Below are 576,716 nucleotides of genomic sequence, written 5' to 3'. Positions count from 1 at the left end.
GTTTGATGCCCTGACCAATCAGGAAACGATCAATTTCCACCTTAAGTATATGCATGGACTTTGGCCTCCACCACAGTCTGTGGCAGAGCATTGCACAGATTTATTACTCTCTGGCTAAAATAATTCCTCCTTACCTCTGTTCTAAAGGATCACCCCTGAATTTTAATGCTGTGTATTCTAGTCTGGATAATAGGAAACATCTCTACATCCACTCTACCTGGTCTTTGCAACATTCAGTAGGTTTCAAATCATAAAAGAAACATGATTGTGATACACTGAACATTCAATTGTGCATCCATTGGATTGATGTTTAAAGTTCTTGATAGGCTATGATTTGTGTTTGTAAATCTAATATTCTTACATGCTCCGATGTAAGTATTGAGGGACTGCAATGACAGCTGTTTGTATGGGATACCACTGGCAGGAGTCCTGCAATTATTCTGCAAGTAAGACTGCATTGTGTCATACCCGCTTGTAATTATGAAATGTATACTACACAGATGCTTGATGTAGTTGTCATTACATTAATAAGGGATGCCATCTGGCTTACAGATTGGCAGCTCTCAATGAACACTTCATGTCTCCTTGAGTAAGTAGAGTGTTCATCTGAAATATGTGGGCATTTTTGTGTGTGTAGTACTTCAGCAATATATTTAAGCAAATTAGTTGATGAGAATATTTATGTAGTGTTGTTATTTTGAATAGTAATGCATAGATTTGTGTACCGTGCATCTTGATATCCTATTTGATTGTTAAAGAAAATGGTGCACATATTCGGGCTGATAATTAAGACTAATTTGTGATGCAGATTTGTCTTATTTCAGTTCTTCTGCATTGTTTGAATTCTTCTGTGTAATCAGCATCACTAAATGCTCTACTCAAGTGCAGGGAGATTTCAACACTTGCTTATTGTTGAGGAATAATGCACAGCTGTCTGTTTTCAAAGCCCCAGTGGTTCGTGGGAATGAAATTCTGGTCAGTCAGAAATCTAATTGAGGTAGGATATATTTTACACACCATTTATTTACAGAAAGTAAAGCATGAATTGCTTGCTTCTCTGGCCCACAAAACTGTCTGTGTAACAAATGTGAGTATGGAGTGCTTGAGATTAAAATATTTCAAATTGTGTTCAGTCTAGAACATTGCAAGTATGGTCGCTGCTTTAATATTTCTTATATGAAAATAAATAATGAAATATTTACCATATTTTAAGTGCATTCATGTAATTTAAAGTTGGAAACTGTGGCACCTAAGTTGAAAGTTACACGGCAGTGTTGGCCGAAAATAAGCTGAGGTATCCAGACCTGTTTTCCTCTGTGTTGCAACACAGCTGGAAGGGGCAGTGAAAGTAGCAAAGATAGAGGATGTGCACTGGTTAGGGGCTTCATCACCATGTTAGCCTTCAGAGCAACACTACTGACAGAACTGGCCAAGTTCACAAGGAAGTGGCTGCCGGATAGAGTAAACCAACATGAGAGATCAACCTCATTTTCTCCAATCTACTTGCAGCAAATACATATATCTACAATTATGTCAGTCGAACTGACCACCACATAGTCCTGTGGAAACGACATCCAGTATTCAAGCCAAAGACACATTCCTGTTTTGCTCTATCTATCCCATCTACCTGTCTAAATCCAAATTTGCACATCAGCCGTGTAACACCATTCCAACTCTTAAGTATGGTGGAGGTAGCATTATTCTATGAGAGTGGTTTTTACAGCAGGGACTTGAAATCTGGTCTGGATTGGTGGGAAGATGAATGCTGCTAAATACAGTGAGATCTGGATAAAAACCCTGCTAGCCTCCGCCAGAAAACTTAAACGGGAGGAAGTTCGTCTTTCAGCTGGACAATGGTCCAAAGCATATTGCCAGAGCATTCCTGGAACAGCTTCAAATGAAGAAAATGGATGTCCTTGAATGTCCCAGTCAGAGTCCTGACCTTAACCCGATTGAACACCTCTGGCAAGATATCAAGATTGCTGTCTGCTGCTGCTCTCCAACTAACCTGGCACAACTTGACTAATATTACAAGGAGGAATGGGCAAATCTTGCTCCATCATATTGTGCAAAGCAAATAGAGACTTATCCAAAAAGGCTACTGGCTCTAATACCTGCAAGAAATGGTTCAACAAACTACTGAACAAAGGGGGATGAACACTCTCAAACTGACGACTTCCCAGTTTTGATTTTTAAAAAGTTTTTCATGCTTTACAATTTTCCCCTTTTTTTAGGCACTACCGTGAAAAAAGGAGCATGTCTCCTAAAAATTCTCAGTTAAATTGATCAAAATCCCTGGTTGTAATACTCATTTATGTGAATAATGTGTTGGAGGCTAAATATTTTTTCAAGGCATCTATCTAAATTTATAGTTTCTTGTGTGTATTGCACTGTTCTGATGCTGCCATGAACAAATTACACATATACACAGCGTATGTCAGTAATAATAAGCCTGATTCTGATTTGGATACCTCGGAACCATTAACAGGAATATGAAGGGGTCCTCCTCCTGGATAAGTTCAGCCCCAGCAGTACAAAGGGAAATTAAAACTATTCTAAATTAAACAGCCCATTTGATTGCAGTGCCATCCGCCACTCTAAACATTCAATCCCTCCACCACCAGGCAGAATGTATCATAACATCAGGAGCAGTTACTTGTCTATGCTACACCAAAAGCACTTCCACATCTCTGACCTTGTATCACCAGGAAGGACAATGACAACAGGTGTACAGGTACACTACTATGTACCCTCCAGGCTGCATATCAGGAATAAATCATGTTCCTTCATTACTCATTGGGGCTAAATCCTTTATTGCCCTTCCCAATAGCACACGTGGAAGTATCTTCAATAGAAGAACTGTAAGAAGGTAGTTCTCCCTTTTACATTTTGTTAGGGCACCAAATATTGGCCTATCCAGTGACATCCAGAGCCATAGAAAAATACAGTACAGAAAGTCTGTTTGGCCCATCTAGTCTATGCTGAACTATTTAAACAGCCTACTCCCATCATCCTGCACTGAGACCATAGCCCTCCATATCCTTACCATCCATGTGTCTATCCAAGCTTCTCTTAAACATTGAAATCGCTTGCATGCACCACTTGTACTGGCAGTCTGTTCCACACTTTCATAAAGCTCTGAGCTAAGATGTTTCCCCTCATGTTCCCCTTAAACTTTTCACCTTTCACCCTTAACCCATGACTTCTGATTGTTGTCCCACCCAATCTCAGTGGTAAAACCCTACTTGCATTTACCCTATCTATACCCCACATAATTTTGTATACCACTATCAAATCTCCTCTAATTTTCTGTTTCAAGGAGTAAAGTCCTAACCTATTCAATCTTTCTTTCCTTATTACTCAGGTCATCCAGACCTGGCAAGATCCTTGTAAGTTTACTCCGTACAATTTCAACATTATTTACATCTTTGCTGTAGGTAGGTAAAACTGCATGCAGTACTTCAAATTAGACCTAACCAATGTCTTATACAACTTCAACATAACCTCCCAGCTCCTGTGCTCAATACTTTGATTTATGAAGGCCAATGTGACAAAACCTTTCTTTACGACCTTGTCAACCTGTGATACCACTTTCAATTAATTATGGACCTGTACTCCCAGATCCTTTTGTTCTTCCGCACTCTTCAGTGCCCTGCCGTTCACTGTGTAAGACCTACCAAAGTGCAACACCTCACACTTGTCTGCATTAAATTCCATCTGCCATTTTCAGCCCATTTTCTCAGCTGATCTAGATCCCGCTGCAAGCCACGGTAGCATTCTCTGCTGTCCAATACACCCCCAATCTTGGTGTCATCCACAAATTTTCTGATCCAGTTAGCCACATTATCATCCAGATCATTGATATAGATGACAAACAACAACAGACCCAGTACTGATCCCTGCAGCATTTGACTAGTCACAGGCCTCCAGTCAGAGAGGCAACCATCTACTACCATCTCTGGCTTTTCCCACAAAGCCATTGTCTAATCCAGTTTATTATCTCATCTTGAATGCTGAGTGACTGAATCTTCTCGACCAACCTCCCATGTGGGGCCTTGTCAAATGCTGTACCAAAATCCACGTAGACAACATCCACTACCTTGCCTATATCAACTTTCCTTGTAACTTTCTCGGAAACACTCCCTAAGATTGGTTAGATGTGACCTGCCATGCATAAAGCTATGCTCACTATTCTTAATTAGTCATGTCTATCCAAACATTTAATAATCTGGTCCCTCTGAATACCTTCCAGTAACTTTCCCACTACTTTTGTCAGGCTCACTGGCCTATAACTTGCTGGTTTATTTTTAGAGCCTTTCTTGAACAGCAGAATAACATTTGCTATCCTCCAATCTTCTGGTACCTCACCTGTCGCTAAGGATGATTTAAGTATCTCTGCCAGGACCCTGGTAATTCCTGCACTTGCCTCCCACATGGTCCAAGGGAGCACCTTGTCAGGCCCTAGGGATTTATCCATCCTAATTTGCCACTGGATAGCAAATACCTCCTCCTGTGTAATCTGTATAAGATCCATGAAGTTGATGCTGCTTTGCATCACTTCTACAGACTCTAGGTCTGTCTCCTGAGATGCAAAAAAATATATATTTAAGATTCCCCCCCCCCCCCCCCCCATCTCTTTTGACTCCCACACATGGATTCCTATTCTGATTTTGTAGAGGGCAAGTTTTGTTCCTTGCAATCCTTTTGCTCTGAACATATCTGTAGAATGCCTTAGAATCCTCCTTCACCTTGTCTGCTGGGCCAACCTCAAAAACTTCTTTTGGCACTCCTGATTTCTTAAGTGTTCTCTGACAGCCCCATTGGTTCCTACCTGTCTGTAACTGCTATTACCCTGGTAATGTTTTTTTTAAACCAGGGCCTCAATATCACTTGAAAACCAAGGTTCCCTACACTTGTTATCTTTACCTTTTATTCGGACAGTCACAGACAATTGTTGTACTCTCAAAACTTCACTTTTGAAGGCCTCCTACCTACGAAGTACACTTTTGCCAGGATACATTCTGGCCCAGTCCACACTTGCCAAATCCTTTATGATACTATCAAATTTGTCCTTTTTGCAATTTAGAATCTCAACCCTTGGACCAGACCTGTAATTTTTCATATTTATTTTGAAACTAATGGCATTGTGGTGATGAGATGCAAAGTGTTCCCTTATACAAACTCTGTCACCTGCCCTGTTTCATTCCCTAATAGCAGATCCTAAGTAATATGCAGAAAATAACCACCTCCTTTCCTTTCTGCGATACTGTTCCTCCTGCAGATGCAAAAGGATCTGTTTGTGTTGTACTCCTATTTTCCATCCACATGCTGATCTTTGTCACCAAGAAAAAGTGCCAGTCTTTGTACGTTAATAGCGTCTCACACTGTCACACTGGAGGTTCTCTTGACTCCTCTCTTGGTGAATTGTCTACTGTCATGGGCTGGATGAACAGAATTTTCTTATAAGTCCTTATGGGAAGATTGTAGAGGTTTTGTCCATTTAATCCTCTCCTTGATAACTGTTGAAAATGGAAGTGTTCTGGCTGGGTATTCACAAAGACTACAGACTTGCATCTTGCCTGGCTTCTCTTTTTTGTTGCTGAAGCATTAATCTGTGACTTGCTACCTTCTGGGCTTGGCCGTCCTCACTGTTTTCTGTCCCATCTCTGCCATGCTCACCTGCACTCATCCAAAACCTCATTGCTGGTGATTTATTATTATCATGCTGCACTTGGTCGCTGCTGCACCTCAGGTTGTCATCCTTTCAAAGCCATCCTTAGTTGTGTCATGTCTAACTGCCCATAACCTTGCAGCCTTTCTGGATGTCTGTACTTCAGTTTGGACTCTTGATCATCCCTGGATTTTATTGTAGCTCTTTAGCGTAAGTTGTTTATCTCTGATGGCCTTGAGGTCTTAAATTCTCTCCCTACGTATTTCTCCTCATCTTTTGTATGAAGATGATACCCTAAACCACTAAATTATAGCCATGGTGATGTCATTGAAATTGGACAGGTTAGTTACAGATTTGATGTTTTCTCTCGCTGGAGTGTTGTGAAGCAGCTGTCACAGAATGAGTTGAGAAATGATTGCTTAATCCCAAGAATAGTGAATGTTTTGGAGTTTTCTACTCTGGTGGTCTGTGGAAGTTTAGTATATTCAAAAAAGATATTGATCAATTTCTGGGTGTTCTGGAAATCCAGAGATAGTATTTATTTAAATAGGAGATACTTTGTATCTCTTATTTATTGACCACAGCTCCATCTTTGTTATCATAATCCCGAACGATCTCATCTTGAGACTTCTAAACCTAGAACTGAGCACCTCCCTTTGCAACTGGACCCTTGACTTTCTGATCTGCAGACTACAATCAGTAAGGAAAGGGAGCAGCACTTCTCATGATTATTCTCAGCAATGGTGCCCCACAAGGCTGCATCTTCAGTCCTCTGCTCTGCTCCCTCTACACCCATGACTGCATGGCCAAATTCTGCTTTCACTCACATCTCCAAGTTTGCTGATGACATGCCTTGGCTATATCTCAAGATGTGCTGAGTTGGAATTTGGAAGGAGATAGACAGCCTAGTGATGTGGGGTCATGCTAACAATCTTCCCCTAATGTCAGCAAGACAAAAGAGCTGGTCATCAGTTTCAGAAAATGGAGTGGTGGACATGCTCCTTTTTATATCAATGGGTCTAGAGGTTTGAAGGCTACAAGTTCCTAGGAGTGAATGTCAGTAATAGCCTGTCTGGTCCAACCACATAGATGCTACAGTCAAAAAAGTACACCGGCACCTGAACCTCTGCTGAAAACCAAGAAAATTCAGCCTGTAGACCCGCATCAATTTTTTATAGATGCACCACTCAAAGCATCCTATCTGATTGGGACCTATTGGTTAGGAAGTCTAGGATTCAGATGCAATGGCAGGCGCTGAGTCCTAGGTCTAGGAGTTTAGAGATGAGTTTGTTTGCAGTTAGGGTACTGAAGGTAGAGCTGCAGCTTGTACAGCAAATACTTTGCTCAAGTCCGCAAGAAATTGCGGAGAGTTGTTTATAGCTCAGTCCATCATATAAAGTAGCTTTCCCTCCACGAGTGTGGTCTGCCAGTCTGAAGTACCCACATGTCTCATGCAGGTGGCTTCAATCATACAGGTGCCAGGCAGAACTTGGTAAATGGCCTCTATCTCTATTGTACTACAGCACTTACATCTGCTGTGATGAAGTTCTGTGGGAGGTTGATCATGAAGCATCTCATCTCCTTGACTTGGATCCGCTCCAGTTTGCCTGCTGTCACAACGGTTCAATAGCAGATGCCATTTCATTGGTTCCATGCTCAGCTGTGGAACATCTGGACGATGAAGATGAATGTGCCAGTTCAGCATTCAATACTGTTATCCCTCAGAACTAATCAATAAGCACCAAGACCTAGGCCTCTATCTTTTTGTGTAAGTGGATCCTCAGTTTTCTCTCTGGAGACCCCAGTCAGCACGGATTGGCAACAGCATCTCCTCCACAACATTACCACAGGTGCACCACAAGGCTGTGTACTTAGTCCCCTGTTCGACTATCTTTATCCTTTTGAATATGAGGCAAAGTACAGCTCCAGTGCCATATTTAAATTTGCTGACAACACCACCATTGGCCAAGACAAAGATGGTGACGAAACAACATATAGGAGGGAAATGGAAAACCTGGTTGAGTGCTACCACCACAACAACCTCTCAATCATGTCAGCAAGGCCCAAAAGCTGATTATCGACTACAAGAGCAAGAAATTGGTAGTCCACAAGCCAGTGCTCATGAGGGGATCAGAGGTGATGAGGGTCAGTAATTTTGGGTAATATCTCACGACCTAAGACCAGTACATAGGTGCCATTTTAAAAACAGCACCTCTTCTTTTTTTTAGAAGTTTGTACAGATTTGACTTGTCTTTGAAAACTTTGACAAACGTTAGTTAGTGCACAGTGGGGAGTATCCTGACTGGTTGTGTCATGGCCTATTATGGTTACACCAGTGCCTAATAACAGAAGAGCTGACAAAAAGTGGCATAAACAGCCCAGTCCATCCCAGGAAAAGCCCTCCCCGCTGTTAAGCACCCCTACAAAGAGCACTGCCATAAGAAAGCAGCATTCATCACCAAGACCATGCTCTCTTCTCACTGCTGCTATTGGGAAGGAGGTACAGGAGCCTTAGGCCCCATACCATCGGGTTTAGGAACAGTTATTCTACAACCATCAGGCTCCTGAACCAGCGTGGACAACTTTAGTCACTGTAATATTGAACTGATCGCTGAACCTAACCTATGGACTCACTTTTAATGAATCTACAACTCATGTTCTCAGTACTATTTTTTTATATATTATTGCTTTGTTTATATTTTCACAGTTTGTCAATCGTTATTCTTTGTGTGTAGCTTTCAATGATACTATTGTACTTTTTTTTGTTCTACTGTGAATGCCTGCAAGAAAATGGGTCTCTGAGTAGTATTTGGTGGCATATATGTGCTTTGATAACAAATCCACTTTGAACCTTGTGTCCACTTCTTAATGCTTCAGTAGTCAAAAGTAATCAACGACACCACCCACTGGGACTTCCTCTCTGCTCCTCCCTTCCATAGGACAGGAGCTACAAAAGGTTGAAAAGATGCACCAACAAGCTCAAGAATGGCTTCCAGCTTGCTGTTCTAAGGCCCTTGTCTTGATCTCTTGTATGCTGAAGATGAATTCTTGACCTCACAACCTTTCTGGTCGTGGCCCTTGCACCTTCTTGTGTACCTGCACTGTACCTTCTCTGTAACCGTAATACTGTTGTGACATGAAAAAAAAAGTCACTGCAGACACTGAAGCTAGTGGATATAGGAGAATTCTATCCAGCAAAAATGAGCAACAGCCATCGTATGGAGACGCTCTTGGAAGAAGAGGCCCGCTTAACCCAGTATTACATGACATTTTTATATGCTAAAGTTCAAAGGTAACAGCAGGAGAATTCTTCAGTTACAATGTATCTACAGCGCTTCCTTTGAATTACATACAAACACCTCCTTCGCACCCACACTCTGGAAACTGAAAATGAATGCTGGTTCTCATTGACTCGGGGCTGCATTCATGCATACGCAGACTTCCTCAGTTAAATGGAAGGCCATTGTTCAGAGCTGCATTTTAAATTCAGTCTATATCCCACATTCAGGTCTGATGACTGGCCGCTGTTAAAATTAGCATTTGCTGTCGACAATCATTCCAGAATACACCCTAACAATACTGTATTCTGCATTCTGTTATTGCTTTTCCTTTGCACTACCTTGAATCAGAATTAGATTTGCTGATGTGATGAAATTATCTGTCTGGATGGGGATCAAAATGAAGTTTTTTTCACTGTATCTTAGTATTTGTGACAATTATGAACCAATTCCAATTCTAATATGAGGATCATGCAGTAAAGGGGCTGAGGATAAAAGATTGTATGAATGGCTGAACAGATACAAGGGGATAAATGACCTTCTGCTTTGACTTTTTATGGTCACTTTCCTTGATGTGACTGATGATCAAAATAAGTTAGTGAGTTCCTCTCCAAAATATCCTGGGCCATGTGATGTGATATATATATAAAAAACATGTACATTATGTATTTTGGTTAGTTGTGAGTTTGGCCATTCAGGACACGATCAGAATCAGGTTTATTATCACTGGCATGTGATGTGAAATTTGGTAATTTAGCAGCAGCAGTTCAATGCAATACGTAATCTTGCAGAGAGAAAAAATAAAATAAAACAATAAAAAATAAGTAAATAAATTACGTATATTGAATAGATTTAAAAATGCAAAAACAGAAATATTGTATGTTAAAAAATACCTTAGCTATGATGCCTTCCATGGCCAACAGCTCCCTGTTACACATTATGCAACAACACAATGAATTGTCAGAGGATGTCATTGCTTTTAGTGGTACTTCTAAGAGTAAACATGAGCAGTGTTGAGGACATCCGATTTCCTGATGTCAGTGCCATTGATTTGTTCTTTGAAAATGGGTGAAATCACTCAATACAATTCCTACAACACTCATTACAATTCCAACAAAGAATTTCAACATCTTTATTTTTTAAAATATTTTCAAGACCATCTTAAAAAATCTTAAAAAACTGCTTCTGCTCTTTCTCTTAATGGGAGTTTTCTCCTTTCGATGGCAAGCATAATATGTACACGTAAAGAAGCAGCATTTTGTTTGTTTCCAGTAGATATAATGGACTTGTAAAGCTTCAGGGTATAGGAGAGGCAAACATTGTGCCATATGTTGCTGCAGGCATTCCTGTTTTGTGATCAGTTATGCAGTCATATGACATGCAGTCACTTTCACAGCCTAGGTTTCTGTTACTAAGCAGCACTGCTAAGCTCTTGCATCAGTTCGAGTCTGAAAACATGAATAGTTCAGTATTCTAGATCAAATTCAATATAAATCTGTGAGTGGCGATGGCTCATGATGACCTTTCAATTGTACTTGTTTGCTGCTGATAAAGACAAAAGGTGAAATCTCTTGTGCTGTTAATTTTGATCACATCAAACCACAAGATAGATGTGTACTTGAGTGTTCATTTCCTCTGACTGCAGCAGTGAGGCAGTGATAGTAAGCCTTTCTCAGGAAACTTAACTGTAACTTTGTTTTGCAAGAACCTCTAGATGGCAATATTGTAAAGAATGGAAGTTGTGAAGCAGCCTCGGACTGTGCTGTTGGATTTCCAAACCATGTCCATGGCTTGGCTTCAGCTTGTTGGATGTGGGTTTGCTGTGAAGGTTGGCAAAGTAAGGTTTTCAGTAGTTCCTGTACTTTTCGGAACAATAGCATGCTTTCAAGACATGGTTGTGGAATTCTGTTACACGTGAACAATTTTTTGTCCTGGTGGGTAATGTTGCAAGTTTTGGAGGTGTCCATGGAAGAGGCACTGTTTAGCTGCTGCATTGTATTTTAAATTATGCACCTTGAGGCCATAGCATGTTAGTCAGTAGTGGAGAGAGTAAATGTTTAAGCAAGCTGACTAAATAGGCTGGCTTATTCTGGAATGTGTGGGACTTTTTCAAAGTTCTTGACAATAAACTCATAGTAGCAAGTGGCATGTATTCAATCATAGGCTGGTGTGCCTTGTTTCGATTGTAGAAAACCCTTAGGAAGTCATGGGAAGCCATTACTGTTTGAATACTCAAGAGTCTGACCTAACTTATGGCAATTTTGCTGGTGATTGAAGGTAGACAGATGATGTTAAAGTTGGTGGAATACTTACATCTTAGAATTTATGGGTGCCATAAACCATGATAATTTTCTGAACGCAAACAAGAGAAAATCTGCTGATGCTGGAAATCCAAGCAACACACACAAAATGCTACAGGAACTCAGCAGGCCAGGCAGTATCTATGGGAAAGAGTACAGTCAATGGTTCAAGCCGAGACCCTTCAGCAGGACTGGAGAGAAAAAGATGGAGTCAGAGTTAGAAGGTGGGGGAAGGGAGGAAGGAACGTAAGGTGAAACCTGGAAGAGGGAGGGGTGAAGTAAAGAGCTGGGAAGTTGATTGGAGAAAGAGATACAGGGATGGAGAAGGGGGAATTTGATAGGAGAGGACAGAAGACCATGGAAGAAAGAAAAGGGGGAGGAGCACCAGAGGGAGGTGATGGGCAGGTAAGGAGATAATGTGCGAGAGGGAAAAGGGAATGGGGACTGTTGGGGAGTTGGGGTGGAGGGCGTTACCAGAAGTTCAAGAAATCAATGTTCAAGTCATCAGTTTGGAGGCTACCCAGAAGGAATATAAGGTGATGCTCCTTCAACCTGAGTTTGGCCTTATCGCGACAGTAGAGGAAGCCATGGACTGACATGTCGGAATGGGAACGGGAAGTGGAATTAAAATGGGTGGCCACTGGGAAATCCCACTTTTTCTGGCGGACGGAGTATAGTTGCTGTTTGAAGTAATCTCCCAATCTACATCTCACTGATCTACAGGAAGCCACACTGGGAGTACTGGATACAGTAGATGACTCCAGCAGACTCACAGGTGAAATGTTGCCTCACCTGGATGGTCTGTTTGGGGCCTTGAATGGTAGTGAGGGGAAGAGGTGTAGAGGAAAATGTGGCACTTGTTCTGCTTGCAAGGATAAGTACCAGGAGGGAGAACAGTGGGGAGGGATGAATGGACAAGGGAGTCGGATAGGGAGCGATCCCTACGGAAAGTGAAAAGGTGGGGCGAGGGAAAGGTGCTTGGTGGTGGGATCCTCTTGGAAGTGGCGGAAGTTTTGGAGAATTATCTACTGGACGTGGAGGCTGGTGGGGTGGTAGGTGAGGACAAGAGGAACCCTATCCCTGGTGGGGTGGTGGGAGGATGGGGTAAGAGCGGATGTGCATGAAACGGAACAGATGCAGTTAAGGGCTGTGTTGATGGTGGAGGAAGGTAAGCCCCTTTCTTTGAAGGAAGAGGATATCTCTTTCGTTCTAGAGTGAAAAGCCTCATCCTGAGCAGATGTGGTGGAGATGGAGGAATTGAGAGAAGGGGATGGCATTATTACAGGTAACCGGGTGGGAAGAGGTATAGTCCAGGAAGCTATGAGAGTCAGTGGGTTTTTAATAGACATCAGTAGATAAGCTGTCTCCAGAGACAGAGAGATCGAGAAAGTGGAGAGAGATGTCAGAGATGGACCAGGTAATTTTCTGAAAGTTGTTTGGAACAGCGTAGTTGGGAGCTCAGTTCTTCAGCATTACATCTGTGATGTTATCAGCTTGTTAATGAAGAACCATCTGCCACTTGTTCAATTATCCATTTATGATTGTATATAGCACCACTGCATTTAGTTCTGTCTAACAAGCGATTCTGAAGTGAAGCACACATGTGATCTTGTTTTGTAATTTACCCAGCTTCATACCTCATTTTACTTATCGATGATGGTGCCCCTTTTGTGCTGTTTTATGCTTAGTCCCCTGGTGTGACATTGATGTTTGGATGAGGAGTGTTCCTGGCCAGGTTGTTGTACACCGTGGAGGCAGTACTGCTACGGATGGCTGGCAGTACCTCATAAATACCTAGTTTTCTGAATCTACCCCACTTCTTGCAGTGCCTCGTAAAAGTATTAAGCCGCCAACCATTTGTTCACATAAATGAGTATTACAACCAGGAATTTTAATCAATTTAACTGAGAATTAATTTTTGTGAATCAAGTGTTCCTTTTTTTCACAGAGCTCAAAAAAAAGGGGAAATTATAAAGCATGAAAAGCTAAAAATTCAAAAATTGAAATATCAGCACTTACAAAAGTATTCATCCCCATTTGCTCAGTACTTAGTTGCAGCTATTACAGCCAGTTGTTTTTTGGAAAAGTCTCCTTTAGCTTTGTACAACATGATGAAGCTAAATCTGTCCATTCCTCCTTGCAAAATTGCTCAAGCTATGCCAGGTTATTTGGGGAATGGTGGCAGGCAGCAAGCTTAAGGTCTTGCTAGAGATGTTCCATAAGGCTAATGTCAGGACTGTTAACAGGGCCACTCGAGGACATCAATTTTCTTCACTTGAAGCCATTCCATGGTTACTTTGGCAGTGGTCTCTCGATTGTTATCCTGCTAAAACATAAACTTCCTCCCCAGTTTAAGCTTTCTGGTAGAGACTAGCCGGTTTTTCTCCAGGATCTCACCGTATTTAGCAGCCTATGGTTGAACATTGCAGAGAGAGGGTGTATTTATTCTTATGGATTCATTGAAAACAGGTGATGCTGCAATTTTCTACATAAACAAATTTGATGAGTTGGTAAAGTAATATACAGTGTTGCACCTGAGGAAATTTTGCATAGTAATTACAAAAGGATGAATACTTTCAGCCTTACAATTTTGATTTTTAACTTTTAATAAATTGTTGACATGTTTTGTTTGGTCGATTAGCTCAAAAATCCTACTTCAGTATATTTTAAATCTAGAACAAGAAACAGTAATATGTGAAAATAGTTGTGGGGGCTGAGTACTTTTTCAAGGTACCTCATTTGGACCAGCTGTTGATGCCAAGGATCATTGGCAATGAGCTGGTGTGTGAAGCATCGTTGCTCCAAAAATTGTTTACATGTTGCAGGGTATTACAGGATCAACATGGAGTTTGCAGAACAGACTCACTTCTGTTCTAGTGTCTTATGAGTGAATAAAAAGGGAAACTCAGACGACTTAGACTATTACGATCTGCAGAAAATGTCCAAAAGGATAGTGAGAAAATTGACCATGGTACCTTGGAGCAGCAAGGTTCGTGACAGGTTGCTGGAGAGTCAGTATTTCTGGCCACATGTAATGACCATTCTGGGCAGGATTGGGAGTCTTGCATAGAAAGTTGCTTGTCTTGTGTCAGTCTGAGGATCATCTTATTTCAGTATCCATAGATGATGAACAGGAAATTAGAAGTCCCTATTGGAAGGAGGAAGCAAGAGACTGCGTTTGGGATTAGTGGCTGCGAGGATCTGAATTTCTCAAATGAGGACTTCAGGAGTTATTAAAGAAATGATGTGGGCAAAATGTAAATAAAGGAAGTGAAACACAGCTGAGAAATAGTGTGAGATTCAGTGGTCCCATTTATGAGCTGTGTCAGACTTTAGGGATAGACCTTATTAGAACAGGTGTGAAGTGGGTACCCCTTCAGAAAAGATAATTGTAAGTCAGACTTCAAGCCAGCAAATTGTGAGAGCAACATGGTTCAGTATTTGTGGAACCAACTAAGGTCTAAGCCAGAAATTATGTTTTACATGACAGAGAATAATGAATGTGAAGAAATCAAACTTTGTGAACAGTATAAGAAATATATGGGAAGGTCATATATAGGGATGTTTGGTCAAACTAAGGATGAATTATGCAAATAACTTTATAGAGCAAACTGACTGAATTGCAGATACATAGACCACTTGGCGTTAATATCTCACATGTCCTGCTTGGGCAGAGCACATAAGTGCATTCTATATGATTCATATTCAGGAGATGTAACATGTCACCAAATACTCCAACCAATTTCTACAGATTGAAAGTATCCTGACTGGTTGTGTCATTGTGTGGTATGACAATTCCAAGGCATAGGAATGTAGGAAGGAATGTGGGATTTCCAGCATCTGCAGAATTTCTTGTGCATATGAGATACTGGCATGGGTAGAAGACTGGCTCACCAGTAGGAGGCAAAGAGTGAGAATAAAGGGGGCCTTTTCTGGTTGGCTGCCGGTGACTAGTGGTGTTCTGCAGAGGACAGTGTTTGGACCGCTTCTTTAGACATTATTTGTTAATGATTTGGATGACTAAATAGATGGCTTTGTAGACGTTTGCATTTAGTGTTGTAGAAGTAGGGGGTCTGCAGATGGAGTTGGTTTTAGACAATTTGTGAGAATGGGAAAAAAGTGACAGATAGATTATAGTGTAGAGAAATGTATAGTTATGCACTTTGATAGAAGGAATAAAGGTTTAGACTATTTTATAGACGTGGAGAAAATTCAAAATCAGAGGAGCAAATGGACTTGGATTCCCTAAACCAGCTTTTCTCAACCTTTTTGGAGGAACCCTTGAAATAATTTTCAGGTTTCAGGGAACCCCTACGTTAAAAATTGTTATATCTACAGTTCATGGTATGTTAGTGCGATCAGTAAGTTGTAGGTATAATCCAAAAATAATTATCAATGCTGTTTTGAGTAGAGAATGAACTTTTAGCCAAACTTTCTTGGAAAAAAACAGGTAGTTAAGCTTAGCTTACCTTCCTGAAATTAATTAATTGAGTTTCTTCACTCCCATAAGTCAGTCAGAGGCATGTAAGAGGAAGTTGGGGAAGGTAATTCGGGAGGGAGAGGCTGACATCATAGCCCAAGTTGGGCGAGTCTGATCAATGCTTGGAAAATGCACTTCATCCTCCTCATCAGCCTATTGTCCTCCCCTCCATGAAATACAACTCTTACCAATGACCAACAACCTCCCCTGTCTCATGTCAAAAGCTGAGAATGGGGTCAACCAAATAACCATGGTCCAACTGTGCAACTGCCATACTGGGCTGAGAGACCTCTAATGAGACTACAGATAGAGCCGCTCGGTCAATGCCCACCGTGCAAGCGCGAGCATAGCGTGTTGTGCAAAAAGCAATGTTTTTTTTTATCATGATCTTTCACGAAACCCTGCCCTAAAGATTAACTTACACGTTGAGTCAGTGGTACAGAAGGCAAGTGCAATGCTAGCATTAATTTCAAGAGAACTAGAATATAAGATCGAGGATGTAATGCTCTGGCTTGCATGGCATGGTCAGATCGCACTTGGAGTCTTGTGAGCAGTTTTGGGCCCTTTATCTAAGTAAAAAAATTGCTGGCGTTAGAGAGGGTCCAGAGGAGGTTCATGAAAAAGAGTCCAGGAATGAAAAGGTTAATGTTTGAGGACTATTTATAGCTGTGGGCCTGCATGTAGAATTTAGGGTAGTTTTTTGATACTATATCTCTCAAAACCATCCAAGGGGATAATTTAATGCATAGTTAGTTAGATTTAAATGAAGGACAAAGTATGCATGCCTATTTATTTAAAATCTGCTTTTCTAACATTCAAAAGTACACTGTAGTCCCTGGAAAGACAAAGGTTTAAGAGTGAATTGATCAAAGATTTCAAATCAGTAATTGGAGGGGTAGAATGATATTTTCACTGACCAATGGCCTCAAAATTGGAAACTATCTTGAAAATTAGAGCCAGGGCTTTCTGAATTAATTGGAATTTTTTGTTTTTGTTCATATGCTTGAAATCTGGAATATTGATGGAAGATAGTTCAATGGATAGTTTTAATCCAGAGATTGGTAGGTTGTTGGTGTGTAGTTATTGTATGGGTTTTGGTGCATAGGTTGGTATATGGAGATGGGGTATAGATTTCTCAGGACCTCCTTTCAGCGTTGGAACAGATTTATTTGACAACTTGGTTCAGTGGCTTTCTCTGTCCCTGGGTTTCAAGATAGAAGCTTCCTGTTTATATTTTACTTTGGTCACAGATTCTTCACTGACCTTCCTATTTTTGTTGTCCTTCTCTCTGAGAGTATGTTGATCAACTATTTTATGCTTGATCATTTTTTATAACACTACTGACTGCTGTGGTTTTAGCTATCTCTAAAACTCTAGCGCTCCTTCCCAAAGTCTGCCTCCTCATTTCTTTCTCAGCTTGCTCTTTCTAACTCTAATTAACTCTAAATATTTTCTTTCGACACAAATGGATGCCTTTGGCCCATCAAGTCGCAGTCAGTTCTGAGAAGAATGCCATTCCCTCACTCACTTTGCTGTAAGTGATACACCCCCCCCCCCCCCCCCCATATCCAGCAGCCTCAGTCACATACTCCTTGGGTAATTTACATAATACTGTTAGCCTAACAACTAGAGTATCTCTGAGAAATGGGAGTGAGGAAACCCCTGCAGTTATGGGAAGAATGTGCAAATTCCACACACGCAGCGCTGTATCTAAGGGTTCAGTGCGGGTTATCTGTTCTAGTATTTCTCTCTGTACTTTGTATTCACTTCAATAGTACTCCAGTGAAAGGACTTGATACATTTTATATTCTTTAAGAAACAATATAAGCCCACATTGTTTAAACTATAAGTGTGGATTGTTGCAACGCAAGTTCTTTATACTCACCTAATGCTGCAAGGTATTGTTGCATAGTTTTGTGTAGCAGGCTAGAGTAGAGAGGAATTCTGCTCTGAATCACAACTACTCTTGATTAGCTCTTCAGTCTGTATTTTCAGCTTTTAAAAATTAAGAAAGTATTGAGTATAAAAATGTTTTAAGAAGTCAATAAATCTCTTGGGGTTGAGTACTTGGGGAAAGAAATTGCAAACATGAACCAAAAGCATATTAATTGTACAGAGACAAGGGCCTGTAATTTGCATCAGTAATATGGGTATTCATTTGAAACGGGTACATTTTTGGTACTTCTAGCATGGTCGTTTTAGGACCTCATGAAGCTGATCTTGATTTTATTGTCAATTTTCTGTATGGTATGGCGGTAAGTTAATATTCCTCAAAATTCTTGGAATTTGCTTAATTGTTATGCAAACTTGAGGAATTTCCTGCAATTAGTAATGGATGTTTCTCTTTGTCCCTCTGGTTAGAATTGCAGTTTGTGGTTGAGTGCAATTGACATTTCAGTCTTCTGGAAGACTAAATCCAGCTTTGTTGTAGATGATTTCATGTCTGTTTTTGATCTTCTAGTAGCTTTCCCAAGTTTTTGTTTGGGTGCTGAAATTTTAGCTATATGTTATTAAATTTATCTCAGTTTCTGTCTTCATTATGTCTATGTGTACTTCTAAGGAACATTCATTGAGGAAAAGCTTCTGCAAATTTCACCTCCCATTTTGTCCTTCCAAAGCCTAGTAGATATCTGTGGTCAAATGCCACGTTCCAGATGACATTGCCTAACTCGGCACAGGCTGACATAAACAGTTGCATCATTTATTTTATTTACAAAATGAGCTGGAGAAACCCTGGCTTTCACATGATCAGGTACTGAATTGGGAGAAGTCCTGGATTCTTTTCCTGTTGGATTTCATAGTTGGCTGAAATTCTTCGCTGGTTCTATTCTATGAATTGGACCTTGTGCTTCAACAATCAATTTACAATTGACAGTTTTCAACTGTAATTTATATTTGATCTTCTGAAGTGCAACACCTAATGCTGGACTCATACTGGATTATCTTTCATCTGCCACTTCTCCGCCGATATCTGCAACTGATCTATGTCCCACTGCAGTCTTTGACAATCTTCTTCATTATCTACAATGCCCCCAAGCTTTGTATCATGTACAAACTCGTAATCCACCCACCCATTCACGTTTTCATCTAAGTCACATTTATCATAGACTGCAAGGGTCCCTGTGTGGAAGAGAGAATATCACTGGACATGGACCTCCAGCCAGAGTAAACCCCATTGACCACTAAATTCTGCCCTCTATGGGATGCCAATTGTAGATCCAAATGGCCAAGTCACCATGGATCCAATGCATCTTAATCTTCTATAAGGGATTATGACAAGTGCCTTACTAAAATCTATGTAGGCAACATATACACCTCTACCTTCATCAATCAACTTTGTCACCTTCTGAAAAAAGTGAGACAGGACTTGCCCTGCACAAAGATATGCTGACTGTCCCTAAGCATGCTGATTTAATATTATTAAATCATTTAAATTAAACATAAAACCTAAATTAAGAGAAGTTAACAGAAGAAGCCAGTTTATTTAATTACCATTGTAATTTTTAATTCCAGTTTTAATTAGTGTTGAGTAAATAAACTGTAAGTTATATAAAATTTTCCCATATACCCGGCAGGTGTTTCTCTCCATTGAATTGGTTGCAGTTGCTGAACTTGTGTAGGGTCAGCCAGTGGATTTTGCTGCTTCACTCTTGTGGAGCAATAGGGCTTCCCAGCTTCGCAAGTTTAGTACAGCGAGAGTGACAGGAGCAATCAGGCGGGTGCTGGAACAGGAGTTCTGAATTTTCCCAGTCTTGGATGCAAGGGTGGCTATTCCCTGCAGAACCGTCAACTTGTTAGAAATTGTATGCTATTGCATATGCTTGTTTTGTTTGATATCAGGTAAAATTTATGAAGTTAGAGTTTTTCTCATGAATAAATACTAAATCCAAATAAAGGTTGCTTTATCTACTTAAAACCATTTCCTGTAAAATCACAATTCAGTAGGTAGGCTGGAACTTATCATATAGATGAATTAATGCTGCTTTGCATAGATTTCACTATCAACTAAGCAAGAATATGTGTAATATTTCAGTGTTGTTTAATAATTTGCAGCTAGCAAGACTGATGTGAATATTTTGTCTTTGATTGCTGGCACAAGACACCATGTGTATTTTGTTATTGTCCATTGCCATTACTAAATTCTGCCAATGTTGGACTTTTTCTGTTGAAGTTTCTAAATGAGGCTTGTTTATTCATTTGATTTCTCATATATTTTTAATGGATAAGCCAGAATTGAAACTTAATATTGAGGGTCAAGAAAACAGCAAAATGTATTCAGCAACGCACACACAATGCTGGAGGAACTCGGCAGACCAGGCAGCATCTAAGGAAAAGAGTAAACAGTCGACGTTTCAGGCTGCGACCCTTCATCAGGACTGGAAAAAAAGATGAGAAATTAGAGCAATAACTAGGGGACATAGCCTCAAGACTCGGGAGAGTAGATTTAGGATGGAGATGAGGATGAACTGCTTTTCCCAGAGAGTGGTGAATCTGTAGAATTCCCTGCCCCATGAAGTAGTGGAGGCGACCTCAGTAAATATATTTAAGACAAGTTTGAATAATTGTTTTGCATAGTAGGGGAATTAAGGGTTACAGGGAAAAGGCAGGTAGGTGGAGATGAGTCCATGGCCAGATTAGCCATTTATCCTACTGAATGGCAGAGAAGACTTGACGGGCCAGATGGCCTACTCCTGCTCCTATTTCTTATGAAGGTGGGGGAGAGGGGAGGATGAAGTACAAGGTAGTAGGTGATAGGTGAAACCAGCAGAGGGGAACGGATAAAGTAAGCTGAGAAGTTGATTTGTGAAAGAGATAAAATTGGTGAAAGGGGAATCTGATAGGAGATGGTAGAAGACAATGGAAGAAAGTGAAGGGGTGGAGCATTGGAGGGAGATGATGGGCGGGCAAGGAGATGAAGTGAGAGAGGGAAACAGGAATGGGAAATGGTGAAGGGGTTGTGTGGCAATTACTAGAAGTTCGAGAAATCAATGCTCAGGCCATCATGTTGGAGGCTACTCAGATGGAATATAAGGTGTTGCTCATCCAACTTGGGTGTGGCCTCATCTTGGCAGTTGAGGCAGTCTTGGACTGACAAGTTGGAATGGGAAATATAATTGAAATCCCACTTCTATTTGCAGATAGAGCGTAGGCACTCAGCGAAGCGGTCTCGCAATCTATGTTGGGTCTCACTACCTTTCCTCTCAATAGACCAGTGAGATAACAAATAAAATGCTGGAAATGAAGATTAATTCAATTATATGAAGTATTCATAGGAGGCCGCACTGGGAGCGTTGGACCCCAACAGACTCACAGGTGAAGTGTTGTCTCACCTGGAAGGACTGTTTGGGGCTCTGAATGGTGGTGAAGAAGGAGGTGTAGAGGCAAGAGTACACCTCTTTCAAGGAGTGTACCTCCAGAAGTGTACTCCTCTTACACCTCCTATCCTTGTTCTGCTTGCAAGGATAAGTACCACGAGGGAGATCAGTGGGGAGGGATGAATGGACAAGGGACTCGTGTAGGGAGAGATCCCTGTGGAATGTGAAAATGGGGGGAAGGGTAGGAAAGGTGTGCTTGGGATTTTGTTGGAGATGGTGCAAGTTATGGAGAATTACAGGCAGGATGTGGAGACTACTGGGGTGGCGGGAGGATGGGGTGAGGGTAGGCGTGCATGAAATGGAAGAGATGCGGGTGAGTGCAGTGTTGATGGTGGTGGAAGGAAAGCCCCTTTCTTTAAAGAAGGAGGACACCTCAGTAGTTCTATTAGGTATTTGTGTATTAGTGTCCAGAACTTCACACAGTGATCAGATTCATCATGATAAAGAGTGAACTTCAATGCAGAAAAAATTATGAAGTTTTAGTGAATAGCTAATGTTCCAGGTTGCTGAGCTTTTTTTTTGAAAAGCGTAAGTAGTGCTTACGAATTAAAAAGAATATTATTTAAATGCGGTACTCTGATCAATAAGGTTTGATATGGATTATACTTTCATTTGATCTGTATTCAGTGAGGAAGGTTTAGAAATTCTTTAATCAAATCACATTTAGATTCTGAAATTGAACCAAGTTACCTAGAAGCTTTCAAATAAATAAGACAAAATGCTCTCAGTAATAAGATCAGGCAGTATTTGTAGCAAGGGAATCAGAGTTAACTTTTCTCATTGAAGTCTGGAGAAACTCTTAACTAATTGGATATGTTGTTCAGTTGTGTTTTGTCTTTATACACTGCTTCCAAAATTTAATGTACTGAAGTCAATTAAATTATTTGATGTTTATTGAATATTCTTGACTGAAGATTAATTTCTGGATGGATGCGCTTCCAGTTAGAAGGCAAAATATCAGACCTGCCTGTTGCTAGATAATGAGGTTACTGAGCTGGAAAAGAATCTTATGTGCTATGTTAAGGGAAGAGTTTGTACACTGTGAATTATTTTTGTCCTTGCAAAAACAACCTAACGGTTATAATTTGATGAAGAGTCACAGCTGTCATATAGGCATTCAACACACAGCAGTGATCCTAATTTGTACTCGTTGGTGTTGATTGAGGGGGCAATTGTTCTGCTGTTGCAATAGCATTGTGAGTTGCTTGGGAATTCATTCAGTTGACCTTTTGATTTCAATGTCTCTTCCAAAAGTTGAGAAATGTCATGTGGTCCAGTCAGCAATGACTTAGTCCCATGACCTTCTAACTTGGAGGTGAGAGTGTGACCAAGTGAACAAAATCTGTTTTTATGTGTGCCAATGAGAGTTACGTCTGTCACATTCAAGTGATCTGCCAGTGCACACTGCTTTTTGCAGTGAGGGATAGGAGTGCATTTTAGGAGAGAATCAGGAGGTCACCTGCTGTCATTACAAGTGTACAAAGGACAAGGAAGCTGATAAATTCTTCTGCAATTGATGTTGCTGACAGAGGTCTTGCATAATGTAGTTGATGTTCAACATTTTGTCTGCAATTTCAATAGGTACATTTAATGTCAGAGATATACATCCTGAAATTCATTTTCTTCGCAAGCATCCAAAGAATGAATGACAGTTAAATGTTAGAACCCCGAAGCTCCCAGCTGCCCCTCCTATGCACAAGCAGCAGCAAAGCAACAACCCCCCCCACCAGCAAAAAAATTCCTCCACCGAGCACTCAAACATGCAGCAAAGCATCAATAAAGACACAGACTGGCAGTATCCCAAAGACTACTCTTGAGCACTGCATAGAAAAGTCGGTGTTTTTCCAGCTCTGACCTTTGGTGGGGCTTGAACCCATTGATGTTACAAATTGGATGGAACAGTGCTGATGGGAATCAATAGCTGCTGCAGCTAACAGTTTTTGGAGAGTTTATTTTGCAAGGGATGATATTACCATGGAAAGTAGAATGGTCGTCATGACTGTAATCAGTGTCAAAGATACCGGCACATGAAGATTCTTTTCAGAATATCATCATTGTGATCTTGCCAGTTGTTTGAAACCTACTGGACACAGTTCAGTTCCTGAAACGCTCAAATATTTCTCAGATATGCAAGCTTGGCAAATGTTCCAGTGAACCAACCGAGTTGAAAGGGAGCGCTGGAACCTAAGCTGTTACGTATTAGAGGGAGCACAGGATGTGGGGCCTCAGTGAGTGAAAGGGGAACACGGCAAATGTTACCTGCCAAGACATTGCGAATTCCAAGTCATCAGATATATACCTGAATGTTACTGCTTGTAGAAGTATGTGACAGTGCTCAGGCCAATTACTTTGCAGAAAGCAGCAAAGGTATGCGAATTGAGAGTACTTGCTGTCATATTATTTACAAGTTTAATTATTATATTGATTAATTCATGAAACTTGGAGAAGATTCTTTGCTGCCATTCCCAACTCTATGAGAACAGAACAGTGCAGCACAGTTCAGGCCCTTGGGCACATGATATTTTTGGCAAACTTTTAACGTACAGGTACTCCAAGATCAATTGAATGCTTCCTCCCACATAGACCATCTGATATATTCCATCCGAACCCAGGGGCTTATCTGTCGGAATGTTTTCCAAAGCTCCCCTTTTGTAACGCTGACATGTTTCAGCATACTAGCTTGCACAGCATACAGACTTCTGGAGTTCAGCAGTCAGGCAGCATCTGTGGATCATAATAACCAGGCAAAGTTTCAGCCAGAATTGGGAAGGAGGTGGGGGCAAGCCAGAATGAGAAGGTGGGGGAGGCAGGGGAAGTAGCATAAGCTGGGAGGTCATTGGTGTAGTTTGCTGAGAGGGAAGGTGGGGTGGGAACAGGGTTGAAATGAGAAGCCAGGAGGTGATGAGTGGAAATGTTAAAGGAAAGAAAAAGAAGGAATCTGATAGGCGAGGAAAGTGGACCATGGATGAAAGGGAGGGAGGATGGACACCAGAGAAGGGTGATGGGCAGATAATGAGAAGGGAGGAGTTAAGGGTGGAACCTGACGGGGAATGGAAAAGGAGAGAATTTATTGGAAGTTGGAGAACTCAATGTTCATGCTGTCACGGTGGCGGCTACCCAAAGTTCAAAGTAAATTTATTATCAAAGTACATATATGTTACCATATACAATCCTGAGATTCATTTTCTTGTGGGTTTTTACAGTAAATACAAGAAACAATATAGTAATGAAAGGCCATGCAAGACAGGACAGACAAACAACCAATATGCAAAAGACAACAAACTGTTCAAATGTAAATTGAAAGAAAAAAAATACAGCAGGAGGCTAAGCACACAGCCTTGTGGTGCACCTGTGCTGATGGAGATTGTGGAGGAGATGTTATTGTCAATCTGAACTGACTGGGATCTGTAAGTAAGGAAATCTGGGATTCGGTGTGCAAGGAGACATTGAGGCCTAGGTCTTGAAGCTTATTGATTAGTTTTGAGGGGATGATAATATTGAATGCTGAGCTATAGTCGATGAAGAGCATCCTGATAAATTCATCTTCATTGTTCAGATGGTCCAAGTTGAATGAAGAGCCAATGAAATGGCGTCTGCTGTTGACCTGTTGTGTTGGTAGGCAAATTGAAGTGGATCCAAGTCATTTCTCAGGCAACAGTTGTTATGTTTCATCAGCAGCCTCTGAAAGCACTTCATCACAGTAGATGCAAGTGCTACTGGACAATGGTCATTGAGGTAGGTAACCACATCCTCCTTCGGCATGGGTATAACTGAAGCCTGCTTGAAGCAGGTGGGTACCTTAGACTGCCGAAACAAGAGATTAAAGATACCGGTGAACATCCCTGCCAGTTGATCTGCACAGATCTTTAGCAGTCAGTCAGGTTCCTTGTCTGGGACAGATGTTTTCAATGGTTTCACTGTCTTGAGGGATCTGTCATGTTGGCCTCAGAGACTAAAATCTCAGGGTTGTCGGGGACTGTGGATATTCACGAAGGTACTTTCTGGAGATCGTACCTGCACCTCTTGTATTTCACTTGGTTGCCAGACTCGAGTGTCACTGATCTGGCTCTCAGCAGATTGCGGATCTCATACTTCATCGAGGGCTCTGGTTGGGGAAGACTCTGAAGGAATTTGTGGAGATACACTCATATGCAACTTTTTTTAAAATCAAGTCAGTGACGGCCGTGTGGTATTCATTCATGTCCTCTTTTGAGTCCTCGAACATGACCCAGTCCACTGACTTGAAGCAATCCTTAGCTGCTCCTGTGACCATCTCTTTGTCATCCTTATCTCTGGAGGCTTGCTCTTTAGTCTCTGCCTATACGAAGGTAGGAGGAGCACGGCCAAGTGATCAGATTTCCCACCATGCAGTTTGGGCAAGGAATGGTAGGCATTCCTAACCATAGTATAGCACTGGTCGAGTGTGTTGGGATGGATACCTGGCGCTACAGGTGATCTGTTGATGATAATTGGACAGAGATTTCTTTAAGCAAGCCTGACTGAAGTAATTGAGAATCATTTGAAAGGTTTTGGGATGGACTGTCTCTTGTTTGTTGATGGTGGCACTCAGTGCCTGAAATTACTGTTTAGCAAAGGCCATTGGCGGTATGTAAACTGGTCAGGATTACAGAGGAGAGGTCTCTGAGTAAGTAGAATGGTTGGCACTTAATCCTCAGATTTTTCAGGTTTGGGGAACAGGAGTGTGACAAGACTGCTGTGTCTGAGCACCGCAAAGAGTTTATCATGAAATGGAGACCCCCACAATTTGCCTTCTCCTCTGCATCCTGTGTATCGAGAATGCCTCGGGTCTTACCAATGTTCTGGTGTGTCTGGAGTGAGCTATGTCTCCGGGAAGCAGAGAACGCAGCAATTCCTCATTTCCCTCTGTTGCAGCAATATTGCCCTAATGTCCTCAATCGTGTTCTCTTGTGGTTGTACATTTGCAACGAGATGCTGGATAGAGGAAGTTTCATACCCCAGTGTTTTCACCGGGCTTGGAGTCCTCCCCCCTTCCCTCTCTTTTGGACATGGCACTGTGCCTTTCAAAGCATGCATGCTTTGTTCAGACTGTTCAAAAATACATTATTTAAAAGGAAATTACAGGCTGCAGATTGCAGTGAGAGTAGTTCAGAAGAAGTATATTTAGAAGGTTTGTACGCTGTGCGCAACATATTGCTATGGTTCACCTGCACCATCTTGTTTATTACCCAGATGGAATATGAGGTGTTGCTCCTCAGACCTGAGAGGGATCTCATCGTGGCAGTAGAGGAGGCCACAGACCAGCAAGTCGGATTGGGAATATGGATTTGAATTAAAATGGGTGACCGTGTGTGGCAGATGGAGTGAAAGTGCTCAATAAAGCATTCTGCAATCTGTGTCGTGCCTCACCAATGTAGAGGAGGCTGCAGAGGGAACAGCTGGAGTACTGACTGCAGTACATAACCTCGACAGGTGATTGTGGATGAGGGAGCTGTGGAAAGAGTGATTCCTGCAGAAATCAGAGAGTGGGGTGGAGGGAACGATAAGTGTTATGGTAGGATCCTGATGGAATGATGGAGGTTGTGGAGGATGATGTGTTGAATGTGGAGGTTCGTGGGGTGGTAGGTAAGGACAAGTGGAACTTTATCCTTGTTATGGCGATTGGATGATGGGGAAGGGCAAATGTCTGGGAAATGGAGGAGATACAGCTGAGGGCAGCATTGATGGTGGAGGAAGGGAAACACTGTCCTTGAAGAAGGAGGACGTCTCTGATGAACTGGAAAGGAAAGCAGCCACCTGGGAACAAATACAGTGGAGACAAAGAAATTGAGAAAACGGAATAGTATTTTTACAAGTGACAGAATGGGAAGTTGTATAGTCAAGATAGCTGGAGGAGTCAATAGGTTTATAGAAGATATCAGTCTTTCTCTGGAGATGGAGACACAGAGTGCAAGAAAAGGAAGAGAAGTTTCAGCGATGGACCAAGTAAAATAGCGGGGAGGGTGGAAGTTAGAGGCAAAGTTGATGAAATTGACAAGCCAAACATGGGTGCATGAAGCAGCACCAATGCAGTCATCAGTGTAGAGCAGAAAGCGATGGGGAGTGTTGCCTGTGTAGGTTTGGAACATGGATGGTTTCACGTAGCCGATGAAAAGCCGGCAAATGCTGGGGCCCATGGGTCTTGGTGAGCACATGATCGAAGAGTTTGACAGCAGCAGAGATCACAGAGAAGGAGCACTGAAAGAGGGCTTCACTCAGCTCCCACAGAAGAGCTGAACCTTTTCACGATATATAGACCTTGAAGAGACTTTGCAGTGGAGCAACAAATGTTAAAAACGAAAGATTCTGCAGATGCTGGAAATCCAGAGCAACGTAGCACTGCTGGGGAACTCAGTAGGTCGAGCAGCATCAATGGCAGCAAATAAACAGTTGTTTTGGGCCAAGACCGTTCATCAGGACTGGAAAGGAAGGGGGAAGAAGCCAGAATAAGAGGGTAGGGGTGTGGAAGAGCACAAGCTGGCAGGTGATAGGTGAGGGGGAAGGGGAGATGATGTGAGAAGCTCGGAGGTGCTAGGCTTGTGCACAGAACTGGACTAAACATCAAACTTCCTGGTTCGTAGTGATGTAGGTCACCTGGTAGAATGGTGCTGCAAGAACAACCTCGTGCTTCTCATCAACAACACTAAAGAGCTGATTGCTGACGTCAGGATAAACATGCAGCAGTTTACACTGGGGATTGGCGGTGGATAGAGCTTTAAGTTCCAGTGCAGTAACATAGTAGGTAACTTGTCCTGATCCCAGCACAGAGATGCAATCGTAAAGAAAGCATGTCAGCATTTTATTTTCTTATGAGGTTTGAACATTGTAACAAATTTTACAGATGTATTGTTGAAAGTATCCTGACAAGTTATATTTAATAAGGCAGTTTGAATACACAGGAATAGAAGGAACTGCTGAGAGTAATGGTGTCTGCCCAGTGCATCACATACCTCCTGACCATTACGAGACACTGCCTCAAGTAAACAGCATCTATCAAAGATCCGCACACATATCATCCTTCTGTAGCTACCATTGGGCAGGAGGTACAGAAACCTGAAGTTCCACACCCACCAGGTTCAAGAACAGCAACATCCCTTAAACCATTCAGTTCCTGAACCAACCCAACAGAACTCTAAGCACAGCAGTCTAGTAGCACTGTAAATTACAATGGACTTTCTATTTTCTAATTGAGTTTTTTTGGAAAAATTGTATTAAACTTATGTTGTTGAGTGAATGCTGGTTTTATGAAGCTTTGTGCTGCTGTAAGAAAGTTTTTCATTACACCTGTGCATGCATATACTTGTGTATTTGACAATAAACTTGACTTTGACTCTGCTAGTCTACGGTGTTTTTAGAAAAAAGCCACTTAGTTTGCATGTTCGTCATGGTTATTCGTAACTTATCATCTCTTCTTGCGTGTTGGAAGGGTGACTGAAATGCTTTTATTGATCTGAATCTCAGATTAAAAGAGGATTCTTCAAACCATCTAGCCTAAAAGCCACAATTCCAAGTTTTCTTGAGAGTAAACAGCCTTTCATGACATTGACTTTAATTAGTTGAAGATGAGTTCCATACTGTTCTTGTTTAGTATGCCGTTCTTGTCCGACAAGGACTTTAATTTGTCATTTGTATTGAACATCGGGCTTGAAAAGGCTGCGTTGTGAACATAGTGTTGACTTTGCAGTAATTGACAAACTCTATGTGACTCTAAAATCCAATTGGCTCAGGAATCTGTTATTGGAAGTACTCAGCTGTCTCTGCAACTGTTGTCCACGTCCTTTACTTTCTAATGTATGAAAATTTTATTCCGTTAAGTTCCATTTTAAAAGGGGATTATATTCTGCTAATTGCCTAAACAAGAATGCAAGTAATTTTTCATTTCAAGCGTGTCATGAAGAAGGATAATTTTCTGCTGGGGCAAAAGGGAACAGTGGCAAAATGTTGGAGAATTTAGAAATTTCTAGAAAAAATTGTAATTGCAGATAGTGCATAAGAAATGTCTTTTGGGTGAAGAAAAATAATTAATGCTCAGATTTATTACGGTTAATGAATATGACGATGAAGTGAAAATGTGACTTTTTAATTCGGATGGATGTAATCTGCAAAGTATCTTGCTCCGGTTTTATTGCATAAATGCAGTTTCTTCTTTTAAACCTGATCGCTCTCACCCCCCCCCCCCCCCCATCTTATCAGTTACTATTTCCATTGTGTTTCATGCATCATTTCTTTGCCAATGGAAAATTAGAATGTCATGCTTTATTTCCTGTTGACTGGCTGGTGCATGTGCATCACTGATCATATCACATCTCATTCTTTATGTAAACTCTTTCCAATCATTATCCACAGCTGAACAGACTTGAAGCCATTTGAACTGTGCTGATCAGCATAGCAGGAGTGCAAATACTGGCAGTCCAAAGCAATAAGATCAGTAAACTCCTGTAAAGTGCAGGGGGCTGATCAGAAAATAGATTGATGCAACCCTTTCATCATTTGTTTGAAAACTGCAGGGCATCAAAACTTTTTTGGGAGGCATATTATCTGCTCATACTATGAAATGGGAATAGATTGTGCTGCATGGGATCTGAAGAGATTGAGAAATGGGCACACAGTGGCACAACTAATGGAGCCACTGCTCTCGTGCAGTCTGCATCTCCCTGTTCCTGTTTGGGGTTCTTCCCACGTGCCAAAGACGTGTGGATCGAGAGGTTAATTGGCCCTAGTGTGTATGCGAGTGTAGCATATGAGAAAGTGGGACAGGAATAAGGGAGGGAAATGAATAGATTTCATGGAAAATTTAATGGGGATTAGGTGTACTCTGTTCATCAACATGGACTCAAAATGGCTAAAATGCCTTCATAGGAATTATGGAAAGTTATGTGATTGTCACACAGTAGATGTATTTTTCCCAATATTTATATGGTGTCTGTACTGAAAGCATTTAAACAGTGAGAATCAACTCACAATTGTTACAATATCGTTGTCTATATACTTCTTGGATGCATTTCAAATCAATGGCAATGTTTTACACTGTATTTATATTACAGATCTGTTGCCAGACGGTTGACAATTTGTGCAGCTTTGTGTCACACAGTAAATGGGCACATCTCAGGAGGCATTATTGGAAGTAGCTTCTCAGAATGGTTCTGAAGCCAGCCCCAGGTGGATGGCACTGCCCCATTCAATGGCATTGACTGGCATTTCTCAGGCAGTGGCATTCATGCAACCAGCTCCTCTTCTGCCCATCAGAATTAGATATTTACTTTTTCCTTGTGCTTAGGCTCTGGTACCAAAATTAAAAAAGAAATCTGTGGAAATGCAATGTATTAAGCAGTGGAATTTTCACTGACTTCCTGATATGTTGGCAATATTACTGAATGTAACTATTTGGGCTTTACTCAGTCTGTATTAGAAATAGAGACTCTAAATATCATGGTTATGGATCAGTCTTTAAGGATCTTTATGAATCCAAATAAAAAATGTTCAATTTAATCAAATGGCTTTGTCATTGCAGTAATCTATGAAGGTCAAATTTAGATTTATTGTCACTGACTTTTATGATATGAAATTTGTTGCATGTGGCTGCAATACAATGCAAAAACATTTGTTAGTACAAATTACAGAAATTAATAACTAGTGCAAAGAGAAGAGAATAATAAGTTAGTTTATGGCTTCTTGGACTGTTCAGAAATGTGATGGTAGAGGGGGAAGAGGCTGTCCCTGAATCATTGAATGTGGGTCTTTAGGCTCCTGTACCTCCTCCCCAATGTTCAACCATGATCTTGACCTCGAACATTTCTGATTGCTTTTCCTCCACATCCTTCATTTACTACATAAAGGAAAGAGTCTCTCTATTTATCCAATAATGACATATTCGGTCTCCCTACCCCACCTTTCCTGCTTAATAAAATTGAGGACATCTGAGTAAAATGGAAATAGTGAAGGGATATCAGGAAATGTTGTGTACTCTGCTTCACAGAGACATGGCTCACTTCCAGCAAACCAGCCACAGCATTCCAGCACACGGGCTTCACCATACACTGTATATTGGGTCAAGGCAGAGGGTCGGTGGTGTTTGCTTCACAATGAAGTCATCATAGTGCATAGATGTAGCAGTTCTGTTTGACTCCTATTCCCTCAACCTGGAACATCAGGTGGTCAAGTGTTGTCCATTCTATCTGCTGAGGGAGTTCTCTGCCATCATCCTGACAGTGATGTACATTCCTCCCCTGACTAATGTCAAGCTAGCAGCCTAGTACCTTTCCCCTATGGCGGGGTCTTCAACCAGGCCAGCTTGAAGAAGTCTCTGATCAACCACCACCAACATTCACCTACAGAACCAGAAGAGCCATTGTTACAGCACCATCAAGAACAATTCCCGTGCCATCTTGTGATTGCGCATTGGCGAGTACTTCTGTATCCATCATATAGGCAGAGATAGAGGAGCGTAGTAGCCTTAGTGAGAAGTGAGGTGGAAGAGTGTTTACAGGATATTCAGGAATTCTTCTTTGAATGAATATGCCGTGACTGTCACTGACTTCACCAAGGCTTGTGTGGATAAGTGCGTGTCTTGGAAAACAGACCGAGTCTTCCCAAACCAGAAATTCTGGATGAACCAGGTTTGTCGTCTTCTGAAGGCTGGGTCTGTGGTATACAGAATCTACAAGAAATTCAGGTGTGACGTACAGAAGGTCACTGTGAGAGCAAAAGGGCAATTGCATGTGAAGTTAGAGACAGTCGAATGCACAGCAATTGTTGCAGAGCTTGCAAGCCATTACTTCCTATAAGGGGAAACCTAACAGCATAAATGACATTAAAGCTTTGCTCCCCACTGAGCACAATGCATTGTGTGCACACTTTGAAAGAGAGAATAAAACTGAGATCACAGGGATCTCTGAGTCAGAGGCTGGAGCCCGAACATCCTTCAGAAGGGTGAACCCTTGCAAGGTATCAGACAACGAATGTACCTAGGTGGTTTCTGTGCCGACCAACTGGCTTGAGTAATTAAGGACCTCTTCAACCTCTCACTGCTGGGGTCACAGTTTTCCACCTGATTCAAAAGGACAGAAATCATTGCGGTGTCAGCAAAGAGCAGGACAGCACTGAAACCCATCATAATAAAAGTGTTTTGAGCGGTTGATTATGGATAGACTTAATTCTTTTCTGAACAAGGACCTGAGCCTACTTTAATGGGCACCAGCGTAGCGTAGCAGTTTGTGCGACGCTATTAGAAACATAGAAAGTAGGTGCAGGAGTAGGCCATTCAGCCCTTCGAGCCTGCACAGCCATTCAGTATGATCATGGCTGATCATCCAACTCAAGACCCTGTACCTGCTTTCTCTCCATACCCTCTGATCCCTTTAGCCACAAGGGGCATATCTAACTTCCTCTTAAATATAGCCAATGAACTGGCCTCAACTGTCTCCTGTGGCAGAGAATTCCACAGATTCACCACTCTCTGTGTGAAGAAGTTTTTCCTTGCCCATTATCCTTAAACTGTGACCCCTCGTTCTGGACTTCCCCAACATCGGAAACTATCTTCCTGCATCTAGCCTGTCCAATCCCTTTAGAATTTTATACGTTTCAATAAGATCCCCCCTCAATCTCCTAAATTCCAGTGAATATAAGCCTGGTCAATCCAGTCTTTCTTCATATGAAAGTCCTGCCATCCCAGGAATCAATCTGGTGAACTTTCTCTATACTCCCTCTATGGCAAGAATGTCTTTCCTCGGATTCACAGTGAATGGTAGTGCTGGCTAGAAGGGCCGAATGGCCTCCTCCTACACCTACTGTCTTTTGTCTATTGATTAGGGGACCAAAACTGCACACAATATTCTAGGTGTGGTCTCACCACGGCCTTTTACATCTGCAGTAGAACCTCCCTGCTCCTGTACTCAAATCCTTTTGCTATGAATGCCAACATACCATTTGCCTTTTTCACCCCCTGCTGTACCTGCATGCCCACCTTCAATGACTGGTGTACAATGACACCCAGGTCTCGTTGCATCTCCCCTTTTCCTAATCGGCCACCGTTCAGATAATAATTTGTTTCCCTGTTCTTGCAACCAAAGTGGATAACCTCACATTTATCCACATTAAATTGCATCTGCCATGAATTTGCCCACTCACCTAACCTATCCAAGTCACCCTGCATCCGCTTAGCATCCTCCTCACAGCTAACACCGCCTCCCCGCTTCGTGTCATCTGCAAACTTGGAGATGCTGCATTTAATTCCCTCGTCTAAATCATTAATATATATTGTAAACAACTGGGGTCCCAGCACTGAGCCTTGCGGTACCCCACTAGTCACTGCAGGTCTGAAGATCAGAGTTCACATTTCATTTCTGGTGCCTTCTTTAAGGAGTCTTTATATGTCCTTTCTGTGGAATGCATGGGTTTTCCACAGTGCTGCAGTTTCCTCCCACTGTCCAAAGACTTACTGGGTAGGTTGAATAGTCATTATAAATTGTCACTTGAGTAGGTTAGGGTTAATCAGCATTGTCAGGGGTTGCTGGGGTGGCATGGTTTGAAGGGCCAGGTGGGCCTACTCCATGCTGTATTGTTGAATAAATAAATTCACATACAGCCCAACAGATCCATGGCAGGTGCAGGCTCTTAACTCTGCTTTGGAGCACCTAGAAACTTGAAACAAATATCCAGCTGCGGTTTATCAATTGCAGGTCGGTGTTCAACACTATCAATCCCTCAGTACAAATAACCAAGCTTCATAACCTGGTCATCTGTACCTCCCTCTGCAATCAGATCTTTGACATGCTGCTTGAGAGACTACAGTTCATGTAGATTGATAATAACATCTCTTTGTTGACTGTCAACACAAGTACATCACAAGAATGTGTGTTTAACCCACTGCACTATTCTCTGTGTACTCATGATTATGTGATTAAGCACAAACAGCACAAAGCGCCATCTTTAAATTCACTGATGGCGCCATTGTTGTTGGTAGAATCTCAAATGGTGAGAAGAAGGTATACAAGAGTGAGATAGATCAGCTGACTAAGTGGTGTGCAGCAACATCAGTAAGACCAAGGAATTGATTGTAAACTTCAGCAAGGGGAACCCTGGAGAACATAACCAGGCCTCATTGAGTGGTCAACAGTGGAAAGTGTGAGCAGCTTCAGGTTTCTGAGTGCCAACATCTCAAAGGATCTATCCTGGGCCTATCATGTTGATGCAGTTTTGAAGAAGGCATGCCAATGGCTCTACCTCATCAGGAATTTGAGGAGAATTGGTATGTCACCAAGGACTCTTAGAAATTTCTATAAATATACAGTGGAGAGCATTGTGATTGGTTGCATCACAAAATGGTACAGAGCCTTCCAGTACGCAGGATCAAAAGTGGCTGTCGACAGTTAATCGACTAAGCTAGTTGCATCACAGGCACAACCCACCTCTCCATCAAGGAGATTTTGAACAGCCTGTGGCTCAGGAAGACAACATCCTTGATTAAGGACCCTCACCATGGGGGACAGTTCTCATTCTTGTTACTACCATCAGGGAGGAGATACAGAAGCCCGAAGGCTACACTCAAGAATTTAGAACCAATGAATGTTGCCTAGTTTTTTTTCGCACTGTTAACTTATTTCTCTAATTTATCGATTTTTATGTCTTGCACTGTACTGCTCTTGCAAAACGACAAATTTCATGTCATATCTCAGTGATGTTTCTTATTCCTCAAAGGGATTGAGACAGGTAATGTAATGTTTTTAAATAAATTGGTAGGATTAAAAAAAAACTGCATTGCATCAAGAGTTGCAAAATTTGAAGAATGCAGTAGAGGAAAAGTAGACTTGGAATAATTTTGTCCCATTGCTGAAGAGCTGTGGTCACGGAAGCTGTGGCTGCTGATCGAAGTAGCCATTAAAAGCAGTACTTCTCATGTCTATTTCATTTGTTTCATGATACAGTGTTAAATCAATTTCTTGTGACCAAAATAAAGCCTGGTAAATGGGACAACTGTGATTGTTTCTTTGCTTCCTTTCAGCAGGATTAAAAAAAAACACAAAATTGAAAATGTTGATATATCTGGAAATTTTGGTGTATATTTTGTAAGACAACTGATACTTCACATAATGGTAATCGGGCTATCTCCTGATGAGAAACAGCTTATCAGTAATGTCTTGCTGTATTGGTGTTCAGCTGTGTGTTGGAAACGAAAGTTGACATCTGAATAACCCTGTGGAGACTTTTGGGTCAGAGAGCTAACCAATCCTGAGACAGACTGGATTAAGAGGGTGCAGGTTGTGAATTTGTATCATTCTGTTGAGTTGTCGACGATGAACAAACTGCTTCACATTCAGTTTGGATCATAGCTCTTAATAAAAATTACAGGCGCTACCAGATTGTGATGTGCATGCTCCAGGTTACTTTCCCAGGGAGAAAATGCGAAGGGCCGCTTTTCAGTGCTGTATGAAGAATGCTGAGAAGGTACAGTTGGAAAATTCTGTTCCTCTGTTACAACATGATTTTAAACAGGTAAAACATTTTTGACTATGCGCATATTTTCCACGCTTGATTTGAATCTGAAATGACATCTAGCAAATGGATTGTTCTGGAGGACATAGACTTATAGTAAAGGGTTGTTTTTATATTGGATTTGAGAGGGACTTTTTTCACACAGTGTGTTGAGTATCTGGAATGTGCTTCCAGAGAGAGTGGAAGAAGCAAAGTGGCTGACAGCATTTAAAGAAATGTATAGACAAACACTAGAATCAGTAGAGAATAGAAGGCTATGGGCTTTTGTTTTACTTCAGTCATCCATCTTAGAGATTTATATTAGTAAATTGAATAGCCAACTTGAAGTTGCGTATCATCATGGGGTGAATATATTTAATGTTTTCATACCATGCAATGCATTGGCAAATATAATTTTGATGTGAGAAAGTTGGCCTAAATCAGATCCTTGTTCTTTGTAATTAATTCTACTGGACTGAACATTAACAAAAAGGGCCGCAGGTATTGATCAGTTATTTGATGAAATTCAGCTTCTGTCATTTAATTTCTATTCCTGTTGTGCTTCAACTTGTGTTTATGCTCATATGATGTTTTGTACTGGTAATACTGCTGCAAGTAAGTTTTTCGTTGTACTTGTGCATGCATCAGAATCAGCTTTATTATCACCGGCATGTGTTACCTTAGCAGCAGCAGTTCAATGCAATACATAATATAGGAGAGAAAAAATATATAATAAATAAAATTTAAAAAACAAATAAGTTAATCAATTACAGTATACATATATAGAATAGATTTTAAAAAGTGCAAAAAAAAAGCAGAAATACTGTATATTAAAAAAGTGAGGTAGTGTCCAAGGGTTCAATGTCCATTTAGGAATCAGATGGCAGAGGGGAAGAAGCTGTTCCTGAATCGCTGATCGTGTGCCTTCAGGCTTCTGTACCTCCTACCGGATGGTAACAGTGAGAAAAGGGCATGCCCTGGGAGTGGAGGTCCTTAATAATGGGAGCTGCCTTTCTGAGACACCGCTCCCTGAAGATGTCCTGGGTACTTTGCAAGCTAGTACCCAAGATGGAGCTGATTAGATTTACAAACCCTCTGCAGCTTCTTTCGGTCCTGTGCAATAGCTCCCCATATCAGGTAGTGATGCAGCCTGTCAGAATGCTCTCCACGGTACATCTATAGAAGTTTTTTAGGGTATTTGTTGACGTACCAAATCTTTTCAAGCTCCTAATGAAGTATAGCTGCTGACTTGTCTTCTTTATAACGTTGGGACCAGGTTAGATCCTCAGAGATCTTGACACCCAGGAACTTGAAACTGCTCACTCTCTCCACTTCTGGTCTCTCTATGCGATTGGTATGTGTTCCTTCATCTTACCCTTCCTGAAGTCCACAATCAGCTCTTTTGTCTTACTGACGTTGAGTGCCAGGTTGTTGCTGCGGCACCACTCCAGTAGTTGGCATATCTCACTCCTCGTCACCACCTGAGATTCTACCAATAATGGTTGTATTGTCAGCAAATTTATAGATGGTACTTGAGCTATGCTGAGCCACACAGTCATGTGTGTATAGGGGGTAGAGCGTGGGCTAAGCACTCACCCCTGAGGTGCACCCATGTCGATCGTCAGCGAGGGGGATATGTTATCACCAATCTACACAGATTGTGGTCTTTTGGTTAGGAAGTCAAGGATCCATTTGCAGAGGGAGCTACAGAGGCTCAGGTTCTGCAACTTCTCAATCAGGATTGTAGGTATGATGGTAGTAAATGCTGAGCTTTAGTCGATGAACAGCATCCTGACTTGGGGGTTTGTGCTGTCCAGGTGGTCTAAAGCTGTGTGAAGAGCTTTTGAGATTGCATCTGCCGTTGACCTGTTGTGGCAATAGGCAAATTGCAATGGGTCCAGGTCCTTGCTGAGGCAGAAGTTCAGTCTAGTCATAACCAACCTCCCAAAGCATTTCATCACTGTCGATGTGAGTGCTACCAGGCGATAGTCATGAAGGCAGCTCACATTATGCTTCTTAGGCACCGGTATAATTGTTGCCTTTTTGAAGCAAGTGGAAACCTCTGCCTATAGCAGTGAGAAGTTGATACTTGTACTTCTGATAGTAAATTCAATTTTCACTTCGTTTTTTTTCCATCCCACCAAAGATTTTCCTGATATCAGATGAGTTTTAAGTTGAATTGCAAGTAGGGGACACTTTACATTGGCATGATTATAGAGGGATAAATTTGATTGTGTATCATTCTGTCCTGTCGATGCACACTCCTGGCCATGAGCTGTGTAGGCTGATACCTAGTCAAGTGAAATGCATCTTCATGAAGAAAGATTGAGTTGGAATTAAGAGCAAGAGGATGGAGGTTGTGGTAAGACAGGTCTTAAGGCAGGAATTGGTTTAGTGACAGAACGCACTGCTTTGAAGAATTATTGAGGTTGATTAGTGACTCTATTTTAGATTAAGTCCTGCTCATGATTGCTCCACTGCAGTTACTGGCGGGAAGTCCGGATGTGGCAGGGTAATTGGCGTGAGTGCAGGTGTGTTCTAACAGTTTGATCAGTGGACGTGTTGGCATCAGCATGTGACATCACCATCACTGAATGGATTGTGATGATAGTACGTGATCCTCTGCTGTCTTGGAGATCTCTGTGGCCTTTGGCAGAGATTGCGTCGATCTGTTTTATTGTCTGACTCATTGTGATTGATGGTCTTTATTTGATTTGTACACTTGGCTATGTGTGCAGTCCTCAGTTTGAACTAGAGTGCCCCCAGGAGTCAGTCTTGAGAAGATGGTGGCGAGCTACATTCCAGAAGCGCTATCGTCCTTCTGTCACAGCACCAGCCCTTCACCCCCAACAATTCTGGTGAGCAGACAGTTCCCGAGCCTAGCCTCATCACCAAGGTCAGAGCACAGAGTATACTTCCATGTCAGGATAGTGAGTCTTGGAGAGGAATTTGCAGGTGTTGCTGTTCCCTTGCACTTTTGTCCTCGTACTCCTTGGCCTTTGAGATTGTGGATTTGAGAAGTGCTATTGGAGTTGCCTGGGCAATGGTTAACCATCTGCTGTGCGTTTCAGTACAATGGTGTTTGAGTAATTGAGTATGTTGGATAGTATGTGCTTTTACAATCAATCAAACCCATTTTACCTGGAGGACATTTGGAGCAGTATTCATCCAGTCAAGGGGGGATTATTCCATCACACTCCTGCTTTGTGCCTTGACATGATGAAAGACTGTAGGGTATCAGGACTTACAGCACATGGCACCCGGATTTTCACCTGCTGAACTGTAGTATTGATCTGTTGAGTTTTGGATTAGTGGTGAGGTTGATGCCCATCTTTCAGGCAGGATAACTCACTTCCACTTCAGTTTTGGGGCTTCTCAGTTGGCTGATGTGAGAACCACAGATTGGGCAGCTGATGGCTAATAAAAGCAGACAGATGAGTAGCTTGTGAATGATGTGTTCTTTCCTCTGCTGACACCATGCTTCATTGTGCTCCTGCAGCATGGCCTGGGGGGTCTTGGTACCATCCCAAATATTCCACTTCCACTCTTAGCCCTCAGGAGTTGATTGGGATATTGTACTACTTCAGAGAAGCTTTCAACACATCTTTGAAACTTACTTTGCTGTATTTGGTATTTTCTTCCCAAAACAGAGCTCAGAATAGAATGTCTTTCTTGGGAGTGCATAGTCAGGCGCCCAAATTATGTGGCCAGTCTATCGTAGCCAGCTGAGTGTATTGAAGGCTTTAATGTGGGGGATGAATCCGTTCTGAGGTCACTGTATTTACCTTCCATTGGATTGAGAGGATTTGTGGAGAGATGGTAGGCTTGAGATTTTTGTTGATAGGCTGGGTCATAGACGTGTACATGCTGGCAGGGATTACAGCTGCCTGCTCGACCAGGGATTTTGTGCCAGGTATGATATTCAAACAGCTTTTTCTTCAGCTGCCCTAAGACTGTACTGGCAAGCTAAAAGCTGTGGTGAGTTTCATCATTGCTGTCTTTCTTTATTGAGAAGGGGGATAACATTCCCAGAATGTATCCTTGCTCACGTGTTGCCTCGCATATTGGAATTTTCACCCTTGTGCCTTTAGATCTGCTTATGTGCTTCTACTACTGACATGGTGCTGTAGTTTTTATGTGTATACAGGGTTGAATGTATTGACCACGTGACAGTAAGAGTGCAAAATTTTTGTACTGTATATACTATTATAAATAAGATTTTATTTAGAAATAAAAAATATTCTGCCCATATTCTCGTGAGCTACAGATGTGATCAAGGCAGTTATTTAGAATTAACTTCCCACAAAAACCACCAGGCCTATCAATAAAATATTAAAAGTGAAGTGAATCTCACTATTAGCAAACCCAGAGACTGACCCTAAAGTGCAATATTCCCACCTAGAGCTCTTTGTTTCTCTCTCTTTGTCCTTACCCATGTTCTCCCTCATTTCTATCTCATCTTCCTTTGAATCACTTTTATTCCCAGCCCAAATGTCTCCACCTTTTCTGTCTTTTTGCACCCAAGGCAACCTTACAAAAAAAAACAAATTACCCTTTAGTCCCAGCTTTTGCCCATTCTGTTCCAGCATCGCCTTCTGACCCACTGTCCATTTATTTACCACTGTGACTCAGTTAGTGCCTCGGGATATTTTCCACATGAAAGCTATTAGATTGGCTGCTGGGAACAGTAGATTTATTAACTCTTGCAGGAGTCAGTTTAGAACAAGTAAGTTGTCATCTGGGCTGCTGACCTTAAATAATAGGTGACTTTATTTTCATGTTGCGACTGAAGGGCAGTTTAAAAGTAGGTTTATTTCTGCTGTTGTGGGTTGGTTGCAGGCTGATTTGGTGCCTGTTGTGACAGTCTGTTGAGACAGACGGTGAAAGAAAATGGTGATTTTTTTTGCGTTTAATTAGACATGCAACCTCCCTTTTGTCATCTGCTTCCTTGTCCTCGGGGTATTCCGAATGCAACTAACATGTCAGAGAGGAAAATAAGTGCTGAAAGAATACAAACCTGTTTTTAATGATAGTGTTGGGTTACATAGTATGCACATGAGCTTTGGAGAGTTTTAAAGTGCTCAGTGACTGCAATGAATTTATATTTCCCAGTTAGTATCCTGGCAAAAATATCCAACCAGCAAAACAGTTTAGCTGTGGATGTTAACAAGTTCATACAAGATTGTCCCTTTTCACGTTCATTATATACAGTCTTCAGCTGTAAATCATTTCTGATTTTGAATTGTTCTTTAAGCCAGCAAAGCTCGGCGACTGCACAGGTTTCTGCTTTGCTTCCTTTCCCCTATTTCAGGTTGATTTTCGTATACTCTGAAGCCAAACATTACATCAGTACTTAATTGGGTATTATTTAATATGCTGGAGTGTTTTGCATTACAAGTTAATTCATGACAGCCTGATAAGGCCGGGTGGAGGGGAGATGACTCCAATCGAGTGCAGGAAAGAGGACATTCTGATTGTGGGGGTGGTGAAGGGCAAGGGATGGGGGAGCATAGAGGTGCCCTGACTGGCGGAAGTGGAGGATGCAGGGGAGCACAGAGTAGACAAGGGTCCAGACTGCGAGGAGGTGTCCGACAGATATGGAGGCTCTAGCTCTTTCATGCCCGGCGGATGGTTTAATGGCATCCACACCAGACCTCTCGGTGGGTGGTCCCGTTTTTGAATCCGGGCGGTTCCTTGCATGCTTTCAATCCCTGCTGAGGTGAGAGTCAAACAAGCAGCTCTGCCTCATTTTAAAAAAAACCCAATAAAATGCTAATGAAAGGGTAAGGTTGTCGCATGACACGCGCCAAGGTACCGAAAGGAGCAAGAGTGGTTTTTCCGTTAGTAAATTCCTTGGACTAAGCTCTAACTGGAATCAATTGTTTTTGCATAAGTTTTCCTTGTCAGCTGCTTTACTGGGTCTAAGCTCAATTCCTGTTGTGAACATTACTAAAGCTGAAATGAAATGTAACAACTAAACCTGCAGGATGTGGGAATGGGGTAGGGGAAAGAACGGAATTACTTAATCCGATAACTAGTTCATGGTTTGGGTTTCTTGTGACAGGTAAACATGGCTTTTGTCATTTGGTGCAAGCAGTGCAGAATGACATCTTAGATTGTGGTAAGGCAAAGAGGGAATTGGAGCTATGAAAGAAAACCTCTTGGCTTGCTCCAGCATGGGGACAGTCTGAAGACCAAGGACATTAGAAAGGAAATTGTTTTTTTTTAATGAGAGATCTAAGCTATTTTGGCCCAATGAGCCCACACCATCGTATTATACCTATGTGTCCAATTAACCAACTAACCCATAGAAACATAGAAAACCTACAATACAATACAGGCCAAATGGCCCACAGTGCTGTGCCAAACATGTACTTACTTCAGAAATTACCTAGGGTTACCCACAGCCCTCTATTTTTCTAAGCTGCATGTACCTATCCAGGAGTCTCTTAAAAGACCCCTTCTTACCCCTTCCTTCCTTCCTTCCTTCTTTCTTTCTTTCTTTATTTATTTATTTATTATTCCCTCCTGCCCTTTCTCTCCTTTTTTTTCTCTCTCTGCCCCTCTCACAATCACTGCTTGCCTACTCTCCATCTCCCTCTGGTGATTCCCTCCCCCTTTCTTTCACCCGAGGCCTCCTGTCCCATGATCCTTTCCATTCTCCAGCTGTGTATCCCTTTTGCCAATCAACTTTCCAGCTCTTAACTTCACTCCTCTCCCCTGTCTTCTATCATTTCAGATTTTCCCCTTCCCCTCCTACTTTCAAATCTCTTAGTATCTTTTCTTTCAGTTTGTCCTGATGAAGGGTCTCGGCCCGAAACGTCAACAGAGCTTCTTCCTATAGATCAGGGGTCAGCAACCTTTACCACTGAAAGAGCCACTTGGACCCGTTTCCCACAGAAAAGAAAACACTGGGAGCCGCAAAACCCGCTTGACATTTAAAATGAAATAACACTGCATACAACGTTTTGTTTTGCCTTTATGCTATGTATAAACAAACTATAATGTGTTGCATTTATGAAATTGATGAACTCCTGCAGAGAAAATGAAATTACATTTCTGCATGCAACAAAAACATTTTGAACTCCGAAAAAAAGACGTTGGGTTGAAGGTTACTTTTAAGTAAAATACTCAACGTCTATTTGAGTCCTTCTTGTATTTATGAAAAACGCCAAACTTAAATTTGCCGCCAGCAGCAAACCAAAAATAACGTCAGCCAGCTGTCAACCTGAAAAATAAAAGGACTATTTCACTGAACAATGAAAACATATGAATATACGTAAAATAATACGCAATTAAAATATTTATCATACTTGTTCAGATTGACTCACACCTGACAATGCAGTCGTATTTAGTAGGGATGGATCGATGCTTAGGGGAGTGACCGGGAAGGATAATGTGTTTTTTTCCTCTCTGAACTCACAGAAGCGTTTCCCAAACGATGTTTGCATTGCGATGATTGCAGAATGTAAATACTCCAAATTTATCATGTCGTGACCTTGTTTGAACTCTCTCAAATTGGGGAAGTGAGACAATGTGCCTTTCTGTAAATCTCTGGCAAGCAACGTCAACTTGCGCTCGAATGCCAAAACATCCTCCAACATGTGCAGGGCTGTACGTCCTTACCCCGTTGAAGAGCTGTGTTCAGCGTGTTCAGGTGCGCTGTCATGTCTACCATGAAGTGTAGCTTTTCCAGCCACTCTGGCTGTTCCAGCTCAGGAAAGTTGAGCCCTTTGCTGCCCAGGAAAGTTTTCACTTATTCCAGACACGCGACAAAGCGTTTCAGCACCTCCCCCCTGGACAACCATCAGACTTTGTTGTGCAGCAGGAGATCAGAATATGCAATTTCCAGCTCGTCCAGTAACAAACGGAATTGACGGTGATTTAAACTTTTTGCCATTATTTTATTGACAATCTGAATGACAACATCCATTACTTCTGTGCATTCCGGAGGAAATGTTTGAGCGCACAGTGCCTCTTGGTGCAAGATGCAGTGAAAAGTCAGCAGCTTTCTGTCCAGCGACTTCTGCAGTAAAGCCACAATTCCCTTGTGCGTTCCCGTCATATTCGGTGCCCCCATCAGTAGCTACTGACACCAGATGGGTGGTCTTTATTCCTTTGGCTCTTAAACAATTCAAGACAGCCTCACAGATGTCCTCCCCCCGTGTTTGGTCTTTTAGAGGTATCAACTCAATCAGTTCTTCCTGTGGCCCGGCAGAGTTTACATACCGGCAGAACAACGCTATTTGTTCAATATCACCTTTGTCTTTAGACTCGTCACAGGCAATCGAGTAGGCCACAGCTGAATTGATGTCTTTAATTTGCTGTCTTGTGATGTCTTCTGCCATTTTTATGGTTCTGTCTTTGACAGTCTTTGCAGAGAGGGGCATATCCCTGATTTTCTGCACAATTTCACTCTTGTTTTTAAAGTCCGTGAATAGATGTTCTGAAATCTTAATGAAAGATTCTTTTATATATTCACCATCTGTAAACTGCTTCCTGTGCCTGACTATTTCCTGAGCGGCAATATAACTGGCGTATGTCGTTGATTTTCCAGACTTCATCCATTTCTGGAAACGATTTTTGCTCAGATCAACCTTCCGCATCAGTTCCGAAACGGCTTTTTTTCTCTCATCTCCATCCGGATATTTTTGAGCAAAGGCTGCGTGTTTATTCTGGAAATGCCTTGCGACATTTGACTTTTTGTTGTTTGCTAGTTTCTCATTGCATATTAAGCATACCGGTAAACCAGTCTCGTCAACAGTGAAAGCAAATGAATCTGTCCACGTATCATTAAACGTTCTGTTTTCTTCAGTCACTTTTCTTTTTTTAGAATTCTCCATAGTTGGCTTACCTTGGATCGAAAAATTAAAGAAATCGCGCACGGGCGGGTGTCAGGTATTGGCAGTGGTGACGTATATTAATAGCGATAAAAACACGTTGTAGCGGTGTGCTCACGCAGTCAGTAAACTGCAGTCGAATAACTTTATTCGAACTAAACAGCCTTGCTTTTAAGCCTCCCTCAACCCAGCCCCCATGGACGCAGATGCTGCAAAAGACGCGTACTCACAAACCCCCGTAGGCTATCTCCCTTAGCCGGAATGCTGGCTAATTGTGAGGAAATGTGTCGCCACACTTAGATTGTACAAGATCACCATAATCTTCAAATTTAGAATTACATTTCAAAAGCTAACAAACTAACATAAAATACATTTTAATTAAATACTGACCAATTATTTCCCAAAGCCACAGGGAGCCGCAGCACAGAGGTGAAAGAGCCACAAATGGCTCGGGAGCCGCAGGTTGCCGACCCCCGCTATAGATGCTGCCTGGCCTGCTGCATTCCACCAGCATGTTGTGTGTGTTCCTTGATGTTTCACTGTGTGTTTCGATATAAATGTAACAAAAGTAATCTTTCAAGAGCTTTCACTTTATCTAGTCTTACTAAAGCGGAATTGATCTACAGGATAAATGGGATGGTGGTCTACCTACCTAGCCACCCCTCCTTAAAACTTTGAGTTTTAAGTCATCACATGTAGGGGGGAATGGGCCTTACACATGCATCTTCAGGGGTCCCTTACCAACCTGCTCCAGATGAACAGTGAAGGCACACAAGATGTTGGAAAATATGGGCTGCTTCTCATTTAGGGAGTCGCCCTTCAATTAAAGGCAGACGTTAGTGATGAAATGCACCATTGCTGTTTGTGCTCCTATACGGTCTGTGGCTACCTGATAGAAGTACGTGTTTGCAGGTCAAGATCTCAAACCAGCAGAAGGCAGAAGAGTCGAGGTCTACCACACAGTAGTGACTCCTGCACATTTGTACAACAGGCCCTCATAGCACTGGAAAGATATTGGCAATTATATCAGTGCAAAATCTTCACTCCAGTGGAAAGATAGAATCCTCTCCCAGACCAATATCTCCAACAGTCAAGCACAAGTTACTTCGTCTGATCCGATAGAGAAGCTACGTTGTCTGCATGAATGACACCCCACTCCAAGCTCTGTCACATTAAGAGGTTGCCAATGGAACATGTTTAAAGATTTTCTCAACACCTACTTGAAGGAGTGTAATATCTTTCCTTGCTGATGGGAATTCCTGCCTCCCAGCTGCTCAGAATGATGGACTGAGAACCTTGGGACCTAGTGTCTGGAGCACACACAAACTCAGTAGTTTCCCATCTAGTTTGATTTGAGTAACCACCTCTGAACGGATGGAACATAGGAAGAAGCAAATCATCCTCAACTCTAAATAACTGCTGAAGAAGAGGGAGAAGAATTGAAAACTGGCATAAAATTCAAACTCTGATCTCTTAATGTATCCAGTTGACTATTCGTCCTTGCAGTTCCTGTGACTGTTATGTCGCTTTAGCTAATACACTTGATCTGAGCCATTGGATTCACAATTTCAGTGCACTTGATTATGTTGGAAATGCATATTTATTGCCTATATCAGTCTGATACTAAACAAATTGTTTGGGTTTCTTACAGTCACAGGCTTTCTTTCAGTGTAGTCAATTTAGTTCACTACTCGCTGGTGAACTTCTGTCATATCTTGATTGTGATGTGGTCTGCTTCCCAATTTAAGCAGATAATTTTGGATGCTGAGAAAGAAGAGTAGTTGTAACACACTATGGTTGCAAAATGTCGAATTTGCCACTTCAATTACTTAATAATTGCATTATCACTGTGTGTCTTTGATGCATTGTTCAGGTTTGTGTTGGAGTTTACTTTTTGAGCAGCTGTCTGACTACTTCTGGTGTTTGATTTTTATAGACTGTCTTTTTTAAGAGACATGCAGAGAGCTGTAATTGGAAACAACAATATTTGTGATATTTGGCATTTCTGTGCTCTAATAAAAGTGGCAGATGGGAACATCACAAACATTGACAGTCATTAAATATATTTTGACATTTATACCTTTCGAATTAAGCATGTACATGCAAGATTAACTTGTTTCAATCTGTGCTCTTCCCTCACCTTCATGCATCTTAGAGTTAGTGTGACATTCTGTAGATAGAACTTCTTCAAGCTTCACTGACTTTTTAAATCTGGAAGCAGAAAGCTGTGCTGCAGAAGGTGGTGATTTGTTTCAACAAGTTTTCTCAAACAAAAACTTGGATGATGGTTATGGACCATTTGATTGCACTGTCAACACTGAGTGAAATCGGTCAAATGAAGTCCCATTCCAGAGATTCTGATGCAGTGTTCTTGGTAAACCTCAGTCCAAGGAATTCTTTTTCAGATTGATATTGAATTGGAATCCTGCATCCTGTGAATATTCCTTGGTACTGATCTGGCCAGCATATCCTACTGTCCTTGTCAATATGAATCTCTGATTCAACCTGACAATGTGATTGAAGACACAAGAGACTCCAGATGCTTGAAGCTTGGGCAACACACAAAGCACTGGAGGAACCTCAGCAGATCAGGTTGCATCAATGGTGAAACCAACATTGGAGGTTGAGACCCATTGTCTGGACTTCCAGCTTCCACCATACTTGCCTAGCATCATCCATCATTTTCCTTGCAGTACTTCTGCAAAGTATTGAATGTGCGAAGACACAACTTTGTCAATTATCCCAGACATGTAAGAGCCAAAGCCAGCTGACTAACTGAATCCAATACTTGTACGGAGAGAGAAGGCAGAGTTTCATACTGGAAGGGTGTTTCTCTGACTGGAGATCTGTAATTAGCTGTGTACCTCAAGAACAATTCTCTTGGATGTGAATTAAGAGGTATGATTAATAATTTTGTTGAACTCTGGAAGATTGGTGGTGTTTTGGATTTCTAGGAAAGTTGTCTAAGACTTGGCAGAGCATTGGTAGATGGATTTTAATCCCATCAAACACTAGATAATGCATTTTGGGAAGCCATAAGACTTGGACGTAGAATTAGGCCATTGTATCTGCGCTGTCATTGGCTGATTAGTTTTGCCTCTCAACCACATTCTCCTGCCTCCTCCCCATGATATTTGATGCCCTTTCTAATCAACCTGCATTTTAAATATACCCAATGTCTTCGGCTCCACAGTCAGATGTGTCAATGAATTCCACCGATTCACTACCCCAGACCAAAGAAATTCCTCTTCAACTCCATTCCAAAGGGATGTCCTCATATTCCAAGGTTATGCTCCCTGGTCCTAGAATCCCCTGCTGTTTGGAAACATACTCGAACTTGGCCTTTCAATATGCTATAGGTTTGCTGGGAGCCATTAATCTTGTCATTCCTGGGATTATTCTCGTGAACTTGCTCTAGACCCAACCAGTGCTAGCACATCCTTTCTCGGGGGGGACGCAAAACTGCTTGCAATACACCAAGTAGGCTCTGACCAATGCTTTATAAAACCTCAGCATTACATTTTTGCTTTTATATTCTAGTCCCCTCGAAATGAATGCTAACATTGCATTCCAATCAGTTAAGGACATGCGTGCAAATGGTAATAGATATAATAAGGGAGGTTAATGCACATACAGAGACTGCTGGATTCTGATGGTTTTGTTTCTAGGTTGTTTCAGAAGTCAAGAAGAGACATATAATTTGTTGCTTTAGGATCATTTTATTAGCATGATTAGAACAAAGAGAATTTAAAATGTAATGTTGCAAAAGTCTCGTAGCTAATAACAAGAACAGAAAAAGACTAAAAATGGTGAGGCAAAGTGTTCAGCTCTTCTTGAGCCTTTACTCGCTTTTAACTCACAAGTTCGATTCCCATGCTGACTGTGTATTAGCTTAAGCTGATCTAACCCAGCGCGTTTGCATTTTCTTAACTGCGACAAAACTGCCATCAACTAGGTGGTCCATTTTTGCTTCAATTCTTTTTATTATTTATCGTTTATTGACACAGCACAGCCTTTCTGGCCCTTTGAGCTGCACCACCCAACAATCCCCTCAATTTTAACCCCAGTCTAATCATGGACTATTTACAATGACCAATTATCCTACCAACCGGCAGGTCTTTGGAAAGTGGGTGGAAAGCGGAGCACCCGGAGGAAACCCATGCAGTCATGGGGAGAGCCTACAAACTCCTTACAGGCAGTGGTGGCAAGGGAACCTGGGTCCCTGGCTCTGTGAAACACTGTGCTACCGTTACTGAATCTTTTTCCTGTTCTTTAACAATATCATGTTTGATTAGACTGAATATTGATTGTATATTTCATATGGATCTTTTAATTAATTTTTATCAAACTTAGATCTCAAACCCTCTTATCTGTTCACACATAACTGGAGATTTTGTAGTGATTTCATGACTTTGGCAACTGTTATAATTCAATCTTTTGTAACACTTAACTATGCATACTTATTATGACTTTGACTGCTATCTGAAATATTAATGGATTGCATCCAATAGATTGTCCTGCAACCAAATTATTAACAGATTGCAACCAATTAAGCAACCAAAATTTAAATAGATTATCCTGCAATTGAAGTTTCTCCTGTTCCGCACTGTGCGGTTGAGCACGATATTAATTTCAGTGCTCATCTTGATTTTTACAGTTCTGTTTTTTCAAAATATCAGCTTATAGTTTCCTCCGTTACACTTCCACCAAAAGGTGTATTGAAGCAAGAACTAGTTGATTCTCTCGAACAATTTGGAATTCAGGTGGCCCTTACCAACCTTTAAGTTTAGGTTCCAAAAATTTCCACTTCATTTGGAATTTTTCTAAGTTCTTATAGATTTGCAACCAACTTAGCCAACTATGACAAAAATTGTTGGATTCTCATGTTTTTGTCCAAGTTCAACTGGGGCTCATACGCACACTTGTCTAGTTAGCTAACTCTGCTAACAGCCCCGTGACTCTGCGGTAACAAGGCAACCTTCCATAAGCATCACATGTCTATGGTCAGTATGATTTGGATTCAATCAAGCAGGGAAGTTGGGTTGTTCTGATTAAGGAACATTGATTGTATTGAAAGCTATGTAAATTCTGCCCCATACACTGGCATAAAATTACAAAGGAAGTATATTCAGTAATTTTTCAACTTTAATGAGCAGTTAACAAAAAAAAAGAAAGGAAAAATAAAAGGGCCCATTACTGTCAAATCAGTCTAAGTGTGCACATAAATGTTGGAGCTCATTGCTGGCATAGGTGGGTGTTTCGTTTTACTCACGCACTGAACCCACATTCTGCATGAAGGACACCAGCCACAGTTCGAACTGCCTTCAAAGATCATCTTGAGTGAACTGGCTAACTCAGGAGTACTGGCTCTTCCTCCTTTTGAACGATTCATCTGCACAAAGCACTTCTTACAATGGGGTCTCTCCTTGAAGTGGCATTCTATGAGCATCTTCTGTTGTGCTCCATTCTGCAGTTCCTGTCGAAGGACCCCAAACCAGACTACTGTCCTTCAGAAATCTGATCCCACGCATCTTTCTCAAATCACATTCCACTGGGCAAAAAGTTACAACACTTACCAATACAAATCACACAACTGTCATACAAAATGGCTCCTTATCTTTAGCCGAAGCCAAAACTCTTACTAACAGGACACATTAAACTGCTAAAATAAAAACACCTTAAAATAGCAGTAGAAATTTTTACCAGGGCATTATAAAAATCTCTTTTGGAAGTCAGAGGCATAAAATTTGTTGCTTCACAATTGTTTTATTAAGCATTAATAGAATAAGGAGAATTGAAAACATGGAGGTGCAAAAATCTAGTAGTTAATAACAAAGAACAGAAAAAAGACCAAAGGTGACAGGGCTACATGTTCAGCTCTTCCAGTACGCCAGATAAACATACAATCCATTCAAATATATAGATAAGAGTTAACCAGTCAGGTATTCCCTATTCAAATAATGTGACACCAGAAAAGCTAACAGAATCAGAACTGTAAACACTGGACAATTGTATACTGTGACCACTATGAAGCACTCTAAACAGTTACATGTATACAGGCAATTACATAAAATACAAGCAATTAATTAATTGTTAAGCTGCAAAGAAGATGATAACAATTAGGTTCAATAGGTACATTTAATGTCAGAGAAATGTATACAATATACACCCTGAAATTCTTTTTCTTCACAAACATCCACAAAAACAGAGTGCCCAAAGAATGAATGACAGTTAAACATTAGAACCCTAAAGCCCCCCTCCACTGGCTCCCTCCTCCCACGCACAAGCAGCAGCATTCCTTACATAATTTAATACTGCAGGACCTAGAAGTCCTAATCCATAGATCCTTGAAAATGTCAACATTGGTGGACAGGGTGATGAAGAAGATATATGGCATGTTTGCATACCTAGCGTGATGCATATAATGTAAGAATTGGGACGTAATTTTGCAACTTAGTGAAACAGTGTTGAGGCTGCATCTTAACAGAAAAAGTGTGAACACGTTGGGAAGAGTGCAGAGGAGATTCACGAGAACATAGCCAATATTCGAGATGTTTAGTTATTGGGTGAAATTAGATAGTTTGGCCTTGTTTTCCCTGGATGAAGGGGTTTGAAGAGTGACCTTTAACAGTGCGTAAGGTTGTGAGAGGCATTTTCAGAGTAGACGGTGCTACATGACCAATAAAGTATAATCTTTTTTGCATGGTCAGTGTATGAAAAACAAGAGTCTATATTTAGAGAAATAGAGTTTTAAAGGGGAACTGAGGGATCGGTTTTTTTCACACCGTGTGGTTGATATCTTTAAGGTGCTGCCAGATGAGGGAGTGAAGTCAGATACAGTTATTACGTTTAAGAGCCATTTAGAGAGACGCTTAAATAAGCGAGTCACAGGAAGATCTGGTCCTAATGTGGGCAAGTACAATTAGTCCAGGTAGACATAAAACTCAGCAATTGGACATTAATGGTCTGTTGGGACCAGTTCTGTATAATTCTGACGCTATTGTAGGAGTCCATAATGTCAAATATGTTCAGTGGGAAATTAATGAAGAAAGGTTAAGCATGTGATGCTGTAAATATTTTTATATATTTATGGAAGGAATTTATGAATTCATTTCACACAAAGCTATGTTGAAATCAACCAAAGTAAAATCACAATGCTCATAAGATATAGTGTAGATGCTTTTATTTTTCATCCCTACTGACTCAGGTTGTGCCTGCTCATTTATTAAAAATGTTTTGTTTGTCAGAAATGCAAAAATGCTGTTTAGTTGCCCAGGATATGCTCTTGCTTTCATGCTTCGCATTTCTGTTTAGATTTTTTCCTGTTTAATTCTCATTATAAACATATTGCTGGTGACAGCAAAACATTGCTGAATTGTAGGCTGGGAAAGGGAGATATTGTAAGTGTTGGAAATATGAAACATATTTGGGGAAAAAAATGAAAGTAAACATTAGGCAAAAGGTTTTTTTGTGAGACCAGAGTTCGATGTGCATTACGTCTCATTGATCTGTAGTGACAAGCCATGCACAAAAACAAAACAGCGAGTATAATTTGTTTAAAACATACTTTTTTTCTGATGTAAATCCAATAAGGACATTTTGGTAAAGTGCCATGTGATGTTTTCTGAATTAAAAGTGCTTTTTAAATTTAATCACTTTTTCAGTTGCAGAAGACATTTTTAGTATCTTCTGGTATAATAATTTATAAGGCTATACTGGAGATCCATGGTAAAAATTCAGGATTCATTTTTGAAAAACATTCTTTCTTTTGTCATAAACTTTCCGTTGGAACCTGTATCTTTGGGATTTTAGTTGCTTTATTTGGTGATCCTTGACTGATAGCATCTAGTTCAGGCATTGTCCTCCAAAGAAAGGTCCATACAATTCTTAATACAGATTAAGACTACTTCTTGCAAGGCTTTCCCAATTTCTTTCAACAAATAACAAAGCAGAGAACAGGAGGGAACGGACAAATCACTTAAGGAAGCATTGCGTGTAGGTGAGGTTACCTGTCTACATTACAACCTGTAACTCCAGTGCCAGCTACCTATCCAGATTACTTTACTCTGGAGGGAAAAAAACAGACTTTTCAGTCATGAAGTGAAAGTTGCACAAGTAAGAAGTACTTGGATGTTCCATAACTATCTTCCTTTTGCCTTGTCAGAAGTCTTCCATTTGGCAGCAATTATTTTCCCACATCTGGTGTGTGATGGATAAGCTGAACATCTTGCTTGGAACAGATAATGCCAAAGGTGCAATAATTAATTGGATCTAGGGTTCATCTGAAAGGCTTTGTTTAAGAAAGCCCCTTTTAAGAGGCTGCCTATCCATTTGGGGTGATTTGAAAGTAAATCACTTATTTCTGATGTGCCACAACATTCCCTGGATTTGACAGTTTTCTGCAATCATTTAATAGCAACCATTTCACTTGAATATGATTAAAAACAACTGGAAAGAAAATGAATTTACATTGTTATTGTGAAAATTTAGAGGCTAATTTTCTGTTGCTTGATTATTTCATAAGAATAATATTTAGAAATTTATGTCTTTATTTTGTAATGCCTGATTGACCCTCCTTTTATATAAAGGAATGTAATCCTGATTTAGTCATCTTATAGTGTAATTTTTTGCAGAATGATTTATGTCCCAAGTGAGCACACAGCAATGTTGAGTATGAGAATTCCTATCACGTTTGTGCCAGAATGGTGAATACTTCCAGCAGCTCTCAGACAAAGGGGAGAGAAGAATTGACTGGAATGCACTTGTGCCTTGAATGATGTTAATTTCAATACTGAACAATCTACTTCTTCTTTAGTGGAGGGATGGGAGCCACTGCTCACAATGCACCAGTTAAATTTCAACTATTCTTTGAAGTTTAAGTGGAACAAGATTGCATTGCTTTCTGTGACCTGAAATACTTTTTGAGAGCAGACAGTAATTGGCTTGATAAAGTTGGGTTGAGGTGACACGCCTATGTTATAGAACAGTGAAGCTTATTTTTAGACCTTAAGACATAGGTACAGAATTAGGCTATTCAGCCCATTGAATCTTCTCCACAATTCGATCATAACTGATTCATTTTCTCTTTCAACCCCTTTCTCCTGCCTTCTCTCTGTAACCTTTGATGTTCCTACTAATCCAGAACCTGTCAACCCCCACTTTAAATATACTCAATGTCTTGGTCTTCACAGTCAGCTGTGGCAATGAATTCCATGGATTCTAAACCCTCTGGCTAAAGAAATTCCTTCTCATCTCTAACTTAAAGGGACTTGCTTCTATTCTGAGGCTATGCCCTCTGGTCCTAGACTTCCCCACTATTGGAAACATTCTCTCCATATCCACTCTATCTAGGCCTTCCAATATTTGGTAGGTTTCAGTGTGACCCCCCCCCCCCTTCATATTTCTGAGCTTCTGTAGTTTTGAACAGCTTTGGTTTCTTACCAGTTGGTGCAAGTGGGAATTTCATTGCCCAATTAACTGGGTAGTATATATCAGCTGGTTTTAGTTTAGTGTGTGAGTAGAGTAAATTGGACTATTCCCAAGTGACCTTAAAGGATTCAAAGAGATGGGCAGTGTATCCAGTTTTGCTGAAAAGAATCCTGAACAATCTATCATAAGAACAGTGTTTAAAATTCAACCAGTGGGAGATGTGGTAATGACGTTATCTGGGGAGACCTCTACAGGCAGGCAGAAGTATGGGAAGCTTCATAGCAGGTATTCAGTACAACCATTTTGAATTGATTCAGTGTCCGCAAACTACTGACCCAGAACAGCATAAAGTCTCAATCTCTTCGGCCCGGCAGTGAGGGATTTTGGCAGCATTGCATCTATTTTGATCATTCTTTTTATATGTGTTTCCATTTCAAGGCATCTCAGATTGAACCTGCTCGATTCCCTGCCGTTTACTGTGGGGTTGGCAGGACTGAAAAGTAATCATTATCCACTGGAATTCTGTACTTTCCCTATAATCACCAGAGCTATATTTCCACAAAGAAGGGTTCTGTAGGTAATATCCAGATGCAGTGGTGGTGGAATTCCAGTTAATCTGAAATGCGAGTTACCAGGGATATCCCACCCCATGTTGACCTAGCAGCCTGTCTCTCTCTCTCTTCAAAGTGAATACGCCATGAAAGCCTTCATCCGTATGTCTGTCTTTACTTAAGTGACTTGTAGTTGTGCCAAAGACACAACAAACAGTCGATGGAAACCTGAATGTCAGGAAATATCACAAACTGCACCGACAGTTATGGGGTAACACAAAGGAATGGTCATAAAGACGTGCTGAATTTAAAGTGAAGATAATGTGGTGATGGCTTCAGTCGGGGATGATGATGAATTTGATAGCACCAATGAAGGCTGGGAGTCGTATATCAAGAGGATTGAACTTTATTGTAATGCGAATAGCATGGAGGAGCAAAAGAAAGCCCCTGCATCTCTTAGATTAATGGAGCCAAGAATATACAGTCTCTTATGCAACTTAGTAACCTCCTGAGAAGCCAGCAAACAAGTCCTTCAATGAAATAGTTACAATTTTACAAAATCACTTGAGCCCTAAACTGCTGAGAGATCTAGATTTTACAAAAGGAACCAGTCAAAAGATGAAAATATTGCAGAATTACGAACTTTCCCAGTACAGTGACTTCAGTGACAGACTTTCTGATGCATTCAGGGCAAGGCTTGAATGTAGCATGCATGGTCAAAATCTTCAATCGAGGCTACTGTCAAAAAGAGACCTAACCTTAGAATGGCCATTGACCAAGCTAGATACTTCAGCTAAGGATGCAGCAGAACTACAGAAAAAGAGGTAAGAATGTGAAATACACAAAATGTCCCTGAATGGTGCAAAAAGCCCAAGATGTTATTGATGTGGTAAATCCTCCCATGATGCAAATGACTGTTGGTTCAAAGAAAAAATCTTCAGAAAGTGTCAGAGACAAGGTCACACGGAGAGAGTGTGCAAGACAGACAACAAGCACAACCGAGAGAGAGGTCTCAAACACAAAACTAAGCAAACGCATAAAGTTACTGAATGTAAAACAGAATCAGACAACATAGATACTGACAGGGTGAAATGCAATGCCTAGAACTGCATAGTATTACTGAAGCAGATCACAAAATCATCTGGATCGCATCTGGAATGGAAAATGGAGCTGGATACAGGGTCAGCTTTGTCCCTAATTCCAGAGGCTGACTACAACACTTTTCTAAGATACCATTAGAGACTTCAGTGATGCCAAAGACTCAACACAGGTGAAAAAGTGTCTCCCAAAGGCAAACCGAAGGTAAATGTGATGTATGGAGGCCAAACACAGCAGTGAGTGCTTTATGTATTGAAAAGTGGTGGGCCAGCACTTTTCAGATGTGAATGGTTGAAAAAAATCCAACTAGACTGCCACTCAATCACAGAAACAAAGAAAACCTATAGCACAATACAGGCCCTTCGGCCCACAACGTTGTGCCAAACATGTCCCTACCTTAGCAAATACTAGGATTACCCATAGCCCTTTATTTTTCTAAGCTCCATGTACCTCTCCAAAAGTCTCTTAAAAGACCCTATTGTATCCACCTCCACCACCATTGCTGGCAGCCCAAATGGTAGCACTAACCAGAGCTGTCACAGTTGCTTCATGCTAATTGGAAGGTGTTTAAGAAGGAAATAGATAAACAGATCGAAGATTTGGCCAAAAGCTGTTTGGATGCCAATAAGTTCAAAATGAACCCTGACAGGCATCATTACGCCTGTGGAAGTGGCTGCCATCACCACGGCAAAGAGTGTATATTAACTTTGCTGGGCCATTCATGGACTCCATGTTTCTGATTGCTGTGGATGCTCATTTGAAGTGGCCAGAGGTTGTACTAATGAAGTCAATCATGTCAGCAAAGTTTGTCTCCACCCTGAGGACTATCTTACCCAGAAACGGCTTACCAGAACAGATTGTGAGTGATCGCAATACACATCAGAAGAATTCTGACTGCTCATGAAGAAAAATGGCGTCAGACATTTCAAGTCAGTTCCTCACCAGCCAGCAAAGAATGGGTTATCTGAAAGGTTTATCCCAACTTTCAAGAAGTGGGGCTGATAAGGAGGACATTTCTCTACAGCACAAGGTGGACAACTTCCTTTTTGTGTATCGGAACTCGGTTCATGTGACGACAGATCCAAATCAAAATCAAAGCACCTGCAATGCTGTTCATGAACAGGAATCTGAGATCTTACATAGACCTCCTGAAACCAGACCTTCGGAGGGAAGTACAGAATAAACAGTTCAGCCAGTTGATAAGTGAAGCAGCAAGGAGCTTCGAGATTGGACAGGAAGTCAGAGTGTGTGATTACTGAGAAGACAAATGGATACCTGGAAGGATAGCTACAAGAACTGGACCACTGATTTAGAGTGGATGTTGGAGATCAGACATGAAGATGCCATGTGGAGGAGATACTGGATACTCAACCGAGGAACACATCTGAGTCATTTGCATCCAACAAGCCGGGCACATTACAGTCACTGGAAGTCAAAGCTTCTGTAAAAGCAAAAGAGAGGGCGTGCAACAAAGCAAATGATAGTGTGAAGACAGAGAATTGGGAAGCTTTTAAAAACGTACAGAGAGCAATTAAAAGAATCATTAGGATGGAAAAGATGAAATATGAAAGCAAGCTAGCAAACAATATCAAGAGCTTTTTCAAGTATGTAAAAAATAAAAGAGATGACAGTGGATATTGAACCACTAGAAAATGAGGCCGGAGAAATAATAACTGGGGACAAGGAGATGGCAGATGAACTAAATGAGTATTTTACATCAGTTGTCACTGTAGAAGACAACAGCAGTATGTCAGATGTTGAAGGATGTGAGGGAGGAGAAGTGAGTGCAGTTATTATTACAAGAGAAATGGTGCTCAAAAAGCTGAAAGACCTAAGGATACATAAGTCACCTGGACCAGGTGAGTTGCACCCTAGGGTTCTGAAAGAGGTAGTGGTAGAGATTGTGAAGGCATTGGAAATGATCTTTCAAAAATCATTGGACTTGGGCATGGTGCCAGAGGATTGGAAAATTGCAAATGTCACTCCACTCTTTAAGAAAGGAGGAAGGCAGCAGAAAGTAAATTATAGACTACTTAGCCTTACCTCAGTGGATGGGAAGATGTTAGAGTCAATTGTAAAGGATGAAGTTATGGAGTACTTGGTAACACAGGACAAGATGGTACAAAATCAGCATGGTTTCCTTAAAGGAAAATCTTGCCTGACGAACCTGTTGGAATTCTTTGAGGAGATTACAAGTCGGCTAGATAAAGGAGATGCAGTGGATGTTGCATATTTGGACTTTCAGAAGGCCTTTGACAGGGTGCCACACGTGAGGCTGCTTACCAAGTTAAGAGCCCATGATATTATAGGAAAGTTACTAACATGGTTAGAGCTTTGACTGATTGGTATGAGGCAGTGAGTGGGAATAAAAGGCTCCTTTTTGGTTGTCTGCCAGTGACTAGTGGTATTCCACTGCTGTCAGTGTTGGGACTGCTTCTTTTTATGCTGCATATCAATGATTTATATGATGGAATAGATGGCTTTGTTGCAAAGTTTGCAGATGATATGAAGATTGGTGGAGGGGCAGTTAGTGTTGAGGAAACAGGTAGGCTGCAGAAGGACCTTAGACAGATTAGGAGAATGGTTAAGAAAGTGGCAAATGAAATACAATGTTGGAAAATGCATGATTATGTACTTTGGTAGAAAAAATAAATGTGCAGACTATTTTCTAAATGGAGAAAATCAAAAATCTGAGATACAAAGGGACTTGGGAGTCCTTGTGCAGAACAACCTAGAGGTTAACCTGCAGGTTGAGTCAGTGGTGAGGAAGACAAATGGAATATCAGCATTCATTTCAAGAGATCTAGAATACAAGAGCAAGGATGTGATGCTGAGTCTTTATAAGGCACTGGTGAGGCCTCACCTTGTATATTGTGAACAGTTCATCTTAGAAAAGATGTGCTGGCATTGGAGAAAGTCCAGAGGAGGTTCACAAGGATGATTCTGGAAATTAAAGAGTTATCATTTGAGAGATTTTTGATGGCTCTGAGTTAGTACTCGTGGGAATTTAGGGTGAGGGGGTGATCTCATTGAAACCTTTCAAATGTTGAAAGGCTTAGACAGAGTAGATGTGAAAAGGATGTTTCCCATGGTGGGGGAGTCTCAGACAAGAGGGTACAGTCTCAGTATAGATTGTCCTTTTAAAACAGATGTAGAGAAATTTCTTTTGCCGAAGGGTGGTGAATTTGTGGAATTTGTTACCAGGCAACTGTGGAGGCCTGATAATTGGGTATGTTTAAGACAGAGATTGACAGCTTCTTGATTGGACATGGCATCAAAGGTTATGGGGTGAAGGCTGGGGATTGGGGTTGAGGAGGACAGAAAGAGGATCAGCTGTGATAAATGGCGGAGCAGACTTGATGGGCCAAATGACCTAATTCTGCTCCTATGTCTTACGGTCTCATGACTTACCTGTCAGTGATGATCATGTCACTGACAGCAATGTAAGACATAAAACTGAGAACGTCGTCAAGACTCCGACCTAACCCAGTGCCACTCCACACGTCCAGCGGTGTGACAACAACTTTTCTGTTGACAAGACACCTGCCAAACCTGATGCCAATTTAGAGGCCCAGAGTGCCACCCATAAGACTGAATCTTTAGAACTGTGAAGAAAGTTATGGACTGTTATTGTGACAATCCATTTATTTGGAATATGAATTATGGAAGAGAAATTGAATGTTCTGTACATACATGGTTTTATGTTGTATTAATCTAAAGGGGGAGGAGGTATAATGAGTGGGTCTATTTCTTTTAGAGCAATGACCCCCCCTCCCCGCACCTCTTATTGATCTATTGTCTGAGCATGTGCATTGTTCCCTTTCTCTCTCTCGTTACAATGTGAATACACCAGTTAAAAACCATCTCCTGTGTGTGTGCTTTTACTTAATTGATATGTAGTTTTGCCCAAACACAACAGCTGGTATGGTTGCTTGTTCAAAGTTTGAAAAGGGCCTTGACCGTTGGATTTGGTGTGGAGTGGAGGGTCGGACCTCTGTCTGATCTGCCTATGCCCAGTGGATTTGGTGTGGAGTGGAGGGTTGGAACTCTTGTCTGATCTGCCTATGCCCAGTGGATTTGGTGTGGAGTGGAGGGTCGGACCTCTGTCTGATCTGCCTATGCCTAGTGGATTTGGTGTGGAGTGGAGGGTTGGAACTCTGTCTGATCTGCAGTGGATTTGGTGTGGAGTGGAGGGTCGGACCTCTGTCTGATCTGCCTATGCCCAGTGGATTTGGTGTGGAGTGGAGGGTCGGACCTCTGTCTGATCTGCCTATGCCCAGTGGATTTGGTGTGGAGTGGAGGGTTGGAACTCTTGTCTGATCTGCCCATGCCCAGTGGATTTGGTGTGGAGTGGAGGGTCGGACCTCTGTCTGATCTGCCCATGCCCAGTGGATTTGGTGTGGAGTGGAGGGTTGGAACTCTTGTCTGATCTGCCCATGCCCAGTGGATTTGGTGTGGAGTGGAGGGTTGGAACTCTTGTTTGATCTGCCCATGCCCAGTGGATTTGGTGTAGACAGAGGCCCAACCCTCCACTCCACACCAAATCCACTGGGCATGGGCAGATCAGACAGAGTTCCAACTCTCCACTCCACACCAAATCCACTGGGCATGGGCAGATCAGACAGAGTTCCAACCCTTCACTCCACACCAAATCCACTCGGCATGGGCAGATCAGACAGAGGTCCGAGTTCACTGCAGATCAGCCCATGCCCAGTGGATTTGGTGTGTAGTGGAGGGTTGGAACTCTGATCTGCCCATGCCCTGTGATTTCCAGTCCTGAGCTCAAAAGCAGTTGCCAGTGCATTTAACATTTTGAGGTTTGGAGGCATCATTTTGTTGAAGGCTGACAAGTTGGCCACTTTTAATGTTCAATAACTTTGCATGCCTTTGATTTGCAGATCTGGAGTCGTAGAACAGAACAACAGTAGAGTGCAGGACCAGAGCTCATGTGCCTCTGCTGACCATCATGCTAATCTAACCTAATGCCATCTGCCTGCTTGTGATTATATCCCTTCATGCCTTGTCTGATAATGTGTCTGACTAAATGCCCCTTGGAAGTTGCTATCATATCTGCTTGACCAGACATTCCAGTGTATTTCAGGGATCTACCACCTTCTGTGCAAAACAAATCTTGCCATATTCCTCTGTTCCCTGGTATGCATCTACTGAACAGTGATACTTTACTTGACTTGTGTATATGTGGGTGGATATGTTTGGGCATCTTTCATGGTGTAATTGGCTTGGCTGAATATCAGCCCATTTGCTGTATTTCTTCCACAGTGAGCTTCATTGTGACATTTAAAAGAATTTAGTAATATCTCATTTTAACCTTTATACCCAACTTGCATCAGCACTGTGATTGGATTAACCTTTGTAGCCATGATGCTTTCTACCACCATGAAGCCATGGCTACTGGAAGTGGAGTAGGCTGTAAGTAGGGCATTGACCTTGGGCATTATAGCCTGAAGCCCTCACCTATCCATTGCTCTGAAGACTTTTTTAACATTATGTGCTATCAGCAGAGCTTCACTGATATATCAGCAGGTATTCACTGATCCCAGACGTTGCTAATCAACACACTTGGAAACATTAAACTCATTATCAAAATTGTTAAAACAAAAATAAAGACCTGCTTTTTCTGTATTTGAATATGAATTTCTTGTGAAATAAAGTTCGACAAGACAAAATATCTAATTATCGTACACTCAGTGGCAACTATATTAGGTACATCTGTACCCCTGCTCAATAATGCGAAGACTAATCAGCCAATCATGTGGCAGAAGATCAGTGCATAAAAGTATACATTGGTCAAATTGTTGTTTAGCCCAAACATCAGAATGGGAATGCAATGCAATCTATATGATTTTGACCATGAAATTATTGTTGGTGCCAGATGGGGTAGTTTGAGTATCTCAGAAACTGCTGATCTCTTGGGATTTTCCACATACAACAGTCTCTGGAGTGTACGGTGTGAAAAACAAAAAAACAGGTGGTACCTAATGAAGTGGCCACCAAGTGTAATTGAAGTCAGTAATCATTCTCATAATTGGGGCCATGCTTGAAGGTGTGAGGTGTGTTTCTGGCTTCTTGGCTTTGTAGCTTGTGGAATGCCTTTGGAGTTTGGTGATGTGGAATTGTTTAAGGGAATGGGTGAGGGTAAGGCAGAGGGAAGATAATATGGGAATTTAAGGCCATCTGCTGTGCTTGGAAAAAATAGAATGGTTCACATCGTCAGAGGCTGAAAGATCATGCTGTTCAAATGGACCTACGTGTTCCAATGGACAAATCAGTAGGAAGTAAAAAGTATTTGGAAATCATAGAAATGCAGATGAGATTTAAAAAAAATCAGAATATGCTGGAAACTGAAGATAAGGCATTGTCCAGGAAAAATAAACTAAGATTATGTTTCAGGCTGAAAATCAATCATCAGGACTTGGAAAGTGAGAAAACAAAGATGAGAAAATCTGTTGATGCTGGAAATCACAGCAACACACACAAAGTGCTGGAGGAACTCAGCAGGTCATGCAGCATCTATGAAAAACAGTAAACAGTCGATGTTTTGGACAGAGACATCTAGACTGGGAAAAAAAGAGAAGTTAGAGGAAGAAGGTGCGGGAACGAAGAGATACAACATGGTAGGTGATGGACGAAACCAGGAGAAGTGGAGGATTCTGGAGAAGATGGGAAGCTGATAGGTGTCAGTTCTCATATTTTATCTCCTTACCTGCCTCTGGTGCTCCTCCTCTTCCCTCCTCTCCTATCAGATTTCCTGTTCTCTAGCCCTTTATCCCATTCAAATTCCCAGCTGTTAACTTCACTCCATCTCCCTCTCCCAGCTATCACCTACCACCTTGTACTCCTCTTCCTCCTCCCCCATTCACCTTCTTACTCTGACTTCTCTTCCTTTCCAGTCCTGCTGAATGGTCTTGGCCAGACACGTTGCCTTTTTAAAGAGCAAACACGAGGAAATCTGCAGATGCTGGAAATTCGAACAACACACACAAAATGCTGGTGGAACACAGCAGGCCAGGCAGCATCTATAGGGAGAACCGCTGTTGACGTTGCCTGTTTACTCTTTTCCATAGATGCCTCCGGCATGTTGAGTTCCTCCAGCATTTTGTGTGTGTTGTAGGTGAGAAAACAAGGTAATTTTAAATTGTAAAGAAGGTGAAGGTCAAAGGAAATAGTTTTGAAATGGTGTGGGAAGGACAAGAGTCCAGTGATGATGCCAGTGTTTATGGAGTTGACTGGTATATTGAGAAATGAGGAGAGGGAAGAGAAAAGATGGTGAGAAAGGAATTGTTGGAAATGTCCAAAACATCATTGATAAAGCTTTCTATTTCCTTTTGGTTTGGGGTTTTAGCACTTAAGCAGCCTATTTTCTCTCTTTCCCAGATCTGGTGCAGAAACATTGACATGAAATGTTAACTTGTTTTTTTTTCTGCAGACACTGCTTGACCTGCTAAATGTTTCCAGCATTTTATGTTTTTAATCAAAGCAAACCATGTTCTTGCCTGTTATTACTAGGAGATGTGGATGAAACTCATTTTGCTCCAATAGTGTACAAAGTCATGGTGGGACTTCATCTAGAATATTATATACAGATGTGCTTTCCTTACCCAAGGAAGGACATATTTGTGATTGAGGGTGTGCAACAAGGTTCATCAGATTGATTTCAGTGATATTGTGTTTCCCATCAAAGGTAAGATGAATCCGTCTCGGCTGTAACAAGAGTAAGTTAGGTTTCTTACTGGTGCAGATTTATTGTTATTATTGCCGATAAAACCATTTATGTTTATTTATGTCAGTCATATTTTTATTGGTATGCAGTATCATACTAGATGCTTTTACTCTCTGGGATTGGGTTTGTAGTTTATAGAATTTGTAAGAATGACCTCATTAAATTGTATGAAATTCTCAAACAAAGTTTGACAAGATAAATGTCATTCAAGCCATGAACAGAGAGATTTTCACCCAGAGTAGTGAATCTTTGCATTTCTCTACATGTGAAGGCTCAGTCACTGACTATGTTCCTCAGACTTTGCGTGCCATTACTTGTTATAAGACAAAACCGAACAGAATAAAAGGCAGCTTCACTCCCCGACAACCCTAGCATCTTATATGTCCGCTTTGAAAGGAAAAATAACACAACACCTGTGTGAATCTCTGTAGCATCTGGCAACACTGGCTTAGGGGCCAATGTCTGAATGTCTTTCAAGGGGCTGAATCCTTGACAGTGCTTCAGTAAGGATCTGGCTCCTCTGCAATCTGCCTACTGCTACAATATGGCTACAGATGGCTGTCCACTCTGCTTTGGATCACTTAGGCAACTGCAGGACATATTACAATACTGTTTATTGATTATAGCTTAGTGTTCCATCATTTGCTCAGTACTTCAGAGCTGGAACTCTGTACTCTCCTCTACAATTGGATGTGTGACTTCTTTATCGGGAGACCACAGTCAATACAGATCAGTAATAACAGTTCTTCACTGATTATCAACACAAGTGCACTTCAAAGATGTATGCGTAGCCCAGAATCAGTTTTATTATCACTTATATGATGTGAAATTTACTGTTTTGTGGTAGCAGGACAGTGCAGAAGATATAAAATGACCATAAGTTACAAAATAAATAGTACAATGAAGGATCAACAAGATAGTGTTCATAGATTCATGGACAATTCAGATGTCTGATGATTCTATTTTCTCCATATTCATAACTGTGTGGTTAAGCGCAACTCAAACACCATCTATAAATACGCTGCTGACATCATTGTTGTTGGTAAAATCTCAGCCGGAGCTGAGCAGGCATACAGCTTTGAGATAGATTGACTGGTTGAGTGGTGTTCAAGCACAAAACCTCACAGTTAAGGTCAGCAATTCCAAGGACCTGACTGTGCGCTATGGGAAAGGGAAGTCAGGAGGAGGGTCTCTCCTGGGCCCAACACGTTGATGCAGTAAGGACAAAGACCTACCATTGTCCTGCTTCATTGGGAAATTGAGGAGATCTGGTGTGTCACCAAAGACTCCTACAAATTTCTGTAGATGATTCTGCAGATTGTTCTGACTGGATGTGTCATGCTCTGATATTGAACCTCCAATGCATAGGATTGCAAGAGGCTGGAGGGTGTTGTGGATTCAGCAAGCTCCATCAGAGGTACAACTTCTCTACCATTTAAGAACATCTTCAAGAGGCAGTGCCTCAGGAAGGAGGAATCTGTCATCAAGGACCCTTGCCTTCTGGGATATGCTTTTTCTCATTTCTGCCATTAAGGAGCCTAAAGATCATGCTTGACAGTTTAGGAGTGGCTTCTTCCCCTCTGCGATCAGATTTCTGAACAGTCCATGAATCCATGAACACTACATCATTATTTTTTTTTTGCACAATTTATTTATTTTTATTATTTTAATGTATTTGTATTGTACTGCTGCTGCATAGCAACACATTTCACAGCATGTGTTGGTGATAAATCTGAGTTAAATTCGTCAATTAGTTTTTTAAAGCTTTTTATTCAATGGAGGAAAATGGATTTAGAGTAGGAAAGATTAGCTGCAATCTTAATGAATGGTGGCAAATTCATGAGGGAGTAATTGGCCTATTTCTATTGTTTGGATTTTCTGTTTTTTTTAATTGAAGTTCATCATCAAACATTTCCATAAGATGTATTTCAGACATTGTACATATATATCATATAATCATATATATCACAAATCTCCACAAAGTATTTATCTGAGGTACACACTTATAGAAAAGAGTGGAAAGAAAAAACAAGCAAAAGGAAAGAACTATGTATAAGTAGGGAGTGATCTTTTTTTTACAACAGGTTGATTGATTTGTGAGAATAAAATCAGGCCTATGAGGCATTAGGTAGTTAAACCATTTTTCCCAGTATGAATCAAATTGTTCCAAATTGGATAAAATTCTCTTATGTTTGATTGGATTTGATAGCCCATTGACATTAAAAGAAATGAATTTTACCTTGTCCTTAGCCATCTGTATTTATCTGTCTATGTATGATTGAAATTAGAATAAAACTTAATCGATCTACTCCCTGAACAAATAAATACCAAGAAACGCAAATAATAACAAAAATGGCAACGAACGTGTGATTCCAAGGCTGAGGTCTCTAGTAAATGACCCTGCGTTGAGCTAGAGGAAATGTCTAGCTGTGGGGGATAACTCCTCGTACTTGTGAGTTGAGGGCCCCCATTGCAGTATTCATAAAAGTCAGTGAACAAATCCATTACACAGAAATGATTTCCCTGTGTACTCCTATTATACACACACACACACACACACACACACACACACACACACACACACACACACACACACACACACACACACACACACACACACACACACACACACACCTATATATACACACACATATATTACATACATATATATTCTCATTTTGGTGGGGAAAAAGGAGTAAGTGAGCAAATAAAGAATAACAACTAAGTAATATAAAATCCACATTATAATAAGTATTTCTCGAGATAGGTATATCACCGTGTACTTTTGCTTCCGTTTAGCTTCTCAACATTTTTAAAGTTAGCCAAACCTTATGGCTCTTCTGAAGGGGGTGAGGACTGTCTTTGGGAAACTCCCGGTCTCTTCCTGATATATTTCTCTCGGCCTCCTCCCATCTCCTGCCTTCTCGATTCTTGCTCTATTTCCCAAGTGGAGTGGGATAATTCCTCAGCCAGGCTTTGCCTCTTTTTGGTCACGCTGACGGGCAACCCTCTGGCCTTCATGTCTGGTCGCCTCTTCCACTGTCTGGTACAACCGCGTCCCATTGTCATAAAACACTCGAAGTTTAGCAGGGTACGGAGTTTGAAATCTAATCTTATTTTGCTTTAGTACTCACTTTACTTCAGAGTATTCTTTGCGTTTCTGCAGGACCGCGGGGGGGGGGGGGGGGGGGTAATCTTGGTCGAAATATATTAATTTACCATCTAAAAACACTCTCTTCTTACCCCAGGCCCTTCGTAGAATCTCTGCCTTGGTGCTGTACCGAAGGAATTTAATTATTATTGAACGTGGCTTTCTATCCCGGGTAGGTTTCAGGACGAGCGCACGATGGGTTATTTCGACTTCCAGCTTCATAGCCGGGGGAAGATCCAGCGCGTCCCGCAGTAACTTTCCAACAAACTCCGTCATAGAAGTGCCTTCCGCTCCTTCGGGAAAGTTGTAGATTCTGATGATTTTCCACCGTGATCTTCCCTCCAGGTCAAGCAGTTTACCTTCTTGGTGATGTAATATTTTTATTGTCTTACTCAGTATCCGTTCCACGTTTTGAACGCGATCTTCCACCTTCTCAATTCGTGTCTCTGCCACCTCTATTTTTTGATTGACGCTGGTGAGCTCTGACTTAATATCAAGGAGCTGCTGTTTTATATCTTTCTGGAACTCCATTATCTCTTTCAGGATTTTGAACATATTCGCTGCTTCTCCTAAACGAGGCCCGGCGCCCACCTCGCTCGCACGCGGTCGGGTCGGAGAGCCGCTCGCTGAACTCCTCTCGGTCGCAGGCTCCGCAGTGTCGCTCTTTTTATTTTTGTTCCTTTTCCGCATTCTTGCCCCTCTTTTCAGTTCAAATATTTTTCAAAAAATATTATATTTGATGGGTTAACGGGGCTTAATATGCGTTTTTCCGGAGGAGCTAGAGACTTAAGCTGCCATTCTCGACAATGACGTCACCGAAACCACATTTGTTTGGATTTTCTGAATGAGTTCAAGGTAGTGCCAATGGTCATGCACTTACCTTGATCTCATTCAGAAAATGAACCCTTGTGTCTTTCCTGCTGTTGCCAATTTTCTGTGTCCCATTGTATTTTGAGATGATCAGTGGATTTATATTTAGTGGTTGGAACTTCCAAAGCAACTTTCTTGAGAATCATGGCTATGGGTCTGAAAAACATTCATGCTTTTCTCTGGAAGTATTTATTTTAAAAACAAATGGGCTGGTAGTGAAATGTTGCACTTGTAGAATATTAAACTGCTAGACTTTTTAGTGTGGTTGAATGTTAATGTTCTTTCCCTCTGGGTAATATAAGTGATTTGATGAATATTTACAGATGTGGGAACAGAAGCAGCACTATACAATACATGAATAAAGTGTTATAAGTGGAGCCTATGAGGTCTTGTGTTCAAGTAAATCAGCACGTTTCTCTCATTTTGAAATCCGGGAGGAATAGTTAAACTTAATCTGACAAATTCAAGAAAAGTAATGTGGTGTGCTGAAAATTAGTTTTTCTTTCTTTAGCAGCACTGGTTGACTAAGAATACTGTGCGTAATGAGATGCAAGAATGGATTTTTTTTTAAATCTTATTTTCTTCATCTAAATTAAATCTTCAGATTATTAAATAGGAAGGTATAGTTGTCAGAAAGTGTTCTTTGTCATGGACACCAGTGAGAAAGGCAAGCTCGGACAGCCTAGTTTATGAACTGTCACCTAAGCTAATCTTGTTCATGGTTATCTCGCTCACACATCCATTGATTACACCAGCAAGCTTGGAGCCATGATGTCATGGAACACTGGAGCAGACCCATCAGCCCACTAAATTCATGCTGATTATTAACTTCTATTACATTAATCCAACATTAATCCCATTTTATTCTTCTGCCTACACATCCTCCCCCAAGATCCCATCACTTATCTATTCCCTGGGGGTAATTTACATTGGTCAATTAACCCACCAACCCACATTCGTTGGGATACAGGAGGGAAATGGAACACCCTGAGGAAACTGACATGGTTGCATTATTGGACATGGGTGGCTGGAGATTTGAGGCACCATGCTCCCTGTTTGGTTAGGAATGTTGGTAATTGCAGTTAGCAATCACAGAGCAGTCCTGGCTTTGAAATATTTTCCATTGTTCAAAGTTCTATCTGAAATCTATCATAATTATTCAGCTGTGATAATATCTCAGAAAGGCTATGGGAATTATTGAATGAACTCCATTGTTGAGTTAAAGGTCATAAGTACATGGCTTCAGATCTGCTTCACCAGTCCATCTCAAGATAGACTGCAATTGTTACAGCCCTATCATGTGGTCGATGTTTAAGGATCTCTTGCAGGATGTTAGGGATAAATTTGACCCGGTGAGGAAGATGAAGAATGGTAGGGTGAAGGAACTATGGGTGACAAGTAAGGTGGAAAATCTAATCAGGTGGAAGAAGGCAGCATACATGAGGTTTAGATAGCAAGGATCAGATGGGTCTATTGAGGAATATAGGGTAGCAAGAAAGGAGCTTAAGAAGGGGCTGAGAAGAGCAAGAAGGGGACATGAGAAGACCTTGGAAAACCCCAAGGCATTCTTCAATTATGTGAAGAACAAAAGGATGACAGGAGTGAAGGTAGGACCGGTTAGAGATAAAAGTGGGAAGATGTGCCTGGAGGCTGTGGAAGTGAGCGAGGTCCTCAATGAATACTTCTCTTCGGTATTCACCACTGAGAGGGAACTTGATGATAGTGAGGACAATATGAGTGAAGTTGATGTTCTGGAGCATGTTGATATTAAGGGAGAGGAGGAGTTGAAGTTGTTAAAATACATTAGGATGGTTAAGTCCCTGGGGCCTGACGGAATATTCCCCAGGCTGCTCCACGAGGCAAGGGATTACTGAACCTCTGGCTAGGATCTTTATGTACTTGTTGCCCACGGGAATGGTACCGGAGGATTGGAAGGAGGCGAATGTTGTCCCCTTATTCAAAAAAGGTAGTAGGGATAGTTCAGGTAATTACAGACCATTGATCCTTACATCTGTGGTGGGAAAGCTGTTGGAAAAGATTCTTAGAGATAGGATCTATGGGCATTTGGAGAATCATGGTCCAATCAGGGACAGTCAGCATGGCTTTGTCAAGGGCAGATCGTGCCTAACAAGCCTGATAGAGTTCTTTAAGGAGGTGACCAGGCATATAGATGAGGGTAGTGTAGTGGATGTGATCTACATGGATTTTAGTAAGGCATTTGACAAGGTTCCACATGGTAGGCTTACTCAGAAAGTCAGAAGGCATGGGATCCAGGGAAGTTTGGCCAGGTGGATTCAGAATTGGCTTGCCTGCAGAAGGCAGAGGGTTGTGGTGGAGAGAGTACATTCAGATTGGAGGGTTGTGACTAGTGGTGTCCCACAAGGATCTGTTCTGAGACCTCTACTTTTTGTGATTTTTATTAACAACCTGGATGTGGGGGTAGAAGGGTGGTTTGGCAAGTTTGCAGGCAACACAAAGGTTGGTGGTGTTGTAGATAGTGTAGAGGATTGTCAAAGATTGCAGAGAGACATTGATGGGATGCAGAAGTGGGCTGAGAAGTGGCAGATGGAGTTCAACCCGGAGAAGTGTGAGGTGATACACATTGGAAGGACAAACTCCAAGGCAGAGTACAAAATAAATGGCAGGATACTTGGTTGTGTGGAGGAGCAGTGGGATCTGGGGGTACATGTCCACAGATCCCTGAAAGTTGCCGCACAGGTAGATAGGGTAGTTAAGAAAGCTTATGGGGTGTTAGCTTTCATAAGTCGAGGGATAGAGTTTAAGAGTCGTGATGTAATGATGCAGCTCTATAAAATTCTAGTTAGGCCACACTTAGGCCAGTTCTGGTTGCCTCACTATAGGAAGGATGTAGAAGCATTGGAAAGGGTACAGAGGAGACTTACCAGGATGCTGCCTGGTTTAGAGAGTGTGCATTATGATCAGAGATTAAGGGAGCTAGAGCTTTACTCTTTGGAGAGAAGGAGGATGAGAGGAGACATGATAGAGGTATACAAGATATTAAGAGGAATAGATAGAGTGGACATCCGGCACCTCTTCCCCAGGGCACCACTGCTCAGTACAAGAGGACGTGGCTTTAAGGTAAGGGGAGGGAAGTTCAAGGGGGATATGAGAGGAAGGTTTTTCACTCAGAGAGTGGTTGGTGCGTGGAATGCACTGCCTGAGTCAGTGGTGGAGGCAGATACACTAGTGAAGTTTAAGAGACTACTAGACAGGTATATGGAGGAATTTAAGGTGGGGGGTTATTTGGGAGGCAGGGTTTAAGGGTTGGCACAATATTGTGGGCCGAAGGGCCTGTAATGTGCTGTACTATTCTATGTTCTATGTTACAGGATATTACTCAAACCTATCTTCAGAGCATTGCAAATACTACCAGAGCCTCAATGTATTTTGGTAATGTTGTTTAATAGTGTATGAATCTTGTGAAATTTTGCATTTTGTTGAATTCTGTTCAATGGAAGGATGATAGGCCATCCCACCTTCATTGTCCTTAGAAAATGATTCTCACAAGATTTTGCTGTGAAATTCCTATCTGTTCAGCTTCTGACTGGGGGATGTGGTTGGGGAGAGAATGGCATATGGCCTTTGTTGCACTTGTAAGGGTGTTAGAGTTTTTTTGAGAATTTATGTTTAAAAGAACAACTGCTTACCAGAAGTTTTGAAAAGTACAAAATATAACTAATAATACCATCCTATGGACTCGCTGTTCTGGAATCAAAGTCTCATTTCCCCACTCTCGGCTTTCTGCAGGGATCGCTCCCTACGTTACTCCCTTATCCATTCATCCCCACCCATCCCTCCCCACCGACCTCCTTCCGGTCACTCATCCCTGCAAACGGAAGAAGTGCTACACCTGCCCCCACACTTCTTCCCTCACCACCATCCCAGGCCCCAGACAGTCCTTTCAGGTGAGGCACCACTTCACCTGCAAGTTAACTGGGGTGATGTACTGTATCCGGTGCCCCCGATCTGGCCATTTATACATTGGGGAGACCCGCCGCAGACTGGGAGACCGTTTCGCCGAACACCGGTGCTCGGTCCTCCAGCAGTGGCGGGATCTCCCTGTGGCCACACATTTCAATTCCACAGACCACTCGCGCTCCAACATGTCTGTCCATGGCCTCTTCTACCATCAAGATGAGGCCACACGCAGGTTGATGGAGCAATACCTTATCTCCCGCCTAGGTAGCCTCCTACCTGCCGGCATGAACATTCAACTCACAGACCTCCGTTGATACCCCTGCCCCACCCACCATCCCATCCATATCTATAATTTTAGTCTGGTTCTCTTTCTCTCTCTTCCCCCCCCCCCCCCACTATAATCTCCCTCCAGCCCTACCTTTCTTTCTCTTTTATTTCCCATAAATCTCCGCCTTCCCCCAAGCCCATTTCCCTTCAGCCTATCACTTCCCAGCTCTCTACTTCGTCCCTCCCCCCACTTCTTATTCCCCCTCGACCACCCCATGTTACTTCACTCCTGATGAGGGGTTTTGGCCTGAAACGTCGTCACTACCTCCTCCCATAGATGCTGTCTGGCCTGCCGAGTCCTGCCAGCATTTTGTGTTTTTATTTATTTCCAGCATTTGCAGATTCACTCGTGCTGCTTATTTATTGAAGCGTTTTTGGGAATGGAATAACTGAAATTAATTTTGTTTTCTAAAAGTGGTTTTTGTTGTTGTGAGGAATGCTTTTGTAAAAAGTGAGCAATTTATTTAGTTACAGAGAGGTAGGAGGAATGTCTTCCGAAATGCTAAATGTTTTTATCACCTTGTTGAATTGACATTGTTTCTTGCATCCTTCACATACACGAGAAAAATCTTTATGTTACGCCTCCATCTAAATGTGCAACGTACAATTTATAGTGCTTTGTAATAAATAGTATGTACAACAGGACAGTCAGTATAGCCTAGAAATACAATTGCATCAGTGTGTATTAATGAGTTTGATGGCCTGGTGGAAGAAGCTGTCCTGGAGGCTGTTGGTCCTGGCTTTAATGCTGTGGTACCGTTTCCCCGACGGTAGCAGCTGGAACAGTTAGTGGTTGGGGTGACTCAGGTTCCAATGACCCTTTGGGCCCTTTTAATGCATCTGTCTCTATAAATGTCTTGAATCAGGGGAAGTTCATATCTCCAGATGCACTGAGCTGTCTGCACCACTCTCTGCAGAGTCCTGTGATTAAGGGGAGGTACAGTTCCCATACCAGGCAGTGATGCAGCCAGTCGAGATGCTCTCAATTGTGCCCCTGTAGAAAGTTCTTAGCATTTGGGGACTGGTGCGAAACGTCTACAACTGTCTGAGGTGAAAGGGGCGTTGTTGTGCTTTTTTCACCACACAGCCAGTGAGACCACGTGAGATCCTTGGTGATGTTTATGCTGAGGAACTTAAAGCTGTTCACCTCTCAACCCCGAATCCATTGATGTCAATAGGGGCTAGCCTGTCTCCATTCCTTCTGTAGTCCACAGCCAGCTCCTTTGGTTTTGCGAGGTTGAGGGAGAGGTTGTTTTCTTGACAACACTGTGTCAGGGTGATGAATTCTTCCCTGTAGGCTGCCTCATTATTATTTGAGATTAGGCCAATCATTGTAGTGTCATCAGCAAATTTAATTAGCAGATTGGAGCTGTGGGTGGCAACACTGTCATGGGTATACATGGAGTAAAGGAGGGGGCCTAGGACACAGCCCTGAGGGGCTCCTGTGTTGAGGGGCAGAGGTGAGGGAGCCCACTCTTACCACTTGTTGGTGATCTGACAGTAAGTCCAGGATCCAGCTGCACAAGACAGGGTTAAGGCCAAGGTCTCTGAGCTTATTGTCAAGTCCAGAAGGAATTATGGTGTTGAATGCTGAACTGTAGTCCAAGAGCTGTATTCTCACATAAGTATTCCTCTTCTGATGTGTAAGGACAGTGTGTAGGCTGTGGTTATTGAGTCATCTGTCGATTGGTTGTGAAATATTGCTGGTTTTATCCATATTGGATAAAACCAACATTATGATAACTGTGTGTATCTCTCTCTGTCCATTTTTAGCCAATAACTTTAAACTTCTGAAATAAGGTATTCATGATTCACTGTAATCTTAGAAGCTTAACTATAACTAGTTTCATTGTGACTCTGTTTTCCATAAATGATTGATGTGAGGAATGATTTAGGTTACGTTCTCACTCTCTAATGCAAAAATAGTACAAAGTGGTTATTCTAATTTTAGGAAATTGTCATGCTTTTACTTAAATGGCTGTAATTAGTTGAAATGTTAAGCTTGGCAGTGATTGTGATTATCCCAAATACCAGTATATGCAATCTGATCGTCTTTGTATATGTGGCAGTTTTCCAGAAGCGCTGCTGGGAAATTTGGCTCCAAAAGAATAAAGACAAAATTAATATGTATCGATTTTAAACTTGATCTGTCTTTTATATGATGTTGGTTTAATCATGCAAAATTGATTGATTGCTTATGTTTTTTTTGGTGTGTTTATTTTACACAAGTTGCTGGGTAGGCTTACATTAAGGGAATTTTTGTTATAAAATGGTATTGCTTCTATGTAAGTGAGTAGATATACAATTCATACTTTGTACAACGCACTATATAGGCTCTGTCCATTTGCACATTGTGTGCAAAGGAAGTTAGGTAGGGGAGGCATTGCTGAGTAAATTTCTTTCATACGTCCTTTATATAGTTGCTCCACTTGGATGTGTACCACAGTTCATAGTCCTGGATCCTGCAGTTTGCTGGTCAGCAGCAGGCGATCTTGCATTGTTCCCTCTGCGATTTTTTTAAAAAATTGTCTTGCAGCTCGTGATGACAGTTTTTGTTTAACTCAACATTCTTAACCATGGGAAAGGGGTTGTGCTAGTGATCTAATTAACTTAAATCAGTTACAGTCTTGTGAGGATTATTGGGGTAAACATTAAGACAAGAGCAACATGTATTTATTGTTCCAACTTTGAACTACCTCTTGAACTCCTGTCCTGCTGTGTTTTTTAATTATTTGTTGCATCAGGAATGCTTTTCATAATTAATGTAGTGTTCCTATGACAGGGCTTTGAAAAGTCAATTAATTACCTCAAAGAGCATTTGTAAAAGAACTAAGGTCTTAGTTGCATACTTGTTTGTTTACCGTGTTGTATTTGATTTGTTTTTTTGTATACAGGAAATAGTCTTTTATCGTACTGTGTTATCTCAAATTTACTGAAGATTAAGCAATGGAGCCTACATTAATTTTCTTTGTGTTTCATTCTGCTTGCCTACAGTTCTTAAAAACTGCAGGGAACTGGTGATATGCAAACATAATTAGTGATCAGCAAAGATTTGCTTATTGATTTACCTTTATGAAATCTCATTTTAATAGTGTTATTTGAACCCACATTGAGCAGATGGGCCTCATTTCCTGATATTTGAGCTGTTCTTAACTTCAGCCAGAGCTGGTCTGGATTTCATTAAAAAGACCCCCTGAAGGCATCTTTGCAAATTCCAGAAATAATACCATTTTAGCTTACAAGGATAAATACTTAAATGCAGACAATTTCATGAATAACAGGAATAAATATGAAATAAGCAGTTGCAGGTGACATTAACCAAACATTACATATGTGGAATATTTAAGTAAGTAGTGAACATTAGGCTGATGCAGTATACGAGAGGATGTGTCTTTGGTAAAACAAATTCATTTTGATCTCATATTGAGTTATTTTGGACTTTCTCAGTTTAGTTGTTGATTTATTGCTGTTCTAAGAAGTGTATTTTATTTTGAAATAATTACTACCCCATATGTCATCATTTTTTTTGTACGGTCATTTGTGAAGAGTTGAGCATTTCTTGGCTGATTGGATGAAATACTTTGAGAAGCTTCCAACTTTTTTTTTAACTTTTTGTAGCTTTAGTACTCCAATCCAGAAACCCTCCCACTAGACTAGGAAGACTTTGTTTCCTTAGTGGAGAAAAAGGCTTGCAATATAATCCTTGCTTTTACCAGTTTGAGGGACCGTTTGGTCAGTTTGCGTTGATTGGAGGTAGAGGTTGTATTCTTCATACCAGGTCTGTTTGCTGTCATTTGTTCTAGTTCCTGAGTGGAGGTCAAGTGTAGCCAAGTGCCGGAAGATTAAACTTGTGTAAAAGTATTGCAGATTAACGTGAAGCATTTGCAGGAAAGTGCCGAGAAGAACTGACTGTAAGTAACGAGCAACTTGGCCATTCTCATGGGCTGCACAGTGAGCTTGGCTTGCCTTGAGGATGAGATTTGCCATGTGCCAGTGGATCATCAAAATCATGTACAAGAAAAGAAAAATTCTATGGAAAAGGTATTATGAATTGTGAAGGTTTTATCATGCATCAGGACTGCTGCCCTTTTGTAAAACCGGATGAGCTAACCATTCTGGCTGGAGTACTGTTCCGATATTTGTAGATCACTTGAGTTTTTTTTAAATTGGCAAAATTACTAGATTGGTTTCCTTTTGATTTTAAATATATTGAAGTACAGAAAAGAAAATGGAGAAGGATTTGCTTGACTACTGTAGTGCAAGTATTCAACAGAACTCGTTGAAGTGCAATGTTCAAACAGTTTAAAACTTGTAGCTACCCCTTATCTTTAATCACTGTTCCTAGTTCCGTTACAGCAACAGAAGTAAATCAGTGGAAATGAACTCAAGATAGTAAGTCTATTCCTTTCTCAGACTTGTGTTCAAATATTGAGTTTTTTTTTCAAAAGTGGTATGTTGTGAATTAAATGTTTTGTGAAATGCATGCAAAAGGTTTCTTGAAAGAAAATGTAAGTGGCGGGAAGATGTAACAAGGAGAATGTGAATGGAGAAGTTTGCAGCTTGTGAAGTGAACAATCCACCCTTTTGTGTTGATGTTGACTTTTAACTAAGAATTGACATTCTTCATAAATACCTTCTTCCTAACTATTGTAGCACGTTAACATAATTTGATGAAATTAATTTTAGTAAATCAGCTGCAACTTGAATGGATTAATTTAGTTTAAAATAAAATTGGTTAGTTTGCTCCAGTTTTCTTTTCCCTTTTTCTCAAATACAATAATATTGCATTTATTTTTGAGGGTGAATGTCAGAGGTCATTATCCAATGTCAAAGCCAATAACATTATATAATATAAGCAGCAATAATACCACCTGGACTTTAACATATATTTGAATGTTTCCCTGCATATTCCTATTCTCTGTGCAAGCAATTGAATTTAGTAAGATTACTTATCAAAGTACAGATTTATGGTAGCAGAGGCATTATAAATGTTCATCAAACAATATGGGATTGCATAATATATTAGTTATGTTTTATACCAGAAAATAACACCTTTAAATATTAAAGTGTTCGTCAAATATTAATGCGTTGTTTGTCCAATGACTCAGTCAGTCAATAAGATGGGAGTCCTAATAACGCAACCTTTAGCATTTACTGTTACTGCTTGTCAACTAAGGCAGTTTGGATTAGATTTTGTGTACCTAGCTTTTGTGGTGGGGAAAAAAAATCAATTTGACTTGCATTGTTCAGTAATCATTTTGGAAAGTGCATCTGTGTCCTTTTAGAGGGGCCAGACTTGGTGCTGGGCCTCCTAGATATAATTGTTACAATTCTCAAAATGCCTCAATTTAAAAAATCTTGTTGTGTTCCAATTCCTCTATCGCCCTATGTCTGTTCATTCAAAATAAGAAACTTAGAGTCCCAGGATTTCTACCCGCTTCCAGTTCTAGCTTTTGTCATGCTGCAGTGGAAAAAAAAATGTAAAAGTTAAGTAATAGCTTATTTTGCTAGTGTTTCAAACAATGAAATTCTCATACAAAGCAACCTTCTCACTCCTTCCTGTTCTTCAAAGCCACTACCTAAATCCTACCTCTAAAGTGAAGCTTTTTGCCACCACTATCAAAGAACTCTACCTCGGATTTTGTCTAATGAAGCTCCTGTGAACTTATTTAGGTTTTTAGGTGCGATAAAGGAACAGGAGCAGATTATTTAACACCGCCAGCCTGTTCAATGAGATGATGGCTGATTGATGTCCTGACTCTACAGCCATATCCCTCAATATTTTGGGTCACCATAAACCTGTGAATGAGATTTGCAGTTAATTCAAGTAATAATTATTGTCGTGCCACAGAACTAATGCTCCTCTGGGTGATATTTAAATAACAGCTTCCAATGGGTGTCAATTTCTTGACTCGGCTTTTGTGAGAGAGGTTGCCATGATAGAGTGGGATGATGGAGAGAGGAAAGTATTTGAATGTGAATTAATTTACAACATTATGATATTAAAACAATTAAGCACATTTGGACGGTTACATGGATAAGAAAGGTTTAAAGGGATATGGAGATAGCTCAGTTAATCAGCTTGGCTAGTACAGGCAATTGGGCTGACGGGACAGTTTTCTATGTTATATTGTTCTATGACTTTATATCAGTAGAGGCCAGGGTTATATGTTTTTTTTTAGTTCACGCTTAGTCTTGTCCAGCTGAAGGACTTTGGGTGGGATGCGGAGGAGGAGGAAGAGGAAGTGTACAGGCTGGATAACTGGGTGTTGAACTAACTGATGGTAGATATCACAAGAGGAGTGCAGAAATCTGTATCAGTGGGAAAAGAAGAGAACGGTGATACCTTAGTTCAGAACTGGACTGACGAGCTGTAATGAGAGAAACATTAATACTTGGTCATATCAGCACACTATGATCACTCCTGCAAGTTCTCTATCAGTGAGTCACTTTCTTAAGATGAGAAAGTGAAGATGAAGATCAAAGAGACAGTGATGTTTATTCCTACAACAACTAAATACATTGTAAAACTGGGTCTGTCAAATGAAGTGTAATTATTATGGATTTACTCAATGGGTACCAAATTTAAAAACGTTAGAATATTTGGAATAATTGAAATATTAACAGAAGATTGCTATGAAAGGGAAGCCTCCCTGTAGTTGATTTCTCAGTCAGTTTGATCTTTTAGTTAATTTCCTTCCTTTATTTTCCATATTGCCTGGGCATAAAGCAAAACCATTTTTTCTGCCATTTCCTGGACATCAAAGTTAAGATTAACAATCAGTTGATTTATATCTGAAGCAAATTTCCCCCTGCTCATTGCAAAGCTAAGGTATGTGTGATTTTCAAGGATTATGCTTTGAGCGTTGCTCTTTGTGCGGTCTGCCAGCTGGAAGTATGATGTCTGCTTTGTAATATGTGATCCTGCCATTTCTTGCATTGTTTTTTGCAGGAGCCCATCCATAATTTGCTCAGTTTACATTTAGATTTTATTTTTTGTGATTATATAAAATCTAAATAGCTGACCAGAAACACATCTTAACCAAGTACTGTGTTTTAGGTAGAACCCCATTTGGCACTGAGAACTTTCTCAATAAATGATGGATTGCTGCTAAAATAGTTCTACTATTCCAGATGCATCAAATTATTAAGTAGCTCACAGAAGTTATTCTGTCTTCTAAGGGAAATGTGTTTTCAATTAATTTAACTGGCCTGCAGCCTGGTTTCTGGACAGAATAATGTCCTCAGCTGGACCTGAAACTTGTATTTCTGTAAGTTACGTATTTTGTGGTTCATATCTGCAGTAGACTTGACCAGGACTGTGTCATTGGCTTGGTATATTGTGGAGTGTAAGCGGACAGATCGTCTGTAAATGCCGTCAGGCTATTTTCGGTATTTACATTATATTGCCATATATAATGTTGAATTCACTGTCATGAGGAAAGATTATTTCAGTTTTGAGGTAACAAATTTCCTTATTTTCAAGTTAAACTATTACCGATTTTATTTAAGCTATAAACAATGTCTATAATTATTTATGAACTAAATTTTTAAAAGAATATTCATTGATGGAAAATAAATGAGTTAAAACCCCTTCTTCATTTTCATCCTTCCAATTTAACATTGGAACTACCAAATGTAAAGTTGTGGAATAGCATTGAGCAGAAAAATGGGTTACTTTGAAAACCATAATGCAACAATCAGTCTGCGGCAGGGTTACAGGGGTTCCAGCCCAAAATATTGACAATTCCTTTCTTCCTACTGATTTGCTCAAATCAAGTTCATCCAGACCTCCAGTAGGTTGTTTGTTGCTCCGAATTCTGTCAACTTACTTAGAAAACCATGATGCCTTTACAATGTCATTACTAAAAACAAAAGTCATGTTAACTTGATCTTTGACATAGTCTTGCTTTTATGAGAGATTATCTTCTTTAAAAAATCTTGAAATAAATACTTATATCTTTGTTGCTTAAAATATTTATTAAATTTTAGAAAATGTATTGAATTCAGCTTTATAACTACAAGCAACAGAATAAGTAGGTACACAACGAAAGGCGGTAATTTGTAAATTACTGCTTAAATTTGCTTAGAACCAGACCGTGTTTTTGAATAAAAGGTCGGTGTAAGAAAGAAGAATTCTGCTTCATGGAAAAGTGGTAACAGTACAATCACAATCATGAGTTTTATCTGATTCCCTGGATTAAAATCGGACTTAGTCTAGTTGGAAAGAATATGGATATCACAAAGAAGATTGAAATTAGGGCTATCAATAAGAAATAAAGTGGAGAAAAGATATGCGTGATGTAGGTTAAACTAAGGAACACCAAAATGACTAATTATTGAACAAGAATATCAAAATGAGGAGTACCTGGTTGATGATAGTTTGAACTATAACAGCCTCTTCCCCACCACCATCAGATTTCTGAATGGACAGTAAACTCGTATTCGCTACCTCACTATTTTTTCTTTTTTTTCCTGCTTTCATTTCGTAGTACTTATTTCATTTAATTTTACATGTATATATTTTTTTCTTATTGTAATTTGAAGTTTTTTTACATTATGTATTGCAACGTGCTACTGCCAGAAAACAACAAATTTAACGACAAATGCCAGAGATATTAAATCTGAATCTGATTCTGAAAGTATTCAACCAGCATTGCATGTTTTTGTATCAAATGAGAAATGAACACAGCAATACACCCAAGAGTCAGTTACAGTTGTGTGTACTGAAACCAAAGAATCAAGGCTGGAATTTGAACACAGCCCTGTATACAAATTTTATAATGTATTCCCTTTTTGGGAAGTGAATGTTGCCAACAAGGCCTGCAATTATTACTGTGCCCAAGGCCCTACTTCTGTTACAGGGTAAAATTCCAAAGTAGTGTGCTGAGTTATGAATAAGGCAGTCAAAATGTGCAAAATTGCTGCTATTAATAAACTAATCAATATTAATTTACAAAAATTGAGCATGTTAGTTTCTGGTTTCAGTTAGGCATTTCTGTCATTTCATCTCCTCTGCCTTCCACGTTGTCTTCAAGTTCCCATTTTGTGTTTTTCTCCTGTGTCCTTTTTCAACTCCTGTAACAAGTCCCTTTTTTTCTCCAGAGATGCTCTCTGACCTGTTGTTGATTATTTCCAGTGCTGTCAGCATGTCTTTTATGAGTTAATTCATTTTGATTGGATTGAAGCCATGGCTTCTTTAGAATAGTTTTTACAATTTTATACATGTTCTTTTGCTTTCTCTTAACGAATGGCTTGAAAACTCTCATTTCCCGCATCAATATTACTTTAGTGTCCTCAGGAGGTCCAGAACTGCTTGTATTCCCCACAATGATGAAGCCATTGGGGGCTGATAATTGAACTTGGGAATAGAATGATGGGATATTAATAATTTTCTAAAAATCATGAAAATTTTGAGCCAAGCAAAACAAAGATTTAGAGAGAGAGGCTGTGTAATGTTGGTAAATGAGTGTGGTTAGATATGCTGACACTGAATAGAGCTGAAGAGGTAGGCAAAAGAATATCCTGAATGGATAAAATTATGGCAGCCAATCTTCACTGGGAATTTGTTGATATTCTTCCAGTTAAAATGCTGGATAAAGTTCATGAAGTAGGTATTTTGGCAGTTTTCCTGCTGGCCTTGTAAACAGCAACCAGAAGCAAAGCATTCTTTTAACCTTTGATTATTATTATACAGTTGAGTAGTTTCATACATTACCTGAAAACAAGAGTGTAAAGTCATGTGTCCAACTCACAGTGTATGCTAACATGTGTTCAGTGGAAGACAGTCGACTAGCAACACACCCTGTGTCTGTGCTGTAATACTTATGTTGTGAGTGTTCCTTTAAGAACCAGCCAATTTGTATGTCAGGTACATGGATGTATTGTATTCACAGAAGGCAAACAGTGTAAACATTCTGGAGACATACCAGCTGGTGGGCTAGTTGGTCTTTCTGTGTATTTTCCCTAACTCATACATTTCGGAGGATGAAATTGAAAAGGAATATCAGTGTTGAAGCGTTTGTGTTCTTGATGCTGAACCTGGTTTGTCAGCACTGGATGGCGCTCTGTGAAAGTCCACCATGAATTTACTGTTTCCTCTTTTTGAGCAGCACTTCAAAGTCTGGAATGATCAGAGTGGTGGGGGGGGGGGCGGAGTACAGAGACAATAGCTGTACTATATTTCAATTTTCACAGGGTGTGAGAAACTGCACTGCAAAAGGTTACTTCACAAGGTAAGAGGCCTTGGTATTGGAGGTAATGTAACAGTGTGGATGGAGCATAACTAGCTAGCAAGAAGCAGTGAATCCTTATAGGCAATTCATTTTCAGGTTGGCAACCAATAACCAGCATTGTATTGCAGTGGTCAGTGATGGGATTGTAACAGAGAAAAGGATCAGTAGCCAGATTCACCATAATACAAATTTGACAAGTTAAACTTTAGGATGATGTTTCCCCTCAAGGACCATATCTCAAAAATATGGATGTATCCCCTCGAGAGACTATTGACTCAGAATAAGGGGGCTTCTGTTTAAGGTTGAGATGAGGAAGAAGTTGTTCTTTCACAGGATTGTTAGCTTGGGAACTGCTTAACCTAGAAAGCTGCAGAAACTGAATTCAGAAAGATCCTGAAAACTGGATTGATTAAAATTTTAATCAATAAAAGAATCAAGATTTATTGGGAAAGTGTTGGGGAAGTGGACGAGGAAAACTGGGCCTTAGAGAATACTGGAGTAATCTTTCGTGATGTAACTGTATATGTCCACCACATCCACACAAGCTGCTCTGCCTACCAGCCTGGAACAGTTTGCAAATCTGAATCTACAACTCTACTTCTTTACTTAGCTGATGGATTAAATGCAGTTGTAAACTGGGGAAACTTGTTTCTTGGCTCACTCCTGATTTTTGAGATATAAAGTCATATGCATTCAGTTGTTTCTTGAATCCAAATTGGCTCTAGTGAGCTGAAAGCACATTTTACCTGCCGTCTCAGACTGTGGTTAGCCTAAGTATAGACCTGTGTTGGTTTAGAACAATTAGAAGCTCACATGATGTACTCTCTGGGAATACAAGTATGTGGGGAAACATCCAGGTTTGATTTTTAAATTTGTGTTTCATAAATCTTGTGTTGATTTGCTAACATTTGCAATTTTTTTCCTTCACAAATCCCACCTACTCAGGTCCCTCATTGTGACAATTTTTTTTCTGCTATTTTTCTATCAAGGAATTGGATCATTTGTAAAATGGAGGCGGTTAAATCTGAGTAATCTAGCAAGTGTACGTGGGGCAAATTATTATACATACTTGTATTTTGCAACCTGTTGATTCACCTAAGCTTGAAACTTTTGGCTTGCAGAATAAGGAAACAAATATTGTTATTGAATCAGAAATTACTGTCAATGGTGGTACTGTACGAATGAATAATGTCTCTTATCAAGTCCTAAAATTAGGGGGAGATAACAACTCAGAAATGTTGGCGGTAAATTCCATAATAAAACTGTGTGGTATTGTTCACGGATTATTGGGATTTGAGCCAAGATTTCAGATAGTTAGTGTGCCCCTTCTCATTGCCTCTTAAAGAGTTGTCACTTAGTAAATTCTATGGTCTTCACTTCAGTTTGGAGTTTGACTTGGCAGAATGAGTGCTGGAAATTCTAGTCTTTGGTGAATCATGCTTGTGCTGATAATGTGGCTGTCTGCTAGTAGGTAAGAGTTCTTGAATTTCAGCCAATGTGCAGTAGTAAATTTTGGTCTAAGGCTATCTTAAACTCAGGAAAATAAGGTAAAAAATGCATTATGGAACATCTCACTTCTTTTAAAGGAGAATATTTAAGCTTGTTTGTTTTTTACATAAGCAGAAACATTTGGTGAAATACTGTTTTTATATTCAAACTGATCACAAATGCACTGGAAAGGTGGCGTGAAATCTCATTGTCCTGGGGCATAGTTCTGGAATCATTGGTACTTGGTTATAAGATCTCTAGAATGTAAGGTTGTAGGGAGAGTTGCCTGTGGCTCTATGATTTGAATTGGGGTTTGAAACTGCTTGGTACAAAATTGAAACCCTTATCAGAGTTGAGGCTTATTGAAAATACACTGGGCTCTGTATACTTGGGTTTTGTCCGCCACGGTTGGATAGCTGGGTCTGTTCACTGCACTAGCATGACAAGAATGTCCCAGCTGCATTCCCCAATGGTACTGATGTGCTTTAAAGTCTGAGGCCCAGAAGCACAGTTCTGATGCTCGGCTTTTAGCCATCAATCCCTCAGAACTAGTTTCCACACTTTGTAAAATCCCACAAAGAGATTATGAGGTAAATAACTTTCTGTGGGAGGTTAATAGATTAACATTTACTCAAATTAATAGCTGCAGCTGAAGCGACAAGCTTTTCTTTTCAAATGGCTTCAACCACAAAAATATTTATTCTCCCATCTTTCTTAATAATGGCCTACCCACATATTCTTCTGTTCTTTGTGTTCTTACTGAGTTTCAACTTCACAGTATCACTGCAGGTTGCCTTCACGCGTCAATATTGCAACTTTCTTGCCATCTATTTTTATTGGATTAGTTGATGATTATCTTGTATCATGCCTTTTCTACATTGAGCTGAACAAATTCCTTCATAACATTTTGGTCTTGCATTGACCTCACTTTGACTTTTTGGAGTCAGAGCCCCAAGCTGTTCTGTTGGTTGCAGCCTCTCTGTTTTGGTTTCCTTTGTGATCTTGTCCCGGCCCTCACTAGCCCTTTGGTAATATAGTAACAGCATTTTGCCTAGTGTTCTTTACTCAGATCTGAGTTAAATTCTGTACAGTATCAGCATAAACACAAGATGCTGGAAATCCCGAGAAAGGGAAGAAGGAGGGTCCTGGGGAAGTGATACGCAGATGAGAAGGGGAAAGAGGATAAAATGAGGAGTAGAAGAAAGAAAGGTGGGGGGAAATTACCTGAAGGAGAAATCAATGTTCATGCCATCAGGTTGAAGGCTAACTATGAGGTGTTGCTTTTCCATCCTCATTTTGGCAAAAGAGAAGGTCATGGAGCAACATGAGAGATATCCTGCTTCTTCAAAGAACAGTGTTTCCATTCCTCTACCTCTGATGCTGCCTTCACCTGCATCTCTTCCATTTCCCATACATCTGCTGTCACCTCATCTTCCCTCTCCCTTAAGGGGTATTGAGTTCCTCTTGTCCTCATCTACCACCCCATGAGGCTCTGCATCCAACACATCATTTTTCATAACTTCTGCCATCATCAACAGGATCCTACCGCCAAACACATCTTTACCTCTCCTTCGACCCCCCCTCCCCGAACTCTCCACAGAGTGAGGAGAGAGGTACAGGTGTGGGGTCCTGTTGAAGTTCGCAGAAGTTGTTGAGAACAATGTGTTAGATGCAGAAGATCATGGGGAGCTATACTTGAATTGCTGTCCCGATCCAGGGCGAAGTGATCCTCCTGATTGTCAAACCAGTCATCAACGTCTGTAACCATTCCCTACACCATTGGCCTGTGGACAACTTTTAGGATTTACCACAGCAACCTCGCTTGTGCATGAGATAGGGAATAATCCTCTTGTTGTCTTTTTTTTTCATCTTTATACCTAACTCCCTTAATTCTCTTTGCAAGACCGCATCTCTCTTCCTACGCAGTATGGACCATGATCTCTGGGTGCTTCCCCCCCCCCCCCCCCTTTCAGAATGTCCTGTGCCTGCTTAGAGATTCTTGACTCAGATAACATGCCATCCTGGGGTCTTGCTTGTGGCTATGGTAATGGCTATCTGTACCCTTGACCAAAAAGAGTCCCCTATCAATAGTGCTTCCCTCATCATTGATCTATACTGCAGTTCTCCCACTCAACAGGGTAGACTTGTTTTGAGAGGGGAAAGTGCTGCATAACTTGCCTTCTCCTCCTGGCAGGCACCAGGAGGTGTGACTCCCCCCCCCCACCCCCTTGAAGTTCCTGTCAGCAATGTTCTTTGCCTCCAGTATGCTGTTCACTGAGCTCAACAGCTGTTCCATGTTGTCTGAGAGGATATGCGATTGTAAATGTAAATGTTAAGCAGCTTCTCACTTCTCACTCTTCAGCGTTTCATGTTATGACCAGACTAATTGGCATTTTCTGACAGTTATGGTCACATCAGCCATGAAAATTCAGTGGAAACCTCAGAATTAAAAAAAAGACATAAATCTTTTTTTAATTTTTACTACAGGTGTTGTCATTTTTATTACTGTCCCTCTCTCACTGCTTTATTTCATAGATGGTGGTGGAACAAGTTCGACTCCACAGGAGTTGGAAACATTATAGCCAGATTTTGAGAGTTTGATTGTGCAACTTGATTATTTTTTCCAATGATCTTCATTGACTATAAAGCACATTGAGATGTTTTGAGGTTGTGAAAACAGAAAATTCAAGGCACTTCTGTTTTAGGCTTGTGAAGATAATTTTCTTTACAAAAAGATACTTTGTTTTCTTCTGGCAGTTTTGGCAGCCACCTCTGCATCTTGCTTAAGGCTCAATTATTCATTTGCGTAATTAGGAGATTCTACATACAGTGTAATTATCAGTTTATCGTGAAGTTTAGGTCAGACGGGGAAAGGAATAGCTTAATTCCCTGCTTCTTTGCCACTCTAAGTTTCAAAAGGACAGGGTTAATATTGGAGGTGGTGTGGGGTGGGAAGTTGTCAGGAGGGGGTGAAATATCCCATGCCACCTTTAAGTATTGTGCTGTGACTTTCTGCTGTTAATTTCTCAACGTTCAAAGTAAATTTATTATCAAAGTACATATATATCACCATATACAACCCTGAGATTAATTTTCTTATGGGCATATTCAATAAATCCAGAGTAGAACAATAACCATAATAGAATCAATGGTGGACCACACCAACCTAGGTGTTCAACCAGTGTGCAAAAGACAACAAACTGCTCAAATGCATAAAGAAATAATAACAATAAATAAATAAGCATTAAACATTGAGAAGATGAGGTGAAGAGTCCTTGAAAGTGAGTCGATAGTATGTGGAAGCAGTTCAGTGATGGGGCAAGTGAACTTGAGTGAAATTATCCTCTTTGGTTCAAGAGCCCGATCAGTGAGGGGTAATAACTGTTCCTGAACTTGGTGGTGTGAGTCCTGAGGCTCCTGATGGCAGCAGCAAGAAGAGAGCATGTCCTGGGTGGTGGGTGTCCCTGATGATGGAAGCTATTTTCCTGAGACAACACTCAATGTGGATTTGCTGGAGAGGACTATAGCCGCGATGGACTGGGCAGTATCCATTAATTTTTGTAGGATTTTCCATTCAAGAGCGTTGATGTTTCCACATTGGTTTTGATTTAGCCAATCAATATATTTTCCACCACACATCACGGAAGTGTGCCAAAGTTTTAGATGTCATGCCAAATCTTTGAAAATTCCTAAGGCTGCTGTGCTTTCTTCATCATTGCATTTACGGGTTAGGTCCAGGACAGATCCTCCAAAATGTTAACACCGAGGAACTTAAAGTTGTGGACCCTCTCTGTTTCTGATCCTCCGATGAGGACTGGGTCATGGACCCCTGGTTTCTTCCTGACCCTTTTTAAATAAAAACTAAATGTAATAACTATTGAGGGAAGGAAAGGTTGCCTTCTATTTAGGTTTGAATTACAATAACATGAATAGAAATCTAAAGAGTGGAATTTTCAGTAGCAAAGCCTGGGAACTATGTTTTTTGAGAACCCATAGCAAGTTGCGTCTGTGATTCTTTTTCATTGTATTTATTTTCTGTGTCAAACTCTCCACAGCTTATACAATGTGATATCCAGTTCATGGTTTTCCCCTGAAAGCTGTTATCAAATGTAGCCAAGCCATGGTTACCTTGGTAACAGGTCATCAATATTTTTGAATTGTGATTGCTTCATTAACTGGTAATATAAGACCTTTTTACAAATGGTTGTGGTTCATCTGTGTTTACAAATAAATAAATAAATGGGCTGGATAATGGATGGAACATTGAAAGTAAAGCTGTTGTCAGAAATATACAACTAATTACTTGAAATATTTGATTGATTCAGACGTGATTTGCCATTAAGTTTGGAAATTACATTGGTTTACATAGCTGATAAAAAGCCTTATTTTATGTTGAGCATTATGTGTCATACTACAGCATGTTATTTCTTTCTCACCTGATAACTCTTACTGACAGGCAGTCTACTAAATGATTCTTGCACATTTAACTTGTGTTGTTTGAAATAAGGTTGGAATCGAGTCACAGGTCACATTCCATTCACTGACAGGAAGTGCTTATAATGGAGGCAATGTCAACATTTCCGAGCTCTTGATTGACACTTAAATTTCCATTCTGACCTTGTGGCCATATTTCAAACCCACTTCTTTTGCCTACTAAGTACATTTTTTAAAAATTCTTCATTCCTACCTCCATCATGTTGAAATTTGTCTGATCCTTTTTTGGTTTCCACGCAAATTTTCCTTTGGGGCATGTGAGAAATGGGAAATGTGTTCCCAAAAGGCGAGTTTATTTTCCCCACACAGAAAGAACTGATGACATTGTGTTAAGATTCTTACAGTTCAACCAGCAAGGAATTTTATGCAATTTTCTGCCTCCTGAATAGTATAAAAGCTGCTTTGAAATAATTCATAATATATACTTTGAATCTCAAATTATGATTAGTTAATATTCTATGCCTTTTCTAAGGAGAAGTGTATGCACGTAGATAGCAACATCCAGAGCTTCTTTCTCTAATAGTCTGTTCAGATCTAAGCCCATTGTTCAGGTTTGCAAATTAAATCAAACCTATTTAAATCTTTTTTATTGAAAAATACAATGAAAGCGTTGGTATAAATGTTTTATCTGAAGAATAAAGGTGATAACCAAATTTATATTTTTCTCAGCTGCTCTTTTTTTATTGAAATGCAGTGTCTGGGATAAAAAAAAACAACAAAATTGCATTGCTTACATCTGGGTGTATTTTGTCATTATTGTGGAAAATGAACAAAAGAATGAGAAGTAACTTGTATAAAATTTTTACTCCCTGAACTGGGTATGATGCTGTGAGCTCTCTGGTAATCAGTGCTGCTGAGATCAATTTTATACTCTGAAAGCTCTGATCAGTTTGATCGCATTCAGGTTAATAATTGTGCTGTCAAGATGTCTTCCTGTGAAACCTTACCTCAAAATCAGAGCTCAAAGTTATGTATAAATTACACAACCTTGAGATTTGTCTGCTTACAGGCAGCCACAAAGCAAGAAACCTGAAAGAACCCAATTCAAAAAAAGAAAGACCCAATGCGCAGAGAAAGGGAAAAAACACAAATTATGCAAGTAACAGAAGCAAACAACAGCATTCCAAACCAAATTGAGTCCTTAGATCCAATTCCCTGGAGTAGGCCCAAAGCCTCAATCTCAGTTCACCATATAGCGTGGCAAATTGCCGTGAAGCTCAGAGTCATGAAGGACAGCAGAAGCAGTCTCACAGCCTCAGCGCCGTGGAGAAGAGGAATGAATGTCACTGAGGAGCAAGTGAAAGTGGCACAAACCATCACCTCTGGTCCTGACACTCTGCCTGCCAGTCTATCTAGGCTGGCGTTGAAATTGTCCAAACACCAATTTGACCCTGCTTTAGGACCCGGGCCCCAGCACAGCGACATGCTCTGGGTTTAGACCTCGCCGCTTTGCCCAAAACTGTTATCAATCTCTCCAGATCAGCTTGGCACTTAGAGCGATCCAACCTCACACTCAGGTTAGGTGGACAGGCATCGAAACACCTCTCTGTATCACTCTCTCCAACTCTATCTCTGACAGTGACCCCATCTCCATCTACAACCCCATCTCGAACATGTTATGCAGAACTTTGTAATGCACCAGCACAGCACATCCCTTCAAGTCAGCTTTGTCCTCTCTAAACACTTGGTTCTTTGTGGTGATAGTTTACCACAATTGACTTCAGAAAAGGGTTAATAATGCCTTTAGTCAAATTTCTTGCTTTTGAACTACAAGTAAGCTGTCGCTGTAAAAGTTTGTGAAAGTTTTAGATGTAATTTATTTTTCTTCCAAAATGGTGTATCAACAGAGGAAAATGCTGAGATAAATTTGGTGCTTGCATTTAAGACATATACATATGTGTACATATTAAAAGAACAGCAGGAAATGGAGACATTGCAATAAGAGGAAGATTTCCCTAGTTTCATGTCATAGCTGAAAATGAAAATTCAAAACAATAGAAATCATGAAAATGAACAAAAAGTACAAGTGCAAAATACAAAGTAAATTTATTATAACCATATAACAATTACAGCATGGAAACAGGCCATCTCAGCCCTTCTAGTCCGTGCCGAATGCTTACTCTCACCTAGTCCCATCGACCTGCACTCAGCCCATAACCCTCCATTCCTTTCCTGTCATATACCTATACAATTTTTAAAAAAATGACAATATCAAACCCACTTCTACTGGAAGCTCGTTCCACACAGCTACCACTCTCTGAGTAAGGAAGTTCCCCCTCGTGTTACCCCTAAACTTTTGCCCCCTAACTCTCAACTCATATCCTCTTGTTTGAATCTCCCCTACTCTCAATGGAAAAAGCCTATTCAAGTCAACTCTATCTAACCCCCTCATAATTTTAAATACCTCTATCAAGTCCCTCCTCAACCTTCTACGCTCCAAAGAATAAAGACCTAACTTCTGCAACCTTTCTCTGAAACTTAGGTGCTGAAACCCAGGTAACTTTCTAGTAAATCTCCTCTGTACTCTCTCTATTTTGTTGACATCTTTCCTATAATTCAGTGACCAGAACCATACACAATACTCCAAATTCGGCCTTACCAATGCCTTGTGTACAATTATAACATCACATCCCAACTCCTATACTCAATGCTCTGATTTATAAAGGCCAGCATACCAAAAGCTTTCTTCACCAACCTATCCACATAAGATTCCACCTTCAGGGAACTATTAATCATTATTCCTAGATCACTCTGTTCTACTGCATTCCTCAATGCCCTGCCATTTACCATGTATGTCCTATTTTGATTAGGCCTACCAAAATGTAGCACCTCACACTTATCAGCATTAAACTCCATCTGCCATCTTTCAGCCCACTCTCTGAATCTCTCTGCAAGTTTTGAAAACCTACTTCATTATCCACAACGCCGCCTATCTTAGTATCATCTGCATACTTACTAATCCAATTTACCACCCCATCATCCAGATCATTAATGTATATGACAGACAACATTATCAAAGTCTATATATGTCACCATATACAAACCTGAGATTGATTTTCTTGTGGGCATGCACAGTAGTTCCAAGAAAGCTAATAGAATCATTGAAAGACTGCACAAAACAGGACAGGCAAACAACCAATGTGCAAAAGTCAACAAACTGTGCAAATGCAAAGAGAAAAAATTAAATAATAGTAATAAATAAGCAATAAATATTAAGAACACGAGATGAAGAGTCCTCGAAAGTGAGTCCATTGATTGTGGGAACAGTTCAGTGATAGAGCAAGTGCAGTTATCCTCACTAGTTCAAGAGCCCGATGATTAAGGGGTAATAACTGTTCCTGAACCCAGTGGTGCGAGTCCTGAGGCTCCTGTACTAGCTGATGACAGTAGCAAGAAAAGAGTATGGCTGCTTGGTGTGGCCTTGATTGATGCTGCTTTTTTGTGACAGTGCTCCGTATAGATGTGCTGAATGGTGGGAGGCCTTTGCTCATAATCGACTTGGTCATATCCACTACTTTTTGTCGGAGTTTCAGTTCAGGAGCATTGGAGTTTCTGTGTCAGGCTGCAATGCAACTAGTCAATATACCCTTTGAATTTATTGAAATTATTTAAATCTTACATCCATCTCACATCATGAGGGAGTAAGAATCTTTGCGTTAAGACTCCGTCTCAATGTATAGATATGTGAATTTATGAGTCCAATGGCTTGTAGAAAGCAGCTGTCCCATAGTCTGTTGGTCCTGGCTTTAATGCTGTGCTATCATTTGCCAGATGGAAGCAGCTGAAGCAAATTATGGTTGGGGTGACTGGTCACCCCGATGATCATTCAGGACTTCTGCCTGCACCTGCTGCTGTTAATGTCCTCAGTGGAGGGAAGTTCACATCCACAGATGCGCTAGGCTGTCTGTACCACTTTCTGCAGTGCCTAGAGGCCAAGATTGGTGCAGTTCCTATAACAAGTGGTGATACAGCCAGTCAGGATGCTCTCAATGATGCCCCTGTAGAAGGTCTTGAGGATTTGGGGGCTCATGCTGAACTTCTTCAGTTGCCTGAGGTGGAAGAGGCGCTGTTGTGCTTTTTTTTGCCACACAGCCAATGCGTACTGTCCAGGTGAGATCTTCAGTGATGTGTATACTGAGGAGCTTGAAAAGACTCACCCTCTCAACTCCAGTCCCACTGATGTTGATCGGGGTGAGTCTGTCTCCATTCCTCCTGTAATCCTCAATCAGTTCTTCTGATATTTGGACATTGAGAGAGAGGTTGTTATCCTGGCACCACTGTGTCAGAGTGTCAACCTCTCCTCTGTAGGCTGTCTTCACCACACATCTATATTATTTCGTCAAAGTATTATATCTCATGCTGAGTCTTTTCAGCTTCTAAGTAGGAACTGTGCTGTGCTTTCCTCGTGTTTGCACTTCTGTGCTGAGCCCAGGACTGATCCTCTGATCTGATATCAGTGAACAACTAAAACAGAAACTAAACGGAAGTATTTATAACATTTCTTGGTTGCAGGAAGGGTGTGATTGGCAACTAAATATTCCTGGATTTAGTTGCTTCAGGTGTGATAGAGTAGGAGGGGCCAGAGGAGGAGGTGTTGCATTGCTTGTCCGAGAAAATCTTATGGCGGTGCTTTGGAAGGTTAGATTAGAGAGCTCCTCTAGGGAGGCTACTTGGGTGGAATTGAGGAATGGGAAAGGTGTAGTAACACTGATAGGAGTGTTTTATAGGCCACCTAATGGGGAGCATGAGTTGGAAGAGCAAATGTGTAAGGAGATAGCAGAAATTTGTAGTAAACACAAGGTGGTGATTGTGGGAGATTTTAATTTTCCACACGTAGATTGGGAAGATCATTCTGTAAAAGGGCTGGATGGTTTAGAGTTTGTGAAATGCGTGCAGGATAGTTTTTTGCAACAATATATAGAAATACCGACTAGAGTTGGACCTCCTGTTTGGGAATGTGATAGGTCAGCTGACAGATGTATGTGTTGGGGAGCACTTCGGGTCCAGTGATCACAATAGCATTAGCTTCAATATAATTATGGAGAAGGACAGGACTGGACCTAGAGTTGAGATTTTTGATTGGAGAAAGGCTATCTTTGAGGAGATACGAAGGGATTTAGAGAGAGTGGATTGGGTCAAGTTGTTTTATGGGAAGGATGTAATAGAGAAATGGAGGTCATTTAAGGGTGAAATTATTAGGGTACAGAATCTTTATGTTCCTGTTAAGTTGAAAGGAAAGGTTAAACGTTTGAAAGCACCATGGTTTTCAAGGGATATTAGAAACTTGGTTCGGAAAAAGAGGGATGTCTACAATAGATATAGGCAGCATGGAGTAAAGGAATTGCTCGAGGAGTATAAAGAATGTAAAAGGAATCTTAAGAAAGAGATTAGAAAAGCTAAAAGAAGATATGAGGTTGGTTTGGCAAATAAGGTGAAAGTAAATCCGAAAGGTTTCTACAGTTATATTAAAAGCAAGAGGATAGTGAGGGATAAAATTGGTCCCTTAGAGAATCAGGGTGGTCAGCTATGTGTGGAGCCGAGGGAGATGGGAGAGATTTTGAATGATTTCTTCTCTTTGGTATTCACTAAGGAGAAGGATATTAAATTGTGTAAGGTGTGGGAAACAAGTAAGGAAGTTATGAAACCTATGACAATTAAAGAGGTGGAAGTACTGGCGCTTTTAAGAAATTTAAAAGTGGATAAATCTCCGGGTCCTGACAGGATTTTCCCCAGGACCTTGAGGGAAGTTTGTGTAGAGATAGCAGGAGCTCTGACGGAGATCTTTCAGATGTCATTAGAAACGGGGATTGTGCCGGAGAATTGGCGTATTGCTCATGTGGTTCCATTGTTTAAAAAGGGTTTGAGAAGTAAGCCTAGCAATTATAGACCTGTCAGTTTGACATCAGTGGTGGGTAAATTAATGGAAAGTATTCTTAGAGATAGTATTTATAATTATCTGGATAGACAGGATCTGATTAGGAGTAGCCAGCATGGATTTGTGCGTGGAAGGTCATGTTTGACAAACCTTATTGAATTTTTTTGAAGAAGTTACAAGGAATGTTGATGAGGGTATGGCAGTGGATGTAGTCTATATGGACTTCAGCAAGGCCTTTGACAAAATTCCACATGGAAGGTTAGTTAAGAAGGTTCAGTCTTTAGATATTAATGCTGGAGTAATGAAATGGATTCAACAGTGGCTAGATGGGAGATGTCAGAGAGTAGTGGTGGATAATTGTTTATCGGGATGGAGGCTGGTGACTAGCGGGGTGCCTCAGGGATCTGTTTTGGGCCCAATGTTGTTTGTAATATACATAAGTGATCTGGATGATGGGGTGTTAAATTGGATTAGTAAGTATGCCGATGATACTAAGGTAGGAGGTGTTGTGGATAATGAGGTGGGTTTTCAAAGCTTGCAGGGAGATTTATGCCGGTTAGAAGAATGGGCTGAACGTTGGCAGATGGAGTTTAATGCTGAGAAGTGTGAGGTTCTATATTTTGGCAGGAATAATCCAAATAGAACATACAGGGTAAATGGTAGGGCATTGAGGAATGCAGAGGAACAGAGAGATCTAGGAATAACAGTGCATAGTTCCCTGAAGGTGGAATCTCATGTAGATAGGATGGTGAAGGCGGCTTTTGGAATGCTGGCCTTTATAAATCAGAGCATTGAGTACAGAAGTTGGGATGTAATGTTAAAATTGTACAAGGCATTGGTAAGGCCAAATTTGGAATATTGTGTACAGTTCTGGTCACCGAATTATAGGAAAGATATCAATAAATTAGAGAGAGTGCACAGACGATTTACTAGGATGTTACCTGGGTTTCAGCACTTAAGTTACAGAGAAAGGTTGAACAAGTTAGGTCTCTATTCATTGCAGCGTAGAAGGTTGAGGGGGGATTTGATCGAGGTATTTAAAATTTTGAGAGGGATAGATAGAGTTGACTTGAATAGGCTGTTTCCATTGAGAGTAGGGGAGATTCAAACGAGAGGACATGATTTGAGAGTTAGGGGGCAGAAGTTTAAGGGAAACACGAGGGGGTATTTCTTTACTCAGAGAGTGATAGCTGTGTGGAATGAGCTTCCTGTAGAAGTAGTAGAGGCCAGTTCAGTTGTGTCATTTAAGGTAAAATTGGATAGGTATATGGACAGGAAAGGAGTGGAGGGTTATGGGCTGAGTGCGGGTAGGTGGGACTAGGTGAGATTAAGAGTTTGGTACGGACTAGGAGGGCCGAGATGGCCTGTTTCCGTGCTGTGATTGTTATATGGTTATATGGTTATTTCTTGTGGATCTATTATTCAAGAAATGTTTTGATGATAATTTGAGATTGAAATTAAATATTGGTCTGCAGACATTGAATGCTTGGACTGTTAAATAATTCATCATTGTTTAAGAATATGGTATGTGATGTGAAGATAATGGATTTAAAACACTATTGAAATAATTTGTAAAGTGGCATTGTTTATTCTTTATTTCTACATCACTGGAATAATTGAATCAATAATGCCTTTTCGGTGCTCAAGTGGAGGTCACTGTAACCGGGATGCTACACAATTGGCTTCCGATATTTTAATGTTACATATGCTTGCTGCTTTCCCATTGTGAGCAAACGAGCCATTTTTTTTGCTTTACTTCTATTTTCCTTTGGAATGGAAAAGAAAGAGCCACAGACTTTTGGTGGAGTTTTGCACACATTCCATGGATAAAACGGAAACATTTGTTCATTGTTTTATTTCCTATTTGCAGATCTTAATTCATCCTTATTCAAAAACCAGCCTTTTGTTCCTGGTTAATGTAGTGTTTCTGAACGCACAGTTGCTCTGGCATTTGTTTCTCCTGGAATATAAATTAGTATTCACAATTATATTTTGAGTTCAGCTGAATAATCCAATCAGAAATAAACTAAACATTTAAATATTCCTGTGATGCTGCTTTGAAGGAACGCTACACTTTAGAGGAATTATCTTTACTTGATATCAAGGTATACAAGCCCATATAGTATATTTACAGGAAAGTCATTTAAGTGATAATAAGCATAAAAAACTAAAGAGAGTGGGCTTCACTAATCTGTCTATGTATGTGCATGTTTAATCCTTTAAAGACCTATTTTAGACCAAAAAATTAAAATTAAAATTCCCCTTTTTTTGTCACTGATGTGTAAATTTGGAGCCTCCTTGTACTGGCAGTCTATTGACAAATGAGTGTTAAATTAATAAATAAGAGTATTGTCATGTGTACTAAGGTACAGTGGAAAATCTTTGCTTTACGTCACATCAGCACATTGAGGTTCTATGGGGGAATCAATAACAGAATGCAGAATAAAGTGCTGCAGTTTACAGAGAACGTGCAGTGCAGGCAGACACATGAGGCCACGATTCCATCTTATTGTACCTGTTTGCTCGTCGTAACAGAACTGGATAGAAGCTCTCTCAGGCCTGCTGGTACATGTTTTCAGCGTGTCTGATGGGAAAGGAGAGAGGAGAGTTTGCTCGGGGAGAGTGTCGTCTTTGATTTTGCTGGTTGCTTCGCTGAGGCAACGTGAAGTGTGTAGAATCCATGGGGGGGGGGGGGGGCAGGTTTTTGTGATGTGTGGAGCTGTGTCCACAACTATGCAGTTTGTTACAATATCCGAACAAATGTTGTACCAAGCCATGATACATCAGGATAGGATGCTTTTCGTAAAAAAAAATCTATACAAATTGGTGAGGATCAAAGGGGGCTTGTCAAATTTCTTTAACCTTCTGATGGTATTAACTGGAAATAGACCAGAATCTGGTCACACAGTCATGAATGTATAAGAGTATAGCACAGTATACACTGGAGAGCAGCACCAACAAGAGGGGCCAATCCCCAACCCAGTACAAAATCCAGCAGTACACAGTCAGCTCCGATGTTTCCTTCACTGGCATCTCCGAGGCACGTGAGCCTTTGTCCGCACAGCAACTGAGGTAATCCACCTTCTGTCTCACCAGTGAACCTGCGGCCCAGGCTTGCAGTATTCTGTGTTACTGATATCCGGCAGTGTCTTGTGATCACAATAAAAATGTCCAAGACAATCACTTGCATTTTTTTTTTGCACCATTCACCGTCTCTGCACGATGGTATGCAACATGTTTAGCTGACAACACAGGAATGGTACATAGTAAGTCTGGACAATGGTTGAGTTACTGAAAAATATATAGATGGCATTTGAATTGTGTCTAGCTACACTGTTGTAGGCATAAAGTGAGTAGAGCAGTGGGCTAAGCACGCATCCTTGAGGTGTGCCAGTGTTGACTGTCAGTGAGGTGATGTTATTTCCAATCCATACTGACTGTGGTTCCATATCATTTGTACTTGTCACGTGCTCCACAATATAAAAAAAATCTTCAGATTACATGAGCATGATTTTCCTTTCATTTGTCCCCGTTGACTCAACTCATTCCTATTATCCTTTGAAGGTTTTCCATTATTACATTCTTAAAAATGGTTTCCATTATTTTACCTACTACTGAGATTGGCTATCCAGTTGGTGGCTCTGTATATTCTCATTTTCTCCCCCTTCCCCTCCCCCACTCTCTAATCCACAGGGATTTTTTCACACTTGAACATTGGAAGAAGGTAATCAGAGTATCTACTATCTCTAGAGCAATTTTACTCAAAATATTGGAATGTTAATCATCAGGTAATCACCCTTCAAACTAATCAGTTCCCTTAGTACTACTTTTTTTTGCTAGTACTTATTTCCTTCATTTCCTCATTCTTGCTGGACTTGATACCTGGTAAACTTGGTGTGTCATTGTCTATGAAAGTGTAAACAAAGAAATTTTTCTGCTATTTCCTTATTCCATGATGTAAATTCCCATTTGTAAGAATCCTACATTTTTCCTTATTGGGCTTTTCCTTTTATCATACATATCGAAACTTTTACAGTCCACTTTTAATGTTTCTTGCTCACGTGCTTACATATTCTATCTATGCTGCATTTCTTTACTGGTTTCTAAAACATCTTGCGCCGAGTCTCAGTATGCTCCCAACCCTCCCAGGGACAGGTAGGGGTGAATGTGCAGCCTACCAACGGAATGATATGCCTGCCATGGGGAAAGTACAACAAGGTTCATTGGATTGATTCCTCTAATGCTGATGGGTTTGGGAGGTGCAATGTGAGGGGGGGTTACTTGGTCTCTCCTCCCCTGTGTTTAGTGGACTGAAAGATATCTGATGGAAACATGTAATTTTCTGACGTGGCATGCTCAAGCTGATGCAGAAGTGACGTTTCCTTTGTCTTCCTTGTGTAGAACCAGGCATCAGAGTTTCAAAACAAGGGGTCAGCTGTCCAGGGAGATGAGAGACTCTTTGGAAACCTCGACCCAATTAGGTTGTTGAAGCTTAGTTGCTGTGTATATTCAAGACTGAAGTCAATAGATTTTTGGATGAACTGAGAAATTTGTAGGTTTAAGCAGGAATGTGGCATTGAGGTAAAATATCGACCGCAATGTTAATGAATAGTGGAGCAAGCCTGGGTAGTGGGATGGGGTGGGGTTCTTGCGAACAGTTAAGCTATCTGTACAACTTTTTAAAGTAAGGAGATGTGACTGTGACTAATTGAAGTTAATTGCAATTAGTTGCATGAATTGGCAGGAAATGAGAGCATGCACAGACCCTGAATGTCTACACTTGAAGCTCCCGTAAGACTGGTATTGTGTCATGCTGTATAACATATTAATTATCTGATTCATTATGTGTACCTGCTTGTGAAGAACAACATTATTTGCACTTCACAAGAGAAACGTTCATTTAAACTGATTGCATGCTGCAGTGTTTTCTTGGTATCTCAAAAACAAAGCTTAACTATCTAAGGTTGTGTAATTGATTGGCTTCTAACTCTAGCTCCGGTTAAATTTAGTCTTGACATATGTAAGAGGAAGATTCTATCTTCTTCTGTTAATATATATCTAATTTGTATCTGTAAAAATATTCTACCTCAGTGCCATTTTTGATTAACACTAATATTGCCTTCAACAATTTTCACTATTCTATATTAGGGATCAAATCAACTTTGAAGTCAAATGATTCTATGAGTAGAGATTATGAGTTATTTCAGTTTGTAATGAGATTTTGTCTCCTTGGTTAAATAATTTCATAATAAGATTTGTACATTTTCTAATTTTCATTTCCTGTCTTGGCGTGACTAGGATGTGTACAAACAAATCAATGTCTGCTTCCTCCGCTGAGGTAACATCCCCAACTCGAGACTCCAATTACACTCAGCCTGCTCTGCTGAGTGGGCTGTGTTCTCTGCAAGCTGGGCACTGGACTGCTGCAACTGGCACTTTACTCTGAACTCTCTGACTGCAACAGGTTACCAGGATGACAGAAAAATAATGATTCAGTGATGTTCTCAAAGACTCGTAGAAAAATTGCAGCATCTTCACTGATGTGGAAACACCTGGGCCAATGTTGCTTTCTAAAAACAAAGGATTTGTGGTGACAAAGAGACTACAGGTCCCTTTGTCAGGAGCAGTCCCTCTGTTATAAGACTATTGAATGGTTCTCTGGTATAATAAGATGGACAATCTACCTCATTCTCACTTTACACCTTACTGTCTACCTGCATTGCACTTCCTCTGTAAAACTTCCTTATGTATTCTGTTATTGTCTTACTTGTACCGTTACAATGCACTATTGTGTTTAATTGCTGGTCTGGTATGCAAGAAAAGTTTTCCACTGAACCTTGGTTCATGTGACCATAATAAACCAATTTACCCATTCTGCCAACCCTAATGCCATCTAACTCTTCTTGCCCCATTTGTGACAGAATCTGCAGATCCCACAACCAACCATCTCAGAACTTGTAGCAATGGAGAAGAAGCAAATTATCCTTGACTTCGAGGATTACCTGAGAATGAGCCTCTTTAGCTCTCCTTGTTCTGGTTTTCAGCAGTGTCTTGATTCTCTTCTTTGTTATCAGTTCCCTTGAAAGTATTTTATGCTCCCTTTTTAACTCTTCAAGCTTCAAGCCTTCTGTATATCTCCTGATTCAGTCACATCTCTCTAATAGCAGCAATGCCTTCAGTTGCCGTGCTCTGCAATTCTACCCTAAAGCTCCCCGGCTTTTCACTTTCCTCCTTTGTGGTGCTCCTTGAGACAAGTCATTTGTTATGTCCTTCTTGATGTGGTTTGTTATTTTATTTCTTATTGCTTGATCTCAGTGCTTATTGTAAGTTCACAGCTGTTGATTACTTATTATGAAACAATTAGCCTTCAACATTAGGTCGGCCATTATGTATATTCATTCATTTGTTAGAAGTTGAAGGAATTTCAATCAATGTTTCAATCTGTCTTTTGTAAGAACGCTGGGAAGTACTGTGGAGCTCCTTTTGAATTTGCCCAAAAATCTGTTGACTTGCAGAAGCTGCCAAGGCATCGGTGACTTGGAGATGATTTCTAGTGCAAATTCAAACTAAAAAGGGATAATGTGTATGGCAAGTGCTGGGGAATTGTGGGAGCCTATTTAGAGTTGTGTACAAAAATTCAGAGGATGCAGGATTGAAGCGTTTGTATCTTCCCATTGCACTCAGCTTTTGGCTTTGAGCTGCTCCATTGCACTGACCCGTGGTCTTTTGGATGGGAGTAGAGTTAGCAGTTCTGGAATGTGATTGCATTTTCCTGCATCCGTGAGCCTATGGGTGATCCTGCTGGCTGCTTCTTCCTTCCCTCACCCCAATCATCTGTCCCAGCCACCACTAAAGGCGCCAATGTAGCACCTGTGTAGCGCTTGTCTTATCCCATATGACTGGTTGCTGCTCTCATTATGAGAAAAATCAGATTACATAGTACTACACTAGGAGCTAGCAGGTCATCAGAAGCTCTAGGTATCGGAAGGAGGCAGTGAATAGAAAACACACTTCTGGAGGTAAGTTTTGTTTATATGAAAAAAGATAAACAAAATATTTACAAGTGTAAGAATAATTCAAAATTCCAGCATTCTGTTAGTTTCCAAATCTCAGTTATCAACTGAGACCGAATTCCTGTTTAGTTAGAATTAATGATATTCCCTCGAATAACCTTTGTTACTCCAGTTTCTCTAATTAGATCTAGAGTTATTCCCTATTTAATGTTTTACAGATTAACTTTTCCATGTTTTAAAATCCCTAGTTAGTTAGAAAACTCATTGAATTCCTATTCTTAAATATTATGGTTAACTTCAGTTTCAGTTCCAGTCAGTATGTCTACAATTTCAAATCCCAAAATTATATATCTATACAGCTTCACACCTTTCATGACAATTCTCCATCATAACTTTTAAACAAAGTAAATCTCATTCAGCAACTTAGTTCAGTCTTTGCAGTTCTTGCAGAAAATCAAATTCAGACTTTTCAAAAGAAAATAAACTTATACATCCGACTATTAAATCTTCTACATCATTAAACATTTCATTCCCACACTTGTTCTTCATCTTGGGTGGCTCGCCATCTTGCTTCTTGGTTCATTGGATGAAATAGTTGATCTTCCACGGGAAGTCCATACACAATACTTACACAAGAACAAAACCTGACTAAGTCCCTTGGTGTGATTTAACAAAACTAATTCCCAGTTACCCGACTGAGATCTTGGACACGTGTCTGCTGAAAGTGTCTCATTACAGCTGCTGCTTGCTATAGCCATAGCTTCAATAGATCTTTTATCGATATTGTCTCTCCTCCAGAGGTTTCACCCTGAGGATTTCAAGTAAGTAGGGTAGAGGTGCTCTCTACTAATTCCACTTTTAAAGGTTTATAACTTTAGTTTCTAATAGTTTCTAGTTTTTAATGTGTTTTCTAGTTTCTAATGTGTTTCTCTTGCTTTCCCGTACTGCGTCAGCCACACCTTGTCATCGAATAACTTTTTTTTTCCAAGTTCTCTTATTTTTTAAAAATTTGGTAAACCTCGTTTTCATCCCTCCTCATTTCTACCATTACATCTTTGGGTTTAATTAACCTGGGTTACACCAAGGTCCATGCCTGTGCACTTGATGTTGCCTCATAAGCACATACTTGGCTAGAACCTGTGGCAAGAAGAGCCTTTATGTGGTGAACTATGTGCCTGTCTGGACACGCCCCCTTCTGACTGCTCCTGTGGCTCCTCCCACAGTCCCTGTATAAAGGCGATTCAGGTCTAATCCTCTGCCTCAGTCTCCAGGATGTAATATGATGGTCACTCACTGCTGGTTCCTTCTTCAGTCAATAAAAGCCGATATCTCGCCTTACGTCTCAGTGTGAGTTATTGATGGTGCATCAATTTTATTGACTGAAAGTTTTAAAGCATGGAAACCGTTTTACGTCCAGAAAGGTTGGATTTGGACCCTCAAGACCCTGAAGCAGCTCTTGCTTTTGAACACTGGCTTGCATGCTTCCAATCATACTTGGCGGAGCTTCGTGCGACTGACCCTGCCGTTATGTACAGAATTCTCCTCTCGAGGGTCACCCCAAAATTTTATTCCATTATCCGGGACCTGCCGACCTACGAAGGGGCACTGGACGCCCTCAAAAGACAGTACCTGCGGCCGGTGAACACCGTCTACGCAAGACATCGTTTAGCTACCCGGCGACAGCGGCCTGGAGAATCGAGCGCCGAGTTTCTCCGAGCACTACAGACACTCGTCCGAGCTTGTGACTGCAAGACGCTCACGGCAGAACAGCATGCGGAGCTGCTAGTAAGAGACGCCTTTGTGACGGGACTGAGGTCAGTGTACGTGCGCCAGCGACTGCTGGAACACTCAGATCTTACCTTACGCTCTGCGATCGAGACGGCCAATGCTCTGGAAGCTGCGCTGCATAACGCCGATGCTGTCCAGTCGCGCGATTCCCCGCCGGTTCCGTGGACGCCTCAGACCCCGCCACCGCCGGCTCCCGCGAGCGAAATCGCCGCTGCCAGTCGCGATTCCACGAGCTCCCCGAACCCGACCACAGCGGCAGCACGTCAGAAGCCTGTGCTTTGTTATTTCTGTGGCCATAAAAAACACTCTCGAAAACGCTGTCCAGCGTGAGAAGCGACCTGCTCCAGCTGCGGAAAGCAGGGCCATTTCGCCAAGGTCTGTAAGTCTAAACTGCGAGCGGAGTGCAGCGCTGCGGGTGAAACGTGGGGGCCGCCATCTTGCATGCCTGGATGTGGGCGGCCATCTTTGTCGGCGTCAGCACGCCCCACCCCCGACTCTCCGATGCGTACCGGGTACCCCGGATGTGGGCAGCCATCTTTGTCGACGTCAGCATGCCCCGCCCCCGACCCTCCGATGCTTACCGGGTACCCCGACGGCGATTCAACTCTGGCCACCGTAACCCTCGACCAAAGCGCCCCACACCAGCTTGCAAGGTCCATGATGGACATCCGGGTGGAGGGGCACAGGGGCCTGTTTGACACGGGCAGCACTAAGAGTTTCATTCACCCGGACACAGTGCAACGCTGCGGACTTGCAACGCGGCCGGTAAGTCAGAAGATCCATTTGGTTTCTGGGTCACATTCCACAGACATCCGGGCGGGTTGTGTAGCGACTTTGGTGGTGCAAGGCACAGAATATCGGAACTTTGAGCTGCTGGTCATCCTAATCTGTGCGCACCTGTGCTATTGGGGCTGGACTTCCAGAGCCATCTCGAAAGTGTGACTATGGTATATGATGGGCCCCTCCCACCACTCACTGTCCAGAATCCTCAGATCTGTGGGACTTCATCACCACTGACCACACACACACAGCGGCACACACATCCCATCCAACACGACAGCTGCGCTACCGACACCACTTGCAGTCTCTCCACTCTCAAGGTCCCTCCCCCGCCGCTGTTCGCCAACCTGACCCCGACTGTAAACCGGTGCAGTGGTTGCTCAGGGAGGGGATCATTGAGCCAAGCACAAGCCCTTGGAGGGCCCAGGTGGTCGGATGGTGGCCCCCCCCCCCCCTCACGAACTCCTATTCTCTTTTCCCAGGAAGTCTGTCACTGGGACCACTCTACCAGTTTGGCTGATGTCCCCGGGGCCAGTGCTGCTCCGGAAACATGTGGGGAGCAATAAATACTCCCCGCTGGTCGAGAGGGTTCACCTTCTGCATGCGAACCCCCAGTATGCTTACGTGGTCTTACCTGATGGGCGGGAGGACACGGTCTCCATCCGCGACCTGGCGCCCGCAGGTGCAGCAGACCACTACCCTGAACACTATCCGGTAACTATGAACCCTGTACCCGAGGTGACACCACGCTCACCAGGCCCTACATGGACTCCTCATGACACATATATACCAGGTGCCTCGCACATACATGAGCTGGAACCAGCACAACCTCCGTCTCCTGTGCAATCTCCAATGTTGCTGGCATCGGTGCAATCACAGTCGGTGCTACGTAGATCGCAGTGACAGATTCGACCACCTGATAGACTTGACCTGTAAGAAACTTCGCCACATGGGGACTCTTTCAAACAAAGGGGGGGTGAATGTGGTGAACTATGTGCCTGTCTGGACACGCCCCCTTCTGACTGCTCCTGTGGCTCCTCCCACAGGCCCCTGTATAAAGGCGATTCAGGTCTAATCCTCTGCCTCATTCTCCAGGATGTAGTATGATGGTCACTCACTGCTGGTTCCTTCTTCAGTCAATAAAAGCCGATATCTCGCCTTACGTCTCAGTGTGAGTTATTGATGGTGCATTACTTTAATCAGCTAAAATTCCCACATATGAAAATAAGAGATCAGTTGGGCTTAATGGTTTGCGTCATTGCTGTGAATTAGATGTCTCTCTGGTTTGCAGGGTAAAGGGAAAGCAGTCTGGGCACCTTGCTCTTTACCCTACACTCAGTAAACAAGGCTTATCAATCTTGTACATGGCCCTACCCACCCATTATATTAAATACTGCATTCCACAGATGGCCTTGGCTGCAAAGCACCCAGTTGATCGAGCTGCTGCCCTGTTTAAAGACTATTTAGTCACAAAATAAGAGTACATAGTTCGCCATGGATAGCTCTTTGCTTTGTGTGTGGGTAAAGATTAGATTTTGTGTGTCAAGCCTCAATGAATGACCACATCTACTGTTTTTACTGACAGAATTGTGATATATCTGCTCCTTGTTTGCTCACCTTTCCAGAAGTCGTATCTGGAAAGGAATCTGGGAGGAAGTGTGGTAACTAACACAGCCGCTAGAGGGGGCTGTTGGTAAATAGGCAAAAGTTCCTTGGGTGCAGCTTTAAGCTCAGCAAGACTTTGAGAGCTTGTCCCTGTTCAGCTGCTTGTTCTCTGCAGCTGCTTAGAGGATGCTCAGCAGTTTCAGGGTCTGAAGAACACAACAATTTTGAAGGATGCTTTTAACAGAACGCTGAAATCTTAATGGTCTTAGTTGTTCTCTACCTTTTATCTGTCAATCGAACTTCATTGTTTGAACCTGGACCAAAGGTAAGTTGAGTCATGATTGCATCTGCCCTTCCAAAAACTCAGGGACAGCAAGAGTGTGTAAGGAATGCTGCTGGTCAGACTTAAATCTAGTACTTTAGTTTGAATGATTTCAGATGTATTCTTTGACACAGTGCCTTATTAAAATAATAAAGTAAGGCATCTGATCTCCCCTTTGTGAATTCCTGCAAATGCCTTGATCTTGAGTGACCTTATTTGCTAAATTATAGCAGTCTCGTGTTCAGCAAAGTAAATCATGTTGAAGTTGAGCTGTAAACGATTTACTTGTGGGTTTTTTTTTCCCTGAACAAAGCATTATCAATCACTGCATGTTTATGTCCTTTTAGGAGCAGGTATTTTTCATAGCCTGAAGGCCAGGTTTAGCGAGCTTTTGTTAATGAGAAATAAGCTGCCCCCTGGTATAGAGGCTGACTGACTGTGCTTCCTTGAGCCTGATTTTTATCTGTTTGCCCTCAGTTCAGTATTTAGCAATAACAGAAATGTACTTTGAATTGTTGGGTTTAAAGCTCTTCTTGGCTTAAGTGACTGATTCAATCTGATAAAGTGGCACATCCAGGTGAGAGCAACCTGCTTGTAATTCTGCGATTGGCAGTGATCTTTCTGTGGAAAAGTATAATCACAAGAAAGGAAATTAAACTAAAGAACCAGATTTCTACAGGTCTGTTAAACATGTGTGTTCCATTAAATGTGATGGGCGAAAAATGAATCCATTTTGGAATGCATTCCTCTGAAACTTCGTGGAGGAAAAAGATAATAAGGTATTGTTTATAGAGCAGAGGTTTGGGACTGATCTTATATTCCCATGTGTACTTATTTTTTTCTAGGTCATATCTTACAGTTAAGTGCTTCATTGCCCTGAAATGCAATATTACTGTGTACGCTCGATGAGCAAAGAACAGGTAAATTATTTTGAAAATAACTTTTCTGAAAATTACTTTGACTAGTCATTCACTCCTTAAGAAGTAATAGCTTGATCTTCCTTGTGTAAAAACCTTGGAGCTAGCTCCCACATGCTCTTTATAGTACTGCTGTTGGAATGCTACAAGCTGAAACTACATGTTTCATCTTGCTCTAGACTACAAAGCATTCAGCTGTGTGTATTCCTAACTTGTTTTCTCAGCAACAGTCTCACAGGAAAGGCCCATATCCAGCTTAATTAGTAACAGGCAGAAAAATCGCATACAAGCTTGTATGTCTTGTGAGCTGACAAAAGACAGTGAAAATTTCAGCGCAGGAATATGTTTCAAGTGAGCGGGAGATAGGCTGTTTTCAGAATAAATTACCGGATTCAGTGTATTTTTAAAATTTGCCCTTTTTGTAATTTTGAGGCTATAAAGTTAGTAAGCCAGCCTGTTGCATAGCCCTGTGTTCTATGTGAGACGTATTATCAGCGCAGCAGTTTGTTGTATTTATATGAAGAGTTGCACTGCCTTTGCAATGGAAAGTAAATTTATAAATCGTCTAACTTTTCTTCAATTGATCGCTCAGTTATTAACTGCAGCAAATAACCGTATTGAATTTAAATGGTTGTGTGAGGAGTTGCTTGTACAAAGTATTTGTTTTTAGTCCCAGGAAAATCATATCAAGTAGCCTTCAGCAGGTAAATCATTCTGCAACTCTGGATAATAATCATTGTGATAATTCTTTTGAGTGGAAGACTCAATTTTTCCACAAAATTTGTAGATCAAAAAATCACAATTTGGTCATCACTGTTAAAAAGTTAGATTAAGAATATTACTGGTGTTAATACATACTTGAATGGTGCTTTTTCTGTTTTCTTATTTTTTTGCCTACCAGCCTTTTCTAAAGTATCCACAAAACAAATCTGTCCGAGCAAACTGTTGGTTGTGGACTTCTTTTCAGTTCAGGCTCAGCCTCCGTTTCCACTTATTCACTCGGATCCTTCAGGGTTCCTTAAGGCTTTGTTGTATGAGTTGAAGTACATGTTTTAAAAAAAATACCTAATCTAACACTTCTGAAATAGGAATTGGAAAAGCGGTCAATTATCTTCAGTTGCTTGGTAAAGCATTTGTAAGTCGCAGAGGGGGAATTCAAACACCAAAGGAAAGAAGAAAGAAATTGTGATCAAAGTTTAAAGAGTGTTTTTATTGGTTTTGCTTAGTAATATATCTGCTATAACCTTATTTGTTACATTTTAGCTTTGCAACATAACAGTTTTCTTAAAATACAAACATGTTGTGCAACCATTTGAAGAGAAACATTGTGGATACTGTTGTCTGGCCTGAGGCACAGCTTTCTGTTCTGGTGTCCTGTGTGGTCTGGCGTTGCTGTGAGGCAGTGCTGATGAGTGACAGTCTGGGAGTGTTCCATTTATTTACTCTGCAATCTTTTTAAAACAAAACGTATACATTCTGTTTTTTTATATATGGACAATGACCAATGATTGTTTTAATTAGCTGTTTGCACATTACTGGACCTAATAGGCTCCTGCTGAAGTAAAACAGAAGTTAGGGACAACGGCTGGGCTTGAGTGGAATATCTTGTTCCTGTAAAGAAAGTACCTTTTGTACCAGAAAACAAAAAGCAACAGCATACAAAGATGTGCTTTGTTGACAGACTTTGCACTTGGATCCTGTATCAATGAGAAATAATATTAATTTTTTTTCATTGCAATATTCATGATTATTAATAGGTAAACTCATTCATGCTCCTTTGGAATATAATCAGTAACTAATCAGTGCAATGGATAGCACATATAATTAGTACAAGTTAAGTATAACTCATGCCTGTTTGACAGTCGTGGAAGTGCGTACTGAAATAGCAAGTACTGAAGTGTATAGACTGCTGTAATGTGGGATATTCAACCCCAAGTTCCTCTGCTGTGTTCAGAGAGAAAGTTATTCACCTTGTGCAAGTTTCTGAAGACAGTCCTGGAGTAGGTAGAGTTTCCTGAGAGAAACTGTTCCATGAAAAGGCTGCTCAATATGCAAAACTATCCCTTGAGTTGTATGGCTCCCTGTTGTGTTAGAAATAAATACCAGCACAATGAGAGTGTTCCTCTGTGCACTCTGCTCATCCTGAACCCCAGCTTCCTTCCCAAACACCACTCCTCACACCATTACTGTCGTCCATATGATGGACTGGCTGGAAGTTGCAGAGGTGGAAGGGGATACACTTGGAGGAGCGAAAGGCTTGATGGGGAAGGGCAGGAAGGAGGCTGAGTCATGCAGATAATCAGAAGCTGAAGAGAGTAGGGTTTTGAGGGTGGCGAGGTCTGGAAACTGGAAGAGGCAAGTGAATGTAACTGGGAAAGCAAGGACAAAGGAACATTAGCAGTGAACTTTAGCAGCTGGACGCATGAGATTGACTCAGAGAATGGAATGTGTACTTGTTCATCATCCCACTGTGTCTTCAACGGCAGGACTGGCCAACAAGTGCTGATAATGCAGTATTGATAGACTGAATGCACCTTGATGTGTGCCATCGTATCTAGGTGATTGCTATGCAGCTGCTGAAAGTGTAGTGCAGCAACGCAAACCGAGTTGTGTGCTTTCTAGATTTGACACAAAGTTTGGTTGCCCTATCCTGTCCCGAACTAGAACGCCTCTCTTTGAAGAACCTCTTGTGCATTGGTTTTGCTTTTCTAGGTGCAGCGTAATGTTAACCTCTGCACTCATTAAATTCACAAACAACACAAGAGGCATCAGTGAGAAAGCACAGCTTCTGCTGGTGGGCGACCTGTGTGATGAAGGTGACAATGTCCTGCCACATTCTATCGTTTCTTCAGTTGTCGTCGTCGTGGCTATCCCTCGAGGTCGAGGACGATGGTCTTCGTTCCATTGATGGTGGCCCACAGAGCGAAGATGCCTGTGCGTGTATTTGTTTAATGTGTACTTGAGGTTGCACTCCAAGAAGCACACAATACTTGGCAAATCAACCGATTCCAGTGGCATGGAAACCATGATGATTGGAACCAATGGATTCGTTGCAGCCTTCATCCGCCTTCACAAACGTTGAGTTTGAAGTAACTTCATCTGCCTGTTCCACCGTTGAGATCTTGGTTGGATTGTTCTTTGTTAGGGACTACACCCCCGACCTTAGCGCCATGGGTGACCCTACCAGGACCATAGCTCCAGACGGCATCGCTCTCTGGATCTCAGGACCACGCAAGCTTCTCCACCACGACAAGGTGACAATCCACGGATTATACTGTTCAATGGTGTGAAATTAAGCTCCTATATTCAAGCAGCCATAATTAATAGTAGTTTCTGGTGATTTCCTTTCAGGGGTTTCCTTTCTAAAGCAAAACCATTCAATTAGTGTGCTCCAGTGTTATCACATGACATCTATATTTATTTCTTCTCCTCTAAAATATTTCCCCCGTTTTTAAAGCCGCTGTCAAATAAAGACAGGTAGGAACCTCAAACCTTTTCTGTAAGTTTAATTTGAATGTTTTGATTTGTATAATCTGCCTTTTCTTCCATTTCATAACCATAATTCTAATTGATACATCATCTATAGACTTTCTGAGGTGACATTGTGAGTTCACCCCCAAATGGCATAATCATTTAAGGATTCTATCTGTTTGATCTGGACCTTCACAATGAAAAACTGAACGTTTTATTTTAGTTCTGCCTTGTTGGAACCCTTTAACTTCAGTATCAAATAGATCATTCGCTAAATTACTACCCTTTATAATCCGGGAATACCCATTTGCTTTCAATAAGGATTGATGTTTTCTTCAGTACCTTCCAATGTAGGAACTTCCCAGTTTCAGAAAAAGGATAATCAGAAATGTTTGTTTTTAGTTTATATATGCTGAGAACAAGTTTTCATCCTCCTCATCCCATTATCCTGCTTTAAATTTGTCCCTTTGACAACTTTTACGCTCGTATCTCTGAATGTGATTTGGTATTAATTTTTGTTTAATACCACTCCATGGGAGCACCATAAAATGCTTTACTAAGTTAGAAAGTGCTCTGTGAATTTTAGTATTTACTTTTGAAGAGCCAGCACCCCACAGATTTGTTGAATAAAATGCATTTTATTCTCTTTAAATGGCAATTTATCTTGCAGGTTATTTTCTCTGTAACCTCAAATGCAGTTATTGATTATTTTCCCCAAAAAGAAAATTTCAGTGTAAACTGAGAATTAAAGATATACTCCTATGGCTTCAAAGGATGCAGCATGATAAATATCTGACAATATTTACAGAAACAATTAAGCATTTATTTTAGTTTTGATACATTTATTGACTCAGAAGTGTATCAGTTGTGGATCTCTCATTTGTGACATTGCATGTTCGTGGAGGCATTTCAGAACTGAAATTTATGATTTCTTTGTTTTTATAGTTCAAACTTAAAAGACATGGTTATACACCAAAGAAAAGTAGGTTTAGAAATTTTTTGAATAAGATTAAACGTCAGTTCATCCTTGCCCTTTAAAGAGTACGTTATGCTACAAAGTTAAATTGGATTACTCTTTCAAATACAGACCAATAAATAATCAAACTGCACATTGGAATGAAACGCAGCATCCAATTATTTTAATCACTCTGCATTGATGTTAGCTTATGGAGGCTTTACCATGTGTAGTAAAGCTTCTTTCATTTGTTTTGACTATGGGCAGATCTAATACATCAGTGTTTTAAGGAAGAAGGATTTGAACAGCTTGCTGATTCTAAATAAGAGAAAGAGGCATCACTTAGAAAACTTGATCTACCTTGGGTGAATTTTGATGACGTGATTATTCATTGCCTCCTGATCTTGCATTTTATTTGACTTAAATTTTTTTAATTTTGTGAATGAGAAACAGAATTTGCTCTCTTTTGCCTGGAATAAAGTTGTGAAGTACAGTTGCAAGAAAAAGTGTGTGAACTTCTGGGGTAATGCTTTCTACAAAAGCTATTTGGAGTCATCTGTTCCATTTGATGAGATGAGATTGAAGGTGTGGGTTGGAGAGATGCCCTGCCCTATAAAAAAGGCACATAAACTCAGGTTACTGACAGAACTTGCTATTCTCAATAAAGATCTGTTTATCTGAACCATGTCTTGATCAAAACAACTTTCAGATTACCTTAGAAGAAGGATTGTAGAGATCTATGAAGCTAGAAAAGGCTACAAAACATTTCTAAAGACTTGAGTGTTCATCAGTCCACAGAAAAAGAAGTTGTCTACACATGGAGGAAATTCAGTACTGTTGCTACTGTCCGTAGGATTGGGCATCCTGCAAAGATCACAGCAAAAGTACAACGTGCAATGCTGAAGGTGGTGAAAAAAAAACTGAAGGGTAACAGCAAAAGACCTGCAGAGATCATGTATCCACTTTCAGAAAAACACTGAACAAGAATGGTGATCATGGAAAGTCATCACAGAGGGAAACCACTGCTCTCCAAGGAATACATTGCTGCATGTTTCAAGTTTGCACTGGGCCACCTGGATGTTCCATAATGCTTTTGGGGCAATGTTCTGCAGATAAATGAGACAAAAGCCAAATGTTCTTTCTGGCAGGAATACAGACCGCTATGTTGGACGAAAAAAGGGCACTGCACACCAACACCAAAACCTCACCCCAAATGTGAAGCATGATGGAAAGACCACCATGATTTGGGGCTCCTTTGCTGCCCCAGGACCTGGACAGCTTGCAATCATTAGGAGAACAATGAATTCAAAATTGTATCAAGACATTTCACAGGAGAATGTCAGGGTAGCGGTCTGTCACCTGAATTTTAATAGAAGTTGTAAGATGCACTAAGACAATGATCTGAAACACAAGAATAGACTAACAACAGAATGGTTTAAAGAGAATAAAGTTCATATATTGGAATGGCCAAGTCAGCGTCCAGACCTTAACACAATTGAGATGCGATGGCATAACCTGAAGAGGGTTGTTCGTGTAAGGTATCTCAGGAATATTGATGAATTGAACCATTTTGTATGGAGGAATTGTCTAAAATTCCTCCTTGCCGTTGTATAAGTCTGATCAGCAGCTACAGGAAACATTTTGTGAAGCTCATTGCTGCTAAAAGAGTTTCAACAAGTTTTTAAATACAAGGGTTCATATACTTTTTCCAGCCTGGACTGTGAACGTTTAAACAATGTGTTCAATAAGGATGTGAAAAGTACAATTGTTTTCGTGTTGTTAGTTGAGGCAGATTGTGATTGTCTATTTTTATGACTTAGATGAAGACCAGACCACATTTTATGAATAATGAGTGCAGAAAACCAGGTAATTGCAAAGGATTTACAAACTTTTCCTTGCAGCTTGTGTAGATTATTACTCTGCATCTCCACTCAATGTGGAATCGCAAATTATTGTTTTTACCTCATAATGGTATGGTCCAGCACACATTTTAACTCATTTTGCTTCATGTGCTCCTTCTCCTTTATTTTATTTCTATTAAGCCTTGCATTTAGTAGTCACTATAGTGTACCGTGTAGTTCTAGGAAGGGATCTGCCATTCACTCATCACACCAAGAGCAATTACAGACACACACCACCCCCCCCCCCCCCGGATTGAATTAGGCCCCTGGTGTTTTGAGGCACCTCAACTGGCTCTGCCACTATGGCACCCAATTTGTTTATCAGTCCGTGTTGGCCTGGCTGAGGTAGAGTAGAAATGAGTTCATTCTCAGTTTATTCCTTGCTGAAATCTATCTATCTATTTGTTCATTCATTCATTGATAAAGGATTAGTCTAGATCAGGGGTCGACAACCCGCGGCTCTTTCATCTCTGTGCTGCGGCTCCCCGTGGCTTTGGAAAATAAATGATGAGTATTTAATTAAAATGTATTTTATGTTAGTTTGTTAGTTTTTGAAATGTAATTCGAAATTTGAAGATTATGGTGATCTTGTACAATCTAAATAAAACGTTGTGGCGACCCCATTTCCTGGCACATCCGAACTGGCTCACAATTAGCCAGTGTTCCGGCTAAGGGAGATAACCTACGGGGGTTTGTGAGTACGTGTCTTTTGGAGCATCCACGCCCACGGGGGGCGGGTTGAGGGAGGCTTTAAAGCAAGGCTGTTTAGTTCGAATAAAGTTATCTTTGACTGCAGTTTACCGACTCCGTGTCGTTATTTTAGCGCTGCGTGTAGCACACCGCTACAACGTTTTTTTTTAATTGCTATTAATATACGTCACCACTGCCAATGCCTGACACCCGCCTGTGCGCGCTTTCTTTTAATTCTTCGATCCAAGGTAGGCTAACTATGGAGTAACCTTCAACCCAACGTCTTTTTTTCGGAGTTCAAAATGTTTTTGTTGCATGCAGAAATGTAATTTTGTTTTCTCTGCAGGAGTTCATCGATTTCATAAATGCAACACATTATAGTTTGTTTATACATAGCATAAAGGCAAAAAAAACGTTGTATGCAGTGTTATTTCATTTTAAATGTCAAACGGGTTTTGTGGCTCCCAGTGTTTTCTTTTCTGTGGGAAACGGGTCCATATTGGCTCTTTCAGTGGTAAATGTTGCCGACCCCTGGTCTAGATGATCCACATTCCACCCCCAGAGTTGCAGGCCTGGCAGCTGCTGTGGAAGACCCCTTGGCAGGTCTTGTCATGGTTCTTATGGAATGCCATGGTGGAAGGAGTGAATTTTAAAGTTGCTAGGTTATGTTCACCTTTTTTTTCACAATTAGCTCAAAACGTAAGTATATGATGTGCACTGGTACCCAGGCAAACATATATTCCATCTTGACTGGATTTGTAAGTGGTGGTAAAGCTTTGAGTTGTTACAGAATTCCCAGTTTTAGGTTTGTTCTTGATGATTCATTCAATTGACAGTATACGTTACATTACATTTACACTACACGCTGCATCCGCAAAGGAAACAGCATTATGAAGGACCCCATGCACTCCTCATACAATCTCTTCTCCCTCCTGCCATCTGGGAAAAGGCTCCGAAGCATTCAGGGTCTCACGACCAGGTTATGTAACAGTTTCTTCCCCCAAGCTATCAGACTCCTCAATACCCTAAGCCTGGACTGACACCTTGCCCTACTGTCCTGTTTATTATTTATTGTAATGCCTGCACTGTTTTTGTCCACTTTATGTAGTCCTGTGTAGGTCTGTAGTCTAGTGTAGCTTTCTCTGTGTTGTTTTTTTTTTACGTAGTTCAGTCTAGTTTTTGTACTGTGTTATGTAACACCATGGTCCTAAAAAACACTCTCATTTTTACTATGTACTGTACCAGCAGTTATGGTCAAAATGACAATAAAAATGACTTGACTTGACTTGATAATCTCTAAAGTTTGGAAAGTAGGACTAATATGATGCTGAAGTAAATTTGTTCCTCATGATGTAGCAAGACTTTTTTTTGACTAAACTGCCCAGCACACACAATTGTAGTTAATATATGGAAGAAATCTATACCAATTATTTTGAAATAATGAGGAATTTCTGATGTTAAAAATAATGGTTTAATATTGAAATTGGGCTTGACTTAGAATTTTTCATACAACTGAATTAGGACCTGAGATTTTGATTAAAACTGGTGAAGACGGGGTTTAATAGCATTACTGATAAGGATACATAGGCTGAGCAGATATATTGATTGGATTTACTTTGGTAGTACCACAATTTAGAATATCACTCCATCCTCAGCTTCCAAAGAGAACATTGAATTGGCTTAAATGAATTACTTGAATCTGACATCTCTTGCATTCAAATAGTAACATGCAGATTTATATGTTGAGCAGTTAACTTTCAGTATAATGTAATATTAAGATTCTCTCAGTAGGAATATTACGTATTTTACATAAAAGAATACTCAGTATTTGAATTGTATTTGGAGAGCTTCACAAGCTTACATCTCTTCAGTGAAGTCACGATAATGGTAAAATTAGTCCATGATTAGTACCAACACATTTTGGAGTTGCTGGATTTCACATTGAGTGCAGTCTGATATTTTACCCCCTGAATATGTTGGTACTAGAGTGCTGAATTGGGCTATTAACATTAAGGCTAATATGGTAAAGAAAGAAAAGGTACAAGTCCTCTGGCAAAGTGTTCAAGAACCAGAACAAGCATGTTCCGGGCATGGCTGGCAGTGTTCTCCACACACAAGCATGTGACTTGAAGGCAGTTGATTGGCATGGAGAATACATTATATACGGTACTCACTATTGCTGGTGAATGTGCATTGGGTATGTTTAAGGCAGAGGGTGATAGAGTTTTGATTAGTCAGGGCATGGAGGGATATGGGGCGAAGGCAGGAGATTGGAGCTGAGAGGGAAAATGGATCAGCCATGATGAAATGACAGAGCACACCCAATGAGCCAAATATTCTAATTCTGCTCATGGTCTTATGGTCCCAATGTTAAAGTACAAATATGTTATAGTTTTAATCTGTAAAATAGAATTGCCTTTGTCAGAACATCATTCCAACATAACTAGCAGCAACTTGGAAAAAAATGTAAACAGTTATGGCAGCTAGAAAATAATGGTAGATGTTAATTATCAGGGTGTGGTGCCTTCTGAGAACATTTTTAAATAATCATGTTCACTGGTTACCTCTGCTCAATTTCAATGTGTTGTAAGAATGCTGGAGGGGGAATAATTTTATTCTAAGTAGATTATTACATTTCTTCTACCCATGTATGCTGCCTGTTGCAGCTTGTAACTCTGGTCATAACTCCTCCCATCCATTAGAAAGCTTAAAGTCTGCATACCGATTAAAGGAATAAGGTTGTTCTTTCTTGCCTACAGAGAGGAGTTATTACCAGTTTGAGCATACGTGCCGTTTGTTGGAAGTACCATGGGTTGAGATCCCTGTTGTCAGTTAGGTGTGAAGGACCATAAACATGTCTTCCCTACATGAGAAGATTAGCTTTTAATGCTTAAGGATGCACTCAGCATTTAGCTGCTCCTCCTGTTAACCACAAGTACGTTGGATGTGGCTTGTGCACACAGGAGGAACATTTTGTCATTGGCAAATTTATAGATGCCGTTTGAGCTGTACCTGGTCACACAGTCATGGGTGCAGAGAAAGCAGAGCAGCCGGCTATGTTTGCATCCTTGAAGTCAGCAAGGAGGGGATGTTATTTCCAATCTGCACGGACTGTGGTCTCCAGCTGAGGAAGTCAAGGATCCAGTTGCAGAGGAAGGTACAGAGGCCCAGATTTAGCAGCTTGTTGATTAGTACTGAGATGGTGTTGAATGCTGAGCTTTAATCAATGAAAAGAAGCCTGATGTTGGTCTTGCTAGTCCAAGGCTGGGTGGAGAGCCAGTGACATTACATCTGCCATAACAGGTCTACAGCAGTGGGTAAATTGAAACTTTTATCAAGGAAAAAGAACTAATCTTGTTTTGAGTAGCAGAGGGGATGGTGAGCAATACCTAGGACAAGGGTAATATCTTACAGGGGTGGGGCAAGGGTTGTTCATGCGCTTCTAAAGTTTATTGAGTTGTTATGGTTAATAAGGTAATGATTTTATGAGGGTAGATAGTGAAAACACATAAAAGTATATGTGGGAAAAAAAATCCACAATAGTTACTGAGTAAAAGGCCAAAAGAAGAATGCTGAAAATGCCTGCCTGAGTTTGTGGAGAGAAAAACTCGATTTATTGCAATTGGAAAATCTTCCATCAGCGTTGGCCAGTTTCTGATATGGAAAGATAAAGCTAGTTAAATTCAAAAATGAAAGCAGATGGATGCAACTTGCCCAGATGGAAACAGAAAGGTTGATCCTTCAGTTTAAACTGGATCTTGAGCAACAGTGCGGGAGGCTATGCACAGGGGAGCCAGAGAGTGGGGTGGGATACAGAATCGAAATGCCCAGCAGAAGATCAGTGTTACAGAACAGGGGTCTGGTCCATGGCATTCAATCATATGCTTTTACTTTCTCCAGTATAAAGGAGATCATATTTTGGCACCAAATGAAAATTACTACATTGGAAGAAAAGCAAGTGAATTGCTGTTTCACCTAGAAGGACTGGTCATATCTGACATCTGAAAAATAAGGTACAGAATTTGCCCTGAAGCAGATGAGGCAACTGCTATGCAAAGTAAAAAATGAAAGCTATTTCTTCCTTCATCTTAGGGCTTGGCATTTGTTAATTCAGGTTCAACACAAGTCCTGACGACAGCGGTTGAAATAGTGGAGTCATAGTGTAAGGCTTGGATTCCATCTGAGAGGGAATTGTTGCCAGACTACATTGCCAGTCGAAAGATATAAATGACTAGAAGAGGGTGAAATCAAAGTCAGTCATGGAACTTGATCAAGGCTAAACATTTACCTTGGAAGCGTGGCATTAACTGCGTGGACTGACATTTCCCCCCCCCCCCCCAACCAATCACCTTAAAATTATGCCCTGTTGTGTTACCCATGGTCATCGTTTGAGTAATTAGGCACGTGGCAAGAGTCAATAAAAAGAAGTGGATTAGCCATTGTGTGAGTGAGACAGAATTTGAGCTGGGAACTGAGGCTTTGGCAAGAAGAGATGGCTAGTTTGAGGTTTCTCTCAAGTTTCACTCTCTGTCTTTGTGCTTAGCTGGAGTAGTGAGAGTGGATCTCAGGTCAGTGGTGTGCAAGAAGTGGGAGACCTGGGAAACCGCCAGTCTCCCTGATTGTCATATCTGTGAGAAGTGCATCTGGGTGCAGCTCCTGACAACTGTGTTCTGGAGCTGGGTGACCTTTGGGTCTTTCAGGAGAATGAGGAGGTAATAGATGTGCGTTGCAGGGAGATGGTCACGCCTAACTTGTAGGAGGCAGGTAGATGGGTGACTGTCAGGAGAGGGAAAGAGAATTGGTAGATGGTCACAGTATTGCGTTGGCCTTTTATACTGATTTGGATACTGGTAGGGGAGATAACGTATAAGGGGGAAGCCACAGTGACCATGTGATAGGAGCTTAAATAGCTAGGGGGGGCAGACAGAAGATTTTGTGGATGTGAGAGAGACTCCTGATGGTTTGTTGTCTCCCAGCTGCCAGGGTCAGAGATGTCCCAGATCACAACACAGCATTCTGAAGGGGAACTGTGAGCAGTCAGTTGTGATACATATTGGTACTGATACTATAGGTAGTAAAAGAAATGAAGAGAGAATATAAACTGCTCGGTAGGAAGCTGAAAAGCAGAACCACAAGGGTAGTAATTGCTGGATTGCTGCCTGTGCCATGCTCCATCCAGACTTGGCTGATATGGCAATTGAATTTGTGGCTGAATAGTTGGTGCAGGGGGTAGGATTTCAGATTTGTGGATCATTGGATCTCTGTAGGGAGGGTATGACCTGTACAAAAAGGATGGGTTGCACCTGTACTGAGGTGGCGGGGTGGTGGGGGGGAAGAAATCGCAATATCCTTCTGGGCTGGGCTCCTGGATGTTCTGGGGTTTAGATGTTTCAACAGGACATGGAGGGATGTAAAAGAGGAGGGGGAGTGGCATTGCTAAGCAAGGATAGTATCACAGCTGTAGAAAGGGAGGACTTCATGGAGGGATTGTTTACTGTGTGGGTGGAAATCAGAGCTATTGGGTGTATTCTATAGACACCAGCTCCCAAGCAGCAACAGAGTCACTGAGGAACATATTAGTTAAAAAAATAACAGGGTTGTTGCCGTAGATTACTTCAGCTTCCCTAATATTGATTGGCATCTCCTTGGTGCAAGAAGTTTATAAGGGGCAAATTTCTTGGGTGTGACCAAGAAGGAATCACTCATCTCAATGATGAATTGACTCCATGATCTATAGACTGACTTTCAAGGACTCTAAAACTCATTATTTACTTAGTTGTATTTACCATTTTCTATCATTTGCATGATTTTTTTTCTGCATTTTGGTTGTTTTTGTTATTGTTTTTCATAAATTACGTTGTATTTCTTTATTTTCCTGTAGATTAATGCAAAAACAAACCTCAAGGTAGTGTATGGTGACATACAAATATGTTGATTAATTTACTTACAATTTTATAGACCAGTGAGTCTTTCATCACTGGTGAGCAAACTATTCGAGAGGATTCTTAGAGATAGGAGTTACAAGCATTTCAAGAAGCAAGGTCTGATTAGGGAAAGTCAGCGTGACTTTTTGTGGGCCAATTGTGATCTCATGAGCCGGACTGAATTCTGTGAGGAAATTACAGAATAAGTTGATGAATGTAGAGCAATGGATGTAGTGTTTTGATTTTAATAAGGCATTCAACAGGAAGCATGGCACCAGGCAAACTTGGCTGCATGGATTCAGAATTGGTTTGCTTACAGAGTTGTAAGTGGAGCTTACTTGGCCTGGATGTCGAGGACAAGTTGTGGTCCAGAGGGGTCTACTCTTGGTTCTTTGCTGTTTGTGATTTTTATAAATGACTTGGATCAGGAAGTGGAAGGGTGGCTTAGTAAGTTCAGTCTGGGAAGGTATGAAGTGATGCACTTTGGAAAGTCGAACTCGAAGGCAGAGTATAAGGTTGGCAGTAGGATGTGTACCATGTGGAGAAACAGTAGCATCCACACATCTCTTAAAGTTGCTGCCTAGGTTGATAGGGTGGATAAGAAGACATATGGAGTGTTGACCTTCATTAGTCAGGGGATTGAATTTAAGAGCTGTGAAGTAATGTTGTAGCTCTATAAAACTCTGGTTAGATGGGTATCGTATTTGGTTCTGGTCATTTCTTTATTGGAAGAATGAGTAAGTTTTGGAAACAATCCAGAGGAGAATTACTAGGATGCTGCATGAATTAGAGAGCATGTCTTATGAGGACAGGTTGAACAAGCTACGATTATTTGGAATGAAGGAGGATGAGAGGTGGAAAAGGCTAATAAAAGAGGCAGTATTTTCAGGTGATTGGAGATAAGTATAGGGAGAAGCCTGAAGGTTTTTCCACAGAAGATGTGGAATGCACTGCCAGGGTGGTGGTAGAGGCAGATAGATTAATAAATTGCTGGCCTGCTGAACACCGGTACCATCTAGTCAAAACATTTTACCCTTGCCATTGTGCCCATCGGTTGTTTTCACTGCCTGACGTTGTTTATTTGTGTTGTGAGTTGTGGTTTGTGTTTGTCTGATGTGAAACATACAACCACATTTTGGTAAGTAATCTTCCAAAAAATCATAATCTAACAAGAAATTTTACATTAAAAAATTGTTAGAAGAGATAAAAAATTGTTTTGATAAAATTGTTTGCATGATTGGTTATTTTATTAAAATTATAATTTTTTTGACTTGGTAAATTTTTCAAATAATTCTACTATTAGTAGTATTCTGAAATACCAATAGTTATTAGTAGTATCCTTAGGATGTTGAAAAAAAAAGTAGAGAGTTAAATAGTTTGAAGAACAAAGCTTGTACAACATTTAAGGCAGAATGGCTTTTACAACTCTCAGATACATACTGGGAATGTTGTAAGCACCATTTGTGTGGATAAGAAAGTTGGGGGCAAGTTCAGTGGTGGAAAAAATGGGATGAATGGAAGTTAGATTACCTAAAAAGACATCTTAACCAGAGAATTCATAGAGATGCATTTACCAAATAACACAACTAGAAGAAATGTGGAATTTTGCGCTTATTAACTGAAACTTTAAAAGAGCGTGAAGCAAGTGTGAAACAAGATGTGCGGAAGAAGTTTAACTCTGATATGGTCAAAGTGTAATTGATAACTTTATCTAAGCCTTAAAATTAATGCTTCTATGCATTCCTTGCAAGAAATTCTTGCACCTGGCCAAATATGTAAATATACCGGAGTGTTGGCTCAGCAAGTACTGTATGCTTTAATTTGTTGAATGCATCAGCTTTCTGCTTCAGAAACATTCAATGGAAGAATTGCTGAAACCTGCTTTCCATCCATAAATGCTGACAAAAGTACAGACATCTCTGTGTAGAAAATGTTAATTTTGTAAATTAAGTTTCGATTGGAATATGAAACCTCCTGTAAGACTGTCGGGGTATTTTGAAACTAACTTCATGTGACAGTATCAGTATTGGTTGAAGCAATAAAACTTTTTTATAACGACAGTCTTGATATTTGAAATGTACATCAGACAGGGTAAATGTTATGCTTGGTAAAAATAATGGATAACAGCAATTCTCTGCTGAGAAATAAGGTATCTGAGCAACATTGTGTTGCACAGAGACGACCTGGTATTAGACAAATATTAAAAGAACTTTAATTATGTAGAATATAGAAACACTGATACATAGAGTCTTTACAATGTTCAGTAGGTCATCAGTTAAAAAAGGAGAACTAGAAGAATTAGCTAAAGTGACAAAATGTGATGTTGTCACTCGGACAACTCAATGAAGTAAGATGGCTGTTATAACATTTTGCCATTACTGCTTTAATGAGGAATCACTAAATTTTAATCCAGTATTGCAAAGAGCAAGTTAATGAATATAATCAATCAATAACTACTCCCTGAAGATTTTGACCAGTCCAGAATATCGATGTTTTAAAAGATCTGGCATCTCTGTAAAACCCTTCAGAAAACCTGTTTGAATACATTTGAAGCACTGCAGTATACAAAATCAAAAATTAACAAGTTGTGGTCACAGTATCCTGATGACATTGTTTATTGGAGTGACAAAGTGAAAGATCTGCTTGCATCTATAAGTTCTGGCGTCAATACTGCACCTGTTATTCGATTCATTCAACATGTCTGTAATCAATTGAATAATAGATCTCCTGACGAAGAGTTAAGAGGATGGCAAGTTTTTGACCTTGTTGCTAGTGCAAATGTGGCACATTTTGAAGTTGGAAAGAGAATGTTGTATGACTGACAAAAAAAAATCAGCTTCTATTCCGAACCATGATGAAAGTGTTACCTCAAAATATTGCAGCAATACTGTGATTTCAGAAATGTCGTTTCTGAGAAAGTTAAACAAGTTCAATTAAAATGTTCACTGATAAGCTGAATGACATGTGTAGAAACGAAGAATTTGAAGAACTGTCAATTCCTGTTGATTTCACTGAAATATTTCAAGCTCCTAATGCTGGCTGTGAATGTGGACTCTGTCTTATGAATTCAATCAAATGCAAATCCAGAAACAGACAAGAAGTGGAACACTTGGATTAAGTTATGAGGATTAAGATGTATTTATTATCTGCATGCAAAATTAACATGGATGGTGTTTATAGACAATGGATTTGTTATGAAGACATGAGAAAATGTTTCCAGAACGTGAAAGATTTTCTTTGTTGTACTGAATTTCATTCTATCCTTTGATTAATAAATAAAATCAAAAATATGTGATTTTTCCATTTTCATTCTATATATTCATAGTATGCATTTTACAAAAAATACATTTAAGGTGCTGTGCAGTTTTCAGGCTGTGTAGAAGTTTCCTGCTTGGAGTAGCTGTAAATAAGATTTGAGGGAACGCTGCTCTCTTGTCGAAGTGGAGCTTTGGAAGTTGATCACTGAAACACTGGAACAGTGCTGGATGAAATCTCCGTTCAACCCTGGCAAAATAAGACCAGCCATAATGCACATGACTTCCCAGTACAGTTGATGAATTTTCCAGCCTCTATTTCTTCTCCAGAAAATAAAGTTAGGTAATATTGGTGAGGTTCATGAAAATTTATAGGAGCCATTGCTGGAAACAAATAGCCAAGATTTGATCTTGTATCAGCTGATTTGCAATTCCTGCTCCAAGAGGCTCAAGGAGAAAGATTTCTCCAGTTTTGGATCGATGACTTCGGAGAAATCTAAAACACTTCACAAAACTGAATTGCAGACTAAAGACTGACAACCAAGCATAGAAGTTAAATGTTCTTTATATAGCATGTCCAATGCTAAAGAACGCAGCAATAATAATTTAATGATTCTAGATTACTGTTGATGTTTTTCTGTATTTATGCAGAACTATAACATTTAAAACTGCAAAGTAAACTCTTTAAGAACAGTGAATGACATAATTTTGTTCAGTTGTGGACTTTTTCAGTTTTAAACATTACCAAAAGAAAATCAAGCCTCTTACTTTAATGTTGTAACTTCTATAAGGTAAACCCTGCAAAGGGTTTCAGAAATGTATATGAGTCTGCTTTGGAAAGATTAGAGTGAAGGATGGAAAATTTGCTTAAAAAGTATTTTATTTTTGTGTATCTCAAAGTAAAGTCAGGAGAACTACACGGGATTAGGGACGGAATTCCTGAGCTTTGGGTCAGGTTGCCAGTGGCAGGGCTATAAGGCCAGATCTTTCCAAGCTTGGAACCATTTAGAACTGTTCGAATAAAAAAAAATAATTCCAGACATTACTCTGCACTTGGAAGCATATGCAGTTTGGAATTACTGAGTGGTATGTCGCCTCACATCTGCCACTGCTCTACCTCTGGATTACAGATGGATTTCAGTAGTGAGGCCCACTTCTCCTTGCGTTATGCATTACAGCTCTTGGATCCTGTGGCTGGTCACAATAGGAGGGAAAGATAAATTCTTCTTAATATTTTGCTTTAACTTAATATTTACATTTATTTGTGTTTCTAATCATCAGTGTTATTTTAGCTTTTGTATTATTATTTTGGTAGGTTCAATTTTGAGGTTATTTTAAAATACCAATGAAATTGTGCAGACATTCAGAGTTTTTGCCTCTTGTTTTGGAATTTCAGAGACATTTCAAGCGTAGGGCCTCTACATTTTGCTGCTCAGTTGCTGTTTGCTCCCTGCCTCTAGGCTTGTGCAGAGCACTTGTGTGTATGGGGAGAGGGCACTACTTCCGTTAGTGGGCCAGTCCACTGTGATTTAACCCATTGTATTTGTGATCATGAGGAATTGGAAGAGTGTGACTATCTTGGTGAGTCTTCGAGCTTGTGGACTTCATTAAAGGAGGGAGTGGTGAGAATGTTATTATAAAACAGAATGAAAATCTTAAATTCAATGAGGCAGTACAATTTGGTGCACATGACCCGCTGGGTGATGTAGTGTTAACTAGGACATGGGCAACAGCTCTAATTCATAGAAGAATTGCAGCATGGTGACCATCCAGGTCTGTCATTACACAGCAGATCCAGAAAGAGGAAACAAAAAGCATAGCTGAGGGTTTCAGCAGCTGATGAACTTAGGCAAGATTGAAGTTTGGAGATAATCTGAAAGCAGAAATATTTGGTCTTGATGGTAGTCAGAATCTCACCTTTTTAACTGTATCTCAAAAATTCTGACCCTGTGGGTTCAGTTTATGACCAGCCAGAGCAAGGAAATGCTAGAAATCCATACTCAATAAGCCAGAAGGCTTCTCTAGATAGAGCAATAAAGTTAGTTTTCCAGGTTGGAGGACCTTCATGCAATTTGGTAAAGAGAATTAAAAAAAAAGTTGTTTTCAAGTCCACAGAGAGTGGTGGATGGGATGGTTAGGACAGAGGCAATCAATATAATAAGGAAAGCCTATGACAAATGGTGATTAAACTTATTGGTCTGTGTTATCTGTTACTCATAAGCAGGACTGTTGGATGTGGTCAGTAGGTCAGGGTGCCATGGAGAGAAAAATATTGAATCAACAGCACTAATTGATGACTCACAGAAGAAAGTCATTATTTATTTTAGTGCAAGATGGAGAACTACAAACTAGTGAGCCAAATATTAGTGACAGTAAGGTTATTAGAAGGTATTCATTGAGACAGAATATATTTACATTTAGTAAAACCAGGGATTAGGGATGACCAGTTTGGCCTGATGTAGTAACTAATCTCTCACAGATTTTAAAGAGTTGATTGAGGATTGATGGGGTGCTGGGCATCAGATCTCGTCTTCATGGATTTTGGTAAGATTTCACATGCTAGGCTGGTCTGGAAGGTGAGAACATGTGGGATCCAGGGAGAGCTAGCCAATTAGTGCCGATGAATTGGGCTGATGGGCTATTTCCAGTGTTTGTTTCTTTTATGATTGTCATTTAATGAGGAATAGATTGGTGCATTCAGAAATGGGAATTTTAGCAAGGAAAGCAACAACATTGGTCATGTGAGTATTTGGAAGAAGGAAAATCAGACTTCTTTTAACCACCTAGTCTTAAAAAACAAACACTGGGAAAACTCAGATTTTGCTTTGGGTTTTTTGACCCACATACCCATAAATCCAGCATCAGCAGAGAGATCCCAAAATGTGTTTCCCCACCCAAATCTGATGAGCAGCATAGAGAGCATTGCCTTGTACCGATTGATGAGCACTCTGTAGCAAAATTGACAATATTCTCTCTCACGGATGAGAAATTAATGTTGGAATTGGCTGCAGGCTGAATTTGTGACTGGCATAAAACTGATCCCGGCATTAAGCTTCAGGTAAAGGAGGACAGAAGCTCTGGCCCCATGATGATGGCAATTGAGTAGAGCTGGTTTCCCTGTTAACTTGCAGATGATTGAAAGCAGGGCCCTCTGCATCACCAAATGCTGTTGGTTGCTTCATAAGATCCAGGGGTAAATATTAATGTTGTTAAGATTTTAATGGTTAAGAAGTTGTGCACAGATGATAGAGTGGACCTTTGTAAAGAAACTACAAATAATTGTTTATGGAAGCGTAATGTGTATAATGAAGAGTTTGCTTTTTCAGTTCACTGTTTTGAATATGATGTTTTAAATTTTAACAAGCATAGCTTTTGAAGTACCGGTTACAAAGTGATCCATTTGCTCTCAACTGCGCTTTCAGTTATTGCTTTGGTGAGTTTTGAACACCTGCTATTTCACTGAAATCCTTGTTTCCATGGGATTGAGAAGCAGGGCAGCTGTAACTATTGACCTCTGCAGCTGAGAAAGTACAAGCAAGTGATAGTTAAAATTGTCACAGCTTTGTTTCCTGTTACTTGAACAAATTAAATGCAAGGCGCAACATCCATATTGTATTGTAAAGGCCATCATTTCAGGGGTGGGGAGGAATTTTTCTGATTACGTAGGTGTGAGAATTTCATATGAATTTGAAATCCTCAGAGAGCTTTAAGGTCTTAACTGTTATATCAGATTTGAAAACTATGTTCAGCAGAATGGTGGAGGCTCATGAAGGGCAAAAAGAGGGAGGTGTCACGTCTATTGATGGCTTAATGATTAGATCAAGCCCAGAGATGAGAATGGGGACACTGAAGTTCAGCTGATTATTGGCGAGGGAAAGGTAAGCTTTAAAATAGGGGTGTGGCCATGAGGAATTCTTTTTGCCCTTCAATTACCTTGAAAATTCAATATACGTTGAAGTCTATGTTCTGGAAGAGGATCCCAAAGTCCAATAGGGTGCTGATACACACCAGCATGAAAGTCAAGATGAATTGCAATTTGCATTAGGCTCACAAATTGATAAGCACCTACGTAATCAGGATAATGGGAAAGAGGGCGGAATGGCAAGATAAAGTAAGAATTCTGAGCTTCCTGGTTGAACTAATAATAACCCATTTTATAATAAGTTGGGGATTTTGGCTTGATCTTGAGGGTACCATAGCCAGTAACTTGATGTTTGAGTAGACTGGAGGAATCCCCATGAGTTGTGACATAGTTTGTTTAATCAGGAATACTAATATATAATGTATAAAGAACAAGTTCCTTAGTAGATATAGCCATTCCAAACACTCAAAACGTACAGAAATCAAAAACTGTAAAACACCAGAAGTATGCTGAATTAAATGAAGAAATTGAAAAATTACAGAACGTGAGCAGAGTAAACATCGTTCCAGTGTTAATATCTACAACTGCTGTTATCCCAAAGTCATTAAACAGTAGCATTAAACAGTTAGGTCTACACAGCAATAATTATATAAATTTCTAGGAAGCTACAATTCTAAACAGCACTAGAATAGTCTGAAAGTTCCTGACAATTGAGAAATGAGTATGTTTGGCTATGCCCATACTTCCAGGTTTTACCAGACTGAGCTGAGAAAAAAAAGAAAATATAATAACAATAATAACTCATTTATAGAGCACTTTTCACACAAACAATGTAGTTCAAAGTTCCTTCGAATGGGATAAAGTGCTAACATGAAAATAAAAAGATGTTAGTTAAAATCAAGGTTCTGTGATGCAAAAACCTATAAATAGGTTTTGACCTGACATTTAAAAGTGTTATCTGACACAGCATCCCTTACAGATTTAGGTATTGAATTCCACAGTTTAGGAGCATTGTTCAAAAAAGCTGACCTGCCAGTTATCTTTTGAGGGAGATTGTTTAAATTTAAGAGACAAACAGAAGACCTGAGAGCTCGAGCAGGATTATAAAATGAAAGCGATTCTGTGCTGTACTCTGGTCCCAGCTCATTGAGAGCTTTAAAACGTAGTAAGGGAGCTTTTAAAATCAGTTCTAAATGATACAGGAAGCCAATGCAGAGTTGTTCTGAATTAGTTCAGGTTTATCAATAGATTGCTTCGGAAGGCTAGCAAAAAGTGCATTACAGTAATCTAGTCCGTTTGATATAAAAGCACCAATAGTTTTTCAACATCATTACATGATACAAATGGACATACCTTTGTGATATTTCATTAGTGTAGAAATGTTGCTCTGGTCACTTTCTTTATGTGGGATTTAAAATTCAAATCTGAAGCAAGAGTAGCACCCATGCTTGTTACTTCTAATCTTACAAGAAGAGCCATGTTTTCAAGTTTATCAATGAGTTTTATCTCTTTTGGCTTTGGGACCAACCAGAAGTATTTCAGTTTTACCTTCATTTAGTTTTACGAAATTATTGCTCGTCAATTTGCCATACCAGAAGTCAGAGAAGATAGGGTGTTATCATTTTCAGGCTCAACTGAGTTACACAGTTGTGTGTCATTGCCTAACTGTGGAAATCTCTGTGGAGAACTGAGGTTCTGTAATACTGTCTCCTAAGGGGAGCGTGTATAAGGAGAAAAGTACTGGATCAAGACTGCTTCCCTGAGCAAAACCAAAAGGTACATCTTGTGTCTTGGAAAATTGATTTCCAAGACAAACAAAAGTTTTTCTCTCTGAAGTATATGAGCAAAATTAATTAAGGGCACTACCAGAGAGGCCAACCCAGTTCTCCAGGCGATCTGTGAGAAGGTTGTCAATTGTGTCAAAGGCAGCACTTAGATTTAGGAGAATTAAAGCTGAGGCCCTGTTGGCTGAGCCTCAAGTCACTGACAACTTTAGTGCTGTGGTTTGCGCTAAAACCTGACTTAAGCTTTTCTAGAATATTGCTGTAATTCAGAAAGTTGTTGAGTAGGTTGAAAGTGACTTTCTGAAGAAACTTGCCCAAGAAGAGAAGATTTGACATACGTCTGTAGTTAGCTATTACCTCAATAAAACAACACACACAAAAGCTGGTGGAACACAGCAGGCCAGGCAGCATTTATAGGAAGAAGTACAGTCGACGTTTCAGGTCAAGACCCTTCGTCAGGACTGTACTTCTTCCTATAGCCATCCGACGAAGGGTCTCAACCCGAAACGTCGACTGTACTTCTCCCTATAGATGCTGCCTGGCCTGCTGTGTTCCACCAGCATTTTGTGTGTGTGTTGCTTGAATTTCCAGCATCTGCAGATTTTCTCATGTTTACATAGTACCTCAATATCACGGTTTGGTTGCTTATGCAGGGGTTTGTCGAACGTAATTGTGAAGGCATCTGGAAATATTCTTGTTTCAAAGTATGTGTTAATATTTTTTTCGAATAATATTGAAGACACTATTTAAAGGGTCCTCAAAAAGTGTGTTTGGGCAGGGTCAAGATAGCAAGTAGACGGTTTAGTCTTTGTTATAACCTTACAGAGTTCTGAATTGGAAATTCTTGTAAATTTTGTCACAGTTGCTATCTTTTAACAAGGTTGGCTATAGAAGTTTCAAGTATCTGTAGCTGATCTCTACCTAACGGAAGTAATTTTGTTGATAAAATATTGCAAAATCCTCACATTTTGCATCAGATGCTTGACAGAGGACGTTATAGTTTGGAACAGGGTTCAGCAGCTGGTTTGTAGTTGAGAACTTGAATCACCACCATTCTCTGTAATAATCTTAGATCCTTTTCTTTCAGAGAGCATAGTAGTGTTAAAGGAGGCTTGTTTTTCCTGGAAAATATTACAGTAGACTTCTAGTCCAGTTTTCTTCCATTTTCTCTCAGCTACTCTGCACGATCTCTTGAGCTCATGGACAGAATTCTTTAACCATTTTACTAAGTCATTTCTTTTTAACCGTATGTTGGGGCCACTGTGTTTAATTTATTGATGATATGGATATAATGGATGAGGATAAAGCTGAGGATGGGCACTGTGGGCATTATTTTATTTTCAGCCCATAGGGTATTGGAAATAGACTCCATGCAAATCAAAATTCTTATCTAAGCTAGTCCCATGTGCCTGCATTTGACTCTTATCCCTTTAAACCATCTGTATCCATGCACTTGTAAGGAAAATCTTCTAAATATTTTTTCTTTCTTTCTTCCCTCAACTACTTCGTCTGGCAGCTCATTTCATATACTGGCAAACCTATGGGTGGAGAAAATGGCACCTTGGGTTCCTGCCAAATCTCTCTCTTCTCACCTGAAACACATGCCCTCTTGTTCTTGATTCCTCAACCCTAGAAAAAAGTGTGTATTTATCCTATTAATGCCCTTCATGACTATACACACACCTCATACTCCAGCAAGTAAAGTCCTAATCTTCTCAACCTCTCTCCATAATTTGGTCCCTCAATTCCTGTCACCATCCTTCTAATTTTTCCCTGTACTCTTCCCAGCTTGTGCAACTCCATTCTCTGATATTAAATGGAGCCATTGAGCTACAACATTACATCATCGTAATTGACTGATGAAGGCAAAAAGCTTTCTTCAACACCATATCCATCTGTGATGTAACTTCCAGGGAACTATACACTTATACCTCACGTCCCTCTGTTTTGCACCTCTCCTCGGGACCTTACCATTGACCGTGAACATCCTATCTTCATGTGTCTTCGCAAAAAGCAACATCTTGTATTTAACCAGATTAAACTCCATTTGTTATTCTTCCACCCACTTACCCAGCTGATCAAGATGTCTCTAATAAATCCTAATAACCATCTTCACTGTCAACGACACCACCTATTTTAGTGTAATATGCAAATTTAAGTAAGCATGCTTTATACATTCTCATCTATATTATTGATATAGATAACAAGTAGCAGTGATCTTGGCATTGATCACTGGGGAATGCCACCTGTTGTGGGCGCCAGTCTAAGGTCAAAGAGTTGGAGACTGCGGTATTGTTCATACCCTTTTGCCAAAAGTGGCTGGATAGGATAATGGCAGTTAAGTATGACCAGCTGGTGGCTGCAGTACAGAGGCTGAGTTCAAAGGCATTATCGACTAATTCACCGAAGCATACAGGATAATAACGACGCAACTGACATTTTGCAAGCAAAGAGGCCTCTACTGACTGACCTCGACTGGACAACACTGCCCTCTGACAACAATGATTCATGTACAATATTGGAAAATGTGGACCACTTCTCTCTGTTCAAAGTCAAATCTCAGCAAAGGGAGATGTTGATGATAAAATTCACCAGCACAGCTTTGGTTGACTGAGGAACAGTGTGTTTGAAGATCAAGGTCTTAGGTCTATAACAAAATTTGTGGTTTACTACACATCAGCCTTTCCTGTCTTGCTATGCATTTCTGAGATGAGCACAGCCAACTGCAGTCATCTCTTGGTACCAGAAAGATGCAACCAACTCTGCCTCTGCAAAATGCTCCAAGTAGGCTACTCAATGCCCGTACCCAGGCCACCTCGTTTACAGACCAAGCAACAAATTCCTGAAATGACCATTCGATTCAAGTTCTGTCATGAGCAGCGGAGAAGATTCCGGAATGTTCTCAAAGCTTGCTTGTAAAAACTGCAGCCTCCCTCGTGCACTATGTGGGGATCACCTGTTGTGAAGCAGCTTCTGGGATGGCGGTGAGCGCCTTCAGTCTGTGCTTCAGGTCTGCATTGGAAGTCTAGTGTAAACAATGAAGGAGCAGTCTAACTTGCAAAATTCCCTGTTGCCTGTTAAATCAGCAACTCCTTGTCTTATCTGTAGGAGTTTGTTGTTTCTATTTGGGCTCATAGTCACCAAAAAAAACTCTTGGAATGACACATCATAGGAAATGCCTTAGAAGATTAAGAAGAATAGCATAAACAGAAGGCTTACTCCTGTCTTTTTTTTTGAAGTGTTCTCATGGGTGCAGAAAGGACAAACCTTTAATCTGGTCCTGATGTTTCATCGGGTTTAAGTCCAATCTGAGTGTTACAAACAGGCAATGACATTAACCATTATATGTAGGGATCAGAGAGCAGCTTGAAGGGTTGTTGAATGTGAATATCTAGAAGCTGTCCTTGGGGATGTACAGCTTTGCTGATGAAAGTAGCATCTTGATGACCAACTCCCCAGACTCCCCATGCAGAGTATTTGCATGGCATTTGAGGTGAATGACATATGCCCTGAGAGCTGGCTTATACTTTGGGACAGAGTGGCCTTGCATGTTGCAAGAAGTAAGGGAATGAAATTAGCTCCTGTGCATAAGTAATAGGTAGTAGATAAAGACTAATTCAAGCAGAGATTGGTTTAGGATGGTATTTTTAAAGTCATTGAATATCATTGATTATTTTTAAGCACCAGTCTGGCACTGAACATTAATCTGAATTGTTAAGGGGTGACATCAAGGTTTTCTCTGCCAAGGTGCTTCCCCCAGTTAAATCTTGAATTCACAGCAAGGCCAGCGTTTATCACCTGTCCCTATTCGCCCTCGAGAAGATGATGATAAGCCACATTCTTGGACTACTAGCATTTGAATATTGTGGTAATAGTACAACTGAGTGACTTGCTGAGCCATTTCAACGAGTCTGGCAGGTTTCATCCCAATGGGTTTGTTTTCTTTAATATACATTCCAGATTATTAATCTTAACTTAAATTCCGGCATTGCATCAGTAGATTAGAATTTGGGACCTGGAATTTTTCTCCAGGCTTCTGGATTACTTGTCTGATAGTGTGACTAAAGCACCATCACCATGGGTCTAAATATGGAAAATTGAAATCATACAAGTGATTAAATATCTGGAATTGTGTCTTTATCTCCTGTAAAACCTGGCTTAAAAACTAGGCGTCTGATCAAGCACTAGATGATCTTTACTTAAATTTATTTCTTTTATTTAAATGCAATTTTAGGCTGGCCACTCTTCCTGACTCATATTGGAAAGAGACAGCAAGTTTAAGATGGGAGGGGAGAGATTTAAAAGCGATCTGAGAGGCAACTCCTTGACGCAGTGTGTGGTGCATGTATGGAACAGGCTGCCAGAGGAGGTCGTGAGGTAAATGCAGTAACAGCATTTAAAAGACATTTGGACAGGTACACGTTTAGGAAACAATGTGAGGGATATGGTCTAAACACAGGTAAATAGGGCTAGTTTAGGTGGTCATCTTAGTCATTATGGATGAGATGAACTAAGTCCTGTTTCGTGCTGTATTGCTCTTAGACTCTATGTTGCTGGGAGAAAGAAATATTAAGCGTAGATGCCAGGAAGAAATATGAATCTGTGCTCAGAAATAAGGACAGATTTCATGTATTTAATTATTCCTGTTCTGCTAACTTTGATGCCGTAAGTATATTTAGAAGTGTAAAAACATAACATTTGAAATGATTGTTACGGTAGCATTATAGTTTGCATGATATTTTACAGCATCAGCGATTAATGATCAGGGTTCAATTCCCGCCATTGTCTGTAAAAAGTTTGTGACTTTTCCCCATGCCCATGTCAGCTTCCTCCGAGTGTTCCACTTTCTTCCCACTTTCCAGTGATGTGCAAGTCAAGGTTAACGAGTTGTGAGCATGCTATGTTGGAGCTGGAAGCATGGTGACACGTGTGGGCCACCACCAGCACTTCCTCAGATTGTGTTGGTCATTAATGCAAATAACGCATTTCACTGTATGTTTCAAGTCTGTGGTTCTAATTCACATCCTGCACCTGAAAGGAATTTTGAATCCCAATATGAAAGAGGGTGTTTCAGTTTATCTGTGGCATTTTGAAACATTAAAATATATCTGAGTTATTTTTTATTAATCTCATGCATGTATTCTGTACATAATGAACTTACTGTGGCAGCTGATGTGTGATTTCAGAGCAGTCAGTACTGAAGTATCTGCCTTCGCTCAACAGGATAAACTCTTGTCATTGAGTCAAGCGTGAATCGCAGATTTCTGCATTGACACTCTGGTATAGGAATGGACCCCTAATAATTGCTAGGAGTTGCTGTCTTTTGGATGTGATGATAAACTGAGGCTCCAGATGTAGACGAGAAGAAATCCCATGGCGCTTCTCAAAGAGCAGTGTGGTATAGCCAGTACAGCTGATGCCTCCGAGCTCCACAGACCTGGCTTCAGTCCTGACCTCCAATGCTATCAGGGTGGAGTTTGCGCATTCTCGTCTCTGGGTCATCTGGTTTCCTCCCATATCCCCACAACCTGTGCACGGTCAGTTAATGAGTTCACCCTAGTGTGGGGAAAACAGTAAAATGGCATTAATTTAGGACTAGTGTAAATTGGTCAACTCATGATTCCATTCTGTTTTCACTGTAAGAGCATGAGAGCTCCTCTGCCCTCCTGATGAATACTTAGTCATCCTTTATCGTAATTGTTTCATTACATATGCAACCACAAACAGTAATGCGATAGTGCACATTAATTTCTTATGATATAAACAGTGCTCAATGTCTGTGTAGTGCTCGAGGATGGCTGAAGATTGTGAAAAGACCTATATAAATGCATGTCCTCCTTTAATCACATAGCCTAGAACAAGAAATTAGCTGTGATGTGAACTTAAGTTGTAATTTACTACCTAGAAAAGGGAAAGCTTTTTTCACCTCTTGACTTGGGGCGTAATGGCTTGTCAGAAGAATACTGTGTAGACTAAAGCAAAAACACAAACTGCTCCTTAAAGTGGCATCAGTTAAGACAAAGGGGTAGTTGACAATTTTGAGTTGAGATCTTGTATCAAGACTGAGATTGCAGAGGGAGACAGCGAGTATGAAGAGGTGAGAAGGAGGGTAAGACAGAAGCTGGTGGTGAAGGGTGGAGCCGTGTAGGAGATGGGGGAGTGGGACAGGTACCAAGCAAGAAGAAACTCCAGTATGTGGGGGATGGGCAAATGGAACAAAGCGTGGGAAGGGAATGAGTTCTGGTAACAGGAGTTGGGTGGAAAAGGTGAACCAAAGGAGAGGCAACTTGGGTGAACTGGTGAGAGGTGGTGAGGAATAGAGAGTGTGGTTTACCTGAAATCTGTACTGTTGGACTGTAGGCTACAAAAGCAGACTATAAGAACTGGGAGCAGGTGTAAGCCATCTGAACTGTGGAACCTTCTCCATCATTCAATAAAATCAGAGCTGATCTGCTATGTTGTTCCCTGTAGTATAGGAGAAGGCAGAGGATAAGCAGGTCCGTGTGGGAATGGTAAGGGGAACTAAAATGACGAGCATCCAGAAGCCCAAGATAGCCATTGACAACAGATCACAGGTGCTCTGCAAAAAGATTCCCTCCTTTATGTTTGGTGTCTATTACTCAGCAGCTCATGTTTCACCTCTCTCTTTCACTTCTACATATACACTGGCTACCTTCACTCAGCACGCTCAGTTCTGATGCAGTGTCTTGACCCAAAATATCCATCATTCCTTTCCCTCTGCAAGATGCTGCTTGTTTCCCTGTGTTCTTCATGTAGCTTTTGGTTGATATTTCAGCATCTTCAACCTCTCATGTTTCAAGTTTAATTATAGCCATTGCCAAATTCTCAAAATCCTTCAAGTAAGTTTATTTCATAGATGTTGAAGGTGACCTTTATTATTAATGTAATTAGGTTCATTGCTGAAATGGAGTATGAGGGCAAATTACACTTTAAGGATTGCAATGTATCATTGGCAATAGTAGTAGGCCTCCATTAGTCTCGCTAGACCATGGTTTTGTGCCTTGGAAAGTTTCCAAGGTGCAAGCCTGGGCAGGGTTTTTTTTTTGTGGAAGACCGGCAGTTGCCCAAGTTGCAAGTCTCCCCTCTTCATGCCACCAATGTTGTCCAAGAGAAGGGCATTAGGACCCATGCAGCTTGGCACCGGTGTTGTTGCAGAGCAATGTGTGGTTAAGTGCCTTGCTCAAGGATACACACAGAGTCTCAGCCAAGGCTCGAACTAGCGACCTTAGACGAACGCCTTAACCACTTGGCAATAAAATGAACATGAAAACAATTCTATAAGAGCTTAATGGATATCACTGTACAACATGCAGAGAACAATATTTTACCTGTGCTGAAATAAATTGAAATTTTTGAAACTTCCAGATTTCCAATATAACTATCAAGATTGTTTGTGTTCTCATTTACAGTGTATAGAATTTTTTAAGCAGATTGCTTAAGGCACTTCATGGAAACATTTGAAAACATGTATGTCAAAGAGAGCAGGTGGGTAAAGATGATTTCCAAGGAAAATTTTGAAGAAAGCCAAGAAGATACATTATGTATCTCTCATTGGGTTGGGCAGGGGTGGAGTGAATGATGATTGTGTTCACAGAAGAGCAGAGTGAATGAGAACCTGAGTATGTGGTAGAGAGCTGAAGATTTTATCAGAGTGAGGGAGATTACAGCATTTGCCAGATTGAGTTAATGAAGAGATTCTAGTACTGGGATAAGGAGTATAATTTCAATGATTTGGGAGATTTAAAGCTACTGCAGATGTGAAGATGCGGTGCAAGCACCACTTGATCAGAACAGCGTTAACTGTCTGAAAGTCACAATAAATGGTTGTTGGGCTGAGATGGTAGAAGTAAGTGATAGTGAGTGGAGGAGTCTGTAATTCAGTTGCTGTGTATATAATCAGGAAAGATAACTCTAACTTGAATAGGATATTAACATTGTAAAATCTTCCTGAACACATCAGCTGGAAAAAAGACTGGAGGTTCAATTTGAGATCATTTGACCCATCCCAATGCATCTTGGGGAAAATTATACATGCAAGACAACAAATACGTTTTCGGGTCTTTAATTCCTTTATCTGTTTTAGATGTTTTAACGCAGTAAGAGGGTATCAAAATAAAAACAATAAAATGAATTAAAGAAAACACAGTTCCCGCTGTTACAGTCTCAGTTTAATTTCGGACTGTGCCTTTGTTACGTATGCAGTATGAAAATAACTAAAACACAATATTCAAAACCAATATGGTACTGGCAATTCTAAAAAAAACAATACAAGCATTACAATCCCACCAGCCCTGTATCTTGTACACACCATCAAAAATGTGAATAAATATATCTCATGTTAACCAAGAGATATACTCACTTTGGCACACACGTGCTTAGCTTCCAAAAACACATAGTCTGGACCTTGAAACGAGTTCTCCTCGGTCACGCTACGTGAACAGAGTTTAACACATTCACATTACTCTGTTACATTCACATTTGGTCGATGAAACAATAAAGAAAGACACAAATAAACTTTTACAATATATTGCCTTGTAGTTTAAATTACAAAGGACTAATTTTCTAGGCCGATAAGGAAATTCGCACAATGCTATTCCAGCACTGATCAATTTACTCATGAAAATCTTTCCTGGGAAAAGTACTCGAAAGTCGCTGTCTCTAGAACCTGGCCGCTCTTTGTTTAACTCCACCCATGCAAAATGATGTCACCATTTTCTCTTAAAGGCACAAGCAGCTGTTTTAGCATTACAAAGGTAAATACATAAGTGGACTTTATCAATCAAAAATCTTATTCGACAGTCACCTGGTTACACTAGCATTAAGCTGCTCATCCTTCCTGGCAATAAGACCAGTCTTTTGTATGTACAGGTCATTGAAGGGTTGAGATTTGGAAGATACTGGGTGATTCATCAATGCGTATCAGCTATTTCAAGAATCTTTACTACAATTATAATATACAGTTTTTAATTATTGTTTTTAATTTGAGGACATAGCATGTGTTTTATAGTTCAAAAAATCACAAATGTTACAGTATGAAAGAAAGTAATTTGGTCCATGTAGTCCTTGTTGTCTCCACAGAGCAGTCCAACTAGTTCTGCCTTCTTCCCATAGCCTTGCAATTTTTCAGGTACTTTCAAGTTCCATTTTGAATGTCATAATTGAAGATCCCTCCAGTGTAGACTCCTCCAGCAATGCATTTTAAATCCGCACCGCTCACTTTTTTTTCCTCTCCATGTCTCTTTTGCTTCTTTTGCCAATCATCTTCATCCTTTGTCTCCAGAACTTTTCTGCTAAAAGGGAGACTTTGCATCTACCAACCTCGTGCAGTCTCTCTAGACCTCTTTTAGATTCTGTTGCAACTCTCCTTATCCAGGGAGGTAAGCCCCTTTTTCTCCATTATCTCCAAATAATTAAAGTCCCCCATTCCAGTTAATTTCTAAAACTTTGACTCCAGAACTGGGTACAAAGCTGTTATGTGTGCCTTTATTTTTAAAGACCAGGACACTGTATATTTCTGTATATTTTTATAGCATTTTCTCAACCTGTCCTACTATTTTTAATTATGAACATATATGCACAAAACTCATTTCTTACACCCCTTTAGAATTGCACTCCAAGTTTATTTTGCTTCTTATTCTTAATACTCTAATATAAAACTTCACATTCTTTTCCTGCATTCACCTACTACAATTCTGCCTATTCTACTGGTCTGTCTCTAATCACTTGAACCCTATTACGTCAATACTGGCAATTTTTTTCATAATTTTGATATTTGTTCTGAAGTAATCAGATATAATTTTGTGAACAAAGGAATCTGCATATGATTTAAATTGCAAGAATCCAAAGCATGTTTTAGTATGTGTCATTTTAAATCTTTGTTTTGTGCTCTCCATTTTTCATGGCTTTTTAAAGTTGCTGTTAAATTTTGTGAGTAGATGTTTGAGCAGATTGTATGGAGATAAGTGGTTAACAGAATGTGAAATCAACTGAACCTCATAGGTGTTCAAAATTCAAAGTAAATTTATGTCACCATATTCAACCCTGAGATTCATTTTCCTGCTAGCTTACTCAGCAAATCTATAGAGTAGTAACTGTAAGATCAACTACAGTGCTGAAGACAAGAAATTATGCAAATACAAAGATAAATAAATGGACTGCCGGCGACTGTGGTGGAGGCAGATAAGATAGGGTCTTTTAAGAGACTCCTGGATGGGTACATGAAGCTCAGAAAAATAGATGGCTATGGGTAAGGACATGTTCGGCACAGCTATGTGAGCCGAACGGCCTGTATTGTGCTGTAGCTTTTACTATGTTTCTAAATAGTAATAATAATAGTGATCATGCTCCATGTTGCTCCTAGTCCCATTTGCCATAAAAATTCAGTTCTAACTCCAATACAAGTATAAATTTCAATTACAAATACCTGTTTCAACTAATTGGAATCCATGTCTAATTAGTATTCAGGGAAGGATGTTTGAAAGGAGAATATGGTTTGTTGATGCAAGCTAGATCAGAATGTGAAATGAAGAACGGGTGTGTCTCTTCAATGATGCTGTATTACTGTTTTCACAATGGAGAAATACGGTAGAGAGCAAAATACCAGAGAGAAGAGGACGGATGGACATCAACCAAAGAGAGTGGATTTAAGTCAGCTAGCTAGAAATGAAACAGTACTAAGTCTTGATGCTTTTCACCATGATTGAATGGTAAATGTGAAGAATTTTTGTGATTTTTTTTTTCACTCAGGATTTTCCAAATCTCTCGTATTTCAAACCCGTGTTTCTAAAATACAAAACAGAAAAATTACACACCCTGACTTAAAAGGTAATGGACAAACCAGGTACACATCTAACCCTCTAGCATCATCTTTTACTGAGTCATTGGACATGGTGGAAAGATTGAGCTCACCACCTATGATTGGTCTAGAATCCTTCAAGAATTAAATTGTAGAACGACTGACAATATATTTGCAGCAAAAATAAGGCTGGAATCTTAAAAAAAATCTGGTATATATATGTTCAAGAAATGCTTTACTAAATTGAGTTACAATTTATTTTCATTTTTTGCTTCATTGAAGTGATTAATAATATCTAGTTTCATTTATGGCATTTTTGCTGTGATCAAGGTCCCAGATGCATATCTTTATTTTCTAGGCAGGTAGTAATTCATAAGTTACACAGCTGGGTAGCTTCAATTTCCTGTAAAATGCATGAACTTAGTGTTTATTAAGACTTTGTGGTGTATCCAGTGAAGCAGCTGAGAATTAAGAGTCAACGCAATTTTCATATTTACTTTGTGGATCATAAAGTTATTGGGAATGCGTGATATCAGATAGTAACTCCAGTAAACTTTTCATCAAAACAAATACTGAACCATGTTGCAGTGGACTTTGAAGGGCAACATTATTTATAGAAGTAAAATGCTGATTATGAAATACTGGTGTGTTTAGTAAAAGATAAACAATTGAGCTGGCACGTTAATTTGCAGATTGTTTTATGGGCAGTGCTTTAAATAAAAATAAGGAAAGGCACTAGGAGAGCCAGATAGAAGGTATCCTATGTGTTTTTATTGCTATTTTCTACCTGATACTGACTTGAATTGTTAACACCTGTGAGTGTGTCTAGGAGAGGGAGAGGGAAAAAGACTGTTAATGCCTTTCTGTTATTTAGTTACTGGAGTGAATAGCACAAGGAAAGGATGGTGGATTAGCTGTGGGTGGGGGATCTAATGTTGAGTGCTCAGTTCAGAAGGCAGTGGTAAGAGATAAAATGAAGGTGTGTTAACTCAGGAAGATTATAATGGGTAGTTGAATGCAAAGAAATTAGAGAGGCTGTGAAAAATCCATTTCTGACTTTAAGGAAAATAAAGAGAGAAAAACGAAAGGATAGGAATTCAAGTTCATGAAGATTTGGAACACTGAAAAGGAACACAGCAAAGACAATAGTAATGCCCTGGTATCTCATTATGTGGCATGGTGCCAAATTTTGTTAAATTCAATATTAGTGAAAATATTTATTGTTGAAGCAAATGATGGGGACCTACTGACTGTTGAACTTAAAAACGGAACAGGATACTTGAGTAGTTGAGATTGTCTCACCATGTCACAAAGTCACTGCTGCTATACCACGTACCCAACTTTTTTCCATTTCTCTAAGTATCTTGACTCACAAAATTTATGAAACACAAATAGTAAGTGAGCAATAGACCTTGCATTAATTGCTTTAGAGGTTGAGATTTCCAAGTTTTGTTTCTTATGTTTTGAAATAGTTTATCTTTAATCTCTAGACTAAGTTTGCATCAGAAATGGGTTCTTTCCATCATTTTCCCAAATACCTTGACAAAGCCAATCAAATTGGCCTTTAATTTGCTCGGAGCAAAGGAAAACAGACTTGGGGCATAAACTGTCCTTCAAAAAAAATATGCCTTTTGTGTTTTAGTAGCTTTCTGGACATTGTCTTTGTGTGGCTAGCTTCATCTAATTCAGTGGTCAGAGCTGGTGACTGAATCTGCCAATAGGCCATTGTAATGAGTAGCAATAGCTTTTTTCCATTTTCCATTTCAAATGTCAAGGTACATTTATGTTATGTACCCGTGGGTATCTTGTACTTGTCACGTGACAGTGGTGTTGAGCTATACTGGACTTAAGGTAGTGGTCTTGTCATGGTGGAGTGACGTTGTTTTCCCGCCAGTAGAGGTCATGTGACAGGTTTTTTTTACAGGGTATAAAAGGAGGACCCCTACCTGTGAGGAGGGGCAGTTCGTGTCTGGATTTGCCATTTTGACTCCATGCCACTGTGTGGTCCAATATTATGACGCAGTTTGGTTGAAAGGTGGAGTTTTATTTAATGCCTAAAGTTTAAAAGGTCATTGCCGGCAGTTTCTTCATAATACTGCCAGTTAAAAATCAGTGGAGAGTGAAGATCGGAGTTCGGGAGCTAAAAGATTGAGGAAAGTCAATTTCGACAGTGAAACAGGTTCGACCTTGTTTGATCCTCATTTGGAAGGAATTCGTTGGCTGTCCCTGTGGTAACCCCTGTGAATAATAGCAGAAAGGGTTGGGTACAGTTTTGTCAAGGAAAGGTCAGTGCCTTTAAGCCGTTTCATTTTCATCTTCATAAATTCTCTGGGAAAAGTATAGTTCGACTGGGAACCGCAGCAACACGACGTGAAAGAGAATTTAAATCATCTAAAAAGTCTCTCCTTTAATGGACTGTAAGCATTTTGAACTTTTGCAGTACTACTTTGAAGAACTGTTTTTACAGCATTGCTTTAAGAACTGTTTTCACTTTATTCCTTTAAAACTGTTTAAGCTGCCGCACAGCAGCTGATTTCCGGTTACGTTAGTGATTTGTTTGCTTTTGGGGGTTTGTTTTTCAGTGTTTAATAAATGTTTTATTTGATATAAAGATCCCTGCCTCACTTATATATTTATTGTTGCCGAATCCGTAACATTTATTATTAAAGTATGTATATGTTATACAACCTTGAGATCCGTCTTCTCACAGGCAGCCACAAAACAAAGAAACCCAAGAGAACCCTTAAAAAAAACTCATCAAACATTCAATGTGCAAAGAGAAAGGAAAATAAATCCTGCAAACAATAAAAGTAAGCAAATGGAATGCAGAGCAAAAGTGAGTCCATAGTCACAAAGCCTTGGCCTCAGTCGCGGAGCCCTCAGGCACAGGACCTGAAGTTGCTGGACTAGGCCATGGCCTCACTTCAGTGCAGAGCTGGTTAAATGTCACAGAGCCCCAAGCAGACCACAGCCTCTGCCTCTGTTCATTGCAGAGGCAAGTAATTCTGCTCCTACATCTTATGGTCTTAAACATCGCCAAGCAGTGGGCAGAACTGGCCCGACTCTCGCCTCTTGTCCCGACACCCTGCCTTTTCAAACCATCTGACCAGGCATTTAAATCATCCAGACATCGGGTCATTCCTCACGCTAGGACCCGGCCCCTGTTTCATTGATATGCCCCGGGCCTGGACTCCCCCACCACGTTTTGGCTGTACATAACCTTTCCAAATTGGCCTGGCATTTAGATCAATCAAACCTCACTCTTGGTTTAGGTGGACAGGTCTCGAATCTGTCTCTCCTCCACTCTGACATTGCTCAGGTCAGCTCACCCCAACCTTGCCTTGAATGTGTCTTGACCTTGCCCTGACTTTGCCTTGAATGTGCCTCGACCTCATCCTGACTTTGCCTCAAATGTACCTCGACCTCGCCTTGACATCACTTGACACCCACATGCTTCGACTTTAGATTCAGCCTTGCCTTCACTCGACTTTCCATTGTTTTTGTGGTGATTGTTTTTTTTTTGTTTTTTAAAATTTTTTATTAGCTTTTTTTTAATGCATTTTCTACATCGCTACAGATAGGAAAAAGACCCCAAATTAAAATGAAGAACATTCATACAGTGCAAAAATAAACATACAATAATAATATAATACAAAAAAGATAATTGAGAAAGCACCCAAATTGAAGACATGTAAAATGAGTATCCTCCCCAAGCCCCGCAACAAAAAAAACTCCAGACCAACCACAACACAATATAGAGAGTATAAATCAGGACATTCAAACCCCCAAAACTGTAAATACACTTAGCAACAGAAGATAATAATCTACCAAAAAAAAGAGCTGAAAGCAAGGGACCGAAAAAAAAAACCTTAGTTAAGAGGAAGGATATGAAAGTACTCAATAAAAGGTCCCCAGACCTTATGGAACTTTATATCCGAATTAAGAACTGAATAATGAATTTTTTCAAGGTCTAAGCAGGACATAATATCATTAAGCCATTGAGCATGCGTGGGAGGGGTGTGGTGATTGTTTACATAATCTTTACAAGAAAAAGTTCTGTATTTATTTTGTATTCTTTGTTTTGTTTGCCACGGGTAAGTATTTGCTTGGCTTTACCAGTGCCATTTTAAATATGAAACCTAACTCCACCCTTGAACGATAGGAGATAATTTATTCCTGGGAACCTGCCAGTAGTCCTGCATTTAGAATTACACAATTTCTAGCATGGTCACCATTTGTCAGTCAGTACCGGCAACTTTCACTCACTGACTCACTTCAGAACTGACATTACCTCTAAATCCCAGTTATTATTCTGGACATCTCTCTTCTCTCCAGAACCCTGTTATAGTAACCAGAAATTTAAGCCACAAGCTAAAAGTTCTTTCCAGGGCAAAGCAGTTTTCCTTGCAGTGGCCTTGTCTACAGACGCAAGCAGACTTTCTGGCATTCTCCCGAACTGAACAGCCGGTCACACACACTACATTAAATTAAGCTCTGTGACCCACAGCTACAATTGACTCACACTGACAAGTTACCTGAAGTTCTACAGTTTTGCTGCTTCATCCCAGAAAAGTGACCAACAGCTGAGGGGGGGGGGGGGGGGCGTTCATAAACTCCTAACTAACTCTGCAACATCAGAGGGAATGCGAGGATAACTTAAAAATGAAGCGCACCGGAGTTCAACGGTGGCATTTGGAGAACGATAGCAAATAACTCAACCTTTCTCATTTTACAGCAGTTTGTTGTCCAACAATTCAATTGGAATTGGTTTGTTATTGTCACATGGGCTGAAGTACAGTGAAACGCTTACCTTGCATGTTGTTCACAGATCAAATTGTTACACGGTGCATTGAGGTAGTACAGGACCGAACAATAATAGAATGTAGATTAAAGTGCAGCAGCTACGGAGGAAGTGCGGGCAATAAGGTGAAAGGTCATAATGAGGGAGATTGCAAGGTCTAGAATCCATCTGTCATACTATTCAATAGTCTTAACAGCAGGGTGCTTTCAGGCTTTTGTATCTTCTGCCTAATGGGAGAGGGGAGAAAAGAGAATGTTGGGGGTGGTGCCTGGTAAGGGTCAATGGGAACATGCCAAATTTCTTTTTATCTTCCTGAGGATGTTGAGGCATTGGTGAGCTTCTACATGCTTGGACCAGTACAGGTTATTTGCAATGTTCATTCCTCGGTACTTGAAACTTTCCATCCTGTCTACCTCAACGGAGCTGATGAAGACAGGAGCACTTGCACCACACCTCTCCTTGAAGTCGATGGCCAGCTCTTTTGTTTTGCTAACATTGAGAGAAAGGTTGTTGTCATAACATCTCTCTGTCTCCTACTTGTACTTCTTCTCATTATTTGTGATATGACCACTGTGGTGGTATTATCTGCAAACCTATGGATGGAACAGTTGCAGAATCTGACCCGCAGCCTTGAGTGTATAGGGAGTAGGCGTCTAAGGACACAGCCTTGCAGGGCACCAGTGTTTTGGATAATTGTAGTGGAGGTGTTGCTGCCTGTCTGTTGATCAGCAAGTTGAGGATGCAGTTGCTGAGGAAGGTGTTGACTTCCAGATCTTGGTGATGAGTTTGCTTTGAATCATAGTATTGAATGCAGAGTTATGAACAATAGTCTAACATCTTTACTGTCCAGATGTTCCAGAGATGAATGCAGAGACAGAGAGATAATTAATGAAACCAGTAAAGGACTAACCCAAATGGGAGACGTGAAGTGGGATGTTTTGAAGATCAGTCAGGTAAAGAATAGGATAAGGTTAAGCAGCTTGAACATTGTTTAAATAGTGTTGCATTCGAGAAGAGCTCTTTTCAGACAATAAGACCATCAGAACTGAGAATGAAGGTAATTATAGTAAGGGTTCTTTATCAATGTGACGCCTATAATCCTTAAAAGTTGGTTGTATATGGTTAGGAGGGCAAGGTGAAACTGATTTGGAAGAAAATTCAAGTAACCTTGCTCCTGATTCTAATTTTTACTCTCTCCCTTATTTTGGCGATTAGAGGATTGTCTGTAATTTAAGCTAGCAACGAGACACAGAACTTTTGATGCTGGAATCTGGAGCAAATAAAAACCATTGGAGGTACTCAGCATCCTGAACAGCATTTGTGGGGGAGAGGGGAAGGTAATGTAACAATTCGCTCTCCACCCACCCGACTTGCAGACGCTGCATGACTTACTGGGTTTCTCTGGCAGGTTCTGTTTTGCATTTAACTAACAAGAAACAGTTCTGCTTGTATAAAAGAAGTGGCTCAGTGAATTTCTTCTGCCAGCCTTCTTTGCAGAGACAGGCGGGCTGGTAACCTTTGCACTGAAATGTTTGAACAACATGGAGTGCATCTGGTGTCATGGTACCAACTGGCAGTGCACATGGAATGCTGTTATCCAGCCTCAGATTAAAGACTGACCTGGGAACTTTGAATCCATATGACAATGTATTTATGCTTTCATGTTCTGAGCAAATAACCTAACCTTTGCGTGGCATTTTGTGTTTCCCCATGTGGCCTTGGATCTCGTATCGGAGAATACTTGATCTTCCACAACTGAAAGCCAGCAGGGCAGTGGGGGGTATTGATCAGTGGTCCATCCTGATATTGACGAGGTGGTAGTGAGCCATAATCCGTCAGCAGCCTGAGGTGCCCACGTCTTCCAAGTCGCTATGCTGTCATTGCAACTTCGCCATAGTGCAAATAAAATTCGTCAAGTTGTTCTGAATATTTGCATCTAGAGAGGGAGATGGCAGTACATGATGCTGAGTTGATCAATGTTTTATTTTGGTAAAAGGTTTTCACTTAACAATTTCCAATATGAAAGCTTTTCTAATACCTCACCTTCAGTGATGTGTTTGCTGAGGTCTTTTAATTCTTGCTTTAGCATTCTGAATCTGCTTATCTAATTTTGTGAAGGGAAAAGGACACAAACCAATTATTTATTATCTAAATCTGATATTATCTTTTTAAGGTGTAAATGTTTTGTGTAGCCTGTTTGAAGAGCTTTTTTATCTGAAAACTGAAAGCCAGCTGGCTAAGTCACATCTATGGTTAAAGAATTTTCTGTGAGCTTAATTACTGTAAATTTTAGTTTGACAGGAGGAGGTTTACTAATACCTTCCCCCCCCCCCATCATAAAGGACCCTTTCAGCCTTCCCTTGATTGAGCCTTCTTTGCAGTTCATATATGAGAAGGTCATGGTAGGGCATCCCCTTAACAAAAACTAAAATGAAAGTCTGTACTGTTGGAATCATTATAAAGCCCTATTTATCCCACTGTTCTTAGATTACTGCATTGGCTATGCCAGTGATTATATAGTAAGAAGAAATTAAATAGCTAATTTTTGAAGCTCCAACAATATAGAAGATACAGCTTTACTTTGCAATTACGTACTACATTTTATGAACATTGGATTGTGTGGCATGTGGAAAATGGGCTCTATAGGATCGCAGCCTTTGTTGGTAAGTCAACCAAAAAATGCAGTTGAAAGCAACATTCTTGTGACTAAACAACAAGATTTAAGCTGAAATAATAAACCCACTTTCCACCAAATTTGGCTGCAGTATTTAGGTGTTGAACTACCAAGTTGATGTGCGAAAAACATTGCAATTTACGTTCTTTGTTGAAACCGTTAGAAATTTTTCAACAAGGTATAAAAAAAATGATGTGAAAAGTAAAGGCAAGAACAGTTGTAGGATATTCAAAGGATGTTTATATTGCATTGTATTCTAAAAAGCAAACGGGTCTGGTAAGACTGCTTGTCAAATGTATTCAAAGCGAAAAATAAAACCAGATGTTGTTGCCACTTTATTGGAGTGCTTCTCAGCTTTTACATACGAATCTCAGAAACTTTGCAGATATAATATTCTGCATCACTCCAGTGTGATTGCTGAGCAACCTCACTATCTATTTTGTTATACATTTTCTCTTTTACAAGTATTTAAACTTCAACCCAATGTTGACTCATGAAATATGGGTCCTCCCCAGCCTGGCACGTTCACTCAGTGCGTATGAGTAAGCATTTGGGTGACGGACAGGATGGTTTTGCCAGCTGCTGTATTGCTGCAAGCTTCTCCTGCCGTGTGAAAACGCATTCTGTGACCACATTTCCAATTTGTGAACTGTCCAGTTTGTGAAACAGTTCAGAGGAATGGAACCCCACTCTAACCAGGGGACTGTCTATTGTCGATGAAAGATTTAACAGGGATCTATTCTGTACGATTATTTGAACTGCACACTTTCTATTTGAAAAAAATCTATTGGGTGCAAAATTTGGTTATGATGAACAAATGTAATAAATATTTGTTTCTATTTATTTCCATTCGTGGTGTCCACTCATTTATTTAACATCCTCCCGTAGTAGAGAGGGGAATAGCCTGTGGTATCACCTTGTTGAAGCACAACGAGACATTTTTTAAAAAAAAGCTCAAAAAAGTTGAGTTTAAAAAAAAAACGGCTGAAAACAGACAAATTCACGGGTTCATAAGCAGTTAGTATTTGATGACAATAACCGTAAATTAAAAAAACAGAAGTGGCTGGCTCCATCAGAAAAATAGATGTGATTGATTGCACAGGAGATAATTGGAATATGTATACTGAATGAATTGAGCAGTATTTTGAAGCAAATGAAATAATGAATCCCAGTTTTACTGAATGCATGGGTTTGAAGGCATACAGTTTGTTTTAAAGTTTAACTGCTCCAATTGAACGAGCTGAAATCAGCTTTGCTGTAATCATGAAAGTAATGCAGGAACATTTATAATTGAGCAACACACACACAGTGCAGGTCAGAAGAGTTTCGGCCGGAAACTTTGTCTGTATTTTTTTCATAGATGCTGCCTGGCCTGCTGAGTTCCTCCAGTACTTTGTGTGTGTTGCTCAGATTTCCAGCATCTGCTGATTTTCTCTTGTTTGACATTTATAACCAAAACCATTGTGATTGTAAAATGCTTTTGGTTTCATAAGTGGAATCAAAAGGAAAGGGATGGCATTTCAGTGTACATGGCTGAATTAGAAAAAGTTGTCTGAGCTTTGTCGTTTCAGTGATGGGTTTAATGATGCACTGAGAGATTGTTTAGTTGGTGGAATCTTACAAGGAAGCGTTCAAAAATGGTTTCTAACTGAACCACAGCTTACATTAAAAAGAGCAATTTAAACTGCTGTATCAACGGAAACAGTAGACAGAGACACAATTGAGCTGCGGTCAGGAGTGAAAGTGAGCGTGAACAGAATTGCATCATCTAAACAGAAGCAGGCCTGCCCGAACAAATAGTGTTACCATTGTGGCAGGGACTCACGTACAGGAGACCAGATTTAAAGGTGAAACTTGCAGAACATGCAACAAAGTATATCACGTGCAAAGAGCATGCTGGGCAGGCAAAAATAAATGGACTGCATAGGGAAGATAAAAAAATCAAGTTAGTTTCAAAAAGAGCACTAATTTTAGAGTTGTTGATGAAAAATCAGATACTGATGAGAGTGACACATCTGGGCAGCATTGAGATTTACAATGTGAAAACTAACGAGAGACAAGCAATATGGCTTCCACCTGAAGTGAATGGCAAAATAAGTGAAATGGAATTGGACACTGGCTGAGCTGTTTCAGTCATTCCACAAGATGAGTTTGAACAGCATTTCAATGATACTGAACTAAAGCTTGCAGATATCCAACTAAGAACTTGTACTGTAGAAAAGAAAACTCATGTTGGAATGATATTCATAACAGTGAAATACAACAACCAACAAGCCATATTGAGTTTGTAAGTCGTTAACACAGGAGTGTCTAAATTGTGGAAATGTGAGTGGCTGAGACAACTACAACTTGATAGGAGATCCATCCACCATTTGCACCCTGCAAAGTGGACTTAGCTGAGGCCTACCAACAGATAGAGATGGAAGAAGGGTCCAAACCGTTTCTCACCATAAACACTCACAGAGAGCTTTATCAGAATAATAGGCTTATTTTTGGAGTAGCATCTGCACTGAACTCCGGCAGAAGGCTATGGACCAGGTACTACAAGAGTGCTGAGGCACTTAGTGTTATGTGGATGACATCATTGTTCCATTGACGATGACAAGGAAAATCTCCAAAATGTCAAGACAGTGTTAAAACAATTAGAAGATTATGGGCTCAGGGCATGATGCAACAAGTGTGAATTCTTTAAATAAAGTATCACTAACTGTGTTTGCGCTATTGACACACAAGGATTATACATGTGTGCTGAGAAAATTCAAGCGGTGCTGGGAGCCCCAAGGCCAATGGCCATGTCACAGTTGCTGTCCTTTTTATGATTTGTCAGTTACTGCCAAACCTGATGACTGGCTACTGTGATCAAGAAGAAATGGCAAAGGACAAAGCAGTGTGAGATGGCTTTCCAAAAGGCAAAGGAATTGGTGACATTGGATACATCACACATTATGATCCACACCGTTCAGTGAAGCCTGCTGTGATGTCTGCTTTATAATACAGGTGCAGTCATATCACTTGTTATGAGGGATGGAAGTGAATGCCCCATAGCCTTTGCATGAAGTTCCCTTACTGTTGCAGAGAATAATTATGCACATATTGACAGAGTCTGGTTTGGGATGTAAAACATTTCAACTAGTACTTGTATGGGGGAGAGTTTATCTTTCTTACTGATTGTAGACCATTTCAATCCACAGAAGGGTGTTCCATTAACAGCAACAGCATGAGTGCAGATATGGGGCTCTGTTTCTTAAAGACTCAATTACAAGATTGAATTCAAGAAGATAACTAGTCATTGGAAATGCTGATGGATTGTCCTGTTCACCCTTGGAAAAGCAAATGCCTGAGAAGTTTACAAAAGTGAAAATTTTTCTTGACCTATTCTCCCTAATGCAAATTGAAATTCTTCCTATTGCACCAGATACCATCCAAATAGACCCCAGAAAAGACCCCACACTGTCTTTGGTCTGTAGGGCCACCCAAAATGGCTGGAATGTGCAGCAGAAATCTCAGTTCCCCCATTTTATACCAGCACCGGGATGAATTTGCCCTGACACATGTTGCCTCATGTGGAGATTGAGAGCTGTTGTACCATAAAAGCTGAGAGCTATAGTGTTAGAGGAGCGACATGCTCTACATCTAGGCATGATCAAAATGGAAGTGTAGGCTCGAAGCTTTGTCTGGTGGTCTGGGATAGATCAGCAGAAGTAGCATCTTGCCATGCATTTTTCAGGATTCTAACGTGTCCAGAAGATGCCAAGAGCAGTGCCTCTCCATCTCTGGGAATGGCTTTGCATTTCCCCAGCAGAGGATTCACATGGATTTTGTTGGACCATTCATGGGCACAAATGTCTTGGTAACAATGGCTACAGCTATAAACCTGCCAAGAGTGTTCCCAATGGCCTGCACTGCAGCGGCACACACTGTTGATGTGTTGCGAAGCTTCTTCTTAAGGACTTTTGTTCCATATCACTTGGTCAGTAACAACGGACCACAGTTTATTGCAGAACAGTTCTGATCACCCTGAAAATGAACGGAATAAGACATATTACACCTGCCCTGTACCACCCCGCTACAGATGGCTTGACAGAAAGGTTTGTCCTGTGTCTAAAGAACGAACTGTGAGTAATGTTCCAAGTTCACCAATTTTCTCCTTACATATCGCAATGTAGTACACTCCACAATCAGCAACTCACCAACTACGCTGTTCCTGTGTTGCCTCTTGCGTTTCATCAAATCCAATCTCAGAAGGAGTATGCAGAACAAACACCTGAGACAAACTTGGGGCTCCTCAAACATGGACGTTCGGTGAGATGCATTCTCTATTGAGTTACAGTTTATAACTGAGCAAGGAGGAGTGTAGTACATTTAATATTTGAGTAATGTTGTAAATATATTGTTTGATTAAGCATTCTTTGCTTGCTTCAATAATTTGTTACAGGTTATATGTAAAAATACCTGCAAGGCATATGTCATCACACCACCATGTCATAAGTGCATGTCTTGCTTAAAGTAAAAAAAATACAGAACTACTTGCATGCATCTCCTGGCTCTGTTGTTTTCCTTTCAATTATTTTATGTTTTGGATTTACATAACAGTAAACAATTTACACTGCCACAATTCTTGTTGGTTAGAAGGAATCTTTCTTTGTCTCGCATTCAAGAAATCAGTGTATTAACTTTAGGTGATGAAATTTAATGGAAAGCATTTGTAACTGCACAAATTCTGAATGCTGTTTGTAAATATATTTGCTGTTTGCAAAGAACCATGTATGAGCATTGTTATATTTTGTATTTTTTTGAAGCCACAAGAATTTGTGCTGCAGAAGTTTTTTCCAAATGAATAACGTTTCATTCTGTGTAGAGCAGCCAAGTAATACCCAAGTTAATCCTTCCAAAAAGTGGAAGTGTTTCTGGCCTTGATTGAGATCCATGCCGTCATGGATATGCGCTCTGTTTTGTGTAACAAAATCCTTTGGATTTTGAAAATTCCTAATGGTTATGAAATTTCTGCCATTCTGCCTGAGAATATGTGGAAATATGTGAAATGAGGTGATCTGACAATGAACAGAGTTAGCTTTCTGTAAAAGCAGCCGTGTTAAATTACCCGGCAGAGATCTGGAATGTGAATAACACAGAACAGACTTGGCTTTGTCACTTTACAACAGAAGTTATGGGCAGTACTGTAAACTATAATCACCGCCAAGCCGTAACTCTTAGGCATGTAGAAGTTTTTTTTTAAAAAGCAGCTTGGTTCTGTTTTCTTAATGTTTAAACTAAGGATTCATTGACTTGTTCATTACAAATAAAGAACATTGCACTAAACTTGATTTTTGGCAAGTTTAAAGGGGCTTTACCTTCCTTGTAGAGTGTTGTGCTCAAACATCTCAACATTGCTTACAAGGGTTTGTGATTTGGCATGATTTAGATTCCAAATGTATGGTTTCCATTTTCTGTGTATGGTTTTCTAATATTGTAATAGTACTGTAATAGTTTTATTTTTACGAGCTTTAATACAAACATGTTAGATTTTTGCTTTTGTTAGTTTTCCTCTAATTTATTTTTGTGGTCAGACTAACTCCTTTAGCGGATGATCACTGAAGAAAGTAAAGTCCTGCAGCATGAATACATTTGATGGTCTTGGATTTTTCTCCTTGTTTCATTTGCCTCAAAAGTTGTAATCTGATTTTTTAAACTAAATTTGTGAGGACCCTGACTGTGCACAGTTTATTTGGCTTTCACAGATATGATTGATTATGCCTTTGTGTGATAACTGCCTTTACAATCCCAGCAAGAGTCACTGAGTAATAATCAAGAAGGGAATGCAGGCTATTAATTTCCTCAATCTTACTTGGAGACACTAAGGCGAATTGTAGCCATTACCTTGACTGAAATCAACTAATTCCACATGGATCAGGAGTTAAACCTGGGATTGTTAGGATCACCTATTCACTTAAGCTGTTCAGTCATCTGGTTAAAATAATTGTTCTAACATATATAAGCGAAATTAATTAAGGGGAAAAATTATCGGCAATTTTGCTATGTTTAACTTAATTTCTTGAGTCTTTTCACCAAAAGTTGTTCCATTCATTTTTCTTTTCTTATCTAAGTTAATTTTTTGAAAACATTCATAGAAAGCTGAGGGAGATATACATTAAAGAATTGGAGTCTTAAATTGCCACATGCTGATAATTAAACACCTAACACTTGTACTATATCATCATGGGAAAACATTTCCCCATCAGGCAAGCACAATAACCAAATCCAGATGGTCAGCCATCCCTAATAGATGCTGCAGTCTCAATAATCACATGACTCCTGCATCACAGATGGCTGCCTCCTATTTGTTTTGTTTTGTTGGGAGCAAGGGAAGTTCAAGCTTTGCTAGATATTTGGGGTGTAAGGTAAGAGATGTGTGGAATATCATGTCACAGATGGGGAAAAAACAAGCTGCCTCAATACCGAATTAGCATTAGCAGATAAAATATTATAATCTAGTGACCAGCAATTAGTTGATGATAATGCAAATAATTAATTTTAGCTTCTGCTTTAACATTCAAAGTACACGCTCTGGCAACTTAGCACAGCCGAGACAGAGTGTGGCCAAATGTTAGACTGAAGCTCAAATCCCAGGCATTGACTTGTTTTTTTTTGGTCTTTCAACTTTATCCTAACTCTTGCTAGCAACTTCGTGGATAGGAGGATATTTTTCCAAGTGTAATGCTTTGTAAATATCTTCCCCTCTTGGTCTGGGTTTAAAGTTTGATTCTGAATTGCAGGAAATACTTTGATGATTTGTGTTTTGTTTCCTTCGGTCACTTCTAGAGGCTGAAACAACTTAAAACAATATACAGAAGACAGATGCTCTAGCAGAACATTCAAAATATGTGAACATTAAGAAAATAACAAAGCACAATTATTGCTCATTTTCAGGTAGTTTTCGATCAATCTTTTTGGGACTTTAAGATGTGGTATCTGAGGCTCAGATAGCAGTTGAGTTCAGCATTTTTACTGGAAATGGAAGTTTCTAGAATCCAACAAATCCAACAATTAGTGGACAATTTAAGCATGACTGCAGGGAAAGCTGCTGCCACCTGTGATCAAAGAGACAAAGCTAAGACATTATTGCATGATTTCTGACAACGTGTAATCCTCTTTCAGTCATGAGCAGAGGCCTTATCTCTTGAATAATCTCTGGACATTTAGCCTTAAATCTCAGTCAATGAACTGTTTCTAATATTTTATTCAGGACTTCAGTTACAGCCACCTTGGCTCCCAGACCATACCCCCAGTGCTCCTTCTCCCATTCTGGCCATTACATAAAAATATAAAGAATTCTAATTTACGATGCACAATGAAAGAAAATAGAAACTGTAAATTCATAGCAGTGACAAATAATTGCAAAAACTTATTCAAATCTATTTAAAGCTGCAAATAAAATTATTTCTTTATTTAATGTAATTAAATACAATTTTTATAAATAATTTTAGAGCATGTATTAGTAGTCCAACAATTCACTACTTCATTGCTTTTTCATCATTCGATGAGATGGCTGGGCTTGGTGGAGTGATATCAGTTTCTCAAAGTCAGGCTGAATGTCATTTAGAAAAAGTCTTAGAACCCCACGTTCAGTAATTTGCAATCAGTTTCGTTGCTTCGAAAGATGGTCAGCAACTGCACAGAAACAGTGCTCCACTAAATATGATGTTGGAAAGGCAATAACAAACATCTTGACCTTTTTCCATAGTGCAGGATTACCTTCTGTAACCAGAAGTCTAGGTATGATTTTTCTGAAGCTCTGCATCAGGTCAAAGTCATTCTGTAGCAAGATCATTCTTCCACCATCCTTCCTGCTAATTCTTCATTACAAGTGTTTAGGAATGGTTTTAGTACCCAATCTGGAATTTGGATTGAGAGAAGATTCTGAAATCTCTCTGACATGTCTTTATGCAGCTCATCCAGGCGTGCACAGTATACTTGAAGATCATCATCTTGCATTCTTTCTCTCTTTTCCAACGCAGAGAGGCTCAGAAATTGGGAAAGGTCATGTCGGCCAATGTTGCACTTAAATAGGGTTACATTGACATAAATGTGGAGACGACTGATTTGACTGATAAAGTTTACATAATTTCGTTGCAATTAAAGAGTGATTTCATTAAAATTTGTGAATATTTCTGATGAACAAGCACTGTCCTGTCTAATATTCTTGAGTTGATTTCTGAATGAAGCATTCGAGCCTTCAAAGAATTTCATCACAGTGTCAGAAATCGCATAGGAACATCTCAGGCAATTTTCTTTTGAGGGTTATCTGACGTTTGTGCGCAACAGTAAGCATTCAATCTCTTCATCGTTCTCAATACATAGTTCTTGAAATAGTTGAGAATGAAGAGCATCGGACTTAATTTTACTTATTGCTTTGATAACTGTATTTAATGATTTGTGCAGTTGATCACATAGGATTTTTGCAACAAGATGTTGTCTGTGAATTACTCAGTGAAGAGTTAAGATGATAGGTACAGCTTTTTTCATGAAAGTAATAACCTCATGGTTTTGTCTTTATTGCCGCTTTAGAAACTTTGGGAACCACTGGTCTAGAGTCTCCCAGCAGAGCAAAATTACTCTAATTTCTGTGTAAATAACTGCTTCCTTAAAGCCCTCCCATTTTTCCTTCACACCCATGTCCAAGAGCAAATGAATATCATTATTTCCATAGTTTCTAGAAGCATCAATTGAATTGCTTCAGCCATCTCCTTTCTGTGTTTTAATTTTGAAATGGTCAATGTTAATCTCATCTCTTCCCCCTATGCTCTCCAATTTTCAACTCTTCAACAAATCATCCAACATTATTCTTTGATGTGATTTTATTTCTGATTCAGCCTCCTTGTCTTGGATATCTACTTTCATTGTTGACAATATCAACCTCTTCTAAAATCTGATCCTTGATCCTCACTAGCGACTCTCTTAATTGTAACCTATTTTCATCTGTGTATTCTAAATATATTATTGATGGTCAGATCTGCATTTAATCCAAATGAAAACATGAAAGATTACAAATGTTGGAATCTGTCACAAAATCAAACTGCTAGAGGAATTCAACAGGGCAGGCAGCATCCATGGAGGTAAATAGATGGCCAACACCTCCGATCAAGGCTTACATCAGAACTGAGAGTGTAAAAGGGATATTCGGCTAAGTCAAGTCATGGCAACAATGTGATGACATAAGTGACATCACGTAATGAGCAATGAATCCATTGGCCAATGTTGCATGTGTCAGCAGAGTTGGGTTTAGCTGGTTAGGTAGAGTGTAGAAAGAGAGGCGATGTAGGAGCTGGAAAGTGATAGGTGTATCCTCCAAGGAGGAGTTAATGGATGGATGGATCCAGGATGTGGAGGAGAGGGTTCAGAGAGTGATATGAGGCTGGGAGCTGATAATTACAAAAGGCTGCAGATAATAGAAGCCAAATGCAAGGAAGATAATGAGGAACCAAGGAAGGATAGGATGCTGGGCATGTTGGAGCAGTAGGTGAAAGAGAATAAGGCTCTCGATGGGTTTTCTGTGTGGCTGATAGACAGGTGAAACTAGGTGAGGCAGGGAAAGGAAGTTGTGCTACAGGAGGCTGGAGGGGTGGTGGGGTGCGATTGTTTTGGTGGTTTGGAAAGAAAGAAAAGTACCAGAGAATCAAAAGGAGAGAAAAGAACAGATTACATGGGTTACCTAAAACTGGAGAATTCTGTGTATGTGCTATTGGATTGTTGACTACCAAGGTGGAAAACATAGTGCTGTTTCGCCAGTTTGCAACCCAAAACATCAACTCTATCTTTGCTGCCAGACTTGCTTTTTTTTTTGCACTTAATTCAAATAATCTTAGCAAGAGGATTTGGTGCAAGGCTGCGATTAAAGCCTTGAATGACATTTCCTTTTATGGTGACTGTGGTGGATCAATTCTCCTTTTTGTAGATGGATTTGACCAAAGCTTTTCTTCTATTATTGCACTCTGAACCTGTTGGTTGTTCTGTTCTTGTCTCTTCTATTCTTGACTGTTCCATTAATTAATCTGTCAGTGGTTGACAATGGTAGTACAATGGATTACATTAATCTGAATTTTCAGAAAGTCTTTGCAAATATGCCCAATCACAAGAAGGTCTGAGTTCAGCACTGGGGGAAATTTAACAAACTGATTTGCCAGTTGTGCTCAGGACTGAAAGCAGAACATGGGAGTGAATGGTGGACATTGACAGTAGAGAAAAGTTGGGTAATTGTGTCCCTACAGGGTTCAGTGTTGGAATCACCACTGTTCAGGACTGCACTAACGATTTAGACTTCAGAATTAATAATAGTTACCGAATTCTGGGGATGAGTCCATCAGTTCAGGCCATTAATTGGACAATGAAGTTTAGTTCAGAAACTGTAAAGCAGCACGATTTGGCAGGAAGGAAGTCTCTCGTTGCTTGGATCTTGTACAAATGCACTACTCACTAAAAGTCTCATCACTGATTAGCAATGCCTTAAAGAAAGCAAAGCAAGTACAATTTTGTGTGTGTGTGTTCTTTCTAGAATTAACACACAGAAGTTATGCTACATTTAGAGTACTGCTTCCTGTATTGTAAGAAATATATTGTGGCACTAGAGATGGTGCAGACAGATTCATAAAGCTGATTTCTCACAGCTTGTCTCAATCTCTTCCCTCATCAACACATTAGGGAATAGGGCTTTCTGGTCCTTCGAACCACATCTCCCAGCAACCTTTGATTTAACCCTAGTTCAATCAAAGGACAACTTAAAATGACTAATTAACCAAACCTGTCTGTTGTAGGACTGTGGGAGGAAATTGGAACACCCGGAAAAAACCTATACATTTCCATGGGGAGGACAGACAAACTCCTGACAGAGTATGCTGGGCTTGAACTCTGAACTCTGACACCCTGAACTATGATAGCACTAACTGCTACGTCACCTTGGTGCCCGTCCTTTGCTACTTTTCTAGGATGAATAAAAGAAATCAAAACTTCAAAAGTAAAATTTGTTGATGCCAGAAAACTGAGCTAAGACAGAAAATGCTGAACATGTGCTGCAATTCAGACAGATGCTCTTGTGAGAAAAAGAGAATTAAGAATCTGATGAAAGGTGATCAGCGTGAAAATCCAATAACATTTGAACCCACAATTACAAAACCTGTCACCTTCACATTTATTTCCCCCAGAATGGCTCAAATTTAGAATTTGCACCTTTGTGTACAAGTATATTTACAATGGTTTCTATCATGCTACTATTTGTTAGAGTTTCATCCCTCTAACACCTTTCCCTAGGCTGTATTATTTCTATTCTCCCAGAAGTTTTAGCTTTTGCTATCTTACTCACCCAGATTTCCTTTCCAAACCATTCAGCTGTAGCACCTTAACCTCTTTCCTAAACCACCTTTTCACCATCCTTTTCTCTGCCTCTTAATTCATCCTTAATTGGCTTGACATCTACATTCATTGAGCTTCAGTGATGTAATTAGGAATGTTTGCAGAGCTGAAGGCATTCTCTTAAATACAGATTGTTATTGTGTAGCAGCTTCCATTTTGAACTCAGCAGTTTTAAGATGCAACAAAATAAAAGGCGAAATCCATTTTGTTGTAATCTGAGTGAAGGTATAAATTGTGGATTTTTTTTAGTTTGCTATTAGTGTTATACAAAGCCTCTTGTTTAGTTAACATAACTGTGATTAATATTACTATATTGGCGACTGTTTACTTATGATCCTTTTACTATATGGTGAAGTAAAACACCTGCCATGTCAAATTATTCCTGAGGTAACTGTGTTGTTTGAAATTTCAGCCTGAAGAATTAGCTTCCAGTTCCCATACATTCAAGAACAAGACTTTCAAGAAACCAAAAACCTGCAGTATCTGCAAACAACTCATCAATAGCAATCAAGGCCTTTCATGCAGGGGTAAGTGTCCAAATTGTTGTTTTACTCACTTGTGAAGTGTTCCTTGTTGGTTTCATTCATATTTTAGTTTGCGTCAGCTTAGTCAACTGCAATACAAGCACTCCACTTCAAAGTGGTAGCAAGTTGAGGGAGGGCTCATGGGTTCCAGAGTACTTTTGCAATTAAGATCCTGGAATGCAAACATTTTCAACTGAATGGAATTACTGTTACAAAAAAAAGTAGAGCAGAATAATTCTTGAAGGACTAATTGTAAAGTCAATAAAATCACAAGTCAAACTGGTTGTAAATAAATGAGGCAAAAGGTTTGGCATTTTAGGGTTCTTCTTTCTCTGCATGTTTCTTCAAACCTTGATGTTTTCCCCCTTTTTTCTGTTGCAGAGCTTCCTTTGCATTGGTATCTGATTATGTTTATGATATCCTTCATATTGATGGGACTTAATCATTTATGTACCTGTTTAGACAGGTACTGCTATTGATATCTTCACTTTAGAGCTGCACAGGTTTTCAGATTATATACACTACAAGTCATCATTCAGTTCCATGTGTTCAAAAGATAATGCCAAATGTAAAACTGTGTGAATGTGTCATTGTTGCTTGCTTGAAGCCACTTTATGCTTGTACATTTGGTAAGCAGAAAAATAAATATTTGGTTCACATTCAGATGATGGAGGCATGGCAGTATTTTGCTGCAAGACATATAGCAACTTTTGTAGCAGATAATGAGTTCTTGTATTAACGTTTAGCGGGGAGAGATGTGGCATTTCCTTTCCACCCACTCTTTAATAGGCCGACACTATTTCTAAAAAGATGGTCTGCTGTTACTGTGATCAGTGGAAAGGCCACGGTGCTGGTGCCAAAACAAAGTGTCTCCCTGTTAAAACCCTATTTAGGTGGAGTAACCTCACTTCCCAACATTTTTTGGCATCGTCAATAATTGAAAGATTTATTTTGCTGTATCAATGAACAACCTTGGAGAAATTGGGATTGTGGATTTTTTTTAGTGAAGCCCAAAAGGTTGAAGTGAAGCTAGCCATTGTTGCATTTCTGAAAACTACCATGTTATCTTGACTTGAAAAAAGTGTTGTTTTTACTTCATTTTTGTGAGTATGTATTCCTGCTTTTCCTCCCCAACATCACTGAGAGAAATACCTTCAGCGGGAGGGCAAGAAGGTAGGTGAATAAAAATTTGTTGGAAGATTCAGCAAGTCAGGCAGATCTGTAAAGAGAAAAGCAGAGATAATGCTTAATGATAACCTTGTTTTTTCCCTTCAAAGAAGTGACATGATCTCAATTTTTACATTTTTTTCATGGTCTTCCCCTTCTGAATCTGAATAGTTGTTTGTCAAGCTATTCTTGACAAGACAGTCTTCAAGACTATAACTGATACCCTACTTCATACAAAATTATAGTTGCTCACTTATTTGCATAGCCGCCTTCATGTCAATAGCAATCTGCGTCATTTTCTGTTCTCAAGCAGCCACAAGGCTAGTGGTCACTTAAGCTTAATAATAGTGTTGCATGAATTGCTCATTACTTGCAAACCGGGAGTATCACTACCGCTTAACAGCCCAGTGAAGACCACCAGGCCTGAATAGGTTAAATAACCCAAAGCAAGTTGGACCTGGAGAGTCCTCCAGTTGATCATTCCATCTTGTTCGTAGTAATGGTACCAATTGTAAAGAATTGAAAGTTTTTGTATGGTTATTGTAAATAATTTTATTTTTGAATGAAGTATGTTTTGTTTAATAAAAAAAAATCTTGTTCGTAAAATCTCAACGTAGTCTGGACGGTTGTCCAGGCTAAGAAAGCCATCAATCTTCCTATCCATCATCACTTGCACTTGATTAAATAGGCCAAGAGAGCAGTTGTTGGAAGTTCGTGAATAAGAGGAATAATTTAGGAGGTTTGCTTGTTGGTAGTTTCAGAAGTTGCTGATTTACTCAGTTATTTTTCTCTCTTCTCCTGTATGAGCTTAGAGGTGTTTTTCTTCACCAATGTTTGAGCACTGATAGCTTTGGGTATGACCCAAGATGTTATCGGGCTGTTTGATAGTTCACCAGCACAGCCCTTGGTTACCTGGCAGCCCACTAAATCCATGAATGAAATAAAAGAATCTTTACTTTTGTTTGCTCCAAGGGTGATAGTTTTAGCTTTGAGGCTCTGGTCTCATTCAACTGTTCAACATCGCCGCAACGAACTAAAGCAAACATTACTAAACCTGCAGAAAGGGTAAATGATGGGCATGTGAAGTTCAGCAAGGATAAAGACATCAGCTCATTTTTGTAGCAGGAACAGGGATGTCATTTATTTTTTGGATGTTGTGAGCCTACGTAGCTTGGAAAACAAAGCAGTCTACTAAAAGTCATGCCACAGGTTCGGAAAGACACTTGTAAATAAAACACAAGGATTTAACTCCAGAGGAATAAATTGAAAGTCTAAGGAATTTATGCTAACCTTGGATAGATCACATTTGCAGTATTGCATACAGTTTTGCTTGCCAGTTTATGAAAATGATATTAAGATACTAGTGAGGGTTCAGAAAGGGGGGAACTTGGGTTAAGTAGGTTGAATCTGCCTTTTTCTTAAAAGAAAGGTTGAAAGGTGACCTAATGTTGTGAAAGGTTTGGTAGAGTGGATGCTGAGGGAATGTTTCCATGTGTAGAAGAGCATAATGAGGCAAAGAAAAGATCGTCTTTGGGAAGTGCAATAAAAAATAAAGAAACTTCTTTACCCTAACAATGACGAGAATTGGAATCCTCGATGGCAAAGAGTGATTGAAGTGATAATGCATTTCAGAGGAAGCTGGACAAGGATATGAGGTAGAATCTATCGTCTTAGCATACGGAAGAACGAAAGTGGAGTGGAAGTAGGATCAGGGATTAAAGTTTGCAAACCATCGTATTTGCATTCTTCAACCCAGGCCTCCTTCCATTCATTTAGTGGAAGTTATGTGGGCATAAAGGATGGCTTGTATTCTGTGCCACAATGATTGACTGTCTGTCTGAAATGTGGGTATTAGCATGTTCTATTAGCTATAGCACAGTTAGCCATGTACAGTGTTATCCCGAGACAGGGATTGCCAATTGGAGCAATCATTGATTATTTAATGAAACTTTCATCATAAACAGTTACACCCCCCACTAACTGGTGAGACTTGCTTTGTGTCACCATTTTGGAAAATCTCCTTCATTTGTTCTGTCAGCATTCAAAGTGTGTATTCATGGAGTAACACAGGCACCTTTGCAATTATTTATGTGTGCAATAAAAGCTTTTCTAACTATTATTTTATTATCTTTTCATTTTGTTTTCCAGTTTGCAAGTATGCATGTCACAAGAAATGTGAGTCAAAGGTAAGTAAAATAAATAGTTTGTACTTATCAACAGTTAAAATTTGGAAGTGCTATAGGTGCTGTAATTTGCTGCAATGGAAATTGAAAGCTAAGTTTAAAACATTTAATTTTTGCACTTGCATCTTTCATGATACTGAACTCTTTGCTGCCAGTGAAACGTTTTGAAAAGATTGGTCTTGACTATAAGGTACATTAATAAACAAGGAGCAAGAAACCAATTCTGGTCGTATTTGTTATGGGACAAAGATAGGTTTGGAGACAAGTGAAAGTGATGTAGGGTCATGTGCTTCCATGTACCAGTTCAGATAACAGTTCATCTAGAAAGTGGCAGGTACAACTGGACAGCTTTGCCTCCCACCTCAGATCTCTCTGGTAACATTTCCACAGTCTTTGAGCAGGTGGGAGTGTTGCGCGCAAGGCATAACTGATGGCACTGATGTACTTTTCTTATGTTCTCTTACAACATACAAAGTCAATCCTTCTCGTCGAGTCTATTCCAACTCTTGGAACTATTCAATTACCCCACTTTTTTCTCTGTAGCCCATCAACTCCCCTCTCATTCTGCTATCACACCTCTACATGAGAGGTATGTTATAGGAACTAATTAACCTACCTATCAGCAGCCTAAGATGTGGAAGGAAATGAGAAAGCCTTGTGGAAACCCAAACAATTGAAGGGGAATGTGCCCACCACAAACACAGCTCCAGAGACCAGGATCGAAGTTGGGTCACTGGAATTATTAGGCAGCATTATGCCATTCATTTTCCTAATGCATTGAGATGGGCACAAGATGTGTTGAAGTGGTGGCACAGTAGATTTCATGAAAAACAATTTGTGCCTTCAATTCAATTTAGGCCAGGGGTTCCTAACCTGGGATCCACGGACCCCTTGCCCATTGGTCCATGGCATAAAAAAAGTTTAGGAGTCTCAGATCTAAACATTTCACTAAAATAAATAAGTTCTCAAGTGCTTTAAAATGTTGGCATAGTGCTTTAGAAGTAGAGAGATAGGCCTACACAGTAGCAAGAATGTTTGGGATGTAATGAAATTGGGAGCACTATCAGGATGTAGAAAATCCCTTTCCATGGTGTGTATACAACTGCCTACTTTCCTAATGTATTTTCAAAAAATTTAAACCACTTTAATCCCTTTATGGAGTTTGTATTTAACTACAATTTGACCTTAAGAATACAAAATTTTTTAAGCTGCATGTGGAACTTGCTCATACTTTGTTAATGATTATTTTTAAAAGTTCTACCTGGGGTGCCTATGATAGAATGAACATTATGTGAACTCTACTGTGACTGTGTTTAATAAATATCCACATTGCAGTCAGAGAATTATTTATGACATACTCCACTGGCATATTAACTAGTGACTTGCTTTATAATGCTGACCTACTGGCTGATAATTTCAGCACATAAAGTTAATCTTTAAAACTGGATTAGCTAAAGCCAAAAGAAGTAACGTTTAGAATGAAGTTCCTGAATAATTCCTTCTGAACTTTTGCCTTCTCATTCTGCCCATTGGACCATGGTGGTTATTGGTTTCTCCTGCATAACTGCTGGAGCTTCTACCAAATTGGAAAAGCTGATGAAAGTTATTGGCAATCTGTTGCATTGATCCTGCACATAACTGCATTTTCTGTTGTGAGCTGTTGGCCATGGGCTGACTGAGGGAGAGTTTGTACATATATGTCAACAAAGCAGAGCTACAGAACCTGGACCTCTGTACCTCCCTCTGCAACTGGATTATTGACTTACTAACTGGAAGACCACAGTCAGTGTGGATTGGAAATAACTTCTCCACCTTGCTGACAATTAACGCTGGTGCTCCACAGGGGTGTGTGCTTAGCCCACTGCTCTGCTCTCTACACCTATGACTATATGGTTAGTCATAGCTCAAGCAAATTTGCTGATGGTACAACCATTGTTGGCAGAATTTCAGATGGTGACAAAAGAGCATACAGGAGCGAGATATACCAGTTAGTGGAGCGGTGTCACTGTAACAACCTTGTACTCAATGTCAGCAAGACCAAAGAGCTGATTGTGACTTCAGGAAGGGTAAGACGAGGGAATACGCACCAGTCCTCATAGAGGGATCATCGTGGAGAGAGTGAGCAATTTCAAGTTCCTGGGTGTCAATTACCTCTGAGGATCTAACCTGGATGCAACATTTTAATGCAGCTATAAAGAAGGCAAGCCAGCGGCTATATTTCATTAGAAGTTTTTAAATCATTTTCAAAGTGTGGTGCTTTGGGAAAACAGTGTCTATTATTTAGGATCCCCACCACCCAGGACATGCCCTCAATGCACTGTTACTGTCGTGAAGGAGGTACAGAAGCCTGAAGGCACACACTCAACGACTCAGGAACGGCTTCTTCCCCTCTGCCATCCGATTTCTAAATCAACATTGAACCCATGAACACTACCTCACTACTTTATTTCTGTTATTTTGCACTGCTTATTCTAACTTAACTATTTTATGTATATATGTATATATATATATATATATATATATATATACACACACACACTTAATGTAACAGTTTTTTCTCTATATTTAGCATTTCATTGTACCTCTGCTACAAAGTTAACAAATTTCATGACATTGTATAGCATCCGTTAGTCTCATGAGACCATGGATCTGTGCCTGGGAAGTCTTCTGCAGGGCGCAAGCCAGGGGAAGGTTGTATGGAAGACCGGCAGTTGCCCATGCAGCAAGTCTCCCCTCTCCACACCACTGATTTTGTCCAAGGGAAGGGCAAGGGCCAATACAGCTTGGCACCACTGTCATTGCTGGAGTTGCCAGAGCGAGGTTGAAGACAACGTCGGACTGCCTTAGGGACTCCAGCTCCAGATTTGTCCTCAGGGTTTTACTCCCGAAGCCTTTCCCATGAGTGGGTCTGGCCGGAAGGCAGTGGAAGTTTGAAATCAGAGTTTTCCCTCTCTTAGATGGACTGCCTTCCCAGGCTGAATAGCTCCATCTACCTGCCATGTGCCAGTGATATTAAATCTGATTCTAATTTGCTCCTTTAAATCTCTGCTGACTCCCAGAAGAGAATCATACCAGTCTTACTCACTTACCTGTAGGTCAGCAACGTGCTTTCTTTCATACACCCATCAACTTGAACTTTTGATTCTTCTTCCACATAGCTACATTCAGAGGCTATCAACCAACCAATGGTAAAACTTTGCCACGTGGGAGGAAACTGTAGCTAAAACTCCAGCATTCATTGGAAGGAAGTGCAGCCTCCACACAGACAACCACTGTGCTGCCCTCTTCTGATGTTGGTGGAGAGGCCTTGATGAGGGTGATATGCATAGATCCTTTGGGCAAATACTGGTGAGTCATGGGGTTTAACATTGCCTGCTTCGTACTATTAGTTTAATGGCTATCTTGCATTCATCTAAGCCCCTGTCTACTATATTCCTTTTCTGCATTAAATTGGGGAATATCAAGTCAAGAAAAGTAAAGTTTATTTTCATTTAATTATATACGTGTATATCGTCAAAGGAGATGGTGTTTCTCCAGACCAGGATGTAAAGCGCAGTGGTACATGTACCATACAATAACTTAGGAAAATAAGGATAAAATCTACAAATGAATTACGCATAAATAAGGTGCATAAATAAAATATTGTCGGGTTCAGAACAAATTAACCAGCGACACTTTGAATGCGATGTGGCAAGGAGTTGAGAAGCCTAATAGCCTGAGGGAGGATGTTGTTTTCATCCTGACCATTGTCTTTATGCCTTAGAGTCTCCTTCCTAATGGTAGAAAGTCAGAGGATGCTGGATGGACGGGTGGGATCCTTGATAATACTAACGGCCCTGCGTACGCAGCACTCCTGATAAGTATTCTCAGTGGATGGTAGGGAGACCCCTGTATCCTCTCAGCTGTTCACACAGTCCTCTGTAGGGGCTTCTGGCCTGATACTTGGCTGCTGTCATCCCCAAATGGAGATGCAACATGTCAGGATGCTCTCAACGGTGCTCCTGTAAAATTGAGTTAAGTTAGGAGAGGACAGGGAGCCTCAGTCTCCTCAGGAAGTGGAGGTGTATCTGGATTAGATTGTAGTAGCCTATAACAGATTAGGATTGTAGCCTATAAACTGAAATGATAAGATACAGAGTCAAACAACTGCTGAGATGGACGTTAAAAATGAACCTGCCACCAAACCCAAATCATGGACATGAATGAGGAAAAACAAGTGAAAATTCACTTTGAGTGGGGAAGTTGAGAATCAGCATTTTGGGCTGAGACCTGACGAAGGTCTCGGCCCAAAACATTGACTCTTTATTCCCCTTCGTGGGTGCTACCTGACCTGCTGAATTCCTCTAGCATATTGTGTCTGCAGCATAATCGGCCAAGTTTCTTGTGTCTTACAATCTACCTTTTCCCTTGAGAGATATAAGCATAAATTAATATTTCAGTATGTGGATGTGGACATTGGTGCAGGGTATCAGAGTGATGGGAAAGTGGTTTGAAGAATTATTAAGGGTAATAATAGAGCCAACTATTGTCAAATGAGCAGGAGTGAAGGATAGAGAAGGGTTAAAAAATAGAGGGTGGCTTTGGTAGGAAGAAGAAGCAAAGTATCATTTTTCATAGTGTGACACAGATTCTGCCACATGGATGGATTGTGGTCTGTTGGTAAACGTCTATAAGAGAAACTGCATAAGGGCCAAGGACTTGAAATATAACCATCTGGCGACTTTCTTTAGTTCCACAGAGCTGGAATATTGCAGGCACATTGGGTGCAGTGTGGATTCACACTCTTGATTTCAGCAAAAAGACAATTTTAGTTTGAGGGGAGCAAGTAGGGTTGGTCATCTCCACTGGAGTTGAGTGGAATTAGAGGGAATCCTGTCGACGTATGCATTTTAGAGAGGCTTCTGATTTTGAGTGCAGTTGAGAGTGTTGAGAAATTGATTTCTGTGGCTATAGAATTAAGAAATTGGATGAGGAATAGGAGTTACAATTTAGTACTAAGATGCTAAGAAATATCTTGTACTCGGGGAATCTCAGGTTCCTAAGGGCGAAGTTGCATCCTGTGCATTGGAGCCCCCATACCAGATGGTGATACAGCCATCAGAACGCTCTCCGCTGTACATCTGTTGTGACGTACCAAATCTCCTCAAACTTGTAATGAAGGATAGCGGCTACAATGCCGTCTACTTGATTTTATCAGTACGTATGTTATATCAGTAGGTAACTGTTGTCACAGCTATTCAAAGTGCTACAATTGATTTTTTTGTGTGAAAAGATACTGGCGGGAGCTAGTTGGTTTGATGGAGAAATTTTGATTACTCTGGTTGTCTGAAACAAGGGGTGGGTGATATAAAAATTTGGACCATTACAGAGTTTGTTCTCTGGCTGAGGCTGAAGTGTATTTGGAGATATTTAACCCCTAAAAATTACCAAAAAAAATTCTGCCATTTAGCCCCCAACTTGATTTGTAGTATGTTGAAAATGGCATTACATGTTAATAATTGTAACTCTGAAGATTGTGTATAAAAATATACCTTGTGGATTCTGTAAATAATAGGCTAGGGTTAAAAAGGATGGTTGCTGGGTGGCAGGGCCTATTAGGCCGGAAAGGCTTGTTTGGCACTGTACCTCATAATAAAATGTATAAATGCATTATGTCATGATTTTTTTACTGAACCTGCTGCTTTGTAGTTGTTTTGCTAAAAACTGCTTTTATTTGGAGTATTGGAGTCTGGTGTATTGCAAATTCTGAAATATATTTTCCAGAGTGTTATGGTATCACTACAGCCTGCTGTTTAGAATACTGAAATAGCTCCCATTGCTTGTTATTGTAGCTTTCATAGTTAAATTTACTTGCTAAATTGATGACTGTTGTCTGGCCAGAAATAGAAGGATTTATGAAATGAGGTGTTTGGTTCATGACTGTGCTTTTCTTTCCCGTGTCTTCCACAACTTCTAGTTTTGATAAAAAATTGTAGAAGAAACATAAAACATTTTGTAGTTTTATTCAAGATGTGCCAATTTGTACGTTGGGGTCAGCTTACTACTAGATGGGCCAAAGGGCCTATTTCTGTACTTTAGTGTTCTATGATTCTGTGACTTAGCAAAGTATCGAAAATTTGAACTTTGAAAAACAATTAGACTTCTACAGTTGTCATGTCATGTGATGCTTTAATGCATTGGGGCATTAAATTTTTATTTTTAATTTGCTCTGAAAATGCTCTGCCTCAGAAGGCAGTGGAGGCCTAGTCTCTGGATGCATTCAAAAGAGAGTTAGATAGAGCTCTTATAGATAGCGGTGTCAAGGGATATAGGGAGAGGGCAGGAACGGGGTACTGATTGTGTATGATCAGCCATGATGACAATGAATGGTGGTGCTGGCTAGAAGGGCCGAATGGCCTACTTCTGCACCTACTGTTTATTGTCTATTGTCTAAAAGTTCTTGATTTTTTAAAAAATACTACTGCACTTCAGTTAAAATACCCTTAGTTGTAGACAGCACACAAATTCAAACATTGAAGGTGTTGAGGAACTGTCATGCCTAAGATATGTGTTCTGTTAATTTGTAATACTTTTCTAGCAATAGTAAATCACATTAAGATTTAGATTCAGATTTATTTATTTATCACCTGTACAGTGAAATGTGAAATACATTGTTTGCTTTAACAACCAACACAACCCAAAGATTTGCTGGAGACATCTCATGTCACTACACAATCCACCGCCAACGTAGCATGTCTGCCATGTTGACAGAGCAACAGCAAGAAATCAACAACAGCAAAACAAAACACCCCCCCCCCCCCCCCACTGGGCTTTGGCCTCAGGCCTTCACTTCCGGATTTCCAGATATCAATGAATGAGGATCCTGGACTTCAGGCCTTGAAATCTCAATGTACTCTCCAATGACCAGGACACCAAACATTAGGCCTCAGGCTTCGGTCTTGTGAGTTGTGTACTGAGCAGTTCACCTCCTGCCCACACGGAACTCTGATCCTCTAACCTGCTGGAGAATCGCTGACCTGGGTGAGACACTAGCCCTCATCCTTGCTGGTCTGCTGGCCTGACATCTGACCATGAATGACCTTTCTCCCACATCTACATTGACACAGTGTGGAGGCCTAGGCTTTGGCCTGAACTCTAATTTCCCCAGATCCCAGACAACTAAACTCTAACCTTCCCCCTAACTCACCTCTTTGTCCCTTTAGCCATCCTACAATCTCAAAAAGCAACTAGGTCTAAGTCACGAGCATGACGGAGACCGCAGCTCAGTGCCACCTTGATTGAAAGTGATCAGTTATTTACACAACAAATATTCATATAATTATTTTGCTTCAGCTTGCTCAGTGGTTTTATTAGTTGCATTCAGATGTACACAAAATGTGATTTCTGACTAAGACTTTCAGTAATACAGATAGTCGAATGTAAATATTAGCTAGCTTGTATTAAATTGTATAAAACCCTTGGAATAGTCCTACCTCATAACCTGATGAGTCCCTGGTGAATGGGACCAGTTTAATTCCTTTACTTGGTGAGATGGGCCCCCTCAACAATGCAGGAATTTCTCAATAGGTTCAACCTTTGTTTACAAGCTCCAGTCTATTTCGCAGAGCCCAAGTAATGCTATCCATTGTACAGATGCATGTGGAAGGCTACTTTGTGAATAAATGTGTTAAAATGGTAAATAACAGCTCCTGAATATTTTTGCGTTATGGTTGCACTGTTTTATCCTAGGTACGCAGTATCCAAAAAAAAAGCAATCTGAGCAGGCAGTAATTTGTATCCTCCTTACAAAAGATGACCTAGAAATTTGATCTTGCATCAGAAGAAGCTACCTCAGCTAGCTACATCATCAAACAAGGCGAAGAAAGTCAACACCTCAGATAACAAGAAGATTAAACAGTCCTGTTCATAAGTATTTGGGTTCTCACAATCTGACACCATTATTATTGTAAGTAACAGAAACAATTCTACCCTGGGGATTAAAAGCATTGAATAAGGACGAAGATTTTACAGCTCTGCGTAGATACTTTGATGCTTAGTGATTATCTTAGCAGGTTTAGCAATCTATTTTGGATGACAACAGGCAACCATTTGATTTCCTGAGGTTTATGGAATTTTGAATCTTATGATTCATGTGTATATCAGATTACAGGTGGTCCTCAGACTAATTCAGGGTTCCTTTCCTGAGAACATAAGCTGAATGATTTTCCTCAAAATCATCATGTGGGAGGGGGAAATTGATTTGCAAAGAGCAGACTGGAGAAGCTTACGTGCAAGTGAACTCTGGTAGTATTTTTCAGAATGCAGTGCTGGTGAGGTAATGGGTGTGCAGGCTGCTTATCTACTCATCAGCGAGAAAAACTATTGACTGTGCACAACCCAGGGATGGCTCAGTCATCATAATGTTTGATCTAATCTGGAGGGAAATGTGGAGAAGATACTGACTTTTTCTATGGGTATTCTTTGCATTATTTCCTGGGTAAGAGGTATAAGCACTGTACCCGAGAGCAGGGTTGGGGAATACTTGCGTTAAGTTGAATTTTTATTAGTTCGGTCTACAGTAACTTGGGATCCCCTCCGTATTTACTTACTCAGAAGAACAATCTCTGAAATATATATTATTGATTGAGCAATATTTCACTTTTAGCACATTATTGCTGGAGAAAAATTTGATTCAAAGATATATTTGATACCAGTCAATTTATTTTTGGGAAGCTCAATACAATGAGATTTGCAGGAATATTTTTATAAACATGTAATAGTGTCTAGTAGTGGCTAGCGTCTAATAGTGTCCAGTAGTGTCATTTTTGGTCATAATTGAGAAGGTACGGAACAAACCGTGAATGGTTTGCTTCAATTGCCATTCAGTTTCTTTCAGTGTACATAATTTATATGAAAGTGATTGATTTCTATGTTTGAATAGAAAATAGCTTTGGATCTGCTTATCTCCTGTTTTATTATTAATAAACCTGCTTAACCTATAACTGGAATATTGTATCTCATTTACCCCCACCCCGACACATTTTAAGAAGAATGTGAAGGCTTTAGCATGAATACAGAGCAGATTTGCTGGAACGATTCTACAGATTAATGACTTCAGTTGTCTGTAAAGATCAAAGAGGCTGGGTTTTTTGGAGGGACACAGAAGAATAAACCTGGATCTGATGAAAGTTGGTGAAGTCATGAAGGAGATAGAAGAGACTGAGAGAAACTGTTTTTATTGGCAAAAGATTTGATGAGGACATTAAAACCAAAGGTGATTGTTAATGGAACTGAAAGTGATGCGAGATAAAGAGGCAGTGCTCTCATTTGCATTATGCACCAATAACCAAAGACAAGTTTCTTATCGAGTTACAATTTAAATCAACTAAGTTTACCAGACAGTTAGTTTGAATATAGTGAGTATGGATCAAAACCATGGAGATGAGGAGATTAACAAAAATTATAGCAATAGTCAGAACCATCTTATTTATTTGTTCATTTATTGAGACAGCGCAGAACGGGCCCTTCTGCCCTTCGAGCTACATTGCCCCAGCAACTCCCCGCTTTAATCCTCGCCTAATCAATGGGACAATTTGCAATGCCCAATTAAGCAACCCATCAATGGGTCTTGGGAGTGCAGGAGGAAACAGGAGCACCTGAGGAAACCCACGTGGTCACTGGGAGAATGTATGAACCTGAGCATATCAAAATATCATCATGTATGGGGAGAAATTGAGACGTAAATGACAACCTGAACTCCTACAAATATGCAAACTGTAAATTAACAGTCTGATATTCCGTTTCTTCAGGTGTTGGCTTTTTTCCAAGAAAAAGTCCTGCAAGCCAAAGCCGCATTTATTTTTCAATTATAGTTTATTTTATTTGGATGGAAGCCCTTTTAAACACATTGAATGCACTCCTTTGTTTCATGGGTTAATATTCAGTGTGCAGTAGTTTTTTTTGTTACTTAGTGTAGGAACTAAAGACATAATCTGTTGTATGTCCCAAACAACTACCTGGCTTTGGTGGCAAACGTTAATGGAATCATGTTTGGCATTCACTGCTTTGAATGATTTGAGTTACAGCTTCAACTATGTGGAGATCCTTACAAACAAAGTGATCTCAGCAGGGAATCGGTGCTGCATGTGAGTTCAATAAGAAACACTGTGTCTCTTTAACCAGTCATATGGAGAACGCTTACTGGGCCACACGGATTCTAAAGTAGCAATGTAAATTTTTTAAAAATAATGAGCAGGAACCAAAACAAGGGGGAAAAGGAAGGTAGTAGTGAGAGAGGTAAGAGGCAAAATTTAAGGCTAAATTATATTTGTTTGCATCACCTGCTATTGTAAGTTTGACTCATTTGAATTTCACTCTCATAAAATGTAAGTTCCACGGGTAATATTTAAGAATTTGTGCACTGTTCAAAATTCAATTTAAATCAAATAAGTTGTTTAAGATCATATGCAGAATTCAGAAATAGCTTTTCAAATGATTTCATTATCGCCATGATGCTGATTTTATTGTATTTAATTCAGTTTCATTCAAAGTTCCTTTTTGATGTAAAATGAACAAATATCCTTTTCTAAGTCAATAGAAAAGCATGGATTTTGTAGCTTTTAAATTTGGATTTTTGTACTTTAAATTTGCAGTTATGTTTCATGTAAGCCATGTAAATGTATATCTGTTATCTATACTTAAAAATATCAGTGTGGCTCAATTGAAAAACTTAAGTAGTGTTAGCAATAGTGAGGCAATTGTCACTGATCTGAATTGTAAGTTGCTTCTATATCAACAGTATATCTATTGTTAATGTGTGCACTGTTTTGAATAATATTTCTTGTGCAGCAAATCTTGAACAGAGATATGTATTTTTAATTTATCCTTTCTAATGATCTCTGTCCAATTGCATGAGACAGGCACAAGGCTTACTGACAAAAGGACTTGTAACTGAAATGAGATGATTGGTAGGGCCCTTCGGAAATAAACTTTGCTCTTCTACTTTGGCAACTTGTATATTCCATAGTCCTGTACTCAATCAGGAATTTCTTCCAGTTTGTCAACTCTCGAGTCAAAAATGTTTTTGTTCTTTTAAGAACATTTGTCCTGATTTGAATGAAATATATGCTTGTTAACGGAAATTACTGCTATCATTATCACTGCCTAAATGTACACTTCTGCTGGGAATATTGTCTGCAAAGATCCTCAGAAAATTCACTCAAGGATGTATTCTGCTGGAGTGCCTGCTTCTTTTGATTTAAAGTTGCATGTTTAAAATAAATAAAAGACAACTTTATCATCTGGGTCCAACCTTTTTCCCCAGTCAGATTCTCTGCTCCCATTCTTTGACTGGGCTTTGAATTTTGAGCCAAAGATTGCCAAACAAAAGCCTACCACACCTGAGAATGGAAGGAGAATAGTATTTCTGCTGTGGGATGTCAGAGGCTCGAAATGTGATGAATATAAGAAGTGAAATAGATTGTGGTCATGTGCTGTTGATTGGGACTTCTACAATTGTTTATCATTGTTCTGTACCCAAATTGGCTGCCTTTCTATCTGAAATACAACAGTGTCTTCATCATAGTACTTCAATATTTATAAAGTGCCTTTGATGTTCTAAGGTCACAGAGATACTAGATGAAATCAAGTCTGTCTTTTCAAGACCAATATTGAGCTAAAGGTACATTTGTCCCTGTGCACGTAGGCTTTTTTGGTGCTACATTTTCCTCTTTGTTCACATGGAAGGCTACTCTAATAAATAATATTTATATACAATCTTCAAAAGAGATGTTACGTATTGAGAGTTTTGAAATAATTTGAGAATGTGCTTTTGTTGAAGTTTTTTTTAAAGAAAAGGATGTTTCCCATCGTGGAGGAGTCTTGGTTCAAAGGGCACAGCCTCAGAATTCAAGGATGTCCCTTTAGAACAGAGAAGAGGGGGAATTTCTTTATTTAGAGGGTGGAGGATCTGCAGAATTCACTGCCAAAGACATCAGTGGGGACCAATGGTAAATTTAAAGTGGAAGTTGATAGGTTCTTGATTAATAAGGGTGTCATAAGTCACAGGGAAAAGGCAGGAAAGTGGGGGTTGAGAAGGATGATAAATCAGCCTTGATGAAGTGGTGGAGCAGACTTGATGGGCCTTGTGGCTTAGTTCTGATCCTATGTCTTATGGTCTTAAAAAGAAGTTTGCAACCAGTTGTTCTGTATCTCTGTTTACTCAGGCAGCTGATGATATAAAACATCCTTAACTGGTCTGGAAAGAAATTATTTTTAAAAAATATCATCACGTGGCTAATTAAGACTATTAAATTTTCTTTCACTCACTCATCATCCGCAAGGTTTGGTATGTGAGCAAACTTCAAAAAGAAGTCTCTGCTGTAATAACATTGTGTCCCTTTTTTCACTTGCATGAACTTGTTTTTTGCAAGGAAGGTCGGCATTAATTATCTCCAAGACATAACTTTCCATAATTGCAAGTAAAGCACGTGGGGCTGCTGCAGCACGTAGCTCTGAATTGAGGTAATGCTTTACGGTTCTGCTGAACTCTCATTCCCCGTCAGTTCCTCCTCCTCTTCATTCTGTGCCCTTCGTTGCACCTCTTTTAAGTCTTTCCTAAATCTAGTGGAGAATGAAATGTCTTTGGCCGAGTGCGTTGGTGCAGTTTTGTCGCAGAACAGTGGTTATGAGAAGGTCACAGTCTGCTGATGCAGACAAGAACAACTGCCAAGAAAGCTGTTCAAAGCAGTTTGGGATGCCATGAACCTGGGTTATTTCTTCATTGTTGTGATTGATGGAACTGAATGTTGGAAGTGAAATACAACACACAGTCGGCATAATGTAAACATCTAAGCCATTGCTATTTTGAATTATTTCCATTATATTTTCTTGTGAGAGTCCACTTCATTTTTATTTCATTTCCTTGGTTAGTTTAAAAATTGTTTTGGAAGTCACATGTTTTAATTGAATAGGTTCATATACTAACCACATGTTATGGTTGGGATTTTATGAGAAAGCAATGTCACCTTGGGGATTTCTATGCACGAGAATATGAGTGTAAAGTGCACGTTCAAAGGTGTAGTCTGGAGATTCTTGCTGCTAGTCAGGATGCATTTCATGGGCTTCAGAAGTATTCCGGCTGCAGATCTTCTCTCAATGACGAAGGAGCTCTGTTTTAGTTCCACGGAAAATGCTGATGCAAGAGCCATTGTAGGAGCAGTTTGTACTTGGGTCTATCCTCAATTCTGATTGTTATTTTCCACACTTTTCTGGCCTCACTTTTCCTGGCTCTCGAACCTCTGTGAGATGGAAACACTCTGACATCTTCAAATGATTTGTGGGGTGTATTTGTTAACTATGCCCAGACTGATTGTGTTGTAATCTCTGAAATCTCACCTCCCTCCTCCCTCCCCAAGGCTTTCCTTCCTTTTGGTATTCAGCCATAGCATCCACTGTTTGACACTTCCCTTCTGAAGGACATCAGATACTTTACCTTGACCAAGATGCTGTTCATATGAACGTTTCTGTTTAATATGCAAACTGTACGACCTACGCATGGAAATAAGATAGTTAACTCAGTCTCTGCTGGGAACAATTTCCACATCTGTAACAATCAACGACTCTTTTCTCTTGACTCTTTTCCATAGATGTTGTCTGGCCTGCTGAGTTCCTGCAGTGTGTGTTGCTTGGATTTCCCGCATCTGTAGGTTTTCTCATGTTAATGAAAATTTCTTTTATTTATATTTATTTAGAGATACAGCACAATAACAGGCCCGTCTGGCCCATCGAGTCCACACTGCCCAATGACACCCACGTGACTAATTAACCTAGTAACCCGCACTTCTTAGGAATGCGGAGCACCTGGAGGGAGAACATACAAACTCCTTCCAGACTCTGGCAGGAATTGAACCCACGGCGCTGGTGTTGTAATAGCATTGCCCTAACTGCTATGCAACTGTGCCGCACTGAAGGGGAGGCATGTTTCTTTTAGGTACAAAACATAGCAACCTATTTGTAGATCAGAGAAATGTGATAATAAGTAAATAATTCTGGAGCAGTTGACTGAAATGTAGATATTGACTAGTTTATCAGAATAATATGCCATTCATATATTTTTAATCCATGCTTGAAGTTTCATTTGAAAAACAGCACCTCACACTGTAGTGCCGCCAATCCTGGGGTATTCCTTCTAAGCGCTATAGTCTCATGCAAGTGACCTGGGGTGGAAGTGTTCAAATCTGAACTGTAACTGGCAACTGATAGCTGCAAAATGGTTTGTAATGTCTTTCTTTTATGATTTATAAAATACTGGAGTTCTACTGGTAATAAAATAAGCATTTATATCCCTCCATGGACCTTGGGTTTGATATCTCTGATTTTGCTCTAGTTAATGTGGATGATTTCAAAAAAAAGCACATTGTAAAGAGATGGAAGTGAGACCATATGTTCTAAGGGCTCTTTGTGCTACGCTAGATCTTCAAAGTAATTTTAAATTTAGCCAAGGGACATATTTGAGGTAAAACTGTTGAGAAAATAGCTCTGAGAAATTAGAGAGTAGATATCAAATGAAGCAAACAAACCAAGTTAGAGATCCAAGCAAAGTTTAAGGCAACAAAAATTTAATAAAACTTGGTGTTGGGGATGCTGTGAAGAATTTGCAAGAAATGTAATATTCACAAGAGAAGCTAGTGTGTGGAGAATGAAGAGCTGGAGTGGAAGTGGTTAAACAATGTCATAAAGTGCTACAGTACATGGACAGACTCTTTAACCTATGATATGTCTGTGGTCAACTTAATGCCAACTTAATCTATGTATCTGTCTGCACTATATTTCCCTGCAGTCCCTGTCTATTCATGTGTCCATCTGAAATGTGATCAACTCCATTTCCACCACTTTCCCCTGGCAGAACATAAGACACTCTGTGTAAAAAGAAAAAAAATTGCCTCATAAATCTCCTTTAAGCTACCCCCCCCCCCCCCACACACACACACACACACACACACGCTGCCTTAGCACTATGTCCTCAAGTATTTAAAACTTTTACTCTGGGGTAAAAAGACTGTCTTACCCTATTTATAGTTGTCACCATTTTATATGCTTCTATTGGGTTGCCTATCAGCCTCCAGTTCTCCAAAGGAAACAATCCAAGTTTGTCCAGACTCCTCTTACAGCTAATGCTCTCTAATCCAGCAACATATTGGTGAGCCGCTTCTGCACTCTCTCCAAGGCTTCTGTGGCCACCAGAACTTAAGACAGTACTCCAGATATTGCTCAACAAAAATTATGTACTGTATGGCTGCAATATCAGTTTTCCAGATTTTATATCATGGTTGGTGAAGGCAGGTATGCTGCACACTTTCTAAACCACCCTATGTGCTCTTGTTGCCTCTTTTTGGACACCCTGAGATCACTTACATGTCCACGCTCCTAAGGCTTTTGCTATTTACTGTATACTTTCCTCTTACATCTTCCTAAAATTATTGTCCCCATTGTTGTCCAAATTAAACTCCATCTGCCTTTTCTGTGTCTGTATTTCCTACTAGTCTATACCCCACAAAGCCATTGATAACCATCCTATTATTGCATCATTGTTGAAATGGCTCCAGTGGCAGGCTGCTAAAACGTTTCCTCTTGTTGTGAGTTTCATGTTTATGAGTGTGGAATTTTTATAATTTTATCTTTCCTGCAGCTGTCCTGTACCAGTACATTTGCAGGCTCTTTTGTGTTTGTTCACGTGGGTGGATCAGGCAGGTGTCTTAGTGCAGGTGAACATTGCCCAGTGTAATTCTGAGGTGATCAGGGAAAATATGGGAAGCCTAAATCCCACATAGATTCTTCTTGATAAATGTTGACACCACCTGGGATTAACAAAGCCTTGACGGTTCTGAGTAAGGTACAAATTAGATCCAAGCAGGTATTAATGTGAATCATGAAAGCATACTATCTATCAATTGTTAGAGCTGTTTATCATCTGACTTCAGCACCATATGTTATCTTGGTACAAGTTGTATGGGGTCAGCTGTCAAATGTACTTAGTTCAAAATCTTTGAAGTATCCTGTTTAAAAAAGTATCTTTGTGGGGAAAGTATGGAATTGCATTTGTACGGCAGTATCAAACTCACATGTATATTCTTCTAACTGTTCCGTCACCTTCTGGCTTATCTGCTGGTGAGACAGTTTCAACAGAGAAAGGCAGAAAGTAATGGTGGTTTAAAAGAGGTCTGATTTTCAAAATGACTACAAGTAAGTGGTAAATGATAACAACTACAATTGATTTAGTTCACAATAGTGTGTGTAGTTAAAATGTATCAGCAGCAAAATAAAAGTGATATAGACTTAACTCGAAAGTCATTTGGAGAGAAACGTCAAACCCACTTCCCCCCCATACTCACAAAATAGAGCAGAAGCAGTGACCTTCTCACCCACACGGAAAAAAAACAACAGAACATCAGCCCCCAAAACACCCTCCCCTCGCACAACAAAATGGAAAAAGAACGAGTGATAGGAAAACACAGAATAAGTCTGCAAAAGTGCACAGTCCATAAACGCAGTAGTCCAATCCATAGCCCATCCTCTGAAGTCAGAGAGGGACACTACACGGAGCAGAGAGGCCTACCCGCCTGTCACAGCGAGCCACACAGCAATAAGCTGCTCACAGATGCCTTCTCCGGCAGCGCTCGAAAGGAAAGGAATCGGCGCTGAACTCTCACTCACCTACATTTGCCTCGATGTCTCAATCTTCCGTGACGCTTTATTCGGTGAAATGGAGTCAAAATCAGCTCGTGTCCAGTCTCGGAGTTTCTTTGCATTGAGGCCGTCCGAGTACTTGCTTACTTCCCAGAATCTTCTTGGAGAGAATGAGGTCCTAGATCACTCGGTCGATCTCCTAACTGTAAATGGCAGGTTCTTAACAGTCCCAGAAACACACTTAACGTGAAAAACGGATGTAAAGGAGGTAAAGAAGCTAAGTTCAATGGCTATCTGGAAGATGTTGACCAAGGGAGCATTTTCTTTTGCTGATGCCATCTTGACAGTTGTGAGGCTGTGCCCACTGGTCCTACACTCTCCCACTAAAGGAAACATCCTCTCCATGTTCTCTCTATCTAAATTATTATCTAAATAAAGTTTTAATGAGATCTCTTCTTTCCTTCCGTCCCCTCCCCCATTTTTCTAAACCCAGTGAGTACAGGCCCAGAGCCATCAAAAGCTCCTCAAACTTTAACCCTTTCATTCTCAGGATCAGTTTCCTACACCTTCTCTGGATCTTCTCTAATTCCAGCTCATTTTTTAAGCTATAGTGCCCAAAACTGCTACTCCATATGTGATTTGACCAGTGCCTTATAAAACCTCAGAATTACATCCTTCTTTTAAATTCTTGTCCTCTTGCAGTGAATGCTGTCATTGCATTTGCCTTCCTTCCCACTGACTCAAACTGCAAGTTAGCCTTTCGGGAATCCTGCAATAGGAATGAAATGTAGCGAACCTGTTGCCGGTCCCTGTCGAACACCACTAGTCACTGGCAGCCGATAAGAAAAGGCCCCCTTTATTCCCACTCTTTGTCTTATTCCAGTCAGCTAATCTTCTGTCTGTGCTAGTATCTTTCCTATAATACCACGGGCTTGTCAAAAGCTTTCTGAAAATCCAAGCAAACAACCTTCAATGACTCTCCTTCATCTATCCTGCCTATTATTTCTTCAAAGAATTGCATCAGATTTGTCAGGCAAGGTTTCCCCATAAAAAAATCATGCTGACTTCGGCCTATTTTATCACCTGGTCCCAAGTACCCTGAAAACTCATCCTTAGCAATGGACTCTAGCATCTTACCAACCACTGAAGTCAGGCTAAATGACCTGTAATTTGCTCTGCCTCCCTAAAGAGTGGAGTGATATTTGCAGTTTTCCTGTCCTCTGAAATTATTTCAGATCTTTTCAGCTGTCTCTTACAGAACTCTAGGGTGTTGTTGGTCTGGTTCATGTGACTTAGCTACATTTAGATCTTTCAGCTTCCCAAGCACATTATCCTTAGTAATAGCGACTGCAGTCATTTCTGTCTCCTCATGCTCTCAAATATCTGGTATGCTGTTGGTGTCTTCCGCAGTGAAGATCAATGCAAAATGCCTATTTCATCAGCCATTTCTTTGCTTCCCATCACTGTCCCAGCAGTTTGATGTCCACTGTTGCTTCTCCATTACTCTTTATTATCTGAGAAGGCTTTTGGTATCCTCTTCTGTTATTAACTGGCTTACGCTCATAGTTCATCTTTTCCCTCATTGCTGCATAGTTGCTTTCTGTTGGCTTTTACAGGCTTCCAGGTCCTCTTGTTTCCATTAACTTCTCTGATATTTTAAGCCCTCTCTTTTGCTTTTAAGCTGTCTTTGACTTCCCCTGTCAGCCACAGTAGCCTCACCTTCCCTTTAGCATGTGTCTTCTTGGAGATAAACCAATCCTCTGTCTTTCAAATCATTCCCAGAAACTTCAGCCATTGTTGCAAGACCTTTATCTCTGCTATCATCCTCTTCCAATCATCTTTGGCCACCTCTTCTCCCGTACCTCTGCAGTTACTTTTTCTCAACTGTAATACTGATACATTTGATTTTAGCTTCTCCCTCTCAAATCACAGGGTAGATTCTATAATATTATGATTATGGCTTCCTAAGGGCTCATTTACCTAGCTCCCTAATCAAATTTAGTTCATTACATAACACACGATCCAGATTCACAAACGCAAGGAACTCTGCAGATGCTGGAAATGCAAAGCAACACACGCAAGATGCTGGAGGAACTCAGCAGGCCAGGCAGTATCTATGGAAAAGAATAAACAGTTGACATTTCAGGCTGTGACCCCTCATCAGGACCCAATCCAGATTGCCTTTTCCTTAGTGGCTTGACCATAAGCTGCTCAAAAAAGCCATCTGGTAAGCACTCGACAAACACCTTCTCATGGGAGCGGGCACCAACCTGATTTTCTCAATCTAGCTGCTGGTTGAATTCCCCGTGACTAGCATAACATTGCCCTTTTTACATGCCATTTCTATATCCCATTGTAATTTGTATCCCGCATCCTGGCTACTGTTCAGAGGCCTGTATATAACTCTCACCAGAGTATTTTTATCCTTGCAGTTTCTCAGCTCTGCCTTCAAGGATTCGACATGTTCTGGTCCTATGTCACTTCTCTCTTAAGATTTCATTTCATTTATTACCTAAGGAGCCACCTCACCGGCTTCTGCTTAGCTGCCTCTCCTTTTGATGTGATGTGTATCCTTGGATGTTAAGCTCCCAGCTGTGATCTAATTTCAGCCACGTCTCCGTGACACCCACGGCATCAATCCTGCCAATTTTTAACTACGCTACAAATTGATCTACCTCATTTTGTTTACAGCATGCATTGAAATATAACACCTTCAGTCCTGTATTCACCACCCTTCTTTTCAATTTTATCTCCATGTTGCCTGAAGTTAAATTCCTATCTCTTTCTTTATTCTTTATTCGGGAGAATTGAGTAGCTTCTCCTGAACTCTTCTTCCCTTTAACTTTATCCATACAAATTTCAGGGTTGTATACTGCATATATACTTTGATAATAAATGTACTTTGAAATTCATCGTTATCTCTCACAACTTGCTGAAGCTTTCCCTGCATGCACGTGTCTGAATGCAGAAACATGGAGGCTGTTGTCATGGGATTCAGGTGATTGGACAGTAGACATAGTACGAAGTTCAGGCAAAGGGCAGGAACCTTGCCCAATTGTTTAAGCTGCGCTTTGCTACATCACACTTTCGGGGCATATATGGGACATCTTCCCATTCTATTTCTTGAGATTAAGCAACTGTGGGGAGGCATGGTAAATTTTGTCTAAGCTGAGATATTAGTTTTGAAAATACAGTGGATTCTGTTTAATTGGGACACATTCCGCGGAACTAGTACATTTTGGACCAACTAAATGGCAACCCTTATTAGCCAAAGTTTCATGGAAATAGTTAAAAAGGTATAGAAAAGACAAACAGTAATAAATTTACGTATTTAAATGAAATACAGGACAAATTGAAAGATCAGCAATAGTACTACAGTACTGTAATACTATGTATTAGTTCCTAATAGATATTGACAGAGGAATACATTCAGTGTTCTCAATGAATAAAACCAACAGACACCAAGTGCAGATAATGAACTGCCTTCATACAATGCTATCAGTATTGCATCCTGCAATTCTTCATTTTCATTGCAACATTCAAGATGATTGTTGATACTCTCAAATTCTTAATAGTTTCTAACTTGCTGAAGTAGTGAAGTTGTTTCATTTTCACCTGGCCATTTCTGGCACCTCCAAGCCTGAATGCTTGAAACAGAGGTGCAGCGGTGTGAAAAACAGTTCAAAATTGATTTACTGCTAATTTCTCGCCTGCTATCAATGACGAAAATCATTACTTTTTCAAGACAAATGCTGGCAACTGAAGTCACTTAAAAATGTTTGCTCTAAGCACGGTGTAGCATCTAACGGCCACAGAAGGGACTAATTCTAATTAGAACCTGTTAGGTCAGTCTCCTGCCCCAATTAAGCAGCATCCTGTCCGAAATAAATGAAGGGAACCCTGGCAATTATCTTGATTAGTTTTTGTTCTTTAAAAGTTGTCCCAAATAAGCAGCTGCTCCGATTAGTCGATTGCCCAATGAACCAGTATCACTGTAACTATTAAATATTTTAAATAAAAGTTAAGAGATAGCTAGGAGCTTGCTAACTTGCATTTTATAAAAATGCATATACCCATTTAAGTGTTTTATGTTTGGAGTCCAAATGAAGGGTTTCAGCCTTGAAACATCCTTGTTTAATTCCCTCCTTGAATGATGTGTGACTGCTGAGTTCCTCCAGAATTTTGTTTTTTTTTTAAAATATTTAATTCAATTGGCTCTGGAATATATCTTAACCAAAAGGCATATTCTATTTCTTCACCTTGTGGTTAAGTTAGCTTATCTATCTCAGGTTTTGGCTCTGTCATATCTTTAGACCCTTATGAAGTGCTAGGTCTCAAGATCTTCCCAATCTTTTCTGCTGTTTCTAAGATCAGTAAAGAAAGGCATTATAATAGTTCCCAATGCCAGTGACAAGCATCTGAGTCCTATCATTAATGTCAAAATACATTTGATTTTCAGAATAATATTTGTCTCAGAGACATCCTAATGAATAAATGAGCTTGAAAGTAAACACTTCTGGAAATAACTCATGAGGCTTATTCTTAAATTTGGCCTGCTTATTGCTTGTTTCTGGATAGTGGTTATTTTGGGCACAAATGCATGTCCTGGGCCCCTCTACAGGTGCCCCTTTACATTCCTAAAAGCTTTCACATTCTCATTTGTAAGTCCTTTTTAACAGTTTCCAGGCCTCTTGTCAAGCAGCAGGACTGCAGTAGAATTGAGGCTCCCTGTTCACACAAGACACCAGTGACTTAATACAGTGTATACTTTTCTTTCCAGTTTGGCTGACTGTTGAAGAGAGTCTTGTTGGAGCATATTATGTGGTGGGTAGTTTTTAACTTCTCAGGCATAGCCCATTTTGTGACTGCATTTCCAGGTTAAGGACATCATTTGAAATTAATTAAGAAAAACATTTCATACGCAAGTAGTAAAACTTCAGAAAGTGAATATTAGTACAAGCTGAAGCAGTTAAGTCACAGGCCATTTTATATATTTTTGTTTTCCTCCACATATATTACGTAAAATATCAATTTGTTCTTGTACAAACTTCTCCCTTTTAAAATTGATGATGTGCTTTTCACTTCTTCAAATACGTCAGCTTCATTAGTGAGCAGTTTATCTTCAATCTGCTGATACACTATTATTAGGAAACTCCCTCATCTTGGTAATAAACTTGAATATTTCAATGAGAGAAAAATATTCTCACAATTTCTTTTATTAACAGCACAAAAATCTGAATAATTATAAGCAATACTTGAATCTTTGTCTCTAAGTGAATTTTTTAAAAATATATTTTGTGTAACCATGGAGTCAAAGCAATTAATTTTTGGAATTAAGATGAGCAACAGGGGGAGCTCTTGCTCAGCATTTTTAGGATTAGTGATAGCTTGCATTTTGCAGGATATCTGCTTTTTTCCATAGTAATTGTGTTCTGGACAGTTTCTCATATGTTGGAAGGGAGCAAATATAACCCCATCATGAGAGGAAAGAGGGAGAAAACCAGAAACTATGGACGGACCAGCTAGCCTAATTCGTTGGGGAAGTGCAGTATCTGTTATTATTGGGAGTATTGACAGGGCATTTAGAAAATCATATTAGGATTAGGCAGAGCCAATAGGGTCTGATGAAACTCAATCAAATCAACTTGTTGTTTTCATCTCAGAAGAGATGGGAGAGCTGGTGGATGTGGTGTGTTTGGATTTTCAGAGGTCCTTTGATGTCAAACTCGAGAATATTTAAGGAAATTATAGCATGTGGATTGAATAGAATACATTGGAATGTAATTAGTAGTAAGGAAAGCGAGGAAAAGAATAAGCAAATTACTTTTAGATTTTGAGATTTTGACTCACCAAGATCGGTCCCTGGGCCCTGAGCTGCCTGCAGTCAGTAATGATTTGGATGAGTGACTGAAATACAATATATTTCTATTGACGATACAGGGCAGTGGGAAGTGGGAGTTGTGAGGAGAATGTAGGGAGGCCTCAGGTGAATGTTGACAGGCAAACTGATCGGATGGAGACTTGGTTGGTGGAATATGTCAAGCACACATACAATTGTCCGCTGCTTTCACAACTTTTTAAATAGTGATGTAGCGGTGTGCTACACGCAGCGCTAAAATTACGACACGGAGTCGGTAACTGCAGTCGAAGGAAAAAACTTTATTCGAAATCTTCAGCCTCACTTTTAAGCCTCCCTCAACCTGCCCCCCATGGCGCAGAGGCTCCAAAGCTCTGTGCTCGCAAACCCCCGTAGGCTATCTAATTGTGAGTCGGTTCGGATGTGCCAGGAAAAGGGTCGCCACATAACCCCCCCCACCCCCAGAACCGGCGATGCACCCCCCAATGTCCGCAGTCTGGGCCAGAACCTGCTTGGGAGGTCGGCCTCTCCGCCGAGGTGCCGGAAACTCGGCCGGTTGCGCCAGGTCCAATTGAGGCGGTCCACCGTGAAAACCTCCTCTTTCCTCCCAACGTCCAGCACGAACGTGGACCCGTTGTTCCGGAGCACCATAAACGGCCCCTTGTATGGCCGCTGCAGCGGTGGCCGATGCCCGCCCCTTCGTACAAACACAAACTTACAGTTCTGTAGGTCTTTGGGTACGCAGGTCGGGTGCCGCCCGTGCCATGAAGTGGGTATGGGGGCCAGGTTACTGAGCTTCTCGCGTAGTCTGCCCAGGACTGCTGCGGGATCTTCCTCTTGCCCCTGTGGGGCTGGTAGGAACTCCCCGGGGACGACCAGGGGCGCGCCGTATACCAACTCGGCCGACGAGACGTGCAGGTCGTCCTTGGGCGCTGTGCGGATGCCGAGTAGGACCGAGGGAAGCTCGTCCGCCCAGTTGGCTCCTCGCAGGCGGGCCATGAGGGCCGACTTCAGGTGACGGTGGAAACGCTCCACTAGCCCGTTCGACTGTGGGTGCAGCCCAGTTGCCAGCCCCTCACCTCAGCTCCATCACGCTGTCCGGCAACGACTTCACCAGGGTCCTGGCGGATTTCCCATCGGTTCTGGCACCGCAGTTCACAGCGGCCATGCCCAGGCATGGCGTACAGCACCACATCCCGACCCAGGGACCACCCCTCCACGCCCGCGCTCGGCGGCTTCCCCCGGACAAGCTCCGACTGGCGAAGGAGGAGTTCCAGAGGATGGAGGAATTGGGGATCATCCGGCGGTCCGACAGCCCATGGGCCTCCCCCCTGCACATGGTACCCAAAGCGTCGGGGGGCTGGAGACCGTGCGGCGACTACCGCAGGCTGAACGAGGCTACCACACCGGACCGCTACCCTGTGCCGCACATTCAGGACTTTGCAGCAAACCTGCACGGCGCACGGATCTTCTCCAAGGTAGACCTCGTCCGAGGGTACCATCAAATCCCGATGCATCCTGACGACGTCCCCAAAATGGCTCTCATCACCCCGTTTGGCCTTTTCGAGTTCCTCCGCATGCCGTTCGGCCTGAAGAATGCCGCACAGACGTTCCAGCGGTTAATGGACGCGGTGGGACGGGATCTGGACTTCGAGTTCATCTATTTGGACGACATCCTCATAGCCAGCAGCAGTCGTCAGGAGCATCTGTCCCACCTCCGTCAACTCTGCGCCCGACTGAGTGAGTACGGTCTTACGATCAACCCCGCCAAATGCCAGTTCGGACTCGATACCATTGACTTCCTGGGCCACAGGATTACTAAAGACGGGGCAACCCCTCTGCCCGCTAAGGTAGATGCGGTCCGCCTCTTTCCCCGACCCACCACGATCAAAGGCCTTCAGGAATTCGTAGGTATGGTCAATTTCTACCGCCGCTTCCTCCCTTCAGCTGCCCGGATCATGCGCCCCCTGTTCGCCCTGATGTCGGGTCCGAGCAAGGACATTACCTGGGATGAGGAGTCCGCCGCCGCTTTCGTTCAAACGAAGGAAGCTTTGGCGAACGCCGCAATGCTAGTACATCCCAGAATGGACGCCCCTACCACCCTCACAGTGGACGCATCGAACACGGCAGTCGGTGGGGTGCTGGAGCAACTCATCGCAGGTCGCTGGCAACCCATGGCGTTTTTCAGCAAACACCTGCAGCCACCCGAGCTTAAGTACAGTGCTTTCGACCGGGAACTGTTGGCGCTCTACCTGGCAATCCGGCATTTCAGGTACTTCCTAGAAGGTCGGCCCTTCACTGCGTTCACGGACCACAAACCGCTTACCTTTGCGTTTACGAAAGCGTCTGACCCCTGGTCGTCCCGCCAGCAACGCCACCTGTCCTACATCTCTGAATACACGACAGATGTCCGGCACGTCTCGGGTAAGGACAATGTCGTGGCGGATGCGCTCTCTCGCCCTACCGTTCATGCCCTTTCCCAAGGGGTAGACTTTGAGGCACTGGCAGAGGCGCAGCAGGCGGATGAGGAGATTCCGAGTTACAGAACCGCAGTCTCCGGTTTGCAGCTCCAGGACCTCCCCGTGGGCCCGGGTGAGAGGACCCTACTCTGTGACGTCGCCACCGGCCAGCCCCGTCCAGTCGTCCCGACAGCCTGGCAGCGACGCGTTTTCGACTCCATTCATAACTTGGCGCATCCCTCCATCCGGACAACTGTCCGGATGGTATCCAGCAGGTTCGTTTGGCATGGACTCCGCAAACAGGTCAGTGAATGGGCCAAAACGTGCATGCACTGCCAGACGGCCAAGGTGCAGCGGCACACCAAAGCCCCACCGCAGCAGTTCCAACCCACCCACCGGCGTTTCGACCACATTCATGTGGATATCGTGGCCCCCTGCCAGTGTCGTGCGGAGCACGGCACCTCCTGACTATCGTGGACCGGTTCACAAGATGGCCAGAGGTGGTCCCGCTCACCGACACCACCTCCGAATCTTGCGCCCGAGCCCTGATCGCCACCTGGATATCTCGCTTTGGTGTACCAGCCCACATTACCTCCGACAGAGGCGCCCAGTTCACCTCCAGCCTGTGGTCAACTATGGGCCTGCAAAAAATCCGCACCCAGAAGCGGTTGGGCTACGGCGGCCAGTGTGAAGTCCCACGTGAACTGGCTGGGGCCGAACTGTAGCTGCACCTGACGGGTGCCATAGGTCCTTACTGTGCTGCCATTCACGGCCCTCAGGGGGGGACCCGGTGCCCTGCTGCGGGTGTCGTAACTCGTCGGAGGTAAAACGCTGATCTCAGCCCCAGTATCGACCAAAAACCGGCGTCCCGACCTTCTATCCCACACATACAGGAGGCTATCCCGATGGCCAGCCGCCGTAGCCATCAGCGGCGGCTGGCCCTGGCGTTTCCCGGGAACTTGCAGGGCGGGCCACAACGGCGGGCTTCTGCGCCCCACCGCTGGTGGTAGAAGCACCAGTGTTCATTGGGCCGGGGGTTGGCGGGCTCTGCGGCCGGGCCTGGACTGGTTTGCTGCCGGGAGCGTGGCTGGGAGATCTGTGCGATGGACGCCCCGCTCACCTTTTTGGCGTTCCACAGCAAGTCCGCCCGGGCTGCCACCTTCCGGGGGTCACTGAAATCCGCGTCGGACAGCAGCAGGCGTATGTCCTTGGGCAGCTGCTCCAGGAATGCCTGCTCAAACATGAAGGGAGGGCTTGTGTCCTCCGGCCAGAGACAACATCTCATTCATTAAAGCCGATGGAGGTCTGTCGCCCAAGCCATCCAGGTGCAGTAAACGGGCAGCCCGCTCGTGCCGTGAGAGTCCGAAAGTCCTGAGGAGCAGGGCTTTGAATTCCGTGTACTTGCCGTCTGCCGGGGGCGACTGTACGAACTCCGCGACCTGGGCCGCTGTGTCCTGGTCGAGGGAGCTCACCACGTAGTAGTAGCGGGAGTCTTCTGAGGTGATCTGGCGAACGTGGAATTGGGCTTCGGCTTGCTGGAACCATAGGTTCGGGCGCTGTGTCCAGAAACCCGGCAGTTTCAACGAAACCGCATGAACAGAGGCGGCGTCGGTCATTTCTGGTCCAAAAATCGTTTGGACCGTTGGGGTCACCAATTGTAGCGGTGTGCTACACGCAGCGCTAAAATTACGACACGGAGTCGGTAACTGCAGTCGAAAGAAAAAACTTTATTCGAAATCTTCAGCCTCACTTTTAAGCCTCCCTCAACCTGCCCCCCATGGCGCAGAGGCTCCAAAGCTCTGTGCTCCCAAACCCCCGTAGGCTATCTAATTGTGAGTTGGTTCGGATGTGCCAGGAAAAGGGTCGCCACAGTGAGATAGACAAGTGTGTTGGTGTTCAGAGTCACATGGATCTCCTTGCATAGGAATCTTTAAAAATTAACATGCAAGTACCTCAGGCTACGAGAAAGGCTAACGGCATGTTTCTGGTGGGAACGAAAAAGGAGGTGACTTTAGGTCTGCTGGACTTAAAAAGCTACGTTCTTGGGCTTTCGCTGTTTTCCATTGGCCCAATTAAATCATGATTCATAAGCAAGGGCAAATAAAAATAATACAGCGAAGTAGCAGAGTGGCCATTGTGTGAAGGGGCCAGTTTTGGAGTGGGGAGGCTTCGGTGAAAACAGGCTTGGATGAGGTAAGAATCATATAAGTTTCTTCTTTTTGATTCTTCTCTGGCAGTACATAGTTAGCAGGGAGGTTGGCTCCAGGGGGTGTATTGTGTTCTTTGTGTGAGATGTGGAAATTCTGGGAGACTTCTGGCCTCTCAGATAACCACATCTCCACCAGCTGCAGCTCCTCAAAGAACGTGTTAAAGAACTGGAACTGCAGCTCGATAAACTTCAGCTCCTGTAGCAACCTGGGGAGGAGATAGATTGGAGCTACAAGGAGGTGGTCACCCCCTTGTTGCAGGAGGCAGGTACCTGGGTGATTGTCAGGAGAGGGAAAGGAAGTGAGCAGGCCAATGCAGAGTACCCCCTGTGGCCATTTCCATCAATAGTAAGTATACCATTCTGGATACTGTTTGGGGTGGAGGGGGGCAGTGGTATGACCTAACAGAGTGGGGCCACAGTGATTGGGTCTCTGGCACTGTCTGGCATAGTGGCTCAGAAGAGAGAAGAGGACTATAGTAGTAATAGGGCATTCCATTGTTAGAAGAGTAGATGTGAGATGGTACGTTGCCTCCCATGTGCCAGGGTCAGGAGCATCTGGGATCAGGTCCATGACATTCTAAAAGGGGAGGGCGAGCAGCCTGAAGTCTTGATACATATTAGCACCAATGACATAGGTAGGAATAGGGAGGAGTTCTTGAAGAGAGATTTTATGGAGCTAGGTAAAAGGTGAAAAGCAGGGCCTTAAGGGTGGTAATCACTTGATTGCTGACTGTGCCACATGCCGATGAGAATGGGATGATTTCACAGATGAATGCGTGGCTGAGAAACTGGTGCAGGGGGCATGGTTTCAGATTTCTGGGTCTTTTGGAGCTCTTCTGGGTAAGGTATGACATGTATAAAATGAACAGGTTAATTTGGCGGGGGGTGGTTGGAAACTGAGTGACAGGGCTAAGACTGAGCAGTTGGTATACAAGCTGAGGTAATATGTAGTGAGATTGTCAGGAAGGACGGGCAAATGATAGGGCAAAGTTGCAGTGTAACAAGGGGACAAAATTGAAAAGGGTGATGAATACTGGACTGAAGGTGTTAGATTTGAATGCACGCAGTATACAAAATAAGGTAGATGATATTGTAGTGCAACTGGAGATTGGCTGGTAGGAACTGGGCATCACTGAGTCATGGATGAACGAAGATTATACTTGGGAGCTTAACATCCAAGGATACACCTTGTATTGAAAGGACAGGGTGGGAGTCGGAGGGTGTGACATGGCTCTTTTGGTAATTCAATCTACCGTAATCTTTAGGGAGAGGTGACATGGGATGAGAAGATGTAGAATCTTTGTAGGTAGAGTTAAGAAACTGCAAGGCTAAAAAGACTCAGAAGGGGGTTATGTACCGGCCTGCTAACTGTAGCCAGAGTGTGAGCTACAAATTGCAACTCTGGATAGAAAATGCCTGTCAAAAGTGCAATGTTACAGTAGTCATGGGGGACTTCAGTATGCAGGTATATTGGGTAGGTCATGTTGGTGCTGATTTTGGATCCCAACAGAGAATTTGTAGAATGCCTACAAGATGGCTTTTTTAGAGCAGCTTGTGGTTGGCCAACCGGGGGACCAGATATTCTGCATTGGGTGTTGTGTAATGAACCAGATTTGATGAGGGAGCTTAAGGTAAAGGAATCCTTAGGAAACATGTTCATAATAGGGCAGAATTCACCATGCGATTTGAGACAGAGAAGCTAATGTCAGATTATCAGTATTATGATGAAGTAAAGAATTCTAGGGGCATGAGAGAGGAACTGGCTAAAGTTAATTGAGAGGGGACACTAGCAGAGATCATGGCAGAGCAGCAATAGCTGGAGTTTCTGGGAGCAGTTCAGAAGGCGCAAGATAAATATATCATAAAGAAGAAGTATTCTAAAGGCAGGATGTCACAAGGCTGACAAGGGAATTCAAGGCCACTGTACAAGCAAAAGAGAGGGTGTATAATAAATAAGAGATAAGTGGGAAGTTAGAGCATTGGGAAGCTTTTAAAAACCAACAAAAGGCGGCTAAAAGCCATAACCAAAAAATGAAATACAAAAGCAAGCTAGCCAATAATATCAGGATACTGAAAGTATTTTCAGATCTATAAAGAGGGGTGAGATTAGATATTGGACTGAAGGAAAATATCATTGGAGTGGTAGAGAAGGACAAAGAGATAGAGGACAAACTTAATAAGTATTTTGTGTCTGTCTTCATTGTGGAAGACATTATCAAGTGTCGGGGGCAGAAGTGAGTGTAGTTGCTGTTACTAAGGCGCTTGGGAAGTTGAAAGGTCCGAAGGTAGCTAAGACATCTGGAATAGATGGATTACACCGGAAGGATCTGAAGGAGGGAGCTGAAGAAACTGTAGAGATGCAAGTAATGATCTTTCAAGAGTCACTAGATTCCGGAATGGTTCCAGAGGAATAGAGAGTTGCAAATGTCACTCCATGCTTTAAGAAGAGAGGGAGACAGAAGAAAGGAAAGATGTTAGAGTCAATTGTTAAGGATGAGGCTTTGGGGTATTAGGAGACACATGATAAAATGGGCTGAAGTTACATTGTTTCCTTAAGGGGAAATCTTACCTGAGAAATCTGTTGGAATTCTTTGAGGAAATAACAAGCAAGATAGACAAAGGAGATCAGTGGATGTTGTGTACTTGGATTTTCAGAAGGCCTTTCACAAGGTGCCACATATTAGGCTGCTTAGCAAGATAAAAGCCCATGGTATTGCAGGAAAGATACCAGTGTGGATAGAACATTGGCTGATTGATAGGAGGCAAAGCGTGGGAATAAAGGGAGCCTGTGCTGATTGGCTGCCAGGGACTAGTGGTGTTCCACAGGGGCTGGCGTTGGGAGTGCTTCGTTTACTTGTATGTTGATGACTTAAATGATGGAATTAATGGCCTTGTGACCCGGTTTGCAGACAATACGAGAATAGGTGGAGGAGCAGATAGAGTTGAGGAAGCAGGGAGGCTGCAGAAAGACTGAGACAGATTAGAAGAATGGGCAAAGAAGTGGCAGATGAAATAAAGTGTCAGGAAGTGTATGGCCATGCACTTTGGTAGAAGGAATAAAAGTGTAAAGTATTTTCTAAACGAGGAGAAAAATTTAAAAATCGGAAGTGCAAAGGGACTTGGGAGTCCTCGTGCAGAATTCTCTAAAAGTTAACTTGCATGTTGAGTCAGTTGTGAGGAAGGCAAATGCAATGTTAGCATTATTTCAAAAGAACTAGAATGCAAAGACAAGCATTTAATGCTGAGCTTTATAAATAACTGGTGAGGCCTCACTTGGGTTATTGTGAACAACTTTCGGCCCCTGATCTAAGAAAGGATGTGCTGACATTACAGAGAGTTCAAAGGAGTTCCATGAAAATGACTTCAGGATTGACAAGCTTATCGTATGAGGATCATTTGATGGCTCTGGGCCTGTACTCATTGGAATTTAGAAGAATGAGTGAGGATCACATTGAAAGGCCTAGATAGAGTGGATATGGAGAAACTGTTTCGTATAATGGAGATGGTAGGACCAGAGGGTACAACCTCGGCAGAAGAAGGGTGTCCATTTAGAACGAAGATGAGGAGAAAATTCTTTAGCCAGGGGATGGTGAATCGGTGGAATTCGTTTCCATATCAGCTGTGGAGAGCAAGTCATTGTGTGTATTTAAGGTGGAGGTTGATAGATTATTGACAAGTCAGGGTGTGAAAGGTTATAGGAAAAGATAGGAGAATGGGGTTGAGAGGGAATGATCAAGTAGTGGAACAGACTTGATGTGCTGAATGACCTAATTCTGCTCCAGTGTCTTAAGATATGTTGACCTTCATTGAAAGTGGATTCAGCGCCAGATCTAAAGATGTGTTACTGGAGTTATTTAGATTCAGAGTGACATTGCACATGGAGAATTGTTTACAAACCCTGAGTTGGTGGCGTCTGAGAAGGCTTAGCTAGATGGATTCCTGTGATGGTGGGTTGTGAAGTAAGGGGAGACGTTAGTCAGATTGGGCCTGTACTCTCAAGTTTGGAAGCGGGTATACGGTATTCTTAAAATGCTTGATTGGTGTCAATGTAGGGATGATTTTCTCCTTTCTGGCTTATCTAGATCCAGGGATTCATGTTATAAAAAAGCTGTTGACTTATCAAGAATGAGATAAAATCAACTTCTTTACCTAAGGTGTAGTGAATCTTTGGAATTCTCGATCCACGTGCATTGGGGAGGATCAGTAGTTGAGATGCCATGATTTCAGGAATCAGATGATGTGGGATTAGTACATAAATTGGAGTTGATATTAATAAAAAAACATGATCTTATTGAATTGACCTTGTTTCTTACGACCCTCACATACATGAGAAGTAAAAACCTTTACGTTGCATCTCCATCTAAATGTGCAATGTGCAATCATAGTAATTTATGATAATTTATAATAAATAGAACAGTCGATGTAATATAGAGTACACTCAAATCAGCGTGAGTTCATCAGTCTGATGGCCTGGTGGAAGAAGCTGTTCCAGAGCCTGTTGGTCCTGGCTTTTATGCTGCGGTACTGTTTGCTACATGGTAGCAGCTGGAATAGATTGTGGTTGGGATGACTTGGGTTCCCAATGGCCCTACAGGCTTTTTTTACACATCCGTCCTTGTAAACATTCTGAATCATGGGAAGTTCACATCTATAGATGCTCTAGGCTGTTCGCATCACTCTCTGCAGAGTCCTTTGATTAAGGGAGGTACAGTTCCCATACCAGTCAGTGATGCAGCCAGTCAAGATGCTCTCAATTGTGCCCCTATAGAAAGTATTTAGGATTTGGGGGGGCCTTACTAAACTTCATCAACTATTTGAGGTGAAAGAGGCACTGTTTTGCCTTTCTCATCACACAGCTAGTGTGTTCAAACCATGTGAGATCCTTGGTGATGTGGATGTCAAGGAACTTAAAGCTGTTTACCTTCTCAATCCCAGATTCATTGATGTCAATCGGGGTTAGCCCGTCTCCATTCATCCTATAATCCACAACCAGCTCCTTTGTTTTTCCGACATTGAGGGAGAGGTTGTTTTCTGGATGTTTTCCATGATGAGGATGTCTCCAAGTTCACTGATGGAGACATGTGCTTCATCTAGAAGTGCATCGACAATGTTGTCCCCTAGAAGTCGGTCAGGGCCTTCCAAACCAGAAACCCTGGATCAATAGTTTTGCGCGAGCAAAACTTACAGTGCGACATCCAGCTTACATCACTGGCGATCAACTCAAGAAAAGCAGTTATGATCTGCACAAAGCTATCAAGGCCATGAAACAACAATATAGGGACAAGGTTGAGTCAAGATTCACAACGAATAGCACATGTGACTTGTGGCGACGGCTGCATGCCATCGCAGACTTCAAAGCCAAATGTGGTGCTGCCAACATTGCGGCCTCTCTCCCAGATGAGCTCAATCGCTTTTATGGAATATTTAAAGGCCGGGCAGGTACAATGGGTTGAATGACTATCTCCTGCTACTTTGTAAGCTCCTATTTCATATGTGTGTGTTACATGTTCAGTCTGGTCGCTGATATACCCCACTGCACACACATCCCCTGGGTCTGAACTCATTATTTCATGCATCAATTGAACTTGAACAAGAACAGTTGTAATCATCAAGAGCTATCTTATTTTTTTAAGTAGCCAATGGAAGTAAACACAGCCATGTATTTTATAATGTAGATATTAATACATTGCTTTAATCTGTTAGCTGCTTATCCTATGTTTAGCTTGGTTTATTGCTAATTTATTATTTCAACGGGGAGAAGTCCAGCAGGTTCAGGAACGGTTATTACCTCTCAAACATCAGGCTCTTGAACCGAGGCTGGGTGGGGGTAGGGGTTAACTTCACTTGCCCCAACACTGAACTGTTCCCACAGCCTATGGGCTCACTTTCAAGGACTCTTCATCTGATGTTCTTCATGTTTATTGCTTATTTAATTATCATTGTTACTTCTTATTCTTTTGTTTTGTATTTGTAGTTTGTTATCTTTTGCACACTGGTTGTCCACCCTATTGGTGAGGTCTTTCATTGATTTCATTATGGCTGTTAGATTTACCGAGTATACCGACACGAAAATGAATCTCAGGGTTGTATATGGAGTCATATATGTACTTTGATAATAAGTTTACTTGGAACTTTGAAAAACATGACTGATGTTGGTCGGCAGGATGCATTGCTTGATTGAATCCAAGAGATATTGAATGCCCCCACTGAATGTCCCTTTGTGGGAAAGAATGTGAAATGAGGCTTAATTTTAACAGAAGTTAACTGTTTCACAGTGGACCTTTGCAATGATTCCATTCCTAATAGAAATAGTAAACACCCAGGTTTCAGAATTTTTTATTTAGTTTATATGGTGAATCAATATAATTATTGAAGCATAAATGAGGTTGTACTGTATGTGTAATGATTCTAACTAATGTTAATAAAACATGTTCATCATCAAGTTGGAATTTTCAGAAAATAGCTTCAGTTCAAACTGTTTTTGTGCCCAGTAAGTTGCTGAAGGTGCAAGCTGACAGTGGTGAGGGTAATGGGAGTTTGATAACTTTCTCCAAAACTGAAAGTGAATGATCCAAAAGGTGGAAGACTGAGGCAGAAGAGTCTCAAAGGATTGCTGAGATTCTGACCGCAAGTCACTACCTTAGCAAAAGAATCTGCACACTTTTCATAATTCACTTTTTGGACCAGGCTGCTGGGTAATAGTTATTGTACTTTTGAAACATGATTGTTGCAGTATTGAGGTGTTGATTGGTAGAGAAGTTTTCCTTTGTGTTTGAACACTAGATAATATGTTACACAGTGCTGTCCTTTTACTCACAGGGTTTTCACAGTTTTTGGCAAATCACAATTAAAATGTCCTTTGCCATACTGCAGGTGCTAGATAACAATCACATTATAGCAAGTTTCTTTACATAAACAGGAAATTCTAATTTAACAGGAATATACTCATTCCATTTACAACTAATATTCTGAATATTTTCTTGCCTACTCCTTCATTCACTTTCTTATATTAATTTTAGTATTTTATACAGCCAATCTGTTTTGTAAAGCTTAGCAACCCATCTGTTTAACTTCGGTTATTGTGACTAGCTTCAAGATGTCCCCTGCCTTCACCTGAGTTTAATTGAATCTTTGTCGTTCAGTGAATTTCACTCAACCATTGACCTCCGGTAATGTTCACCTACAAAAGGGTATGGGTACAAAAGGGAAAAGTGATAATTTTCACAAAAAAATGCTTTAATTTTTCTAAACACGAGGAAGTCTGCAGTTGCTGAAAATCCAAAGCAACACATCATAAAATGATGGAGGAACTCTGATGGTCAGGCAGCATCGATGAAAGTGAATAAACAGTCAATGTGTTGGGTGAGACCCTTCTTCAGGACTGGAAAGGAAGAGGGAAGATTCCAGAATAAAAAGGTGGAGGACGGGAAGGAGGGGGAGAAATTTTTTTAACTAGTAGGAGAAATCAATATTCATACCATCAGGTTGAAAGCTACCCAGGCAGAATAAAAGGTTTACTTCTCCACCCTACTAGGTGCAAGAAGAGGCCATGGACGGACATTTTGGAATAGGAATAGGAATGGGAATTAAATGTTTGACCACTGGGAAGTTCCACTATTGACAAATAGAGCAGAGATGCTCAACAAAGCGATTCCCTAATTTATGAATGGGTCTCACCAATGTACAGGAGGCCACATTGGGAGCAATGGACACAATAGCTGACCCCAGCAGATTCGCAGGTGAAGTGTGGTCTCATCTGGGAGGTCTGTTTGGGGATCTGAATTGAGGTGAGGGAGGAGGTGAATGGACAGGCGTCACATTTTGGCTGTTGGCAGGGATAAGTGCCGAGAGCGTGATTAGTGGGAAGTGATGAATGGACAAGGGAATATTTAATTTAAAATTTTCTGCATGATGAGATGCAAAAATGAATTAAGGCTTATTTATATTTCTTGATGTCACTCCATGCTTTAAGAAGAGAGGGAGGCAAAAGAAAGGAAATTATAGGTGAGTTAATTTAACCTCAGTGCTTGCAAAGATATTTGAGTCGATTGTTAAGAATGGGGTTTTGGGGCACTGGAGGCACAAGATAAAATGGGCTGAAGTCACATGGTTTCCTTAAGGGAAAATCTTGCCTGACAAAGCTGTTGCAATTCTTTGAGGAAATAATGAGCAGGATAGACAAAGGAGATCGGTGGATGTTGTGTATTTGGATTTGCAGAAGGCCTTTGACAAGGTGCCACACATTAGTTTGCTTAGCAAGATAAAAGCCCATGGTATTGCAGGAAAGATACCAATGTGGATAGAACATTGGCTGATTGGCAGGAGAGAAAGAGTGGGAATAAAGGGAGCCTGTGCTGATTGGCTACCAGGGACTAGTGGTGTTCCACAGGGGCTGGCGTTGGGAGTGCTTCGTTTACTTGTATGTTGATGATTTAGATGATGGAATTAATGGCCTTGTGCCCCGGTTTGCAGACAATACGAGAATAGGTGGAGGAGCAGATAGAGTTGAGGAAGCAGGGAGGCTGCAGAAAGACTGAGACAGATTAGAAGAATGGGCAAACTGGCAGATGGAATACAGTGCTGGGAAGTGTATGGTCATACACTTTGGTAGAAGGAATAAAAGTGTAAATTATTTTCTAAACAAGGAGAAAAATTTAAAAATCGGAAGTGCAAAGGGACTTGGGAGTCCTCGTGCAGAATTCTCTAAAAGTTAAATTGCATGTTGAGTCAGTTGTGAGGAAGGCAAATGCAATGTCAGTATTATTTCAAGAGAACTAGAATGCATAGACAAGCATTTAATACTGAGGCTTTATAAATCACTGGTGAGGCCTTACTTGGATTATTGTGAGCAATTTTGGGCCCCTGATCTAAGAAAGGATGTGCTGACATTTGAGAGTGTTCAAAGGAGGTTCATGAAAATGACTCCAGGATTGACAAGCTTATCGTATGAGGATCGTTTGATGGCTCTGAGATTTAGAAGAATAAGTGAGGATCACACTGAAAGGCCTAGATAGAGTGGATGGGGAGAAGATGTTTCTTTTACAGTGGAGAGTATAGGACCAGAGGGCACAACCTCAGCATAGAAGGATGTCCATTAGAACAGAGAACCTTTTATCCAGTGGGTGGTGAATCTGTGAAATTTTATGCCACAGACTGCCGTAGGGGCCAAGTCATTGGGTGTGTTTAAGGTGGAGGTTGATAGATTATTGACAAGTCAGGGTGTGAAAGGTTATGGGGAAAAGACAGGAGAATGGGGTTGAGAAGGAAATGGATCAGCCACAAACAAGTAGCGGAATAGACTGACTTGCTGAATGCTCCATTGTCTTAAGATATGTTGGCCTTCATTGAAAGTGGATTTGACAGCAAGATCTAAAGACGTGTAACTGGGATTATTTAGATTCAGAGTGACATTGCACATGGAGAATTGTTTACAAGCCCTGAGTTGGTGGCGTCTGAGAAGGCATTGCTAGATGGATTCCTGTGATGGTGGGTTGTGAAGTAAGGGGAGATGTTAGTCAGACTGGGCTATACAGTATTCTTAAAATTCTTGATTGGTGTCAATGTAGGGATGATGTTTCTCCTTTCTAGCTTATCTAAATCCAGGGATCCATATCAAGAAAAGGGCAGTTGACTTATCAAGAATGGGATAATATCAATTTCTTTAACCAAGGAGTGGTGAATCTTTGGAATTTTCTATCCAAGTGTGTTGTCAAGGATCAGTGGTTGAGATTGCACGATTTCAGGAATCAGACAATGTGGGATTAGTACATAAAATGGAGTTGATATTAAAAAAAACATGATCTTATTGAAAGTCTGGGCAGGCACGATGGGTTGAATGACCATCTCCTGCTACCTTGTTAGCCCCTATTTCATATGTGTGTGTTACATGTTCAGACTGGTTACTGATATACCCCACTGCACACGCATCCCCTGGGTCTAAACTCATTATTTCACACATCAATTGAACCTGAACAAGAACAGTTGTAATCATCAAGAGCTATCTTATTTATTTAAGTAGCCAATGGATGTAAACACAGCCATGTATTTTATAATGTAGACATTAACATATTGTTTCAATCTGTTAGCTGCTTTTCTCATGTTTAGCATGGTTTATTGCCAATTTATTATTTTAGTAGGGAGAAGATCACCAGGTTCAGGAACAGTGATTACCTCTCTACCATCAGACCTTTGAACCGGGGGGTTAACTTCACTAAACTTCACTTGCCCATCACTGAACTGTTCCCACAACACTTTCAAGGACTCTTTATCTGATGTTCTCAATAATGACTGTGCAGGTGATGCCACCCTCCCAAATGCGCTGAAAAACTTCTACGCCCGGTTTGAGGTGGAAAATGATGTGGCAGCAAGGAAGTCCACCCCTCCTGCGAATGACCAGGTGATGTGTCTCACCATGACCGACGTGAGGAGAACCCTGTGCAGGGTCAATGCACGGAAGGCTGCTGGACCAGACAACATCCCTGGTAGAGTGCTCAGAGGATGTGCAGATCAGCTAGCAGATGTTCTCACTGACATCTTCAACATCTCCCTGAGCAGTGCCACCTTTCCAATATGCTTCAAGGCTGCCACCATCGTCCCCGTGCCGAAGAAGTCTTCAATGTCCTGCCTAAATGACTGCCATCCCGTTGTACTTACATCCATCATCATGAAGTGTTTCAAGAGGCTTGTCATGAGACATATCAAGACCCTGCTGCCCCCTCACTGGACCCCCTGCAGTTTGCGTACCATCCCAACCGCTCAACAGATGACGCCATTGCCACCACCCTCCACCTAGCCCTTACCAAACTGGACAAAAAAGACACATACATTCGGATGCTGTTCATAGACTTCAGTTCAGCATTCAACACAATCATTCTTCAGAAACTGATTGGAAAGCTGAGCCTACTGGGCCTGAACACCTCCCTCTGCAACTGGATCCTAGACTTCCTGACTGGGAGACCTCAGTCAGTCCGGATCAGGAGCAGCATCTCCAACACCATCACACTGAGCATGGGGGCTCCCCTGGGCTGTGTGCTCAGTCCACTGCTGTTCACTCTGCTGACCCACGACTGCGATGCAACACACAGCTCGAACCACATCATCAAGTTTGCCGATGACATGACCATGGCGGGTCTCATCAGCAAGAACGTCGAGTCAGCTTACAGAGAGGAGGTGCAGCGGCTAACAGACTGATGCAGAGCCAACAACCTGTCTCTTAATGTGAACAAAACAAAAGAGATGGTTGTTGACTTCAGGAGGGCATGGAGCGACCACTCCCTGCTGAACATCGACGGCTCCTCGGTAGAGATCGTAAAGAGCACCAAATTTCTTGGTGTTCACCTGACGGAGAAGCTCACCTGGTCCCTCAACACCAGCTCCATAGCAAAGAAAGCCCAGCAGCGTCTCTACTTTTTGCGAAGGCTGAGGAAAGTCCATCTCCCACTCACCATCCTCATCACATTCTACTGGGGTTGTATTGAGAGCGTCCTGAGCAACTGCATCACTGCCCAGTTCGGAAATTGCACCATCTCGGATCGCAAGACACTGCAGCGGATAGTGAGATCAGCTGAGAAGATCACCGGGGTCTCTCTTCCCACCATAACGGACATTCACACTACACGCTACATCCGCAAAGGAAACAGCATTATGAAGGACCCCATGCACCCCTCATACAATTTCCTCTCCCTCCTGCCGTCTGGGAAAAGACTCCGAAGCATTCAGGCTCTCACGACCAGACTATGTAACAGTTTCTTCCCCCAAGCTATCAGACTCCTCAATACCCGAAGCCTGGACTGACACCTTGCCCTACTGTCCTGTTTATTATTTATTGTAATGCCTGCACTGTTTTTGTGCACTTTATGCAGTCCAGTGTAGGTCTGTAGTCTAGCGTAGCTTTCTCTTTTTTTTTATTATGTAGTTCAGTCTAGTTTTTTGTACTGTGTCATGTAAACCATGGTCCTGAAAAACGTCTCATTTTTACTATGCACTGTACCAGCAGTTATGGTCAAAATGACAATAGAAGTTGACTTGACTTAATGTTTATAAATATCTCCCACTTGGGGGATATTGATTAGTTTTGAGAGGATGATAACACTGAATGCCAAACCTTAGTTTGATCCTGATGCATGCATCTTCTCTGCCCAGGGTTGAGTGAAGAGCCAACAAAATGGCATCTGCTGTTGACCTGTTGTGATGGTAGGCAAATTAGAGCAGAACTAAGTTGCTTCTCAGGTAGGAGTTGATATGTTTCATCACCTGCCTCTCAAAGCACTTCATCACTGTGGATGTAAGTGCAACTGGACGATTGTCCTTGAAGCAGGTGAGTACCTCAGACTGCTGAAGTGAGAGATTTAAAGATACTGGTTAACGCTCTAGCCAGTCGATTAGCAGAGGTGTTTAGTAATCAGCCAGGTACCCAGTCTGGGTTGGAAGCTTTCCATGGGTTCACTCTCCTGGAAGTTGCTCTCATGTTGGACTCAGAGACTGAAATCATAGGTTGTAGGAGTTCCTGAATGTTCCACCATGTTTTGATGGTCAAAATGAGTATAAAAGGCATCAGGCTCATGTGGGAGTGAAGCCGTGATGTCACCTACATTGCTTTGTTTCACTTTGTAGGAGGTGATAGCTTTCACAGCAGTCAGGTATTCTTCAGTGATTCAGTTTGACCTGAAATTGCAACTTCACATGTGAGAAGGCTTTCCAGAGATCGTGCCTGGACCTCTCTTATTTTACATGGTCGCAATACCTGAATGCCAATGATCTGGCCCTCAGCACATTGTGGAACTCATGGTTCATCACCTTGTTCATCATCTTGTTGGGGAAGACTCTGACTGATTCTGTTGAGACACATTCATCTGCGACTGTTCTTATAAACTCTGTGACAACTGTGCTGTATTCGTTAAGACTCTCTTGAGTCCTTGAACACAGCCCCTTCCACCGACTCGATGCAATCCCACATCCTCTTCTCTGCTTCCTGCGACCATTTTTTGTCCTTACCTCTGGAGCTCTTTAGCTTTCGACTCTATGCTGATAGAAGTCCAGCCAAGTGATCAGGTTGGGGCATCTGGCATTGCAGGTGATATGTTCATAATAATTGGACAGAGATTGCTTCAAAGAAGCCTGATATAATTTTGAAGTAGTCAAATTCAAACCGAATATGTATCTACATGTGCCAAAATATTTTTTTGCCATATCAAGTATGACTCTACACATATCCTGTTCAGTCATCCTCCATAAAGTCTAACTCACTTCTCCACGTTGCTGAGGTAATTTGTAACACATTTTTTGAATGAATCGAAGAGAGGGAGATTTTTTTATCATGAAAACTCTGATTTAATCTTTTCTTTTAATCTCTCCATTGCCAAGGTGACTCATATGAAAATCTACAATAAACCTCTTACTGAAGTTACAAAGTTTACAGTTACATTTCAGTCTATTCAAAGAGTAGCAATGCATTCCTTTCATGTTCTTTCCTGTGGATATGGTGTGTTGTAACTTGACCAACTGAGCTTTGGAAAATGGAGCAAATAGCTGCAGGTTCCAGATAATCCTAAACAAAGGCACAAAGCCAGCAGCACTCAGTGTCAATAATTCAGGTCAGTGATTGCCGACCAGAGCTGGAAAAATGAAAGGGGGAAGGATGGAGAGAGAGAATGTTGCAGAGGTCACTGTGTCACTTTTTCTGAATGAATGGAAGGAATAGGGTGTAGACCAAAGTTGTCTAAATGACCATGACTTTCAATTTCAGCAGTTAGAAACAAAAGAGTGGACGAAAACCAAGCAACAGATTGAATCAACAACTGAAAATAAAAGTCTGTTTAACTTCAATTCAATATCAAGTCCTAAGAGCTGAACTTGGCCACAAAAGAGATATTGTTCTTCGAGCTTGTGTTGGGCATTATTAGAATAGTATGGGAGGTCAAACACAGTGGTTAGAGGGGAAGTAAGCTGTCATTGGGGAGACCACATCTTCAGTGCTGAATGTAATACACTAAATTGAAAACAGCAAGTGAATTTTCGCTTCATCAAGGAGTGTCTGGTCCCTGGATGATGGGAAATTGAGACCTAGATCAGGCATGGGCAAACTACGGCCCGCGGGCCATATGCGGCCCGTTAAGCTTTTTAATCCGGCCCGCAGAACTTGATGAAATTATATTAGTAAACCTTGTTGGCATTTTCCCAATAGATGACGCACTCTATATACATTGACCTTTGTTGAGGTGCAGCGTATTACTCCACATTTGCGCTTTACTTTTTGTTCGGCTCGACCTATTTGTGTGAACAGGCGTTCAGCGTCATGAACATCAACAAAGCCAGCCACAGATCCAAGTTAACTGACCAACACCTCAGATCCATCCTGAGAATCGCCACAACAAATCTAAATCCCAGACTTTGATGTGCTGGCTAAAAAGGGAGACCAACAACACTGTTCCCACTGAAATTAAAAATAAGTTTCTTTGTTGTGTTATGTAAAAAATGCATTTGAAATTTTTTTTTAATAAGCCTTACATGTTACATGTCATTTCTGTTAAGTGATGGACATGAGTAGTGCGCAGGTGCACGTACGTTCTCAAAATAAAAAATGCGCTCCAGATTAAATAACGCGCTTCGCATACTGGCGCGCTGTCACTGTTCTGTCATTGTGCTGGTCATTGTTGAGTTTTGGCACAGGGGACAATTGAATAAGAAGGAGCAGGACAAGTAGACCTGCATCTCCTACCATTTTTGAAATAAAGACAGTCAGGAGGAGAGTGATGATGATAATATCTTGAAGGATAACAGAATTTTCAGTGCTTTAAAATAATAACTGTTACTATTAAAAAAAGCTGTATTTTATTCATTTAATTTTCAGTGTTTTAAAAGTCATTTCAATAAATAGCTAAATACCATGGGACTTCAAAGACAGATATTTTGTTGTAATGCATTTGTTCATTTTCAATTGAAATTAAAGCACATGTTTTCTACATATCCCATGATATTTTATTTTCTCCTATGAGGTGTATTACCAAAGCACTCCGTCCATCTGCTCCTGGTCCGGTCCCCCTGTCAAATTTTAGAACCCTTTGTGGCCCACAAGTCAAAAAGTTTGCCCACCCCTGGCTTAGATAGAAAGGACATGGAGAGGATGTTTAAATTGTGTGAGAGTCCAGGATCAGTGATTCAGTCTCAGAAGAGGGGACTTCCCTTTAGACCAGAGAAGAGAAGGAGCTTCTTTAGCCACAAGGTGGTGAAACTATGGAATTAATTGCCACCTGTGGCTGTGGAGGCCAAGTCATTTGACATATATAAAGCAGAGGTTGCTTGGTTTTTGATTAGTAAAGGGCATCAAAGGTTATGGGGAGAAAGGAGGAGAGTGGAGTTGGGAGGGAAAATAATTCAGCCATGATTGAATGATGGAGCAGACTCGATTGGGCGAATAGCCTATTTCTGCAATTATGTCTTGTGGTCTAAGCATAGCTGTAGAAGGATAAACTTAGTGTCTGATTTTGTGACTGAACGGGTAAATGCTGTGAGAAAGGGAGTAAATTATTTACACCCTTCCTTAAATAAGCAGACTGCTACTATGCCCAGTACTTGGATGCAGTCTCACCAATCCTCTGTATTACTGAGGCACGATTTCCCTATTTCTGTATGTAATGAACGATAATATTCTGTGAGCTTTCCTAATGACCTGCTGCACCTGCATAAAAGCCTTTTCCACAGGATCCCTTTATTTCTCACAGTTCTGCATTTTCTCATTATTGAAGTTTTTTTTTTAGCTTTCTACCAAAGTGAATACTTTTCCTTACCTAGTTTCCATTTGCCAAATTGTTTCCCACTGTCATACCCTTTCCATATTACTATCTCTTTGTGTACTCTCCTCATTTTATGATTCTAGCTGCCTTTGTGTGTTCAGTAAAATGAGCAATAGTACTTTCAATGGCTTGTTTGAAGTAACACTCACATGAACTGTGAAAAAATGAGGTGCCAGCAATGGTCCCTGTGGCACACCAGTTGTTGAATCTTGCTGTCTAGAAAAAAAGTTCCTTTTCTCTGTGTCCTGTTAACCAGATCAATCTGCTGTTCATAACAGTATTTTCTTCTTCACCATGAGCTGTTATTTTCCCTATTACCCTTTCATGTGGCAAGCTTATCAAAGTCATTATGGAAATCTATGTAGTTTACACCTCTTTTATCAAATATTAAACTTATCCTTTATCTTCAATTCCAGTATCTTCAATTACTTTCTCAATTCCAGTGAAACGATCAAACATTGTTTTCCTTTCACAAAACCATGTTGACTTATCCTGATTATCGTTTTGTCCCCAGGTGCTCCACTATCACAGCTTTAAAAATAACTTCCCTGTGACAGATGGTTTGCTAATTTGCTGGTATTTCCTGCAGCCCCCACTCCCTTTGGAAATAAATGAATTATTTTCACTTGCACTTCCTTAAAACTAGTGTGATATTATTCAACATTGGGAAGGTCAAAAATAGACTGGGTGACTTTTTTTTGCCAAAGTCTCTTGTTCGCCTGCAACGACTTTTACTTTTATTCTCCATCCTACTTCCTCTCTGACTTCTCTGTCTTTTCCAATGTTGCTCAGCTGAAAAAAACTGCCCCTTTCCTTCCTTTCGGGCACGTTGCAACCCTTTGGTACAATGTGGAATTCAAAAATGTGAGCTAACCAGCTTTTATTTTTGCTTGGGATATTTCAGTTTCAGTTTGGTCCTTTGTTTAAGTGCTGGCAGTTAAGAATGGCAATTTTACGACAACCACTTTGGTGTATGGTCTGTCAGTGACAGGTATCGTGGTCGGGGACATCTTGGATCAATTCCATAGTGTTCCTGAGATGGAAATGAGCAGCCAGAGGCCACATGACTACCAATGACACAGGCAGAAAGGATAAGTTAAAGGAGAGCCTCCAGAGTGGTGATCTCAGAATTACTAACTGTGCCATTTGCCAGTGAGGTTAGAAATAGGAAGATTAACATGTGACTAAGAAGATGGTGCTGGAGGGAGGGTTTTGGACTGTATCAGAAATTCCTGCAACGCCCATTGTTCTAGCTTTCACTTTAGATTTCACATTTTTAAAAAAACTTAAGCGTTTGAGGAGATTTGATAACCAACAAATATTTTTCCTCAGTACTGTGTCTGACAACCTAGTATTTTTTACCAGAGTGGAAAGTAATTGTGACCTTTTCTGATTTGCTGTAGTGTTTCTTATTGTGGATCAGTAAAATGTTTCTGTGTCAGGCATGCACCAAATGCCATTGCCTCGCCAAGCCTCCATTCGCATGACGCTGAGGTGGGCCTGCCAGAAGAGATGAGATGTAGTACTGCTACTTGAATTGAAACAGCAGCCTCTTTTTTAAAGGGGTTCCATTGAACAGGTACTAACCTGATTTGTGTCAGTTCTATAAACTGAGTTAGTCACTTACCATTCACCAGCAAGTCTTCAAACGTTACCCAACTCGAGCTCTCTCAACACACACGTCCCAATCTAGGCGCTCCTCTTATCGTGTCCTCCCAACACTCTGGGCCCTGATAAACAGTCCTAGTTCTCCTTGGATCCAGATCCCTGGACGCCACACTTTTCTTCTGAAGGAAAGTAGGATCTCTAAAAGTAGCCAACACTGTGGGCACATCTGAATAGGTAAACAGGAGCCTGAAACCAGACATTTGTTGACAATGCATTGCTAAGGCAGCTGATGGGGTTCTAGACAGTTATATTTGTAAGTTTTATATCCAACAATCAGACACAATCCTCTGAAGTAATTGTACAGTGTTCTGTGGCTTGGGGACAGTTGTTGAAAATTTGTAATCAAACGGATTGGTAATTTGATTAGTAAGAGGTTCTCTCCCATGTTCGGGAAGTGATCTAGATAATTAAGTTTAATAAAGGAACTGTGCAACTTGTTTAAAAGACATGTTTTAAAAAATTATTTCTTAAAATTTGCATATCTGGTGAGAACAATCCCACTCCATGAATGATTTTTTCCCAAATTCACACTCTCCTTGGCTTTCTGATGTTTTAGTCCAAAATGGACAACATATTCCTATACTTGGGCAATTCCTCTGGATTGAGGATAATTTGCTTCCATTCCAGTTTAGTTCATGCTGAGTTGACTTGAAATAAATAACATAAGGCAAAGCAGTATGGCAGGAAATCTTCAAACTATTGGGCACCATTAAAGAAATGTATTTTTTAAAGTTAATGACCTTTCATTATTTTGAAAGAGCGCAAAGGGAACTCTGTCCATTGATCTTTTTCCTTTCTTGCTGTGGGCCAACGTTATTGCTTAATTTTCCACCTCCACACAGCAATGGATCTATTTGTTGGATGCTGAAAGTAGGATAATAAAACAACACTTCATCACTTTGTTGGAGGATTTGTTTATGGAAATGCCTTCATGCTGTGTTCCTCCTTCTAATTTTCATTTTATCTTTTCTACGGTCTTCCTTAACTGTGTTTAAAAACCTCACTAAAGGACTATTTCTTGTATGTTTCCCATCTCTACCCAATTGAATTATACATAACAGTACCCTTGGATTCAAACATTTCATGTTTCTCCTCTTTCGGTTGGGCAGTTCGGACGTTTTATGTGTAAATATTTTTTTTAAAAGCCTGAAACTTACTAATTGAATCCTCCTGTCATAAGTGCTCAATAGTGTGACAAATAAAGTTGAGTTTGCTACTTTAATGCTCCCCAATCTTTCCAGATATTTTTCAATTTATGAATTTTGGAGTAAGTATAGTGCCAATGGACAGGATTTTTTAGTTAAAATATACTGTAAATATTGAGTTAGATTCTTGATACTCCTGGCTGATTTGTGAAGAAAAAGAATTTCAAGATGGGTATTGTATATATTTCTCTGACATTAAATGTACCTATTACCTATTGAGGTTATTATGCCATTGTTTTCTAGGAGAAGACAGTCTTAATAGTTAAAAATGTTCCTCCATTTGGATTAGTCTGCTCCTGCATAAACAAATGCAAAAGAGCTTTACTTGAGATGCAAGCTTTCATTGCAGGCACGTTGAAGTTATATTTTTGGCAGATCTTTTTAAACATATATACTGATATACCAATGAGCTCAGCTTTGAGTAATGAGGTCAAGGGCAGACATCAATTTTAGAGATGACTCCATCATTTCTGTTGATTCATGTCTGGTTTCGTAGAGACAGCAGGTTTATATATATATTTTATTTTGAAACCCCGCTGGTTTCCTTGGCTGCGTAAGCCTAGGGAATACACACTCCAGTCCTGCCAAACCCGTGAGATTGAGACGGCTCTCCCACCCCAAATCCCGATTCGTGTGGATGCTGTGTAATTTGCTGCCCAGTTTCAACTCAGTGCCAAGAAATAACAGGCTGCACACTGCATATGATTAAAGGAATTATTTTTATGAATCTTAACTAAAGGGTTAGTAAAGAAAAAAACAAATAGGCCCCATTATAATTAAACAGTCAAATGTGCACAAGTTGTTCAACTCTTCCCAAAATTCACATTCACTGATCCTCAGCCGATCTCAGCATCTAGCTGCATCGAAACACTGTCCTGCCGACCGGGTTGAATCTCTCTAGGTGAACAAAGGACCCAGCTCACATTCCAAAGCACCCATTAATTACTACCCATAATCCAAGCACTGCTTCTAGCGAAAGACCATCACGTTAGCAGTGAGACCTTTCCCAGGGTGTCACACAAGACTGTAACAGGCCCTTCAGGCCTCATGAGACTTTGCCACCCAATTACACTTACATGACCAAATTTTGATCCTGAAAGTTGGAGCTGAAAGTATGAACTTGTAGATTGAAGAAGTGCTTACTTGTTTTCAGTCCAACATTTGTATCATAACCAATATCACAAAGTGGAAGTGGATTGTCTTTTTTTTAGTTGAAGAGAGCTTGCTGCACAGAAATGACTTGTGCCTTATATGCAGTTAGGTTCCAATAATCCACAGTCCTATCACTAAGAGATATTTATGGTTTAACCTTTGGCCCGCCAGTTCCTTAGTTCTCCTGCTCCCTTTAAACTCAAAGTTTTTTGGAGAATTTATTTTACCACAATCTAACATCTCAAAATAAGTGAAATCAAGCTGTATTGAAGTATTAATAGGAATAACATTGTATAATTTGAAAGATCTTTCAGGTTTTGCACCACTGAAGTCCCAGGTATGCTGGATTAATGGATTCTTACTGTATTCCTGAGCACTCTAACAGACTGCTGTGGATGTACTGTTGAACGTATCCTGGCTATTTACATCATAGTTTGGTACAACAATCTGAATGCAGAGAAATGTAATGGGCTACAGACTATGGTGGAGTCATAAACACGAGAAAGTCTGCAGATGCTGGAAATCCAAAGCAACTCACACAAAATGCTGGGGGAATTCAGCAGGTCAGGCAGCATCGATCAATTTGAATAAATAGTTGATGTTTCAGGTCGTGACCCTTTTTCAGGATAGGAAAGGAAGGGGGAAAATGCCAGAATAAAAAGATAGGGAGAGTGGAAGGAGAATAGCTAGAAGGCTATAGGTGAAGCCAGGAGGTAGCAAAGATAAAAGGACTGGAAAGGAAGGAATTTTAATAGGAAAGGAGAGTAGACCATATGAGAAGAGGAAAGAGGAGGTATTGTGCAGGTGAGGAGTGGGAAATAAAAGAAGAGGAGAGGGGGAGGGTTATTTTTTTTACCGGAAGCAGGAATTGATGTTTGTGCCATTGGGTTGGGGGCTACCCAGATGGAATGTAACGTGTTGCTCCTCCACCCTGAATGTGACCTCATCATGGCACAAGAGGAGGCCATGAACGAACATGTCGGACTGGGAATGGGAATTCAAATGTTTGGCTACCGGTAAGTTCTACTTTTGGTGGATGAAGCAGAGACGCTTGGCAAAGCGGCCCCCCAATTGATGACGATTCTCACCAATGTAGAGGAGGCCACATTGGGAGGACCAGAAACAATAGGCAACCCCAGCAGATTCACAGGTGAAGTGTTTCCTCACCTGGAAGAACTGTTTGGGGCCCTGAATGGAGGTAAGGGAGGGTGTGAGTGGCCAGGTGTAGCACTTTGATCACTTGCAGGGAAAAGTGCTGGGATGGAGATTTGGAGGAAAGCCAAATGGACAAGGGAATCATAGAAGGAGTGATCCCTGTGGAAAGCGGTGGGGGAGAGAGGTAAAGATAAGTTTGGTGGAAGGATCCTGTTGAAGATGGCAGAAGTTGCGGAGAATGATGCCGAGGCTCACAGGATGGTAGGTAGGGACAAGAGGAACTACCCAGCACTACCACATATACATGTCCCACCTGCAATAGAGCTTGTGGGTCCAGCATAGGACTCTATAGTCATCAAAGATCTCACCGTTAAAGGAGTGGACATTGTCATCGGATTTCGATGAACAACTGAAGAAGAAGGATGTTTGGAAAATGGAGGAGATACAGGTGAGGGCAGCATCAATGGTAGAGGAGAGGAAACAGGATTCTTTGAGGGAGGATGACTCTGATGTCCTGAAAATAAAAGCTATATTCTGGGAATAGATGTGGCAGAGACAAAGGGCCTGAGAAGTGGGAATAGCATTTTTACAGGAGTCAGGGTGGGAAGAGGGATAATCAAGATAACCTTGGGAATCAGTAGGTTTGTAAAAGATACTGATTGACAGTTTGTCTCCAGAGATGGAGACAGAGAGATCAAGAAAGGGGAGGAGGTGTTGGAAATGGACCAAGTGGATTTAAGAGCAGGGTAGAAGTTTGACGCAAAGTTGATGAAATGAAGCAGCACCAATGTGGTCAGTGAATAGTGGACTCAACCCCGACATTACGGCACTTTCCACCTTAACATAGGTAATATCTACATGGGTGCTGCCTCAAGAAGGCAACATCCCCACCACCCAGGCCATACCATTTTCTAGCAGCCGTCATCTTGCAGGAGGTACAGAAATCTAAATTTACGCACCACCAGGTTCAAGAACAGCTACTTCCTTTCAACCATAGGATTTTTGAGCCATCTAATAACTTTCTTAGTATAGCAATACTTTGCATTAAATTAACTTTTTTCTGTTTTAATGGTGTTTCATCTTGTAAAATATTTTTGATTTACATTTTTCATATGAATGTGATGTCTCTAATGTTATGGAAATGTAATGTTGTTGTAAGCGAGTTGTTCATTGCATCCGCACAAATAGCACCAGCGACCCAGATTCACTTCCCACGGCTGTCTGTCAGGAGTTTGTATGCTGTCCACTTGACAGTGTGGGTTTCCTCCAGGTGCTCCAGTTTCCTCCCAAAGTCCAAAGACATACGGTCTAGCAGAGGTAATCGATCACTTGGGTGTAATAGGGCAGTATGGGCTGGGTGGGCTGGCGGTGGGGGCTGTTACTGTATTGTGTCTTTAGATGAAAAAAAACATGTATGTGTGCATATGACAATAAAGCTGACTTTGAATCCCGGATTTATATCATGCCTTTAATTTAATGGTATATTCTGTAGCTTAATAGTCAATAAAGTGCCTTTGGACAGCAATGATTGCTTTAATATTCATATTATAAGTTTAACAGTGAAATATGTGCAAAAGGCAGTGTGGGAGTACCTTCATCAGAAGGGCTACAGTTGTTCATGAAGGCAGCTCACTCTTCTCCTTTAGGCTGTGGTTCCCAACCTTTTTTATGCCCTGGGCCCCTACATTAACTGAGAGATCTGTGGACCCCAGGTTGGGAACTCTTGCATTCCAAAGAGCACTATATGCGGTCACTCTTACCCTCGGCCTTTCTTCTCTATAATGAGTCAACTTATAGCTGGGGAAGTGGTGACCCGCCCTCCTTTTAGACTGTTTGCGGTAACTTATTTTTTTATTCTTTCTACTTCTCTTCTAATATTTATATTTGTGCACTTGTAATGCTACTGTGACACTGTAATTTCCTTTGGGATCACTATCTATCTTGTTAAGGGGAGTTAGGGTTGGGCAATAATCTTGCTGGTAATATGTACAGTAGTTCCTGAATATGTGGAGGGGTGGGAGAAGCAATGATTAGGTCACACCATGCTCTGTCTATGTTTTGAGTATTTCACTGTGGCTAGAACAAGTTAAGAATACATACTCAAAAGTGATTCCTCCACCAGTGGAAGAACACTTCCTGTATCTTTATTTAAATGTTGGCATGTCAGTTGCTACTTTTTTTGAGTCTACGGAGCTGTAAGTATTCACTCTGGAGGTTGGATGTATTTCCATGTTAACTATGACAGCTGCTGATAGAGTCGATGCATATTCAGCTCAATGGCACTCTGGGCTCTGATAAATGTGCAGGCAAACTGATCTGACTAAAGTGCATGTTAAGTCATGAGCTCAGAAGGTTATGATCAAGAGTAAATGTCTACATGAAGGGACGGAGAAGACCAACATTAATCACTCTTAACTATTACCACATATACTGGGACCAGGCTGGTTATATGCGAAGGCTTAAGAGCTGTTTTTGGCCATGTATTTCTGAAGATGTGAGTGATTTAGAGTTATTATCAATCAAATTATATACCTAATTATGAAACATCCATCTGACCCACGTGATTGAATTTCAGTCTCCTTAGAAGCTCACACATTACTGTTGTTCAACATTGTTAGCAGTCCAACAAAACTACTGTACAGTGGTTCTGGTACTGCACTAACAACTGGACAATGTGAGTTTAAATGTCTTTACTATGGCCAAAAATTCAATGATAATATAATATTTGATATTGTGCAATATTTAATGTCATCTTCTTTAAAGTGAACAGTGGTAATTTTGATACCAGCCCTCTCATTTTATAATCTGCAATGATAGAGTCACAATTTCCACATAGCAGCACATGGTGACCAACGTGCAACTTTTCCAATGCCCTATTTGTGAGATAATACTGACAGCTTCATGCAATACTATAAGATGGATGACAGGCCTAGAGAATGGAAACAGACCCTCAAGCCCACACTGATCCTTGACTACCACTTGCACGATGGCAACACGTCTCTGTTTTATTCTCCTCGCCTACCCTTTAGTTCCCCTGAGATTCCACCACTCAGCAACGCGTTGGCAGCTGTTTAAACTACTGACCTACACACCTTTTGGATGTGAGAGGAAAGCGGAATACTAGGGGGAGAAAGCAAACTCCACATAGACAACTCTCAATGTTGGGACTGAGCCCCCATCACTGGAACTGAGGTAGCAGCTCCACTTATTGTCCCTCAGTGGTAACTTTTATTTTTTTGCAATAACTATCCAGAAACTGTATGCATCATAATGCAACTATCATCAAGTCAATAAGGTTCAGGAGGTATTGGTGATAATCTTCCACCAGCTATCAAATGCTCCTAATGGGGTGAGCATCTCAAATAGTCTCTGACAATCAGGTTCAGCTCCTGGCCTTCTTGGGTAGCTTAGCTACTAAGCCCAGCAGGATCTTTTCTACTGACAGGAAAAGGGGCAAAGGTGTGTTATTGGCGCCTTAAAACCAGGTGCTTTGAGCAGATAGTCAGCTGTGACTGGCAGCTTATCTAGGAGAAGGAAGACTCTGCTCTCAAACCTCCACTGCCTAGTGGCTTTACCCACTCATAGAGAAGGTTTTGGGAATAAATCTTGAGGGAAAAATCCAGAGCTGGAGTGCCTAAGGCAGTGCTATATTGAGTTCATTGCTGACTGGCAACTCCTGTGACGGCGCTACTACCAGACTTTATTGCTGTCTGCCGTTCGTTTGGATTCATCAGCTACGTGCAGAGGGAGAGCCTGCTGCATGAGTAACAGCTTGCTCTCCATATCGTACTGCTCTGGCTTGTGTACTGACTTGTGTATCACATAGATGACTAGGATCCATAGTTGACCTCAACCAATAGAGGGTCTCTTGGCAATAAATATTCACCTTTCCTAATCTTCTGTTATCGTGGCCCAAATTAGGGACAAGAAAAAGAATGTGTTTAATAATAACTTTTCAAAAATACTAAAAGCATTTTGTTTGATGCAGGAATATCATCTTATGGGAAGTGTAGAGATCTATAATGTTCCTGGGTCATTTCAAAACACTGAGTCAGTTGCAGTTATTAAGCATTTAGAGCAGTATTTTTCTTCTTGAAGGAAACATTGACCAAGATTAGTTGCTAAAGGTTCAAATTCATGCGATGTGTGGAATAAGAATTTGCTGGATGTACCGGAGTGTACCAGTGGGATGATTGGGTTCTCCCCGTTGGGTGTGTTAGTTTGCTCTGGCTTAGTTGCACAATGACTTTATCAAGAAGTGGGTGGTGTTCCTTCAAGAGTGTGCTGCAGCAAACTGGTTAATATTTTGCCTTTTTTTAAAAAAAAAAGGCAGAAGCATTATCTTTTTCTTTCCATTTTTGAGGTGCTCGTATTTTTTTAAAATGGTATTTTTTGAATGTGTTATTTTGTCAGCTTAACATTGAAATTAAATCTGGTTTGGTTCTCTTTCCAGGTAGTTACACCATGCTTGCCACCAGTCAACTATGAGCTGGTAAGTAACTCATCATGACATTGTTGTTTCTCATGGTAATTCTAGAATAAATGATTGGGGCTCCAATCACTGGAATGGAAAACATTTAAAAAGCACCTAATAGCACTGTTACTTTATTTTGTTAATTGGCCAGCAAAATCTAGGTATAGTTGGCTAAACGAGCTCCTACTACAAACTGTGAAGTGCTATATGTGGGGGCCTTGGAGTGAATTTGTCACGTGGTTGGAAAGGTGAGCGCAGCTAGAGAGAAGCAAACATGTTTGTTGGCCATGTGCCAGTATTAAAGTTCACATTTCTCAACTGGTCATTAGAATGTCACTGTTTTCTTAAATAGTGGTTTGGAGTCCGGGGAACTAATGGGCCTTGGTCTTTAAAGTTGAATGTGGGTAAATGAAGGCATTGTTTGGTCAACATACTGAAGCATAATGCACGTTAAGGAGCAGCATATGCCTGCAGGACCAAACAAATCCCCGGTGAGAAAGACATGGTTTTTGTGTTCTGGTTTTCTATCTGTTCGAACTGGGTTCAGCCTGAAGCACCATTTATGTAACTTATGTGGCCTTTCGCCTGTGGAACAGATAATCAATTATGTTGTGGTTAATCATGGAACAAAATTGGAAGCTGACCTTTCTGAAGCCCTTTCCCAATGCCCTCACCATAGTTATCTTTTTTTGAGAGATCTTGAGAGATACAGTGATCCCCCTTTAAATAGTGTGATTACAAATTTTAATTCAGTGCTGCAACATTATCCCATGACTGAGTGGTGATTAACAAATGGTTTCTTAGTGACTTGTATATCTGCTACAATGTTGTAACCTCTGATTGAATGCAGTACTATTTTCAGTTCCTGTACTTCTGAGCTCAAGGTTACACGTAAAAATACTTTATCACAAAGCCATTTGAATCGCTTCCAACGTCTGAAAGCTGCAAAATGTAGCCAAAAGAATGACCTCAACTATTTGAAATGGATCAGATTTCGCTGCTAGAATAAAGTCAGTGAATGCCTCCTGCTTGTGCTAGGTTTTCACTGATAATGTTTTTTTCTGGGGCACTGAGTCATTAATAATCTAGTTATTTTTGGGTCTTCTTTTGATTTTGAGTTTCTGTACTGTGGTTAAATCTCGTGTCATAAGCCCCTCCTATTCAGGTGTGTCCAAACTAGATCTGTAAGAACAGTACCACCTTGTGATCTGACCTGCATATTGTGCCTTCCCTACATGACTTCATACCTGCATGTTAACTCTATCAATCAATGGACCAAAACAAAATTAGTGAGAGAAGGGTAACTGTAAGGTGTCTTATTTAAAGGTAGTTTTAATTTCTATTTAAATAGAAATTTAATGTCAGATTGACATTAGGAAAGAAACTGTGCCAGATTGACATTAGGAAAGAAACTGTGATGAGTAGACTGGTAGGACTGAAGGCTAATAAATCCCCGGGTCCAGATGGTCTGCATCCGAGGGTTCTAAAAGAGGTGGCTCAGGAAATTGCGGATGCATTGGTAATCATTTTCCAATGTTCCTTAGATTCAGGATCAGTTCCTGAAGATTGGAGAGTGGCTAATGTTGTCCCACTTTTCAAGAAGGGAGGGAAGGAGAAAACGGAGAATTATCGCCCTGTTAGCCTAACGTCAGTCGTGGGGAAGATGCTTGAGTCCATTATTAAGGACGAAATAGTGGCACATCTAGATGGCAGAAATAGGATTAGGCCGAGCCAGCATGGATTTACCAAGGGCAAATCATGCTTGACTAATCTGTTGGAGTTTTTTGAGGGTGTAACAAGGATGTTAGACGAGGGTAAGCCAGTAGATGTTGTGTACCTAGATTTTCAGAAGGCATTCGATAAGGTGCCACATAGGAGATTGGTGAGTAAAATCAGAGATCATGGCATTGGGGGCAGGGTTTCAACATGGATAGAAAACTGGTTGGCAGATAGAAAGCAAAGGGTAGCAGTGAATGGGTGTTTCTCAGACTGGCTGGAGGTGACTAGTGGGGTACCACAGGGCTCTGTATTGGGACCACAGCTCTTTACGATTTATGTCAATGATTTAGATGAGGGCATTGAAAACTATATCAGCAAGTTTGCTGACGATACTAAACTGGGTGGCAGTGTGACATGCGAAGAGGACGTTAGGAGAATACAGGGAGACTTGGATAGGCTGAGTGAGTGGGCAGATACTTGGCAGATGTCATTCAATGTGAATAAGTGTGAAGTTATCCACTTTGGAAGCTGGAACAAGAGGGCAGAGTATTGTCTGAACGGTGTCGAGTTAGGTAAGGGAGAAATGCAAAGAGACCTAGGAGTCCTAGTTCACCAGTCAATGAAGGTGAATGAGCAAGTGCAACAGGCAGTGAAGAGGGCAAATGGAATGTTGGCCTTTGTTACAAGGGGAATTGAATACAAGAGCAAGGATGTTCTTTTGCATTTGTACAGGGCCCTGGTGAGACCACGCCTGGAATATTGTGTACAGTTTTGGTCTCCAGGTTTAAGGAAGGACATTCTGGCAATTGAGGAAGTGCAGCGTAGATTCACTAGGTTGATTCCTGGGATGGCAGGGCTGTCTTACGCAGAGAGATTGGAGAGATTGGGCTTGTACACGCTGGAATTGAGGAGATTGAGAGGGGATCTGATTGAAACGTTTAAGATAATTAAAGGATTTGATAGGATTGAGGCAGGAAATATGTTCCAGATGTTGGGAGAGTCCAGTACCAGAGGGCATGGATTGAGAATAAGAGGTCAGTTATTTAAAACAGAGTTGAGGAAGAGCTTCTTCTCCCAGAGAGTTGTGGAGGTGTGGAATGCACTGCCTCGGAAGACGGTGGAGGCCAATTCTCTGGATGCTTTCAAGAAGGAGCTGGATAGATATCTGATGGATAGGGGAATCAAGGGATATGGGGACAAGGCAGGGACTGGGTATTGATAGTGAATGATCAGCCATGATCTCAGAATGGCGGTGCAGACTCGAGGGGCCGAATGGTCTACTTCTGCACCTATTGTCTATTAACTCTGATTGCAAACAAACCATCTACAAAATCCTTTCTGTGGACGTATGATCAAAACTTCTCAAATCAGAAAAATTAGTGCCTGAGTGGTAATCTTTCAATGGGAGAAGTCTTAATTGAATACAGACAGTCCCTGGGTTACGTACAAGTTCCATTCTTGAGTCTGTCTTTAAGTCAGATTTGAATGTAAGTCAGAACAAGTACATCCAGTATTATTTAGCGTCAGTTCATCAGTTTGTCTTAGTATACAGTATATATTTTACCTTTCCATGCATATAAAACACTTAAGAAATGTATGCATTCCAATAATTAAACCACTGCGTTGCTTAGTAATAATTGTAGCTTTCATAGGGGCAGGGCGTTTCACATGTTCCATTATTCTCACTTTATCCATTATCTTTTAAAATTGTTCCAATCGTTGACCGACTATAGCCTAACGCTTTTCCAATGACGGATGATGTTTCACCTCTTTCCAAATGCTTTATTATTTCCACTTTACTTTCAATCGCGATCGCTTCCCGTCAATGGAACTGAAACACTGTGGGCGGTGGGTCCCGAGCTCCGCTGGCTCCCGAGGTCCACTGGGTCCTAAGGACCACCGCACTGAGACAGGCTGAATGGGACAAGTGGGGGCTGTGCTGGACTTGGGTATTTGATCTTTCACAATGTTCCGCGTGGGTATTTAAACTGGAAGCGGCAGTGTTTTTTTTATGAGGTCAAGATGCGAGCTTGACATCAACCCAGCACGGATGGTATGGGAGTCACTGGATTGACATCAACCCGGCACGGGAGCAGCCTGTCACTGGATTGAACTCACTGATCTCACTGCGCCACCAGCCGACTGGAATGGGGGGTGGGGGTGGGGTCAGGGTGAACCTTACTAACAAAAATTTAAGCCAAATACAAAGTTAAACATCCAACGTAGTGTCAATGGCAACGACTTAAAATGACGGATGGTGTCGCGATCTGACTTAAAATGACAAACGGCGTCACGATCTGACTTAAAATGGCAGACGGCGTTCTCCTTCCTCAGTTTGTAAGTACAAGTTGTCTGTAAGTCAGACATTTGTAACTTGGGGACTACCTGTACTTGTGTTAATTTAGGACTTAAGACACTGTAGTTGGAGATTTCAATGCTGGAGGAGGAGAGAGATATCTTTTGAGCATGTTGACGTAAAAAGGAGAGTATTTTAAATGCCTCAGCAGGAATAATACTGGATGAACCCTAGGGTGAGATGTGACCCCAACTACCTTAAAGAGTGAGGAAAGAGGTTACTGGGATCCTGCTGCAGATGAGCTCAGCATGGGTGTATGAAGCAGCACTAATGCAGATGTAAATGTAGCACAGAAAGAATTGGGGAGCATTACCCCAGAAGGCTTGAAACATGGACTGTTCCACATAGCCAACGAAAAGGCAGGCATGAACAAGAGAAAACCTGCAAATCGGAGAATGTACAAACTCCTTCGAGACAGTGGCACAAAAATGTTTTGTCTTTTCCTTTTCCCACAGATACTGCCTGATCTGATATGTATTTACAGGATTTTCTGTTTTTATTTCACCTTTTAGAAACATACTTGTACACATTAGACTTTCAGGGCACCCTGAGGAAATGAATATTATGGCTTACAGCCATAATTGCTAGCTTTTAATTGGAGTTCACTTTTTAAAAATGCTAGTGTTTTTATATCATTCATTTAAAGAATAATAGTCATGGTGTGAATAATCCTGAATTAGGGCCGGTAATTCCTTCAAAATGAACAACAAAGAATGCATTGGAGGAAATTAGTTTTAATAAAGACTTACATGTGTTGTGAGTGTGGCCTGGCTGTCAAGTCAAGTAGTTGTGAGAGCTCCTGTAATGGCATTTGCTAGACTTTCCCACCTCCAACAGCCAATTTAGACTTTTTATTGAACATTTGTACCTTTCAAGTTGCTTTTGAGTTCAGAGTTAGAGTTTTTTTTGTGAGGCAAATTAACTTTTCTCCCTGGAGCAGAAAATATAGATGCACTATATCCTGGAGCACCTATATAGATGCAGCGCCCTCAGGAGTATAAAGTTCTGTATATGTTGGCGGGTGCAGATTATTAAACAGTGATCCAATAGTCGTAGAAGGTTGTCTTTCAGAAAAGAATGTCTCTGGAATAGTTTTTAAGTATTGTCACTGTTTTGATATATTTGTTCTGTGAAATGTTCTACTCAATATATCGATCCGTTTCTGCTTGAAAGATTTGCTTTTCCACTTAAGTTTAAGTTCTCACACAAGTGAAGCTGGACTTCAGTGCATATATAATATGGTAAAGGACTCAACCAGTGATTAAAAATAGCTTACTTTTAATCTAACCATGATTGCCTTTGGAGCACCACTCTGGGGAACTTTCTTTGTTTTGGTGCACATTTGAATTTCCCTCACCCAATTTCCCTTGGGATCAATAAAGTATGTCTGCTGTCTGAATATTCAAATTCAGTCAGAAAGATAAGGTAAGGCAATTGATGATGCTTATAGTATTTATAAGAAAGGACAGTCCAGAACAATTGCAAGGCAGAGAAAGCTGTTCAAAGAATGGACAGATTAAAATCCCATTTCCAGCTTCATAGGCTGGAGCGTAGTTGAGCTGATACAAAGAGAGCAAAGACAGTTTCTTTGATAAACAATGCAGTCTCTTCATTTTGTCGTAGAATATTTTTTTGACAGTTTTACCTTTGGAATTCTGATACTACCGCCATTTTTATTTTATGGCAGACTATTATTAAGCAGGAGAGAATGGCTCTGGGGAAACTCAGAAACGATGAAGCATTGGGACCGGATAGTGCGAACCCCAAGGTCCTGAAGGAGAGTGCTGAGCAGCTGTGTGGAGTTCTCCAGCACATTTTCAATCTGAGTTTCAGCCTGGAAAGGGTCCCGACTGTGTGGTCCCAGTACCCATGAAGGGCTGAATGAAATTCTTGAATGACTACTGTCCAATGGCCCTGTCCTCACACATCATGAAGACCCTAGAGAGGCTGGTCATGGCTCATCTCTGACCCTTGGTCAGATCAGCCCTTGATCCCTTGCAATTTGCCTGCAGGAGCACATTGGAGTTGATGATGCTGTCATCTACCTGCTGAACAGAGCCTGCTCCCATTTGGATAAGCAGGGCAGCACTGTGAGGACCATGTTTTTTGATTTTTCCAGTGGCTACAATACCATAAAGCCCTCATTGTGGGGGAAAAGTTCTGTTCAATGCAAATTAGTACTTCCATTGCATCCTGTATAATGGACTACTTGACTGGCAGACCCCAGTTTCTGTGGCTTCAGAGCTGTGTGTCAGGCACGGTGCTAGACAGCACTGGGATTCCACAGGGAATTGTATTGGTTCCCTTCCTGTTTACCCTGTATAACTCAGACTTTAGATACATCACTGAGTCATGTCATCTGCGGAGATTGTCTGATGACTCATCGATTGCTGGGTATATAAAGGGAGGATGGGAGGATGAATACTGGTGGAGGACTTTGCTAAATGCTGCAAGCTGAACAATCTGCAACTCAACATCTGTAAGATAAAGGAGATGGTGATGGACTTTAGGAAGACTAAGCCTGCATGGCTCCCTGTTACTACTGATGTTGAAGACTTGCATGTGGTGATGACCCCCCAAATGCCTCGGGATGCATGCATGTCAGACTTGAGTGCAGCACCAACACAGAAGCTGAATACCTGAAGGGCCAGAGTAACCTCTACTTCCTGAGGAGACTGAGGTCCTTTAATTATGCAAGCCTCTCCCTCACATGTTCCACCAGCCTGTTTTTGCCAGTACAGTCTTCTATGAGATGGTGTGTTGGGGCAATGGCATCAACACGGGTGATGTCAAAAGGCTGAATAAACTGATTAGAAAGGCTGGCTCTGTTGTAGGAGTCAAACTGGAGACTGGTAGAACAAAGGACCCTAAGGAAAATCCTGGCAATTCTGGACAATGCTTCTCACCCTCTGCATGCCTCCTTGGCTGAACAGAGGAGCACCTTTAGTAATAGCCTAAGACAACTGTGTTGCTCCAAAGAGCACTATATGAGGTCATTCTTACTCTCAGCCATTAGGCTCTATAATGAGTCAACCTATAACCAGAGAAGTGATGACCCCCTCCTGTTAGACTGTGGTTGCTTACTTTTTCTTCTTTCTACTTCTTTTCTAATATTTATATCCGTGCACTTGTAATTTCCTTTGGGATCAATAAAGTATATACCTGTCTATCTATTACTATCAATATCATTAATTTCCTGATTCTTCTTTCTATGAATGTCTAGTTAAAGGAATACCAATACACAGAATTGGGTTGGTTTTGACTGGCCAATGCTAATTCTGTTGTTAACATTAAACACATATTGCTTTTCCTTGCTCCGTGATGGGAATGTGAATTATCTCAGACATGCAAAGAAGTAACCTGCGCGATGAGAGAGAAGTGGTTCTCAGACACAGGCTTTTGAGAAAGTTTTGTGTGACAGGCTTATTTGCAAGTAGATGTTCTAAGTTCTGTATGTTTAGATAGAGACATGAATGTGAGGGAAATGGAAGGATAAGGATATTTTGTTGGCAGTTGGCCATTTGATTACCAATTTAATTGGCTTAGCACAACTTTGGTCCACGTTCATAGATCCTTCAAAGTTGTCACGCAAGTTGGTAAGGTGGTAACGAAGGCACGTGATGTGTTGCCCTTCACTAACCGGAGATTGAGTTCAGGAGCTGCGAGGTAATGTTACAGTCCCATAAAACTCTGGTTAGACCACACTTTCAGTAGGATGTTCATTTCTGGTCATGTTTCAGCAAGGATGTAAAAGCTTTACAGAGGGTGCAATGGAGATTTACCAGAATGGTGCCTGGATTAGACATGTCCTGTGAAGAAAGGCTGAGCGAGCTGCGGATTCCTCCCCTGGAGTGAAGTTGGATGAGAAATGACTTACTAGAGGTGTATGAGATGATAAGAGGAATTGATAGAATGGACTTGCAGTGCCTTTTTCCCAGGGTGGTAATGGCACTTACGAGAGGATGTTATTTTTAAGGTGATTGGAAGAAAGTACAGGGGAGAAGTCAGAGGTACTTTTTTAGACAGTGGTAAGTGCATGCAATGCACTGCAAGCTGGTTGTGGAGGCAGATACATTAGGGACATTTAAGAGAATCTTAAATGAAAGCAAAATGGAGGGCTATGTGAGAGAGACATATTAGGATGGTCTTAGAGTAGGTTAACAGGTTAGCATGCAGTTGCAGGCTGAATGGCCTGTACTGTGCTGTTCTATGTGGGCTGAAGGGTCTGATTTGTTCTACATTCTGTGTTCAATAATCCATGGTATTCTGTCGTTAAACACAATAGTAATTTAGAAAATCCGATTCTTTTCCCCTTTATGCACCACCCATAATTGACTTGTGATCCTTACTTAGGTAAATGTTTATGTACTTAGTTTTACTAAAGATATACTAGCCCTCGGGTTAATCTAACATTTTAATGTTAAGCAAGCCAATTGAAATGAATTCTATAAATGGAACCAAAAACGAGCAAACCAGTTTATTTGACAATGTGAAATATTGTTGCTTTTAGAAGATTACTTCTTGCAGATCTCTTGAAGATTAATTTTGTACGCAGTTGAAGCTTGAAGATTTTTTTTCCCAATTTGATTATTGCTATTTGTCCTTAAGAGATGCTGTGAACCGCTGCTGTAACATGGTTGTTTTGATGCGTCTGAGTGGCTTATTAGGACATTTTTGAGGACATTGCAACAAGTCAGCTCACTGCTGTCAACCTGGAGTCACAGACTAGATTTCCTGCATGCCAGGACGTGAGTCAACTATTTGGGTTTTCATCACAATGTATCATTTTGAGTTGTTTGTTACTGGGGACAGGTTCATTTAATTCTAATTTCTTTGATTAACTGAATTTAACTTCCAGAGCTGCTGAAGTGGTCTCTGGATGTTTGGTCAGCCTTCTGGATTCAGGTTTGATAATTTATCCCCCTTTGTCACTACCTTGCCATAGGTAAGATACCAGAATTGATTTTGATTTCAGGTAGTAATTAGCTGATTCAGTCAGGAACTATTTCTGTTTATTATTTATGACTTCAGCTGGGGAGTAAGCATTCAGGTATTTTAGGAGAGTAACACATACTGAGCATTCTAATTCACTTTTTGACTAATAATATGGTAGTGATCAACTGTGTAGATATTGAGCTCTGGCAAGAAATCCAGGAGTGAAGGAGATTTTTTCCAACCTACTATCGTTGTATGAAAAGCACGACAGTACATTTAAAAGTATTTGATCGAACACAGCCATCCTTTGGTATTTCTTTTTAAGTGGTGCCGTTTCATAGTAAGTACTTACTCTGGTAAGTAGTCGTTACAGAACTGAATTGTTTTTGTGATTTGAACTCGTTATTTAACTACTTCAATTTTTTTAAAGATGGAAATTAGTGACAGATCAGTGAGAAGTGGAATCTACAGTCAGCAGGCTTTGCTTCAAAGTGAGTTCTGTAAGTGTGCACACAAGCAACAGTCAGCACAGAGATTGCACGTCCTGTGATGTCACAACACACATTGCCTTGGAACTGAGAGATCTCAGCTCACCTACTTCAATACATAGCGAGCACTCATGCTTCAGAGTGAATGAATACAAGGCTAAAAATTATCCTAATGGCTGAAACAAAAAGTTACAACAAACAAATGCAAAACTTAAAAAGACTGCTACTTTTAAGTTGATGCTTAACATCAACAGGTAGGTCCTGTTTAAATGTTTTCCATACCATACTTAATTGTTATAACCTTCAAAACTGGTTCACAATTGTTTCCAAGTGAATAACTTAATCATGTCAAGCAAAGGACAAATAGGGAATCGGAAATGGTGATTAAAATGATTTCTCATTTCATAATAGTATGTTTGTGTCAGGGAAGATAGCTGTTATTTTCAATTCCCTATCCTCTTTAATGTTTCCTGAGAAACTGATTTTTGTTGCCCATCTTTGTAGTTCTTTATCTATCCAGATGGTAACAAAGCAGCACGTGTTCTGAATTTTTACCCACAGATAAAATAAGCAAACACTGTACTGTATTTCATAAAGCTATGGAGATAATTCTTTCATTAACAAACACTCTTTACATTTGGGGAAAATGAGTCATGTGAGTTCAGATCAATTAAAAATGTTTTTCTTTTAATAAAAAGCCAAAGTGAAGTTTGACTTTGCAAGTGGTAGTGTAACAGTGAACAAAGCCACAAATTCAGTAGATTTGCACAGTTGTTGGATGGGGCAAAGAAGAGTGACTGTGTCAGGACTAAAACCCTTTAATTTGTCATTCCAAACAATTGTATGTAGATAAAACAACACAGTTTGCTTGAGGTTTTATTACACTTTCATGTTCCTTTCTGTATCCATTTGTTGAAATGGCTGCAGAGCACATTGGACCTTCCCACCTCCTGCACAACAGGAAGAACATTTGTGAGTTCAGTAGAGGTTAAATATATTTATGTTTTATTGCAGAATTAAGAAATATTTAACTTTGCATCTTCAGTATACCAGTGGTAATTTTAAAGATAAACATTAGCTTTAGTTGTCACCTGTACATTGAAAGTTGCAGTGAAATGCACGGTTCAAGGATGAACAGGGGAAGGCATACAAATGTTACCACACTTCGCAGCACCAATATAGTTTACTCACAACTTACCTATATATCTCTGGAATGTCGGAAGAAACTGGAGCACCTGGAGGAAATCCACACAGTCTCGGTGAGAGTGTACTAACTCCTTGCAAACTGTGTCAGGAATTGAACCCTGGACCTTGTACTAGGCACCATGGTACTATTATTATTGATGGAGTTTCTAATCAGTAGTCATTTTTTGTTTGTTATTGGGGGAGGGGGAATGATTGAGAAAAGTTCCAGTTGTGGGGTATTGATTTAAATACGCTGCTGACATTTGAGTTGATATTTAATCCAAATTAACTGGATAAACGAGTTTCTCATGCTTTAGTTTAAAGGGGTTTTCAGAGAGTCAATCTCATGCCCAATGTGTGTGCTTTCACAGTAAAAAATAGCACAGGCAACTCCAAGACTAAATGGGATGGGCTTACTTTTCATGACAATGACTGTATTGTAATTTTCCATAAAGCAAAGACATGTCAACACCATGTGCATCAAGTGGCGGGAGTTTAAAAAAGAATAAATTTTGCATTGTTTTATTTACTTTTTTTCACTCAACTTCCATGAGAGCAAAATTAATTCTCTATTCCAACTTTTTGGGTAACAATTTGGGAATTTTGTAAGGGTGCACTTCCATTACCTATATATCTTTAATGTGTGTGTGGGTGAGGGGGTGGAGTTTGCCTCTACACTATGTTACATAAGAGTTGATAATCTGTCTCGTGCAGACTCGGTTATGAACAAAACTTCCCTCGTATGTGCATTCTTCAAGGGGCATAAGTAACATATGATGAAAGACTAGAAATCATTAAATACATTTGAGAACTTTCATGGTGTTAAATATTATTGAAGAAGAAGAAGAATCCTTGGATGATTCATTTTTCACTTACATCAAGGCTAATTTGTATCTGACCTTCATGTGATCCCTGAATTGCAGTGACTTGAATAATCACTTCAAACTGCCCTTTGACTTAGATTTGGTGGCAACTTGGCAGTGGAAGTTTCAGATTAGTTTAACAGTTAATAAGAAAGTAGTTCATAGCAACACTTGTAAACAATCAAACTCTCGTTGCTATGATCCCTTGTACTGAGCTCCCTCACAAACTTCATTGTCCAGAAACCTGTAGTTTCTCTTTGCCCATCCTAGCAAGTCACTTAACTTTAAGTACATGAATTATATCAAACTTTTGTTCTTGAAAGGCTATATTCCTAGCCTGTGGACTTTTAAAAAAATGTTTTTATCTTTTTAATTCTATTTTGTATTCACATAAGACCCTCATTTACATCTTTAAGTGTGTCGATGAGAACTCTGAGTTTCCAGCTGTTTGATACTTCATCCTTCTTCCCATTTTGACGACGATCTGTGACATCCTGAACTGTTCCAATAAAATCCAATGCAAGGTTAAGGAACAGCATGTCATCTTTCACCCAGGCATATCATGGCCCTTAGGGCTAAATATTAGATGGCAACAATTTCAGTTAACCACCCTTTCCTGCTTGGGTGAGGACTGGCCAGCTGTAGCATTAACTCGATATTTCTTTCTCCGTACTTGCTTCCTGATCTGCTGGGCATTTCCAATTATCTTCTTTTGGCTCAAGCAATTTTGAGAGGCCTAACCTGTTTTAATGAATGAGAGGAGGCCGAGTATGTTTAAGAGCATCAGACATGGGAGAATAATTAGGCCATTTGGCCCATCGAGTCTTCTCTGCCATTCCATCATGGCTGATTTATCACCCCCCCCCCAACCCAATTCTCCTGCTACCTCCCCATAACCTTTGACACCCTGTCAACCACTATTTTAAATATACTCAATTACTTGTCCTCCACAGCTGTCCATGGCAATGAATTTTACAAGCAATTGAGATCCCCCCCTCATTCCCATTGAGTACAGGCCCAAAGCCGTCCAACACTCTTCATATCCTTTCATTTTTGGAGTCATTCTCGTGAACCTTCTCTGGATTCCCTACAATGTCAACACATCCATTCATAATAAGGGGTCCAGAAATGCTCAGAATACTTGAAGTGAGATCTGACCAATGCCTTGTAAAGCCTCAACAATTCATCCATGCTTTTATATTCTAGTCTCTGAAAATTAATGTTGAAATTTCATTTGCTTTTCTTACCACCAACTCAACCTGCAAGTTAACCATTCCTGCAAAAGTACTCCCAAGTCCCTCTGCACCTCTGATTTTTGAATTTTCTCTTCCATCTAGAAAATAGTCTGTGTCTCTATTCCTTCTACCAAAGTGTATGACCATGTATTTCCCTGCACTCTAATCTGCCATTTCTTTGCCCTTTTTCCTAATCTGTTTAAATCTTTCTGCAGACTTCCTGCTTCCTCAAAACTATAAACCCCTCCACCTATCTTTGTATCACCTTCGCATCAAAGCCATCAATTCCGTCACTGAATCACTGCCGTATGACATAAAGGAGCAGTACCAATACCGACCCCTGCGGAATATCACTAGTGACTGGCAGGCAACCAGAGAAGGAACCCTTTATTTCCACTGTTTGCCTTCTGCCAGTCAGCCAGTCCTCTATCCATGCTAGTATCGAGAAATAAATTGATGGATAGAAATGGCAATCACTGGTCTAGTTTGCTCTGCTTATGTGATGTGCGAAATCAGGGTAGGCCAAGTTAATCCATATGGCAGAAATGAGGGCTAGAAGTACATTTATTCCAATATAATGAATTAAACAGGTAAGGCAGTTGAGCTGAGCACCTGGTTTAAAGCATATAGCTATGATATTTTAGCCATCATAGAAACTTAGTTGAGAGAAGGGCAGACCATCGGTGCTGTGATTAGTGAGTTTGTAGGTGAGTTGTAGATAGTCAGGAAAGGTGGCAAAGGACACCTTTACATCTTGCTGTATAGGTCACCGATCACCTTCAAGCTGGTCTCTTTCCCATCACCCCACCTTTTTATTCTGGCATCTTCCCTCTTCCTTCTCAGGAATGTAGTGATAGTTTTGGGGACAGCGCAGGAGTTGTGAGTCATGTTAGGGTTTAGGGACAGGGATGAAGGAGAGTTAGAGGTCATGGGCAATAAATGAAGAGTCAGAGCCAGGGGATGATGTTTGGAGCTCACGTCCCAATGTCATTGATCCCAGAGGTTGAGTCTACAAGTGCTGAGGAGACCAGCGATCCCCAGCTCGGCCACCTGCAGAACCCAGAACCTGGATTGGAGCACCGTACTGGCAGGAGTCGTGAGGACCGGTGACCGACACAGGGCACCAGGGTCGAAGGAACGTGGAAGTCTGAAAGTTGACGTCCAAAGGCCAAATCCATGATTGTCAAGCCCTGAGGTCAAGGCCCAAAGGTCAAACTAGCTTTCGGAGATTCCGAGGGTTAATACCCAGAGGTCAGTAAAGTACAGAGGGCAAAGCCGAATGTCAATATCTCGAGCTCAGCAGGGCTGGAGGTGGAGACCAAAGGTCAAAGTCGGCAGGTTGGCTTGTCCGAAAGTCAGAAGCCCAATGTTTGCAAGTCCAGTATTGAGGACTGGAGGCCCAGAGGAGGCATGTTCTGGGTTTGAAGGCCTGTTTGTGTGTGAGTGGGCAGGAAAGGATTAGCTTTGGGTTACTTGGAGGCACATGAATAAATTAGGCCAAAGTTACATGGTTTATTAAAGGGGAAATGTTGCTTGACAAATCTGTTGGAATCCTTTGAGTCGGTGAATGTTGATTACTTGGATTTTTGACAAGGTGCTGCACATGAGACTGCTTAACAAGTTAAGAGCTCGTGGTATTGCAGGAAAGATTCTAACATGGATATTAGATAGGCTGGCTGGCAGAAGCGTGGGGGAACAGGGGGCCTTTTCAGGTTAGCTACCAGTGACTAGTGGTGTTTCACAGGAATCAATGTTGGGACTGCTTCCTTTCGTGTTGCATGTCAGTGATTGGATGAAGAAATTGATGACTTTGTGGCCAAATTTGTGGACAATATGAAGATAGGTGGCAGGGAAGGTAGTATTAAGGAAGCAGGTGTCTGCAGAAGGACTTAAACAGATTGGGGTAATGGACAAAGAAGTGGTAGATGGAATCTAATGTAGAGAATCTAATGTTGACAGAAAGAATAAAGGTGGGGACTATTTTCTAAATGAGAAATTTCAAAAATCAGAGGTGCAAGGGGACTTGGGAGAACTTGTGCACAATTCCCTAAAGGTTAACTTGCAGATTGAGTTGCTAGTAAGGGAGGCAAATGCAATATTAGCAAAGCAAGGATGTCATGCTGAAGCTTTATCAGGCCTTGGTCAGGCTGCACTTGGAATATTGTGAGCCATTCTGGGCCCCTTATCTAAAAGATGTGCTAGCACTGGAGAGAGTCCAGGGGAGGGTCATGGAAATGATCTCACGAACAAAATATGAGGAGCATTTGATAGTGCCTGTACTCACTGGAGTTTAGAAGAATGAGGGAAGATCTCATTGTAACCTATCAAATGTTGAAAGGTCTGGATAAAGTGGATGTGGAGAGGATGTTTCCTCTCGTGGGGGAGTCTAGGACCAGAGGGCACAGCCTCAGAATTGAGGGATGTACATTTAGAACACAGATGAGGAAAAATTTCTTTAGCTGGAGGGTAATAAATCTGTGAAATATATTCATATACCCAAGTCATTGGGTATATTTAAGCCAGAAGTTGATAGCTTCTTTCATTCCTTAACAAATTTAGCCAGCTTTCCGGATACAAACTTAATTTACAGAAGAGCAAACTCTTTCCAATAAATAGAGAAGTACAATTATTAGAATTTCATAACCTCCCTTTCAAAGTAGTAAATAATCAATTTGCTTACCTTGGCATTACAGTAACAAGAAATTATAAGCGTCTTTTTGGAGAAAATTTCACTCATCTTTTAAATCATACAAAACAGAGTTTAGCACAGTGGTTACCCTTGTCCATGTCTCTGATAGGTCAAATTAATGTTGTTAAAATGTATATCCTTCCTAAATTTTTATACTTATTTCGATCTTTACCAATTTTTATTTCTAAAGCTTTTTTGACTCGTTAGATTCTATTATTTCATCCTATCTACGGAAGGGCAACCATCCTAGACTAAATAAAGCTCATCTTAAAAAACTTAAAAGAGTAGGTGGTATGGCCTTGCCCAATTTTCATTTATATTACTGGGTAGCCAACATACGTTGTCTTATCTTTTGATCTTACTTTTATAATCAGTCTGACTGCCCAATATGGGTGGCAATGGAGTTGAACTAGAATCTCTCCATCTCCGCACTTCTTTGCCATTTCCCTAAATCAGTTGTTAATCTGGTTATCAGACACACTCTGAGAATATGGGCTCAGTTCAGAAAACATAATGGGCTTAACGGTTTTTCTCTCTCTAGTCCTATTCTACATAATCATCTTTTTCAGCCTTCTATGCAGGATTTAACATTTCTAGATTGGCACAGAAAGAGCATTAGGTGTTTTGAAGATCTTTTCATAGATAAGCACTTTGCAACTTTTGAACAATTGTCTGTAAAGTTTGGCCGACCTAACACTCATTTCTTTAGATATCTCCAAATTAGACATTTTATCAACCCTTTAATACCAAACTTTCCTGAGTTACCCACTAAAAATGTTGTGGATTTGCTTCTTCGTATGAATCTACTGGGTAAAGGTTTAATTTGCATTATTCGAGATATGCTAGCATTGTTGAGGTGAGTCCCCTTTGACAAAATTAAAACTGCCTGGGAGCACGATTTAAATTTTCCTTTGTCCGACGAGGTTTGGGATTCAGTTCTCAAGTCAGTTAATTCAACTTCTCTGTGTGCTCACCACTACTTTTTACAGTTCAAGGTGGTACACAGGGCTCATATGTCTAAAACTAAATTGTCACGGTTCTATCCTGATATTAGCCCCTGTTGTGATAAGTGCAAAGGGGGTGAGGCTTCTCTTATTCATATGTATTGGGCTTGTCCTAGCTGGAGAGATGTCTTTTTAACTTTATCCCATATATTTAATTGCTACTTGAAACCTAACCCTCTGATTGCTCTTTTCGGCACTTCGGGAGAAGCTGACATGCATTTAACTCCAACTACATTGTCTTTTGCCTCTCTTTTGGCCAGACGTGCAGTCCTTCTTAGGTGGAGAGATGCTGCCCCACCCACCCAATGCTCAATGGCTCAGAGATACTATGTCCTGCTTAGACCTTGCAAAGATGCATTATTCACTTCTTAATTCAGATATAAAGTTCCAAGAGGTGTGGGATCCTTTTCTTGTATATTTTTATAAATCCCATATAGGTTAAGGATATATCCCTCCATGTTTTTCTTTTGCATTTAAATCCCTTACTTCCAGTTTCTTACGGTTAAGATTTATGTTTTTTTTTGATGCGCTAACATATTACAGTTTAGGTAGTAGGCAATATACCTTCTTTTTATAAATACAGCTCTGTGGTGATAAAAGTTCTGATTAACTTTTTTATATATCTTAAGGTTGGCTTGGATTTGGGTAGTGGGAGGGTGGGGTGGTAACTAACTTGTATGATTCTACTATGGGTGCTTTTTCTTAATTGTTATGAACTATACATTTGATATGTTTGTTTTGCACTGTATAAACCTCTTTATTTACTTTTTTTTTTGCTTGTGGCATTGTAGAAACTCCTAAACAAATTAATTAAAAAAATTAATAGCTTCTTGATTAATCAGGGAGTCAAAGGTTATAGGGAGAAGGCAGGAGAATGAAGTTGAGAGGGATAGTAAATCAGCCATTATGGAATGGATGAGTAGTCTCGATGGACCAAATGGTCTAATTCTGCTCCTGTGCATTATGGTCTGATAAATTTTTATTGAATAAAGTCTTTCGGGTATCAACCCTTTTTGCCAAGCGTTTTAAAATTTTCATGGGGCAATCTAGCACAACTCATTTTTAGAGTTCTGTTTTCTTTGGCGAACAGGTACATTTTCAAAGCAATTTTATATTTCCAGAGATGAGGGGGTTGGAGTATGAGGAGAGATTGAATCCCTTGGGACTGTACTCACTGGAATTCAAAAGAATGAAAGGAGATCTTATAGAAATATACAAAATTATGAAAAGGATAGATAAGATAGAGGCAGGAAAGCTGTTTCCACTGCTAAGTGAGTCTAGAACTAGGGGATATAGCCTCAAGATTAGAATGAGTAAATTTAGGGTGGAGATGAGGAAGAACTGCTTTTCCCAGAGTGTGTTGAATCTGTGGAATTGTTTGCTCAATGAAGTAGTAGAGACTACCTCAGTAAATGTGGTTAAGGGAAGGTTGGATGGATTTTTGCATAGTAGGGGAATTAAGGGTTATGGGGTAAAGCAGTTAGGTGGAGATTAGTCCATGGCCAGATCTGCCATGATTTTATTGGCACAAGCTCGGCAGGGTATAGCCAACTCCTGCTCCTATTGCTTATGTAGGACAGTTTGTGGCTTGTTAATGTTCTGACAGCACCGAGGAGGGTAAAAGCTCAATGTGATTAACGACTAGAATGTGTAGTTGCCTTATTACATATCAGTTTTTCTAACATCATGCTGCTTCCAGTATATCTGGTCAAATGAGTAGTAAGGAACTAAAATCAACTGACTAAATTTGGGTGAATGGTGAAATCTGTTCTTTTTTCCAAGCTGGGGATTTCACCTAAGCTTTCTCTTCCTGAAACTGCCGATGTTGCCCTGAGTTCACATTGTGGTGAGCAATCTGATAATTGCTCTGCTAAATTTATCTCTCAATATTTCATTTATTAAACCTTACAAAATAGAATGTTATTGTACAGGAGATTAACCTGTGTGGCACATTCTGAGAGAGGAAACTTAACCAGATAGTTTCTGTTTTTGAAACTGCTCTGGTAAATGGTATCATCAAATAAAGTTAAATGACATATTTTGAACTGCTTTAACCTAAAATATCCTTTTACTGCTTTTTACAATTTGCCTGCCCCAATTAATATTATTAGTAAGTAAATGAGCAGGAAACGATGCCTTTGCATGGCGAACATAAATGATTCCGGCTTTATCTATTCATTGAGAATTCATCAACACATTTTCTTAAATCTAATGTATTGATATTTCTTGAACTGACAAAGATTGTAATTTTCCACTTCTGAACATGATAAATGAAGATTCTATGAATTTTTAGAAGGCGTTTTAAAAAGGCTCTTATACAAGCATATCTCATGAAACAGAAAACTCGAGGTGACCTTGTGATGTGGGTTGTTAATTATTTGGACTATGGGAAATTAATTTAGCTGAGGTTTCTGGTGTCCTCCATGAGATTCATAGGGATTCACCCTACATCTCAGCTTTATGTCATATAGGTTTCTGGCCCTTGGGAAAATAGGCTGTTACTATCGGTGGTTTTGGATGATGCTAAGTCAAAACAGAAAACCTTGGAAATAATCAGCATGTCAGGCAGCATCTGTGGAAAGAGAAGCAATTAGTGTTTCAGCTTGAAGACCTTATGTTAGAGCTGGAACAGAGCTATGGTAATGTAGTGGTTAGCACAACACTATTACAGCTTAGGGCTTCAGAGTTCAATTCTTATGCTGTCTGTAAGGAGTTTATATGTTCCTTCCCTTGAATGTGTAAGGTCCCTCCTACATTCTAAAGAGGTGCTAGTAAGTAGGTTGATTGGCCATTGTGAATAATTCTGTGATTAGGCCGGGGTTAAATAGGTGGGTTGCTGGGAGGTGCAGCTTGTTAGGCTCGAAGGCCTGGTCCCTGCTGTATCTGTAAATCAATAAATAATTTTTTTAAAGTTAGCAGTGATGTGCGGAGTGATGGATTGGACAAAGAGAATATTCCTGATACGTGTGGCCAACCTGCCATAGGGATAAGATGCAAAAGATGCCATCTGGTTGATAGGCTAATGAAAGCAGAGGGGGAGAAAACAAAGGAGCATATTAAAGCTGGAAAATGCAGATCAGAGTATTAGGAAGTGCCCAATAGGTTGGTGGTGCCCGTAGAGATAAAGTGTTTAACCCATAGGCCTAAATGGTAAGGGTTCTTGATGAAGGATGCTGCTCTCCTGCCACACTACTCTTCGTAGATGTGCTCAGTGGTGGGGAGGGCTTTACCCATGATGGATTGGGCTGTATCGACTGCTTTTTGTAGGATTTCCCATTCGAGGGTCTTGGTGTTTCCATACCAGGTTGTGATGCAATCAGTCAGAATTACACTGCACATCCGTAGAAGTTTGTAAAAATTTTAGATGACATGCTGAATCTTCACGAACTTTTAAGTGAGTAGAGGTGCTGCCTTGCTTTCTTTGTAATGGCATTTATGTACTGGGCCCAGGGCAAGTCCTCTGAAATGATAATGCCAAGGAATTTTAAGTAGCTGACACTTTAAAACTCTGATCCCCTGACGAGGACTGACTCTTGAACCTTGGGTTTCCTCCGTTGTATTCAACAATTACCTCCTTGGGCTTGATGTCTTTGAGCAGTTGTTGTGGCACCACTAAACCAGATTTTCAATTTCCCTCCTGTTTGCAAATTTGTCACCACTTTTGATTTGGCCAGCAACGATGGATGGAAATGACTGTGCTACTTGTGGGTACCTTCAGATGGATGAACCCACGGAAAACATCTCTCCCACATGGAGTACCTGGCTGAGTACTAATGACCTTACTGAAGATATCACCAATATCTTTAACCTCTCACTTCAGCAATCTGAAGTATCCACCTGCTTCAAGCCCGTATCAGTTATAGTTTGTATGGACAGAGTTGCCAAGATGTATTGAGGGGCAAGCTGATGACGGCACACTTGAAAAATTAGTTACACGTTATCTAAGGAGTTTACCTTTTCTTGCAGTATCAGCTTGTATACAAGCAAATTTTTGAATCTAGTTTGAACCCAACTTTTTTCAGGTCAGCCAGTTCATTTGACACCAGTCAGCACTGTTGCTAATGACTCGGAGGGCCATTCTTAAAAATGTACTTCCGCCTTCAGGCAAAAAAGAAATGTGGAGTGAGCAAAGTTTCACAGTAAGTTTGGATTCAGAAGTGATAGAAATTAGGACATTTCACAATTGCAGAAAAAGGAACCCTAAGAAACAGGCAGTCGCAGCATTTGCAAGACGCGTGATTAGACTGCTTTAACATCAGCTTGTTTTATTGGAAGAAGACTCACTAAATGACTGATGTAAGGTTAGTGTGAATGTCTGACTGAGATAAGTTTAGTGTGAATATGTCAAAAGATGTATCTGTGAAGTATATCAGCTGCTTTCAGAGAAATTGAGCTATATGATATTATCTGTACTTTAGTGTGGAGTGGGTAAACTTCACCTTGCACAAATGTGCCCCATTAATCACTGGGTACATGACTACAGTTTGATTAAAAAGTCTTTGAAGTCACCGGGGAGAAAAACTGATACTCAATTATGTTTCTTCAAGTTTTTGTTAATGTAACATATTCAAAAAGCTTTGCTCTATATTTGTGTATTTTTAATTTGGAGAAATTGCACCATTAAGTTTTAAAACTTGCCTACAGTCTTGCTTTCTAGCTATTATTATTTTATGCTATTTTTGCTGGCCCTCTTTGAACTTTGCCTGTATCTAATCAGCTAGGAAAATCCATGGTACAGCTGGGTTTTCTACAATACAGGCTGTGTCCTGCTGATGCACAATTTGAGTTTTATAGTCATCTCTTGTTTAATGAAATCCTGAATGTAGATCTGGAGTCAGTTTCATCACAGGCCGTTATGAAATATGTGAAGCTGCATAAACACTAAATGAAGAGAGTTTTGAAGAAATATTCTAAAAACAGTACAGTAAAGTGCAAACAGTTCAGACCCAGTGACCTTGTAATCACCTGTTGCCAACGCAAGTATGCCGAAGGATCATTGCACAGCACACTAGTGCCTGTTTTAGTGTGGGCTTACCATAGCAAAAATCAGCAGTGACTGAGGCTTTGGGCATCAGGGAAGAGTTGATCTGTGGGAGGGAGTCTATAAAGTAGGGTGGGAAGGAGGGAAAGGGGCCTGAAGGAGAAGAGGTGAGATAGGGAGCCAATGTGAGTGGGGTTCTCAGCCTTGAGTGTGATCTACTTTGGAAGCAGAATTGTTTGAATGTTGTTCTGAGATTAACCAACAGGTCCATATCCGAGCAAGGTGACATGATTTTCTAAGCAATGCTCTGAATAAGTGATTGACGATTCAAGATTGTTTGATGTAATTTCCAGTAAACAGAGAACAACATAATTTTCTGTGGCCTCAGCTCTATGGCATTTATGATCTGTGACATTCAAATTTCCAGAGTGGAATAATCTGATCCAGTCATATTTGTAAACGTGCTCCATTTTAGAAATGATCAATCCTTCATCAATTTAACACTCCAAATAAAGAGCATCAGGCAAAAAAAAAGAACAGGGCTTTTTGGGTTGGTCTTTGTTCCTTTATGTGGAATCTAATTTTAAACTTGGAATACAGCTGCCGGGTGTGTACTGTGTTCTGTACGGCTCAGTATGTGTTTATTGCTTTCAAATTGAGGATGAATTCCAAGGTTGATCTCTCACAATCTTCTAAGAAAGTAAATGCAATTGGCTAGGACTCTGATATAGTATTTTCTTCTGTTTATTCTTGAACTAATTTTAATATTACACATTTAAAATTACACATAAAAGATGTTGGTGTGCCTATACATTTTATGCACACTTTGCAAGGAAGAATAACGTGAGACCTGTGTGACAGACAGACATACTTTATTGATGCTGAGGGAAATTGGGTTTCGTTACAGCCACACCAACCAAGAATAGTGAAGAAATATAGCAATATAAAATCATAATAGTAAGTTAATCATGCCTAGTGGAAATAAGTCCAGGACCAGCCTATTGGCTCAGGGTGTCTGACACTCCTAAGGAGGAGTTGTAAAGTTTGATGGCCGCAGGTAGGAATGACTTCCTGTGACGCTCAGTGTTACATCTCGGTGGAATGAGTCTCTGGCTGAATGTACTCCTGTGCCTAACCAGTACATTATGGAGTGGATGGGAGTCATTGTCCAAGATGGCATGAGACCCCACAATATCCAGCGACCATGCAATATCTTTCTTGGAGGCTGAGGTCAGTACATCCTTCAAAAGGATGAACCCTCGCAAGGTGTTAGGCCCTGACAGTGCACCCGGCCAAGAACTAAAACCCTGTGTTGACCAACTGGCTGGAGTGGAGGATATTCTCACTGCTGCACTCTGAAGTTCCCTCCTGCTTCAGAAGGGCAACAGTTATAACAGCGCCCATGAAGCGCAGGGCCTCAGTGATTATCACCCGAAGTGATAAAGTGATTCTAGTGTTGCAGCTCTGAGCAAGGACTTGGATCCACTGTGTTTCACCTACTGCTTCATGGGTCTACAGTGGGTGCACCCTCACTGGCTCTCCACTCTGCATTGGAGCACCGAGACAACAACAATACATACATCAAGCTGCTGTTCAATGATGCAGCTCAGCGTTAAACACTATCATCCCCTCAGTATTAATCACCAAGCTTCTAATCCCAAGACTGTGCCTCCCTCTTCAACTGGATCCTTGACTTCCTTACCAGGAGGCCATGATCACTGTAGATCAGTAATAACATCTCCTCGCTGACAATTAACACAGATGCACCTCAAGGATACTCGCTTAGCCCACTGCTCTATTCACTGTACGCTCATGACTGTGCAGCTAGGTGCATCTCAAATACCATATATAAACTTGCAGATGACAACACTTGTTGGCAGAATCTCAGATAGTAATGAGGCAGTGTAGAGGAGTGAGATAGATCAGCTAGTTGTGTGGTGTACTAACAACTGCCTTGAAGTGTCAGCAAGACTGAAAAAACGATCGTGAACTTGAAGAAGGGGAAGTCAGCAGAACACACACCAGTCCTCCTTGAGAAGTCAGTGGTAGAAAAGGTGAGCAGTTTCAAGTTCCTGGGCATCAACATCTCAGAGGATCTATCCTGAGCCTGACACATTGATGCAGTTGCAAGGAAGACATACCAGCAGCTATACTTCATTAGGAGTTTGAGAAGATTTGGTGTGTCACTGAAGACTGTCACTAATGTCTACAGTTATACCATGGAGAGAATTCTGACTGGTTGCATCACAGTCTTGTGTGGAAGCTTCAATACACTGGATGGAATGAGGCTGCAGAGAATTGTAGATTCAGCCATTCAGCATGGGCACAGGTCTCCCCACCATTACATCTTCAAAAGGCAGTGCCGTAAGAAAGTGGAGACCATTATTAAAGACACTCACTATCCAGGGCATAGAGTATATCCTCTTATTACTAACATTAGGTAGGAGGTACAGCAGCCTGGAGACCCACACTCAACATTTTGAAAACAGCTTCTCCCCCTCCATCATCAGATTTCTGTACAGTTCGTGAGCATGACCATGCTTTTCCTCTTTTGTATTATCTATCTGTCCATGTGGCTATCTATCAATCTAACTTTTTTTAAAATTTCTTGCACCATCTCAAAACGCCAAATTCACAATAAATGTTTGTGGTAATAAATCTGATTCTGACTTGATACCAGCAAATGAAGCAAAAGTTAGCCCTGATCGACATGGGATAATTTAAACAGACCCGAGGCTCAATCACATGATATAAACGAGATGGTGTTTAATTTGTGTGGAATATTTCAAGGTAAGGGTTTATAATGGCCGTGATCATGATTTTGAAGACAACAAAAAATTTCCCATCATAATCTGGGGTTCAAAATATCGTGGTCAGCTTCAGAGATCAGAGTCTTGAAAGCACAAAATGTAATCAGTGTCGTGGCTGGAATCACCAGGTAATAAGTACTGTTGCTGCATTCATAAATAGATCACAGCTTCAGTATGGAAATAATGACAGTATTTTCTTTAGGAACTAATAGAATCACAACTCAAATGTTAAAAAGTTTCTGAGGCTCAGATTTATATTAAAGATTTTTAAGTTTTCATTGCTTTAATGTTATAATACTAAGTTATCTAATGAAGCAATTTACGTCATCATTTTATGTAAGAATTAATTTTCTTTTGTCCTTTGTATTCCTTGTATAGTTTATATTTCTGCTTGGCAGCTGTAATATAGCCGACTCATTGTTTATCTGTTAAAGTCATGTTGGAATAATGATACTATCAAACATTTTTACTCTTATCAATCTTATGGAAGCCATAAATGGAATGAATAGGTCCTCCCTCTTGAAGAGGCAAGTACTTCCTCTGTTTCCATGGAGATGTGTAGCACGAAGTTTACTTTTACTTACTTGCTTCGTTTCATCAAGGTTAAAGTGGAATGTGTGCTTCCAGCAAAAGCACAAATTGTTAGTTCTGGAATAAAGGGAACAGGAAGCCAGAAACTGACCTCTCGTAAGATATTTGTGTATACTTTGCATCTGCTCTATAAAATGGTGAGGGAAGTGACATTTCTGAACCCATGGGCAGTGAATGTAATATTAGAGGAAAAGAGTGGTATTATAACTGTTTAAAAATTACGCCTTCCCTGTTTTAACCAAAAGTTATTACTACTTTAATAGCAGCTTTCCATGAAAAAGTTGACTACAGTGCAGCAATTTTTTCTTGTTTTGACAATACAATAATAGTATCCAACTTCTAGTTTCAACTTTAGCAGTTACGTCTACTGATAATAAAAGTAAATACCATGAAATTTGTTGATTCTTGAGAGAGGAGCACAGATACCACTGGCCAGATCAGAATTGGTTTGCTTATCTGGCAAAGAAACTGGAAAGGAAACAAATTTTGTGGGGAGATTGCTGCACCACAAGTGTGTGCTTCAGGACAGCTATGTCATAAGTTCAGTTAATCGGCACACTTGTCATAACAGTAGGGAGCAACTTCTGCGCTTTTTCAGGTAAAGTACATAAACCAGAACAGCTTTGTTGTATTTCTACTTTTGTTGGTGCCTCGGGATATGTTTAGCAGTCAGGTTGACAAACGTCCTTGAACTGCTTCTGCTCTGCTCATGTGGGGTTAAAATTTCATACAAGTGAGGATTATTCATTATCTGTGACACATGACCATGGTGTAAGCCTGTTAGAAGATCTTGCTGCGAGAACTGACTGAATTATGAGGTGGCAATTATGAGCTTTTTCTTCAATACAAAACATGGCTTCTATTTTGACAAACACAATTAGATAAGAAAATTGTTTTTTTATGATACAAGGATAGCTCAACATTCTCCCTTTTCTTTCTTTTACAGCCTGATACTTCGGATGCATTTGTAAGTCATGTGAACAGTCCGGTAGGTAATGTTTAATTTATTATTAACTCAAGCTTGTTGTAACAAGCAAAAAAAGCTAGCATGTTTTTTCTATAATGGCAACATCTGATTGCATTAAAGATATTTCCCCTTCTACTATTGTGCCTTATCTCTGCTAGTTTTATTATAAAAGGCCTTTTCATACAAAATTGGCTTTGTGCTGATTGGGTTTATTAGTTGGGAGTGCCTGGTGGGAAGTTATAGAACTTGATTAGAGAATATTTAATTGCACTTGATTTTGATCTTTTTATACTCCTGATCTTCATAGGTAGCCGTCAAATATAAAATTTCATTTCCACATCATTTTGAACAGATTGAAGGACCGACATTTTATTGGAATATGTCATTGTGCCATTTATGCTTAATGTGGTCTTTTTCATTGAACTTGCTGCTCAGGATCTCCTTAACGGGCTAGTTTTTAGCAAGCCTTAATTGCCTATATTAAGGCAAACTGTTGTTGATAGTTTCTGTAGATTGATAAGTTTTGGTTGAACAAAACAGATCAGAAAGCAGCAGCAGTGATAAATGGCCAGCATTATTTGTTTCTTCAATACCATGTGCCTATTTATTTCCGAAGGGCTCAACTGTGAGAAAGAAAATAGCAAGAGATTTGAATCAAAACTGTAGATACAGCTGTTAACTAACTAATCTCTTTAAAGATGTGCCTGTTCAATAGTGTGTACGTATTCATGTGTGTATCTCCCTAAGCAATTTCTCTAATATAATTCCCATTTCTTTTCTTCCCACCACCCCTTTTTTGCTAATTTAGTAGAATTATAAACAGAATTAATCTTGTGTCTTATTCTGTTTAATTTTTATATGGTGGGAGGAAGGAAATTTAGGATGCAAAGTATTTTTATTATTGCAAGTTCAGCTTGGCCATCTAAAATAAAAATGGTCTTCTGACCAATATTAAGAACTTACATTGTGAGATATTAAAAAATCTTGATGTTTCTCATGTGAACAAAAGTTTGTGGTTCAACACTTGCTTGATCTGACATACAGTATAATTATCAAAATCTTGTACCAAGATTGTGCAGAAGGGAATTTATCAACTGAGAGAAGTTGCTGATTGAAGTCTTCCTTCAGATTTCTACAGAACTTTTTGTATGCCTTCTTGGACAGAGGGAGTAGTGGATCCCCGTACTGGTTGTTTGAACTAAAAATTTGTTATCTTCTCTGAAAGATGCCTTTTCTGAGTACCAAGACTGGATGTATTGGATCTATTTTGTTATGTTTTAAATTGCAAATTGTAAATTTATTATGAATCACGGACAGTTTATTAAAATCATTGGTTTTAGATCCTCCATTATTTCTTTTTATGTAGTATTCCTACTAAATACAATCTCCATGACCACACCATCCCTGTTGATCTTGGGTATTTAACAATGTTGGCTAATAGCTTTGACCATTTGTCAGTACCATTGGTGTCAATCATTTTGGCTCTCATTGAATTGCATTTGGCAGACCCGATATTCAGGACAATTTAAAGTAGCAACTTACTGTTTGTGATTACCTGTCCCTAACTTACTGTGTGTTGCAAAGCAGGTTGTCATAAGTAAGACTGTTTTTCTTGATGTTTTATAAGTGGAAGTTATTTTTTATGTAACTGTTGGATTTCCAGTCACTCCTTTCTTACCTTGACATCAATTCTGATGAAAACGCATCACCCTGAAGATTAAAGCAGTTTCCTTCTCATTAAAATCTGTTAACATGCTGAGTAGCTCCAGCATTCCCTGATTTATTTCAGATTTCTGGCATGTGCGCTATTTTATTTTTTCATCATTCAATTCCATTTTGAAGTAAGTTTGCTAAGTGGTGTTCTGTGTTCAGACATTTTTTGTAGTTACCATTAAATCTGATGTTGTTACTATTTTTAAACTTTGCTGTTATTCCCCGGCTGACTCCCCTTTCATGATGATTTTCATATGTAGTTGAATTACAAAGAAGCTGTACTCTCTGCTGAAGGAAGCGTACAAGTAAGTTGGATCTGCCAGTTTAACCGAGTTAATTATGTTTTCATATACTGAATAATATAAAAAGTTATAGAATAAAATGAATGATATGTTGTACTCTGTAGAACTCACAGACGATATGGCAAATTCGGTATTATCTGGCAGGTTTTTAAAAAAGGCATGCAATGGTAGGGGATGCACAGCCAATCCTTAGTGCTGTGCCAGATAATTAAACTTCTGCTTTACATTTTTGGGGAGACAATTCTGTCTTTACTCAGCAGTTCCGCCTGTCATTAAGTGGGAACACAAGCACCTGTGTCATTCCCTTCAGTCTAAACTGAAAATACTAGATGCCGCCTGCCAGTGGTATTTTTAAAAATTTATATAGATATATATAAGACAGGTGTGGATAATTGGTCACATTGCAACCAATCTAAAAATACAGACCAAAGGGTGGAGAGGCCCATCTTCTCCCCACTTCTCACGGGAGGCCCACATGTCGAATCCTCTTCTGCTCTCGGTTGGAGCAGCAGCATCTGGCCTGCTTCCAGCTGCAGGCAGGGGTGCATAGCATCCCTCCACATCCCCTCCTGTGCCCCTCAGACCCTGCCCTTCCACCTCTGCTGGAGCAGGTGTGCGGCTACCATCTTGCACATCTGCCAAGGGAGCCATTTCCGTCTGACCACTGTCCCAAGTTTCCTGATCGCGCGGCCTTGAGGAAACTGGTTGCAGCATCAGCTCCGTGCAGCTTGTCCATGCCAACTCCAGTCCAGAAAGCCATTCCCTGTCTTTGTCACGGCTTCCAGATGGGATGCTGTTGTGCAGCGGTAGTGAGCACTGTGCCTGTGATTGTTGTACTTTTTACCTTGTACTTAATGCTTCCAATATAACATGTCGTTATTGGCCCTCCTATGTGGAACTCAGTGGATCCTTAAAGTAACATTGCATTGCTGTTCATATCATAGAAGCATTCATCATAGAAACAAGCCTTCAGCCCACTCCAGCTAACACCCTTTGCTTCTGCCCTCATTTCACAAACTTACAATAGCCATATGGAAGCTACAAGTGGTATTCCGCACCAAACTATAAACTTGCTTTTATCCTTTTACTCCAAAGAGCATGTTTGTTTGTAAATAGTGTCGTTAATGAACTGAAACATGTATTTGAAGAAGCTTAAATTAATGATATTTAATTAATTTTGAGCCATCCTTTAAAGGAGCTGTTCATTTTGACCATCCCTACTTTACAGGGAAAAAAAAGCCTCATTTGTAAACTTCATGCTGATAAGCACAAAATCGATTAAAGAGGGTCAAATCAAATATGTTATAATTTGCTCGCATAATGTTGTAATGAACACAAATAATCGGGAAAGTAGCTGAACAGCAAGTTGCAGGATCACAGAGAGAAATCATGCTGGACAGAAAAAAAGCTAAGAACCAACCTGTAGATTGTGAAAGAAATTATGAGAGAAAGAAAATGAAAGAAATATGTTTTTGTGGATCAAAGTTTGAATGTTGCGCTGAAGCCAAAAGTAGTGCTTTTAATCTAGAATGGAGAGTTAATTACTTCAATAGAAACTTGTCTTCATTTGGACTGGAATTATATATTCTCACCTATAAAAAAATTTGGAGGAAGGTGGGGAAACAGGAAGCATTGGCTTTATTGAATGCAGACATAGAAAGGAATTTTTTTTTATATTGATAGTGCTCAGACAGATTCTGTCTGGCTAGAAACAATCTACACGTCATCCAGAAACTGACAGGGATTTTTCAGGCAATTTGAAGAGGTTGTTAATAATTGTTGAATTATAATTGTGGGGTCTTTCTATATCATGAGTCAAACAAGATTTTATTCCATAGTTCATTCTATGATGGGAATCAGCATTTAGTAGGATCTTGTGTAACAAACAAAGATTGTGCAAGAAAGCAAAGGATCAAGTAATCTAAATAATGAGCAAATCATAATGTGAGGTGACAAACAATGTGATGATGTTATGGGGCTTAAATTAATTGTCACCTGAAAATGATGGTAGAGTGATTGACATGGCAATGCAACAAGGTGAAGATATGATGATGAAGTTGCCTCAACCCACACCATTTGTTTGACACAACAGACAGCAGATCTGATTATCTGGAGCAAGTATAAATGAAGGAACTTAGCAGGTTGAGCCTCACAGTGGAGGCTAATGGATAGTGTGTATTTCAGGTCTTAATGCTGCATCAGTACTGATTGCTTGTTTGGATGACCACTGATTCTGCAAGGAGTGGGCCTTTTTGTTGTATTGCAGGGGATAGTTCTTTTTGGGAACAGACAAGTCATGTATATTAAATCCAGTGTCACATTTATCTAAGGAAATCCGTTGTTACAAGGTCAAGTCTGCCATTCTTTCTCTTCTTTCTAAAGAGCCTCTTTTGGGAAGCTGATGAATTTCAGGGACCCAGTAAACAGTTCAGTTCAGTTTCAGTTTATTGGCATTTAGAAACCTCAAATGCAATGCATTTAAAAAATGAGACAACGTTTCTCCAGAAGGGTAACACAAAAGCACACGTCAAAACAGACTACACCAAAAAATCTACATAACATTTGGTAATCCCCAACTCCAGAGTCCGGAGAGGCTGTTGCGTATTAATAGCACATTCTCCAGAAAGGAGCTGGGGACAAAACAAACCCCAGACAAAACAAGACTACCCAGACAGACCAAGTCAGGAGACCAACTCAACCACCCAACAACCCAAAAACTAAAGCTACAAGACCTACACAAAGCCACATAGTTCCATATAGTTATGGTTAACATATAGTTACAATAGTGTAGACAATATGAAAATTAATAAAAAACACAGGCAGTGGGCACAGTGAAAATAGTCCAAAGATGTTAAAGGACTACAAGTTCGAAAGAACAAGTTCGAAACCACACAGTTTCCACAAGTCCTCAGGGTCCCGATAGACTCGTCCTCCCATGCTGGTAGCAGAAGGGAATACCCCTGCTATGGACTTGCATGGCACCGCCCAACTCAGCCTCACAGACGCAGCACACAGTGAAAGCGCCCCGACTGCAGCGGACATCGAGTCCGTCGAACTTCCGAGCCTCCGAGCATCCCCTCCAGCACAACCTCGCTGAGCACCATCCTCTGCCGAGCGCACTACGACACCCCCACCAACGGCCACTGGCAACGCGACCCCGAGGACTGGGGGCCTGTTCTTCCCAGCAGAGACCCGGACCTCACAGCAGCAGCAGCAATGAAGAAGGTCTTCCTGGAGATTTCCAGATGCTCCCACATCCATTTTTCATCAGATTAGGATTGTGCACGACACCCTGCTTAACAAATAACATATCAGCTCCGGAGAGGCCGCTGCAAACTGCGTCACGCAGCCATCTTGTATATAACAGTATTTTTATATAGTAAGCTGGACAAATCAAGGGATGTCACTGATTTTAGAAAGTGAAGAAGCAAAGTGGTTCAGGACCTTAGTTGACTTGAATGCTTCTGTTGGAGTCAGGGTGCTGGGGTTTAATTCTTAGCTTCTGAGTTGAAGTCATTTAGTGGGTGCCAGCAGAAAGTAATCCCAAATGATGCTCCTGTTGCTCCCCTGTAAATTTAATACAAGGAGATCTTCTCTTGTCTGCCTCCCTTGTCCCCTCCCTCGCATCTCCACTTCAAGGACAGACAGCCTGATTATCTGCCGCCTACTAGTCCTTCAGTCAGACAGACCTTGAACAGAGCACACATTATCCCAAACAGCACGTAGTCGGCTCAGAGAAGAAAAGATTTTTCCCACAGAATCTTAACTTGCTCAGAATTTCTTTAATAGAGGTGTGTACCTTTATAAACAGTAAGTCTCCTGACTCGAGGTTGTGATTAAATTGCAACGAATGGGTTCATTTCACACACCAAGGAAAGGAGTTTTTAATATACAACCCTCATTTCAATTTTTGCAATTACTGTATAGGGAAACAGATCTCAAGCCCAGATCAGTGCTGACCTGGATCCTTGCCCAGATTGAACATAGTTGGTGACTCTGCTAAATTCATTAGACCATAAGACAACAAGGGTAAAGTTAGGCCATTTGGCCCATAGAATCTGCTTCATGATTTAATCATGGCTGATCCTTTTTTTTGCTCCTCCTCAGCCCCACTCCCCAGCCTTTGATGCTGTATCCAAACAAGAACCTACCAGACTCTGCCTAACATGCACCCAACAACTAGGCCTCCACAGTTGCCTGTGGTAATAAATTCTACAAGTTCACCACCCTCTGGCTAAAGAAATTGCTCCACATCTCTGTTTTAAATGGAGAGGTTAATCCTGAGGTTACACCGCCTTGTCCTAGACTCCCTCACCATGGGAGCCATCTTTTCCACCTTTACTATGTTGTCTCTGCTCTCTGCAGGTTTTAGCTTGTGTGCACATGTGGTCTCCGCTGCCCTACATATATTCACAGCCATTTCTGGTGTTAAGTCTTTTTCACGGAGCAATCTTTCTCTGTGAACATTATCTGGGATTCCACAGACTATCTTGTCTATTTTGACTAGTAAGTCTCTCAAATTGCCAAGCTGATAGGTCTTACTCAGTGTGTAAAGATCAGCTGAGCAGTGGTCAAAACTGCCACCTTGGTTCAGGTCAAAGGAAAAGAAATCTTTCAAAATGTTTTTACTTGGGACAAAGTACTCCTCAAATTTTGTCTTCAGAGCGTCCATCGTAAAAAGGCTGCCTCATTAATTTGAAACTGCTGTAGATGTCCAAAGTATCCTTGCCAATTATGTGAAGAAAGATGGACGCTTTCAATCTTTCCTCTGCCCCACCGGCTCTGCTTGCTGTTAAGTATGTATTAAATCATTGTTTGATGCGTTTCTAAATTAGTTAGATTGCCAGTAAATTGCATAGCAGCAGGAGGACTTAGATTATCTATTGAGGGGATTTTTAAGCTCTCACCTCAATTTCTTGGTGAACTTCAAGACCAGATGCTCTCTTGACGCCACCTTCTCTCTGTTGGAAATTAAGAAAGAGACATTCGTTGCTGGCGGTATTCAGTTAACGCCTCCATTGAAACTCATGTTCGTTGCTGGGGCTGTGGCCTAGGACAGGGGTCGGCAACCCGTGGCTCTGGAGCCACATGCGGCTTTTTCATCTCTGTGCTGCGGCTCCCCGTGGTTTGTTAAGTTTTTGAAATGTAATTCAAAATTTGAAGATTGTGGTGATCTTATACAATCTAAAAACGTTGTGGCGACCCATTTCCTGGCACATCCGAACCGGCTCACAATTAGCCACTATTCCGGCTAAGGGAGATAGCCTGCAGGGGTTTGTGAGTACGTGTCTTTTGGAGCATCTGCGCTCACGGGGACGGGTTGAGGGAGGCTTTAAAGCAAGGCTGTTTAGTTCGAATAAAGTTACCTTTGACTGCAGTGTCTTTATTTTAGCGCTGCGTGTAGCACACCGCTACAACGTGTTTTTTATCGCTATTAATATACATCACCACTGCCAATGCCTGACACCCACCAGTGCGCGCTTTCTTTTAATTCTTCGAATTCTTCGATCCAAGATAGGCTAACTATGGAGTAACCTTCAACCCAACGTCTTTTTTTCGGAGTTCAAAATGTTTTTGTTGCATGCAGAAATGTAATTTCGTTTTCTTTGCAGGAGTTCATCAATTTCATAAATGCAACACATTATAGTTTGTTTATACATAGCATAAAGGCAAAAAAAACCGTTGTATGCAGTGTTATTTCATTTTAAATGTCATACGGGTTTTGTGGCTCCCAGTGTTTTCTTTTCTGTGGGAAATGGGTCCATATTGGCTCTTTCAGTGGTAAACGTTGCCGACCCCTGGCCTAGGAGAGGGCTCTGACATTGTGTTACAGTTCCCACCAGCTGACAGAGTATCTTCTGGAGATGCAGAGCACTGGTGGCATTTCTAAAGTACATTGAGGTTCTCCTTCTTGGTAAGGTTGTGAGGCTTTGCTGAATTTGATATGTTCATCTCCAAACACCCCTTTTCTCAACTGGGCGATAAAAGCACCTAAAAGAGAGTGATAAGTTACATCATTGGTCCTTGCCTTAGTTAACGTGTGACTCCCAGGAGATGGAAACTTGTCCATGTTCTTCAGGGTTCTGTCAGGGACATTTATTATTGAAAGTTTGTGTTGTACAATGATGACACTGGTTAAGAACAGTTTCTTTTTGCTTTTGCAGAGTTATTCTCCCATACAGTTCATGTAATGAACCAACATTGACCAACTCTGCCTCTGAAAATGCACAAACACAAAGTTAACTAACTTTTTGCAATTCAGTGACTGGGGTGACCTTGGATCGGTAAAGGGGGCAGTGTCAGTTGAATGTTTTCCAATTTATGCTTCTGATTAGCTCCACCCCAGTTGGAAGCTTACTACTGGAAGTCAGGTCCAGCATTGCATTGACAAAGGTTGAGAAAAGTGTTGGGTAATGAAGCTTACTTAATTGACACAAATCTACACTGAGACTGGGTTTCTTGTGGACCCATTAATAAAGATCACAGCTTGTAGGCTGTCATGTCACAGGCGACATGAAGATGAAATATTTCTGTTGACGTTGAAGTGTGGACTTTGGTAAGCAACAGGCCTGTTTCCTGCCAGGCAGCAGTTTATTTTTTCTCTAACCATCTCAACCAAAGGGAGTAGCTATGTTAGGTATGGGTGCTGAGTAGCACCCTTGTGCTATGGTCAAGGATTACCTGCTGATGAGTCAGAGGTTGCGCTACACGTAAGTGCCAACAGCTTAGTTAAGAGAAGGAGTGACATCCTGCAACTGGAGATCAGGGAGCTAAGCATCTTTTCAAAGAGCAGGACCTTAAAGGTTTTAATCTTCAAAGCTCGAACTAAATTTATTATCAAAGTACATATATATGCCATCATATACAACTCTTGAGGTTTGTAGCAGGCGTACACAGTAAGCCCAAGAAAAGCAATCGAATCAGTGAAAGACTGCAGCTAACAATGAACAAAATACCCATGTGTAAAAGTCAACAAACAAAATAAACACAAACAAACAATAAATGTAGAGACCATGAGAAGAGTCCTCGAGAGGGATTCCAGAGTTTGTGGGAACATTTCAATGTTGGAGCAAGAGAAGTTATACCCTCTGGTTAAGAAACCTGATGGTTGAGGGTTAACCAGTGTTCCTGAACCTGGTGGTGTGACTGCTGAGGCTGTTGTACCTTCTTCCTAATGGCAGCACTGAGAAGAGAGTAAGGCCTGGATGGTGGGTCCCTGGTGATGGATGCTGCCTTCCTGCGACAATGCTCCATGTAGGGGTGCTCAGTGTTCCGGAGTGCTTTATCTGTGATGGATTGAGCTGTATCCACTACTTTTTGGAGGATTTTCTATTCAGGGGCAGAATCTTTGGATTACTTCCAATGCCAGTATCTAGTGAGTATAGAAGAGAGGGATAGGTTAGATGAATGTATGGCTGAAGGGATGGTACAGGGTTCCTCGATCATTCGGGTCATCTCTGGGGAAGATAAAACTTGTACAATCTTCACTGGATATACTTTAACTAGAGTGAGACCAACATGCTTGCTGGAAAGTTTCCTGGTACTGTTGGGAGAAGGCTTAAAATGAGTTTGTAGGGAAAGGGGGCTCAGAGTATTTGTCATGTTAGAGAGGTACAACCTCTGGATTTCCAGCATCTGCAGAGTCTCTTGTGCAGATGACTCAAATATTGGGTCCACAATATTATCACCACCACAGAAGTTTATTTGCCCTGCAGGAATGTTGATGGTGTCCTGGGGTGTAGAATTTGTCGGTGAGCTGGAGGGGAGGGGAAGTTAAAGGAGAGGAGGTTAGTCAATGATTGCATTAACTTAGTATTATTGACCATAACTCAGTATATTCTGGAGTGGTTATGGGAAGGGGTAAGCATGCACCAGTAATAAAAATCTCAAATTGGGAGAAGGCTGATTTTAATAACATAGCAGGGACCTTGTAGAGTACTTGCAGGTAAGTCTACATTGGTACAGTGAAAAGTATTCATAAGATAAATAGCAAGATTTCAAGGCTGACATGGCCTGTAAGGTTAGAAGCAAAGCAAAGCAAAGGGAACCTTGGATGTTGTGGGATATTTTGAATTAGAAGACACAAAAAAGGAAGCATATGTTAAATATAAGGAACAAATGATAGGAGGGGCATGCCAGAAGTACACAAAAATGCAGAGAGGCACTTTAAAGGGAAATTAGGAAATCCAAGAAGGGTCATGAAAAATGATTAGCATATGGCAAATTTGGTCCTCATTTTCAAACGTTAGGGCCCTCAAAATCCAGGGCAGGTTGGCAAAATGGATCCACAATTGGCTCAGCAAGAGGTGACAGAGGATGATGGTATATATTTACAATTTTACTGAAATATTAAATATACAACTTCTGTGGCTTGTACTAATGACACCATGAATGGTAAGGTCCTAGAATGTACTGAGCGACAGAGGGACCTTGAATTCTGTCCATTGATCCTTAGGATGGCAGAAGGGATACTGTGCATTACCTCAGCTAGAGAACTGCATGCAGTTCTGGTCACCAAGGTATAGGAAGAATGTGAATGAATTTCTACAGGCAGCCAGTTTCTCTATTGTCTGCTGTGGTGGACTGAGCTGAGGTTTTTCATGTGGTTAGTAAAGGTCACAAGTAATTGTTAAATCTGTTCCTTGCATTCTCTTAAGATTGATGCACAGTGAAGAGCTTGTTCATTATGCTTAGCAATGATGGATTCCACACTGTTGTTTGGGAAGCATCTCTTTGCTGCTCGGAAGCAACAGTTGAGAGGGGTCTTGTATGGACCCGTGGAATGGACATTGTGAGCTGAAGGATCATGATGATGCTATGAGCAACAAGCCAACTTCCCAGCCATGACTACTGAAAGAGATGTGAACTGCATGATGTTTTTTTATAATCATGACTTGTATGTTTCTACTCAGATGAACAATGTAGAGAAATGAAGTTTGACATGAGGGGTTGACTTTACATCTCAAAGTGGGTTGATTAATGCTACGAGAGTGTAACTGTCAGATTTTCTGAAGAATTTGATTTGCCTATCGCTGAAGTGTCTTGCACAATTCTGTTTGCAAGGAAGAATGAGGTTATCATTGCACTCTTTGATGCTTTCTTGAGCTGAACAGTTTGTCCAGATGACAAAACAAGAAGCCTGTTCAACAGTTTAGACTATTTTGCTATCCTTGATGGCAGTAGGTGAATGTGTGTACTCTCAGTGTGGCGGAGAAAGCTAAGATGCTTCAAAGTGGAAGGGTTGCTGGCTGCATGGTTGAAGAGGTTGGGTTTGCAGGATGTTTTTGAGGGTGTTTAAGTGGAACAAGATATTTAGGAAGTTATACTAGAGTGCAGGGCCATAGTCCCTGTAGGTGATTTTGCCAAAGCAGGAACAGTTTCTGTGTAGTTTTGAAATCAAATAAAACTTTTAAATTATTTTAAATTGATAAATCGGTTTAGTGTTGTCACTTTTACTGAGATAGTGAAAAACTTTGTTCCGCATGCCATCCTTGCATATTACATCAGTGCATTGAGGAAAATAACAATAACTGAATTCAGGATAAAATATTATAGTTTACAGAGAAAGTGCAGTGCAGGCAGGCAATAAGGTGCTCTCTTACTAGCGGACTGTCAATAGTCTTATTATCATTGTTACAAACTGTACAAGTTAATTTTGTTAAGTTGATAAATCTGCATTTAAATAAGAATGTCCTCCACTGGGTTAAGTGCTTGACTGCTAACAGAAGCAACACATTTCCCTTGCTCCAGTACTTAATCTAGAATAATTTTGGGCAAACTTTGACAACCAAGCCAGCCTTCTATTTTTAGTTTGCAGTATAAGGTAACAAAATCTTTAATTTACCCTTGTACTGAGAGATCTTTGGCTCTAAGTCAATAGCTCTCTGGAAGTGGAAACACAACTGGATAGAGTGGTTAAAACAAAAGATGTATGCATTCTTGCCTTTGTTGATCATGCCATTGACTGTAAGAGGATGTTGTTTTGTAGCTGTATAAGATTCTGATTCAGCCAGATTTAGAGTTTCACATCCTGTTCTGGTCACCCCACTGCAGGAAGGATGTGGATGCTTCGGAGAGGGTGCAGAAGAGTTTCACCAGGATGGTGCCTGAATTAGAGAGCATTAGCTATCAGCAGAGGTTGGACAAATTTGGTTAGTTTCCTCTGGAATGTCAAAGGCTGGGGGAAAGCCTGAGAGGGGTGTGAATAGGTTAGATAGAGTCTTTTTGCAAGGGTGGAAACATCAAATAAAAGAGGGCGTAGGTTTAAGATAAGAGGGGATACATTAAAGGAGATATACAGAGCAAAATTTGCACACAGAGAGTCAGTAGTAGGTGTCTGGAATGTGCTGCTAGGGGTGATGGTAGGAGCAGACACCATAATGACATTGAAGAGGCATTTAGAAAGGTACATAAACATGTAGAGAATGGAGGGAAAGAGAGGCAGATTAGTTTAGGTTAATACAGCATCATAATCACCACAGGCATTGTGAGCTTTGGGGCCTATTCCCACGTTCTATCGTACTGTGTTATATGTTTATTGCTTGAGAAACCACTTTACTGGTGCGGTCTGCATCATGGTATAATAGTACTTCAAGTATAAAAGAAAAACGATGACTTCTTTAAAATAGTGGTTAATTATATTCCCCATTTCTTCACCATTAATCATAAGTTTATGTGTCAGACCTATCACTAGTATACAATTACAAGTCCCATGGCAGCAACAATTCATGTGATCAACTGTTTATCATTACCAATTATTTATGGTGGAATGTAAAGAGGAAGACATGTTCTGGCTGGGAACTTGGTCAGCTCCAGTTACCTGGAAGTTTAATAGGAGAAAGTTGAGATTCACCACAAGTCCAAGGGAAGGACAGTGAATGCAGGTTACCTGACTCAACTGTGGGATTTGCTGTGTGACTGGAACAATATCTGAGTTGCTATCTTTATAAAATGGGAAGAGTAAAAATAGTGTTGTAAATAAAATATGTCATTGATGTTGTGCTGGGCTGATCTGGGCTGATATTTGGCTTATTGTGAATGAATACATTGTCAGGAAAATAATATAAAGAACTAAGCAAGCTGCAGAATATTCCATTGATGCAGTCATCTGCCATTTAGTTTGGCTACATTACTTGTATTTTGCAAAAGCATGAGATAATTCATCCTTTACTTTGTGTTGTGTACATTAAAGAGACAGCACAGCATTGTTTTCTGAATAGAACTCAATAAATGGTAAACTTCGCAACAAGATTATTATCAGTTGGAAAGCTATTTCATTATCACAGTGGGCCAGTTTACAACTTTTCCACCTGTGTGATAACTTTATGGAAGAGATTTATTACCCTATTACCCTTTGATTAAGATTTTTCCATGATCTATAATCTGCTTGAATTTTTTTTCTTCATACAGGGTTGACTAACTCCCCTCTTCTTTGTACATCTCGGTGTCAAAACTTGTCATATCCTCCTGTGAAAAACACTTCATTATAGGCACCAAACGGCTAGAATTTGGTCTGGTTCTGCAGCTGTCTGGACTTCTGTTTCATCAAAATCGTTGAACATAAATTGGACCCAGTTAACTACTTAGGCAAGGGATTTCTTCATTCAATCCCTGTCTGTTAGGGAAAATGAAATTGTTTAGTTGGTGAAAATAATTTTTACGATGTTCATCTGAGGTCATTGCCAGATTATAAATTCTGTAATAGTGACTTATAGGCAGAGATTGTCTATTCTACCCACTGCACAAGATTTCAGCTAGTGCTGAGAATTTTGCCCCACAAGATATCTGCTCTAAATTCCTTTTCTGATATTTGGGTCCAATGCTTTCCGAAGTCCCAGTTTCATTTGATAACAAATTAATTATGTGCATTCACTTGGTGTCTGTGAAGGTGAGAAGAAATTTGCTGTAGACACATCCTTTACATTTGTTTTCCATTTCTTTCTCCTTCCCTTAGTCTCGCCTCTTTCATGGTCTCCATTTCAGTTGTGTTTGATAGTGATCCCATACTCCTTCTGTGATAGGAACAGTCACATCTGGAGCTAATAATCTACCGGCCTTGCCCCGCATATCTGATTTTCAATCTTTCCTCATCGCTGCCTTAGATGTTCTTCATATGTTTCATTCCTGCTTAGTTTAATTGTAGCTTGTCCTTACTAAACCAGTGTTTATTTTCTGTTTAGAAATTGCTTCTAATTGCTTGTCAGTTATAAAGCTAAATTGGCTGGCAGAACTTCACTGTTTTTATAAAATCAGAAGTCTCGCAGTATACATTATTTTCATGAGGCAGTGGCTGTTTTGTTACATTCGTTTTTCGTTGTTTTGACTTTAAAGGTCCCTGTATTTTTAACAGGGAATGAGTTTTCCTAAGAAAGTACCGAGTTTATTTCACTCTCAGAATCAGAATCAGATTTAATATCATCAGCATATGCCATGAAATTTATTAACTTTATGGCAGTAGTACAATGAAATACATGATAAATAAATATAAAGAAAAAAACTGAGTTATATTAAACGTTTTTAGATGTTTTCGAGTGTTTTAATTGACAAACGAAATTGCCTCAAACTCCTAATAAAATACAGCCACTGTCTTGCCTGCTGTATAGCTGAATCAATATGTTGCTTCCTGGTTAGGTCCTCAGAGGTATTGACACCCAAGAACTTGAAGTCGCTCACTGTTACCGCTTCTGATCCTTCTATGAGGATTGGTTTGAGTTCCCACGCCGTACTCTTCCTGAAGCCCAGAATAAGCTCTTTGGTCTGCTGACGTTGAGTGCCATGTGGTTGCTGTTAGCCCAGTTGAGTATATCACCACCATCACGGACTTTGAGGAATGTGTACTCTCTGGGTACCGTAGTTAAACCAGGAGATCCATTCCCTCCATCATTCAACTTGGGTCACCCTGACCTTTACAAGAAATAAAGATACAACATCTGTAAAGCTGTCAGATATGCCAAGAGACAAGACCACTCCAAAACTGAGTCCCAGATCAGTCGTATGTGGCATGGCTTGCATGCAGTAATGGGCTGTAAAATAACATCAAGCAGCATCCTTAATACATTCTACAGCATGCACGTTTTAAACAGAAGGGGATTGTTATATTATCAGACTTCTAGACAGCCTCCAATGTACTGGAGTGAATGTTCTGGACTAGCCATGTAGGTGTCACAGCCATGAACAATCACCAGTGCCTGGAGGCTAATGAAATTTGGCATGCCCCATTTGACTTTCAGCAATTTTTATCAATGTCTGACAGAAACCATCCAACCTGGATGCATCAGAGCTTGGTGTGGTAACTGCTCTGTCTATGACCATAGAGAGTTAAGGCACAATTCATCACATCACAGAAGACAGCCTCCCCTCTATGAATTCTGTCTATACTTCTTGATGCCTCAGTAAAGCAGCCAGCCAGCCAGCCACCCTGGAATTCTCTCATCTCTCCTTTTCCATCGGGCAGAAGATGCAAAAGTTCAAAAACACATAACACTAGGTTCAAGGAGAGCTTCTACACCACAATTACAAGAATATTGAATGGTTCCCTCATACGATAAGACGGACCCTTGACCTCACAATTTATCTTGTTATGACGTTGCATCTTATTGTCTACCTGCACAGCGCATTCTCTGTGGATGTTACACTTTATTCTGCATCCTGTTGTTGCTTTAACTTGTATTATTTCAATGCACTGTATAATGAATTGATCTGTATGAACAGGATGTAAGACAAACTTTTCACTGTACCTTAGTAAACCAATTCCAGTTCAAAAATAATCGCTGCTGGAAACACTCAGTAGGTCAGGCAGCTTTGTGCAAGGGAGACCGTCAACAAAACCATAATATCTGATATTTATAAATCATTGCTTCATTTTTTACCTCTTCAGATCAAATACAGTACATAGTTTTAAAATAAAATAATTTCAGTATAATTTATTGGGCATTCTTCAAACTGCCAGATTTCAAGCTTTTCAGAGTCTAGTATCATGGAACTATTATGCAGGATGAACATAATAAACAGAATACTCAGGGTCAGCTGCTGTCTCTGGAGTTAGAAGCAGTGCTAAAGTTTCATGTCAGTAACCTTTCCTCAGTGATATTGTACATATTCACCTGTTTCAATTGTAACTGCCAGAAACTAAATTGTTCTTTTTTAATAATTACAGGCACCAAATAATTATCTGAAGAGCTCGTCTTTCAGTCACAACTCATCTCAGTAAGTTTCAATAAGATGCATTCTAATCGTTACCAACCCAAAAAGACTTTAAGGTGATGGTACAGTGGTTGATTTAACATCAAGATGACCCGAATGAACCGTCCAGCGACCAGATTCCAGATCTGCTGTTGCAGTTGTGGAAACCTTAATTCAGTTAGCAATATAGAAATATTTGTAAAAGTATATAGAAGTGTTAGGTTGACATTAAAGTCATATGGGTAAAAAATGTCCTGCAGGAGAGGAAATCTGCTGTCTTTAGCTTATATGCAATTCCCGACATAGAGTAATGCAGCTGCCTCCCTTCTGAAATTGACTGGAAACCTTTTCTGAACAAGCACTAAGTGCCAATCTGATCACCAGAGCTAAGATCACAGAAGCCAATAAATAAAATCAAATATTTACCCACTGAAGCTGGGAGGACTTGTTATTCTGTTAATTATATAAGTAGTGACACATTAGAAGGGGTAATAGGGTAGGTAGTGTGGTCTGCGGTTCGTCTCTAGGGTTCAGTATATTTCTGCTCCCCCCCCCCCCCCCCCGCTCCACTGTTCCAGTAAACAAAGATGTTCACGTTTGTGTACGACTGAGTGGCTGAATCAGGGAGGAATTGAAGGGAATGTTGTGGGGGAGAGTGATGTGGGTAGAGAATATATTACAGGGAAAACTAATGGAGAATGAGATTGCTCCGTAAACTAGATGGACTCGGTGTCTTCTTGTGTCAGGAGGAATTATTGTGTGTTAATTTGTTCACTGTTGAACTACTGATCACAGTAATGTTTGTTCACTACAGAACAAGCATTTAAAGCAAATGAAATAGGAACTGAAGTTTCACTAGGGTGATCTGAAACCACAGGTATAAGTAGAAATCAAACGTACAGTAAGTACTTACAGTATATAAAAAGCAGTGGTTAATAGGTTTATTAGAACTGTTTAAATTTACTATCTTTATTGACTAACTGAAGAAACACCATGCTCTTTTGGGGTCTAACCGAAGAGGATTCTTTAATAAATGAGTGAGTTTCTACAAAATTATTGAACACCAGAAAAATTGCTGTTTGTGGAATATAGTATTTGAAGAGGAGTGGAATGTCAAAAGTAGAACTATAGAACCATAATCTCAAGCTGAGGGAATTCAGTTCAGTGTGACTTTAGTGGGTCTTTGTTAGAGCTCTGCAGTTGCTTCTTGCCTTCCTTAACTTGCCTTCCTTGTCTTTCCTTAACTCCCAGAAATTATTTTTATTTTTAATCAAATGTATGTTCATTGAAAAGTTACTATGAATCCACTTCTGCCTCTCTTATGCCCTCCTGATCCTCCTGCCAATTAGTTACAATCCTTCTCCATGGGTTGCTGTTTTTAAAAAAAAATGAGAGTGCGGAAAATGAGCAGCAGGAAGGCACACGAGGGCGTGTTTAATCCTTATTGATCACCTCAGCAGATGACTCATGTATCTCCTTTGAAGCTTGTTTTCCAGCCGGCATAACTGGAAAATGCTTGAGAAAGAAGAAACATGAAAATATAAGGCAAAGGACAAAACCATGTTTTCTCACAAATTACAGCAAAATCAGTAGGAGGTGCTCAAATGGATGCTTTGATTAAAGCTGGGACACCACTGAAGGACTTGACTTGCCTGTGCCATCCTTTTGTAACAAAAGTGAAGTGCAAAGTGAAGAGAGGGAATACACCATCGGTTTATCTTAATGTAACCTCCATTTGTGACTTGTTTGATGATTGGAATAATCATTTTCAAAATTGCTCAAAAGCCTGAACCACAGTTTTAAGGCAGTTAGGTGGGTCTAGAGTAACAAGTTAAGATTAGTCTGACAATAGCAGAGCGGGCAAACGTTTCTACTTCACCTTCCTACCTGCAGTGTGGAAAGAAATTCTGCAAAAATTGGACTAATTTTTAAAATGTGCTAATGTGGTAAGTAACATGGAGAGAAAGTTCAGAGTTCATTTTTTTATATTGGTTTTGTCAATGCTGACGTTTAGAATTAGAATGAAAACGAGTTCTTTATTTAAAATGCTAATGGGAAGAATTTGTACTTTTAAGCAATGTCAGCAGGCGTTAGTGTTCTCCAGCAACAGCTTCTAGTATAGTGAAAATGAGGAAGTTTGGGAGCGTTAACCTTTAAATTTTGCACAAAAGAAGTCCAGATTTCTTCCTTTAACTGCAGCTATTGATAGAACTTAATGAGTAGACTGTTCTTGGGCTTGGTGGTACGAATGCTATTGTTCCTACTATCCATCAGGGGCTTAGTAGTGCGAATGCCACTGTTACTGCTATCCATCAGGGGCTTAGTAGTGCGAATGCCACTGTTTCTGCTATCCATCAGGGGCTTAGTAGTGCGAATGCCACTGTTACTGCTATCCATCAGGGGCTTAGTAGTGCGAATGCCACTGTTACTGCTATCCATCAGGGGCTTAGTAGTGCGAATGCCACTGTTACTGCTATCCATCAGGGGCTTAGTAGTGCGAATGCCACTGTTACTGCTATCCATCAGGGGCTTAGTAGTGCGAATGCCACTGTTTCTGCTATCCATCAGGGGCTTAGTAGTGCGAATGCCACTGTTACTGCTATCCATCAGGGGCTTAGTAGTGCGAATGCCACTGTTTCTGCTATCCATCAGGGGCTTAGTAGTGCGAATGCCACTGTTTCTGCTATCCATCAGGGGCTTAGTAGTGCGAATGCCACTGTTACTGCTATCCATCAGGGGCTTAGTAGTGCGAATGCCACTGTTACTGCTATCCATCAGGGGCTTAGTAGTGCGAATGCCACTGTTTCTGCTATCCATCAGGAGCTTAGTAATGCGAATGCCACTGTTTCTGCTATCCATCAGGGGCTTAGTAGTGTGAATGCTACTGTTTCTGCTATCCATCAGGGGCTTAGTAGTGCAAATGCCACTGTTTCTGCTATCCATCAGGGGCTTAGTAGTGTGAACGCCACTGTTTCTGCTATCCATCAGGGGCTTAGTAGTGCGAATGCCACTGTTCCTACTATCTATCAGGGGTTTAGTAGTGCAAATGCCACTGTTTCTGCTATCCATCAGGTGCTTAGTAGTGCAAATGCCACTGTTTCTGCTATCCATCAGGTGCTTAGTAGTGCGAATGCCACTGTTCCTACTATCTATCGGATTTAGTAGTGCAAATGCCACTGTTTCTGCTATCCATCAGGTGCTTAGTAGTGCGAATGCCACTGTTCCTACTATCTATCGGATTTAGTAGTGCGAATGCCACTGTTTCTGCTATCCATCAGGGGCTTAGTAGTGCGAATGCCACTGTTTCTGCTATCCATCAGGGGCTTAGTAGTGTGAACGCTACTGTTTCTGCTATCTATCGGGTTTAGTAGTGTGAATGCCACTGTTTCTGCTATCTATCGGGTTTAGTAGTGTGAATGCCACTGTTTCTGCTATCTATCGGATTTAGTAGTGCAAATGCCACTGTTTCTGCTATCTATCGGATTTAGTAGTGCGAATGCCACTGTTTCTGCTATCTATCGGATTTAGTAGTGTGAATGCCACTGTTTCTGCTATCTATCGGATTTAGTAGTGCAAATGCCACTGTTTCTGCTATCTATCGGATTTAGTAGTGCGAATGCCACTGTTTCTGCTATCCATCAGGGGCTTAGTAGTGCGAATGCCACTGTTTCTGCTATCCATCAGGGGCTTAGTAGTGCGAATGCCACTGTGCTATCTATCTGGTTTAGTAGCGCAAACGCCACTGTTCCTACTCTGCATCGGTAGTGCGAACGCCACTGTTCCTACTATCACATCAGGGGCTTGGTTTTAGAAATGTGATGTAGATAGGTTAGATTTGTGAATAAAACTGAAATTAAAAAGGGAGATGTAGAACAGGAGGAGGCAGCTTGGGAGTTGCTTCTTGTATGTGGGTAGAGCAATGGCCAATGGAATTTAACCATGGGTTGCCTGAAGGTACTGCATAGGGAATGGAAATGGGCAAGGCGTGGATTCATGGATTATGGTGAAATAGTCATTAAGTATTGAGAGAAAAACAGAGGACTTTTCATCACCTGAAACATTAACTCTATTTTTTTGCCATGGTTGCTTCCTGACCTGTTGAACATATCAACCATTTTCTACTTTTATTTCAGGTTTCCAGTTTAGTCTTTTTTTTGCTTTTAATTCTGTAAGTTGCTTAGGAGAAAAGGTGAGAGGAGAACTGAAATTTGGATGCAGAAAAGAGACAATAGGAAACCAGCTGCCTTAATCTGCTCTCTCCATTCCCCACCTGATGACAAAAAACTTAGAGTGTGTACTGCAGCCGGCTAATTGCTGACACATTTATCCCCGTTGAAGTTGCAAGTCAGATCAGGGACAATTGCCCATGATCAGAATTAGATCCGTCAGCCCTGAGGCTGACTAGTTAATCAGTGCTCAATATGTGTAGCTGGTTCAGTCTAACAGTCAAGAAAGTCAACAGAATGTTAAAAAATATTGTAGTGATCTTTAGAATGCACAATGTGGAGAGCTGAATTTAAACCCCATGGCAGTTCCTGTCAGACCACACACTGAGCGCTATATTAAACATCAAAAAAATGGCATTCAATTTGTAAGGATAGCCAAAAGTAAACCACAAGACAGATGTTCACAGTTTAAAGTAAATTCATTATCAAAGTACATATATGTTACCATATACTACCCTGAGATTCATGTTCTTTATATCTATCTATCCCTCTATCCATCCACCCTCCCTCCATCCCAGCCCTTCTAGCCGCACCACCAGCAACCCACCAACTTAAACATAGTCTAATCCCAGGTCAAGTTACAATAAGAAATTAACCTAATAACTGGTATATCTTTGGACTGTGGAAGGGAACTGGAGCACCCTACCTTGCACACATTTACAGAAGAAAAAGAAATACAATAGAAGTTACGAAAAGCTATACATAAATAAAGGCCGAAAACCAACCATTGTGCTAAAGAAGGCAAACTGTGGAAACAAAATATAAAATTGAGCTCTAAAGATTTCTTGAAAGTGAGTGTGTATCCACACCATTTCAGGAGACTTATTGGTTGTAGGGTAATAACTGTTCCTGAATCTAGTGGTTTGGGGCTTAAAGCTTCTGTACCCTCTGCCTGATGGTAACAGCTAGATTAGGGCATGGCCTGGGTGGTGGGTGACTTTGAAGATGGATGCTGCTTTCTTGTGCCGGTACTCCATGTAAATGTAATCAGTGGCGGGGAGGGCTTTGCCTGTGATAGACTGAATTGTGTCCACCACTTCCAGTCCCCTTTTCTGTTCCTGGGCACTATTTCCATACCAGGTGTGATGCAGCCAGTCAGGATACTCACTGCTGTACATCTAAGGAAGATGGGAACACAAGATTAAGAATTAATGCACAGGATCCAAAACAGGCTGTTCAGCTCTTCAAGTTCTCTTAACATTGGGATCGTCTGCTTTGAACCACATGATGGAGAAAGACAAACATTGTTGAGCTAACAGAGAGGTTGGAGAAGAAAGCTGTAATGATGTACAAATGAGATCATAAATGGCCTGACCTCAGATATCCTGCATCATTTACACTCGCTCTTTTGCTACCTGTATTCGTTCAACTGTGCAGACAGCCTTTTCTGAAACAGTTCCAGAATCTGTTGGTCATTATAGATCCTATGGATTAATAAATAAATCTACTTGTGTGGCTGTGTGTTATGTGATGTTGGCAAGTTTGAAAGGCACTATTTCATTTAATATTGCATTATGTCTACAATGTACATAGATTTTCCTTTGTTTTGTCATATTCTGGGATTAGTAAATGTCAAGATTTACAGCAGACCATGTTGTTAATGAATGCTAGAATAATTAATGTTCTTGCTCTTACAACTCCTTTAATTTCTAAATCCTGATTCCTGTATAAAGCTGGTTCTCCTTTTCCCTCTTTTAGCTTCACAAGATACTCTGTACTGAAGTCAGAAGTTAAGTATATTTGGACTTATTTGAAAGGTTTTATTATTTGTTTTCTGTGTGCAGGAGTGTGGAATCAGGTCACATTATGGAGGAAGGTTATGAGCTTGATCTGACTTATATTACGGAGCGCATCATTGCAGTTTCTTTTCCTGCTGGCTGTTCAGAAGACACCTACTTTCATAATCTGCAGGACGTAACACGGATGCTGAAATCCAAACATGGAGATAATTATTTGGTAAGAGTTGCAAACAACTAACTGAGTGAAATTTAAATCAGAAATTTTCATTAAGTTAACTGAGCCATTGTGTGTAACCCAGAAGAGACAAATAATATCAGAAATCTTGTGTGTATTCTCATCTAGGTGTTTCTGCTAATCTTCACAAACATGGTTCCAATGGAACACAGGAACTTCAGCGAAAATCGGAGTGTCTGCAAATGTTTCACCCATATTGATATGAATGTTTCCATTTTAATGTTTTCGGATAATGGAGAATTCTGTTATTTGACTTTCTTTTGGATATTACCAGACAAAAAAAAGCATGGAATGGTTATTCAAGGGAAGTCAAACTCTTGGTGCATTTTTGCTAAAGGTATTTGGGATCAAGGATAGTTAGATGTTCTGGAAAATTTGTAGCTAATGAGGAACTCTCAGGAGCGGCCCTGTGATAGGTTGCATACGTTGAGATAAATAAAAGAGTGCTAATCTCCAAATATAGGATTACTGAGTGAATTCTTCCTTCAGGATTATGAAAGATATGTACAGCATTTTAATTGTAGTCATCAAGCAAGTTCAGACAGATTCAGATACATGTACTAAAGATAGTAGGTGCACCACCTGCAAAGAATGTTTTCACAGCAAGTCATAGCATCACAACATTGTGAAATATATTATCCATTGAAAGGAGTATCCCACAAAAAAGTGTAAATCACGAAAGAGGGAAATAGAAGAGGCAGCAACATGTTTCAGAATTTTCAAGTGCTGGTACATTCCCTGTGTTACTGCTCATATCTTGTCACTCACTTCCTCCTTTTTGTTCTTTGTATCTTCTTGTGAATTCTAGGACTTTCTGTAAAGCTTCTTCATTCACTCTTCCTTTACTGACTCTGTCACCGCGTGGGAAGTCGAGAATGGTGGTAGGGACAAAGGAAGAATTACCAGTGGTTGAAGGCTGCACTTGGATGATAGTTCGGGAAGAATGTGTCCCTTTGAAGCCCTTCTTTAATTGTCTGTTCTTCTGTCTCCAAACGTTTACTCCCATTCAGAATTCTTCAATTTTACTTAACACATTAATTTCCTTTCCTATTGTACCATCACTACAAGCACTCATTTCCTCTTTGAATACCTGCTCAACCTCTGTATCTCTCTCCCACTTCTTGCACTTCCCCTGCCTCTCCTTTTAGTAATCTCCCTCGAATTATTCTGTCCCTTCTTTCTCCCTCTTTGATCATTCTCACTTCTACTGTCCACTCTATGGCTGTATTTTTCCTTCACAAATTCTGCTGGTTGCTTGAGTTGGTCAGAGAGCCTTTCATCTCTAGGAATAGGATCTATTACTGAATGCCTTTGGGATATCATGTTGAAATTGGGTTCCTTTAGCTGATTAAGTTTCTACATAATGAAATCTCCTATTTGATGAGAACTTGGTGGATGTAACCAGTCTGTTGGTGAAGTGCACAAGTGAGCATTCATATTGTAGATGCTGATGAATTCTGCCCTGCTGAGTCTCTCCCAGTCTGGAAAGAAGTTGTGGAACATAATGAGGAACAAAAGAAATAGGAATGGCTCTTTCAGCTACTCATGATTGTCTCACCATTGGTGGAGTCATAAAGTTGAACAGCACAAAACAGGCCCTTTGGGCCAACTCATCCATACCAACCAAGTTCCTGACTTGAACCCATCCCATTTATACTTATGTCAACTTTTCCGATCCCTGTCCCACTGTAAGTGTCTGAGATAGTTACAGATCTTTTATCTCAGTACCTTTTTGCCAATGCTGTCACCATACCCGTTGGATTCTTTTCATATTAGAAACTCCGCTGATCTCTCCTGTGATTGAGATGAATGGGTGAAGCTCAACTTCCCTTTAGGGTAGAGAATTACAAAGAGTCACTTACCACTGAGAGACTAAATTTCTCCTTTTCTCAGTACTTAATGATCTGTGCTTTATTCCAAAAGCTCTTTTGTAGGCTTTGCAGCCAGAAGAAACATCTTTCCTGAAGCCACCCGGTAGGGTTGTGTAAGATTTTCACACGATTCTGTGCAATCTCTTTTCATTCTTTTAAACTCTGGAAATTATTCAAGCTCTCCTCACAATGCAAAGTTGCAACAATTTGGAGTTTCTCCGTTGAATATTTGCTGCATTGCCTCAATGGTAGATATATTATATTTTGTTCTCCTTATCTAAAAAGAGAGTTAGCGTAACACTTTACTGTACCAGCAAAACTGGGTTCAGTTTCCACCACTGCCTGAAAGGAATTTGTAAGTTCTTCCAGTGACCGTGAGGGTTTCCACCCAGGTGCTCTGGTTTCTCCCACTGTCTAAAGACGTACCGGTTGGTAGGTTAATTGGGCATTGTAAATTGTCCTGTGATTAGGCTAGGGTTAAATTGGAGATTGTTGGGTTGGATTTCTTGAGGGGCTGGAAGGGCCAATTGCACACTGTATTTCAATAAATAAAATAAAAATGTATTAAATAAAAACTCGATAGTTCTTACCAAAGCCCTCCATAATTGGAGTAAGTTATGGGCCGATAGGAGTAAGAATGCTGTAGCCAGCATGGACAAGTTGGTCCTATTTCTAGGCTGCATTATTTTATGACATCGTTATTTTCTCTTCTCTAAATCTGATCCTCTTCGATGTTTTAGTATTTTCTTAGTGTCCTGTTTGTACTTCCTTAAGATTAGCATTTTTTCTTCTATTAATACAAGCAAACTAGTCTCTAGTTTCTGGTTTCCTCTGACTTCTTCCTGTAAAGAGGTTAGAGTTTGTGCTTATCTTTCACATTAACAGATAGGCATTTTGCAGTGGAAGTTACCAGACTGACTGACATTCTTCCTCTCCCTTGTCCCGAGGTATCTCGGTCAAATGTAATACTTCATATCTTGACCTAATGAAGAAAAATAAACTCAGCATATATTAGAAACTGAATAAAAGCTGTCCATTTTAAGGATTAGTAATGCACCAGATTGTTGAGATATTTGATGAGTCTTGCCAAATCATTTAACGATAAATATTTTAGGAATTACCTTGATATACAGTCACCTAATTGACGTCATTCAGTCTTGATTACTCCGAAGGTTATGCTTTCATTAAGTTGAATTGCTGCAGTCTTGTATGTGTGTGGTACACTCCCTGAAACTTAGAGTTTGTTACAATCCTGAATTAAATGTTTACAATCATAGTAAATGTTTAAGATCAGCCATCAGGTAGGTTTGGATTATACAAATACAGAAATAAAATTCAGTTCAACACAATGCACTATTTCACTGAATATTAACACCTTGGACAATGTTGAAACAGAGGATTGGAAATAGGTTTATTATGTTATGAAATTTGTTGTTTCAGAGGTATGAGGTATTAGTATAATGTACTTCTAGCTAGTATTAGCAAGATCTCTATCACTCCATAGCTTAAAAATGTTTTACAGTGATCACATTTATAGGCATTTATATATTGAGCTGATTTCCATTTCATAACATATCAATACAAAAAATGCAGCAAGGCTACAGCTTCAGTTCATATTGTTTTGCAATTTAATGAGGACTGAAAGCACATAATTAACACACTTAACCCAGAGTTCTCTCCAGCAAAATGTGCACTGTTTATTTTTTTCTATAATTGGTATCCTGTTTGGAGAGAGACATTTCAAAAAGGGCACTAATTGAACACAGATGTTAAAAATAAGTCTTGCACTCTAGCTGAAATTCAAATCAAAGTATACAGTGTTTGGATGTACGCATTTAGCTGCTTTGTCCAGACTTAAAGATTTGAGGAATTTCACAGCTATGAATTATTGAAGGCCTTGAAAATTAATTATGGCTCCAGTATGTAATGAAAATACCAGCTTCAGGCAGCCACAGCAGCCCTTTGTAGCAATGACAAGCTGCCTTCTCTTGTGGCTTCCCTGCCCTGTAGGTACCCACTGGAGCAGTGCAACTGTTGTTGCAGCTAGTTGACCTTTGTCGGCTTCAAGTGGCTAGTAAGGCCTTTAGCACCAAATCACCGTAATAGGCACACACAGATACTTCAAATGCTTCTTATTAGTCATATAGTTTTTATCGACTTTAGAAGAAAGTCTATCTTTCTGTTGGTGATGGTGAAGTAAATATTCACTGGATTGATTCCAGGTACGAATGAAGATGGCATGAATGAAGGTTCAGCAGACCCGACTTACATTTCCAGACTATTAGATGAATGAGTGTTTATTTTATGAAGAGATCTGACACTGTAGATGTTGAGTGGATATTCGAATGATAGGGGGAATCTATAAGAAGAAGGCAAAGTCTCTGAATCAGTGGTTACCCAACTAAGAATGAGATGAAGAAATTTAGCAGTTGTGGTGTTCTCAAAACAGAGAGAATAGTTGATGCTAGCCCATTTAAGAATTTCCAAGGCTGATATAGATTTTTAATATTTTAAGGGTATTACTGTAAGGCCATTAGACATAGGAACACAATTATAGCAACCACCACATTGGGACTGCTCCGCCATTCCATCATGGCTGATTTATGATCCCTCTCAACCCTATTTTCCTGCCTTCTCCACGTAACCTAACCAACCAAGAACCTATCAATGTTCTTGGGTGTGTGCTTAGGCCACTGCTCTACTGTCTCTATACCCATTACCGTGCGGCTCGGCACAGCTCAAATACCATCTATAAATTTGCTGATGATTCAGCCGTTGTTGATAGAATCTCAGATGGAAAGGAGAGGACGTACAGGAGTGAGATATATCAGCTAGTGAAGTGGTGTTACAGGAATGACCTTGCACTCCGTGTCAGTAAGACAAAAGAGCTGATTGTGGACTTTAGGAAGGGTAAGACGAGGGAACATGAACAAATCCTCATAGAGGGATCAGAAATGGAGAGAGTGAGCAATTTCGAGGTCCGGGGTGTCAAGATCGCTGAGAATCATACCAGGTCCTAACATGTCTATGCAGATATAAAGAAGGCAAGACAGCAGCTATATTTCATAAGGAGTTTGAGGAGATTTGGTTTGTCACCTAAAGCACTCAAAATCTTCTGCAGATGTACCATGGAGGCTGTATCATTGTCTGATATGGGAAGAGCTACTGCACAGGACTGAAAGAAACTACAGAAAGTTGTAAAATTAGTCAGCTCCATCTTGGGTACTAGCCTCTGTAGTCCCCAAGACATCTTCAAGGTGTGGTGTCTCAGAAAGGCAGTATCCATTATTAAGGACCCCCATCACTCAGGACATGCCCTCTTCTCATTGTTACCATCAGGAAGGAGGTACAGAAGCCTGAAGGCACACACTCAGTGATTCAAGAACAGCTTCTTCCCCTCTGCCATACGAGGCATGAACCCATGAACACTATCTCACTTTTTTAATATGTATTATTTCTGTTTTTGCACTGTTTTTAATATATTCTATATATATACACATGCACACAGAGTATATACTTACTGTAATTGATATACTTTTTCTTTCTATTTTATCATGTATTGCATTGAATTGCTGCTGCTAAGTTAACAAATCTCACAACACATGCTGGTGATAATAAACCTGATTCAGATTCTGATTCTAAATGGAGGTTATTTATTCTGAGGCTGTGCCTTCTGGTCATAGACTCCCCAACCATAGGAAGCATCCTCTCCACAAGTACTCTGTCTAGGCCTTTCAACATTTGATAAGTTTCAATGAGATTCCTCCCTCATTCTTCTAAACCCCAGTGAGTAAAGATCCAGCGCCATCAAATGCTCTTCACAGATTAACCCTTTCATTCCCAAAATCATTCTCATGAGCCTCCTCTGGACCTTCTCCACTGCCAGTACATCTTTTCATAATGAAAGGGCCCAAAACTGTTCACAATACTCCAAGTGCTGTTTGACCAATGTCTTATAAAGCCTCAGTATTACATCCTTGCTCTTGTATTCTAGTCCTCTCAAAATGAATCCTAACATTGCATTTGCCCTCCTTACTACCAACTCAGTCTGCAAGTTAACCTTTAGAGAATCCCGCACAAGGATTCTCAAGTCTCTTTGCACCTCCGATTTTTAAATTCTTTCCCTGTTCAGAAAATAGTCTATGCCTTTATTCCTTCTACCAAATTGCATGACTATACAGTTCTCTACACTATAATCCATCTGCTACTTCTTTGTCCAACCTCCCAATCTGTCCAAGTCCTCTTCTGCAGACTCTCTGTTCCTCAACGCTATCTGCCTCTCTGCCTATCTTTGTATCATCTGCAAACTTGGCCACAAAGCTATCAGTTCCATCATCCATATCATTGACATACAACATAAAAAGAAGTGGTACCAACACTGAACCCTGTGGAACACCACTAGTCACTGGCAGCCAACAGAAAAGGCCTCCTTTATTACCACACTCTGTCTCCTGACAATCAGCCAATCTTTAACCAAGCTAGTATTTTTCCTGTAATACCATTGGCATTTAACTTGTTAAGCAGCCTCAAATGCGACACCTTGGAAGCAACATTGACTGACTTTCCTTTGTCAATCATGCTTATCATTTCCTCAAAAAATTCCAACTGTCTTGTCAGACAAGGTTTTTCTTTAAAGAAGCCATGCTGACTTTGGTCTACTTTATCATGTGCCTCCAAATACCCCAAAATCTCATCCTTGATAATCCAACATCTTCACAACCACTGCCATCAGGCAAACTGGCCTATAATTTCCTTTCTTCTGTCTCCCTTTTTAAAAGAGTGGTGACATTTGCAATTTTTCAGTTTTCCAGAATCATTCTAGAATCTAGTGATTCTTGAAAAATCAGTACTAATGTCTCCACAACCTGTTCACTACATCTTCAGTACCTTTGTGTGTAGTCCATCTAGTCCAGGCGACTTAACTACCTTCAGACTTTTCAGGTTCCCAAGTACCTTCTCCATATTAATAGCAACTACACTCACTTCTGCCCCACTGATACTCTTGAATTTCTGGCATACAGCTGGTGTCTTCCACAGTGAAGGCTGATGCAAAATAATTAATTTTGTCTGCTATTTTTTTTGTCTTCTATTACTACCTTTCCAGTGTCATTTTCTAGCAGTCCAATATAAGTAATGTCCCCTTCCAATCAACTTTGGCCAGCTCCTCACTCGTGCCTCTGTAATTTCCCTTGCTCCATGGTAATACTGATGCATCTGACTTTAGCTTCTCCCCCTCAAGTTGCAGGGTGAATTCTATCATATTATGATCACTGTCTCCTAAGGGTCCCTTTGTCTTAAGCTCCTAATCAAATCTGGTTTATTCTGCAACACTCAACCCAGAATTCAGGCTTATGAGAACCAGGCGAGAAGATGATTCAGGAAATGTCAGATGAGCCATATTCTTACTGAATGGTAAAAAGGTTCAAACAATATGGTGCACTCCCCTTGTTTCTTGTTTAAATGGGCAGGCAGCATCTGTGGGGAGAGAAGCTGTTCAAAGGATGGTGATGGAGAAATGGTCAAGAAAAATTAAACGGGATGATAATGAAGATTGTGGACAAAAGATAGGAGTGGTCGAAGAAAAACTTAAATGGAAGATACAGAATTATTGTCTGTAAGAATGAATAATCTGTCTTCATTTCCTCATTTTAGAACATAAGAGTGTGCTAAGAGTTTAGAAACTGCAAGAATGTTTGGATGATGATTGTGGAGCCTCTAGGCAAACAACTTGAAGTTGGGTGAGAAAAGGAATGCTTCTGAGATGGGAGATATTTGTTTTTCTTGTGGTAAACTGTCAGTTGAGAATCCTGCTGAGAGCATAGTCTGAATAGTGAATTATCCCACTCTTGAAAGCTGGGATAGGGTCACAATGAATTTTGAACTGTTTTGTCCCCATCTGATATTGCAGAATGAAATGATATGTGGAAAGTAAAAGTTTGTAAGTATTCGAGTGTTCTAAAGCAGTCAGATAATCTGGCAGTGTGTGCCAGTTGAATGTTTTTGGTAAAAGCAATACTAAAGATTAAACCAGCAGTTACGACATTGTAAATGAGAGTTATTAGCACAATCCTGATATTTAAAAAGTTTTAGCATAAGGTGAGGAAAGTAAAGCAGGGATTGATGCAATTAATTTTTCTACCAAATCATCACATTGTTCTGTACTCTCCACAGTGGACAGGATGGCTCACAAACATTATCACTCTCCTTTATTCAATAAATACATTTTCTTTCCACAGGTGTTTAATCTTTCTGAAAGGAGGTATGATCTCTCCAAATTGAACTCCAAGGTATGTTTTTTTTTAAGTTAACAGTCTGTTTTTCACATTTCCATTCCCACACCGGCTCTGCTTCCTCCACTACCAGGGTGAGGCTAAATGCAAGGCAAAAGAACAGACCCTCACATTTGTGAAGGCATGAATATTGAATATTGATTTCTCCAGTTGCAGGTAAACTGCTCACACCACTCCCCCCCAAACCCCTTTCTCTCTTCTCTTAATCTGTCCACTTCTTCCTACATTCACCCCAACCCCTATCACCTTGTTTGTCCCCTCTCTCTTTCTGCCCATTACCCACACACTCCTCCCTCCTCCCTCAATTATCTCCATGTCCCATCTTTCTCTTCTCTCAGGTTTAATCATCTACAACTCTTTTGTCGCCTCCACCTGTAAACTTCCTGCCTTTCTTGCTATTTCCACTCTTCACTCTTCCATCTGCTTATCACCCTTCTTCACATGGATCTACCTGCCAGCTCCAGCTGCAGTCCTACCCTCAACTTTCTTGTACAGGTTTCTCCCGCCATCCGAAGGTAGAGCATTCCTATGAAACCGTTTGTAAGTCGAAATGTCGTAAAGCGAAGAAGCAATTACCATTAATTTATATGGGAAAAAATTTTAAGCGTTCCCAGACCCAAGAAAATAACCTACCAAATCAAAGCAAATAACGCATAAAACCTAAAATAACACCAACATATAGTAAAAGCAGAAATGATATTATAAATATACTGCCTATATAAAGTAGAAAAATTGTACGTATGGTGTAGTTTCATTTATCAAAATCGGGAAGACGAGCCAAAATGGATTTGGGGCAAAATAATTGGCACCTACACGCCTACGCACGTACATGCATGCGCACACAACTGCCCACAGAAGGCTTCACGGTCATTGTAGTCTTTCTTGAGGTAAACACACGTATAAAGTGGGCATCTTTTTTTCGTAAAAGCAAAGATCCTCTTTGGTTAGTGAAAACAGGTACTAATATAGGTCTTTCGTAAAGCAAACGTTCGAAAAACAGGGGGCACCTGTACTGGCTACCTTCCCTCTGCCTTTCAGTCCAGATGACTAGTTTTGACCCATAAACATTGACTACCCATTTCCCTTCATGATGCTGCCTGATCTACTGAGTTCCTCCAGCATTTTATTTTCTTCTTGCTCCAGCTTCTAGCGTCTTCAAACTCTTGTGTCTCACTTATACTTCATTTGCACAGTTATGTTGTTTCCTCCTCAGTACCAACTTGAAAATCAGACTACAAGGGACCACTGCATTACAGTTGTTTCGGTAATGGAACTATGCAAATGACAGCCCAATAATATGAGATGTGGAATGGCATTTGCTTTCAGAGAATTTAAGTGGGGAAAGCAAAATAAGTAAAGACAAGTTTCTTGCATTTCTTAACATATGCATCAATAATGTAGCTTCATGCTGTGTAAAATCTGTATACAAACTGCTTGTTTGGAGTGCAACATCCCCCATCCCCTCTATCTTCAATCTAAGGGTTGTTGGATTACTTCTTGGGATCATATTGTTACTTGAAGCATGTCAGACCAAAAATCCTAGTGGACAGTGCCTTTAAATCAACAAGCACATTCCAAAACAAGATCAATGCGTTAGAAGCTTTCTCTTCTGTCACAAAGAACATGTCTCAGTTTTCTTTCCTTTATTGCTCCCTGCTCAAATATGTGCTGCTTTTGTATCCTTGATGCATTATAATAAGACTTCAGAGGATATTTGGAAACAGCAGATTTTTTACAGGGCATCATTAATCTTCTAAATTACTCATTAATTGGCCCTGGATGGAATAATAGGGAGTTTCTGTTTTATTGATATTCACATGATGGGCGAACTGTTAGGTGTGTATGGTATCAATTCAACATTTTTCATGAAGCTGTGAACTGTACTGTTCTGAGAAAAGTGGACATTCTGTATGCAGTTCTCTAGTTGACATCCTCTGAATAATCAGACCCCACGGTCGTTAGTATTTTGGTTGTCATTGACAGAGATTATTAAATAGGTCATGGATTAGGCTATTTACTGTTTTCACTCTCACTGGTGAAAGACAGTATAGATGATAGAACATGAAGAATACACACACACTGTCATCATAATACAAGAAGCATAGGAGCCACAAAAGGCTTTAAATTCCAGTACATTTTGACTTACCACAACTTCCCAATCCTGTTTCCTCACATGTCACTTGGTTCTATTCTTTCTGCACTAACACATCTTGTTATCATTCATTCTATTTGCCTTAATGATCTTTCATGGTAACACATTCCAGATGTGGTTGACTTTGATGTGAAATAACCATGATTGAATTCCTTACTTATGGCAAACTTCCTTTTGTAAATAATGCCCCAATTTTTTTAAGTCTTCATCCCTGTAAACACTTTTTCTGCGTTAATTTTTTTATCAGTTTGTCTGTTCTTTATGACTTATAGCAGACTCTTCTTTTTTCTCTCTCCCTTCCTGTGAGTTACAGCCCAACTTCATCAACCTTTCATCATGAATTTAATAGTCCCGTGGTTCAATTGACTTTTACCCTTTTCCTTTTAGGAATTTCAGAAATTTCCGTTATTGTTCATTGGGTGATCAAGTTGGTTAAAACCATATGTTTTAGGAATTTCCATTACTTTCATTGGGAATTCATGATCTTTTTTTTTCATTTTAGATGACTTAATGCAACTTTGAACAAGCAGGGCCATGAGTTCTGATAACCTTTACTACTACCCAGAATAGCTTTCTAATTAAAAAGGACCTGTGATTTAGAAGAATAGAAGAAAACTAATTTTATTATATGATTATTATAATATATTAAAATTCATTAACTTAAATAATGTGATCCAAAATCACACTAAAAAGTTGTCTGGCAAAAGTGCTGTTCTATATATTGTCCAGAATAGCATGTGTTAAAATTCAAAATGCGTAACATGTCATTCTAGTTTTTATGTAATAGCCAATCACTTAATAGTGACATAGATTTTAATAATTTTGACATAAAATTCTTACCTGAAAGTTGTAAACACGTTTAAAATAGTTAAGAACTCTATTAGACTGATGCCTGGAATGAGTGCGTTAATGACTGAACATGCTCAACTTGAATCCATTTGAGTTTGGAAGGAATAAAGGGTCTTGACTTAAACATGTAACATCTCAGAAGGTCTATATACTATGGATGTGGAGCAAGTTGTGCAGAAAATCGAGATCTATAACCCATTGTTTAAGAATACCATGTCAGCTACTTAAGATGCACGGTGTGATGTATTTTTCGGAGGATTGTGGATCTTTGGAGTTCACTTTCTCAAAGGGCATTGGAAGAAGAGTATTTGGATGTTTTTAAAGGCAAAGCAGCGATATCTTGATCATAAGGGGGTGATCGGTTTCCAGAGGTGGATTGAAATGTGGAGTTAGGCTGCAGTGGGATCAGCCATGATTTCAATGAATAGCAGAGCAGGCATGAGAGACCAATTTGGTTGTCTATATACTGAATCATCTTGGTGTTTAAATAAATTCTTGCTTTAAAACAAGCAAGCAGTCATGATGGAACCATACTTGAACTCTGCTGTTGGCATTAAAATATCTGAACTGGACTGCTCGTTTCAGGTGATGGATGTAGGATGGCCTGATCTACATGCACCACCCCTGGATAAGATGTGCACCATGTGCAAAGCAATGGAGACGTGGCTAAACAATGACCCACTTCATGTCGTGGTTATTCATTGCAGGGTAAGCTTTATCCATGCTGTTAGTATGTTCTTGGTTTTGCCTAATTAATATGTAATTAACTTAAATTTAGAATAAATGATTTGCTGAATTTGGTCATTGTATATCTAATGGGCTTCCATTGCTTTCTAAATAGAAACATATAATATTGTAGAAAAATATTATTTTCTTTCTTGTTAAATTGATGATTCTTTTGAAATGATAAACATGAATGTCTTGAGAAAATAGAAGAAATCTCTCCATACTACAGTTGTGCTTGTCAGCTAAGAAACATTTGGTTGGATGGTAGATTCCCTTTTGGATTTTTATTATTGTGATTTTACGTTGCTGGAACCAAGGTCAAATGCAACACTCTTGAATGCAAATAAGGTTTTCTTTATGCTTTGTAGTTAATGCAATACAATTAAAAACCTCAGTAAACACTTCCTTTCTTATGATCACTTTAATTACGATAGTAATTTAGTGGCAAATTTTGAGTAGGATTATAATCAGCGCATAGAGCTACAAAAACTGACCTGTGATTTTAATAAAATCTTATTTCCTGTTAGAATTTTGCTGTTGCCGGAAAGTAAGTTTTAGTTCAGCAGTCTTTGATGCCCTTGAATCCCATTTCAAAGGCAAGATTTCCTTTACTTAAGGATTCACATGGCCCCCATCCCAATTTAAAATGATGGAGTTGCACTTATTCAGTTCAAAGAAGTACTTTTCATTGTTTTTCAAGCTCCTTCTCCAGAAGAATTTCAAATTTGATTCCTCACTGCTGTTAGTTTGCTGGCAGAGGGGAGGGGGCTTTATTGTGATGAATATAATGGAAAGATTTCAGTGTCATCTGGCAAAAGTAAAAGCATACTGACCAGATCTGGATTGCTAGAATGTATGTGTAACTAGACTAAGATGTAGAGGCCTGAATTACTGATCTGGAGATGGGAATTCATATTGAAGTAGTTAATTCCAAAAATAATATGCTAGTTATCAGTTATGGTCAACATAGAAGTAGTGGATTGTTGTTAAAATCCATGTGGTTCTCTAATATACTTCAGGGAATGAAATTTGCTACCTTTACCCAGCCTGAGAAGATGAGCGGCAATCCAGTTCACTCTTTTACTGCCATCTGATTAGATAGGCAATAAATGTTGGCCGCTCCTGCCACATCCCATGACTGAATACAACAAAAATTGTGGTGATCTAATGCTGAAACTCACTCAGAAAGAACTGCAATTGCGACAGTAGTGCAGCTATTTCCTAATGTGAATTACTGTTCATGAAAGCAAAGCTTAAAAAATTCATGTGGTTTGTTTGTTGTTTGTTTTCTCTCTGCTGAGCCTAGTGTATTTGAGGATTAAGTATACAGGATGTATGGGTTTGTATTTGAAAGCCTTCATAAAATCTTTTATTCCCCAAATAAAATGTCACACTGTTAAATCTGAAAATGAAGCAAAGTTAATCTGTATCATTCGTTTTAATAAGTTTTACCCCTTTTGACTTTTGCTCTTGTTTATTCTGGCTGTATTACTGGCAGCATTATTCTATTTCAAAAGCACGGAGGCTTAATTCCCCATATAACTTGGTGCTGCAGTCATATGATATTTTTGGAACAAGTTCCAGAGCATCCTTGTGGCCACACGTTATTTTGCTTTTTAGCTGAAAGAGCTGTTTAAGGCAACCTGGACATGTTACAATAACACTTACATTGCCGTACTTACTGCAAGTGATAAAGGTTCGTTTCTACATTGTGTTAGCCGTGGTGGCTGCATCCAGCTAATGGAGTGGTGTATGGGACTGGGAAGTCTAGATGGTATGGTTTAAGAATGGATTGTAGAATTCCATTATATTGCAGGAAGTGGGAGCATCATATCTCACAAGTGCATTCATAAAGAAATCTCCTAGCAAGTACTTCTGTTGATGGTGACATTTTAAAATCGTCATTAATAGTAAAAATGGAATAATTTGGAATATAAAAAGAACAGTCCAATCACTATTGAGCTGTTTTTCATTATTTTTGGTTGATCTGTACTTGTGTTCCATTTGCTTTGGGAGGATTTATATGCCTTTATAACCTTCCCTGACAATCAGATATTGATCTCACTGCTCACAATGTCAATTGACCCTTGTTAGGGTCAGTGGTTTGGGCTTCACCTTCATCCCTTCTTTTGCTCTGCTTTGCTGCATCCATAGGTGTGTTTTAAAGCTTTCCAAAGAATCTGGGCTCATTGTAAAACAAACTTTCAATGACTTAAAGTTCTTTGGAAGTTTTATTTTAAAATCTACAGCCTTTTATAGTGCATCTGGAGAAATGAATGTGGCTTTCGAGATCTGGTCACGGTGCCTGGTTTAGAACATTTGGCGCAGGGTCATGAATGTGCATAGTCATTGAAACTGAAGCAGTATTCAGCAGAGTAAAATGACCTATTAAACAAATGTCAAGGTGTACTTCGAAGCAGTTTTCACTGAAATTTTCCAAATGAGATTTTATTCAAAGATATTAACCCAACCTGCATTATTACTGCTAGATTTTATTGTTGGGGTAAAATAGTCAACACTGCAGCAAATCAAGAAAATAATCCAAAAAGGAAAATTTGTGCAGCTAATATTGGTGGTTATCTTGTTCGTGGTAGCATTGCAACAGCAGAATCATCCTCCCTACTCCCAACAGAGGTTACTTATTCGCAATATTGATATGTAGCTGTATCCACTCAAAGCTGGCCAGCTAATACAACTGCCCATTTTATAAGGAAAAGACTATGTTTACTTACGATTGAAAGAACTGAAATTATCCAAAATAGCACATCTCAAGTTTCAAACAGCTTCAGTAAGATTAACTTGTGTACTTTCCCAAGGGTCCAAATGAGTCTGTGTGGCTGCGGGTATTATTTTAGGAAAGTTGTTAACAAATAGTGTTAACAACTGAAGAATAATTTTGGTGTTTTACATATGCTCACTTGTAAGACTCAGACGTTACAACTGACAGAGGTGGAGCTATTTTTAGTTTGCTTTCCTGTTGCTACATCTGAGTCTCCTGGAAGCAAGATTTTCTTTTCACATGAACTCAATGCTCCTTTGTTTTCTTTCAGGGGAATAGTACCTGCATATTGCTGTTCCTAACTCTTGCAAATTACTGCATTTGCTGGATTATTGTCCCTGGGAATAGGAAGTCACCCACATAAAACTGAGGTGCTAAAGAATTCCATCTTTTGGAGGGTTGTGAATATTTTTAATTCTTCAACCCATCAGTGATTTTTCTTCAGGTTTGGAAGAGACTCGAGGACTCTGGGAGCCAAGCTGGATAGTGAAGTTGCAGCTCAGATCAGAGCAGCTGTAATTTTATTGGATGGTGGAGCAGGCTTGAGAGGCCACGTGGCCTACTCTTGCTTCTCATGCTCCTTGGAAGATTATGATGCTTCATAGTTGAGCATCCTGAAGACACATCACTATGCAGATTTAAACATGAGAAATGCTACTCATGGCAACATGGTGTGGGTTGTCTCGATGTCAAATACAGACCCAAGTTTTTCTCCCGGTTTTCAGGGAGGAAGAAGACAAAGAGGATATTTGTGCTTTTCCCAGATCGTTCTACATGACTGGTTGCCATCTGTCACTGATGTTACTTCACAGTGTAATGGAAACCTATGAAATGATGTTACCCATTTCTCTCTTTATTTTGCCGGTCTTTCAACCCCAGAACATAGCGCTTTTTCAGTCGTCTTCTATCAGTTAATCCAGCTACAGTGAAGGAAAATAAATAAATAAACAAACAAACAAATAAATAAGTCAAAGTGGTGCAATGCACACAAAGTGCAGGAGGAACTCAGCAGGTCAGGCTGCATCTGTGGAGATGAATCAACGGTCAATGTTTCAGGCTGAGACCATTAATCAGGACTAGGGATCCTCAAGACCTTCACCTAAGTAATTCAAATGGTTCGTACCATATACAACCTGAAATTTTTACTCTTCACGAAACAGGAAACTCCACTGCATGCATGATAGAAACATCAGAACCCCAGAAGCTCTTCCTTCTCCCATTGCACAAGTGGCAGATTGATGTTCCCCTCCCACTTGCACCAGCAGAAGCACGGAGCCCCTCCCCACTACCTGCAAGCAACAGTAAAAGTGTCCCAAAGAGAGCTTGATCTCGAGTCCATAACACAGCACTTTGGTGTCTCGGACAGGCTCACTCTTTCCATCAAGGGAGAGAGAGGTCTCCCCTGCAACAACGAAAGTGGAGACTGGCACCGCGCTGTTCTGATGTTACAATCTAATGCGTCGCTTCTCTGAGCCCCTTGACACAGGGACCGACAGGCTCTCATTCTCCATCAAAAGAGAGCGAGGGAGTGATCGAGTATAGAGGCCGATCTCCGACAGCAACGCACACCGATGCTGTCTCAATGTTTTACTCTCACACAGCGCCTCAGTGGATGAGGAATCAGGTCATCTACAGGGTCGTTTGCGTGATTAGATAGCACTTCAAATGTTAGCAGCATCTTATTTACACACACCAGTGCAAATTAGACCTGAAGTACTCAAGCATTCTATACCGTTCAAAAGATCAAGATTGATCTGATCTCAGTTCAAACCCCACACTTCTACTTGTCCTCCATAACATTTGATCCGTCTGTTGTTATCCATTTCAAGGCAACAAGGAATATGCCTTGAAATAAAAAGCCTATTTATTGCAATTGATCATATTGATTTATTGTATTGTTACACATCCTTTTACGTGTACCGATATATAGCGAAAATTTTGTCTTGCATGCTGCTTATACAGATCAATTCATTATACACCATGAATGCAGAACAAGGTGAAACAATACCAGAATGAAGAAAAAAGTGTAACAGCTATAGAGATGTGTAGTGTGGGTAGACAAGGTACAAGATCATAATGAGGCATATTGTGAAGACACGTGTCAATACTTGCTTACCATTCAGTTGTCTAATAACAGTGCAGTAGGAGCTGTTCTTGAGCCTGGTGATACATGCTTTCAAGCTTCTTTGTATCTTATCCTAGTGGAAGAGATGAAGAGAGAATGCTGGGGCAGGTGGGGTCTTTGATTATGCTGGCTGCTTTATTGAGGCATCGAGAAGCATAGACAGAGCCCATGGATAGGAGGCTGGTTTCCCTGATGTGCTGCACTGTGTCGTCGACAAATCTCTGCAGGTTCTTACGGCCAGACCAAGTCGTAATGCATCTGGATAGGATGCCTTCTGTAGTGCATTAATAAAAAATAGTAAGGATGGATGGGGACATGCTACGTTTCTGTAGCCCCCTGAGGAAGTATAGGTATTGGTGAGCTTTCACTGGGGTAGGTTATTGGTGATGTACTGTGATGTATTTATCTGTTATTATCAGACCCCAGAGATTACACAAATGGGTTAGGCTAGAAGGATAGCCTGTTCTAAATCATAACTTAATGATTGTATCATAGTTTAAAACCTTCTGAACCTAGAAGTTTCTATTTAATTATTCCTGCTCTTTATGTTAATTTTAGAAACATCACATGCTTATGCTTGTGTGCTCTAAGGGATGCACAGAATAATTATTTCAATGAGGAGGAATATAATAATTAGTTTGCTGTAAAGAGTTTTGTTGAACTTGTATGTTTAGAATCATACAGCACAGAAATGGTCTCTATAGCGACCTAGTCGGCATCACATGCAAAATGCCCATCCCATTTTATGTTCCCTGGATTGTCAACAATTCCACTCAGATTCCACCACCTAAACTACACACTTGCGGCAATTTACAGTGACCAATTAAGCCATCAACCCATGTGTCTTTGGTGTACTAGTGGAAACTGGAGTAGCTGGATGAAAACAGTGTAGCCACAGGGAGTACAAACTCCACACAGACTATAGCATGGCAGGGTCTGAGTTGAACCCAGATTTCTGGAATTGTGGGGCAGTTGTTCTATGCTCTGCATCATTGTATTGGTTAATTGGGACACGTTGAGACCAGTACTTTTTAACCCAATTAAATGGCTGTTCCTGTTTCCATTTCATGGAAATGGTTAAAAACGTATAAAAAAGACAAATTACTGTTTAACCGAGTAATGTTATCTATATAAATGAAATACAGAACAGATTAGAACACTTACACTATTTTATAGTACTGTAGTAGTATTGTATTAGATCCTCAAATAGTTATCGGCTGAGGAAATCATCTGGTGTACGCAGGCATGTTCTTTTGATTGACAGTAAATTAACAAGATCAGTGCAGACACCGACTGCAGATAATGGACTGCCTTCATGCAATGTTTTTGCTGATTGGATCCTTCAAAACTTAATTTTCATTGTACCATTCAAGATGATTGTTGATACCTTCAAATTCCTCATGGGTCTGAACATGCTGAAGTAGTAAAATCATTTCATTTTCGCTCATGGTCATTTCTGGCATCTCCAAGCCTGAAACTGCACTGAGCAAAAAAAATTGGGATTGTCTTGCTACAAACAAGAAAATCTGCAGATGGTGGAATTCCAAGCAACACACACAAAATGCTGGAAGAACTCAGCAAACCAGGCAGCATCTATGGAAAAAAATTACAGTTGATGTTTCGGGTCAAGACCCTTCAGGGTTGACTGTACTCTTTCCTATAGATGCTGCCTGACCTGCTGAGTTTCTCCAGCATTTTGTCTGGATTGTCTTACTACTTATTTCTCACCAACTATCAGTGACAAAAAAAGTCACTGCTTTTTGAACACATTGATATACTTAAAAACTGTTTATTCTAAACATGGCATTGAATGGCCGCACACTACTGCTGTTAGTTAGAAACTGTTTAGCAACAGTCTCCTGTCCCAATTAAGCAGCGTAGATTCCCAAATAAACAAAGAGAATCCAAGTTATTTTCTCAATTAGTTGTTGTTCTTTAAGAGTTGTCCCAAATAAGTGGTTACCCCGATTAACTTATAACCTAATTAACCAAAATCCACTGTTTTTTGATTTGCTGGTTGTGTGATGTAATCAAAATTTTTAAAATTCTTCGCTCACAAATTGGGTGTCATAAATTGTCTTAATCTAGTTGATAGTGTGTTTCTTTCCCCTCTCCTTGTCTGAACTATAGTGGCAGATATAATGGCCTTGCCAGATATGATATCCCTGAAATCAGATTAAACTTCAGCTAGGAGGAACCTATTCATAGAGTCTAACTAACCTGACCTTGTGCAAAATATGGGTCTTGGGTTATTTATCTGAGTCAACTTATGCTTCCTAATTATATTTACAGTTAAATATTTCAGTGAACTGCTGCATGTCAGAAAAGTAAAGCTGTGTAATTTCAGTAAAAGTAATTACACGCCCGAAGGGTCATCAAAATGGAGCATTGCAATCCATTCAACCTGAAATGTTAACTGTCCATTTTCCTCCACAGTTACTGCCTGTCTCTCTCAGTTTTTCCATGTTCCTTCCTGTTCTATATTCCAACATCTGCATCCAACCTGAAACATTGTTTATAACTTTTACTCTTTCATTTCAGATTTTTGGTATTTGCAATATTTGATTTTCATACTTTCCCAAATGGTCCGATGTTGGTCAGGAACATTTTTGAATTGTTGACTATATAGGAAGGTAATGCTGAAGGTTCAAAAACAGGAAACACGGCTAAGCTATATGTTTAGTTTAGAATTTTATATTCTAACGTTACATTGAAGACTATAGACAGTAGATTTTTATAGAAATTAGAGAAAGAGCTTCCTTGCTTCTCTGGTAGAGACAAATATTTCTCAAAACATAGATATTCCCAATGTTCTTTATTGATCTCAAGCAATGCAAAAAGCATTGAAGAAATTTAGTGGGCAGGCATCATCTATGGAGGGGAATGCACATTCGATGTTTCAGGTCAGATCCCAACATCTGCACTGGAAAGAAAGAAGGGAGATAGCCAGTCTCGGTTGTTTTCAAACCACAGTTAAGGAATGGAATAAAACATCAGCAATTATTCCCTCTTTTGATTATAACTTTTGCTGGGAATAGAAATCGAAATGAATTGTTTAAAGAATGCCGTCTCAACTGTTATGACATCAGTGTTCAAATGGCCCATAGACACTCACTGTCATTTCTCTCATGAAGAGTGGGCATTTGAGCTGGGTACAACTTTAATGATGACACTGAGAAGAGGATGGAAGTGAAATTAATTATATTCCATTCTTTGCTGTAAGCAAGCTAGTACAAAAGCTAAATCTACTTGCTGTGATATGGTTCTTTATTTGAGCTGGGAAAGAGTAAGGTTCAGAGAAAAGTCTAGTCTAATCTGTGCAAGTTATCAGTAATTGTTCTTTTTACTGTGCCTTATGAACTCACCTGTCCCACCCTCCACCACCATCAAAACTACAATAATGAAATGTCATGGAAGATGTAGCTGGACCTACTTTCTCATGGTCTTAAAGTAGTAGGCAAGTCAAGTCACTTTTTATTGTCATTTCGACCATAACTGCTGGTACAGTACACAGTAAAAATGAGACAATGTTTTCAGGACCATGATGTTACATGAAACAGTACAAAAACCTACACTGAACTATGTAAAAACAACACAGAAAAAACTACACTAGACTACAGACCTACTCAGGACTGCAGGAAGTGCACAAAACAGTGTAGTCCTTACAATAAATAATAAGCAAGACAATAGGCACAGTAGAGGCCAGTAAGTTGGTGTCAGTCCAGACTCTGGGTACTGAGGAGTCTGATGGCTTGGGGGAAGAAACTGTTACATGGTCTGGTCATGGGTGCCCAAATGCTTCGGTGCCTTTTCCCAGATGGCAGGAGGGAGAAGAGTTTGTATGAGGGGTGCTTGGGGTCCTTCATAATGCTGTTTGCTTTGCGGATGCAGCATGTGGTATAAATGTCTGTAATGGCAGGAAGAGAGACCCCGATGATCTCAGCTGACCTCACTATCCGCTGCAGGGTCTTGTGATCTGAGATGGTGCAATTTCCGAAACAGGCCATGATGCAGCTGCTCAGGATGCTCTCAATACAGCCCCTGTAGAATGTGGTGAGGATAGGTGGGGGTGGGGGGGTTGGTAGGAAGTGGAGTTTTCTCAGCTTTTGCAGAAAGTAGAGACGCTGCTGGGCTTTCTTTGCAGTGGAGCTGGTGTTGAGGGACCAGCTGAGATTCTCCTATTAGTAGTTCATCTATTTGAATAAAACTTTGTGTTTTTATTACTATTTATATCAATTACTGTTTAAAGTTGCTCAGTTAAGTGAGCACTTTAATGTCAGTGTTACTTGTTTTAATAAGCTCCCAAGCTTAAAATGTCTCACTTATTCTATGTTACATAATTTTCTGTTATGGAGATCAGTTTAATTCTACTGGGAATTAAATACCTCATTTTAAGACAAATTAAATCCTTGAGCTTCACTTGACTGCCTGTCTACTGTGGTGGTGCTGACTGTGTTAATCATAGTCTTACAGTAAAAAGCTCACTTGTATGATAAATACTTCCCAACCACAATTAATATCCCTCCTTTTCCTTGTGCACACTTTATCAATCTTGTAAACATCATTCATATGATGGATATCAGAAGCAGACAGTATGTTTTTACCTTTTGGCATCTTTTAGGTGCTAATCGGAAACTAAGTTTCACTCGTTTCACTTTTTTCTCTCGCCAGGGAGGTAAAGGAAGAATAGGAGTGGTTATTTCATCATATATGCACTTCACCAATATTTCTGCAAGGTAATACCTGAAGTTGATTGATTCATTTGCTAAAGTTGGTCCTGTCAATGACCGTGAGGACTTCATTACTTTATTGTTGATGTGTCAAATTTATTCTTTCTCAATCTTTTTTATTAAGTTTCAAATTGATAAACATAACAATGATAATAATACAAAGAGATCAGGATTACATTAATAATGGTTAACATATAACAAACATAAGCTTCCCAATCACTTAATAACTGAACATGAAAAAGATTCAAAAAATTTTATACAGAGAGAAAAAAAGTCCTCCTAAACTAAAAAAAGCAAAAAACAAAACAAAACAAAGGCTGGGCTGCCATGTTTCATTGGGTAAAATCATTATTTGTCATTAACTCCACTCCTCTATACACGAACAAAAAGGTATTGAGAAGGATTTAGAAAAGGTCAGCTTACATCATATGAAAATGTTGAATAAGTGACCTCCATGCTCTTCAAATTTAACAGAAGGATCAACAGTACCACTCCTAATTTTTTCAAAGTTTAAACATGTTATAGTTTGGGAAAACCATTGAAATGTAGTAGGGGGATTAGAATCTTTCCATTTAACTAAAATGGATCTTCTGGCCATTAATGTAACAAATGCAATCAAACGGCAAGCTGACGGGGATAAATGACTAGAGACCATCACTGGTAATCCAAAAATTACAGTAATAGGGTGACATTGTAAATCAATACTTCTGAAATAATATCAAAACAACTGAAATAATATCAAAAATGTCTTTCCAATATTTTTCCAAAAGAGGGCAAGACCAGAACATATGTGTCAAGGAAGCTACCTCAGAATTACATCTGTCAGAGACAGGATTTATATGACAATAAAAACGAGCTAACTTATCCTTAGACATATAGGCCCTATGAACCACCTTAAATTGTATCAAAGTTTGTCTCGCATGCATTGAAGAAGGGTTAACTAGTTGGAGAATTTTCTCCCATTTCTCTATAGGTAAAGGTACCTGAAGTCCTCTTTCCCATTCATTATTTAGTTTATCAGGTGTACCTAGATGTATTTGCGTAATCAGATCATAAATAATTGCTATTAAACTCTGATTTGTCAAATTTATTGTGCTGTTTTCCATTCTCCTAGCTTTTTTTGAGTCTTGCCATCTTATAAAAAAAGTATGTTCCATTTACTGCCTTAAAATGATCAATATTTACTGACTTTACCAGTATTTCTGCACCCTCCAAAATAAATATAAAAATAAATTAAAATTTTAAAAAAAGACGAAATACTGAGGTAACACATGGAAAGAAAGAATGAGTCAGCTTGGGTATCTTTTATTAGAACAGTTCTAATAAAAATTCATCTAACTGAAAAGTAAATATTCATTTCTCTCTTTATGGTGTTTGACTGCTGAGAATTTCCAGTATTTATTGTTCCCATTATCTTCACTATTTTACTTTGCTATAAAATTTGAATCTTGCTCTTGCTGCCCAACAGATAGTTGCTAAGAAATATGGCAGTCGAGCATCTAACCTGATCACACTTCATAATCTGTACAATTTTGAATTTGCATTAACTTTAATTTTGATGTCGGAAAGGCTGTTCATCTGGGCTAGCTGTTGATGCTTAATGCTCACTCATTTAAGTTTTTTTCATTACAGTGCTGATCAAGCTCTCGACAGGTTTGCCATGAAGAAGTTCTATGATGATAAAGTCTCTGCCTTAATGCAACCTTCACAGAAACGGTGAGTCAGGGAATTTGTCACATTTGAATTCTCATTTGAGCTCAGGATGTCATTGAAAAATGATTAACCAGCGGTATGAGCTAGTCCATTTTTAAGATATGTTGAAAATCTGTAATGGATGAAAAATAAAAATTAAGACTTGTTAGAAATCTGATAGTTGATTCCTGTTAGAAAAAATTGCCACAGTAGAGGGAAGACTGAAGGATGTTACCCTGCATTCTTCCATCAACACCCCTATTCACACCCTAGCATGATGCAATGTCAACCAGATGTGATAGTTTTTTACAAACGAGAAAATCTGCAGGTGCTGGAAATCTAAGCAACACATGCAAAATGCCCGAGGAATTCAGCAGGCCAGGCAGCATCTGTGGAAAAGAGCACAGTCAATGTTTCAGGCCCAGACCCTTCACAGTCAACTGCGCTCTTTTGCTAGTTTGGCTGAGATTAATCAAGGAGCAAAAATGGGAATCAACTGTGGGATCAATAGCCTATCTGTGAATTTTCATCTTGATATATTTTTAAATCAATAGTGTTTGTAAAGCTGTTTCTATTAGCATTTTTGAGCATGAATGAAATGCTGTATGATATTTTTGTATCAAGTGATTTTTAAGGTTTAGTATGTCATATATAGTATTTTAAAATATGTACTTGTGCTCGATGAAGTAAATAAGCAACCTTTTATTGATGGTATTTGAGAATGTTTACTTTCCTTGGTAAAGGGCTCATTTATATATGCAAGGTTAATGGAGAGCTGTTAATGAATAAATCATTTCAGACCCAGCTGGAAAAAGGAAGTGAAATGTGCAAAACATTGCCATGACAAATACACATGAAAGTACACTGTACAGTTCTGTAAATACAGTTTTAAAAACCTTTTCAAAAATATAATATTTTCCTGTCACTAATATGCCAATTGCAGCAAAAGTGTACCTAGATTTGCACATCTGCAATCGCAATTCCATGCCTGGTACACCTGAAGGAAATTTTATTGCACTCTTAGACTCTTTGTGTTACTGAAGTATTTCACTAATTCTGTTACATGAAAGTGAAGTAGTAATAATGTGGGATAATGACGTGGAAGTCGTCTTCATTATAACTCTGGAAAATATGGATTTTTTTATGATCCCGCTTACTGGAGACTGGAATTTATTTCAGATCCCTGGTGTGCACATGCCCTTTGGATAGAAATTTCAAGCTAATTTCACACAAGATTTATGCATTCAGGAGAGATTAATGCCATTAAAACAGTCTGAATTGGAGCCTTGACCTGAGCCAAGCATCTATGTGGCAGCAAGTCCCTCTGAGTATTTACAACTGATCATCACATTAATGTTGGTTGTACTGAAAATAATGCTGTTTTTGTCATTTAAGGATGACTCTTTAGCACCATCTGGGGAAAGGAAAATCCCATTTTGAATTGGCATCATAATTATTCTTAAACTAACCAAAGCTCTGTTATATATGGAGTAGCTACTTCAAAGGATAATTTGCCTTGGCAGTACATAAGAGAACAATACTCATAGCATTGTGATTTTCTTATGGAAAGTCTAACTCTTTGAACATAATCATGCTTTTTCATACCAAAATAAATCACAGAGATAATTTTGTTAATGCACATATGTTGAAATTTTATTTCTAATTTTAAACTGTGGGATAATAAAACATGTAATCTATTACTTAAAGTAACAAGATCAACTTCAGGTTCATACTTCGTAATTTAGAACAAATCATCTCTGTTGTGAGACCTCACTCCTTGAAAAATGTAAACACACATTGGCAAGAGACCAGTCACAGAATGTTTTCTTCATTAAAGTGGATTACTTGACAATTATTTAGTAAGGACTATTAAGCTATCCATACTTAGGATTGCTGGCCCCAGTAAGATCTTGGCTACAGGCTTGCCTGAAGGCGCATGAGAAAAATCAGTCTCAGGAATGTCTGTCACTGACAGGGCGATCTTCATTGATGCTTTCCTGACTTCGAGCACAGAGGCAATGAAATGTTTTTTGACTGGAAAGTCCTGTTGGAGCTTAATTCAGGCTTTCTATTTCCAATAATCAAAAGTCCTTCAGGTAGCCATCAAATTCTGATTAACCCTCTTTTTAATTCAGTTGCTTTGCTTAATGATTTTAAGGATCTGTCAAACAGATCTGTTGCTATATAGTATGTAAACCACAGACAGTTGAAGGTGTAAGATGTTGAAAGGGATTGCAGGAATTTCAAGGGCCCGTGAATACTTCAGGAATAGATATTCAAGGAGCAAATTTAAAAGTACATTGTGTTGTTGGAAATTACATATAGGAGCAGGTATCTCTCTTCTACATGTGAACTGGCACAGTAATGGAGGGAGTTACTAAACTGGATCATTGGTATCCACTCTTGGTGCACTGAATCTTTTGTGTGGTAAGTTCATTTTGGGTAATGACCAAACAAAAATATGTAATTTTTCAGGAATTTTATGACTTGTTAAGGAAAAAAAAGCTTCATTTGAGAGCATGTTTGTTAATTTTGGAAGTGCACTAAACAAATTAGTGACTCCAAAATTTGAAGTAACTTTTCAAATAAAAGAGGTGTAAATGGTGTCTGTTCTAAGCAAATATTTTGTACAAATTTGAATTCTTAACCTCCTCTGCTTAAAATACTGAATTCTTAGCAGAACGAAACCTAAAACACAAATTTATTGAATCTGAAAAATACCAGTATTGGACAAGAAAGTGCAAAACTTGATGGAGTAGATTACTTGCAGGTTAAAGGACTTCTGGCAAGTGGGAAGCTTCTAGAAAGACATTTTGAGAGTTCAGGATCTGCATATTCCAATTAGAGTGAAACACAAGGATGATGTGTAGGGAACCCTGGATGATGCATCATAGTGATGTCAAGAAAAAGCAGGAGTCACGTATCAGGTACAAGCAGTTGGGATCAGGTGATTCCCTGTAATATAGGAGATACTGGTGTATACTTTAGAAGAAAATCTGAAAGACAAAATGGGACATGAGATAGATTTGGCAGAGAAAACGAAGGATAATCCAAAAAGATTTTATAAGTACGTTAAGGGAAAAAGAGTAACTAGGGAGAGGGAAAAGTGTCCTTCAAAGACAAAAGTGGACATCATTGTGTGAAGCTGTAGGAGAAAGCTGAGGTCCTCAGTGAGTATTTCTCCTCTGATTCCACTTCGAGGGAAAAAACCATGGACCAATGTTCCACTCGGTAGGCTGCTATGGAAGGTTAATTTGCAAGGGATCATGAATGAGCTAGCTAATTCAATACAGAATTGGCTTGATGGTAAGATGCGAGGGAAATGGAAGATTGTTTCTTGAACTCATGTCCTGTAATGAATGGTGTTACCCATGCATTGGTGCTAGGCCCATAAATATTTGTCAACTGTATCAATGACTTGGATGAGAGTGTACAAGCCATTGTTAGTAAGTTTGGAGATGACTCTAAAATAGGTAATGTCATTGAGAGTGAAAATGGTTATCAGGATTTTTAGAAGCATCTTGATCAGCTGGGTAAGTGGGCCGAGGAATGGCAAATGGAGTTTAATACAGATGTGCTGCCAGTGTTGCATTTTGGGAAGACAAATCAGGGTGGGACATTCACAGTTAACAATTATAGAAGATGTTATAGAACAGAGCAAATTAGGAGAGCAAATACGTAGCTCCCTGAAAGTTCCATCACAGGGAAAGTGAAAAAATCTTTGGGGGTTATAGTTGTACAAGGTGCTAGTGAAGCCACATGTGGAAAATTATGTTTAGTTTTGGTCACACTGCTACAGGAAAGATGCCATTAAGCTGGAAACAGTGGAGAAGAGATTTACAAGGATGTTATTAGGATTTGAGTGAGATGTTGAGCAGCTTGGGACATTTTCACTGGAGGGTAGGAGAATGCATGGTGATCTTACAGAGATGTATAAGACTATGAGGGTTATAGATAGGGTCAATGTTCCCAGTCTTTTTCTTAGCTCTGGGGAATCAAGAACCAGAGAGCATAGATTTAATGAGGACCTAGCAGGCAACTTTCTCATCCAGAGAGAGATTAGTAATTGGAATGAACTTTCAGAGGAAGTGTTGTGGTGAGTTAAAAGGTACTTGAACTGGTTTGCAGTTAAGAAAGTTTTGTAGGGATATGGACAAATGGTAATAGCTTAGATGTAGATCTTGGCCAGCATGGACCGGTTGTGCTGAAAGGCCTATTTTCATGCAGTATGACTCGCTGATTTTAAGTGAAAGTCAGATATTCACTAAAGACCTCTGTCTGAATGTGTGAACTTTCATGCCGTAGAAAAGAAAAAGATTGACTGCATGGACTCTAGTTGATAAAATTTGACAATGATGGAGCATTCACTTACCCTGACCTGAGGTTGTACAAACAAATAAGAAGAAAGTTATAGCTAATTTAGGAGGAATGCCTAACTATTTTTCCAGCTCCCATCAGCCAAAAAAAGAAAGCTTCTGAAATGCTCTTCTACTTCCTGAAGTGAGGCTTCCCTTCGACCATATTTGATGGAGCTTTCACATGTATTTCCTCCATTTTCTGCACATCTGCTCTGAACACTTTACCCCCACCCATCACTGCCTCCTAAATAGTCCTTCAAATCAATACAGTGATTCACCTGTCTTCCCCCCCCCCAAACTACTGCATTTGTTGATTGTCAAGTGCATCCTTAAATGGGTAAAACCAAATGTGGATGTGGCAACTGTTCTGTCTTGTGCTCTGTCCATAATGGATGTCTTGACTTTCCAGCTGCAAGTCATTTTAACTCTCCTTCTCACTCACACACTTTCTGAACTTAGCTTTCCTCATTTCATCAGAATGTCCTAACACAAACTGGAAGAACTAACATCTCATATTGCACGAGTAACTAACAATCAATGGTATGAATATTGAATTTTCCAGTTTTGGCTACCCAGATCCTCCCATCCCATACGTGGCCCTTTCTTCCCTCTGTTCAACCCTCCCGTCCCTACATCCAACTGATTCCATTTGTCTCTCAGCTCTTCCCCAAATGGTTCTACCCATCAAAGCCAGTCTCCATTCTCCAAAGCCCTGCAATGTACCAGCAATCTGGCAGCCTTTCCTATTTTTCTCTGTCCTAATGAAGGCTGTTGATCCTAAACAGTGACTTAACACCTTTTGATTCCATAGACACTGCTCGTCCCACTGTGTGTTTCCAAAATTCTGTTTTTGTTCTAGATTCCAGCATTTGCAGTCTCTCTTTGTCTTCAGAGACTTGTGTACCAAAAATACATTACAAATGTCTACCTTCTGTAATTAGAAAGGACCTCCTCTCAGGGACTGCTGTGTGCACTGTCACACTGAAATATACTTTACACCTGCTTCCCTGGACTGTGCCATATCTCCTGAAGGCTTCTCAATTTAACAGATTCACCTTATGGCATCATTGGGCAAGGTTGGAGTGGAAGGTTTTGCTTGTTAATGCCTCGTGGTGTTCAGGCAGTGTGGTGCTGGCAAGTTCTGCTCAGCCAGCTCATCCAATATGGAATTTTGTAGAATGAAGTGTTACCAATGTAACCTGCCATGGGAGCTCATTTCAACAATCCTGACGAGAGCACTACATCTCACCACCCCAAGTGGATCTGAAGCTGGCACTGAAAGAGGCAACAGTCTTGAAACAGAATACTCTGAAGCCCTCTTCATTGTTGCTGGCAACTCTAGCATATCAACTTCAGAGTGTGTTACTAAAATGCTACTTGCATGATTCCTGTCCCACCAGGGGTCCAAATACCCTTAACAATTGCTATGCTATCATCACCAAGCCACCCCTCCACGGACCCACTCTTGCTAAATCATACGACCAGGGTGTGCTTATGACAAATGGAAGCTGAAATCTGAGAACCCAGCACGGAAAGTCATGAGGAAGTGGAAGAGCCTCTACAGGACTGTTTTGAGTCAGTAGGCTGGTCCATGCTCAAGGATTCAGTGGGCAGGGTGAATGAGTTACCACTGTCACAGTCCTCATCAGCAAGTGTGTTGAGGTTGAGGACTGTGTATAATTGAGTTGTTGAGGACAATTCAGGTGTTTCAAAGTGGAAACAATGGATGAACCTTACTACAGTCTTGGACTGTGGTGTGCATTTTCAAGTGATCCTGACCTTTACAACAAATCAAGATATGACTTCTGTAAAGCTAACAGGGATGCCAAGATTCAATATCAGTCCAAGCTGGAATCCCAGAATTATGTTAAATTGTCAGTTGGGGCAGGGATTACATGCTATAATGGGCTACAAAACGAAGTCGGGAGGTTTCGCTGACAGTAGCACATCCTTTCTCAGTGAGCCTAATGTATTCTATGCATGCTTTGAACAGAAGGCGACTGGAATGTCAGTATCCATCCTGACAACCTCCAGTGGACTTGACCCACAGTCAGTTTTGTGCACAGATCAGCTGAGGGGGGTACTTGCAGACATTTTTAATCTACCCTGCTTCAATCTGAGTTCTCACCTGCTTTAAGAAGACCATCATCATCCCAGCACTTAAGAAACGCAGGGCCTGGTGCCTTCATTACAACTACCTCGTGGCTCTGATGCCCACCATGATGAAGTTCTTTGAGAGGCTGGTCATGGCACATATCCATGGCCCTCCACTCATCTCTGGAGCACCTGGACAATAAAGACACCTACATTAAACTAGTGTTTATTGACCACAGCTCTGCCCTGAATACCATAATTCCAAGCAAACTCATCTTCAAACTTCTGGACCTGTGAAACAACACCTCTCTTTGCAACTGGATCCTTGACTTTATGATCAACAGACAACGATCAGTAAGGATATACATGATGTGCAGGGTTCGCCATGATAATCCTCAATGTTGCATCCTCAGTCCCTACTCTGCTCCCTTTACACTCAACACTGTGTGGCCGGTTTCTGCTCTAGCTCCATCTACAACTTTGCAGATGATATTACCCTAGTTGGCTGTTTATAAAATAACAATGAATTGATGTACCCAAAGGAGATAGGGAGCCGAAAGATACGGTGTCATGATATCAGTCTGTCCCACAAAGACAGCAAAACAAGAAATCTGGTCACTGACTTCAGGAATGGGGGCAATGTACACTTTCCCATTTAAGTCAATGATGCTGAGCTTGAGAGAGTCGAGAGCTTCAGGTTCATAGGTGTGAACATCACCAATATCCTGTCCCGACATAGGCATGTTGACATCTTGGTCAAGCAAGCACACTAATCCCTCTACTTCCTCAGGAGGTTAAAGAAATTTGGCATGTTCTCTTTGAACCTCATCTGTTTTTATTGGTGCACCTTTGAAAGCATTCTATCGAGATGCATCACAGCTTCATACAGCAGCTGCTCTGCCCATGACCACCAGAAACTGCAGAGAGTTGTGAATATAACCCAGCACACCGTGGAAACCAGCCTCCCCTCCATGGACTCTGTTTACACCTCTCGCTGTCAGCATGATCAAAGACCTCGGCCCGCCTGCATATTCTCTTGTCTCCCATGTCCCAGACTGAAACCATGTACCATCAGATTCAAGGATAGCTTATATCGCACTGTTATAAAACTATTGAACAGCCGCTTGGTATGATGAGATGAAATTTTGACCTCAAATCTACTTGCACCTTACACTTCTACTGTAACTAACACTTCATTCTGCATTCTATAATTGTTTTACATTGTATTATCTCATTGCTCTGTTGTAATGAATTGATCTGTAGAAATGGTATACAAGACATTTTTCACTGTACCTCAGTACATATGGCAATAATAAACCAATTTAGCAATTTAGTTCTTTTACAGCCCATCTCAACAGTTTGTTCATAACATCACTTTTAACAGTTGAAAGATTTAAGGAAGTAATAAATAACAAAGATCAGACTAACTTTATAATTTGTTTTTCTCATTCAGGTATGTCCATTTTTTTAACGGTCTGCTGTCTGGTTCGGTGAAAATGAACACCACTCCATTGTTCCTGCACTTTGTCATTCTGCATGGCATTCCCAGTTTTGACACTGGCGGAGGTAAGACTTTGAAATCAGCAAAGAATATAGAAAGTTAGTGTCTAAGTAGCAATCATTCGTAATTACCTCCTATTGTGTTCATAAACTGCAAAATTTCCTTGTTAAAAATGGCAGCCATGCTGTACTCTGGGTGCTGATTCTCAAACTGGTTTGTCTTGGAACCAGCTATAGAGGACTATTTGATGGCTTTTCAGGGGAGTGCATAGGGAAGATAAATATAAAGTGATCACACAGTGTCTGATCTTTTACAAAATTTCGAATGTTTTTAAAACTTGCGAACTGCAGATTCTGGAGCTAAAGCTGCCATTTAGCCATCATTAAACTGAAAATTTAATTGATGGAACTAATGCTTCTACAAAATGGAAAGCTAAACTATTGAACAATTTCTGTTTAGTATTAGGACAGGAAAGGTTTAGAATAGTGGTTGCCAACCCATCGATCGCGATCGACTGGTTGATCTTTGAAACTTTCCCAGTAGATCCCGAAAAAAAAATAAATACACAAATACTGTTGAGAAATTGTTTCTGGGTTGCGGGGTTTTAGTTCCGTTCTTTCTGCCCAGTGCGCATGCGTGTAGCTTCTCCGCCACTTGCTGGTCCCCAACCTCCGGGCTGCAAGGAAATGAGTCAGCTGCATCTTTCCTCATTCCCTGTCATGCCACTGTTGAACTTGAACCCACGGGAGGTCATTACCCAAGCGCGCCAGGTTGGCCTCGGGTAACTGATCACTTCATGCGGCTGGCGAGAAGTGCTGTTGCTACCGGCCTGGAGCGCGGACAGATGGGCGCCACCTCTGAAGCTGTTTAGCACACCGAATGTTCTTGGGGAACCCGGTGCTAAAATATTCGCAGACGACCTAATTGGGGCTCAGGGTTTTGTAAGTGGCAGAGCCGCTACCTCACTGCGATCTACTGAAACAAACTTTTGTCGGCCGATAGATCTTACAGGGGGTGGGGGGGTGCGGGAGGGCACCGTGTCGCACTCCTCGCTCGGTCAGTCGCTCTCTCTCCGGACTGTGACCGCTGCGGCCCTGGTGCAGGAGCAGACACACCTGGCCAAGGCGGCGGGCAGGCAGGAGGCTGGAGCTCAGGCCCGGAGGCTGTCTAATGAGGCAATGAAGCTCTCAAAACTGCTTCGCTACCCTGAGCAAGCATTCCACACTTAAATACAAACCCGCTGAGTTTTTTTCCAGCGTTAAAAACGTGAGCAAGCGGGACAGCAGCTAGGTGCTGAGAGCCATGTAAAGTAAATTGCAGAATAGACTGGACATAAGGAACCTGCTTCGAGTATCACTGTATTCTGGTCATGCTTAACACCCCCAACCCACTCCCCCGTTGGCCGGTCTGCAAGAATATTGTCAATATTAAACCGGTCTGCGGTGGAAAAAAAGGGTGGGTACCCCTGGTGTTCATACATTATTTCTGCTTCCGGGTTGCGAGGTTTTACTTCCTGTCTTTCTGCCCCAGTGCGCATGTGTGTAACTAATCGATCTGGAGTCGATCTTGCCTTTCACTAAGGCTGAGGTAGGGGATCTTGGGCTTCAAAGCGTTGGTGACCACTAGTTTAGAGGGATATGGGCCAAACTTAGGCAAATTGCATCAGTTAAGATGGGCATTTTGTTTGGAAAGCATGACTTAGACAGAAGAGTCTGTTTCATTTTGAAGTACTCTATGACTATTATCAGGGCTAAATTTTTGTGATAAAATAAACTTGATTTTATATACAATCAACCCTCCCGTTAACTTTCCTTCATGAGACTGATGTGAAGACCAGGTTTTATTATAGATCAATCAATAAAGATAACATATACATAGCTATTCAATTTTAGTATCTGATGTGTATCAGAAACTCTATATTAAAAGTTTTAAAAGCCAAGAATTCTCACTTAATAATTGTTACTTTGCAGTTTGCCGCCCATTTTTAAAGATTTACCAAGCAATGCAACCTGTCTACACTTCAGGAATCTAGTAAGTTTTACTCTTATAATGTAAACCAGATTTGACTAGTTTCACTTTGCTTGTTCAGTACTTCTCTTGCTGGAAGGAGGACAGAAATAAAACTTGTTCCATATTCTCTTCTTTTTGTACAGCAATGTCGGGGCTGAAAATCAAAGCAGAATATGCATTTCAATAGAGCCAGCACAACTTCTAAAAGGTGATATAATGGTGAGTTCACTGGGACCAACGATAATACTGATTTCACAGAAGTCAAGAGGAAATTATCTCAAAGTCCAGTTGATTGTCATATGCATACTTAAGCAGATATGTGCACAGCTTAATAAAAACCTACTTACAGCCGCATCACAGGCACCTGGTGTTATGGATGTGATATTCACAAGAAAAAAATCATCTCAATCATAACTTATACAGAGAAATCATATTACATTTTTGGAGGAGAAAAACAGGTTGAACTTTCTTTAAATTTGTATGGTACTTTCTTGTAACGTTTATGCACACTCTTCTAAGACTGATTGATCTGCTTGACTTGGCCCCTGTTCTATCATTCTGGAAGATTGATCTTTTCCTTGGCTCCATTTTCCTGCACAATTCCTAACATCATTGATTTCCTTAATGTCCAAAAACTGACTGTGTCAGTGGCAGAGTGTCCACTGGTTCTTCAGCAGATTCATTATTTTCCAGGTGAAGAGATCGCTTCTCACCAATGTCCTGAAGAGTGAAACACTAGTTTTTAGATAGCAACCCTCTTCTTGTATTCAAGGGAAGTAATGATTCCGTGCATATTCTGTCAGTCCCCCAAAAGAACTGTGTTTCTCTCAATGAGATCAGTTCCTATAAACTTCATAGTTTGTAAGCCCGGTCTGTTTAATTTTTGGTGTCTGTCAGTGTCCAATTTGTTTATTATACAAGGATCAGTGCTGCCTCCAAGTGCAAACAAGGAATTCAAGCTGTTATTGCCAGCCGTGAGCAATGTACCTAATGCCAATGTTAGTTTGATGCAAAATAAAGGTTTGCTTGTTAGCAGTATACATGGCTTTCTGGTCTGAAAACTGAAATACATTGTATTTATGATACAAAATGTTGGGTATACTCAATTGTGAGGTATCATTGTGGAGAGAGCACAGAGGTAATGGTGGATCTAGGAAGCACAAAGATGCGAAAATCTGTAGACACTGGAAGTCTAAGCAGCACACATAAAATGCTGAAGGAACTCAGCAGGTCAGGCAGCATCCATGGAAAAGAGTAAACATTTGGCGTTCCCAGCCAGGACCCTTCATTAGGACTCTTCATCTGCCCTGATGAATGGTCTTGGCCTGAAGCGTCGACTGTTTGTTCTGCTGAGTTCCTCCAGCAGTTTGTGTTTGGGTCTAGGAAGCAGTTACAGTTACCATTATACACAGTTATTGCATTCATTCTGAAATTACACTTTTAAAGAAATAACCAAGGTCATACTAGAAGTACTAGTTGTCACGTGACAGGAAAAGTGTGATGCAACTGGAGAGGGTGCAGAAATGATTCAAAGGGATGTTCCCTGGAGTGGAGGGTATGAGTTATCAAGTGAGACTTTGAGGTCTGTTTTTCTTGGAGTGAAGGAGGCTAAGAGGTGATAGAGGTTTATGAAATTAAGAGTGGCATGGATGGGATAGATAGCCAGAATCTGTTTTACATGGTAGGAGTTTCACATGGTAGAAGCTGAGAACTGAGAGTGTTAGTTTAATGTGAGAGGATGGCGGTTTAATGAGGAGGCGTTATGGGTGGAACTGAGAAATAAGAAATCACAAACGAGGAAATCTACAGATGCTGGAAATCCGAGCAACACACACAAAATGCTGGTGGAACTCAGAGTATGACCATGTTAATGTGGCTATATTACAGACCACCCAATAGTCCAAGGGATTTAGAGGAACAAATTTGTAAAGAGATCGCAAACTGTTGCAAGAATCTAAGGTTGTTATAGTAGGTGTTTTTAACTTTCCACATATTGACTGGGAATCCCATATTGTAAAAGGACTAGATGAGATAGTTTGTCAAATGTGTTCAGGAAAGTTTCTTAAATCAGTATATAGAAGTCCCAAAGAGAGAGCATGCGATATTGGATCTGCTATTAAGGAATGAGACAGTGAAGGTGACAGAAGTTTGTGTAGGGGAACACTTGGCATCTAGTGAACACAATCCCATTAGTTTCAAAGTAAATATGCAAAGAGATAGGTCTGGTCTGTGGGTTGAGATTCTAAATTGGAGAAAGGCCAATTTTAATGTTTTCAGAAATGATCTGGCAGGTATGGATTGGGACAGGCTGTTTTCCGGCAACGGTGTACTTGGTATGTGAGAGGCCTTCAAAAACGAAAATTTCAAAGTACAAAGCTTTACATGCCTGTTAGAATAAAAGATAAAGATAACAAATGTTGGAACCTTGATTTTCAAGAGATATTGAGGCACTGGTTAAGAGAAACAAGGAGGTACATAGCAGTTATAGACAGATAGGAGAAATGAGGTGCTTATGGAGTACAAAAAATGCAAAAGAACGCTTAAGAAGGAAATCAAGAGGGGTAAAATAAGGCATAAGTTTGCTCTAGCAGACAAAGTGAAGAAGAATCCTAAGAGATTCTACAGATATGTTAAGAGCAAAAGGATTGCAAGGGACAAAATTGGTCCTGTAGAAGAGCAGAATGTAATACATGTGTGGAACCAAAAGAGATGGGAGAGGTCTTTAATGAATCATTTGCATCTGTTTTTACTCAGTAGATAGATACAGAATCTCTGCCTGGAGGCCTAGCTGCAGGGATTTGTGCTGGGTCTTTTCTTGCTTGTCATCTATATCATTGATCTGGATGTAAATGTGGTTAACTGGATCAGTAAATTTCTGGGTGACCCCAAGGCTGAAGGTGTAGTGGACAGTGAGGAAGGCTATCATGGCAGAAGGCAGAAGGATTTGCATCAGCTGGAAAAATGGGTTGAAAATGCTGATGGAATTTAATGCAAACAAGTGTGAGGTTTTGCACTTTGCTGGGACCAACCAGGGTAGGACATACACAGTGAACAGTAGGGCACTGAGGAGTGTGGTAGAATAAAAGGATCTGGGAAGACAGGTCCATAATTTGTTGAAAGTGTTGTCACAAGTAAATAGGGTTGTAAAGCAAACTTTTGGCACATTGACTTTCAAAAATCAATGTATTCAGTACAAGACGTGTTGAAGTTGTATAAGACATTGGTGAGACATAATTTGGTGTATTGTGTGCATCTACTTACAGCAAGGTTGAAAGAGTACAGAGAAAATTTACAAGGATGTTGCCTGGTCTGGAGGACCTGTGTTATGAAGAAAGAGTGAATAGGTTAGGACTTTATTCTTTAGAACAGAAGTTTGAGAGGAGGTGTGATAGAGGTATACAAAATTATGAGGGGTATAGATAAGGTAAATGCAAGCAAGCTTTTTCCACAGAGATTGGGTGGACCTACAACCAGAGGTCATGGGTTCAGGGCAAAAGGTGAGAAGTTGAATTGAATTGATTTTTATTACTTACGTCCTTCCTATACATGAAGAGTAAAAATCCTTACATTACATCTCCGTCGAAAGTGCAATTTATAATAAATAGTATGTACAACAGGACAGTCAGTATAACATAGAAATACAGTTGTGTCAGCATGAGTTAAGCAGTCTGATGGCCTGGTGGAAGAAGCTGTCCCGGAGCCTGTTGGTCCTGGCTTTTATGCTACAGTACCATTTCCTGGATGGTAGCAGCTGGAACCGTTTGTGATTGGAGTGACCTGGGTCCCCAATGATCTTTCTGTCCCTTTTTACACAGCTGTCTTTGTAGACCTCCTGAATAGTGAGAAGTTCACATCTACAGATGTGCTGGGCTGTCTGCACCACTCTCTGCAGAATCCTGTGATTGAGGGAAGTACAGTTCCCATACTGGACAGTGATGCAGTCAGTCAGGATGACCATGATAAGAAAATGAGAGGAAATTTCTTCACTCAGAGAGTCATGAGAGTGTGGAGTTTTGGGCAGGTACGTAGATTGTGGTGGTATGGAGGTTTGTGGTCCCGGTGCTGCTCAATGGCATTAAGCAGTTTAAATATTTTTGGCTTGGACGAGATGGGCTGGAGAGTCTGTTTCTGTGTTGTACTTCTCCATGACTCTATTTAAGAGGAATATTTTTCACACAATACTGTATCTGGAATGAGCTGTAGAGGAAGTGAAGGAAGCAGGAACAGTAACAGAAGTTAAGAGGCATCTGAATGAGTGAGGCATAGAGGGAGATGAAATTAATACAGCAAGTGGGATTAATATAGATTTGTTTGATGATCAGCACATTCATTGTGGACCAACAAGCCTATTCTATAACACACAAAATGTGAGAGGAAATCAGCAGGTCAGATAGTGTCTATGGAGCGTTATAAATAGTAAACATTTTGGAATAAGGCTCTTCATCAGGACTGGAAAGGAAAGAGGCAGAAGGCAGAATATAAGAGTGGATAAGGGAGGGTGAAGAGCACAAGCTGGGAAGTTATAGATGAGAGCAGATGAGGGGGAGCTATTTCTGTGCCGTACAATGTTAGGAGAAGCCTGAGGCTGGAATAGATTTCAGAACAATGTTGAAGGGATTATTACATGATAGGAATGAGTTGGGCATTGTAGTTAAGTTGCAATGACCAAGCTCATATACAATTTGGACTTTAAATGTGATGAAATTCAGAGTTTAAGAACCTTCCAAGCTAGGACAGTGGAAGATGAGAAACAGGAGCTTGCACTAATTACTCTTTTTTTTGCCTCATTGCACTTCACAAGCCTCACAGGTTCAGGAACAGTTAGTACTGTACAACCATCCGGCCCCTGAACCAACATGGATAACTTAATTCAGCACTATTCTCAACTGATTCTACAAGCTACACTCACCTTCTACAACTCAAGTTCTCAGTATTATTTTTATTTGCAAGATTTGTCTTGTTTTGCCATTAGTATTTGTATGGGGTTTTTTTTTGTTAAATTCTATTGTATTTCTTTTTTCCTATAAATGCCTACAAGAAAATGAATCTCAGGGTAGTACATGGTAACATGTATACTTAGACAAAAAATTTACTTGGAACTTTAACCTTTAACAAGCAGTGGAGTACTGTTGAAGCATTGGAAGCATCACAACAATTTTCCATAAATGAAAATGTAAACCAATTTAGTGTTCCTTTCTAGTGATCAATGGGGAATGAAAATTGGCTAGTGCTCCCTGAAGAGATTTTATGTCTACCAGAGGGAGCAAGCAAGACCTCAGATTAATATTGCTTCATTTTAATCCTTTATTAAATCCTGACCATCCCTGGTACGGTAAGTATTTATTGGCCTTTTATCCCTACATGTTTGTGAGAAGATATTGGTGAACTTCTTTCTTAAGCAGCTGCAGATCCTTTGGCGCGAGTAGATCCACAGAGCTGTTGGGTAGATTACCTCAGGAGCTGAGTCAGAGAAGATGAAAGACTGGATATGTGCTTTCCAAGATAGGATGATATGTAGCTTGGAGGAAAATCTGCAGGTGCTGTTCTCATGTGCCGCCTACACTAGGTTGTGTGCTCGGGAGGTGCTGAGTGGAATGAGTTTGTCACAGGAAGAAATCTGTGGCATTGCAGCCTTCCCACTGTTCTGCATTGAAGTAGCTGCTCAGTTTCTGTGTGAGAGACCCTGGGACTTTGTCGCCGGGATTGGTGCTGGGGAGTTGAGTTTTCACAATTTTGAAGCAGGTCTTCTCATCTTATGAGCTCACAACTTCTGCACACACAAACGAGAATTTGGGAAACTGACAGGAAGAATTTTCTTCCTGGCAGAAGAGACCTTCTGCCCCTTGGGAACTCTGTTTGTAATTGCATTTCTGACTTGCAAGTTGTTCAGGTTACAAACATTTCACAGGAATGGAACCCTGTTGTACCTTGGGGGCAACCAACAGGAAGGTACTGACAGTGTGATTATTAAACTTGATAGTAAGTCGTAGAAAAAAAAGTAAAGAGGCTGTGAAGGGATATAGATAGTCAAGTGAATGGGCAGGTCTGTCAAATAGAGTATGATGTGGGGAAGTATGAAATTTTCCATTTGACAAGAAAAGTAAGAAACCATATTATCTAAGTAATGAGAGAATGCAGAACTTTGAAGTGCAAGATGATCTGTGACTCAAGGGTCACGGGTCAAGTTTATTAGCCATATGCATTTACAGGTATTAGGAATTTGCTGTGGTATGTTGGTGCTACATGCAACAAAAAGCAACAACATTCAACAATTACATAAAATAAATTATATAAAAATAACATTAAGAGAGCGGATGTGGAATAAATTGTGAATAGATACATAATTGCCAGCATATGTTTACAATGTAGAAAGCATTATATAAAGTGGTTTTAAGTGTTTGCAGTGTTGAAGGTAATTGAGGGAGGCGATGGGGGGGGGGGGGGCAGCTGACTAGAATGGGTGATCAGATTAATTGTCTGGGGAAAGAAACTTTCAGGAGAGCCCTGGAGAAGAATCTCAACCTGAAACATCAACTGTCTTTCCACAGATGCTGCCTGACCTGCTGATTTCCTCCAGCACTTTATGTGTGTTGCTTTAATGTGAAGTTTTTTGTTGTTGTTTTAATCGCCTAGCCGCATACAAATCCTACAATGATGGTAATGACGTTTTCTGCTGTCATGGCAATTCACTGTAGTTTTCGTATATTCTGAGAGGATGCTGCACCAAACCAAGCAGTAGTAGCTGATGAGAAGATGCTCTCTACGTTAGTATTGCAGTGGAACTCAGTGCATAATGTGCAAAAAAGCACAGCAAGTAACTATGAGAGCAAACAGAATGTTCTCAGTTCTGAATTCAAAAGCAGGGAGGTTATGCTTTAGTTATACAAGATATTGGTCATATCATATCTGGAATGCTGTCTACAATATTGATCTTTTTTAAGGAAGAATGGTGATATGTTGGAAATGGTATGGGTTGGTTGCCTTTTGATGAAGAGCTAGACTTGAATCTACTGGAGATTACAGTAGTGAGAGATGAACAAACAGATACATAGGGATCTTGACAGTATTTGTAGTGGGGATATTTCCTCTTGTGGGAGAAACGAAAATTTGTGTAGCCTGGTTTCTCTCAGAAGTGTGTGAGTCTTTGGAACACTCTTCCTCAAAGGCAGTGAAAGTAGACTATTTGAATATTGCTGAGGGAAAGCTTAAAGAGTTTTGATTAGCAGAAACAGCTTCAGACCTGTGTGACACATGTGGCTATAAGCAGCACTGGGACCCAACAGGGGACTGTATTGGCTCCCTTCCTGTTTACCCTAATTTTAGATACCTTAGACTTTAGATACAGCACTGAGTCATGTCATCTGCAGAAACTCGCTGATGACTCAGCAGTAGTTGCATGTATAAAGGGAGGACGTGAGGATGAACACAGAACCCTGGTGGAGGACTTTGTCAAATGGTGCAAGCTGTATGATCTGCAGCTGAACATCAGTAAGACAAAGGAGATGGTGATGGACTTTAGGAAGAGTAAGCCTGCATTGCACCGTTACGACTGATTGCCAGGACGTACAAGTACCTCGGGGTGCAACTGGATGACCGGCTTAAGTGGAGCACCAACACAGAGGCTGTGTACAAGAAGGGCCAGAGACACATCTAGTTCCTGAGGAGACTCAGGTCTAGAGTATGCAGGTCTCTCTTTCACAAGTTCTACCAGTCTATTAGTCACCAGAACGATCTTCTATGGGGTGGTGTGCTGGAACAGTGGCATCAACAGGGGTGACACCAACAGACTCAACAAACTGATTAGAAACCCTGAATCTATTATAGGAATCAAACTGGACACACTGAAGGCTGTGGTAGAACAAAGGACCCAATGGAAAATTCTGGCAATTCTGGACAATGTTCCTCACCCCCTGCTTGCCACCTTGGCTGAACAGAGGAGCACTTTTAGTAATAGACTAAGCCAACTGCACTGCTCCAAAGAGCATTACATGAGGTTATTCTTACCCTTGGCCATTAGACCTTATAATGAGTCAGCGGATAGCCAGGGAAGTGTTGACCCCTCCTGTTAGACTATTTGTGGTTACTTATTTTTTTATTCTTTCTACTTCTCTTCTAATATTTATATCTGTGCACTTGTAATGCTACTGTGACACTGTAATTTTCTTTGGGATCAATAAAGTACCTATGTTTCTATCTATCGATTTGAAAGTCTACTGTGGATAGGCAGGGAATTGGAACTGAGTACAATCAGATCAGCCATAACAGTGGAAGAGGCTTGAGGTGCCAAATTGTATACTCCTGCTCTTAAAACTAACTTCAGAAGAGAGAGGGGAGAAGAGGCACGCTGTGGTGATAGGAGATCCGTTAGTTAGGGGAACAGACAGGAAGTTTTGTGGGAAAGAATGAGATTCCCAGATGGTATGTTGCTTCTCAGGTGCCAGGATCCAAGGCATTTTGGATCAAGTCCTTAGCATTCTTAAGTGGGAAGGTGAACAAGTAGAAGTTGTGGACAATGTAGGTATCAACGACATGAGTAGGATGAGTGACGAGGTTCTGCATAGGGAATTAGGTACTAAGTTAAAGTGCGGGGTCTCCAGTGCTCATAATCTGATTGAATTCACCCTGAAATTTGAGAAGGAGAAGCAAAACTCAGATGTATCAGTATTGTGTGGAGTAAAGGGAATTACAGAGACATGAGAGAGAACTTGGTGAGAATTGATTGGAAAAGAACACTGGCAGGGATGATAGCAGAGCAGCAGTGGCTGGAATTTCTGGAAGCAATTTGGAAGGCACAGGATATATACATCTCAAAGGGGGAGAAGTATTCTAAAGGAAAGATGACAAGAGAAGGCAAAGCCAACATAATAGCCAAAGAGAGAACATATAATAGAGCAAAATTTAGTAGGAAGTTGTAGGATTGGGAAGCTTTTAAAAACCCAGAGAAGGCAACTAAAAAGATCATTAAGAAGGTAAAGATGGAATATGAAATTAAACTAACCCATAATATTAAAGAGGATATCAAAAGTTTCTTCAGATACATAAGATGTAAAAAAGAGGCATGGGTGGATATTGGACCACTGGAAAACAATGCTGAAGAAGTAATACTTTGGGACAACAAAGTGGAGGACAAACTGAATAAGTATTTTGTATCGGTCTTCACTGATGAAGACACTAGCAGTATGGTGGAATGTCCAGGTGACAGTGGTCATGAAGTGTGTGAAGTTACCATTACTAGAGAGAAGGATCTTGGGAAACTGAAAGGTCTGATGGCAGATGAATCATCTGGACCAGATGGTGTACACCCCAGGGTTCTGAAAGTGATTATGGAGGCATTAGTAATGATCTTTCAAGAATCACTAGATTCTGGAACGGTTCCAAGTGACTGGAAAATTGCAAATGTCACTCCACTCTTGAAGAAGGGCGAAAGGCAGAAGAAAGGAGATTATAGGCCAGTTCGTCTGACCTGAGTGGTTGGGAAGATGTTGGAGTCAATTATTAATGATGAAGTCACAGGGCACTTGGAGCACATGATGAAATAGGCCGTAATCAGCAAACTTTCCTCAATGGAAAACCTTGCCTGACAAATCTGTTAGAATTCTTTGAAGAAATAGCATGCAGGATAGACAAAGGAGAATTGGTTGATGTCAAGCACTTGGATTTCCAAAAGGCTTTTGATAAGATGGAACACTTGAGGCTGCTTAATGAGCTACAGGCCCATGATATTACAACAAAGATTCTAGCCTGGATAAAGCAGTATCAAATTGGCAGGAGGCAAAGAATGGAAATAAAGGGAGCCTTTTCTTGCTGGTTGCTAATGTCTAGTGATGTACCACAGGGGTCTGTGTTGGAACTGATTCTTTTTCCATTATATGTCAAAGATTTGGATGATGAAATTGATGGCTTTGTTACAAAGTTTGTAGAAAATATAAAGGTGGGTGGACTGGCAGGTAGTTTTGAGAAGTAGAGAGGCTACAGAAGGACTTAGATTAAGAGAATGGGCAAAGAAATAGCAGATGGAATACAGTGTCAGGAAGTGTATGGTCATGCACTTTGGTAGATGAAATGAAAGGGTTGATTGTTCTCTAAATGGAGAGAAAATACACAGAGCTGAAGCACAAAAAGACTTGGAGCCCTTGTGCAGGCTTCCATTAAGGTTAATTTGCAGGTTGTGGCTGTGGTGAGGAAGGAAATGCAATGTTAGCATTCATTTCAATATAAAAGCAAAGATGTAATGTTGAGAATTTATAAAGCACTGGTGCTGTCTCATTTGGAGTATTGTGAGCAGTTTAGAAAGCATCTTAGAAAGGATGTGCTGAAACTGGAGGGGGTTCAAAGGAAAAGGATTCCAGGATTGAATGGCTTGTCATATGAAGAGTGCTTGATGGCTCAGGGGCTGTATTCGCTAGGATTCAGATGAATGAGGGGTGACCTCATTGAAAGCTATCGAATGGTGAAAGGCCTTGTAAGAGTGGATGCAGAAAGGATGTTTCCTATGCTGGGTGAATCTAAAACCAGAGGACGCAGCCTCAGAATAGAGGGATGTCCTTCCAGAACAGAGATGAGGAGGAATTTCTTTAGCCAGTGGGTGGTGAGTCTGTGGAATTCTTTGCCACAGGCAGCTGCATAGGCTGTCTTTATGTATATTTTAGTCAGAGGTTGATAGATTCCTGATTGGTCAGGGCATGAAGGGATACAGGGAGAAGGCAGGAGATTGGAGCTGAGAGGAAAATTGTATCAGCCATGAAGAAATGGTAGAGCAGACTCAATGGGTCAAATGGCCTAATTCTGCTCCTGTATGTTATCATCTTATGGATGCATAAATGATATCAACTAGACCACCTGCAATAATACATAAAAATAATCATGTTGATAAACTTTGGCAGAATTTGTAGTTGCATCCTGGAGATTTTTTAAAAGTAAAATGTATTTGTAACAAATATTGTGCATTCTTTATTTGGTATGCAAGAAACTACTTAAAATAAATAACTTGTTATTATTTCATGTTATGTTGAAATTAATTATGCAGAGCTTCATGGTATACAGTGGTCCATTTTAGAATAATGTTTAAAGTGTTCAACTACAGAAGATCCTATTGCATCTCCACTGCTCTTTATGTATAAGTAGGATAATTAAATGTAAGCTTTAGTTTGTGTTTCTGTTTAGGTGAAGTTATTGAACAGAACCCTGGTCTTTGGAGGAAATGTCAACATTTCTCCGTGTTTCCAATTAGGATGAGATTTCTGAAACTGTGGTTTGACATGGAGATAATGGAAAAGCCAGGATAGACAACAAATACATGGCGTCTGAGTTGCTTGCAATGTTACAATTACTGACTTATTGACTGTGACAGATGACGCCAGTAACTTACAACAAAGCCAGTGAATCTTTTGCTTTAGGCACAAAGAAAGCTCTGTTGCTGGCCATCACCTCATACTTCATGACGTTTAGGTGAAATGTGAACATTCTGGAGAATCATCAGTGTAGAGTAAGGTTAATGAGTCAACTATTTTAGGATTTAATTGCAGAAGCAATTTAAAATTTTACTCCATGATTCAGGATAAGGTTTTATCTGAAGCACTTTTAAAAATCATGGTTGATTTTTTTTTAAGGCATGTTGGTGTCTGCTTTGGCAACAGATGAACCTTGTAAAGGTCATATTACTTAAGCTATTTGGCTATATTAAAATAGTACATTGGTCGAATCAGATAATAGTTTCTTTTCAGGTAATAAATGATGATCTGTCGAAGAAAGGATGTGTTCAGCATATGATGAAGTATACTTTAATTGTTTCATTCCTTTCTTTATAATTCACACTGATTAGTTGATGCTAGTGTAATTGAATAGTTTAGTTGTAATCTGTGAGTCATTTTGGACCTGTACTTGTCCAACCTAATGCCTCAGGTTAGATTTCTTTTACATGTAAAAATACACCATCAGGAATGTGTCACCATCAATCACTTCAAGGAAAAGTTCCTTCCATTTCTCCTGTCTAATATTTGAAGCTTTAAAATTAAAAGTTAAAATGGGGGGTTACTGAGAAGAGACAGCGCTTCTTTTTTTAAAAAAGCAGTAGGTATGACTAAATTACACCTACTTGCCTAAAGTATCAGCAGCATTTGTGAAGGGAGGAGATTTTTTTCAATCTAAGCATTCCGCTGTGGACTGATAGAGTTAATATTTCATATTGAAAAAGAGTTAACATTTCATATTTTTAGCATCAGTAGGTACTTTTTCAATTGAGAAAACATACCAGTTTTAAGTTGTAGCAAGGGTGGGGGTGAGAAGTGGATGCATATGACAAGGGAACGTCTCTGACGGGGAGAAGCCAGAGTGTATAGGGTTATCTCAAGGTTGTTTATCATCACTCTTCAGTACAGGACTGTAAGGGAGGTCAAAATGATTGTTAATCTACTTGGTAGATAGATTAATGATGAAAGGTAGAAGGAAAACAAAGCGAATATTAATGTTGTGAAATGTAGGTTAGAGTTTTTGTAGAATCCAAAACACAAAGGAGAATGCTGGAAATGCCTAGATATTTTCTGTTGTCTGACTTAATGTTATAGAATGATAACCTCACAACAGAACTGCACAGTTCTGATACACACAGAAAGAGAACTAGTTGATGTAGTTAAATTCAAGATTGAGCCCTGAGGGCTGTAACATACACATATAGAAGGTGCTGTTCCTTACCTCTGCATTGGACCTCATAAGAGCAATGCAGAAGCTCACCAATAGACAGAGTCCGGTGACAGTGCAATGGAGTATTGAAGTAGCTAGTATATCCCTACAAATTAAATAGCTTTATTTATCACATACATCGAAACATACAGTGAAATATGTCATTTGCGCACTGACTAGCAATGTCTGAGGATATGCTGGGGAGAGCCAGTAGTGAGGTCATTCATTTGGCACCAACGGGAGAACGTACGAACAGCAGCTGGAATTGAACCCTGATTGCCGCCATTGTAAGTTGTTGCACTAGCTACTACACTTGTGCGCTGTAACGTCCGTGGTACTGTACTGTACTGTACCTGCAAATACAGTCAGCAAATCTGCATTTGGTAGCTCCCATGCATCAGCATGGAGTGCAGTAGGTCAAATTAAAAGCAAAGCAACTGAGTTAATTTCTCAGTTGGAAAGACTGGGTCTTGAGGGTGATGAGAAGGGAAAAGATAATTCAGAATATTATTATCCTTATTATCATTGAGTCATGTAATGTGAGATCGGTTGATTTGTGGCAGCAGTACATGCAAAGAAGTAATAAAAAATGAATGATGAGGTAGTGTTGAGAAATCTGATTGTGGAGGGGAAATGTTGTTTCTTCTTGCTGATAGTAACAAGAAGAGGGCACGTTGCTTTGGTGAGTATACCTTGGGATGGATGCAGCCTTCTGGATGCACCCCTTCTTAAAGAAGTCTGCGATGGTGGGGATGGTTGTGCCTGTGACAGGGTTTGCTGAATCTACATTGCAGCCTCTTGCGATCCTCTGTATTGGAGCCACTGTGCCAACCTGTGATTCAACTACTCGGAAGGCCCTCCATTATCCATCTTTAGCAATTGATAAGGGTCAATGACTCCTCAAACTCCTAGTGAAATAGTGCTTTTGGCATGCCTTCTTTGTGACTTCATTAATGTATTGAGTCTGGCAGAGATTCTCCTGCTGTCCCCTAAATCAAGACTGATGTCAGGACGAAGGTCTCGGCCTGAAACGTCGACAGTGCTTCTCCCTATAGATGCTGCCTGGCCTGCTGTGTTCCAGCAGCATTTTGAATGTGTTGCTTGAATTTCCAGCATCTGCAGATTTCCTTGTGTTTCCTTGTTCTTGTTGAGTTTGAGGTTGTCGCCACTCAGCCAGCTGATCTTCCTAACTCCTGGAGAGACAGCATTTGAAGCACTCTGTACAGTTTTAGTCGCCCTGGTATAGTAGAGACATAGCCAAGCTGGAGAGGGGCGAGATGAAATTTACAAGGTACTGCCTAGATTAGAGGGCCTGACTTGTAGGTGGAGTTTGGCCATGCTGGATCTTTATTCGTTGGAGCATAGGAGACTGAGAGATGTCCTCAAAAGGTGAGCTTTTGGGCTGCTTTGGGGCACATGATAAAATAGGCCAAGGTCAGTATAGTTTCCTTAAGGGATATCTTGCCGGACAAATCTGTTGGAATTATTTGAGGAAATAACAAGCAGGATAGACAAAGAGTGAGTTGATATTATTTACTTGGATTACAGAAGACCTTTGATAAAGTGCCACACATGAGGCTGCTTAACAAGATAAGAGCCCATGGTAGTAAGATATTAGCACAGATCAGGGATCGGCAGACTGTCAGGAATAAATGGGGCCTTTTCTAGTTGGCTGCCAGTCACTAATGGTGTTCCACAGGAGTCAGTATTGGGACCACTTCTTTTCATGTTACATGTCAGTAATTTGGATGATAGAAAAGTTTGTGGGCAATACAAAGATATGGGAGGGGCAGGTATTGTTGAAGAAGCAGTGAGTGTGCATTGGGAACATTAAGAGATTAGTGTGCACTTACAAAAGTTGGGAGAATGGGAAAGAATTGACAAATGGACTCTAGAGTGGGGAAGTATATGGTCATGCACTTTGGTAGAAGGAGTAAAGGTGTAGTTTATTTTCCAAACAAGGAGACAGTTTTAAAAATCAGAAATGCAAAGGGATTTGGGAATCCTCATGCAAAGTTGGCATTCCGTTTGAGAGGGGTAAAATATAAAAGCAAAAATGCAATGGTGAGGCTTTATAAGGCATTGGTCAGACCACACTTGGGAGCAGTTTTGGGCTCCTTATCTAAGAAGAGATTTGCTGGGATTGGAAAGGTTCAAAGGAGGGTCATGAGAATGACTCTGGGAATGAAAGGGTTGAGGAGTATGAAGAGTGATTGATGGTTCTAGGCCTGTACCAGCTGGAGTTTGGAAGAATCTCATTGAAACCTATCAAATGTTGAAAAGCCTTGATAGAGTGGATGTGGAGAGGATGTTTCCTGTTGTGGCTGACTCTAGGACCAGAGGATATAGCCTTAGAATAGAGGGATATCCATTTTGAGCAGAGATTAGAAGAAATTTCTTCAGACGGGGTGCCATCAAATTTATTGCCACAGACAGCTATGGAGGCTAACTCTTTGAGTATATTTAAAGCAGATGTTGATAGGTTCCTGGTTAGTCAGGACGTCAAAGGTTCCGGGGAGAAGGCAGGAGGATGGGGTTGAGATGGATAATAAATCAGCCGTGATGGAACAGTCTTGAATAGCCTAATTTTGCTCCTATGTTTGATGCTGTTATGGGCTGTATGAGGAGAGGATGAGATTAGTGGAGCACAAAGTTAATGAGATACAGTTAGTAACAATGACAGAGTGAAAGCCAAAGTTAAGGAAATGTAGGAGAGATCTGAGTGACGCCAGTGTAGAAAGTTCCCTCTTCAGAGTAGATTCCATAGAAATGGAGGAATTGGGACAATTGAATTGAGTCTGCAGAAAATGGTATGGAGTCTCATGCGTAGTCAAGGTGGAATGGTTGTGAGAATCCATGCATTTGCAATGAGCATTTATTTCCAGAAAGGGGACCGAATACTCAGAGATGGACTATGTGAAAGCGAGAGCATGTTAGAAAATTGGCAGCAAAATTAAAAAATCAAGTTTTTCAGCAATTTATATATGTGCAAATATATGCAAGGAAAAACCAAGTATTCATGTAAAAGCAGCAGCAATAGATAACTCAAAGTGTTTGCAAGTGAGATGAAGGAGCAATCCACATTAGAAGTGAAAGAAGGGCTCTCACAGGCATAGTATGGACCTATGCATACTTCTGCAGCTATAACTTTCAGTGGAGTTGAAGGAATTTCCAATGTGTGAACGAGTGTAGTCGGACAATGCGTGTGCTGGTTGAGGGGAACTATGTTCAATGATGAAGCAGTGTGCCCTCAAGTAATCTTAAGGGAAGTGTGGAGCAATTGTATATCCTTGGGGGAAAATAAGTGGGTAAGGTTTTTAGGGAGGAAGTGTCGGCAGAGAGTAAATTATCATAAGATAGATGAAGATGTTATAAAATACAAATTGAACCATATGAATATCTACAGGCTGGAATTAACTGAAACAATGAAGATGAAAATAGCAACAATCTAGATTTAAAGATGTAGCTGGACATGGTAACTGTGCAGAAGGGCTGCAAGAGGAAGTCTGTGTCTGTGGGAGAAGTTTTTCCATACGTGGAGTCAGTGCAGTTATTGGATAAGTGTGTAAAATTGTTAATTTTCATGTCGTTCAACTTTTCCTCTACTTGTATTTTTATATGATCACCTAAGCATACTGTATACAGTACGTGTAATGGTTCAGTGAATTTTCCAGTGATGTATTTTTCTGGAAGTTTAGTGGTTTTTTGCAGCTTATGTCAGGGTAAATAAACCTGACTATTGCACAAGCTACTTATCACTGGATTGTGCTAAAATTACAAGTATTACGCCTCATTCTTGACTTCCAAACAACCTTTGGATTGCAAAATCACCAGAATCCAACACACCCAACAGTAGTTCATGTTGTTATAACTCCTATTGAAATGTGAGCACTTAAAATTCACTCTACTGTAGTGGTCACCAACCCTTTTAAGCCCAAGATCCCCTACCTCGGTCTTAGTGAAAGGCAAGATCAACCCCAGATCGATTAGTTACACGCATGCGCACCGGGGCAGAAAGGACTGGAAGTAAAACCCTGCGACCTGGAAGTAGAAATGATGTATAAACACCAGAGGGTCACCACCCTTTTTGGCACTGTGGACCGGTTTAATATTGACAATACTCTTGTGGACCGGCCAACAGTGGGGAGTGGGGGTGATGTTAAACACGACCAGAATACAGCAGGACCGGCCAACGGGGGTGAGAGGGGGGGTGTTAATCACGACCAGAATACAGTGATACTCAAAGCAGGTTCCTTATGTCCAGTCTATCCCGCAATTTAGTTTTCGCAGTTCTTGGCACTTAGCTACTGTCCCACGCTGCTCACGTTTTTTTCTGCTGAAAAAGCTCAATGGGTTTGTCTTTAAGTGCAGGGTGCTTGGACTCAAGGTACCGAAGCAGTTTTCATTGCCTCATTAGACAGCCTCTGGGCCCGAACTCCAGCCTCCTGCCCGCCTGCTGCCAGACACCTTGGCCAGGTATGGCTGGTCGTGGGTGGGTAAGAGGACAAGGTCAGGGCCGGAGGTCCCCATGCCGGGGCTGCAGCGATCGCAGTTCGGAGAGAGCAAGCGACTGAGCGAGGAGTGCAACGCCCGCCTCCCTTGTAGGATCTATCGGCCGACAAAAGTTTGTTTCAGTAGACCCCAGCGAGGTAGCTGCTCTGATACTTACGAAGCCCTGAGCCCAAATTAGGTTGTCTGCGGATATTTTATCACCGGGTTCTCCATGAACATTCGGTGTGTTAAACAGGTTTAGAGGCGGCGCCCATCTGTCCGTGCTCTGGGCCAGTAGCAATGGTGCTTCCCAACGGCTGTGCGAGGTCAACCAGTGATCCTTGGCGCGAAGGTATCACGGCGTTTAGGCGAATGATGACCTCAGGTGTGTTCAAGTTCAACAGTGGGCATGACAGGGAATGAGGAAAGGTGCAGCTGACTCATATCGCTTCCATGCGGCCCGGTGGTTGGGGACCACTGAAGTACACTGTGTACTGCGGGGGGAGCTACACGCATGTGCACTGGGCAGAAAGAACGGAACTAAAACCCCGCAACCCGGAAACAATCTTTCAACAGTATTTGTGTATTTATTTTTCTTTTTTTTGGGGATCTACTGGAAAAGTCTCAAAGATCGACCAGTCAATCGAGATCGACGGGTTGGCGAGAACTACTCTACAGTAATATTACTTATTCATTTCTACTAAATTAATTGATTACAGGTGAAGTGCTACCACAAAAAGTACCGTTCAGCAACGAGAGATGTCATATTCCGGCTTCAATTTCACATCGGCTCTATTCAGGGTTTTGGATTTGTGTTTGGGAAAGAAGACCTTGACAATGCCAACAAAGGTGAGCTGATAGACTATCTACCATTACTAGTTCTAACTGAATGGAATATAGGTAAATGGCCAATCAGTGTTGAAGTTAAGGCTTTTCCTTTTTCTAACTGCTTTCCCAGAGAGGAGGACTGAATGCAGTCACCTTGATTGTTCTAGCAGATAGCCAGTGTTATTTACTCCGATCCCAGTATTCGCATTTCACTTGCAAGACTTATGATTTTGCCTTCTATTTGTGGATGACTGTAATTCTGTTAACTATTCAAGAGTTCACTATTTTGTTTTGCTTCCTTATCTTCATAGCACAATATTGGTTGGTATATTTTGTAGGAATCTTCAGATGAGGGGGAAAATCATATATTTTGTACGTATGTCAACAAGACTTAAGACATATTTTTCTGAATGCAATATTTTTAAGGGTGATTCTCAGTGCAAATCATTGGGGGGGAAACACTAATCCCAAAGAAAGTATTTTGAAAAAACACACACATTTAAAAAATTTTGCAGCATTATTTGATGTACTCTAAAACAGGCAATACTGCTGGTTAAAGAACACAAGATAACAGCATCAATTTGTTTTATATATGATAGCTTCAACATATTCACAAACATAAATTTTCTGCTCAGTTCTGATTTACCTTTCTCCTTAAGATGCAAGTGATGACGTTTTGACACAGAGTGAAAAGAGTTGCACAGCACAGAAGCAGACCGTGTACATGGATTTCCTTTGTTTGTACTTGGACTGGCATCGTTTTCTGCCTTGCCAGTTTAAGAGTCTGACTAAATGCCTAATAAATGTAGTAATTGTATATCTGATTCCAGCACCTCCTCTGGCAGTGAGTTGTGGATATCAACCTTGGAAAATGGAAAACTGCCTCCAGATCTCTCTTAAATCTCCTTACCCTCATCTTAAGATTTTTCACTCATGCTTTTTATTACCCTGTCATAAAAAAAAGGTTTTGGTTAATGTATACTAAATAGACTAAAATAGAACAGTCTGTCTGAATGTAAATGACGTAAGTGTCTGGTCAATTATATCTCTGTTGCTTTTATTCTAGATGACAGGTTTCCTGAATATGGGAAGATTGAACTGGTGTTCTCAGCTAGCCCAGAGAAAATACAGGGTATGTGCAAACAGTTATTGTGTTTTTTCCATTTTTATTATTGTGAGTAGTTGGACTATGGTGTGGAGCAGTGGTGACATAACTGGTTTCACAAAAGCCTAGTGCGAATCCCATCATGAAAACTGGAGTGGAAATTCAGTTGATAATCTGTAATTTGGAAAAAAAAAAGACCTAATATTGGTGATGATGATTGTTAAAGCCTGAGATTGTTGTAGAAACCCACCTGGTTTATTCATGTACATCAAGAGGAAATGTTGCCCTTCTCTTTACTGGCCTCACTTACTCAGGACCTCAGATGGGAGCCATTCTGTTAGAGACGAGTAGTAAATGTTGTTCTTGTCAGATACAAAATAATGAATGAATAAGAGAAACTGATTCTAAGGTGTTTTCAGAAATATGGATCAAAAGAAAGGTCAAGGAATGTCTTGTAACGAGGTGGCAAATGTTGATTATTCAGTGAGGCATAACATCGCCTTGTTTCAGCTTGATATGCTTGCACTACTAGAATTGATGCGGATATGGCAAACATCCATCTCGTAACTAGAGTGGCAATCCAACTTCATGTAAATAGATAACACCTGTATATAGTTCTGGATCAGTCTAATACGTATCAAATAACTCGGATACTATTGAAGCTATTGGTGTTTCTTTTTGATGGGCAAATGCTTTCTCTATCGAATATTCTTGCTTCTGTTAAAGCTTTGAATTGTGCAACTGGGGCAGCATTGCAGTCAGCATGTGGTTTTTCCATGCCAGTGATCAAGATTCAATTCCTGTCCCTGTCTGTTAAGGAATTTGTACGTTCTCCCATGACTGCCTGCATTTCCTCTGGATGCTCTGGTTTCCTTGCATGTTCCAAAGACTTCCAGATTAGTAAGGGTTAGCAAATTATGACTGCAATGTTTCCAAGTTCAAAGTAAAGTACACGTATGTCACTATATACAACCCTGAGACTCTGTTGGTCATTGATGCAAGCGACCCTTTTCACTGCATGTCTTGATCTCTCGATGTACATGTGAGAAATAAAGCTAATCTTTCATCTTTAAGTTCAGGGAGGGCAGAAAGATTGGGATGTGAAGAGGTGGTCAGTTTCCTTAAAGGATGTTTTTAGGCCTTTTGTCAATGATCCCCAGAGTTGTTCCTACCCAACTGCACGTTTCTAGGTTAATGAAATTGTCTGTTTTTATAGAGTCAAGTGCAAATAGGAAAGATTTAGACGGATATTGACCAGCTGCAGGGAAGTAAGATGAGGTGAAATAGACAACTTGGTCAGCATAGAGAAGGTGAGCTGAAAAATCTGTTTCCATGTTATGTGACTCCATTTAGCAGGCACTTCAGCCCATTAAGTCCAGCTACATTAATCCCAGACTAATGATGCAGTAGTCGAGGTCCCGTATGGGAGGTTGGTCAAGAAGGTTCAGTCACTTGGCATTCGGGATAAGGTAGTAAGTTCTTTTCAACATGTGGGGAAAGCTGGAGAGTGGAGTAGATGGTTGCCTCTTTGATGGAGGACTGTGATTAGTGGAGTGCTGCAGGGATCAGTGCTGGGTCCTTTGTTGTTTGTCATCTATGTCAACAATCTGGATGATAATGTGGTAAACTGGATCAGCAGATTTGCAGAGGGCACCAAGATTGGAGGTGTAGTAGAGAGTGAAGAAGTGCAGCGTGATCTGCACCAGCTGGTAATAGGGGCTGAAAAGTAGCAGATGAAATTTAATGCAGACAAGTGTGAAGTGATGCATTTTGGGAGGACCAACCATGGTGGAACTTGCACAGTGAATAGAAGGGTACTGGGGTGTGTGGTAGAACGGAAGGATTTGGGAATACAGGTCCATGATTCCTTGAAAGTGGCTTTACAGATAGATAGGATATTAAGAGAGTTTTTGGCACATTGGCTTCCATAAATCAAAGTATTGAGTACAATAGTTGGAATGTTATGCTGAAGTTATATAAGACGGTGAGGCCTAATTTACAATTTTATGTGCAGTTCACAAATATCACAAATGACCTGACTTGGTCTAACCAAGCAGAGTCCACTGCCAAGAAGGCCCACCAGTGCCTGTACTTCCTGAGAAAGCTGAAGAAATTTGGCCTGTCCCCTAAAACCCTCAAGAATTCTTATAGATACACCATAGAAAGCATTCTTCTCGGGTGCATCACAACCTGGTATGGAAGTTGTCCTGTCCAAGACCAGAAGAAGCTGCAGAACATTGTGAACATAGCCCAGCACATCACACAAACCAATCTTCCATCCTTGGACTCACTTTACACCACGCTGTCGGAGCAGTGCTGCCTGGATAATCAAGGACATGATCCACCCAGCCAGCACACTTTTTGTCCCTCTTCCCTCCAGGAGAAGGTTCAGGAGCTTGAAGGTTCGTACAGCCAGATTTGGGAACAGCTTCTTTCCAACTGTGATAAGACTGCTGAACGGATCCTGACCCGGATCTGGGCCGTACCTTCCAAATATCCGGACCTGACTTGCACTACCTTACTTTCCCTTTTCTATTTTCTAACTATGATTTATCATTTAAATTTTTATTATATTTATTAATTTATATTTTATTATATTTACTTTGATTTGTTCTTCAGGGAGCGTGAAGCACAGAATCAAATGTGATGATTGTATGCTCTAGTATCAATTGTTTGGTGACAATAAAATAAAGTTCTGGTCAACTACCAATGGGAAAGGTATCAATAAGATTGAAAGAGTACAGAGAAAATTGATGTTGCTGGGACTTAAGGACTTGAGTTCTAGGGAAGGGTTGAATAGGTTAAGACTTGATTCCCTGAAGCATACGAGAATGAAGCAAGAGTTAGAAGAAATGCAGGTTGGGTGAGATGAGAACTAGAGGCCATAGACTAAGGGCAAAATGTGTGTCACTTAAATGGAACATGAGGGGAACTTCTTCACTCAGAAGCTGGCGTGAATGTGGAACAAGCTGCCAGTGCACATGGTGGATGCTTGTTCAATTTCAGCACTTAAGAGCCAGGTGCAGGTTGATGGGACTATGCAGAATAATAGTTCAGAATGGACTTGATGGGCCAAAGGGCCTGTCTCTGTGCTGTAGTGCATAATGACTCTCTATCACTAATTCTATTTTATTCTCCCTACATTCTAATCAACACCTCCCTGACTCTACGACTCGCTGATACATTAAAAGTACAGTGGCCCATTAATGAACTAACCTGTACATCTTCAAGATGCCTGAGGAAAACGGATAACTCAGAGTCACAAAAAGAGCAAGTCAACTTTACACCGGAATTAATGGAGGCCAGGATTGAACCCAGGATGCTGGAGCAGTGAGATGTGTTACCTGGAGGTTTGCTGATACACTCACGTGCATAATGAAGTGTAAATCACTGGGTTTGTTGGACAGTTCTCCCACTTGGGCATTGATGAATGTGGACTACAAGATCCTGTCCAAGGCTATCGCCAACAGGGTCAAGTCTGCACTGGAGCAGGTGATCCACCCGGACCAAACCTGTGCTGTACCGGGCAGGAAGATCTCAGACAGCCTCGCGTTGCTGAGGGACCCCATCGCCTATGTGCAGGACAGGGGGGGTGGACACCTGCCTGGTCAGCTTGGACCAGGAGAAAGCCTTCAACAGGATTTTGCACACGTACATGGCGGATGTACTCTCCAAAATGGGATTTGGGGAGGGAATCCGGAATTGGATCAAACTGCTCTACACGGACATCTGTAGCGCAGTCCAGGTCAACGGGTGGGAAACAGAAAGCTTCCCCTTCAGGTTTGGAGTCAGGCAGGGCTGCCCTCTCTCCCCTGTTTTGTTCGTGTGCTGCATAGAACCCTTTGCCGAAGCCATCAAGAGGGATGAGGGCAGAAGAGGGGTGACGCTGCCAGGCAGTGGAGGGACCCAAGTCAAAACCTCCCTGTACATGGACGTCGTCACTGTCTTCTGCTCAATCCAAGGTCAGTTCGCAGGCTGATCAGCATCTGCGAACAGTTCGAACAGGCGTTGGGGGCCAGGGTCAACTGCACGAAGAGCAAAGCCATGCTCTTCAACAACTGGCCTGACCGATCCAACATCCCCTTCACCATCAGGTCTGATCACATGACGATGTTGGGGATCTGGTTCGGAGAGGCCGAGGCGTGGAACAGGAACTGGCAGAAGCGGATTGCCAAGGTCAAACAGAAACTGGGACTGTGGGGAGGGTGCTTCCTATCGATAGCGGGCAAGAACCTGGTCATCAGGTGTGAGGTGCTCTCAGGGCTGCTGTACTTGGCGCAGGTGTGACCAGTTCCCCGCTCCTTCAGCTCGGAAATCACCCGAGCCGTCTTCAGATTTGTCTGGGGATCGAAGATGGAGCGGGTCAGACGGACCACCATGCACAAGTCCCTGGACAATGGGGGCAAAACATCCCCAATGTCGCCCTCACCCTGATGGCCAGCTTTGTGTGCGACTGCATCAGATTGTGTGTGGATCCCAGGTACGTGGGCACCAAGTACCACTATGTGCCCAGGTTCTACCCGTTACCATGGCTATGAAGGATGGGTCTGGCCCCTTTCCCGCGCAACACCCCTGTCAGCTGGTCATTGCCGCCATACCTGTCCTTCGTAGAGAAGATCTTTCAGGTCAACGCCTTTGACCACAGGGCCATCAGGCAGTGGTCAGCATGTAAGGTCCTGCAGGCACTGCAGGAGAAGGACGTGATGGACACAATGGGGTGGTTCCCTGAGCAGACTGTCCAGTTCATCTGGCAAAATGCCTCATTGCCAGACCTCACCAACAGGCACCAAGACCTCGCCTGGCTGGCGATGAGAGGGGCCCTCCCAGTCCAATCCCTCCTGTTCGCCCGTAACGTCGTCTCCACATCCTGCTACCCACGGAAGGACTGCAGTGAGCAGGAGTCGGTGACCCACCTCTTTGTGCACTGTGGGTTCGCGGAGAAGGTGTGGAGGAGGATGGAAGGGGCTGTGTCGAAGTTCATCCCCAGCAGCTGCGTAACAGAGGACTCTCTGATCTACGGGCTGTTCCCGGGGACGCACACTGAGACCAACATTCGGTGCTGCTGGCAGATCATCAACTCGGTCAAAGACGCTCTTTGATTGGCCCGAAACTTGATGGTCTACTGGCACACAGAGATGTCCGTGGGGGAATGCTGTCGACTGCAGGAGTACGTGCTGAGGGATGCACTCAAACTTGGTGCAGCCACCGCAAGGGCCCGGTGAGGAAGGACCACAGTCTAGGGTTCTTTTCCTGCTTGAGTTGAGGGGTGGGGGGGGGGCAGAGTGTATACCCCTAAACAAGTGTATGTAAATATGGAATAACAGAGTGCCACGTGGGTGGCAAAAAGTGTGAAAATGTAAAGACAGCAATGGAAACAGTTATAAAGGATTGAAAGTCAATGAATGGTTTATTGTATATAATTTTATTTTTGAATAAAGTATGTTGATGAGAATTGATCCAACTAAGACTACTTGGTCTTATCCCAAAGCATTTTTATTCCTGTGACTAATCCTCACAATAATTATTTAAATTGAGTGCCTTGCTGTGCTCATTCATAGTCAACAGTACAAGAGGGACTTCAAACACATATTCTCCATACCAAATAGATACTGGAGGATTTTCTGAATACTGCGGCTGAGCCAGTGGGGTATCTGCAACAAGACATGCTTTGAGATGGTTTTTCTGCTGCTGCTTCAGAAATTAACCGATTTATTGAATTTAAATTTCGGATTTTTCATGGTTAATCCTGAATTCTTGACTCCCAGCTGCAGCTCAAGGGCCAAAACAGGAGGCAAATACAATTTTAACATCTGACTTGTCATTTCCTTTCTAGGACTGTGAGGCCTCAAGCAGTTAGCACAATGGGGAAGAGCAATGGAGAGGGTGGCTTCAGACCACATTCTGGGCTTGCAATAGGTGTCAGCCTGCGGAGTAACTTGTCAGCTTGTGAGTTAGTTAACTGAGCTCAGAGGAGAGCAGTGGTTCAGGAGGCTTGGGTTCAATAGGAGTGTGTCCATGTATAGAAGGGAGATTTCTGTAAAGGATGTTAGTGGAAATTGCTTCCTTCAATCTTGGTTCATTGTACAGATGTGAATCACTTGTGCAGAGAAGTGCACAAAGTAGAGTACCCTCCCTGCAATCTGTCTTGGGGGAGAAAGTGTATGTGCTTGCTTAAAAACATGTTAACATGCAAACATTGGAAGTGATTAGAGTCGTATAGCACTACAGCATAGGAACAGGACCTTCGGCCCATCTCTAGTCCATTTCAAACTATTCATCTACCTCATCCCATCGACTGCGCCTGAAACATAGCCTTCCACACCCCTCCCATCCATATACTTAACCAAACTTCTCTTAAATGCTGAAAGCTAACCTGCTTTATTACCTGTTTCTGCCTGATCTGCTGCCCGATTGCAATTTCATCATCTCTCCCTAGTATTTATTTCATACAGCAGCAATCATTTTGATGATCATGTCCCAAGTTAAGGTGATGTCCCGATCAAAAAAGTGCCTGGAGATGAAACAAAACAGGAATCAGGAGGACCAGTGATATTCCCTGGCTGTCTTCTGTCTCTTCCAACAAAGCTTTCTTTGTATAAAACAGTTCTTTGGAAAGGTTTCTATTGCCTTCTTAGAGCTGAGGCTGGACATAATTTCATAGCTGTTCTACTGAAATCTCAGTCTGGTTTAAAAGTGCAGGGTAAGTATTGTTTAACTAGCAAAGCAGTACATAAGACTGAGGGGCAAATGGCAAGGAATATTTTGGGCATTTTTCTCAGTGTAATATAAACTTAGCATGGCAAATGAAAAAGGATGATTTAAAATGAAATCAAGTACATTAAGACTTTTACTATGCAAGTTTGTTTTTCTTAAATTTACATGAAATATTTAGCATTATACAGTGGACTGATATGTTTAAACATAATTTAATTATCTTGCCTTTTGGAGCTGACAATGGCCCATGAGCCTCTAATAATGTAATTCTTTATTCTAAAAGAAATGTCTACAAAGAGAAATTTTAGATTTATGTGTGTTAAGCCTAACCCCAAAGTTTTCATTTGAAGTTGTATCCTTTAAATATTCTTTTCCCATGGAATGCAAAAGGGAAACTAACCACAGCTGTGGGTGTGTGCTGACTTTTGTGGGATTCTGGATTAGATACATCATTAGTACCAACTCTGAAGATTTTTTCTAAGCTTTCCTCTCAGTTTTATTTATTCTCGGGGAGCAGCAACAACATTGTGGATGGCGTCGCACAATGAATGTACATTGCATTTTCTCGTCTTTACAACAATAGTGCATGGCCAAGTTATAGGACAAAAATGAGTGTTTGTATCTATTGATGAATTATGCTTAATTGTGAGTATAATGCTGAACATATTGCCTCATAGGTTCCGAACATCTCCAAAATGATCATGGAGTCATTGTGGATTATAACACTGCTGACCCATTGATCCGTTGGGACTCCTATGAAACACTTACTGTTGATGGCGAAGGTAAGGCAGGTTTCAATTCCATTACCTTTTTTGTTTCCAGTTCTATTAAGTTTTATCCATTTGAGTACCCTATGTTGCAGTATGTCATTAATACATTCAGAATAATGCTAAACTTTAATGGCAGATTCAGAGCAGCTGCGTGATGTTTCCTTTTCTTACATGAACAATAATCAGTGAGTTTGTAAATGGCATTAGGACCTGGTTTGAACATTTTCAAACTTTCTTTATAAATTGCTGACAAAATATATATAACAGGCATAAAACAGGAGAGAATTTCATCCTGTCAGTCTGCTCAGATGAAGGAAGACTCCTGATTCTGTCAAACATACCTGATTTCAATGCAGAATAATTTATGGATGTGTTGGAAAGCATAGTCCAACACCAAATTATATTGAGTCTTCTTCTGAAACGATGAAAAACCTAATCTAATTTATATTAGCTGACTTATTTGAAAACAGCTTTCTGTGTGCTGGTTGGTAATTCATTAAATTATATGAAACTATATGAAACTATTAAAGCCTGTAAGATGGGCACAGATCACATTTTTTTGGCTATAAAGTTTCAATTAAATGCACCCCTTAGTAACAACCTGCATAAGATGAAGTTTTATCCATGATTTAATTGGGGTCATCTACTGTATCCAGTTGCTCCCAGTTTGGGCTTCTCTACATCAGTGAGCCCTGACGTAGATTGTGGGACCACTTCACCAAGGTCTTTAATTCCGTCATCCACAAAAGGGCACCCATTTCAATTCAAATTCCCATTCCAACATGTTGCTCCATGGCCTCTACTGTCGCAATGAGGCCAAATATTCGGTTGCAGGAGCGACATCTCCTAGCCTTAAAGCCGATAGCATCAAATTCGATATCTGTAATGTTCACTAATTTCTTCTCCCCTCCCCTTTCTCCCTTTTTCCATTACCCATTCCAACACCCCTCTTACCCCTTCTCTTTTCCCCACATGTCCATTGTCTTCCTCTGCTGCCCCTCCTCTTACCCTTTCGCCCATGGCCCACTGTCCTGTCCTATCAGATCCCTTCTTCTTCAGCACTTTACCTGTTCATTCTATCACCTCCTAACTTCGCACTTCAGTCCTCCTTCCACCCACTCACCTTCCCATCACTTGCTAGCTTGCACTCCTTCCCTCTTCCTTTCGAGTCCTAATGAACTGTCTCAGCCTGGAACATCAACTGCTTATTCCTCTCCTTAGATGCTGCTTAACCTACTGAGTTTCTCCAGTGTTTTTGTGTCCATCGCACTGGATTTCCAGCTCCTGCAGAATCTCTTAAGTTTACTCAATTTTATAGAGATATTTTCATAAATGATCTTACCAATAGAGAATTTATCCATGAATTTCATTCAATTACTTTTTGGAGTAAAGTGATTCTTCAAGCAAATTCAGACAAGAACACAACAGTATAGAAATGGGCCCTTTAGCCCATCTGGTCTGTGTTGACTATATATCTGCCTAGTCCCCTCGACCCAGACAATTGACCTCCACACCCCTCACATCGATGTAATTATCCAACTCTTTGTAAATGTTGAAGTTGAACCCACATCCACCACTTCCACAGGCAGCTCGTTCCACATTCTCACCATTTAATGAGTGCAGAAATTTCTCCTCATATTCACCTTTAACCCTTGACCTCCATTTCTAGTCTCACCCAACCTTAGTGGAAAAAGGTTATGTGCATTTACCTTATCTGTACTCCTCAAAATTTTGCATACCTCTTATCAAATCTCCCTTCATTATTCTACGCTTTAAGGAATTAAGTCCTAACCTGTTCAACTTTTCACTCAACTCAGATCCTCAACATCCTTGTGAATTTTCTCTGCACTCTTTCTATCTTACTGACATCTTTCTTGTAGGTAGGTGACCAAAACTGCAGAAAACATTCCAGAATAGGCCTCACCAACATCTTGTACAACTTCAACATAACATCTCAACTCTTGAACTCAATACTTTGAGTTATGAAAGCCAATATGCCAAAAGCTTGTTCTATGACTCTTAACTACTTTTGACACCTCCTTCCCAGATCCATCTGTTCCACTGCTCACTATGTAATTCCTACCCCAATTTGTCCTCCCAATATGCAACACCTCACAACTGTCTGCACTAAATTCCATCTGCCATTTTTCAGCCCATTTTTCCAGCTAGTCCAGACCCCGCTGCAAGTTTTGATGGTTTTCCTTGCTGCCCACTACTTCCCAGTCTTGGTGTCATCCTCAAGTTTGCTGATACAGTTTACCACATTATCATCTAGGTTGTTGATATAGGTTAAAAACAACAATGGATCCAACAGCGTTCCCTGTGGCACTCCACTAGTCATGGGCCTCCAGTTAGAGATACAACCATCTACCACTACACTCTGGCTTCTTCTGCAAAGCCAATGTCTAATCCAATTTACTATCTCATGTTGGCTGCAAAGCAATGTCCCATGCAGGACCTTATCAAAGGCCTTGCTAAAGTCCATGTAGACAACATCCACTACCTTGCCTTCATCAACTTTCCTGGTACCTTCCTCAACAAAATGTATAAGTTTGATTATACACGACCAATCATGCATAAAGTAATGTTTACTATCCCTAATCAGTTCTCGTCTATCCATATACTGGTATATTGGGTCCTTTAGGTTACCTACCAATATCTTACCCTCTATTGATGTCAGGCCATAACTTTCTGGCTTTTTCTTAGAACCTTTCTTAAACAACAGATAGCATTAACTATCTTCCAATCCTCTAGCACCTTACCAACAGCAATGGATGCTTTAAATATCTCCATTAGGGCAGATTCTGCACTAGCTTTCCACAGGGTCCAAAAGAACGTCTTGTTAGGACCTGGGGATTTTTTCATCTAATTTTCCTCAAAACAGAAAACACCTCCTGCTTTGTAATCTCACTGTTGTTGTTTTGCCTCCATTCTATACACTCGGCGTTTGTCTCCAAAGTAAGTACAGATGCAAAAAATCCCATTTTATGATCACCCTTATCTCTTCCTGCTCCATACATAGATGATCACTCTAATCTTCTAGAGGCCCAATTTGACCCTTGCTATCCTTTTGCTCCAAATATATCTGAATAAGCCCTTGGGATTCTCCTTTTCCTTGTCTGCTGGAGCAGCCTCATACCTTCTTTTAGCCCTTCACAGTGTCCAAGGGAACACCTTGTCAGGCACTGGGGTTTATCCACCTGAATTTGCCTCAGGATAGCTATAGGGCTCTACATTGGTACTTTCCTATTAGGGCAGTGGGAAAGACTTCCATTGCTATTTCAACTGTGCATCTAAAATGGGCCTTTCTTTGCTTGAATCGTTTATGCCATTGAAAATCTTTCTTTGCGGCACTGAGGTTTTATAATTAACAGCCTTGCATTTGAGGTGTTCGTTATTGGAGTTTGAGTTCCCTTTTTTACACACGTGCTTCTGAAGGACAGAAGGACATAAAATAAATGGAAGGACATGAAGCCAGTTAGCCCATTCTACTAGCTGCTAAAAATGAGTAGTGGTCTTACTGAGTGGTCAGATCATTGCTGACCTATTGCATTAGCATCACTTTTCTGCACTCCTCCCATAATCCTTGATTTCTTTAATATTCAAAAATCTGTCAATCTCCATCTTGAATATGCTCAGTAACTAGTCTTCCACAGCTCTCTTGGGGAGAGTACTCCAGAGGTTTATGCCATTTCATGCCATCACCATTCTGAAAGGCCAGTCCCTAATTTTGGGACTGATCCCTCTCCTCTCACTTAGCAATAAAAAACATCACAGATACAAGAGACTATGGTACTAGAATCTGGAGTATGAACTCAACTGGTCGAACAGCACCTGTCTGGGTGTTTCAGGTTGAAATCTTGCATCAATCCCAAATGTTGACAGTTCCTTTCATCTCATAGATGCTGCTTGACCCAAAGGACTTCCTTCAGCCAAATGTTTGTTGGAGGAAATGCATGATCTCTTCTTCTATTCCGTCAGTCTCTGAGAGAATTTTGTATCTTTCAATGAGATCACCTCGTGTTCTTCTAAATTCAAGAGAGTATAAGTACAGTCAGTCCTCAAAGAATAAACAATCAGTGAAACTCCCTTACACTCCCTGTATCTCAAATGCATGTTTCCTTGGCTAGGGGTGGAAACATCTGCGTAATTTACAACCACCAACATTGAGTTGAGCTCAATTTAAGAGACTGCTATGATGTGATGACATAATGATGTGAACTTTTTTATGGTGCTTTATGTTCTATGTTTGGTTGACAATGAAGTGATTTGTTATGGTTTCCCTTAAACTTACAATGCCTCTGCCATTTTATTTATGAAAACCTACACTTTGGTAAGGAGACCTCTACATAATATTTTATCATAACATCTTTTCTCTTTCACTTAAATCCTTTTGCATTTTCCCCTTTGTATTCTTTGTTGCTTGCTGTACCTGGAATTCATGTTTAAGATGATCACGAGGATGATCTGACCCCAGTAAAATAAAATTACCTTTGTGGTGAATGCTACTTCTGGCATTCAGTGGTTAGTTCCTGACTGTCAGACTAGGTCAGTGACATCACAGGGTTTGACAAGATAACAAGGGCAAGTTTTAATTTCAGGAATTGTGATGACAGATTGTGACCACGATCTCCATGCCATATACATGTGTCAAGCCTGCAAGATTTTTCCTTCCCCAGCCTGCTCTCCTTTTACAGACTGCCACAGAGAAAATGAGCAGGAGACTTGCAGGAAATATTTGTTCGCTTCGCTTGTTAAGAAATGCTTTCAAGCCCTTGAGCTGCTTTCCATATGACAGCACTCAGAAAGCCTTCACATACCACTTTGTTTCTAAAGAAGCAACCACAACCAACGACAATGACGTGCAATCCCAGTCCACAAAAAGACACGATGGACACTGCCACCCAGCTGCCGCAGACTTGAGATGGAACATACTTGCACTCTTCCAAGGCAACGGCACGAGATGGGAAATCTGTTGAAAGGAATTTAGATTTGATAGGATACACGTGACATAATTCAGAGCAAGGATATGTGGGCCAGCAGGAATTATAGAATATTTCCCAAATGCCAATCGTGAAGAACAGCGAGCCATTCAGGCTGCTGAAGTTATTTGAGCTATTTCACACAACAGAGCGAAGCACAGCAAGCGTGACAGTGATATTTCAGCACGTCATCATCAGCAAAGATCTGAACTTCTGCAAAAAGAGCCTTTGAGCATTGCAGTAAAAGTTGATCTTCCTGATGATGGTTTTGGAAAATGCCCTGGATACTCACTGTTGTGGCCGCTGCATGCAAGTAACCTATGACTTACAGTTGACTAATGCTCTGAAGAGTTTGAAAATGGCTATAGGATCTAAATTTATTCATTGACACAGAATGAGGCCATTTGGCCCATTGGGTCTGTGTCTGCTGCTGAGGATGAGGCATTATCATTTGTGCCATGTAACACAAACAAATCACTTGAGGAACTCAGCAGGTCAGGTGGATTCCATGCAGGGAAATGAACAGTTGGCGTTTTGGACTGAGACCCTTCATCAGCGCGGAAAAAAAAGAAAACAGAAGTTAGAATAAAGGCAGGGGGTGGGCTGGGTAGATGAGCTGGCAGGTAATAAGACCATAAGACATGGAAACAGAATTGGGTAATTTGACCCATCAAGTCTGCTCTGCCATTCAATCATGGCTGATCCTTTTATCCCTCTCCCCCGAAACTTTTGATGCCGTGTTCAATCTAGAACCTATCAAGCTCTGCCTTAAATACACCCAACAACTAGGCCTCCACAGCTGCCTGTGGTAATAAATTCCACAAATTCACCACCCTCTGGCTAAAGAAATTTCTCCACATCTCTTTGTCTTAAATACCCCCACCATGGGAAACATCCTTTCCACATCCACCCTGTCAAGGCCTTTCAACGTTCGAAAGGTTTCAATGAGATTATTCCCCCCCACCAATGCTTCTGAATTCCAACCAGTACAGACTCAGAGCCAACAAACGTTTGATAACCCTTTCATTCCCAGAACCATCTTTGTGAACCTCCGCTGAACCCTCTCCAATGCCAACACATCTTTTCTTAAATGTGGATCCCAGAACCATTCACAATACTCAAGGTGAGGCCTCACTGGTGCCCTATAAAGCCTCAGCATCACATCCTTCATTTTGTATTCTAAACCTTTTGAAGTGAATGCAAATATTGCATTTCCCTTCCTCACCACTGACTCAACCTGAAGGTTAACCTTTAGGGTGTTCTGCACAAGGATTCCCAAGTCACTTTGCATCTCAGATTTTTAGATTTCTCCCTGTTTAGAAAATAGTCTGCACATTTATTTTTAACCAGCAAAGTACATGTAAGACCATGCATTTTCCAACATTGTATTTCTTTTGCCACTCTCTTGCCCATTCTCCTAATCTGTCTAAGTCCTTCTGCAGCCTACCTGTTTCCTCAATAGTACCTGCCCCTCCACCAATCTTTGTTTTATATACAGCATAAAAAGAAGCGGTCCCATCATGAAGTCTTCTGGAACACCACTAGTCACTGGCAGCCAACCTGAAAAGGTTCCTTTTATTCCCATTCGCTGCTTTCTTCCAATCAGCCAATGTTTTAACTATGCTAGAATCACTCCTGTAATACCATGGGCTCTTAACTTGATAAGCAGCCTCATATGTGGTCCCTTGTCAAAGGTCTTCTGAAAATCCAAATGCACTACATCCACTGCATCCCCTTTATCTATCCTCAAAAAAATTCCAACAGGTTCGTCAGGCAGGATTTTCCCTTAATGAAACCATGCTGACTTTGTCCTATCCTATCCTGTGTCTTCAGGTACTTCATAACCTCATTCTTAACAATTGATTCCAACCACTGAGGTCAGGCTAACTGGTCTATAATCTCCTTTCTGCTGCCTTCCTCCTTTCTTAAAGAATGGAGTAACAGTTGCAATTTTCCAGTCCTCTGACATCATGCCTGAGTCCAATGAATTTTGAAAGATCATTATTAATGCCTCCACAATCTCTACCTCTTTCAGAACCCTCAGATACAGTTCAGCTGCTCCAGGCGACTTACATGTCCTTTGGTCTTTCAGCTTTTAAGCACCTTCTTCCTTGTAATAGTAACTGCAGTCACTTCTCTTCCCTCGCACCCTTCAATATCTGGCACACTGCTAGTGTCTTCCACAGGGAAGACCGATGTGCAATAATTAGTTCATCTGGCCACAACTTGTCCCCTGTTATTAGTTCTCCAGCCTCATTTTCTAGCAGTCCCTATATCCACTCTCATCTCTCTTATTTTTTACATACATATTAGTTTTTGCTTTCCACTTTGATATTGTTTGCTAGCTTGCTTTCATATTTCATCTTTTCCCTCTAAATGATTCTTTTACTTGTTTTCAGTAGGTTTTTAAAAGCTTCTCAATCCTCTATCTTCTGGCTAATCTTAGCTTTGTTGTATGCCCGCTCTTTTGCTTTTGACTTCCCTTGTCAACCACAGTTGTACTATTTTGCCATTTGAGCATTTCTTCATTTTTGGAATACATCTGTCCTGTACCTTCATCATTAGCAACTTACACCATTGTTGCTCTGCTGTCATCTCTGTCAGCATCTCCTTCCAGTTTACTTTGACCGACTCCTCTTTCATATCACTGTAAGTTCCTTTCATCCACTGAAATACTGCTATGTCAGACTTTACTTTCTCCCTGTCAAATTTCAAGTTGAACACAATAACATTGTGATTACTGGCTCCTAAGGGTTCTTTTACCTTAAGCTCCCTAATCATCTTCAGTTCATTACATAACACCCAATCCAGTATAGCTGATCCCCTAGGTGTCTCAGTGACAAACCGGTCTAAAAAGCTATCTCGTAGGCATTCTATAAACTCACTGTCTTTAGGTCCATTACCAACCCGATTTTCCCTATCATCAGCTTGCCCTTCCTGACTGCACACTACCTTTGTTTTATTTACCATATGTCCTATCCTGTGTCCCTTCATTTCAGTTCCCATTCCCCTGCCAAATTAGTTTAAACCCTCTCCAACAGCTCTAACAAGCCTGCTGCGAGAATATTGGTCCTCCTTCGTCCAGGTGTAACCTGTCACTTTTGTACAGGTCATACCTGCCCCAGAAGAGATTCCAATGATCCAAGAAACTGAAGCCCTGCCTCCTGCACCAGTTTCTCAGCCACACATTAATCTGCCAGTTCATCCTGTTTCTAACCTCACTGGTATGTGGCAGAGGGAGCAACCCAGAAAATACTACCCTGGAATTCTTGCTTCTCAGCTTTCTGCCTAGCTCTCTAAACTTTCGCTTCAGAACGTCTTTCCTTTTTCTTCCTATGTCATTGGTACTAATATGTGCCAAGATATCTGGCTGCTCTCCCTGCCACTCCTAAATGCCGTGGATGTGATCGGAGATGCCCCTAACCTTGGCACCAGGGAGGCAACGTACCATCCGGGTGTCCTGTTTACATGCACAGAATCTCCTGTCTGCTCCTTGGACTATTAAGTCCTCAATCACTTCCACTCCCCCTTCTCCCTCTTTCTCTTCTGCACCAAAGGCCCATGCTGAGTTCCAATAACCTGGTCTCCATAGCATTCCCTGGTAGGTCATCCCCACAACTGTATCCAAAACAGTATACAGTACTCTTTAGTGAGGGGAATGGCCACAGGGGTGCGCTGCGCTGTACTGGGTGAATCCAGATCCAGATGAGAGTAGGCAGATGGACGTGGGGTAGCGGGAAGTGGAAAGATGTGAGAAGCTGGGAGCTTATAGATAGAAGAGGTAAAGGGCTGAAGGTGCTGAACAAGATGGACAAACAAGCTGGATGAACTCAGCAGGTCAGGCAGCATCCGTTGAAATGAGCAGTCAATGTTTCGGGCCGAGACCCTTTGTCAGGACTGAAGCAGGAGGGGGCAGGGGTCCTGTAAAGAAGGTGGGGGGAGGGTGGAAGGTACCAGGTGAAAAATCAATCAGAGGAAAGATCAAGGGGTGGGGGAGGGGAAGCAGGGAGGGGATAGGCACATTCCTCCTACCCCCAAGTTCTTTACAGGGCCCCTGCCCCCCCCTTCTTCAGTCCTGACGAAGGGTCTCGGCCCGAAACATTGACTGCTCATTTCAACGGATGCTGCCCAACCTGCTGAGTTCATCCAGCTTGTTTGTATGTGTTGATTTGGCCACAGCATCTGCAGTGTACTTTGTGTGAACAAGATGGAATTTGATAGAAGAGGACAGAAGACCATTGAATAAAGGAAAGGAGCTGGGGAACTAGGGGGAGGAAGCTATGGATGATGGACAAGATGTGAGAGCAGGCAAGACAAAAAAGAAAGGTTGAAGGAGCCAGACGAATAAGGGAAAACAAAAGGGGGGAGTGATTACTGGAAGTTAGAGAAATTGAAGTTGATGCTGTGATGTTCAAAGTTCAATGTAAATTTATTACCAAATTACATATATGTCTCCATATACAACCCTGAGATTTGTTTTCATGCAGGTATACCCAGTCAATCCAAGAAACATTAGAGTCAATGAAAAACTACATCCAAAAGGACTTTTTTTAACATTCACTGTTATGAGGCCAAACAAATACAGTGGCTACATACAGTATTCCTAACAATAAAATTAGTGCAATAAAAAAGAGAAGATGCAGGAAACGCAGTTGGTACTGTTGCATCCATCTCAGATCCAAGACCTTTAACAGAATTCCTTGAAAACATCGAATGTCATTGACTAGAAATGTTAACTCTTCGACTTCCACAGATGCTGCCTAACTAGCTAAATCTGATCGGGAATTAGTTTTAAAATGATTAGTTATCTGGAATTAATTGTTATTAATTTTAAGTAACAGGATGGGTTTTAAATATTTCATCAAAAGTAAGGTGGCCTTTCATGTTGTGTAGTAGAATTGATGTTCCTACTTTTTTTTAAATCTGTATTGAAGTTTTTAGGTGTAGCATGAAATAGTAGAATGATTAAGATAAGTCTATCTGGAATTGTTGAAAGGAGAAGATTTTGCTTTTCTGACATGAAAATGGAAATAGTTTGAATGTGATCTCAAGTCAGAATCAGAACGTGTCATGAAATTTGTTAACAGCAGCAGTTCAATGGAATGCATGATAATATAGAAACAAATATACACAAATAAATAACAGTAAATAATAAATGTATGTTGAATAGATTAAAAATAGTGCAAAAACAGAAATAGTATATATTTTAAAAGGTGTTCATGGACCATCATGGTCAAAAACCATTTAGGAATGGAATGGCAGAGGGGAAGAAGCTGTTCGTGAATCGCTGAGTGTGTGCTCTCAGGCTTCTGCACCTCCTTCCAGATGGTAACAATGAGAAGAGGGCATGCCCTGGTTGATGGGGGTCCATAATAATGGACATCACCTTTCTGAGGTACCACTCCTTGAAGATGTCTTGGCTACTACAGAGCCTAGTACCCAAGATGGAGCTGATTAATTTTACGACTTCCTGTAGCTTTTTTCAGTCCTGTTCAGTAGCCGTCACATACCAGACAGTGTTACAGCCTATCGGAATACTTCCCACGGTACAGCAATAGAAGTTTTCAAATGTTTTAGTTAACAAACCAAATCTCTTCAAACTCCTAATGAAATGTAGTCGCTGTCTTGCATCCTTTATTGCTGCATCGATATATTGGGATCAGGTTAGGTTCTCAGAGATCTTGAGATTGCACACTCTCTCCACTTCTGATCTCTCTATGAGAATTGGTTCATGTTCCCTCTTCTTACCTTCCTGGTCCACAATCAACTCCTTTGTCTCACTGACATTAAATGCTTCTGAAGGGCAAAAATCAAACCAGTGCCCAAAAAGAGTGGTGTGTGCTACCATAATGACTATTGCTCAATAGCACTCACATCTTCGGTGATGAAATGCTTTGAGAGGTTCGTCATGGCTAAAATTAACTCCTGCCTCAGCAAGGACCTGAACTCACTGCAATTTGCCTATTGCCACAATAGGTCTGCCGCAGATGCAATCTCAATGGCTCTTCACACGGCCTTAGATCACCTGAACCATACAAGCACCAATGTCAGGATGCTGTTCGTTGACTGTAACTCAGCATTTAACACCATCATTCCCAAAGTCCTGATTAATGATGTACAGAACTTGGGCCTCTGTGCCTCCCTCTGCAATTGGATTCTCGACTTCCTAACCAGAAGAAATTATTGATAATATCTCCTCCTCACTGACAATCTCAAGTGTGTGCTTGTTTACAGAGGGGAAATTATCTTTTACTTCAGATCTGTTTTCTTAGGAAGCTATAAGTATATGAATAGGGATGGGTCTCCTAAAGCTGATTTGAAGCATGTGTTCTGTATGTGAAGTTATTCAATAGCATTGGGAAGATGCATACCTTTATGATATTGCTTCTTATACATCAGTTTTAGTGACTCATCTTTTGAAAGTATTTGATAGCTTCTGTTGACCACTGTATGATTGAATGGTCAGTGACAAATTCTTCCCCTCAGTTCCAAACCAGAATTTAAATTTGTTTTTAACTGAAACATTTCTAATAAAAGAAGTTACACAGAGTTTGTTATATGGTCAGAAATTTATAACATTTTCATACAGGAACAACAAAAGCCATTATTTCTATTTTCTTTGCCGTGTCACCAATTGTGTCACATTCTCGTGCCAGCCACTGAGGCTGAACGAGGCTGTTGTGACCTATGAGTCTTAGCTAAATTACTGACACTAAATCCACTTTGTTCTCCAAGACACCTTAATTTTGGGGCTGCAGGCAATTCTTGAAGGTGTGTGGCATTGATCTGTCTAAGAGAGAGCGATAATCTGCACATGCACCAGAATTGCTGTAACGGTCACAGTTCCTTAAGTTGAAGCAACCAGTGATGTATGACAATTTCCCTGATGCTTGAGGTAAGGAATAGACTCTTACACCATTGCCTGTCAGGGCCTGAGCTCGTTTCTCATCGGCACCCTTCATTGAGTTTTTGAAAGAATTGCTGCAGGCACAAATGCTGTAAGATTTTCTGAAAGAGCATCCCTGCTTAGCCCACTTCAGAGCCTTTACTCCTGGCAGAGAGAGGGGCATGTATGTAAACTTGAAGGATTCCTATAGATAAAAATGATGCTTTGTTGTTCTGTGCTTTGAGGATAGATTGAAGAAATGTGTCTTGCCTTCTGAGTTAGGGGAAGGGGAAATGTTTTCCTTTCAAGGTTAAAGAGTGAACAACTATTGTTAATAAAAGCTTTCATTTGTTTTTTTCTGAGAGACCTCAAGTGTTACTTTTTGAATTTAATGATCAGATTTCAGGAATGATTAATTATCAGACTTCTTCCATTTTCACTTGTTTAATAGATTTTGGAAAAACACACACACACACACACACACACACACACACTCACACTCACACTCACACTCACACACACACACACTCACACACACACTCTTATGAACTTCAATAGCTTGCTTTGCTGTTACAAATTAATATGCACCTCTGTCCTGATTTTCAGTGGTGACATGCATGTGACTCGTTAAGATTCTGTTGTTCTTTACTGAACTTGATAAATAAAGTCACAACTTCTGTTGATCATTGGCCAACACCTCATTTCAGATGAGTACTTAAGTCTGGCCTTGCCTCAGTTTATTTGATGCTAAAATGCTTGCCCTTGCATTTGAAACTTCAGATTTAATGAATCCAATAGACTTCTGTCTGACGACTGTAAACTCCTTGCTCATCCACATCCATGTCTTGCATCAGGTCTTTTTGATCCCTCCTCCCTCAGTTACTGATCTACATTGGCTTCTAGTCAAACAAGCCCTCAAATTAGAAGTCATTTCCTAACTGAAAGATGTTATATAAGTGTAAATTTGTTTTTATAAATGTCTGGATCTATTACTAAAACCCTGATTACTATGTTCTATATCATTATTAAACATAAGATTGCTAAATTTGAAAATGACATAGAACACTGGAAAGTAGGATACTTTTTGATAGCATCGAGTATTTGCACAGAATTAATCCATGCATAATTTCAGCATGGTTTAATTGGTCTTACTAGCCTTATTGACTGCAACTGCTGGTTTAAGGCTCTGAAAATTCTGCACAAACAGCTGGACTGAGTTAGCAAAATGAATACCTTCAACACTCAGTCACCAGGTTACATGTAGTCTTAATTCGATCACTAGGCATAAATTCCACTGGTGTTTGTGGCTAGTTTGAGCGCATACAGAAGTCCCACCCCCTTGTTTACATTTTCCATTCCCATATTTGGCCAGTGTGAAGTCTCATGCATATCTTGTAAGACCAGTCACCTTCAGTGGGAGGAAAGCGCACAGCATACTGAAAAATTAGGACCCCTTTCCAATGCTGCTGTTGCACTGTAAGCTTGGAGTGCTGTGATTCTTCTTAAAGCTGAGCTCTTTAGAGGAACTTTCGGTAACGTGCAATAATGAAACACAGTGTGAAAGGTAAGTTGTTTGTGTTAACAGTGATCATTATTTGTAAAGCTTCTGTGTTTGGGGAAAGGAAAGGGGGAATGAAGTGAGACAGCTAAAGCTTCTTCTTTTAAAAAAAAGTGAAAAGGAATGTAGTAATGAACATGCCCAGAGCTGTCTGAATGTGCAAATATTTTCACAAATCGTTTGGTGTAGCTGCATTCTCTGAACTAGACACCACCTCGTTGGATCGGTTATTACTGTAAGTTTTGTGCTGATTGCTAGTAGGGAATAGCATGTGGATGAGGCCCAGATGTGTTTACCTAGCTGGAATCAATTTGCTTCTATTTTTACAAGTGTTGAGAGAATGACAAAAGGGGAGCAGGAGGATGTGTTATCAGTTTGAAATGTCTTATGCCATTTATTTCCATTTGGTTGAGTGGCAGCAGTGTCCAGTCAGCTAAGGATTAAAGAGATGGCAGTAGAACAGATCTTTATTTATAGTGACTTAATTTTAGTCTCATGTTATGAAGTTGAGATAAGCTTCTCCATTTAATGGTGGCAGATATTTTTGGGCATTGATCAAATCTGAGGTTTTTGAATTTAGTTAATCTGTAATTATGAATTTCAACATCCAGACAAAATTGGGAAAGGTAGACTTGTGGAGCTGGAGCTAATAATTGATAATGTTGCTGGCACTATCAATCATTCTTAGATTCTACAATGAAAAACAAGGTCCTCAGGCCTGTAAGAGTGAAAGACAGTAACATTATTTAAAATGCTCTGACTTGCTTTCTTCATCCAATTTAGAGCATGAAAGCTTTTGCATCCCAGATGTGTGCGCTAAAAAACACATTAGGACTGTTGTCTTATACATGGTTTGCTACCAAGGAGCCCATCAAGGAATGTGCCAGGTTTTCACTATGGAAAACTACATTAAACCCATGTTATAAAAAAAATTGTTACCAAGTGTGAAAATTATTTTGTTTGTCTAGTTTGCAATATTTCTATGTGAAGTAAGTCATGGCAATGCTTCAGAAGTTTATTAATTGCAGAATAATGCCATCTAGAGGACAGGTAGCAATTATTTATTAATCATATTTCTCATAAAGCACGTATGCCTTAAAAATATATTTCCTGCCATTACTCTTCTCCGAGGAATTTAAAATCATACCTGCAAAGGAGAATAATCTGATTAAATGTATTTTCTTGTCCTGAAATTTACGGCATACTTGACGTCAATTAGGTTGTTGTTTGCTGTCTTCAGTTTTTCCCTCTGCTCTTTATGGCCCTCTGGAGTTAGGTGGCAGCTCTCCAATATCTCACCACTGTAGTGCTTGGGCATCGTGGGCTCACTGGTTTATGGAAGGTTTCATAGTTGAACCATGATTTCAACTGATACATGGGTTGGACATTGTGTCTTTCTGATTTATATATCCTATGTACCAGGCAGCAAGGTTTTGGGAAAATCTGTACCTTGCTGGTCTTGAAGTCACTATGTATCTTCTATATAATCAACTCTGGAGGATATCTTTCCAGTCTACCTTGTCTCAGAATCACAAGTGAAGACCATGATGGCACTGAAATTGACTGGGCCAAGAAACTGGGACCAATGACTTTTGATCGTGGAACTACTGGTTTCAGCCCTTGCACAGTATTCACCAGGTGTTTCATGATCTCTGGAAGAAAATCTGAGATTGAGAATGAGTTGTGACAAGCTGTTGATTGGATGTTTGAACTAGTTGGGGGTGGGGAGGTAAGGTGAGATGGTTTAAGTCAGTGACATCGAAAGGGGCGGGGCCAGAGTTGCAGCATTATGTTCTGGATGGTGTGAGACAGACATCGCAAATTGAAAAAAGCAGGCAACGTTGCCTGACCCTGGCATGAAGTCATCCACGGGTTTTCCTGTCTGAACAGGATTGTTGACTGGAGAATGACATCATTTAATACATGTTTGATATGGAAACTTCTTGAAATGACACGTACTGGCAAGTGCCTGGCCATCTTACTAAATTAAAGCACAGAGACCTGGGAATTGACGTTGTAGTGTTTTACTTTAGAAAACTCCACCTTAAATTTCATTGTATTGAAATAAGCAGTACCTCACAAATTATTATACCATTCTGCTTCAGAATCAAAACTATGCAGGGTAAATAACAGTGAATCCCTAGCAGATGATGTTGATTGGGTTCAGCATAATTATCTGATGATATTCTGCTCCTTGCATCTTAATATATATATGAGTCAGGTGTTATGACTGCACATTTCAGATCTCTAGCATTTCTGTAGGACTTCCTGCTGTAGTTAAGGAACTAGAATGAGAATCATTAATTGGATCCATTGCCACCCTTAGTTATATTAGCAGGAAAGCATGTGCTCTTTGTGCAATTCCATCACATCCATAAGGTAACACAATAATAGTGCCCTCCAGCAAAACTGCATTCTGTAATTATGACTGTTGTAATTCCTCAGTTTTAGTGCCCTGGGGTGTAAAAGATCAGTTGCTTGTCACTCTGATTGCATCTTTTTGTAAGATTCATCAAGGATATGTCAGCAGTAAAATATGCTCTCTCTGGGTCGATAGGGTAACTCGTGAGCAAGGAAGTTCTAAGTAAATTATGGTTAGCCACATGTCAACATACTTAGTAACTTGCTGCTTACCATAAGGACTTACTTGTATGTATATTCTAATGAAAATTGAAACTTGATATTTTGAAAACTTTGAAGAGCCTAAAATGCAAGTTTCAACGTGATATATTTCACTCGAGATGCTGGTTTAACACTGTCAAGTATTAACATTACTCAAAGCTATAATGTTTAATTTATGTAATATTTCAAGCTTGTGTACTTGATCGAGCAAAGGCAACCCCGTGTATGCATTTTACCTTCGGAAGATTGTCGCTTTTTTGAGTACATAGAGTTGGTCTGGTCTGCTAGAGTTTCTGAAATGTTTGCGAACAAAATTTTGTTTGAAGCCATTGCAGTCTTTCTTTGGGAACAGACATTAATATAAGCAAAATAGTAGAAAATAGTTGGAGGAAAACTTACCTTTCCTTTTATAATTGATACCTCATGATATTAAGTGATGCATGTATTACGTTTGTTAAGAAGTCCTTTGTGTTCATTCTTGTTCTAGTGTCACACACCCAAGGCCCAATTGATGGAAGCCTGTATGCCAAGGTGCGAAAGAAAAGCTGCTCTGAGGGTCATATTCCTACGGGTGGTACTCCTGTAACTGCTGGACCGGAACAGATTGAACATACACTGTCAGTCAGCAGTGACTCTGGAAACTCCACAGCCTCCATAAGAACAGATCGAACGGAGGAACACTTGCCGCCAGGCGTTAAACGAGGACTAAGCCTGCAAGAAAAAGCCGAGTTGGATAGGCTTTTAAGTGGGTTTGGACTGGAGAATTCAGTACAGTTGAAGGACATGACTGAAACAAGAGTGAAGTACAGTGGAGTGCGTCATATTGTGCCAGCTCAAGTTCATGTGAATGGTGAACTGAAAGCAAAGGACAGGGAGACTGATATTTTAGATGATGAAATGCCAAATCACGATCTGCATAGCGTGGACAGCATAGGGACTCTTTCCTCCTCTGAAGGCCAACCGTCAAACAATCTGGGAAACTTCAGTTTTCACAAGAGCAGTCAGAACTCCCTGCTGTCAGATGGATTTGGAAGCAACACTGGAGATGACCTGCATAATGCTGTTGTTCCGGACCTTGGTATTGGAGCAGATGCGGGTTATGACAGAACATTTGTTGGAGTTTCTGAGGGAAAGAACACCTTTCAGCGACCCAGAAACCCAGCACTGCCACCACAGCCACAAGCTTATAACCAGAGTAATTATTCAACTCAAACCTGGGTACGGCAACAGCAGATGGTTGCTGCTCAACATTATGCCTATACAGCAGAAAATGATTTAAGGTTTGCAATGGTGGGCACTACAGAAGATTCAAACAGAATGCAAACAGCATTCAACCTTCCAGATACTCCCACGCGAGGGTCAAGTAGCAGGGATGCTGTGCAGAGAGGCCTTAATACGTTATCAGGGGACAGTAAAATCCAAGACCGCCAAGACTCCAGTGTCATGTTTGAGCAAGCTCACAAACCATCTAAGATTGGTCAAGTCGCTGAAGGTACAAGGTTGGGATCGGAGGAGCAGGATATGTCAACTTCCCCAACGTTGGATATTGATCAGTCAATTGAACAACTCAACAAACTGATAATGGATCTAGACCCCACGTTTGTGCCAATTCCTACGCGTGTTAACTCTGTAAATAAAGGCTCTCTTAGCAAGAGGGATGTCGTCCTGGAAGGAAGCAACGGTGTGAATTCAGGGACAGAGGAACAAACCCAGAGGGTCTCCAGAAGTGGCAGCCAACAAGGTAAATTAAATGGGCGGTCATATAGTAACCAGTGACAGAAATTTTGTTGCAGGAAATTTCTGCTCTTCAGTAAACAGTTCTGGTCACTGCAAAAACTGATATTGTAACCACATTCAGGAAATTCTGCTTTGCTTAGTGCCTCTAAAAACACCTCATAAAATATATTCTTAAATATAAAACAGAAGAAATCTCAGGAATGTGATTACTATATTTCTACAAAAAGGTAATTTCCTGAGTTCATTAGCTTAGAATGTAGGTTTTATTGTCTGAACTCTATATTGTGGTATGTGTCCCCAGCAGTATTTCAGTGGTATCTGGCGGATTATTTACTTCTGTGGTGACTAGCCCAATCTGACTTCCCATGGTTTTCTCTGCTCTCTGAGGTATTGAATCTCTTTAATTTTAGAAGACATGGGGCTAACATCAAGCTATTTTATTCCTAAATAGATAACCTTTGTACATGCTTGTTAACTGAGTATTGGAAGTCTATTTGACTGTTAGATGCTAATGCTGTGTCCTACCCTGTCTATGAAATGCATACCTTGCATATTCTAGTAGTAACAACTAAATAGTAGTTTGGTGTGTGGGTAGAAACTGTCTTCTCCGCTCCTTTCTTAACTTCCTTTGAATGTTTATTTGCCATTTATGAGAGATACTGTGGAATTCTACAAATAAACATGAAACAACGTTTAAATACTTGTATTAATTCATTCAGGTACAGTTTAATCCTTTTATACAAAAGCTGGTTTCTTGATGAATAGTTGCCCGGTGTATGACCCAGTAAAGATAGTACCTTTTTTATTTGGTTCTGAGTCATCTTCCTTCAACTTATCTCAGCCAGGTGGTGATAAACTTGTAAATTCAGTACATTAAATTAAAAGATAGATAGCGTATATGTCAATGTGATCTATGTCTGAAAACACACATTTGTTTATGTGGAATATAAGCAGCATCAGACAGACGTAATTCTTCATGTTCACCTACCTGTGAACAGGCACATTCATGCGTGAAAACCTGTCTCGGTGGAGCATTGCTACCACAACCAGAGTTTAGCACAAGTCAGCACTGTCAGTTAGATTGGAGAGAAAATTGAGGAAATTATTTTTTTCTAAGTTCTGCTTTGTTTGCAATACTCCAGTGTTGGTGCATTGACAGTTTTAATGATTCGTGGAAAAACTTCTTTCCCTCAAATAAAATATTTGGAAAATAATATGTTGATGCAATACCATGAGAAGTCGCATTTGCTCTATTTGATATGTATTTAATTTTCCAAATGGCATACAACTTGTATGAAATTCTTCTATTGACTGGTGTTACAGTTGACCGGGAATTCACGAGTTACAACAGCTGTTGTCTACATGGCACCTATTTGGTAAATTTAATGCGAGGGTGATAACAGTATGATGGGTGAGATAGAACGTACACATTATTTGCTCATTGTATGTTTGATAGTTCATCAATACTCTATTGGTATTTCTAAACTTTGGAATGCAGAGAGAAATGCAGAAAGGTTCTACCAAAAGTTTTCACTCAGAGTGTGATACAACATGGCTGTAAAGCTGGCAGACTGATTGTTAGATTTCTTTTTGCCTGAAGCATCATCTGGGTGCTATCTGTACTGTTCTGTGATTGACTGGAAGGAATCTGCTGCTTCCAGCTAAAATGCTTTCTTCAGTGAAGTGGTCCATCTTGTGAAAAGCCCATTCAATAAGGATTAATGAGTTTACATGGTATAATAAACTGGAGGTCACTTCAGAACATTTGTTAGGAAAGGAATGGGAAATGTTTAGCATTTTGATACTCAGAAGATTATTCACCCGCTGTAAATAAATCAGAGCTGGAAAATAGTCTGCAATTCTGATATTCTGGTGTCTTACTGCTTTTTGAAATGATTGGTTCTAATGACCCATTGACCATTACAGTTTGAGCACCCCTTATCTGAAATGCTTGGGGCTGGACGTATCTCAAATTCTGGACCGTGCCTCTATAATGAGGTAGCTTGTGTATGTAACCCGAGATTAAACACAAAATGCATTTGCACTTCATGTACAGCATATAGATATACCTGAAAGTAGCTTTATAGAATATTTTTTATAATTCTGTACATGAAACAATAATGTGTACGTTTAACCATCAAAAACATAAGCAATCACTACCACAGCTGCCCAAGTAGACACACAATGGCTGTTTGGCATCACCATTACTCCCAACTCTGAATTTATGTGCAACCAGAAAGCAGCCTTTGTTTTACACTTGTTCCACATACATATGGTATGTACTCATGCTGCCGTTCAGCATGTTAGACTTTCCATCAGCGACAATCTTGGCAAACTCATCAATGAATTTCTCTGCTGCTTTGTGATCAGCAGAGGCTTTATTACCGCAAATCTTTAAAAATTTAATACTGCGTCTTTTCTTAAATTTCTGCAACCATTCTTCTGAGTATTCATAATTACCTTCAATTTTCAGTTTGTTGTGATAGATTTTTGCTTGTTTCATGATCGGCATACCATCAAGTAGCATATCTTCGCTCTGACACAGATGAGTCCACTTTCAATGCACAGTCAAGCTCTTAATTTTCCACTTTATGTAGTATTTTTTCTGCTTTTCATTACTTTCAACATCGAATTTTAACAGTTTGCCCTTCTATCTCTTCAGATTGTAAACTGTTTCAGCTCCATACTCCTCTGTCAGTTGCTTCATACTTTCACCACAGTCAAGTTTTTCGAATTACTTGACTTTCAGTGTTACAGATAAAGATAAAGATAAACAGTGTTACAGTTACAGATAATTCTCTTCACTATTACCCATAGGGGTAATTGCAGGCCTTTTTCTCATTTTCAACAATATCTTCACAGCACAGAGCAGAGAATAAGCACAAACCACCTGGTGATCACTGTGAGTAATGCACGACGGTCTGGCTATGATGACTGCTGAAAATAAGCTGGTGCCAACAGGGCCCCACTCGGGATATGGGAAATCGTTCCCGCAAACCACATCGGTCGTTGGGAAACTTTGGGAAACTTTCTCAGCACCTTCAGGAGTTTTCCATTTGTGACGTCATGACAGCGCTCAAAAATATTTCGGATTTTGAATTTTTGGTTAAGGTGTGTGCAACCTGTATAAAGATTATTGACAGATGTTGTTCTTAATGTGAGAAGAGATTACTTCTGCATATGACCACTCAGGTGTAAACTTAGATCACACCCACCCCAATGAACTCCTGACCATAGGTAACCTGGTGCAGGCTCCGTCACCGTTCCTGATTGGAGAAACACACTACAGAGAACAATCTGAAACATGCTGCTGATCTGTTTAAAATGAAAGACAAGATCTAGATCAAGGTCAGAGGAGACATGGCAGTAAAATCCAAGTGGCTCGAATAAAATGGGGAGTCAGTCCTGCGTCAACCTAACCCTAAATATTAGATTGTTGGGTCTCAATAGGCTCAGATTGGGTCACCAGACCATTCGTGCTAATTACTATTTATATGAGTGGTAGAAAAGCACAATTAATGTGGGTCACTTGAGTATTTTGATTCTTAGGTTAAAACAATTAATGGTATGCTCTACTGTCATGGCTCTTGTGGCTGACTGTTGCATTATAGAAACATAGAAAACCTACAGCACAGGCCCTTCGGCCCACAAAGCTGTGCCAAACACGTCCCTACCTTAGAAATTACTCTAAGGTTACTCTCGCCCTGTATTTTTCCAAACTCTACGTACCCATCCTGGAGTTTCTTAAAAGACCCTATGGAATCCGCCTCTACCAGCGTCGCTGGCAGCCCATTCCACTCACTTACCACTCTGTGCGTAAAAAACTTACCCTGACATCTCCTCTGTACCTGCTTCCTAGCGCCTTAGAACTGTGCCCTCTCGTGCTAGCCATTTCAGCCCTGGGAAAAAGCCTCTGACTATCCACACAATCAATGCCTGTCATCATCTTATATACCTCTATCAGGCCACCTCTCATCCTCTGTTTAATATATTAAACACATATTATGTTTGCTACTACTTGCTGTTTTCAATAGTTAAAACCGCTGAGTTTTCTCAATGTACTGAACTGTAATAGGCTGCAGACTCGGGAGAGAAGGGTGTTTTTTCATATGACAATCCAGTTTTGAAAATTGATGACACTAAAGTGTCTGATACCTGATGTAGTTTAAAGTAAAATCCTTATAGCTTGAGGGCAGCATTTATTATTCATTCTTAGCAATCTTAACAACAAATGGTAGCAGTTTTGCTGCTTGGACCACATTTACAAGACTCCATCCCACACACTGTTGTACAAGAAATTTGAAGATTTTGCCTTAATAAGCACATATTAATTACTCTTACATTTTAATGAATGTAACTTGAATATTGTGTGTGTGGATATGCATTGAAAAAGAGATCAGTGGGACTATAGATATCTTGGGAAACTACACAGAAATCATGTTGTTCAAAGGTTTATTTATTTGTTCAGAATATTTAAGAGAGTGGTAATTCTATACGTTACATGTTTTTGAGAATGACAGCCCAAGCAGTTTTCTAAATTTCTTATTAAAATAAACTTCCATCAAATTGGATGAATGTTTTTTACACAGTAACTTGTTTATGCATTCAAGGTGTGAGTTTGTGAATGGTGTCAACAATCTGCACTGTCCAGAATGCCTAGATTTGTGTTCTTTGGATGGCTTTCTCTGGCTCATGATGTTCCCCAAAGATGTAAATCAAAAGGATTTATTATTGAAGCTTCATTTTATGCAGTCCATAGATTATTTGCATTTCCTTTAATGATAGAAAATGGCAGTTTCACCCAATCACGTTCCAATTTAACACTTTCTACTTGATTATTTTAATTAGGACTTGAGATCCAATAATAAACTGCAAAGCTAAATATTTGCCTAATTCTTATCTATGCCTTAAGTAATTTCTGCAAATATATACTAACTCTGCAGTCTGAAACTCTTCAAAATTATTCCAAAGATTTTATCACATGATAATAACAGGAATATGGTGTCGAAGTATAAAGGTGGCTAGAGTGGAGCATAGAAAGAAATCACAGCATGTCCACCACTAAGCACATAGCTGTTGTCATTTACAAGGTAGACTTGGTAGAAGCTAGGAAAACTAATAAAACTTGATTGCTAGTCAGTGAAGTTATTTCAACCGATCATGTGCAGTAGATTTTGCCATCTTAAAATCTCCGTCTGATTCCAAATCATTGAACTAGAAGGAAAAGTTGAGATGATCTAGTACCTAGCCGGAAGCAGAAAGCAGGATGAGATTTTTGACAGCTTGCTGCCGTCTTTGCCAACACTTTGTAGCAAAGCATCCGGTCTGAGATGGACTGATGTGACCATGGGTGTGCAGAGAAAAGGGAACACAAAGTGAGTGGGAAATAAGAATCTATGGCAGCTGCTTGTATCCACCAGGTAGAGCAGGTATTGGTACATCTAAGGAGGATAGTATCCCTTGGATAAGCAGTCAAAATGCTAATTGTGATATATTAATGCAGGTCGACATTCAGAGTGGGGAGCAGCAGACAGGAGAATTCTATAGTAGTTCCAGAATTAGGAAGATGAGTAGTTTCTGGAAATTATAGTTCTGGGTAGAATTAGTTGTCACTTGGGCAAGTATGGATTAATTAAAGAAAGCCAGCTAGATACGTCATAGACAAATTATGTCTAACTAACTTGGTAGTTTTTTTATGAAGTAAGTGAGAGAATCAATGAAAAAAATATGGTTTATGTGGACTTTCATAAGTCATTTTGTTAGATGCTGAATCATCAGTTTGAAGGGCAAAGGATACAAGAAATAAGTTTGTAAGCAATATGGATAGAAAATTAGCTCAGTAGATGGGAAGAAAGTACTAGTGCAAAGTTGATTATCAGATTAATATCAGTTTATCAGAATAATAATGAGGAGAGAAATAATATGTAATGTTGGGAAAAGTAAAGTGTTATATTTTGGAAAAAGTGAGACTAATAGAAACTAGGATATGCGTTTCAAAAAGAAGCACAAGATAAGAAATATCTAGGACTGTATGTGCTTGGCTCGTTGAAAGTGGAAGTGTTTGTCAAGAAATTGGCTTTAAAAAAAAAGCTCATGGGATCCTGAGCTTTATAAATAGAGGCAACAAGGATGTCATGAAGAAGCTTGAGCATGTACTGGGTTGGCCACAAAATGGATATTTCGCCCAGCTCTGCTAGCCCATGGTAGGAAAGATGGAAGGTTTTGGAGAGGATGCAGAAAAGATTTACTGCAATAATCCAAAATATATGCATGGATAGGTGTATTGAATTAAATCATTGATCAGCCATGATCTTACAGAAAAACAAAGAGCTGGAAACAGTAGACTAAGCTTCACTAGCACTCTACTTGTTGAGTGATGGAATCGACTAAGGGGCTAAGTAGGCTAGTTTTGTTTCTATGTTCCTGTAATCTTGGGGTTATTTCACAACAGCCAGATGATTAAGTAGATGGAATCTCCAATTTGTTCTAACCAGTGCAGATAATCAGTTGATTTAGTTCTGCTTGATCTTTACCAATTTTTATGCACAGTTTCTCTTTGGTTTTCTCCCTTTATTGAAGATTTCGATTACTTGTTAGGACATAGATATCCTCCAGCAACTCAACCAACCAGTTTATCATTGAATCTGTACAAATAACACTTGATAATTACACCACTGGGGTTTCAAGATGACTACAGTTTTTTGAACTTGCCTAAAATCCTCATAAGTACAGATCTCTAAGTAATGATGAAGCGTCAGGTCCCTGGTCAATTCAGGTATTCATGGATGTATATTGAACTATGGAGGTTGCTAATGGGATCATCTTGGGGGAAGAACAGTTTGAATTTATGGTGGTTTTGCCTCAGATTGTTTGAAGGAAAAAAGACTTAATAGCATGAACTACTTTGACTAACTCATTGCATAGGTCAGTTTCCAGCTCTCTGCAAACAAGTAAATTATGGGCACTTTACACTTTTCCAGCAAGTAATTTTAAATAGTTGGCAGCATGCCTGCCATTTCCAGTTATACCGAATTAAAGTTGTAGGTTCTTACTAGTGACACAGACTTAGAAAATAAATTCAAAGTAAATTTATTATTAAAGTACGTATATGTCACTGATATTCGTTTTCTGTGGGTGTACTCAATAAGTCCATAATTTAATATTAACACTAATATAAGCAGTGAAAAATCTCACCAACCTGGGCATTCAATCAATGTGCAAAAGACAATATGAGCAAATACAAAAAGAAAGAAATAATAATTATAAATAAATAAACAATAAATATCAAGAACATGAGTTGAAGAGTCCTTGAAAGTGGGTCTGTAGGTTGTGGGAACATTTTAATGATGTGGCAAGTGAAGTGAGTGATATTATTCCCTTTGGTTTAAGAGCCTGTTGGTCAAGGGGTATAAACTGTTTATGAGCCTGGTGGTATGAATCCTGATGTACCAACTTCCTGATGGCAGCAGTGAGAAGAGAGTATGTCCTGGGTGGTGGGGGTCCCTGATGATGGATGCTGCTTTCCTGTGACAACTTTTGTGCAGGTGGCTCAGTGATGGGGAGGGCTTTACCCATGACTTACAGGGCCACATCCATTACCTTTTGTAGGATTTTCTGTTCAAGGGCTTTGGTGTTTCTATGCTAGGCTGTGATGTGGCTAATCAATATACTCACCACTACACATCTATAGAAGTTTGTCAAAGTTTTAGATATCATGTTGAATCCTTGAAAACTCAAAAGGAAGTAGAGGTACTGCTGTGCTTTCTCTGTAATTGCACTTGCATGCTGGGCCCAGAAGAAGTCCTCCAAAATAATAACACTGAGGAATTTAAAGTTGCTGACCCTCTCCATGTCTGATCCTCTGATGAGGATTGGCTCATCAACCTCTGGTTTCCTCCTTCCAAAGTTGATAATCAGCTTCTTGGTCTTGCTAATGTTGAGTGAGAGGCTATTTTGTAGCAACATTCAGCCAGATTTTCAATCTCCTTCCTGTATGTTGATTTGGAGCTATGCTTAGGTGCACGGTCATAAGTATAAAGTGAGTGGACTAAGCACACAGCCTTGTGGTGTACCTGTGCTGATGGAAATTGTTGAGGAGATGTTGTTGCCAATCTGAACTGCCTGAGGTCTGTAAGTGAGAAAATCGAGGATCCATTTGAAAAAGAGTTATTAAGACCAAGGTCTTGAAATTTATTGATTAGTTTTGAGTGGATGGTGGTATTGAATGCCAAACTGTAGTCAGTAAAGAACATCCTGACGTATGCATCTTTGCTGTCCAAGTGTTCCAAGGTTGAGTGAAGTTGAGTCCTGCTGTGGACCTGTTGCTCTGCTAGGCAAATTGAGCAGATCCATGTTATTTCTCAGGCAGGAGTTGATATATTTCAACACCAACCTCTCAAATCATTTCATCAGGTCATTATGTTCTTCTTAGGCACCGGTGTAATCGAAGCCTGCTTGAAGCAGGTGGGTACCTCAGACTGCTGGAGCATAATGTTAAAGATCTCAGTGAACACCCCCAGCCAGTTGATCAGCACAGGTCTTTAGTACTTGACCAGGTACCCCGTCTGGGCCAGATGCTTTTTGAGGGTTCTCCCTCCTGCTTCTTGTATAACCCTAAAACCTCGTGTATAAGAAATTTAATTAAGGAACAAGGAAATATTGGTCGTGCAACACATTACACAAATGGGTCTTCTGATCGATGAGCCATACTCCATTTAGTAAACCAGTCATACGTTTTGATTTATCATTGGAACTTAAGGTAGTCTTTTAATTCAAGCTTTGAACTGATACTTATGAATTTATTGGTTTATTGAAGGTTTTCTCCGAAGAACAACAATGAAATATTCAATAACATTTATAGCATCTAATGGAGAACTGAAGGTTCACTTAAACACATGGTGCAATGCTTACTTTAACATACTGTATATTACATTTTAAAGTACTTTACAGTTTGCAGTCAACTGAGAAACCTAATGTGGCTGAATTTTTATGAACATTAATGCAATCCCTAAAAAATCCTAATGGAAGGTTTGGCTGCTTCTTTAATTAATATGAAACATGTTTATGCATGGACAATACAATTGCATTAAAATATTGCCCACAGAGATGTGCAATAGATGATGATCTAGAGATGAGGAACACGGAGAGGTCTGATGTGTCTGATTTAGAATCTGAAATAATTCGATATTTTTCAAGAAATTGTGGCCTCTTATAGCCTCAAACTGAAATTATGTAAGAATCTAATTCCAGACTTTGATATGTGTGCCATAGGGAATACTAATTCTTATTTTAAATTTACTGCATACTGTCTTTTGCTAACTAAATGTAATCAGCCTGTCTCAAGTGTAGTATCCATTTAATATGAAGAATTTGTCACTAAAATCTCTTACTCTGCCTCCCTTGAATTCTAAAAGCAACCTGGAAAAATAAGTAGAACTGTCAATGATGGAATTTGAAAGGCTGGAAGAATTTAATCAGTCAGCTTTGTAAACTGTAATCCCTCCACTGTTCCCCAGTCTGAGGAAGGATCACTGACCCATAACATTAACTCGTTTCTCTTTCCACAGCTGCTCCTAACTAACTGAGTTCTTCCAGGATTTTTCCTTAACAATATGGATTTTTTGACATACTGTGAGATTTTTTTCTGAAGTCTAGACTTCAAGATGTTCATAAGCATAGTCTAGAATAGTTCACAATTTGGATCGTCAAATTATTGGGATATTAACATTATAATTATGAATATGTAATTTCTTCAAGCTAAATCTATAGTCCTTATTAATCATTTATTGGATGATCATTTTTGGTTTAAAATTTTCAATACCATTCTATACAGTTTTCAATATTCCACTTAGAGCCACTAATCACTTTCTGTTGCTTAATAATTTCAGCAGAATATAGCAAATAAAGTTTTCCCTTTATCAAAATTCAGCTGTAGCTGGAGGGACAGAAAATATCCAATCTCTGTATAACAAAAGTGAAAAATTTTATTTATTATTTTTGATCCTTGGGTGCATTGTGAAATACATGTTTTGCTGCCCTGAAAATAAATATGAGCCAAAAGTATTCTCGGCATTGTCTTCATATGCTCTGACCTGCTTGTATGTTTGCCTGTTTGTTCATGTCTATGCTTTGTTTTTGACTTCAGTCATTCCTGCCTTATTAATCTCCCTGACCTGTGTTTGAACATCGGAACAAGACAGTTCTTGTCGAAATCACTGGAGATGTACTTTGTGATTGGACTTGTGGGGCTCTACTTCTTCTGGGCCAGATTGACAATTAGTACTTAGCATTGCCAACACTCCCTTTTTCCTCTCAAAAGCTATTTTGTTTCATACCTCAGAGCTGCAAATCTACCTCTGCCATCTCTGTAGTTGCCTGTACTCCTACCCCCTGTACTGACACCTTGGACTCCCACTGCATTCAACCCTTTGAACATTATAAACCTTTTCTGAGGCAGATGCTCTCCTCAGTGACCTTATCTATGAGGATGGTTTACTTTTTCACAAGTCTTAACTGCATAGCTACCACATAAATAGCATAATATTCTTCTAAGTTAACCAAAGAAATGCAGTTCTTTTATATCATTGTCTGTATATTTCCACCTGAACATCACATCCATGTTTGTTTGAATCCGGAATGCTTCTTGCTCCTGCAGCCTCCTCCTGAACTCCATGCGCAACTGGTCGCCTATTCTCGATACCCTGTTCTCAGCATAATAAAATCTAGTTTTAATTTCATTGTCCATAAAGATTTAAAAAAAGAAAGCAGCCAATAAAAACAAAATACCTCATTTAGTCCTATTCTAACTTGGAAGAGTAGCTAGTGCTGCAATTGATATATTTATTGGCTATCATACATTGTCACAAAATGGAAGATGGTTTGAACTCCCACTACAACTTGGCTTAGCACAGGTTTTACTTTTAAGATATCAAGCAATGAGTAGGCGTACATGGAGTCAGGCTGGAAGAATAGATTAAGAGTCTGTTATGTCTTGGAGACAGGTTGACATCCATCACAAACAGTTGGGATGACATCGTTCTCTGTGACCAGCATGAAATGAGTGTGATTCTTGGTGCAGAAGTAAATATAGTTTCAGACAATGTCACAGAGTGGCTAGTTTCACTTGGAGAATCATAAAACAAATTTGATGCATTTTTTTTTGTATTGAATGTATCATGTCAGAAATCATACTGTTTGTATTAGAAGACAGTTTGTATTTCATCTGGTGGTAAGAGTGTTAAATGACTATTCAATGAAGTTTTGAAGGCACACTTACTCATTCTGATTTTCCAAACTAACAAGTGTCCGCGCCTAGAAACACAACACCAGGCATGCAATATCATAACAAGATAAAGTTGTATTTTGCATCCTCAAAAATTCATTCCATTGAAATAAATCCATTACTGATTTTATGGCTAAAATGAAAGGGCACAGTTTTAAGGTGCTTTGATGTAGGTACAGAGGAGATGTCAGGAGCGAGTTTTTTATGCAGAGAGTGGACGGTGCGTGGAATGGGCTGCCAGCGACAGTGATGGAGGCGGATACGATAGGGTCTTTTAAGAGACTCCTGGATGGGTACATGAAGCTTAGAAAAGTAAAGGGCTATGGGTAACCTTAGGTAATTTATAAGTAAGTACATGTTCGGCACAGCATTGTGGGCTGAAGGGCCTGTATTGTGCTGTAGGTTTTCTTTGTTTCCATTTTCAGTGGAGTACATTTTGAGGCTAGAGTACAGTAAAGTGACATTAATGTATAGCATGTTTTGCAGAATGAATTGCAATGTAATGTTGTTTTAGGGAGATGTACAAGATCTGCCTAAATGTACAAGATCTGACTTGAAATTCAAATTTAAATAGCATGTTTTAAAGTAAAGTGATTGCTTAGAAGAGCAATATTAATTTTAAGGCGCATTGCCATTACCTTGAATGGTGTAGCAGCTGAGTGTTACAAAAACTCCAAGGAATCATACCAGCAATTGACAATCACTCCAGAAATGCACGTAATGAAACAAAACTAAATAAATGCCACAAATCCACTTCTCTGTTTTAGCCAGCAGGTTTTTTTTCATCTTTTTTTTTCAACTAAATATTAATAAGTGATCTTGTTAAGAAAATTGATCCTGAGGCTTGGTTAAGCGGATCACCTTATCATGTGAATGTTTCCACTAGACAGTGGTTTTTCTGTGAATCGATAATGACATTGTTTCATTTCTGTGGGTTCTGAGGTGGCTGCTGAAATGACTGCAGAGTCTACCAGAGTTGGAAGTGGTTCACAATTTTCAACATTGTATCCTGGGCCTTTATTGTCAGAAGGCAGAGTTGTGTAGGGTAGATTGACAGAGGACCTTTTGTTTTGTAGCTTCGAATTGTGCCCTCTATCCTTTCATTTTTTAAGTGAATGAATCAGCCTCAGAATCCATGCATACACAAGTGTCTGCACATCCCAGCGGATAGCAAAGTGACATTGGCACTACAGTGGAGATTAACTAGGTTGAAAAATCTCATCTTTGTCCCGTAGATTAGCTCTGCTGCATTGGAAGGTTTTCTGATGGTGAGGTGAATTATGGCAATAATAAAAATGTTGAGACAATGATGCAGTCTTGCTTGACACTAATGTGGACTGTGATTGGATCTATTGTGGTGGACCTGTTAGTTAAGGTTATGTTTGCACACATGTAGACAATTTAAAAAGTGACTATCATGATGAGAATGACACTTTATCTGACTATGTACAGTTTTGAGTATATACGAAGCTCAGCATCAGATCTGTTCCATTTGAGAACTTCCTCTTCGTTAGAGATGTGCTCACAAAAGCAGGGCAAGGTCAGGCAATTACAATAAAAAAAAGTCCTGCATAGGTTTTGGGCTTTTAGAAGAAATAGTAATAAGGAGGCTGCAATGGCAGACCCGAACAATCAACATTATCCAGTATTCTCTTGAGCTTCCTGTGTCCGAATATCTGTGATTGGCATGTCAACAAAGGCGACAGATATGTGGAAGTCTTTGGAGCCCAAGCCATGGAGACCTGGCATGAACAGGTCATCATTCCTGCCCCTTTCTCTTCCATGTTACAGTCAAAAAATAACTTTGGTTGGAGTGCAAAGTAATCCACTGTTTATTTTTGTCCCACTGATTGAGTGATTAATGTTCTCAGAAAGTGCTTGCATTTATTTCAAGCTATATTAGGCAGTTTAAAGGTTACATCCAATCAGGCCTTGGTATTATGTATCGGGTGTAATTATAGTCAGCGAGCCTTATATTGTTCAGTTTAGTGAAGGTAAGGAATGAACAAATGGAAAGCTTAAGTAGGCAAGCAGACATAAGTTGTCAAATGAAACCATGAAAGGATACATGATTTTGGAATTGTCCTGTCCGGCTGTACTCCTGAATGTCGGTATAAACAGATTTAGAGTCAATAAAGTACTTCTGAAATGTGGTTTTAAACAGCATTGTGATAGTTCAAATATAAATGTTCCTCAAAACAAAAAACATTGTTAGTTTACTTTCCCATGGCTCAGAAATCCTTGGTGGTTTGTTACCTGTCTCACCAGGACCTCATTTCTCATACTCCCTTTAAACACCCCAGAATCATTGGAAAGTTTGTTACACTGCAGTGTATTGCTTTTTTAAAAGTTGAATTAAAACTGTGATGTATTATTTGGGATAATATCAACTGGTCTAGAAAATCTGGAATCTGGGACCACCAAAGTTGGTTCATCAGAGTTCTGCTGCATTCTATTATTTTTCTTTGAATAATGTTAATCATCACCAAACCTGATTGGATAGAACTCACATTTTGTCCAGAATGTCATGTCTCTGATTAAAAACAGTACTCTATTGTTATTCTGTTGTGTCAGGGCATAAGTGAGTAATGTTTTACTTTAAAACCTCAATTGCTAATAAAGATCTAAATTAACACTTCAGCAATACATTGAGGTGAGCATGCACAGACTATGACGTGTTACTAAAATTTCATCTGCCAAAATCAGTCACCTGATGGGCATGCCCTTGGGTGGTTCTTCCAAGTACCTTGTAAAACTGGACTGGAAAAAATGAAAGATGGGTTTAGTGGTGGTCAGGAGAGCATCAGAGACTCTAGAATTCAAAACAACTGAATATTGCTGTAAAGGTTAAAATTAAAGGCAACTAACAGTAGGTCAGTAAACTGCAGAAAGCTGTATAACTAACATATTCAGGGTTCATTGAGCTATACAACATGGAACCTGGCCTTTTGGACTGCTCAGTCCACACCAGCATCAAACAGAATTTTCCATTGATCTTGTTTTATTCTCTTGGTGTTCCCATCAACTCACCACAGATTATACCATTCAGCTGCACACAAGGGGCAATTTACAATGACCAATTAAGCTAGAAACAAGAACTTTTGCAGACGCTAGGAGTTCAGAGATCTTTCCATCTTTAATTGCCAATGAGACATCAACGGGCTGAACTGCAAGACTCCTCACTCCTCCTCGATTCTTACCCCCTCTGAGCACACTGCCTTCCATTCTCTCCACACCAATCCCAAACTGAGCATCAGACCCGCAGACAAAAAGGCTGCTGTTGTAGTGTGGCCACTTCCCAGATAGCTACGGTCACCCCATCTTCCTGCTGCCCTGATAGTGATGGAGTTCCTCTTGCCCTCACCTACCACTCCATGAGCCTCCGCCTTCAACACATCATCCTCCACAACTTCTGCCATCCTCAATAGGATCCTACCATCTGACACATCTTTACCTCTTTCCCCCTCCAGCCTCGGATCTCCACAGGGATCACACTCACTGTGTTGCTCCTGTCCAGTTTTCTCTCCCCACTCATCTCCCACCTGGTACATATCCTTTCAAGTGATTGAAATGCTTAAATTGCCCATTTATCTCCACAATTACATCCATTCAGGGTTTCAACTCGCCTTTCCAGGTGAGGCAACACTTCACCTGTGAATCTGTTGAGGTCATCTACTGTATCCAATGCTCCCAAAATGGCCTCCTCTACACTGACAAAAAAAAACCCAAACCAAATTGGGGGACTACCTTGTCGAGCATTTCGGCTTCAGTTGCCAAGAGTGGAACTTCCCCTTGTTGGTTCCATCATGTTGGTTCGTAGTCCTCTTCTTTTTCCAAGATGAGGTCACTCTCAAGATGGAGGAGGAATACCTCATATTCCATCTGGGTAGCCTCCAATTTGATGGTACGAACATCAATTTCTCCTTCCAGTAAAAAATTCTCTCCCCACTTCTTTCTTCTATTCTCTACTCTCGCCTCGTACCTCTTCTTGTCACCTGCCTATCACCTCTTGCTGATGCCCCTCTTCTTGCCCTTACTCCTGTGATCCACTCTCCTCTCCTATCAGATTCCTTCTTCTCCAGCACTTTGCATTTCCCACCCACTTGGCTTCACCTATCATCTTCTAATGTAGTGAGTGCTCATTCCCCTTCCCTCTGCATTTTTAATTCTGTAGTCTTCCCCTTTCCAGTCCTAAAGAGGAGACTCGGTCTGAAACCTTGACTATATATTCATTTCCATAGTTGCTGCCTGACCTGCCAAGTTTATCCAGCATTTTTAGTGTGTTGTGCCAGTTAAACTAAGAACTCACTGGTTGTTGGGATTTAGGAGGAAGCTCAGCATTGGCAGCACTGGTGGTTGACTTGAACCCAAATTGCAGGAGCTTTACTAGCTGCACCACTACCCCAGCCATGTCTAGGTTAATATCGTGTGCAAAAGAGATTTACCTATTTCTAGAAGAAATTAACTAAAATATCACAGTCAGTTCATTTTCTATGGTAAATGGAAGAGGATGCAAAATATGTTGGAAAACATGTGGAAACACATTCTGAAAGATGCCCATGAGCATATAACCATACAAGTAAAGTCAGAAGGAGCCAGTTTTCCATCATCATCCTGTATTACTAACTCCTGCACTGATTCCACAGCATTACTGGAATCTCAGTGCTCTAAGCCACCACAGGTCCTTGCAGCCCAATCAACATTCTTTACCAAGCCACCAACATCCTCCTTGCCAATTATTGAAGTTATATGTGTCACGTAATCACAGTTACAGTTACTTTAGATCAAGGGTTCCCAGCCTGTGGTCTATGGACCCCTTCCCTAAGGGTGTTGGACCATGGCATAAAAAAAGATTGGGATCCCTTGTTTTACATCAAAAGAGAAATGCATCAATATTTTCTCGTTTGGCCCAAATTCCATCTCTTGTTATTTTAAATGTTGCTACATTTTGTGAATGCTGCCGTTGTAATTATGAGACAAATACAGTTTACTTAAACCTTTCCCTCCAGATAAATGAAGCTGATTATCATTTTTTCCGATTCTCACTGGCTTGTGTCAGAACTGGGATTCAGAAGATAAATATAACAATGCATAAGGCACGTAAAGAGACCATTAGTGATAATAATGTAAGCATGTTCAACTTGTAAATATTTAACAACAATATTATTTGCAATCTGATGTTGACAAGCATCTTAAGTGATTGGAAGTCTATACTGTAGATGCCATAAAAATTTTTTGGACTTTGAGATGTTTTTACCAGTTTAGAAATTCATGGGGTGAATCATAATGCAAGTGTGAGTCATGAACACAGTTGGAAGGAAAAGCCTAGTCAGATGTAATATTGGTTAAGGGCTACACAAACATCAGCTTGCTGTTACCACAAAGGCCATTCCCTTTGTAGCTTTTATGGGTATCTTGAAAAAGGGAACCAGAAAAATGGAGGACAAGATTAGGGCATCGGGCAGGGTACATTGGTGGCTGAAATTGAAGATGGTTGGTCATGATCAGGGTAGTAGATTGGCTGGGAGCAATGTGATTTCAATGAGGATTGTGACATCAATCATATGTTATTGATGTAGGGTGGCGAGCAAAGGTTAAACTTATTGTGCCTTCACATAGATAAACGTTCAGGCAATGAATGGGTTGCAGAACTCCCTTTCATAATTTTTTGAGGGACTACGTAGATGTAGTGATTTTCTGTTGTGCTGCTGGTTATCTCAAGGGAACTCAACACTGCAGAAGGAGCTATAAAAATGTGTAGTGACTATTTTTGCAAATACAAAGGTACTGGTGCCTTTTTTAGGAACAGGATCCTGTTGCCTGTTTAAATATGATGGATGATACAGTACTCTTCTGACTTGCAATGAATGTGCACTTTTTGTTCATAATCAAATTTCTAGGCCGATTTATATTGTTCAGTGTTGCAATGAACATTCTGCCATTTCTGTAAGTTAAGAAGTGGTCAGGGCACAGTGCATAGTTTTGATCATCGGATTATAGGAAAAATCTGATACTTTGGAGAGGGTGGAAATGAGATTCGCCAGGATATTACAAGGGATGGAGTGTTTCAACTATCAGGGGAAACTGGGGTTGTTTTCCTTGGAGGGGTTGAGCGAGGACCTGATGGAAATATACAAAATTATGAGTGACTTAGATAGGGAAGATATTAAGATATCTTTCCTGATAAGAGGCCTCTATAATTAGAGGGCGTTGGTTTAGGATGAGGGTAAGGTGTTTGAAGGTGGTCTGGGGATGAATTATTCAGAAGATGGTGGGAATCTGGAATACACTGCATGAGTGGGTGGTGGAAGCAGATGTTCACACAATATCATCTCCTGTGAACGGTGCTCTCAATGCAGCTTCCTCTACATTGGGGAGACACATCGTAAATTGGGTCTCCGCTTGATCAAGCACTACTGCTCTATCCACCACAAGTGGAACTTACCAGTGGGCAATAATTTTAACTCTGATTCCCATTCCTGTTCTGACATATCAGTCCGTGGCCTCCTCTTCAGCCGCGATAAGGCCACTCTAAGGTTGGAGGAGCAATGCCTCATATCCCATCTAGATAGCCTCCAACCTGACGGCTTGAATGTTAATTTCTCCAATATCTGGTAATTTTTCCCCTCTCCCTTCACTCTTCTTCAATTTTCTGCTTTGGCCTCTTATCTGTTCTTCTCACCTGCCTCTCCCTCTGTCTTTCTTCCTTCCCTTTCTCCCATTGATCCTTCGTCTCAAGCCCTTTACCTTTCTCACCTATCACATCCCAGCTTCTTACTTTATCCCCCCCACTCCCACCCCCATAGCCAGCAGGCTTCACCTATCACCTTCTAGCTCGTCTTCCTCCCCGCCCCGCTGCCTCTTATTCTGTTATCTTCCACCATCTTTTCCAGTCCTAATGAGGGGCCACGTCTCGAAACATCGACTGTTTAGCAATCTCATTAGATCTGCCTGACCTGCTGAGTTCCTCCAGCATCTTGTCTGTGTTGCTGTAGATAAGCTCTTCAGTCACCACGGCAATAGAGCTCTGGTAAATGGGATTTGTGTTGATTGTCGGCAAGGAAATGGTGGCAAGAGGCCCTGTATTTGTGCTCTGTGATTCTCATGAAATTCCAAAGATAAAAATATGATATAGATTTCAATTTTATTGAAAAGGTTTTAATTTGTAATAGAAAGTAATACTGTTAATGCAAAAATAATTGATGATCGTTACTGTTTCCTAAAGCTGCTTTCAAAAGAAGTACACTACCATTCTCTTTCCATGTGTGTTCTTCATCACTCTTCCCTCGTTAACAACTTGAAGCATTTGGACTGAATATTAAAAATAGATGGATTGGACTGTCCAGCAGCACCTGGCGAGTTGAACTTCGCTCACTGAAGCCCACGGGTGCCTGTCCTCCATTTAGCCAAATTTGCCCAAGCAATTGAGAGCGGTTGATCATCAGGTAGTCCAGCTGGGGTGTTAATCACTCAACCTGTTGCACCAGTGGCCCACGTAGCACTTTGTCTTGATGTTTGATGAAATGCAGAATGCTCTACTGGACCATACTTGTCAGGTTAACCTTTGTATTTATAATGTCCTCTCCCTTTAACAGGAAACAAGTGATGTTGCTTTTGATTATGCCCTGTAGTTTAAATGTCTGTTTCCTTCTATATGGCTGCTGCCAAACGTCCTTCTCTTGCTGAACTGGAGAGAAGGGAGACAAATCAGCATACTCAAAGTTATATAGTAAGAGAAACAGTTAAAGTTTCAGTTGAATTATATTGAAAACTATTGAGTCAAAAATGAATCACCTCAATAGAAATTTTGCACTCAGGGTAAATGTTCTCTAATTTTAGATGGTCCAAGTAATACAGTGAAGGTATGATAGGTAGAGCAAAATCAGGTTTCATATCACTGGCATATGGTGTGATTTGTGTTGCTTTTCTGTTGAACAATTCCTGTGAAAGTATGATAAGGAAAAGGCTTTCTGTGGCTGCAGGATTAAGTGTACATGGTCATATACTGTATGTAATGCACTAATCATCATCCTTACTATTTGCTCAGTACATTTGTAAGGAGTTATATAGATTGTATACAATGGTTTATAGTATTAGATCCGCGATTAGTAGTTATGGCGGAAATCTCAAAATCATCTGTTAAAATCTGGATGTGGTTATTGTTGTTCTGTCTGACATCAGCTGAAATATCAGAACATAAGAAAAGAGAGCAGGAGAAAGTTCTCAGGCTGATTGAGTATGTTGCAACATTTAGTTCAAAGATTATTGTTGATCTCTGTCAGATCCACTTTAAAGCACCACATTCATATCCATTGACGTTTCTTAAAATTTGGGATATAATAATACTTTTTGAATGAACTCAGCTCAGTGACACCACTCCAGGATTGAAAATTCTAAACATTCACGAAGCTCCAGAGCAGTGGTTCCTAAACTTTTCTGCGTTACTACCCTCTTGGCTCCCAGACCACGTCCCCAGCACCAGCCTTTCCCATTACATAAGAAGAATAAAGAATTTTGATTTACAATACACAGTGAAAGAAAATAGAAACTGCTAATTCAAAGCAGTGACAAATAAGTTCAAAAATTATTCAATGCTATTTAAAGCTATGAATAAAATTAATTACTTACAGTAAACACAATTTTCATTAATAATTTTAGAGCGTACATTAGTAACCCAACTATTTACTACTTCATTGCTTTTTCACCTTTCAATGAGATGGATGGGCTTGGTGCATCAGACAATAGTTGCATGTTACTCAGCAGTCTTAGGTCCCCACATTCAGAAATTTGCAGTCTGTTCTGTTGCTCTGAAAGAAGTTGGGTGACTGCACTGAAACTACGCATTGCTAAATAATATAATGTTTGAAACGCAATTAAGAGCATCTTGACCTTTTTCCACAGTGCAGGATAGCTTTCAGAGATTTGTTTCTGCGACCAAAAGTCTTGATATAATTTATTGAATCACAACTTCAGCTCAAAGTTCTTTTGTAGTGAGATCAGTTCTTCTTCCATCTTTTCTGTTAAATTTCTCATTACAAGTGTACAGGAATGGATTTATTACCTAATCTGGAATTTGAATTGAGAAAAGATCCTGAAATCTCTCTGACATGTCTTTATGCAGCTCACCCAGGTGGGCACAGTATACTTGAAAATCATCATCTGGTATTCTTTCTTTCCCTTCCAACACATGGGCTCAGAAATTTGAAAGGGTTACGACAGCCAATGTTGCATTTAAATAGGGTTACTTTGGCATAAGTGTAGAGACGACTGTTTTGACTGATAAAATTTACATAATTGCCTTGCAATTAAAGAGTGATTTCATTAAAATTTGTCAATAATTCTGACAAATAAGCCCTTTCCTGTCTAATATTCTTGTGTTGATTTCTGAATAAAGCATTCAAGTCTTCAAAGAATTTATCTCAGTATCAAAAAGCACATAAAAACATCTCAGGCAATTTCCTTTCGAGAGTTACTGACTTCTCTGTGCAACATCAAGCATTCAATCTCTTCATCTTTCTCAATACAAAACTCTCAAAATAGTCGTGAATTGAGAGCATGGGCTTGATTTTATTTTGCTGTGTTAACAGTGTTTAATGATTTGTGCAGCTGATCATTTAGTTTATTTTGTGACAGGATGCTGTCTGTGAATTACACAGTGAATGGGTAAATATGATAGGATCAGCTTTTTTCAGAAAGTAATAACCCATGATAGTGGTCTGTCATTGAAGGTGTTGCACTAGCAAGAATGTTGGTGAGTGGAATGTCCTTTTTGAATTGGTGAACGACCCGAAATATCGGCTCCCCCCTTCATAACTGTTTCTAGTCCCCTTGCAAATAATACATCTTGAACCATGCTTTCATCTTCTATAAAACAAACATAACTAAGGAGCAAAGGTTTGCTGCCTGGCAAAGTTGCCTTATCCAACTGTGGAGAAAATTCTGTTGTCCTAAGTGTCTTTGAATAGAGCAGAATCACTTTAATTATTTGGTCTAGTGACTAGTGCAAAACCATACTCAAATCCTCCCAAACAGCATCAGCTTCTCCATTTTTATGGATCTTTCCAGACTTAAGAATGAGCAACGAAATATTGTATGAAGCACACAAACTATCACTTTTTTTGTGAAGTACTGGCAAACGTTTTTGAAGAGTTTTCCATTTCTGAAAATTTTCACAAAGTGAAAACAAGCTGAGTTCTTGTTTGCTTCATCAAGAGTGTAGTCTCTTCAAATGCAGACAAGACCATTTGAAAGGGCAGATTGTGAACTGTATCTCACTGAACACACTGTGTTCACTGTGTGATTAGAGTATGGATTCATACTAGCTAACGCTGTTACAGTAGTGAATGGCAACAAGGCCTGGAAATGACACATTCTTCAGTCCAGATTTATCATGATATGCCATATACGTGAGTGTCACATTATTTTTTGACAACTATAATGTGCTTTGAGCAAAGTCTCAGAGAATGGTGGGTTAGCAAGAGATGAAGTGATCGTGTGATCATTGTAACTAATTATGAGGCACTGAGAATCAAATGCTTATAAGTTATTCATTTCTTAAATTAAGCCTGTGTTCTGTCAGTTGCCCACCCCACTGCTTCCTTTATCTTTAGCATCCCCTCATTAATTCACACTGCCCTGGCCTTGTGGGGGGGGGGGGGGGGGGGGGGAGGGGGGACGACACAATATCACACGCTTTGGGAAGCACTGCTCCAGAGTAAAGAAATTCCCCATCTCAGTCCTGAACAGCCAGTGGTTTATCCTGAGACAGTAATACCTGGACACAGAGCATCAGCCTGCAGAAATACTCTCCCCACATCTAGCCTGTCAAGTCCTCTAAGAATTGTCTAATTTTCAGTTTTCTTAATTGCAGGGAATTCTATGTTATGTGGTAAATCTGCCATTGCTGGAACTAGTCTAGTACATCTTTGCTTCACTGTGTTTTTGTTCCAGTTATGGTTGCATCAATTCCATATATAATTTCCGCAGGAGGCCCAGAGAAATCGCAGTGAGGTTTTTGTTTGGTTGCTTGGCTGTGTTGAATCCATACCAGGATTTGAGGATACCATCTAGACCGGCTGAGTATATGCTACATTGACAGACACTGTTTACATTTGTCTACATTAAGATGTACTTCTTGCCTGGGAAATTTCCCAACTATTCTCAGAGCATAATGACTATTTTAATTGGTGTTGCATATTTAATGTTCTTTACCTTGCATATTTCCAGCTTCAGAATTCACTTAATTAAATTGATCAGCATTAACAACTAACAAGTTTGGGCTGTAAAAACTGTGAATATCAATAGACGATAGTCACTCATAAACCCACTGCGACATTTAACTCGTTTACCTAAGGGATGCCAAAAATTGTGAACATTGCTACCATCAATCACATAGATCCATTAAAGGGGATGTCAGGAAAGTACGCAACAAAAAGAAAGCAAGATCATTGGGGAGAAATAAATTTAAGGTAAAAAGAGGCTGCTGGAGCAGAGACACCGCATAGACAACTTGGGTCAAAAATTTTATGAAATATCAAAAGTTCAAAAGTGCTTTTATTATCGAAGTATGTATTCCTTATACAAACTTGAGATTTGTCTCTTTACAGGCAGCCACCAAAGAAATCCAATAGAACCCATTAAAAAAAAGACTGTCAAATACCCAATGTGCAGAAAACAAAACAAATTGTGCAAACAGTAAAACTAAGCAAATAATATTCAGAACTGAAATTCACAAAAGTTCATAGCCACAAAGCCAGTCATCACTGCGGCTGACCCAGGAGCTTAATAGTTGCAGGCCGCAGCCTCAGTTCAGTGCAAAGATGAGTAAACATCGCAGAGTAGGATTCCGAACACTGGCCTGACCCTGTCCTTCGGCCCCAACCTTTTCAATCTTGTACAGCGCTGAAATTGGCCAAATCTTGGATTGTTCCTTGCTCTCAGACCTGGGCCTTGCAGCTTTCATACATTCTTGAGCTCCGGCCCTATTGCCTCACCCTAGTCCTGTACCTTCAAATCACCTTCAAGACTGCTCCTGCTGTAGCTAACCTGACTCATTCGCTGCTCTCAGTTCTGAGTCCCTACAGCCTCTATTCAGACCGGACGCGCCACCTTGCGATAATCCTGTACCTTCAAATCACCTTCAAGACTGCTCCTGCTGTAGCTAACCTGACTCATTTGCTGCTCTCAGTTCTGAGTCCCTACAGCCTCTATTCAGACCGGACGCGCCACCTTGCGATAATCCTGTACCTTCAAAACTTCAGTTCACACCACAAAAGCTCAACTCCCAAAGACGAGTTACAGGTTATTGATTGTAGTGATCATTTTCAAGAAAAAGTGTGGGTAATAAAGTAATTAATAGTTTTGTTTGCTGCCAGCAAGTCTTCACTGTGCTTTACCAGTACCATCTTAATCCAGAAATCAACATTTGACTTATTTGAGAAAAGACTGTTTGTTGTACCATGGCTTGCAGAATATATGCAGCACAAAGACAATTTTTCTCTCTCAAAATATTCAGAGAGAGAAATCCAAATGTACGTACGTGATGATGAATATTTTCACCCATTTGTTGGTTGATTACACAGTGATTGGGGTTAATGGTGGAGATGGGATTCTGGTGGCTTCTGACTTTACTGTGCTATTTGTTCCATTTATTGATGTTTGTGTCAGTCATGCAAGATCCTGCTGAGTTAATTATTATTTCACAATCCAAGCTAATTGCAACTTAACACCATAAATATTATTAACAGTAAGTGATGACAAACTGTGACTAAACCCTGATATTGTTTGACTTGTACTCAATTCTGAATAATTGGATGATATAAATTGGAGTAAGATTTTGCTTGCAAAGTCTATCTTTGTCCTTTATAGTTATGAGCACAGGATTCAGTACAAATTATTGTATTTTAAATAATAACTAATCTATTACAAATATGAGCTTTTAATTAATAGACTAGATTTTTCATGGATTCTTTTCTGTATCTCCACCAACAGAGAGCAAAGTCGACGTAGTTAATGCAACCAATGCTGTGGCACAGAGGATAAAAAATAATTCCTTTTTCTTTGTTAGCTTGGCATCAGTGACTCTCAGCTTTGATCTAGATATTTGTGATTCAAGTCCCATTCCAGGGACTGGAGCAGAAGAATATAATTTGATGTTCTGGTGTGGTACTGTGGGATTAATGCATGCTTGTATATGCCTTTCAGATTTAGCATGAGGCATGTTAAAATGAGACGGCGGATTTCAAGGATATGTATGGTGCCACAGTGGTTAGTGCAATGTTATTTCAGCTTGGGGTGTTTTGGAGTTGGAAGCTGAGTTCCAGCACTGTCTGTAGGGAGTTTGTGAATCGTGTGGGTTTCCTCCACGTGTTCCAGTCTCCCCCGCAGTTGAAAGATGTACTGGTTGGTAGGTTAATTGATTAACTGGTTGGTAGGTTATTGAACACTTATGTGAGGATGTTATTTGTGGACTTCAGTTCTGCATTTAACACAGTCATTCCCCCATAAACTGCTCAGCAAACTGAACACTCTTGGCCTTGGTTCCTCCCTGTGCTCATGGATCATGGACTTTCTCACAGACCGACCACAGCAAGTCAGAGTTGGTAAGCACACCTCCACCACACTCATTGTAAACAGGCACCCCGCAGGGCTGTGTGCTGAGTCCTATGCTCTACCCACTCTTCACACATGACTGCACCCCCATCTTCACCTCCACTCCATAATTAAATTTGCGGATGATACCGCAGTGATTGGCCTGATCTCGGATGAGGATGAAACAGCCTACAAGCCTCAAGGTGGATCATCTGACGGAGAGATGTAAGGACAACAACATGGTCCTTAACACTTGTTAAACAAAAGATATGATCATTGACTTCAGGAGATCAAAGGACAGAGTACACACCTCCCTCCATATACATGGAGAGGTAGTGAAAATTGTGTAAAACCTAATGTTCCTTGCAGTTATGTTGTCAAAACAGCTGACATGGACCATCAACACCTCGCTGCTTGTAAAAAAGGCACAGAAGCACAGGTGAAACCATCCTGACCAACAGTGCCACAGTGTGGTGTGCCAGCTGCACAGCTGCTGAGCGACAAGACCTGCATCGTGTGGTGAAGGCGGCCCAGCGAATTGTTGGGTTGGAGCTCCCAGGACTGGACATCATCTATTCCAGCAGACTCAGGAGGAAAGCAATCAGCATAACCAGAGACACCACACACCCCGGCCACTCCCTGTTTGACCCGCTGCCGTCCAGCAAAAGGTTCAGGGCACTAAAAGCCAGAACAAACAGACTGAGGAACAGCTTCTACCCCAGAGCTGTGGCCTCCATCGCACCACTCCCACAGAACAATGACTGAAACTGTGAGCACACACAAGGACTCAAATACTTGCACTAACGGCACTTGGTGCATTACTGTGATATTCTGGTACTGCTGCAACTTATTTTCTGCTACTTATCTATTTAATACTAGTTTTCTATCTTGTTTTTATCTTTTGCTTTGTTTGATTGCCTGAGAAGAAGCGAGAGTTTCATTGTACCTATGTATAATGACAATAAAGATCATTCAATTCAATTCTATTGTAAGTTGTCATTTGATTATGCTTCTGTTAAGTAGGTGGTGTGGCTCATTGGGCCTGTTCCATGCTGTATCTCTGTATCTGTATATCAAAAAATAAATAGCAATATTTTAGTATGATTTTGACGGTGAGTAGAGGAGTTAGGTCTCACATTGTGGTCAATATTTATGTCTCAATATTGCAAAATCCAAATTGTCTGGCCATTTATTTTTCCCTGTGCACACATTGGCTGCGATATTTTGTGTCACAAGTGCTACTCTTTCCAAAATAGACTGCTTACTTGGCCTTGATTAAGTGAATTTGTTGTTTTCTACAGCTGATATCTGGATGTCTTTTTGTTAATGTTGTGTATATAGGTTAATCATTCACACTATCTGATAGTCACCTTTTCCAAACACTTAAATGTACTGGTTCAGAAATCTCAGACATACAGTGATGTCTGTGGAACTGCAGTATTTATTTTTTGGATGCATCAGCCATTCCTCACTCACTAATAAAAATGTTACTGTTTAATTTTATTTGTATTTTAGGCCCTGTTCTATTACATTATTTTAATCATAGCCTTTAGAAACCATGGCCAGATCAGATTACCTCTCTACGCACGTCAGACTCACTTGCATTGACGTTATCTTCAGCACCTCTCCTGGAACATAACCGCTTTGCATTTCAATGTTTCTTCTGCTTCTTTTGCTGGAATAGAATTTAGATTTCGATTCAGCAGTGGGTTTTTTTCTAGCACCTTTAAATGGTTACATAATCCCAGCTTTCCATAAACCTCAAAACCTCAAGGAAAACAGACTCCCTGCGAACATGCTGAGGCCATCTATTGTGCAAGGTGCTCCTGATGCAGCCTCCTCTGCATTGGTGAGATCCATCGTAAATCGGGGGGGGGGGGGGGGGCACTTCGTCCAAGACCCCTGCTCCATCTGCCAGAAGTAGAACTTCCCATTATCCCAACATTTTAATTCTGATTCCCATTCATGATGAGGCCACCCCCAAGGTGGAGGAGCAACTTCTGGGTGGCCTCAAACCTGAAGGCATGAATATCAATTTCTCCTTCTGGTTAAAAAAAAATCCCTCCTCCTCCTCTCTTCTTTTCTCCACACTTCTCACCTCCCTGTCACCTCCCCCTGGGTCCTGTCCTACTTTCCTTTCTCCTATGCTCCACTTTTTCTCTCCTATCAGATTCCTTTCTCTCTGGCCCTTTACTTTTCCTACCCTCCTGACTTTATCTATCACCTTCTAGCTATCCAGCTTCCCTTCCCCCCCCCCAACTGAGGTTTTCCTTTCCAGTCCCAAAGAAGGGTTTCAGCCCAAAACATCAACTATTTACTCATTTTTTTAGATTTTGCCTGCCCTGCTGAGTTTCTTCAGCATTTTGTGTGTGTTGCAGAGAGCTGTAGATTCAGTCATCTCCATCATGGACACAACCATTGTGTATTTAATATTATAGTTTTATTTGAGAAATATTGTACATTTATTGTTCGATGAAGCATTCTTGTTGTTTAAATAATTAATTACGGGTTATATGTTAAAGTATGTGAATGACATATGTTATTCGTGCACAGCTCACTAAAGTAAAAACTAAGTACACACGTTTATCTCTTGGCTCCACCGGGAGATGCTGCCTGACCTGCTGATTGCTTCCAGCATTTTGTATGTGTTGCTTTGGACTTCCAGCATCTCCTGTGTTTATGATTTTCTGCTTTTCTTCTTGTACAGACTTTAAATTCGCCTTATCAATTAATGAATAACAAGCTAGCAGTACAACCATAACTGTGTACTGTATGTGTCTATTCTAAGTGAGCAATGGCTTTGGACTAGCTTTCAGAAAGGGCAAAAGTAGTTGAGTGACTATCGCCCCAATTCAGAAGTCTCAAACAAAATTGTCAAAGCGCTGGTCCAGTTTGGGATCTGGTTTAGCAGGCATCAATGGTAATGCTTTGCTTTGGTATAAATATTCACAGCCCTGGCTTAAATTAAATTAAATTAAATTAAACAATTATCATTTCAGACAAATCTTATGTGCTGTATTCAGTTCATGTGGAACTGAGCTAAGCAGGACTCCTTTATGGTTTGACCTCAACCATACGTCCAGTTCTAAGTGCATGGCACAGAGAATGTGAAAGGTCACTCTCAGTTACATTTCTGCAATCTGCTTTCTTTTCAGGAATAACCCTGTCATATTAAATAGTATTTTGAAGCTGATCATTTTTTTCCATCCCAGCTTCTTACGATTTCCCAGCAGCTGTTCTGGATGAAATAATTTAATTCACTGTTGTCTTTGTATCGAGTTTGTGATTTTGTTTTTTTTCCTTGTATCGATATTTAAGTTAATGTTGAATTGATTATCATATGCAAACGTACGTGCATGCACAGGTGCAATGAAAGACTTAGTTACAGCAGCATCACGGGCTCTTAGCTTTATTTCAGGGCAGATCCTCCAATGATCACAACTGCAAAATTCTAAGGTGTGCTGCACGAAATGTTGTCCGCCATGAAGGGTTGACAAAGTCTGGAAGGACCTATGGATGGGATGTAGGTTAAAAGAGAGCTATTTTTGCTTGGAAGATAAAGGTAGGCCCTCTGTGTAAAATAAACATGGGCTTCAGACCTGGGATATCCCAAAGAGCGAATGAGAATGCAATTTTAAGACTGTTTCTATCAACCTACAACCCATTGAAGGGGCATTTTGTTGTGCTTGGATTACGAGGCCATGTGGCCCCAGTCCACTATCCATTCCTTACCACACTTTACCACAGTGATTCCTGGGCAACCAGTTGTTTGGCAGTACAGTTGGTGAGCCCATGTGGAGTGCTCTGTTGTCACAAACTACAGAAGTCAGCAAATAACATGATCTTTGAAAACCTTTGGTTATCACTGCCGTTTTCAGACTTTCGGCCTTAATCTGTAACACAGTGACAAACCCCTCAATGTTTAATACATGCCTTACTTTTCCCCCCACTGCACACTTTTGGTACTTGCTTTATATTTAAATTCTAAAGGCAAGTATTCCTGGTTTGCTTTAATGCCTCATTAGAATTTTATTAATGTTAATGCATCAGAAACACTCTCCCATGGAAACTACCTCACTATGATGCACACTATGATTTTTAAAAGTCCTAAAAAAACAATTTGAATCTCTCTCTCACACACACACACACTTTTTTCAAAATTGCCAGTGCCTTTTTCTGTAAAATATATACTTTAATTGATCTGTGTCATAACAACAAACCATTATGAGTGATCCAAAAACACTCTGCTGCAAAGATTGTTAGTCAGAAAGAGATTAAACTCTGACACCATATAAATACCAATTTTGTTGAGAAGGAAAAGTACCCAACACGAGTTGGCTATTTCAACAATTATTGGTTACTCATATGTTTTTTCCCCGGTAACACATTAACTACATTAATTGCGAGAGCACAATTTCTGCCTGTTCATAGTGCAAGTTGAAATAAAGGGAATTTCTTTTGCTTGGATGTAGCCTTGTAGTACGGGGGTTCCGCCACGTTTCCCCATCAAGCTGGAGATCTCTGGCCTCCTTTAATTAGTTGTGGCATCGTGGTTTTTTGTGCTTTATTGAAATGTCACATCTTTAATTGTGGTACAGACTTAAACAAAAAAATTACGAGGCTCTTCTACCTTTGAAAGGATATTGACAAATCTGCCAGTCTTTTATAATTAATGTACATCTGCAGAAAGGATTTCTCATGTGAATGAGAATTCCACTGGTTTTTATAGTCTGTATATCTGTCAAAACTGCTGGTGGAATGTCAGTGGGAATCTTTGGTGTGACTGTAACTGATAGCACCAGCAAGCTACGTCGTCACATTTATTGTTAAATGCCTGCAGGGTAGGACCATTGTTGAAAACTCTCTCTGAGGTATATTGGATATGAATAGTTGACTGACAGGGTCAATTTTGTAGCCAGTCATTAATGCAATTGCAATGATGACACTCTGCCAAATTAAAAACTTGATGAGAAGGCAGATGGGTCATCATAATTATAATGAGTTAAAATGTGTGAACGAATCAGGAAGGAAAATAGTGATACAATGCTACTGGATGGTCTGTAAACTTTTGTTGGATCTTTCATCAATGTGTGTTTTAAAAAAAAACAAGAGATGTGAAAGGCTAAGCAACACACCCAAAATGCTGGACAGTCCTGCCAAAGGGTTTAAACCCAAAACTTTGACTGTACTTTTTTCCCATAGATGCTGCCTGTCCTGCTGAGTTCCTCCAGCATTTTGTGTGTGTTGTTTGGGTTTCCCGCACCTGCAGATTGTCTCTTGTTTGAGATGTGAAAAGCTTCATCTTTAATATCAGCCACTCTGTATTCAACAGTGCAAGAGAAAAGGTTATTCAGTTGTTTGCTTGATCAAATGCCTTAGATGTTGCAAATGTGCTTCCAACTTTTGAGAGGATCTCAAGCTATCAATGTATAATTAATAGCAATTGCATAGATAACTACAGATTATGGATATAACATATTTTCAGTCCATTCAGATTTTGAAAGCAAATAAACTAGATTGGTGGAAGCACTGATCAGGTCAAGTAGGATTTGTGTGAAATAAAAGTACTTAATATTTCAGGTTAATAACATTATGATTTTGGAGGGTGTTGTTTTAAATTAATGTCTTGTTTTTTCCAATCGCAGGTCCACAAACAGACAGAAATCACCTAACATTAGGGAGGACCAGGAAGCTGGGTGTAGGACAATATGAACAAGGAGATGCTAATCTGCCATATGACCAGAGTGGTTGGAACAAATCCTCTGACCCTTCCCACTCCAATGGAGCATTCACAACAGCAGAGCCAGGAGAGGTAGGTGAAACAATAAATGCAATGTGTGGAAATGTTTCACATAACTCCATTCAAATCTTTTGTCTTGTCATTGTGATTAGTGGCCATTTTGAGCTTATTAGACTACATTATTCTGTATAAGAGTTAAACTATAAATAGAAAATGTACAGTTAATTGTTTCCTACTGCTTTGAAACCTATACCTTAATTTTCTTAGATTGTGTTGATAAGATTACTTCCATTTTCTGTTTCACGTGGTTTGTTTTTATTCCTGATTTTTACAAGCTATGTAATCATGGTGGATTTTGGGGAGGGATAAGTCTTGTGATAGGAGATATTCAATAAAGCCATTTCCTTCAGGCCTCTAATGTTCAGCACATTAAGTCCCCAATTTAAGCCAAAGGTTATTTTGTTTTTTTTGCAGAGTACAGTCCATGCAGAAATTGCATTGAGGACCCAGTAAATGCCCCAACATTTACAAATGAACTAGCTAGTCTCTTTCACTCTGCAGAAATTGTTTCAGTTTACAGAAAAAAATGCTCATCTACATTCTTTTTTCCTTTAAACTGCTCTAGTCTGAAATCTGTTGTTTTGTACAAGAGCATAAACTAGTTTTATATTGCTCTATTCATTGCTCTGGTTCCTGGGGCCAATATATAAAATAGAAAACTCCTGAAACTGACTTGCAGTGGAAGCAATAGGTCTTGGTGCTCCTTGAGTCCACTGGCTAATCATTTATCCCAATTCCATTTCTTCTGCAGTGGACCCTGATCTCTCTTACCTTCCTCACTGCAAGGTGACTGTGACCAGGAGACAGAAAGCAAGACTGTAAACTGGGCCTTGTAATTAGATTTAGTGGAAGAAGGCAAATGTGCTCTTCTAGATTTCTTATCCACAAATCAACTCCCTCCCAGAGTTTGAGTTACTGTATTCAGCATGGACACACATGTTGGGTGCTCTATAGGGTTACATATGAAAACACCTGATGCAGTTTTGATGCCACACTGGAGGGTTTATGGGGAAGCAAATCATAAACACAAAAAATTCTGCAGATGCTGGAACTCCAGAGCAGCACGTATGAAAATGCTGGAAGAACTCAGCGGGTCTGGCAGCATCTGTGGAAATGGATAACAGTTGATGTTGGGGGCAAGATCTTCAGGATTTATGGGGTGCAAGCTGGAATTTCCTGGACTGATTTAGACGTAGTTTTTAATAATGCTGAGAGAGCAAAGCCACATAAACCTATTCTATAAAAGCACATCTCTCTACAGTAGCTTGAAGAGCAACGTTAGCCTTTTTGTCTTAAAGAGATGAAGTTTAAGCAACAATAGATAAAGATGCCTATACATTTCCATTCTTCTATAGCCCATTTTGTTCTGGAGTTAGTTTTTTTCCAAGTTTGAATATTCAGAAGTACTTTCACAAGTGAAGTCGAAGAAAGCAAACTTTACCAAGAGTCTATCTGTGCCTTACTGACTAGACGGGAAAGGGCTGGGAAGCTTCAGAATCTATTAGTTTTCCAATAGAGTAGAAAGCTCAGCAGTCTGTATGCCTGTACCTGTTTTTATTCCTTGTATTCTGTTGGGTTGACTGAGCTCAGCCCGGTGGCTAGACATCAAATCATAGATTAGACTGGGAGATTAGTATGTGTTGCCACATCCATTGGTTGTGGACTAAATTTTTCAGTTCATGTGTGAGGATGCCACGTAAGCACAAAGCTGGGCGTAGCTTTATTACTGCTTATAGGTAAAAGATTCTAAGGGGAACATCAGAGGAAACTTCTTCATTCAGAGGGTCGTGGGAGTGTGGAATGAGCTGCCAGCACAAGTGGTGCATGCAAGCTCGATTTCAATGGTTAAGACAGGTTTGGAGAGGTACATGGATGGGAGGGGTATGGAGGGCTGCTGTGGTCCCAGTGCAGGTCGATGGACCTAGGTAGTTTAAATGGTTCAGCATGGACTAGATGGGCCAAGTGGCTTATTTCTGTGCTGTACTTTTCTATGACTTTATAACAGTGGTAGTGCTAGTGCATGCAGAACTTCACATGACCAGGCTTCCAGGAGTCTGGCTTTGGCGAAATCCTGTGACACTGAGGAGGATGGAGGGAAAGAAGGAGACACTGAATTTAAAATGTGGAACCAGCTGTTTTATTGAAAGTGGATGTGTATTCTTTGTAAATTTCAGAGATGAATACACGTACCTGAGGAGTATTTGCTACACACTGCAATTTGGCCAGGGGATTGTTTACTGACATTATGGAATATAAGAAATGAGCTATGTGCTTCATTTCCCAGGCAATGATTCACTTTGCACATGCAGTTCTTTGAAAATCAAAGGCTGCTGAACAATCCAGTGTTTTTTTTAAATTAATGCTACCTTATTCCACGGAATGTTCTGTTCTATTTTATTGCAGCTAAACAAACCAGGATGTGATGTTGGACAGGATGAGGTGGATGGCAGACTGTTAGTCTCATCCTCTGCAAATGAAATGCCACCTCCCACACCAGCATTCCCAGTCTCACCCCCAACTCCATATGGTAACTACTTCAATACTGTACTAATCAACATACAGAACTGTGATTTTTTTAAATCAAAGTTTGAAGCAGATAGAAAGTAAGTAAATAATTGAAATGTTGGTTTACTGGTGTTCATAATCAGCGTAGAAGTTAGGCTGCTAATTATCCTACATGCAGTAAAATTATTTAATGGTCAGCATGTTTGTATCTGGGGAATAAAACCACATGGATTTTTTTTTCTCTGTTGCAGTCAAAATGTCTCAGAATTATTCTGGAATTCCTGTGTATGGAGTCGGAGAACAGAACAGCAACCCTGCTGATGTCTACAGAATTGTTCACGGTAAAGAATGTGCTCTAGGCCTGAATTTATTAATCTCATGGAAGGTGAATTTGCATGAGGCTTTCACTCACAAAGTCATTCAGCAGCGCAGCCAAGACCTGCTCCTAGTAAACAACCTGAAGCATCTGTAGAGCTCAACTTAATATATAAACTAAATTCCAATGTGTCGGTATTTCAGTGGAATAAAGGAAATCACAGTAGCATGAAAGGAGAACTGGCCAAGGTTGACAGGAAAGGGACCCTAGCAGGAAGGACAGCAGAGCAGAAATGGCTGGTGTTTCTCCGAGAAATGAGTGAAGTGCAGTACAGATATATTCCAAATAAGAAGAAATTTTCGAATGGAAGAAGGACACTACCGTGGCTGACAAGTGAAGTCAGAGCCAAAGTAAAAGCAAAAGAGAGGGCATACAAGGAAGCCAAAGCTAATGGCAAGGTAAAGGACTGGGAATCTTTTAAAAACTTGCAGAGGGAAACTAAGAAGGTCATTTAAGGAAAAGATGGATTATGAAAGGAAGCTGGTGACTAATATCAAAGAAGATACAAAAATATTTTTTTAAGTACAGAAAGGGTAAAAGAGAGTTGAGGGTAGATATAGGACCAATAGAAAATACGTTGGAGATATTGTAATGAGAGACACAGAGATGGCAGAGGAACTGAATGCATAATTTGCTTTAGTCTTCACAGTGGAAGACACCTGCAGTAGACTGGACAAGAGTGTGAGGGAAGTGAAGTGTGTGCATTGAAAATTACAACTGAGAAGGTGCTGAGGAAGCTTAATCGTCTGAGGGTGGATAAATCACTTGGACCTGATGGAATGCACCCTCGGGTTCTGAAGGAAGTAGCTGGAGAGGCTGTGGAGGCATTAACAATGATCTTCCAAGAATCAATAGATACTGGCATTGTACCAGATGACTGAAAAATTACATATGTTACTGCACTATTTAAGAAACCATTGACCTGTTAGCCTGACCTCAGTGGTTGGAAAGTTGCTGGAATCAATAGTTAGGGATGAGATTACAGAATATCTGGAGGCACATGACAAGATAGGCCAAAGACAGCATGGTTTCCTGAAAGGAAAATCCTGCCTGACTAACCTACTGCAATCTTTTGAGGAAATTACAAGCAGGGTAGACAAGGGAGATGCAGTAGATGTGGTGTACTTGGATTTTCAGAAGGCCTTTGACAAGGTGCCACACATGAGGCTGCTTAGCAAGATAAGAGCCTGTGGAATTACAGGGAAACTACTAGCATGGGTGGAGCACTGGCTGATCAGCAGAAAACAGAGAGTGAAAATAAAGGGATCCTATTCTGGCTGCCTGCCTGTTACCAGTGGAGTTCCACAGGGATTGATGTTGGGACCACTGCTTTTTATGATGTATGTCAATGATTTGGACTATGGGATTAATGGATTTGTGGCGAAATTTGTTGATGATACAAAGATGGGTGGAGGAGTGTGTATTGTTGAGGGAACAGAGAGCCTGAACAGAGCATTAGATAGTTTAGAGGAATGGGCAAAGAAATGTCAAATGAATACAATGTTGGAAAGTGTATGGTCATGCACTTTGATGGAAAAAAATAAATGGGCACACAATTATTTCGATAGAGAGGGAATTTAAAACACAGAGGTGCAAAGGGACTTGGGAGTCCTTGTGCAAGATACCCTAAAGGTTAACCTCCAGGTTGAGTCGGTGGTGGTGAGGCCAAATGCAATGTTGGCATTCAATTCTAGAGATATTGAATATAAGAGCAGGGATGTGATGTTGAGGCTCTATGAGGCACTTGGAGTATTGTGTGCAGTTTTGGGCTCCTTATTTTAGAAAGGATATACTGACATCGGAGAGGATTCAGAGAAGATTCACGAGAATGATTCCAGGCATGAAAGGGTTACCATATGAGGAACGCCTCACAGTTCTTGGGCTGTATTCCCTGGAGTTCAGGAGAATGATGGGGTATTTCATATAAACATTCTGAATGTTAAACGGCTTGAACAGATTAGATATGGCAAAGTTATTTCCCATGGTAGGGGAGCCTAGGACATGAGGGCACAACTTCAGGATTGAAGGATGTCCATTTTGAACTGAGATGTGGAGAAATTACTTTAGTCAGAGAGTGGTAAATCTGTGGAATATTTGCTCCGAGCAGCTGTGGAGGCCAAGTCATTGGGTATATTTAAGACAGAGATAGATAGGTTCTTGATTAGCCAGGGCATCAAAGGGTATGTGGAGAAGGCAGGGGAGTGGGAATGACTGGAGGAATTGGATCAGCCCAGGATTGAATAGCGGAGCAGACTCGATGGGCCATATAGCCTACTTCTGCTCCTATATCTTATGGTCTGATGGTCTTATATCCTGATTGTTGTGCCCTGCTTCTCATTTAGATTGTAAAGTTGCTTATATAATGTGACTGAAGCAAGGAAACCAAACTATGGAGATGGGGAGGATAAAGCTTTCCAAGAGTAATGGATCTTGATTGATGGTTTATACATTTTGGTTTTTTGCAAGGTGTGGATTTACCCAGTAGTGTTGAAGGTTTCTGTTCCAGAACCAGCTATTCCCCTAGTCAAAATGTTCCCAACAAAACTGAAGATTGCCTAGATGTTTTTCTAATTCTATCCTCCTTGGACACCAGCAACTGATGGGAACTACTTCAATGGTGCTATTATCACTGCTCGCCCTTCCACTGCTAATCAGTTTGAGTTCCAGAGACAAATTGAGACATGACATGAAACACTAGTAAAACTGAAATCAGTAGGAATTAGGAGAGGAAAGCAATGTTGCAGGCTGATTTGTACCTGCTTTAGACATTGTTCCAGGAGACACTCAAGGCAGTGACTTGGATGCAATGTCTTCAGCTGCATCCTCAGTGACCTTCATTTGTTAAAATATTTAGAATTGGGGAGGACTGTATAGTTTGCAAGCTCTGTCTACACCAATAGGCAGTCCCAACAACACTCAAGAATCTTCGCGGTATCCAGGTTAAAGCAGCTCTCTTAAACAGTATCTCTTCCAGGATAATTAAAGTGAGTTTGCTTTATTGGTTCACTGCAGCTGCTGTTTGTACACAAGAACACAAAAAAAGGAGCAAGAATAAAGTCAATTCAATTCAGTTCAAGCCTGCCCGGCCATTCAATATGACCTTGGCTGATACTGGCCTCAACTATCTTCTGTGTCTGTTCACCATAGCCCATAATTCCTCAATCATTTAGATATTTATCTGCCAACACTTTAAATATATCTATTAACCTGACCAAGACCACCCTCAAGGCAAGAAATTCCAGAGATTAATGAAATTCACTGGAAGAAAAGAAATTTCTATGCATCCCTTTATCTTGCATCTACATCATCTCATTTTGAGCTCCCCCACTAGTGAAAATCCCTTAACATCTGTACCATCACACACCCACCAAGTCCCAAGTAGGTCACTCTTATTCTCCTCAATTCCAAAGAATACAGAACCAAGCTGTTGAGCCTTTCTTCATTCTCAGACAAGAATTTCATCTGGACTTCCACCATCTCCTTTCCTGGGTAAAATTCTGCACAGTATTCCAGGAATAAAACAGCTTTCACAGTTGTAATAAAATTCACCCCTTTTAAATCTTCAATCCCTTCGCAGTAAAAGGCAAAATGTCATTGGCCACCTCTACTGCATGTTGAACATGCCTGCTAACTTTATGTGATTCAAACATTTGCAGTCTCTTGCTCTTTAAATCATAATCTGTCAAACCTAATTATAGAAAACCCAATTGATTAGGTTTTTGATTATATTTAGCTTTTCTGAATGACTAGTTATTTCCTCTTTGATTATAGACTTCAGAATCTTGCCTGCAATAATGTTAAGCTAACAAGCCCACAATCCCCACCTTTTTCCTTCCTCCCTTCTTCAACAAGGGAGTTATGTTTACTGTTTTTCAGACCCAGAAGTTAGCGAGTTTTGAAAAGTTTCAACCAGTGGGTTTGCTATCTCTACAGCCATTTACTTTTAAAGACTTGAGTATAGGCCATTCGGTCCTGTCAACTTGTCTGATTTTAGTCCTGTGAGTTTGTATAATATTCTATGGTGGGATTTTTTTTTTACCTGTGCTTTCAGATTATTCTGTCTTTGGATATTTGCACTGACTTCCATGGTGAAGACTGATGCAACCAACAAAGGATCTGACCTCTCTTTGCCTCATGTTATTAATTCACTAGACTCATTCACTAAAGATTTCGCACTTGCCAAAGCCACCCTCTTTATATATCCAAAGATCTCTTTCAGGTTTCTTTTTATATTACATGCAAATTTTCTCTCAAATTCATTTTCTTTCGTAATTTTTTTTTCAAAGAGTTTGACTCCTGGGTCCTGAAAAAATCTCAGTTCTCAGATTTATTGCCAACCCCTGCCACTTAGTATGCATTTTCGACTGAGTATAAGTTTTTGTTAATCACAAACAGTTCCTTTATCTCATGGAATGCCTCTTTCTAATTGGGATAATCTTACATAGAGCATGTTGGACCAACTGACTGATTATCTGCTACTGCTCATCTACTGACCTACCCCACTGTTTATTTCCTCAGTCCACTCTAGACAACTTCACCTTTATATTTGTGCTTATTTACTTTGAAGATGCTGATCTCTACCTGAGGTGCTCTCCTACAAAACATTCCATTAGTTGCCATATTATGGTCAATGACTCTTCAGGGGGTGCTGAACCATAAGGTTTTTTATTAATCCTTCCTCATTACAATATCTGCACCTCACAAATATGCAATCTGTACATCTTTGAAGAAAGAAGCAACAAATTGGATGCAAATTGTGCCTGTTAGACTTAGATAGGTACCGTTGCTTTATCTTATTCATAGGGGAATAACCCTGGAACTCCTTACCTAACATTAGAGCTTAGACAGGGTAGGTATTTGGAAACATTTCTCCATCACAAGGTTGTCCAAAACTAAAGGGCAGAGGTTGCAGGGTAAGGGGTAAGAGGTTTCGATGATATCTGAAGAACAACTTCATTCCATCCAGATGTGGTTGGACTCTGCCTGAGTGGATAGTAGAGGCATGTCACGAGATTTAAGAAGCATTGGGATGAATATTTGAACAGTCAAAGTATAAATGGCTACCAACCAAGCCATGGTAGATGGAATTCATGAGGAAAGGTACTTGATGATCAACATGAACATAGTGGGCTGCTTCTAACTTGTGTGACTCCATGACAATAGCTAGAGATTAGTGTCATACAGCACAGAAATTGGCCCCAAATTTTCTATGCTGACCAAATTGCCCGTCCAAGCTAGTCCAGTGGCTTCATACCACTTCAGAAGAACAGATATTGATGATCAGTAAGTACTGGCCTTTCTGCAGATTCCCTCTTGTCAATGAATAAGTATTCAGCAGTCCATTGCCACAGCTGCTTAACACCCATGCCCAGTTCAAATGAGAATGAAATATTGCATTGTTTCTCTGTTTCCCCTGGAGCTCATTTCAAGGTATTGTTTACAACACGGAACTTCAGGTGCAAGGTTAGCTCCGTGGAGAAGAAAGGCCCTGAAACGTCAACTGAACTCTTTTCCATTGATGCTGCCTGGCCTGCTGAGTACCTCCAGCATTTTGTGTGTATTGCTAATGACATATACTCGGCCATTAAGTTATAAACTTCAAAATTGTTACTGAAATCAAGATTTTAAGAGGGCTTGCACCAGTTGAAACTTTATTATTAGTTTCTACTAATTAATTGTTTATCCAGTTATTTTAAGCATTTGTATATATTAAATATATTAAATCTATTGATTTAATAAATAAAATTAATCAATAGTTAATAATGTGTAGATTAATTTGAGGTCTCTTCTGAAATTATGCCCATAAACTGAAACACGCAGAAAAGATTTATTACTTCTTTCCCTCTAGAATATTTAGAGTTTTAACAAAAAGAAAGTAGAATAATTAGCCCATCAATTGAACAACAAAAATAAAATAAAGTCATAGGTTACAAAAATTACATTCTTAACAACTTCATGCAAATAATAAACAGTATTTATTCTTTCGCAATCAGCTATTTACTAGTCACCAAATGAGTTTTATAGAACATAAGTATTTCTCATTGTAAATTTCCTGTTAAGACATTTTTAATGAAATTGATAGTAGCAGAGTTGTCTTGTTGGTATACTTACTTTCTTCCTCATAGATAATTGTCTACATTTATTAAATCTGAATTAATAGGCATGGAGGAGATGGGGAAGGTAAGGAGGAATGCAAGACGGGAGAGGTTGTACAGGAAATCCTTGTCCACCACCCTGTGCCCACATGCAGTTAGCAATAAACAATGCCCACATTTTCATCTGGAAATAGATTTGTCACCTTGAGGCCATTAGTGTATATGACTCTATGACGTGTTAGTAGGCTTTATAAATGAAGTTCCTCATTGGAGTGCTTCATCACAAGAAGTTATTTAATTTGCCTTTATTTTCTGAGTAGAAAGGCATTTGCATTCCACAGATTAGCCTGAGATCCATAACATTTAGTTTACCTGTAGCACATTTTTCAGAGCAATGGTTAGCAGTGTCATAACTATTTGCTCCAGGCAAGTGTGAGGCTTTTGGTATTAATATTACATTGTGGGTGGGAGGCTGTGCACAACATTTCATAAAGTTGTGTTGTGCAATGTGTTGCTTTTCAGTCCTCTGGACGGATTTCCAGGACATTCAGTTATTAAGTATTAGACACGTTTTAGAAAGAATGTAAAAGTTTTCAGTCAGTTCACAACTGTTTGCTACCTGCAAGCACTTACATTCTCAAAATATTTTGTGTTTGTCATTTATTCTAAAAGTTTCACGTGTCACGCCATTTGTGTCCAGTGGGGATACTTTATGTGAGTAACATATGAGGAAAGCACAAGATGGAAGAGGCCAAGTGCAAAGGGTTTACTTGCTTGCACTTACAGTTAAAACTGAATGTTTTGTGTGCCCAAGTTTGACTAACCACAAGGTGATGCCTGTTACCAAAAGAAGCTGGGATGGTAAATCTTATGGCGCCACTAATGAATGTTTGCTTAACAATCGTTCCATGTGCGTATTCGTGCGTCAGTGCACACAAGATTGATTGGTATGCTGATTTATTGAACTCCCTGAGATATTTTCAGCCATAACTGCAGTTAATGTTGCAGTGACCATGATGAACCTCCTTTGTAGGATCTAGCTGATGTGTAGGTAGGTGTAGGGCCAGCCATCTGCTGCAAGAATATTTGCAGCTATCATTAGGGTGACCCCAGTGGTCATCTGGGATGAGAAGCTTGTCATGTATCTCGTGGGCATGCTGCAATGCTGACCTCTAGTGGCCAATTATGACTTGTTTTTGTCAGACAAGCCCTTGACTGGGTGGGGAGTGAACTCACTCCTAACACCGAGTTTCTTTTTTATCTATTTGCCCTCAGCCTTAACACAGAGTATTTTGAATTAATTCCATCTTTCAAGCTTTTTCTGAAGGATTTTAATTCCTCTGCTCAGTTCTATAATGAAGCTCTTCAATTATCTCAATCCTTAAATATTAATAAAGGGAATTTTTGCTCCCGATAGATCTCCTTGTAACTTCTCTCTCCTGTATATGGAATCATGCACAGCATTGATTATATCAGAAACTTAAAATGAAATTTTTACTTCCATTCATGTCACTGCAAACTGCTCTCCCAACATATGAGATATAAGTACCCTTATTGACAAAACCTAGAGTTTAAGTCTTTAGTGTTTACGATATGTTCATCATTTGCTGAATATGCAAATAAAAACTGCAGTATTTCCTACAGCATGAGCACCTTCATCCTCCACTCCTTAAAAGCTGAACTCCTTACTTGCATCATAGTAATCAGTTGAAGTTGCAATCCTAATATTTCTCATTAAAACCCTCTCCAATGTACTCCCAGAAACCTCACTATTCTCTATTGTCTTCCTCTTCCCTCTTGTGGTGAACTATGTGCCTGTCGGGACACGCCCCTGCCGACTGCTCCTGTGGCTCCTCCCACAGGCCCCTGTATAAAGGAGACCTGCGGCCTGAAGATCGGCCTCAGTCTCCAGGACCTTGTATGATAGACACTCACTCCTGGTTCCTTCTTCCAGTCAATAAAAGCCGATATCTCGCCTACGTCTCAGTGTGAGTTATTGATGGTGCATCAATTTTATTGACTGGAAGTTTTAAAACATGGAACCCGTTTTGCGTCCGGACCGGTTGGATTTGGACCCTCAAGACCCTGACGCAGCTCTCGCTTTTGAACACTGGCTTGCATGCTTCCAATCGTACTTGGCGGAGCTTCGTGCGACTGAACCCGCCGTTATGCACAGAATCCTACTCTCGAGGGTCTCCTCCAAAGTTTACTCCTTTATCCGGGACCTGCCGACCTACGAAGGGGCACTGGACGCCCTCAAACGACAGTACCTGCGGCCGGTGAACACCGTCTACGCAAGACATCGCTTAGCTACCCGGCAACAGCGGCCTGGCGAATCGTGCGCTGAGTTTCTCCGAGCACTACAGACACTCGTCCGAGCTTGTGACTGCAAGACGCTCACGGCAGAACAGCATGCGGAGCTGCTGGTGCGAGACGCCTTTGTGACGGGACTGAGGTCAGTGTACATGCGCCAGCGACTGCTGGAGAACTCGGATCTTACCTTAAGCTCGGCGATAGAGAAGGCCAACGCTCTAGAAGCTGCGCGGCATAACGCCGACGCTGTCCAGTCGCGCGATTCCCCGCCGGTTTCGTGGACGCCTCAGACCCCGCCACCGCCGGCTCCCGGGAGCGAATTCGCCAACGCCGCCGCCAGTCGCGATTCCACGAGCTCCCCGACCCAGACCACGGCTGTGGCCCGTAAGAAACTCGTGCCTTGTTATTTCTGTGGCCAAAAGAAACATCCTCGACAACGCTGTCCAGCGCGAGAAGCGACCTGCTCCAGCTGCGGAAAGCGGGGCCACTTCGCCAAGGTCTGTAAGTCTCAACCTCGAGCGGAGTACAGCGCTGCGGGTGAAACGTGGGGGCCGCCATCTTGCATGCCGGGATGTGGGCGGCCATCTTTGTCGACGTCAGCACGCCCCGTCCCCGATCCTCGGATGCTGACCGGGTACCCCGGATGTGAGCGGCCATCTTTGTCGGCGTCAGCATGCCCCGCCCCCGACCCTCCGATGCTGACCGGGTACCCCGACGGCGATCCAACTCTGGCCACTGTGACTCTCGACCAAAGCGCCCCACACCAGCTTGCAAGATCCATGATGGACATCCAGGTGGAGGGGCATTGGACTGGATGCCTGTTTGACGCGGGCAGCACTGGGAGTTTTATTCACCCGGACACAGTGCAACGCTGCGGACTTGCAACGCGGCCGGTCAGTCGGAGGTTCCATTTGGCCTCTGGGTCGCAGTCCGCAGACATCCGGGCGGGTTGTGTAGCGACTTTGGTGGTGCAAGGCACAGTATATCGGGACTTTGAACTGCTGGTCATGCCTAATCTGTGTGCACCTGTGCTATTGGGGCTGGACTTCCAGAGCCATCTCGAAAGTGTGACTATGGTATACGACGGGCCCCTCCCACCACTCACTGTCAAGAATCCTCAGTTTTGTGGGACTTCTTCACATACCCCGCTACTGACCACACACACACACGGACACACACATCCCATCCAGAACCAGGCCAACAGCTGCGCTACCGACACTTGCAGCCTCTCCACTCTCAAGATCTCTCCCCCACCGCTGTTCGCCAACCTGACCCCCGACTGTAAACCTGTGGCAACCAAAAGCAGGAGGTACAGCGCGGGGGACCGGGCCTTCATTCAGTCGGAGGTGCAGCGGCTGCTCAGGGAGGGGATCATTGAGCCGAGCACAAGCCCTTGGAGGGCCCAGGTGGTTGTTGTTCGGACTGGGCAGAAAAATAGGATGGTGGTGGACTATAGTCAAACCATCAATAGGTTTACGCAGCTTGACGCATACCCCCTACCCCGCATCGCGGATATGGTCAACCAGATTGCTCAGTATAAGGTGTACTCGACAATAGATCTGAAATCCGCTTATCACCAGCTCCCCATCTGCCCAGAGGACCGCCCCTACACCGCCTTCGAGGCGGGCGGCCGGCTCTATCACTTCCTGCGCGTCCCTTTCGGTGTCACGAATGGTGTCTCTGTCTTCCAGAGGGAAATGGACCGGATGGTGGACCAGTACCAACTGCAGGCCACATTTCCCTATCTGGATAACATCACCATCTGTGGTCATGACAGGCCAGATCACGACGCCAACCTCCAACGGTTTCTCCAAGTGGCCGCAGCTCTGAACCTTACTTATAACAGGGACAAGTGTGTTTTTGGTACCACCCGCCTTGCTATACTTGGGTATGTCGTGGAAAACGGGGTTATTGGGCCTGATCCCGAACGTATGCGCCCCCTGTTAGAGCTCCCTCTTCCCACCACTCTCAAGGCCCTCAGACGGTGCCTGGGGTTTTTTTCCTATTACGCCCAATGGGTCCCCCATTACGCAGACAAGGCTCGCCCCCTGGTCAAGTCTACCTCGTTTCCCCTCTCTGCTGAGGCCTGCGAGGCCTTCAACTGCATTAAAGCGGACATTGCCAAAGCTACGATGCATGCAGTGGACGAGACCGCTCCCTTCCAAGTGGAGTGTGATGCCTCCGATTTCGCTCTGGCTGCTACCCTTAATCAGGAAGGCAGACCAGTAGCATTCTTTTCTCGCACCCTCCAAGGCTCTGAAATTCGGCACTCCGCGGTGGAGAAAGAAGCCCAGGCCATAGTGGAGGCTGTTAGGCACTGGAGGCACTATCTTGCTGGCAAAGGATTCACTGTGCTGACCGACCAGCGCTCGGTTGCGTTCCTGTTCAGCAACCAACAGTGGGGCAAGATCAAAAATGATAAGATTTTGCGGTGGAGGATAGAACTCTCCACCTACACCTATGATATCCTGTACCGGCCTGGCAGACTCAATGAGCCCCCTGATGCCCTATCCCGGGGAACATGTGCTAGCACACAGCTCGACCAGCTGTACGCCCTTCATGCACAACTTTGCCATCCGGGGGTCACCCGATTTTACCATTTTGTGAAAGCTCGGAACCTGCCGTACTCCCTGGAGGACATCAGGACGATGACCAGGGACTGCCAAATTTGTGCCGAGTGCAAACCGCACTTCTACTGTCCTGACACGGCACAACTTGTCAAGGCCACCCGCCCTTTTGAACGCCTGAGTGTTGACTTTAAGGGCCCCCTTCCCTCCACTGACCGCAATGTCTATTTTCTCAGTGTTATTGACGAGTTCTCACGGTTCCCCTTTGCCATCCCCTGCCCCGACACCACTGCCACGTCCGTCATAAAAGCCCTGCGCCAGCTCTTCACTCTGTTCGGGTATCCCTGCTATATCCACAGTGATAGAGGGTCCTCCTTTATGAGTGAGGAGCTGCGCCAGTACTTGCTAGCTAGGGGCATTGCTACCAGTCGGACCACGAGTTATAATCCCTGGGGTAATGGCCAGGTAGAGCGGGAGAATGCCACAGTGTGGAAGGCCACACTTTTAGCCCTTAAGTCCAAAGGGTTGCCGGTCTCTTGATGGCAGGAGGTCCTCCCTGAGGCACTGCACTCTATCCGCTCTCTGTTATGTACGTCCACCAATGCCACCCCTCACGAACGCCTATTCTCTTTTCCCAGGAAGTCTGTCACTGGGACCACCCTACCAGTTTGGCTGACGTCCCCGGGGCCAGTGCTGCTCCGGAAACATGTGAGGAGCAATAAATACTCCCCGCTGGTGGAGAGGGTTCACCTTCTCCATGCGAACCCCCAGTATGCTTACGTGGTCTTACCTGATGGGCGGGAGGACACGGTCTCCATCCGCGACCTGGCACCCGCAGGTGCAGCAGACCACTACCCTGAAGGCTCTCCGGTAACTGTGAACCCTGCACCAGAGGTGACACCGTACTCACCAGGCCCTACACAGACTCCTCACGACACTTGTATACCGGGCGTTTCGTACGCATTTATACCAGGCGCCTCGCACATGCATGAGGGATCACCGGCGCCTAGTGGGCAAGAACACGCGCAACCCCCGTCCCCTGTGCAATCGCCAATGTTGCCGGCACCTATGCGGTCACAGCCGGTGCTACGTAGATCGCAGCGACAGATTCGACCGCCTGATCGGCTTGACTTGTAAGAACCTTCGCTACATGAGGACTTTTTCAAACGAAGGGGGGGTGAATGTGGTGAACTATGTGCCTGTCGGGACACGCCCCTGCTGACTGCTCCTGTGGCTCCTCCCACAGGCCCCTGTATAAAGGAGACCTGTGGCCTGAAGATCGGCCTCAGTCTCCAGGACCTTGTATGATAGACACTCACTCCTGGTTCCTTCTTCCAGTCAATAAAAGCCGATATCTCGCCTACGTCTCAGTGTGAGTTATTGATGGTGCATCACCTCTGTAATTTGCACCTCAAGTAGAGAATATTCTTATCTATAATTAAGAGCACAGACTATGATCTGAACAACCTATTTTAGAAAGGACGCTAAACCCACCGAGTGCACAGAGCACAGATTAATCAGACGACCAATTGACAATTGGGTTCAAAATAGAAAGATCAGTAAGAAAACAAAGGAAGGCATAGGGGAGAAAAGATAGAATGAAAGATCTCATTGACTAGTGACAAAAATGTCTAGAAAGGTCTCATGCAGACAGTAGAAGATAGTATAGGCTCTAATTAAGAACAAGAACATAGATCTACAACTGAGGGTGTGGCTCAGTATTTTACACTGAGAAAAAAGATGGTACCAAAGACAAAGAAGAGGAAGCAATGATATGGGAAAGGCAATGAGTTGTCAGAAAGGAAATGCTGTAAAGTCTGGCGATGCATAAAGCCCTAGATCATATCCAGATGCTAAGGGAGGTAATGGTGAGAATTGTAAAAATGTTACTCTAAGTCTACTGGTCACCTGTGGATATAAGTACATTGCCTTAAAGCCTTGGATATAAAGGTGCTGAAGAGATTATTGCAAATGTCACACCTTTGCTCAAAAAGGAATTAATAAATCTGTTTATTGGCAAGAAATATGCTAGAAATGCTGACGAGGAACACTTTTAATACTCATTTAGACAAGCAGAGGTTAACAATAGAAAATCTGCATGGATTGGTGAAAACAGTTTGATTTTTGAGTAATGTAGTTGATAAATGCAATGCAATTAATAATGAGTATATGGACTTTCAAGAGGTATTCAATAGAAAAACATATTTAAACCCATGGAATAAAAAGACAATGGCAGAATAATTGCAATGTCAGCTTAATATGAGGAAACATTTTTTTTACTCTGGAGAAATGTATGGCCGATCACGTTCACCAATGTTTGACACGAGCGCCCTGCTTTGCTACATTAGTAATTTGCACTTGTATGTAAAAAGGTACCATTTCAAAATGTGTGGAGATGCAAAACTTGGAAATGCAGGAAGCTTTTGGAGGGTAGGGGCAGATTTCAGGAGGAGATGGGCATGCTTGAGGAGGTGCTGACATAGGGCAATTTGAAATTAAACGCAGAATAATTTAGGAGTAGATCTGGGAGGAGAAAAGGAAAACAAGAGGGAGCAAACTGGGATGAGTCTTGCAACTCTAGTGTCAGCAGGTTTTATTTGAATCCTCAGCCTCCAGCCATGGAACATGTTAACACTCAAGCTGTTACAGCCCAGGCATTTGCAGTACCTTCTCCAGACAAAGGTCCAGGTAGGGTTGGAGCTGGTTCAGTTGTGAATTTTATTGTAATTTGAAGGGCCTACTAATCTGAGAGGGAAACACCTCACCTTATTTCAATTCCACATCCTAGTTAGAAGGGGAAAGTGTATGTTTAGATGAAAGCAAACACAACCTCAACCAGGGCAGCCCTCAGAATTGATGTAAGCAGCATCTTGAAGCAAGTATCAAAGGTGCATCGGCAAATCCTGGGATAACAGTAAAGAAAGGAAATTTGGGGGGGGGGGATCAAATCTCTGTCAAAATCCCAAAATATCAGTTTGAATTAGAGTATTTTTACTGTGGTCTGATGCATGATGTAATGCAGCTTTCAAAGCAGTAAGGATGTTTGTCCATGTTTTGGACCTGCCCTTGTCAATTGTGTTTTCTTTAAAAAGAACATTTTTTCCCCTGATTTGTTGGTTGGTTTCCTGAGCTAGCAGCTGCGATGTGACAAATGCTGAAAGCAAACAATATTTCAGCTGCTTACTTGTGAGTTGTTTTATTTTTAATTCAGTTGTTACTTTTCCCATGGCTAAAAGCTGCCATTCAACAAGTCTTAGTTTTGCTTGTCTTTAGGCTAAAGTGAGTCCAGAGTACAGCAGAATTCCTCTTCGTATTTAAAAGATTGTATACCTTCAGGCACTAAAGAAAATGTGCACAAAGTATTTTTCCTTAAGGGCAATTTGACCTTTGACTTTTATTAGTCCTTTTTCATTGGTAGGAACGGACTGGGAGGGTGTAGAACAAAGCTGCAGTGTCGCTTGAAAGTCAAATGTAAATGAGGCTGCAGCCAGAGCATGAATACACTGAATGGACACTCACAGGCTCCAAGAAACAAACTTAGTCGAAACAATTGGTGAATTATTTTCCATGCGAGCAGAGTGGATTAAGCTGCTACTGACAAAATATCTTCAATTAAAACGTAGTTCGGCACTCTCCACCTTTCAGCTCACAGCGGAAGTTTTGTACAGGGTTCCTAACAGACTGTAAGTAAAAGAGAACAGAAAACTGAGGGTGGATAATCTCTTGAATGAAGTCACATTTTTTTTGTTGTGTGTGGTATTCCTGCTGTGCTGATGTTAAGCTGAAGTCTGGCAGACAAAACAGACCGAACGCTCTGGTGGCTCCAGTACTGTTCCAGCATTTCAACACATTCAATCCTTTTGATGCTTTCATGACAGCTTTACATCATGGCTACCTCTGTTGGTAGGTAAACTATGGTTTCAGATTGATGTATGTTTCTATCTGAATCCTTAGAGGTTTAGCAATCTGCAAGTAAACAGCTGGCAAAGAAACATTATCTCCGGAGTCTGAAGCAATAGCCCCTGTGGAGCTCAAGCTAACAGACCGGGCAAGTTTTAAGTACAACGTCTTGATACTCGATTGTTGAATTTGCAGGCACCTTTGTTTATACTTGCTGGAAGAAGGAAACTCATAGCAATATAGCAATATTTCTTAAAAATCTTTGTGCTAAAGCTTAAAATTTTCAGACTTTTTTGAGTCTGTTATATTCCTTTTTGGGCAATAGGCCGGTATCTTTGCTCATGTGAAATCCCCATGGCTTCTGTGTAAAATGTTGTTCTGCTCTTTTTTCCGGATCTGTTTAGTCATTAAACTTTAGTTGAATTGATACTCCTTGTGGAGGTTCTGCCTTTTAACATGTAACTATTAATCAGGCCACATACTGAACCAGTAACAGCTGAGCACATTCCTGAGGGTAACTAGCACGTATCCAGGTCATTGGCAACTGTCCACTGAATTCCTCGGTAATACCCCATTTACATTGCTGGTCTGGCTGCAGAGGCAGTCCACTTGCTTCCATTGACACTAACTTTGCAGCCATCACTCTGATTTCATTCCACCTCCTCCTCAGTTACCAGAGGCAAGCAAGCTATCTCACCCTTGTGATGTCTGTCAAACCATACACTATAAAATCAGTTCATCCTGCCAAGGGAGACGATATGCTGTTCAGCATGACGAACTAACTACATTTGCAGTTCACATTTCAAAGGCTTCTGCAACGGGGGTAAAGCAAATCCGCTCTGTGGAACACCTCTTTTCTGTGTGGAAGTATAGCCCTGAGCTTCATGTCACTGGGTCCAAATCTTCACTTCATCTCTACTCCTGACTGCTGCTTTTTGCTTTCTATGTACGTTGTTTTAATGGAGCTCAATGTACGCATTAGAGTAGTCCCTTGCTTTACCTCACAAAATTTTTACAGGCAAGAGGCTTCAAGTGTAACCTGAGCTGCAATTTTAGCTGCAGCTCCAACTGATTACCTGGTGGTAGTTGTGAACCATATGAAATGGGTGTACAATTCTTCCAGATATGGGAATAAGGTGCATCCTAGTGCATCGCCACTGATTCAGTGACCTGCACACCCTCCTTCCAATAGAATGCTGCTCTGCTTGGCTTTTCTTTCAATTGCTTTTGTATCTCACCTTCACCAGTTATTCCTAGTTTTGTGTACCTGCTTTTGTCTCTTTGCCCCCATGGAAGCTGTCCAACTCGTTGACTATTTCTATCCTTTACGTTACATTCTCTTCCCTGAGGAATAACAGTGGTGCCAGTAGGATAATTTCACATTAAAGTTTTTTTCTAATCTCACAAAAGCAACAATAATTTTGCTTTCCTGGTAGGGATAATCTGCTGCGGAGTGCAGTAATTCGCTACTACTGGTCTCTCCTGAGGAGTAAATGTGGTGAATTTGAAACTTGGGGCTGGTTTACTTTGTAGGTTTTTCATAGTTCAGTGGAGTATATGATAAAAGATGTGGTCTGAGGATGTATTAATAAGAAACTTGTAATGAACTGATAAAATTGCAAGAGAAGTCTGGCTGTTCCAATTAGAAAGAATAGCATGAAAGGCTTGTGAAAGGAGCTGAGTTTTATATAGGAGAGCTCATACAAAGCTTTCTTCATTCCTGGAGCAATAAACAGAGGATAATTCCCCACCACCATCCCCCTCCAACCTCTACTCCCGGTGCAGCCTTCTATATATTGGTGAGACCCGGTACAGACCGGGAGACTTTCACTGAACACCTACGCTCGGTCCGTCAGAAAAAAGCAGGATCTCCCAGTGGCCACACATTTTAATTCCATGTCCCATTCCCATTCTGATATGTCCTCTACTGTCAAGATGAAGCCAAACTCAGGTTGGAGGAACAACACCTTATATTCTGTCTGGGTAGCCTCCAACCTGATGGCATGAACATTGATTACTCTCACTTCAGTTAATGCCCCTCCTCCCCTTCTTACCCCATCCCTTATTTATTTATTTATTTATCCTCTTTCTCCCCCCCCCTTTTTTTCTCTCTCTGCCCCTCTCATGATCACTCCTTGCTTGCTCTCCTCCCCCTTTCTTTCTCCCTAGGCTTCCTGTCCCATGATCCTTTCCCTTCTCCAGCTGTGTATCTCTTGCCAATCCACTTCCCAGCTTTTAGCTTCAACCCTCTGCCTCCTGTCTTCTCTTATTATTTCGGATTTCCGCCTCCCTCTCCTACTTTGGAATCTCTTCTTTCAGTTAGTCCTGACGAAGGGTTTCGGCCTGAAACGTCAACTGTACTTCTTCCTATCGATGCTGCCTGGCCTGCTGTGTTCCACCAGCATTTTGTGTGTGTTGCTTGAATTTCCAGTGTCTGCAGATTTCCTCGTGTCTACTCTCACAGATACTGTTTGACCCATTCAGTTTCTCCAGCAGATAAAGTTTGCTGCTTCAGATTCCTGCATTTACAATCCCTGGCAGCTCTCTTAAGGCTTTGATCTCGAAGGAGAGGTAGTTTCCTATTATTTCACTTGTGTATTGATAGTGTTGGCAAGGCCTGAAGTTATTGTCCATCCCTACTTCAACATCATGAGCCCCTGCAGCACAAACTGAGCAACTGATTGAGCACCAAATTTATGTGAAATCCTATACTGTACTTTAAATACCACAATTATTTGCCTCATTTTCATATTAAAATTTAATTTTACCAACTCAAGGTGCGCAAGCACAGTTTTTAATCAGTTTTATAACTTTTGAGATGGTGATTAGAAATGGTGGATTGCATGGAAGAGGAATGTGACAGCTAGCATGTGGAGATCTGGGTCAGAAGTTCATTGTTGGATTAACGTGGGATCAGTATCGCCTTATCACTTGTAGAAAATAAGCTTTTTAATCCTATTAAACTGTACATAGCAAAAGTAATACACATGAATGCAAATTATTGAACAAGGCTGGCATGCCCATATTGAAAGTCCAACGCAGACGGCCTTCAGACGATTGCGCTGGATAATTTCTGCCTGGAGCATATGACTTCTGATTGTTCTTAATTGATCAAAGTGTGGGACTCCTAATGCACTTGTCCGATTTAATAGAGCATTTTGACACATCTCGTGCTGATAATTAGATTTTGCTGTTTAATGGTCCTTTTTGGCATAATTTTCATCTTGTACAAGAAGAATTATGAAGCCTTTAAGAAGGACCTCCAAGGCACAGCTGTATATACATAGTCTGATTGCATGTTTTCCCAGCAGTCATTTATCTTCTTGAGTGACCACATTCCTAACAATTGCAGGGTGCATTTTTAAAAATGACTATTCTTCCCCATATTGCTTTACTTTAAATGCCTATAAACATAAATAATGCACATACATTCTTTCTATGAAGCTGTAAACATATGCAATGACATTTTTGTCTGCCATTTTTTTTGTTTGTCTATGTGCATGTATTATTAAGCATGAACTTTGCAGATTCAGTCCCAGACTACTGCAGTGTTTGTGCAATGTAACTCAATTTTCAATAGTCTGGAGCTCAAGTACAGTGTAATCTTCTTTGCAACATCTCATTGCATTTCCCTCTGGTGTCAGAGTGGCCTTTGATTCTGCCCATTATAAAGAGAGGAATCTTGGGAAATAGCCGTACTGGAAATGCCAACTGTAAAGCACTGTTGTTAGTGGTATCTGTTGGTAGTCTTTTCTAGCTGTAGGCCAGCTCTATATTTCTGCTTTCCTTGAGCCTAATAGAGCTTTTCACCAAATTATTACAAGAAATTAAACTTTAAAGTTTCCCTATACGTCCCATGGTTTAAGTGTCCAGTTCCTGATTAAAGTGAGATCGATTTTGAAAAAAGTAAACATTTTGGGACACTGTTGCTATGCATGGGGATTAGCTCTCCAGAGACGGAACCCATTCTTGAAGTGAAGCTATGTTAAAACAGTACCTTTAGAGTTCCTGAGCCAAGAAATTAGCACATTGCTCAAAACTAAATGGGTTGTGTTGCTTCCTCCCTTTTTAAATGTGTGAAATGATGGCACCAGGGTGTGTTTCCACAGCAGTGATGGTGCTGTTGGAAAGAGGAAGGCTTCACTTTCTGGATCCATGAAATGTTTTTGCAGTGCTCTGAGAGAATCTCAATGAAATAAATGTGCAGTAGAAAAACTTAGTGGGACCCTTTACCTCAGTTCATAAAAATATTGATCATTGTACCAGTAATGCTTACTCTATGTCCCCAGTAGTGCAAATAATTGTCCCATCTTGTACATAACTGTGCCGATGCATCTGTCACCTTTGTAGATGAAAGGGTGAGCTATGGATGTGAAATACACATACAAGCTTCTACGAGCCTCTGTTTTTGAACCATTTCAAAACCGCCTTGGATAATGGTCTATGATGTTGGCAAGTTATCTCTGCTATGTCAGGAATCTGGGCGGCCGTCGTGTTTCATTGATTTTCAGATAGCTTTATCTCATCTTTGTACTTGTGTCTACATGCTTCTGAGGTTTTATCCAAAAGAATGCTAAGGTTATGATTTTACCTTTTCCCCCTAAATTCTGTTCAAGTCATTGGGCTGTTTTGTAAATAGATTACCTCTGCCAGGGTGATCTGACACCTTTTAATTTTGAAAAGAAATTTTCGAAAAAGACCTTCCCATGGGTGTGCTTTGAAAGAAAATTCTTTTGCAAGGAACCTAATCTAAAATGTTAGAGATTCTGCAAGTGTAGAAAATCACAAAGTATTTCTGAATTCACATTTGCCTTGGAATAAATTAAAATCAGATAATCAACTAGTGCAGTAAATCATTACCTCAAGCTGATTTCTAAAATGTTTGAAGCACATGTTTTTTTTTAAACAAAACACTAAACTAACAATGTCTGTAATATTTATTTTGGGAAACCTACTATTAGCTGTTGAGCAAATTAATATTTGTAATTGCCAGAAAGCCTACTCTGGTGATTAAGAGTAAAGGCATCGTGTTATGTGATGTTGAGACAAGCCAACAAAATAATAATATTTTGTCACTTGCTTCTCTTGCTGTATTGGTACTTTATTAGATATGATTTGTTCTTATGGTTTTTTAAGTTGTTAGTCATGGCACAGAAGCTGAACCTGCTGTTGTTTTGATCATTCACACTGAATGCATTTTTACCACACAGAAACCCAAAGTTACGCGGATGGCAGTCATCATTCTGTAGGGGGCTCAGATAACAGTGCAGCAGTGAACAGCGTTCTATACCACACTGATTCCCCAACGACTAGTACATCTTACCAGCGATCATTTGGCTCGATGTGCATAGTCCCCACCAACAGCCAAGTGCCCAGGACAAACAGGTAGGAACCTTACAAACTACCTGCACATAGAGCCTTGTAAATGAGTCAACAGCTGCCAGTTAAGACCTTAGTGGTACTTTCCGGTGTAAAACCAAATGTGTCGGGAGTTATTTAAACTTGTTAGCAGTAACAGTCAAATAAAGAAAAGTTGTTCTTTGTTTGGCCTTCAAAATGTTAATATATTATTTCTAACCCCTGCTTGTGGTTACTTACCCACAAGATTTGTTTTTTGCCATTGGTAGTTTACACTTGAGAACCTGGAATGTGGAGCGGAGAAGGTGGGGTGGCTATACTTTTAGGCTGGGACGTCTCAGTGCTTTTCAAATACAGTCAAATATTTAAACTCCAAATAGGTTGCTTCTTAGACAAGTTTTTTTTTTAAAATGTCAATTTAAACATTGAAACACCTTGGGGAGGGGCAAGATCATGCTGTATCAAGCAGTATGACAAGCTAATACCTGTTTTTTTCCTTTGTCGATGGAAAGGTACACGAGTTCTGCTAAACTCAAGTTGATGTGGAAATAGCTTTTTTCTTCATTTTACTTTATTCACATGTGAAGTACAGTTTAGTTAGTTACAGCTTGTGCAGGGAAATGTGCTGAGTGGGTACATGAAAAGAGCAATGTGATATTTTATGTGTGACCATAAGAGGTCTCCTCCAGTGAGATCATTGTGGATTTATGATAAAGCTCTTGTTTGACTATCCCCTGCAAGATAATTGTTCTTTGCAACAGGCTTTTTTTTAAACCAACATTCTGAAACTAACGGGTTTTGTATCTTGGCCACTTGTTTGAATTTCGAGAGCCCAACTTCAATAAAGAGGCTCGCAGAGTTTGAGCTGATAAATCCATTTCCAGTGGTAGGTCCATTTGCTGGAAAATCCATTCAACAGAATTAATATTGTGTTTGACTAAAGTAGTTGACCTTTTGAAAGTCAACTGAAGTCTCAGTATGTGAGGAGATTTGATTGATCAGGCAGAGGATCGCATCTCAGTTTATTCCACTGTTTTAATTTCATATGATAATTAAGTAGTGCAGCAGAAAATGTTCAGTCTGTTCATTCATAGCGATGCAAATTGTTTTCATTTGCATATCTATGTAGTTATCCTTCTGAAGGTTGCTGTTGAATCTGCTTCCATCTTCCTGTCATTGTGTGTGTAAACATTGTTTTTTTTCATGTTGCAAGTACCAATTTATTATTTACCTTTAATGTGTCTAATTATTCCTCGTCTGTGCCACAGCAAAGAGTTTCCCCATATTTACTCTATCAAAGCACTTTTTGATATTGAACATTGAAAAATAAAGAATGACGAATGCTGGCAAGTTTAAAATAAAATGAAATACTGGAAAAAACCAGCAGGCGAGGGAATATCTGTGGATAAAGGAACAGAGTCAGCATATCAGTCCAGCTCTCTTCATCAAATGTGATGTTCTGATGAAGGGTCTTCAACCAAAACATTAATTCTTTTTCCTTTTCCACTGGTTCTGCCTGACCTGCTAAGTGTTTTCTGGACTTTTTCCTGTTGTCTAACTTAACTCTCTGTCTCTGGAGAATAATCCAGTCTTCCAAGATCCTTTGCTTAACTCAGGTCCTGCATTACTAGCTGCCTTTCTGGTAAGTATCCTCTGCACCTTCTCTGATACCTGACATCATATTGTGACTAATTTTGCAAAGGCTAAATTTTGCTTGTGCTTATGTAACAAATATGTCTGGCTCTAATAATAACCATCAAGAGACATGGATGCATATCATATTTTCACAATCTATAAAACCTTCTATTTTCTTGGCACAATTTGCTGATAGGACTATAGAAACACTTCATTTACTCGCATGCAAGGGTGTGCATGGCTTTGTGCTGAAAAGCTCTTCATACAACATAAACATAGCTAGAGCACATTCTTTGCATACACTGTCAATTTCCAATCTTTAGCTGCAGCTGCTCATATTTGTTTCTGCCGGCATTAAATTCTGTTTAAATTATAAACTAGAGTGTATAGAATTAATCAGCAGTGATATTAGACTACTTAAGTAGTGTTCCATTTCCTTCTTCTGAATGATTGTCCTAAAAACGACCTGCCTTAATATAATTTTCTTTGAAGTTTCAATGATCCTCGAGTTCCTTGAGCAACCTGAGAAGAAATGTAGATACCCAGATATACGCTATGCTTCTATATTCATGCCCTCTGTCTGACTTCATGTTTAATTGCTCCCACGGAATATTATGGCCTCCCCATGTTCTGTCCGTCTTTAGCCAGGCTCACGAACAGTACTCAAGGTCAGGAAGCCAACCAAACTACTTATCCAAAGCAGCTGAGATACACTTTTAAATTTGATGTCTTTCAATCAAATGGCAGGTTCAAGAATGATCTAGTGCTTTCTCGGTGTTTATGACAAATAAACTCTACTCGGGCTTCCAGCTGGGTACAGATGTCAATTATAATTTTGATGACAAATTCTGCCAATTTCATCAGGGTATCGATTATAGCGTCGGTTATGATCGATATTTGTACCAGGCTGGAAGCCTGAGAAGAGTGTATTTGTAATGATAGGATCGTCAAATATATTGATACCAGTTTCTACTATCCATTAATAGAATCTCAATTTTAATTAATTGTGATGCAGAAAAATTAATTACAAAATAGACAGATTGATTCTTGTATGAAAATGGCTAATATTGTTTACTAATTTTATATATTAACAGTTAATTTATTTCTGTTTACGATTTCCTTTTCTTCCTAACAGCCCACGAAGTTGGTTGGAGAGTGCCCAGAAAGGAGTGTTTTCTCCTCAGTCATCAGTAACTGGGATTAGTAGGTCAACAGGTAGTTACCTTGGTTCCTCAGTGTTTTCTGGTAACGCCAGCAGTCCCTTGCAGGATTCCTCCAGCTTATCACATTTTCTTTCTCCAGGATCACAAGTCGTCTCTTCGAACAACCATTCAATTCACGTGAATGTTTCTGAGAGCCTCACTGCAAACCTGCGACAAGGCAATACTGGAGCAACGTCTGCAATGCACTCTTTGCCTGCTGATTCTAGTAACCGGAACTATGGTGTTAACAGTGTACTCCACAATGATGGAAAAACTGACATTTCACAGAGCTACCCTGCAGGATCAAGCAACACCATTTTGAACATGAACTCCCCTGTGACTAGTGTCCTGGCAGTTAATGGGCAGCCTCAAAGTAATACACCGCTAATGCATGATGTTATGGGTGTGACTGTCCATCCCCCCTTGCCGGAAAAGAAAAGGATTTCTGAGGGAGATCATTCACTTGTGTCCATCTCACCAGCTTCAAGTGGCTTTTCAAGTCCACACAGTGGAAGTACAATCAGCATTCCCTTTCCCAGTATCCTTCCTGACTTTTCCAAAGTTATCAGTACCTCTGCTGCACAAGGTGAGTACTGCTATTTAATATTACAAATACTTAATTAATAGAACAAATCTAATGTATATGTTGTGTTTGGATGGTCACTGGTTAGTGTGGATTCACTACGCTGAAACATCTGTTTGCCTGTTTTCCAAAACCAGTTAATCTCAAAGATACTTGATTATTTTTATGCAAAGATAATGAGATTTGTTTCCGTTCCATATCCTAGTATCTGCAGTCTTGGTGTCCTCTAGCTGAATATTCTCTTATGTGTTTATGCGCACTTCTAGCCGTGGAGCTCTCTGGGGCAGTTAGTAATGACCAACTTCTGGAAAGCTGAATGTTAAGCACACGGCCCACCCACAGTCGAGAAGCTGCCTGCTAGACACAGCAGCCCCACCGTGTTTATGCTACGTGGCCACTGCTGGTGAACACAAGGCTGTTGCCAGCAGCATGCTTGTAATGTAAAGTAAGATAAGACACACAATACTGCTGTACTTTTTGTTTCCCTGAATGCAATTTAACATAACAAAACTAGAGTTACCAGATATTATTTGGTGATGTTTTTGGAAGTGAGCTCCTAATCGACTGCTGACTTCTGCTGTTGCTCCTTGTGTTCACCACAAAGTACAGCAATTATTTTATATGGATACAGAGTTTACAAGCAATTTAGTGATGTTATCAGGGTCTGCAGAACATTAGTGACCCGAGAGCTTCAAATATTTGTTAGTTATTTTGAGAATAGTTTCTCTTCCATAATCAGTGTCTTGTCCCTGAAAGGTTACTTGAGAAACTTTGTTGACTTGAAGCGTGATGGGGATTAGATAACACCGATCAAGCACTCGCTTTTTAACTGATGTTCTTGTCAGCTTTATGAACTATTCAGTGTTAGTTGTGAGTGGAAGCAAGATGCTTTCACTTAACTGAAACTTACAAGAATTTACAAGGGACAGCATGGTACCATCGTGGCTGGCAGAAAGCTTTACAGGACCAGTGACCCAGGTTCAATTGCTGCTGCTGCTCCCCATGACGGTGTGGATTTCCTCCGGGTGTTCCGGTTTTCTCCCAGAGTCCAAAGTCATACCTTTCAGTAGGCTAATTGGTCATTGTAAATTGTCTCCTGATTCGACTAGGGTTAAATCAGGGGTTGCTGAGCAGTGCAGTTCAATGGCCCGGAAAGGCCTATCCAGCATGTATGCCAACGAATAAATAAATTTAAAAAATTGTGCTGTAGAATTCCACCCTCAATGCCCAGAGGATTCCAGAGATTGTGGGCATTATCATTGACTTCACTAGGAATTAAAATTTTCTTTCAGCTGGCTTCCTTTGATCACAACTATGGTCAATTCCATCAGGACCAGTATATTTTGGCCCAATTAAACAGCTGCCCCAATTAGCCAAAGGTACATGGAAATAGTTAAAAAAAGGTATTAAAAATGATAAATCACCATTTAACTGAATAACATTATGTTTTCCCAATGAAATGAGGAACAAATTAGAGCACTACCAATACTGCTACAGTACTATAAAACTGCGCATTGGTTCCTAATATTTATCGACGGAGGAATTCACCCAGTGTATGCTGCTGCGTTCTTTTGATTGACTGCAAATGAGTAAAATCAGTGTAGATACCTAGATGTAGATAAAGAACTGCCTTCACACAATGCCTTCAATGATTGTATCTTCCAAATCGTCACTTTCATTGTAACATTCAAAAAGATTGTCAATACGTTCAAATTCTTCATAGTTCCAAACACTGAAGTAGTGAAATTGTTTCATTTTCATCTACGGCCATTTCTGGCATCTCCAAACCTGAATCCTTGAAACTGTAGCGAGCAAAGTAGTTCTGAATTGTCTTACTGCTTATATCCCATCAACTACCAGTGAGAGAAATCACTGCTTTCTGAACACAAACACATGCAACTGATGCTATTTAAAAGCTGTTCCCTCTAACCACAGTACAGCGTCTAATAGCCACACAAGTGTGCGTGACTGACTCTAGTTAGAAACTGCTTGGCAACACTCTCCTGTCCTAGTCAAGCAACATAGTGTCCCAGAGAAACAAAGGGAAACCAGCTTTTTTTTTAAATTAATTTTTATTCTTTAACAGTTGTCCCAAATAAGTAGCTGCCCCAATTAATCAGAATCCACTGTACTTTTTTTCAAAAAAAGTATCCCAATTAAAACAAAGAAAAATGATTAAGAAAGGCAAGCCAGTCTGCATTATTGAAAATAGACACTAGGTTTCTCCTGCATTGAATTCTTGGCACTTAAAGTAAAATACATATTCAAAACATTTGGATCTTGCAATTTTCTCTTATATTCTTGTACTCAGCAATTTTCAAGTACAATTTTAAAAAACACAACCATTTGGTGTCAAGTTATTAAATTCTTTTGGGAGTTTTGGGCTTTGTGAAGGACAGATTGTGCCTAACAAGCCTGATAGAGTTCTTTGAGGAGGTGACTAGGCATATAGATGAGGGTAGTGCAGTGGATGTGATCTTCATGGATTTCAGTAAGGCATTTGACAAGGTTCCACACAGTGGGCTTATTCAGAAAGTCAGAAGGCATGGGATCCAGGGAAGTTTGGCCAGGTGGATTCAGAATTGGCTTGCCTACAGAAAGCAGAGGGTCGTGGTGGAGGGAGTACGTTCAGATTGGAGGGTTGTGACTAGTGGTGTCCCACAAGGATCGGTTCTGGGACCTCTACTTGTGATTTTTATTAACAACCTGGATGTGGGGGTAGAAGGGTGGGTTGTGCAGAAAACACAAAGGTTGGTGGAGTTGTAGATAGTGTAGAGGATTGTCAAAGATTGCAGAGAGACATTGATAGGATGCAGAAGTGGCAGATGGAGTTCAACCCGGAGAAGTGTGAGGTGGTACACTTTGGAAGGACAAACTCCAAGGCAGAGTATAAAGTAAATGACAGGCTACTTGGTAGTGTGGAGGAGCAGAGGGATCTGGGGGTACATGTCCACAGATCCCTGAAAGTTGCCTCACAGGTAAGAGAGGGTAGTTAAGAAAGCTTATGGGGTGTTAGCTTTCATAAGTTGAGGGATAGAGTTTAAGAGACATGATGTAATGATGCAGCTCTATAAAACTCTAGTTAGGCCACACTTGGAGTACTGTGTCCAGTTCTGGTCACCTCACTATAGGAAGGATGTGGAAGCATTGGAAAGGGTACAGAGGAGATTTACCAGGATGCTGCCTGGTTTAGAGAGTATGCATTATGATCAGAGATTAAGGGAGCTAGGACTTCACTCTTTGGAGTGAAGAAGGATGAGAGGAGACATGATAGAGGTGTACAAGATATTAAGAGGAATAGACAGAGTGGACGGCCAGCACCTCTTCCCCAGGGCACCACTGCTCAGTACAAGAGGATATGGCTTTAAGGTAAGGAGAGGGAAGTTCAAGGGGGATATTAGAGGAAGGTTTTTCACTCAGAGAGTGGTTGGTGCGTGGAATGCACTGCCTGAGTCAGTGGTGGAGGCAGATACACTAGTGAAGTTTAAGAGACTACTAGACAGGTATATGGAGGCATTTAAGGTGGGGGGTTATATGGGAAGCAGGGTTTGAGGGTCGGCACAACATTGTGGGCCGAAGGGCCTGTAATGTGCCTTTCTATGTTTAATGTTATTGGAAGTACGGGAAGACTAACTGTTTGGCGTGGGATTAATATTAAATGCATGGGGTTTAAAGATGGCTCAACACTCATGTAGCACTGATTGGCTCAATGAACTATTAATATGAAAGAAGGAAATTTGTTGGCACTATCTGCTTAACATTTCAAATACCACTGATTTTAAGTAAACATATGTATTATAATAACTTTCATTATTAAAAGCTGGATGATTGCATTATGTGGGAATGGAAAATTACTATTTTCTCTCCACAGTGTTGACCCCTCCCTTTCAGTTTTGAGCAGGCATCTTTCAGTGGGTGGTAATGCTACTGTGACGTTAGTGATAATGTTGCATTGAATTGAATTGTCTATTACTTGTATCCTTCATATACATGAGGAGTAAAAATGTTTATGTTATGTCTCTGTCTAAATGTGCAATGAGCAATTTATAGTAATTATAATAATGGTATGTAAAACAGGACAGTCAGTATAGCATAGAAATACAATTGTATCAGCATGAATCAATCAGTCTGATGGCCTGGTGGAAGAAGCTGTCCTGGAGCCTGTTGGTCCTGGCTTTAATGCTGTGGTACCGTTTCCCAGATGGTAGCAGATGGAACAGTTTGTGTTTGGGGTGACTCAGGTCCCCAATGATCCTTTGGGCCCTTTTTATGCACCCGTCACTTTAATTGTCCTGAATAGTGGGAAGTTCACATCCACAGATGCATTGGGTTATCCACGCCACTCTCTGCAGAGTTCTGCGATTGAGGGAAGTACAGTTCCCATACCAGGCGGTGATGCAGCCAGTCAGGATGTTCTCAATTGTGCCCCTGTAGAAAGTTCTTAGCATTTGGAGGCCAATACCAAACTTCTTGAACCGTCTTAAGATGAAAGGCTGTTGTGCCTTTTAGTGCACATGACTGTTATTTAAATGCCTCCCTTAACTTTGAGAATTAGGAGGCAATTCAATCTGACCCAAAATCCATTCTCACCTTAGTTTTGTGAGGCTAATCCTAAATCCATTAATTTTGTCCTCATTAAGATCAATTGATGTAGCATGAAACAGGCTCAATTATTCCTGTAACAAGTTGCAGATTTTATTTTCTTATTCTTTCCTGTAATACTTAAACATCTGCTTGTAATACAAATCTTAACATCTCTTGCTACTTATTGGAAGATTGTATGTCAGTTAGGAACTGTCAGAAGAGAATTTATGAGTTATACCACATGGTGATGGTTTGTCCGAGATGAATAAAGGCAAAGGATGAGAGAAAAGTATGCTTATAATTGTTGAAATACTAAATTTTGTTACTAATATTGCAAAATGAATGTATGTAATATGATTATGTTTTGATTACCATATTCTGGTTTATTTTTACAAATATGAAGTAATTAAATTTGGAAGTAAATTTTTTTCCCTTTTTGCTTTTGTTACAGATTCAAGTTCATCATCTGAAAAACATGTCACTGTAAAATTTGTACAGGACACATCCAAGTTTTGGTACAAGCCAGAGATATCGCGTGAACAAGGTGAGCGGGAGCTGTCTTGCAATTCTATGACAAGTTGTTTGAGTTATCATGAGCTACCTGGGACTAAATAATATGACAGTGAAAATGGGATGGGGAGACTGGGAAAAGCAGTACAGTATCTCATGAGATAATGTGTAGTTGAATATAAAGTGAAATTAAATCTAGTGGCTGAATTGACACAAACCCTATGAGGAGACTTGAACATTGCCCTATAGCTATGCAGTGCCAAAAATCTCTCACAATGTTCCTAATCCATAGATTGTTGGAAGGAGTGAATGCAGATGAAATTTTTTATCCATGTTCTCTTCTGAAAAATGGGCATTAAGAACTTGGAAGTAATTAAGTTTTTCTCTCATACTTTAGTATTAGTTATGTGACTACATGGGGATAAAGATTAGCAGAGCATGCCTGCTCATTATTGTAGTGGGAGTGTCTGGCTCAGTGCTGCCTTTGAAATCCTCCTTTTTGTAGCAATGAGTCTACTCTGTCAGCCACTGAAACTATTTGTTGCTAGCAAAATCGTACATGATCATCAGCAATGCACATTTGCAGTGTGTTTGTTCATCTATTTCTCTTGTATATGCAAGCCTCATCTATTACAGCTCTGGTGCAGGAATCCATTTTGTCAAATGTACCAATCTCAGAGAAGCAAAATAATTTCATGTTGATTTCCTCAGCAATCTGAGGAAATGGAGAGTCTGAGAATTGACATTTGCTAGAACTGAAACTCACTTCATCAATCACTGCTAACCCTCTGTCAACCTCAAGAAATGTTGATTTATTTTAAAGTGGTTTTATGAGTGCATACAGGGTTAAACACTGCCTGTGGCTCTGCAGTCAAACGTTAAAATTATAGTTCCTCATTGCTGTCATTAATATTGTTTAATGTTCTTTTACAAAGCGGTGCAAAACTTTCAGTTGTAGATACCAGAAAACTTGTTGATATGCTCTGTGATCGCAATTTTGTCTTTTTAATTAAAAGTATGATATATTTTCTTGAGAATAGATAACACACTAGCATTTGCAAGCACAACAAATGCAGATATTTGTAGAGAAAATAATCAATTTTAATTGCTAAATCTCTTTCAGAATAATTTATAAATTTTAAATTTTAAGCTGTGTGTTTATTTTAAATACAGTTGTCCCTCCTTATCCGCGGGGATTGGTTCCAGGACCCCCCCCTCCCCCTGCAGATACCAAAAAACGCTGATGCTGAAATCCCTAATATAAAATGTCGTAGTATTTGCATATAACCTATGCACATCCTCCCGTATACTTTAAATCATCGCTCAATTACTTATAATACCTAATACAATATAAGTGCTGTGTAAATAGTTGTTATACTGCATTGTTTGGGGAATAATGACAAGAAAAAAGTCTGTACATGTTCAGTACAGACGCAACCATCGTAGTTCTTCTGGGAACACTGATGCCGCCTCGCATCAGCCAATCCGGATTCTCCCATGATCTTTAAGTTCTTGAGGTTGTAGCGCTTTACATAGCTAGCCAGCTATCCCTTACTAGCCTTAAACTCCTTCCTCTCACATCACAACACAAGTAGCGAACGAACGAGACGCAAGGCAAACAATGCTCAACTTCCGTGTTTTCTCGATCCGCGGTTGGTTGAATCCGCGCATGCAGAACTCGTGGATAAGGAGGGCCGACTGTATACAGAACTTCCTCTTCAACTTTTTTTTCTAACAGTAGCTATGTTATAGCATATCTTTGTTTTTTAAGTAAAATCATCTTATCTCATTTTATTGGGACTGAAAAGCTCTGGCCATTGTAATGCACATCTGCTGAATCCTCTCATACATAAGGCTTTTAGCCGAGGAGAGCAGCAAGGCTGGATGTGGCAACTCAATGGAACTAAAAACACTGGCCAAGCTCCTGGAATAGGAGGTGGTCCGCCTGGTGCTTGTCCGGATCGTGGTGATCCTCCAAGTATGTTAGAGTAGGTGTCAGAATTTACCAGGTCTTAGATGTTATGCCATCATTGCTGCAAGATCCTCAACATACTGGCCTCTGTAAGTGGCCTAAAGTCAAACGTCAAAAGCTGCTCAGGAATAAATCTCAACTTTGATACTACATCAAAGGTTCACTTTTTTGAAATCATTATAAATTATTATCACCTTAGTGCACATGAAGATCAATGGAAAGGAAGATTTGGGTATCAAAGTATGGGTACAATAAATTGAAATCAATTTCTACCACACAAGAAATCACTCTTACAAGATTTTTTATCTGAATTTTAGAAATTAATACACACTCTGTGACTAAGTTTTAGTGATTTGATTATTAAATCCACAGCCATTACATTACTGAAAGATAAAGAGCCGGGATCATTTATCGTCCGGGACAGCCATTCTTTCCGGGGTGCCTATGGTTTGGCAATGAAAGTCGCTACACCTCCAGCTTCTGTGCTTCAGCAGAACAAAAAAGGTATTCTATGTTTGAATTGGTCTGCACATATATTGCATATACTCTCTGTACATTCAGCCACAAATCAGAATGTGTATTGCATGTATGTGTATTGATGCCAGAAATGTCCTTGAGGAATGATACTTGATATCAAAGAAGAGCGAATTTGGGAAAGGGTAAAACATTGGGAAGATCAGTAGAGAGGAAAAAAAACTTGAGAAAACAGCAGTTTGATGAATGACAGGATGGAGAAAAGATGGGAATAAATAGAAGAAGCAGGGGCTGAAGGGATATGGAATGAATCAGAATCAGGTTTACTGTCACTGGCATACAGCATGAGATCTGGAGTTTTGCAACAGCAGTGCAATACGGTACATAATAAAAAACTAAACTGTAATAAGAATTAGATAAAAAAGACTCAAATTAAAAAGATAGCAGAAGGAGAAAAATTAGTGAGTTAATGTACATGGGTTCATTGTCCATTCTGAGACCTGATGGCTGAGGGGAAGAGATTGGTTCCTGAAATGTTGAGTGTGTCTTCAGGCTCCTGTACCTACTCCCTGATGGTAGCAATGAGAAAAGGGGATGTCCTGGGTGATGAGGGCCCTTAATGACGGATGCCACCTTTTTGAGGTATTCTCAATGTTGGGGAGGCTAGTGCCCATGATGGAGCTGACTGAGTTTACAATTTTCTGCAGCTTTTTCCTGTGCATAACCCTCCCCATACCAGGCAGACCAGTTAGAGTGCTCTCCACGGTACAGCTGTAGACATTTGCAAGAATCTTTGGTGACGTGCCAAGTCTCCTCAAACTCTTAATATAGTTGTCTTTGTAATTGCATCAGTACGTTGGGCCTAGGATAGATCTTCAAAAATGTGGACATCAAGGTACATGAAAGTGCCCATCCTTTCCAATACCTATTCCTTGATGAGGACTGGTGTGTGTTCCCTCGACTTCCCCCTCATGAAATCCACAACCAATTCCTTTGACTTTCCATGTTGAGTGCAAGGTCATTGTTGCAGCACCACTTGCTCCTGTATGCTTCCTCATCACCATCTGAAATTCTGCCAACAGTAGCTGTGTCATCATCAAATTTATAGATGCCATTTGAGCCGTCCCTAGGCGTAGAGAGACTAGAGTCAATCATGCATATCTGAGGTACACCAGTGTTGATTGTCAGCAAGGAGCAAATGTTGTTTGCAATCTGCAGACTGTTGTCTCCCGCTGAGTAAGCCAAGGATCCAGTTGCAGAGGCCTCCCTCTGTAACTTTGCAGATGGCAGGTGTGGCATTGTAATGCAGTTGAAGGAATGAGAATGCCAAGGTAATGTCATCATATTTATTCAATATAATGGGCATATTGGATAAATGTAAGTTTGCACAGAACCCAATTCAAGCTACTGCATTTTGTTGGAAATTGGAAACTGAAGAACTGAAGAATGGAAGAGAGCATTAATAATGGAGGAAGAGCATTAAGAACTTTCTGCAGTCACTGGGCTCCTCTGCTCTGTCTCTGGAACATCTTCTGTGGGGCAGCTTAAGAGCAAAGCAGGAGATGGATCCTTGTCTCCAAAAATAATAATATACAGAAAGGAAGGACTATTCTTGGAGACAGATTGATTGAACTTCCACAGGAATCGAATAATGGAGGGCAGTTACTGAAAGCAGGTGACGTGGCTGATGGTATTGAGAGAGTTGTTATCTTTCAAGGACACATTTGGTATTTGAAATTGAAAGAAGGAGATTCATACAGAAAAACATAGAAGATAAAAGAGATCCCTCATGGATGTGGGGAAATATGTTACTGCAAAGCAAGTTTGAATAATAGTCTTTTATAGTCATGGAGTGGCTTTTCAGCATCTTTGAAATGATCCATTTCTATAACCATCTGTGACATTTCTTATTTTTCACCATTTTAAAAACTATTCTGAACACTGCTTCCTATATTATTTTTGATTAACCACCGTGTCCTTGTAGCTCTATGCATATATATGGTGGTTATTCATCTTTTACATTAACTATTTCAAGTTGCTGATTCATCAGCCAGTTTGCAAATCTTTTTCATGCTATATCTTAAGGTCCTCAGATCACATTAGTGCAGAGAAAGAGGCTGTAGATTCTGCATTCAACTCTACATTGTTCTAGTCACTCCAATGCCTTTTGAATATCTTCAATATGCTGCACAAGGAAAAATGCAAACTCTGACATGATCAAAGATTTGTTTATCGCCTGTTTTGTATTCTGTGCCTTTAATTTTACAGCACAATCTTCACGTGCGTTTTTCATAAGTTTGTCTTTCAGCTTTTGAAGCTGTTTATTTCAGATTCTCCAAAACATTTTGTTGTTCTGAACTTAAGAACTGGTAATTATTCATAGATATGAATATTACAGATATGTCACTCTGCTTTACAAGCATGAGATCAGGAGTAGGATTGGGACGTGGACCCATCTGCTACTTAATAAGATAATGGCTGATCTCATCAACCTAGCAATCACTTCTCAGCTATGTGTTATACCTTGCTTATCAATAATCTGCTCTTCAGGATTTTAATGCTTCAATTGTCACTCTCATTCTTCCAGACTAGCAGATACAAGAGACTACCAATCCTTTCCACATCCTTTTCACATCTTATGGCACATCTGGTGGCATTTTTTGCCTTTTTGTTAGCATTTATCTTTTTTTTAAAAAAAAACAAGGTTTAGTTACTCAATGGAGCACAGATGGACAGCGTGCAGGGAACCAGCCAGATTCAAATCATGGACCATTGTCCTCCAGGTCCAGTACTGATGCCACTACACCACCAGCCATCCATCCTTTCCACATATCAGTCTTATAAACTGCATTTAGTGAATATGCTGCGTTTAAATAAAACAACATGTTCTCACCACTGGTCTGTGTACAGAACATATCCATCCTTACTTCAGGATTGAACTCCCATTTACAATGAATGGAACTTTGTTACCTTTCCGAATTTCCTTGCTATACTAATGACTTTTGTAATTCTTGCAGGGCGCTTGGATGAATAAGTTAGTATTTTAAATTGTTATCGTCTCACATAATTTTGTTAATGCTTTTTAATTTTCCTTCCAGATTGAACAATTTCACCTTTTCCTTTATTGTATGTTCATTTGTCAGAAATTCTCACTCATTCAACTTGTGTTTATACCCTTTATACCCTCCTTTATCTACTTTTTACACTGAATTTCCTTCCTGCCTTGTGTCATAAGCAATTTTGACAACAATATCTTCAGTGTTTTAATTCAAGTTGATTCCTGTTGCACATCCTTCTTTATATTTTGTGAACAGGATAAGAATGTTATGTCTGTTTTCTGTCAGCCATCCAATATTCCATCTACCTAAGATGTTACCTTCTTACCTCCTACTCACAAATTTTTATTCTTGCAGCAATCCAAGATAGAACCTTCTGAAAACCAAATGCAATCCATTAACCACATTTTCTCTACCCACAATGCATTCCTCTCAGACTCCACTTAACACTGAGGATGTGTTCCTTCAAGGTGAAATCAGCACTACGCAGGATCATTATAACGTTATATGAATGGACATGTGTGCTGGATTAAAAAAATCACACCTGAGATGTATATTATTTTCTGTATACACAGTAATTTGTGGAGTAACCATCACACAACCCGTACATCAGTTGAGCAGCAACATGTCACAGCAGCAGCAGTGGGAATCGGGTGGTGGTTATATCCTAGAGAAGGGACCGAGCTGTGGTCCTCCTCTAACTTTGGTTTCTTCTTCAAGTAGGCGTCAAGATTTGACTGTCTTTTCTCAAGTTTTCTCTCATGGAGCAGTTCTCAGTAGCAAGAAATCATGTCGAGAATACCTCTCTCTGCCTTATTGCTTGGCTCCCAGTCAGGGTGATTTTAATGATGAGCTGGTCCAGGATTTGTGATTGTGGTGATGCTTGTGGTTAGGTATTGATGATAACTTTGAGGTCATCATTGCAGAAGCTTATACCTTGTCTGCATTTTTTTTTATTATTCTGATCGTTGATGGAGCCAATTTCAAAGAGGTGCCAAAATCAACTTGGCTCTCATCAAACACTGTATGAATTGCAGTTTCACATCCATGCTAATGCTTTACCTAAACATCTTGCATGTACTACCCTCACCGGAAGTTGCAGGCCGTTTTCCAGACATTATAGGTGAAAAACATGGAATAAATTGGAGAGGGAGCAAGAATATTTACACACACGGGGGAGGCGGAGTGTGAACTAATACATGATTGGCTCAGAGCATATGTAAAGCGCTCTCATTGGCCAATTGAATGCTTACTGTAATGTGACTGATCTTGAGAAGTTTTAAGTGTGGTTCAGAATGAATTTTTGTCACTTTTAAAAATTTTAATAAGGAATTGAATAACCACATTGTAACAAATCTGTGCTATGTGGGGTGGCATTGCACGAGGCCTGACTATACCTCTTCAAAGAGTTGTAATAAATTAGTCAAATACGATTATCCTTTCATAGAACCATGGTGAATTGAATAGTTACCTGCTGTATGATTTTAACATCTTTTAAATGGAAAGTGTTCGAAGATATTAAGCTGATTGGTGTTTAGGTTCCCATTTTCTGACAAGAACACAAGAAAATAAGAGCAAGAATAGACCACCAGGGTACCTCATGCCTACCCCACCATTTACTAACATATCTATCTCCATCTTAAACAGCTGAACATCTAGCCTCCATCTCTTCACAGGCAAAGAATTCCAGAGGCTCGGTTTCTATACTCCCGTTTTAAATGACTGCTTTGATTTATCAAAATTTCATTACTTTGTAGCCATGTCCCCTCTCTTACAAGTAAAAACGTTTCAACATTTACCCTGTCAGGTGCCCACTCATCTTCTGCGTGTGAATAAGGTCATCCCTTCTAAACTCTAAGGAATATAGAACAATGCTCTCCAGCCTCTCTTGATAGGATAGAACCTCATATCCCAGGATTTAAACCGGTGAATATCCTTTAGGCTGCTCCAATGCTACTCTGTCCTTTTTAAAAAGTAAAGGGGATCAAAGCTGTGTACAGTATTCCAGGTGCAGCATCACCACCGCCACTGGAACAAAACCTCCCCAATCTTAAACTCCAACCTGTTTGAAATAACGGCTGGAATCCTTTTCCCTACTGGTACCATCTGCCTGCTAACGATGTGACTGATGCATTGGAATACTTAAATCCTTCATAACCTCACTCCCTTCATTCACTTGATAATCCACTTTTTAATTACTCTTGCCTCAGTTACTCCTTGATTCTGAAAAGAGCTAATTTGTTATTTTCCAAGCTAATGGAACCTCTGAGTCAGGGGAATGTTGGAAAACCAAACCCATTGCATTAGCAAACTCTCAAGTCATTTCATGAAGACCCATTGGGACCCAGAATCTTGCTCAGCCCTTCTCTGAAGAAAGATTTATTTACCTCAACGTCTGTCTCCCTGATTCACTAACATGTATGTCAATATGTTCCTTTATTTCACAGCAGCAGGAGACTTAGCAAATGAGCTGGTCAGACATTTCCTGATTGAATGCACCCAAAAGGGAGTACGATTAAAGGGATGTCCCAATGAACCGTACTTTGGTATGTTGTTTTGTATCTTCTTCACTCAAAGTTGCTCTAGACATTTTAAAAGTGGAATGATTCACCTTTATCTAATGCGCATTATTGTCTGTTTGATCAGGGAGTCTGACTGCATTGGTTTATCAACATTCCATCACCCCCCTGGCATTGCCTTGCAAGCTGCTCATCCCCGATAGAGGTTAGTGTATACATTGGGTGAGAAGAGTTGCAGAAAAACACATACTTTAAGAGGAGAGCCTGCATTAAAAATGCTCCTGTTAACCAATCTTTAGTTTGGTTTCAGAATGTTTATTATTGTTTTGAAAGTGTTATTATGCAATCAGCATAGTTATGACCTGCATGACAACCATCAGAGAGACATGTTGGTGTGTTCGTGCGCAGATCCAGACAGCTACAGGGAATACAAAACCGATTTTGGGGAGAGATGAAAATTGCAAATGTGGATTTTATGGGGAAGGGGAATTTACTGACTATCTCCAATTGCCCTTAAGAAGGGCACACATGATCTTGGATTGCTGTACAGGTGCAAACATACTACTGTTGTAAAGGGATATCCAGCATTTAGATCCACTGAAGATGAGGGACTGACAATATACTTCCACTTCAAGTTGTGTGACTATCTTAAGTTGTAGAAATCATGGGTTTGGGGGATGGAGATGGAGCAACTGAGGTGAGGAACTTCAGTGTGTAAGTGGTACAAACGGCCTGCACTATGGGCTGGTGGGGGAGGAAACATGGTGTCTGCAGCCTATTCATGCACCTGGCTTTGAAGTGAACTATACTTGGTGAAACATCACAACTCAAGAGTACATCTTTGGTTTTAATGTTACTACATACCACTTTGGAGGGGATTTTCTGAAAAGCCTGCCAATTTCTGTAGCTACAAATCTACTGTACCAATACATCAAAAACCGTTGCAGATCCACCCCCCCCCCCCCCCCGCGTGCTGCTTTCTAGCAAAGCCCACGCAATTTATGGACAACCCACACATACCAATGAAAATTTGGGAGAGCAGTGGGGGCATGGAGTTGAATTTGACAGCTGCTGCAGGTAGGGAACAGAACATTTCCGTGTGCCTTCTTTCTCCAGTGGGCTGGATAGACAGGTACACTCACACGCACACGGAACTGAGAGTGCTGAGGTGAACCACTTGCTCTCCCACTAAGGCACTTTAGGGCCGACTGAGAGCGACAGTTCCCACACTTGCATAGACTCCTGTCACAGCTCTTTCTGTAATCCTCTCCCACCTGTTTCACTTCTATTCCGATTTATGAACAGTTCTCAGGAGTGGAATTTAACAGCCATTGAAAGAGCTTCCAAACTCTAGATGGGATAGTGTGACCTTTACAGTGTAATCCGCTTATTCAAGTTGATATTTCTAGTTGTTTTAAACATAACTGTCCAGCTAATCCATCTCTTAAAACTTATTTTACACACTTCAAGTATCAGTGAATTTCTCATAGTAATCTGTCAGGCTCCACATTTTTCAATGGGATTTGAATCAGCTTTGTTTCAAAATAGATTTCAGTCAAAACTCATAGTGCTGAAGAACTTATATGATCAGCAAACAAACAGGTGATTGAGTGTGATTTTCCCATCTGTTGTAGATCCTTTGGAGGATGGAATTGATGCGTCTCCACAAGCTGCCACCAACTCTGCTGCAGAATTGCTGAAGCAAGGAGCAGGTGAGAGTCCAGCGATGCTGCTTCAGTAGGTGCTTCTACAATATGCCTGACAAGTAAAGGCACAACTTAGCTGTGTAAATCCCCTACTATACCAGCGGGAAGAATGGGCTGAAAACTGACGGATAGAAGTTAATGCAGACAAGTGTTAGGTGTTGCACCTTACGAGGACCAATCCGGGTAGGTCTTACATGGTAAGAGTTAGAGCACTGAGTACAATAGAACAAAAGGATCTGGAATACAGTTCCATAATTCCTTTAAAGTGGCATCACAGGTATGTGAGGTTGTTAAAAAATTTTTTCGCACATTGGCTTTCATAAGTCAATGCACTGAATCCAGGAGTTGGGAAGTTTTGTTGAAGTTATACAAGGCATTGGTGAGGTCTAATTTGGAGTATTGTGTGCAGTTTTGGTCACCTACCACAGAAAAGATGTAAATTTTCTCTGCACTCTTTCAATCTTACTTACAACGATCTTGCTGGGACTGGAGAACTTGAGTTATAGGGAAAGGTTGAATCAGCTTGGACTTTATTCCTTGGAATGTAGAAGATTGAGGGGAGATTTGATAGAAGTATACAAAATTATGAGGGCTATACATAATGCAAATAAAAGCAGGCTTTTTCAGTGAGGTTGGGTGAGACTAGAAGTGGAGTTTATGGGTTAAGGGTGAAAGGTGAAATGTTTAAGAGAAACACGAGGGGAAATTTCTTCACTCAGAGAGAGGGTGGTGAGAGTGTGAACTGAACTGCCTGCGCAAATGGTAGATGTGGGATCGATTTCAACATTTAAGAGAAATTTGGATAGATATGTGGAAGAGAGGGGTATAGAGGGCTAGGGTAATGGTCTGGGTGCAGGTTGAAGGGACTAGGCAATTAATGGTTTGGCATAGACTAGAGGGGCTGAAGGGCCTGTTTCTGTGCTTTCATGTTCTATGACTCAATGATTGTACTAAATTTGTTAGGTACACTGTATTGTGATGGTCTTTATGTATCCATTGCTAGACTTTGGATATTGGCTTTTGTATTGGCACTGCTGTGGTCTTGAATGTTGATGTATTTGTACACCACGGAAACAGGCTCATTGGTTGAATACTAGGTACCATTCTACACTAATCCTACTTTTATTTTTGCCATGCTCCTCTCAACTCCCTCCAGATTTCACCAACACTTAAACTCAAGGGGCAGTTCACCAGTGAGCATTTGGTAGACTGGTGGGATGGATAGGTTGGATTTGCTGGTTATTGATTTGGTGGTAAGTGGTTAGAATCTGTCAAACCCAATGGAAATGCAAGAGATCATGGGGAAAATGTTTAAATTCCACATAGCATTGGAGCTGTTAGCAGCAGTTCCATTTGCCTCCTTCGTGTCTTCTAGAATAAGTAGTTTAAACCTATTAATGTTTTATACCCTGTAAGCATATAACTGTGCAGAGGAGGTATCGTAAGTCTTAAAATGTATGTGGTAGATAAGTCTCCAGGGCTTGATCAGATTTACCCAAGCACACTGCGGGAAGCTTGAGATCTGGCTGAGGCATGTGCTTCATCATTAGAAATAGCTGACATGCCAGAAAACTGGAGTGTGGAAAAACTTGGAAACTGTAGACCAGTGAATCTTTGTTGTCAAGTTCCTGGAGGAATAAACTATACAGGCATTTGGAAAAACAGGTTTTGATTAGAGAGGGTCAATGTGGCTTTGTGCATGGGTATTTGTGTCTCGTGAATTTGATTGAGTTTTTTGAAAAAGTAACCACATTGTTTAGACTAGGTGATAGAAGTGCTAGGTGATAGAAGTGATCTATATGGTCTCCAGTAAGGCAATTGTTAAGCTTTTGCCTGGTAGGCTGCTTTGTAAAGTTAGATTACATAGGATTCAGGGAGTACTAATTATTTGGATACAAAATTGACTTGATGGTAAGAAGCAGGACATGATGATGGATGGTTGTTTTTTTGGACAGAAGGCCTGTGACTAATGGTGTTCCCTAGGGCTTGGTGCTGGGCCCATTGCTACTCATCATCAATTTCAATAACTTGGATAAGAATGTACTAGGCTTGGTTAGCAAGTTTGCAGAGGGCGCTAAAATAAGTGATATAATTGACAGTGAGGATGGGTATCAGAGTTCATAGAGGGATCGTGAACAGCTGGGTAAGTGGGCAGAGGAATGGCAAATGGAGTTTAATTCTGATAGGTATGTGTTGTTGCATTTTGAGAAGATGTTTTGGGTTGAGAGTGGGGTGTGTTCACAGTGAATATTAGAACGCTGGTGAGTGCTATAGAGTGTTACGACACGAAGCTGGGCGGCGTTTTTAGCTGTGAGGAGGATGCTAAGAGGATGCAGGGTGACTTGGATAGATTAGGTGAGTGGGCAAATTCATGGCAGATGCAATTTAATGTGGATAAATGTGAGGTTATCCACTTTGGTTGCAAGAACAGGGAAACAGATTATTATTTGAACGGTGGCTGATTAGGAAAAAGGGAGATGCAACGAGACCTGGGTGTCGTTGTACACCAGTCATTGAAGGTGGGCATGCAGGTACAGCAGGCGGTGAAAAAGGCAAATGGTATGTTGGCATTCTAGCAAAAGGATTTGAGTACTGGAGCAGGGAGGTTCTACTGCAGTTGTACAAGGCCTTGGTGAGACCACACCTAGAGTATTTTGTGCAGTTTTGGTCCCCTAATCTGAGGAAAGATATTCTTGCCATAGAGGGAGTACAAAGAAGGTTCACCAGATTGATTCCTGGGATGGCAGGACTTTCATATGAAGAAAGACTGGATTGACTAGGTTTATACTCACTAGAATTTAGAAGATTGAGGGGGGATCTTATTGAAACGTATAAAGTTCTATAGCGATTGGACAGGCTAGATGCAGGAAGATTGTTTCCGATGTTGGGGAAGTCCAGAACGAGGGGTCACAGTTTAAGGATAAAGCGGAAGCCTTTTAGGACCGAGATGAGGAAAAACTTCTTCACACAGAGAGTGGTGAATCTGTGGAATTCTCTGCCACAGGAAACAGTTGAGGCCGGTTCATTGGCTATATTTAAGAGGAAGTTAGATATGGCCCTTGTGGCTAAAGGGATCAGGGGGTATGGAAAGAAAGCAGGTACAGGGTTTTGAGTTGGCTACTCAGCCATGATCATACTGAATGGCGGTGCAGGCTCGAAGGACCGAATGGCCTACTCCTGCAAGTATTTTCTATGTTTCTATGAAAAAAAGAGATTTAGGAGAATAGGCACATGGTTCCTTGAAATTGGGATCACAAGTGGTGAAAACGGCTTTTGGTATGCTGGCTTTAAATCAGCAAGGGCAATAAGTATAGGAGTTGGAATGTGTTGAATTGTACAAGACGTTAGTGAGGCCACATTTGGAGTAGTGTACTCAGTTCTAATCACCCTGCGATAGGAAAGATGCCATTAAGCTGAAAATACATTAACGAGGTTGTTGCTAGAACTTGAAGGTCTGATTAATGGAGAGAGGTTGAGCAGGTTGGACTGTATTCATCGGAATGTAGAGTAACAAGGGGTGATCTCAGAGGTGTATAAAATTTGAAGGGCATAGACAGGATCAGTGTGCACAGTTATTTTCCCCAGAGTTGGGGAATTGACAACTTAGGTTTAAGTTGAGGAGGAGAATTAACATAGAAGATGGAGGGGAGAATGGATAGAAGTATACAAAATTATAAGGGGTATAGATAGAATAAATGCAAGCAGGCTTTTTCCACTGAGGCTTGGTGGGACTACAAGTAGAGGTCAGGGGTTAGGGGTGAAAGGAGAACATGAGGGGAAGCAACTTCACTGAGGGTCATGAGAGTATGTAATGAGCTGCCAGCACATGTGGTGCAGGCAAGCTCAATTGCAAGAGAAGTTTGGATAGGTTTATGGATGACAGGTGTACGGAGGGCTATGGTCCCGATGCAGCTCGATAGGGGTAGGCAGTTTAAATGGTTTGGCACAGACTAGATGGGAAAACGGATCTGTTTCTGTGCTGTACTTTCCTGTGACTCAGATTTAATTGGAACCTGAGCATTTTTTTCACCCAGGGAGTGGTCAGTATATGGAATGGGCTGCCAGAAGAAGTGCTTGAGGAAGGTGCATAAATAATACTTAAAAGTTATTTGGACAGATACATGGATCGGAAAAGTTTGGAGGGCCTGTAGGCCAACTGTGGGCAAATGGGACTAGCTTACATGAAATCTTGGTTTGCATGGTCCAGTTGGGCCAAAGGGCCTTTAGCTGCTCTGTATTACTCTGATTCAATTAAATATCTGGCTACTTGTGGATTGACTAGTTTCCTGGAATTTCTGTTTTCAGCATGTAATGTGTGGTACCTAAATTCTGTGGACATGGAGTCACTGACAGGTCATCAAGCAATCCAGAAAGCAACATCCGAAACACTAATGCAAGCTCCACCTCCAGCTTCCACTGTTGTACATTTTAAAGTATCTGCCCAAGGCATCACCCTGACTGACAATCAAAGAAAGTAAGTCTGCTTTATTATATATTAATTTAAACAGAATTGGACAGGAAATGTATAGCAAAACCTGTATCTGCAAACAGATTCATTATCAGTGTAAAATGTTCCAATGATTGCTGCCTAATACATTGGGGTAAATATGTAGTTGACTACAAAGAATTTGAGACAGTTATTGAGTTAATGTATGTGCCAGTCCATAGATAATGTTTTGATAGTTTGAAGAGTAAGACTAATTAATGATAAAATGCAAACTGCATTTGATGGCTACAACAGAGAGGCTGGACCTAGTTTCTTTTCTCTGAAATAGCAGAGGCTGAGGGGAAATCTGATAGAAGTTTATGAGATTATGAGAGAAAAAGATGTTATGGGTAAAACTAAGGAACCAGAAAGATACAACCATGTTAATGGGGCTTTATCGCTGACCACCCAGTATGCGGGATTTAGAGGAACAAATTTGTAGAGATCGCAAACCACTGAAAGAAACATAATAACATAATGGTTATAGTAGGTAATTTTAACTTTCCACATATTGTCTGGGACTCCCACACCGTAAAAGGACTAGATGGGATAGTTTGTCAAATGTGTTCAGGAAGATTTCCTTAATCAGTACCATAGAAGTCCCAATGAGAGAGTGTATGACACTGGATCTGCTATTGGGGAATGAGACAGTGCAGGTGACAGAAGTTTGTGTAGGGGAACACTTTGCACCTAGTGATCATAATGCCAATAGTTTCAAAGTAAGTAAGGAAAAAAAAATAGGTCTAGACCATGTGTTGAGATTCTATACCAGAGAATGGCCAATTTTGATATCAGAAAGGATCTGGCACATGTGGATTGGGATGGGCTGTAAGGTGTACTTGTTAAGTAGGAGGCCTTCAAAAATGAAATTTTGAGAGTACAAAGCTTGTATGTGCCTGTCAGAATAAAAAGTAAAGGTAACATGTTCCAGGAACCTTGGTTTTCAAGAGCTATTAAGGCCCAGGTTTAGGAAAAAAAAGGTGCATAGCAGATATAGCCAGGTAGGAACAAATAAGGTACTTATGTGGGAGGCTAGTGCAGAAATTGCAGGGGCCTTAGAAGAGATACTTATATTATCCTTAGCAACTGGTGAAGTGCCAGAGGCCTGCAAGATAACTAATGTTGTTCCACTGTTTTAAGAAAGACTAAAAATAAACCAGGAAATTATAGGCCGGTGAGCCTGACATCAGTAGTGGGAAAGTTATTGGAAGTTATTCTAAAGGACCAGGTATACGAGTTGTTAATGGTTCAGGATAGCGTGGCTTCATGTGTGGTAGGCCGTATCTAACCAAACTTAGACTTTTGAGGAAGTTACCAGGAAATTTGATGAAGGTGGTGGATGTTATCTACATGGACTTTAACAAAGCATTTGACGGTATTCCACATGGGAGGTTATTCAATAAAGTTCAGATTCTTGTCATTCAAGATGAGATAGTAAATTGGATTAGACATTGTCTTTGTGGAAGAAGCCTGAGAGTGGTAGCAAATAGGTGCCTGTCTGACTGGAGGCCTGTGATTAGTGGAGAGACACAGGGATCAGCGTGGGTCCGTTGCTGTTTGTCATCTATATCAATGATCTGGTTATCATCCTCTGCAGCATATTTGTAGAGGATAGCGAGAAGACTATCGGAGCCTGCAGTGCCATCTGGACTATCTGGAAAAACAGCAGATAGGAACTTAATGCAGATAAGTGCGAGGTAATATATTTCAACAGTGAACAGTAGGACATTGAGGAATGCTGTAGAACAAAGGGATCTGGAAACTCAAGTCCATAATTCATTGAAAGTGGTGTAACAGGTAGATAGGGTCATAAAGAAAACTTTTAAACATAGACAATATGTGCAGAAGTAGACCATTCGGCCCTTCAAGCTTGCACCGCCATTTTGAGATCATGGCTGATCATCTACTGTCAATACCCGGTTCCTGCCTTGTCCCCATATCCCTTGATTCCCCCCTCCATAAGATACCTATCTAGCTCCTTCTTGAAAGCATCCAGAGAAGTGGCCTCCACTACCTTCCGAGGCAGTGCATTCCAGACCCCCACAACTCTCTGGGAGAAGTAGTTTTAACTTAACTCTGTCCTAAATGACCTACCACTTATTCTCAAACCATGCCCTCTGGTACTGGACTCTCCCAGCATCTGGAACATATTTCCTGCCTCTATCTTGTCCAATCCCTTAATAATCTTACATGTTTCAATCAGATCCCATCTCAATCTCCTTAATTCCAGCGTGTACAAGCCCAGTCTCTCTAACCTCTCTGCATAAGACAGTCCGGACATCCCAGGAATTAACCTCGTGAATCTATGCTGCACTTCCTCTACAGCCAGGATGTCCTTCCTTAACCCTGGAGACCAAAACTGTACACAATACTCCAGGCGTGGTCTCACCAGGACTCTGTACAAATGCAAGAGGATTTCCTTGCTCTTGTACTCAATTCCCTTTGTAATAAAGGCCAACATTCCATTAGCCTTCTTCACTGCCTGCTGCACTTGCTCATTCACCTTCAGTGACTGATGAACAAGGACTCCTAGATCTCTTTGTATTTCTCCGTTACCTAACTCTACACCATTCAGATAATAATCTGCCTTCCTGTTCTTACTCCCAAAGTGGATAACCTCACACTTATTCACATTAAACATCATCTGCCAAGTATCTGCCCACTCACCCAGCCTATCCAAGTCACCCTGAATTCTCCTAACATCCTCATCACGTCACACTGCCACCCAGCTTAGTATCATCAGCAAATTTGCTGATGTTATTCTCAATGCCTTCATCAAAATCGTTGACGTAAATCATAAACAGCTGTGGTCCCAATACCGAGCCCTGTGGCACCCCACTAGTCACCACCACCTGCCATTCCAAGAAACACCCATTCATCGCTACCCTTTGCTTTCTATCTGCCAACCAGTTTTCTATCCATGTCAATATCTTCCCCCCAATGCCATGAGCTTTGATCTTACCCACCAATCTCCTATGTAGGACCTTATCAAATGCCTTCTGAAAATCGAGGTACATTACATCCACTAGATCTCCCCCGTCTAACTTCCTGGTTACATCCTCGAGAAATTCCAACAGATTAGTCAAGCATGATTTACCCTTGATAAATCCATGCTGGCTTGGCCCAATCCTATCACTGCTATCTAGATATGCCACTATTTCATCTTTAATAATGGACTCTAGCATCTTCCCCACCACCGATGTCAGGCTGACAAGACGATAGTTCTGTTTTCTCCCTCCCTCCTTTCCTAAAATGTGGGATAAGATTAGCCATTCTCCAATCCTCAGGAACTGATCCTGAATCTAAGGAACATTGGAAAATGATTACCAATGCATCCGCAATTTCCAGGGCCACCTCCTTTAGTACCCTAGGATGCAGACCATCTGAACCTGGGGATTTGTCAGCCTTCAGTCCCATCAGTCTACTCATCACCGTTTCCTTCCTAATGTCAATCTGTTTCATTTCCTCTGTTACCCTATGTCCTTGGCCCATCCATACATCTGGGAGATTGCTCGTGTCTTCCTTAGTGAAGACAGATCTAAAGTACTTATTAAATTCTTCTGCCATTTCTGTTTCCCAAAACAATTTCACCCAAATCATTCTTCAAGGGCTCAACATTGTTCTTAACTATCTTCTTTCTCTTCACATACCTAAAAAAGCCTTTCCTATCCTCCTTTATATTCCTGGCTAGCTTGCGTTCGTACCTCATTTTTTCTCCCCGTATTGCCTTTTTAGTCAAGTTCTGTTGTTCCTTAAAAACTTCCCAATCATCTGTCCTCCCACTCACCTTAGCTCTGTCATACTTACTTTTTCTTGAATGCTGTGCAATCTCTGACTTCCTTTGTCAACCACTGTGGCCTCTTTCCCCCCTTTGAATTCTTCCTTCTCCGGGGGATTTTGCACCTTGTGCATTATTCCCAAGAATACCTGCCATTGCTGTTACACTGTCTGTTCTGCTAGGATATCCATCCAGTCAACTTTGGCCAGCTCCTCCCTCATGGCTCCATAGTTTCCCCTGTTCAACTGCAACACTGACACCTCCGATCTGCCCTTATCCTTCTCAAATTGCAGATAAAAACTTAGCATATTATGATCACTACCTCCTAATGGCTCCTTTACTGCAAGATCGCTTATCAAATCCTGTTCATTACATAACACTAAATCCAGAATAGTCTTGTCCCTGGTCGGCTCTCGTACAAGCTGTTCCAAGAATGCATCCCGTAGGCACTCTACAAACTCCCTATCCTGGGATCCAGCACCAGCCTGATTCTCCCAGGTCACCTGCATGTTGAAATCCCCCAAAACTACTGCGACATTACCTTTGCCACATGCCAATGTTAACTCCCTATTCAACTTGCACCCAATATCCATGCTACTGTTTGGTGGCCTGTAGACAGCACCCATTAGGGTCCTTTTGCCCTTACTGTTCCTCAGTTCTATCCAGACAGACTCTACTTCTCCTGATCCTATGTCCCCCCTTGCAAAGGACTGAATCTCATTCCTCACCAACAGGGCCACCCCACACACTCTGCCCACATTTTTGTCCCTACAATAGCACGTATACCCTTGTACATTCATTTCCCAGGTCTGATCTCCCTGCAGCCATGTCTCCGTTATCCCAACATCATAGTTACCCATTCGCACCTGAGCTTCAAGCTCATCCGCCTTATTTCTGACACTTCATGCATTCAGATATAGAATTTTTAGCCCATTTCTCCACTCTCTGTTTGAATCGCTGCCTATTGTGCTTAACCCAGCTCCCCAAACTCCCATCGGGCTATCCTCCCCTAGAATTTTGTTGTCCTTCCTAAATTTACTTATTCTTTCTGCACATTTAACTCCGTGTTCCGTTAGACCATCCCTCTGTACATGTGTCCTCCTTATCACATGTTCCGCCTCACCTTTCTCTACTACACACTTAATATTCCGGAACCATGTAGTCCCCACCTGTCCTTTATTCTTCCTCGCGCTATCCTCTCTCACATTCTGGATCCCCGACCCCTGCAAATTTAGTTTAAACCCCCCCTCCCCCCCCCCGCCAAGAACTACTAGCAAACTTCCCTGGCACACTGGCCTTCATAAATCAAAAGTATGAAATATAGGAGATGGGATGTTATTTTGAGGTTGTATAAGATGTTTGTGAGACCTAATTCAGAGTATTCTGTGCAGTTTTAGTCACCAACTACAGAGAGCGAGTATTGTTTTATTGTTTAAAAAAGGCTCCAAGAATAAACCAGAAAACTGTAGGCCTGGGAGCCTGACATCTGTATTGGGTAAATTATAGACAGGTATTCCAAGGGACCTGATATATAAGTATTTGGATAGACAGGGATTGACTAGGGTTAGTCAACATGACTTTATCCATGATCGGTCATGTCTAACCAGTGTTTTTAGAATTTTTCAAAGATGTTACAAGAAAAGTTGATAAAGGCAAGGAAGTGGCTGCTGCCTGCGTGGACTTTAGCAAGATATTTGACAAGGTCCCATATGGGAGATTGGTAAAGTTGTTACAGTTGCTTGGCATTCAAGATTAGGTAGTAAATTGGATTAGATGCTGGCTTCATGGGAGAAGCCAGAGAGTGGTAATAGATGGTTCCCTCACTGACAGGCGGCTTGTGACTAGTAGTGTGCTGCAGGGATTGGTGCTGGGCCATTAGATCAATGATCTGGATGAAAATGTGATAAACTGGATCAGTAAATTGTTAGATGAGACTAAGATTGGGGATGTAGTGGACAGCAAGACTATCAAAGTTTGCAGTGAGACTTAAACCAACTGGAAAAATGGCAGATAAAATTTAATGTAGACAAGTGTGAGGCATTGAGCTTTGAGAGGATAACCCTGGGGAGGTAATGCACTGTGAGCAGTAGGGCATGGAGGATTGCGGTACAACAAATTACAGATCCATAGTTCCTTGAAAGTGGGATCACATGTAGATATGGTCATACTTAAACACTCTTTACTTCAATCCAATTTTCAAACCAACTGCAAAGAATAGTGATAGATTTGGGGAATGTAAATGACTGATTTAAAATTCAGTTTTGAATGAATCATACATTTCCTGCTAGAACTATATTTACATCTATCACTAACATTTTCTTGCAGAACACTTCTTTGAATATAAGTGCGGTGGATTTAAATACAAATCATTCCCTTCCCTATTTAACAAAGAAACAGCACTAAGAAATGTAGAAAGTGGCTAACATGCAATTTCCATTTCCTTTATCTAAATCACCAGTGATCTGTGCTAGGTTCCCTATTGTTTGTCAGATATTAAGAGATTTTGATGTGAACACAAGTGGCATGAGTAGCAAGTCTGCAGATCACCCCAACTTTGGTGGTGGCGTGGATAGTGAAGAAGGAGATCTAATGGCTCAACAGGGAAAGTGAGTAAAGGAATATGGCAGTGTCAGAGGGGGTCTTGAACAGAGAGACCTAAGTGTATGAATGTCTAGCTCCCTGAAGGTGGCAACACAGGTAGATTGAGAGATGATGGGAGCACATGACATGCTCACCTTCATTGGCAGTATCATTGACTACATGAGTTAGGATGTCATGTTACACTGCACGTGCAATATTGTGTGCCGTTCCAGCAGCCACACAATGGAAAGAAATAAATTTAACTAGAGTAGGTGCAGAAAATAATCACAAGGATGGTGCCTGGACTGAAGAGTTTGAGTTACAAGGAGATACTGCAGCAATATTTCCCCTGATGCAGAGGGTCGACTTTATAGAGACCTGAGAAAAATCAGATAGGTTTGGTGCTTAAGTCTGTCTTTTTCCTAGATTTAGAGGTATCTAAAACTAGAGAGAGTATAGGTTTAAGGTGAGAGGACAAGGTTTAAAAAGGGGTCTGAGGAGCAACTTTTTCCGCACACAGTGGCTGGTGGGTGTATGGATTGAGCTGCTAGAGTTGGGTACAATCAACAGTTAAAACATTTAGACACATGTACATGGATAGGAAATGTTCAGGGAGATAATAGATCAAAAACAGGTAAAGGGGGTTATCTTGGATGCATTTGGTCAAAGAACCTATTTCTGTTCTGTATAACTCTGAACTTAACCCTGCCCATGTAATTAGTCATTTATGAGTCTGGATAGCAAAGAGGCTGCCCCAACATGAGGACATTACTGTTAAAGATGACAACACTTTTATCATGATCAGAAATCTTGAAAATCATGATTAAAAATATTGGATGATACACAACTAGCCCGAAAATAAATCTTGCTCAATAAATAAGTAAAATTTCAGAATCTGGTTTAACATCACTGGCATATGTCGTGAAGTTTGTTGTTTTCTAGCAGCAGTACATTACAATACATAGTAAAAACTATGTTACAATAAGGAGTATATATAAAACAGAAAGATAAATTAAATAAGTAGTGCAAAAACAAAGGGAAAGAAACACTGACATACTGTTGATGGGCTCATTGTCCATTTAGAAATTAGATGGTGGAGGTGAAGAAGCTGTTTCTGAAACATTGTATGTGTGTCTTCAGGTTCCTGTACCACCACCTTGATGGTAGCAATAAGAAAAGGGCATGTCCTGGGTGATGGATTTCCTTAATGATGGATGCCATTTTTGAAGGTGTCCTCAATGCTGGGAGGCTAGTGTCCATGATAGTGACTGGCTGAGTTTACAACTTCCTGCAGTTTTTACCATTTAGTCGCCTGTGATCATCAACTTATTCTACAATGGTTCCACATTTAATCCTGTTTTTGGACTAATATTATTTTCATAATGGCATTTTCCCTCTCAATCATAGGCTGTTCTTCAGAAGGCATTATTCAGTTAACACGGTGATTTTCTGTGCTTTGGATCCACAAGATAGAAAGTAAGTTTGATGGATTTTTCCACTTTACAACAGCATTAAGTACTTAAACAATGAGATGGGTTTGAGATTCTCATGAATTTTATTTTCTCCCTCCCCTTCTTCTCAAAAGGTGGACGAAAGATGCCAGCTCAGCAAAGTAAGTAATTATAACTATGTGGAATAGTTCTAACTGAGCTTCATAAAAACATAGAAAACCTACTGCACAATACAGGCCCTTCAGCCCACAAAGCTGTGCTGAACATGTCCTTACCTTAGAAATTACCTAGGGTTTATATATGCAATCAAAAGCAAAACGCTAGAAATATACAGTATGCTTGATGGCATCCACAGAGACCTTTCCACCAACGTTTCAGATTAGTGACCCTTTTCAGAACTGTTCTGACAAAGGGCCATTGACTTGAAATGTTGACCCTGTTTCTGTCTCCATACATGGTACCCGACCCGTCAAGTGTTGCCAGCAATAATCTGTTTTTGTTTCATATTTTCATCATCTGCCTATTCTTGCTTCAGTTAGGTACAAAAGCCTCATTAATTTTTTTTCTTCCATTAGGATTTTTGGATTTGTGGCAAGGAAGCAAGGGAGTGCCACAGACAATGTCTGCCATCTTTTCGCTGAGCATGACCCGGAGCAGCCCGCCAGTGCCATTGTGAACTTTGTATCAAAAGTCATGATGGGGTCTCAGAAGAAGTAATCAAATTCTGATCCTGCAAAAACCCGCCGTAAGAATAATAAATGTTTAACTAAAAAACAAAAAAAAAAACAAGGCAATAATAAATCGCATCAATGGTTGGTCGTGTTCAGAAGTTTTGTATATGTTGAATGATGGTAAGAGCAGGTTTGAATTATTTTAGAATGGAGCAGAGAACTACAGCGAATAGCTGGTTTTAGCCCAAACTGTCAGAAAGGATGTATGGCTCCTGTGATTATTGGTTATCAGTTGATCTTATTTGTTAAGGTGAAGGGTCAGTGCTTTTATTTTTAACTGCTCTGAGCAGGAGAAGCTGAACAGTTTTTAAAAAAAAATCAGTAAAATATAATATATATTTATTTGACACCATATCCTGTGTAGCTTATGGCTAATCTGATGATTGTACTTGTTGCACATGTTTAAACAAAAATGTGCAGTCGCAGTTTGACTGTCAATTTTGTGTTTTGCAGCCTCCTCAGTGCTAGAAACCATTTTACAATGTGTGCAACACCTGTGTATCATTCCAGAGTCACTGGCATTTTAGTATAAGTAGGATAGGTATTAACATTTATGTAGATCTATTTTATATCATTGCAATTTTTGTTACAATAAATGAAATCTGTAAGTATCCAGTTGGGTATGAAATTCTTGCCAAAGTACCATTTAACCAGCACTTTGAACTGCCTTGTTAATGCGAGTTCAATGAATGAATTCAACCCTTTCCCTCATATTAAACTAGTGTATCCACCTGTGTTGCTTCCAGTGTTAACTAATTGTGAAGACAAGTTTAAAAGGTTTTTACTTCAATCAATTATCTGTATTACCAAAATCATTTTAGTCATTTTTGTCTGCTTTGCCTAGTCTGTATGTTGTAGTATTCTTAAAGCATACTGTAAAAAAATCTTGTATCCATTATGTAAATGAATTATGTTCTATAATTCTTTGTATAGTCCTTTTCCATTCTTTGAAACAATCTGTTAAAATTATAATAAATACAATAAATTTTCATTCTTTCATTTGTTCTTTGTGCATGGCTGTCACAAAACAGGTTGTTTTGTTTGACAGTCTGTATCTATGGTTCAGTTTAAAATTCTGTTATTGATTGTTGGAAGAGCAACTCCAGCTTACTAAACATGTTGGAACCTCAGATCTCTGAAGTCAAAGATATGTATCATTGAGACAGGTCAATACATCCACACCAATCCCTTCTCCCAGCACTTGGCCTATAATCTTCAAAGTTGTAAGAAATTGAAGTGTGCTAATTTTAAACTTAAATGGTATCAGAGATCACATCCACCACTCTTCTTGGGCAGTGCATTCCATCTACATTCAGTTTCCTTCTAAAACCTCTTTCCCCATACCCCAATTCCACATTCTCTTGTTTTGTATTCCTTTGACATGGAAAGTAAGAATTCCTGCATTCTACCTGGGCATCTCTGGATCTCCATACCTTCCACCCAGGCTTATGATGACAGTCCTTTGAGATGCCAACCAACCAACCCTATCTTTGTCCTTCAATTTTGTATACTACCACGTACCCTCTTAACCACCTCTAGTCCCTTACTATAACTGAAATGCTGCATCCCAGGTGATTCTGGTGATTTACCTCTATACCCTCATTACTACCATTATATTTTACCTATGGTGTGGTGGCCAAAACTGCACACAATACTCCAGGTAAGGCCAAACCAAAGATTTTATTAGGTTGGAGCATCAATTTTGAACTTCTGTATTTGATGCCCACCATCTTTATGCCATGTTATCTACTGGTGCTACCACCTTCAAGAATCTCTGTATTCCAAGGTCTAATATTCCTTGTATATGCATATCCTATTCTCATCAGTATCCCAAAATACATGACCTTACACTTAGCTGAATTGAACTCTATCTGCCATTTAGAATTGTAGAGCACTACAGCACAGAAACAGGCCCCTCTGCCCATCTAGTCTGTGCCAACCTGTTCTGCTGTCCCATCTGCCCGCACTTGGGCCTTAGCCATCCATACTCCTCCACTCCATGTACCCATCTCAAATGTTACGATTCAACATGCATCCACCACTTCCGCAGGCAGCACGTTCCACACTTGCACCACCCTCTGAGTGAAGAGGTTTCTTCCCAGGTTCCCCTTAAATATTTCACCTAAACCCATGACCTCTCACTCTAGTCTTGCCCAACCTCAGAGGAAAATGTCTGCATGTATTTACCCTATCTACTACCCTCATAATTTACATACCTCTATAAGATCTCAACTCATTCTCCTGCATCCCAGGGAATAAAGTCCTGGCCTATTCAGCCTGTCCCTATAATGCAAATCCCAGCAACATCTTTGTAAATTTTCTGTGCTCTTTCACAGATAATACAGATAATCTTTCCTGTAGTCATGTGAGCACATCTGCATGAAATACTCAAATTTCAGCTGCACCCTTATGCAACTTCAACATAACATCCCAACTCTCTTGCCAAAAATTTGACTGAATGGCTATTTCTCAGCCATTTTGATCACCAGATTGATATTACTCCACCCTGTCCATGTATCCAATTTCTGTGTCAGCTAGAGAATGCCTCCCACGTTCACAGCCAAGTAATTCACAGAAGTTACCAGTTCCTAGCATGGATCACCGAGGAATACCACTAGCAACTTGCATCTAATCACTAAACAAACCTTTTATCTTACTTGGTACATGCCTTAATATTAATGCTGCATTAAATTTGCTGATAAGCAAAGATATAACTGCAGCTTTGGGGGGGGGGGGGACAAGAAACCTACAATGACTCTCCAACAATCATTTCTAACCCAAGGAAATACAAGCAACAGGCAATGAATTCAACTTGTTCAATCTTCCTCTGATATCAATTATACTGTATGTCGATACGAACACATTTCTAAACTGTCTCCCAACTATACATCTTTCCTCAAGTAAGTGGTCCAAGACTTAAAATTCTAGATGTGATTTTACTAGTGCTTTGTACAGATAGAACAGAGAACAGTACAGCAAAAGAACAGACCCTTCAGCCCACAATATCCATGCCAACCATGATGCCAGATTGAACTAATCTGATATACATGCAATAGATCCAAGTCCCTCTATTCCTTACATGTTCACATTTGTCTAAAATTAAATGGTTTTAAAATGTCAGTATTACAAGTCCTTCCTCCACCCCCCACTGCTGGCTGTGCATTCCAGACACCGATATTGTCCTGTGTATAAACTTGCATTGCCTCACATTAGTCCCTCCTTTAAATTCTCCACTTCCTCTTACCTTCAAAGTGTGCCCTCTAATACTTAATACTTCCACCCTGGGATAAAGACTGACTACCCCATTTAGGCATCTCATTTTACAAACCTACCTCATCTCTCCACAGCTCCACAGCTTACAAGAGCAAGGATGTCCTTTTGCATTTGTACAGGGCCCTGGTGAGACCACACCTGGAATATTGTGTACAGTTTTGGTCTCCAGGTTTAAGGATGGACATTCTGGCAATTGCGGAAGAGCAGCGTAGATTCACTAGGTTGATTCCTGGGATGGCAGGGCTATCTTACGCAGAGAGATTGGGCTTGCACACGCTGGAATTGAGGAGATTGAGAGGGGATCTGATTGAAATGTTTAAGATAATTAAAGGATTTGATAGGATTGAGGCAGGAAATATGTTCCAGATGTTGGGAGAGTCCAGTACCAGAGGGCATGGATTGAGAATAAGAGGTCAGTTATTTAAAACAGAGTTGAGGAAGAGCTTCTTCTCCCAGAGAGTTGTGGAGGTGTGGAAAGCACTGCCTCGGAAGATGGTGGAGGCCAATTCTCTGGATGCTTTCAAGAAGGAGCTAGATAGATATCTGATGGATAGGGGAATCAAGGGATATGGGGACAAGGCAGGGACTGGGTATTGATAATGAATGATCAACCATGATCTCAGAATGGCGGTGCAGACTTGAGGGGCTGAATGGTCTACTTCTGCACCTATTGTCTATTGTCTATACTCCAGAGAAAACAAGTTTCCCCAAACTCTCCCTATATCACTTTACAGGCAATATCCTGGTGAACCTATTCTGCACCTTCTACAAAGCCGCCTCATCTTACTGTGACTAGAACTAAACCAATACTCCAAAGATGCTCTAACCAGAGCTGCAAGTAACAGTATTTCCTTACTTTCATACTCCAATCCACTTAAAAGCCAGCACTCCATTAGACTTTGTAATTTCTTTTTAAACCTCAAACTACCTCGGTGCTTCATAGGCAAGGACTCATAAATCTTTTACTTCACTAGATTCACCACTTTCTGCCTAAAGAAATTCCTGCTCATCCTTAATCTAAGCCTCTATTCTGAGGCTATGTACTCTGGTCTCAGACTCTCCCACCAAAGGAAACATCCTTTCCACATCCACTCAATCAAGCCCTTTTACCAATTGATGAGTTTCAATAAGATCACCCCTCATTCTTCTGCATTCTTGTAAATGCAGACCCAGAGCCAACAAACACTCTTCTTAAGACGTCTTTCAATCCTGTAATCAATTTCATGAACGTCCTTTGAACCCTCTCTGGTTTCAGCACATCCTTTCTAAGGGCCCCAAAACTGTGCACAATACTCCAAGTGAGACCTCACCAGTGATGTATAAGGTCTCAAAATTACATCCTAGTTTTTACATTCTAGTCCTCTTGAAATGAATGCTAACTTTACATTTGCCCTCCTCAGCACAGACTTAACATGCAAATTAACCTTTAACCTGCACAACCACTTCTACGTCACTTTGCACTTAAGATTTTTGTATTTTCTCTCCATTTAGAAAATTTCTTCCTTTCATTTCTTCTACCAAAATGCATGACCATACACTTCCCAGCACTGTATTCCATCTGCCACTTCTTTGCCCATTCTCCTAAACTGTCTTTCTGTAGCCTCTCTGATTCCTCAAAACTACCTGCCCCTCTACCCATCTTTGTATTGTCTGCAAACATTGCAACAAAGCCATCAACTCCTAATTCATGTTTAATTCATTGACGTGTAACATAAAAGGAATTGGTCCCACCACAGATCCCTGTGAAAGACTACTAATCACTGGCAGCCAACCAGAAAAGGCTCCCTTTATTCCCGTTCTTTCCCTCCTGCCAATTAGCAACTGCTTTATCCATGCCAGAATCTTTCCTGTAACACCATGGGCCTGTAGCTTCTTAAACAGCCTTTCACCTTTACTTTTTTGCCTCTCAATCCAATCATTCCTTCCTCCTCCCTTCACTAACTGATTGAACATAGAATTTCCCTACACTGAATTGCTTTCCTTCTCAATTCTTAAATTCTACTCACCAAAGCTTTGCAATGTCAGTACTGCTTTTAATTGTTCGTGCTCCCACAACTTGGCAGGCATTAATAAATGTGTAAAAGTATGCAGCCACTGTTCTAATGAACTTATGGTATCAAAATGACTCAATCCAGCCAATTCTGTGTCATTCTAAATATCTGTAACACTTTACATTGAGAATATACAGATTTGCCCATTACAACAACGATAAATCAAAACTGAATTTTATTTCACTTTGTGCCAGAACAAAGACTATTCTGTTCTAATGCAAAAAAAATCAGTAGAATTGCCAAAACCAATTATTTCTTAAATGAAGGTGCAAATCATATGATGCTACTCTGATTGTTTTGAATAAACTGATGTTGTAGTAATGTTAACAACTTAGCACAGATCTAGAAGCATTTCTCTTTCTTCAAAGAACAGGATTTCCTTCCTTCACCATTGATGCTACCCTCACCTGTATCTCCTCCGATTCCAAGGCATCTGTCCTCACCCCATCTTCCCACCACCTCAACAGGGAAAGAGTTCCACTTGTCCTTACCTATCATTCCACAAGTCTCCACATCCAGCACATTATTCTCTGGAACACCATCATCAACAGGCTCCTACCACAAAACACATCTTTTCTCCCTCCCCCCACCCCACTCTTTGCTTTCCCCAAGGATCACTGCTACCATTATTCCTTTATCCATTCATTTCTCCCCTCCACCCAGCTAATCTTGCTATTGGCACTTACCCCTGCAGGTAGAAGTGGTACTGCTGCCCATTCACCTGCTCCCTCACCTCCATAAAGGACCCTAAACAGTCCTTCCAGGTGAGGCAACCCTTCAGGGGTGTATCCAATGGGGTCATCTACTGAATGCATTGCTTCCGATGCAGCCTCCTGAACATTGGTGAGACACGATGTAGATTGGGGGACCATTTTGGTGAACACCTTTGCTCCATCCAAAAAAAAACAAAACAGGATTTCCTGGTGGCAAACCATTTTAATTCCAATTCCCATTCTAACATGTCCCATTCTGAAGGTCTGTTAATGCTGCACAATGGGATTTAAACGAGTCGCAGTGGGGTGGGAACCAGAGAGCCAGAGCTATGAGTGGAGAGGTTGTGGAAGCAGATGTTGGTAAGAAATCAGACAAAGCTAGGAATCAAAATGTTGAACATGGTGTGACTAGGGATCTGAGCTGCATACATCCAATGCAAGTAGTATCATAGGAAATGCAGACAAGAGTATTGAAGAGGAGTCAATATGGAGTGAGAGGCTGCTGATAGGGCAAAATTGCAGTCAACAAGAAGAGTTGCAACATAAAAGGCAGACAAAAATCAAATACAGAACTGAAGGTTTCATATTTGAATGTGCCCAGTATACAGAATAAGGTAGATGAGCTTGCAGTACAGTTGCAGATTGGCTAGTATGATGTTGTGAGCATCACTGAATCATGGCTGAAAGAAGAGTATAGCTGGGAGCTTGATGTCCAGGAATGCACATTGTATGGAAAGGACAGGCAGGAAGGCAGAGGGGGCGGTGTTGCTCTGTTGGTAGAAAAATGAAATCAAATCATTAGAAAGAGGTGACATAGGATCGGAAAGAGTTGAATCATTGTGGTTAAAGCTAAGGAATTGCAATGGTAAAAAGACCCTGATGGGAATTGTACACAGACCCCCAGACAGTAGTAAGGATGTGGCCTACAAATTTCAATGGGAGATAGAAAATGCATGCCAAAAAGGCAATGTTACCATAGTCATGGGGGCTTCAATATGCAGGTAAATTGGGAAAGTCAAGTTGGTGCTGGATTACAGAACTGGCAATTTCTAGTCTGCATATGAGATGGCTTCTTAATGCTGCCCATGGTTGAGCCAACTAGAGGATCAATTATTCCGGATTGGGTATAGTGCAAAGAACCACAATTGATTAGAGAGCAATTGATTGGGGGTATGTTATCATAGTATGATCAAATTCACCTTAAAATTTGAGAAGGAGAAGCTAAAGTCAGATGTATCAGTATTGCAGGAGTAAACAGAATTACAGAGGCCAGAGGCATGAGAGGAGTTGGCCAGAATTGATTGGAAAAGACCACTGGCAGGGATGATGGCAGAGCAGCAATGGCCGGAATTCTGGAAGCTACAGGATATGCACATCACAAAGAGGAGGAAGTATTCTAAAGGAAAGATGACAACATGGCTAACAAGCAAAGTCAACATAAGAGACACAGAGATTGCATGTAATAGAGCAAAACTTAGTAGAAAGTTAGAGGGTTGGGAAGCTTTTAAAAACCAACAGAAGGCAACTAAAAAGTCACTAAGGTAAAGTTGGAATATTATTGACTAGCTTACTTTTATATTAAAGAGGATATCAAAAAAATTGGGATGATGTTTTTGTAGGGAAATGTACTATGGACATGTGGTCGATGTTTAGGGATCTCTTGCAGGATGTTAGGGATAAATTTATCAGGGAGAGGAAGATAAAGAATGGTAGGGTGAAGGAACCATGGGTGATAAGTGAGGTGGAAAATCTAGTCAGGTGGAAGAAGGCAGCATATGTGAGGTTTAGGAAGCAAGGATCAGATGGGTCTATTGAGGAATATAGGGTAGCAAGAAAGGAGCTCAAGAAGGGGCTGAGGAGAGCAAGAAGGGGGCATGAGAAGGACTTGGTGTGTTGGGTGAAGGAATACCCCAAGGCATTGAAGAACAAAAGGATGATGGGGTGAAGGTAGGACCGATTAGAGATAAAGGTGGGAAGGTATGCCTGGAGGCTGTGGAAGTGAGTGAGATCCTCAATGAATACTTCTCCAGTATTCAATGAGAGGGAACTTGATGATGGTGAGGACAATATGAGAGAGGTTGATGTTCTGGAGCATGTTGATATTAAGGGAGAGGAAGTGTAGGAGTTGTTAAAATACATTAGGACAGATAAGTCCGTGGGGGCTGATGGAATATTCCCCAAGCTGCTCCATGAGGGGAGGGAAGGGATTAATGAACCTCTGGCTAGGATCTTCATGTCCTCGTTGTCTACGGGAATGGTACCGGAGGATTGGAGGGAGGCGAATGTTGTCCCCTTGTTCAAAAAAGGTAGTAGGGGTATTCCAGGTAATTATAGACCAGTGAGCCTTACGTCTGTGGTGGGAAAGCTGTTGGAACAGATTCTTAGAGATAGGATCTATGGGCATTTAGAGAATCATGGTTTGATCAGGGACAGTTAGCACAGCTTTGTGAAGGGAAGATTGTGCCTAACAATCCTGATCGAGTTCTTTGAGGAGGTGACCAGGCATATAGATGAGGGTAGTGCAGTGGATGTGATCTACATGGATTTTAGTAAGGCATTTGACAAGGTTCCACACAGTAGGCTTATTCAGAAAGTCAGAAGACATGGGATCCAGGGAAGTTTGGCCAGGTGGATTCAGAATTGGCTTGCCTGCAGAAGGCAGAGGGTCGTGGTGGAGGGAGTACATTCAGATTGCAGGGTTGTGTTTAATGGTGTCCCACAAGGATCTGTTCTGAGACCTCTACTTCTTGTGATTTTTTTTTAATTAACAACCTGGATGTGGGGGTAGAAGGGTAGATTGGCAAGTTTGCAGACGACACAAAGGTTGGTGGTGTTGTGGATAGTGTAGAAGATTGTCGAAGATTGCAGAGAGGCATTGATAGGATGCAGAAGTGGGCTGAGAAGTGGCAGGTGGAGTTCAACCCGGAGAAGTGTGAGGTGGTACAGTTTGGAAGGACAAACTCCAAGGCAGAGTACAAAGTAAGTAGTGTGAAGGAGTAGAGGGATCGGGGGGGAGGGCAGGGTACATGTCCATAAATCCCTGAAAGTTGCCTCACAGATAGATAGGATAGTTAAGAAAGTTTATAGGGTGTTAGCTTTCATAATTCGAGTACTGTGTCCAGTTCTGGTCGCCTCAGTATAGGAAGGATGTGGAAGCATTGGAAAGGGTACAGAGGAGATTTACCAGGATGCTGCCTGGTTTAGAGTATGGATTATGATCAAAGATTAAGGGAGCTAGAGCTTTACTCTTTGGAGAGAAGGAGGATGAGAGGAGACATGATAGAGGTATACAAGATATTAAGAGGAATAGATAGAGTGGACAGCCAGCGCCTCTTCCCCAGGGCACCACTGCTCAATACAAGAGGACATGGCTTTAAGGTAAGGGGAGGGAAGTTCAAGGGGGATATTAGAGGAAGGTTTTTGACCCAGAGGGTGGTTGGTGCGTGGAATGTACTGCCTGAGTCAGTGGTGGAGGCAGATACACTAGTGAAATTTAAGAGACTACTAGACAGGTATATGGAGGAATTTAAGGAGGGGGGTTATATGGGTTTAAGGGTCGGTGCAACATTGTGGGCCAAAGGGCCTGTACTGTGCTGTAGTATTCTATGTTCTATTCTTGAGGCACATAAGATGGAAAAGACACGAGAGTGGATATCAGACCACTGGGAAGTGGTGCTAGAGAGGCAGTATAAGTACATATCAGTTAAATAAAAGCATGCACACAAGAGTTGGCTTTAACTGGTATATTCACATTGTAGCGAGAGAGAAAGAACAATGTGCATGCATGGACAACAGATCAAAACGGAGTTACAGTTGTACAGTTGTAGATCCGTACATTACAGTTGTAATGGGGGACAAGGAAATGAGGATGAAAATAAGGATTTTGCATCAGTCTTCACTGTGGAAGTCACCAGAAGTATGGTGGAATTTTCATGTGTCATTAAGTGTAAGAAGTTGCAATAAATAGAGAGACAGTTTTTGGGAAACTGAAAGGTCTGAAAGTAGACAAGTCACCTGAACCAGATGGGGTACACTCCAGGGATCTGAAAGAGATTGTGGAGGCATTAGTAACAATCTTTCAAGAATCATTAGATTCTCAAATGGTTCTGGAAGACTGGAAAACTACAAATGTCACTCCACTATTCAAGAAGCGACAGGCAGAAGAGAGGTAATTATAGGTCTGTTAGTCTGACCTCAGTGGTTGGGATAACGTTGGAGTTGATTTTTGAGGATGTGGTTTTGTTTAGGTACCTAGAGGAACATGATGAAGTAGGCCATAGTGAGTATGATTTCCTCGAGGGAAATTCTTGCCTGACAAATCTGTTGGAATTCTTTGAATATCAAGCAGTATACACAAAGGAGAATTGGTTGATGTGGTGTACTTGGACTTTCAGAAGGCCTTTGACAAGGTGCCACACATGAGGCTGCTTAACAAGCTACAGCCGCTTTCTCATGGGAAATGAGTGATGGGAAGTCAATGCTGGTGATGTCAATGATGTGGTGACATATTGATACAATTATGAAGTGGTACACCAGTAGCTATATTTCATTCGTAGTTTTAGGACGGGCAAATTTCTACAGATGTACCCTGGAGAGTATTGTAACAGGTTACATCACCATCTGCTATGGAAGGGCCATTGCACAGTTGCACAGAAGTAACTGCAGAGGGTTGCAGACTCAGCCAGCTACATTCTGGGTATAATCCTTCCCACAAATCAAGGTCATCTTCTAAAAGTGATTCCTTAAAAAGATCCCCAACACCTAGGACATGGCCTCTTTTCATTACCCCAATAAGGAATGAGGTACAGGAGCTCAAAGACAGTCTTTTTACATACAATTTCTTCCCTTCCACTGTCAGATTTCCAAATGGTCAATGAACCCATGATCACTACCTCACTATTTTCGGTCTCTTTTTGCACTGCTTATTTAATTCAAACATTTTCATTCTGATTCCTATTCCCATTCACTATTTTAACCCATGGCTTCATCTAATGCCAAGAAGAGGCCACCCTCAGGGTGGAGGAGCAACACCTTATATTCTGTCTGGATATCCTCCAACCTGATGACATAAATATCGATTTCTCTTTCTGTTGATTAATTTCCCCCCTCCCCCACATTTCTGTATTCCCCAGTCTGTCCTTTCACTTCTTCTCACCTGCCATTTACTTACCCTGGGTCCCCTCCTCGTTCCCTTTCTCCTGTTGTCCACTCTCCTCTCCCATCAGATTCTTTCTTCTCCAGCCCTTGACCTTTCCCCACCCACCTGGCTTCACCTATCACCTGCCAGCTAGCTTTTCTGCCCTCCCCCAAACTTATTATTCAGGTATCTTCCCCCTTCCTTCTCACTCTTTTCCATGGATGCTGCCTGACACGAGTTCCTCCAGCATTTTGTGTGTTGCTTTTTATATACATACATCTTATTGTCATTAATACTATAGTTTATGTGTTTCACTGCCAAAAAAACAACAGATTTCACAATGTATGTCAGTGACAATAAACCAGATTCTGATGCCCTGATCCCCAAATCTGATTAAGTAAGCCTAAAGGAATGAGGGCACACCTTTCTTCCCTTTACTTTTTGGAAAAAGTTTGATTGGCAATCATTTTCAGTTGCATATTAGTGCAAGTAAAAAAGTAAAAAATACTTGCACTAATTACTAAATTTGTCTTTATGTTATCTGAAGGTCATTCTGTAAACAAATGCAGCAAATTTAAACTAGGCATTAAGACCAAGAAGCTATTTTCATAAACTTTTTTCCTTACCCATTTTATTAGTCAATTTTACATAGAAAATGTATTTTTTCAAACATTTATCCCCCCAGTAGATTTTGGCTCAATGTTCCCAATGCAAGATTCTTTATATTGAGGTTTCAATCACAAGCAGTGATCAAATATTAAATTAAGTATCTACACAGTGATATTTTCTGAACACATATCTACATATTTTTGATAAAGTACATTGCCAATATTTTCTTAAACTCAAAACAAATTTTTTTTGTTTAAGCAGCATTAAGAGGACCTTCCATTTAATGGTTCGATCGAGCATTTCATCTACTGCAAGGACTTTTATTGCAATAGATGAAATGCATGATCAAACAGATAAAGGGAAGCTCCTCTTAATGCTGCATAAACAGAAAAATGTTTCCAAAGAGAGGAATAAAATGATCTACCTTAGTTAATATCAAAAAGACTGAAATCTGATGAAAGAGATTATGAAAACCTGATAAATTCGACATTACTGAGATGTCAGGTTTATCTAAAGATCGTGGATGTGACTGCTGTCTAGACTTACTGAGCATTTCTATCTTCAAAGGAATCTGGAATCTACTTGGAGACAAAATCTAGTGCACTCATTCCAGTCGGATATTCTTAAGTTATTTAGGTGATGGATTATATTTTACTAATGTACGCACCCAGCATGAATTTAGTTCTGTCCCAGATTGTTTAATGTTTTTCAGGTGATAACAGATTTGCTAATGCTCATGAACTAATTGTGGATAGACATATAGATGCCATTAAGCCATTGGATCTGTTGATCTGACCTCCTGCCCTTGCTTAACCCATTGCGTGGCTCTGTACTGCTACCACCCAGTAAGCAGATCAGGCCATACGTGGCAGCTGTGATTTCTGTTGATATTTTGAACCCACAAAGGGCTATTTTCAAAAGTCTTTGATAAGCAGACAAGTAGTTGAAATTAAACTTAATTTATTTCAATTAAAAATAGTAAATATTTAAAAAAAACACCAAGTAAATTTTATATATTAAATTAATAGATGCAAAACTTAATTAAACCAACCTCTATAATATAAACATGACAAACCATCATTCAACCTTCCAAACCAGAAGCATTGTTCAATAAAATTATGGCTCTGTAGACTTCTCCTATCCTTTTGCCCACATTCAGTAAAGCCCACCATCCCTGAAACTAATCAGGTGAAAATGTAGATACAATTTCATTCAGACAATGTATAATAGAATCAAGATGTCTATTCTCTAATATCACCAGCGGCTTGTTTGGTCCAAGCACAAGGACACCATGGCCAAGTGAGTGCAACAACACCTCTACTTCCTCAGAAGGTTAAAAAAATTAGTATGTCCCCATTAACACTCACCAATTTTTACTGATGCACCATAGAAAGCATCCATCACAAAACCAGACCCCCTTTATCTACACTTCCCACCACTTCAGTAGAGCAGCCAATCACATGCCGGTGATAATCAACCCGATTCCGATTATCAAAGACTCCACCCACCTTGGACAATTTCTCTTCATCACCTTCCGCTGGGCAGAAGATAAAAAAGTGCTCAAGGACATTTCTATCTCTCCGTTACAATTCACTTGAATGGATTTCTTGTATGAAAAAAGATGAACTCCATCTACCTTCACATGGTCCTTGTACCCAGCTGTCTGGTTCCACGGCATTTTCTCTGCAGCTGTAACACAGCTTTGTGCACTGTGCTATTGTTTTTACTTTGTATTACATCAATGTTAATATAAAAACATAGGAAACCTACAGCACAATACTGGCCCTTCAGCCTACAAAGTTGTGCTGAACATGTCTCTATCTTAGAAATTACCAGGGTTACCCATAGCCCTCTATTTTTCCAAGTTCCATGTACCTATCCAAAAGTTTCTTAAAAAAATCCTATCATATCTGCGTCCACCACCATTGCCAGCAACCCATTCCACGCACTCACCACTCCCTGCATAAAAAAAAACCTACCCCTGACATCTCCTCTGTACCTACTCCCCAGCACCTTAAATCTGTGTCCTCTTGTGGCAGCCATTTCAGCCCTGGGAAAAAGCCTCTGACTATCCACACAATCAATGCCTCTCATCATCTTATACACCTCTATCAGGTCACCTCTCATCCTCCGTCGCTCCAAGGAGAAAAGATCGAGTTCACTCAACCAATATGTTTTGAAATGAATTGTATGGGTGTCATGCAAACCCATTTTTTCCATTGTACCTCAATAACTGTGAGCAAATACTTAAATCCTTTTGCAATAAGGGTAGATGGACTGGTGCAGAGCCAACAACCTGTCTCTTAATGTGAACAAGACAAAAGAGATGGTTGTTGACTTCAGGAGGGCACAGAGCGACCACTCCCCACTGAACATTGACAGCTCCTTGGTAGAGATCTTAAACAGCACCAAATTTCTTGGTGTTCACCTGATGGAGAATCTCACCTGGTCCCTCAACACCAGCTCCATAGCAAAAAAAAGCCCAGCAGCGTCTCTACTTTCTGTGAAGGCTGAAGAAAGTCCATCTCCCACACCCCCCATCCTCATCACATTCTACAGGGGTTGTATTGAGAGCATCCTGAGCAACTGCATCACTGCCTGGTTTGGAAATTGCACCACCTTGGATTGCAAGACCCTGCAGCGGATAGTGAGGTCAGCTGAGAAGATCATCAGGGTCTCTCTTCCCGCCATCACGGACATTTACACTATACGCTGCATCTGCAAAGGAAACAGCATTATGAAGGACCCCATGCACCCCTCATACAATCTCTTCTCCCTCCTGCCGTCTGGGAAAAGGCTCCGAAGCATTCAGGCTCTCACAACCAGACTATGTAACAGTTTCTTCACCCAAGCCATCAGACTCCTCAATACCCGAAGCCTGGACTGACACCTTGCCCTGCTGTCCTGTTTATTATTTATTGTAATTCCTGCACTGCTTTGTGCACTTTATGCAGTCCAGTGTAGGTCTGTAGTCTAGTGTAGCTTTCCTCTGTTTTTTTTTTAATTATGTAGTTCAGTCTAGTTCTTTTGTACTGTGTCATGTAACACCATGGTCCTGAAAAACACTCTCATTTTTACTATGTATTGTACCAGCAGTTATGGTTGAAATGACAATAAAAGTTGACTTGACTTGACTTGAGATGGCCTTATTGATTGAAAATGATCATACAAAGAACAGTAAACTGAGGTTCATCTACAAGGACAGCCAGGTTTGTCTGGATGCCAAATAATTTCAAATTTCCAGCATTAGAAAACACCGCACTTCCACATTTTTTTCTGCAAAAAATGGATGACATCACATTTTCCACATTGTGATCCATTTGCCATATGGATGGGTGTGTTTTAGATTTACCTACTAAGGTTGGCAGTAAGCTACAGCCCATATATGAAGTCATTGTCATAAATCCTGGAAACAGGCCTTGTAGTCCATCACACCCATGCCAAACAGAGGCACCCACCTGCATTCATCCCATCTTACACCACTTAGCCTGTAGCCTTCACTGGCTGACTAATTCAAGTGGTCATCTAAACACATTTTGAATGCTGTCAGTAATTCTACTTCCACCACTCTTTCAGGCATATTTTCCAGGTACTTACCATTCTCTGGGTGAGAAAGAACCCTTAGACCCCCTCTAGTACCCTTCCCCTTTAGAACATAGAATAGTACAGCACAGCACAGGCCCTTCATCCCACAATATTGTGCCAACCCTTAAACCCTGCCTCCCATTTAACCCCCCACCTTAAATTCCTCCATATACCTGTCTAGTAATGTCTTAAATTTCACCAGTGTATCTGCTTCCACCACAGACTCAGGCAGTGCATTCCACGCACCAACCACTCTCTGAGTAAAAAACCTTCCTCTAATATCCCACTTGAACTTCCCACGCCTTACCTTAAAGCCATGTCCTCTTGTACTGAGCAGTGGTGCCCTGGGGAAGAGGCACTGGCTATCCACTCTGTCTATTCCTCTTAATATCTTGTACACCTCCATCATGTCTCCTCTCATCCTCCTTCTCTCCAAAGAGTAAAGCCCTAGCTCCCTTAATCTCTGATCATAATCCATACTCTCTAAACCAAGTAGCATCCTGCTAAATCTCCTCTGTATTCTTTCCAATGCTTCCACATCCTTCTTATGGTTAGGCAACCAGAACTGGACAGAGTACTGCAAGTGTGGCCTGACCAGAGTTTTATAGAGCTGCATCATTACCTGGCAACTCTTAAACTCTATCCTATCTACCTGTGAGGCAACTTTCAGGGATCTGTGGCCATGTACCCTCAGATCCCTCTGCTCCTCCACACTACCAAGTATCCTGCCATTTACTTTGTACTCTGCCTTGGAGTTTGTCCTTCCAAACTGTACCACCTCACACTTCTCCGGGTTGAACTCCATCTGCCACTTCTCAGCCCACTTCTGCATCCTATCAATGTCTCTCTGCAATCTTTGACTACATTATCTACAACACCACCAACCTTTGTTGCCTGCAAACTTGCCTACCCACCCTTCTACCCCCACATCCAGGTCGTTAATAAAAATCACAAGTAGAGGTCCCAGAACAGATCCTTGTGGGACACCGCTAGTCACAACCCTCCAATCTGTACGTACTCCCTCCACCACGACCCTCTGCCTTCTGCAGGCAAGCCAATTCTGAATCCACCTGGCCAAACTTCCCTGGATCCCATGCCTTCTGACTTTCTGAATAAGCCTACAGTGTGGAACCTTGTCAAATGCCTTACTAAAATCCATGTAGATCACATCCACTACACTACCCTCATCTATATGCCTGGTCACCTCCTCAAAGAAATTTATAAGGCTTGTTAGACAGGATCTGCCCTTCACAAAGCCATGCTGACTGTCCCTGATCAGACCATGATTCTCTAAATGCCCATAGACCCTATCTCTAAGAATCTTTTCCAACAGCTTTCCCACCACAGACGCAAGGCTCACTAGTCTATAATTACCCGGACTATCCCTACTACCTTTCTTGAACAAGGGGACAACATTTGCCTCCCTCCAATCCTCTGGTACCATTCCTGTGGACAAAGAGGACATAAAGATCCTAGCCAGAGGCTCAGCAATCTCTTCCCTCACCTCATGGAGCATCCTGGGCAATATTCCATCAGGCCCCGGGGACTTGACCGTTTAACAACTCCAAAACCTCCTCTCCCTTAATATCAACATGCTCCAGAACATCAACCTCATTTATATTGTCCTCACCATCAAGTTCTCTCCCATTGGTGAATACCGAAAAAAAGTACAGTATTCATAGAGGACCTTGCTCACCTCCACAGCCTCCAGGTTCATCTTCCCACCTTTATCTCTAATCGGCCCTACCTTCAATCCTGTTATCCTTTTGTTCTTCACATAATTGAAGAATGCCTTGGGGTTTTACTTTACCCTACTCGCCAAGGCCTTCTCATGCCCCCTTCTTGCTCTTCTCAGCCCTTTCTTAAGCTCCTTTCTTGCTACCCTGTATTCCTCAATAGACCCATCTGATCCTTGCTTCCTAAACCTCGTGTATGCTGCCTTCTTCCACCTAACTAGATTTTCCACCTCACTTGTCACCCATGGTTCCTGCACCCTACCATTCTTTATCTTCCTCACCAGGACAAATTTATCCCTAACATCCTGCAAGAGATCCTTTAACATCGACCACATGTCCATAGTACATTTCCCTGCAAAAACATCATCGCAGTTCACACCCGCAAGTTCTAGCCTTATAGCCTCATAATTTGCCCTTCCCCAATTAAAAATTTTCCTGTCCTCTCTAATTCTATCCTTTTCCATGATAATGCTAAAGGCCAGGGAGCGGTGATCACTGTCCCCCAGATGCTCACCCACTGAGAGACCTATGACCTGACCCGGTCCGTTACCTAATACTAGATCTAGAATGGCATTCCCCCAGTTGGCCTGTCAACATACTGTGACAGGAATCCATCCTGGACACACTTAACAAACTCTGCCCCATCCAAACCCTTGAACTAATCAGGTGCCAATCAATATTAGGGGAGTTAAAGTCACCCAAGATACCAACCCTGTTATTTTTGTACCTTTCCAAAATCTTCCTCCCAATCTGCTCCTCAGCATCTCTGCTGCTACCAAGGGTCTATAGAATACTCCCAACAGAGTGACTGCTCCCTTCCTGTTTGTGACTTCTACCCATACAGACTCAAGAGGATCCTGCTACATTACCCACCCTTTCTGTAGCTGTAATAGTATCCCTGACCAGTAATGCCACCCCTCCTCCCCTTCCCCCCTCTCTATCCCTTTTAAAGCACTGAAATCCAGGAATATTGAGAATCCATTCCTGCCCTGGTGCCAGCCAAGTCTCCGTAATGGCCACTACATCATAATTCCATGTATGCATCCAAGCTCTCAGTTCATCACCTTTGTTCCCAATGCTTCTTGCATTGAAGTACATGAACTTCAGCACTTCTACCTTACTACCTTTACACCCTTTATTCTGGTTCTCTTTCCTCAAAGCCTCTCTATATGTTAGATCTAGCTTTACTCCATGCACTATACTTCGAGTTCTCGCATGACCTTTATCCTCCTCCACCTCACTATTTACTCTAACACTCTGGTTCCCCTCCCTCTGCAAAATTAGTTTAAACCCCCCGGGGCAGCACTAGCAAACCTTCCCGCAAGGATGTTAGACCCCTGCAGTTCAGGTGCAACCCGTCCCATTGGAATGGGTCCCACCTTTCCTGAAACAAGGCCCAATTGTCCAAAAACATGAAGCCCTCCTTCCTGCACCAGCTCCTTAGCCATGTATTTAGCTGCATTATCTTGCTGTTTCTAGCCTCACTAGCACGTGGCACGAGTAGCAATACTGAGATTGCAACCCTGGAGGTCCCGTCCTTCAACTTTGCACCCAACTCCCTAAACTCTCTTTGCAGGACCTCTTCCTTCTTCCTACCCACGTCATTGGTTCCTACATAGACCGCAACATCTGGCTGCTCACCCTCTGTGGTGAACTACGTGTGCCTGTCTGGACACGCCCCCTGCTGACTGCTCCTGTGGCTCCTCCCACAGACCCCTGTATAAAGGCGATCAAGGCCTGAGCCCGGCCTCTCAGTCTCCAGGATGTAGTATGGTGGTCACTCACTGCTTGTTCCGTCTTCCAGTCAATAAAAGCCGATATTTCGCCTTTACGTCTCAGAGTGAGTTATTGATGGTGCATCACCCTCCCTCTCGAGAATACAGAGAACTCGATTCAAGATATCGTGGACCCCGGCACCAGGGAGGCAACAGACCATCTGGGATTCTCGATCTCTTCCACAGAACCTCTTACCTATCCCACTAACTATCGAATCCCCTATCACTACTGCTCTCCTCTTTTCCCTCCTTCCCCTCTGAGCTGAGAATCCAGTCTCAATGCCAGAGACACCACCACTGCAACTTGCCCCTGGTAGGTCACCCCACCAACAGTATCCAGAACGGTATACTTATTATTGGTGGGAACGGCCACAGGGGTGCTCTGCTCTTTCTGTCTATTCCCCTTCCCTCTCCTGACAGTCACCCATCTACCTGTCTCCTGACTTTTGGAGGTGACTATCTCCCTGAAACTCCTGTTGATTTCTTCCTCTGCCTCAATGATGATCCGAAGTTCATCCAGCCCCTGCTTCAGTTCCCTAACACGGTTTGTCAGGAGCTGCAGCTGGATGCACCTTTTGCAGGTGTAGTCATCAGGGACAATCGTGCTCGCCTGACTTCCCACATACTGCAAACGGAGCACTTGACTGCCCTAACTGCTGCTGCCATTACCCACTTCTAAGTCAATTAGATTAATTAAAGGAGCCGACCCGTCCTTACCTCACTGGGAGCAAGCTCATGCTCTGCCTCTGCTCACCAAAGCCTTCCTACTCTGTCTCCCACTACTCCATCGCCTGCTCCTGCGACACCCGCTCTGTTAATCTGCTCATTTTTTAAACTCTCCCGCTGTTCTCACAGGCTGACCTTCACGCGCTTGCACAGTCATGTCCAAACTGTCGAAATATGTCTCTGGTTTTTAAATCACCTCTGATAAGGGAGAAATATTTCAGCAGTGTGCCTTGTCTATACCCCTCACAATTTTATATATATCAAGCTCTTAGGACACTACTTCAAAACTTGGACTTGATGATGAATCAAGGAAGAAAATAATTCCATGTCGCATTCTGCATGTGCGGAAGTCCATGCTTGCCAACTGTTCTCTATGTAACTGATGCCAAGCCCCATGTCTGTGTTCCATTGAGTTGTTATTTAGCAACTCCAAAATAAAAGCCCCACTTAAGGTTACAAGTACCCTGAAAAACTTAACTATACTCTCCAAGTACCTTATGCTTGAGAAGATTTGGGAAAACAGATCGCTGGTTTCAAAGAGATTGCGGATGACACATTAAACTAGGAGGACAATAATATTTCAGTCATATGGAAATCATTGGGAATATTCTGTGTGGATAACAATGCTGAATGAATGGATTGCAAATAGTAATTCAAACTAAAATCTATACAATTTGTTCAAATGGGAAAAGTGAACAATTTCAAGTTCCTGAATGTCAATATCTCTGAGGTTCTATCCTGGGCCCAACACATCAATACAGCCATAAAGAAGGTAAGACAGCGGCTATATTTCATCAGGTGCTTGAGGATATTTGGTTTGTCACCAAAGACACTCACAAGTTTCTACAGCTATACAGTGGAGAGCATTCTAACTGGTTCCATCACCATCTGGTATGGGGTGGGGGGGGTGGGGCGCTACTGCACAGCTCTGAAATAAGCTGCAGAGTATTGTAAAGTTAGTCTGCCCCATCATGGGGACAGGACTCCATAGTATCCTGGACATCTTCGAGGAGCAATTCCTCAAAAACACAACATCATCATTAAGGACCCCTATCACCCTTGATCTCATTGCTACCATCAAGAATGTCAGGAATGAGGTGCAGAAGCCTGAACGCACACATTCAATGATTCAAGAACAGCTTCTTCCCCTCTGCCATCTGATTTCTGAATGGGCATTGAACCTACAAACACTAGCCCAATACTTTCTAAATTTTTATACTAACTTAATTTAGACAATAGACAATAGGTGCAGAAGTAGACCATTCGGCCCCTCGAGTCTGCACCGCCATTCTGAGATCATGGCTGATCATTCACTATCAATACCCAGTCCCTGCCTTGTCCTTTAATACACACACACAGAAATTCAGGTTTTTTTCTATGATGATGATTATGTGTTGCATTGTACTGCTGCTGCAAAGATAACAAATTTCATGATATACTGTATGCTGGTGATGTTAAGCTTGATTCTGACATTTAAATAACAAATGTTTAATTTAAGATTACATAAATTTATCAATATTTCACTCTGAACTTTTGTCTTTCTGCTTGCATTTGAAAGAGTGCACACAAAATGTAAAAGAAATTTGTTTGTAACTGGAGAGAGAATATTTAAAGAGCACAGGAGAGTTAAAGTATCTGAAAGTGAATTAAGCCACTAAATCAAACTGGAGTGGTGATAAACTATCCTGGTCCCCGAGTAAAGAACTCTTCTGGTAATACTGTGATTTATGAGTCCCTCACTAACAGAACTATAAAAATGCCCTCTGTGATATTTCCTGACCTGTTAACGTCCTTGACAGGGAGTTGCTAAATGGTCTTGAGAAGAGGATCTTGTGAATTCAGACTACAAATATTAATCAGTCTTTGATTAAACAAAATAGTTGGAAAACAATCACTGCAACTTCAAATAAACCAAGGAATAGCCAAGATGTCAATAGTTAATGCATCATAATGCCATGCTAACTTGGTATTTGGTTCCTGCTCCAGATATTTAGGAATATTCTGCGGGCATACATGTCCAGTGACAACTCATCTGGGTTTCCAAGTGGGGCCTTTTACTGTGGATGGGGTGATGACTTTCCATACTTGCTCTGTTTGTTGGATTGTGCACCATCTCAGTATAACCGTACGCAGCAAGTCCAGACGACATCACAGCAATGGTACGCAATGATACAAGCTCAATCGCTATTGAGCAACTCACTGATGGAATAGTCCTGCAATGTTTGTTGTTCTTCGTATCCAGCAGTGACATGATTGTAAAAGAATGACTTACAAGATGAACAAATGTACATTCAATTGGACCCAGTATGGCCACTGTGTCTGAGCACGCCACCATCTTAACAGAAATTAGTTTTAAAGTAATGAAAACATTACAGAGAAAACATCTGATAATTCAGTTTTCTCATTGTCTTGGAATGCCTCCAATTCTTATATACTTTCAATTAAATGTGACTGATAAAACTAAATTAGGGAAAAATTTACTCTGCAAAAAGATTGCTCAGTCTGTTGGATGACATCACTAGTGATAGATTCCAGAAATCCCTCATAACTGATACCAGAACTAAAGTAAGTCAGGAAGATAGAATTCACATCTTGGCAATCACTAAATCTTCAAGCCCATTTGTAACTGCTATCATTTAGCTGTTAACTGCAAAATTCCAGGCAGCACTGAACTTTCATCTTACTTTAAGTATTATTTGTGCATTTTAATGTTACATTTTCATGAAGCTTTTCAAATACTTTTACACAAAAAATTCCCATTAGAAAATGCAGTACAGTGTGCAGAAAATGCTTTGCAAAAATAAGTTCTTTTTAAATCTGAAAAATGCAATAAAACTGTAAAACTGACCTTGTTTCCTGTTGAGCCTGGCAATCTGGTTGTAATTTGAAGAGAAACTTGAAATAAACTCAATTGCAGGAAATTCATGCACAGAGTTCCATAGCCTGGGGGTAGGACCGCTACAGGCACTGATACACTTGGGTACTGGAATCAAATTAATGAAAAATGATTATTCTTGTGCTCAAAATTTTAGATTCTTTGAGGCCATGTCTTTCATTTGGACTCCAGGAAATTCAAGGTCATTGTTCAGTTAAAACTATGCAGAGTTTACTGTGGGTACTTACCGTGAAGGAACAAAGGTAATGTTCTGTCTTCAAAATCCGTTCTTCTGTATTTGTGAATAAATTGAGCTACTACACTGTTGACCTTTATATCTGTGAGATATTGTTCAGTGCAACATTACCACAAAACACTGAACACAACCATCATTCCCTTTCACTGCAACTAAACTTTTTAAAGTCTTCCCTGAAAATTAAAGATCCTAAGAAATATTGATTTGAAATGCTAATGCTGTTAATCCTCTACAGATGTTGCCTGATATATTCAATGTTTCCAGGACTTCCTGTTATCTTCACAACATGCTCAGATTTGTGATCAGGGAAAACCCTTGCTTGGAAGATACACCACTGACATTTACCAAGCAAAGTAAAAGTTTTGTCTTGACGAAAGCAGACCAAATTCCATTCCAGCTGATTACTGCTTAATCAGTTTACTTACATTCATTAGCAATGTGTAAATTGTTGCAATCAACAGTGTTATTAAGAGTACTTATTCACCAATAACAGCTTTCTGCTGCTCAGTAATGGCTCATTAGGAATATTTTCCTTCAATCTCTTCAGAGTTTTGATTCAGGGCATGGATAAAAATAAGTTACATTTCAGCACTGATGAAAGAGTCATTGCTCTTGGCACCAAGGCAGAATTTGACTAAATTTAACACCAAGGACACCTGGTGAAACAATGATTGCCAACAGCTGGAGTTCTTCATCAAACAAAAGACAAGCATCTGGCTGTGTCAGACTGGTTATCCCAGACCAATGACAGCAATGTAAGATTTCCATAAGACCATGTCTTTGGCTGTTTCGACGACAGCTTTCCATTGCTTAGAAGGTCAGAAATTGAGAGGTTCACCGATAGTTATTCAGTATTCAGTTCCGCTGACGGATAATGAGGCACATGAGATGGAGAATAGTAATATAGCCTCTGCATAATCTGTTGCATTTCTCAGCAGCCTTTATACCTCTTCCCCCTCCCCCCATTGTTGGACTCCTCATGGAGTGTCTACCCGGCCGTCACATCATTCTTTGACATTTTGTCCAGCGACAAGCCAATCCCACCACTGGACTTATCTTTCCCTTCCCCATTTCAGCTTTCCATGGGGTCATGCTCCCGCGCCCCTGGGTTTGTTCATTCTCCCCCACACCCCACCCCACCCCAATGTCTGGGAGGTGTAACAAACAATCTGCTGGAGGAACTCAGTGGCTGTAGTAAAACCTGTGGGACGGAAGGAATTGCCAACACACACAAAGTTGACAACTGCTTTCTTCCCATAAATGCTGTTTAATCCATCGTTCCTCCAGCAGCTTGTTTGTTACTCCAGATTCCTGCATCTGTAGTCCCATGTGATGCCTTTATAGGACATGTAACATCTTATCCTTGCACCTCCTCTCTTACTACCATCGAGGGCCCTAAACAGCTCTTCTAGAGGAGGCAGTGATTAAGGTCCACCTCCTTCAACTTTTTAATTTGGTCTCCTCTGTAGTGTATTTAAGATTCAGTAATATTGTAAATATGTTCTTTGATTAAGCATTCTTTGTTTGCTTACACAATTCATTATGGGTTATATGTAAGTATGTCAATTGCATACACCATTATGCCATTTGAGAGTGTCTCACTAAACAAAAGGTAGGGGGAGGAACTAAGCATGAACATTGTAGATAGGAAGGATTTGTGTTTGGGTGTTTTTGATCTGCTTTGTAGCTGATCTGGCACAACATTGTGGACTGAATAGCCTGTTCCTGCGCTCTATTGTTCTATGTATCCCAGTTCCTGTGTTTTTCTCTCAATTTATTTTTGGGAGTTACAAAACTTAGCATCCTCTACATCTGAACACAGACGAGGTGACTGCTTTGCCAAACCCCTGTACTCTGTCATATCCATTTGGAACTCCCTGCTGCAAGCCATTTTAATTCCCCTCCCCATTCCCACACCAGCAAGTACCCCGGCTCCTCTGTCTTTCTTTCAGATTATGGAGGGCTGGCATCTCTTTCACCAATCAACTGCCCGGCTCTTTACTTCACCTCTGTACCTCCTCAGCCCCGGTTTCACCTCGCTATCTGATTCTGTTTTACATTTGGTAACTTTATGTGTTTGCTTAGTTTTGTGTTTGAGACTTGCATTCAGTTGTGCTTGTCTGCCTTGCACACTCTCTCTGTGTGATCTCATTGTGACACTTTCTGCAGACTTCTTCTTTGAACCAACAGTCATTTGTATCATGGGAAGATATGCCACATCAATAACGTCTTTGGCTTTTTGGAATACTCAGGGAGATTTTGGGTATTTCACATTCTATCCTTCTTTTCTGTACTTCTGCTGCATCTTTGGCTGTAGTCACTAATGATATTGTAATGGCCAATGCCCATTCTAAGGTTAGATCTCTTACAGACAGTAGCCTCTTTTGAGTGCTTTGACCATCCATGCCACATACATGCCTGATCCTTAATGCATCAGAAAGTCCATCGCTAAAGTCACAGTACTGGGAAAGTTTGCGCAGTTCTGTTATGTATTCAGAAATGCTTTCATCCTTTGGCCGGTCTTTGTGTAAAATCTAAATTTCTCAGCCATTACCAGTGGTTTGGGGTGTGTGATTTTGTAAAATTGTAACAATTTCATCGAACGTCTTGCTTGCTGGCTTTGCGCGGGTTGCTGAATTGTGTAGGAGACTGTACTTTCTTGCATCCATTAAGCTAAGAAGCATAGGGGCTTTCTTTTTCTCCTCCATGTTGTTCCTGTTCAACCCTATTGATAATAGCCATGATGGCTTTCTCGTGCTGTTAAGCTCTAGCTGTTTTGTCCCATAGCTGTCGGTGCGGTTTGTGATATTTTCCAACATTCAGGTTTGTACTTGTTGTACATATCAATTGAGTAAAAGCACATACACGGGAGATGGCTTTAACTGATGTATTCACATTGCAGCAAGAGAAAGAGACAAGAAGAACAATGGGCATGCATAGACAACAGTGCACACATAGATGTCAGATTAATATGTTGTGTTGGGGGGTGGGTCATTGCTGTGAAAGAAATAGGTCCATACATTACAGTAGAATGTTGAATGAAGCATGAGTCACTCCATTCAAGAGAGTGGAGGAAATTGAGTGTAAAACCTTAACATAGCCAATTGCTCGAGATTACAGCAATTTTATGTCTATGCATTGTGCTGCTGCTGCAAAATAATGAACTTCATGTCATGTAAAACAATCATAGTAAATGTGATTCTGAATGAAATACAAGTTGTGACTAATCTGTTCTCTAATTAAACTTAGTGCTCCCCTTTCCCAGTATTCACAGTCACAAGAATGTACCCCTCTCTAGTTTGTGTAGCTCATTAACTTCTATCTCAAAGGGTAAGCTGTAATGGAAGGTTTTTTTTTGTACTTTGTGTAAAAAGAGAGAAGATTCAGAACCCACGATTTTTTAATCCCTTTTCTGACTGGGTGCCCTGTATAGTAGGCAAGGTCTACAGTGCTGGCTTTCCTCCAGGAAGTACTGATTAATCTCCAGGATACCAGGGGAAGAAGGAGGAAATCTTATCAACATTAAAAGGAAGTGATTTCTTTTTTTTCTGTTTCTGGGAAACATATCACAAAATACTGGCAAGGAAGAATACACATGGTACTTATGTACACACACACACACACACATAAATAAATACAAGAGCTTCCCATATAAATGACTACACTTTTCCATATATGCTGCCTGGCCTACTGAGTTCCTCCAGCATTTTGCGTGTTTATTTGAATTTCAGCATCAGCAGATTTTCTCTTGTTTATAATCATATCTTAGTATGTTTATTTTGGATAGCTCAAGGTTTTTAAAAAGTCATTTAATTTCAATATCATTGTTACTTCAGGAATATACAGTAGGTCACCACCTTGAACACAGCCTTGACAATAGTTATAGTCATATCAATTCCTGATACGCCATTAATCAAGAACATGGGAAAAGTGTTCCTGTGTAAAAATGGAAAATGCTAGAAGTACTCAGCAAGTTGGGTAGCATTTGTAAAAGAAAAAAAAAATCAGTGTTTCCGCTTGCTGCATTTCATTAGAACTAGGAAAATTAGAAAACAAGCAGGCCTTAAATTGAAGAAAAAGGAAAGGATGGAGGTAATGACTAAATAAATGGTGACCAGGAATAAAAGAATGATGCAATTGGTATGGTGCTGGTTGCAAGAGGCTGGCAAAGTCTTGCCTGGAAGAGGCATTGAACTAAAGAGTATAGATGAGGGGTAGATATAAAGGTTAACTGAGGTGCAGGTTTTTCCACACAGAGGATTGTGGATCTATGGAACAAACTACCAGAGGGGTGGTATAAGTGGGTAGAATTTCAACATTAGGATAGGTAAAGGGATAATGAAGGTTTTCTTGTATATTGTCAATGATCCCTCCCATTCATAGTTTGTCAATTATCCCATCCCTATGTTCAACAATCTCCTTTTTGACCTCCTAGCATCAAGCAGGAAATACCGTAGCATTAGGGCAAGGATTATTTGGATGGGAAACAGCTTCTTCTCCTCCTAGGGGGTGAGACTACTGAACTCCCTGGCATCAGCTCTCACCATGTATGAAGCACCAGTAGTGTTACGCTGTTTTCTTCTTAATCTGTGTTGTAAATGAACCTTATTATTTGTTCATTTATTTGTGGTAATATTATTTTATGTGTTCTGTGTATTGTGTTGTTCACCTTGGTCTGGAGGAATGTTGTTTCATTTTGCAGTGCACACGTATACAGTTAAAATGGCAGTAAATCTGAGCTTGAAATGAGCCAAATGCAGACAAGGAGGATTAAGATAGATAAGTGGTATGGCTCATGTGGTACAACTCCATTTGAGTTGCAAATAGAAGAAAATGAATGAGAAGAGGGAAGATAAACATTGAAAAGCAGGAAATAGCAGTTGAAGAAAACTAGGTAAAAAAAATGCTAAAAATATTCTATAGTCCCTGGAGGCATCTATGGAGTGGGAAAAACTAGCATTACAATTTGTTGACCTTATATCATAAATGGTTGGTTGTCAGTTTTTCTTCTCTGCAGATACTGCTTGACTTGTTGGGCTTTTCCAGCAGTCTCTTTTATTTCATATTGTCAGCAACTACAATTTTCTCTGTTGTATATTTTCAGCAATGTTCCTTTCCTGTTCTCACACATCTCTATCCACACCACCTCCAGAGCTCAGCTATACCTGTAATCCTTCACTGTCCTCTGATACCATTTCCAAAAGGTGAATTCTAATTCTGTTCCATTAAATGATTAAATTAAAGTAAAGATAAATATTTTTTCAATATGGTTTTCATGATCTACTCAGGTAGCTTTAACTCTGTATACACACTTAGTGTGTGTGCGTGCACTCGTGTGTGGGATGGGTGAGCACTGAAGGGTGCATCCTGGAATAATTTTCATTTCAAGGTTTAATGGATGTGAGAAATATTGCAAAACCATAAATATTACTTATCAGGATTTTGTTGACTGGGAAGTTGTTCATACCACTTTGTTATGAAAGATATAAAAGAGAGAAATCTGAGAAGTAAGGGCCAGTTAATATGTCTGTCATCAGGAAAATCCCAAATCTAAGCATTAACTTAGTACATTCAACAGCCTCACTTTATCTGCCAGAGCCAGTAAGAATCAGTAATGGGTCAATTCTGTCAAAACTTCAATTTAAAAAAAAGATGTAACTAAAACACTGGAAAGCAAATATTGACCTAGTTAGGAATGCACTTTTATTCTTTAAAGTATGCAATATTAAATGGGTCAGAATATAAAGAATAAAAATGTGTTTTCATGATGATCTTGTTCTGTCTCTAGGTTAAAATAATAAATAAAGTAGAAATAATAAGGCATTGACAAACAGCAATCTATTTTACAAATGTTTATAATTAATTCTATGTTAGGTTGATTATAATAAATCAGCTAACAGGAATCAACAATAATCAACTTGAATACTTCATGAAAAGTTTAAAAGAAACGTTTAACTTCAACTCGCAAAGTGTTTCCCTAAAACAGAAGTCTCAAAAAATATTCCATGTAACATAAAATATAGAGTATTTTTTGAGACTTCTGTTTCAGGGAAACACTTCGCATGTTGAAGTTATATTTACTTTGTCCCTGATAAGCTCTACACTATTAATGAAAATGACTTGGAGTCAGATAAATTTATTACATGTACTTCAAAACCAACTCTGAATGTACATACAAGTTTTGAAAGTTTATTACACTTTATTGCAGTTTTAGTCTTCATTCTCAAATAGAGTTAAATATGAACAAGTGTGATATTAACAAATGTCAAATTCATCTAATTTTACTAGCCTATTCATTTAAAGGGTCCTATACAACTCTACTACTACTGTAGTATATTTGTAAAGCAAAAATCAGGAAGTTTTCTACATAATTTATATGTTAGATCTTTAATTTCAGCATAGAATAAACATTCTTAAACCAATTAAAATGAGAATATATACAAAATGCATGAAGAACACAGATCAAACAGCATCCATGGAAATGAGTAAACTGTTGACGTTTCAAGAGGAAGACTCCACAATAATAAGGTGGGGGAGGAGGAGGATAGCTAGAAAGTTTTAGGTGAAATTAGGGAAAGGTAAAGGGCTAAAGATAAAGGAATCAGATAGGAAAGGACCGTTGAAGAAAGGGAAGGAGGAGGAGCACCAGAGGGAGGTGATAGGCAGGTGAGAAGAGGCAAGAGGAATAGAAGAGGGTGGGAGGGGGGAGAAAAGGGATTTTCTTTTAAAACCAGAAGGAGAAATTGACATTCATGCTCCCCCACCTTGAGTGAGAATGGGAATTGGAATTAAAATGTTGAGCCAGTGAGAAGTTCCACTTCCGGCAGATGGAGTGGAAGTGTTTGACAAAGCGAGCCCCCAGTTTATGACGGGTCTTACCAATGTGAAGGAGGCCACATCAGGAGCGCCAGTTAAAATAGATGACGCCAGAAGATGTGCAGGTGATGTGTTACCTCAACTGGAAGAGTATTTCGAGCCCTGAATAGAGGCGAGGGAGAAGGTGTAGCGCTTTGACCACTTGTGGGAACAAGTACTGGGAGGGAGATTAATGGGGAGGGACGAATGGATAAGGGAATCATAGAGGGAGTGATCCGTGTGGAAAGTGGAGAGTGGCAGTGCAGGGAGGTGGGGTAGTTAAAGATATGCTTAGTGGTAGGATCCCTTTGGAGATGGCAGAAGTTGCAGAGAATGATGTTTTGGATGCTGAGACTCATGGGGTTGTAAGTAAGGACAAGAGGAACTCCATCACTGATAAGGAAGATCAGGTGAGTGTGGATGTCTGGGAGGAGGAAATGTGTGTTAGGTCACCATCAATGGTGGAGGAAGAGAAACCCCATTCTGTGAAGGAGCAAGATATCTCTGATGTCCTGGAAAGGAAAGTCTCATCCTGGGAACAGATGCAGAGCAAATTTCTCTTTCGGCTCTTCTCACTTTTTCCAGACTCGAGAGGCATCCATGGGCACCCGCATGGGCCCCAGCTGTGCCCATCTTTTCATTGGCCTTTTTGACATCCCAAGCCTTTCCTGGTAACGTCCCCCAACTCTTCTTCCACTATATTGATGACCACTTTGGTGCTGCTTCATGCACCCACTCTAAGTTGTTCAAGGTCAGGGGAACAGGAATATGAGAAAACCACCACAGAGAGTTCATCAGAAAACACCCCTCCCCACCAACTTTGGAATTTGGAATCAGCAGTTCAGTCCATCCTGAGAAACCTTCAGGTATTAAAGCCTTGTATGGAGTGGGGTAGAGCAGAGGAAGGGACTGGAGACCTTCACCAGTGGGCTCTGATTATAGTGACAGCTAGCCAGAGTGGTCTGAATTAACCCCTGTCACAGTAGGGTATTTGGTCATGGCATTTGCATTTGAAAGGAGTGGTGCTGTCTTTAATGGGACTGGCAGAGTCAGGGATACCATAAATGCAGCCATTTGGATACTGGAAGAGTTAGAATAAATGGGTTGGGGGTGGGTAGAAAAAGGTCTTTGTAGTTGGAAGTGCAAATTAGACAAGCAGCCTGGAGAGCCCGGCATGACCCCCAAGGAAACTTTTCTGGCGTTGCTCAGAGTCAGGATTCTGAAGGAGTAGGTATATGGGGAGCCCTCTCCCATCCTCTATGCCAATTGGTCAGAGCACTGCCAGGGGAAGAGAGGTCAGGAAATGGGAGAAGGGTCATTCTCCAAACCCTTATAAGACATTGGTGAGGCCAAATTTGGAGTATTGTGTGCAGTTTTGGTCACCTAATTACAGGAAGGATATTAATAAAGTTGAAAGAGTGCAGAGAAGGTTTACAAGGATGTTGCCGGGACTTGAGAAACTGAGCTACAGAGAAAGGTTGAATAGGTTAGGACTTTATTCCCTGGAGGGGAGATTTAATAGAGGTATATAAAATTATGATGGGTATAGATAGAGTGAATGAAAGCAGGTTTTTTCCACTGAGGCTAGGGGAGAAAAAAAACCAGAGGACATGGGTTAGGGGTAAAGGGTGAAAAGTTTAAAGGGAACATGGGGGAGGCTTCTTCACAGAGAGTGGTGGGAATGTGGAATGAGCTGCCAGATGAAGTGGTAAATGCAGGCTCACTTTTAACATTTAAGAAAAACTTGGACATGTATATGGATGAGAGGGGTTTGGAGGGATATGGCCCAGGTGCAGGTCAGTGGGACTAGGCAGAAAAATGGTTCGGCACAACCAAGAAGGGCCAAAGGGCCTGTTTCCATGCTGTAATATTCTGTGGTTCTTTGTTTCTCCCCTTTTGTCATCTGCAGGAGTCCTCATGTTCCATTCAGCATTCCCTATATCCCTTGCTGGAGGCTCTGCAAAAGGCACCGGCAGACTTCAGTGGCAGCAGGGTTCAGGTGGTGTGTGATGCCCTCCTAGCTCCATTCGGGGTGGGGGGGGGGTTCATTCACACTGCAAACCCCTCCACCTCCATCATCAATGGGTTGATGTTGAAAAATGTTGCATGATGTGTGGCCACGGGTTTGTGTGAAGACTCCTAACCATGTTGTGGAAGGGGTACATTAATAACAATCCCCTTCAATGACAAGAAGCAAAACTGTTAGGGAAAATTGCCCCCAGCTTTGTAGGTTTTGCCATTCTGTTTTGGGGGAAGCTGGGAGGGAGTAGTCTGCTCCAGCCAACATTGCCCATTAGTATGGTAGCAGCCTTAAAGAACTTGATCTTTAATAATCCCCAGTGGAGTAAGTGCTTTAAGGGCTGGTATTTCCCTATGCATAATATGTTTAACTCAAAAGTCAAGACTCAGCCGAAAGGGAAGGGAATGGAATGCTGGTGTAGGTGGTGTGGTGGGCACAGGTCCAACCAGTCAGTGGGACCTCAACAAATCAACACTTTTCAATCGACTACACCAAGGATAATGCTGAAAATATCCCTAACTTAATGGATGATGCTGTGTCAGCAGTACAAGGAAAACAATACACAATAGACAGTAGGTGCAGGAGTAGGCCATTCGGCCCTTCTAGCCAGCACCGTCATTCACTGTGATCATGGCTGATCGTACACAATCAATACCCGCTATCTATAAGAGCTCTACCTAACTCTCTCTTGGATGCATCCAGAGACTTGGCTTCCAATGTCTTCTGGGGGCAGAGCATTCCACATATCCACCACTCTCTGGGTGAAAAAGTCTTTCCGCATCTGTTCTAAATGGCCTACCCCTTATTCTTAAACTGTGGCCTCTAGTTCTGGACTCACCCATCAGCGGGAACATGCTTCCTGCCTCCAGTGTGTCCAATCCCTTAATCGGAAACTCAGAAAAGCTAACAGGTCCAAGTTGCTGGGTCTCAATGGCCTGCTCAAGGCTTTCAAAGGAAATAGCTGCAGAGATACTCAAGCCATTTCTTGAAGCCTTTCCAAACTTACTGAGTGTTAGATGGAACCAGCAAATTGTGAAACTGCAAATGAGAAGGAAGAAAGACAAAAGGTGGATATTTACAGACTTGCTGGTCCACCATCTATTATTGGCAAGATTCTAAAGACAATTTTCAAAGAAATAGTAGCGAGTCAAACTTTTGTAATCAAATCAGACAACAAGATAAACCATGTGACAAGTTTGCTGGAGTTCATTTGGGATGTAAAAGGTAGAGTGAATACAGAGCAAATGTAGATGTGGTGTATTAGATTAACAATTCTTATTTGATTCACTGACTCCAAGGGAGTCATGATCACTCCAAGGGCCCATGATCACTCAAAAGTAAAAAGGGAAAGGATTCTTTGTGGTGATATGTAGAAAATTGAAGCCATGAGTCAGGAGCACACAAAAAGCTCCACATAAGCAACAGAAGGAGCTCTTCGCCTTGTATGCCCAGCTTGTCATTCACTTCCTGCCTCTTCTGTGGAGCAGTCTGTACAGGGTCCACAGAAACCTGGCCAACTCAATCCATGTAGTGAACAGTTGCAAGTACATTGTGTTTTATAGGATTACTTTTATATTTATTGTGTTCTTTATACTTATTGTGTTTTTTTATGCTGAAACAAATCTGCAGTAACAATCATTTAATTCTCCTTTATATTTGTGTATTGATGAAAGACAATAAACAATCCTTTGACAACCTTTTTTTTACTGTCCACAACTCCACCAAAAATCAACCCATCAATATCTTTGACCACATTATGTAAGTATTATCATAATCAAAACTGGTCCCAACACTCATCCCTGTGGAAAACCATTGGCCGCAGATTTGCTTGTGTTTTCCAAGGACAAACCAGTGTTTCCCAGTAATGAAATGCACAGAATAAGCTGCCATATCACCAGCGTCCCTGCCTGGACTTGAACCACCAAACTTTTGGTTAACGGCCGATCGTGCGCCTCAGAGAGAAGCTTTGTTTCCATGTTTCATGCTATGTTCCCGAGTCCCAGTGCTGTTGAGTATTAGGTCTGCCAAGTGTTTTTCAGACCTGCCCTAGAGAACACCAGATCTGCCTCAGGAGCATCAAAGCTGTTCTGGAATTTCCAGCACTGCTTCAAGCTTCAGGTCCACCTTATGTGTTTCTGCTTTGAAAGCTCCCCGGGCTGTCAGGTGCCATCCTTGGGGATGGGCAGGTATTGCCATGACCCCTGCAACTGGCTGGGGAGCATTGAGCTTCCAGGGTTCTGAGCACTGGAATTCACTAATCATTATCTTAACCAGAGCCATTAAACCCTTGTGCTTTTAGCTTAATCTGGTCAAATTCATTGTTACTGGCACGTGTTTCCAGCAGTCTATGATCATATAAAGAGGACTCTCATTCAGTGCCTTAGCAGAGTCATTACATTAGAGAGAATGAGTTGTCCTGTGGTGTTGCTCTGTCACTCCCCCGAGCCTCTTTTGGTATTCCTATGTCTAGCTTCTTGTTTCAGTCTTCTCCTCCTGGGGATCCTCCCGTCCCTCTATTCCTGGGTCGAGTTGGTGCCAGCGACCTTCATGACAGAGAAAGCCTGGTCTTCTGCACCTGGGTCCAGTCCTCCTGATAGCTATGGGAAGCCTATAGTATAAACCCATCGTAGCTCGTTTCTCATTCCTGAGCTCTGTCTATTTTGCCTCAGTGCAGGAGCCCTCTAGAATATTCGCTGAGCGCAGCTGTGTCATTCTCTCTGATCAGTAAAGCAACACCATCTCTTCTATATTCTCCTTTCACGTCCAAAACATTGAAATTGTGGAATAATGATTAATTAAAGAATAGCTTTATTTGTCATATGCACATCAAAACATAGAAACATACAGTGAAATGGGTTATTTGCATCCAATCAAATCAGTGGGGATTGTTCTGGGGCAGCCCACGAGTGTCTCCATGCTGCCAGCACCAACATAGCATGCCCACAACCTTCTAACCCTAAAGCTAACCGCGTGTCTCTGGAATGTGGGAGGAAACCTCACACAGTCCTGGGGAGAGCATACAAACTTCTTAAAGACAGTTGCAGGAATTGAACCCGGATTGCTGGTCATCGACACTGTAAAGCAATTACAATAACCACTATGCTACCATGCCACCTAAGCTACTAGCCCCGCACTCTCTCAACTAAGTTTTTGTAACATCCACAAAAACGTAGATCTAGGCACTTACCCAAGTCAAAGATTATCTGCTTTACCCATAATACCATTTGCTTTGAACTAAGCATACTGCAACCTAACAGTCCCAGAGTGTTCATTTAGCTAGTCCTTTCTTTCAGAGTTAGTTGACTTCACCCTTATCACCCTCTCAACCCCTCCACATGCTCACTAGCTGGCCTGGTTCCCACTCCCCTGTCATGTCAAATCCTCCTGAGTGGCACTAGCAAGCCTTCCTGCAAAGAAATTGGAGCTCTGTTGTTTTAGGTGCAGCCTGTCCATTTTGTTCAAGTCCCACTTGTGCTGAAAGAGAGCCAAATTACCCATGTACCTGCAACCCTCCCGTCCACATCAGCACCTTAGCTCCACATTCAACTGTACTCTTCCTGTTTCATTCCTTGAAATTAGCAGAATTCCCTGTTTTCACAGTTGTGTGACATTGAACTTCATCTGCCCAAAACAACAAAATAAACCGGGATCCTCACTTGTAGTTTCTTTTTCTGGTTTATAATCCATTCATTTCTGCTTTTGAGCTTTAAGCCTTGTTTACAGTACACTGCCTATCTTATCTTTTGCTGCATTATCTTCGGTCTCGGGACAGAGACACGATTCTCTGTTTTTCCCCCCTTGTTCTTTGCTTAATGCAAACTTACATAAAAAGATGCAGGAACAGTTTGATCTACGAATGATCTGAATGCACTCAAACATAAAATCACCTTAATGCTCTCTCAGATTTGTTCGAATTTGGAAGATCAGTTTGCAGGCCTTAAGAAAGTGCTGATCTCAACGGGAGATATAGATCCTGCAGTTGGCTGTGGCCCTCCAGGATTAGGGAGGGTTAAGCTAGTTACAGAAAGATATACAGATTAGCGAATGGATAAATCTCCTGGTGGTTTGTCTATATTGATACGAGTAAACTCCAAAGCGGCATTAACTTTGTTGTCCAGCATAATTACCTTTTTGGAAAGATATCTGTGGAGCAGTAAGCAATGGGAAAGTCTTTGCTTTCAAAGAGCTGAACAAAAAAAACTTTGCTGATGTTTCAGACTTAACCAGTCTGTAGAAGGGTTCTGATAACATTTAAAGATAAAACATAACTGATTGTTCTATTCCAAATTCATGCTGATTTACAGGGCAATTCAGCATTTATCTTAAGCACCAGTACTAGGGAAAAAATATCAATGGTGTTCCACATAATTATATTCTTTGGTGTTTCAATTAAAAAAAGAGAAAATACAGTGCAAGCATTTTCTATCATAAAATGCAGATGTACTATGTATCAGAACATTAAACTCCTGATGGTCTCTGAACTCTTGCAGAGGCTGGAGGGTGTATTTATTTGCCTTGAAATAAGCACACTGCATCTTAACAGTGCAAACAAATAGCCTGGTCCTCGTGTATCATTTGGTGATTTCAAAGCATACTTAAGCATAGCTTTGAAGAACCTTTCTTATTAACCATTAGTACTTGCATGTCGTATCTATTATTTAATTATATATATATTTTTTCTCTCTTGGGTTTTACATGAAGGTTGAAACCAAGGATTTTTTTTTAATGCCAACAAAGTTTTCTATGATTTGAACTTTAGGAAATTAGGCATTCATGCAAGCCAAGTGACCGTCACTGTTTTTCTAAAGACACTTGTGCTATATTTGCCTGGGTATATGTTTATTTATTAGAAATGGACCTATGGAAACAGATCACAGGAAGAGTCCTTGATTCGTAAAGTGTGATACACACAGCCGGGCAAATCTCCTGTTTGTATATCAGTGTCAGGAAAGCCTGCTATAGCAGGCTTGCAACACTGCAAGCACACATCTATGAACACAGAACATAGATCAGCACAACACATTACAGGCCCTTCACCCTATGATGTAGTCCTGACCTTTAAACCTATACCAAGATCAATCTAACCCTTCCCTCTCATGCAGCCCTCCATTTCTCTTTCATCTGTGTGCCTCACCAAGACCTTAATGAATCGGCCTCTGCTACCAACCCCGGCAGTACATTCCATGCACTTCTGTGTAAAATAAAACCACCTCTGACACCCCTCAATACTTTCCTTCAATCACCTTAAAGTCATGCACCCTCGTATTACCCTTTCCACCCTAAGAAAATGTCTCTGACTGTACACTCTACCTATGCATCATCTTATACACCTCTCATCTTCCTCCTCTTGAAAGAGAAAAGCCCTAGCTTGCTCAGCATATCCTCATAAGACACACTCATCTATCCAGTCAGCCTCCTGGTAAATCTCTACTGCACCATCTCTAAAGCTTCCACATCCTTCCTAAAATGAAGTGACCAGAATCGAGCACAATATTTGAAGTGTGGTCTAACCAGGGTTTTATAGAGCTGCAACATTACCCCACAGTTCTTGAACTTAATCCCCTGACAAATGAAGGCCAACACACCACATGCCTTTTTAACTTGTGTGGTAACTTTGAGGGATCTAGGGACTTGATCCCAGGAGTCCTGTGTTCACCACGCTGCTAAGAATCCAGCTAATAAATTTGTAAGTGAGGGGAACCCCGCTCTACCACAACACTCCCTACCCACCAGAGTTGCGTTTGCATACAGATACAAACAGAGCTTAAGGAAGTAGGTAATGTACTTGGGAGAAATGTACATAATTCAGAACCACAGATATTGAGTTGCGGTTTCACTTTAAGAGGTGGGTCTATCATGATGTTATTATTACATAAAAAGTTCATAGTGAGCTTTTGTTGTGTAGGTTTTGAAGTTCAATAAAATGTTTTACAGGTTTCATTAAACATAAAAATACCTCGCTTTGTTTTATTCGTGGAAACCTACAAGCCAAACAGTACATCCATTTTTATCAGTTTGTGTTTGGAGGTTCTAGCTGGAGGTTTTCTGGGGTGAAGGCATGGGGTTCAGGGGACAGAGAGGTGACAGAGGATATGGAGTGATGGATCAGATGATTGAATGGGAGAGATGATAGGGGTTCAGGGTTCAGAGAGAAGAGGAACAGGACAAAAATAGGTTGAGAGTAGAGTCAAGTTGGGAAGGAAAACAGATAATTGGAGAAGGCAGAAAACAGGAGCACAGGAAAGGCAAAGATCGGGAAAGTGTCTGGAGATGAGAATGGAGACAAAAAGAACATACAATCAGGTCTTCTGGCTAACCTCCTCAATTTGTGCACCCGCCATCCATTTTAGGTATTGCCTACCAGTGAGTGGTTCTCCAGGCCGTTTCGCCACAGAGCTTGAATGGTGTTACTTTTGTATCCATACAGGTGGCTGAATGAGACTCAAAATCATGGTGTCACATTTGTAGTGATTATAGCTATTGCCTAAACTCAAATAGGGCAGGGCTTGATGTATGCTCAGCACAGCTGGGAAGCAACAAAAAAAAACTGAATAATAGTTGGCAATTGTCGGTAAGACCTCATGGAAATTGCCGAAGTGGAAATATCCATTCTTTAAAGGAGATTCCACTCACCAGGAAATACCAAGAGCACGGATTCATTCTTTCAAGTGGGCAATTCAGGATGTGAGTAAATATTATGGGGCCACCAGAGCTCCCTGTCTGATTATCAGATATCATGATGGTGGTTTTGAGTGGAGAGGAATCCTGGCATGAATTTTGGACTATCAGTTAGTGTACTGTCACAGTCTGTGCTGTCAAATGACTGTTCCTAGGTGCAGAGGAATGAGGGACTCCCACATTGAGACAGAAACAAAATTATTCAAAGAAATTCCAACTTGGTGGCTTGCCCAAGTGACACTGTGAGACGAATCACTTTGAAAAAAAGGATCGTATGACCATTGCTAGTTGGGAGTCCACTTTAAGCAATGACAGCGTGCTGAAACCCCGTGCCAGTCAAATAAACTTGATAAGATTAAACAGGAAGTGCAAGGGCTTAATGACTCTAGATAAGGTCCACAGGGCTCATGACAGGAGATGCGAGGAGCTAAGTGTTTTCCACCCAGAATGTGGTGAATATTTGGAATGAACTTCCTGATGTGGTGGTTTTTATGTTTTGTAACTCCAAAACATTAAACTAATTCAAAGGAAGACACAAGGAGTCCAAAATGTGAATTTAATTTTGTGTTTACTTTAAGCGTAGTGCACACATATCATCTGGTAATGTGATAATGTATGCAATTCGTGTATTTAGAAGCATAGAAAACCTACAGCACAATACAGGCCCTTCAGTCCACTAAGCTGTGCCGAACATGTACTTATCTTAGAACTACTTAAGCTTACCCATAGACCTCTATTTTTCTAAGCACCATATACCTATCCAGGAGTCTCTTAAAAGACCCTATCATTTCCACCTCCATCATCATCACCGGCAGCTCATTCCACTCACTCACCACTCTCTGCGTAAAAAAAATTACCGCTGACATCTCCTCTATACCCACTGCACCATCAATAACTCACTCTGAGACGTAAGTACTTAAAACCTACTTCCAAGCACCTTAAAACTATGCCCTCACATTCTAGTCATTTCAGCCCTGGGAAAAAGCTTTTGACTATCCATATGATCAATGTCTGTCACTATCTTGTACACCTCTGTCACGTCACCTCTCATCCTCCGTTGCTCCAAGGAGAAAAGGCCGAGTTCAATCAACCTATTCTCATAAGGCATGCTCGCCAATCTGGGCAACAACCTTGTAATTCTTCTCTGCACACTCTCTATAGTTTCAACGTCCTTAGTGTAGTGAGGCGACCAGAATTGAGCACAGTACTCCGAGTGGGGTCTTCCTCCTTTTCTGCAGCCGAGACACTATTTCTGATCAACAGTACCACACCCCTACCTCTTTTGCTTCCCTCCCTCACCTTTCTGAAACATCTAAAACCTGGCACTTGAAGTAGCCATTGCTGCCCCTGCACCATCCAAGTTTCTGTAATGGCCACAACATCATAGCTCCAAGTGCTGATCCACACTCTAAGCTCATCCGCTTTGTTCATAATACTCCTCGCATTAAAATAGCATGTCTCAAACTACTGGTCGGAGCATGTCCCTTCTCTATCACCTGCCTATCCTCCCTTTTGCACTGTATCCAAGCTTTCTCTATTTGTGACCCAACCTCCCTTTCCTCTGTCAATTTTGTTCAGTTCCCACCCCCCAGCAGTTCTAGTTTAAACTCTCCCCAATAGCCTCAGCAAACCTTCCCGCCAGGATATTGGTCCCCCTCAGATTCAAGTGCAACCTGTCCTTTTTGTACAGGTCACACCTGCCCCAGGAGAGGTCCCAATGATACAGAAATCTGAATCCCTGCCCCCTGCTCCAATCCCTCAGCCACGCATTCATCCTCCAACTCTTTCTATTCCTATACTCACTGTCACATCACACAGGCAGTAGTCCAGAGATTACTACCTTTGAGGTCCTGCTTCTCAGCTTCTTTCCTAACTCCCTGTAGTCTGTTTTCAGGACCTCCTCCCTTTCCCTACCTATGTCGTTGGTACCAATATGTACCACGAACACTGGCTGTTCTCCTTCCCACTTCAAGATATCATGGACGCAATCAGAAACATCCTGGACCCTGGCAGGCAAACTACCATCTGAGTTTCTTTCCTGTGTCCACAGAATCAGCTGTCTGACCCCCTAACTATAGAGTCCCCTATCACTGCTGCCTTCCTCTTCCTTTCCCTACCTTGTGCCAGAGGAGTGACCACTGTTGCTTCCCCAGGTAGGCCGCACCCCCCCCACCCCCACCCCCAACAGTAGTCAAACAGGAGTACTTATCGTCAAGGGGGACAGCCACTGGGGTATTCTCTAGTATCTGTCTCTTGCCCTTCCCTCTCCTGACTGTTATCCATTTATCTGTCTCCCCAGGCCCCAGGGGAGACAGACTACTTGCCTATAACTCCTCTCTATCACCTCGTCACTCTCCCTGACCAGACGAATGTCATCGATCTGCATCTCCAGTTCCCCAACACGGAACCTAAGGAGCTGCAGCTCGATGCACCTGGTGCAGATGTGGCCATCTGGGAGGCTGCGAGTCTCCGGGACTTCCCACTTCTGACACCAAACACAGAAAACTGGCCTCACACATACTTCCTGTGTGTATTCTACACAGATAACCTACCTTGCCTTGACCCTTTATTGCCTAAGCCCCACTGAGCCAAAGCCTTCCTACTCTGTCTCCCTCTGACACCCGCTGTATAAATCTGACTTCTTTTTGAACTCTTCTTGCTGTTCTCACTGGCTGACCTCCACGCGCTTGTGCAGTCGTGCCCCGTTCAACCACTGAAGAAATAACCGTCACCTTTTGAACTCTTCTTGCTGTTCTCACTGGCTGACCTCCATGCCCTTGCACAGTTGTGCCCCGTTCAAACCACTGAAGTAGTAACGTACATGAATCATTTAAATATGAAAGAATGCTTGAACACTACATCAAGATTACTCAAGTATTATGTAAATATTAAATACAAAACATTCCTCCCTGCTTAGCTATGAACTCCAACTCAATAGAGAATGCATCTCAACTATATACACTGTATACTATATAATACATCTACAACATAGTAAATTTAAATTCTCCCAATGAGGCCTAAAGATTTAATCTCTATGGGGGATTTCTTACTATTGTGGAATAATATCTTTCCTGACAGGAAGGATCACCCTGCTTGGCAGGTGAGACCTGTGCCTATGAAACGTTTTCAGTTCCTTCATGGTTGTAGGATTTGACTCTGAAACAGCAGGATGGGGTTCTGACAGCAGTAGCTACCTTTCTTCTCTTAACTCTGCTCTCCTCAACTGATTGATGTGTCACCTGCAGATGACATCAGACGCAATCTTTACTGTGTAGGACAGTGGTCCAGTTCTGTCCTTAATCTTTACGAATACACATTTTTGTTCATCTCTGTGGTCCCTCGCCAGAAATGTTTGACCATTGCCATTTCTTCCCAACCTGCTGTAATTAGTTCAAGAGGTGGAGCACAGCAGCCAAGTTTGGCAGGAATCTATTACAGCAGTTGATGAATCCTAAAAAGGACTGCACCTGTGACAAGATCTTTGGCCTTGGGGCATCCACCACTGCTTGAACTTTCAGCTTACTTCTCTAAACCTTGTGTGTCGATAGTGTGACCACAGTAAGTGATACTTGCGTTAAAGAGTTTACACTTTTCGTGTTCTGCTTTGAGCCCATAATCTTTAGATCTTTTTAAACACCAACTTGAGGTTTTGGAGGTGTTCCTTGCCATCCTTACTGGTAACAAAAATGTCATCCAGGTAACACTGTGTGCTTGGCTAACCTATCAGCACCCAGTCCATAGCTTTCTGCCAGAGTGTAGTTGCAGATACTACTCCAAAACTAAGCATATTATGGTGATAAAACCCCTTGTGAGTGTTTATGTTAAGAAACACTTTGCTCTGTTCTTCCATGTCCACCTGCAAGTAGGTCTCAGCTAATTCCACTTTGCTGAAGTGTTTCTCTCCAGAAAAGTTTGCGAAGATATCATTTATCCTGGGCAGAGGGTATTGATCTACGTTCAGTACTAGGTCGATGGTTCAATTTAATGTCCGAGAAATGTATACAATATACATCCTGAAATGTTTTTCCTTTGCAAAACATCCACAAAAACAGAAGTGCCCTAAAGAATGAACAACAGTTAAACGTGAGAACCCCAAAGTTTCCCCCCAGCTCCCCACTCCACGTATAAGTGAGAGTGACCAACAATTCCCCTCCCCCCACCGGTAAAACAAAAAGGGCATCCACTACTGAGCGCAAGCATGAGTAAGTGATAGCTAAGACACAGACCTTGCAGTTACCCCAAAGACTATCACAATTCAGCTGACATTTGGCAACTCACAGGTTCTCTCTTCCCCCCCCCACCCCACCGGCAAGGGAGAGGGAGGTGTCCCCCACTTTCACAGCGAGCAGGAGACATAACAACCCGCTGGTTTACGATGTTAAAAAGTCTTTTCTGTCACTTTTTACGAGATCTCTGCCCGAAGGTCACAAAGATGGTGTCCTCAAAATCACTACAGATCCTGACAGATCCATTCTTCTTTGCTACTCTGGAATCACTGGCTTTGCCCATGGGCTCCTCTCAACCTTGGAATGAATTCAGTCAGCCTCCATGAGATCATGGCTAGTTATTGTGGCTAGCTTCTTGTAGCTAGTTATCACGGATGGTACCAAAAACACTGTTGTATGCATAACTTCTTCTCGGGCTTCCAAACAGGTACAGGTATCAATCTTAACCAATATTTTGATGACCGTCTCTGCCACTTTCATCAGGGATGATGTCTAGGCATGTCTAGTCCGGTGGTATTCATACCCCCTTCATCCATTTCTCCTGATTGGTAAGTCATCAATCAATCAATTTTCATTATCCCACCTCATTTACACTCTCTTATTCTTATTCTTATTTCAATGGCATCTTTCATCAGGATAGTTTCAAAAGCCATTGGCACGGCACAATAGTTTTGTGTCATTGAAATAATTTCTATGGCCACTGCAAATGCAACGTTTTGCTACTACCAATTTCTCCGGGTAACCCAAATGCACAAGCCTCCTGTGCTCCTTGATGCGGGTTTCCAACATGCGCCCCATCTAGCCAATATACACTGCTCTGCATTCACAGAGAATCCAGGCACTGAGTCCCAGGTTATCTTTGACCTGCATAAATTGGGATTTGAGTTTCCTTACAGGTTTGTGGATGGTATTAATCCAGTATTTCTTTGGGATCCTGGTGATCCTTCCAGAAACCATGAAAATATAGGGATGACAGATGGTAGTGACAGGTTCCTCCTTGTTGTTAGGTATCCTGTTTTTTTCCACTGGCCCTTTTAATAAAGCACAAGTCCTAGTTTATGTGGGTCAAAGATGAGTTGTCATTGAAATGCTGGTTAAAATCAATACCTGTACCTGGCTGGAAGCCCGAGAAGAGTTTATCTGCTCAGACAACACTAGATTTAAAAAAAACATTGTTGTATATTAAATAAACAATAGTGGTGGAGTCAGATAAATTTATAATGTTTAAAAGGTGTTTGGACAGGTACTTAAAGAGGAAAGGCATAGAGGAATGTGCATCTAATGTATCAAATGAGATTAGCATAGATAGGTAGTATGGTCAGTGGTGCCAAAGTGGGCAGAAAAGGCTTCTTCTGTGTTGTGTCATTCTACAATTCTCTGATTGGTTCATTGATCACCCTTGCATGTATTGTAGTCAGACTATGACATCAATCATTGTACAAGGTTGACTGAACGCTAACGCTGCCACTTTTAAACTCCATGTTTATGTCCAATTCATTCCACGGTCTCAGAACCCTTTGAGTGAAGAGTTAATGCACATTTTCTGAATTATGGATAATCCTGGGACGGTTGAGAAAATGTGCAGAAAACAGAATAGGTAAAGGTGTTAAAGAGGGGGAGAAGAAGGCAGAGATGAGAAGGAAAATTCCTCAGTAAGGGTGCTGATTACAGTTTGCAGAACTGCCTGGATTTAACAACATTCAAAGCTTGTTTTGTCTGCATTGCACAAAAGAGTTTGTGATAGAAATCTTCAGAGGAAGGACCATATTGTCTTTGACTGTGACTGCATCTGACTCCAATTGGGCGTGTTGCTGGAGATGTAAATCTAGCCGCACAAATGAAGTTTGTAAGCCAAAATGAGGCACTTCTTCCCATTTTCTTATGCCGATGGAGTAAGCATACAAGTATACTCATGTTGCTTCCCCATACTGATATGAATCCTTATCACTATGCTCTAGCTGCAAGAAACAAAAGTTTTGTTCCAAAAAGTGACCGAAATTTGTTGTAATACCATTGCTAATGCAAGATAGATCATATATGCCACCTAGGGGACAAATGACATATAAATGAACACATACTGAAGAACAAAATATTTTCTCTTCTTACTCCCAGAAGGTTAATAGTTAGAACTTTGTAACAGAAAATGCTGCTCCACGTTGATATGCGTTCTTTTTGAAGGCATTATTCATTTGCTTGGGAAACACTGGAATGAAGGATTAGACCCCAAGATCCTAAGATAAAGGAGCAGAATTAGGCCATTTGGCCCCCTGAGTCTGTGCCGCCATTTCATCACGGCTATCCACTTCCCACTTAGCCTCAGCCTCCTGCCTTCTCCCCGTAACCCTTCAAGAATCAAGAATCTATCAACCACAATGAATTCCACAGATTCACCTCCCTGGTATAAAGATATTTCTCCAATGGACACCCTTCTATTCTGAGACTGTGCCCTTTGTTTTTAGACCCCACCACCATAGGAGATATCCTCTCCACATCCACTCTGTTGAAATCTTTCAACATTTAATAGGTTTCAGTGAGATCAAAGGATTCAAAGATCCAAAGTACATTTATTATTGAAGTATGCATGCAGTATATAACCCTGAGATTCATCTTCCCAGAAGCAGCTACGAAACAAAGAAAAAAAACTGGAACCCATTCAAAGAGAAACATCAAACCCTCAATGCGCAAAAAAAAAACCCAAATCACGCAAGTGACAAAAAAAAACAAGCACAAAATAAAGAATATAAAACATAATCATTAAAACAGTATAAGCATATTCATTTCAATAGACAATAAACAATATACAATAGGTCACCCTGAATTGATAGGTCACCTATCCAAGTCATCCTGAATTCTCCTAACATCCTCATCACACGTCACACTGCCACCCAGCTTAGTATCATCAGCAAATTTGCTGATGTTATTCTCAATGCCTTCATCCAAATTGTTGACATAAATTGTAAACAGCTGTGGTCCCAATACTGAGCCCTGTGGCACCCCACTAGTCACCACCTGCCATTCTGAGAAACACCCATTCACCACTACCCTTTGCTTTCTATCTGCCAACCAGTTTTCTATCCATGTCAATGTCTTCCTCCCAATGCCATGAGCTTTGATTTTACCCACCAAACTCCTATGTGGGACCTTATGCCTTCTGAAAATCGAGTGTACAATGTCCTGTGTATGTTACTCAAAATGGGTTTTTTGGTTTGTTAAGAGTAGGAATGCTTCTTTGTCTGATAAGTGTTTCTCTCGCAGTTGTTTTGCTTTATACTTGTTGATATGGTAATGGTATTCATTTGTTAACCAATGGGGAATGCTATTTTGTCTTGTGAGGCTGGGAACTTGGGGGAGGGGTTTTTCGTAGGCTTTTGGTAGAGAGCAGGAGGAAGACATCGAGGAAGGTGGACGTGCGCTGCGCTGCTCGGAAGACCACCGGGCGTGGTCCTAGGTGCGAAGACGTGGAGGTCAGAGGCAAGTGACGAGGGGTCGAATGGTTCGCTGTTTGAGCTCCAATGATGTGCACTAAACTGACTGAACTTTGATAAGTTGGCGCCTTTTTGTTTTTTTCCCCTTGCATATACATTGTATTGCCGAATACTCTTTTCATTTTAGTAAACTCTTTAAAGTGTATTTCATAACGGTATTTGTTGTGGGTTTGATACTGTGGGTGGGCGCGAGGCATATACTCGATTCTTACAGCACCTGCGTGTACGGGAGGTGGGATTGGTGTGTGGCTGGATATCCTTTTCCCCCTAGACATATACCAGCTTTTTGGGTAAAGTGTTACATTTGTGGGGTGCTCGTCCCAGATTGGATTGTCAGGGGCTGTGGAATCATGCAGGCAGCAGAGCGGAGATGGACAGAGATAAGATTGTTAGCTGGTGCGAATTTGAAGGTGTACTGGCGCAGTATGCCTGTGCAGTGAGTGGATTGAATTTTCGAGTTTCGGGAGACGCGATAATGCGGGGCTTAAGTTCGGTGAAGGGTATTGGGCAGGTAGAGTTGGTAGCTAGACGGTGTGGTAAAGAGGTAGAGTCTAGCTGGGTGTTGGTTCGTACGAGTGCTGATGTCAGGATGTTGGAACTGCCGGCGATGGTCCGTGTTCCGGGGAAGCGTGGCCGTGGGGGCTCCACACCCTCTCCGAGGATGAGGCTGAGGAGCTAGAGCAAGAGCTAGAGGTGGACCCCAGGGAGGTGCCTGGCACTAGTAAAGGGAGGTGGGAGGAGGCAGTCGCGACTAGGCCCCGCTCCCCAGGTAGGGTGGAAGCCTCGGAGCTGGCAGCCGCACTTAATTCCCTGGTGGGAGTGGCCGAGAGGCCACGGCTGACATTGCGGGTGTTCTCCGGAGCCAAGCCTACTCCGGATGGGGAGGTGGACTATGAGACCTGGATCAAGCATACGTCTTTGATGTTAGAGGAGTGGCCAGGCTCGGAGGAGGAGAAGAGGCAGCGATTTGAGGGGTTTAGCAGCCAAAATAGTCCGGGAGTTGAAAGCCGAGAAGCCTGGGGCCTCAGTGGAGGAATGCATGGAAGTTTTGGAGGGAGCGTTTGGGTTGTCAGGGGAACCCTGGCTGCTTTTAGCAGTGTTCCAACGCCTGGAACAATGGAGGGGGAAAAGCTCTCCGAGTACATATTTAGGATGGAGGGGATGCTTCCGGGGCTGCTGCGCCGGGGGGTCGTGAAGACGCCTGACGTGGCTAGCGTGAGGATGTCAGATATTCAGTGGCTCTCTGGAGGAGGACAAGGTGGCGTGGACTATCCGGCAGGCTTATAGGAAAGGCCCCCCTCCATCGTTCGGGCAACTGATTAGAGAGGTGCGGGAGGAAGAGAGAGCGTTGGGGCAGAAAAGGGGCGCGGACCTTCGGGAGCGATCCTCAGCGATACAGGAAGTAGTGGCTGGGTGGAGGATTGACAACCCCCCGGGGAGTAGGGAACCCCCTCTGGAGGGGAGGGACAGGGGAGGTACCCACCCGGGGGCGACCAGTGCAGTGGGTTGGGAGCGGGAGCCGTCCTGGGAGAGGAGGGGCGGCAGGCAGTGTGTGCTTTAACTGTGGGAAAGAGGGGCATTTCAGGTGGGACTGTGGAAGGCCGAGGGTGTGCTATAACTGTGGAGAGGAGGGACACTTTAGGTGGGATTGTGAGAGACAAGGAGTCCCGTGGAGGACAAGCCCCCCTGCGACTAAGAAGGGAGAGGTGTTGGGAAACTTAGGAGAGGCTCAGTGAGGGAACGGACTGGAGCCTCTGGAGGAACACGTTCCCAGAGATCAGCCGGAAGACCACCGGGTGCCCACGCCTCTATTCCAGATGGGCTGGTAGGACCCCGTGTCAGTGTGGGTCTACGGATAGAGGGAATTTACGCAAAAGCCGTTCTTGATACGGGATCGCAGGTGACCTTATTGTACCGGTCCTTCTACAATCAATATCTAAAGCATTTGCCCGTAACCCCATTTGATGCCCTGCAGATTTGGGGTGTGAGCGAGGTTGACTACCCGTACAATGGGTACCTATCGGTGAGATTGGAGTTCTCAGAGGGCGATGAGGGAGTGTCGGAAGCAATTGAGACGTTGGTGTTGGTGTGTCTTGACCTGGTGGAAACCGGTGGTGCTGCCCTCCTGGTGGGGACTAACTCCCCAGTTGTGCGACGGTTCCTGGGAGCTTGTAAGGAGAAAGTGGGGGAAGACTTTCTGGAGACTCTCTCGGTGCATCCAGTGTTTCCAGCGGTGTTCGAAGAAGGGGTTGCCTCCCTAGGGCTGGACCCGGAGTGTAAACGAGGGACGGTGTGGTGTACGCAGGCGAGGCCCAAGGTGATCCGACCCAGGGAGGTAGCCCTAGTGATGGGGACCCCCAGATTCCCAGGAGTGCCAACAGGAGAAGCCCTGTTAGTAGACGCCCCAGACGATCTTGAAGGGGAGACACGATTTCCGGCGGGGGCGCTGGTGAGGCCCAAAGTGCAGAGACCAGAGGTGGTATATATGAGGTGTATAGCTATAAGTGCCAGGAACACCACGGCAAGAGAAATCACCTTTAAGAGGGGAATGCCGCTGGCACATCTGTTCCCAGTGACGGTAATGTCCAGCGCACCAGTGAGGACCCCTAACGGGGAGGGATCGGAGCATCGAAGGGAGCTGACCGCTGAAGCCTTTAACTTTGGGGATTCCCCTGTGTGCCGGAGTGGAAACGCAGGCTAGTGGAGAAGATGCTGAAGATGGAAGCTGTTTTTTCTCGGGGCGAGTTTGATGTTGGCTGTGCCAAAAGAACTCGCCACACCATCTGGGTGACGGAGGACACCCCGTTCCGAGAGAGATCCCAGTGGCTGGCTCCGGCAGATGTTGAGGATGTGCGACAGCACTTGTGCAAGTTGAAGGAGGCCGGAATCATAGTTGAGTCTCGAAGTCCTTATGTGTCCCCAATAGTGGTGGCACGGAAGAAGAATAGGCGAGTGTGCATGTGTGTTGACTACAGGACTTTGAATTGGCGAACTGTCCCAAGAGTCGAGGATGCGTTGGCCTGCCTGAGCGGTGCAAAGTGGTTCAGTGTGCTGGATTTAAGAAGTGGGTATTACCAGATCCCGATGAGTGCGGCCGATAAAGAGAAGACCGCTTTTATCTGCCCGCTGGGGTTCTTTCAGTTCGAACGAATGCCTCAAGGCATATCCAGAGCCCCAGCCACCTTCCAGAGGCTCATGGAGAGAACTGTGGGGGATATGAATCTGTTGGAGGTGCTGGTGTACCTGGACGATTTTTTAGTGTTCGGATCGACTTTGGAGGAACATGAGCAGAGGCTGTTGAAGGTGTTGGGCCGGCTTAATGAAGAAGGGTTGAAGTTTTCCTTGGACAAATGCCAGTTCTGCAGGTCACCGGTTAGCTATGTTGGCCATATCATTTCGCAAGAGGGAGTGGCTACTGATCCAACCAAGATAGAGGCCGTGACCACCTGGCCGAGACCCCAGAAAGTGTACGCTCTGCGCTCATTTTTGGGGTTCTGTGGGTATTACCGCCGATTTGTGAAAGGATACGCCAAAGTGTGTCACCCGTTGACTCAGCTGTTGTGTGGCTATCCCCTGGTGGGGAAGAAGAGGACGGGGAACCAGAGGCAGGACGCTGGAGGATACTGGAACCCGGCGGAACCTTTTGGCTCGAGATGGGATGATCAATGTGAAGAGGTGTTCCGATCTTTGAAAAGGGCCCTGACCCAGGCCCCGGTGTTGGCTTTTGCCGATCCCCAGAAGCCGTATGTGCTGCACACGGTTGCCAGCCGAGAGGGTCTCGGGGCTGTTCTGTACCAGGAGCATGGCAAAGCATTGAGACCGGTAGCCTTTGTCAGCCGAAGCTTGTCGCCATCGGAGAGAAACTATCCCACTCACAAGTTGGAGTTCCTGGCGCTGAAGTGGGCGGTGGTGGACAAGCTGGGCGATTACCTGTACGGAGCCAAGTTTGAGGTGAGAACAGATAACAATCCCCTCACTTATATTTTGACTTCGGCGAAGCTGGATGCCACAGGACATCGGTGGCTGGCGGCCTTGTTTGTATATGATTTCAGCCTGAGGTACCGCCCCGGAAGCAAGAATGTTGATGCGGATGCTTTGTCTCGTCGGGAGCCAGGGGAGGAGGAGAGGGACGAGGAGTGGGAGAGTGTCCCTGCCCCTGGAGTGAAGGCGATATGTCAGTTTGCTATCACCGTGAAGGCTGAGGGAAGAGGGAGGATGGAGCGAGCCGTGGACCACTTGGGGGTTTTTGACGACGCCATACCCCTAGTTTACTGTGACCTGACCGCACTGGGGACTAAACAGTTGCCGGAACTGAGTCCGGGGGAAGTGGCAACTGCTCAACAAAATGACCCGGGCATTGGCACAGTGTGGAGAGCGGTCGAGAAGGGGGATGTGGCATTGGCTGAGAAGGCGAAACACCCATGCGTGCCTCTGTTGTTGAAGGAGTGGTCTCGGTTAAAGTTAAAGAACCAAATCTTGTACCGGGTAACGACGCCTCCAGACCAACCCCGCTGTTGGCAACTGGTCCTGCCGGAGGAGTATCGACAGGCTGTACTCCAGGCCTTACATGATGATTCTGGACACTTGGGGGTGGAAAAGACCTATGGATTACTCAAAGACTGGTTCTACTGGCCCCGGATGAGGGGGGAAGTCGAAGAGTACTGTAGGGGATGCAGTCGTTGCATCCAGAGGAAGACCCTGCCAGCGTTGGCGGCTCCACCATTGCACTTGCAGAGTGTGGGACCTCTGGACCTGGTATGTATGGATTTCTTGTCAATTGAGCCTGACACCAACAACACCGCGAATGTCTTCGTCATCACTGATGATTACACTCGCTATGCTCAGGCATTTCCCACTAAGGATCAGAAGGCGACGACAGTGGCGAAGGTGTTACGGGAGAAGTATTTTGTTCATTACGGCCTTCCCAGGCGAATCCATAGTGATCGGGGTGGGACTTTGAGAGCCGCCTTATCCATGAATTACTGACTATGCTTGGGGTTGAGAAATCCAGGACTACCCCTTACCACCCACAGGGAGATCCTCAGCCAGAGAGGTTTAACAGGACCCTGTTGGATATGCTCAGGACGCTGGAGATTGGGCAGAAAAGTAGATGGAGTCATCATATTGGACAATTGATTCACTGTTACAATTGTACTCGCAATGATGCTACAGGGTACTCGCCCTATTATCTGATGTTCGGGCAGGAAGCGAGGTTGCCCATTGACTTGTGTTTTGGGGGCGAAATGGGTGAATTACCCGGGAAGTCCAATCTAAAGAATGTGTCTGACATGAAGAGGGAGTTACAGCGGGCGTACGAGTTGGCTGAGGCGGCAGCTACCAAACAAAACCATAGGAATAAGATGCAGTATGATCGAAAGGTGAAGTTTGTCCAATTATTGTCGGGCGACCGGGTCCTTTTTCGGAATTTGGGACTCCCTGGTAAGCACAAGCTGGCCGATCGATGGGCGGCCAGCCCCTATGTAATAGAGAGCCAGATGCCGAACCTGCCAGCTTACCGGGTGAAACCTGAGGACAGGAAAGGGCCTATCAAGGTACTCCATAGGAATCACTTGCTGCCCGTGGGTCAAGCGGTGCAGGTGCTTAAGCAGTGCGGTGCAGGTGCAGGAGCCCGAGCGGGAGGTTGCACCTGGTACAAGGACTTTGCGAGGGCGCGGAGAAAGGGAAGAGCCCGCTGCTGAAGAGCAGGGACAGGTCACTCACCTGGGAATGGCTACCGATTCAGAAGAGGACGACTCAGATGAGTGGCCCCTGTTCCCATTCGCTGGCGCTCCAGTACCAGAAGAGGAGGCTCCTGGCCCTTCCCATACTGAGTTGGGTGAGAGGAGGGAAGGTCTTGAGGGTCAGATGGAGAGGCAGCCAACATTGGGGGGAGAGAGGGTGGAACCCGAGCGTGAGCCGAAGAGATTTCAGGTGAGGGAGGACCCCTGTGAAGAAGGGGGTGAGGGTCTATCAGGTAGACCTGGGGAGTCCGAGACAGTGGGTTCGCAGGTGACGAGGCAGAAGGGGTAAGGAGATCTCAGAGGATTAGGTGCCCCCCGGAGCGGTTGACATATGTGGTGTCAGGAGAACCGAGTGTGATTTCTACTGCTTTGGGTAGTTATGTCACTGTTTTCTGCACCTGGGTTGGGTATTGTGTGTTGCAAGAAGCGTTGGGGAACTCTGGTAATGCCATGAGGGCATGACATTGGCTGGTGGGGAGAGAATGTACAATGTCCTGTGCATGTTACTCAAAATGAGTTTTTTTGGTTTGTTAAGAGTAGGAATGCTTCTTTGTCTGATAAGTATTTCTCTCGCAGTTGTTTTGCTTTATACTTGTTGATATGGTAATTGTATTCATTTGTTAACCAATGGGGGATGTTATTTTGTCTTGTGAGGCTGGGAACTTGGGGGAGGGGTTTTTCGTGGGCTTTTGGGAGAGAGCCGGAGGAAGACATCGAGGAAGGTGGACGTGCGCTGCGCTGCTCGGAAGACCACCGGGCGTGGTCCTAGGTGCGAATACGTGGAGGTCGGAGGCAAGCGACGAGGGGTTGAATGGTTCGATGTTTGAGCTCCAACGATGTGCACTAAACTGACTGAACTTTGATAAGTTGGCGCCTTTTTGTTTTTTTTCCCTTGCATATACATTGTATTGCCTAATACTCTTAATTTTAGTAAACTCTATAAAGTGTATTTCATAATGGTATTTGTTGTGGGTTTGATATTGTGGGTGGGCGTGAGGCATAAACTCGATTCTAACAGCACCTGCGTGTACGGGAGGTGGGATTGGTGTGTGGCTGGATCTCCTTTTCCCCTAGACATATACCAGCCTGTTGGGTAAGTATTACACGAGGTACACTACATCCACTGGATCTCCCCCGTCTAACTTCTTGGTTACATCCTTGAAAAACTCCAACAGATTAGTCAAGCATGATTTATCCTTGGTAAATCCATGCTGGCTTGGCCCAGTCATATCACTGTTATCTAGATAAGCCACTACTTCATCCCTAATATTGGACTCTAGCATCTTCCCCACCACTGATGTCAGGCTGACAGGTTGATAGTTCTGTTTTCTCCCTCCTTCCTTTCTTAAAAAGTGGGATAACATTAGCCATTCTCCAATCCTCAGGAACTGATCCTGAATCTAAGGAACATTGGAAAATGATTACCAATGCATCCGCAGTTTCCAGGGCCACCTCCATTAGTACCCTCGGATGCAGACCATCTGGACCTGGGGATTTGTCAGCCTTCAGTCCCATCAGTCTTCTCATCACCGTTTCCTTCCTAATGTCAATCTGTTTCATTTCCTCTATTACCCTATGTCCTTGGCCCATCCATACATCTGGGAGATTGCTTGTGTCTTCCCTAGTGAAAACAGATCTAAAGTACTTATTAAATTCTTCTGCCATTTCTGTTTCCCATAACAATTTCACCCAATTCATTCTTCAAGGGCCCCAATATTGTTCTTAACTATCTTCTTTCTCTTCACATACCTAAAAAAAGCTTTTGCTATCTTCCTTTATATTCCTGGCGAGCTTGTGTTTGTACCTCATTTTTCTCCCCATATTGTCTTTTTAGTTAAGTTCTGTTGTTCCTTAAAAACTTTCCAATCATCTGTCCTCCCACTCACCTTAGCTCTGTCATACTTACTTTTTTTTTTAAATGCTATGCAATCTCTGACTTCCTTTGTCAACCACTGTGGCCCCTTTCCCCCCTTTGAATCCTTCCTTCTCTGGGGGATGAATTGATTTTGCACCTTGTGGATTAATCCCAAGAATACCTGCCATTGCTGTTCCACTGTCTTTTCTGCTAGGCTACCCATCCAGTCAACTTTGGCCAGCTCCTCCCTCATGGCTCCATAGTTTCCCCTGTTCAACTGCAACACTGACATCTCCGATCTGCCCTTATCCTTCTCAAATTGCAGATAAAAACTTATCATATTATGATCACTACCTCCTAATGGCTCCTTTACTGCAAGATCGCTTATCAAATCCTGTTCATTACATAACACTAAATCCAGAATAGTCTTGTCCCTGGTCGGCTCTCGTACAAGCTGTTCCAAGAATGCATCCCGTAGGCACTCTACAAACTCCCTATCCTGGGGTCCAGCACCAACCTGATTCTCCCAGGTCACCTGCATGTTGAAATCCCCCATAACTACTGCGACATTACCTTTGCCACATACCAATGTTAACTCCCTATTCAACTTGCACCCAATATCCATGCTACTGTTTGGTGGCCTGTAGACAACACCCATTAGGGTCCTTTTGCCCTTACTGTTCCTCAGTTCTATCCACACAGACTCTACTTCTCCTGACCCTATGTCCCCCCATGCAAAGGACTGAATCTCATTCCTCACCAACAGGGCCACCCACTCCCTCTGCCCACATTTCTGTCTCTACGATAGCACGTATACCCTTGTACATTCATTTCCCAGGTCTGAACTCCCTGCAGCCATGTCTCTGTTATCCTAACAACATCATAGTTACCCATTCGCACCTGGGCGTAAAGCTCATCCACCTTATTTCTGATGCTTCGTGCATTCAGATATAGAATTTTTAGCCCATTTCTCCTCTCTCTGTTTGAATCGCTGCCTATTGTGCTTAACCCAGCTCCCCAAACTCCCATCGGGCTATATGCCCCTAGAATTTTGTTGTCCTTCCTAAATTTATTTATTCTTTTAACTCCATGTTCCGTCAGACCATCCCTCTGTACATGTGTCCTCCTTATCACTTGTTCCGCCTCACCTTTCTCTACTACACACTTAATATTCCGGAACCGTGTCGTCCCCACCTGTCCTTTATTCTTCCTCGCGCTATCCTCTCTCACATTCAGGATCCCCGCCCACTGCAAATTTAGTTTAAACCCCCCCCCCAAGAAGCACTAGCAAACTTCCCTGCAAGAATGTTAGTACTGCTCCAGTTCAGGTGTAAAACATCCCTTCGGAACAGATCCCAACTTCCCTGGAACAAAGCCCAATTATCTACAAACTTGAAGCCCTTCAACTCAACTTCAGCTCAATTCAATCTAACGTTGTGTTGTTCATTAACTTTAGGCTGCAGAGACACTCCCCCATTCAAAATTGCACAAAGTAGTAACTAAAAAAAGGAACCATATGTACCAGAAACACATCATTACATGAATTGCAGCGTCCAATCCACAAACTGTGTTGATTAGACCTTGCCCAAGACTCAGGACTCTAGCACTGCACTCTGGCAGCTTTGAGCAAGAGGGAAGAGAGACACCTTTCGAATGCAGGGACCTTGACCAGCTTCAAGTTCCTAGGTGCCAACACCTCAAAGGATCTGTCTTGCACTCAACACATTGATGCAATCACAAAGAAGGCGCACTAGTAGTTCTACTCCAGGAGGAATTTGAGGAGATTTGTTATGTCACCAGTCTCTAACAAATTTCTCTTCATGTATGGTGGACAGCGTTCTGACTGGTTGCTTTATAACCTGATATAGAGCCTTCAATTTAAGAATTGTAAACTTCAGAGGGCTGTAGCCTCACTTAGTTCTATCATGGGCACAACCCTTTCTGCCAACAAAGACATCTTCAAAAGGTAGTGCTTCAAGAAGACCTTTGTCACACGTGACATCCTGCTTAGCATTACTTTACATTGGAAAAGAGGTACAGGAGCCTGAAGACCCACACTCACTGTTTTAAGAACAGCTTCTTCCTCTGTTATCAGATTTATGAATGGTTCATGGACCCATAAACATAACTTCGTCGTTTGTCTTTCGCACGATGTATTTATTGTATAACCTATAGTATTTTCTGTTTTGCACTGAGTTGCTGTTGAAGAACAAGTTTCATGACATGCCTCACTGACATTAAAATCTGGTCTGATTCGCATTCTGCTCAGAATTAATTTTCTCACTTCTCATGCATAGGGTTCTTATCACCCGAATTAACATCACAACATGGCAAAAACATTTAATACTTGGTCAGTTGAATTCAAAAGAACTGAAGATGAAGATTCCAGTAAAAAAAAAACAAGATTGTGGACTTAGTCATTTTGGATCTTTGTTCTTACATTCTCAGATCGGTTACAATTTATGTACAAGTTTTCATATTGTTCATTCTTATTATAAGTTACTAATTTATATTTCTCATTGCATAAAATATCCTATCCCCATTCCTAGAACCAACTAGGAATCTGTCAGACATTTAGGTCTGTTGTATGAGAACACCTTCATATTGAGAATCTAGAGGTTCAATCACAGTCTTTTTTTCTAAATAGAGATTGATGGATTCAGAAACATAGAAAACCTACAGCACAATACAGGCCTTTCGGCCCATAAAGTTGTCCCGAATATATCCCTGCCTTAGAAATTAGTACGGTTACCATAGCACTATTTTTCGAAGCTCCGTGTACCTATTCAAAAGTCTTTTAAAAGACCCTATCGTATCCACCACCACTGTTGCCAGCAGCCCATTCCACACACTCATCACTCTCTGCATAAAAAACTTACCCCTGACATCTCCTCTGTACCTTCTCCCCAGCACCTTAAATCTGTGCCCTCAAGGAGAAAAGGCCGAGTTCACTCAACCTGTTTTCATATGGCATGCTCCCCAATGCAGGCAATATCCTTGTAAATCTCCTCTGCACCCTTTCTATGGTTTCCACATCCTTCCTGTAGTGAGGCGGCAAGAACTGAGCACAGTATTCCAAGTGGGGTCTGACCAGGGTCTAATATAGCTGCAACATTACCTCTCATCTCCTGAATTCAATTCCATGATTGATGAAGGCCAATACACAGTATGCTTTCTTAACCAGAGTCAAGTTGTGCAGCAGCTTTGAGCGTCACATGGATTCAGACCCCAAGGTCCCTCTGATCCTCCACACTGCCAAGAGTCTTACCATTAATCCTATATTCTGCCATCATATTTGGCCTACCAAAATGAACCACTCCACACTTATCTGGGTTGAACTCCATCTACCACTTCTCAGCCCAGTTTTGCATCCTATCAATGTCCCACTGTAACCTGACAGCCCTCCACACTATCCACAACACCCCAACCTTTGTGTCATCAGCAAACTTACTACCCATCTCTCCACTTCCTCATTCAGGTCATTTATAAAAATCACGAAGAGTAAGGGTCCCAGAACAGATCTCTGAGGCACTCCACTGGTCACCGACCATGCAGAATATAACCCGTCTACAACCACTCTTTGCTTTTTGTGGGCAAGCTAGTTCTGGATCCAGAAAGCAATGTCCCCTTGGCCTCCTTACTTTCTCAATAAGCCTTGTATGGGGTAACTTATCAAATGCCTTGCTGAAATCTACTTGCACTTCCTTCAATGTGTTTAGTCACATCCTCAAAAAAAATTCAATCAGGCTTGTAATCTGCCCTTGTCAAAGCCATGCTGACTATTCCTAATCATATTATGTCTCTCCAAATGTTCATAAATGCTGCCTCTCAGGATCTTCTCCATCAACTTACCAACCACTGAAGTAAGACTTACCAGTCTATAATTTCCTGGGCTAGCTCTACTCCCTCTCTTGAATAAACGAACAACATCTGCAACCTTCCAGTCCTCTGGAACTTCTCCCATCCCCATTGTTGATGCAAAGATCATCACCAGAGGCTCAGCAATCTCCTCCCTCGCCTTCCACAGTAGGCTTGGGTACATCTCATCCAGTCCTGGCAACTTATCCAACTTGATGCTTTCCAAAAGCTCCAGAACATCCTCTTTCTTGATATCTACATGCTCAAGCTTTTCTGTCTGCTGCAAGTCATCACTGCAATCATCAAGATCCTTTTCCAGAGTGAATACTGAAGTAAAGTATTCATTAAGCACCTCTGCTATTTCCTCTGGTTCCATACACACTTTCCCACTGTCACACTTGATAGGTCTTATTCTTTCATGTCTTATCCTCTTGCTCTTCACATACTTGTAGAATGTCTTGTGGTTTTACTTAATCCTGCCTGCTAAGGCCTTCTCATGGCCCCTTCTGATTCTCCTAATTTCCTTCTTGAGCTCCTTCCTGTTTGCCTTATAGTCTTCTAGATCTCTAACATTACCTAGTTCTCTAAACCTTTCATAAGCTTTTCTTTTCTTCTTCACTAGATTTACTGCAGCCTTTGTACACCATGGTTCCTGTACCCTACCATAACTTTCCTGTCTCATTGGAACATACCTATGCAGAACTCCAAACAAATATCCGTTGAACATTTGCCACATTTCTTCCGTACCTTTCCCTGAGAACATCTGTTCCCAGTTTAAGCTTCCAAGTTCCTGCCTGACAGCCTCATTTCTGGATACTTGGGGAATGAAGGGAAATGGATTTAGTAGAGGAAAGGGATACTGTGGTTGAAGATTTTGAATACACCAAATGCTTCAATTTTTAGTATTAAAAATTAGTATTTAGTATTCTTTACATTAGGATGAGAGGGGCACAATTCTAAAAGGCCTGGCAAGGATCGACAGATCTGTGGTCATTTCTGCATAATTTCTTAGAAGTGGAAGTGGAAGTGGAAGGATGGATTGAGTAATTATTAAGTATAAACAAATTATATTGTAGGTCTATCCTTGAATCTTTTCTCTGCCTGGTAATCCTTTTCCATTAAAGAACTCAGAATAGTGTCTGTTTTGGGATTCTAATGCAAATGATACAGCCATCCAAGCAAAGCTGGAGCTCAGCACACTATCCTTACAGTGAATGGTTTTACAGAGAGAATATTTGTGCCTATCAATGTCTATTGCAGGTAGTCCAATTCTCAAAGGCATGTAGAACACAGTTACCCAATAGACCATGAGTAGAATTAAGTTAGAAGTTTTCACTGGAAATTTATTTATGATGTAGCAGCAAAACCAAACAAAGCAAAAACTAAACAATTGCCAGTAGCCTACTCATGCAAGTACAACAAATCCGTAGTAGTCACAGGCTACTGGCAATTGTTTAGTTTTTGCTTTGTTTAGTTTAGTTTTTATATATGTGGTAGTTTTGCCACTACAAAAAAATATATGTTTGCAGTGAAAACTTCTAACTTAATTCTACTCATGGTCTATAGGGTAATAGTGTTCTACATGGGTCTGACTACCTGCAAATGGAGTTGGAAGGCACCTTGAGGAAGTCAGCCAACGACATCACCAGGCAGCCATTAAAATGGAATCCTGAGGAAAGAGGAAACTGGCTCTGAACAGAGGTCATTGATGGCCTATGATCCACTGGGAGATAGGGATGCAACAACAGCAACTAATTCTAGTGCAATCTAGCGATCTATGTAAATAGTATTGTTGATTTTATTTTGTTTGTAAATTGGATTAGGAAATATTCTGGCTGTAGTAATGAATAATCAGGTGTTCTTCCAGCGAAAAAAAAACATAGGAAATAACTAAATCATTTCTTTTCTACAAAAGGTAGGGCTAAGCCAATCACCCAATTACCATCCAAACGATCTGATCCTGAACATCAGCACTGTGATGAAAGATGTCATTTGACGTGTGATCAGATTGAGCTTTCTCACTAGTGTGCTTTACATCAATACTCTGTTTCAGTCTGTCGGAAAGTTTGACTTGGTTTCCTTTGCAGTTTTGATCTGTCCCCAGATGAAAATGCAGAATTTCAGATGAGAAGTGACAATGACTGCCCTGGGCACGAAGGCACAATTCTTTCTTCTTTCAGTATACCTCACTTTAGCATTGGCAAACTTCAGTATTATTGAAGTCAGTAAGAATTGTGGGTACATTTTTCCACTGTCTGGAGTCATAAAGCAAAATTGATGTTGTGCACATGCACACGTTCTTTGTCATGTTATATAACTTCTGATGTCAATTTAATTGACTATTATAAAAAACACTGATAGTACATTAATATTTCCTGATAAGATGGTATGATAAAAGGTTACTTAATAAGAACAGAAGTATATTTTGTTGTATGAAAAGCAAGAAGCAGGAATTGTACACTGACAATGAGCATTTAACAGCAGTAAAGCCATATTTGGTAACTCTGCAAGAGCTGTGATTGTATGCTGGATAACTTCACAATGGACCTCAGTGACTGGAGAATGGTGCTGAGAGGTTTCTGGATTGCCATTGAGTAGAACATATGGGATAACCAAGTTTTTGTGTGCGTGTACACAAATACACACCATTTAAAACTGTTTTTGATTCTGGTGGATTCTATGCTATTATGTCAACTTAATTAGGTTAAAATCAGCAGAACAAGTGCTGAGTACTGGGTTTGGAGCTCCTTTCCGGGGAATGCACTAGGATAAGAGCGCAATATTAATACGCAGCAGCCTCTCCGGACTCTGGTTTTGGGGATTACCAAACGTTACGTGGGTTTTCTGGTGTAGTCTGTTGTGTTGTGTGCTTTTGTGATATCATTCTGGAGGAATGTTGTCTCATTTTTTAACTGCACTGCATTTGTAGTTTCTAAATGACAATAAACTGAAACTGAACTGGACAGGAGTATACTGATCTGCCTGGGATCACCAGAGCTGATCCAACCAATATTTGATGATCTTGAGATTTTTGGAATTACCAAACAAGAAACAGGTGTCATTGCAAACAGCAGTAAAAACAATCTCTATGCTGTCTGGACCATGATTCAGATCTCGAGCCCTGAGAGTGGAAGTGATTTTTTTTATATAAACACAATTTACAGCAGGTACTGAGATGGCAGTTGATTTCAATCCATTAAGATTCAACAGCTATGTTTTAAAAATCTTCTCCTGTTCTGAGGTTGTTTTTTTTTTGAAAGATAGAAGCTCTTCTCCTAGAAAGTGGAAACTTTGTGACAAATCTGGTCTGCAAACAACTTTCTCTCCAACGTCCACAGATGTTGCTCGATCTACTGAGTTTCTCCAGCTGTTTGGTTTTGATCCTGATTTCAGCATTTACAATCCCTTGTGTCTACAGTTTGCTGCTTTTCTTTTAAGCTGTCACCAGTCATAGAAGGAAAATGCTGGCTAAACTGTGAATTTGCTGTGCTTGGATTATGCAGTGATCTGGCACTCTTTGAACATTAGGAGTTGATTCAAACTATATTTCCATATAGAAATGGAAATAGATTAATCAAACAGATTATTGAACTCCTAACCTTTATTCTACCATTTATTCCACTGTAACAGCGCCTCTATGCCCACAGGAGTCTGCAGAAATTGAGCAAGTCATCAAAATCTTGAAAAACCTCTATAGATGTGTGGTGGAAAATGTACCGACTGGCTGTATTATGGCCTGGTATGGGAACACCTATGCCTTAGAGTGGAAATTCCTACAAAAAGTAGTGGATTTGGCCCAATACATCACAGGGAAAGCCTTCCCAACCATTGAGCACATCTGTGTGAAATATTGCCATAGAAAAACAGTATCCTTCATCAAATAACCTCTCTACCCTGGCCATTTTCTTTTCTCACTGCTGCCATCAGGTAGAAGGTACAAGTGCCTCAGGACTCGCACCACCAGGTTCAAGAACAGTTACTATTCCTCAGCCATCAGGCTTTTGAACTAAAGGGGATAACTACACTCATTTAAGGATTCTTTTATCTTGTTATTTCATGGTTGTTATTTGTTGCTATTTATTTGTATCTGAGTTTGCATAGTGATCCTGTTACCATTGATCCTGTTACAGTTATTGTTCTATAGATTTGCTAAATAAGCATACAGAAAAATAATTTAATGGTTGTATGTGGGGACATACATGAAATCTGATAATAAAGTTTACTTTAAACTTTTGAACGTTTAATTAAATCATAGGGTGATTTGAGGCCTAATCCAGATACCTCCTTTGCTCGTACTCCTTAATAACTTTGGTTAATAAAAGCAGTAATTTTTCTGGTTTAAAGTGATCAATTGAATTATCATCTATTGTCATTTGTAGAATGAATTCTAGATTTTCACCACTATCTCCAATTTGAAATGTTTAACTTTGGAAAAAAATGGTCTCAATGTCCTATCATGTGTCCTAGAATCATGAGCCAATCTGTGTAACCTTCAAATCTTGAACCCATCAATCAAATCACAGCTTAATCTTCCCTACAAATGTGATCCTAGTTTGTAAAATACCAAAATTCAGCTCCTGAGTCAAGATATTTTTCTGATAAATCTATTCTGTACACCCTTAAAGACCAAAATATTTCCCCCTCCCTAATCTTGTGCTTCTTTGAATCTACACAACTTTTATTTTCTATTTTAAAATGCTATGTTTTATCCTTCTATCCAGTGGATGAATTCACATTTGCATACTTTTACATTTAGTTTTCCTGTTTGCTCAGTCTGTTAAAATTTCTTTGCAATTTATGTACTATGTACACCCTTAATATCTTCATGAATTGCAAACTACTGAAATGACAAAGAAACACTATAAGTATTCGAAAACACAAACTTGAATATGTGGCTTGAAATCCAATTGACTGAGTTATTTGTAAATATTAAAAATAGATATGTTTCCCCAACACAGACACTTCAAGAACACCCTTGATTTTCCATTTGAAATATATTTTCTTGAGGTTTGTTGCCTATGCTCTGTCCTTGTTTATGGCCACAAAGGCTTAATAGCTTAGATCTGTAACATTGCATGAAGTGAGCTTTTTATTTGCTAGCACCACCTAGACATGTAATATCATTTAAAATGCATCCAATGTGAATTAGCCACAAATGCATTTAATATTTTATGTACGTAACTTTTCCACGTACTCTTGGTGGTCCTTTTCCTGCAGGCTCAGCCTTGATCAGCAGCATCACATGTACTTAACAGTTTTATCAGCATGTTCAGCTCTGCTTCCTAATTAATTCCAGAAGCAGAGACATTGTGTTGTTGTATTACATTATTGTGTCAAACCCAAGGGTTAACAGTAGAGGGCACCATTGCACCAAGCAAGAGAAAGAACCTTTATTTCTTAATATTGGAAAAAATGTGCAATGTCTTTAGGTCAATCAGATCTCAAGAGTGCAAGGACTTTTGAAAATCCACCCTGGGCCGTGCTGAGCTCGATGGGATGCCAGTCATAATAAACAAGCCACCTATGGAGCAGATACCCTGACAAAGTGCCAATCCGAAATAGCCACATCCTGCTCAGTTGCACGTTAATCAGCTTGTAGGAAAATCCCGGATTAGCCTGGAGGTTTAAGTATAGCTTTTGGGTCGACTACTTTTTCTTGAAATCTTTTTTTAAATTTGTTGCTTGTTCAATTTATTGTGGTTGTGTTGCCAAGCCAATTTGCTGGATTTTTTGTTAAATCTACCCCGTATCGTATTTCAGTAGGATGAAATCAATTGAAAATGTACCTCTGTACACTGGTGTTAAAGATCATTTCTGATCAGGATGGGTAATTGCACTGGAGTGTCATTTTGGTAAAGAAGCTTCCTAAAAATGGTTTTCTGCAAGGTTAATTGTTCCTTAAATTAACAAGTAACATTCATTCACAAGGTTGCATTGCTTTTTGAAGACTATCTTGTCAAAATGCACATTTTTAGAGGTTATCAGTGGTAAATGTGTATTTTGAGTGCTATTTAAAGGAATACTAAACATTTCATGCATGCTTGCTGATCAGACTGTGAAGGGATCTCTTAAACTTAAGACTGCAAAACCATTTACTAACAACGACACACTTTTTAAATACTATGGTGAAACAGCAAACAGTTTTCATCCACCTATCTCTCAGAAAGAATAATATGTTTTGGTTCTGTAGATGACAGAATGAAGATTGGCAAATTGCTGTGATACCTTCCTTGTGCTTTCATACAGCACAGTGGGTTCTTTTATCTCCACATGATACAACAGGCCAGGATTCACAGATCAGATGACACTTCGGATCTATTGTTATTGCCTTACGAATACCATCATAGATTTTTCTACTTGAACTCAAAGCTAGTGGCACGACCCGAGAGTCCAACTGACAGAGCCATAGCTAATATAAGCTCCTGCTGGAATGGGATGGGGGTTGGTGAGGAGGATACACTGCCACCCTTGTATGGAGATGTCTCCCTTTCCGATATCCTGTCTGCAGTTCTTGGAATAGAAATCTTATCTCTTTCTCTTTCCACAGATTTCCAACATCAACAGCCTTTGTTTTTGTGTTTCACTGATATGATGGAATGAGACTAGCCACATTCGAAACCAACCTGAGGGTGCTCAGAGTCCACAGAGTATGATTAAATTGATAGTGACTACATGCAGAAACGTTTAGCTACTGAGACGTTGGTTTCATGTAGGTTTCACCTCTATCATTCACTTATTTCAGCATTGCCAGCTTCCCAAAGTGCAAGCAATATTGCCTGTCCTTGTATCCCTGGACAGTCTCCATTAACACAAGAACCTTTCCTTGTCACCACTGGTTTTCATTCACTCAATACGTAGGCTGTAGTGAAAAAAAGAACATTTTTGTAGTCAGTGCCATGCTTCTGGTAGGGACACGAGGTGGAGTCATGCTGAGAGAGACACCACTGCTGGAGGGTTTGCCCAGGTGGATGGATCCTTGGAACACAAGTGTTGCCCTCTTCTTCCCTGGCTGTTCTCTCCAAAGCAGCTGTGTGCTGAAATCTGAGATCCATAGAGCTCGAATCTTAGCTGAACTGCCATCAGCCTTGTGAAGAGGATATTCTGGAGCCTGAGGTGCACACCCAGTACAGGTGGACACTATTATTGCACGCTGTGTGCTGTACCACTAGCAATCCATGGCAGCTTGTGGCCTCATAGCCTGAAGGCCAGGAGGCAGAGCTGGAGGGCAGGGAGGATAACACCGTCATCTCTTGCCAGCTTTTCTGGTAGCAAACAGTAGCCCCGGTAACTCCCTGTTCACCCTTTTGACAATAATAAACCCATTACAAAATAATAAGCCGAAGTCCTATCCCGGGCTACATGTCTAAAACAAGACAGAAGGTTTAAGGTAGTAACTTAAAGGAGATTTGAAGGGTTAGATTTTCACATAAAGGCTTGTTTTCTGGAATGAGCTGTCAGAGGAAATAATAGAGTCAGACACAACTACAATGTTCAAAAAGCATTGTGACAAGTAGACAAATAGAAATGATGTACAGTGCCTATAAAATGGATTCATCCTTCCCTCTCCCTTCTCATATTTTATTGTTTTATAACATAGAATCAGAGTGGATTTAATTTGTTTTTTTTTTGACACTGATCAACAGGAAAAGACTCATTTGTGAAAACATATCTCTACAAAGTGACCTAAATTAATTACAAATATAAAACATGAAATAATTGATTATATAAGTATTCAGCCCCTTTAAATGACACCAAATCATCACTAGTACAGCTAATAGTTTTAGAAGACACATAATTAGTTAAATAGAGATCTGTTTTTGGAGACCTGTGTGCAGTCAAGGTGTTTCAATTGATTGTAGTAAAAATACACCCGAATCTGAAATGTCCAATTGTGGGCGAGTCAGTATCCTGGCAAACACTACACGATGAAGACAAAAACTCTGCAAAAAGGTTTTCGAAAAGCACTAGTCAGGAGATGAATACAAGAAAATTTCCAAGTCCCTTGGAGTACAGTTAAGTCAATCATCAAGAAATGGAAAGAATACAACACAGCTGTAAATCTGCCTCGAGCAGGCAGTCCTCAAAAACTGGGAACCATGCAAGAAGGGGACCAGTGAGAGAGGCCACCAAGAGACTTATGACAACTCTGGAAGAGTTACAAGCTTCGGTGGCTGAGATGGGAGAGACTACGTTTGCAACAACAGTTGCCGGGGTGCTTCACCAGTCACAGCTTTATGGAAGGGGGGCAAAGAGAAAGCAAAGAGAAATAAACTCACGTAAAATCTCAGCTGGAGTTTGCTATAAGGCATGTAGGAGATTCTAAAGTCAGCTGTACGAGGTTCTATGGTCTGATAAAACCAGAATTGAGCTTCTTGGCCGTCAGAGCAAACACTATGTTCAGCACAAGACAAACATCACACATCTTGGAAAAACACATTCCTACCATGAAGCATGGTGGTGGCTGCATCATGCTTCACTGCACCAGGCCCTGGAAGGCTTGTGAAGGTAAATGAATGCAGCAAAATACAAGGAAATCCTGGAGGAAAACCTGATTCAGTTTGAAAAAGAATGGCTTAAGAGCAACAAAGTTAATATCCTTGAGTGGCTGAGTCAGAGTCTAGATCTCAATCCAATTGAGAATTTATGGCTGAACTGAAAATGGGCTGTTCACTTGCAATCCCCATGCAATCTGACAGAGCTTGAGCAGTTTTGCAAAGAAGAATGGGGAAATATGCAGTGTCCAGATATGCAAAGCTGATATAGACCCATCCACACAGACTAAAGGCTGTAATTGCTGCCAAAGGTGCATCTACTAAATACTGACTTAAAGACAGTGATTACTTATGCAATCAATTATTTTGTTTTATACTTGTAAGACATTTGTATCACTTTGTAGAGATCTATTTTCACTTTGACACGAAAGAGTCTCCTTCTGTTAATCATGTCAACAAAGCCAAGTTAAATCCACTGTGATTCAATGTTGTAAAACAAACAAAAACTTCCAGGGGGTGGGGGTTAATACTTTTTATAGGCACTATAATGCTGGCAAATGGGATTTTGTGAGTGTTTGATGGTATCAGGTTTGGTGACTGTGAAGTTAAAAATTCAAATGAAAACCTTCAGCTCCATTGAATATAAATAGCCACAAGTACTCCCACTATAGGAAGATTATGCTGTAACTACCCAATCATCAAAGACTAGTACACTTCCCTGTTTATTCCCCATGGAGAGATTAGCTGCCAATACCCACTATTCGAGTGGAGAGTCCCCTCTCCCCACCCAAAGAGATACTTTCAGCTAACAAAGTAGTTAAAAAAATACAGTCAATTTATTTTCAGTGATACATATTTAAATCCAGACATTCTCAAAACAGATTCAAAATGCAGAGAGGTTTTCTAGCTTAAACATTTCCAAATCACAAACCATTTCTAAAACAAAGTATTTCAAAAACAAAGCATTTCTAAGGCACAAAGGACAAAAGATTTCTAAAACACAGGTACAGTTCTTATAAACTAAAAAAAATACCAACAAGTTGTAGTCAGATTGTCCACTATAGAAATCAAAATCAGAGGAGTTCAACCTGTGTTTCTTCTAAGTTTCTTGATGTTCCTTACCCCATTCCTAATAAGCAGAACTGCTCTCTACATTTCTATTGTTACTTCCACTTTGGTGACTTCACACACAACTAATAGTTCTTCAGGTACCCTTTTAACATAAAAGGTCTAAAAGTATCTTAGAGACCCATTTATCAGGCTACCCAGTTAATGCTACTATGCTAACTTCCTTGAGTATATAGAACTTTCAACTATAAACACATAATTTATTGATACGGTAAATATTATCCAACTGATCTACAAACTTCCTTGACCTAAGCCAGTTAGGTGTCAGCTGGTCTGTTTGAAGCAAGCCTAATTAAACAACCCATTGTCATATACTACACCTTGAGAACCAATAGAGCAGGTGTAATGAGCTAACATCTTACTTTTCACAGCTGGAGTCTCTATGCTATATAGAAAGCTTCTTTGCAAAGTTATGTTATAGGCAATACTTCATCTTAACCTCAAACCTATTACTGTATTCCATCTACATTTCAAGAACTGAAGACTGACTCACATTTACGATGAGAAACTAAACAAAACAATATCAGTTGGAAGTTTACTTACATCTGTTTAATTTTACAAGCAGCAGCTGCTGTTGCAATGAGCAACTGGAATGGTCCTAAGTGCAGGACACAGGCATGGAGATTGAGTTAGGATTCCTACGTGGATTTGAACATTGAACAGCAAACAGGAGGGGCCTTGACACAGAACTTGACATGTAAAATTAAACCTAGAAACGGTGCAAAACTTAGAACAAACAGTTCTAAGCAGTCAGGAATCATAGTTATCACACAGGAAAAGACCAACAAACTGGTGACTAGTGATTGTGACGTAGGGGTTCTTATACTGAGACTGATGAAAATCAGGTGTGCCATCATTAAAGAGAATTGGAAGCAATTTGGGAAATTAGCAATCAGGACCGTGGCATAATCAAAGAAAATTAGGAGAAAGGTGGTGAATTAATGATCTGGACCATGATAGTGGTAGTTTAGAAAGCACAGATTAACAAACAACCAAGAGGTGACTATCCGTCACGCACCCCTCCCTCCCCCCTTTTGCTAAGCAAAGATTTTGAACACAGCTTCTTCCTATGGGCATCATCTCAAGATGAGGATTTTGTCTACGCCTTTAATTCAGAAGAAGAATGTCACAACATTATGGTTGGTTATGTCCCTCCCATGACAGTAAATGAATGTTTTAATTCAACGTTCTGATACCAAGCATGCCATCGGCATAGGCTTCTTCCTATTTTAGTGACTGTTGTCTCGGGTTTTCTCCCTTTACTCTGTTAAGGATTGGACCTGACTGAGATGAATTGACACACCTTCCCAACTTTTCTGTTTTCCCAGAAATCTTTAACTGAGCAAGTGCTACTCATTCAGTTCTGACAAACTATGGGATTTTATCAGCAAAATATACAAATTATTCCTGTAACATTAAATATAACACAAATTGGAATATTGGTAGGCATAGTGGTCCTACTAGTTGCATTGTAGGAGTACCACACACATAATATTTGCTTATGCCCAAATAGTAAGTAAAACACATTCAGATAGTTCTACCTTCTAACAATATAATGCTTTGTAGACCTCAGAGACCCTAGGATTACATTGCCATGTACTTCTAGGGCTTTCAAGGAAATTGTGACAGAATAGGTAAAAAAGATTATCAAGACTATAGCTTCCTCAGGGGAAGCTGTTGTTTTAATCTTGATCAGTCTGAAAGCATTGTAAAACATAACATACAAAACATACTACTGTAATGTAGATGGTTTTAGAAGTCAATGGTTTAAACCATGATAGTATACCATCATTAGCAATGAACAACACGTTTACAAAGTACATTATATAAAATCTTAAGACCATTTATATATCAAGTTATCTGTGTTAAAAAGTAAATATGTAACATCCAAATAAGTGAAAAATAATGTTTGTCAACTCATCTTTTCATGGGATTGTGTCATTAGACCAATTATTCATGACAGACACACACCAACCTCCCTCAAGATAAGGTGAGAGACGTTCATACCCGTACACAACCTTATTGATCAGGATTCAGAAAAGGAGAGGAACAAAGATAACATGATCAGGGTAGTCACTGCTATTTACTCTTTCAAGGTTGAGTACAAACCAAAGGAGTAGGTAAAGAGGCGAGAATGAGGCAAGGGGGTAGCAAAGCAAATGTACGAGATATGGTATAACCTATGATAGAGTAGGTCAGGTGCTGGAGTAATGGAATCGAAGGAGTGTTAACCAATATACAAGAAACAGAAGTCACTAAAGTTCCATCCCTGCAGACTTCAATGCCTCAACAGAAAGGGCACTATAAAAACAATAATTCCAATCGCTGGGGAACTGTCCATTGGAAAACTGAAAAAAAAAACACAAAATCTTCAACTCAATTTAAAGAAATGTCAATCTGCTTGGAAACTATTCGCTGCTGCAGAAGCTAAATTTGACATCCTGACAGCTTATTTTACTTGCTTATTACTTAGTTTATTACCATAGCTGTGTAAAAGTTCAAAGTTGAAAGGTCAAAGTAAATTTTATCAAACTACATATACTGTATGTCACCGTATACAATCCTGAGATTCATTTTCTTGTGGGAAATATTCGGTAATTCTACAGAATAAAACCATAGCAGAATCAATGAAAAACCTTTCAACTGAAGCGTTCAACCAGAGTACAGAAGACAACATAAAGAGATAATAATAATAAATAAATAAGCCATAAATATTGAGAACAGGAGATGAAGAGCACTTAAAATTGAGTCCATTAGTTGTGAGAGCACTTCAATGATGGGGTAAGTGGAGCTAGGTGAAGTTATTCCCTTTGGTTGAAGAGCCTGATGGTTGGGTGTAGTAAATGATTCTGAGCCTGGTGGTGTGACTCCTGTGGCACCTTCACCTTCTTCCTGATGACCACAGTGAGAAGAGAGCATGTTCCCAATCATTTCCTAAATCACAAAGCATTTCTAAAACACAGAGGAGAAAGGATTTCCAAAACACAGGTCCAATTCTTATAAACTAAAAAGACATACCAACATGTTGCAGGCAATGAATTGTCCACCACAGAAAATTAAACCTGAAGAATGAATTCTTGTTCACCCCCTGTTTCTTCCATGTTCTTGATGCTGCTCTCTACATTCACATTATTTCTTCCACTTGGTTGACTTTAGACACATATGATATTTCCTCAGATACCCTTTTAACTCTAAAGGTCTAAAAGTATCTTAGAGACACAGTTGTCAAACTACCCTATTAATGCTATGAAGCTAATTTCCTTGAATACACAAACCTTCAAACTATAAACATATCAGTTATTGATGTGCTAGTGATATTATACATCTTGTCTACAAGCTTCCTTGAATTAAGCAACTTAAGAGTTAGCTGGTCTATTGAAACAAGCCAAATTAAACAACCAGTTGTTTTATTCTACTTCATGAAAAGCAATCAAGCAGCTGTAGTGAACTAACATCTTAAATGCAAGATGCCGTTGTGAATCATGATGACAATCTACGGGTTATGTACAAAATTTCTAAATATATGTCTTTGGAATTACTGTCACTGCAAAATGCAGCATGTAATTTCCCTTTAAACAACATACTTTTGAATCGACTTAATATAATACAGATTTTACTACCTTCTGAAGGACCTGGCGGACTTAATTCTCAAGCAAGCAGGTGTACAGCACTCTTAAGCAGATGAAGGTTCATCGCCATGGCTGAAAATGAGGCAGGAGAGGTTGGGGGATCTCCAAACTAGGCTAAAATGCAAAGGGTTGAAGCCCCCGCTAGCCAGCATCTTGTTAGCAAATGTACAGTTGCTGGAGAACAAAACTGAGGACTTTAAAGAATAGTAATTCTTTCTAAAATATTAATTTTGGTATAACGTGAACTTGTCAGGGCCAGCTGTGATGGTATTGGGTTTGCAGCCCGCAGAATTCTAAACTCAAACACAAAATGGACCGAACTGCAGATTTGGAAAAGGTAAAAGGTGAAGGCAGGTGTTTCATGAAAACTCTCTGAAGTGCTCCGATGCTCCAGTTTTGCTGTACTCCTGACCTTGAGCGCCCAGTGATCAAATGCCAACCTTTCTATTTATCTGGAGTGTTGTCCTCCAAGATCCTGATCGCAGTTTACCTGTCACCAGCAGCCAGCTATTTTCAGGCGCTTGAGATCCTGCATGACACCGAACAAGAAACAGTCAACCCTGAGTAGTTCATATCATAGTCGTGGATTTCAATCCCTGCCCTCCACTTCAGAGGCTAAAGAGCAAGGCTGCAGAGATTAGGGCAACAAAGAGTTGGTTGCGAGAGGCAGAAGAGTGGCTATGGAATTGCTTTGAGACAGTGGACTGAGCCATGTTCAAGTCTCATCCATGGATCTGAATGAGTACACCATGGTTGTCATGGACTTTATAAAAAAAAATCATAGATAAATGTGTCCCACAAAATCATTCAGAGTCTTCCCCCAAACAGAAGCCCTGGATGAACCATGAGATCCACAGTCTGCTGAGGGCCAGATCAGAGGCCTTCAAGTCTGGTGACCAAGGAAGTTATGAGAGGTATGATCTCTGGAAAGCCATCTTGCAGGCTAAGTGGCAACTCCAGACCAAATGTGAATCACTGAAGGATGCCTGGCAGCTGTGGCAGGGCTTGGATGCTATCACCTTTTACAAAGTGAAATCAAGTGACATACTATAGATGACAATAGGGCTTCAATTCCAGATGAGCTCAATGCCTTCTGTGTTCATTTTAACAGTCAAAACATGGGGGAACCATCATGAACTTTCACATGAATAACTGTGATTTAAGCCTCTGAGGGCAACGTGAGACCATCCTTCAGGAGGGTGAACCCACGGAAAGCATCTGGCCCCCTCCACTGGGGTATCTGGCCAAGTACTAAAGACCTGTATAATCAGCTGGCTGGAGTGTTCGCTGATATCTTTAACCTCTCCCTTCGGCAGTCTGAGGTACCAACCTGCTTCAAGCATGCTTCATTTATACCCGTGCCATGGTAACCGGCTTCAATGACTATGTCAAGTAGCACTTCCATGCACATTGATAAAGTGTTTTGGGAGGTTGGTGATGAAACATATCAACTTCTGCCTGAGAAGGGAATTTGCTCTGTTCCAATTTGCGTAGCAGCACAAGTCTACAGCAGATGTCATTTCATTGACTCTTTCTTCTTTTTTCTTTCTTTTTGTAATTACACAGTTTGTTTTTTGCAAATTGGTTGTACCCCTTATTGATTCTATTATGGTTACTGGATATATTGAGTATGCTCACAGGAAAATAAACTCAGGGTTGTATATGTTGACATATCTGTACTTTGATAATACATTTATTTTGAACTTTAAACTTCTCTCAGACTACAAAATGCCTGCACTGTAAAGAGAACTTATCTGTGAAGCTGTGTTATAGACAATAATCTGGTTTAACTTCAATCTGATTACTGCTTTCCATTTAGGAACTGAAGACTGACTCCCATTTATGACCAGAAACTAAACAAATCAATATTAGTTGGAAATTTATTTGCATCTGTTCAATGTTACAAATTGCAGATGCTTTGTTCAGGCAGCTGGAGATTAGCAAACAACCAAAAGGTGAATATCCGTCACTGTACATATCAGTCAGCATGGATGAGGTGAGCTGCAGAGCCTATGTCTTTGCTGTTAGATTCTCTGATTCTTTGATTCTAGTTTTCTGTGGGTGTGTCTTGCATTTGATGCCTGTTTTAATAAAAGTTTCAGGGAATGGAATATTTTAAAACCAATAATTTGACCATTAAGCAAAATTATCTATGACCGATTTCTCGAAGCTTACTTCTAGAATAACCAGTACTGGTGTCTGTCAGGTGTAATCAGAACCATTGACCATCACATCAATAAGTTATAAAACTTTTATTTTCACTTTTATCTGTTGCAATTTCCTGTTAAGTGTTAACATTCCTGGTGACTCAGATACTTAATTTGTCCATTAAAATGTTAGATATTGATGTTAATTGTAATTAGTAATGCAACCTGCTTTCCTAATGAGATCTGGCAGCATGTCAGCATACTGATTGTTGCTAACCTTTCAATTGGTTTATTGAATACATTTACATGGTGTGCTGCAGCATCCATCATCAAGGACTTCCACCACCCTTTCACTACTAACATCAAGCAGGAGGTACAGAAGTCTTAGGTCCTTAACTACTAGGTTCATGAACAATTATTATCCTATAGCTATCAAAAGCCATGTTGTAACTTCAATCACCACTATTGTGCATTGACTGACCTACAGACTCACTTTCAAGGGCTCCTTATAGCTCATGTTCTCAGAATTATTTTTTATTTGCACTATTTGCAATGTTGGTTGTTTGCCACTTTTTGTCCATTTATGTATTGTTTTTCATGATTTCTATTGTTGTTTTCCTTGTAAATGCTTACAAGAAAATGAATCTCAGAATCAGATGTAGTATCACCAGTATATGTCATGAAATTTGTTGACTTTTCAGTATGTGATAATAGAAAAAAAACTACTAATTACAGCTATATATATATATATATATTTTAAATAGTTAAACTAAAGAAGTCCAAAAATAGAAACAAAAAAGTAGTGAAATAGTGTTCATGGGTTCAATATCCATTTAGAAATCCGATGGCAGAGGGGAAGAAGCTGTCCTTGAATCCTAGAATGTGTGCATTTATGCTTCTGTACTTCTTTCCTGATGGTAATAATGAGAACAAGGTATGACCGGGGTGATGGGGGTCCTTAATGATGGACACTGCCTTTCTGAGGCATTGCTCCTTGATGTCCTGGATACTATGGAAGCTAGTGCTCATAGTGCTCTGTCAAAACTTCTGAGTGCTTTTGGAGACATACCAAATCTTCTCAAACTGTTAATGAAACATAGATGCTGTCATGCCTTCAAAAGGAGTTGCATTGATATGTTGGGTCCAGGTTAGATCCTCAGAAATATTGACAGTCAGGAACTTGAAAGTGCTCACTCTCTCCACTTTTGATCCCTTTATGAGGACTGGTCTTCCCTTGTCTCACCCTTTCTGAAGTCTACAATCAGTTCTGTGGTCTTACTCACACTGAATACACAATCGTTGCTGTGATACCACTCAACCAGCTGGTAGATCTCTTTTCCTGTATGCTTTTTCATCACCATCTGAAATTTTGCCAAAAATGGTTGCATTGTCAGCAAATTTATAGGCGGCTTTCAAGCTGTGTCTAGCCACACAGTCATGGGTGTAGAGAGAGTAGGGCAGTGGGCTGAGCACACATCCCTGAGGTATGCCAATGTTGATTATCAGCAAGGTGGAGCTGTTGTTTCTAATCCACACAGACTGTTGTCTACCATTAGGAAGGCGAGGATCCAGTTGCAGAGGAAGATACAGAGGTCCAGGTTCTGGAGCGTTTTGATCAGAACTGTAGGAGTGATTGTGTTAAATGCTGAGTTATAGTCAATAAACAGCATCCTGACATAGGTATTAGTATCATCCAGGTGATCCAAGGCTGCGTAAAGAGCCAATGAGATTGCATTCACCATAGACCTATTGTGGCAATAGGCAAATTCCAGTGGGTCCAGGTCCCTGCTGAGACAGGAGTTAATTCTACCTATAACCAACCTTTCAAACCACTTCATCACCATAGATGTGAGTGCTCTTGGATGAGAGTCATTAAGGCAGCTCACCCTCCTCTTCTTGGGTACTGGTATGATTGTTGCCCTTTTGAAGCAGATAGGAACCTCCAACTGTGAGAATGAGAGTTTGAAAATGTCTTTAAACACCCCCTGCTAGTTGGTTGGCACATGTTTTCAGAGCCCTACCTTGGAGGGCTACATTGGAGCCTATTAGCTTATGACGGGTCATCCTCTTGAAAGACAGCCTGATGTCTGCCTCTGAGACAGAAATCACAGGGTCACTGGGTGCTGCTGAGGATCCTGATAGCTGTAGTTTTATTCTCCCTTTCAAAGCTAGCATAAAAGATGTTGAGCTCATCTGGGAGTGAAGCATTATTGCCACTCACAATGTTAGGTTTCGCTTTTATAGGAAGTAATGGCCTGTAAACCTGCTGGAGTTGATGAATATCCGATTTCGACGCCAACCTCATTTGGAATTGTTCCCTTTCTCTTGAAATAGCCCTCCATAAATTGTCTTGATTACTTGTATAGCTCTTGGTCGTCCGATTTGAATACCACAGATCTAGCCCTCTGCAGACTGTGAATTTCCTGGTTCACCAATGGCTTTTGACTTGGGTACATACCGCTACCAAAATGATGGCTGAAATCTCCCACGGCAGATAAAATGGAGGACACTTGATCACGAGGTGTTCTAAGGTGGGTGAGCAAGACTGAGAAAGCACCACAGTATTTGTGCACCACAAGGAACTGATCATGAAGCACACTACAGCTTTGCCTTTGAAAGACTCAGCAGTCCTGTCTTGGTGGTGTATTGTGAACCCATCAAGCTGTATTGCTGCATCTGGAATGGAGGGGGGTTAACCAAGACTCCATGAAACAAAAAACACAACTGGTCTTAATGGTACAGCAGTCTAGCTCTGAGATCTTCAGTTTTATTTTTCAGGGACTATACATTTGTCAGCAAGAAAGTTGGTATTGGGAGTCGAAACCCGTGCCTCCTTAGACGAACTTTTAAGGTAGCCTGGCATACTCTCTTCCTGTCTTAAAGAGGAACTGCGCAAGTGACCAGAGTTTGAGTTCAGTTGATTTTTAAGTAGTGATAGATTTTTAATTGCATTAAAATGATGTTATTAGCTGTGCAGACCTCAGATGTAGTTGTGGTTCACAGCTGCAGCAGACTGAAGTGAAAGTATTTGATGGTTTCCACTGAAGTTGCTTGCATGAGTTGCCTTTTTGGTGGCGCCCTGTAATTTATTCAAGGTGGTATATGGTAACATATACATACCTGGTTAATAAATTTACTTCGATATTTGCACTTTGGTTTCTAAAAAAAGGGAAAGCCACACTTGTGGGGTTCAACCCATCGAGCTATGACGCAGGTAGCTTTAAATCCCTGGCTGTATCCTTTAGCACTAAGATCTATGAAGTCGGTGGTGGAATATTTCTGCTGACCCAAGTAGACATAAAAGATCCGGGTATTTTAGAAGAATATAGCCCTTGTATCTTTGTGGTCTATCCCTTTGGTCAGTGTCAATTGTGCGCTCTCCATCAGGAAAATCATGACATATGTTCTATACAGAAAGGTGGTATTGACCATAAGATAACTCTTCCACTTTTCCACAGCTATTTGAATATTGAGGGTATGAAAACCAGTGGTGTTCAGGAAACAATCCTGTTTCTTTGATCATCAGTAGTGGGAGAGTAGCAAGGATATTGTAATTGTGGTAGGGAATTGGAAGGGCCACCTAAAAAGACCTGAGTTTAATTCCTCTCCAGACAAATTATGGTTTGGCTTTCAGAAATGTAACAATGAATGTGTCCAGGTTGTCTTAAAACCCTAGTACAGACTGGGTGATGGTTTTGCAGAATGCTATTCGTTCCTGGATTTGCATTTGCTTTTCACATTCATTCTCTTAATCCCACTCTAAATTGTCTGACATTGGCTTCCTACTCTATTTTAGTGAAACTCAATGAGGCCATCTCATGTTTTGAATAGGGTTCCTGCAATCTTTCCCGGTAAAATAATACAAGGCATGCATACAGATTCCTTTTTTTGAATTGCCCAGTCAAACAGCAGCAAGTTATTTCAGCATCATCTATAGACACAACAGTCTTCTTTATTGTTTTACTTCTATCTCGCCTCTTCATGTTTTAAACCAAGGTAATCCAAAGTAAGCTTCAGAGCATAATGGTAAACCAGGTATGTAAAAATATTGGTACAGCCTTAAATTATCGATACATTCGTGTACTTGGAAGCAAGTAACTACAACAGGTCTTAGTGTAAACCTTACAGGGTACTAGTTTCCCTTTGCTCTATGCAGGTAGCAATCTATCCCTCTTCAAACATGCAAGCTTGATGTTGATCACAATCTCACCCTGGAGTTATTTGCACTTCACTATAAATGTTAGGACTAGCTGGAGCCGATCACAGCTCTACGGGCAGCTCTCCTGTTTATTTTTCTGGTAATGCCACCAACAATCTTGAGCTAAATCACCATATTGGTGACTAGTTGGGAGTGGAAGGTGGAGGGATTTGTGCACATACAGCTGTGACAGGCACAGATAAGTAGATGGGAAAGATGGGGGGTGTGGGAGATGCTAAGGAAGGGTGGTCTGCAAGTTTGGAGTACTATGGAATTGGAAGCCATCATCACTGTTCTTTGCTAGCTGCATTGTTCTTAACATTTAAAATTCCATTTAGTGGTATTTGTTGCTTGGGATTAGCAATCATTGAAGAACATGAAGTAGAGTGAAGGCATTCAGTTTGGGTGAGGTAGAAATTTGCTTTCCCTCACTTGCAATGAAGTCATGAATCATTAACAGCTGTATGCGTGCCCTCCTCTCTTGAAATTTGTTTCTTCCAACTTCAAAACACCCGATTTTGTGAACAGGGAATAATGCACAGCTACAATGGAGAAGGAATTTATACTGCATCTCTGTAACATCAACATAGAACTGTACAGTGCAGGAACAGGGCCTTGGCCCCACAGGTTATGTTAAACTAATTAAACTAGTAATGAAATACGCAACTAAAACTAATCTCTTTGGTCAACACATTGTCCATATCGCTCCGTGCTCTGCACATTCACGAGCTGATCTAAGAGTTTCTTAAATGTCTCCATTGTATCTGCCTCCAGCACCCTGGCAGTGCATTCCTGAAACTCAACATTCTGCGAAAAAAACTTGCCCCACACATCTCCTTTGAATGTATCCCCTCTCACTTTAACTATATGCTCTCTATTACTAAATATTACAACCCTGAGGAAAAGATGCGGGCTTTTAACTCTCTGCCTCTTATAAGCTTATATATACTTAAAAATTTTTGGCCTCTCCTCAGTCTCCACTGGCCCAGAGAAAGCAATTCTGCTCTGTTCAAATGTCTCCCTATACTGTACATGCTGTCTAATCCAGGCAGCATTCTATTAAACCTTCTCTACCCTCTCCAAAGACTCCACGTCCTTCCTATAATGGGGCAATCAGAAATGACCGCAATAATCCAGATGCGGCTTAACAGGGGTTTTATAAACTTGCAATTTAAATTCTTGAGTCCTGAACTCAGTTCCTCATCTATAAAGCGAAGCTATATACCTTCTTTACCAGCCTATCAACATGATGAGCTATTTCTCTGTAAATGACTTCAGCAAATATATTTCCAAAGCACGTGGCAGCAAAAAGATATACTGCTTTCTTTGTGTTGCAGGCCGTGTTGTACAGATGCATCAGGTGATATTTACACTTGCTCCCCAGTTTAGGTTTCAGCAGGATAACTCTCTGGAAATCCCAACCTCAGAGCACTAATACGAGCACAGACCGGTGAACAGAGTGCCTGGTGCATGATGAGAGTCATGCCCTTGACAGTATTTGACTGAAAGGAACCCTGGTAAAACTGAAGGCAATGGGCTGCAAGGGGTAAGACTTCAGTCGTTGGAATTATATTTTGCACAACGGAAAATAATAATGGGTGCCAGGGGTCAATCACTTCTGTTCCCTGGACATCTGTAGTGCAGAAGCAGACCTGTGGATTCAGTAAGAGGGACAGAAGACAATGACCTGGAGCAAGCTCGCTAACTATTTATTTACCAACAAACAGCAGAACATTCAATCAAGCACTTCAAATTCAAACAGATACTTTGTTAAGCCCCAAGTTACTCAACTGTAATACTTAACATTCAACGAACGCATACTTACCTAAGTGTGTGCGTGGACCCTCCTTTCTATAGCGCATGCTCCAATGGTTGTTCACATCTGGTTGCTACCCAGTCTGAAGGGGAGCTCCTGGCGAAACAAGACCGAGGCACCTGCACATACCATTCTTATATTACTGGAGTGCAGGAACCAGAAGCTCGTGTTGTGGCATCTCAAAGCATTGTCACTAGTTCAATCAACCTCAGCTGCTTGAGAAGCAAAATAAAAACTGTATTTGCCAAAACTCTAAAATAAAAACAAAAGTAGCTGGAAATACTCAGCAGGCCAGGCTACATCTGAGGGAAGAGAAACAGAGATAATACTGAAATGTCTTGGGCCTTAACTCTGTTCTCTTTCCACAGATGTGGTTTGATCTGCTGGTTACCACTGTATATTTCTGTAAATTTTGATTTTATTTTTAAATGAGGACCATTGGAAGAGTGAGTTAGTAAGTTTGCAGATGGCACGGAGATTGGTGGTGTTGTGGATAGTGTAGAAGATTGATGTAAGTTACAAGGGGACATTGACAGGATGCATAGATGGGCTGAACAGTGGCAGGTAGAATTCAATCAGGAAAAGTATGAAGACTTGAAGACAGAATGCAGGGTAAATGGCAGAATTCTTAGCAATGTGGAGGAACAGAGGGATCCGGTTAAAGTTGACAGTGTTGTTAACAAGGTATATGGTTTATTGGCTTTCATTAGATGGAGATTGAATTCAAGAGTTGTAAGATAAGGTTCAGCTCTATAAAGCCCAGGTTTGGCCACACTTGGAATAACGTGTTCAGTTCTGGTCACCTTATTATATAGGAAAGATGTGTAAGCATTAGAGAGGGTTCAGATGAGATTCACCAGATTGCTGGCAGGATTAGAGTGCATGTCCGATGAGGATAGGCTGAGCAAGCTAGGGCTCTTCAGTTTGGAGCAAAGTAGGGCGAGAGGTGACTTCATAGAGATGTACAAGCTGATAAGCTGCATAGATTGTCATAAGGTGGGCATTGTGAACAGACCCAAATGCAACACACAGACACTGAAGTACTAGGGAAAGTGGGACCTGGTGTGTTAAAAAGCAAGGGAAGTGGGGAAGAAACGGCACTGGACAAGACACTGGCCCTGGACAAGACTAGGAGACAGGCCGTGGGGTAGGACCAGAGTAGGAAAGTGGGACCTGGACGAGGAACTAGGAACCTGGATAAGAACTCTGAGCCAGAGACTGGACAGGGACCCGGAACCTGGGTCTTGACTCGGGCTCGGACTCCAGAACCAGGCGAGGACTGGACGTAGCAAGGCAACAGGACTGGATGTGGGGCCAGGACGCGGGACTCCAGGGATGGATGAGGACATGAAGCTCAGACTTGGTCTTGATTGAGGGAGAGCAGGAATGCAGAGCCTAGGTCGAGGGAGAGTAAAGCAGAAGTGGGGAGATGCACAGCTGGACATGGACACTAGCCCTGGATGAGCCCAGGACTCAGGACCTAGGCCACGACTTGGACATGGGCTGGAGCCTCCTTGGAACCTTGGTCTTAAGCACAGGAACACAGAACACAGAGTCAGGACCCCTCCTTGGGGCAGGACATAGGGCCAGGACTCATACACAGACACTAAACACAGGGACACAAAGAGACAGCTCCAAGTTCAACAATAGATAGTTTCTTCTGTTGGCATGGCAAGGCTCCAGTCTCACTCCGACAGCTGAACTTGACAGCAATGCAGGCAAGGACACAGGCATGAGTAGCCAGCAGGGCATCAGGCATGGGTTCAGAGGGAAGGAAGGGAACAGTCCAGCCTCAGGATAACAACAAAGACAGCCTGACTTACCCCCACAGAGGCAAAAACAGGATACCAACAAGACAAACCAGCAACCACACTCAAACGCAAGGCCACTCATATTCCTGCCCCGATATGAGAATCAGGTGCCTGTGAAGCCCAACTGAAACTATGGACAGCCAGATGACCTGGAGTCCGGAGTCCATGGACTGGACTGTGAACTGGAATTCAGATTTCACGGACCGGACCATGGCATAGATAGAGTGGACAGTCAGTAATGTTTTCCCAGTTTGGAAATGGCTAATGTAAGGGGCATAATTTTAACGTGATTGGTGGGATGTCAGAGGTAGATTTTTTATTACACAGAGAGAGGTGGCTATGTGGATGTGCTTGTAGAGCTGGTGGTAGAAGCATTTAAGAGACTCCTAGATAGGCACATAGATGAGAGAAGATTGGTGAGCTATGTGGGATAGAAGGGTTAGATTGATCTTAAAGTAGATTAAAACATCAGCACAGCATTGTGGGCTGAAAGGCCTGTACTGTACTGTTCTGTTCTATGTTCTTTATTCCAAACGCAGTTCTTCCACCATGAAATTAGAATACGATTTTTTTCTGATAATTGGACAATGTTCAGTTTCATTCAAGACTTCTTAGTATATGACAAGCCCATGATTGGATGCAATAAAACCCGGATAACATTCAACAAAAGCGTAATAAGTGGCAAATCACATTTCCGCCATAACAGTACCATGCAATAACCATCTCTAAGTAGGGGAATTTAACCACTTAGCTTTGCATTTTCTGGCATTAAAATTGCTGATTTGTCAAGCAGCAGCTTCCCGGAGAAGGGGCGGGGGGTGGTGGTCACAATTAGACAGAAGCTCATTGGGTCAGTCAGTAGCTGTGTATCCTGTGGTGACTAATACACATGAAATGCTGGAGGAACTCAACAAGTCCAGGAGCAACTATGGACGGGAAAAAGCAGTTATTGGCTTGGGCTAAGACCTTACTGAGAGCTGGAGAGGAAAGGGACAGTAACTAGGTTAAGAAGGTGGGGGTTGGAGAATGAGTACAAGCTTGGGGGTGAGATTAGAATAGACAAGAAGAAAGGTGAATGGACGTGGTTGACGTCTTGATGGCGGTTAGAGATGAAAGGCCAGAGCAGAATGTCCAAGAAGAGGAGGGTTGAAGATGGGGGGGGGGGGGTGGTTATTGATGTGGGGTGGGGAATCTTTGTCAAAGAATCTGGCTCAGAGACAGAGGTGACTGATTTGGGGCTTGTGTTCCTTCACCTCTCTCCACCTTGTTATTTTGATTTCTACCCCCTGCCTTTTCAGTCCTGATGAAGGGTGTCGGCCTGAAATGTTGACTGTTTACTTCCCTCTATATTTGTTGACAGACTTGTTGAGTTCCTCCAGCATTTTGAGCGTATTGCTTAAGGTTTCCAGCATCTCCAGGGAGGCTCTTGTGTTTATGATCCTGCGGTGCATTCCTGATGTATTTTCACTGACAACATAACACAAGTCAGGAATCTGATGGGATATTCTCACCTGTTATTCAAACAACACTCCAGAAAGTCCACACTGTCCAGGCACATGATTCATTTATTTTCATCCTATTCGCCACTCTGAAGACTCATTTCCTCTGCTAATGGTGCACAGCTACTGCAGTCTACATTACCTGAGAAATACCCTGCAGTTACACTCTTAGGCTAGTTAGGAGGCATCTCCCAAAAAAAAACCTTGAAGCAAGAAGGACCAAAACATTACATTAGGCAGAATGGAATACCACCACCCTCATAATCCCCTCAAAGCTGCACACCATCCTTACTTGGAAATATATTCCTTCATCATCCTTGCATTTAGCTCCCAGAATTCCCTCCCCAAATAACTACTGCCTTCTCAAGAAAATTTGGGAATGGGCAAGAAATGCTAGCCTTACTAGTGTGGCCTTTCCAGATCCCAAAAAATAATAATTGAACAAGATTCACTCCATCAAAAATTAATAATAATAAAAACAATTAGGAAACAATAAAGATATAAATTTACCAACATGCCAATTAATTTATTTCAATTTGTTAAAGCGTGTTGTTCTTATTCACAGCCTTTTGGTTTGACAGTCTGAAACTTAATGGAGTAAGTTAAAACTGCAATGCAAAATTTAACTTCCAAAGAGAAGAATGGTGCACAATTAAAAGTAATATTTTGGATAAGATGTTAAACGAAGGTCTGTTTTGTTCTATCAGGATGACACAAAGTATCCCAAAACCTCACTTCTTGGTGAATACTTCTCAATCACAAACACCAACACAGATTTGTCTGGAAATATAACATGAAAATAAATTAAAATACTAGTTTGTACTATAAATTTTAAAATTAAAATAGAAAATGCTTGAAGCACTCAGCAGGTCAGGTTGCACCTATTGAAAGAGTAACAGTTAATAATTCAGGTTGACAACCCTTCATCAGATGATGAATTTTTGATTGGAACTTTAGGATATGATTGGAAATTGGAGCAAGTGGAGAAACCCAAACAAACATAGGGAAGACATGCCAATCCCACAAGGCAGCAGTGGAAGTCAGGACTAAAGATAGATTTGAATATCCAAGGCAGAGAAATCGATGAACCAAATGTAATGATGTGAGTCTAGAATAGTTAATTAGCATGGACATAATGGGCCCAGGGGCTTATATCTGTGCAGTATGATTGCCCGACTGTAGGGATTGTTGCAATTGTGACTACCTGTTGTCTTACTTTGCTTGTCTAAGCACTAATGGGTGTTGGTGCATCAGATACATCGAGGAGCCTAAACATGACACATGCAATAAACAGCAGCTGGGGTTTCTTGATTAAATCAAGAAACATACATTACATAAAAGACGACTGCTTTAAAAACTCTTCCAAGCTTCTGTGTTCCACAAGCCATCAGTGGATGGCAAGTTATGATCAAGAATAAACAATGTTGCTAGCTTTGAAACTTAAAAAAATTTGACCTGTGGTACTCTGCTTAGCAAACGAAATAAAGTTGAAGTGTTTAAATTTTCTTTTGCAGTACAGAATGCAGCTTGCCCGAAAGGCAGTATTTAATAAGTCTTGTTTACATGACAGCCATCGTGATGGTGCCCGTCTGAGCCCTACTTCAGTTTCCTTTGTATGAAGCTGAGGGCATGAGTGTCTACGCATTCCTGGGCTTTATTCAGCAGACAATTATTTGCTAAGTTCAGAATAAAATTATGGTCCAACTTTAGTTCCTTTATTGGAATTTTTTTGTTTGTAGATATATATCTAAAGCATTCTCTGGATTAAGATCAATTATTATATTAAAATAATACTTTCTCATTTGTTTCTCCATTTGTATTAATTTCACTTTTCATTTTCTTCTACTCTCGTGAAAAAAAAGTGCTGTCAGCTGCATCCCACATGGTAGGAGATACTATGTTCAAAAATTTTAGGTGCAAGTCCAGTTTTGCAGACTTGAATACAGTAATCGAGTCCAACGTTCCCTTCCATCTGGAATAATTGTTGAATCTGTTACCCTTTGGAAAATAAGTTAAATTGACACCTTGTTTACCCTCCCAAGGGATGTGGACAAATAGGTGGTGCTGTTTTGATAATGAGTGGAGGGATCCATTTTTGTGGTGCTGATCTATTTTTTTTCTCAGTCCTGATCTCCTGTCTTACCCCATATCCCTTTATGTCCTGACCAATCAAGAATCTATCACCCTCTGTCTTAAATATACATAAAGACGGCCTCCACATTTGCCCGTGGCAAAGAATGCCACAGATTCACCACTCTTCTCATCTCTGTTCTAAATGGACATCCCTCTATTCTGAGGTTGTGTCCTCTGGTCTTAGACTCCCCCACCATTGGAAACATCCTTTCCATATTCACTCTATCAAGGCCTTTCACCATTTGATAGGTTTCAATTAAGTCACCCCTCATTCTTCTGAATTCCAGTGAATACAAGCTGGAGCCATCAAAAGCTTTCCATATGACAAGATATTCAATATTGGAATCATTTTCGTGAACCTCTTTTGAACCCTCTCCAGTCTCAGCACATCCTTTTTAAGATAAGGGGTCCAAAATCTTCTCACAATACTCCAAGTGAGGCTTCTGGAGTCTCAACATTACATCTGTGCTTTTTTATACCAGTGTCTTGAAATGAATACTATCATTGGACTCACAAATCCCTCTGCACCTCAGATTTTTGTATATCCTCTCCATTTAGGAAACAGTCAACTCTTTCATTTCTTCATCCAAAGAGCATGACCATACACTTCATACACTAATGCCTCCACAATCTTTTCAGCCATCTCTTTCAGAACCCTGAAGTGTACACTATCTGATCCAGGTGCCTTATCTACCTCCAGCCCTTTCAGTTTCTCAAGAGCCTTCATTCTAGTAATGGTAACTTGACACACTTCATGACCCCTAGATGCTGCTAGTGTCTTCCACAATGAAGATTTATGTAAGATACTCTTTCAGCTCATCCGTCATTTCCTTGTCAACTGTTACTACCTGTCCAGCATAGTTTTCCAGTGGTCCGATATCCACTCTTGCCTCTCTTTTATACTTCCTCTATCTGAAGAAACTTTTGGTATCCCCTTTAATATTAGTGGCGAGCTTATCCCTAGTGTTTTGGCTGATGTTTAACTAATGATAAATCATCCGCTGATTAACTAGTAGCTGATTGTGGGTGTTTGGTAAAGGAAATTATTTGACACATTTAGTAACCATGTTTCAAAAATTAATTCTTTATTGCTCCTTTATTCTCATTAAAATCTATTGAATGTTGAAAGGCCTCAATAGGTTGGATGTGGAGAGAATGTTTCCTATGATAGGAGAGTCTAAGGCCAGAGGACATGGCCTCAGAATAGAGGGATATCTATTTAGAACGGAGATGAGGAGGAACTTCTTTAGCCAGAGGGTAGTGAATCTGTGGAATTCATTGCCACAGACAGCTGTGGAGACCAAGTCATTGGGTATATTTAAGGCAGAAGTTGAGAGATTCTTGATTAGTCAGGGCAAGAAGGGATATGGGGTGAAGGCAGTAAATTAGGCTGAGAGGGAAATGGATCAGACATGATGAAATGGTGAAGCAAACTCTATGGACCAAATGACCTAATTCTGTTTCTGTATCATATGATTTTAAAGTACATTTGGACACCAAAGTCTCATGGCAGGTGCAAGATTTGCTTTCAAATAAATATATCTGCCAGAGTAGGATCTACAGTCAAGATCTTAAAGCTAAATAAAACAAACTGCAAAGTACAAACATCTCTGACCTGAAACATTACCTCCATTTCCTTTCCTATAGATGTTCTCTCACCTGCCAAGTATTTACTGCATTTTATGTTTTTATTTGTGGGAGTTGTTGAACTTAAATTCAGTGAATGATCAGGAATTTAAAAATGATATCTTGAAACTACTGGATTGTTATAAAAACTCGCCTGGTTCTCTTACCGTTCTTTTGGGGAGGATAGCTGTCCTTGTCCACTCTGGTCTATCCATGTCTCCAGATCCAGCAATGTAGCTGAAAATTAAATGGACCAGTGGAAAGGCAATTACGGATGAGGAAAGCCAGATCCTGAAAAATGAATTTCCTAGAATTATTTGTCTCTTCTTCTGTGAGGGCAGGGATAAACTACTTTAAAAATATCCTGATGAAGGGTCTCGGCCCGAAACGTCGACAGTGCTTCTCCCTATCGATGCTGCCTGGCCTGCTGTGTTCCACCAGCATTTTGTGTGTGTTGTTGTTTAAAAATATCTTTGCCATTTCCTTAAGTCTAATAATATTGTTTTGTAGGAAGAGAAATAGAGCTAATGCTTCAACCGAGGGACTTGTTGTCAAAACTAGGACATCCCCAAGAGGACAGTAGGTCACAATGGAGAAACAGAAAGTGATCTAAGGTTACAGATCCCCTGTTTTGAATAACACACAACACAGACAAAGGAACATGTTTCCAAGAGCCCTCTTTATGACCCCATCTACCAGTGACACCACTTTCAAGGAGTGATGGATCTTTATTTGAAGGTTCCTTTGTTCTTCTGCATTCTGTAGCACCCTCTCATTCATTGGGTAAGTCCATCTGGTTTATCCTCCCAAAGTACAACATCTCACTTTTGTCTGTATTAAATTCCAACTGCTAAGTTGCAGCTAATTCTTCTAGCTGGTCCAGATCCCACTGCCAGCTTTGATAGACTACCTCGTTGTCCACTACTTTCCAATCCTGGCTCATTGGCAAATTTGCTGATCCGTTTTGCCAGACTATCATCCACATTGTTGATATAGAAGACAAAAAACAATGGGCCCAGCACTGATTCCTGTGGCACTCCACTACTCACAGGCCACCAGTCAGAGAGGCAACCATCCACTGCTACTCTCTAGCTTCTTCCACAAAGCCAATGTTGAATCCAATTTACTGATTCATCCTGCATGATGAGTAACTGAACATTCTGGTCCAGCCTCTGCTTCAGGACTTTGTCAAAGACCTTGCTAAAGTCCTTGTAGACAAAGTTCATTGTCTTTCTTTAATTAGCTTTCTTGGTAACCTCCTCAAAAATCTCTATAAGATTGGTTAGGCACAGGAGAAGAATTAAGCCATTCAGCCCATTGAGTCTGCTCTACCATTCCATCATGGCTGATTTATTATCCATCTGAATCCCATTCTCCTGCCTTTGATGCCATTATTAATCAAGGACCTGTCAATCTCTACTTTAAATATACCCAATGACTTGGCCTCCATTGCCATTTGTGGCAATGAATTCCACAGATGCAATATGCTCTGGCTAATTAAATTTGTCCTCATCTCTATTCTAAGGGACGTCCTTCTATTCTAAGGCTCTGCCCTTTGGTGCTAAGCCCCTCCACTATAGGAAACATCTTCTCCACATCCACACTATCTTGGCATTTCAATATTCAATAGATTTTAGTGAGATCACTTCCCTCTTTCTTCAAAGATCTAGTGAGTACAGGCCCAAAGCCATCAAATGCTCCTCATATATTAACCCTTTTGTTCTCAGGATCATTCTTTTGAGCCTCCTGTGCATTTCCTCCAATGCCTGTACATTTTTTCTTAGATAAGGGGCCCATAACTGCTCATTATACTTCAGGTGTGCTCTGACCAATTCCTTACAAACCTCAACATTACACCCTTGCTCTTATATTATTACTTTCTCAAATATCTGGTCCCTTAGAATATCTTCCAATAATTTACCCACTACTGACATCAGTTTTACTGGCCTAAAATTTCCTGTCTTATTTTTAGAGCCTTTGTTGAATAACAGTGGAAGATTAATTATCCACCAGTCCTCTGGCACCTCTGGCTAAGGATATTTTAAGTAGCTCTGCCAGGGTCCCTGCAATTTCTGGATTAGACTTCCACAAAATCCTAGGGTCTTCTCTGCCTCTAATTTGCCTCGAGTTAACAAGCTCCTCCTTCTTTTCATCTGGATATGACCCATGACCTCACTACTGGTTTTCCTCGGTTCTGTAGATTCTGTGTCTGTCTCCCAAGTAAACAGAGATGCAAAAATTTAATTTAATATCTCCCTCATCACAGTTGACTATGCAGATATTTAATTGGACAAATTTTATCTCTTGCTTTTCTATTGCTCTCGATATATTCATTGAACCTCTTGAGATTCTCCGTCATCTTGTCTGCCAGAGCAAGCTCATGCCTTTTTATAGTCCTAATATCCCTCTTTAATGTTCTCTTTCATTTCTTATACTCCTCAAATGCCTTATTCATTCTTTGCAGCTTATACCTGCTATGCTCCTCCTTCTTCTTCCTCATCAGGGTCTCAATATCCCTAAAATATCAAAATTCCCTAACCTCATAGCTTTGCTTTTTATTTTAAAAGGAATATACAAACTCTGTACTCTCAATATTTCATTTCTGAAGGCCTCCTAGTTATGAAGCATCCCTTTGCCAGGAAACAACCAATCCCTCTTCACACCTGTTGGATCCTTCTGATGCTATCAAAATTATCCTTCCTCCAATTTGGAATCCCAGCCCAAGGACCAGTCCTTAACTTTACCATAACCTAGTAAAATAATGATCACTTGATCCAAGGTGTTACCCTACACATCCTTATATCACCTGTCCTAATAGGAGATCCATTATTGTTCTCTCTCTTGTGAAATCTTGATATATTGATTAAGGAAAGTTTCCTGAATGCATTTGACAAACTCTATCCCAACTACTCCTTTTACAGGACAGGAGTCCCAGTCAATATTTGGAAAGTTAAAATAACCTACTATCATAACCTTATATTTTTTGCAATTATCTGTTATATCTCTACAAATTTGCTCCTCTAAATCTCACTGGCTATTGGGTGGTCTTTAATATAATCCCATTAACATTGTTATCAACTTTTTATTTGACAGTTCTACCCATATAGCCTCAGCAGATGAGCAATCCAGTGTGTCCTATCTGAGCACTGCATGACATTTTCCTTGACTAGTAATGCCTTCCTTCCCCCTTTAATCCCTCCTGCTCTATCGTGCCTAAAAATATGGAACCAACTTTCAACCATCACACCCGATCATCTGAGCCAATTCTGAATCCACCTTGCTAGCTTCTCCTGAATCCCATACAACCAAACCGTTCACATTATCCTTCCATGTGGGACATTGGCAAAGGCTTTACTGAAGTCTCAATAGTCACCATTCATTGCCTTATCTTTATCTCTCTGCTTAATTATTTCTTCAAAAAGCTCCAGTAGATTGTTAGTCATGAATTCCCATGTATAAAACCATACTGATTATTTCTGATCAGGCCTTGACTATCCAAGTGAGGTGTATCTTTTTCCTTAGAATTTCCTCCAGTAATTTCCCTACAAATGAAGTCAGGCTTACTGGCCTGTAGTTCCCTGACCAATCCTCACTATTCTTCTTGAACGATGGAACAGCATTAGCCACCCTCCAGTCTTCTAGAAATTCACCATTGTTAAAAGGTGAGCAAATATCTCTGCAAAACTTCCACACTTTCTTCCTTGGCCTCCCGTAAAGACCAGAAGTGCACTTGGTCAGGACCTGGGGATTTGCTTATCTTAATAAACTTCAAGGCTACAAATTCATCCTTCCTCATAATATGCATCTAATCCAAGACTTACTATCCTAATTTTTTGGCATCCATGATATTCTCTTTAGTAAACACCAAGGGGAAATGGATATGTGGGGGCTAATTAGGTAACTCTATTTAAAAGCAAAGAAATATTTGTCAGTTGAGACACTTTACTTTGGACCTGTTCTATAGCCTCCTGTGGCTTCACACATGGGTGACTCTGATGGTCTTTAAAAGGATCTAACTGTCCCTAGTACCCCTTTTACTGTTAATATAACTGACAAACCTCTTGGGATTATCTTTAACCCTACCTGACAAATTCATCTCATGCCCGTATTTCCCCCCCCCGCCCCCCGCCGATTTCCTTTTACGCTTGTTCTTTAACTTTTTAATATTCATTGATGTAGTCGCTCTTATCCAGCTGCCTGAATGCAATGTACGCTTTCTTCTTTTTCCTGACCAGAACTGTGGTATCTCTTGTCACCCAGGGTTCCTTTCACTCTAACATAAATATGCTGTCTCTGGACACTTGACATGACACTTTTAAAGTGTCTCAACTGACAAATATTTCTTTGCTTTTAAATAGAGTTACCTAATCAGCCCCAAGTACAATCTGCCTAATGTCTTCAAAGTTGGACCTGTTCCAGTTCAGGACTTTAATCTTTGGACCTGTTCAATTTTTTCCATAACCATTTTAAAACTAATAGAATTGTGGTCAGTAATTCACAAATGCTCTTCAACAGCCACTTGGCCAACCAAATAACTGAAGTGGTCCTAATACCGGACAACTCTGGACCGAAGAGGTGGTCCGGTATTGCTCCTTTCAGAGCAGGTTCTTCTATATCCTGCGTAAGAAACTGTCTTGGACACATTGCATGAATTTAACCCTCTCCAGGCTATTTGCTTTTTGGATAATCCAGTCAAGATTGAGAAAATTTAAATCCCCCACTAGTGCTATCCTATTATTTCCACGACTACTTCCAATCTCGCTACAACATCTGTTCCTCAAGTTCATGTTGACTACTGGAGTGGTCTATAATATATCCCTACCAAAGTGACCATCACCTTATTTCTACTTTAAGACCATAAGATATTGGAGCAGAATTAGGTCACTTGACTCATTGAGTCTGCTCCACTTTTTCAACATGGCTGATCCATTTCCCTCTCAGCCCTAATCTCATGCTTTCTCCCCATATTCCTACATGCCCTGACTAATCAAGAATCTGTCAACTTCTGCCTTAAATATACCAAATGACTTGACCTCCACAGCTGTCTGTGGCAATGAATTCCACAGATTCACCACTCTCTGGCTGAAGAAGTTCCCCCACATCTCTAAATGGACATCCTTCTATTTTGAGGCTGTGTCTTCTGGTCTTGGACTCCCTCACCATAGGAAACATCTTCTCCAAATCTACCCTACTGAGGTTTTTCAATGTTTGATAGGTTACAATGAGATTCCCCCTCCTCCCCATTCTTCCCAATTCCAGTGAGTACAGGCCCAGAGCCATCAAATGCTCCTCAAGCTTTTCAATCCTGGAATAACTTCGGTGAACCTCCTGTGGACCCTCTCCAATGTAAGCACGTCCTTAGGTAAGGGGCTCAAAACTGCTCACAATATTCCAAATGAGGCTTCACCAGTGCCTCATAAAGCCTCAACATTACATCCTTGCATTTATATTCTAATTCTCTCAAAACGAATGTGAACATTACATTTGACTTCTTACTGACTCAACCTGTAACTTAACTTTTGGGAATTCTGCATGAGGACTCCCAAGTCCGTTAGCACCTCAGATTTTTGAATTTTCTCTCCATTTAGAAATAGTCTACACTTTTATTTCTTCTACTGAAATGCATGACCCTTCACTTCTGACACTGTATTCCACCTGCCACTTTGCCCATTTTCCCAATCTGTCTAAGTCCTCTGTAGCCTCTCTGCATCCTCAACCCCTCCTGCCCCTCCATTTGTCTTTGTATAGTCCGCAGATTTGGCCACAAAAGCATCAATTCCTTCATCCAAATGATTGATATGTAACATAAAAAGAAATGGTCCCAGTACAGTCCCCTGTGGAACCCCACTGGTCACCTGTAGCCAACCAGAAAAGGCTCTGTTTATTCCCGCTCTTTGCCTCCTGCCAATCAGTCAATGCTCTATCTGTGCTAATAGCTTTGCTGTAATACCATGGGCTCCTAAGCAGCCTCTTTGGTGGCACTTGTCAAAGGTCTTCTGAAAATCCGAGTACTCAACAACCATTGATTTTTCTTTATCTATCCTGCTTGTTATTTCTTCAAAGAATTTTAACAGATTTGTCAGGCAAAATTTTCCCTTAAGGAAACCATCCTGAGTTCGACCTATTTTATCAGGTGCCTCTAAGTACCACAAACCCACATTCTTAACAATTGACTCCAACATCTTCCTAACCACTGAACTCAGACTAACTGGCCTATAATTCCCTTTCTTCTGCTTCTCTCCCTTCTTGAAGAGTGGAGTGACACTTGCAATTTTCCAGTATTCATGATCTATCAATAATCTATTGATTCTTGATAGATCATTAATCCTGCCTCCAAGTTCACTTCAGCTACTTCCTTCAGAATCCTGGGATGTAGTCCATTTGGTCCAGGTGACTTATCTACCTTCAGAACTTTCAGTTTGTCAAGCACCTTCTCCCTAGTGTTGGCAACTTTACTCACTTCTGCACCCTGTCACTCTTGAACCTCTGCTATATTGCTGGTGTCTTCCACAGTGAAGACCAATGCAAGATACTTATTCAGTTCATCCGTCATTTCTTTGTTCTCCATTACTACCTCTCCAGCATCATTTTCCAGCAGTCCAATATCTGCTCTCAACTTTCTTTTACTTTTTATGTAACTGAAGAAACTTTTGGTATCCTCTTTAATATTATTAGCTAATTTATTCCATCTTTACCTTCTTAATGACTTTTTTAGTTGCCTTCTGTTGATTTTTAAAAGCTTCGCAATCCTTTACCTTCCCACTAACTTTTGCTCTATTAAATGCCCTCTCTTTGGCTTTTATGTTGGCTTTACTTCTTTTGTCAGCCATGCAGCTTCATCCCCTCGGTCAATAAACCTGTGAGTACCAACTGGTTATTCATTTATTTGTTTATATTTGAAATTTATAGTAATTTTATGTCGTTGTCACAATACAACAGTTTTTGTGTAATTTAAATCAGTGATCATTAATCTGATTCTGATTCTGAAATTAGCATATCCAAATTTGTTGGTGATACTTGTTGGTAGCAGTGTAAGCTTTGAGAATGATACCGAGAGGGGATATAGACACGATCAATTGATTGAACAAGGACATTGCAAATGGAACATAATGTGAAAATTGTGAAGTATGAAAAACTGAAAGGGAGAGGTATGAAAAACAGAAAGGCATACACATCATCGAGGACCTCACGTGGTCTATAAACACCAGCTGTGTGCCTCTTTAACCTCAGACGGTTGAGTAAGTTTGGTAAGGGCCCCCAAATCCTAAGAACTTTCCACAGGGGCACAATTGAAAGCATTCTGACTGGCTGCATCTCTGCCTGGTATGGGAACTGTACCTCCCTTAATCGCAGGACTCTGCAGAGAGTGGTGCAGACAGCCCAGTGCATCTGTAGTTGTGAACTTCTCTTGATTCAGGACATATACAAGGACAGGTGTGTATAAAGGGCCCGTAAGATCATTGGGGACCTGAGACACTCCAACCACAATCTATTCCAGCTGTTACTATCTGGGACAGGCATGGGCAAACTACGGCCCGCGGGCCATATGCGGCCTGTTAAGCTTTTTAATCCAGCCCGCAGAACTTGATGAAATTATATTAATAAACCTTGTTAAGGTTTTTTCCCCGCAATTCTGGCGTTTTCCCAATAGATGACGCACTCTATATACATTGACCTTTGTTGAGGTGCAGCGTATTACTCCACATTTGCGCTTTACTTTGTGACCTTGTGGCGACCCATTTCCTGGCACATCCGAACCGGCTCACAATTAGCCAGCGTTCTGGCTAAGGGAGATAGCCTGCGGGGATTTGCGAGCACAGAGCTCCGCATACTAGCGCACTCTCACTGTTCTGTCATTGTGCAGGTCGTTGTTGAGTTTTGGCACAGGGGACAATTGAATAAGAAGGAGCAGGACAAGTAGACCTGCATCTCCTACCGTTTTTGAAATAAAGACAGTCAGGAGGAGAGTGATGATGATAATATCTTGAAGGATAACAGAATTTTCAGTGCTTTAAAATAATAACTGTTACTATTAAAAAAAGCTGTATTTTATTCATTTAATTTTCAGTGTTTTAAAAGTCATTTCAATAAATAGCTAAATACCATGGGACTTCAAAGACAGATATTTTGTTGTAATGTTGAAATTGTTCATTTTCAATTGAAATTAAAGCACATGCTTTCTACATATCCCATGATATTTTATTTTCTCTTATGAGGTGTATTACCAAAACACTCCATCCATCTGCTCCTGGTCCGGCCCCCCTGTCAGATTTTAGAACCCTTTGTGGCCCTCAAGTCAAAAAGTTTGCCCACCTCTGATCTGGGAAGTGGTACTGCAGCATAAAAGCCAGGACCAACAGGTTCCGGGGACAGCTTCTTCCACCAGGCCATCAGACTGATGAACTCACGCTGATTTTTTTACTCTATATTACATTGACTGTTCTGTTTATTATAAATTGTTATAAATTACTATGATTGTGCACATTGCACATTTAGACAGAAACATAACGTAAAGATATTTACTCATATATGTGAGGGATGTAAGAAATAGTCAATTCAATTTTGTGAACTGTGACTAATTGAGTGACATTGGTGTTCAAAGGGACCTGAATTCCTACTATATTAAAAGTTAATTAGTAAGTCCAACAGCTAATTAGGAAGGCAAATGGCATGTTGGTCTTTATTGTAAGTTAGTCTGAGTTCAGGTGTACAATCATATTGTTCCAATTATGTAGAGCACTGGACTGCAACTAGATTTTTATGTACATATTTGATTTTTGTAGTTAAGCAAGGATATACTTGCACTGGAGAGAATGCAATGAATTCACCACACTGAAACATGGAATGATAGATTGTTGTATGGGGGGGGGGGGGCGAAGCATGGTTGGTCTGTATTCTTGAGTTAATGTGATCTCACTGAGACATACAAAGTTCTTTCAGGAGAGGATAGATGTGATTAGATGTTTTCCTTAGCTGGGATGTCTGGAAGTAGGGGTGACAGTTTCAAAATTAACCCTATATTCTGCAGTGATCAAGTCAGTTGCGAGGTGCATGTAATGAATGGAGATAATAAGTTTACACACAAAAATACGAACCATAGCTAATGCCTGAATGTTATCATGGCAACAACTAACACAGCCAACAAATGCAATCACATACTGTTTGAACTGTCTCATGTGATTCTTTCACAAAATGATGAATGTTTTGCTTAATGGCAGGACTGAATATATTGCTTCTCGATCTCAATAGGTAATCTATTCTTCAGATGAACACTTGGGCTGGATTTGTAGCAATATGCTTCCATCTGAATAACCTTTAAATTAGCTGCTTTACTTGTGGGGGATTTCATGAAATTGGATAAAAATTCCCAACATATAAATGTAGAAAGAAATTGCAAATATTAGAATATATCTCTGGTCAAAGAGGTTAGTTGTTGAATAAATTAAATTATTAGAGGTGAATACTTACTTATTCTCCTGTTCAATTAGAGCAGAGTATAATTAAGACTAAGATACAGGAGTGTAATTAAGACCATTCAGCCCATTGAGTATGCTTGCCATTCAATCATGGCTGCTTCTTATTTCCACTCCATTCTCCCACCTTCTTCATGCCACTGTTAGCATCTTTGTAAATCAAGCCCATCTGCCTTAAATACACCCAACAACTTGGCCTTGACACCCCTCAATGGCAGCAGATTCCACAGATTCACAACTACCTGGTTGTAAAAATTTCTCCTCACTAGTTGTAAAGGAATGTTTCTTTATTCTGAGTCTGGGTCCTTGGATCTTATAGTCTCCTCTTCATGTCCACTCTATCTAGGCCCTTTAGTGTCTGGAGCTGACCTGTTACCAATTTGTTATCCTTGAAGACGATTTTCTGCAATCATTTTGTGAATAAATTAAAACCAATGGTTCCAATCGGAATTATTCATACTTATCAGCAGACCCCAGGACCATAACAATATGAATGCATTCTGAAAAATGCTGGGAGAGATGACCATAATGTTATAGCAGACAGGACTATAGTGATTCAAGGTGAAGGGGTACTCTCCTCTTCTCAGGGCAACAGGGGACCCCAATAAGAATCCTAAATACAAGAAATTCTGCAGATGCTGGAAATCCAGAGCAACACACAAAATGCTGGAGAAACTCAAAGATCAGATCAGGCTTTACTCTCCTCTCCTAACAGATTCTTTCTTTTTCAGCATTTTACCTTCTTCACATATCACCTCCCAGCTTCTCACTTCACTTTCCCCCTGCCCCACCCACCCAGCTTTCCCCTTACTTACTTCACCCATTTCCTGCAAGCTCGCACGCCTTCCCCTTCCCTCACCTTCTTATTCTGACTCTTCCCCTTCCTTTCTAGTTCCAGTGGAAGGTCTCGGCCTGAATATTGATTATTGATTCCCTTCCATAGATGCTGCCTGAGCTGTAGAGTTCCTCCAGCATTTGTGTAATGTTCGCCAATAAAATTCCAATAGCTTGTCTAAATGCTCACATTAAAAAAAGTAAAAACCAAAAAAGTATTGGATAATCTACTCCTGAGCGCTTTTTAAAACTGTTGTATTTTTTTTTCGATTTAGCTCATTTTTATATTTCGGCTTCAAGCCTGTGTATTCTTTTACTTCTAATTATTTTCAGTCTTTTAATTGTGCTTTTCATTTGTTAGGGTATGCTTTCCTGAAGTCTTCCTAATTATTGCTGTAGTATAATTTTTACTAATCAAAATTGGGAGGAAAGCTGTTTCCCTATCATGCAGAAATTGAATGTGGGGTACTGATTATTGAGGTGCAGCATTTACAAGGTAAATGCACATCAGGAGATGCCGTTATTTTGGTTGCTAACCGAGGTCCGTAGATTGTGACCTGTTCTGTATACCAGGTCAAAGGATACTTAGCTTTGTTACATCTCTTGCACTGCTGTGACGGTTGATTGTAATATTACATTTCATTGCAACGGTATCCTCCAAGTTCCAGATACTATTCTGTAGGTTATTTCATTGCCTTACACTTATGACTTTATGGCTAAGCACGGCTTCAATGCCACATTCAGGTTTGCTGACAACACCACTGTCATAGGCCAAATCAAAGGTGGTGACAAACCAGCATATAGAAGGGAGATTGAAAATCTGGCTGAGTGGTGCCACAACAACAACCTCTCTCTCAATGTCAGTAAGATCAAGGAGCTGATTATTGACATCATGAGGAGGAAACCAGAGGTCTATGAGCCAGTCCTCATCAGAGGATCAGAGTGGAGGGGGGCAGTGTTATCATTTTAGAGGACCTGGACAACTACGAAGGAAGTACAACTTCATCTCTTCTCCCTTGAGAGTTTATGAAGATTTGGCATGACATCTAAAACTTTGACGAACTTCTATAGATGTGTGGTGGAGAGTGTATTAACTGGCTGCATCACAACCTGATATGAAAATGAATGTCCTTGAATTGAAAATCCCACAAATTATAGTGGGTAAAGCCCAGTCCATAATGAATAAAGGCCTTCCCACCATCAAGCACATCTACAAAAAGTGCTGTTGCAGGAAGGCAGCATCTGTCAGCAGGGACCCCCACTGCTCTCTTTTCGCAGCTGCCATCAGGACGAAGGTACAGGAATCTCAGGACACAGACCACCAGGTTCAGGAACAGTTATTGCACCTCAACCATCAGGCTCTTGAACCAAAAGTGATAAAACTTCACTGAAATGTTCTCACACCTCTGGACTTACTTTTAAGAACCCCTTGTCTCATGTTCTCCATACTTGTTGCTGTATTATTATTATTATTATTTCTTTCTTTTTGTACATGCACAGTTTGTTGTCTTTCACACACTGGTTGCACACCCAGTTGGGGATGGTCTTTAACTGATTCTATGCTTCTATTATGGTTATTTGATATACTGAGAATGCCCAAAGGAAATTCAAAATGTGTTTTCAAGATGGCGGCGCGACACAGCTTGCAGCGGCCACTCCGGAGCTGATTATCTGTTATTTGTGAAGTGGGGTGCCGTGCGCAATCATAATCAATTGAAAACGGACGTGGGAGCATGGAGGAACATCGGGAAATCTCTAGGAAGACCTTCTTCATTGCTGCTGCTGCTGTGAGGACCAGGACTCTGCTGGGAAGAACAGGCCCCCAGTCCTCGGGGTCACGTTGCCAATGTCTGTTGGTGGGGCCATCTTAATACGCTCAGCAGAGGATGGTGCTCGGAGAAGCTGTGCCGGAGGGGATGGTTGTCGGCTCGGAGGTTCGACGGACTCGGAGTCCGCTGCGGTCAGGTCGCTTTCGGTGTGTGCTGCGTCTGCGAGGCTGGGTTCAACGGAGCTTTCATTGTGTGCTGCGTCTGCGAGGCTGAGTCGGGTGGTGCCGTGGAAGTCCATAGCGAGGATATTTCCTTCTGCCGCTAGCGTGGGATGGTGAGTCTATCAGGACCCTGGGGACTTGTGGAAACTGTGTGGTGATTTCTTTCAAACTTATAGTCTTTTAACATCTTTGGACCATTTTTACTGTGCCCATGGACTGTTTTTTTTTAAATCAATTATGCTATTGTTTGCACTGTTGTAACTATATGTTGTAATTATGTGGTTTTGTGCAGGTCTTGTAGCTTTAGTTTTTGGTCTTGTTTTGTCTGGTGAATTTGGAGCTCCTTTCCAGGGAATGCGCTAAGATATTAATACACAGCAGCCTCTCCGGACTCTGGATTGGGGATTGCCAAACGTTATGTGGATTTTCTGGTGTAGTCTGTTTTGTCATAAGCTTTTGTGGTATCATTCTGGAGGAACCTTGTCTCATTTTTTAACTGCATTGCATTTGTGGTTTCTAAATGACAAATAAACTGAATCTGAAAATGAATCTCAGGGTTGCATATGGTGACACATATGTACTTTGATTATAAATTTACTTTGAACTCTGAACATTGTTAACTAAATAGATGACTTCACATTTTCTATAGCAACGTCTTTGTCATTTTTCCAATAAAACTAACTTATTGGCTGACAAAGCTTTTCAAAAATAGACAGCGATTTGGTGGTGAATAGACAGATTTGACTATGTGTCAATTAAGTGCACACATGAAAGGAAAAAGAACCTGCTCCATTAACATGCAGTGTAGTACAGGTCACAGAAGCATGCTGCTGCAAGTGACGGCTTGTCGCATGAGGCAAGTAAACCACTCTGTGGAATCAAAGTTCTTTAAAAAATTCTATTATTATTGTAGCTAGTGTTACAGAAAATATGATCTTCTCACCACAAAATAAATGGCCTCAGCATTATCATCTATGAAAATGTTAACATACATGGCAATCTCATTGGCACTGAATCTAATAAGTTAAAGGAGATATCTTTAAATGAAAGATGAATTTTGCACACTTTTTATGTATTTTGAGCCCATTTCTGAATAATTGGCGATTTTGACCGTTATGAGATGCAGCGTATCGTTTAAAGATGCCTTGAAGAAAAGATATCTCTGTAAGTGATGCTTTTGAGAATAGGACACATTATCTGTATTTCGCTACTGAAACCAACTAAAAAGGTAATAGTTAACTGTTGATATACTGAACCCAGGGAAATTGTTCATTTGCTGCCAACATTTAAATTATAGCTCATTATTTAAGAATTCGGCTTAGCTCCTGTAAGATTTACAAATACTGCTTTTCCATTTAAAGTCCTGCCAGTGTAAATATGTACCCAAGCTCTTTGCCCTCACCAAAATAAAAGGTTCTATTGAAGCAAATAACATTTAGGTGAAAGCCATCCCCCACTGAAAGCCAAGAAGCCATGTAAGCTACACTTCTCCACTATTTATATCAAATGATTGACAACTATTTTTTAATCTTTTTTACTAGATGATCTGACTTATTAGAAATATGAGCATGTTGTAAATCCGTCATCAATGGCAACTCTTGAGTATAGAATCTTCTGTGAAAATGATGTTTGCCGTCTCAGCACTGTTTCAGTGGAATACAGATCCAGTCATCTCTCAGTAGAAGCTACTACTAAATTAACTATCATGGTTGAGGCTATCATGATTTCAAATGACTGCTGTGGGAAGAGGAAAGCCTTGCACTGCCATAGTAACGTGCACTCTGAAGTGGGGTATAAACATCGCTAAATCTTAATTATTAAGGTAGTATTCTGAAACCTGAAGGGGCAACAGTTCTCAAAATTGTCATAATTTTGAGATCAATATTGACAGGTAAATGATGTTTGTAAATAGGTTTGTGAATCCGTAAAATTATTCAATTAAGTCTTTCTGTGCACTTTGCATGCATGAAAAGGTAATGTCTCATATTAGCTGACATGAGATGGATATCTAGAACGTCTGCAGAGGTTTTCCCAAATATAAGGTACAATACAGGAACAGACCCTTCAGCCCACAATGCCTGTGCCAAAAACAATGTCAAATTAAACTAAATCTCTTCTCTGGCACATGATCCATAATCCCTGATTCTCTGCATATTTGTGTGTCTGTCTAAAAGCATCTTAAATGCCTCTATGCATCTGCTTCCATCATAATCCCTGGCAGACTATTCCAGGAGCCTACCACTTTCTCTGTAAAAAGCTTGTCCTGTATATCTCCTTTAAACTCTAGCTATTTTGATCTAAATGGATGTCTTCTGGTTTTTGACATTAAAACCCGGGCAAGAGATTCTTACTGTCTATCCTATCCATGATTCTTATAATTTCACAACATGTACTTATTCAGGTTTCTCCTTAGCTTCCAGTGCTCTAGTGAAAACAACACAAATTTATCCAACCTCTCCTTGCAGCTCATACCCTCCACTCCAGGCAGCATCCTTGTAAACCTTTCTGCACCCTTCCCAAAGTCTCAATTTCCTTCTGTAATGGGACAATCAAAAATGAACACCATACTCCAAGCATGGCCTAACTAAAGTTTATATAGTTGCAACATGATGTCTTGACTCTTATACTCAAAAGCAAGCATGCTACATGTCATGATTTTGCCCATATCTGCTCTGCTCTATAGTTTGTTGTATTGTTTGACAGCTTTCTTCATTGTACACAACTCTACCAATCTTTGTGTCATCTGCAAACCCATCTAGATTTTCATCCAAGGCAATATATATATATATATAGTAGTATCAGCAGCATGATTCCAAAAAGCCAGAAAAGGACCTGTTAATCTTATTTCTACTGGGTTTTCCAATCAATTACTAGATATACAGGGGTAGATGTGCAAATTCTCCCTGAAATATTTAACATAACGTTGATATTATGGACCTGTGAGGAATCTTTTATATTGGTTAAGATGAGACATACTTTAATCCAAAAATTGAATGATTGACCCTTTATCTGCTCCCTCAGAGCTAAAACATTTGTATTTCAAACATAGGGTCCATTAGAGAACAATAGATGTTATAATTCAAATTGGAATCTTTGTAATATCTGAACTCAGGGATAAGCTGGTGAATCACGATTATGAATTCAATGCCATTTCCTTTTGCTCCAGAGAATCTGGCCTTCCTCTATTTTCAAAGAGAATTAATGAACAATTTAATTTAGTTTTTATTTCTAAGATGAAGATTTTTGCTAAAGTCCCAAATGATTCCAGTTGTTACAATCAAACAGATGTCTAATGTTCTAAAAACAGCAGCATTGGTAGGATTTTTCTCACAGATATAATGAAGGTAGATCGTTTAAAATTATCCAATATATTATTCCTATTTGTATGTACCTTGGTTTAGCCTGTCCTAGTCTAATTGTTTGAAAAGTATTAAAGGATACTCAAGGGCATGCTTTTCAGCTCCTTCCATCCATTTGTTATGCTTAGAAAACTGCACGTTTTACTAATCCATTCATCAATCCCACAGTGCCCAAAGTCAAAATAGTTGAAAATGGGGATTAAGCACCGAAATTAAACATCTGTTCCCTCAGGAAGCTGCAGAATGAACTGCTAATACACTTCAGATGTGTATTTCTGGAATTTGAACTTTTCAGCGACGGATTGAAATGACTTATTCAGCCCTCTGGCACATTGTTGTAGGGTCTCAGGACAAATTTACCAACTGTGAAAGCAGGCAGTAGTTTTTATTTTAAGTGCAGTTACCCATGAGAACAGAAAATGAATTTCAATACTAAAGTGAAAAAGGAAATCCTTATGATTTATATAGAGAATATTTTTAAAAATCTGCTAATCATCAAAGTTCAAATATAGGAAACCTATTTTCGGTGCTCTTTCAGACTGTATATTGCAGAGGGCAAATGCATTTTGAGAAATACAAACAGTTGGGTAACTGTGCAATTAGTACTAATAGTGTAAATGACTGGCTCCCTGATCTGGCTAAAATTGCGTGGTGTATTTCTCAAGTTGTAATTGTACCTGTTTAATAATTGGGTGCTATTAGCTAATTGATTTCTGAGGGAATTTTGTTCCAAGTTCTACATGCTTCTGATACAAGCTCAGGGTTTTAAAAGTTACCCTTAATGTTCTAGGCTCCTTTTATGTGCAAAATAGTGCTACTGGTTCAAGGGACTAAGAAAATAATGAGCTCATTGGAGAATTAGCAAGTCAGTCAATGACTGCATCAATTATTCGAATATTTAGATGAAAGATTAAGTCCTTGGTATATTCATGTTCATTCCCATATTAAGGATTGGGAAGTTCTTTTAATTTGCAAAAGACAACTTTATTTGTAACTTCAAAAGGTTTTTGAGTTCAATAGAACCAAGTTTAAGTACCTTGTGTTCAAGCATGTGTGGAACAACAGCTCTACTGGTTAACCATTTTACTGGAGCTGTCAAGCATTCAGCTGAGAGGAATTAGAAGAGAATAAGATCCACATGTTCCACATCAATTTGTAAGCTAGCTGAGAAAGACTGTCTTGAGAAATCTCTGGACAGAGAGAGAGAGACTCAGTGGCTATACTAAGTAAAGAACAAAATTGCTTGGATCTTTTGGCATATTTCTGCAGCAGCTTTGTCCAGAATATGGCAGAAGTTAAATATTTACCCAGGCCTTAATAAACAGCTTACTTCCCCATGTTAGGGGATCCTGCTGCAATTGGTAGAGCCATTTTGTGGTATCCCATCTGATCAGTGTCAATGAAACCAGAGATGCAGTGGCCCCAAGCCAGAACTTCTTTGGTTCCAGTCTGTCAGATATCAAGCATATGACTGGGACAATTATACAGTTAGCTGAGCCATGCTACTCTCAAGAAGGGCAGAACTAGGTCAAACTGGGAAGAATAAAATCAGAGAAAGCTGAGAGTTTTAAAAATTACAGATATGTTATTTCCCTCATGTCCAGTTGAAACAAGAAATCCTGCAGATGCTGGAAATCCAAAGCAACACACACAAAACGCTGGAAGAACTCAGCAGATCAGGCAGCAATTATGGAAAGGAATAAGCAGTCAATGTTTCAAATTGAGACCTTTCTTCAAGCGTGGAAAGGAATGGGAGGACGTCAGAATAAAAAGATGGGGAAGCTGAAATATTAAAGCTCTCTCTCTCCCTCTCCCCATAGGTTTGTGATCTACAGAGTATTCCCAGAATTCTATACTCTTTTTTAATTTCATCGGCCAACATTCCAAAGGCATATAGGTTTGAGCTTTGTGGTCATGCTGTGTTGGCGGTGGAGGTGTGGTGACACTTGCTGTCTACCCAGCAGCACAATCTTGCAGATTTCATTTGACACTAATGATGCATTCCCCTGTATATATCGATGTACTGTAAGTATGACCATTAAACCTAATCTTCACATTTATTTCAATATATAATTCTTTTTGATTAAGCCTCTGTGAAATGCTTCTGGAGTGTTTCCCAAGTAAGATATTCATTTATAATGTAAGTGATAGTTATTGGACAGAAATACTGTTTTTCAACAGGTCTGCCGAGATATAATCCATATAGTCACCATCCTCTGTGTGAAAAAGTTGCCATTCAGGTCCCTTTTAAATCTTTCCCCTTCCATCCTCAACTTCTGCTGTCTAGTTTTGGACTTCCCTACCCCAGTGAAAAGTCTGTGACCATTCTATGTTATCTATTGTTCTCATAATTTTAAACATTTCTATAAGGTCAGCCCTCATTCTCTTATGTTCCAAGGAATAATGACCTAGCCTGGCCAATCCCCACTTATAACATCCTCATGATTCTTCTCTGTATTCCTTCATTTTAATTACATCTTCCCTACAGCAGGGTGATCAAAACTGTAAGCAGTTTTTGCGTTACTGCTGCCGCAAAGATGACAAATTTCATATCGTATGCTAGTGATATTAAATCTAATTCTGACTTTTCTGCCTACTCTGATGTTGCTTTCAATGAATGATGTACCTGTACCCCTAGGTCCCTCTATTCCATTACAATCCTTAGTGCCCTACTCTTCATAATATAAGACATACACTGGTTCAGTTTTTCAAAATGCATCACCTCACACTTAACTGTTTTGAAATCCATTTGCCACTCCTTGGTCCACTTCCCTAATTGATTAAGATCCCCCTGTAATCTGCAACAACTTTCTTTACTATCAACACCTCCTTATTGTGTGCCATCTGCCAATTTACTGATCAAGCCTAGTGCATCTTCATCCAAAACTTTTGGATAAACAACAAACAACAAGGGTCCCAACAGTGACCCCTGCAGGCCACCACTAGTCACCTACTTCCATTCTGAGAAATAATACTCTGCTTCCGATCTCCAATCCAATTTTGAAAGGACTGAACTAGCTGTCTCTAGATTCCACAGGACCTAACTTTCCAGACCAGCCTGCCATGCAGGACTTTGTTGAAAGTCCATATTGACACCATCCACTGCCCTATCATCATCTACCCCTGTGGTTATCTCTTCAACAATTTCTAAAGATTCGTCCATGCACGAAGCCATGCTAACTCCTCCTAATCAGGTGCTATCTTTTCAAATGCTGGTAGATCTTGTCCCTCAGAATCTGGGTGGCACAGTAGCATAGTGCTTAGCACAATGCTTTACAGCACTAGTGGCCCGGATTAATTTCCTGCCGCTGTCTGTAAGGAGTTTGTACGTTCTCCCTGTGACTGCATGGGTTTCTTCCAGTTGCTCCAGCTTCCTCTTACAGTCCAAAGATGTATTGGTTGGTAGATCATTGTAAATTGTCCCTTAATTAGGCTAGGATTAAACTGGGGGTTGCTGGCCGGTGCAGCTTGAAGGGCTGGGAGCGCCTGTTCCATACTGTATCTGAATAAACAAATAAATGTAACTTTACCACCACTGTTCCTGTCAGGCTGACAGGCCTGTAGTTGTCTGACAAGCAGGAGAAAATCTGCAGATGCTGGAAATGGGTGTGTCTTGCTTGTGCTTGCCGCGCTTCTTAGAACAATGGAATGATGTAAGCCATCTTCCAGTCTTTGGGAACTCCACTGGTGGCTAGCAATGGGTCTCTGCTCACAAGCAAGAGAAAATCTGCAGATGCTGGAAATCCAAGCAACTTGGCCTGAAATGTTGACTGTACTTTTTCCCATAGATTTTGCCTGGCCCTCTGAGTTCCTCCAGTACTTTGTGTATGTTGAATGGGTCTCTGCTATTTCTTTTCTCGACCTCCACAAAGCCTGAAGATACACTTAGTCAGGCCCCGGGAATTTAAAAACTGACTGGGGCTTGTTGGGACTTTTTTCTCAATTTGTAATTGTGGGAGCCATTACTTGATGTGAGTAGTGCCAGATTTAAAAAGTGAGAAGGTCATGTCAGGACTTACTGCACTGTTTGAGATAGATTTTGTATTAGGTAATTGGCAAGGGCCAATAGAAAGAAGTTAGGTAAAAGTGGAGTGACCATTGTTGGAGTGGACAGAGTTTGAGTGGAGAACTATAGCTTTGACTGAAGTGGCTTTGGAGAAGGGAGGCAGAGGTCGAAGGCTCAGAGGCCATTTTTGGTGTAGCACAAATAAGTAGGTAAGCAGCAGGTAAGAACAGTTAAGCTATATATGGTAGTTTCCTAAAAAAGTAACAATATAGTATTAAATACAGTATGGATGCAGGATGAGATGATGTGTTGTAGCTTCTTGAAATGGGAAATGGTGGACTACCATTGTGGTTCCTGCTGACCACATCGACATCAAGCTGCTCGATGAACTCAGGCTCAAAGTGGATAACATTGATTCTGAGCTTCAAACACTGATGCATCAGGGACAGAGAGGGTTACCTGAGCACTGTATTTCAGGAAGCAGACACACCCATTAGAATAATTGCCTCAAATTTGATCTGCAGCCCGGGACAATGGGTGTGACTGTAAGTGAGGCAGCTAAGGGAATCCAACAGGTAGTTCTGGAAGAGCCTCAGCCATTGAGCATGTCTACCAGGTCTGGGATTGTTGCACTCTGTGAGCCCATAAGACCATAAGGCATTGGAGCAGAAGTAAGCCGCTCAGCCCATCGAGTCAGCTCCATTATGGCTGATTTATTATCCCTCTCAACCCGATCCTCCTACCTTCTCCCTGTTACTTTTGATGCCTCTACTACTCAAGCACCTATCAACCTCCTCTTTATATATACCTAATGATGTGGCCTCTACAGATGTCTGTGGCAATAAATTCCAGAAATTCACCACATTCCTCCTCATTTTGGTTCTAAAGGGATGTCCTTTTATTCTGAGGCTGTGCCCTCAAGTCCTGGATGCCTGTAGGAAGGAGTAACAACTGAACCAGTATTGGGAAAGGAGGGAGCTGTTCAATGGGACAGGCTCACCTGAACCATGCTGGGACCAGGACTGTGCATAGGGCTTTAAACTATGTAGTAGTGGGGATGGGCTTAAGAGCTTTGAAAATACTGGATAAGGTAAAAGGAGAGTACAAGAGAGGTTACTGAAGTCTCTAAAATAACAAATAAGACTAAGTTTAGAAAAGGATTAGAACTTAACTTCAGGAAATATGGAGTCAACATTGAAAAGAAGTTGGTGAGTGCAAGACTGAAAGTGTTATATTTACTCACACAGTATACAAAATGAGGTAGATGATCTTGTAGTGCAGTTAGAAATCAGTAGGTGAGATGCTGATGGCACCAGAGATTAGTGGTTGAAAGAAGATCACACCTGGGAGCTTAACGTCCAAGGACACACATGGTTTCACAAGGACAGGGAGGTGAGCACAGGGGGCAGGGAGGCTCTGTTGGTAAAAACAAAAACAAATCTTTAGAAAGAAGAGGCATGGGCTCAGAAGATGTAGATAGGATTTATATGTCACCTCTGAACAGTAGATAGGATGTGGGGTATATTATTTTTTGTAATTTCAAGAAGTAATCAAAAGAAAAAGCACAGGAGCCGAGATACGTTTTGCCTACTTTGTTCTTGTTTTACTGAGGCATTCACCTACAGTATGACATAATGACATATGACATTCACATTCATTTACATATAACCCATAATAAATTAAATAAACAGTAAAGAGTCTTTAACCAAACAATTTATTTACAATATTACTTAAATATTACTAAAATATTAAGTACTGAACACTACTCTATGTTTATCTATAAACTCCAACTCAACACAGAATGCACCTCAACTCGATTATGTAACATACTGCTGTCTAGTTATCTTATATACACAGTATGCGATATAATACAGCTACTATATAGACATCCAAAGCATTGTGAATATTAAATTGTCCAATTCCGGCTTAAAGATTTCATAACTATGGATGATTTCATACTCTTGTGGGATAATGTCTTTACTGGTGTAGACAGTGTTAGAGTGGGAATTTTGAGATGCAGGGCACAGAAAACTGGTTAGCAGTCAGGAAGGGGAAAGGGTTAAACAGCCATGTGGCCTGTGGCCATCCCCCTCAACAACAGATACTGTTGGGGTGGATGACATAGCAGAGGAAAATCACAGCGGTCAAGTCTATGGCAATGAGGCTGGCTCTGTGACTCAGAAGGGAAGGGGGAGAAGAGGCAAGCTGTGGTGATCGGAGAGCTGTTGGTTAGGGGAACGGAAATGAAGTTCTGAGGAAGAGAATGAGATTCCCAGATGGTACGTTGCCTCTTGGGTGCCAGGGTCTAGGACATCTTGGATTGAGTTATCAGCATTCTCGAGTAGGAGGGGGAGCAGCCAGAAGATGTGGTCCATGTACATACCAATGAAATACGTAGGAAGAGTGACAAGGTTCTGCAAAGTGAGTTCATGGAGTCAGGTTCTAAGTTAAAGGGTAGAACCTCCAGGGATTGATCTAGGGATTGCTACATGTCTAACACATGGCTAGGGAATTGGTGTAGCAGGGAAGACATTCAGATTTTTGGATCATTGGGCTCTCTTCCATGGAAGGTGGGACCTGTACAGAAGAGACAGTTTTCATCTGCACCGGAGGGAAACTAAAGTCCAGGCAAGAAGGTTTGCCGCTGCTGCATGGTGCTGGGGGTTGGTGGGGGGGGGGGGGGGTAAACGAGAGCTTCTGAGGGATGGGAACAAGAATGTGAGAGCAGATAGTGGCAAGGTTGTGGAGACAGATGCTGTTAAGATATCAGACAAAGTCAAGATTCAAAAGGTTGAACATGATGCGACTAGTGTCCTGCGCAGCATATATTTCAATGCCAGAAGTTTTGTAGGAAAGGCAGAGGAGCTCAAAGTATGGATTGACACCTGGAATTATGAGATTAGTGAGACTTGGTTGCAGAAGGGCAGGACTAGCTGCTCAATATTGTTTTAGACATGACAGAGCAGGAGGGATTAAAGAGAGAGGGACGTTACTAGTCAGGGACATTGCCACGGCAGAGCTCAGCCAGCACAACCTGAGAACTCATCTTGTGAGCCATTATGGGTGGAACTGAATAATAAGAAATGTATGATCATGTTAGTGGGGCTACATTACAGACCACCCAACAGTCAGAGGGATTTGGAGGAACAAAATTGTAGAGAGTTTGCAGACTGTTGCAAGAAATATAAGGTGATTATAACTTTCCACATATTGACTGAGGGTCCTGTACTGTATAAGGACTAGATGGGATGGAGTTCATCGAATGTGTTCAGGAAAGTTTCCTTACTTAGTATAGAATCCTCAGCGAGAGAGTGTGCGATACTTGATCTGCTATTAAGGAATGAGACAGAGCAAATGCCAAAAATTCGTGTATGAGAGCACTTTGCATCTAGTGTTCATAATGCCATTAGTTTCAAATTAAATATGGAAAAAGATAGGTCTAGTTCACCGGTTAAGATTCTTAATAATAATGATAATAAGTACTTTATTAATCCCGAGTGGGAAATTGGAAAAAGGACAATTTTGATGATAACAGAAAGGATCTGGCAAGTGTGGATTGGGACAGGCTGGTTTCTGGCAAAGGTGTACTTGGTAAGTGGGAGGCCTTCAAAAGTGAAATTTTGAGAGTACAAAGCTTGTCAGAATAAAAGGTAAAGATAACAGATTCAGGGAACCATGGTTTTCAAGAGATAATGAGGCCCTGGTTAAGAAAAAAATGATTTGCATAGCAGGTATAGGCATGTAAGTAAAAATAAGGTGCTTATGGAGTATAAGAAGTACAAGAGGATACTTAAGGAAGCAAATAAGGAGAGCTAAAAGAAGGTATGAGGTTGCCTAACAGACAAGGAGAAGGAGAATACTAAGGGATTCTACAGATATATTAAGAACAAAAGGATTGCAAGGGACAAAATTGGTTCTCTGGAAGATCTGCATGGTAATGTAGTGGCATAAAGACATTTTCCATCATGTACTTTTACGTATAACCCGCAATGTATTATGTAAACAAACAAACGATGCTTAATCAAACAGCAGATTTACAATTTTACTCAAATATTACTGAAACATTAAATACACTAAGGTATAAAATCCAAGAGAGATAGAAAAGGTATGTAAAAAGGGCAATGTTACGATGATCAAGGGGGATTTCAATATGCAGGTAGTGTGGGAAAATTAGGTTTTGTGACAGATTCCAAGAGATAGAATTTGTTAATTGCATAAAAGGTGCCTTTTCAAAGCGACTTGCGTTTGAGCTCTCTGAAGAAAATGCAATTCTGATTAGAGTGTTGTGCAATGAACCAGATTTCATTGGGGAGATTAAGGTAAAGTAACTCTCAGAAGGCAGTGTTCATAATATAGTTGAATTCTCCCTGCATTTTGAGAGGGAGCAATAATATCAGATGTATCGTTATTACAGTTGAGTAAAGATAATGACAGAGGCATGAGAGTGGAGATGGGCAAAGTTGCTTGGAAGGCTAGGGATGATTGTAGAACAGTTATGATTGGGGTTGATCAGTTCATCCCAAAGAAGAAAAAGCATTCTAAATGGAGGATGTGGCAATTGCAACAACCAAGAGAAGTCAAAGAGAGAAGAAAAGCAAAAGAGAGGGCATACAATATGGCAAGATCTAGTGGGAAACTAGAGAATTTTGAATCTTTTAACTACCAAAAGAAGGCATCTAAAAAGCAATAAAGGGAGAAAAAGATGAACTATGAAGATAAACTAGTCAATAATATAAAAAATATATTCCAAAAGATTTTCAGATATATGCAGAGAGGCAGAAGTGGACATCAGATCTCTGGAAAATGACGCTGAAGAAATAGTAATGTGGGATGGAGAAATGGCTGTCGACCTGAATAAGTGTTTTGCATCTGTTTTCGCTGAGGAAGACACTGGCAGCATGCCAGATATTTGAGAATGTCAGGGGTCAGAAGTGAGTGTAGTTGCTATTACTAAAGGGAAGGTGCTTGGGAAGCTGAAAGGCCTGAAGATAGATAAGTCACCTAAAAGATGGACTACACCACAGGGTTCTGAAAAAAATAGCAGAAGAGAATGCAGTGGCAGTAATATTAATAGTTCAACAAGTAACATATTCTGCACTGTTTTGAGAGAACTGGAATTCTCAAAAATCATTCCACTCTTAAAGAAGAAAGAAAAAGACAGGAAATTATTGGCCATTTAGCCTGACTTCAGTGGTTGGCAAGGTGCTCATGTCCTTGATGAAGGATAAAGTTTTGTAGTACGTGGAGGCACAGATAATTAGGCTGAAGTCAGCATGGTTTTCTTAAGGGAAAATTTAGCCTGATATATCTGTTGGAATTCATTGAGGAAATACCAGCAGGATAGACAAAGGAGGGTTAATGGATGTTGTTTACTTGGATCTTTAGAAGGCCTTTGATATGGTGCCACACAAGAGTAGAGCCTGTGGTATTTAGGAAAGATACTAGCATGGATGGAAGATTGGCTCTCTGGAAGGAGGCAAAGATTGGGCCTTTTCTGCTTGGTTGCTGGTACCTAATGGTGTTCTGTGGTGGTCAGAGATGGGTCCACTACTTCTTATGTTAATGATCTGCATAACAGAATTATGGGCTTTTTGGCCAAGTTTGCAGATGATACAAAGATAGGTGGAGTTGAGGAAGCGGGGAGTCTGCAGAAGGACAGATTAGGGGAAAGGGCAAAGAAGTGCCATATGGAATATAGTGTAGGGAATATAGGGTCATAGGTGGCTGGTGGTCTACTGGCATCCATATCAGAATCCAAGGTTAGTGGTCCTGGATCAAATCCAGCCAGTTCCTTGCATGCTTTTCATCTGTGCTGGGTTGAGTGTCGAGCTAGCAACTCTGCCTTATAAAAAACACAGACAAAATCCTAAAGAAATGGCAGGGTTGCCAACTGTTACACTGCAAGACACAAAAAGGAATAATAGCAACAATATAGGGTCACGTACTCAGGGAGAAAGAATGAAGGCAAAGAATATTTTCTAAACAGGGAACAAATTCTGAAATTGGAAGTGTAAAGTGACTTGGAAGTCCTAATGCATGATTTCCTGAAGGTTAACTTGCAGTTTGAGTTGGTGGCAAGAAAGTCAAATTAAATTCATTTCAGGAAGATTGCAAAATAAAGCAAGGATATAATATTAAGGCTTTATAAATCATTAGTCGGTCCATACTTGGAGTATAAAGAGCAATTTTGGGCCCCATATCTATGAAAGAATGTGCTGGCATTGGAAATGGTCCAGAGGAGGTTCATGAGAATGATCCAGGGAATGAAAGGTTTAATGTATGAGGAGTGTTTGATGGCTCTGGGCCTGTATTAAATGTAGTTTAAAAAAACAAGGGGGGGGGGAATATCATTGAAACTTATCGAATATTGAAAGGCCTAGACAGAGTGGACGTGGAGAGGATATTTCCTGTGCTTGGCAAGTCTTGGATCAGAGGACACAGCCTCAGAATAGAAGGATATCTCTTTAGAAATGAGAGAGGAGGAGGAATTTTTTTAGCCAGATGGTCTTGAATCTGTGGAACGAATTGCCACAGATAGTTGTGGCGGCCAAACGATTGGGTATATTTAAAGCAGAGGATGGTAGATTCTCGATTAGTAAGGGTGTCAATAACTATGGGGAGAAGACAGAAGAATGGGATTGAGAGGGACAATAAATCAGCCATGATGGACTGGTGAAGCAGACGTTATGGGCTCAATGGCCTATTTCCACTCCTATTGTCTTTTGTAGAGAATGAATTGATGGTAGCATAGTTCAGGGAGGGCAGGCTTGAGAAGCTGATGCCTGCTCCTATTTTCTGTTGTTCCTCCGCTTTTTTCCATGCTGTGTGACTCTGCTTCTATGACCACACATCTTCTGATTCAGATCACTTTATTTTCACATACTCCAGGGTGCAATGAATCTCCATCGTTACGTGAAGCTCACAGAGTAAATAGTGCACTTGGCAATAACAAGCAGAACAAACGAGACAGCAACAAGTGCAAAAACAATAGAAAGGTGCAAAGTAAAGTACTGTGAACCAAGGTTGTAAAGAAAGAATTGCTAAAGGGTTTGAGCAGCAGTGGAAAGGGAACAGAGAAAGGTTCAGAAGTTTGATGGCAGTGGGGAAGAAACTGCGCTTGTGTCTGGTCATCTGTGCTTCCAATTCCTGTAACTTCTTCTACCCTTGATGATACAGTTAGCTCTTCTAATGCAATGGTCCAATGTCGAATCCTGCAGAGGGTGATGAGCATTTCCCAGTCCATCACAGGTTTGCTACATCCATCCATTGTACGGGCTACCACCACAGGCCTGAGCCTGCTCCTGTGCTAGAATGCTCTGTTGTACATACCCACCATCTTCTGTGTAAAAAAGTTGCCTTTATGCTCCCTTTAAATGATTTCCATCTCACCTTTAACCTTCACACTCTAGCTGTAGACTTCCCTAATCGAGGGCAATACAACCTATCTCAATAGCTCATGATTTTAAATAGATCTATAATGTCATCCCTTGGGGTGTCTATAAAAGGGAATCTTGAAATGTAAACGGCAGTAATTAGTCATTGAACAGCAACAATGAGATATGGCATTAAAGTTTCTGGGGAGGAAGTAGGAGAATGGCCTAATTATGGTCTTATGAAAGGTTGAAATATTGGAGCAGATCTTTCTGACTGATGCCTCCAGTTATACTGGAACGTGGTTTCATTGCTCCCCAGCTCTCAAACTTGCTGGTCAATCCTCAGTTTTCCAAATGAATGGGAAAGATTGGAAGTTGGATAACAAATAGCTGGGAATTACTTTCATTATGTTTAATGTTTTTTTATTGCTTGTAAAAATGGGAATTCAGCATCATGTTCACTAGACTTGTTCCAGATATGGTGGCATTGTTATATGAACAGAGATTGTAAACTGAATCTTGAAGAATGAGAGGAAACCTCATTAAAATAAAAAAAAATTTTTTTTACAAAACTTGACAGTGGACACAGTCAGGATGTTGCTATTGACAGAGGAATCTAGGATCAGGAGTCACTCGCAGTGTTAGATTATATATTATATTATATAGAAAATAGATTAAGGAGCTCACAAGCAACAATTTGAATGGACACAGAAAACAGTTTCAAACTCGAGGTGCACAGTTAATCTTTATTTCTTCTCTTTTGCTGACAATTTTTCCACCTTTGGAGGAGATGTCACATGGGAACAATTATTCACTGTGTGTGAGATCAGAGATCACAGACTAAATCACTTTGGATATTGACCATGTCTTCAGCTGATGTTCATAGAGACGTAGAACACTACAAAACAGAAACAGGCCCTTCAGCCCATCTAGTCTGTGACAAACTATTGACCTGCCTATTCTCAACAACCCATACCTGGATGATAGCCCTCCACAACTCCCATCCTGTAGCTATCCAATTTTTTCTTTAATGTTGAAATCAACTCTGCATTCCCTTCAACTTTCACCTTTCATCCTTAACCCATGATCTCTAGATGTAGTCTCTCCAACCATTAGAGGAAAAAGCCTGTTTCCATTTGCCCTATCTATACCCCTCATAATTTTGTATATTGTACCTCAATCAAATCTCCCCTCAATCTTCTATGTTCTAAGTAATAAAATCCTAACCTATTCAACCTTTCCTTATAACTCAGGTCCTCAAGTCCCGGCAACATGCTTTTAAATTTTATCTGCTCTCTTTTAATCTTATTTACATCTTTTCTGTAGGTTACTGACCAAAACTGAACTCAATAATCCGAATAAAACTTCAACAATATCTTATACAACTTCAGCATGACATCCCAACTCCTCTATTTTTCATTTCCAGCAGGACGTTGCATTGTGATGAATACATGAACCAGAACTTGTTTGTTTAAACTTTTTGCTGGGTTCTGTATGTTAGCTGTAAGATCTTTATTGCATTCCAGTTGAGATTAGTTTGGTTAGCAGAGAATGGGTACTGAACAGAGATATTAACTAGCTGAGCCAGCATTGATGTTTTGATTATCTTAATCTGTTCTTTCCATTCAACGCACACTTCAGTGTTTCAGCTGCTACTGTCTGGCAGACAGTAACACAGCATTAAGACCAGGGCCAACAGGCTTTGGGACAGCTTCTTTGACCAAACCATTAGATTCATCAATACACATTGTTCTGATTGCATATCTGACTGTACACATGCATGCAGAACAACTATGTATACAATCTTAGTATTTGGGTAATATCCTCCCACATTTCCCTTCTTATTGCTTTTACATAGTGATGGAGACACAACATAAAGAATTTTACTCCCTCATGTTGGGAGATGATGTAAGAAATAAAATAAATCTTAAATCTTAAAGAAATTATATCTAACCATTCCTTAACAGTAGCTGACCTGTTAACACATTTTTGTGTCCTGTAGTGGCTGGATTTATTATTTGTGAAGAATATATCTGCATTGCTATCTATTGCAAAAGTGTTCAAGATTTTAGAAGGATGTTTAACTGATAGTGTTTGATTTGTGTGCCTCTGTACATTCTTCCATTCTGGGTACCTGCCAATCAAAACCACAAACCAAAAAACAACAACTGTTGTAACACAAATTTTTAGACCAAGGTGATAAAAAAATATCTGCAATTAATATCCCTGTGCTGTTAAAGCCCTATTTCATATTGGTCCACAGCTTGTTGAAAGTGAGTGCTGATAATAACTAAATGAGGAAAACTGGGCATTCATGATCTGAGTGAAGAGGACAAACAGACCTACATTTCCTGAACCAATCAGACTGAAGGATCTCAAAGAGCAGATCATGATTGAGAAAGAATTGTAATTATTTAACGCTAAATCAGAGGCAAGAAGAAAGATAAACAGATGGAAAGAAAGATAACATCAAAAGAATGCAATAAAAAGGAAGGAAATATATACTCAGTGCCCACTTTGTTAGGTACAGGAGGTGCCTAATATAACCACCACTCAGTGTATTTCTGTATATTCATGATCTTCTGCTGCTGTATTATTTTTAGAGCAAATATTTGTCCCTTTTTTGTGACAAAACACAGTAAGAGTATCTGATAGAAATCCTTCATCCTCAATCACAGCTTAACTAATAAATTGAACTATTAATCACTGGGTAGCTAAGAGGATACATTTGAACCTACTAACCTCCCCAGCTGTGTTGGCAAACACAAGTTTGATTTGGACAATCTGTTTTATTTCAGTATAAGTTAACAAATTGTGCTGTCTGAGTTATTCTATGCCTTGGATTATTCTGCAGATGTGTGCTTGTGCCTGTGACACAAAACTTCTTGGTCAAATCAGAGTGATGTTGACAACTTGGGATTTCTGTCCTTACTTATACAGCCACTTATATAGCCTTTAGTTATAGGTATAGATTAATAGACAGAAGAACTTTAGTCCTTTTAAAGAAATGTTTTGCTTTATGATTATGACTTTATGAAGTTACTGCCAGAAATAATAGTAGGTGAACAACTGATGTATTTATACTTGATAAAGTTAATCTGATTTCTGATTCTTAAATGAATACATTAAGCATTTCTCCATAAAACATCGAACTTAAAGCAGTTCAGCACAGGAACTGGCCCTTCAGCCGATAATGTTGTGCCGAATCAGCTAAAAAGTAATTTTTAAAAAACCCAAAAACTAGTTTCTCCCACCTACACAATGACCATATCCCTCCATCTTCCTCACAATCATGTGCCTCCCTAAACATTTCTAATGTGTTTGCCTCTACCACCATATCAGCCAGCACATTCCAGGCATCCACCACTGTCTGAGTAAAAAACTCACCCCTCACATCCCCTCTGAATCCAACTTCTCTTTCTTTCGATGCATGTTCTCTATATGAGACATTTCTACCCTGGAAAACAGGTGCTCCCTGTCTACTCTATCTACGCCTCTCATAACCTTGTAAACCTTTATCAGATCTCCCCTCAGCCTCTGTCGCTCCAAAGAAAACAACCCAGGTTTGTCCAGCCTTTCATGACAGCACATGCCCTCTAAACCAGACAGCATCCTGGTAAACCTCTTCTACACCTTCTCCAAAGCCTCAGTTCTGGGGTAACTGCAGATATGGCTGAAACAGAATTTTATGAGGTTGTTGAAACGTGGAAGAAGGTTCACAGATTTGATGAGTGAGACAGAAGGAACTGATTATCGACAAGCACATTGATCATTTATTTACAAGCAGTAAAGGATTTGACCAAGCATCTCAGTCCCCCAAGTTACACTGACTACAAAACTAAATATTCAACACATAAATACTTAGCTTAGAGTGCGCATGGGCTCCCCTAAGTCTGGAGCATACTTTCCCAATAGTTCTTCAGCACTAGTCACGACCTCAGTGTGAAAGTGAGTGCCCTGAAGGCAATGGAACAGTGCCTCAAACTAGACACTGGCAACCAATGGGACAGAGCTGCTACATACTTCAAAAGGGCCAGTCAATAACTAACACAGTAGAAGTGGCTTTTGAGCAATAGGTGAACTAACTCCCCACATAACAGTTGCAACTTTTGAAAATGCCTCAACTAATTAAAGCAAACATTCTATAAACCCTCTTAAACACCCTATTGTCCAGTGTAGCCACATTCATGGAGCTATGAACTTGAACCCAAAGATCTCTCTGCTCAGCAACACTATTAAGCATCTTGCCTTTAACATTGTACAGTCTGCTTGTGTTTGACCTACCAAATTGCAACACCTTGTGGTGAGCCACTTCCTAGCGCACTCGAACCGGCTCACAAATAGCCAGCGCGCCGGCACAAAGGCCAGTCCCAAAAGGGCGCCAGGTCTGCTTCACCAACAAAGGGAAACGCCTGCGTGCCCCTACAACATCCGCACCCGGGGAGGGCGGGATCAGGGAGGCTTTAAAGCAAGGCTGTGAAGTTCGAATAAAATCTTCTTTAACTGCAGTTTACCGACTCCGTGTCGTTATTTTAGCGCTGTGTGTAGCACACCGCTACAACCTCATATTTAACTGGTTTAAACTCCATCTGCCATTTCTCTGCTCATACCTGCAACTGATCTATGTCACGCTGTTTTCAATCCCAGTCCTCTACACTATCCACAATTCTACCAATCTTGGTATCATTCACAAACTTACTAACCCACCCACCTACATTTTCATCCAGGCCATTTATATACATCAGAAGCAGCAGAGGTCCCAGCACATGATCCCTGCAGAACACTACTCATTACAGATCACCAGATAGAATGTTCCTTTGACCACTCCCCTCTGTCTTCTACGTGTAAGCAGTTCAGAATCCAAACAGCCAATTCACTAGTGACCCCATGGATTCTAATCTTCTGGATGAACCCCACCCCCCATGAGGGATGTTGTCAAACACCTTACTAAAATCCATGCAGACAACATCCTCTGCTCTGCCTTCATCAATCTCTGTCATCACCCTGTCAAAAAACTCAGTCAAGTTGGTCCATGTTAATAACCTTTGACCTATTCTTTTCAAACAGGTGTTGCTTCAAAGGTCGTGTGCTTGACCTCCTACTCTACTCCCTGTGCACCCATGACTGCATGGCTAGACTCTGCTCTGCCTCCAAGTACGTTTGCAGATGATACCACTGCAGTGGGGCACGTCTCAATTCAGCCTCTCATGAGAGACTTTGTCAAACACCTTAGTACAGGATGGAGATAGAGAACAAAGCAACACTGTGGCCTGACATTATCCTTTCCCGAAATGAAAAAAGCTGGTTATTGACTTTAGAAAGGAGGATTGTGCACATGCTCCTGTCTGCATCAAAGGTGCTGAGGATGAGAGGGTTGAGAGCTTCAAGTTCCTTGGTGTGAACATTATCAGTAGCCTGTCCTAGACCAATCAGGTTGATGCTACAACCAAGAAAGCTCACCAATGTCTCTACTTCCTCAGGAGAGTAAAGAAAATCAGAATGTCCCCGTTGACTCTTACCAATTTTCATCAGTGCATCATAGGAAACATTCTGCCTTAATGCATAATGGCTTGATATGGCAACTGCTCTGCACGTGAACACATGCAACTGTAGAGAGTTGTGGATGTACTGTAGCTCAAAACAACATAGGAACCAGCATCCCCTCTATAGACACTATCTATAAGTCTTGCAGCCTCAGGAAAGCAGCCAGCATAATCAAAGATCCCACCCACGCCGACACTCTCTCTTCTCACCATTCCCAATGGGCTGGAAAGCACATACCACCAGTCTCAAGGACATCTTCTAATGCACAGTTCTCAGGGTCTCAGACCTCATATGATAAGATGGACTCAGCCTCATAATCTACCTCCTTCTGACCTTGTACATTATTATTTAGTACTGCACATCACATTTTTGGTAGCTGTTACACTTAATTCTGCATTGTTACTGTTTACCTTATTCTTGCTCAATGTGCCATGTCATGATTTGATATGTATAAACAGTATGAAAGACAAGCTTTTCACTGTTTCCTGGTACATGTGACAATAATAAACCAAACCAAGTTTCAACAAACTAGTCATTTATACAAAAAAATCAGACTTTCAAAATGAACATTAAACTCTGCAATCTCTAATTATTTGCACTAACTATCAGAATTTGGTAATATAATATTTTGAGGAATAGGTTGAATTAAAATGGTGGGAAATAGCTCAGTTCTCCTGCATTCAGTACTTTAAGTATCATTGCCAATTCATGTGAAGTTTTTACTTTGTTCAGTTTGAAGTTCCTTCTCTATGAAGATAAAATCTAAGCAACTGATGCTTTAGACTTTCCTCTGCATGTGTCAAACATGCAATAAAGGAGTAAGACATAGCTTTTTCTTTGTTGGAGTCTGCATATAAAAATGATGCAGGCTGTTTCTGAGTGCCACAGTTCCCAAGGAGATGTTGGATTATGCATTATTAAGCACTTGGCAAGGGGCAATAATAAAAAGTGGAACAGACATTGTGTGAGGGGGCTGGTGTTAGACAGGGGAACTCAGTCTTTAGTAATTGAGAATTCAGTGAGAAGAGGCAAATTCATTTAATTTTTCTTCCATTCTTTCTTATTGCAGAGTTAGAGCAGTGGGGATGCCAGACAGGAGAGAAGAATTTGAGAGAGAGGAGCATTGCAGGATGTGGGAAGGCAGGGAGACCTCCAATGTCCTGGACGATTACATATGCAAAAAGAGCACCCAGCTGCAACTTGTTCAGACCGTGGTAAGGAACTGGAGGTGACACTGGATGAACTTTGGATCATTCAGGAGGATGAGGGGTTGATTAACAGGACGTACAGTTCAGGGAGTTAGTTACAACTAAGGTGCAGGACACAGGTAACTGGGTGACCATCAGAAGGGGGAAGGAGAATGGGCAGCTAGTGCAGAGTACCTTTGTAGCTGTTATAGTGCTTTGCATATTGTTGGGGGGATAAACTAGCAAAGGAAAGCCACAGTGGTCAGGTGCCTGGCACTGAGTCTGGCTCTGTGGCACAGAAGTGGAGGGCAGAGAAGAGGAGTGCAGTCGTGAGAGGGGGCACTTGGATGGCATGTTGTCTTGCAAGTGCCAGGGTCAAGGAAGTTTTGATCAGATCCACAACATTCTAAAGGGAGAGAGTGAGCAGCCAGAAGTTGTGGCCCATATTGGTACCAACAACACAGGCAGGGAAAAGGAGGAGGTCCTGAAGCGAGAATAAAGGAAGTTAGGAAGGAAGCTGAAAAGCAGGACCTCCACTGTAGTAATCTCTACCTGAATCACGTGTCAGTGAGGGTAAAAATAGGACAATTTTGCAGATGCTTGTATGGATGAGGAATTGGTGCAGGGAGGGGGGTCTCAGATGACGGGATCATTGGGATCTCTTCTGGGGAAAGTATGGCCTGTACAAAAAAGATGGGTTACACTTGAGCCCGAGGAGGATCGAAATCCTTCGGGCAGGTTTGCTAGAGCTGTTGTGGAGGGTTTAAACTAATTTTGCAGGGGGATGGGAACCGGAGTGAAGGGGCTGAGGATGGAGCAGTTGATAGGGAGGTATATTCAGTGTGTATTGCTGTCAGTGGGAAGAGCTGAGATGTAACACGGGAGCAAAATCTGCGATAGATATTCACTTCCTAGGCCTCCTTCTCATGTTTTGCTAATCTCTTAACTGAACATGAGAGTCAGGTTATAGAGACATAGAAAACCCACAGCACAATACAGGCCCTACAGCACAATACAGGCCCTATAGCACAATACAGGCCCTTCAGCACAATACAGGCCCTACAGCACAATACAGGCCCTTCAGCACAATACAGGCCCTACAGCACAATACAAGCCCTTCAGCACAATACAGGCCCTACAGCACAATACAAGCCCTTCAGCACAATACAGGCCCTACAGCACAATACAGGCCCTTCAGCACAATACAGGCCCTACAGCACAATACAAGCCCTTCAGCACAATACAGGCCCTACAGCACAATACAAGCCCTTCAGCACAATACAGGCCCTACAGCACAATACAGGCCCTACAGCACAATACAGGCCCTACAGCACAATACAAGCCCTTCAGCACAATACAGGCCCTACAGCACAATACAGGCCCTTCAGCACAATACAGGCCCTACAGCACAATACAAGCCCTTCAGCACAATACAGGCCCTACAGCACAATACAGGCCCTTCAGCACAATACAGGCCCTACAGCACAATACAGGCCCTACAGCACAATACAGGCCCTACAGCACAATACAGGCCCTACAGCACAATACAAGCCCTTCAGCACAATACAGGCCCTTCAGCACAATACAGGCCCTACAGCACAATACAGGCCCTTCAGCACAATACAGGCCCTACAGCACAATACAAGCCCTTCAGCACAATACAGGCCCTACAGCACAATACAAGCCCTTCAGCACAATACAGGCCCTACAGCACAATACAGGCCCTACAGCACAATACAGGCCCTTCAGCTCACAATGCTGTGCTGAACATGCACTTACTTTAGAAATTACCTAGGGTTACCCATAGCCCTCTATTTTTCTAAGCTCATGTACCTATACAGGAGTCTCTTAAAAGGCCCTATCATAACCGCCTCCACCACCATTGCTGGCAGCCCATTCAATGCACTCACCATCCTCTGCGTAAAAAACTTACTGCTGACATCTTCTCTGTACCTACTTCCAAGCACCTTAAAACTGTGCACTCTCATGTTAGCCATTTCAACCCTGGGAAAAAGCCTCTGACTATCCACATGATCAATGCCTCTCGGCATCTTATACACCTCTATCAGATCACCTCTCATCCTCTGTTGCTCCAAGGAGAAAAGGCCAAGTTCACTCAACCTATTGTCATAGGGCATGCTCCCCAATCCAGGTAACATCCTTGTAAATTTCCACTGCATCCTTTCTATAGTTTCCACATCCTTCCTGTAGTGAGGTGACCAGAATTGAGCACAGTAGTCCAAGTGGAGTCTGTCCAGGGTCCTATATAGCTGTAACATTACCTCTCAGCTCTTAAGCTCAATCCCATGGTTGATGAAGACCAATATATCGTATACCTTCTTACCCATAGAGTCAAGCTGTGCAGCAGCTTTGAGTGTCCTATGGACTTGGACCCCAAGATCCCTCTGATCCTCCACACTGCCAAGAGTCTTACCATTACTACTAATTTCTGCCATCATATTTGACTGAGAAAAATGAACAACTTCACACTTATCTGGGTTGAACTCTATCTTCTCAGCCCAGTTTTGCATCCTATCAATGTCCTGCTGTAACCTCTGACAGCCCTCCACACTATCCACAACACCCCTAACCTTTGTGTCATCAGCAAACTTACTAACTCATCCCTCCACTTCCTCATCCAGGTCATTTTTACAAATCACGGAGAGAAGGGGTCCCAGAACATATCCCCGAGACATACCACTGGTCACCGATCTCCACGCAGAAAATGACCTGTCTGCAGCTACTCTTTGCCTTCTGTGGGCAATCCAATTCTGCATCCATAAAGCAAGGTCCCTTTGTATCCCATGCCTCCTTACTTTCTCAATAAGCCTGGCATGGGTTACCTTATTAAATGCCTTGCTGAAATCCATATACACTACATCTACTGCTCTACCATCATCAAAGTGTTTAGTCACATCCTCAAAAAATTTAGTCAGGCTCACAAGGCACAACCCACCTTTGACAAAGCCATGCTGACTATTCCTAATCATATTATGCCTCTCCAAATGCCTCTCTCTGCCTCTCAGGATTTTCTCCATCAATTTAACAACCACTGAAGTAAGACTCACTGGTCTATAATTTCCTGGGCTAAATCTACTCCCTTTCTTGAAAAAGGGAACATCACCTGCAAACATCCAATCCTCCAGAACCTCTCTAGTCCCCACTGATGATACTAAGATTATTGCCAGAGACTCAGCAATCTGTGAATCTGTGGAATTCTCTGCCCAGGGAAGCAGTTAAGACTTCTTTACTAAATATATTTATGATACAGTTAGATAGGTTTTTACATAGTAGGGGAATTAAGGGTTATGGGGAAAAGGAAGGTAGATGGAGCTGAGTTTACGGACAGATCAGCCATGATATTGAATGGCAGGGCAGGCTCGATGGGCCAGATGCCCTGCCCATATTTCTTATGTTCTTAAATTCTTATTTGTTCCTCTCTTACCTCCCACAGTAGCCTGGGGTATATCTCAACCAGTCCTGATGACTTATTCAACTCGATGCTTTCCACTGGAAGTTATCCCTACAATTGCCAAGGTCTTATTCCATACCGAATACTGATATTCATTAAGTATCTCTGCCATCTCTGGTTCCATGCACACTTTTCCACTGTCACACTTGATTGGTCCTATTTTCTATATTGGACCTATCCGGTCCAATCTCCGGATGCTTTATTTGGGCAGCACACACATATAATTATGTAAGAAAATGATGGTTTACAATGGTGCAAACACAGGAAAGATGACACAGGATGGTGTAAATGTGCTTCAGTCTGACTCAAAATCTCCATTCCGCAAAATGGCTGTCCTCACATCATCTGACAGAATTTCAAATTTAGAGGCAGCAGCGCCATCGGTATTAAAGTCAGTCATGCAATCAGAATACAAGTTGACATGGCTATATTTCAAAACAAAAGCCTGAACACTTAGTGAAAGGAAACTCTGCAGTTCAGGTGAATAATATCGCAGCATATCAATAGCCAATCTATTAATAAGTTAAGTGCTTTATGCACTCAAGAAAGTTATCCTTACAGCATCACTTGTGAACTGTGAACATTAAGCTGAGATTTATGTCTCCAAGATGCTTTTAGGGCATTTGTGTTAAAAGAGTATCTGAGGAAATACCATGTGCTTGTAAAGTCACCAAAGTGGCTTCACTATATGTACATAGACAGCAGTTCAGGCTTCTTGGGAATGGAGCGAGGAACATAAAGAAGCCTGAAAGAAACACGGGGTGCATGAGAATCTATTCCTTTGACTTTGATTTCCTCAATGGATGGCTTGTTCGTCTGCATCTTTGTTATATCTGTATGGTTTATAGGAATTGTACCTGTGTTTTAGAAATCCTTTATGTTTTGTGTTTCAGGAAGTGCTTTGTGTTTTAGAAATGGTTTGGAATTTGGAGATAGAAATCCTCTCAGTTTTAAATGTGCATTGAGAGTATGGTTTGAATTTAAACATATATTATTGAAAATAAATGAACTGTGTTTTAAACTGCTTTGTTAGCTGAAAGTATTTTTTCCTTGGAATGGAAAGAGGACCTACCACTCAAATAGTGGGTATCAGCTGCTAATCTTGCCATGGAGAATAAACAGGGAAGATTGGGTAGTTACTATAAGATCTTCCTTTAGTGAGAGTAGTTGGTGCTATTAATCTCCTATAGAGTTTAAGTTCTTTGTTTGAATTTAGAACTTCAAAGTCATCAAACCCAACACCATTACAAATTGATAAAAACATAAAATGCTGGCAGAACTCAGCAGGCATGACAGCATCTATGGGAGGAAGTAGTGACGACGTTTCGGGCTGAAACCCTTCATCAGGGGTGAAGTAACATAGGATGGTCAAGGGGGGATAAGAAGTGGGGGGAGGGATAAAGTAGAGAGCTAGGAAGTGATAGGTTGGAGGGAAATGGGCTGGGGGAAGGTGGAGAATTATGGGAAATAAAAGAGAAAGAAAGGTAGGCTGGGGGGAGATAATAGTGTGGGGGGAAAAGAGAGAGAGAAAGAGAACCAGACTGTAATAATAGATAGGGATGGGGGTAAGGGAGGGCAGGGGTATCAATGGAGGTCTGTGAGTTGAAAGTTCATGCCGGCAGGTAGGAGGCTACCCAGACAGGAGATAAGGTATTGCTCCATCGACCTGCGTGTGGCCTCATCTTGACGGTAGAGGAGGCCGTGGACAGACATGTCGGAGTGGGAGTGGTCTGTAGAATTGAAGTGTGTGGCCACAGGGAGATCCCGCCACTGCTGGAGGACTGAGCGCTGGTGTTGGGCAAAACAGTCTCCCAGTCTGCGGCGGGTCTCCCCAATGTATAAATGGCCAGATCGGGAGCACCGGATACAGTATATCACCCCAGTTGACTTGCAGGTGAAGTGGTGCCTCACCTGAAAGGACTGTCGGGGGTCTGGGATGGTGGTGAGGGAAGAAGTGTGGGGGCAGGTGTAGCACTTCTTCTGTTTGCAGGGATGAGTGCCCGGAGGGAGGTCGGTGGGGAGGGATGGGGGGGATGAATGGACAAGGGAGTCGTGTAGGGAGTGATCCATGTGGAAAGTCGAGAGTAGGGGGAGGGGAAGATATGGCTGGTGGTGGGATCACGTAGGAGGTGACGGAAGTTACGGAGGATTATACGTTGGATCTGTAGGCTGGTAGGGTGATAGGTGAGGACCAGGGGGACTCTATCCCTGGTGGGCTGGCAGGGGGATGGGGTGAGGGCAGAGGTGATCATGTTACCATTACAAATTGGAAAGGGTTATTAATACAGGACTGAAGAAATTATATTTTAATGTATGTAGTATACAGAATAAGATAGATGAACCTGTAGCTCAGTTAAAGAGTGGCAGGTATGACATTGTTTGCATCACTGAGTTGTGGCTGATATGAAAATTATGTTCGGGTGCTTCATATCCAAGTATACAGAGTCTATCAAAAGCACAGGCAGGTAGGCAGAAGGGATAGGGTGGCTCTGTTGATAAAAAATGAAATTAAATCCTCAGAAAGAGGAGACTTACGATCGGAAGATGTGGGTAGAGTTAAGAAACTCAAGGGTAAAAAGACCCTGATGGAGTTATATAGAGGCCTTGAATAGTAACCAGGATGTGGGCTACAAATTACCATGGAGATAAGGCATGTAAATGAGCAATGTTACCTGGGGGATTTCAATATGCAGGTAGACTGGGAAAATCAGGTCGATGCCAGATTCCAAGAGATGGAATTTATAGAATGCCTATGAGATGGCTTTTTAGAGCAGTTTGTGGATGAGCCCATCGGGGTAAAAGTAATTCTGGAATGGGTGTTATGCAATGAATCAGATTTGATTAGGGTGCTTAAGGTAAAGGAAATTTATGAGGCAGTGATCCAAATATGGTAGAATTTACCCTGAAGTCGGAGAAGGATTAGTATTATATTGAAGGAAAGGGAGTTACTGAGGCACGAGAGGGGAGTTGGTTGGACGGGGACACTAGCAGAAATGACGGCAGAACATTAATGGCTGGTGTTTATGGGGGAAATTCGGAAGGTGCAGGAAAAATATGTTCCGATGATGAAGTAGTATTCTGAAGGAATGATGGGGGCAATCGTGCAGAAAAGGGATGTCAAAGACAGCATTAGTGCAAAAGTTGGCATATGTTGCAAAAATTAGTGGAAAGGTAGAGGATTGGGACGTTTTTAAAAACCAACAGAAGGGAACTAAAAAGAAAATTATAGAGAGCAAAGATGAAATATGAAGGTGAGGGTATCACAGTTTTGTTTTTCAGATATATAAAGAGTAAAAGAGAGGTGTGAGTATATATTGCACTGCTGGAAAATGATACTGGAGGGTAGTAATAGCGGGGCAAAGAAATGGTGGAGGAAGTTAATAATTATTTTGAATTAGTCTTCACTGTGGAAGACACTAGCAATATGCCAGAAATTTGCAGATGTGAGTGTAGTTGCTATTATGAAGGAGAAGGTGATTAGGAAGCTGAAAAGCCTGATGAGAGATAAATCACCTGGACCCGATGGACTACACTCTACGGTTCTGAAAGAGGTAGATGAAGAGAAGCATTAGAAATGATCTTTCTAGAATCAACTGATTCCGGAATGTTTCCTGAGCACAGGAAAATTGCAAATGTCACACCACTCTTTAAAAAAGGGGGAAGGTAGAAGAAAGTAAATGATAGGCCAGTCAGCCTGAATTCAGTGATTGGGGGGATGTTGGAGTCCATTATTAAGGATGTGGTTCTGAGGTTACTTGAAAGCACATGATGAAATAGGCCAAAGTCAGCATGGTTTAATCTCGGTTAACAAGACTGTTGGACTTCTTTGAGGAAATAACAAACAGGATAGATAAAGGAGAGTCAGTGGATATTGTTTGCTTGTATTTTCAGAAGGCAATTGGCAAGGTGCCACAAATGAGACTGTTTAACAAGATAAGACCACATAGTATAACAGGGAAGGTATGATAGAAGCTTTGATAGATGATTGGCTGACTGGCAGGAGGCAAAGAGTGGTAATAAAGGGGCCTTTTCAGGTTGGCTGTCGGTGACTACTGGAGTTCTGCATGGGTAAGTGTTGGGACCGCTTCTTTTCACATTATGTGTGAATGATTTCAATGATGAAATTGATGGCTCTGGGGCCAAGTTTGTGGATTATGAAGCTACATGGAGGGGCAGCTAGTTTTGCGGAAGGTGAGAGTCTGCAGGAGGACTTAGATAAATCGGAAGAATTGACAAAGAGGTGGCAGATGGAATATAGTGTAGCAAAGTGCATGCTCCTGCAGTTTGGTAGAAGGAGTATAGGCATAGACAAATGAGGAGAAAATTTAAAATTCAGAGTTGCAAAAGAACTTGGGAGTTCCTGTTCAGGATCCCCTAAAGGTTAACTTGCAGGTTGAGTCGGTGGTAAGAAAGGTAACTTTTATGATTCATTTCAAGAGAATTAAAAGTTAAAAGTGACGAAGTAAGGATGAAGCTTTTGAAGGCATTGGTCAGACCGCACTTAGAATATTTTGAGCAGTGTGGGTTTCTTATCGAAGACTTGCTTGCATTGGAGAGGGTTCAGAGAAGTTTCATGAAAGTGATTCAGGGAATGAATGGTTAACATAAAATGAGCACTTAATGGATTTGGGCCTGTACTTGCTGGAGTTTAGTAGAATGGGTTGGAGGGGTGGAGGGAGGATCTCATTGAAACCTATCAAAAATTATAAGGCTTAGTTAGAGTCGGTGTGGAGAGGAAGCTTCCTATAGTGGGTGACTATAAGACCAGAGAGCTTAGCCTCAGAATAGAGGGAGGTTCATTCAGAACAGAGATGAGGAGGAATTTCTTTCGCCAGAGGGTGGTGAATCTGTGGAATTTTCTGCCACAGATGGCTATGAAGGCCAAGTCATTGAACGTATTTAAAGTGGAGGCTGATGGTTCTTAACTAGTCAGAGTGTCAAAGGTTACAGGGAGCAAGCAGGAGAACTGGCTTGCGAGGGATCATATATCACCCACAATAGAGTGTTGGAGCAGGCACTGTGGACTGAATGGCCTAATTCTGCTTCTATGTCTTATAATCTTATGATTGACAGTTATATTTTGTGCTTGTTAATTATTGAGAATATTAGTGACAGCTAAATTACTGTTCCACAAAATAAGCACTGCTGTAATGGTTGATTTACATAACAAATTCACAAGGTGCAGACATTCAATATTTACAAAACAGTGAGTACTCTCAGATTAAAATATGGTCACTATTGTCTATTAGATCGTCAACCCCTGGGAGAACACTGCTGGATTTGTCTGTTGTATCTGGTGCTCCCGATGTGGCCTCCTCTACATTGCTGAGACCCATCATAAATTGGGGAGCTGTTTCATCGAGCACGTCCACTCTATCCGCCAATCCGAACTTCCTGGTGGCCAAACATTTTAATTATGATTCCCATTCCAATTCCAACATGTTGGTCCATGGCCTACTTTTGTGCCAGGATGAGGCCACCCTCAAGGTGGAGGAGCAACACCTTATATTCCATCTGGGTAGCCTCTCCTGATGGCATGAATATCAATTTCTCCATCTGGTAACTTTTATCTCTCTCCCTCTCCTCTTGTTCAACTCTTCACTCTGGCCTTTTACTTCTTCTCACCTGCCTATCATTTGCCCTGGATCCCCTCCCCTTTTCCTTTCTCCTGTGGTCCACTCTACTCTCCTATCACTTCCTTCTTTTCCTGACCTTTACCTTTCCCACCCACTTGGTTTCACCTATCTAGCCTCCCTCCCCTCTGGCTAGCCTAACTCTTCTCACCCAACCTCTGCCCCACTTTTTCATCCTGGCCTCTTTCCCCTTGCTTTCCAACCCTGAAGAAGGGTTTCGTCCTGAAACCTCAGTTGTTTATTAATTTCCATAACTGCTACCTGACCTCCTGATTTCCTCCAGCATTTTGTGTGTTAAAAGTGCGAATGATCCTAATTCATTCAACACAGTAAAAATTAATATTCCAGTAATTTATTCAGAGCTTGATTAATATAAGGATTGAGTCCCGACTACTTTGGTGAAGGTTGCTCCAAATGATATGCATGAACCTTGTGAAGATATTTTTGCTGACTTCATAAGGAATTTTAATAATGGTTATCAGGCATTTTTTATTGATCATTCCCACAATGGTGTGGATTGTTAATTATAAGGCTTCAGACAGATTTGGGCAAGCTGAATGAGTGGCAAGATTATGGCAGATGCAATATTACGTGGAAAAATGCAAAGTCACTCACTTTGGAGCACAGAACAGAAACGCAAACAGATTGTTAAATGGTGAGAAACTGGGCAGTGTTGATATTTAAAAGGACATAGGTGTGCTTGAGCACTAAATCACTAAAAGCTAGCAGGTGGTTCTGATAAACTCTCAGGATGGCAAATGATATGTTAGCTGTTATCAGTGGACAATTTGAATATGAAGTATGGGCCTTTGGTGAGACTGCACCTGGTGGATTAGCCACTGTTTTGATTTCCTTACCGAAGAAAGAATGTCCTTGTCTTAGAGGGAGTGCAGCAGAAATTCACAAGACTGGTTTTAGACAATAGACAATAGACAGTAGGTGCAGGAGTAGGCCATTTGGCCCTTCTAGCTAGCACCGCCATTCACTGTGATCATGGCTGACCATACACAATCAGTACCCTGTCCCTGCCCTCTCCCCACATCCCTTGACCCCGCTATCTATAAGAGCTCTATCTAACTCTCTTTTGAATGCATCCAAGACTTGGCCTCCACTGCCTTCTGGGGCAGAGCATTCCACGTATCCACCACTCTCTGGGTGAAAAAGTTTTTCCGCATCTCTGTTCTAAATGGCCTACCCCTTATTCTTAAACTGTGGCCTCTACTTCTGGACTCACCCATCAGCGGGAACATGCTTCCTGCCTCCAGCATGTCCAATCCCTTAATAATCTTATATGTTTCAATCAGATCCCCTCTCATTCTTCTAAATTCCAGTGTATACAAGCCCAGTCGCTCCAATCTTTCAGCATATGACAGTCCCGCCATTCTGGGAATTAACCTTGTGAACCTACGCTGCACTCCCTCAATAGCAAGAATGTCCTTCCTCAAATTTGGAGACCAAAACTGACCAATACTCCAGGTGGGGTCTCACCAGGGCCCTGTACAGCTGCAGAAGGACCTCTTTACTCCTATACTCAATTCCTCTTGTTATAAAAGCCAGTATGCCATTAGCTTTCTTCACTGCCTGCTGTACCTGAATGCTTGCTTTCATTGACTGATGTACAAGAACACCTAGATCTCGTTGTACTTCCCCTTTTCCTAACTTGACTCCATTTAGATAGTAATCTGCCTTCCTGTTCTTGCCACCAAAGTGGATAACCTCACATTTATCCACATTAAACTGCATCTGCCATACATTTGCCCACTCACCCAACCTGTCCAAGTCACCCTAATTCTCATAACATCCTCCTGACATTTCACACTGCCACCCAGCTTTGTGTCATCAGCAAATTTGCTAATGTTACTTTTAATCCCTTCATCTATATTGTAATCCCTTCATCATGTATATTGTAAACAGCTGTGGTCCCAGCACCAAACCTTGCGGTACCCCACTGGTCACAGCCTGCCATTCCGAAAGGGACCCGTTAATCGCTACTCTTTGTTTCCTGTCAGCCAGCCAATTTTCAATCCACGTCAGTACTCTGCCCCCAATACCATGTGCCCTAATTTTGCCCACTAATCTCCTTTGTGGGGCTTTATCAAAAGCTTTCTGGAAGTCCAGGTACACTACATCCACTGGCTCTCCCTTGTCCATTTTCATAGTTACATCCTCAAAAAACTCCAGAAGATTAGTCAAGCATGATTTTCCCTTCATAAATCCATGCTGGCTCGGACTGATCCTTCTACTGCTATCCAAATGTGTTGTAATTTCCTCTTTTATAATTGACGCCAGCATCTTTCCCACCACTGACGTCAGGCTAACCGGTCTATAATTCACCGTTTTCTCTCTCCCTCCTTTCTTGAAAAGTGGGACAACATTAGCCACCCTCCAATCAGCAGGAACTGTTCCTGAATCTATAGAACATTGGAAAATGATTACCAATGCGTCCACGATTTCTAGAGCCACCTCTTTAAATACCCTGGGATGCAGACCATCAGGTCCTGGGGACTTATCAGCCTTGAGACTCAACAGTCTATCCAACACTGTTTCTTGCCTAAATATAAATTTCCTTCAGTTCATCCTTTACCCTAGTTCCTTTGGCCACTATTACATTTAGAGATAGTGGGTTTGTGAAAGCTGAAGCTATATTGTTTAACATTTAGCTGATAAGAGGAGGCCATGTATAAATGTATAAAATCGTGAAAGGGCTTGAACTATTATATAGAGATGATATTCCACTCACCTGAAGATGAGGGGTCCAGTTTGAGAATAAGGTGTAGGCTGCTAGGATTGAAATGAGAAGTTTCTTAACAAAGAGGGCGGTGGTAGCTCAGTTATTATGCTCATTCAGAGGTTGCTAGATTTCTGGGCATGAAGACAAACACAGAGTAAGCATATAATGCTGGAGAATTGTGCTGAGGTAAAAGAATAGACAGGATGGTCTTTCTCATGTCTTCACATTCAGGCCAAATCGAGCCTAAAGTTTCCATCCTGAAAATACTGAAGTAAAACAGCTGGGCTATTTTTGACAGTCTGACAGCTTCAAGATCACTTTTGCTGACAACAGATTTTATTTGATTTTCCAAATGCTTAAAATGTCATGGTAGGATATTAACTCACATTCTGTGAATTCTTGGTCCAGACCAGTAGAGGCTGGCAGTTTAAAGTACTGGTGGAGCAGGAAGCTACTGTAAACAAATCCAGGCCTACTGATAGTTCTCTGTCACTGACACAGCCGCTGAAGATCAAATCCTCCCAAGTTCCATCCAAGACAGAAAACCGTGATTCTTGCATTCCTGCACAGGAAAGCAGAGGGCTGAAATTAATGTGCCGCTGTTTCCAGTCAAAGTCCCTAGAGGATACATGCAAGCATCTGTTTGAAACTTTTTTGCACTCAGGAGATGGGTCTGTCCCCAAAGGGAATGGTTCCACTCTGCTCATTGTCTGTCTGGCCTGAGATTTCTGTATCAAGTTGCCACTTGTGTTCAGATGTGTCCACACAGCCAGGTAGCTGAAGAGTGTGGCTTTGTGTCAGAGTGTTGCTGTTATTTTACTTGTAGTTGATTGAATTATTGCTAGGATCAATAGCCAAAAGCTCTTTGGCTGAAGTCAAGTCAGTGAGGCAGCTTCACACAAAATTAAAAGCTGAAACTTTGATCTTCATCTTTTCAGTCATTACGGGTTAGACTTGGTATTTTTCCTCCTTATGGAGCCCTTGGTACAAGACTTGTGGATTATGAAACCAATTATGAAACCATCAAGCAGCCAGATCTTGAATTATGTCAGTCTAATGGGGTGACACAGTAGTGTGGCATTTAGTGTGATGCTTTACAATGCCAGCAAAGTGGGTTCAATTCCCACCGCTGTCTGTAGGAGTTTGAATGTTCTACCTGTGACTGGCTGGGTTTTCCTCTGAGTGTCTAGTTTCCCCCTACATCCCAAAGAAGTATGGGCTAGTAGCTTAATTGGTCACGTGGGTGTAATTGGGCAGTGGGGATCATCGGATTGAAAGGGCCAGTTACCATGGGGAAACTCTAATTAATTAATTAAAACCAGTATCTGGAATCTCCTGTGTATGTCTCTTTCTCTCTCGGGATTGTGTTGAGCTGTTTGTGGCATGGATCTGCAAAATCCTATTTGCTGGAGAGACATTTTTTGCAGTAGGTTCAGTGTTGTCCAAACCACATGTTCAAATATTTCTAACTTAATCAGCAACTTAGCACCTGAGTTGCACAGGATATAAACACAAAAATTTCTGCAGATGCTGAAATTGTTGAGTAACACACAAATGCTTGAGGAACTCAGCAAGTTGGGCAGTATCTATGGAATGGAATAAACAATCAGTCTTTTGTGCTGAGACCCTTCCTCAGGACTCAAGGTTTTGCTGAATTTCTCCAGCAGTTTGTGTGTGTACACAGGATATACCTGCTCAGAGGAAAAGGGTGAAAGGCAAAATATTTCAGATTCTAGAATTTATTTATGTAGATGTACAGCATGGAATGTGCTCTTCCAGCCTTTCGAGCTGTGCAGCTCAGCAAACTCTGATTTAATCCTAACCTAACCACGGGACAATTTACAATGATCCTATTAACCGGTATGTCTTTGGACTATGGGAGGAAACTGGAACACCTGGAGAAACACCCCCCCCCCCCCCGCATTCCACAGGGATTATTATATCCAAGCTCCTTATGGAGGATGCCGGGATTGAATTCTGAACTCTGATGCTCTGAGCTGTAGTGTCAGGCTAACTGGTCCACTATCCGCTATGGAGGATAGGTGTTTTTCAGACTAGAAAGCTGTAATAAGTGGTGTACTGCACTTACCAGTGATTGAATATAGATAGTTTGATTAGCAAATTGGCAGACAGATACAAAGAATGGTGGAATTGTGGATAGTGAAGTAAATTGTCTCAGGGTACTGCAGGACCTGGAAGAGCTGGAAGATTGAGCAGGGAAGTGTGTGTTGGAATTTCAGATTGACAGGCACTTTGGATAATCAAATTCTGGTTGGATAGACAAAATAAACCGACTTCCAGAGGGACCTTGTGGAACAAGTCTAACACTACTAAAAGTGGTGACATAGGTGGATAGGATCATGGACAATATATGTTTCATTTGATAGGCCAGGGCACTCAGTACATGAGCTGAGATGACATGTTGCATCTATGCAATATTTGTGGTAGTGATAGAGAAAGTGCAGAAGGCATTTAACAGGACGTTGCTTGGAATGGAGAGCTGCTCTTAAAGGAAGAGAGCACATTCTCATTCAAATGCAAATGACCTTTTCAGAAGTTTATTAAATTATGAGGGATGAATAGTTGGATTCTTTCTCCCTGGGCTGTGGAGTCTAGAACTAGAGGACACACATTTAAAGAAAGTGTTAGAATTTTTTATTGAGATGTGGGATCTGATTTTCAGCGGGTAGTGGTTATGTGGGATGAGCTGCCAATGGAAGTGGCAGAGGTCGATGCAATTACAACTTTTAAAACACAGTTCCAGAGGTACTTGGGTATAATACAGTGAAATACAGTATTTAATACAGGGTCTAATATAACCATATAACCATATAACAATCACAGCACGGAAACAGGCCATCGTGGCCCTCCTAGTCCGTGTCGAACCCTTAATCTCACCTAGTCCCACCTACCCGCACTCAGCCCATAACCCTCCACTCCTTTCCTGTCCATATACCTATCCAATTTTACCTTAAATGACACAACTGAACTGGCCTCTACTACTTCTACAGGAAGCTCATTCCACACAGCTATCACTCTTTGAGTAAAGAAATACCCCCTCGTGTTTCCCTTAAACTTCTGCCCCCTAACTCTCAAATCATGTCCTCTAGTTTGAATCTCCCCTACTCTCAATGGAAACAGCCTGTTCACGTCAACTCTATCTATCCCTCTCAAAATTTTAAATACCTCGATCAAATCCCCCCTCAACCTTCTACGCTCCCATGAATAGAGACCTAACTTGTAATACAGTGAGATGTGATTAGGATAGACAACAACACAGTTCGCATGGAAAAGCTTAGTTGAAGAGGCCATTTCAGTGCTGAACACATCTGATTCTATGTTGCCTGAGCATTTTCAGCTTTTTTTGTAAATTTTGGAATAGGTAGCAGGAGTACCTTAAGGCCTTCATTGGATGAAGCACAGCAATACTTGAAATGAAATGCAGTGTGGGGGGAGAATTGTATATCCTTGTCTAAGGTGAGAAGAGCTGAGAAGGCAAGTATTCAGAAGAGCAAAGGTTTTTGAGCATCTATATCACACAGGGCTTATGATAGAAGTCCAAACATGTTGAGCGGTATTAATAGGGTAGACATTCAGAATCTTCTACCCAGGGTAGAAACGTCAGATACTAGTGCACATAGCTTTAAGTTGAGCTCAGGTGTTGGGGGACGGGTGCTGAAGTTTAAAGGACGATGTGGGGCAAGAATTTTACACAGAGAGTGGTAGTTACCTGGAACTAGGGACGGTATTAGAGGCAGACGCAATGGCAATGTTCAAGAATCTGACTATGCAAGGAATAGAAGGATGTGGATCACGTGCAGGCAGAGGGGTTTCGTTTAATTCAGCATCCTGATTGGTAGGGTGTGTCATGGGCTGAAGAACCTGTTCGGTGTTCTATTCAATGGCCAAGGATCAAGCAATGACCAGATTGAAGGATCCCACTCCCTTCATCTGCAGCACGTTTTGCCTGTTTTCCCACTACTTGCAGAACACAGTCTGGGCATTAATTTGCCTGGCTCTCTAAGTGACTGCAAAGTCCCATAATCAGCTTTGAAATACATTGAAGGCTTAGAGAATGGCCGGTACCACTGTTTTCACCAGGCTGGGTTGAGGCAATGTGGATTATAATGATGCAGATCAATAGCATCTCTAAGCCTATGCACATCATTAGTAAGGTGCAGAAAGTGGGAGCGCATGCCACTGTCTCTCTGAAGATCAGTTTGCTGCTGCAAGCTCCTTGATATGTCAGTCATGCATTAGATCCCAATGTGAGCCTGGCACTGGTAACTAATGAAAGAAAAAGTCTCTGTAAGTGAATCCCTCCAAGATAACTATTCTCTAAGATGAGAGTCATCTGTGGTTTATAGGTAGAAATACAAATTATTTCTACCTATCTCTTCAGCTATTAGCAGTTGTATAATGGTCAGGGTGTTCACAGATTTTGCATGTGAGAGTTTTGTTAGGGTATTGGGGACAGGGGAAGAGGTGTGTCTGATGAGCCATGGATTGCTAGAGTTGTACAGCACAGAAATGGATATTTCAGTCTACCTTATCTTGAGACTGTGATGCTTGGTTATAAATAAGCCAGACAGGGAAACATTGTGCATTTACTTTGTTAAGTCCAATGAGAATTGTGTATACTTCAGTGATATCGTCTCTAATTCTTCTAAATCCAATGGAGTATTTATCAAATCTGAATAACCTCTCCTCATTGAACAAGTTCCGAATCCCAAGAATTAACCTGATGGAACCTTAGTTCCACTCCCACTATTACAAGTGTATCTCTCCTTACTTAGAGACATCAGACCTACTGCCATAATGCTTGGTGTGGTTTCACCATTTTCTCTGTTTGCAGTAGGACATCTTTGGTTTGTATTAAAGCATTTTGCATGGCTTTCATAATTGTTTGCAGTACCTGCGCAGTAACTTTCAGCTACTTGTGTACGTAAACATCCAGGTAACGCACACAAAATGCTGGAGGAACTTTACAGGACAGGCAGCATCCATGGAAAAGAGTACAGTTGATGTGTTGGGCTGAAACCCTTCAGCAGGACTGGAGAAAAAAAACAGACGAGGAGTCAGAGTTAGAAGGTGATGTGGGGAGGGAAGAAAGAAACACAAGGTGATAGGTGAAACTGGGGGGGAGAGGTGAAGTAAAGAGCTGGGAAGTTGATTGGTGAAAGGAGGCTGGAGAAGGGGCAATGTAGTCAGAGAGAGCAGAAGGCCATGGAAAAGAGTAGAAAGGGGCAGGGACACCAGAGGAAGGCAATGGGCAGGTCCCATCCAGCAACATCCAGGTCCCTCAGAACATTAATGTCTTTCAATATCCCATTTGAAAACTGAAAGTTCTGGAAATACTCAGTAGGTCAAACAGCACCTGTGGAAAGAGAAGCAGAGCTGACACTTGACACTAGGTCTTCAATCTAAAACATGTTTTTCAACAGGTGCTGTCAGATTTGCAGAATGCTCCTGCATTTTTAAAATTATATTTTCCTTTCAGTCTCACACCACTTAAAAAATATTCCACATTTTTCTCTATTAAAGTGAATGATCTCACATTTTTTATATATTCCATCTGCTATATCCTACCCCATTGTTCGTATCCCCCTGAAGCTTCTCTATGTCACCTTCATAATCCACAGCTTTGAGTCATCTGCAACTTCCATATATAATACTTAGTTCTCTCATCCAAATTATTGATATAGACTGTGAACAACTGAGAGAGTAGCATCATTTATTGTGACCTCCACTAAACAGAAAGTCACCCATTTATTACAATGCTCACTAATTAATCCTCGTTCCAAACCAACGTATTATGTTCCAATACGCTTTAATTGTGTTTAACACTCTGTTTCTGAAATTCCAAATTTGGCCGCATCTACTCTTCTGCATTTCTCTCTCTACCTTTCTCTTCCTCTCTCCCCCCTCCCTCTTCCATCTCTCCCTTCCACTTTTTCCTCCTTCCTCTTTCACCCCCTTTCTTTTCTCAACAACGTCCAGCCTTGCGCAGGGATTGTAAAGCTTCCCAGCATCAACTGGACTCAGAACATAATAGCGGATGAAACAGGAGCAGAAGTAGGCAAATTAGTCCCTAGCCTAGAGCGTACCCTGCCATTCGGTAAAATTTTGCTTGATCCAACCTTCTCTTTAATGCCATTTTTCCATTTTGTTGTCGTATCCCCAGACTCCCTTGTAGTTTAAATATCTGGTAATCTCTACCCTTACAATTACTTTGCCTCAAACTCTCCAGGGTAAAGGTGTATACCTTATTTCTCTATGAGATGGATAATTGCCTTGTTCTGAAATTATGCCTCCATGTTCTAAGTAGCCCACCACTAGCAGAAATATCATCTTAACATTCACCTGTCAATCTCACAAAGTCTTTGGATGACTTTGTTTAAATAGGATCTCCTTTACCTCCCCTAAACTTCGACTAGCAAAAAGTGATACAGCACATAAATAGGACTTTCAAGTGCAAGCCGACCTTTAAGTACATACTTTAGTCCCACTTACCAGCACTTGGTCCATAGCCTTCTATAACATGAGATTGAAGTGCTCATCATATGCTTCGTAAATGTTATATACAGTCAAACTTGCTAACCTATCTTCATACATCAACTTTGTCATATCAAGAACCAATCTAGTGAGTCTTTTCTACACTGCCTCCAATGCAAGCACTTCCTTCAGTATAGAGTTGAAAATTGTACATAGAAGATGGGAAAGGTGGGATGGGTTTAGTTCCAGCATCACTTGGTCTTAGTGGTCCATTAGAAACTTGACTTGGTTGGTGAATAAACATGCAGAATAAACACTGAGGTTATTCCTCGTAAGACATCTTACACACCACAAATATTACAGAGGTAACGGGAAGCATGATTAGTCCCAATGAAGCCATTCACGGTTGGACTAAAATACCACCATCCTTCTGGAGAAATTAGGCCTGGTATTTGTGCTTTGACGGCTAATCCCCAAGTACCCGGAGCGTGGTCAATACACAACTCAAAGAAGTCATTGCAATATTACGGAATTGTTTTAACCCAGTAGTAATAGAAATGTATTGGAAGTTCTGTAACTGGAACCCACATCAGGATTTTGCCAATCTGAATTATAAGGAAGGCATTCGCCTGAAGGGTAATCTTATGTAAAATCATCAAATTATGGAAAGGTTCAACGCAATAGAAAGCTGCTAGGCTCGTCATGTCTCTTTGGGAAATCAACTACAACTGTCTATTTTATTTTCTCTATAGTGTAACGTTTTAATTAAGCAATGAAATTTGGATTGGGAGTCACAAGTTTGTTGTAAAACATAACCTGAGCACAAGTGTCAGGAAATTCCGTTTCACACAGGTTTAATTTGAATTTCCAGAAAGACTACAGGAAGAAGCTGCAGAGAAACTTCAGATACAACCAATGTAGCATTGAATAAGATTTAACTTAGTGCCTTCCCACCTTCTTTCTGTACGTTATGACCTTCCGTGCTTTGAGACATGTTTACCCAACTACCCAAGAAACATTATACTTGTCTGTTTCATCTCCGCAAATAATTTTCCAACAAAGAATTAATCTTGTTGTTTTGGCATGTGGCCATATTTTCTGAGAATGCAAGAAGCCACAAAAATGAGCAATTACTCAGGTCAAGATACAGTCCGATGGATTTCTGTGTAATGTTGACTGTTTTGTATCTTCATGTCAAGGGAGATAATTGTGGAGCCATGCAACAGATTTCTGGCAGTGTAAGTAAGAAAATGTACAGTTGTTGGAAACTCCAAGAATTAAAAACACACACTATGCGCATTCATGGTCTAGAGTTCTGCTGGTGACAGCATATTCCGTACTAATTCAAGTTCATCCATCAAGCAAACCCTTGACCTGAGCTGATATGCTCTCCATGGCATATTGATTTGAAACTTTTATGATTACTTACAAATCTTCCTATCACCTTATACCATCAGAATTCACAAAGTGCTGTGACCTTTCATTAATGTTACGTTTAGTTTTATAATGGTACTGTGAAGTTCCTTGGCATGCTTTGCTTCTTTGAAGACTCCATATAAGTGCCAGTTGCTATTAAATATTAGGATGGTGGACCAGTCACTAGCTGTACTCTAGAGTACTGCAGGCATAAATACCTTATTTATCCAATTTCTGAATCAGCAATGGACAGCCAACCAATTTCTAATCTTCTGTTACATTGGAGTCTACTTACCTCTGAAAGAAACACAGGGAACAGTGATGTGGTTTGATGTTGCCAGAATGCTGAACATGTCTAGTGGCAAAACTACTTTAGAATGGCATTAAATAAAACCAATATAAAAACTGGATGCCTGAAGTGGGAAAGTTTGAAATGCAACAAATATTGTCCCTGCCATAATGCAAACTTTCTCTAAAGAGCAGTATGCATTTAGGCCTTCTTGAAAGCTCTCCAGTGTAGCAACACTACGTCTTTGAGACTGGTTAAAAGCAGGCCTATTAAGATCTATGATTTGCACAGGAAATGAGATAGAAAAATGGTATGTAGTGGACAAAATGGCTGGTTGTTGACTCTAATTGATGCATTAGGAACAGCAAACTCTAAACATGTGCACATAATTCCTGGTTATCCAAACACAGGAAGGGAAAGTTATATGTAGTATCCAAATACAATAAGAATCTGACAGTTTTTGGTGAGCAAGTGATTTTAGGGCATACAGGGAACTCAGGGGAAATGAAGGAACCACTGAAAATTGTGATTTTAAATTTGATTGCAGTAATGACCTTCAATTTTGTGTTGATTTGTTAATTGATGAATAATGCCATAAAAAGGCATTGCTTAATTTGGGCTTATGGTGAAGAGCGAAGTTAGAATTGCTTTATAATAGAACACTAAATATCAGAATTCCAGGTTGAAGATCATTAACTTTTCTTATTGTAAAGTTTTAATTCAGTAGATTATATTCAGTAATTTTATTCTTACCATCGGAATAAAATACCGGTGTATAAACAGCAGGGGGCACTCAAGGACCATAAGCAGTGCATCACAACAGTGCAAGCACTGGGGTTCAAAGACCAGGTGGAGGATTATATTATATTATATTGAGGATTCTTACCCCAAGATATATTAAATAAAATAGATACTTTATTATTGAATTTTCAGTTAAAGTAATGATTTCCTTTTTGTCACAGGAATTTAAGGTAATATTTGCCTTGGTAGATGCCTTTCTGGAGCATTGTCTTGGGAAATGGAGTTGAAATATCAGCCATTATTTGATTAATTAACAGAACAGCCTGGCAGGCTGAATTGGCTGTATCCACTTCAGTTCCCAATGTTCCAGTATTTTAGCTAAATATAATGTAAAAAGAATGCCTTGTGTTTCTCAATGTATTATGAAATTGTTCCACACTGTGTTTTCATATGTTAAAATTGCACCGTGACTTACCCTGATATGGCATGTAGATGTCAGATAAAGAGTGAGAAGTTCACTCGTGAGGTTCACAGAACTGTTCTGTCAGGTTTTCCTGTGCTGTTGCCAAGCTAACACTAATAGTGTTGCTTTCAGCGCTGCACTCTCTGTTGGCAAGTTCTCACACTTTTCAAAATATAGCATGACAAGTATGATATTTGCAACCTGCTCTTAAAGGGACGTAGACGAGCATGAGTAGCACTCTTCCAGTAGAAGGGCAATGTTGCTACGGATGCTGTAATAATGGGCTGAGGTGGAAGATCAATGCTTACAAAGGGTTCAGGGGGACCTGGAACAGGCCAGTGGCAGCAGGAGACTCATCTGTTTTGCATGAGAGCTATGGTCCCAACCTCCTGGACTCTCTGACTACCCGAACTTTGGGGAGGCTTTGCAGCTGATGTCTCCTCTCCTGGAGTGTGGGGATTGCTTCCTGGTACAATGATGAGATGTGGCAGAGATCATCATTGACATAATCAGTGCCAGCCTTGAATGGTCCTGAGGCTGTGAAATTGAGCAGGATTTTGACTGTGGCCTCCATTATTAAAACAAAACAACACATCATGGTAATTGAGGTGTCTGGAGATTCTAAAATCTCAGTTTGGCAAGGAGTGTAATTTGATTGTAGGTCCTATAACATGTTTCCAGGGAAAGAAGAGAAGTAAAACCTTTTAAGTGTGATCATTATGCAGACCAACGGAGTTAAAAATCTGATTGCAGAGGGATTTTGTGCATTGTGCCACTGTTGGCACAATAGGGTCCTGAAAAACACTGTCTCGTTTTTACTATGTACTGTACCAGCAGTTATGGTCGAAATGACAATAAAAAGTGACTTGACTTGATTTTATCTATTAAGGATTAATTACAAATCCTGTCAGATCACCGGTAAGAGTGGGCTCCCTCACCTTCGCCCTTCTGACTCTCAACACAGGAGTCCCTCAGGGCTGACTACCAACCCCCTTCTCTGTATACCTATGACTGTGTTGCCACCCACAGCTCCAATCTGCTAATTAAGTTTGCTGATGACACTACATTGATTGGCCTAATCTCAATTAATAATGAGGCAGCCTACAGAGAAGAAGTCATCTCTCTGACACAGTGGTGTCAAGAAAACAACCTCTCCCTCAATATCGCAAAAGCAAAGGAGCTGGTTGTGGATTACAGGAGGAATGGAGACGGGCTAACCCCTATTGACATCAATGGATCTGGGGTTGAGAGGGTGAACAGCTTTAAGTTCCTTGGCATCCACATCACAGAGGACCTTATGTGGTCTGTACACACCAGCAGTGTGTTGAAAAAGGCACAACTGCGCCTCTTTCAACACAGATAGTTGAGGAAGTTTGGTATGGGCCCCCAAATCCAAAGTCTTTCTTCAGGGGCACAATTGAGAGCATCCTGACTGGCTGCATCATTGCCTGGTATGGGAACTGTACTTCCCTCAATTGCAGGACTCCGCAGAGAGTGGTGCGGACAGCTCAGCACATCTGTAGCAGTGAACTTCCCATGATTCAGGACATTTACAAGACAGGTGTGTAAAACTGCCTGAAGGAGCACTGGGGACCTGAGTAAACCCACCACAATTTATTCCAGCTGCTACCATCCAGGAAACAGTACCACAGCATAAAAGCCAGGACCAACAGGCTCCGGGACAGCTTCCTCCACCAGGCCATCTGACTGATTAACTCTTGCTGATTTGAGTGTATTTCTATGTTACATTGACTGTTCTTATGAAAGCAAGATCATGTTTGACAAATCTAATAAAATGCTTCGTGGATCTAACTGTCAGAGTAAATGAAAAGGAAACAATAAAGGAGGTAGCTCAAATGGGATTTCAAATGGCATTTGCAAATGTACCCCACAAAATACAATTTCATAAAATGGGGCAAAAGTATTGGAGGTAGTATAGTTTGAGAAATGGTTAAACAACAGAAAAAAGGAGAGTAGGCATATTTGGGGCATTTTCAAATTAGCAAGCCGATACTGCTTTGGTGCCAGATGTAGAAATACTGGTCTCTCTGTATTTAATGATACTGTTGTTTTCTGAAATTTATTGTTCAGGATCGGGTGACCACTGACAAGGCCAGAACTTATTACAGGTCCTTAGCTTCTCTTAGGTGAGCCTCCTTCTCGAGCTAGTGAAGGCTTGCCCATGTTGTTATTGAAGTTCCAGCGAGTAAAATACAGAAGACAACGTACAAAGAAAGTTGATTATCAATGGATATATATGTCACCATATACAACACTATGGTCTTTAAGGCAAACTTAATAATCCAAAGAATAATCACCATAACAGAATCAATGAATGACCGCGCTAGTTTGGGCACTCAACCAGTTTTTGAGCAAAAGACAACAAAATATGCAAATACAAAATAAAGAAATAATAATAATAAATAAATAAACAATACATATCATGAACATGAATTGAAGAGTCCTTGAAAGAGAGTCCATAGGTTGTGGCAACATTTCCATGAAGGAGCAAGTGAAATTGAATTAATTTAATCCCTTTAGTTCAAGAGCCTCATGATTGAGCTGTAATAACTGTTCCTGAACCTGGCAGTGCGAGTCCTGAGGCTCCTGATGGCAGCAGTGAGAGCCGAGCATGTCCCGGGTGGTGGGGGTCCCTGTTGATGGAGGCTGCTTTCCTGCGACAGTGTTTCATGTAGATGTGCTCGACGGTAAGGAGGGCTTTACCTGTGGTGGACTGGGAAGTATCCACTACTTTTGTATGGTTTTCCATTCAAGGTCATTGGTGTTTCCATAAATGCAGAAAGTATACATGTAGGTACACAGGAAGACAAATTTTAAATCTATATTTGGGATGCCATGTTCAATTTTGCTCTCCCTATCTAAGGAAGGATGTACTTCCTACATAGATATTTTTTTATGTTGAGATGGCCTTCTTAGAGTCATAGAGTCAAGGAAAAGTACGGCGCAGCAAAGGCCCTTTGGCCCATCTAGTCCATGCCGAACCATTTCATTGCCTACTCCCAATGCTTGCACTGGGGCCATAGCCATCCATATCCCTACCATTCATGTACCAAGCCAAACTTCTCTTAAAAGTTGAAATGCAGCTTGCATGCACCACGTATGCCGGCAGCTCACTCCGCACTCTCACCACCCTCTGAATGAAAGATCTCCCTTATGTTAACCTTGAACATTTCATCTTTCAACTTAATCCATGACCTTGAGTTGTAGTCTCTCTCAACCACAGTGGAAAAAGCCTGCTTACAACTACCTTATCGTTACCCCTTAATTTTATATACCGCTATCACCTCCACTCAATCTTCTATGTTCTAGGAATATAGTTCTAACCTGTTCAAACTTTCCTTGTAACTCAGGTCCTCCAGTTCTGGCAACATCCTTGTAAACTTTCTCTGTACTCTTTCAATCTTATTTACAACTGTCCTGTAGGTTGGTGTCCAAAACTGCACACAATACTCTAAATTAGGCCTCATCTATGCCTTATACATGTTCAACATAATGAAGATTCAAATATTCAAGATTCAAAGCACATTTTTTATCAAAGAATGTATAAATTATACACTTTGAAATTCATCTGTTTACAGGCAGTCACCAAGCAGGAATCTTGAATAATCCAATAAAAACGACAAAAATTTCTGTGCAGAGAAAGGGAGAGAGAAAAAACATCAGTTCATAGCTTTGTCACTGCAGAGAAATGAACAGATGTTCATGGGAGAGAGAGTCAAATCAGGCCGAACCTCTCCTCTGTAACTGACTCTTGGGCACCAGTCTATGTGTGCTGAAGTTTAAATTGTCCAAGCACTAGGTAGTGTCATGCTCCAGGACCCGAATCCAGGTACCCTGATATGCCTGGGCCACCCTGCCTGAAACTGTTCTCTATCTCACCAAATTGGCTCTGCGCTTGGAGCGTTACAACCTTGCGCAGGATTAGGTGGTGGGCAATGAAACTCTTCTGCATCAACTCTTCTCCAAAATGCTCACTCCATCTCAGGCAGCGATACCACCAACTCTGTCTGCGAACCGAACAGCTTGAACACGTTGCGCCTCACAATGCCCCAGCATGGCTCAACCCTTGAACCAGCCTTGCCTCTGCCTCCCTCCTCACTGCCTGTGGTTCACCACTATTTGTGTCATGAATGATGTTATAAGTAGTGTTTTTAGTTGAATCTCTTGCCTTATGATTTACCAGTAAGCTGTCGCATATCTTCAGTAGCGCCACTTTAAACTGGGACTGGGATTATCCCATCTCCTGTACTCGATACTTTGATTTATGAAGGCCATTGTGCCAAAATCTTTCTTTATGACCCTACCTTCCTGTGACACCACTTTCAACAAATTTTGGACCTGTATTCCCTGATCTCTTTGTTCTACCACACTCTTCAGTGCCCTACTGTTCACTGTGTAAGACATACCCTGGTTGGTCCTATCAAAGTACAATAACTTACATTTGTCAACATTAAATTCCACCTACCATTTTTCAGCCCATTTTTCCAGCTGGTCCAGGTCCCGTTGCAAGCCATGATAGTCCTCATCGCTGTCCAGTACACCACTGATCTTGGTGTCATCTGCAAACTTTCTGATCCAGTTAGCCACACTATCATCCAGTTTGTTGATATACATGATAAGTAACAATGGATACAGCATCTATTCCTGTGGGATTCTGCTAGTCAAAGGCCTCCAGTCAGAGAGACAACCATCCACTACCACTCTCTGGCTTCTCCCGCATAGCCAATGTTTAATCCAATTATCTTGAAGCTGAACTACTGACCCTTCCTGATGAACCTCCCATGTGGGACCTTGTCAAATGCCTAACTAAAGTCCATGTAGACAACGTCCGCTGCTTTGTCTCCATCAACTTTCCTGGTAACTTCCTCAAAAGACACTATAAGATTGGTTTGGCATGACCTACCATGCATGAAGCCACGCTGACTATCCTTAATCAGTCCATGTCTATCCAAATACTTACATCAGGCCCTCTGAATACCTTCCAATAGCTTTCCCACTACTGATGTCAGCCTATAGCTTCCTGGTTTATTTTTAGAGCCTTTCTTGAAACAGTAGTACAACATTGGCTAACCTCTAATATTCTGGTACTTCACCTGTCGCGGAGGATGATTTAAATATCTCTGCTAGGGTCCAGGCAATCTCTGAACTTTCCTCCCTCTGGGAGTGTTTTTTTTTCTTAAGAGGAAATATTCTGTGGGATTGAATCAGTACTCACTGGAGTTTAGGAGAAATAGAGGTCATCTTATTGAAATGTGACTTTGAAATTGCCTAGATGGTACTGAGAGGATATTTCTCCAGGCTGAAGTATCCTAATGTAAGATCATGATGAGGGTTTTCCAAATGGTTTTGATATGTAAATCTTTTGAATTCTTTACCCCAGAACATTGAATCTGATAGATGTTTGGACTAGTTTGCAGAGAACATGGGGATCAAGGCAGAAAGCAAACTTACGGTACAGGGACCTGACATGAACTTGAACGGACAGAGGAGGCTGTAACTTACTCAGACCTACTTAGATTTATACATTCTATATGGTACAATTCATGACTTCAGAAAATCCAAAGCAACTCTATAACCAATGAAGTACTTTGGAAGTGAAGCCAATGTTGTAATGTAGGTTTATTTTGCAGCCTGTGTTTAAGACTGCAAGCTCATACAAATAACAATACGATGATGACCTGATAGTCTGCTTTTTTGGACTGATACTGATTTAAAGATGCTTATTGAACAGTAACTCACATGTTCCAGTTAAGATGGCACCAATAAGTGACGACTCTTTGCATGCAGCTCTGATGGGAGCTGTTTAGGATAACTATATCACAGTCATGGGTACATCAGTAAGCAACATAATTTTCCATCCAATATTTTTATTAAGTTTCATATAGAACAATACAGAGTTCACTAGGATACATATTATGAATTGAAAAAAATATAGAATAGTACAAAATGCACTATGTTTAAATCATGCTATTGCAATCACAGTGCCCCATGTTCATAATCAAACAAATGAATTAAGTTGAATTGTAATAGTTTTATTATAATAGTTTTATTAGTTTTATTATTAAAAAAGGAATCTAAACCCACTACCAGGATCGAATCTGTTTGGTAAAGAAAAGAAAGACAAAAAAAAACCTTATCCGCTAATGATTTATGTTAATAGCCAACATCTGTACTTTAATGCCAGATCAAAGGTTTTGAAAGTAGTTCAAAAAAGGTCCCCACAGGGTTTGAAAGTCTTGATTAGAATCAGAAATTGAACAACGGCTCTTCTCTAAATTTAATCATGAAATAACATCACATGACCATTAAGCGTGAGTAGGCAGAGCAACGTCCTTCCACTTAAGCAACACCATCCTCCTAGCCATGAGCGAAATAAAGGCCAATACATGCAAATCAGATGATGCCAAAGTTATGCCTCTTCCTCCAACAATACCAAACATGGCAGTCAAAGGATTAGGCTTAAAATTTACTTTAAAAAGTACAGAAAAAGTTTGGAATTCTCCCTTCCAGTATTTTGGACTGATACTGATTTAAAGATACATATTGAACGGTATCTTTTTTTTGGACATGTCCGAGCAATGTAATTTTAAGCTTCTTAAAAAATCTCAAGGTACTCAAAATCTAAAGTTCATGTAGACAACATCCGCATGGACTGCAGACTCAGGTCATGCGTGCAGTTCCCCTTTAAGAAGCGGGGTAACACGTTGGTATGATTGAAACACTGAGGTTTTAGACCCTCACTCGCAACTACCCTGCTGGCAAATGTACAGTGTCTGAGAAATAAAGCTGAAGACCTCAGAGCAAGGTTTCTGTACCAGAGGGGCATCAGCAAGTGCTGCGTACTTTGCTTCATGTAAACGTGGCTGGCCTCTACCATTTCAAATGGCTTCTCCATTCTCCACAAAGACATGACAGCTCAGTTGTTTAAAGGTTGAAGGGTCGTGTATGTTTTATGATTAACTCATCGTGGTGGTTCTGTCTCTCCTGACCTGGAATACCTAGCAATCAAATGTTTTTTGATCTGTCAAGTGTGTTTTCTGCCATCATCCTGCTAGTTCCACCTCAGGCCAACATCAGGTAGGCACTGCAGAAGCTGAGCATTGTAATCAGCAGACACAAAACAGCAGGCCCTGATGTCTTCCCTATCATTGTGGGAGGTTTCAACTTGAAGAAGTCTCTGAACAGCTACCACCAACACATCACCTGTGGAACCAGAGGAGCCAACACACTGGACCACTGTTATACCACCATCAAGAAAGCTTTCTCTGTCATTCCGTTACCACACTTTGCAACGTCTGGTCTCCTGGCTATACTTCTACTCCCAGTGTATAGGCAGAGACTAAAAACCACAGTGCCAGTGACGAGGACCAAGGAGGTATGGTCAAGGGAGGTGGAGGAACTGTTGCAGACTGCAAACTAGAGAAAATCTACAGATGCTGGAAATCCAAGCAACACACTCAAAACAATGGAGGAATTCAGCAGCATCTATGGAAAAGAGTAGAGACAACATATTGGGCTGAAACCCTTCAGCTTGCTTTGAGTTGGTGGACTGGTCAATATTCAGGAATTCATCTCTGAATTTGAAAGAATATGCCATAGTTGTCACAGACTTTGTCAAAACTTGTGTGAATGAGTGTCTGCGTTTAAGGACATACCGGGCATACCCAAATCAAAAGCTACGGATGAACTAAGAGATTTGTAGTTTGCTGAGGGCTAGATTTATGGCATTCAAAACCAGTGATCCATAACTATACATGATGTCCAGATACAAACTATGGAAGGCGGTTTTAAAACGAAAAACAATCCTGATTGAGGTTCTGGACAGAATCAGATGCATGGCAGGGCAGGCCTGGCAGGGTTTCCAGGCCATTACTTTCCACAAAGTGAAACCTAACGTCATCAATGACTGTGATGCTTCACTCCCAGATTACCTCAATATGTTTTATGCACACTTTGAAATGGAAAATAAAATCAGACCTGTTGGAATCCCTGCAGCATCTGGTAACCCTATGATTGCTGTCTCAGAGACCGACATCAGAATATCCTTCAAGAATGTGAACCCTTGCATGACATCAGTCCCTGATTATCACAACCATGGACTCTGCTGCAGGGTCTATGTAGTCCCGCAGGCGGGCTGCACAGCAGATTCGGCAATTGTGGTCATGAATATGCATGTGTCAGCTAAGTACAGTTTTGTTATGGTGTATTTAACTCCCTCCTTTTTGTTGTAGCTCTTGTCGTGACTTGAGCAAAGCGCAGCAATGTCTCTCTCTCTCTCTCTCTCTCTCTCTCTCCCTCTCCTCTCTGCTACTAATGCTCCCATTCCTGTGCCCAGACCAGAACTGACTCCTGCTTTCAGGCCACAACAGACTCCTGCATCCATACAAGAACCTAGTATTCCACCACCGGGCAGACATTGGTGATCCTGATGACATTCCAAGCCCAGCCCAGTCGTTTCGGTGATGATGTGTGAAAATTGGTGTTCTTGGTCAATCTCCTAGACCAGGGGTCAGCAACCTTTACCACTGAAAGAGCCACTTGGACCCGTTTCCCACAGAAAAGAAAACACTGGGAGCCGCAAAACCCGTTTGACATTTAAAATGAAATAACACTGCATACAACGTTTTGTTTTGCCTTTATGCTATGTATAAATAAACTATAATGTGTTGCATTTATGAAATTGATGAACTCCTGCAGAGAAAACGAAATTACATTTCTGCATGCAACAAAAACATTTTGAACTCCGAAAAAAAGACGTTGGGTTGAAGGTTACTTTTAAGTAAAATACTCAACGTCTATTTGAGTCCTTCTTGTATTTATGAAAAACGCCAAACTTAAATTTGCCGCCAGCAGCAAACCAAAAATAACGTCAGCCAGCTGTCAACCTGAAAAATAAAAGGACTATTTCACTGAACAATGAAAACATATGAATATACGTAAAATAATACGCAATTAAAATATTTATCATACTTCTTCAGGTTGACTCACACCTGACAATGCAGTCGTATTCAGTAGGGATGGATCGATGCTTAGGGGAGTGACCGGGAAGGATAATGTGTTTTTTTCCTCTCTGAACTCACAGAAGCGTTTCCCAAACGATGTTTGCATTGCGATGATTGCAGAATGTAAATACTCCGAATTTATCATGTCGTGACATTGTTTGAACTCTCTCAAATTGGGGAAGTGAGACAATGTGCCTTTCTGTAAATCTCTGGCAAGCAACGTCAACTTGCGCTCGAATGCAAAACATCCTCCAACATGTGCAGGGCTGTACGTCCTTACCCCGTTGAAGAGCTGTGTTCAGCGTGTTCAGGTGCGCTGTCATGTCTACCATGAAGTGTAGCTTTTCCAGCCACTCTGGCTGTTCCAGCTCAGGAAAGTTGAGCCCTTTGCTGCCCAGGAAAGTTTTCACTTCTTCCAGACGCGCGACAAAGCGTTTCAGCACCTCCCCTCTGGACAGCCAGCGATAAAAACACGTTGTAGCGGTTGCTACACGCAGTCAGTAAACTGCAGTCAAAGATAGCTTTATTCGAACTAAACAGCCTTGCTTTTAAGCCTCCCTCAACCCGCCCCCCATGGGCGCGGATGCTGCAAAAGACACGTACTCACAAGCCCCCGTAGGCTATCTCCCTTAGCCTGAACGCTGGCTAATTGTGAGCCGGTTCGGATGTGTCAGGAAATGGGTCGCCACAACGTCTTATTTAGATTGTACAAGATCACCATAATCTTCAAATTTAGATTTACATTTCAAAAACTAACAAACTAACATAAAATACATATTAATTAAATACTGATCATGTAGCGGTGTGCTACACGCAGCGCTAAAATTACGACACGGAGTCGGTAACTGCAGTCGAAGGAAAAAAACTTTATTCGAAATCTTCAGCCTCACTTTTAAGCCTGCCTCAACCTGCAGAGGCTCCAAAGCTCTGTGCTCGCAAACCCCCGTAGGCTATCTTATTGTGAGTCGGTTTGGATGTGCCAGGAAAAGGGTCGCCACAACCAATTATTTCCCAAAGCAACAGGGAGCCGCAGCACAGACGTAAAAGAGCCACATGTGGCTCCGGAGCCGCGGGTTGCCGACCCCCGTCCTAGACGGACCTCCACTCGGCCTGTTCAATGCTTTATGGGAGCAAGGATACCCTGCAGCCCAGTCATTCTGATGTTTCTTTGCAGTTAAGGAGGGTTTTTGACCTTCCTGTACAGAGTCAGGAAGTTGCCCACAGCCTCTTGGATCTTCACCAAGGCCGAGGGAGAGTGAGGGCTGATGCAGTCAAATTCTGCAAGCTTGCATTAGAGATGGGATGGAATGAGAGGTTTCTCATCACTGTCTTCCAGTATGGATTGAAAGCAGAGTCCCGACATGAGATTGCTGTCTGTGACAAGCAGGAGAGTCTGTTGACCTGATTAATCTGGTTACTCGAGTTGTCGTCTCAAACTTCCTACTTCCACAAGTCTGATCATCGTCTTTCCTAGCCCTCATCACCCAGCACATAGTCCACGGAGGAGCCTATTCAAGTGGGGTGCATGCACCATCATAACTCCACTCACCTGCATAACTTCCCCAAGATGTCCACGACCCACCTGTGCTCAGAACAAGACGTCATGTCAGTATCCTGTGGGTCTACTTTGTCCACTGACTATGACCCACTGCCTCTGATCCCACCTCTCAGTAGATTTCATCACTGGGCTGCCCTGTCTAATGGAATCATTTGATCGATGGGGATAAATTCTCCAAGGCTGCCCACTTTATTGCCCTCACTAAGCTCCCTTCGGCTTGTGAAACTGCCATCCTCAAGGTTCAATCTGTGTTCAGGCTCCACAGCTTCCCTCAAGATG

At 41.0% G+C, this 576,716-nt stretch overlaps 1 protein-coding gene and 4 long non-coding RNA genes across 13 annotated transcripts; 2 read left to right on the top strand and 3 right to left on the bottom strand.

Annotated features, from left to right (window-relative positions):
• Positions 1–104,970: 104,970 nt before the first annotated feature.
• On the top strand, positions 104,971–425,916 carry LOC132395595 (tensin-3-like). Of its 8 annotated transcripts, none has more exons than XM_059972424.1 (35): positions 105,001–105,140; positions 105,983–106,057; positions 158,002–158,116; positions 161,429–161,466; positions 214,078–214,116; positions 239,901–239,942; positions 241,895–241,939; positions 256,092–256,141; positions 262,128–262,299; positions 270,425–270,475; positions 274,065–274,187; positions 283,781–283,845; positions 285,472–285,555; positions 293,437–293,549; positions 295,455–295,515; positions 295,638–295,713; positions 313,383–313,512; positions 314,558–314,623; positions 321,988–322,092; positions 338,616–339,869; positions 370,382–370,548; positions 372,940–373,063; positions 373,293–373,382; positions 393,503–393,677; positions 396,421–396,500; positions 396,588–397,073; positions 402,106–402,198; positions 404,509–404,640; positions 410,114–410,212; positions 410,313–410,390; positions 411,820–411,897; positions 416,197–416,365; positions 424,143–424,211; positions 424,321–424,347; positions 424,762–425,916. In XM_059972424.1, exons 2-35 carry the CDS (start codon positions 106,019–106,021, stop codon positions 424,901–424,903), a joined length of 4,677 nt encoding a protein of 1,558 aa, XP_059828407.1. In that variant the 5' UTR covers positions 105,001–105,140; positions 105,983–106,018; the 3' UTR covers positions 424,904–425,916. The 8 variants fall into 8 exon arrangements, with proteins under 8 accessions (XP_059828406.1, XP_059828407.1, XP_059828410.1 ...); XM_059972427.1 differs by lacking the exon at positions 241,895–241,939 and adding an exon at positions 205,848–206,023; XM_059972425.1 differs by lacking the exon at positions 105,001–105,140 and adding an exon at positions 105,565–105,714.
• LOC132395602 (uncharacterized) lies at positions 120,344–136,665 on the bottom strand. Of its 2 annotated transcripts, none has more exons than XR_009512690.1 (3): positions 136,276–136,665; positions 133,057–133,451; positions 120,344–126,876 (listed from the first exon to the last, which is right to left on the bottom strand). It is a non-coding gene; the product is annotated as an uncharacterized LOC132395602 (long non-coding RNA). The 2 variants fall into 2 exon arrangements; XR_009512691.1 differs by having other exon boundaries at positions 120,344–122,499.
• LOC132395605 (uncharacterized) lies at positions 164,789–168,241 on the top strand. Its single transcript, XR_009512694.1, has 3 exons — positions 164,789–164,811; positions 165,227–165,323; positions 168,146–168,241. It is a non-coding gene; the product is annotated as an uncharacterized LOC132395605 (long non-coding RNA).
• Positions 319,973–337,077, bottom strand: LOC132395604 (uncharacterized). The gene is made up of 3 exons (XR_009512693.1): positions 336,654–337,077; positions 325,915–326,108; positions 319,973–321,107 (listed from the first exon to the last, which is right to left on the bottom strand). It is a non-coding gene; the product is annotated as an uncharacterized LOC132395604 (long non-coding RNA).
• Positions 353,874–363,916, bottom strand: LOC132395603 (uncharacterized). Its single transcript, XR_009512692.1, has 3 exons — positions 363,685–363,916; positions 358,396–358,833; positions 353,874–353,906 (listed from the first exon to the last, which is right to left on the bottom strand). It is a non-coding gene; the product is annotated as an uncharacterized LOC132395603 (long non-coding RNA).
• Positions 425,917–576,716: the final 150,800 nt, after the last annotated feature.

Source organism: Hypanus sabinus, chromosome 6 (assembly GCF_030144855.1).
Source record: "Hypanus sabinus isolate sHypSab1 chromosome 6, sHypSab1.hap1, whole genome shotgun sequence".
NCBI classification, from domain to species: Eukaryota; Metazoa; Chordata; class Chondrichthyes; order Myliobatiformes; family Dasyatidae; genus Hypanus; species Hypanus sabinus.
Note: the sequence above shows the minus strand (reverse complement) of the source record. Positions and strands in the feature narration are given on the sequence as shown.

Coding starts and splice junctions, on each gene's coding strand:
- LOC132395595 (XM_059972423.1), top strand. CDS start 105,075: ATGGTCTTAGTTGTTCTCTACCTTTTATCTGTCAATCGAACTTCATTG. Junction 370,549..372,939: donor CAACAGCAGAGCCAGGAGAG/GTAGGTGAAACA, acceptor ATTTTATTGCAG/CTAAACAAACCAGGATGTGA. Junction 393,678..396,420: donor CAAGTGCCCAGGACAAACAG/GTAGGAACCTTA, acceptor TCTTCCTAACAG/CCCACGAAGTTGGTTGGAGA.